The 555,862-nt window shown below is 41.5% G+C and overlaps 1 protein-coding gene across 1 annotated transcript; it reads left to right on the top strand.

The window, feature by feature from the left end:
• Positions 1 to 88,627: 88,627 nt before the first annotated feature.
• ntrk3b (neurotrophic tyrosine kinase, receptor, type 3b) lies at positions 88,628 to 413,279 on the top strand. The gene is made up of 19 exons (XM_060941065.1): positions 88,628 to 88,866; positions 160,634 to 160,708; positions 166,352 to 166,423; positions 222,343 to 222,411; positions 238,212 to 238,366; positions 251,590 to 251,732; positions 251,841 to 251,982; positions 277,352 to 277,657; positions 278,333 to 278,353; positions 280,108 to 280,157; positions 280,315 to 280,417; positions 353,119 to 353,307; positions 357,529 to 357,584; position 359,946; positions 384,586 to 384,716; positions 392,734 to 392,906; positions 394,202 to 394,445; positions 410,084 to 410,242; positions 413,094 to 413,279. The coding sequence occupies exons 1-19, from the start codon at positions 88,628 to 88,630 to the stop codon at positions 413,277 to 413,279; spliced, it is 2,514 nt and encodes an 837-aa protein (XP_060797048.1).
• The last annotated feature ends 142,583 nt before the right edge of the window (positions 413,280 to 555,862 follow it).

Below are 555,862 nucleotides of genomic sequence, written 5' to 3'. Positions count from 1 at the left end.
GGTGCAGCCTGTCATGATACCCCTCTCCAGCCTATGCCAGTCTGATGTTGTGGATCCAGAGGTGAATCTCATCAGGAAGTTGTCATAATAGTCCAGGATGGGGCTGTTGATCTTGCTGGGCACGTGGTGTCTCTGAAGGGCCTCCTCCACCAGCTTATGTGGTATGGAACTGTAGGCATTAGCGAGGTACAGCCATAAGATCACCAGGTCCCTCTGCCCCTCCTTTGCCACTCTTAGGAGCTGTGTGACTGCCTCTGTGTGTTCCAGGCAGCCAGGCATTCCAGAAATCCCACCATTTTGCACCGAGGTATCAATGTAGTTGTTCTTAAGGAGAAACTCTGCCAGCTGTCGTGAGAGGATGCTGAAAAATATCTTGCTTTCTGTGCTAAGCAGTGAGATGGTTTTAAACTGCCCAATGGCTTTAGAGTTCTTCTCTTTGGGGATCCAGATGCCCTCAGCGCATCTCCACTGGTTGGCAACTCTTCCTTTCCTTCAAATCACCTTCAGCATCTGCCAAAGCTGGTTGAGGAGTCTCGGGCAGCATTTATACATGCTGTATGGTACTCTGCTCGGTCCTGGGGCAGAGGATGATCTTGCTGCCTTAATGACCTGTTGGATCTCTTTCCAGCTTGGTTCTTTCAGGTTGAACTTGAATGATGGAGGATTTGGGTTTATTAGGGCTTTGTTGTAGCCAAACTCCTGCTCTCTTACAGGGTCAATGAGGGTGTTGTGCAGGAGGGTATTGATTTCATCCAGCAAATACTCGAGGTGGCCACTCTGTTTATCATCAAGCAGATTCTTGCTAAAACTGAAGGGGTCGGTGATGAAAGATGCCCTCTTTTTGGCTCTTTCCTTTCCCTGCCCCTTCGCCACTCTGCTCTTCGAAAGGCCATGAGCTTTTTCCTGAGGATGCCTCGCAGCTCAGCGAGTGGCTGATGTTCCTATTCATCTGCAACCTTGTATTGCTTCTTGAGGGTTCTAAGCTCGGTCCGCAGCTGATGTATTTTAGCTGCTCTACGGTTCTACAGTCAATTGAACAAGAACTGGCAAAGTTATTAGCTTGTGAAATTATATCAAATTTTTTGAAACACCCTGTATTTGAATAGAGTATGGCATTGGAAGGGGAGCTTATTCTAGTTTGGGAATTATAACAAATTATTCATGAAATTAACTGCTATTGTTAATAATCTTTATTAGTCCAATGTAAATATACAGTACTGCGCAAAAGTCTTAGGTACCCTATTTTTTTTAGTACAAAATTAAATATTACAGACAAATGTTTGTATGTCAGCAAAGGAAGCAGCATATTATATAACATACAGTACCACTTTTCAGACAAAAACATAATGAAGGCTACTGGGTTTTGGTGCAAAATTAAGAAGCAAGTGTGACAGTCAAAGTGTCCAGAAGAACTGTGGCTGGTTCTGTAAGATGCTCAGTAAAACCTACAGCTCATTTCCTTATACAACTGCACTCATTGTACCTGAGACGACTATTTTTTTTAAGCAAAGGGTCGTCTCACACCAAATATTGACTTTTTATATATTACCGGTTACTGATCTTTATGGTATTTTTAAAATGCAGAAATATTTAATTTGATTATTTTTGAAGGCATCTTTGCTCTACAGCATTTCATTGCATGTGCCTAAGACTTTTGCACAGTACTGTAAATCTCTTCTGCAAAGAAGGTAATAATAGACTATAAAGAATGTCTGTAATTTCGACAATAAACTGCTGTGTTCAAACCAGTTTAATACTTTAATACTGTCTTTTACAGTTCAGTACAGCCTGTTTGGTATTCTGAGAAAATATTTATAGCTACAGTAATACTGTGGTGATTGTAATGTACTGTAATACCACAGTAAAACATGCAGTGCATTAACTTTACTGTAAAACTAGACACCAAAAGCATTTACCACATACAGCAAAGGAACCATATCTTTCATTTTGCCCCCCCCAAGTTTTGCACAGTTTCAGGTATTTCAGCACAGCAGGGTAAATCGAAATGATTAAAACTGGAGGTAAAGGTAGACATGGGAAGCCATGGCTTAAAGGTTAGAGAAGCAGCTTTGGGACTAAAAGGTCACTGGTTTGAATCCTTGGATCAGCATGAATGGCTGAAGTGCTCCTGAGCAAGGCACTGAACCCCCAACTGCTCCCTGGGTGCTGCAGCACAGCTATTCATTGCTCTGGGTATGTGTATGTGCTCACATCCCCAGATGGGTTAAATGCAGAGAAAGAATTTCATTGAACTCTAATGTACATGCGACAAATAAAAGCTTAAAAAATTAATAGGTAATGTGTGCCAAGCTACGGTGGTGTAGTGGTTAGTGCTGTTGCCTCACAGCAAAAGGTTCCGGGTTTGATCCCCGTGGCCGGTGAGGGCCTTTCTTTGCGGAGTTTGCATGTTGTCCATGTGGGTTTGCTCCGGTTTCCCCCACAGTCCAAAGACATGCAGGTTAGGTTAACTGGTGACTCTAAATTGACCGTGAGTGTGAATGGTTGTCTGTGTCTATGTGTCGGCCCTGTGATGACCTGGAGACTTGTCCAGGGTGTACCCCGCCTTTTGCCTGTAGTCAGCTGGGATAGGCTCCAGCTTGCCTGCGACCCTGTAGAACAGAATAAAGCGGCTAGAGATAATGAGATGAGATGAGTGGTAGGTCACCCTACCCTGATATTTTAAATAGATAACTCATATAGCCTACTTACTTTTTGTTTCTTTCCTGTCATATTCAGGACTTTGACCCATTTATTATGTCACATTTCTTATTACTCTCATTCATTTTAGAATTTTCTTATTGTGCAATTAGATATGTGATTTGTTTTGTGAACTGAATGATATGATTGTGTAATTTGTGGAAGCGGGATGCAGGATGCATTTTATTAAAGGCAATCCATTAAACGCTGTCAGAAATCTCAGCACAGGTCAGGGCACAAGCAGACAGCAACAAACTACAGTAGAATGATCCAGAGTTGTAAGATGGAAAAAAACAGGTGAGGGTTAAACCCCAGAAATGCTCTTAGTTCTTGAGAAGAAATAAAGCCCTCAATAATTATGACTTAGACTTAAATCATATGAATGCACAGTAAGACAAGGACACACACAGCATGATATACTGTACATAGACAAACTCAGAACAGTGGTCACAGTAGAATAATACACCAATACCAGGACAGGGGTTATTTCTAGATCATCATTTAAATTTAAGCAAATTTGTCATATTGACTATCTTAACTCCTATTTTATTTGAGTCGTATCCTTTCCACTGGCGATGCTCCATTGGATTTGATCTAATACGGATCCTCAGGTTTTACATGAACTTTGGGAGTCTGTGCCAGCTCGAGTGCACACTGTCATTAAAACAAACAAACAAACAAACAAACAAACAAACAAACAAACAAACAAACAAACAAACTAAAGGGGATGTACCAAATACTAGGAAATTTGGATATTCATGTAAATATTTCTAAGATTCTACTCACTCAATTTATTGTTGATAATATAATTTATAATGAAAAATGTTGTATTAAATTAAAAATGTGTGTGTATATATATATATATATATATATATATATATATATATATATATATATATATATATATATATAAGAAAAAAGCATTTTCACAAGCGGTCTCAGGCTTTTGGGCTCTATTGTATATTGGGAATGAAACGACAAAAAAAGGTTTTTTATTTTTATTTTTAAATTAATATAGTATCAATAAGTAACCTTGCAATGAAAACAGTTTTGCACTTTATTTAAAAATACACTGCAATGTACCATTAGTGTAAAGAAACATTACAGAATTAATCCTGTACATAGTATTTACAGTAACTACCTGCCTGCCAATAAACCATCCATCCATTATCTGTAGCCGCTTATCCTGTGCAAGGCAAGCTGGATCCTGTCCCAGCTGAGTATGGGCGAGAGGCGGGGTACACCCTGGACAAGTTGCCAGGTCATCACAGGGCTGACACATAGACACAAACAACCATTCACACCTACGGTCAATTTAGAGCCACCAATTAGCCTAACCTGCATGTCTTTGGATTGTGGGGGAAACCCACGCAGATACGGGGAGAACATGCGAACTCCACACAGAAAGGCCCTCGTTGGCCGCTGGGCTCAAACCCAAGACGTTCTTGCTGTGAGGCAACAGTGCTAACCACTACACCACCGTGCCGCCCCCAATAAACCATAATACAACAATTATTTCAGTAAAACTATGCACAGCTCATCGATTTTAAATCCCATAGACTTTAAACTGATTTTAAATTCATTCAGCACAACACAGTCAGAATATCTCCATTCAGTCATTCCAGGTTCTTCTGAAATAAGAGTCTCCATAAAACTGCCTTGCAAATAACAGCATATACCAGTGACTAAGCTGTTGAGTGGAAAGAACAGGATAATTAACTTTGCACTACAAAATGTAAGAATGGCTAAAGACTCCCCAGTTTATAATGGACCTTTCAAGTAAACTTTAATGCTTTGTGACAAAGTGAATTAATTAATGTAGTGCATGAACAAATTACTGCATTCATGTAAAAAAAAAAAGCTCAACATAATGAAGAAAAAAGGAAAAATTTTGCCTGCATGTAGCGTATGAAAAATATGCGAACAAATATATTGTAACTAATGTGTGTTTCCAAAGCACATCCCTGCTGTCACATACTGTATCCTGTGAAATAATAATTAATGAAGCAGTTAATGGAAGTGTCACAGGTTCCTTTCCCTTCTCAGATCCTCCACCTCTTCAGTATTGGCACTGTAATTATTGTCTAAGCACTCCAGACAGACTTTTTTTTTTTTTACCTCACAATAATTCCACAGGGTGTTTTTACTTATTCAAGAATTTTACTTAAATGTCAAAGCCTGCCACTTTCATCTGGCACTCACACCATCCATGTTGAGTAAAACTCTAAAGGCTTTTCTGAGTGTCAGTTTGACATCACCTCGTGTCCCTGTTAGATGCCGGCACTGACGCCAGTGTACCATGATGAAGGACATTATGCAAATACTAAATTCCCCTAACCGAAGCTTGTCATTCTTGAGTGTCATTGCTGCAGAAGTGTTTCGTTATTATTCATGAATCCAAATGAGTCATCTGTGTCACTGCTTGAATGATCAAATTATGGATATCTTGTGGATATTTAATCTGTCTTCAATGAAATATTCAGTTGAAAGTGTATTTTTTACTTTGTCCTTGCTAGGGAGCAACCTTATTTCCTCTCATAACTCAAGCTTTCATTGCATATAATAACAGTACAGTAGAAGGACAGGAATCTTATAACCTCATCATCTCCGGCATTTATTTGGTCATAGTGCAGAAATCTGAACCAGTGACCTTGCAGTTATGGGTGTGAGGTACCACTGGCATCATGCTTGCAAAAATGTTATTAAACCACAGTGCTGCTGAATTGGACATTCTGATTGCTCAGAGGGGGTAGATGAATTTTCCAGTGCTGGTTGTGATTCAAATTACAGGTTTGTATTAATGTTATTGTTTCTATAGTAACAGCTCATTCACAGAGACTTGTAGCACAGACACTTCCCATAATATAAGGCTAATAATAACCGACTTAAAAACCTGCTGTGATTTAACAAAGAAAAATATCTAATTGTTGATATGATGAAGCTTTCTGTAAGGAGTCCTGGATGCCAGCTCTTTGTAACAGTCAGGAAGTTTTCAGGACAGGCGACGTTCTGGTTTCTTGGTAACATGAAAATTGCATTTTTTTCCCTTTTATTAACTTGAAGAAAGGGAAACTATAGAGTTTGGTGAAGGAATGACCAGTTACAGCTGCTATAATGTATGTGATAAGAGGAACTAGCTTGTCACAGGACATTCCAAAACATTAAACATGAATATAAATGGTTAAAAAGTATGAGATTATTCATTGGCATATTTATGTGTTATAATTGGAATAAAACATGTTGGCAAGTGCTGTTATTAGAAAGGTTGGTAACTGTAATTCTGATTTGTGTCAGGACTCATCACATCACCCTGTAGTTAATTATTAAACAATTATTTGCCAAAGATGAAATGAATATCGGTGTATAATTAAATAATATCGGCTGGCTTTTTTCGTGGTATATCAGATATATTCCATTCAGCTAGCATGATACTGAGCGAGTTGAAGACGAGTTTATTATCATGCTAGCTGAATGGAATATATCTGATATACCATGAAAAAAGCCAGCCAATATTATTATAATTATACATACACATTCGATGGAACAATTATAGATTTTACAAAAAGTTAAGAACGGGGGGTAACTTATCAATATTGAATACTGATTCTGATAGAATGTAATTCAATGTTCTGTCAATCCAATGTACAAAGTCAAAGTTCTAACAATAAAAATGGTACAAGTCCAAAAAGCCTGAACAACAACCCAACTTATATACAAGCTATATACAGGTTGACAGTTCAAGTTCAAAGTTACTTTTGGTCAGAGTTAATTGTTACATTGCAGTTGTTCAAAACAAACGTGCTTTGCTGAGTGAAGTCCACAAGTGAAGTCCTCTTGTAAAAGTCTCCATCACTTTTCCTCACCTCCAAGTAGAACTTTGACAATATTTCCGCTATTGCTCTATTTTCCAGTTTTTGATGTCCATTGATATGTTTTTCTCTTGTAAATATGCGTGAAGAATATCCGGTGAAGTTTTGGTAGCCTTTCGGGTGTTCAGCGCGTCTTTCTCTTTCAAAATTTTCTCTAAATCTTCTGCTTTTAATGAAGCAAACCTCGCAGCAATGTTTGTGTACAAATTGTCAGTCGCTCACTAGTGCAGAAGTTTTACATCTCCGATGTGTCTCTTTTCCAGTTTTTCAATGTCCATTGGTAAGTTTTTCTCTTGTAAATATGCATGAAGAATATATAATGAAGTTTTGGTCGCCTTTCAGATGTTCAGCGGGTCTTTAGTTTCAGTTTTCAGTTTATTTATTTATTTCGTGCTTAATCTGAGCACTGGATTAACCCCATCTTCTCTTTCTCCTGGCCGACAAAGAAATGATTGTGCGCATATGCAGCAGAAATGTTTTATCATTGGATCTTCACATGAGTGCCGAAGTGTGACGTCGTGTTGTCTTGACAACGTGCAATATTAACAATATTGCAGGCTGATTCTCCATTGCGGAGAGCGGCATAATACATGGAGGATAAGTGATATGATAACAATATTGCATGCCATCAAGAAACACACTAGAAGGATAGAATACATGTTTTTATTCCATGGAAAAAGTGGCCCGTATGTATAATAATAACCAATATTCACTGAGCCTGAGGTGGATAATTGTTTTAGAATAAATACACAGGTGATTATTTTGAAAAAATAAATAAAAATACTGGTAAAAATATGTCAGCCCTGTGATGACCTGGTGACTTGTCCAGGGTGTACCCTGTCTTTCGCCCGTAGTCAGCTGGGATAGGCTCCAGCTTGCCTGCGACCCTGTAGAACAGGATAAAGCGGCTAGAGATGATGAGATGAGATGTTAAAAAATAATTGATTTCAAACTTCAAAAGTGGCATGCAAATGTAATAAAAGCACGGCACAGACTTGTGTCACTTATCAGTGCAGAGTCATATAAAATACTTTGTTTTGAAACAGATAAAATAAATCCCAATTCCACCTGACCTTTGAATAGTTTTAGACCAAACTTCATATTATTTTTAGTGCTTTTAGGCACACCATTTTCTTTCATAATTTCTAATTCTTTCTCACTTATGGCGATGAAGCGATTGGCTGCCATTTTGCTGAGTCGCTCGAGGTGATTGGTCGAGAAATTCAAACTATTTCTCGATAATCAGCACACAATTTTCTATAATCACCTGTGTATTTATACTAATTTCGTATAACAGCACAACTTGTGTTTTATTTCTTACTTGTTATCTTTACTTTGTGAACTTTTCCAAATTGCAGAAATCTCTGAAAATAAAAGAATCAATTCGGGGATGAAAATCTAGATACCCAAGAGGCTGTGGCAGAAGAAAAAAAGGTGTATACATTTGGAGAAATCTGTATAATTCCTTTTTATGTAGACTCAGGTTTGATAAACCTGACCTAAGCAGGTCCCATTTGCCCTTATAAAGCAAGTCTAGAATTACTGGCACCCTTCATGAATCATGAAGAAAAATTAATCCAATATGGTTATCGTAAACATAAGGCATCTAAATATTGAAAAATTTCTACACACTATTTAAAACAACAGTTTCAAAAATTATTGGCACCCCTACCATTAATATTGATTGACACATCCCCTGAAAAGAATAACAGCACTAACCTTCTTTCTAACACAGCTGGAGACATTTGGAGACAACATGCTTCTTCTCCAATCAGAATATGTCAAACTCTTCTTTATTCTTACATTTTGCACCACTCTGTTCAATTAATCAATGTGAAAAAGATGAATCCAAAGACTGAAATGACCACTATAAAAAAAGTTACAGACTAATAAATCTCAAGGTCCTTTCAGTTTTTTTTTTTGAAAATGAGCCTTGTGCTCATAGATTTCATATCCTGGCATGTCTGTCATTACTTTCAATAATCTTCAGGGCTTTCTATGTGGCTGCCAGCTGTAACATTAAATTCACAGTGTTTGTTTTATCTATACCTACAATTTTACTTTTACTGGTTTTATTGCATTAATTTGGTAAATGTAATAGTCCAGTGCTGCTGATAGTCTGTTAGCATAATTGGAGTGTCAGTACTACTGTCAAGGTGCAGTCAGCCACTGACTGGGCTGGAGTGTGGAACCGGAGATATTGGTGGGAAAAACAAAAAACAATATTCTTTTAGCTATTTCTGATTCTTTTAAATACTTGATCACACTTTTTGTGGTTTTGTTTTCGAGTAGAGTTTTTATTTCATCCTTGGTAGGTTCAACAACATGCTCCGCCATTTTGTTTTTCTCTACTCACGGTATATGAGCTGATATCCTTGTAGTAGAGTAGCCTATCAGAGCGTGCGATTGCTCCTATCTACTGAATGTGGATAGAATAATCGTGGTTATATCTTTAACCATGTAATCTGGAATCAGTACAGAATTATATTTCATCAGTAATGTACTCAACACAGGATCCTGATCAGTGAATATCAGGCCTTTGTTATCTGGAGCAGACATAACCTCAAATAATTCAGAGAGCAATCATCTGAATTCCAATTTTTGTCCTACACTAGATTGATTCTCCAGTGCCAGTAAGGATGTGCATGCTGTGAGTGTGCAATTTTCATTCAGTCACTATGTTCGAGACAAAACAGAGAGAATTGGTGTATTTTATCTGATTAAATATAAACCACACTGAAGCTATGAAATTGGGTAGTTCTAATGTTCGGCAAATACAGGGAATATTACTTGAATTACTTCTTTTAGACCCTTGTTCTGAGCTCAGTGTTACTGTCTTTGTATACTTCGCACTTTCCAAGCTTTATGACAAACACACCAGGTTGTTAAGTTGTTTTTAAACTCATAAAGGTCCATTACCAGAAATGTACCATCCTAATGTCATTATAACTTCAAGAGATGTACTGCATGATATTAACTTGTTAAAAGTGTTGGGCAGCATATAAAGGTGATGTAGACAAGGTTTGGATCTTGGGATAGATGCATCATCAGAGACTGACTGACCATCCTGACTATCATAAATGACCACTAATTGCTAAAGAACAAGAAAATACATTTATAATCTGTTTAAGTGTCAACTTAAACCACTGACTCACACTTTAAAGTGCATTATTCCAGCCGTGCCATGTTAGATGGGGAAAACACACAAGCAGCAAATAGATTTCACAAGATAATCTGATAAAGGCTCACTCCTCCTAAGGTACTTGATAAATTGAAATGCCAAATACTCCAAATATTACATTTGATGAGGCTGAAAAAGTGCTGACGAGGGTTGTTTTAACCCATTATCAGTTTGGTTTGGCTACCACAGAGAACATCTCGAAAAGCAAAACAATTAGTGTTAGATTTCATCTTGTAATCAAATCCAGACAGGGGCAAGGTTTTCATTTCTTGCTGCTCACAGTGGCGGGGAGCTTATGGGAACGCTCATGATTTGTCTCTTGGCCCTTGTCTGCCCAGATTTAACACACTGTTGGGTGTTTTTCAACACATCATGTGCTTGACCTCTTGGGTCATATTCTGACAAGGCAATTCAGCACTAATTATCTACCGCACCGTTCACCTTGCTGTTGGTCTTTTTTTCCTCTTTCTCCATACTGACATGGATTAATTCTAAATTTCCTTCCATGTCTTAATTTTGGTGTTGTGGAATTGGTTGTATTACTGTATTTACAGTATTTTATGATACCATTTCCCCCAAACACGTTTAAATTGTCAAAGTGATTTTTTTTTTTAAATCCGGGGTTCCTGTTAATAATGTTTACAGGAAGTCCTCGAACCTAATAATTCTGCCATGATTTAAATTTATAAGCTAGGATTGAGATCACTAATTCACATTATCTTCTAACAAAAGTAATCCACGTTATTATATTATAGCGATTAAAGTGCATTAACAGGCCTTTATTCTTAGTACCACAGATGACTCAGTTGTGGAAAAAAGGTTGTAGCTCTGACAAGGGCGCTGGATCTGGAAACTGGGCTTATATTTGTAACATTCTCATGCGCCCTTACAATGTAATTTCCACCCTCAGGCTCCTACGCCATGTGATGTCTCATTAGTGTACTACTTCCCACATGCTCATGGTGGTTCTCCTGTCGTGCACCACTGATACAGGTTGTGAGAGGTCGCAAATATTGTTCGAAGTAGAAATGCTATTTTGCACTGCTCACACTTCTTAAGCCGCAGTTCCTAACGATTGCTTCATCCATTAGAGAGGGAATTAAAGCCAGGTTTCCTAAATGACCTTTAATTTTCAGAAAGAAACTATTTAAGATCTTAAATCTTCCTCATTTTTTTTTTTTGTGTAGTGTTCTGGGAAATGGTTTGCTGCACTGTAATAAAAGCATGTTATATCGAGAGCATCATATTCGTTGATGTAGCCTAATCGGTGACTATTAAGTAATGAATATTATTCCATAATGAGACACTGCATTATAAGGAGGAGTTCTCTAAACAGTTTGGCTAATTAGACATGCATGTGATGCATGCAGTGGTGCTCCCAGTGCCATATTTGTTAACTGAATCTTTTATAATTGATGCTCAATTAATAGGTTTTCACTCTCTTTCCGTGTAAACATTGTTTTCTCCAATAAAGAGTGCAGGTGGTCAGAGGGGTTGGAACAGGAAGGAATAAACCAGCCTCAGGAACTTGGCAGGGACACAAAGTGTGCAAGAGAGGGGGTGGGGGTGGAGCAAGGGGAGAACAGGATTAAATTATGACCATGTGGATGACACACTAAGGCCAAATCCAGTTGGTGATGTGTGTCAAGCTAAGGTAACCCTCTTTAGCCTTCATGTTGTCTTTACTATAGCAATCAACACAAATTTCTGACCCATGGGTCAAGTCATCTGTCATTATGGTACACACACACACACACACACACACACACACTGTTGCTGGATATTATAATGGCTCATAACTGGTGTTGAAATGGCTTAATGCTCAGGTCAGATGGCAGAAAGACACATGCTGCGACTTGCGATCGGTCGGGTGGCGACTGATTGCAGGTGGACGCAGGCTTCTTGTGTCACATCCTTCGTTGTGGTCAGACGTATCACAAGACGCAGAGCTTTTAAGCTGAATCAACCAGTCAGAAGTAGACGCACCTAGATGCAGGTTGACACAGCGCACAGAAAACCTTTAAAAAATATAAGGCCATAAGACTGCTCGCAGGTTGTTGTAAACTATTTGCAGGTACAGTCTGCATCTACTTGCGATACATTGCAGCCATCTCTAAAGACTTGTCTTCCCCTGCGTCAGCCTGCATCTAACTGCCACTACCTGCTTCAACCTGCGATTGGTTGCACAAGCGTTGCATGACCGGCTGCCTCTACATGCGTCAACCTTTTATTTGCACCAATTGGAAATGAATCTCAGCTGAAATGCCAACAGATCGTGATCCACTTGCATCAACCTGCCTCTAAAGACCCTCTGCAGCACTCTGCCATTATCTGTGTCGTCATGCGTCAACGCAAGACCAGTCTTGCGTTTACTTGAGATTTTGTTATTGCAGGTAGACGCAAGTACAGTGGTGCTTGAAAGTTTGTGAACCCTTTAGAATTTTCTATATTTCTGCATAAATATGACCGAAAACATCATCAGATTTTCACACAAGTCCTAAAAGTAGATAAAGAGAACCCAGTTAAACAAATGAGACAAAAATATTATACTTGGTCATTTATTTATTGAGGAAAATGATCCAGTATTCCATATCTGTGAGTGGCAAAAGTATGTGAACCTTTGCTTTCAGTATCTGGTGTGACCCCCTTGTGCAGCAATGACTGCAAGTAAACATTTCCGGTAACTGTTGATCAGTCCTGCACACCGGCATGGAGGAATTTTAGCCCATTCCTCCGTACAGAACAGCTTCAACTCTGGGATGTTGGTGGGTATCCTCATGTGAACTGCTCGCTTCAGGTCCTTCCACAACATTTTGATTGGATTAAGGTCAGGACTTTGACTTGGCCATTCCAAAACATTAACTTTATTCTTCTTTAACCATTCTTTGGTAGAACAACTTGTGTGCTTAGGGTCATTGTCTTGCTGCATGACCCACTTTCTCTTGAGATTCAGTTCATGGACAGATGTCCTGACATTTTCCATTAGAGTTCACTGGTATAATTCAGAATTCATTGTTCCATCAATGATGGCAAGCTGTCCTGGCCCAGATGCAGCAAAACAGGCCCAAACCTTGATACTACCACCACCATGTTTCACAGATGGGATAAGGTTCTTATGCTGGAATGCAGTGTTTTCCTTTCTCCAAACATAACATTTTGTCACAGTCCGGTCCAGTCCATCCATGCCTGAGTTTGTGGGACTTCCATGCCAGCTCCAGGCCGGATCCGGGACAGGAATTCAGTCCTGCCCTGCTGTAAGCCATTTTCCCTGAAGCGGCACTCCCACACCTGCTATCACTCCTCTCCCATCAGCCAGGGCCTTCTTAAGGGCTGTTTGGAGCTACTCCAGTTGCTAGACTGTCTCTTGCAGACTTTCCTCACTTCGCCCTTTGGTATTGTGACTTCTTGATTCCCCCTGCCTGTATTGTTCCGTGTTTTTTTTGTCTAGTTTTCTGTCCAGTTTTTGCCCCTGTTTTATCTGCCTGTTCTTCTGGATTGTGTTTTTTGCTTCCTCTACCTGGGTTTCCCTTGTTCCTGTTTTCTTCAGTTTTTGTGAAGATTTTTCTGTCCTGTTTTTGTCCCTGACCGTGCCTGCCTGCTCTTCTGTGTTTTGACCTCTTGGCCCGTTCTTTGACCACTGATTTTTTGCCTGATCCCTATTGTACCTCTGCCTTCAACTTCATTAAAGAAGTTATTTTCTGTACACTGCCTGTTTTGAGTTTGCTCTTGGGTCCTTACTTCACCTCAGCTTGCCATTTCTGACAAACTCCTCATTTAAACCAAAAAGTTCTATTTGGTCTCATCCACCCACAAAACATTTTTCCAATAGCCTTCTGGCTTGTCCACGTGATCTTTAGCAAACTGTAGACAAGCAGCAATGTTCGTTTTGGAGAGCAGTGGTCTTCTCCTTGCAACCCTGCCATGCACACCATTGTTCAGTGTTCTCTTGATGGTGGACTCATGAACATTAACATTAGCCAATGTGAGAGAGGCCTTCAGTTGCTTAGAAGTTACCCTGGGGTCCTTTGTGACCTTGCTGACTATTACACGCCTTGCTCTTGGAGTGATCTTTGTTGGTCGACCACTCCTGGGGAGGGTAACAATGGTGTTGAATTTCCTCCATTTGTACACAATCTGTCTGACTGTGGATTGGTGGAGTCCAAACTCTTTAGAGATGGTTCTGTAACCTTTTCCAGCCTGATGAGCAACAGCAATGCCTTTTCTGAGGTCCTCAGAAATCTCCTTTGTTCGTGCCATGATACACTTCCACAAACATGTGTTGTGAAGATCAGACTTTGATAGATCCCTGTTCTTTAAATAAAACAGGGTGCCCACTCACACCTGATTGCCATCCCATTGATTGAAAACACCTGACTCTAATTTCACCTTCAAATTAACGGCTAATCCTAGAGGTTCACATACTTTTGCCACTCACAGATATGTAATATTGGATCATTTTCCTCAATAAATAAATGACCAAGTATAATATTTTTGTCTCCTTTGTTTAACTGGGTTCTCTTTATCTACTTTTAGGACTTGTGTGAAAATCTGATGATGTTTTAGGTCATATTTATGCAGAAATATAAATTCTACAGGGTTCACAAACTTTCAAGCACCACTGTAGTTGAAAACTAGTTTCAGCCTGTTGTCTGACCTGGGCATAACACTCACCCTTTGTGCCTTGCAATTAATGCCAACGACTTTTATTTTCTGGAGAAAAGAACGTCTCATTGTCAAAATCCATGTGATGCATTTAGATTAATGAAAAAAAAAGATCAGCCTGTTTATGGCTTAAAATGAATACAGTAACCTGCATCCAAATAACACTGAATTCAAACAATATTCAAGAAATGAGACCTATTTGGAGAAATAATTATAGATACAGATTTTGTACCGGGTCGGCACGGTGGTGTAGTGGTTAGCGTTGTTGCCTCACAGCAAGAAGGTCTGGGTTCGAGCCCCGTGGCCGGCAAGGGCCTTTCTGTACGGAGTTTGCATGTTCTCCGTGTGGGTTTCCTCCGGGTGCCCCGGTTTCCCCCACAGTCCAAAGACATGCAGGTTAGGTTAACTGGTGACTCTAAATTGAGTGTGAATGGTTGTCTGTCTCTATGTGTCAGCCCTGTGATGACCTGGCGACTTGTCCAGAGTGTACCCCGCCTTTTGCCCGTAGTCAGCTGGGATAGGCTCCAGCTTGCCTCCGACCCTGCAGAACAGGATAAAGCGGCTAGAGATGATGAGATGAGATGATATTTTGTACCATTCATATGTATTTTTTTTCTCACAATGGTTCATTTAGTGTAGCGCTACTCTTAAAAGTAATCACAGTTCAGTTACCTACTGTAAGTCTTTCTGATGATTTCCAGGTGAAAGATTTATATTAACGGTACAAAAGATTAGAGTACCATCTCAGAGATGAGGAATAGGACCATTTAGTACTCTTTTTTCCTCGGAATGTACAGTTATTTACCATGCAAGCTTTCAGAGAGGTATTTCAGTTTTGTTTCTCTACAGTGCAACTAGACAACAATCCAAAAATCAGTGGAAAATAGTCTGAAGAGCTGCCATGACCTTTCCAATCTCCTGACGTAAGTTAAACAAGGCAGTGTTTGAGACTTGGCAGTTATAACAGATATTCTAAGAAGGATAGGCAAATATTGGCCAAGGTATCTGGCAGAGTTAGAACAGAGAGATTAGGAATAAAGATAGATGCAAACTTTTGAAATGCAGATCAGTGGTGTAGAGCTAACCTAGCAGAAATGCCTCAATGCCTGTTTCTTTCTCATTAGATGCAGTAAATGTGGCAGAGGTGACCGCTGTCCTTGGAGTTGTCCAGATTGAAAGACTGGGAGAGAATAAATGGGAGACGCTTTGCCAGTTCTACCTGAATGTATTAAGTTTTGATAACAGATTTGAGATCCAGAGAGAGAGAGAGCTGCTTGAGGGAGTATTAAGCACCAGCCTTGGGCTTGTGACTCATCCCTACAACTAAAAATGCTTTGAAATGATAACTGGATGGAAGTAGAATAGATGCTTAGTTTTGAATGTACTGTTTCCTGTATTATATATACATACATATGTATGACATGCTATGGTGTTCCCTAGCCTGAGTCTCAAATCAATTACAAAGCCCCCCACACACGATGCTTAAGTCTGGTTTACACTCTATGATTTTTCAGGCAGAAATCTCATACATTGTAAAAGATTTCTTTGGTCATGAATTTAAATCAGTGCTCACAGGCAGCCAAGTTAATGACATTGCAACCAAAGATAGCCAACAACAAAATTCTGGCAATGTCAGACATTTTGATTCAAATCTCGAAGTGTGACCACTGCTACAGTGCTCATCTAAAAGGAGGAATAGCAATGTATGGAATAGCAAGAAATACAGTAGCTGCAATGGCAAAACAAAAACAAAACAAAACAGACTATGCTGAATATTTTATCAGACCTAATTTTCTGCACGAACTTGGATTGGCTGATTGATGACCTAAGCAGGATGTAGTATTTTTTTAAATCACAGATCTACTATTTGAGGATATTTCTCATATAACCTGACATGGAGAACACATTATATGGCATAGTCTATTAAAGAATCTGGGCAGGATTGGATTGGGATCTTGTGTAGAGTAATAATATGAAATGACTGGTGAAATTGTGTCTAAAACTGGTTTAAATCCGGAGACTCAAACAATGTGGACTTTTTGTTTATCCTGGTATGTCATATAGTTCAGATAATTAACAATTATTCCACGAAATCGAGTCGTACATGAGCTGATAGCCGACGAAGCACATAGCGCCAAGTTAGCTATAAGCAATGCATGATGAGATTGAGTGGAATAACTGTTTTATTCTATCCACATTCACTGGATTTTGACAACATTTTTATTTTTATTTTTTGCAAGTTCGATAACAACTTTATACAAAACGTCCGACAGAATCATTTCTGCTTAGCAGACACGTGACAAATTGCATACATGCGTAGTAAAATATTCAAAATTTGACAAGATTTGCATTAACGTCCCTTTATTTAATTGTTCCTTGGACATTTCAGTTCTGTAATTTTCAAACTTCTTTGAGTTTTTGAACCAGTCAAAAAAAATTCAACAAATTTTAATGCTTAAAGATGAAGAATGTAAAAAAACGGCGAAATGACAGTAGCAATTTGTGAAAAATGCTATAATAATAATTCTTGAAAAATAACTAAAAAAATATATGTTCTTACCATCAAATACTTTCATTCCATATTTTGTTGCTTTTTTTGTATTTTTTGGGGTTTTGTTTTCAAGTAGACTTTATTTTGTCCTCGGTTGGTTCAGCAACACACTCCGCCATTTTGTTTTTCTCTACTCACAGTATATGAGCTGATATCCTAGTAGTAGAGTAGCCGATCAGAGCATGTGATTGCTCTTATCTAGGGAATTTGGATAGAATAATAACATACACCTTGTTCAGGAATTTATTGATATTTTATACATCTTTTCTAATGTACATTGGAAATTGGGTTTTCTGGGTCTAGGACATTTTCTTTATTTAGATATAAGTAGTGCAAAAATAGTTGAAATAGGCCTTTACCTGCCCAGTCCTTTTTGGCCAATACCTACAGAGCATCCCTGTGTCAAAAGCCCTGCAGAAATTACATATTTAGCAAAGTAAGAATGCAGCTCTTAATGCAGAAATATGATAATAATCTCTCAGCTGGCTCAGCACCCTTGCTTCTTAATATCTCCCTGAGCAGATGATGTATTTGAAATGGGCTGCTCCCTGACACCTAAATGACAGAGGGTTATTTCTGTCTACTCAGCATTTCCTCCATCCTAATCCCACTCAGCTGCTTGACACTGATGAACTGTGGTTTGGCTGTACGTGCTAATCTCTGCCAAGGTTCTGACCTTACTTGCATATAGTATAGAGTTCTAATTGAACTCTACTGTTGTTGCTGTGAAGGAGATTTTCTCCTCAATTTCCTCTGGAGGTACAGCCTGTTTGTTGTAATGAAAGAAGTCGAGGACTTACCGCAAGACTGGAGATAATATACAGTTATACCATAAAAATGAAAAAGTACAAAGGAAATCCTTCTGTACAGATGTGGTGCCAGTGGCTGTCATGACTTTATTTCCCATTGCCTCTAATAATGTTTCTGCTTTATAGCTCCATTTTCCTCCTGTATTTTTCTTTACACATAGACTTGGACTGACTTTTTAAGCAATTCTTTAAAAACCTATTATATTAGCAATTTGGTTGTGAGTGAATGGAATGTAGAGTAGTATTTTTCAATCCTTGCCTTGATGAACCCTTTTCCTGCTTTAATACAGCAGATTTATTTAATAAGCTTTTTATCAAGATGAGATATGATTGATGGGTCCAAACCCCAAAATGAACAGTGGATAGCATCCTGAAGACTGGGAATATGTCACATCAGTGTTGAACAAAGTATGTACAGTGGTGCTTGAAAGTTTGTGAACCCTTTAGAATTTTCTATATTTCTGCATAAATATGACCTAAAACATCAGATTTTCACACAAGTCCTAAAAGTAGATAAAGAGAACCCAGTTAAATAAATGAGACAAAAATATTATACTTGGTCATTTATTTATTGAGGAAAATGATCCAATATTCCATATCTGTCAGTGGCAAAAGTATGTGAACCTTTGCTTTCAGTATCAGGTGTGACCCCCTTGTGCAGCAATGACTGCAAGTAAACATTTCCGGTAACTGTTGATCAGTCCTGCACACTGGCTTGGAGGAATTTTAGCCCATTCCTCTGTACAGAACAGCTTCAACTCTGGGATGTTGGTGGGTTTCCTCACATGAACTGCTCGCTTCAGGTCCTTCCACAACATTTCAATTGGATTAAGGTCAGGACTTTAACTTGGCCATTCCAAAACATTAACTTTATTCTTCTTTAACCATTCTTTGGTAGAATGACTTGTGTGCTTAGGGTCGTTGTTTTGCTGCATGACCCACCTTCTCTTGAGATTCAGTTCATGGACAGATGTCCTGACATTTTCCTTTAGAATTGGCTGGTATAATTCAGAATTCATTGTTCCATCAATGATGGCAAGCCGTCCTGGCCCAGATGCAGCAAAACAGGTCCAAACCATGATACTACCACCACCATGTTTCCCAGTTGAGATAAGGTTCTTATGCTGGAACGCAGTCTTTTCCTTCTCCAAACATAACGCTTCTCATTTAAACCAAAAAGTTCTATTTTGGTCTCATCCGTCCACAAAACATTTTTCCAATAGCCTTCTGGCTTGTCCACGTGATCTTTAGCAAACTTCAGACGAGCATCAGTGTTCTTTTTGGAGAGCAGTGGCTTTCTCCTTGCAACCCTGCCATGCACACCGTTGTTGTTCAGTGTTCTCCTGATGGTAGACTCATGAACATTAACATTAGCCAATGTGAGAGAGGCCTTCAGTTGCTTAGAAGTTACTCTGGGGTCCTTAGTGACCTTGCCGACTATTACACGCCTTGCTCTTGGAGTGATCTTTGTTGGTCGACCACTCCTGGGGAGGGTAACAATGGTGTTGAATTTCCTCCATTTGTACACAATCTGTCTGACTGTGGATTGGTGGAGTCCAAACTCTTTAGAGATGGTTCTGTAACCTTTTCCAGCCTGATGAGCAACAGCAATGCCTTTTCTGAGGTCCTCAGAAATCTCCTTTGTTCGTGCCATGATACACTTCCACAAACATGTGTTGTGAAGATCAGACTTTGATAGATCCCTGTTCTTTAAATAAAACAGGGTGCCCAGTCACACCTGATTGTCATCCCATTGATTGGAAACACCTAACTCTAATTTCACCTTCAAATTAACTGCTAATCCTAGAGGTTCACATACTTTTGCCACTCACAGATATGTAATATTGGATTATTTTCCTCAATAAATAAATGACCAAGTATAATATTTTTGTCTCCTTTGTTTAACTGGGTTCTCTTTATTTACTTTTAGGACTTGTGTGAAAATCTGATGATGTTTTAGATCATATTTATGCAGAAATATAGAAAATTCTAAAGGGTTCACAAACTTTCAAGCACCACTGTAGTTGGTAATCTGCATTTTTGGTTTTTAAGATGTCTTCAGAGTCCTACTCAGTGTGGCATCATTTTGAGGTTATATAACTCCTGATGCTCTCCTGATTTATATGTACAGAGTCTTTTACTGTGCATTGTTGGTATTGGAGATGCTGGAACATTTTTGGTTTCTTTATTGAGTTTGTTGAAAAGATCCCAACAGAAATCCTTTTTAAGATTGCGAAGTTTTTCGCCTCAATATTCCTGGACACTCTGTGTGCGTTTTTGATGCATATTTAACCCATTAAGACTGGATGCAACATGCAATATAGCCCTTTCAGACCAATGTGATGTTTGAGTGCTTTTCCCTTTAGAGCCGTATGCGATGTGAGTGATTTAGATGATGTCATCGTGCTCAAGACCTATGACAGATGAAATGCATCGTGATTTGTTGAAATACATGTGAGGAAAGTGAAATGCGTTATGAGATGCACGTTTAAATTTTTTTCCAGTACTTGTAGCCCATCTTAGCATCTTAGCCTCTGTGTGGACCACAAAACAAGTTTTGCTTTATGCAGTGACAACAACTGATAACCTGAGCAAAAGAGTGACTTGTTGCTGAGTACAGCAGTTACTTTGAGGATGAAATGAACAGTCTGACAATTCAGACCCAGATTATGATGTGACTGCTGACCTGCTACCCAAGATGAGTGGCATGTTTGAGTGGGAGGAGGATTTTGGCAAGTAAAAAAAAAAAAGAAAGAAAAATAATAATAACAATAAATGATTGAGATGCTGGATAATTGGGTGGCATGGTAGTGCAGTGGTTAGTACTGTTACCTCACAGCAAGCAGGTTCTAGGTTTGTACCTCACAGCCAACTGGGGCCGTTCTGTGTGGAGTTTGCATGTTCTCCTCATGTCTGTGTGGGTTTTCTTCAGGTGCTCCAGTTTCCTCCCACAGTCTAAAGACATGTGGATTAGATCAACTGGCTATTCTAAATTGCCCATCGATGTGAATGTGAAAGTGAATGGTTGTTCATCTCTGTGTTAGCCCTGTGATAGATTGAAGATCTGCACAGGTTGTACCCTGCCTCTTGCCTGATGTCAGCTGGGATTGACTCCAGCTTCCCCTGTGACCCTGATGGATAAGTGGTATCGATAATTGATGATGGATACCAAAAACAACAATAATAATAATAATAATAGCATAATAGTAATAATGTGTGCAAATGTGTTACTTTTTTCAAATATTTTTAATTTATTAATTTTTCTAATTGTTAAAGGACCCATGGCATGGTGGTTTGTTGATGCTTTAAACGGGATCGTGGAGGCTTCCGGATGTTATATCCGCAGCCTTTCTCGAAATGAACCCTCGGAACGTAGAGTGCGTCGTTTTGCTAATGAGAAGCATGGAGGCGGGGAAGGGTAGAGGGTGGGGGCGTGCCATGGGGGGAGGGGGAGGGGCTGCCGTCTGCCTCCCAAGCCGGCCGAGAGCGCTCCTCGTCGGGCACGGCCAGGCGGGCGAATGCCCTGGTCCGTCCGCCCTGTCTAAAAAAATGGTACAACTCGAGCCCATGGTAAAACTGGGACTTTGTCATTTTTTCCCGCCTGAGGCCCATGGTAAAACTGAGCAGTGGAACTTTGTCATTTTTTTCCGCCTAAGGCCCATGGTAAAACTGCACTTCCAGGAGGGGCTGCCGTCTGCCTCCCAAGCCAGCCGAGAGCGCTCCTCGTCGGGCACGGCCAGGTGGGCGAATGCCCTGGTCCGTCCGCCCCGTCTAAAAAAATGGTACAACTCGAGCCCATGGTAAAACTGGGACTTTGTCGGTTTTTTTCAGCCTGAGGCCCATGGTAAAACTGAGCAGTTTTACCATGGAGGAGTGGGGACTTTGCCGTTTCCTCCCCCCAACTTGCCCCTGGGAGAACTGCTGCCTCCACGGGCGGCCGGTGCCGCTGGAGGGCCGCCCGCGCGACCTCGGCTCCCGACAAAAGCTTGGATCTAGGGCTGACTTTCAATGGATCGCAGCGATGGAGCTGCTCTGCCACTCACGACACCCCGGCCCAGAATCAGGGAAAAATACCGCGCGCTGATGTCATTAAGGTGCGACGCGAGGAAATAAAATAAATTCAACAAATGTTTGGGTTTTTACTGAACAAACAAACAAATAAAATGAACGAGTGACTTAAAAAAAAGAATGTGGGTGTCTTTGTAAAAACTGTTTTGACTGGCTATTATAACAGAGGTAGCGCAGAGTACCTGGCTAACTGCAGGAAGCGGTTAGCTGCACAGCTAATGTAGCCATTGCAAACGCACCGATTTTAAAACACGGCAAAACGACTTAACAGTTATACACTTACTTGTTCGGTGTTTGTGGCTGATGCGGCAGGGATGCTTAGTACGGACCCAGGCTTCAGTGACAGTTGATGTGCAAAACCTGCCCTGTACTGTCCCAAGTTGTGGAAACATTCCTCAGGAAAATGCTTCCGACAAACATACACCGTCTTAGGTAGACTCGACGGCGTATTACTGAAGTAAATAAAATTAAGCCACTGCGTCTTCAGGGGCTCTCCCGTCGGCAGTAAAAACAGACTCTTTTCTGTGTTGTCACATCCATGTACAGCGCAATTTCCATGTTTCGCTCGCTTAGGTGATGCCATGTTGTTGTGTCCTCTATGGTCTCCTCACTACAACTGGGCGGGGCAATCCATACGGTGGGTGGGAATCCGGGGGTGTGTGTGTGTGTGTGGGGATCATCTCCCTTGCTGACGTAGTAAAGGGAAGAGCTTATCAACGCGCCGTTTTGACACGCCATTCTCAAATGTTGGGCATAGTTTGGTTTACACATTATGAAATTTCTAGCCACTGGGGTGACTTAAGAAGGTCAGAGGAACTCATTTTAACGTTAAAAAACCTCAGAAAGTGAAAATTTCATGCCATGGGACCTTTAATAAACTTTCGCAAAGACAATAATTTCTAATTAAAGCCAAAGGTTTAACCTCTCAAATGATTTTTATTTAATGTTTCTATCTGCCACTGAGCCTGAGATATAAAGGTTTGTTAACATTGACAATTCTGTCAGTTTTTTATTAAACCTTCTGGTTTTAGGAGGCTGTTTTAAACAATGCTCTAAGTCATCGACTGTATTTTTAATTTTTTTTAATGCTTTGAAGGTGCCTTAGGTCATAATGAGTTAAATGACACACTAAATTAGTTTTACTTCATGTCTGGACTATGGACTGCATACTAGTGTTTGACTCTTAAAGTCTGCACACATCAAGCAGCATCATTTTTGCATCATTTCCTCTCCATTGGCACAAGTAAGCCCTTGTCAGCTCTCGTTTGTTCGACTAGATCACTTGCTGGGTTCTAACAAGAATACAGACTAGTGGCCATATTTTGAGAAAGTTATTTTCTTTCACTCAGTATGAGCACGGCCATGCATGAGCAGTGTGTTTGAATGCTTTTCACAGAAGATGAGGCAGTTATTAGTTGACTCCGTTCACTAGTAGTAGAAGTAGTAGTAGTAATCTCTTTGACACCAACTTTCCATGCCAGGGAATAATTTTTATTCCTTATTCAATATTTTAGATAGTAGTTATTTTAAAATTGTATATATTAAGTAAATAAGTTCTTTACTTCATCCAACCTAAATATTTTTACTGGTGCATGCAAGTGGTTGTTTCCTCTGTTTTGTTCAGTTGTTCAGTGTTATTATCCCCCGCCCAAATGAAGTTTGGGCGGGGGATAATAACACTGAACAACTGAACAAAACTACTGAAGATATCTTCATGAAACTTTGTATACATATCAAGCAACATGTGAACTGGTGCCTTTTTCTATTTTGGATCTTTGAAAAAAAGTATTTCAAATTTTTACACTACCGTTCAAAAGTTTGGGGTCACTTTGAAATTTCCTTATTTTTGAAAGAAAAGCACTGTTCTTTTCAATGAAGATCACTTTAAACTAATCAGAAATCCACTCTATACATTGCTAATGTGGTAAATGACTATTCTAGCTGCAAATGTCTGGTTTTTGGTGCAATATCTACATAGGTGTATAGAGGCCCATTTCCAGCAACTATCACTCCAGTGTTCTAATGGTACAATGTGTTTGCTCATTGCCTCAGAAGGCTAATGGATGATTAGAAAACCCTTGTACAATCATGTTAGCACAGCTGAAAACAGTTTAGCTCTTTAGAGAAGCTATAAAACTGACCTTCCTTTGAGCAGATTGAGTTTCTGGAGCATCACATTTGTGGGGTCAATTAAATGCTCAAAATGGCCAGAAAAATGTCTTGACTATATTTTCTATTCATTTTACAACTTATGATGGTAAATAAAAGTGTGACTTTTCCTGGAAAACAAAAAATTGTCTGGGTGACCCCAAACTTTTGAACGGTAGTGTATGTAGGGCAGGGGATATAGAGGACTCTATCTTCTTGTTGATTTTGTCATTTCCTTGCCAAATCAAAGGAGCATTCTGCTTTTATGTGTGTGACTTCCCTCAACAGAAATGCCTCAGTGCCTAATTTCTCAAGTCTGATGCAGTAAATGTGGCAGGCTTGGATGCGGTCCTTGGAACTGTTTAGGCTGAAAGACTGGGAGTGAATGAAAGGTGGAAGGAAATGAAGCCTTCACCAACACAACCTGTCTGTATTAAGTTTTGATCACTGATTTGATATCCAAAGAGAGACAGAGACATCTGTCTGAGAGAGGAATTAAGCACAAGCCACAGGCTTCAGATTCATCCAGAGTTATGCAACATGTAGCGCTGATGATTCTGAAGATAGTGCTCAATGCAGGAGGATAAAAAATGGCCTCCATTTCCATTGATTAAAAAGAAGTACGTTCCTGTTCATTATGGTGAAGATTATTGATTAAAGAGTTTGTTGCTGAATACATAACTTTCTTGATAGCAGCAGAATAAAAGGTATATCCTGTAGTGCAGATTGAGCATTCAGTCATCTATTCATAAATGGGAATCCTTCACAGACCTCTCATTGTCACTGCTTACCAAAGGGACATTGCTTCATGGAGTCCAGTGATTCTCTGCTGTGTATTGTATTCATATGTCAGTATTCAAATTTAACCTTTATACTCTCAGAAAATAAAGTACATTATTGTACCTTTAGGGGTACAACAGCTTGTCACTGGAGCAGTACCTACTAAGGTAATTATTTGTACCCTTTAGATACTTCTTGGGAACATATATGGGTCATTCTAGAATTTGGGGTACATTTCACATCTCCGAGATAAACCTTTTGTTATTTTCCACACAAAAAAAATCTTTATTGAATTAGTTTTGAACAGTAATGCAAATTATGACAAACTTTCACCAACAGCAATGCTTGATGTACATTTTAAATCCAATTTATCCATAAAACATTAACTAAATGACTCCCTCCCCCCACATTATTGGCTGTCTTCGACTACTGATTCATACATTCAACTTGAATAAACATGAAGTGATTCAATCCAACAATCTGTCTTTGGGGGCTTATTCTATAGCAGTTATAAAATCAGTTGCATAGAAAGTCTATTTTCTGTATTATGTGAAATTTCAGTAATAAAAAATATGTTTTTATCAGTCCCAATGTTTTTATCAACTCTATTGACTCTGTTATAAAACGCATAAAATCCACAAACAATTTTAATAATACGCATGGCACCTGCACCGAGAGGTGTCACTTTCTCTGGCAGGAAACTTTAGAAAGGCAGTGAGGTACGTTATGTTTCTTCTGTCATTAATTTGAACAAAATGTTGAGGATACACCAATAGTAGATTAATTATTCATCAAATCTGTTATTGGGACATTGGAGTGAGTCTCTCACTCATTAAACAAAAACCCAATATGATTAAAATGCATAAAATTCTGTTTTTATACATGCCATGTGGTAGCTAGTTTGAGGTTAGCATGTGGAATTAAGACACAAAATGGAGGAAAAGGTCAACTCTGTTACCACCAATTCTGTTAATGGGTTGCCCAGTTTAACGAGAACAGAGTTGACAAAGACTAACAGAGTCAGCACTTGAAATGTATCCGCAATTATAGAATGGGCCATATGTACCTTTTTGTCCCTAAAAAGGTACACACGGTTACCAGAAGGACCAATAACAAGCCCAAGGGGGTACATTAATGTAGATTGTACCTTGGGGGACAGAAATGGACTCCTACTGTACTCCTATTTCCGACAGTGTATTGAACATGCTTAACCTTCTATAATGTTGCACAGATGCTGGATAAATAATCCCCCATGAAATAGTGTTCCTAATGGTCAATTAACAGTGTCAACATCTAAATCATTTGATATTAGAAACAATTTCCTTCCTATTACTGCTGGGGCTCTTGCAATTTCCACCAAAATGGGAACATCAAACAAGTATTAAACTGTGGGAAAACAATTAACTGACAACTTGAAGTCATTTTAATCTCTGATACCAAATTTGATTAAAAAGAATCTAACAGTGCCAGCTTAAAGGCTGCTAATTCAAATGCCATCTCTGATACAGGAAAAGAATCTGGGGTGAGTTTCCCAATAACCGTGTCTCTTAGCATTTTACGAAAACTTGAAAAGTATATTTTAATAAAGTTGTCTCCTTTTTTACATGTTTCCCAAACTATCCCTTAAAACATTGCTTAAGGGATAGCTTTTTACATGTGACTTTACAAGGTGCTGATTTGGTTGACATTGATGGCTTGATAATCAATTATTCCCTCCATGTAATGACTGACTGCATTATGAGAGAAAGCAGTGTTCTTTAGAAGAAGAAGAAGAAGCCTTTATTTGTCATACGCACACTCAAGCACAGTGAAATTCATCCTCTGCATTTAACCCATCTGAAGCAGTGAACACATGCACACACACCCAGAGCAGTGGGCAGCCATACTACAGTGCCCAGGGAGCAGTCAGGGGTTAGGTACCCTGCTCAAGGGCACTTCAGCCCAAGGCCGCCCCACGTTAACCTATCTGCATGTCTTTGGACTGTGGGGGAAACCGGAGCACCTGGAGGAAACCCACGCAGACACGGGGAGAACATGCAAACTCCACACAGAAAGGCCCCCGTCAGCCACTGGGCTCGAACCCAGAACCTTCTTGCTGTGAGGCAACAGTGCTAACCACTACACCACCGTGCCGAACAAAACACTACAGAAATGCTTCAAAATATTGCATTTATCTAGTTAGAGCTTATAAACAAAATTCAAAATTAACAAACTGAATTATCCGAAGGGGTGCACAAACCCAGCTCCCCAGATTTTAGTATCACATCTCATCCCATACGCACCTCCAACAACTTCTGTAAAATTGCCTACCGCATAAAATCACAGAGCCGCCAGCGGATGGATTTCAGGGCTGAGACGTTAACTATGTCAGGTTTGTCTGGAAAGACTTGGGCCCACAAGAGCTAGAAGTGTTAGAATTTGATGTCCTGGGAGGCAAAATGTCTTAAGTGCTACTTTGGACATGGTATCCAGAGGGCAGAAGTTTTGCCAGATGAAATGATTAACATATACTATATGGCTCTGCGGGGACTACACGTTGAATCGCTGCCATAGTTTGGCCTTACTCATCAGCATAATAATTCCCTCTATATTGACTCCTACCCATTCAACCCCTAATTATTTCCCAGCTGATATAATTTTAGAAAACATCACTGAAAAGGCAAATACATGTTCAATAAAGTGAAACATGCGTCCATTATACTGTACAATTTTATTCTTTGCATGAAAATGCTCCCATTAATGTTGTATTGTTATTAACATTATTAGGTGCCTACAACTGTTGAATTTAGGGTACATACACTCACTGGCCACTTTATTAGGAACACCCATCCACCTGCAGTTTTATGCAGTTATCTAATCAGCCAATCCCTTGACAGCACCACAGTGCATAACATCATTCAGATACAAATCAAGAGCTTCAGTTAATGTTCACTTCAAACATCCATCCATCCATTATCTGTATCTGCTTATCCTGTGCGGGCGAGCTGGAGCCGATCCCAGCTGACTATGGACGAGAGGCAGGGTACACCCTGGACAAGTCGCCAGATCATCGCAGGACTGACACATAGAGACAAACAACCATTCACACTCACATTCACACCTACGGTCAATTTAGAGCCACCAATTAGCCTAACCCGCATGCCTTTGGACTGTGGGGGAAACTGGAGCACCCAGAGGAAACCCATGCAGACACGGGGAGAACATGCAAACTCCATACAGAAAGGCCCTCGTCAGCCACTGGGCTCTAACCCAGAACCTTCTTGCTGTGAGGTGACAGTGCTAACTACGACACCACCATGCCACCCCACTTCAAACATCTCATCTCATCTCATTATCTCTAGCCGCTTTATCCTTCTACAGGGTCGCAGGCAAGCTGGAGCCTATCCCAGCTGACTACGGGCGAAAGGCGGGGTACACCCTGGACAAGTCGCCAGATCATCGCAGGACTGACACATAGAGACAAACAACCATTCACACTCACATTCACACCTACGGTCAATTTAGAGCCACCAATTAGCCTAACCCGCATGCCTTTGGACTGTGGGGGAAACTGGAGCACCCAGAGGAAACCCATGCAGACACGGGGAGAACATGCAAACTCCATACAGAAAGGCCCTCGTCAGCCACTGGGCTCTAACCCAGAACCTTCTTGCTGTGAGGTGACAGTGCTAACTACGACACCACCATGCCACCCCACTTCAAACATCAAAATGGGAAAAATTGTGATCTCTGTGATGTTCACTGTGGCATGGGTGTTGGTTTGAGCCAGATGGACTGGTTTGAGTATTTCAGAAACTGCTGATTTCCTGGGGTTTTCACACACAACAGTCTCTAGAGTTTATATAGAATGGTGTGAAAAACAAAAAACATTGAGTCAGCGACAGTTCTGTGGGTGGAAATGCCTTGTTAAGAGAAGTCAGAGGAAAATGGCCAGATTGGTTTGAGCTGCCAGGAAGGCTATAGTAACTCATTGCAACTCTTTACAACCGTGGTGAGCAGAAAAGCATCTTAGCATGCAACAGCAGAAGACCACATTGGGTTCCACTCCTGCCAGCCAAGAACAGGAATCTTAGAACCAAGACCAAGCTGCCAGGAAGGCTATAAAGTGGCTGGTGAGTGTGTAGTTTTATAGCTTGAGTAGCTTAATGTAACTACATGCAACTGCTGATTTCAGAGGTGTGAGGTCCAAACAGTGATGGCTCCAGCACTGTGAGCTGACAACATCGCTAAGTGATAGCTAAGAGCATTTCAGACCAACCTTATGAAAGTATCTCTTACAGAAGTTATACTTAGCTAAGGGTGTTTTGGGTAACACATTCCTATTGCTAAGGTACAGTTTAACCCTTTGATGCAAAACATATGCACACCCCTTCTAATGCACAACATGGGTCAAAAATGACCCGCATTCATTTCCAGGTTATTTCATGCTGACTGAGATTTTCTTTGCTCTATCTTTTGAAATCAATTTATTTTATGATTGAATATTCCAAGTATTCTTTAAATATCTTGTTTTTAATTACCACAAATCATTAATTTTTTCTTTCCTACTTTATGAACAAAAATACTTTTTATATTACTACACATGGGTCATCCAAGTGTGATTTAAAATTAAATGTCTTAATACTATAATAATAATTTGTTTCAAGTAATTACTTTAGCAGTGAATGGGGCCAGTTATTTATTTATTAACTATGTAGTTAGCTAAGCCAACTACAATAAAATTAGCTAACTAAAGTAGAATATGTCAACAGCTACCGTAGGTAGCTAATAGTAATTACTTGTAACTTTCTGACACGCAATCTACTCACTCTCAAGGTAACCTAAACATAATCAATTTTTTTCTAAGGTAATGTTAGAACAATTGAAAAACATTACTTACATGTATTAGATGGGCAAAGGGCGCCGTGCTGTGCTGAGCTGTGAAATGTCTGACACAAGCACAATTCACAGTTCCCACCAAACGCTGTAGTAAATGCATGCGGGTCGTTTCTGACCCATGTGTGTAAACTTGATGTAGAATTACAAAAGCTGTGCTTGTTCATAACTTAAGAAAGGAAAAATAAAAATGATGATCTGTGCTAAACAAAAAAAGATATTTACTGCATATTTGGAAAAGTAAATGACAAAATGAATTTATTTCAAAAGTATATCATAGAAACACTCAGCCATACATGAAATAACCTGGAAAATGAATGCAGGTCATTTTTGACCCATGTTGTGCATTAGAAGGGTAGTGATACTGTACAAAAAGGGGTTTTATTCAAAAAGTAAGAAAGGAAAAAATAAAATAAGGATGTATGATGATCAAAAACAAGTTAATTGAGGAATACCTTGAATACTGAATGATGGAATTAATTTATTGCAAAGATATAGAAGATAAAAACTCAGCTGGGTCACTTTTGACCCATGTTTTGCATCAAAGGGTTAAGGTATAATTTACAAATAACTTACGACATAGTGTTAAGAAGGCTCCTAATCTTGGTTTGGTTGGACAAAGTTCAGATAAAGTCCTAGTTTTATCAAACTTGTTAAAGCGATGATTGGGTTTTGCATAGAGTTCAGACCGATCCAATCTGGGTGCCGATACTGATGTAATTCAGTGATCGGACATCGGACTATCCACATTACTGATCCATGTACCAATCCAGATTCATAACACATTATATCACCAATACCAAAGAAACCTGTAACAAATAATTGAAAGAAAGAAAGAAAGAAAGAAAGAAAGAAAGAAAGAAAGAAAGAAAGAAAGAAAGAAAGAAAGGGGCATTTAGTTATTGAAAGGTATTTATGAATGTTGGGGAATATCGCTGTCGAAGAGGTACTGTATATGTGGGAGTGGAGGAACTTAGCAGTGAGAGAAATATTTGTCAGTGTGGCCTTATTTACAACTGAAGCAAGAATTTTACTTGCAGCTGTAGGGTATTTGTGAACATGGGGGATTTTAAGGTTGTGGGTGTTAAGGTTCTATGTAGCTGGATTATAATACAGCGGATTGTTATCCCATCAGAGAGGATTCCAAGTTTAACTTTTTTAGGAAGCTAAAACCCCCTATGGATCCCTTTTTTTTCAGAAGTGTAATTACAAAATAATAAGCTAAGTTTAATATAATGACTGAAAACTGAATAAGAACCAGGAACATTTGCTTTTACTCATTGGTTGTTCTGTAGTTCATATAGAATAAATGACAATAAAAGTATATTTAGATGACCAAAGACAGTTCCAGCTTTCACATGTTCTGTCTCAAAAGAATAAATTCTGAGTTTCTAATTTCTTGTCCTTCTTGAGTTCAGCACCATGTTGTTTGGTACATCACTAGAAATGCTGTATATCAGTGTTTATTCTATCTACATTCACTGGATATGAGCAATCGCATGCTCTGATTGGCTACACTACTACTAGGATATCAGCTCATATACCGTGAGTAGAGAAAAACAAAATGGCGGACCGTGTTGCTGAACCAACCGAGGACGAAATAAAAACTCCACTTGAAAACAAAATCCCTAAAAATACAAAAAAAAAGAGCAACAAAACATGGAATGAAAGTATTTGATGGTAAGAACATCTTTTTGATTTTTAAGAGTTATTATTATAGCCTTTTTCATAAATTGCTACTGTGATTTTGCCGATTCTTAAGTGGAAATCATTTTGTTGCAAGTTTTTATTTATCGAATTTGCAAAAAATAAAAATGCTCTTTTTCTCAAAATCCAGTGAATAAGGATAGAACAAAAAAAAACAACAACAACAAAACAGTTATTCCATTCAATCTCATCGTACATGACTTATAACTATCAGCTCATGTACAGCTCAAGTTCATGGAATAATTATTAAATAGACAGTACCTGTCAAAACTTTGGACACACCTTCGAATTCACTGGTTTTTAATTATTATTATTATTAATTAAAAGACGCTTCATGTATTACAGTCATGATGGATGCTGTTTCTCTTTACTTAGTTGAGTGGTTCTTGACATAATATGGATTACTACAGTTGTGGAATAGGGCTATTTACTGTATTTTTTATAATTTACTATTTGATCTCAAACACATTAAGAAGGCAAGAAATTGCACTAATTAACCTTTGATGAGGCACACCTGTTAATTGAAAAACATTCCAGGTGATGACCTCATGAAGGTGGTTAAGATCATGACAATAGTATGCAAAGCGTCATCAAGGTGGCTACTTTGAAGAATCTAAAATATGAAACAGTTTTTTAATACTGTGGCAGCGGGGCGTGGTCAAGCATCAGTCTGTGAATGGAGGGCAAGGCCAGGGAAGGTGAGTGGCAAATTGATCAGACCTGTGTCATACTGTAATTGTGTGTATGTCTTGCAGTGATAGCTGATCATTTATATGGAGGAAGGAAGCAGAGAGGGGGGTGCTTCCCTGCACGCCATGGTTGTGTGTGTGGGCATGTGAGAGAAAGTGAGTGAACTAAGGTTGAAAAGCTAAAATAAAATGTTTGTCCTGCAATCATCCCACCTGTCAAGTACTTCAGTGTTCCACCCATTACAGAGACTGCTACAAACACGTATTTTGTTTATCACATATGCTCCATATGATATTTCATCGTGTTGATGTCTTTAGTATTGTTCTACAATGTAGAAAATAGTCAAAATATAGAAAAACCTCTGAACGAATAGGGGTGTCCAAACAAGCAGGGCAGGTAGAGGAGACATGAAAGCCTCAGGCCACTTCTGGAAGCTATATTATATATGCAGTGGTGCTTGAAAGTTTGTGAACCCTTCAGAATTTTCTAAATTTCTGCATAAATACACTATATTGCCAAAAGTATTTGCTCACCTGCCTTGACTCACATATGAGCTTAAGTGACATCCCATTCCTAATCCATAGGGTTCAATATGACATCGGTCCATCCTTTGCAGCTAGAACAGTTTCAACTCTTCTGGGAAGGCTGTCCACAAGGTTTAGGAGTGTGTTTATGGGAATTTTTGACCATTCTTCCAGAAGCGCATTTGTGAGGTCACACACTGATGTTGGACGAGAAGGCCTGGCTCTCAGTCTCTGCTCTAATTCATCCCAAAGGTGTTCTGTTGGGTTGAGGTCAGGACTCTGTGCAGGCCAGTCAAGTTCATCCACACCAGACTCTGTCATCCATGTCTTTATGGACCTTGCTTTGTGCACTGGTGCACAGTCATGTTGGAAGAGGAAGGGGTCAGCTCCAAACTGTAAAAACAGTCTGCATGCCTACGTGCTTGATTTTATACACCTGTGGCCATGGAAGTGATTGGAACACCTGATTCCAATAATTTGGATGGGTGAGCAAATACTTTTGGCAATATAGTGTATGAACTAAAACATCATCAGATTTTCACACAAGTCCTAAAAGTAGATAAAGAGAACCCAGTTAAACAAATGAGACAAAAATATTATACTTGGTCATTTATTTATTGAGGAAAATGATCCAATATTCCATATCTGTGAGTGGCAAAAGTATGTGAACCTTTGCTTTCAGTATCTGGTGTGACCCCCTTGTGCAGCAATAACTGCAACTAAACGTTTCTGGTAACTGTTGATCAGTCCTGCACACCGGCTTGGAGGAATTTTAGCCCATTCCCCTGTACAGAACAGCTTCAACTCTGTGATATTGGTGGGTTTCCTCACCTGAACTGCTCGCTTCAGGTCCTTCCACAACATTTCAATTGGATTAAGGTCAGGACTTTGACTTGGCCATTCCAAAACATTAACTTTATTCTTCGTTAACCATTCTTTGGTAGAACGATGTGTGCTTAGGGTCATTGTCTTCCTGCATGACCCACCTTCTCTTGAGATTCAGTTCATGGACAGATGTCCTGACATTTTCCTTTAGAATTCACTGGTATAATTCAGAATTCATTGTTCCATCAATGATGGCAAACCGTCCTGGCCCAGATGCAGCAAAACAGGCCCAAACCATGATACTACCACCACCATGTTTCACAGATGGGATAAGGTTCTTATGCTGGAATGCAGTGTTTTCCTTTCACCAAACATAACACTTCTCATTTAAACCAAAAAGTTCTATTTTGGTCTCATCCGTCCACAAAACATTTTTCCAATAGCCTTCTGGCTTGTCCACGTGATCTTTAGCAAACTGCAGATGAGCAGCAATGTTCTTTTTGGAGAGCAGTGGCTTTCTCCTTGCAACCCTGCCACACACATACCATTGTTGTTCAGTGTTCTCCTGATGGTGGACTCATGAACATTAACATTAGCCATTGTGAGAGAGGCCTTCAGTTGCTTAGAAGTTACCCTGGGGTCCTTTGTGACCTCGCCGACTATTACACGCCTTGCTCTTGGAGTGATCTTTGTTGGTCGACCACTACCGGGGAGGGTAACAATGGTGTTGAATTTCCTCCATTTGTACACAGTCTGTCTGACTGTGGATTGGTGGAGTCCAAACTCTTTAGAGATGGTTTTGTAACCTTTTCCAGCCTGATGAGCATCAACAACACTTTTTCTGAGGTCCTCAGAAATCTCCTTTGTTTGTGCCATTAGACACTTCCATAAATATATGTTGTGAAGATCAGACTTTGATAGATCCCTGTTCTTTAAATAAAACAGGGTGCCCACTCACACCTTTTTAAAAAGAAGAAGAAACCTTTATTTGTCACATTCACACTTCAAGCACAATGACATTCATCCTCCGCATTTAACCCATCTGAAGCAGTGAACACACGCACCCAGAGCAGTGGGCAGCCACACACAGCACCCGGGGAGCAGTCAGGGGTTAGGTACCTTGCTCAAGGGCACTTCAGCCCAAGGCCGCCCCACGTCAACCTAACTGCATGTCTTTGGACTGTGGGGGAAACCGGAGCACCCGGAGGAAACCCACGCATACATGGGGAGACACATAACTCCACACAGAAAGACCCTCGACGGCCGCTGGGTTTGAACCCAGAACCTTCTTGCTGTGAGGCAACCGTGCTAACCACCACACCACCGTGTCACCCACGTGATTGTCATCCCATTGATTGAAAACACCTGACTCTAATTTCACCTTCAAATTAACTGCTAATCCTAGAGGTTCACATACTTTTGCCACTCACAGATATGGATCATTTTCCTCAATAAATAAATGGCCAGGTATAATATTTTTGTCTCATTTGTTTAACTGGGTTCTCTTTATCTACTTTTAGGACTTGTGTGAAAATCTGATGATGTTTTTGGTCATATTTATGCAGAAATATAGAAAATTCTAAAGGGTTCACAAACTTTCAAGCACCACTGTGTATATATAATATAAAAAAAGAGAGTCAGTTGGTCACAGCTTGAATTTTAAACCACAACACATCCTAGCCCTCACATATTTTATATATATATATATATATATATATATATATATATATATATATATATATATATATATATATATATTTATATATTTGCGCTTCCAGAAGTGGCTTGAGGCTTTCATGTCTCCTCTACCTGCCCTGCTTGCCCATGAGTCACACTGAAAGTGCATGTGTGGAAATAGAATGGTGGAAAAATAAAAACACTCACATAACCTTCCTCCTAACACAAGCAGATCCAATGACCGTCAAAAAACCTCTTTCTCTCTGTAAGAAAAATAAATTAAATTCCTACAACAACAAAATGGAAATGAGTGCTCTTTTTAAATAGGATATGGATCTCTCTCTTTTTTTTTCTAAGAATATACTTTGCATAGTAATGCTTTTCTGTAGACCGAAAATAGTATTTATTTCATATTTCTTTCTTCACAAAGGAACAAACTCATTCTGAATGCTTCAACAGTTTCTGCTGCAAATGAATGAAAGTTGCTGGATGTAATGACTAAGAGAACATGGTGAGCCTTGTAAATCAGAGATTCAGTTGGTTGCAGCTTGAATTTTAAACCCACAACACATCCTAGCCCTTATTTCAAGGGCGATCTTATACCCACTTTGATCAGCTTATCTCAGAGTGGAATAGGTGGAACATTTGCACCTCTTTTCTCAATTGGCTCAAGTGGCACAAATTGCGGTTGATTTAAGAGATGACAGAAATTGAGAAAGACTCTCCAGCTGCACTTAGTCAGGATCTTTTCATGGTACCTTGTTGTCTTTCCTCTGTGACTTTCTGCAGGGAATGGTATAAGAGAGACATAACAAATGAAGTCTGGCATTCTCAATTGCAACAAGTACTGTAAGTGACCTTTAGCTGTCACAAATGGTTCACGTGCTGATCCTCTACAATCTGGCTGTCTCTAATGCTAGGACTCAAGCTGTAGGTACACGTTCAGAGGTTTTTGTCTTCTATAATTTTCAAAAATTTTATGCTAGAGAGGTCACAACATTCATAGTTAGAGCCATAATAACAATTACATTTTCAAATAGGGCCATATTCAAAGTTGAGTTATTATACTTTTCACCCCCAAAAAAGAATGCTTCATTCTGTAGTTTATATCTAATTTTTTGGTGTCTTTTAAAGATGTTGTCTAGATACTATTAAATACACATAACTTTTGCTGCAGAAATACCACCTGGCAGTGCTGTGCAAAAGTCTTAGGCACATGTAAAGAAATGCTGTAGACCAAAAATGGCTTAAAAATAATGAAATTAAATGTTTCAACATTAAAAATACTGTAAACAGCAGTAAGCCATAATGAATAAAACAAAGTCAATATTTGGTGTGAGACGACCCTTTGCCTTAAAGTACTCTTAGGTACAATGAATGCAGTTTTATAAGGAAATGAGATGTAGGTTTTACTGAGCATCTTGCTGAACTAGCTACAGTTCTTCTAGACACTTTGTCACACTTGCTTCTTAATTTTGCACCAAAACCCCAGCCTTCATTATGTTTTCTTTTTTAATTTGAAAAGTGGTCTCTTGTTTAATATGTTGCTCAGATACAAACTTTTTTTTTCCTGTTAGCATTTAATTTTGTGGGTGGCACAGTGGTGTAGTGGTTAGCACTGTTCCCTCACAACAAGAAGGTTCTGGGTTTGAGCCCAGTGGCTGACGGAGGTCTTTCTGTGTGGAGTTTGCATGTTCTCCCCATGTCCGTGTGTGTTTCCTCCGGGTGCTCCAGTTTCCCCCACAGTCCAAAGACATGCAGGTTAGCCTAATTGGTGGTTCTAAATTGACCGTAGGTGTGAATGTGAATGGTTGTTTGTGTCTATGTGTCAGCCCTGCGATGATCTGGTGACTTGTCCAGGGTGTACCCTGCCTCTCACCCATAGTCAGCTGGGATAGGCTCCAGCTTGCCCGCGACCCTGCACAGGATAAGCGGCTACAGATAATGGATGGATTTAATTTTGTGCTGGGAAACGAATGTTTGGAACTCTAAAATGTTTTTGCACTGACTTGATAATGTTGTAAAATAGAAATCGATAACAAAGTCTCTATAAAAAAATAGGGTGCCTAAGACTTTTGCACAGTACTGTAAGTTGCCAAGTCTGAGTATATCCATTAGTTTACAGGTTTTCAAACATGTTTTTGCAGTACAGACCAACAGATTGAACATAAACTACATACTAGCTGATTGTCAAAAGTATCTTTTTGCTATGAAGGAAAAATAGTTTTAGGGCACAATTCAAACTGTAAATATTTCTTGACTTACAGAATGCCACCTAGAGTCACCCAAAGTTGTGTGTGTGTGTGTGTGTGTGTGTGTGTGTGTGTGTGTGTGTGTGTGTGTAGCAATCATAAGCCAAAGTCCAAAATACATGCCAGATGTCATGGTGACATTGGGGCTTGACACACACAAACCTCAGATTGGCAAGGTGTATAAACAAGTTGTCCTTAAAAAGCAACTATACCCGAGTTTGAATCCAGAAAAACATACACTAGGAAGGCATGACACTGGTTTCATCTCAATCCGTTCACTATATGGTATGCTCAGACAAAATGAGGAGAAAGTCTAAAAATTCACCCTGGCTGCCCTGTCAGTGACACTGTTGAAGTTTGTGGACGCTCTGTGATGTAGAGGATATTGACGGCTACAAGTTCATTCAGAATGTTTGGTCTTGCAAACTTTATTTAAAGAGGATGCAAAGCAAATGCACGTCAGCCAGTATCTTTGCGTTGACTGACCAGTTAACCTCATGAAGTCTTTTAAATGTGAAGGTAACAAATTGATCGATGAAGGGAAATAATGAACAATTATAAAATAATTTGCCATGCTCAGGTGCTAGCACTGTCTTATTATTTCCTCAAGGAAAAATGCTACACACCTTTGGTGACCTGATCTTTCAGTATGGCGGCACCAAAACTCTGGAACAGGCTTCCAGTCAAACTGTGCAATTTATCATCCTTGGAGACTTTTAGATCTTGGGGGGCACGGTGGTGTAGTGGTTAGCACTGTCGCCTCACAGCAAGAAGGTTCTGGATTCGAATCTCACAGCCAACAGGGGCCTTTCTGTGTGGATGTTTGCATGTTCTCCCTGTGTCTGTGTGGGTTTGCTCCAGGTGTGCTGGTTTCCCCCACAATTCAAAGACATGCAGGTTAGGTAAAATACCCAGCCACTGGGGTTGCACAAGACAGTGCTGGTCCCAAGCCCAGATAGGTTGGGGAGGGTTGTGTCAGGAAGCGCATATGGTGTAAAAACCTATGCCAAATCAAATATGTGAACAGATCCGCTGTGGTGACCCTAATGGGAGCAGCTGAAAGAAAAAGAAGGAAAATGAACCATTATGATTACATATTTGGTAAGAAAATAAACTAATGAAAAACTAATTAAAAGCCATTTGTGTGGTGTAAGTTTTGTGTTGATGCTAAGTCAAATTTCAACATGCAGTTTTTAGGACCCATTTATTAGCCTAAGTCTTCAATTAACATTGACATTACTTAGTGCATAGCCCACATTAAAGTAGCTGTGGTCCTGGTCCTGGTTGAGGTTTAGTGGCTAATTATTGTAATTGGTCAAAATCAGTGTTGTTTTGAGCAAAGGAATTGCATTCCTGCTTAAAAACAAGCATTCTAGATCAAAAATGTTGCCTATAAATAGTGTTGCAAACAGGGACACATAAATAATGGGGAAACCTACGACTGCAATTATTAATTTGTCCTCCATTGTACTTGGGAACAGTTTGAGTGGAACCAACATTTACATAACTGTGTTCTCTGGTATTCTCTAAAGTGGAGCACTTCTAAATTCTGATTGGTTGCCACCAAACCATGTCCATCCATCCATCCATCCATCCATCCATCCATCCATTATCTGTAGCAGCCTATCCTGTCCTACAGAGTTGCAGGCAAGTTGGATCTTATCCCAGCTGACTATGGGCAAGAGGTGGGATACACCCTGGACAAGTCGCCAGGTCATCGCAGGGCTGACACAGAGACACAAGCAACCATTCACACTCATATTCACACCTATGGTCAATTTAGAGCCACCAATTAGCCTAACCTGCATGCCTTTGGACTGTGGGGAAAACCGGAGCACCCAGAGGAAACCCACATGGACACGGGGAAAGCATGCAAACTCCACACAGAAAGGCCCTCGTCGGCTGCTGGGCTCGAACCCAGGACCTTCTTGTTGTGAGGTGACAGTGCTAACCACTACACCACCGTGCCACCCCACCAAACCATGTTTGATCATTAAAATAAAGTTGCCCAGGCTTCAAGTTTATTCTGATGCCCACGCCACCCAAGACACGCCATCAACATTCATGCTGCTACTCACTGTCGAGAAACACGGGTTCACATAGAAAATGAAAGACTTCCTGTCATTTTGATGCTCTTGCTGTGTTTGGTCTGAACATACCAATAGACCATGGGCTATTTTTCCTCTTGGGAAAAAAAAAGTGTTTCTCAAAAATCTTTTGGATAGTTAAAGGCTCTACTTTGGAAACTTCTCTGAGAGGGAAGCGTATTTTTTTTTTTTTTGGGGGGGGGGGGGGGTCTCCTTAGAATCCCTTTTAAGGAGGATTTCTTTTAACAAAAGGGAAACAAAAAATGATCACACAATACCTTGTCATTGAAATGCACTGGATCAGCTTATCCAGAAGCAAATGCCTTTTTAAAAACAGATTTTGTACATTTATATAATAATATGCATCTGTGCTGAAGCAGCTTTCTCACTGGGGAGGGATCTATCCCCCTCAAGGTGGTTCTAGTATTTACCGTAATTTGGGTATGAATGGCATGACTATTTCTTGGTGTGATCATGCTGCTTGGACAAAAAGTACATGATTTGAGACATAGCAAACATCTCTGTGTCAGGGTGCAGGCACTTACGGATGCAGGTGCAGGGGAGAGCGGGAAAAGCAAACTGTAAACAGATCCAAAACAGTAGACAGGAAGCATAGTCAAAGAAACGGGCAGCGGTTGGTCGATCGGCAAACTGGATAACGTAGACGAGACTAAGAGACGTGGCTGAAAACAAAGGTCGAATACTAGAAGACAGGCAGAAAGTAAACGGCTTGGTAACAACAGAAAGGAAACACCAAACAATACTTCGCAGTGGGTGAGGGTTGTTGATAATGACAATGAGAGACAGGTGCGTTTAATAATCTGGAGACAGAGGGCGCTGTGGTTCTTGGGAGTTGTAGATCGTGGTGGCCATGTTTGAAGGCTGTTTCGAGCTTGTGCTCTCAGTGCTGTTATTGACACTCTGATCATGATAGGCATTTTTGGTTTGATTTCTTTCCATTCTAGAATTAAGAGTCTCTGTGAATAACACAATTTCCGGATAAACTGAAACACTGGAATAGCTACCAAAGGCAACTCGGACATGTATTTAGTCTGGCAGGTGAACATTGTCTCAAATAAACTTAAGCTGAGGCTATTAACGCTTGACTTGCTGTAGGATAATGATGAATTTGCTCGTGAATTTTTAGAGTAACCCTCCCTGTAATAGGCAGTTGAGACTCATCCAGCATAGAGTCATGCAACATACAATTTAGTAGATTGTTCTGAGCAGTTTTAACTAAGTACCATTATTCAAATGTGTTTGATACAGTATGTGTGTTGCTAGAAGAGGTAATATCATTAACCAGGGTTGCCAGGTTTCAGCAATGGGCCTTTATTAGTGCTTATTGCAGTTCCCATTTTGTACACGAATAATAACTCTAAGTAAAGCTAAATGGGGCACTGAGGATGCTGCTCAGTAACTGCACAACATCAAGGAAGGTGAAACAAATACTGGAACATAAGTTGTTTTTTTTTTAACAATTTGTCATCGTAAAGAAGTAATTCGTATTTAAACTGAATTTAAAGTGTATGCAGTTGTTTATGAGGACTTTATGAAGAATTTCTAAGACTTTATAAAGTCCTTCATAAATTCTTTTATAAAGATGCTGGGCTGATTGGAAGGTCAGGAGTTCAAGTCCCAGCACTGTCAAGCTATCACTGTTGGGCCCTTGAGCAAAGCCCTTAACCCTCAACTACTCAGTTGTATAAATGAGATAAAAGTAAGTTTCTCTGGATAAGGGCATCTTCCAAATACCATAAATGCAAATCAGTCCCACTTTCCCTAAGTACTTGTCTCAGTGACCACATCCAACAGAAACCACTTGAGGCCAACCCTTGAGACTTTGTCTATGATATGACATTGCCATATCTGTATATCCTCTTCTCTGATATAATCCTACGAGCATTCAGTGCATTCTGTACGTCCTGGCACTGAAACCGGCAGCCTCCGGCAGTGAGCCCTACACCTACTCCCAGAAAGCACTGCTCTCTAAACCGCTGTGTGGGAGCGGATATGTGAAGCTGCTAGCGAACAGCCCCATATCTGCTGCCAGACCTCTCTGCAGCACTTTTATTGGTTAACATCAACAAAAATGAATATTCTAAGCATAAGATGCTGCAATACTGCAATCTCTAACAACAAGCATTACATAAGAGCCTGCACTTTTCTAAGTTTAGTAAAAAGCCTACACAAGCTCAGGCTTTCAACTTGGTGTTTCTGAGAATATATGAAATGAAATGAAAATCCTGAATGGCTGATACAAAAAAAAAGTTAGTATTTATATCTTTGTAAAATGCACAGGCATACTGAAAGGTCTGCTTCTCTCTGGAGTTCATTTCAGTTGTGTGAAGTCCCAGACCTCTGGGCGAACAAGAGAACTGTTACATAATTACTTATCAGACAGACTGGGATGATGAATTGAATATCTCCAGTCTTCCTTCCCCTCGGACTCATTCCATACCTAGTTCTGATTAATCCATTTTTAATTAAGGGTGACACATTGAAAATCTGGGTGTTTCATCCGCCACTGCTCTTCCTTCTCTCTCTCTCTCTCTCTCTCTCTCTCTCTCTGCAAAATGGATCATTAGCTGAAAAGGCACGAAAAAAAGCACAAACACTTTAAAGACACTCAGTTGTAATTTTGTTTCCAGCAGCCTTCTTGTTTTCGAGCTTCTGTAATAGATCATCAGGTGTCACTGCAGCATGACTCAAGCTCAAGGAAGAAAATGTGTCATGAGTTACTGAGTTGCAGGGCTTTAGTGTTCAGTAATGTTCCAGATGTCTTGAAATCACCCCAAAAGGTGACTCGAGATTGTGGTTTTCTAGACACACAACACCTGCTTTCAAAAACTTTTGATATATACAACACAATTTGACAAGCTGATGTCAAATCCCTACTCCTTTATGAGATGTCATTGGGCATTGAATTATGAATGGGACATTTAAAAAGATTGAGGGATCTGAGAGCTGAACACACACTTATTTCCTTTTCCTTCAATGAACATTAACACACACTGAAAAAGAATTTGGAGTAGGGTTAAAAAAAAAACCTAGGAAAGAATTTATACGTAAAAAGTGCAAGTAACAGACCATATCTTCAAGTAAAGGTTACTCACAATTTACATTACATTACATGACATTTACGTAGCAGATACTATTATCCGGAGTGACGTACAATGAGTGCAAAAGTCAGGTACACAAAGTGCTGAACTTCTAGACAAGAAAGTTCTAGTGCCAACTGAACAAGTGACAGCAGTATCTAGTGTAATATTCTGTTGAAGTACCAATACTCAAACAGCCAAGGAAACAAACCAGCCATATAAAGTACAACTAAATAGAGAACTCAAACGTCTAATCGCAGGCTAAACAGTGCACAGCCTGGGTTGGTCAAGACCGAAACACAGTTATACAGTGGGCAGGGAAGCAGGGGAGAGGTGGAGCCTGAAGAGGTGAGTCTTCAGTCTGCGCTTGAAGGTGGTCAGGGAGTCGTCAGTTCTGACCTCAACGGGAAGGTCATTCCACCAACGGGGAACTAGGGCAGACAGCAGTCTTGAGTGGGCTGGGCAGGAGTGGAGAGGAGAGGAGGACGGGCCAGGCGATCAGTAGTAGCGGACCGTAGAGATATGGCTGGAGTGTAGGGGCGGAACAGACACTGGAGGTATGTTGGCCCTAACCCCTTGAGAGCCTGGTCAGCTAGCACCAATATCTTAAATTTGATGTGAGCTGCGATAGGTAGCCAGTGCAGGTCAGCAAGCAAAGGGGTGACATGGGAAGAACGAGAAAGGTTTTAGACCAGACGAGCTGCAGCGTTCTGGGTGAGCTGTAGGGGTCTGATAGCAGAAGCTTGAAGGCCAGCAAGGAGATAGATTTTGGTGGCTTTATTTAGAAAACCCACCAGTAAAGGTTAATTTGCAGCACCATGATTCAAGTATATTTTAATCTCTCTGTCTTAGTAGATTGTACTCAAACAATGTAGTATGACATTAATGCTTTTAAATTGGCTTTTAAAAATTGGTGTTTAAAATGTACAAGCATTTCAATGCTTTTCCCATACCACACTAAAAATAAATAAATAAATAAATTGGAGCAAAATATGTTCCAATACTAGTAACAATTTCTACACACACACACACACACACACACACACACACACACACACACACACACACACACACACAAAAACTTAGTAAAATTTAACAAAGCATATTTTAAGTAAAGTTTACACAGCACCAAGACTTATTCCACCCCCCCCCCCCCCCCCCAAAAAAAAAAGAGGCTAAATGTAACGAGCAACTTTCTTGTTTTATAAGTAAAACTCCAATTCAGAAAAAGTTGGAATGGTATGGAAAATGCAAATAAAAAAAAAATTGTGCCTGCAACACATTCCAAAACAAGTTGGGACTGGAGCAGTTTACTTTGACATGATAATGTGGTTTGAAGTGACTTGTGTAATTATTATTAAATAATAATTAAAGGAGAACTGAAAGCAATTTTTTATGATCAAAATTCTATTTATCTCATTTTATTAAATTAAGGAATGCATTTTGATAGCTATTTTGTCACTGCTGTAGCAAGTTATGAGTGTTTGAAATATGCTAATGTAATATATCAGTCCATATGTCACAGTAATGGCCGTAAACGAGATTCGTTGAGACCTGTGCGAGACATTGTAGGACGGAAGTAAAACGTACAGTGGAAATCAAAGTGACCAACATCTGCCAACGTTGTCAAAACACGTGTGCGCCCTCCTTCGAATGCTGATGTAATCAAGCCGGAAGTTTTGTTTGTTTTGATAGCAATCAGGAAAGTTTGAAAAAAGTAGGCAGTAATTGTCATTTAAGCTTGTTTTTGTGCAATATTTGGTTTGGAAAACAGTTTTCAAAATGGCAGCACTGACACCTGGCTGACACTTCATGTTTCAAAGTCTCACACAAGTCTCGTGAAGATCGCGCGGATAAGCGACGCCTGCCGTGGACCAAACGAACTAAATTCAACATGGCTAAAAACCAAATAGGCCGATAAGCATAATATTTAATTGCAATTAGTTGCCAATACGAGTCACAATATACAGTAAGGTTACTAAAACCGAAAACGTAATTGAATAACACGTTAATTAAGAAATAAAGCAAGTTTAAAAATGACTTTAGTTCCCCTTTAAAAAAGAACACAAAAAAATATTATGCTACTGCAATTATCATGTAGGGAATAAAACACAACAGAGCATGTTCCATCCATCCATCCATCCATCCATCCATCCATCCATCCATTATCCATAACCGCTTATCCTGTGCAGGGTCGCAGGCAAGCTGGAGCCTATCCCAGCTGACTATGGGTGAGAGGCGGGGTACACCCTGGACAAGTCACCAAGTCATCACAGGCCTGACACATAGAGACAGACAACCATTCACATTCACACCTATGGTCAATTTAGAGCCACCAATTAGCCTAACCTGCATGTCTTTGGACTGTGGGGGAAACCAGAGCACCCGGAGGAAACCCACATAGACACGGGGAGAACATGCAAACTCCACACAGTTAACTAACAACCTGTGTTTTCTCTCTTCCCCACCATCCCCAGACATCCCCCCCAGCCCCCACATTTTGTATGCTGCTGAATCTGTCCTTTTTTCAGTAGCTTTGTATAAACAATAACCGCTAAATGTAATGCAATGCTATGTAAGGTGATCGCCTAGGCATTCTCATTGTGAAAAGTAAGTCACATGTACATGGACTGGCATTTAATGTTGTATTTGTTCCTTTCTATTTGTTTTTTGTCTGTTCATATTCTTTTTGGGGGAGTAAAGTCAGTTTAAAAATGCCGTTAAATGCATAGGCCTATAGGCCAAGTTTAATGACCTTGAGGTTATCAGAGGTCATATGTCGTTTTACAAATGAAAAATGAATTCAGCACCCAAACATTTAACAAACAAGGCCATTTGCTAACTTCATTAATCATTTTAGTACATTTCATTCCTTAGAAAGCTGAGAAACTGGGTTCAGCTGAGACGTTTACAGGCCCAAAGTTCAATGACCTCTAGAGGTCAACAGAGGTCAGATAGAGCTTGGCATATTGCAGATTTGAATTCGGCACACCCAAATTGACAAAATAAGACTGTTTGCCGACTTTGTCTCAAAAATGCCTTTAACTCCTTAAATAAGCACTTTTTTGAATTTTGGTACCAGTCTATTATCCTTGGATCACTGGGCATAATTCATGGATACATTTACATAACACCTAAGAGCAACTTGGAGTAGATCATCCACCTACCAGCATGCTTTTTGGGAGGTTGGAGGAAACCAGAGAACCCAGAGGAAACTCACATTCAAAACTCCACACAGACAGTAACCTGTGTTTTTTGTTTAGAATATTGACATGGAAATGTTCTAAACAATGCCGTTAAATGCATAGGCCTATAGGCCAAGTTTAATGACCTTGAGGTTATCAGAGGTCATATGTCGTTTTACAAATGAAAAATGAATTCAGCACCCAAACATTTGATATGGTATCTATAGAAATAGCCAATAACATCCTATTCATAAATAGGATGTTATTGGCTATTTCTATAGATACCATATCACTGATGATAAGCTATACCATAATGACGCATAGACCAATAATGCAGGAAATGAGTTTTAGTAGACACACACACAGGCGCAGGAGGCAGGTATGTGTGTTGATGAATGTTCAGTGTAAATTCCTATCTCTAATTAAAACAGGTCTGACTTATATTCCATTAAAAGGGTTGATTTGATTTTGAAAGAAAGCAAGTAAAGGCTTGTTTGAAAGCTGAAAATTTCATTTAACAAAGGAACCGTGCCAAAACCCTGGTTGCAAGAATTTAAATGCTCAGAGAAAATAAATCAATAGACCTATTTTCTTTGTTGTCTACCACTGAGATGTGGAAACTTACCTCAAAACATCTAAAATAATAATTTAAAAAATTTTATTAATACACAATTTCTTACAGATATGATTTTAGTAATTACTTCTATTGGTGTATTTAAATATTTAATAATATGTATTCATTAAAGTATATTATAGTATATCATAGTTATAATTGCATTATTACATTATATAAAAATACTACATCCATCCATCATCCATAACCACTTATCCTGTGCAGGGTCGTGGGCAAGCTGGAGCCTATCCTAGCTGACTATGGTCAAGAGGCGGGGTACACCCTGGACAAGTCACCAGGTCATCGCAGGGCTGACACAGAGACAAACAACCATTCACACTCGCATTCACACCTACGGTCAATTTAGAGTCACCAGTTAACCTAACCTGCATGTCTTTTGGACTGTGGGGGAAACCGGAGCACCCGGAGGAAACCCACGCAGACACGGGCAGAACATGCAAACTCCACACAGTTAACTAACAACCTGTGTTTTCTCTCTCCCCCCCCATCCAATCTGTTCCTCTGAGTTACATATCAATCCTGGGATTGAGGTGCTGACCTCTTCTGCTCCTCGGACCTGCCTGATCCATCCTGGTGCCCTGTGTCTGGTTGGAGTCTCATCACATCGCTCCTGTGGAGGATGGCCCCATATGGACAGTTGAAAGTCACACTTGGAATACACTCTGGACACTTACAGTAATGCTTTTATGGCTGAGGACTACAGTTGGCTTGCTAAGTTTGAGACTGCGGTTGTCATGAACAGTTTTGCACTCAAGTTTCCATTAATGAAGAGTTTATAACATCAATGAAACTGACTTCATGTTAAAACTGTTAATGTTATAGTCATGTTGTCTGTTGTTGTCCAGGTGAGGATTGGTTCCCTTTTAGGTCTGGTTCCTCTCGAGGTTTCTTCCTCATGTCGTCTGGGGGAGTTTTTCCTTGCCACCATCACCACAGGCTCGCTCATTGGGGCTAGATTAGGGATAAAATTGGCTCATGTCTTGGGTCATTCAGATTTTGTAAAGCTGCTTTGGGATATTGTCTATTGTTAAAAGCGCTATACAAACAAACTTGACTTGACACACAGAAAGCCCCCATCAGCCACTGGGCTTGAACCCAGGACCTTCTTGCTGTGAGGTGACAGTGCTATCCACTACACCACTGTGCCTACAAAATATTGCATCCATTCATCCATTATCTGTAGCTGCTTATCCTGTTCTTCAGGGTCGCAGGCAAGCTGGAGCCTCTCCCTGCTGACTATGGGTGAGAGGTGGGGTACACCCTGGACAAGTCGCCAGGTCATCACAGGGCTGACACAGAGACAAACAACCATTCACACTCACACCTATGGTCAATTTAGAGCCACCAATTAGCCTAACCTGCATGTCTTTGGACTGTGGGGGAAACCGGAGCACCCGGAGGAAACCCACACAGACACGGGGAGAACATGCAAACTCCACACAGAAAGGCCCCCGTTGGCCACTGGGCTCAAACCCAGAACCTTTTTGCTGTGAGGTGACGGTGCTAGCCACTACACCACCATGCCTTCAAAATACTGCATTATATATGTACAGTAATTATTCAGTTATAATTTAATTATACTTTTAGATAAGTGTGTTTTTATATATTAGGAAATAAATTCATATAATTTTATATTAAGGAATCATTCAAAAATTATTTGAAAAATACATACAGTAAATATATTAGTATGTAAATGTATTAGGGTGACCTGCTTAGGGTGTACCTCACCTCTCGGCCAAAGTCAGCTGCGATTCACTCCAGCTTCCCCCATGATCATGATGGATAAGCTGTATAGATAATGCATTGATGGATGGATGGATGGATGGATATATTAGTGTTAAAATATCCACATGGTTACATGAAAATATGAAGTTTATCTTTGAGTGATGAACATATTTCCAACACGAGAAGATAAACTTCATATCTTCACTCCACCATGTAATGTTCTTTATATTATATGGACACACCCACAAAAAAGAAAAAAATGCACAAGTTAATCAAAAGAATTTTAATTTTGAACCGGTTTGCCATTTTGACAACACGTACCTAGTCAGCAGGAAAGCTCTGGGATTGACATCATTGGAGAGAAGATATCGGGAAATATGTCACTCAGATCCGCGATGTATTTCGTATGAAAAATATGAGTTTTTCAACATGAGAAGATTAACTTAATATCTTCAAGCCAACATGTGATTTTCTTTTTATTATATAGACACATTAACAAACAAAAAGTACCCAAATTTATCAAAACAATTTATCAATTTCATCAACTCACCAGTGACATACAGAGATTTATGTCACGGTTTTGGTTCTCCATGTCCCAGATATCGCTCATCTCATCTCATTATCTCTAGCCGCTTTATCCTGTTCTACAGGGTCACAGGCAAGCTGGAGCCTATCCCAGCTGACTATGGGTGAAAGGTGGGGTACACCCTGGACAAGTCGCCAGGTCATCACAGGGCTGACACATAGACACAGACAACCATTCACACTCACTTTAGAGTCACCAGTTAACCTAACCTGCATGTCTTTGGGGGAAACCGGAGCACCCGGAGGAAACCCACGCGGACAACATGCAAACTCCGCACAGAAAGGCCCTCGCCGGCCACAGGGCTTGAACCCAGGACCTTCTTGCTGTGAGGCGACAGCGCTAACCACTACACCACCGTGCTGTCCTGGATATAGCTCGTATGAAAAAATATGAGTGGTGTATTTCCCAGTAAAACACTTGTTTCCATATAATATATTAAGTATAGTAAATGTATTGAAAATGTAAAATGGAAAATATCATTCAAGTATTGGCCTTTTTCTAACCTATAAGCAGACTTCTTTTTCACAAGGAACAATGAATAGAAAACAGTGGAACGTTATAACAACCTGATTTTCTCTGGTTTTATTTTTTGTAAATGATGTCTCTGTACATATCTTATTTAAGTCTATATAGCCCATGTGTTGGACAAATATCACATTCCCATTCATTAATTATGTAAGGAATTTTTTATGCAAAGTTGCTGGTATAGTTTCTTTCCCCTATTAATCGAGTTCATCCCTTTCCACATCCCACAGGAAAGGGATAACCTAAATAAACTGAAATGCCATTATTTATTTTAAGTGAGTGAGTGAGTGAGTGAAACAGTTTGTGGTTTACTCTTCACTTTCTGCAGTTCCAGTTGATCCTTCAGATGTAGAATGTAGCTCTGTAGATGAAAGAAGACAGTCTAAAGTGACAGAGATGGACAGATCTCACACAGTTTCAAAAAAGATAGGTGTGTGCAGAATACTGTCATTCCAACCAGCGATGGGAAAAACATATCATGATATGATGCTGTAAGAGTGTCAAGTAGCTGAACACTAAAAGCCAAGTTGTCAGTTTATTTGTATTGTGTATTTAACAACAGACACTGTCACAAAGCAGCTTTACAAAAAAACAAAGAAAAACTTTAAACATATGGACTAATTTTATCCTTAATAAATTTATTTATCCCCGTTGATCAAGCCTGGGGGCGACAGTGGCAAGGAAAAGCTCCCTCAGACAACATGAGGAAGAAACCTTGAGAGGAACTTGACTCAAAAGGGAACCCATCCTCATTTGGGTGATAACAGATAGCGTGATTATAAATAACTCACTTTTATAACTGTGTCCTATATAGTCACAAAGTACAACTGTATAATCAGGAAATTAATTATAGTTTTAGCATGAAGTCTGCTTTGTTGAAGTTTTCAACTGTTCACTGATGGAGATTTGAGTGCAAAACTGTTCATGACAACTGCAGTCCTAAAGTTATCATATCAGTCGTAGCCCTCAGCCATCATAGCAAAACTAAGTTCATTTACAAACTCTGAGAAGCTGTCAATCCTTCTGTGGTAAAAGGAATGAGATATTCACAGTGATATTTTCATCATCTGGCTTCCCTTTTAAGATCCTACTCATGATTTATTAGATAATACAATTTTTAGACTTTATAAATGAAAAATACAGGCATATATCATAGCCACAGTCATCAAAAGACACTGAACTGAAGAGAGATAGTCTCGGCCTGCATAAAGCATTGAATATCCTTTGAAAATGCTTTTAATTTTAAATTCAAAATGTTTTGGACAGGGTGGCACGGTGGTGTAGTGGTTAGCGCTGTCGCCTCACAGCAAGAAGGTCCTGGGTTCGAGCCCCGGGGCCGGCGAGGGCCTTTCTGTGTGGAGTTTGCATGTTCTCCGCGTGGGTTTCCTCCGGGTGCTCCGGTTTCCCCCAAAGACATGCAGGTTAGGTTAACTGGTGACTCTAAATTGACCGTAGGTGTGAATGGTTGTCTGTGTCTATGTGTCAGCCCTGTGATGACCTGGCGACTTGTCCAGGGTGTACCCTGCCTTTTGCCCGTAGTCAGCTGGGATAGGCTCCAGCTTGCCTGCGACCCTGTAGAAGGATAAAGTGGCTAGAGATAATGAGATGAGATGTTTTGGACAAGAAACATTTTTGTTTGGGACAAAATTCCTCCATTAGCTGTGCCAGTAAAATAGGAGGTAAGTAGGCAAGCCTGTGGGGAAGCCATGACCTCATGGTTAGAGAAGAAGCTTTGGGACCAAAAGGTCACTGGTTCGATTTCCTGGACCAGCAGGAATGGCTGAAGTGCCCTTGAGCGAGGCATCTAACCCTCTACTGCTCCCTAGGCTGCTCTGGGTAAGAGTGTCTGCTAAATGTCTGTAATGTAATGTAGGCTGTAGGAGGCTAAAACTATTGGATATTCGAAATGGTTGTTGTCAAGGCATGACATTCTATCCATGGCCTTCCAAAGTTTAGAGAGTGTAAATGAGCTCTTTTTCCTTAACTTTCCTCAGCAATGCAAAGAGAGGTGTCATTAATGCTATGTCCATTGAAGTGTCTCCCCACTGGAATGGAGAAATCCTTCATTCTAATGGTACAAAGGTGCTTGACAACACAATCAGCCAGTCTTCTTTTAGTTTCTCCAGTGTACAGCTGATTGCATCTCTTGCAGAAGAGACAATAAACAACTCCTGCTGTGATGCATGGCAGTGCCATAGCCAGGAATTCATTTCAGGGGGATTAGGAAATATGCTAAATAAAATCACTGGGTGATCTGTAAAACTAAATTGATCAGTGTGCCATGCTCATGCATTTGTGGTGCTGGTATTCAGAAATTAACCAAGATTTATACAGTGTGGCTGAAAATTTAGTTCACTGTTTCACTCACTGGAGACATATTATATATTCAGGTAAAAGTATAAAGTCATGTGTTGTCACTGTCAGAATCAGAATCACGTCAACTACACTAGTGTATACAAGGTTGTTGAGCTCTTGTGCTTAGATACTTTTTCAGATTACAGTAAGAAATACAAGGACAGAGACAACACTGGTAATATACCACATGTTTGCTATGAACAGAAGTAGATACTAAATGCAACTATTGCACTATATGTAAAAAGAAAAACATTGGAAAGATAAATATTGCACAGAAATGTTATTGCATCTGGAGTCGTATTCCAGCGACACATTACCCAGGACACATGAAAGTTTCTGTTCTCATGTTCTTTTGATTAATTCCCACGCCTATGATGTCTCTGTCACACCGATGTTTTGGGTTTTTTAGAATACACTGCTGATTTAGAAACAGAGCCATCAATTTTATTTTATTTTTCATCAGAACTGAACTGAAGAAGTCACTCATTTGTTATATTTGCTGTCTGTGGCAGACCTTCAACCAAAAATGGGGGAAAAATTGCACAATCCTGTGGTGGGTTTCCCAAAAGCCTCTTAACACTAAAAGCATCTTAACGAGGAGAGTGTTCATTGGTATGTTTGCTCTACCATTTAAAGATGATCTTTGTGCTACAATGCTTTTGGGAAACCCACCCCTGCTTGGTTAATCCTGTTTATCATCATAGTAGCTGGTAGTCAATAAATGTGAATAAACAAAATAAATGTGTTCTTTTGATGGCCGGGGGATTAAATGTCGAGGAATCATAATGATGCATTCAACCACCATTATGAACTTCTTTTGATGTGTACAGTACGTATATTTAACAGTTATTCCACAAAATCGAGTCGTACATGAGTTGATAGCTGATGAGGCGCAGGGCGCCGAGTTGGCTATAAGCCATGTATGACGAGATTGAGTGGAATAATTGTTTTATTCTATCCACATTCACTGGATTTTAAGAAACAGAGCATTTTTATTTTTATTTTTTTGAAAATTCAAGAAATAAAAACTTTATACAAAACTTCTGACAAAATAATTTCCGTTTAGAATGTAAACAAACCGGCGAAATGACAGTAGCAATTTGTGAAAAATGTTATAATAATAATTCTTGAAAAATAAAAATAGATACATTCTGACCATCAAATTCTTTTAGTCCATATTTTGTTGCTTTTTTGAATTTTTTTGGATTTTCTTCTCCTTCTTGAGGGTTTTTTTGGCAGTTGGCAAACCAACTTAAAGGTGCATTACCGCCACCGACTGGGCTGGAGTGTGGAACGGGCGATATTAGCAAAAAACAAAACAAAACTGTGGCAGCGGGGGCGTGGTCAAGCGCCGGTGTGTGACAGGAGGGCGGAGTCAGGGAAGGTAAGTGGCAGAATCACTACACCTGATGTCAGTTAACCTGTGTTTGTATGTGTCTTCCCAGTGACCGCACCCTATTTAAGGAGGGAGAGCGTAGAGCAGAGGAGCTCATCCCCGAACCAGACGCCAGTCATGTGTGTGTGTCTGTTTGGTTTAAGGATTGTTAGACTGAAAAGTGTGGCAATAAAATCCCTAGTTCCGAACCTGATCTCTGTCCTGCCGTCCTCTGTGCTCCACACACCCACACAAACCGTTACAGTGGTGCTGAAACCTGGGACTGGAGCGCAGCAGCCGATCAGCCCCATGGAGTCCTCCCCATTCGCCGAGCTGGTCCACGCCCTCGCCACGGCCCAGCAAAGCCAGCACCAGGCGCTAGTCTCCCTCCGAAAGCAACAGGAACAGCGGTTCGAGGCCCTGGTGCTGGCCCAGCAAGAAGATCGTGAGGCGTTCCGGCACCTCCTCGCGTCGGCGGGGTCCACCAGCACTCCCACTGCGGGCCCGTCCCCCCTCACCCTAACCAAGATGGGTCCGCAGGACGACCCCGAGGCTTTTATCACGCTCTTCGAGCAAGTCGCGGAGACCTCGGGGTGGCTGATGGAGCAGCGCGCGGCGCGCCTCCTCCCCCTGCTAACGGGAGAGGCGCAGCTGGCCGCGCTACAGCTCCCCGCCAACCGCTGGCTGGCCTACGCGGACCTCCGCCGGGCCATCCTCCAGCGTGTGGGGCGCACCCCTGAGCAGCAGCGTCAGCGCTTCCGCGCTTTGCGCTTGGAGGAAGTCGGCTGGCCATTCGCGTTTGGCCAGCAACTCCGGGACGCCTGCTGGCGGTGGTTGAGGGCCGACAACCGCGACGCCGAGGAGATCATCGACCAGGTGGTACTGGAGCAATTCATCGCTCGCTTGCCAGCAGGAACCGCGGAGTGGGTCCAGTGCCACCGCCCGGCGTTGCTGGATCAAGCCATCGAGCTGGTGGAGGACCATATGGCGGCTGTCCCGGTGGCAGGACAGCAGACAGCCTCTTCTCTCTCTCTCTCTCTCCCTCTCCTCCTGTGTCTCGTCCTCGCCCCATTCCCCCACCGCGGAGGCAGGGGCCAGTGCCACCGGTGCCGGCTCGCCGCACCCGCGGCGCCCTCCCGTTTCTCCCTTCTGTGTCTGTCTCTCCCCCCCCTCAGGTGAGTGAGCCCCAGAACACCAGTGCGGAGAGGAAGCCCGGGCCGGTTTGCTGGCGCTGCGGGGAGCCGGGCCACCTCCAACAGCAGTGCACGGCAATGGAGGTAGGCGTGGTGGTTCGGATCCCTGACGCGCCAGGAGCCACCCTCGATCGGGCCAGAGCGTATCGCATACCGGTGAGTATTCAAGGGGATACATATCAGGCGTTGGTGGATTCCAGTTGTAATCAAACCTCAATTCACCAAAGCCTGGCGCAAAACGAGGCATTGGGGGGAGCACAGGGGGTGAAGGTGTTGTGTGTGCACGGGGATGTTCACAGCTACCCTTTGGTGTCGGTCCACATTTTTTTCCGAGGGGAAAAATTTATAGTAAAGGCGGTGGTTAATCCTCACCTCACCCACTCGATAATTTTGGGGACTGAATGGCCGGGATTCGGGGAGTTGATGAGCCGTTTAGTGATGAGTGGGTCCTGCCATACGTCAGCAGGGGGAGGTCCCGGTGTCGCCTTGGCGGGAGCAGCTGTCACAGAGCCGTCTATGTCATCTCCGCGTCAGAGTGAGGAGCCACAGGCTCCTCCTCTCTCTCTCGGGGAATCCCTTGCGGATTTCCCGTGAGAACAGTCGCGAGACGAGACTCTGCGTCATGCGTTTGACCAAGTGAGAGTAATCGATGGTCAAATGCTCCCGCCGAACGCCACCCCGTACTTCCCCTATTTTTCTATTATGAAGGACAGATTATACCGAGTGACGCAGGACACTCAGATGAAAGAGCAAATCACGCAGCTTTTAATTCCAAAGAGCCGCTGGGAATTGGTATTCCAGGCGGCTCACTTTAATCCCATGGCTGGACACTTAGGGCAGGATAAGACACTAGCCCGAATAATGGCCCGATTCTATTGGCCGGGGATTCACGGCGATGTTCGTAGTTGGTGTACGGCATGCTGCGAATGCCAGTTAGTAAATCCAGTGGCCTTTCCAAAAGCGCCTTTGCACCCTCTACCATTAATCGAGACCCCGTTCGAAAGAATTGGGATGGGTCTCATCGGGCCATTAGATCGGTCAGCACGAGGGTACCGCTTTATATTAGTTCTGGTGGACTATGCAACGTGATACCCAGAAGCAGTGCCTCTGCGCAATATCTCAGCACGCAGTATTGCGGAGGCGCTCTTCCGCGTTATCTCCCGAGTTGGAATCCCGAAAGAGATTCTGACTGACCAAGGCACCACGTTTATGTCACGGACACTGCATGAACTGTATGGGTTATTGGGGATTAAGCCGATCCGCACCAGCGTGTATCACCCACAAACGGACGGTTGAGTTGAACGGTTCAATTGCACCCTCAAGAATATAATTAAAAAATTCGTAAGTGAGGACGCACGTAATTGGGATAAGTGGCTCGAGCCCTTGTTGTTTTCAGTGCGAGAGGTCCCCCAAACCTCCACGGGGTTCTCCCCGTTTGAATTATTATATGGGCGTAAGCCGCACGGCATTCTAGACGTGCTGCGGGAAAATTGGGAGGAGGGACCTTCACAAAGTAAAAACGAAATTCAATACGTTATGGACCTGCACGCAAAACTCCACACACTTACCCACCTAACCCATGAGAATTTGCGGCAGGCCCAAGAACGGCAAGCCCGCCTGTACAACAAGGGTACGCGCCTTAGGGAGTTTGCACCGGGAGATAAGGTACTCGTACTGTTGCCCACATCGAGCTCCAAATTGATCGCCAAGTGGCAAGGACCCTTTGAGGTCACACGGCGCGTCGGGGACGTCGACTACGAGGTGAGGCGAACGGACAGGGGTGGGGCGCTACAGATTTACCACCTCAATCTGCTTAAACTCTGGAATGAGGAGGTCCCCGTGGCATTGGTGTCGGTGGTTCCAGAGAAGGCGGAGCTGGGGCCGGAGGTTCAAAAAGGGGCATTGGTGTCACGTACCTCTCCGGTCCTCTGTGGAGACCACCTCTCCCCAACCCAACTCGCGGAGGTCGCCCAGTTGCAGACCGAGTTTTTGGATGTGTTCTCGACCCTGCCTGGTCGCACTGACCTCATAAAGCACCACATTGAGACGCCCCCAGGGGTGGTAGTGCATAGCCGCCCTTACAGGCTACCCGAACACAAAAAAAAGGTGGTTCGGGAAGAACTCGAGGCCATGCTCGAAATGGGCATCGTCGAGGAGTCCCACAGTGACTGGAGCAGCCCGGTGGTCTTGGTACCCAAGGCCGACGGGTCGGTCCGGTTCTGTGTGGACTATAGAAAAGTCAACATGGTGTCTAAATTTGACGCGTACCCAATGCCTCGGATTGATGAGTTGCTCGATCGACTAGGCACGGCTCGCTTTTATTTGACACTGGATTTAACAAAGGGGTACTGGCAGATCCCCTTGACTCCACTATCCCGAGAAAAAATGGCCTTTTCCACACCGTTCGGATTACACCAATTCGTCACACTTCCTTTTGGGCTGTTTGGGGCGCCGCTATGTTTCAGCGGCTGATGGACAGGGTCCTCCACCCCCACGCCACCTATGCAGCAGCCTACCTCCACGACATAATCGTCTATAGTAATGACTGGCCGAGGCATCTCGAACATCTGAGGGCCGTCCTTTGGTCGCTGAGGCGAGCGGTTCTCACAGCCAACCCGAAGAAGTGTGCGATTGGGCAGGTGGAAGTACGGTATCTGGGCTTCCACTTGGGCAATGGGCAGGTGCGTCCCCAAATTAACAAGACCGCAGCAATTGCGGCCTGCCCGAGGCCCAAGACCAAAAAGGGGGTGAGACAGTTCCTGGGGCTGGCTGGCTATTATCGGAGGTTTATACCTAATTATTCGGACATCACCAGCCCGCTGACTGATCTCACTAAAAAGGGGGTACCAGATCCGGTCCAGTGGACGGAGCAATGCCAGCGGGCTTTTTCTGAGGTAAAGGCCGCACTGTGTGGGGGGCCACTTTTACACTCCCCTGACTTTTCTCTCCCCTTTGTGTTACAGACAGATGCATCGGACAGAGGGCTGGGGGCTGTTTTGTCCCAGGAGGTGGAGGGGGAGGACCGCCCAGTCCTATACATCAGTAGGAAGCTGTCGGTGCGTGAGGGGCGCTACAGCACAATAGAAAAAGAGTGTCTGGCAATCAAGTGGGAGGTCCTCACCCTCCGTTACTACCTGCTGGGGCGCCCTTTCACCCTCTGTTCGGACCACGCGCCCCTCCAGTGGCTCCACTGCATGAAGGATGCCAACGCGCAGATCACCCGTTGGTATCTGGCACTCCAACCCTTTAATTTCAAGGTGGTCCACAGGCTTGGGGCGCAGATGGTCGTGGTGGACTTCCTCTCCCGTCTGGGGGGGGGGGGGGGGGGGGGGGGGAGTCGGCTTTTCAGGCGCTGCGCACCCATTTTCAGGCGCTGCGCGGTGTCTTTGCGCCTGCAGCGGTGCTTTGCCTGTGCTGTGGCTGAAAATAGTTCCAGATATAAATTGGTCTAGTAAATCCCTTCGTGTTAATTTGCATTGATATGTGTACTTGATGTGAATGTACAAGTCATGAGAAATAATTATAAAAAATCTTCCGAAAGAGCCGGCTCCTTATAGTAAGAAGAGCCAAAAGAGCCGAAATTCCCATCACTAGTAAACAATGAATGAAACAGCCGTGGCTGTCACCTGGCGGCAGCGCGCAGTGATAAGAAGGGAGACAAAATAGTGCCAAGCGATTTCGAGGTCTGACTTTTTATTTGACAACGGTTTTGTGATGCAAATATATCACTCTTTTGAACACATACTGTTTTGAGACGAAAAACGTTTTACTTTCGTGACCCCAACAAACTTGCCGGACTACTTTCGTCTGGACCAAAACTGGACAAGAACTGGACTCACAGGATGCTGTCAGGGGTAAGTCAGTGTGTTTGTACGACACTATTGATGGGGATGCCATACAGATTCATGTCAAAAATCCCGAACTATCCCTTTAAAGGGCTGGAGTGCCAGATACCAACGGGTGATCCGCACATTGGCATCCTTCATGCAGTGGAGCCACTGGAGGGGCGCATGGTCCAAACAGAGGGTGAAAGGGCATCCCAGCAGGTAGTAGCAGAGGGCGAGGACCACCCACTTGATGTCTAGGCACTCCTTCTCTATTGTGCTGTAGCGCCCCTCGTGCACCAACAGCTTCCTGCTTATGTACAGCACGGGGCGATCCTCCCCCTCCTGGGACAAAACAGCCCCCAGCCCTCTGTCCGACGTGTCCGTCTGCAACATAAAGGGGAGAGAAAAGTCAGGGGAGTGTGCCCCACACAGTGCAGCCTTCACCTGGGGATAGATTAGGGACAAAATTAGCTCATGTTTTAAGTCGTTCAAATTCTGTAAAGCTGCTTTGCAACAATGTTTATTGTTAAAAGTGCTATACAAATAAACTTGACTTGACTTGACCTCAGAGAAAGCCCGCTGGCATTGCTCCATCCACTGGACCGGATCTGGTGCTCCCTTTTTAGTGAGATCAGTTAGCGGGCTGGTGACGTCCGAATAATTAGGTATAAACCTACGATAGTAGCCAGCCAGCCCCAGGAACTGTCTCACCCCCTTTTTGGTCTTGGGCCTCGGGCAGGCCGCAATCGCTGCTGTCTTATTAATTTGGGGACGCACCTGCCCATTGCCCAAGTGGAAGCCCAGATACCGTACTTCCACCTGCCCAATCACACACTTCTTCGGGTTGGCCATGAGACCCGCTCGCCTCAGCGACCCAAGGATGGCCCTCAGGTGTTGCAGATGCCGCGGCCAGTCATTACTATAGATTATTATGTCGTCTAAGTATGCGGCCGTGTAGGTGGCGTGGGGGCGGAGGACCCTGTCCATAAGCCGCTGGAACGTAGCGGGCGCCCCAAACAGCCCAAAAGAAAGTGTGACAAATTGGTGTAAGCCAAACGGTGTGGAAAAGGCCGTTTTTTCTTGGGATAATGGAGTCAAGGGGATCTGCCAATAACCCTTTGTCAAATCCAGTGTCGAATAAAAGCGAGCCGTGCCTAGTCGATCCAGCAACTCATCAATGTGAGGTATTGGGTACGCATCAAATTTAGACACCGTGTTGACTTTTCTATAGTCCACACGGAACTGGACCAACCCGTCGGCCTTGGGAACCAAGACCACCGGGCTGCTCCAGTCACTGTGGGACTCCTCGACGATGCCCATTTTGAGCATGGCCTCGAGTTCTTCCCGAACCACCTTTTTCTTGTGTTCGGGTAGCCTGTAAGGGCGGCTGTGCACTACCACCCCCGGGGGCATCTCAATGTGGTGTTCTATGAGGCGGGTGCGGCCGGGCAGGGGCGAGAACACATCCAAAAATTCGTTCCTTACCTTTGGTGTGTTGTGAAAGCTGTGCCTTCTCAGTGAGATCAGAGACTCGTTCCAAAACTTCACTGGGAAAAAGGGCTGTCAACTCCTCAAACCTCAGTTTAGTCTTGTTCTGGAGAGCATCGATGGTGAAATGTACTTGTCTCACTCTCTCATTGAGAAGCCGCTTCTGGGCTTTCTGCAGGATTATCTTAAAGGATGTTTATGTTAAAGGACACAGAGCTGAGATAATCCTGCAGAAAGCCCAGAAGCGGCTTCTCAATGAGAGAGTGAGACAAGTACATTTCACCATCGATGCTCTCCAGAACAAGACTAAACTGAGGTTTGAGGAGTTGACAGCCCTTCTTCCCAGTGAAGTTTTGGAACGAGTCTCTGATCTCACTGAGAAGGCACAGCTTTCACAACACACCAAAGGTAAGGAATGACAGATGCGCAAATTTCAAAAATTGCTGTCTAAAATCACCTCCTCCGGCAAGACAGAAGGGCTGACTTGGAGGAAGAAATCTGACCAGGCTACACAACAGGACATAGAAGAGAAATGGGTGAAGAACTTATCCGACAGGGTACTCACCCAACCAGAGAGAGAGGTCTTATCCAAGGGTCTTAACTTTGCAGTTTCACCTGAGCGGATACTGGTAGTAGAACTCATCACAGCCACAGAGACAGCCATCAGGAACAACAACCTGACCAACACGGAGTCAGAACAACTTAGACTGAAGATATCAGCTGCTTTATCCAGTGCGAAAGCACCCCCCTCCAACCTCACCAGCCAAGAAAGGAGGGCTCTTACAGTGCTTCAAAGAGACCGGAACATCACCATCCTTCCTGCTGACAAAGGGAGATGCACAGTGGTGCTAAACACAGCGGACTACCATTCCAGGATGACCAGTCTCCTCAGTGATACAACCACTTATAAAACACTGAGGAGGGACCCCACAAGTGGTTACAAAAGGAAAGGTGTTAGCTGTTTGCAACAACTAGAAAAGGACCAAGCCATCAACCGATCTCTTTACTACAGATTGTACCCTGGGGAAGCCGTGCCTCTCATATACGGACTCCCCAAGATTCACAAAGAAGGAGCTCCTCTCAGACCTATTATCAGCAGTATAAACTCGGTCACATATAACATTGCTAAACACCTAGCCACCATCTTGGCTCCTCTAGTTGGGAATACACCATATCATGTCAAAAATTCCCAAGATTTTGCTTCTAAAGTTGCAGACCTCAAACTAGATTCAGATGAAACCATGGTTTCCTACGATGTCACTTCTCTGTTCACCTGCATTCCCACCACAGAAGCAGTCGGATCTGTAAGAAAACGACTCCTTCAGGATAGCTCCTTACTGGATAGAACGAAACTCACCAAGGATCAGATTTGCACCCTGCTTGACCTCTGCCTGACTACCACTTATTTCCAGTTTAATGAAAGTTTCTACAGACAGAAGCATGGATGCGCCATGGGATCACCAGTGTCCCCTATTGTGGCCAATTTATACATGGAGGAAGTGGAACATATAGCTTTGACCACTTTTGCAGGAGTTGCTCCCAGCCATTGGTTTAGATACGTGGATGATACCTGGGTTAAAATCAAAATTCATGAGGTGGAAGCTTTCTCAAAACACATCAATGCAGTGGATAGCAACATCAACTTCACTCGGGAGGATGTCAGTGGGAATAATCTAGCCTTCTTGGATTGTGATGTACACATTAGACAAGACAGAAGCCTTAGTATCGAGGTCTACCGGAAACCCACACACACAGACCAGTACCTACTTTTCGACTCTCACCACCCACTGGAACATAAATTGGGGGTCATTAGGACCTTGCAACACAGGGCTCAGAACATTCCTACAACATTAGAGGGAAAAGAGAAGGAGCAGAATCATATCAAGAAAGCACTTCAGAATTGCGGTTATCCCAACTGGGCTTTCCTAAAGAGCATAAAAAGGAACATAACTGACAAGGATGATAACAGGAACAAGCGCAAGAACATTGTCATTCCCTACATTTCTGGTCTATCCGAGAAACTCAGGAGGATCTTCTACAAACACAACATTCCGGTACATTTCAGACCCAGTAACACCCTGAAGCAGAAACTGGTTCACCCTAAGGACAGAATACCTAGACACAAACAGGACAACGTAGTGTATGCAATTCAGTGCAGTGGTGATTGCACGGATTCGTATATTGGGGAGACGAAACAACCGCTATACAGGCGCTTGGCCCAACACAGGAGAGCCAGCTCCTCAGACCAGGACTCGGCTGTCTACATTCATCTTAACAACAAAGGACACTCATTTCAGGATTGTAACATACGTATTTTAGCCAGAGAGGATCGTTGGTATGAGCGAGGAGTTAAAGAAGCCATTTTTGTCAACCTGGAACGGCCATCACTGAACAGAGGTGGGGGTCTAAGACATCATTTGTCAAACATCTACAAGGCGGTCTTGGACACTCTTCCCAGACGGCTGGGTGTACGCCAGGACCCAGCTGTTTTCGGTGACTCACAGGAGGACAGAGAGAGTCAGATTGCCATTGATCACCCTAACGGGCAATCCTTTGATCACCCTAATGACTCGCCGTTCACACCCAACCTCCAGTGACCCACACCAACATGATGCCTCAATGACACCTTAGATGAGCTGGTCATCAGAATTCTGATTCTGATCAAGGAGAAGATAAATATCTGATACTCCCTATTAGTCAGACAGAACTGAGGAAGCCTTTTGGATGAGAGGTGAAACGTTTTCAAGAATTTTCAAGCAAGTCCAGTTGCCCATTTCTACCACCCACAGATATTTACAAGCGCTTTTTTACCGATTGATTTCTCAAAATCCACAGAAAAGGCTTTGCAGATTTCTTTAAGTTTTGGTTTAGTTAGTTTTGACACTTCTTTGAAGGTTTTAGGGAGATTTAAATTTGAAAGATTGCGGTCAGTGTGCAACAGCATATTGTTTTAGTTTGTTTATATTTTGGTTACCCCCCAAGGCACAAAGCATTATGGGTAATGTGAAACTAGTCAATAAATTTGTTGACTATTTGTAGATATTCTATACTGGACCGACCATCCAGATAGTGTTGCCCAAATCCTGGGTGTGTGATACTTTTTCAGTGAGGAATGAGGACTACCTTGTAAAGGCAGAAATAGGATCTAGTTACAGAGCTTCAGCAAGAAGCTGAGATCAATGATATATTGCTGTGGGCTTTGTGTATTGTTATTGCCTGGTTTTACGACAGAGCTATGTCCCCTTCTATATATTATGAACAAGCTATAGTATACAAATGTACAAAAAGCTGAGATCAGTTTTATGCTGTTGAGTACCTTTGTGCATCATGATAAAAAGTGCTTACAGAAATAATTACATGCCATAATAATTGACTGAATAATAAGAAATTAAACTGAGAATTTAAACACTGATTGTAATTAAACTATACATAGCACCAGAGTGGAAAAAGAATAAACAAGTCTAAAATATTTATTTATTTGATTCAATTTTATATAATCAACAATATAAAGGCATACTTTTGTGTTAATTCACTGTATAACAAGGACATCTAATATAAAATTCACTTTAAGCTTAGTTAGTGGCACCCATAAGGACACTGTCCACTTTATTAAGAACATCTGGGCACCTTCTCATTCATGCAATTATACAATCAGTTCATTAGATGGCAGCAGCATAATCCATTTAATTATGACAGGAGCTTTAGTTAATGTTCACATTAAATATTTGAAGGGGGAAAATGTGATCTCGGTAACTTTGGCGCATGGCTGTTGGTGCCAAATGGGTTGGTTTGAGTATTTCAGAAACTGCTGATCTCCTGGGATGTTCACATGTTCACTGTGTGAAGAGTTTACACAGCATGCTGCAAGAAAAATAATCCAGTGATTGGCAGTTCCATTGGCAGAAATGCTTTGTTGATTAGAAAGGGCAGAGGATAATGGTCAGGCTGTTGGAGCTGACAGGGAGTCTACCATAACTCAAATAACCACTTTTTACATCTATGGTGAGCTGAAATATCTCCATCCATCCACTATCTGTAAGCACTTATCCTGTGCAGGGTCGCGGGCAAGCTGGAGCCTATCCCAACTGACTATGGGCGAGAACAATTGGTTCGATCCTGATGCAAATCTGAACATGTGGCTTGGTAGAGGTATTCATTCGATTGAGTGCCCTTCTAGGGTGGCACGGTGGTGTACTGGTTAGCACTGTCACTTCACAGCAAGAAGGTCCTGGGTTTGAGCCCAGCGACCAGTGGAGGCCTTTCTGTGTGGAGTTTGCATGTTCTCCCCGTGTCTGTGTGGGTTTCCTCTGGGTGCTCCGGTTTCCCCCACAGTCCAAAGACATGCAGGTTAGGCTAATTGGTGGCTCTAAATTGACTGTAGGTGTGAATGGTTGCTTTTCTCCATGTGTCAGCCCTGTGAGGACCTGCCAACTTGTCCAGGGTGTACCCCACCTCTCGCCCATAGTCAGCTGGGATAGGCTTCAGCTTGCCCATGACCCTGGACAGGATAAGCGGCTATAGATAATGGATGGATGGAGTGCCCTTCTAGTTGATGATTGCGTTTCCTAAATTCAAATATGTCTTATTCCCCTGACACATGTTGTTTATTTATCCATCCATCCATCCATCCATCCATCCATCCATCCATCCATCCATCTTCTACCGCTTATCCGGATCCAGGTCACAGGGGTAGCAGTCTAAGCAGAGCAGCCCAGACTTCCCTCTCCCTGGCTACCTCCACCAGCTCTTCCAGGGGAATACCGAGGAGTTCCCAGGCCAGCCGAGAGATGTAATCTCTCCAGCGTGTCCTGGGTCTGCCTCGGGGTCTCCTCCCGGTGGGCCATGCCCAGAAAACCTCCCTTGGGAGGCATCCAGGGGGCATCCTAACAAGGTGCCCAAACCACCTCAACTGACCTTTCCATTTTTGTTTATTTAAATAATTTATTTCCAGAAAGAACTGTTAATAGAATAGAGTATCCATCCATTATCCATAACTGCTTATCCTGTGCAGGGTCGTGGGCAAGCTGGAGCCTATCCCAGCTGACTATGGGTGAGAAGCGGGGTACACCCTGGACAAGTCACCAGATCATCGCAGGGCTGACACATAGAGACAAACTACCATTCACACCTACGGCCAATTTAGAGCCACCACTTAACCTAACCTACATGTCTTTTGACTGTAGGGGAAACTGGAGCACCCGGAAGAAACCCACGTGGACACGGGGAGAACATGCAAACTCCACACAGAAAGGCCCCCACTGGCCACTGGGCTCGAACCCAGAACCTTCTTGGTCTGAGGTGACAGTGCTAACCACTACACCACTGTGACACCCTGAAAAATCTCAATATGGACAGCATATTGAAGGGTAATGTTGCACAGGCTTACCAAAACTGGATGTTTGAAGACTGGGAAAAATGTTCCCAGTTTTTTCAAGGTGTATAAATCATATATACTCTGTAATTGGCTACATACAGAGGAAAAAAATGTGATTTTAATCACTTACCCCATATTTCCAGTCTCAATTTGACCCTGTTGTCTCAAATTTTGGCTAATTGTGCAAGGTACTACGTTTGCTGTTAGCATTCAAGCTTGTTAACAACAAGTTAACCTTGCTCATGTTTCTGACAGATGTTTTGACAGTTTCCTGTAATTTCTCTGAGGTGTTCTGTTGCCTCAGGTATGTAAAGAAGAAACCAAACATGTCCTAATACTATCCTCTGCTAATCACAGAAGCAATACCCAAATGACTGTGTGTGGGCAATGTGTGATGCACTAAAACATCTGCAGTTTTTTAACTCTCTCTTATTGGTAGTGGCTGCACATGTGGGTGGAACCTGTACATTATACCACTGGGGGAAAAATGTAAGTTCATAATTATCCAGTCTACACAACAAAAGAATGTGGCGTTTTACAAAACACAAGTTCCAGGAAAAAAAAAAAAATCTTAGCCACATTATGCACATTGGTTTAATGACATGACTATAATAGGAACATTTATTCGTAGGTAGTCTATAAACCAATGATAGTATAAATATAGTGCAAATGTACAGTACGAGTCAAAACTTTCAACACCCCTACTCATTCATAGATTTTTCTGTATATTTATTATTTTCTACATTGTAGAACAATACTGAAATTATCAAAACTATGAAATATATGGACTGTATATAGAATTATGTGGTAAACAAAAAATTGTTAAAATTACGTACATGTGTTTCATATTTTAGATTCTTCAAAGTAGCCACTATCTTAACCAGCTTCATGAGGTCGTCACCTGGAATGCTTTTCAATTAACAGATGTGCCTTGTCAAAAGTTATTCAGTGGAATTTCTTGCCTTCTTAATGAATTTGAGCTCAAGCAGTAATTATTCTATCCATATTCACTGGATATGAGCAATCGTGCACTCTGATTGGCTACTCTACTACGAGGCTATCAGATCATATTGCTGGGTTTCATGTGACGTCACATCCACCTCATTAGTTATTCAGAACTTTAGCTGCTGGTCTACCAAAGCTCAGCTGACAAAGCGTTTGTACGGAGAAGGTGCATTGCTCGCATGAAAAATGTCTTACGCTTGCGTTGTTTTAGGTTGTTTGAATCAATCAAACCATGAAACTGATAAGTTTCTTCAGGGTTCCCCGTGAACTAATAAAGGGTGAACGAACACAGGATTTCACAAAAAGATGTCAAGAAAGGTGGATTTTGAACCTCTCACTGAAATCGAAGGGAGCCGAGTTGAAGCATGCTCGAGTTTGCAGTGATCACTTGGTGAAAGGTTTGTATGTCCCTCTCAGCTACGTCCTTAGTGTTTTCCAAGTACTTTTTTTGCTACGTGTCATTATTTTATGGTCCTTTTTTTAGTCACAAAGTGCTAAAGTTCCCAACTGTTTCTTTGTTTACTCCTCACAAAGTCCATATGCATGAAGGTCACATCAAAATTCTTACCCAGCCATACAGTTACAATGTGCCATGATCACTTCTCTGTCTTGTTTAACTAAGATCCAGGTTTTTAAAGGGGTTTCTGATGATGTTTGTGAATGATTTACCTGAGAGATAAGAGCCAACACGAGTGAGAATCAAGCGAACTGTTGTTTGTTTACACTTCAATTGGCAGTGCTTCATTGTAAAGACATGAATGAAAAGCTTAAAAAAACTTACACGGGCAAAAACAATACAGGATTCATTCGGCTGTGACTTGATACCGAGGTCCTTTACCCAGCCACATACAAAAAAGTTGTAAGCCTCCATACTCTTCCACACTTTCATCTGTTTTGCGGTGTAGAAGGACGTCTGCAACACCAGATAGTTCGAGATGTCGGGGAACTCGACTGAAGAGTAGTTTTCAAGATCGTATGACAAATCCTTCTTTCTCAGAGTGTAGAGGTCTATTCCATGGCACATAGCAATCTTCTGAATATATCTAAAGCGAGCAGTGGCTTCTAAATTACGAGCGTACTCTGATAAGTTATCGCTAGTTGTTTGCATTACGGCAGCCGTTTAGACCACCAGCTATTTCACTTCCGGTAAAACCACTAAGAAAAGTCACGTGACTGAAACCCAGCAATTGAGGTTTTTCACCCACGTGACCAAGTCATGTGATGCATCGTTAGGCTGCCATTTTGGACGTCACGGCTTGAATCAGTTTGAATGCGAGGAAGGTGACAAACGAAAAACATAAAAGAAAAAGGAGCGAGATGCAGAAAACACCTTAACTATCCAGCGACGTAGGGCATTTACAGGGCGAGCAGAAGGAGAGGTATTTGCAAAAATTGAGGTTAGCAGGCTTAGAGAACGATGTTTACCTGCTTCCACCAGGATTGTTCACTGACGTACGGAAGTACACGAAGCCCTCATCTTTACCTGACTTCGGCCCACATGATCTGTATACCTATATCGTTAAAAACCCATCGCCATACACAGGTATTGATCTGAAAGCGTATAAGAGTTTGGATGCCTACAAATATTTTGTCAGGCTGGGTAACATGCCTACATCAGTGGGTCGTCCCTGGAGCCGGTGGTCGCCATCTTATTACAGCTAAGGTTTGTTCACATTTTCATTTACTTTCGGTCCTCAGGATAAACAAAATGTTATTAAATGTCATTGAAATAACTTCTTAGTCTGTTGAGACATGGCCCGTTATAAATTTGCTGTTACCAGGCAATGACCAAGAACTGTATTATTAGGGTCGGTGTCTGTGTTGTAGCAGTGTACTAGCAGCTAGCTGTTAGCACTAGCTAATGTCAACAACATAGTAGCTAGTATGTTACTGTAGCAATGTTTACGTTCAGTCATTTGGATGACTGTTAAAACCTTTCAGTCTCAAGTTTTTCCTTTACTGTATTTACTAGTTTACTGTAATTATGATCCGGCAGCTATTTACACCGGATCTAGTGTAAATCGCTGCCGGAGTGTGCTCCGGCTTGCTCCCCCTCAAATTAAGCAGTGCACTCCGGGAGCAAGCCGGAGCGCGCTGCTTAATTTGAGGGGGAGCAAGCCGGAGCGCGCTCCGGAACCTCGGCCGGAGCACTCCAGGAGCAAGCCGGAGCGCGCTGCTTAATTTGAGGGGAGCAAGCCGGAGCGCGCTCCGGCAGCTATTTACACTGGATCCGGTGTAAATAGCTGCTGGATCATAATTACAGTAAACTAGTAAATACAGTAAAGGAAAAACTTGAGACTGAAAGGTTTTAACAGTCATCCAAATGACTGAACGTAAACATTGCTACAGTAACATACTAGCTACTATGTTGTTGACATTAGCTAGCTTGACCTTCAAAATGGCGGACACCGGGGCGTCATGTGACCCTGTGACGTCAGGTGAAATACCTCAATACCATGAGTAGAGAAAAACAAAATGGCGGAGTGTGTTGCTGAACCAACCGAGGATGAAATAAAAACTCTACTCAAAAACAAAATATGGAATGAACCCCCCCCCCCAAAAAAAGCAACAAAATATGTAATGAAAGCATTTGATGGTAAGAACTTATAATTTCTATTTTTCAAGAATTATTATCATTGCATTTTTCACAAATTGCTCCTGTCCTTTCGCCAGTTTGTTTACATTCTTAGCGAAAATGATTTTGTCGGACGTTTTGTATAAAGTTTTTATGCATCAAATTTGCAAAAAATAAAAATAAAAATGCTCTGTTTCTCAAAATCCAGTGAATGTGGATATAATAAAACAGTTATTCCAGTCAATCTCGTCGTACATGGCTTATAACTGATGAGGCACTATCTGCTCATGTATGACTCAGTTTCATGGAACAGCTGTCAAATAGACCTATATGACAGCTGTAGTAATCCATATTATATCAAGAACTGCTCAACTAAGTAAAGAGAACCGACAGTCTATCATTACTTTAACCTACGGTATGAAGTGTCTTAATTAATAAAAATAAAGAAAAAATATTGGATTAGAAGGTGTGTCCAAACTTTTGACTGGTTCTGCAATTGTATATGGTACACCAGTTCATACTGAAGGTTAAAAAACTAATCCTGTAACTGTTTATTTAAACTTCTTTTTTTTCTTTTTTTAAATAAACATCCATATTTACTGCATTCCCATATTTACAGTAAGGCAATATAAACCATTTTGCTGAGTATACAGCATGGTAAAACCTAACAAATGTCACAAGGCTTTATGAATTCAGTCAGGTTAGCGAATCGTGCACATGGGCAACACCATTGGGAGTGTTAGTCAAGTTAATGGAGGGTGCCAAATAAGCAGCAAGGGATCATTCCAAGTGTGAACAGTACCTCCAGGCCATGTTGTTAGCAGCTGCCGTGTCATGCATGCGCACCTTATTGCTCGTATTTGGCAGGTGTGATATACTGCAGCCAGGACCAACCTATCACTGTGCGCCTAAAGGCTTGGTTGAATAAGACCTGCATATTTCACAATGGTCATAGCACCAATTCAACCTAAGGTGGGAACATACTCTGGATTCCAAATGTCTCGACAGAACAAAGAAGGTGTTAGTAGGTCGATAACAAAATATTGACACTGCTGATTCTGACATGCTCGTTTTTCAGGACCAGGATTGATACAAAAGCCACTCTGTTTTCTTTATGTGATAAAAATCAAGGGTTCCTGCAAATTTGTCCCTAAAATTCCACTTTGACCTTTGTTTCCAGACGTGCTGTGTCATTCTCAGCAAGCTGGCGCACTGGGTGATACAGTCCTTGCTATTTTCACATTCTTATCAAGAGTTTGCATCAGCCTACCTGCTAGTTTGTGATTGGCATTTTTAAATCGATGTGTACACCAGATATTGCTGCTTTGGAAGAAGTGCTGGAAAGTCAAATCGAAGATGCATTCCAGCCTTCCATAAAATTATAATTAAAACAGAATGGTTCAGGGTTCTAGGCTTTCTGGGTCTGGCTTTATGTCAAACTCAAAAACAGAATGACTTTATTCCATTAGGTGGCTTTCATTTTAATGCTCAATCTGAAATTGCAAACTAAAAAAATGAGTAATGGAAACACGTGGATTTCAAACAACAGCAACAACAACAACATGTGTTGCCAGGCAAAACAAACTTAGCCCGGTAGCGCTTATGATGAATATGAAGGAAGATATCGCAAAAAATGATTTTGACCTTTTTGGTGACTTTGACCTTGTGTGTGAACATACTTGGCCAGTAAACATGGTTCTGATCCTGATTCTTTGCTGCTCTCAACCACTCAGAATACACTGTACTGCTTACTGCTCTCAGCCAATCAGAACACACCGTACTGCTCTCAGCCAATCAGAACACACTGTACTGCTCTAACACCATACTGCGTGATTGTTACACTCTTACATTCTTACAGCACGATGACCTCTATGTTGGAGGTTCTATTTGAGACCAATGCCCATCTTATCCTGAAAAGTTCATGAAGATTGTTCCAGCTGTTTTCCCATAATATCATTAACAAACAAACAAACAAACAAACAAACAAACAAACAAACCCCACTGAAAACAATACCTTGCCACCTGGTGGACTCTGTCCCAGGTGAGGTAACAACAGCAACAACAACAACTGTCACATATTGCAAAAAAAGTGTATATGCTCACATGAGGTGGTTTTTCAAACAATTCCACAAATTTCGCACCATTTTGCAAAATTGAAATGGAAACACATTTTTCACATTTAAGTCACATGACATGGCATGAAGATGAACAAAACCATCAAAAATCACTATGCCAACACTTATCAGGTCTTAGCAATCTGCCATTATGCTTAAATGGACTGACTATCATGAGAGGAGAAAATCCAGCTTTAATTGTATAACATCACTCAATGGAAACACAAACCATTTGCAATGATGTTTCGCTGACTTTAAAAAAGTTTCTATTTTGTGCAAAATGTCAATGGAAATGGCCCTGCGATGACCTGGTGACTTGTCCAGGGTGTACCCCGCCTTTCGCCCATAGTTAGCTGGGATAGGCTCCAGGTCGCCTGCGACCCTGTAGAACAGGATAAGCAGCTACAGATAATGGATGGATGGATGTCGGTGGAAGCCTACTGAATGCCTACTGTGGCTTGTCCTTGTATAGTCTGGTGCTCTCAATTCCTACCTTCTACCACTGTGCTAAGTGACCTAAAAGAGATGATAGAGCTGTGCTTAGGTCTAAGATCAAATCTTTAAACTGGACAAATGCTTTACTTTGATCAGTTCTATTTGACCAGATATTGAACAGTATATCATAAACACAGATTTTTTTCTTTTTAGCAGTTTTCAGCTTTTGAATATCCTGATTGAAACAGTATCAGGTAATTCCGTGTCTGGCTACCAAATTATAGTTAAGGCAACAATTAATCATATTTTAAGGCCACTTTTTTTTTTGCTTTATTGATGAATTTTAGATTAAGTTAGTGTATATTTAACAGTTATTCAACAAAATGGAGTCGTACAATAGCTGATAGCCAACGAGGCACATAACTGTTTTATTCTATCCACATTCACTGGATTTTGAGAAACAGAGCATTTTTATTTTTAGCAAATTCTATAAATAAAAACTTTATACAAAACGTCTGACAAAATCATTTCCGCTTAGAATCTAAACAAACCGGTGAAACGACAGTAGCAATTTGAGAAAAATGCTACAATAATAGTTCTTGAAAAATAAAAAAGATACGTTCTTACCGTCAAATACTTTCATTCCATATTTTTTTCGAGTAGAGTTTTTATTTTGTCCTTGGTTGGTTTAGCAACACGCTCCACCATTTTCTTCTTCTTCTTCGAGTTTTTTTTTTTTTTTGGTGGTTGGCAAACCAACTTATTGGTGCATTACTGCCACCAATTGGGCTGGAGTATGGAACAGGAGATATGGTATGGGGAAAAAATAAAAACTATATTATTTTAGATATTTCTGTTTCTTTTAAATGCTTGATAACAATTCTGAGGGTTTTCTTTTCGAATAGAGTTTTTATTTCGGCCTCAATTGGTTCAGAAACACGCTCTACCATTTTGTTTTTTTCTCCTCACAGTATATGAGCTGATAGCCTAGTAATAGAATCACCAATCAGAGCATGCAATTACTCATATCCAGTGAATGTGGATAGAATAAAACTCGATAGTGGCTTATAAATATTGTTTTTTTAATTGACTCTGATGTATTAATCAGATGCTTCCTAATTGTGTTTATATTTATCATTCTAAAGAAAATTCATTTTAATGTGCTTCGTTCTTTGTCTGTTTGGTGAATTTAGTACTTTTCGTTTTTTGACTGTAGGACTTTTTGCTGTAGTTATTAAAATCTCACCATCTGGCATTGCCCAGAAGAGGATTGGTTCCCTTACAGTCTGGTTTCTCTCAAGGGCACTTCTTTATTCCATCTCAGGGAGTTTATTTTTTCCCACTCTTGCCTCTGGCTTGTTCATTAGGGATTGTTAGGGATTTCTGTAGGGCTGCTTTTGGTCAAAGTGGTGTACAAATTCAATAAAATAAAAGAAAGTTACATTTTATTGAATATGACTTACAGCCAGACTGCTTGTGAGTCACAGATTCATCCGTATAAAGGTTATAATATATAATGTGGAGGTTAGTAGTCGCTGTAATTTTCGATATTGAACATTAGTAATCCTGATCATTTCAGCTTCATATTGGCTGCTTTGCTATATAGTAAACAAGAGATGCAAATGCATCCATTTATGATGAAAAGTCTAAATAAGTGACATGAGACTGCGTAAGCTTTATATAGTGTGCAGTTTTCAATCTTGAAAAATGGCATATAGATTTGGACAGCTTTGGATTCCCTTCTGCAAAGATTTTGCAGCTTCACTGTAAGTTAGAGTGTGACTATCCTAAAAGCAGCAAATTTATTCATGATGATTTATTTATAGGCTGGATAGACAACCTCGGTGTCAGTCCGACAGGCCCAACTTGTGGATTGCAGAAAAGGACTGGGGAAAAAAAAAATCCCACTGTGTGTAGGAGTCTGCAAGACACCATGCTGGCTACAATTTCATTGTCAAGCTACAATGGAAATTCTTCTATTTTAATACAGTGCTTGGAATTTTTTTTCTTTTTCCCTGCCTCACACAACAAAATGTCTAATCCCCAAATACCCAATTAACAATTATATGATGTAACACCTACAGTATTCAGTTCAGGGAAACAGCGAAACATACGGAATAGGCAACGTGAGAATACACACACATCATTTTAAATGCAACATGCATATTAAATTTAATAAATTCTTACTGAACAGCACTATCCATAAATATGAAAACAGGAATCAGCACATAGCCCATATGTATGTATTTCCTTATTCAAACATTAAAAAAAATGCACATATAGCCAGAGCAAACCTTAATCAATTCCAAAACTGACAAAGCACAGAAAATAATACTGTACTAATAATCACTATTAAAGCTGATATACAAGGTTCCTGATTCGAACCTCATGGCCAACGGAGGCCTTTCGGTGTGGAGTTTGCATGTTCTTCCTGTGTCTGTGTGGGTTTCCTCCAGGTGCTCCAGTTTCCCTCACCATCCAAAGACATGTGGTTAGGTTAACTGGCCACTCTGAATTGCCCATAGGTGTGATTGTGTGGGGTGGCACGGTGGTGTAGTAGTTAGCACTGTCACCTCACAGCAAAAAGGTCCTGGGTTCGAGCCCAGCGGCTGGCGAGGACCTTTCCTGGTGGAGTTTGCATGCTCTCCCCGTGTCTGTGTGGGTTTCCTCCGGGTGCTCCGGTTTCCCCCACAGTCCAAAGACATGCAGGTTAGGCTAATTGGTGGCTCTAAATTGACTGTAGGTGTGAATGTGAGTGTGAATGGTTGTCTGTCTCTATGTATCAGGCCTGCGATGACCTGGCGACTTGTCCAGGGTGTACCCCGCCTCTCGCCCATAGTCAGCTGGGATAGGCTCCAGCTTGCCTGCAGAACAGGATAAGCGGCTACAGATAATGGATGGATGTGATTGTGTGTGAATGATTGGGTGGGAACTGCTCTATGTCCTCAATGTCCACCCTGGGTAGCTCTCCTGAGCTAGCTAACAAATCTACAGTAAACAGTCAACTATGACTGACATACGAGAAGAAGAACCTGATATATATTTATAGACTGTGATCCAGGACGATCATTAGCAAAGGTACCTAATTTAGCTTATCTTGTTCAGTGATACCAGATTTTACGACCCCAAATCAGGAAAAGTCTGGATGGTATGTTGAAATTGAAATTAAAACTGAAAACAATGATTTGTTAAGAATCTTTGACCTGTGTTGCACTCAAAACAATACATCACCACATTATTTGATGTTTTACCTCATGGATTTTATTTTATTTATGTACTTTTTCAAAGTCAACACTTACTTCCAAACATGTGTACTGTCTAGCCTGGTCATGATGGCTGTGTTAATCATTGGGGTTTTATTTTTCTCTATTTAGTTGTACTTGGTCAGCTCATTTGTATGGTTGGCTTGTTTTCCTTGGCTGTTTGCTGATTGTTGGAACTTCAACAGACTATTACATGAGGTGTTATTCTGTCACTTGTTCATTTGGCACTCAAGCTTTCTTGTCTAGCAGTTCAGGACTTCTTATACCTGACTTTTGCACTTGTTGTACATCGCTCTGGATAAGAGCATCTGCTAAATGCCTGTAATGTAATGTAATGTAATGTAATGTAATTTCAATTTTGATTCTTGCAACCTCTGTGAATGTTCTCAGTCATCCAGGCCATAGTAAACCATGATTGCTGAAAAAGGCAACTGGACTTGCTTGAAATTCTTGAAGACGTTTCACCTCTCATCCAAAAGGCTTCTTCAGTTCTGTCTGACTAGTGGGGAGTTCCAGGTATTTATCCTTTGAGGTATTTATCCATCCAGGTTCCAGGTATTTATCCATCTATCCTTAGAGGATAAATACCTGGAACTCCCCACTAGTCAGACAGAACTAAAGAAGCCTTTTGGATGAGAGGTGAAATGTCTTCAAGAATTTCAAGCATGTCCAGTTGCCTTCTTTAGCAACCACAGTGATTCTTGCAGCCCATTTCAAAAAAGTTGGGACGGTAAAGCACAAGTTTTCCTTTTCACAATACTTAAAATATGTTTAGGAACTGAAGACATCAATCACATCATTAAATTAATCAAATCACATTATTTCAGTCTTTTACTCATTACAAGCCCTAACTTGCCCCCGTCCCAACTTTTTTTTAAAAATATGTATATTAACAAATGAAATGAAGTTGATCAGACAAAATATGAACTATCTTGGGTTCATACTGTCTGAACTGAAATATAAATCAAAAGTAAATTTAGAAATCACTGCTTTCTTTTTTCTTTGCATTTTCCATACCGTCCCAACATTTTCTGATTTACGGTTATATTTTAGATATTACAAAAACTGATTAAGTTGAATGACACTATTGGGAAGCTTTTCTATAATAATCAATAATATATTGAAATAATATATCTAAACTAGTGGCACGGGGGTGTAGTGGTTAGCGCTGTCGCCTCACAGCAAGAAGGTCCTGGGTTCGAGCCCCGGGGCTGGCGAGGGCCTTTCTGTGCGGAGTTTGCATGTTCTCCCCGTGTCCACGTGGGTTTCCTCCGGGTGCTCCGGTTTCCCCCACAGTCCAAAGACATGCAGGTTAGGTTAACTGGTGACTCTAAATTGACCGTAGGTGTGAATGTGAGTGTGAATGGTTGTCTGTGTCTATGTGTCAGCCCTGTGATGACCTGGCGACTTGTCCAGGGTGTACCCCGCCTTTCGCCCATAGTCAGCTGGGATAGGCTCCAGCTTGCCTGCGACCCTGTAGAAGGATAAAGCGGCTAGAGATAATGAGATGAGATGAGATATCTAAACTATTGAGTTTATTAATTGAGATACACAATTTGGCAAAAAGTATGTGGACACCTGACCATCACACCCATATGTAGGTTTTCCCCAAACTGTTGCCACAAAGTTTGAAGCACAGAATTGTATAGGATGTCTTTCTATACTGTAGCTTTAAAATTTCCCTTCACTGAAACTCAGGGCCCGAACCCAAACATGTGCCAGCATGACAATGCCCTGTGCATAAAAAGGTCCATAAAAACACTGAACTCTGACCAACCTCAACCGCAATGAACACCTTTGGGAGGAACTGGAACGTCAAACCTCCTCACCCACTATCATTACCTGACTTTGGTAACGTTTTTGTGGCTGAATGAGCACAAATTCCCACAGCCACACTCCAAAATCCAGTGGAAGCCTTCAGAGAAGAGTGGAGGATATTATTACAGTAAAAGGGAATTAAATCTGGAATGGGATGCTCAGCAAGCATATGTGGGTGGATGGTCAGGTATCTACAAATTTCTGGCCATATAGTGTATACTGAAATGCCATTAAATGAGAGCCAAGTTTGTTATTCATTTACATTTTTATTTCAAATACAGCGAGTACACAATACACAATATTTAAGGGAAATGATGTGACATGCAGGGTATTATCAGTGGCTGGTCCAAGTTTTTGGACATGGGGTGGTGAAGGACAAGAGCACACTCAGGGTAGCACCACCTAGTTATGTCTAGCAATGTTGCATTATTTGGCATAAAATTAATGACCACTTAAAGACATTACTATTTTAGCTGTTTTGCACTGAAATTTCTAATATTCTGATTTGTTCAAAATTAGACATGATCCATTAAGTCTGTATGAAGTCTATAAGAGTAACTGATATTTCCAGGATAAGATGTGCAGTGTGAGGGTCGAGTTGAGGTGGCAATTGGAATGGCAACTAGGTTGACCCTGACTAAGTTCACTCTCATCATGATGAATTTACTGTGATATACAGAGTTGCACTAAATATTAAACCTTGTTTAAAATGCTCAAGATTTCATCAAAGCATCATTTAGTTCTGGTGTTAATCCATCCATCCATCCATCCATCCATCCATCCATCCATCCATCCATTTTCTTCCACTTATCTGAGGTTGGGTCGTGGTGGCAGCAGGCTAAGCAGAACATTCCAGGTGTCCCTCTCTCCAGCAACGCTTTCCAGTTCCTCCTGGGGGATCCCAAGGCGCTCCCAGGCCAGATGAGATACGGGCGGCACGGTGGTGTAGTGGTTATGGTTAACACGGTTGCCTCACAGCAAGAAGGTTCTGGGTTTGAAAGGCTGGCGAGGGCCTTTCTGTGTGGAGTTTGCATGTTCTCCCTGTGTCAGCGTGGGTTTCCTCTGGGTGCTCCGGTTTCCCCCACAATTCAAAGACATGCAGTTAGGTTAACATGGAGCAGCCTTGGGCTAAAGTGCCCTTGAGCAAGATACCTAACCCCTGACTGCTCCCTGGACGCTCTAGTGTGGCTGCCCACTGCTCTGGGTGTGCGCGCACGTGTGTTCACTGCTTCAGATGGGTTAAATGCAGAGGATGAATTTCACTGTGCTTGAAGTGTGCATGTGACAAATAAAGGTTTCTTCTTCTTTTTAATCTCTCCAGTGTGTTCTGAGTCTACCCCGAAGTCTCCTCTCAGTTGGACGTGCCTGGAAAACCTCCAAAGGAAGGCGCCCAGGAGGCATCCTAATCAGATGTCCGAACCACCTCAGCTGACTCCTTTAGACATGAAGGAGCAGCGGCTCTACTACAAGATCCCTCCGGATGTCTGAACTCTTCACCCTATATCTAAGGGTGAGCCCAGCAGCCTGACAAAGAAAGCTCATTTCAGCCGCTTGTATCCGTGATTTCATCCTTTCGGTCACTACCCAAAGCTCATGACCATTGGTGAGAGTTGGAATGTAGATTGATTGGTAAATCGAAAGCTTTGCCTTCTGGCTCTGCTCCCTCTTCACCAGGATGGTCTGGTACAACGCCCGCATTACTGCTGACACCACCCCAATCCGCCTGTCCATCTTACACTCCATTTTACCTTCACTCGTGAACAAGACCCCGAGATACTTAAACTCCTTCACTTGGGGCACCAACTCACTCCCAACACGGAGGGAGCACTCCACCATTTTCCGGCAGAGAACCATGGCCTCAGACTTGGAGGTGCTGACTTTCATCCTTGGTGTTAATCAGGGATGAGACCTTCATCCCTTCTCAATTCTGGTGTTAATACACTCTCAGAAATAAAGGTAACAAATTGTCCTTGTCCTTGGGGTGACACCGTCAAAAGTACTTCTTTGTAACTTTACTGTGTATCGCTTTAACAGTAATTCAAGGTAGAGGTCTGTGCGGGACAGAATTTTCAGTCCCGCTCCCGCCCGCTCCCGCATTGTGCAGTCCCGCTCCTGCCCGCTCCCGCAAAGAATTATGATTTTCAGTCCTGCTCCTGCCCGCGCCTGCCATATTTTGTCCCGCTCCCGCCCGCAAATCCCGCATGATGCAGACGTTCGCGTTATTTCTCACGAAAGTTCTTGTCATTGTTCATGTCATCAACAACAGCTCTTCTAAATTTGAGTGCCGTATCATCTACATGACATGACACAGTTGTTGGATGGGACAGAATATCTCGCACATCGAATTTGCCTATTGTGGCTGCCGTGTCAACTAAGTGTTGGGCTAACTGAACTAATCCCCGACCAGCGATGCTGTCATATGGGCGGAGGTCCGCAGCAACAAAATCAATGCATTTCTCCACGGTCTTTGCCTTCAACGCATCTGTCACTTTTGCATTGTTCCCTCTGAACTCCAACAATTGTTGTCCTTTTAAGACAGTACATACATGGCGATTCAGGCCTGATGTACCTGATTTATGGTCATTGTATGTCAGAACCTTTTGGCACTTATTACAACAAGCAAAGGGCAGCTGATTTCCCTCTGCGTCGTACACGAGTGAGAACGACTTCCAAATGTCTGATTTCAAGACTCTTGACTTTTTAACGGTAAATGTACCTCTTTTTAAAGCAGCACTTATTTCTGAAGCACTGTGAGCTTCACTAGAGGAGCTCTGCTCTTCTGCCATGATCGGAGATCTCAAACACGGAAGAGCGGAAAGGAATCGGAAACGTACGCGAGATTAGACCACATCCACAAATTTAGGCATCTTAAAATGTTTTTATTAATGCCAAATAAAATATCCAGCACAAATTATATATGATAGACATAAATTAATAATTTATAAATTTTATTTTAAACACGTTTTTAGTTAGCGGGACTGCAGCTTATCACCTCTCCCGCCCGCTCCCGCATTGTGCACTCCCCCTCCCGCCCGCGCCCGCAATGAGCTTTCAAAATTTGTCCTGCACCACACTGCTTTGCGTTGGGTCCCGCGGGAGTGCAGGGCTCTAATTCAAGGTACATAATTGGACATGAAGGACCTATTTACATTTAAAGCTAAACTCTAAAAGTCAGTTGAAGGTATATCACATGCACCTTCAGAAAAAAGATATACATGAGAGACACAGAAGATATACTCTTGATAGTACTGCCTCAGTGATGAGGAAAAAGTACAGTTTGGTACCTTTATTTCTGAAATTGGCCAACACATTTAGATTGACTTTAATCCTGTTGCTCAATTACTTTAAACCAATGTTTGAAACATACCATCCATCCATCCTCTATATTGCTTGTCCTACTGAGGGTTGCGAATGACCTAGAGCCAATCCCAGCTGACATTGGGCAAGAAGCGAGGTACACCCTGGACAGGTCGCCAATCTATCATGGGGTAACACAGAGACAAACAGTCATTCACACTCACATTCTGTCAGGGGTGGCAAGCTGAGGTGAAGTGAGGACCCAAGAGCAGATTCAGAAAACAGGCAGTGTAAAGAGAAAACTTCTTTAATGAAGTGGATGGCAGAAAGGCAAAAGGTACAGTAGGGCTCAGGCAAAAATCGGTAGTCAAAAAACAGGCCAGGAGGTCAAAAACACAGGAGCAGGTAGACATGATCAGGGACAAGGGAAATCCAGGTAGAGGTAGCAAAAGACACAATTCAAAAGAACAGGCAGGCAAAAAACAGGGACGAAAAACTGGACAGAAAAACTTGACAAAAAAACAAGGAGAAATTCAGGCGGGGGGGGGCTCAAGAAGACACAAGACCAATGAGCTGTAGCAAGGAAAGTCTACAAGAGACAGTTGGTAAATGAAGTAGCTCCAAACAGTTCTTAAAAAGCCCTGGCTGATGGGAGAAGAGTGGTAGCAGGTGTGGGAGTGCCGCTTCCGGAAATGGCCTTCAGCAAGGCAGGACTGAATTCCTGTCCTGGATCCGGCCTGGAGCCAGCATGGAAGTCCCACAATCTAAGGCATGGATGGACTGGACCGGACTGTGACACATTCACACTTATGAGATTTAGTCAGTTCACCTAATCTGCAAGTCTTTGGACTGTGGAAGGAAACCAGAGCAGGCATGGGGAGAACACGCAAACTCTACACAGAAGGGCCCCAGTCAACCAGCAAAGTCTTCTTAATACAACACCACAAGTATTTTGTTCTACTTTGTCTACGTCATCAGAAAACGCTTTCAGAAGAAGCATGAACTTATGCTATAGCGCAATAGTGAAGTGCTTATGTACAGAAACTCTTTGTAGGACAATTGAGGTATGGAGGACATTTGTCATACCACCAGCCCTCTTCAAGCACTGCTTCAAACTCAGGTTTAAAATAGATACTCATCTCATCATCTCTAGCCACTTTATCCTGTTCTACAGGGTCACAGGCAAGCTGGAGCCTATCCCAACTGACTATGGGCGAGAGGCGGGGTACACCCTGGACAAGTCACCAGGTCATCACAGGGCTGACACATAGACACAGACAACCATTCACACTCACATTCACACCTACGCTCAATTTAGAGTCACCAGTTAACCTAACCTGCATTTCTTTGGATTATGGGGGAAACCAGAGCACCCGGAGGAAACCCACGCGGACACAGGGAGAACATGCAAACTCCGCACAGAAAGGCCCTCGCCGGCCACGGGGCTCGAACCCAGACCTTCTTGCTGTGAGGTGACAGCGCTAACCACTACACCACCGTGCCGCCTAAAATAGATACTGTATGTGGAAACATTTTTATGCTAGAAAAAAACAGGATAAATTATTAAACTGAATTTTACTCTTATTGGTTTCAAGAGTAAAATTGTCGCTTTAATAGATTAAATCACAGATTTTAATCAGGTATTATCATTTTAATCTGAGGTTGTGATCAATGATTTGTTAAGCCATGTTTAAATACATAGAGTAAGGTATAATTCACAAGTGAGTGAAGCGAATGAATGATAGATTTTTCAACACCAGAAGATAAACTTCATATCTTTTGCGCCACCATGTAATGTTCTTTATATTATATGGACACAGACAAAAAACAAACAAACAAACAAACAAACAAACAAACAAACAAACAAACAAACAAACAAACACAAGTTAAACAAAATAATTTTAATTTTGAACCAGTTTGCCATTTTGACAATGAGCATCTAGTCAGTGGGAAAACACTGGGAGTGACGTCATCGGAGTGAAATATTGGAAATCATTATACAAACGGACCACTTTTTCCATGGAATAAAAACATGTATTCTATTCCCTTATATTGGGTTTATTGGTGGTATGCAATATTTTTATCATATTACTTATCCTCCATGTATTACGCCACTCTCCGCAATGGAGAATGAGCGTGCAATATTGTTATAATATTGCACGTTATCAAGACAACACAACGTCACACTTCGGAGCTCATGTGAAGATCCAATGACAAAACTTGTCTGCTGCGCATGCACACAATCATTTCTTTTCGTCGGCCAGGAAAGAGAGAAGACGGAGTTAATTCAGTGCTCAGATTAAGCACTAAATAAATAAACTGAAAACTGAAACTAAAGATGCGCTGAACACCTGAAAGGCTACCAAAACTTCATTACATATTCTTCATGCATACAGCGGGGAAAATAAGTATTGAACGCGTCAACATTTTTCTCAGTAAATATATTTCTGATGGAGCTATTGACATGAAATTTTCACCAGATGTCAGTAACAACCCAAGTAATTCACACATACAAAGAAATCAAAACACATATGTCCATAAATTAAGTGTAATGAAGTGGAATGACACAGGGAATAAGTATTGAACACATGATGAAAAGGAGGTGCAAAAAAGAAGAAAGAAAGCACAACTTTATTCATCACACACTTGTGAAATTTCCTCTCTGCATTTAGCCCATCTGAAGCAGTGAACACACACATGCACACACATGAGCAATGAGCACACACACATACCCAGAGCAGTGAGCAGCCATGCTAACAGCGCCTGGGGAGCAGTTGGGAGTTAGGTGCCTCGCTCAAGGGCACCTCAGCCCAAGGCCGTCCCATATTAACCTAACCGCATGTCTTTGACTGAGGGGGAAACCGGAGCACCCGGAGGAAACCCACGCAGACACGGGGAGAACATGCAAACTCCACACAGAAAGGTCCCCGCTGGCTGCTGGGCTCGAACCCAGAAATAAAAAGCCAAGAAACCAGCTGAAATCTGTCAGTATTTAGAAAGCAATCCTACCCCCGATCAGTGCAAATTAATATCAGCTGGTTTAGTCCTAATTGATGGCCTATAAAAAGGTTTCTCGATACCAAGGTCTCACAGAAGAAACATCTCATGATGGGAAAAAGCAAAGAACTCTCTCAAGACCTTCACAACCTTATTGTTGCAGAACATACTGATGACATTGGTTACAGATGTATTTCTAAACTTCTGAAATTTTCCAGTGATCACCGTTGGGGCCATTATCCGGAAGTGGAAAGAACATAATTTCACCATAAACTGGCCATGACCAGGTGCTCCTCGCAAAATTTCTGACAGAGGAGTCAAAAGAATAATCAGAAGAGTTGTCCAAGAGCCAAGGACCACTTGTGGAGAGCTTCAGAAAGACCTGGAATTAGCAAGTACAGTTGTTTCAAAGAACACAATAAGTAATGCACTCAACCACCATGGCCTCTATGCACGCTCACCGTGAAAGACTCCATTGCTGAAGAAAAAGCATGTTGAAGCTCATAGTCTGGTCAGATGAGACCAAAATTGACCTCTTTGGATGTCATAGCACACACCATATTTGGAGGAGAAATGGCACTGCACATCACCCAAAAAACACCATACCAACAGTGAAGTTTGGAGGTGGGAACATCATGGTGTGGGGCTATTTTTCAGCATATGGTACTAGCAGACTTCATATAATTGAAGGAAGCATGAATGGAGAAATGTACCCAAACATTCTTGATAAGAATCTGCTGCCATCTACCAGGATGTTGAAGATGAAACGAGGGTGGACATTTCAGCAAGACAATAATCCCAAATACATAGCCAAGGAAACTCTCAATTGGTTTCAGAGAAAGAAAATAAAGCTGCTAGAATGGCCCAGTCAATCACCCGATTTGAATCCAATTGAAAATCTATGGAAAGAACTGAAGATCAGAGAAGAGGCCCCTGGAACCTTCAAGATTTGAAAACAGTTTGTGTGGAAGAATGGGCCAAAATCACACCTGAGCAATGCATGCAACTAGTTTCTCCATACAGGAGGCGTCTTGAGGCTGTCATTACCAACAAAGGCTTTTCTATTAAGTGTTAAATAAATTTCAGTAAGCATGTTCAATACTTATTCCCTGTGTCATTCCACTTTATTGCACTTAATTTATGGACATATATGTTTTGATTTCGTTGTATGTGTGAATTACTTGGGTTGTTACCGACATCAGGTGAAAATTTCATGTCAGTAGCTCCATCAGACATATGTTTAGTGAGAAAAATGTTGACACATTCAATACTTATTTTCCCTGCTGTATTTACAAGAGAAAAACAGACCAACGGACATCGAAAAACTGGAAAAGAGACACATTGGAGAAGTAAAACTTCTGCACTAGCGAGTGACTGACACTTTGTACACAAACATGGCTGCAAGGTTTCATTAAAAGTGGAAGATTTAGACAGGATTTTGAAAGAGAAAGATGTGCTGAACACCCGAAAGACTACCAAAACTTCACTGGATATTCTTCACGCATATTTACAAGAGAAAAACATACCAACAGACATCGAAAAACTGGAAAATAAAGCAATAGCTGAAATATTGTCAAAGTTCTACTTGGAGGTGAGAAAAAATGATGGAGACTTTTACAAGAGGACTTGTGGACTTCACTCAGCAAAGCGCGTTTGTTTTGAACAACTGCAATGTAACAATTAACTACGACCAAAAGTAACTTTGAACTTGAACTGTCAACCTGGATATAGCTTGTATATAAGTTGGGTTGTTGTTCAGGCTTTTTGGACTTGTACCATTTTTATTGTTAGAACTTTGACTTTGTACATGTACATTGGATTGACAGAACATTGAATTACATTTGATCAGAATCAGCATTCAATATTGGTAAGTTACCCCCCTGTTCTTAACTTTTGGTAAAATCTATAATTGTTCCATCGAATGTGCATGTATGATAATAATAATATTGGCTGGCTTTTTGCATGATATATCAAATATATTCCATTCAGCTAGCATGATACTGAACTCGTCTTCAACTCATTCAATATCATACTAGCTGAATGGAATATATCTGATATACCACTCAAAGGCAGCCAATATTATTCAATTATTATACATACAGGACACTTTTTCGATGGAATAAAAACATGTGTTCTATTCCCTTCTAGTGGGTTTCATTCATTTGGTTTGATAGCATGCAATATTTTTAGCATATCGCTTATCCTACGTGTATTACGTCACTCTACCCAATGGAGAATGAACGTTTACGATATTGCATAGTTGTCAAGACATGATGTTGCTCATCGGAGACGTAAAACTTCCGTGCTAGCGAGCGACTGTGATAATTTGTAAACAAACATGGCTGCCAGGTTCGCGTCATTAAATATGAAAGATCTTGAGAGAATTTTGAAAGAGAAAAATGCGTTGAACACCCGAAAGGAAAGTATATGTATAATAATAATTTTGGCTGACTTTTTTTGGGGGCGGCACGGTGGTGTAGTGGTTAGCACTGTTGCCTCACAGCAAGAAGGTCTGGGTTCGAGCCCTGTGGCCGGCGAGGGCCTTTCTGTGCGGAGTTTGCATATTCTCCCCGTGTCCGCGTGGGTTTCCTCCGGGTGCTCCGGTTTCCCCCACAGTCCAAAGACATGCAGGTTAGGTTAACTGGTGACTCTAACTTGACCGTAGGTGTGAATGGTTGTCTGTGTCTATGTGTCAGCCCTGTGATGACCTGGCGACTTGTCCAGGGTGTACCCCGCCTTTCGCCCATAGTCAGCTGGGATAGGCTCCAGCTTGCCTGCGACCCTGTAGAACAGGATAAAGCGTCTAGAGATAATGAGATGAGATGAGACTTTTTTGTGGTATATCAGAGATATTCCATTCACCTAGCATGATATTAAACGAGTCTTTGACTCGTTATGGTATTGTATGAGAAAGTGTGGAGTGAATGAGAAGTATATTAGAGTGGTGCAACACATGTAGGAGAACAGTGAAAAAGTAGTGAGGTGTGCAGTTGGAATGACTGAATGTTCAAGGTGAAGGTGGGACTTCATCAAGGATCTGCTTTGAGTCCTTTCTTGTTTTCCATAGTGATGGATAGCTTGATGGATGAAGTGAGGCAAGAGTCACCATGGAACATGATGTTTGTGGATGATATTGTGATATGTGGTGAAAGTAGAAAGGAGGTTGAGCTGGGTTTGGAGAGATGGAAGTATACATTGGAACGAAGAGGAATGAAGGTGAGCAGTAGCAAAACAGAATACATGTGCAGAGAGTGTAGTGAAGATGCGCTATTCAATGAGTCTTCGACTCAACACTCTTCACGGGTCTTTGACTCGTTCAATATCATGCTAGGTGAATAGAATATCTCTGATATACCATGAAAAAAGCCAGCCAATATTATTTAAACGTCACTCAGATCTGTGATGTATTTCATAAGAAAAATATGAATTTTTCAACGTGAGAAGATAAACTTCATACAGTATCTTCAAGCAAACATCTATCCATCCATCCATTATCTGTAGCCACTTATCCTGTTCTACAGGGTTGCAGGCAAGCTGGAGCCTATCCCAGCTGACTGTGGGCAAGAGGCGGGGTACACCCTGGACAAGTCGTCAGGTTATCATAGGGCTGACACAGAGACAAACAACCATTCACACTCACACCTACGGTCAATTTAGAGCCACCAATTAGCCTAACCTGCATGTCCTTGGACTGTGGGGGGAAAGAAACCAGAGCACCTGGAGGAAATCCACGCAGACACGGGGAGAACATGCAAACTCCACACAGAAAGGCCCTCGCTGGCCGCTGGGCTTGAACCCAGAACCCAGGCAACAGTGCTAACCACTACACCACCGTGCCGCTCAAGCCAACATATGATTTTCTTTTTGTTGTATACTGTAGACGCATTCACAAACAAAAAGTACCCAAATTTATCAGAACAATTCATCAGTTTCCTCACGAGTGATATATAGGGATGTATCTCACGGTTTCGGTTCTCCATGTCCTGGATGTAGCTTGTATGAAAAATTTGAGTGGTGTATTTTCCAGTAAAACTCTGTTATCACCCAAATGAGGATGGGTTCCCTTTTGAGTCTGGTTCCTCTCCTCTCGATGTTTCTTCCTCATGTCGTCTGAGGGAGTTTTTCCTTGCCACCATTGCCACAGGCGTGCTCATTGGGGATAGATTAGGGATAAAATCAGCTCATGTTTTAAGTCGGCGGCACGGTGGTGTAGTGGTTAGCGCTGTCGCCTCACAGCAAGAAGGTCCGGGTTCGTGGCCGGCGAAGGCCTTTCTGTGTGGAGTTTGCATGTTCTCACCATGTCCGCGTGGGTTTCCTCCGGGTGCTCCGGTTTCCCCCACAGTCCAAAGACATGCAGGTTAGGTTAACTGGTGACTTTAAATTGACCGTAGGTGTAAATGTGAGTGTGAATGGTTGTCTGTGTCTATGTGTCAGCCCTGTGATGACCTGGCGACTTGTCCAGGGTGTACCCCACCTTTCGCCCGTAGTCAGCTGGGATAGGCTCCAGCTTGCCTGCGACCCTGTAGAAGGATAAAGCGGCTACAGATAATGAGATGAGATGAGATGAGATGTTTTAAGTCATTCAAATTCTGTAAAGCTGCTTTGCGACAATGTTTATTGTTAAAAGTGCGATACAAATAAACTTGACTTGACTTAAACCTCTCGTGTCCATATAATATGCCAGAATCTGAATTTAAATGAAACTAAAAACAATGATTTTTTTTAAGTGTATGATTGTTGATGGGGGTTCCTATGTGAAATTATAACTTATACTGTATACACCAGCAATGTTGATTCAAGAAGTGATTTTTTTTTGCTTTGGTGCTGACTGTAGCAGGGGTGTAGCTAGGATTTTTCAAAGAGGGGGGTTACACACTGACTGGCAGCCTGAGTACATACCCACAGGTTTGTAAATGAAAAAATACATTGAATACAATTGAGAAAATAACACCGTCTTTGCATCATTCTTTCATTTCATGTTGCGAGCTGTTGAGATGTCGGACAATGATTAGGCCAAATCAGCTTTATCCAGCAGTGTATGGATAGCGGCTCGACATCTTACCCTCATTAACCAATGCAGCTTGACCATGCTTTCTAGTGCGATCGTGTTGCACTTGCACAGAACTAGGTTTTAGCACCCAAACCACAGGAAGTCCATACAAGGTTATAGAAACCCTAATGAAGAAGAAAGAAACCTTTATTTGTCACATGCACACTTCAAGCACAGTGAAATTCATCCTCTGTATTTAACCCATCTGAAGCAGTGAACACACGCACACAGAGCAGTGGGCAGCCAAACTAGAGCGCCCGGGGAGCAGTCAGGGGTTAGGTACCTTGCTCAAGGGCACTTCAGCCCAAGGCCGCCCCACGTTAACCTAACTGCATGTCTTTGGACTGTGGAGAAAACCCACGCAGACACAGGGAGAACATGCAAACTCCACACAGAAAGCCGTGGCCGCTGGGTTCGAACCCGGAACCTTTTTGCTAACCACTACACCAACCGAGGTGACAATCTCATCTCATCTCATCTCATTATCTCTAGCCGCTTTATCCTGTTCTACAGGGTCGCAGGCAAGCTGGAGCCTATCCCAGCTGACTACGGGCGAAAGGCGGGGTACACCCTGGACAAGTCGCCAGGTCATCACAGGGCTGACACATAGACACAGACAACCATTCACACTCACATTCACACCTACGGTCAATTTAGAGTCACCAGTTAACCTAACCTGCATGTCTTTGGACTGTGGGGGAAACCGGAGCACCCGGAGGAAACCCATGCGGACATGGAGAGAACATGCAAACCCCACACAGAAAGGCCCTCGCCGGCCACAGGGCTCGAACCCGGACCTTCTTGCTGTGAGCTGACAGCGCTAACCACTACACCACCGTGTACAGCGCGCGCTTTTCTAATATTCTTATGCGGCTATTGGAAAAACCAAAGGTCCGACAAAGGTACCCCAGGAACTCCAACCCCTAGCTACGCCCCTGCTTTAGACCCTTAAGACATTAGTCGTGATTCTCTCTCTCTCTCTCTCTCTCTCTGTGGTTGGGAGGTGGGTCTTCATGCTCATGCTTGCTGTCAGTACTCTCAGCATCACTGCGCTCCTCAGCCTCCTCCTGTCATGGACTGTGGAGAGAAAAGCCGGTGCTATTCTTTCACCTTGTCTTCATAACGGAATACTTTCTAAAAGACATTAAGGATTTCTTCCCCCCCAAACTAATCTTTCTCAGCCCGTCTCATCATGTCCACAGGCGCTCTTATGTAGCCCAGACCGCATTCAGACACGCCGCACATTTCCCCCTGTTTTTTTTTTTTTCTTTCCCCTCCGGATTCGTTAACTCGGTTTTGGACCATGGATGTTCGGCTGTGTTTCGTGTCGCTTTGGAGGATTTTGCTGTTTTCCAGCGTCTTTCCTGGCTGTGTATTCTCAGTGTTCGACTGCCCGCCGGCCTGCACCTGTTCCTCCACCGACATTTACTGCAATAAATCGGACGGGGGGAATTTCTTCCCTCTGCTCGCCCTGCAGGACAGCAGCAACGGCAGCAGCGGCGGCGGAGATATCGAAGACCTGTTCAGAAACATCACCACCATGTAATTATGCTTTCTTTCTGTCGTTCTTTTCATTCATTTGCATCCAAATTCACTCCCTAACTCCACTGCTAACGGTGCGAGCTTCTGGCTGCGCGTGCTAACTTCTCTTCCGTCCTTTTTCTGACAGGTTGGTCACTATAGCAACACATTTAGGTTGCTGCTGTGGGCTACAACAACAGGAATTTCTGACATGAAGTAGTTTTATGTTCTATTTCCGACGAAATACTGAATTTTAAAATGTTTTGAGTGAAATGTTAATTTAATAATGATAAAAAAAAAGTACCAGAGGAATATGATGTACTTAAACCGTCAGCGAGTTTTGGTCGGTTATCGATAGATACCGTCTAACCTGGCGGTGTTGAAAATTAGCAGCATCATTAAGCTATTTGCTAGCATCCGGTTAAGCCAAACAGCACCATCCCATAATAATTTACTGATTAAATAAACAAAAGCTACTTGTTAAACAAAGACTGAGTGTGTTGTTTGGAATACTGTTGTTGTTGTATTATTTTTTTTATAATAAATATATCCTATAATGGCTGATAAGATATATTTCTTATAATTCACTGAACAGTTTGACAGGTTTTGAAAAATTGTTTTATTAATAATAATAATAATAATAATAATAATAATAATAATCAACGCTACATGCAGTTACTTCCTTTTATTTATTTATTTATTTATTTTTATTTCTCTCCACTGCGGAAAAAAATACTCATCACTTCTGATAGCTAACCCCGAGTGATTTTCACAGGCTGAATCCTAAATGTCTTTCTGTTTCACATGTAATACACAAGGTATGATGTAGAATCCATTATTTCACACCCTGTTTAGAGCACTCAGACAGAGAGGTGGGAGCTGATTGAGAGTCAGGTCCAAAGTGTAGACACGATGTGAGAAATTAACTGTTTATATTTTATTTAATATGTTAATTCGGCAGGAATTGTTGCTCATCAAAGGTCTGGGGCAAACTGGGATTAGTAGGTGTTAATTCAACACTGGGCTTTTTGCTGTGCATTCCTAGTCAACCACAACATGCTCTTTATTACCTTTACTTTCACTTATGTCTCATGTCATTGTTACAAAACCAGCAGGCAGGTACCACATTTTTACCCCTTTTTAAAACTGATATTATTATTATTATTATTATTATTATTATTATTATCCATTCCTATACCTCCAATATTCAACCCGAATTAGATTCATTTAGGCTTTTTTTTATATCAAATGCAACCTGAGAAATATCAAATAGTAGTTAAATCTTGACAATGTGCTAAAGTAGTCTAGTGCTGCTTCTTTTCTTCGTTACTGTCTGTTTTAACGTGAGCCCGGAACTCCTGTACACAGCGTTTCCCCCCCATATTTTATTCCACTAATGTGACAGAACCATCGGCTGAAAATATGTTTTGAGATGGTTAAGTTGCACTGCGTTACATAATGTTCATTGTCCGTACGTAGACATTGCTTTTGCTTTCCATTCAGCAACAAGTCCCATCTCTCCAGCAAGAGAGCAGAAAGCAGCAGTTTTACGCTGCTGATGTATTCAGGACTCTCAGCTGCATTTCAATTTGCATGCTGTCTTGGAGGATTGTATCCAACATTAGAAAACAAGGAATGCAAGCATGTACATACCTCTAGTTTGAAACATGGCAAGACTGATCAGTGTTTTTTTTTTTTTAACCAGGAATGCATAAGGCATGATCAAGCCTGTGATGTTCTTGGGGTACATTGAAATAATCCACCTCTGGATGATTTTGGTTAAATGTGCAGCTTGAGTGCAGTTCCACATGAGAAAAAAGCATCCCGAATGTATTCTGCTAGGATTATATCTGTCTACCTGTAACACTTGCATAGCCATAAATGCTGAGTCTCTTTATCCGGGTTTGTCCAAGAGCACTTTTCAAATAAGCAGAATGTTTTGGTCTGTCAGCAATGCCATGCAGCATAATGATATTTTACGGGGTTTTTTGTTCGTTTGTTTTTGGTTTTTTTTGTCGTAAATGTGGTCAAGGAAATAGCTCCCCAAATGGCTCCCTGTTAGACATATTGTCAGCTACATACTGTATGGTATAGGAGCCATTATTTCATATCTGAGGTAATGCACTTAAATAAGGTGCTCTGAGCCATTTGGGAGCCTTTTTTTTTAGACATAGCCATAATGCACGGCTGGGGTCAAAGCACAGGATGACAGGAAGCCATAATGACCATCACAGCAGGTAGGAAAAGGTCAAATCTAATGTCATGAACTAAAAACAGGAGAATTAGTAAATGAGGGGGGAAAAAACAATGAACTTGGTACAGACAAACTTGCAACTTTTTAAAATACATCTTACAGCTGTAGGGGCAACACTTTGTTATTACAGCAGTACTAAGAGATATTTAGACAATTCCTCCATCCAGTAAAGACAAGTGATATTTATGGTCCGTCATGACCATGCACAATACAGTATACCATTCACAATATGACATATGTAAATGACTATTCATTGGAACTTCGTAAAAGACACATCATCTGTAGAAGATGAAAACTAAACAAAATATAAATCCTTGTATCAATCTAATTTAAACATTTGTGACTGGTTTATTGTAGCATTAAAGATGAAAGCTGTGGTCCAACTGGTCACAAAGGCATTAAGACTGGGAATGGATGGTGTACAGATACTACACAGCTGCCACTCATTTCAGAGTTCGAGAGTGCATCACTGAAGCCCATTATTCTTGCCCAGAGATGTGACTCTAGCGAGCTAACTATGGCTTTGAATACATACAGTGATTTTGGAAACAGACAAAACTTAAAAGTGCTATACAAATAAAACTGAAAAAGTAAATACCTAAAATGTTAATCAAAATGTTGTTCAATTCTTTTAAGAGACACGACCATGGCAGACTATACGAATTTTTTCAAAATTGCTGGGACAGAAATAAGGAAGAGCAGGAAGCAAACAGGAAGATTCCACTTGTATGTAGCTCCTCATTTATTCAAAGGACAAGATTAAATTACTTAAAGTACTTTCCTAATCCAACATGGCTACATCTAGGTATAATCCTCACTAGACCAGCTTTGATTGTGCACATTATGCATTAAGTGACTTTGGGTTGAAACTTGAGCTCCAATTCAATATTATCCAGGTATGTATACATAAATGATGCTCATGCTGTTGCTTATTAGCCATATGACTAGCATGCCTGATTCATTTCAGGTCAGGTCAGGGTCAGATGGATCCTGCTACTGGTAACAGCGTAACCCAGTACAACTTGTTGCACGGACGGGTGGTCGGTGTCTAAACCGGCTCCCCCACCAGTTAATACTGGTGAGGAGGGTGGCATGACACCCAGCAGGATGAAAAACAATACCTGTCAAAGGGCGGATGAGCTCCTCGCGAGCCAAGGGCCATCATGCAACAGCAACAGGATATTCCTGCGGCCGTCTTAGCACTGCTTTGCCACCGATCAAACAGGGCATCTTGCCAAGAGGGTATCACATTGCGCTGGGTGGTACTGACATTGTAAGTGCAGCCACACAGAACTTCATGAAATGAAATCTATAGTTTCTATGAGTAATGCTACCGCGTTCGGGGGAACCGATACCCCACCTTCTATGGCAGTGGTGAGAAATAGGCAAAATCCATACATTAATCCTAATTCTTATCCTACTATGTACAGTGTCTCTGGCGAAACGTCACCAAGCATCTCCTTTAATCTAGCAACATGGAACGTACGTACAACAAACAACAGTGATACATCTGTGAGACCTGAACGCGCCACAGCAATAATTTGCAGAGAACTTGAGAAAGCAGAAATAGATATATGTGCACTAACAGAAGTGAGAAGACCTGATTCATTATTGTAAAATATTATCAAAGTAACAGTATCATTAAAGCTACTAGAATGTGTTTAAGGCTGACAAAGTGCCACTGGAGTTTGCTGATCGTTTGGATGGGAAACAGGAAGCTAATTCACCTTCCAGCACAGACAGTGCTCACTAAGTTCAAAACAATGTACAGCAATGTTAAGACGAACAGCAAAGCTATTCTCCTGTGTGGGTGTCGCTCCCTGAGTGGTTTGATTAATGTCATGGCAAATCACCAAAATGGCTCCTGAGTAATTTAGGCCTTTTAATATGAACATGTCAAAGGAACATTGAAAATCTGTCTGTTATTAATCATCTTTTAATAAATGGCCACATTCTCCTGGGTTAGAATCAGAGCTTGCCTGCACTTTCAACACCATGGACAGCTCCCTCATGCAGAGGCTGTCTGTCCATCCATCCATCCGTCCGTCCGTCCGTCCGTCCGTCTGTCTGTCTGTCTGTCCATCGGTCCATCGGTCCATCTGTCTGTCTGTCTTGTGCATTACTGTACAATGATTCATGATGAAAAGGATGTACTTGTGACTTGTGAACACACTTTGTTTGGACTACCATTCTGTATTTGAGAATAAAGAGTGATGTGTTTGAAGTACAGAGTCTGGCTTGTTGGCACGGCTGAGTGCAATCGTACGCAACAGCCGGCGAGTTATAAAACAATTTGTAAAATTGCAAGTGTGTCACCATCCCCAGATGTCTACACTTTCGTCTACTCATGTGTTAATTCATAATTCGCTTCTTTAGACATTGAAATATGCAAAGAAATAAAACTTTAAGATTACTTCTGTTGGAACATAAAATCTTTATGCTAATTCTTCAGTCCCAAATTATATCTCATTGTTGCAGTATCTTGCATTCAGCACTCAACAGTCTATAGAACCAAAACTCCATTGTTATTGCCAACAACCAAAATATGTCTACTGTCATGTTCCAGATTAGACGACATGTCCAAACATATCATTTTATTTGTACTTTAGAAATAATACACTTATTTTCCTATCTTTAACCCCAAATCTCAATACTATTTTCTTATCCCTGTTAAACCCCCAACTTGACAATTTGGTGGATCCGGTTCCCCAAGCTACATAGCTTTATTACTAGTTTATTGTCACTTGTAGTATTTACTGATTAATATGCTTAATATGAATAGCTGAACGATTCAGTAACATTTTTATTTATATAGCACTTTTAACAATGCACATTGTCACAAGAAATCCAGATGTAGATTTAGGATTTTCAGCTCAGAGTTTAAGGGGTTAATCTCCTATTCAATTAGGAGACAAGCACAGTCAAATTCAAAAAGAAAGTCAGACCCAAGTGCAGTAATTACTGCTCTTGCTACTGCCTGTAGAAATGGAAGTTTGCTCGAGTCGATCTTTGTGTTATCTTGCTAACTAGGTCAGGGCTGCCATCTGAGAATTAGGAGGAGCATTGGGGCACAACTCCCCGGCAAGCCAAGCTGCGGCAAAAACTGGCTGTACATGTGACCCTGCTTATCCCATGCACCATCTCTCTCTCTCTCTCACTCACACACACACACACACACACACACACACACACCCCGAGTGCTGGTAGAAGTTGCCTTCATGAACTCGGCCTTGCACCATTTTCACTTATAATGACTGAAGTAACAGCGTGGCTGGTGGAAGCTGCTCCTACGTCAGTATGAAAGACCTTCTATGAGCCATCTGCAGAGGCTCCACTTTTACTCAGGAATATAAATGAAGAACCTTCTTAGGCAACAATCAAAAGACACATTGATAACCTGTATGGAGGGGAAGCGACCACAATCTGAGAGGGAAGGGAAGAGAAGGGGTTACGCTCAGAGAATGAGGCTGGCGTTTTTGGAGTAACATCACTGTGTTTCAAATGATTGCCCTAATATACATGTAGCGAAGATAAAAAGTCTGCACACTGCCATTTAAATTGCAGGTTTTTGTTATGTAAAGTATGGAACCAAGCTAAATCATGTCAGAGCTTTTTTCCACCTTTAATGTGATATAGCAACCAACAAAATTCAAGTGAAAAACAAATGGAAACATTTCAGGAGAAAAAAGGAAAATAAAAATAAATTACAATAACCTGGCTGCATCAGTGTGCACACTCTTTTATAAAGGAGCGTGTGACTATATTCAGAATGATCCTAAATAAAGTTCAGCTGTTTCTGTAGGATTTTCTTGACATCTTCTTGGTTTTATCTGATGTTTGAAGCCTTACAAAACATATACAGGATCTTATTTTCAAACTGTATTGATCAGGAAAAGGGTACAAAAGAATTTCCAAAAAATTAGCTGTACCATAGAACACAATGGGGGTGACGTGGGGAAAATGGGGCATCACAGTGACATTACTAAGAACAGGACGCCTCTCCAAAATTGACAAAAAAGCAAGAAGAATCCTCAGAGACTTATAGCAACATTAAAGGAGCTGTAGGAACATCTGGCAAGTGCTGGTCATTCTCTGTGTGTGACATCAATCTCATATATTCTTCACATATTTGGGATAAGGGGTGGTTTATATTTGGACTCTAGGGTGGCTAAACAGAAGCCAAATTTCATGGAAAAAAAGACTCCAAACCATCTGGAAAAGTGTGCTATGGTCTGATGAGACCAAGACATAACTTTTTGGGCATAATTTGGTGCAAAACCAAGATAGATGGCTTATCACCCAAAGAACACCATACCCATGGTAAAGCATAGTGGTGGCAGCATCATGTTATGGGGTTGTTTCTTTTCAACTGGGTCCAGACTGAAGGAATCATGAATAGCTCCAAATACGGTACCAGTATATTTTGACACAAAACCTGCAGGTCTCTGTTAGACAGCTGAAGATGAAGCAAATTTTCACCTTCTAGCACAAGAACAACTCAAAGCACTAAGTCAACAAAGGAATGGCTTTAGAAGAAGAAGATTAACGCTTTGGAATGACACAGTCAAAATCCTATCAAAAACCTGTGGAATTACTTGAAGAAGGCTGTGGATGGGAAAGCCCCTTGCAGCTTAATTGGTTTGGTGCATTTTTGTAAGGAAGAGTGAAATAAAATTGTGAAAGCAAGATGTGTTACGTTCGTAAAAAAGACTAAGCTTAACCAAAACGACTAAGTGCTGTATTACAGGCAAAAGGTGCTTTAACAAAGTACTTGGCCAGGAATATTTACATTTGCGCAACCCAGTGTCTTGTCCATCCATCCATTATTCGCAACCACTTATCCTGTGCAGGGTTGCAGGCAAGCTGGAGCCTATCCCAGCTGACTATGGGTGAGAGATGGGGTACACCCTGGACAAGTCACCAGATCATCGCAGGGCTGATACATAGAGGAAAAAAAAAAAAACATTCATACCTGCGGTCAATTTTGAGCCACCAATTAACTTAACCCATATGTCTTTGGACGAAACCCATGCAGACACAGGGAGAACATGCAAACCCCACACAGAAAGGCCCTTGTCGGCCGTTGGGCTCAAACCCAGAACCTTCTTGCTGTGAGGCAACAGTGCTAACCACTACACCACCGTGCCACCCTGAAGTCTGTTGGTAACTATATTACATTGAGGGTGAAAAAAGAGCTGACATGATTCATATTGGTTTATTTATTTAACCTCATAAACAACCAGCAATTTAAGCAGGGGTGTGCAGATGTTTGATAATCAGCAGTATGTGCAGTACAACAAAATGCTTTCATTGTATATCCCTGGGCGGCACGGTGGTGTAGTGGTTAGCGCTGTCGCCTCACAGCAAGAAGGTCCTGGGTTCGAGCCCCGGGGCCGGCGAGGGCCTTTCTGTGTGGAGTTTGCATGTTCTCCCCGTGTCCGCATGGATTTCCTCCACAGTCCAAAGACATGCAGGTTAGGTTAACTGGTGACTCTAAATTGACCGTAGGTGTGAGTGTGAATGGTTGTCTGTGTCTATGTGTCAGCCCTGTGACGACCTGGCGACTTGTCCAGGGTGTACCCCGCCTTTCGCCCGTAGTCAGCTGGGATAGGCTCCAGCTTGCCTGCGACCCTGTAGAAGGATAAAGCGGCTAGAGATAATGAGATGAGATGTATATCCCTTGGAATAATGAGTAAGCCACTGGAGCCATTTCAAGTGTACAGTGGCTATCTGGCATGACAAGGATTTGAACTTTCAGTTGTCCATTAAGTCATATAGAGCCTTATCCAGAAACACTGGCCAAAATATAGTACCAGTCAAAAGTTTGGAGACACCTTCTAATTCAATGTTTTTTGTTTATTTTATTAATTAAAAGACACTTCATGTCTGAAAGTCATGATGGATGTCATTTCTCTTTACTTAGTTGAGCGGTTCTTGACATAATATAGATTACTACAGTTGTAGAATAGGGCTATTTACTGTATGTTTATTATTTATTATTTAACAGTTATTCCACGAAATCGAGTTGTACATGAGCTGATAGCCGACGAGCAGTGTTGGGCACGTTACTTTCAAAAAGTAATTAGTTATAGTTACTAGTTACTTTTCCCAAAAAGTAACTGAGTTAGTAACAGAGTTACTTTGTCATGAAAGTAACTAATTACCAGGGAAAGTAATTATTCCGTTACATTTTGTTCCCCCTCAAAAAAAAATCTAATTCAATTAGTGTAATCATAATAAAAGTGAATGTTAAATGTGTTTAATGACTGAAATGGACACTTAACAGAACCAATTAGTAACATTATCTACACTATATTAATATTTTTGTGGGACAATGTGAGATAAGACATCTATCAAATGTAATATATTTTTGTAGTTATTAAAATTATGTTACTAATTACTGGCCACTGACGAGGACAAACACTTTGTTCCTCGACATAATGTGCATTGCATGTAAACACTCTTGCCTTTTATTTCAAGTAATGAAAAGTCCTGGCTGTATTTCCAGTGTGAAAGCGCAGTGCTGGGCTGACCGCTCGCCATCGCTGGGTCTTCCGATTGAAAGACCACGCAGTAGTGCAGTAGGCGTGGCCTACCTACGTATGTTGTCCAAATCTACTCTGATTGGCTTACTGTGCCGTTGTCTCGTGTCTCCCCGCCCCACACTAAAGCAGAGTAAAGAAAGGTTGAACGAGCAGCGTGCCAGATGAAAACAGCTTTAATAAAGTAACGCATAGTATTTTATTGTAAGTAACGGGAACGGCGTTATAATGATGTAAAAAGTAATTAGTTAGATTACTCGTTACTAAAAAAAGTAACGCCGTTAGTAACGCCGTTATTTCTAACGCCGTTATTCCCATCACTGCCGACGAGGCATGTAGTGCTGAGTTGGCTATAAGCCATGTACGATGAGGTTGAGTGCAATAAGTGTTTAATTATATCCACATTTGCTGGATTTTGAGAAACAGAGCATTTTTATTTTTATGTTTTGAAAATTGGAAAATTTGCAAAGGAGATATTGGATTGCAAAACAACAACAACAAAAACCCAATTATATTCTTTTAGCTATTTCTGTTTCTTTTAAATACTTGATAATTTTGGGGGTTTTGTTTTTGAGTAGTTTTTATTTCGTCCTCAGTTGGTTCAGCAACACGCTCCACCATTTTGTTTTTCACTACTCACGGTATATGAGCTGATTGGCTAATCTACTACTAGGCTATCAGAGCATGTGATCGCTCAAATCCAATGAATGTGGATAGAATAATTACTAGTTTATCTCAAATGCATTAAGGCAAGAAATTGCACTAATTAACTTTTGGCAAGGCACACTTGTTAATTGGAAAACATTCCAGGTGACTAACTCATGAAGCTGGTTAAGATAATGGCAATAGTGTGTAAAGCGTCAGCTGGCTACTTTGAAGAGTCTGAAAAATGAAACGTAATTTTTTGAACACTTTTTTTGTTTGCTGCATAATTTCATATATGTTCCAGATGTCATTTCAGAGTGTTGATATCTTCAGTATTGTTCTACAATGTAGAAAACAGTCAAAATACAGAGAAACATATGAATAAGGTTGTCCAAACTTTTGACATGTCCAGTTGTACACAGTTTTGTTAGTGCCCCAACATACATTATTATGGTCACACTGTTACTATGATGGGTGGCACGGTGGTGTAGTGGTTAGCGCTGTCGCCTCACAGCAAGAAGGCTCTGGGTTCGAGCCCAGTGGCTGATGAGGGCCTTTCTGTGTGGAGTTTGCATGTTCTTCCTGTGTCTGTGTGAGTTTCCTCTTGGTGCTCCGGTTTCCCCCACAGTCCAAAGACATGCAGGTTTGGTGGCTCTAAATTGACCGTAGGTGTGAATGGTTGTTTGTCCCTATATGTTGCCCTGTGATGATTTGGCGACTTGTCCAGGGTGTACCCTGCCTCTCACCCACAGTCAGATGGGATAGGCTCCAGATTGCCCACAACCTTGTACAGGATAAGCGGTTACAGATAATGGATGGATGTTACTATGATGTCTCTATATGTGTTTCAACATGATCTGACACTTTGCATAACCCTACTTACATAAAAACCTACTCAGGTTAGATTTAGATGTAGGGTTACTGTTGGTATATTTTCTTATGACTTTCATATGAATTCAAACAAAATTCAAATACACTGTCCTTGTTCATTTGAATTCGTCAGGTTGTTTCATTCAGTCAAGGTTATTTTATTTCATTTTATAGCAACATGTAAAGAGGTGCTGCACACTTAAATGTGTGTGTGTTTTTGTAGTGTTAAAAAATGACATTTTATAGGTTAATTTAAAAAAAAAAAAGCTCAAAACGCCATCTACTGGTTAACGTCATCCTGAACCCTGCAAGGCTGATGCTGATATAAAATCAACCATTTGGTACTTCTCTACATCATTATGTTTTTGTTTTTTTAAAGAATGTCAATGCCCCTAATCAGGGGTAGGCACCCCACCTCCTCCAGCCCTCACCCATGAGTGAGAATCTCTCAGACCGTGCTCATTTTCAAATGTATGTTTATTGAGACTGATCATTCACGAGTTTACTCCCCCTACCCTTCCTCCCTCCTGTGTTGCATAATTGATAAATCTGTATATCATATAAGAGGGCTGTGTGTCACTGTGCCCAAATGACTCCAAATAATCTCATCTCATCTCATTATCTCTAGCCGCTTTATCCTGTTCTACAGGGTCGCAGGCAAGCTGGAGCCTATCCCAGCTGACTACGGGCGAAAGGCGGGGTACACCCTGGACAAGTCGCCAGATCATCACAGGGCTGACACATAGACACAGACAACCATTCACACTCACATTCACACCTATGGTCAATTTAGAGTCACCAGTTAACCTAACCTGCATGTCTTTGGACTGTGGGGGAAACCGGAGCACCCGGAGGAAACCCACGCGGACACGGGGAGAACATGCAAACTCCACACAGAAAGGCCCTCGTCGGCCATGGGGCTCGAACCCGGACCTTCTTGCTGTGAGGCGACAGCGCTAACCACTACACCACCGTGCCGCCCACTCTAAATAATCCACAATGTAAAATCAATCTCCAGCAAAAGCGTGTTTTTTCAACACAAAAATTTGCATGGTGATGATGTAAGTGTGCTCAGGCCTGGAACAATGTGAGAGCAGGCCAGTGAGGGGGGTGGGACTCATACTCGGGCATGGCACAAGACAACCGTGCTTAGTGTGAGTATGCCCTTAGAAGAAACTGTCCATGGGCTTGTGAGTGATGCAGCAGAAAATTGTTTGTCACAATGACCGCGAGTCCAAGAAAGCATAATCGGTCCTACTTTTATATATTTTTTTCTTCCAAAATAAGGAAATGGTGCACACTTTATCTCAGAAGCACAGCTGCAACCCAAAAATGCTGCCTATCTAAGCAACCTTCAGCCAGTATTATAAAGTGCCCTCATTAGGAATATCTTATTCAGAAAGTAAATCTCTTCATGTAGCAAAGTGATACATATTGTGGACTACAAATAGGTGTAATGGGCCACATTTTAATTACACGTTCTACCTCGGTTAGCCTTGACACTTCTAAGCCACCCCAAAGTAAGAATCACTTATTGAGGGTTATTGCAAGACTGGGTGGGTGTTCAAAAAAAGCACATACTGTCAAAGCACAAGGAAACACATTAATCTGTTCCAAATGAATTTGAAAAAAATGTTACATAAGCTGAGGAGCTTTTATTTTTAACCACAGTGTCGTGTTAACTCCCTACAATATCAACAGCACAATGTCCTCTCCTAACTGCAATTTCGGTCTACACTTGGTTTAAAGACAGAATTAAAAAGCCTTCAAATTGAACTTAAAAAGGTACCAGATTTTCTCTTAGTCAACACAAGAACGTAGAGATGATGCCTGAGGAAAGATCAGCACGTTCTCATGATACATGCAGTCTTATACATGTCTCAGTACAAAAGAGAAGATGCATCCCTCTTATTCTTTCTTATGGTCTAGACAGTCTGGTCAGCTCGGTGCCCCCCTCCAGATGTTTCCTGTGTGCCATACCTACTTCTCTGATTGCTCACAGAAAAAACGAACAATATACTCATTTTCCAGGTTAAGGGTCATAACATGGCATCAATAGTGTAGACGTACCATATGTTGCATACCACAAATAGACAAGGTAGATTAAAGGGGCAATTTGTCTTTTTCTTTGCCATTTTAAGTCTTTCAAGCTTCTGCTTACATTTTCTGACCCAGAAAGATTCGACTCCAGCTATAACAGAAACGAGCTCAGTCTTTTGTCCTTAAAAAGACAACTCTCAAGGTGTATGTAGATTCAACAGAAGCGGGGGTGGATGTCAGTTAAGGAGCAATTGCAATTCACCTCATAAATAGATGAATATTACAGACTGACCCTTTAAATATGGGCCTCTTTTTAAAAATACTGGAGGTGTTTATGGGCTGCTGTTTGCTCATGATAGGAAGGAAGAAAGAACATAAGCTAGGAACACATCCAGGAAGGAATGCTGGTTCATTGGAGGGTAACACACACACACACACACACACACACACACACACACACACACACACACACACACACACATTTACACTAATTCATAGCTAGGGGCAATTTAGTGTATCCAGTCCACCCACCATAATGTTTGAGTGAGATGAGAGGAAACTGGAAGAACCCAGATGAAAACACATGGATGTGGGAAGAACATGTCAAGCTGTCGGATGTCCATGACAGTATTGCAATGTTGTACCACTGTTGCAACAACAACAACAACAACTGGTGTTAATAATCCAAAGCTCAAATTTTGATTACTACATGAGGTTACATAAGGGGTAAAGTAGTTTCTAGTAGAATGACATTTTTAAGGAGCTCAATGTGAATACTTTATGACTCCTGAAGTCATGGTTGGTTTCAAAGAGCCCTTAGGTGCTGTTTACCAGATTACAGGTGCATAATGACGTCCCTGCCATGTTGCATTACCTCTATCGGGGCAAATTAGGTTTCAGAAGAACAGGGATGTGCATTATTGGCCCTGATAGCATGTAACACTATGCACAACACGGCATGCACTCACAATTAGAAGCAACAGCGTGTTGCGTGAACAGCACCCTTTCGTATCAATTTTTTTTTGTTGTTGTCTGATTGTTCTGAATAATTCTGGCAATACAAGGAGAGTATAGGCAGTGAACGGGAGGAGGTATTTTGCTCGCTTTTGATAGTTAAAATGGAAATACTGAAGTGTGCAAAACATCTGACAAAAAGGTCATATCATGAAATAGCCATCGCTTAATTGTTTATGCGTGGAGCGAGAAGGGAGAGAGGAGCCAGGAGAGAGAGAGAGAGAGAGAGAGAGAGAGAGAGAGTGAGGACATCCATATTCCATTGAAACTTTTTCTCTGTGGGCTTGTTTTTCAGGTCAAAATGACCAGAAAGGCATTATCTTGTACGTATCTGATTAACTCGCATCCAAACAACAATGGACTCTAAATATAAGCAATGAGAGTTTTCTTCGAGAGGTTTTCTTTAGATTTACTTTTTAGATTTGTCACAAGGCTTGCACAAAGACATAGTACGTGTATATGTTGTGTTGTTCTGCAATGAGAATGGAAAAATAAAGAAACTGCTTTTTATTTTATTTTTACATTTAAAAAATCAATATAGTGACCCTATATTTTATGCATTATTAAATACCCACTGCAGGGGCGGCACGGTGGTGTAGTGGTTAGCACTGTCATCTCACAGAAAGGAGGTTCTAGGTTCAAGCCCAGTGGCTGACAGGGCCTTTCTGAGTGGAGTTTGCATGTTATCCCCATGTCTGTGTGGGTTTCCTCTGGATGCTCTGGTTTTCCCCACAGTCCAAAGACATGCAGTTAGGTTAACTGGCCCAGAAATGGGAGGGTTGTGGCAGGAAGGGAATCCAGCGTAAGACTATGCTCTAATTAATATGAACCCCGACCTGGCAACAGTGCTGGATAAAGGAGAAGATGATGATTAAATACCTGCTGCAATTACACTTCAGTATGAACAGAGTTGACCTGGAAGTAGGGTATTATCTGGTGAAGATATGAAGCCAAGAAAAGCCAAGAAATCTTTATTTGTCCCATGTACATTCAAGCACACAATGAAATTTAACCTCTGTGTTTAACCCATCTGAAGCAGTGAACACACTCATGCACACACAAGTGAGCAATACCCAGAGCAGTGGGCAGCTATGCTACAGCGCCTGGGGAGCAGTTGTGGGTTAGGTGCCTTGCTCAAGGGCACTTCAGCCCCATCTCAGGCCATGGCTGCTCCATGTTAACCTAACTGCATGTCTTTGGACTGTGGGGGAAGCCGGAGCACCCGGAGGAAACCCACACAGACACGGGGAGAACATACAAACACCACACAGAAAGGTCCCCGTCAGCCGCTGGGCTCGAACCCAGAACCTTCTTTCTGTGAGGCAACAGTACTAATCACTACACCACCATGCCGCCCATCTGATATAAAGGATTGTGATTTGGGTGATTTTTATCACCCATAAATCAGCAGAAAACCCGGCTGATTTTTTCCCCAGCTGCATAATTTTGCATCGCTTTCATGCTGTTTTTAAAAAGCATGTAATTTTAGCTACTCAGTAATTGCTGAAAACATATCAGAAACGTTCATGTTCATTCGTTAATTTCGTCAGAAGTTATGAAAAACAAGCAGAAATGCAGAAATTTTTCCAATTACATGTATGGTTTTAAAGCCAAAAGACATACAGTGGTAATTAATATAATGGTAATAAATATAATGGTAATAAATAAGGCATTTGTTTTACAGATGTGTCATCCTGTATCGCTTTTGTGAGCCACTGCAGCCCCCTGTCAAAGGAACTTTATCCCTCACCATAAAATATTGAACTCTTCTGATCCATGAACAATATTCCTTTGATCTTCATTTTCTAGGTCATGTAAAAGACAAGTGTGATGTAAATGCTTAAGCCAACACATTTATAATTAGCGTCAATTTAATTAATATTTTCTCTAATTTGTGCTCACACTGCTGGCAACACATATTTTTAAAAATAATCACTCAGGGGCTGGAATTTGAAAAGGAAAAAAAAAATGCAGTCTATTATGAAACGCTCCCTGAGCAGGCTGAGCACCTTCCTCCTCTTCCTCCTCCTCCTACTCCTCCTCCTTCTGGGGAAGTGTGTTCTTGCATGAATCGACTACAGTAGCAGCCCACACTGTGCATGTGTGTAGGTGCTGAGACCATGAAATAAAATGTCAGACCATTTGGAGTAGAATAGCTTTAGTACATATCAATGGTGATAATAGTGTTAAATTAAAAAAAAAAAAAGTTTTGATTTCTATTAGATAAGCTGAAAGAGATTTCCTTTTTTGACGTTATACACGAAAAATAATGTTTTGCTTCCTTTCATGTACTCAAGATGAATAAGTGTAGTATACAGTATTAACGGATAATTGAATGATAGATAGATTTTGTAGATTTAATTTTTGATTTGCATTTCAGGAACGTGAACGTTTGACCTCACACACTGAATCTGAAAGCCATCACATACGCGATTTCTATAATAACAGTGCTACACTGATGAGTGTGAAACAGCTGCACAACTTGTTCAAAATGCCATCTCCAAACTTCTCATGGATGACATAAATATGCTAATCCATTATTGTCTTTACGCCAATCCTAGGTACTCAGGTGCTACTGCAGTGTAGTGGGAACTCTCTTCAACCTTTCATTTATTTCCCCTAGGCAAGCTTTTTGCTATCCAGATAAGCCAGACTGTTTTCTTCCACACACATTTGAATGTCACTGTATATGTGAATAAGACTTTTTTTTGGTGTTTGTTTATAGACCTTGAGCTTCAGCATTAGAACAGAGGTCATGCTAAAATGAACAGAATGTCTTAGGGCACTCTTTAACCTATTAGTCCATGTTCCTAGTCTGCATCAAAGTGCAGTTGTTACTGGACTGGAAACCTGCACATAAAACGCCTTTTAGTTATTGCTCACTTCCTTGCAGTCAGGGTTAAATCATGTTCTCCCTGCACCATACTTTATAAATCTACAACATTTTTAAAAGTCATCACGTCCATAATTTCTACTGATGCTACCATTGATGACTACAACACCACTGTACAGCTTGTTCAAATTCCCATCTCAAAATTTCTTTTGAATGACAAAAAAAAAAGCTTTTGTGGTTCACAGCATCCTTGAGGACCCATAAGGTTCTTTTATGAACCTTATAATGGAGATTTTCCTTGTCAGGTGTGGCAATAAGTAGAGTATTTTTGAAGCTAAGAAGCTTAGCATTGAACAAGGAAGCCTGTTAAAGCGGAAGCCATGGCCTAATGGTAAGAGAAGCAGCTTTTGGGACCAAAAGGTCACTGGCTCAATTCCCTGGACCAGCAGGAATGGCTGAAGTGATGGCTTGAGCAAGGCACCTAACCCCCAACTGCTCCCCAGGCTGCTCTGGGTATGTTGTATGTCACTCTGGATAAGAGCATCTGCTAACATAATGTAATGTAACAGGCGGCACAGTGGTGTAGTGGTTAGCACTGTCGCCTCACAGAAAGAAGGTTCCGGGTTTGAACCTCATAGCCAACAGGGGCCTTTCTGTGTGGTGTTTGCATGGGTTTCCTCTGGGTGCTCCGTTTTCCTCCCACAGTTCAAAGACATGCAGGTTAGGTAAAATACCCAGCCATTGGGGTTGCACAAGCCAGTGCATACTTAGTGCCAGTCCCAAACCTGGATAGATTGGGAAGGGTTGCGTCAGGAAGGGCATCTGGTGTAAAACCAATGCCAAATCAAATGTGGAACAGATCTGCTGTGGTGACCCCTAATGGGAGCAGTTGAAAGACAAAGAAGCTTCCAGTCTAACAATCAAAAATGACCAATCCAATGCTTTTTTCTGAAAAAGTGCAGGATTTGGAAGTATTCCAAGACCAGCTTTTGCAAGCCATCTCAGAATGGTTGTCTTTGGTCTGTACTTGAGTGTGATAGAAGTGTACCAAGGAGGTAAATGTCTCAGGGTTCAAGGTCTCTGCAAAGACTGAGAAGGTTAGAGGTGTCTATCCCGAGCCATAGATTCCAGATTCCTCTGACATTTCCAAGCCAACCATGGGATACATTCTCTCCAGCAGAGTCTGGGTCTACCCCCAGGGTCTCAATCTAGTAAGATGTACCTAATACAGCTCTAACAGGAGAAGACTGGGGGCATCCTTGTAAAGTCCTGGGACAATCTGAAGTTGCTCTGCTCAATTGAGAGGAGCATCAGCTCTACTCCAATTCAGCTCTACTCCACAATGAATAATACAAATTCCCAGTCTCTAATAACCAAGACAACTCTGGGTAATACTTTACTTAGAGGCTTCATTTATAAGACTGCATGACCTACAGTATATAGGGCTGTCCTCACAACTGACACAAAACCTACATTTATAAAAGCTTATTCCAAGCTGTCATAAAGGTTGCTTTTGTCAATTCTAATGTCAGTTTTTTGTTGACAAAAGGTTCTGTTATGACTTTGTAGTCTGACCTGCATTGGACTGTCATGACAACTGGTTTGGGACTGTGATATGTTAGCTTCAGATGATACCCATACTCAAAACCTCACCCACTTTAATTCAATGTGTCAGAACATATACACATACCACTGTTATTATGGTGTCATGGTATTGTCATCCATTTGTTATTGTCATTGACATTAAACCATTTAAAAAAAAAATTAAATCGACAAGTGAATTTCACTTTCCTTGAGAAGGGCCAAACAATATATATTTAACAATTATTCCACGAAATCGAGTCGTACATGAGCTGATAGCCGATGAGGCGTGTAGTGCCAAGTTGGCTATAAGCCACATACGAGATTGAGTGGAGTAGCTGTTTTATTCTAACCACATTCACTGGATTTTGAAAAAAAGGGCATTTTTATTTTTTGCAAATTTGATAAATAAAAACTTTATACGAAATGCCCAACAAAATAATTTCCAATTAGAATGTAAACAAACCGATGAAATGATAGAAGCAATTTGTGAAAAATGTAATAATAATAATAATAATAATAATTCTTGAAAAATAAAAAAGATACGTTCTTACCATCAAATACTTTTATTCCATATGTTGTTGGTTTTTTTTTTTATATTTTTGGGGTTTTTGTTTTCGAGTAGTTTTTATTTCATCCTCAGTTGGTTCAACAACACGCTCTGTCATTTTGTTGTTCTTGTTGTTGTTGTTCTTCTTCTTCAGGGTATTTTGGTGGTTGGCAAACCAACTTAAAGGTGCATTACCACCACCAACTGGGCTGGAGTGTGGAACGGGAGAAATTTTTTTTTTTGGGGGGGGAGTATATTCTTTTAGCTATTTCTGTTTCTTTGAAATCTGCCATTTTGTTTTTCTCTACTCACAGTATATGAGCTGATAGCCTAGTAGTAGAGTAGCCAATCAGAGCATGTGATTGCTCATATCCAGTGAATGTGGATACAATAATATTATATATATATATATATATATATATATATATATATATATATATATATATATATATATATATATATATACACAGTGGTGCTTGAAAATTTGTGAACCCTTTAGAATTTTCTATATTTCTGCATAAATATGACCTAAAACATCATCAGATTTTCACACAAGTCCTAAAAGTAGATAAAGAGAACCCAGTTAAACAAATGAGACAAAAATATTATACTTGGTCATTTAGTTATTGAGGAAAATGATCCAATATTACATATCTGTGAGTGGCAAAAGTATGTGAACCATTGCTTTCAGTATCTGGTGTGACCCCCTTGTGCAGCAATAACTGCAACTAAACGTTTCCGGTAACTGTTGGTCAATCCTGCACACCGGCTTGGAGGAATTTTAGCCCATTCCTCCATACAGAACAGCTTCAACTCTGGGATGTTGGTGGGTTTCCTCACATGAACTGCTCGCTTCAGGTCCTTCCACAACATTTTGATTGGATTAAGGTCAGGACTTTGACTTGGCCATTCCAAAACATTAACTTTATTCTTCTTTAACCATTCTTTTACAGAACAACTTGTGTGCTTAGGGTCGTTGTCTTGCTGCATGACCCACCTTCTCTTGAGATTCAGTTCATGTTTCAGGACAGATGTTTCATGAGATTCAGGACAGATGTCCTGACATTTTCCTTTAGAATTCGCTGGTATAATTCACAATTCATTGTTCCATCAATGATGGCAAGCTGTCCTGGCCCAGATGCAGCAAAACAGGCCCAAACCATGATACTACCACCACCATGTTTCACAGATGGGATAAGGTTCTTATGCTGGAATGTAGTGTTTTCCTTTCTCCAAACATAACGCTTCTCATTTAAACCAAAATGTTCTATTTTGGTCTCATCCTTCTACAAAACATTTTCCCAATAGCCTTCTGGCTTGTACACATGATCTTTAGCAAACTGCAGATGAGCAGCAATGTTCTTTTTGGACAGCAGTGGCTTTCTCCTTGCAACCCTGCCACGCACACCATTGTTGTTCAGTGTTCTCCTGATGGTGGACTCATGAACATTAACATTAGCCAATGTGAGAGAGACCTTCAGTTGCTTAGAAGTTACCCTGGGGTCCTTTGTGACCTCGTCGACTATTACACGCCTTGCTCTTGGAGTGATCTTTGTTGGTCGACCACTCCTGGGGAGGGTAACAATGGTCTTGAATTTCCTTCATTTGTACACAATCTGTCTGACTGTGGATTGGTGGAGTCCAAACTCTTTAGAGATGGTTTTGTAACCTTTTCCAGCCTGATGAGCATCAACAACGCTTTTTCTGAGGTCCTCAGAAATCTCCTTTGTTCGTGCCATGATACACTTCCACAAACATGTGTTGTGAAGATCAGACTTTGATAGATCCCTGTTCTTTAAATAAAGCAGGGTGCCCACTCACACCTGATTATCATCCCATTGATTGAAAACACCTGATTCTAATTTCACCTTCAAATTAACTGCTAATCCTAGAGGCTCACATACTTTTGCCACTCACAGATATGTAATATTGGATCATTTTCCTCAATAAATAAATGACCAAGTATAATATTTTTATCTCATTTGTTTAACTGGGTTCTCTTTATCTACTTTTAGGACTTGTGTGAAAATCTGATGTCGTTTTAGGTCATATATATATGCAGAAATATAGAAAATTCTAAAGGGTTCACAAAATTTCAAGCACCACTGTGTGTGTGTGTATATATATATATATATATATATATATATATATATATATATATATATATATATATATATGTTATAATTTTTACTCAAGTAAGGGAAAATAAACATAACTCTGTCGTTAGGGCGTAATGACATCATAGATGTTCATTAAAAAAAACCAAAATAGTCAAATTAATTAATTCATTAATTTACCCTTTATTTTTCCAGGAAGGTCCCAATGAGATACAATAACTCTTCTGCCAGCGAGTCCTGGCCAAGATAGGTGGCAAAAAATTACAGTAAATACAAAGACCATAACAGAATACGCACACTACAATAGAACATTCAGTTTAAAAGGAAACAAAGAATAAAGAAAAAACATAGAGGAGGGTACAGTTAAGATATGTTAAGAAACCAGAGAAGCTCGGTTAGAAACAATGACATTGTTCTGTAATAGTTGCTTTTAAAAGGTTTTTAAATACATTGAAGGGTAATAACTCAAGATTTAGTATGTTCTGAAGTTAACTCCAGGCCTATGGGGCAAATGAGTTAAGGCAGTTTTGCTCAACACTGTTTGTGTTGTTGGGATGTTCAAGATTATTTTATTTGATGACCTTGTGCTATAAGCACAGGTTTGACGTGACAACAAATTACCGATACAGGGTAGTAATTTACCAATCAATTATTTGATTTGATTTTTTTATTTGATTTATTAGCTTTGCCATAGCAAGATCTATATATGTACATACATTATGGCTGGGAAACCACTACAGCTTGCGCCAATCACAGTGGCCCTATTGGACCGAATCTGCATGTCTTTGAACTGCTTTAATTATGAAAATCAGAACTTGACTTTTCCTTCTTCAACTACTATAAGTACACTGAGTGATAAAATCAGCTGTCTTGATGCCCTACAGTAAGTGTCATAGCAGATTCTTTTGTTGATTTTTGTAAACTCAACATAAAAATTACAAAATTAATCTTTTTGATCATGGATGTTTGTTGGAAAAAGATTTTACACATCTTTCAAAGCTGTCATGAAAGATGTACGTCAGTGTCATGTAGCCCTGTAGGCGAGGCTAACAGTACATCAACACTATTTAGGACCATTTAGCAAGATCACATTTATGTACCGTGAACTGCTTCCTGCTGGCTTTCCTTTGTTGTTAACAAAAGATTTTTCAAGTGTACCTTTAATGCACCTTGTTTAAAATAAGAAGGTGTACATAATGAATGCTGTCCTCCCACCATTATTACCAAAGGCTACTAGATTTCTCTCTGTCACATGTGTTTAAGCTTTTGCTCCTTCACACTGTACATCAGCTTGCGGAATAATCATTGGTGTGTAAATGATGAGCCACTGCATGCTTACATCAGGCTGCCAGATGGGAAGTGCTTTAACCACACTCTACTCCCTAACCCTTCACAGATTTGCATGCTATATAGGCTTTTTGGACCTGCGCCAGTGCAACATGACCATTTATTTAATTAAAAACATCCAACGGAGCACAGGGCACGTTTTGAAGGAGATCTGACATGAAAATGCTCAGCACAACAGAAGGACGGGTAACAGGGCTGAATGTGATTGTTTGTCATGTCCAAAAATGCTGTACACAGCTTGTGTCTCTTTTTTTATTTGCTGTGAGGACACAAAATAGGTTTTTGCGCCATAAATTTGATCACAGGAATGGATTCTGTTGAAATATTTCTATCGTAGTCTTAGTCTTTGTGTTCTATGGACACAACAGTGATATTTGGTCATGATATTGATTGGGAGAGACAAAGATTGTACTACATATAAGTAACTCAGAGTTACTATTACAGAACTATTATGGCTGAGCCTTTTAGCACCGTGTCTCATCACTGGAACAAAACTAACAGGAACAGTCGAAAGATAGACAGGCAGCACCATCTGTGATAGATATTTTGAAGTGTTTCAAGTCCCTAATAATGTCACAGCTCTCTTGAATAGTAAGCATACTAAACACAAAAGCTGCACTTGCCATTTGTCAGCACTTACGCACACAAAACTTACTCTACTGTTGTTTGTCCCTTTGTGTAATTTCGTATTTTGATTCTGAGAATATTTACCTTTTTGTATTTTGATTCTGACAGTGTTTGCTTGGTCTATTTACAAAGTATAATCACCTGACATGAGTACCACTGACAGGCTGTGCAAATCTACATTATGGGCTAGAAAGAAATCAGCCACAGCATCTATTTCATGCCATTCTGTGTATTTTTTTTATTCATACCCATTGGTGGCACTGTTCTTGGTCTTAAAAAAAGTTCAAATAATCCACTTTATTCTATCCACATTCACTGGATATGAGCAATTGTGCGCTCTGACTGACTACTCTACTACTAGGCTATCAGCTCATATTGTCAGTAAACCCACTGAGAGTGAGCAAACTACAAACATGGACAACCCGGACTACAACTCCCAGTGCACACAGCGCCCTCTATCTACTGCTTACTGAATCACAGCTGGCTCACATTTCCGCAATTACCGTACCTGTCCCTCCATATAAACCCCAGTCACATTCACACCATTGTGAAGTATTGTCCTGAGTTTCCCAGTTCGTACCAAGCCTTGAATCTTTCTGACTGCTTTTCTGACTATTGACCCTCACTAGCTCTTCCTCGTTTTCTCACTCTTTGTCTTGTCCTTGTTACGTTGTTTGCTGATCGCCCGACCCACGCTAGCCTACCGACTACGATTCCAGTCCCTCGTTTTGGCTTGGTTTTCTCTTTGAAAGCTGTCTTCTGCCGCACATACGTCTGTAAGTGCTTGCATCCTCACACATATACCATGGGTAGAGAAAAACAAAATGGTGGAGCGTGTTGTATAACCAACCGAAGACGAAATAAAAACTCTACTCAAAAACAAAACCAAAAAAAAGCGCCAAAATATGGAATAAAAGTATTTGATTGTAAGAACATATCTTTTTTATTTTTCAAGAATTATTATTGCATTTTTCACACATTGTTATTGTCATTTCGCCAGTTTGTTTACATTCTAATTGGAAATGATCTTGTTGGATATTTTGTATAAAGTTTTTATCGAATTTGCAAAAAATAAAAATGCTCTGTTTCTCAAAATCCAGTGAATGTGGATAGACTAAAACAATTATTCCACTCAATCTCGTCATACATGGCTTATAGTCAACTTGGCGCTACGTGCATTGTCGGCTATCAGCTCTTGTACGACTTGATTTCGTGGAATAACCATTTACCTTGCTTCACCTTTACCTTATACTCAACAGTCCCATCATACACTCTACTTTAGCAATGCATGTTACATAGCTGTCAACTTGAAAATGAAAAAAGAGAAGGGAGAAAGCCAAGGTGTAGGGAACTGCAGGCCCCGGGCGAAGCCCTGGTAGGTGGGTGAGGTCTAAAGTATGCATAGTTGTAAAAGTGCATGCGTTTGCAATTTATTGCAGCATAGTTTGGGGTTTATTTTGCCCTTTATTAAATGAAAGAGTACAACTAAATGTAAATAAATAATTATATCATTACAAAAAAAATTATCTGAATATAACACTGCAAGCTGAGTAAACTTAATATTCTGTCCTATGTATTAAATATAATTTATAAAATATTTATTCATTAGAGTTTATGATGTTAAATCAATTTATTAGAAATATAATATTAAAGGAATACAAAATTAGTGAATTACTCAAAGTAATACCATCACCAAAAATCCCAAAACCATTTTGACAATGATATATGAACAACTTCCAATTATGTAGTTATAGATTTATACTTGTGCTTATTTTTTATTTCCCGTCACCAACACAGACTAGCTTGGCTACTAACAATAATAAACACACCAAACACAGCATGCAAAGTTCTTGTTGAAAAAAATCTTTGGCTATATATTTATGATAACATATCTGTGGGACAGTTCAAAATGACCTATTAGTTTACTTTCACTTCGTAACTTTGCAAATAGATCTAGTTGAGCTTAGATTAACTGAAACAAAGCACGTTTAACTTTTTTTGAAGCAAGACTTTTTTTTATAAGCCTAACTTATATGGCCATGGGTCCACTTGACCATAGTTGCAGTTATAATTTTTCAGAGATAAGCAGGTTTAATAGTGTTATTTATTCTTTTGAAAACTGATGTGCCTTGCAGGCTTCTTATGTTTACATTGCAAAACTCCTAAATCTGCTGATCTGCGCTGTAAATTCAAGACCAGGCCCACCCAGCATTATAAAGAGAGCACTACATGGCATGAGATCAAAAGTTTTTTTTTTTTCTTTGAATGCTCAGTTTGTGAATGTTTACAGGGCTCCACTGGCTAATGATTGCTTGAGAAGATGAACAAATTTCTCGCTGACTGTTGCTGCTGGAATTATTTAACCTCTGAGAAAGTGCTGATGTCAATTACAAGCTGCCTATAACTCTCGGATACCTTGCGTTTCTTTAGGGCAATTAATAACCATTACTTTGATAGAGGGTGGATGACTGTCAGAGGTAGGACATTAAAAAAAGTACAATGACTTTGGTACTGAATTTAAATCTGGTTTTGTCTGTACTTTGAGTAATACTGATCACGGTAATCTGCTGCTATGTACACTTTGTACTTATCAAGACAATTTGCATTGTGTCAGTTAGCTCTTAGCATTCAGCTAGCGTGTATCGTGAAAGTTATTATCATGCTAGCTAATATTTGAGAGATTAGGAATAAAGCTGTTAGCAAAGGCTTTCCCTCGGCTCCTTGGTTCCTCAAAAGGAAGAACTAATTTGCTATCAGTAACTAAAATCAGTGTAACGTGAAGCAGACATTTTTTATGTGTGAATTTCTTATATTTTTACTTTCAGTGCTTTAAAGGAAAAGAAAGCACATGGTTAAAATACAGTTATGAAGACAGATTGATATAAACTAATGATTCATGTGAATAATTGAAAATAAGGAGCTCACACAACTCCAAAAGTCTCTGAAAGCCAGTTTCTATGCAGAATTCCCCCATCATTGATGATTTCATAAATACTGCCATTGAAAATATTTTAACCAATCAGAAAAATCCCCCCCCGATCGTTTGCGGCAATGCTCTGACGTCACTTGGGTGCAGCACATGGAAGCTCATCTGCACTTAATCCCCCCACACACACTACAAGAAATCGCTGCCCCTGGCTGGAGATTATTTCATTAAAAGTTTATATGAAAAAAATTTGAAATTCCCTTTCTCTAACAAAAAAGTGGAGGGGGGAAGGTAATACTGATGAACAGTGAGGGAAGAGTGAACAGCTGATGTACTCCTACGTGACTGAATGGGGGGGAGGCAACTTTTCATATTTATATCCCCAGTACAAGTAGTGCTGCCATGACAACCTCCATTCTGCAGACTGTAACCTTGCTAGACTACCTACAAACAGATCTGCATACAATCTGATTTACCTAAATCTGTCGAAGAGGCAAGTGTGAGAGTTTTTACACGTTCCTGACAGCATAAGCACTCGTTAGCACGCTTCAGCCATGTGTAATCGCAACGTTTGCATGAACACCATTGCATGTTGCCCATCCATTGTTCCTCCTCAGCTTCAAGATCTGAAGAGCTGGCTTCCTGTTCTGATTCTTCTTGAGAATCACCTTCCTCAACTCTTGGCTCAAACTGATCGGGTTCTAGGCCAGCAGAATCTGCAATGAATTCATACTCGCTGCCTTCCAAGTCACTTTTCGCCATCTTGTCTGCGGAAGTTGATTACCTTGTAACGCCTTGCCCCTTCATTACTGAAGAGCGACACTCAGCCTTGCACTCAACTGACGTCACACATCACCCTTCCAACAAAGCTGCATGGCGGCCTACTGGTGGCATTAGAGCAGCGATACAAAAACGCTCACAACTTTCTCAGAAATGGTCAAACATGCCTGAAACTTTTCTTATAGGCTCTCGGTATTACAAGCTTACCAACCCATGCATGTATTTACATTACATTTTCAATTTCTTTAAGTTAATTTAACTTAAAGCTGTACTTCAACTTTTACTAGAAGGTTGATTAGATGAGTATTCACACTATTATTTGAGCAAAGAATTTCGGTACTTTACCACCTCTGGTGCCTCCATAAATGACTTGAAACCTGATATTTAATTTACCTGCAGGAGCAGGTTTCGAAACAGACGCTCGCCTCTGCTTCTGGCATATGATGTCAGATCAACTCATTTTAATTTTGGACAGAAGGTGGGCACGGAAGGAGGAAAAAGTAGAATGCAGACTGCAGATCCAGTTCAGGATGCCCTTCTGTGAGCCTACGTTTAAAGTGCCAATCTCAGCCACAGCCAAGGAGTAAGAACAGCATGGAGGCTTTGGTTGATTCCTCACACAGATACATGAGCAAAAAAACAGAGAATGTGCCCCTTGAAGAGCTTGAATGTGCAAGGTAAAGTGCCTGTATATGTTGGCTTTGATGACCACACCAGCAGCAATTTGGATTGCGAATATTTTATGCAGACAAAAGCTCTTTCCATAGAGCACACCGAGGCCCAGTGGTCATCCGTTATGCTCTTTGTGCTCTGGAAGGCTTTCGTGTTTATGTGAATAAGTCAATGCCGTAATCATATCTCGGTCATTACTCTCTCTGGGTGTCATGGGAGTTTAGCCTCAGTCTGTGGGTGCTGGATCACAACATGGTCAAAATGAATTTACACAGGAAGAGCCTTTCTCTAAAATAAATAAATAAAAGTTGTGCAGCTTTCCTGTGGCGCAAATTGATAGAATTGTCATCTTCCTTTTATATCACAGAGCGAGAAAACCATAGCTAAGCAGCGTACATGTAACCGATGAAGTAATGTTTTTAATTTTAGCTCTGATTTCCACGGATGTGATTCTGTGATATGATACGCCCTGATTTGAGATGACACCATACATAACATAACTGTCAGCTAAGATGTATTACCCATGACTCAAAACATTGAAACCAAAAAGTTCAAAGTGAGTTTTCATTATCGTGTTGCAATTAGGTGTGACATCGCACAGTATGAATGAATGAATGTAAAGTTTTAATCAGAGGTAAGTGGCAGAAACATCACAACGATGAAAATATGCAGGCTTGTCTTATCAAACAATCCAATCATGTGTATATAAGGATCCTGATAAGTTCAACAAGTATAAATGTACAGACTGAGGAATCATCCATCCATCCATTATCTGTAGCCGCTTATCCTGTGCAGGGTTGCAGGCAAGCTGGAGCCTATCTCAGCTGACTATGGGCGAGAGGCGGGGTACACCCTGGACAAGTCGCTAGGTCATCACAGGGCTGATACATAGAGACAAACAACCATTCACACTCACATTCATGTGAGGCGACAGTGCTAACCATTACACCACCGTGCTGTGCACTGAGGAATCAATTGCCAAGATATCTTTACAGCTGGAGTCACTGACTTATTTATGTAAACATGAATTTTTTCCAGAACACAAAGAGCATAACAAGTAACTAATGGGCCTCACTGTGCTCTCTGGAAAGAGCTTTTCTCAGCATGTAGTATTCAATGTCTATTTCTTTGGACATTCAGGAAATCAATGTATGGTGTTCCAGAGGTCCGGATGGGACATCAAATTTGGACAGACAATCACTGTCGGGGTCAGACTCCATTCCAAGAGGGTCATAACACTGCAAACCTGGAGGAGGACTTGTGGGCATATTTGAGTAATGTTTCTGAGTTGTACCCAGTGCTCAAAAGTAGTTTTAGTTACACTTAAGTACACTTACACTCAAAGAAAGTTTTTTTCTCTGCTAGCCTGTCAAGTGAGCTTATATTAGCCATCTAACTAGCATTGGTGGAGAAGATTATAAAGATTTTTTGACAATTACTTTCCCTCAGGAATCCTCAGCTTAGCTTATTCAGGTTTGCTGGCTTACAAAAATACATGCACATACTGTATGGTAGTGTGAAAGGGGAAAGGAAATTGATAGAGAGTCCCAGAGATCTCAGAGAATTTCCTACAGTTCTTTTGTTTCTGCAGGTAAAATCCCAGACAGTCTCTCAGAAGTGCAGTCCATGACTTAATAAAGTATAAAATGTTCTCTCTAACATTTATTTTTTGGTAAAAAGTGTTTGGTAATATTCTTTCCTTTCTACTGACACAATACAGCAGGAGGCATAAAATAGGCCCAAGATTGTGACTAAGAAAAAGGCAGATGACAAAGTGTCCAGTCTGACACTACAGATCAGTTTAATTTAAATACTTTTAAATGGTTTAAACAATTAATTCTCATAACTCACCTGTAGCCACAGTTTTTGAAAATATAACAAACTCATGGGGGCAGCCATGGTCTAAGGGTTAGCGAGGCAGCCTTGGGCCCAAATTGTTACCAGTTCAATTCCCTCGTCTGGAAGCAAAAATGTGTATAGAGTGAATGAACAGCACTTTGCCTCTGTATCCATGGCTGACGTGCCCTTGAGCAAGGCACCAAACCGGTATCTGGTTATTTAGCACAAATCCAAAGTCTTTTAGCACAAGTTCTAAAGGCTCTTAGCACAATTCTATGTTCTTTAGCACAATTCTGGATTGTGGTCACAACAATCGAAAAAAAAATACTCATCTTGATATCGGAAGGGGGGGCGGCACGGTGGTGTAGTGGTTAGCGCTGTCGCCTCACAGCAAGAAGGTCCGGGTTCGAGCCCCGTGGCAGGCGAGGGCCTTTCTGTGTGGAGTTTGCATGTTCTCCCCGTGTCTGCGTGGGTTTCCTCCGGGTGCTCCGGTTTCCCCCACAGTCCAAAGACATGCAGGTTAGGTTAACTGGTGACTCTAAATTGACCGTAGGTGTGAATGTGAGTGTGAATGGTTGTCTGTGTCTATGTGTCAGCCCTGTGATGACCTGGCGACTTGTCCAGGGTGTACCCCGCCTTTCGCCCATAGTCAGCTGAGATAGGCTCCAGCTTGCCTGCGACCCTGTAGAACAGGATAAAGCGGCTAGAGATAATGAGATGAGATATCGGAAGGGGTTTATTAGGATTGCTTAGGGACTGGAAGCTGGAATTTCTGCTGCTGTGCATGTTAAGGATCAGTTGTTGATCCCTGAAACGTGGACTGAAAATCCGATTCTTTGGTGTCTTTGGAAACTTGTAGTTAAGCCATAACAAACCTTGAATTGTGGGCACCTTCATAGATAACTTCAGGCACTTCTGATCATATCACAAATTTAGCTGACTGTCAATAATTACTCTTTATCAAATTAGCAAATTGTAAATAATAAATATGATATAATTTAAGCTTAGCTCTTTAATAAAGACAAAACAAACCTGGAAGTTGGCTGTAGCAGTGTACTGTGTCAGGGGACATGCTGTGTTAAATAATTTGGAGGGAGGATTGGTGACCAACATATGGGCTACATCAAACATGGCGGTTTCAAGATGGTGGAGTGCAGAAATACAATCGCTCGTTTTTGATTGGAATCTCGGTAATGTTCATTAAAAAAATCCATTAAACATCTTTAAACAAAGTAAGTATTCATAATAAAGATCAAGTGTTCTCGGGTTTTGTGCTAAAAGACTTTTGTGCTAAATAACCGTAAACCACCAAACCCACTCCCCTGATTGTCGAGGATGTTGGATTTCATAGGCTAATAGAGCATAGTAAGCTACACTGTCAGAAATAGGGGTACAGAAGGAGTCCATTTCTGTCCCCCAAGGTCCACTCTACACTAATGTACCCCCTAGGGCTCATTACTGGACTTCAAAGTAACTATTACTGTGTTCACATATATACCGGTACGATAGTGGTATAACTGTATCGATACAAAGTATACCGGTACAGTTTAGTGCATCTGTCCACACTAGCGAGAAATGTTTGCGGTTTTCTTTCACAGTAGTTGAAATGCGCATGCGCAAAATGTTTCTGTGGTTACCGAGTAACTTCCTTTCGAGAATATGGCGGATGAAACAACGTGTGTGTGCTTTTTGTTGTCAGTGTACAGTCTGTATTTCTGATGGTCATTTATTCAGTCGAATCGTATAAAACGCGCGAGGCAGTTGAGAAAGAAACAAAGAAAACGAATCTCCATTCTTCACTATTTTATTCAGCGAAGACATCAATTGAGGTGTGTGACTTTGTGCATGCGCGTTATATTTGTATCGATACAGAGCCGCTTCATCTGTCCACACTACAGCAAAGTGCTACAGTACCGATACTGTACCGGTACGAAACCCATACATTTGTGGGTTTCGTACCAATAGTTATACTGCTACAGTACCGGTATAGTTGTTAGTGTGGACAGGTGTTACGGTACGAAAGTAGTATCGTATCGGTACAAAATCCCTAATGTGGACAGGGTTTGTGTATCTCTTTAGGGTCAAAAAGGTAGATATGTTCCCAATCAATATACTGAATAAAAGGTACAAATAAGTACCTTAGAGGGTACTGCCCCAGTGACAACCCATTGTACCCCTACAGGTACAATTATGTACTTTGTTTTCTGAGAGTGTACGTTGCTGTTTCAGCCAAGGTAATGGGTACCTTACAATTATTCTGTCTCATTGAAGAAATTTAATTTTTTATTATTATTATGCATCAGTCAGTCAAATAAAAGAAAAGGGGAAAAAAAACACCTTTTAGTTTTTGGCCCAGGGAATCCTGGGATTCATTTTCAGCCAAGAATTTCACCCTTTCTTCAGAGCTCTTACATGCTAGAGGCTATAGTCAAGAGCATTTCTAAATATACTGCAACTTCCAATATATAAACTTTTGCCAAAGCAGACCTTCACGACATGACCGGAGCTTTTTCGGTTTCCATATAAAGACTCAACAACAGGGGCACAATTCCATATATAATTCAGCTCATCGGCTAATTACTGCGAACTGAATTTACTGTGTAAGGAGAGGTAAATCACAAATCTCTGTAGAGCTGTGGCACTGCTGGATCTGAGCTTAACACTCCTGGTCTACAGTTAGCTATTTCTGGCAGGTGTGTCATCACAACTCTGCACATCATATATTTACCAAGCATTTATTTAGACTCATAAGACAAATAGCTAAAATAAGCATTTCATTTCTTATGAGTAAATTCAGTGCACAAGCAATCAGAGAAGGTGTTGTGTTCGCTTTGTTTTATTCTGGCTGCAGGTGCTAATTTGACAAATGCAATATATTACCTTGCTCCGTATGCAACCACACTGCATAAATAGCTGCATTATTATGCTAGAGGAAATCTTTTCACTTCTTCCAAGTTTCATTTCTAATTAAAAATTTGGATTCCTCTAGATCGATCCTTTAATCCATCAGCTCTTTACTCAATAGCTCACGACTCAATCGACTCACTCTTACTACTTCTTCTTAATCACCGCCATTTTGAGTGATGTATTTAATCTTCAGATACAGGTTTTCCTGTATGGTGTCCATTACTATGTATGATAGAAATGGACTGCTGTTCTTAATACGTAGGCTGGACAATACACCGCCATAATACACACAACATGAAGTTATTGCACCAGTTTGACACCCACAACAAATTTAGTGACTCACATCCAGAGCTATTATTGTAATGGAAGAGTAAATAGGCCTCATCTGAGGACTTGGGAACAGAACACGTGCCTTTATAAATCAAGGAGCTAATTTTCAGGGGTGCCGTTATGTTAATGTTCATAGCAGGACTATTTCTTTGATGGAGCTGGTCCCAAATATTTGGATCATTTATCCATTATTAAATTGAAATATTGATTAGTACATGCATGTGCATTCACATATGAAAGGGGTATTCCTGAACATGTGAACATGTCCGCTATGAATTTCATGGAATCGAGCTAAGCTTGTTACAATTTTTCTTTCTCTATAGCCAACCAGAGGAAATTGTGAATTACTCCAATGCTTTTAGATGACAGCCTCAACTTCATGGATAATACAGAAAGCATTTATCAGAAGGCCAGCCAGAGGGTGATTTCATTAGGAAGTCTAAAGTTCTTGTGTGTCACAAAGTATAAAGAATCTCAGTCTTTATTCTAGCCAGATTCATTGGATATGAGCAATCGTACACTATGATTGGCTACTCTACTACTAGGCTATCGGCTCATATATCGTAAGTAGAGAAAAACAAAATGGCGAAGCGTGTTGCTGAACCAACCGAGGACGAAATAAAAACTCTACTCGAAAACAAAACCCCAAAAAATACAAACAAGACAGTCCTCTATATCCCCTGCCCTATATACCAACTATATACCAAGTTTCAAGATATTATTTGCCACATTTTTCAAGTTCTGCTGCAGGAAACCAACCCTACCTCTTTACACTGACCTCAGCAGCCCATGGCATAAACCCACCGGACCTTTGGTCCAGGTGAGCTAAAAATAAAAATTCTCACATTTCTTAGTATCAAAAGGCACATATACGTACATTACTTAATCAACACATATTCCAACTTTCAAGACCGTACCGCTCATAGTTCTCAAGTTCTGCTCCAGAAACAAAACTTACCCCTAAGACTAACCTGAGAGGCTAAGTCTGAAATTGTTTCCATGGAAACATGAAAAATTTAAATTTCTCAAATTTCTTGGTATGAAAAGGCACATCTACATCACCTTGTTAACATGTACACCAAGTTTCAAATCCCTATCATGAATAGTTTTGGATCTTGGATTTTTGGAGTTTGGGAATTTGAAGTCAAAATCTATTTTTTATTTAAAAATTTGAAAAATACTTTATTTTCAAAAATCCCAAACAGCAAAAGGCACCAATTCACATCTTGCTTGATATGTATACAAAGTTTCATGAAGATATCTTCAGTAGTTTTAAAGATATAGCCTGGCAAAGAAAATGCGACCAGACGGACGGACAGACAGACGGAACCCTTTTCTATATCCCCCGCCAAACTTCGTTTGGGTGGGGGATTTTTTTAAAAAAAAGCAACAAAATATGGAATAAAAGTACTTGATGGTAAGAACGTATCTTTTTTTTTTTTCAAGAATTATAGCGGTTTCCACAAATTGCTACTGTCATTTTGCCAGTGTGTTTACGTTCTAAGCAGAAATTATTTTATTGGACATTTTGTATAAAGTTTTTATTGATCGAATTTGCAAAAAATAAAATGCTCTGTTTCTCAAAATCCAGTGAATGTGGATAGAATAAAACAGTTATTCCACTCAATCTCGTCGTACATGGCTTATAGCCAACTTGGCACTGCGTGCCTTGTCAGCTATCAGCTCATATACGACTTGATTTTAAATATCAGTTTGTACATAATGCAAGACCCAAGACACTCCTGTCACTCTGAATTAGATCTCACCCTAAACTGTAGCCCTCCCATATGTGATGTTTTGGCTGCCTGTATTTGATAGGGGGGAAAAAAATTAAAAGGTACTTCAATCATAATATAATTCAACTCTGTACTATGCATGGTTTGTCTAACTGCATGCAGTTTGTGCTGTATGTTTATATGGTTTTCCGCAGTAAGACCAAACATAAATTTCCAACATAGCTAAACAATGGTTGTCTTTGAAACAGCTGGCTTGATGCCTTGCTGCCTTCTCTGTCTCATAAGTCAGGGTCCTAGAACATAGTGTTTTTTGTGAATTGTAGTTACTTGTAAGGAAATGTTGAAAACATGCCTCGAAGGCAGTGATGTGTCACAACATTGCCAGGATATTGACTTATGCTCATGATGCCAGCCATAAAAGTTATATTATGTGAAGTACAATTCCATGGGGGACAACAGAACAAAGATTCCTTCTTGTCTAAAATCAAACATTAAAACATAACCAACTAGAAGGTCATGCGGTAGAGTACATACCTCAGCCAAGCCATATATTCAGATTTACATCAAAATCTAATCAATTTTTCCTTGGCTCATGGCCCACCTTTCGTCAAAATGTCATCAAAATCTATTCACTACTTTCTGAGTTACGTTAGGAACAAACAAATGGAGGTGAAGACAACCTCTGCCAACTTTGTAATTACACATTTATTAATACATAAACATACCCCTCACTTTGGTAATGCCTCCTTCATGGACTGGATTATGGGATGTAGGATACATTTCTGCCTTTGAGTGCAGTTTTTGGGGAGCTGTTTTCCACACACCCAGTAAAGTCTGTCTTCTATTCTCATTCATTCATCTTCAGTAAACCATTTATCCTGGTCAGAGTTGCAGTGAATCTGGAGCTTATCCCGGGATCACAGAGTGCCAGGCAAGAACACACTTTGAAGGGGATACTGGTCCATCGCAGGGCACTATGCATACACACATTCACACACTCATTCACATGTAGTAGCAATTGAGTCACCAGTTCATTTACTGCATTTTTTTTTTGAGGTTGGAAGAAATTCGAGAACCCGGAGGAAACAGGGAAAACATGTGAAATGTCACGTTAACAGTATACCAAGCTCAGGATTGAACCGGCGACTATAGAGCTGTGATGCTGCCATTTATTATATTCAGTTTATTTATTTGCTAATGCCATGCCTATCTTTGGAAAGATGCAAGTGGGGAAAGCACTTAGCCATGATTGATTTGTCTGCCAAAAGCATTATAACACAACAGCCATGCTGCATGACTTTATTTAATAATTATTCCTTGTCTAATTTGAATCCACCAACGTAGCAGAAAGAGAAGTTTCTGTACATGAAATAAACAAAGTAGTTTCAGCCTTGTGTCTTTCGTATTCATGAATGTACAACATATGTGCCGTTGCTAATCCGAGTTAGATTTGCCATGGCATGTTTAAATATAATTTAATTCATTAGTAAAATGGTGGTATTGGTTTTTCTTTCCATCTCATCTCATTATCTCTAGCCGCTTTATCCTGTCCTACAGGGTCGCAGGCAAGCTGGAGCCTATCCCAGCTGACTACGGGCGAAAGGCAGGGTACACCTTGGACAAGTCGCCAGGTCATCACAGGGCTGACACATAGACACAGACAACCATTCACACTCACATTCACACCTACGGTCAATTTAGAGTCACCAGTTACCCTAACCTGCATGTCTTTGGACTGTGGGGGAAACCGGAGCACCTGGAGGAAACCCACGCAGACACGGGGAGAACATGCAAACTCCACACAGAAAGGCCCTCACCGGCCGCTGGGCTCGAACCCGGACCTTCTTGCTGTGAGGCGACAGCGCTAACCACTACACCACCGTGCCGCCCGTTTTTTCTTTCCAAAAACAGCAAATCATGTGGCCACTTAAATTCCAGATTATTTGAACTAAATTTCTCAGAAGCACCACAGTGTGACAAAACCATGAACAGGAACCAAGGATCCAAGTTCTGGATGATATTTTTTGGAAAGCCAAACAGTGAGATCTTTCCTTAAAACCATGTTAGCACTATCACCTCACAGCAAGAAGGTTCTGGGTTCAAGCCCAGTGGCCGACAGGGGCCTTTCTTTGTGGAGTTTGCATGTTCTCCCCGTGTCTGCGTGGGTATCCTCCGGGTGCTCCGGTTTCCCCCATAGTTCAAAGACATGCGGTTAGGTTAACATTGGGCTGAAGTGCTCTTGAGCAAGAAACCTAACCCCCAACTGCTCTCCTGGCACTGTACCGTAGCATAGCTACCCACTGCTCTGGGTATGTGTGTGTGCGCTCATTGCTCACTTGTGTGTGTGTGTGTGTGTGTGCACTGCTTCAGATGGGTTAAATGCAGAGGATGAATTTCACTGTGCTTGAGTGTGCAGGTGACAAATGAAGGCTTCTTCTTCGAAAAAATGATACAAACACACCAACAAACAAAAAGAGTACAGATCAGGAAACCTAAATGACAGGATAAACAAGAAAATGCTAAAAGGCTGTGGTTCACTGTAGTGTGTTAGCATTCAGCTACTTGCATGCGGTGGTGACACAAAATGTTACAAACCATGAGAAAGTCCAGCATGCTGATAGTGTTTTAACAAGATTACTTCCTGTTGTTGGAACAGCAGTTTGTCTGGACATGCTCAACAGGAAGAACTGAAATCATTGTGAAGTTGATCAGATTTGTTTAATGCGATACTTTCTGAAATTCATCCGTTATAACCTGATTTCTAATAAGCCGTTATCATATAAGGTGTTATTCTCAGAATAACTTTCCCATCGTGCACTGCTAACAAGAATATCAGCGAGCGCATGAAAGAAGACATTCCCGCGCGACAACCAGACATGCATGCAGTGTTTGTGGACGGCTCTGCCGCTCGCGTGCAGGCCTTGCGGCCCACCTGCGGTCATGCAGGACTTAATCCTCTCTGCGTAACAGCCATCATCGACATCGATGGACTGCCGAAGAAGAAGACGACGCTAACATGTCATATCCATAGATATAAGAAACCTCAATGTATGTAAATATGGCACATCAAAGGTGCTACCCTCTTGGCATGGCTGATTTTCCAGATTGTTCTCAGTGAGTTAAATTGAATAATTTCACAACACTATGCAGGAAATGAATGTAAGAATCACTAACACCTCAAAGCATGAGAATAAGGGATTACTTTTCACAGGAGAAAGCTCTGAGAATGTAGCTTTTTTTTTCTTTTATGAGGAACTTTATACAAGGGTTAAGGCAAACTGGTGAGGTGGGATTTAAAGATTATTACTGTTTAATACTTTTTAAAAGGTCTTAACTAATTTTGTTTGGTAAGGCATGTGAGGATCAGGAATATTACTTTAGTGATTAGCTTTGTAGTCTTGGGTAATCTTATTCGTAGTCCCTGTTATTTGAATTTAAAAGCTATCCATCCATCAGTCCATCCATTATCTATCTCATTTGCACCTTTTGGGCAATTTAGCGTAGCCAGTTGACCCGATCTGCATGTCTTTGGCCTGTGGGAGGAAACCGAGGCACCCTGAGGAGAAGTATTAAAAATATTAAAAGCATCCTTAGCAGTAAAACACGTGCTCAGGGAAGGTGTTGGTTTATGATAACCTACTGTGCATCTTGCTACAACTCATAGTTTCCAGTGGTCAGATGCATGCATTATTTTCATTTACATCAGTATGCAAAAATGACGTATCACGGCTAAACTGAAATGCATTTTGTAACAAACAAACAAACAAACAAACAAACAAACAAACAAACAAACAAACAAACAAACTATAATGTGAGTCACTATAATGTGAGTCACAGCAGATTGTTTTTCATAGTGTTGATGCATCTGTTAAAAGACTTGCACTGGCTTATGAGTAATTCTCACCTCTGTTAATGAACGCAGTCAACAAAAGTGGCTAATCTCGATTTCCTATGCTTTAACACTGGGAAATGGCTGCAAGCAGAAGAATGATTAACAGTTCTAGTAATTCTAGAAAAGTGCCAACTTCCCTCTTCCTATACATGAGCTCACAGATTATTGGCTAGTCCCGCTTTGATTGACAGGAGAGAGATAGTACTACCATCCCATCTACCTAAAAAGCATTGCCAATTTTGCTTTCTTGGATTTCCACAATTCTAATATTCTTACTCAATCCTTATATTCTTCTTAACCATATTTTATTAAGTGTGTGTACACTGTCCCAAGCTACTTGTCCTTTTAAGTTTTCCTAATTGTATTAATGACTTTTTGTATCAAAGACTAGCATCTAGATACACCCTGTCAATCCCATTACAATCAGACTTCCTTGTTTCTGATCCTCTTGGAGTACTGCTGAACTTTTTGTGTTGTGTTCTGTCCTTGACTTGCAAGTGACGTCAAAGCAAAATAGAAACCCGGATGTCGGCCATGTTGGTGGATATACAAATGCGGGGTCAAACGACATTCCATACAAAACAGTTACGCGTGCGCAACTGTTTTTCCACTGCTTTAAGCATTCTTTTAGCTATGCCATATCTTTGTGCTGTATATGGTTGCAATCACAACAGTACTCGTGACCGCGGCACGTTCCGATTTTTTAGAATTCCGTCCGTGATTCGGAAAGAGGGCGAGGAAACTCTGAGGCTTAGTACGGAGAGGAGACGAACACGGCTGAACAACATCGGCAAGGCTGATCTAACAGAGGCTAAAACCAAAACAGCTTGTGTTTGCAGTAATCATTTCATCTCCGGTGAGATTCAAAAGCTTTCTCGATAATAATCATGGAAGAATTTATTTCGTATCGCTACAATCTTGCTATTAAATGAGCGTTCTCTTGTCATGGTTCACTCGGTCGTTGTTAATTTTAACACGTGTATTACCATTTCGCTTCTAGGGATGCCAGCAAAATTATACGATAGAAACAATCCAGACTGGGCACCCACTCAGAAAACGGGCTGTGTTTTGTCCAAGGTCTGATCTGATTCTTTGGCAGCCAAACCAGATAGAACACGATATCTGGGTACTCGATGGTTGGTAGAAGCGCTTTATCTTCAGAAAAGTCTGACTTTTTTAAATAATATGGGTCAAAGCCGTGGTGTGGTGCTTGTGCACAGGGTGTGTGTGTGCTGTAGTGTTGTAGTTGCATGCATGTGTGCTTGTCATTCCACTTCCAGCTGCAGCCATCATCTAGCTCCATGAGTGAAAAGAGAGGCCGAGTGCGTAAGCCCTCTCCTGATGGTTTTACGGCTACCACACCAGGACTCTCACAGTGCCTCCTAGTTGGCACACCATGGGTAACGCTGAACTGTGAGGGATCTTGGAGCAGGTCTGAGCCCCAGAGGTGCAGTGTACATGCCCACTGGTGAGTGGACACGCCCTGGCACTCACTAATCAGCCCCCTGCTGCCTTGTAGGGTATGCTATTGGAGGCAAAGGCTAGGAGAAGGCGACTCCAAAATCAAACCCACCTGCTGCCTTGTAGGTCATGTCTCTTTAAGCAAAGGCTAGGGGAGTGAACCCCGAATGAAAAATCCAGAGGAAGGGACCCGTTAGGCAGTCACCACGCATGCGATCATGACTGGCATCCCCTGCAGTCCTGCTGAAACTCCAAACGTATCGACCTTGTCTTTCCTTGGAAATATTCAACACGACTGAGAGGGGGAAAGTGGAACTTGGGCACAACACTTTCTTCATACCCGTCGCCCAGGCATAGGGTCAAAGCCATACATATCTATCTTCTCTTTGTATCCAATCTTCACTCAACCATTCAAATCATGGTAATACTGAGAAAATTCAGCATTGTTTACAGACATGCTTTCAGCAGCTGCCATCCTAGTTGCTTTGTATATCCACCATCATGGCGGATGCTCATGACGTAGAACATTTTGATCACGTGGTTGCAAGTCATCTATAGTGCTCTTCTGTATAAAGCTGTGATAAAATACCTGTGCTAAAGCAAGCTTTCCACACTGTATATCCTTACTTGTGTGGGATAAACAAGTGCAAGTGAAATGTCATGTTCTGTTTTGTAGTTGTCTCCAGCTTCCAAGCCTTGTTATTCTGTACCGGTAATTCTCATCTGACAGTACCATCAGGGTACGGGAGTGAAGACTAAATACACAAGGAGGCCCGTGAGGCCTCGGATCTATGATCTAGATCTCAGATCGACTATAAAGACAGCTGATTAAATCATTTCCTCCACAAAGAGTGATGCTGGGAACACTGCCAGCTGTAGCCCCCCTTGTGTCGCTGGCCACAGACTATATAATACACAACCTCAGACTTTTAGGAGCTATCAAGGACTGCTGCTGTATTTTCTTGGCAGCCTTTATGATTTTTAACTTATTATGCCATGGCATTAAAAATGATGATTTTCCTCAGCAGAAGGCTGACCATGACAAAAAATATTTTAGCGCCTGTCTATCTGGGTTGAAGGCCTTTCAGAGTTTTGCATTAAAAAGGATTGTGGGGGATGCAGAATGTGGAAGACGTAATTGCAATCACTAATTAGATCCATGATCTACTGAGCAATCTCATTCGACTCGCACTATTTCTGTTGCCTGAAGTTTCAGGCAAGTGAAAAGTTTGACTGAATTATTTGCAAACTGTATCACTCACAATAATTTATAATAATAAAGATACAGAGCTGTTATTTTCCGTTGATTTCTAATAACTGACTCACTGAAAATGATGATCTAAGCAGTCTTACTTGCAGGAGACTACAAATAATAGAACAGTCATTGCAACTGTACAGGCAATGCAAGACACAACCTTCTTTCCTATAGATAGTTCGTAATATTTTAGTACCTAGCAGTTAATCACATGAATCTGATTCATCGTGAATCATATAAATTTGATTACCAAACAACTGATGCCAGGACTGTGGATGTGGGTGGAGACCACAGGTCTGCAAAAAACAATGTTTATAATTGAATAATCTCATCTCATCTCATTATCTCTAGCCGCTTTATCCTGTTCTACAGGGTCGCAGGCAAGCTGGAGCCTATCCCAGCTGACTACGGGCGAAAGGCGGGGTACACCCTGGACAAGTCGCCAGGTCATCACAGGGCTGACACATAGACACAGACAACCATTCACACTCACATTCACACCTACGGTCAATTTAGAGTCACCAGTTAACCTAACCTGCATGTCTTTGGACTGTGGGGGAAACCGGAGCACCCAGAGGAAACCCACGCGGACACGGGGAGAACATGCAAACTCTGCACAGAAAGGCCCTCGCCGGCCACGGGGCTCGAACCTGGACCTTCTTGCTGTGAGGCGACAGCGCTAACCACTACACCACCGTGCCGCCCCATTGAATAATCTGTCAATGTTAATTTTTTTTTTTGCTGTAGTAGTAGTAATAATAATAATAACAATAATATTCCATCCATTATCTGTAATCGCTTATCCTGGGCAGGGTTGCGGGCAAGCTGGAGCCTATCCCAGCTGACTATGGGTGAGAGGTGGGGTACACCCTGGACAAGTCACCAGGTCATCACAGGGCTGACACAGAGACAAACAACCATTCACATTCACACCTATGGTCAATTTAGAGCCACCAATTAGCCTAACCTACATGTCTTTGGACTGTGGGGGAAACCAGAGCACCCAGAGGAAACCCACACAGACACGGGGAGAACATGTACTGTAAACTCCACACAGAAAGGCCCTCGCCGGCCACGGGGCTCAAACACAGAACCTTCTTGCTGTGAGGCGACAGCAAGACCACTACACCACCGTGCTGCTGCTGCTGCTGCTGCTGATAATAATAATAATAATAGCAGTAACAACAAAGGATTCAATGGATCTCTTTGTCTAAAATGTCCTAAATCATATATTACACATAGACATTACCATACAGTTGAGATTAAACAATTAAATATTGTAATTTGCCATACTAGTACAGTGGTACATTTATTAAAATCTCAAAAGCCGTGAAACATTATGTAATATGAGGCTAATGCCAAACAAGTAGGACCTTTTGGGGGCTTTCATTTTAAATGTTTATGCAACATCAGTGTAGTGCTATGAAAGGTCATCTTAGCTTTGGCTACACACCACTGCATCAAGTATTTTGAGTTTTAAAAAAATCCCTTTTTTTTGGCATTTTAGCTCTCATTTCTTTGCTACTTGAACAAAACCTGTTCCCATGTTTCAAGTTTCTTTGTTTGCGTGTTTGCTCAATCAATTTATTTATTTATTTACAACCCCAAATCAGAAAAAGTTGGGACAGTATGGGAAATGGGAATTAAAAAGCAGAGAAAGCATGTACTTTGACTTGTATTTCATTGCAGGCAGTACAAAACCAAGATATGTCATGTTTTGTCTGGTCAACTTAATTTCATTTGTAAATATACATCCATTCCTGCATTTAAGGCCTGCAACACATTCCAAAAAAAAAAAAAAAATTGGGACGGGGCAATTTAGGGTGAGTAAACGATTAAATAATGTGATTTGAAACAGGTGATTGCGATCATGATTTGGTACAAAGTCAGTATCCAACAATGTTCCTCAAAGAAAGTTATAAAGGGATTTGGATATTCACACCCTCCAGGATTTCGCGATGTTGCGATTTGCAGCTTCAACGCAAATTCAACCAATCTCCGCGAATTCAGGGCGGTGAGGCAATTATATCCAATCACCGCAACTTTCCCGCAAATTTGACCAATCGTTGGCGCATGTGCGCAGTGTTGCCAGATTGGGTGGGTTTAAGTGCATTTTGGTGGATATTTTTGAACATATTTTGGGCTGGAAAACGTCAGCAGTATCTGGCAACACTGCATGTGCGAGTCAGTGTTTATGTAGGCTTAAATTCTGTTGCTGAAAGTGTTATGTTTACAGTGAAGGACTGTGTGCACTTTATTTTTTTTACTTAATACAATAAATTAATGGATGCCAACATTTTTGCCAAAATTATATTTTATTTTCCATTGTTTAGGCAGCTTCAGCATCATACTGTGAGATTCTGTTCAAATTGTTTTTTTTCTTCTATGAAGCCTGAGCCATTTATTTTATTAGTTTATAATTATTGTTTAATTTAGTCTTCAGGAGAGACTGCCTGCACACAGTACTAGTATTAATAGTTTTTTTTTTCTTACATGAAAGCTGAGGCATTTATATTATATTTTAAGGTAACTTCATGTTGTGCTGTGAGGTTCTATGCACTTTAACTTTTGAACCAACAGGTGCATTTGGATAAGTAAAGCCTATTTTTCTGCATTTTTGTAGTCCTGGTAATCTTTTATATTGGTAAAGTTGTTTATAGGACCATTTCTCAGTGTCTTTGTTTTTTTAATCAATAGTTTTTCAGTAATAACTTAATATTTAACATATCACTCAATTTTAATCACAAAAAGAGAAAATCGCAACAATTTCTCGCAACTTTCAAGTCAAGTCAACTTTATTATCAAATATGCTATACATGCTCGACATACAGCACAGATGAAATTTCACTTCCTCCTGCAATGTAATCGCAACAAAAACCTTAACACTGCAACTTTCATTGCAATTTTTTGGAAAACCCCCGCAACATCAGACATTTTAGCCCGCAACAATCACAAAGGCCCGCGGAATCCTGGGGAGACTGGATATTTCACTTTTGATAGTGCATAATATCATTCAACAGTTCAAGGAATCTGGAGGAATTTCGGCACGTAAAGGCAAAGGGTGCAAGCCTAAGCTGAACACCTGTGATCTCCAATCTCTCAGACAGCACTGCATCAAGAACAGTCATTCATCTATAGCTGACAGAACCACATACGTAGGCTCAGGATTACTAGGCAAACCTTTGTTAAGCTCTACGATATGGAGTTACATCCACAAATGCCAGATAAAACTTTACTGTGCAAAAAAGCCTTATGTTAACTGTGTCCTGAAGTGCCATTGACCTCTCTGGGCTTGGAGGCATCTGGGATGGACCATCACACAGTGGAAATGTGTATTGTGGTCAGACAAATCAGTGTTCTGGGTCTTTTTTTGGAAGAAATGGACACTGTGTGCTCTGGACCAGAGACCAAAAGGACCATCCAGACTGTTACCGGCAACAAGCCCAAAAGCCCCAGGATCTGTCTTGGTATGGGGTTGTATCAGTGTCCTTGGCAAAGGTAACTTTCACTTCTGTGATGGAGCATTAATGCAGAAAAGTACATTGAGATTTTGGCGCAACATACGGGTATGCTGCCTTCACGACGACATCTTTTCCAGGGATATTTCAAAAAGACAATGCAAAACCATATTCTGCACACATTACAAAGGTGTGGCTGTGGAAGAAGAGGAAGAAGAGAGTTTTGAAATGAAAAATATGACAATGATGACCCTGTAATGTTGCACACCTTAAGACCTGTTTAGAGTAAGAATGGGAACAAAATCACACCTGAAATGGTTCATCACTTGGTGTCTTCAATCCCTAAACATCTTTTAAGTGTTGTGAGAAAGAATGGCAACATTATCAATTGGCAAATGCCAGCGTTGTAGTCGAGTCATTAAACCTCCAGTTTCAAGTCTCCAGTGTTCAAGTCCAAGTCAAGTTCAAGTCATTAAAGAAAATTTCGAGTTGAGTCCGAGAACAAGACTCCAACTGCACCATTTGATGGCGGCTGTTTCAGCACCATTAACATTAGTTTGTTCCTGAACATGACATTATGAACAGGTGAATGTGCTTCTCTTTCTCAGGGAGTGTGAAGTATTCTGTCAGAGATGGTTGGGAGATGGATGTAAGTGCAGAAGGCATGTTTATCAATCCAAGTGAAGACAGGTAAACAATCCAGAACAGCAGGCAAAATCGTAAAACAGTGAAACATGCAATAGGTCAAGCGAGGCACAAACAGGCTATCGTAGACTCTGCAGAATCAAAGACAAGAAACAGGAAATCAGAGATCAGGTAACCAAACAAGGAAATAAGGCTCGGTAATGTGTCAGCAATGCACCTCAATACTTTGCAAAGTATGTGTGTTTTCACAGTTTTTATATGGACCCTTTTCACGTGACGTCACGACAAACGCGGCCGCCATTTTGGACATGTACTACCAGTAGTTTACCACAGCCAACATTGAGGAACGGCAGCAAAGAAAGTTTTTACTTTCAGCAAGACTTCCATCATGCCACTATATTGTTGTGCACCTGGATGTAGTAACCATCAACAAACAAGGCAAGGTTTATCATTTTATCCGATCCCAATGGAGAAGATGGATAGTGGCCATTAACAGGAAAGATTGGCAGCCCTCGGCATACCAGTGCTTGTGTAGTGACCACTTTGTTGGAGGTAAGACAAATAAAATTAGCCAGAAAAGGCATTACATTGCTGTTAACATTCTGTGGCGGCGAGTGTGTAACCAAATAGGTTAAAATAACCCATTGTAACCTCTTTGTTCTTCTGTAGTAGCTATTGTTGACTAGCTAATGTCAACAACATAGTAGCTAGTATGTTACTGTAGCAATGTTTACGTTCAGTCATTTGGATGACTGTTAAAACCTTTCAGTCTCAAGTTTTTCCTTTACTGTATTTACTAGTTTACTGTAATTATGATCCGGCAGCTATTTACACCGGATCCAGTGTAAATAGCTGCCGGAGCCAACGTCCGAGGTTCCGGAGCGCGCTCCGGCTTGCTCCCCCTCAAATTAAGCAGCGCGCTCCGGCTTGCTCCCGGAGTGCTCCGGCCGAGGTTCCGGAGCGTGCTCCAGCTTGCTCCCCCTCAAATTAAGCAGCGTGCTCCAGCTTGCTCCCCCTCAAATTAAGCAGCGCGCTCCGGAAGCCGGAGCGCGCTGCTTAATTTGAGGGGGAGCAAGCCGGAGCGCGCTGCTTAATTTGAGGGGGAGCAAGCCGGAGCGTACGTCAGTGAACAATCCTGGTGGAAGCAGGTAAACGTCGTTCTCTAAACCTGCTAACCTCAATTTTTGCAAATACCTCTCCCTCTGCTCGCCCTGTAAATGCCCTACGTCGCTGGATAGTGAAGGTGTTTTCTGCATCTCGCTCCTTTTTCTTTTATGTTTTTCATTTGTCGCCTTCCTCGCATTCAGACTGATTCGAGCCGAAGTCCACTACATGTCCAAAATGGTGGTCGCGTTTACGAAGGTCACGTGACTGAAAAGGGTCTATAGGCATGCTTGATTGAGCCTTAATCCTGTGCAAGTGCAAGTCGTTTATGGCGTGTGTGCGAGAATCTGCTTGGCACGCACACTGTCCGGAGTCTATCTGATACATACGCCAAGGTGCACAGATGTGACACTCTTGCATGAAATTAGTACAAAAATTAATGTATATATAAATATCTTATGCCAAATTATTATGGCATGTTACAAAAAAATAAAGAAAAAATCAGAGTCCTCGTCTCCAATTTACGAGTCTGAATGCAGTTAATGCACAAGTCCAAGTCTGATTCATCAGTGCTCAAGTCCAAGTCAAGTCATGAGTCCTTAAAATTAGGGCACGAGTCCTGGATTCGAGTACTACAAGCCTGGCAAATGCTTTACCGTCCCAAAAACATTAAAATTCATGAGGTAAAACATCAAATAATGTGCTGTTGTATACTTTTGAGTGCAATACAGGTCAAAGATTATTTACAAATCATTGTTTTCAGTTTTAATTTCAACTTCATATTATCCTTACATTTTCTGATTTGTATTTATTTGGTTAGTTAGTCTTGTTGCAGCTCTAGTAGAAGAGAGAGAATTCAGTAAAATAGAGACTGAGTGCGTTTACATACACATAGAGAAAATTGAATTTCTGCCGTTGCTCGACTGAAATCGAAGTTCTAAATGCCATGGAAACATCTTAGCTAGGCTGAAATTGAACCGAATTTGATTTCTCGTAATCGAGCTACACGACCTAGATTATGCGATTGTAGCCGAGCTACTTAGTGCATGTATACCCTATCGAGCTACGTAGTCAAGCTACTTACTTCAGCACTGCCCCTTCCGGAAGTGACAAGTGACGAGACCACAAGCCGGAAACACGACAGCCTCGGTCAGCATGACAACAGTACAGTGGCGGCTGGTAGTCTTTCAAACAGGGGAGGCTGGTCGGTTACGATATTTCCAGATTTTAAAAGAAAAAACACATCAATTTTGCCCATACTCTTGCCTCTGATCTGGCTGATTGTTGGCAGGGTCACAAACTGTGAAATAACAGGTTCTTTTGGCCCATTAGCCTACTGTCCAATATACATGATGGTGGTGGGTTTTTTTTTTATATTTTAATATTTTATATTTTAAAATTGTGGCATGTTGTTTAAAAATTGACCTCAGCTGTGTTTTTGTTTAAAAATGTTTTCCAAATTGTAGCGGTGTTTAATTCATATCCAGAAAAACATATATTCCAATATAATATACTCAGCATAAACATTTTAAATAGATTCTACATTTTTGGTCCATCCATGACATATTACTAAAGTAGCCTATTTACTGTTGTTGATGTGGGTCACTTGCTGTTAGCCAATTCACTTTCTCGTACCAGGAGAGCTGAAAGGAACGAGTATTATTCCCTACCTTTTTCACCAAGTCAATTTGAGGCGTTGGTCTACCCTGCTCTTTAATTTTAATTTTTTCCTTGAAAGGAAGACTGGCAAATGGCTTCGCCAAAATTAAATCAGCAATGCTTGGCATCCGTGCGCAGCTTTCTTGCTAGCTGACTAGCCCCCTCAAGTTCAAGTTCAGTCACTCAAATAAACGAAATTTCTGGAACTAAGATAACAAACTTGACAACACTATATTTACACTTTATTTACAATGAAAATATATACAAACTAAAAAAGCTGGTAGAAACCGTATGTAATGAATGAAATCGAAATGTAAGCCGATCTCTTACAATACACCACAGTACTTGCGAATCCGCATGGGACTGAACTGATGTTGCCAGATACTGCTGACGTTATCCAGCCCAAAATATGTTCAAAACCCGCCAAAAAGCACTTAAAACCGCCCAATCTGGCAACACTGTACCGCTGCCTGTCTATAGTTGAAACGAGCTGTCAATCAAAGAAAATATCCGGCCGCTTTCACCAATCACCAGTCTCCTCGCGGAAACTGCCATGTCCCTCCCATGTGAGGCTCGGAGTCCGTGGGCGGGCGTTTTCGCAGTATTTGTCCAATAACCATCTTGCATTTTGATATTGAAAAGCACATAGCTCCCAAATGCCGTTGAAGTCCATTGAGGCTGGGAGTCCGTGAGACTCCGTGGGCGGGCATTTTCGCAGTATTTGTCCAATAATCGTCTTGCATTTTGAGATTGACAAGCACATAGCTCCCAATCCACTGAGGCTGGGCTGCATCGCGCTGTCACGAGGGGGAAAAACTCACGCACACATTAGGCGATCTGGGGAAAGTTATAACGGAATGATTTCGCACTGTAGTTGGGTTGAGCACATATTTCTATGATTCTGGATCTGATATAGCAATGTTATAAGGTCGGCTATAACCAGGGCTTTGAACCGGAATTTTTTTCCTATTGGTTCGTTCCGAACAGAAACGGAATTTTAACGTTTCCGGTTTTGGGTTCCACCATTAAATAGACGTTCCCGAACTGGTTAGAACAAAAAAATTTCGTTCCCGGAACGGTTAATTACGTTCCCTGTCAGCGGTTTAACAAATGGCTATAAAATTATGTCTCTGTCTCATCCAGCTTAAGCCAAATGTAGGCTAATTCTATTACAACCTTCATTAAATAAGACAAGAAATAATTCAAAACAATTATTTCAAATGTTGGTGATTTGGATTCTCAGTATGTCTTCCCATCTACACAAACAGAAAAAGTGCCAAAAATGAAAGATAATTCGTTTAGTGTGTTACCAAAGGCTAGTCAGGCCCTATACAGGGCTACCGCATGACGTCACCGCGCCGCGAGATTTTGTTAGGCGCCATATTGGAAGACCAAGTACACATCTATGCAAGTACATACATACATAAAACAAACTACACCTGAAATGTAGCCAGGGCCGGTTCTGCCCTAATCTGGACCCGGGTGCAACATCGCGCAACCCCCCCCGCCCCCCCCCCCCCCCCAAAAAAAAAACCCAGTCTAAATCAGGACAACCATCACATAACTATAACTATAAACATTTTATATCAACTATTTTAACTAAATGGGCTATAATAAATAAGCCTGCAGGCAGCCACGGCGGGCTGCCTCAGAAAAGTAACCATTTGTCCTACCTTAAAACTCGTTTTGCATTTTCTGCCTCCTTTTTTGTATTTTCGACCCTCCGTTTATTTTCTTTCCTTTTCTGAAAATCCGATTTGTGTCCAGACATTTTGTTCTGCTACCAACGAACTAACTCGTCAGGTCTTGTCTCTCGAGCCCGCGATGATTCCCGTGGGAAGGGCAACAATTGATACATTTTTACAAACAGCCAATAGGGAGGTTGCATCGTTCAGGCTCTTCTTTGCTCAGAGACACTCAGTAATGCACTTACTCACTAGTAGTCCACCTTCCCGCTCTCTCCATTCAATCAGCGAACGTCACACAGGAAGTAAACCCCAGCGGGTCATAGAAACTTGCGCAGGAGAAGAATGACTATTTGTAGGCTACAGAAACTTTGAGGAACGAAATAAAAAACAGTATTAACCGGTTACCATTATTTTTAATAAGCGTTTCTGTTCCGGAACATCTCATTCATTCATTATCTCTAGCCGCTTTATCCTTCTACAGGGTCGCAGGCAAGCTGGAGCCTATCCCAGCTGACTACGGGCGAAAGGCGGGGTACACCCTGGACAAGTCGCCAGGTCATCACAGGGCTGACACATAGACACAGACAACCATTCACACTCACATTCACACCTACGGTCAATTTAGAGTCACCAGTTAACCTAACCTGCATGTCTTTGGACTGTGGGGGAAACCGGAGCACCCAGAGGAAACCCACGCGGACACGGGGAGAACATGCAAACTCCACACAGAAAGGCCCTCGCCGGCCCTGGGGCTCGAACCCAGGACCTTCTTGCTGTGAGGCGACAGCGCTAACCACTACACCACCGTGCCGCCCTTGTGTGCATGTAGGATTGGATTTCTCTGGCACCCCTGCTGGGACCCTTTGCTCGATTACCGACAGCAGCTCGATTTGGATGTGCATGTAAACACACTGAGTGAGAGAGTGATTGAGTGACTGAACAATGTCATGCTGTCTTTTTATCATCACACGAACCTAGTGGAGATAATGGAAAACCCATATTTTTGGTGTGTTTTTTTTTTGTCCCGCAATCTTTCATTCTGTTTTTTATTTATTTAATTTTTTTAAGAAATAGATTTGGAAAGGCAGTAACGCACAAAAAAAAAATGCTATGGACAACCCACAAGTTACGAGATAAGAAACAGAGGTCAAACAATGTGGAATAATTCACAGTATCATAAATCTGCAAGCCAATATAACATTTTAGTACATAACAGGATCAGCTTATAACATCACATTTTCAAAGAGGAAGTTTTAAGGGCCATACAAGAAAAGCCTCATGATGTGATTCACATTCAGGTCCACAATTTATTGATTTGTGCCCGAACGCTATGAAAGTCGCAAAATCTGGCACAAATATTCTTTATACTGTACTGTTGTGAAATATGTGTGTGGTGCTGCATAGGTAAGACTTCCACACAGTGACTCATGAATGATTAAAAGAAACACTGTCTATACTAACACTGCAGTAGTAGTGCAGGCGTTAATTATGTGGGTAGATAAACTGCTAGAATATGCATGTAACGGTTTGGAGGTAGATGCAAGTGCAGACATGTTTTACTAAACCAAAATACCAAGTAGGGCGGTACGGTGGTGTAGTGGTTAGCACTGTCGCCTCATGGCAAGAAGGTTCTGGGTTCAAGCCCAGTGGCCGATGGGGGCCTTTCTGTGTGGAGTTTGCATGTTCTCCCTGTGTCCGTGTGGGTTTCCTCCGGGTGCTCCGGTTTCCCCCACAGTCCAAAGACATGCAGGTTAGGTTAACTGGTGGCTCTAAATTGACCGTAGGTGTGAATGTGAGTGTGAATGGTTGTTTGTCTCTGTGTCAGCCCTGCAATGATCTGGCGACTTGTTTAGGGTGTACCCCGCCTCTCGTCCATCGCCAGCTGGGATAGGCTCCAGCTTGCCTGTGACCCTGCACAGGATAAGCGCTTATGGATAATGGACGGATGGAAGTAGACAAACAAAATCAAGGCAAGATACATAAACTGAGCAAAATAAAGGACTATATAGAATAACAAGAACACAATGTCATGACACGTTATGGATAACAGGATCAACAGGTACTCATAACAGACACGAAACAAGTGAAGGAGGGGAAAGCCAGAACTTACAGTCTATAGGAAAACTAATCAAAGAGAAGACAAGACAGGTGTGTACAAACACAGGAAATGAGTGGGACAACAGAGGAAGAAGTTCAGATATACATGGGTGGGGGCTTTCTAGAGGCTTGGCAGTGAAGTGTGTAACATTGTAAAGAGTGTAACATAATGGTACTATCTCCATCTGTATCTGTCTCGTGCTCCACATACTGTACTGTACCTGTGTGTGTGTGTGTGTGTATATATATATATATATATATATATATATATAAGTTATTCAATGAAATCAAGTCGTACATGAGCTAATAGCCGACGAGGCGTGTAGTGCCAAGTCGGCTATAAGCCATGTACGACGAGTTTGAGTGGAATAACTGTTTTATTTGATCCACATTCACTGGACTTTGAGAAACGGATCATTTTTAGTTTTATTTTTTGCAAATTCGATAAATAAAAACTTTATTCAAAACGTCTGACAATCATTTCCGCTTCAGATGTAAACAAACCAACAAAATAACAGTAGCAATTTGTGAAAAATGTGATAATAATTCTTGAAAAATAAAAAAAAGACGTTCTTACCATTAAATACTTTTATTCCATTTTTTTTTCTTTTGGGGGGGGGGTTGTTTTCGAGTAGAGATTTTATTTCATCCTCAGTTGGTTCAGCAACACGCTCCGCTATTTTGTTTTTCTCTACTCATGGTATATGAGCTGATAGCCTAGTAGTAGAGTAGTCAATCAGAGCCCACAATTGCTCATATCCAGTGGATGTGGATAGAATAATCGGATTTATAGCCAAATTGAGCATGGCCTTAAATGGAAGTGTTTGGTTTTTTTTTAAATATAAAACCACTATGCTCTTAGAAACACTGGAGAAAATCCCCAGCAGTATAAATGTCAGTACTGTCAGCATGGACTGGGAAGTCTGTCTCAGATCAGCTGCACCACTTGAGTTCATAATTGGTCTCAACTGGAGTCCATGAGACTGTTTGTTTGTTTTTTTTAAACCCTGCTCACACAGTCATTATTTTTGTTTCAACCTACCTACAATATTCTCTAGCAAATTTATTTTAGTCTATTTCCCAAAATTTCAACAAACTAATGCCTTAATTTAAACTACCGCAACCTTGACCAGGCAGTTACTAAGGATGAATGAAGAAACGATGTAAACACAGTGTGTGGCGCCTCACATTCAGGGTGTTTTTTTTTTTTTTTGGATGAGTTTTGTATCTGACTACTTTCTTCCACCTGCAATAAAATGAAAAGCTCATGCTTGTGTGTCCCATGGGCTCTGAGTAACAACACACACATGTAGTCTTAGCCAGATGGCCAATGAACCTAACTGTGTGACTCCTATTTGTATCTGTATTTGTTTAGAACATATTGTCTATTCATTTTTGAAAAATTAGAATTTGAATGTTTCATATACATCAATGTTTCAGCAAAGTGTAAAAAAAACCACTGTCTTATGTTATTTCTGTCTTGCATGAGAGGTCTATAAAAAGTGGGTGACCAGAAATTTGAATACAAATATCTGCACTAATCTTGAATGTACATATCAATGTAACGGTTCACGAGGAGTGGGTGGAGCACAGAGGACGGCAGGACAGAGATCAGGTTTTCAAAAAGGCTTTATTGCCACACTTTTCAGTGAACAATTATATGTGGCTAGACACACACACACAGTCAGCGTCTAGTCCGGAGATGAGCTCCTCTGCTCTCGCTCTCCCTCCTTAAGTAGGGCGCGGTCACTGGGAAGACACACAAACACAGGTTAATTGCCGTCAGGTGTAGTGATTCTGCCACTTACCTTCCCTGACTCTGCCCTCCTGTCACAGACCGGCGCTTGACCATGCCCCCGCTGCCACATACCCCCACCGCCCGACTCAGGCCGGGTGGCCGTCCGGCCTGCAGCCGACTCCCCCCCCCCCCCCCTTGACGGGAGAGGAAGTCCGCCACAACCATCTGCGCCCCCGGCCTGTGAACCACCTTAAAATTGAAGGGTTGGAGTGCCAGATACCAACGGGTGAGCCGCGCGTTGGCATCCTTCATGCGGTGGAGCCACTGGAGGGGCGCGTGGTCCGAACAGAGGGTGAAAGGGCGCCCCAGCAGGTAGTAGTGGAGGGCGAGGACCGCCCACTTGATCGCCAGACACTCCTTCTCGATAGTGCTATAGCGCCCCTCACGCACTGACAGCTTCCTGCTAATGTACAGGACGGGGCGGTCCTCCCCTTCCACCTCCTGGGACAAAACCGCCCCCAGCCCTCTGTCCGATGCATCGGTCTGCAACATAAAAGGGAGAGAAAAGTCAGGGGAGTGTAATAGTGGCCCCCACACAGTGCAGCCTTTACCTCAGAGAAAGCCCGCTGGCATTGCTCCATCCACTGGACCGGATCTGGTGCCCCCTTTTTTGTGAGATCAGTCAGCGGGCTGGTGACGTCCGAAGAATTAGGTATAAACCTGCGATAGTAGCCAGCCAGCCCCAGGAACTGTCTCACCCCCTTTTTGGTCTTGGGCCTTGGGCAGGCCGCAATTGCTGCTCTCTTGTTAATTTGGGGACGCACCTGCCCGTTGCCCAAGTGGAAGCCCAGATACCGTACTTCCACCTGCCCAATCGCACACTTCTTTGGGTTGGCTGTGAGACCCGCTCGCCTCAGCGACTTAAGGACGGCCCTCAGGTGTTGTAAGTGCCGCTGCCAGTCATTACTATAAATGATGATATCATCAAGGTATGCGGCCGCATAGGTGGCGTGGGGGCGGAGGACCCTGTCCATCAGCCGCTGAAACGTAGCAGGCGCCCCAAACAGCCCAAATGGAAGTGTGACGAATTGGCGCAAGCCGAACGGTGTGGAAAAGGCCGTTTTTTCCCGGGATAATGGAGTCAAGGGGATCTGCCAATAACCCTTTGTTAAATCCAGCGTCGAGTAAAAACAAGCCGTGCCTAGCCGATCGAGCAACTCATCAATACGAGGCATTGGGTACGCATCAAATTTAGACACTGCGTTGACTTTTCTATAGTCCACACAGAACTGGACCAGCCCATCGGCCTTGGGTACCAAGACCACCGGGCTGCTCCAGTCACTGTGGGACTCCTCGACGATGCCCATTTCGAGCATGGCCTCGTTCTTCCTGAACCACTTTTTTCTTGCGCTCAGGTAACCTGTAAGGGCGGCTACAAACTACCACCCCCGGGGGCGTCTCAATGTGGTGCTCTATGAGGTTGGTGCGGCCAGGCAGGGGCGAGAACACGTCCGAAAACTCAGTCTGCAACTGGGCAACCTCCGTGAGTTGGGTCGGAGAGAGGTGGTCTCCACAGGGGACCGGAGAGGTACGCGATGCCAATGTTCCCTTTTGCACCTCCGGCCCCAGCTCCGCCTTCTCCGGAACCACTGACACCAATGCCACGGGGACCTCCTCATTCCAGAGTTTGAGTAGGTTGAGGTGGTAAATCTGTAGCGCCCCGCCCCTATCCGTCCGCCTCACCTCATAGTCAACGTCCCCGACTCGCCGTGTGACCTCAAAGGGTCCTTGCCACTTGGCGACTAATTTGGAGCTCGATGTGGGCAACAGTACGAGTACTTTCTCTCCCGGTGCGAACTCCCTAAGGCGCGTACCCTTGTCGTACAGGCGGGCTTGTCATTCTTGGGCCTGCCGCAAATTCTCCTGAGTTAGGTGCATGAGCGTGTGGAGTTTTGCGCGCAGGTCAATAACGTATTGGATTTCGTTTTTACTTGGTGAAGGTATCTCCTCCCAATTTTCCCGCAGCACATCTAGGATGCCGCGCGGCTTACGCCCGTATAACAATTCGAATGGGGAGAACCCCGTGGAGGCTTGGGGGACCTCTCGCACTGCAAAGAGCAAGGGTTCGAGCCATCTATCCCAATTACGTGCGTCCTCACTTACGAATTTTTTAATTATGTTCTTGAGGGTGCGGTTGAACCGTTCAACTAAACCGTCCATTTGTGGGTGATACACGCTGGTGCGGATCGGCTTAATACCCAATAACCCATACAGTTCGTTCAGTGTACGTGACATAAACGAGCTGCCTTGGTCAGTCAGAATCTCTTTCAGGATTCCAACTCGGGAGATAACGCGGAAGAGTGCCTCCGCAATACTGCGTGCTGAGATATTGCGCAGAGGCACTGCTTCCGGGTATCGCATTGCATAGTCCACTAGAACTAATATAAAGCGGTACCCTCGTGCTGACCAATCTAATGGCCCGACGAGATCCATCCCAATTCTTTCGAACGGGGTCTCGATTAACGGTAGAGGGCGCAAAGGCGCTTTTGGAATGGCCGCTGGATTTACTAACTGGCATTCGCGGTACGCCGTACACCACCTACGGACATCGCCGCGACTCCCCGGCCAATAGAATCGGGCCATTATTCGGGCTAGTGTTTTATCCTGCCCTAAGTGTCCAGCCATGGGATTAAAGTGAGCCGCCTGGAATACCAATTCCTGGCGGCTCTTCGGAATTAAAAGTTGCATGACTCGCTGTTTAGTTTGAGTGTCCTGCGTCACTCGGTATAACCTATCCTTCATAATCGCGAAGTAAGGGAAGGACGGGGTGGCGTTCGGCGGGAGCGTTTGACCATCGATTACTCTCACTTGGTCAAACGCATGCCTCAGAGTCTCGTCTCGTGACTGTTCTAATGGGAAATCCGCGAGGGATTCCCCAATAGAGAGAGGAAGAGCCGGCGGCTCCTCACTCTGCCGCGGAGATGACGTAGACGGCTCTGTGACAGCTGCTCCCGCCAAAGCGACACCGGGACCTCCCCCTGTTAAATGGCAGGACCCACTCCTCACTAAATGTGTCATTAAATCCCGAAATCCCGGCCAATCAGTCCCCAAAATTAAAGAGTGGGTAAGGCGAGGATTAACCGCCACCTTCACTATGGCTTTTTCCCCTCTGAAAAAAATGTGGACTGACACCAAAGGGTAGCGGTGAACATCCCCGTGCACACACAACACCTTCACCCCCTGTGCTCCCCCCAATGCCTTGTTTTGAACCAGGCTTTGGCGAATTGAGGTCTGATTACAACCAGAATCCACCAACGCCTGATATGTAGCCCCTTGGATACTCACCGGTATGCGATACGCTCCGGCCCGATCGAGGGCGGCCTCTGGTGCATCAGGGATCCGAACCACCACGCCCACTTCCATTGCCGTGCACTGCTGTTGAAGATGGCCCGGCTCCCCGCAGCGCCAGCAAACCGGCCCGGGCTTTCCCTCTGCACCTGTGTTCTGGGGCTCACTCACCTGAGGTGGGGGAGAGACAGACACAGAAGGGAGAAACAGGAGGGCACCATGGGTGCGGCGGGCCGGCTGGGGTGGCGCCGGCCTCCATCTCCGCGGTGGGGGAATGGGGCGAGGACGGGACACAGAAGGAGGGGGAGAGAGAGAGAGAGAGAGAGAAGAGGAGAGAAGAGAAGACGCCGTCTGCTGTCCTGCCACCAGAACAGCCGCCAAATGATCCTCTGCCAGCTCGACTGCCTGATCCAGCGACGCCGGGCGGTGGCACTGGACCCACTCCGCGGTTCCTGCTGGTAGGCGAGCGATGAATTGTTCCAGCACCACCTGGTCGATGATCCCCTCGGCGTAGCAGTTGTCGGCCCTCAACCACCACCAGCAGGCGTCCCGGAGCTGCTGGCCAAGCACGAACGGCCGGCCGACTTCCTCCAAGCACAAAACACGGAAGCGCTGGCGCTGTTGCTCTGGTGTGCGCCCCACGCGCTGGAGGACGGCCCGGCGGAGGTCCGCGTAGGCCAGCCGGCGGTCGGTGGGGAGCTGTAGCGCAGCCAGCTGCGCCTCTCCTGTTAGGAGGGGGAGAAGGCGCGCCGCGCGCTGCTCCATCGGCCACCCCGAGGCTTCTGCGACTTGTTCGAATAACGTGATGAAAGCCTCGGGGTCGTCCTGTGGACCCATCTTGGTAACGGTGAGGGGAGACGGGCCCGTGGCCGGAGCGTTGGTGGACCCCGCCGACGCGAGGAGGTGCCGGAATGCCTCGCGGTCTTCCTGCTGGGCCAGCACCAGGGCTTCGAAGTGTCGCTCCTGTTCCTTCCGGAGGGTGGCGAGCGCCTGGTGCTGGCTTTGCTGGGCCGTGGCGAGGGCGTGGAACCAGGTCGGCGAACGGGGAGGACTCCATGGGGCTGATCTGCTGGTGCTCCACTCTGGCTCCTGGGTTTCGGCACCACTGTAACGGTTCACGAAGTGTGGGTGGAGCACAGAGGACGGCAGGACAGAGATCAGGTTTTCAAAAAGGCTTTATTGCCACACTTTTCAGTGAACAATTATATGTGGCTAGACACACACACACAGTCAGCGTCTAGTCCGGAGATGAGCTTCTCTGCTCTCGCTCTCCCTCCTTAAGTAGGGCGCGGTCACTGGGAAGACACACAAACACAGGTTAATTGCCGTCAGGTGTAGTGATTCTGCCACTTACCTTCCCTGACTCCGCCCTCCTGTTACAGACCGGCGCTTGACCACGCCCCCGCTGCCACAATCAATAAATTGTATAGCTGTATTGTGTACTCTACATATATTAATATGAATCATACAGAGAACAGTCTGGCCCAGAACACTACCTATTAGATTACCAATGTTGCACATAACCTTGTATGTGTCTCAGAACATGAGCAGACGGAAGGCCGATGTAAATGTATAAAGTAATTCTTGAGAAATGATGCACGTGTCAGACATGTTTGTGCAGCTTGTTTATATGGACTTGCATTTCAGATAGAAAATGAACTGATAAGGATAGTTCAAGTTGCATGCCAGAAAGGAAACAGTAAGGATGATTCTGGAGGAAATTGGATCTCTATCATCTGAATCATGTCAAATCTGCCTTCAAACATTGGGCTACACCTGTTACCTGAGTCTTACTGTATGCTTAGAATAAACCAAATGAATGAAACCAAACTAGGTACTACAGAAGAAGGTGATTCTGGCTTCAAAGTGGCAGCTCGTCTTGCAAGCCAGATGTTTAGCATTTGCTAGAGAGTCTGGTATGTTTCAGATTAGCTTGTTTACTCACTGTTAACTGCTTCAAACAAAGCTCTTTCTTTTTAAAAAATTTTAGATAGGATCCTCTGAACTTTTTTCAGTTTAGTGACTTAAAAACCCTTGGCTTAAAAAAAAAGGCTCATACTGCCACAGGGTTCAGAAGTTTACTTTCCTGATGGAATCTGGCACATTGAAGTGCACATACACAGAAGAGCCAAGATTCTGAAGCTTGTGGCCAAAAAAGTGTACAAAAGATATCAAACACTCTGTATACACAGAGACAATTCCAGATGGAAAAGCAATCACATTAAAGGAAAAACATGAGCTGCAATACAGAGTATTGATTTTCATTTGTGATGTGAGGATATAAAGGAACACAGACCCCAAAATCAAAACCTTTGTTGCATTGCTCTTGCTTCACTTTGTCTCCAACAATCAGCAGGTTTTTCCTCCAAAGAATGAATTGCTGACTTTGCATCAGAAGTGCATGTACAGTAATTCTGCATTGTACTGCAGTTCATTTTCATCAGTGCACTGCAATCGTCCCCCACTGAAATGCAAGCACTGTCCAATCACAGCTGTACTCGGGGTGTGGTTGTAACCAGAGAATGGGAGAAGTGCCTGAATGTGGTTAATTTTCCAGGACACATTACCTTCAATATAAAGGAAAAGATTTATTGTTTGTTCAATCCTATAAAACCACATTGATTTCTGAACCCTTAATTTTTATTTTTTTCACTAGAACATGCTAAAAGTGTTAATATTACCAACGAGTGTTGCCGGGCAAAACAAACCTCACCTGGCAGCACTTAACATATAGGTATTAAATATTTCTCAATCATCAGCTGTCAATTTATAGTCCTATGAAAATCCATAACCTTGAGTTTGACATTTCAAAGTCATTCAAGGTCAAAGGTCATGGTGGCAACTGAAAGCCCATATGGGACTTCTTATATGTTGACAATGGTAAACATCTGGCTATAATGAACCATTTTAAAAGTTATAGCCCTTTGAAAACCCATGACCTTCAGTTTGACCTTTCAGGTCCACTCAAGGTCAAAGATAATGGTGCCAAATGAAAGCCCATATGGCACTTCCTATAAGTTGATAATGGTAAATATCTGTCTACCATCAACCGTTTTCAAGTTACAGCCGTCTGAAAATCCATGACCTTGAGTTTGATCATAGTCATTCAAGGTCAAAGATCATGGTGCCAAATGAAAGGCCATATGGGAGTTCCTATATGCTCATAATAATAACATTTGTCTATCAGCAAATGTTTTTGAGTTATAATGGAAAATGTTATTTTGACCAAAAGGTTGACCTTTCCGGTGACCTTGACCTTGACCTTAACCTGATTACCCCCAAAATTTAATCAGGTAATCTATGGACCATTGGACCCTGAAAACTTGAAGTCAGTCAGTGCAACCGTCTAGACGCTAGATTGTTAACAGACAGACACACAAACAAACCGCACTGATTACAATACCTCGCCTCGCTTACTCTGTCGTGGGCGAGGTAAAAATACAGTTCACAGCAAATTGCAGTAGGTATGTTATCAAATCTCTTTGACTCACTTTCAGCAATGAGTAGTTTTTAGCTCTGCACCATTGTTTTAGCCATTTTTTCGATAACAGCATGTCATGCATGTCAGAAACTACAATCTGAAACCTTGTATCTTGACTACAAAGATGCAAACTTCAGACTTCAACATATTTTGGCTGATTTGCTGCATTTGGGGTTATGCAAAGATTGTGTAAATGTCATGATTTGTTCACACTAATATTTAATAGCTTTGGGTGGCACGGTGGTGTAAGTGGTTAGCATGGTCGCCTCACAGCAAGAAGGTTCTGGGTTCGAGCTCAGTGGCTGGCGGCGGCCTTTCTGTGTGGAGTTTGCATGTTCTCTCCGTGTGCTCCGGTTTCCCCCACAGTTCAAAGACATGCAGTTAGGTTAATATGGGATGGCCTCGAGCGAGGCACTTAACCCCCAACTACTCCTTGGGCGCTGTTAGCATGGTTGCCCACTGCTCTGGGTATGTGTGTGTGCTCATTGCTTGCGTGTGTGTGTGTGTTCACTGCTTTAGATGGGTTAAATGTAGAGAGGAAGTTCACAAGCATGTGATGAATAAAGTTGTTGTTGTTCTTCTTCTTAATGGTAAAAGTCATGTAGGTACAGTATGTTGCTTTAGATAGTGTTTCAGGAATGAGCAATGGGAAAATTGAAAAACTTGCCTTAGAAACAGGTACGGAGTCCTTCTGGGCTTCACAAAGCAGTGTTTCTATTTTAAAACCTTGGCTTTTATAGTAGCGAAAGTAAAAAAGAAAAATGTCAAACACTTCACAATACTGGTCTGCTAAGTGACTCTGAAGTTTCCAGACTAAAGTCCCCAAAGCATCCGGGGATTTCTCTCCGTGGAAGAGCACTGCACAATCTTCAGACTGAAAAGAATATACAGTAGATCACTGCCAGCAAAGCGCTTCTCAGACAGTTTGTTTTTATTAAATGTTCTCCCATCAAGTTACCTGTACCTGGGCCATAGATCATTGAAACAAAGTCGTTAATCATCTTCAGATGTGAGTATTGGAAAAGATAACAGGGTACAAACAATCGTGAAATTAAGTGTAAGCTACAAGACATACTTTAACACAATCATAGATGAGGCAAGGCTTTAAGCTGATTTGATTTAGTTTCACTCTTAGATTTTGTGATGTTTTTTTTTTTCTTACACCTTCTGAGTTTTATTTGCATTGTGAGCAAGCCAGCATGGAGGTTAGTGGAGCAGAAAATACTGACCGTAGGTTTTGGTGGGTCAGGACAAAGTTAATAATGACACAGCCTCAGAAAATAAATAAATTAATAAATTTAAGCGGGGGCGGCACGGTGGTGTAGTGGTTAGCGCTGTCGCCTCACAGCAAGAAGGTCCGGGTTCGAGCCCCGTGGCTGGTGAGGGCCTTTCTGTGCGGAGTTTGCATGTTCTCCCCGTGTCCGTGTGGGTTTCCTCCGGGTGCTCCGGTTTCCCCCACAGTCCAAAGACATGCAGGTTCGGTTAACTGGTGACTCTAAATTGACCGTAGGTGTGAATGTGAGTGTGAATGGTTGTCTGTGTCTATGTGTCAGCCCTGTGATGACCTGGCGACTTGTCCAGGGTGTACCCCACCTTTCGCCCGTAGTCAGCTGGGATAGGCTCCAGCTTGCCTGTGACCCTGTAGAACAGGATAAAGCGGCTAGAGATAATGAGAGATGAGAAATTTAAGCGGCAGCATGGTGATGTAATGGTTAGCACTGTCACCTCACAGCAAGAAGATCCTGGGTTCGAGCCCAGCGGCCAGCGAGGGCCTTTCTGTGGAGAGTTTGCATGCTCTCCCTGTGTTCGCGTGGGTTTCCTCCAGGTTTCCCCCACAGTCTAAAGACATGCAGGTTAGGCTAATTGGCGGCTCTAAATTGACCATAGGTGTGAAATGTGAGCGTGAATGGTTGTCCGTGTCTGTGTTAGCCCTGCGATGACCTGGCGACTTGTCCAGGGTGTACCCCGCCTCTCGCCCATAGTCAGCTGGGAAAGGCTCCAGCTTGCCTGAGACCCTGTAGGACAGGATAAGCAGCTACAGATAATGGATGGATGGATGGATGGATGGAATAAATTTAAACAAAGAGTCTATCAGACTTATGTTAAAAACTGCAATCAAGTGAACATTTAGAGGAACCCAATAATAGGCAGTTGACAGTTGATAACATACAATGGTTTACAGTTATTTAGCACAAAAGTCTTTTAGCACAAATCTAAGGCCCTATCCACACGGCAACGGATTCAGGTGAATCTGATAAAATTGTTTATCGTTTCGGCCTCGTCCACACGGCACCGGCGTTTTGGGTGCCCCAGAACGAAATCTTTTGAGAACAGGTTCCAGAGTGGAAAGATCTGGCAACAGCGCCGTTGCGAAGTCATCTGGATGAGTAGAACGGATTTGTTTACGAAGACGTCACAACCACATGTGATTCACGCCGGGTAGAAGTGTAACGAACTCGATGCGAGTTGTCAACAAATCCTATAACTTGGTTCATGAAACGCGCTTACAAAATATTTTCACTGTGAATATTTATTGTGTAATGGTGCAAAGTGAGAGAGAGAGAGAGAGAGAGAGAGAGAGAGAGAGAATAGCCCTTAGGGCAGAGTCAATCCCGCCAGCAAAAATAGGGAAAAAAAGGAGCGATCTCACCTCTTCAGATGTTGGTTTAAGTCCTACAATACATTCCTCAAAAAGGGCGTAGAAGAACAAATTAATCCATCAACGTGTAGCATTCAATTTATTCCGCACCATTAAAGACGCCACCTTCCGCGTAGAATCATACGTCATCCTCACCGCCATATTGGATGGGTCAAAGCGGAGAATAAAGATGCCTCATTCATGTGCTGCGTTTAACTGTACCAACAGGTTTACCGTCCAAACGAGATCACATGGGATTACCTTTCACAGGTGAGACTGGAAAAATACTTTTCATTGTATTTGGTCATTATAACGTAACTTTACGAACAGATTTTCCTGACTTTGTGGCTAATATGAAGTCTCGCACATAATAGTTTATGCGCATGCGTCCTTACTTCTTCTATTGTCCTGGTGTCTCCGATGGGACCGTCTTACAGCACACCTAGAGGTGTGGCATGTGTATTGCATCGTTTTCAGCAAGCGTTGCGTTGCCATATGTACCTGATGTTTTACTGATCCGTTGCCCATGTGGACGCGATATTTTTTTAATAACATCTCGTTGCCGTTGTCGTGTGGATGTAACCTAAAGTCTTTAGCACAAGATCCAAGAATGCTGGATCTTTATTATGAATACTTACTGATCATGTTTAAAGATGTTTGGATTTTTTTTCAATGAAAGTTGCTGAGATTCCGATTGAGAACGAGTGACTGTATTTCCCCACTCCGCCATCTTGAAACCACCATGTTTGATGTAGCCCGTATGTTAGTCACCAATCCTCCCTCCAAATTATTTAACACAGCATGTCCCCTGACACAGTACACTGCTACAGCCAGCATTACAAGTAATAGACGCGACAGATAATTAAAACTGTTAACTTTGGCATGTGAAACTGATGTTTTGATGTCGCAGCAACACATGCTTCTTGCACATGCGTTGATCATGGCTATAGATGCATTTCCACACTACGGTGGATATCATAGTATATACATCCATTTCTGTTCACCAAGTGCTCAATTAAAAGAAAACAATAGGATTAGAGAAGTGAGAATTTTTTGCCATCTATCCCATTGTTTTTTCAACGACAGATTTAAAGAATGACGCAAAAGCACATCTCATCTCTAGCTGCTTTATCCTTCTACAGGGTCGCAGGCAAGCTGGAGCCTATCCCAGCTGACTACGGGCGAAAGGCGGGGTACACCCTGGACAAGTCACCAGGTCATCACAGGGCTGACACATGGACACAGACACATGGACACAGACAACCATTCACACTCACAGTCAATTTAGAGTCACCAGTTAACCTAACCTGCATGTCTTTGGACTGTGGGGGAAACCGGAGCACCCGGAGGAAACCCAAGCAGACAGGAGGACATGCAAACTCCACACAGAAAGGCCCTCGCCAGCCACGGGGCTCGAACCCGGACCTTCTTGCTGTGAGGCGACAGCGCTAACCACTACACCACCGTGCTGCCCTATTATTATTATTATTATTATTCAAATAAAGTGCAAGCTCTTCTTGATCTGATCGACTTGTGCAAATTGTCTGTAATCTGTGCACTGCAGTTTTTTCATACAATCTACAAATGCGTGTTTGTGGTTTATTGATTTGATAATTTAGTGTTTAATGTTTTTTAGCAGTTGATAGCATTGAACAAAAAAAAAAGAAATGCTGAAATCAAATATACACATGCTGCAACAAAGTGAATTTCCCTGTAAACATATAAACAAATTGTTTTCCCTGTAAACAATTTCCCTGTTGACATATTGATTTTGGTTGTTTTGTCATTCCTGAAGGTTTATATTGCACTTTTATTTAATTGCCATTCATTCTAGGATGCTTTAGTGGAAGTTTCTTACATTTGTTTACATATCACAACTGTTGGTTACGAAGGAGACATGATTTCATTTTTCTCATTGAAATTGTTATTTTTTTTCAGTTAAAGACTTTGTAGCGGGCGGCACGGTGGTGTAGTGGTTAGCACTGTCGCCTCACAGCAAGAAGGTCCTGGGTTCGAGCCCCGGGGCCGGCGAGGGCCTTTCTGTGTGGAGTTTGCATGTTGTCCGCGTGGGTTTCCTCCGGGTGCTCCGGTTTCCCCCACAGTCCAAAGACATGCAGGTTAGGTTAACTGGTGGCTCTAAATTGACCGTAGGTGTGAATGTGAGTGTGAATGGTTGTCTGTGTCTATGTGTCAGCCCTGTGATGACCTGGCGACTTGTCCAGGGTGTACCCCGCCTTTCGCCCGTTGTCAGCTGGGATAGGCTCCAGCTTGCCTGCGACCCTGTAGAAGGATAAAGCGGCTAGAGATAATGAGATGAGACTTTGTAGCTTTATTAGTCAAATACATATGAAAACAGTAATATGTGATATCAAATGGACTTTTAAAGGAGAACTGAAGTCATTTTAAAATTTGCTTTATTTCTTAATGTTATTCAATTACGTTTCCAGTTTTAGTAACCTTATATCGTGACTCGTATTGGCAACTAATTGCAATTAAATATTATACTCTTTGGCCTATTCGGTTTTTAGCCATGTTGAATTTAGTTTGTTTGGTCCACGGCAGGCGTCACTTATCCGCGCGATCTTCACGAGACTTGTGTGAGACTTCGAAACATGAAGCGTCAGCCAGGTGTCAGTGCCACCATTTTAAAAACTGTTTTCCAAATGAAAATATTGCATAAAAATGAGTTTAAATGACGATTACTGCCTACTTTTTTCAAACTTTCCTGATTGCTATCAAAACAAACTAAACTTCTGGATTGATTACATCAGCGTTCGAAGGAGGGCGCGCGCATCTTTTGACAACGTCGGCAGATGTTGGTCACTTTGATTTCCGCTGTATGTTTTACTTCCGTCCTACGATGTCTCGCACAGGTCTCAACGAATCTCATTTAAGGCCATTGCTCTGACATATGGACTGATATATATTACATAGCATATTTCAAACACTCATAACTTGCTATAGCAGTGACAAAATAGCGATCAAAAATGCATTTCTATATTTAATAAAATGAGAGAATTTTGATGATAAATTTGCCTTCAGTTCTCCTTTAATAATTTGAGTAAGTTTTTAGGAATAGATTCCGCTCTTAGTCGTCAAAACACATGTTGTCAAGCAGGGCAAAAGACATAATCCCCCAGTTAATTAATTTGGCAAACGAGAAAATTATTGACAGTCAGCTGAATTTGTGATATGATCAGAAGTGCCTGAAGTTATCTATGAAGGTTCCCACAATTCAAGGTTTGTTATGGCTTAACTACAAATATCCAAAGACACCAAAGAATCAGATTTTCAGCCCACGTTTCAGGGATCAACAACTGATCCTTAACATGCACAGCAGTAGAAATTCCAGCTTCCAGTCCCTAAGCAATCATAATAAACCCCTTCCGATATCAAGATGAGTATTTTTTTCAATTATTGTGACCATAATCCAGAGTTGTGCTAAAGAACATAGAGTTGTGCTAAAAGACTTGTGCTAAAAGACTTTTTTGTGCTAAATAACCAAATACCCATACAATCATTTGCTATCCAGTGTAGCAGCTTGTCTTGAACTGTTTTAGATGTTCAACTGTGTTAGACATTCAGCTGTGTCCCTGTTGCTATTGTTACAGTGTGTGAGAAACAAACATATCATGTACTGGGGTTGCCAGGTTCCATCACAAATGCATCTCAAGAACCATACAAAAGACCACACCAAAAAGGAATGTTGGAAAAAGGAGATGCATTTTTCTTCCTTGTCTCAGTCTTTGCATGGGAAACAGGGTCACCATGGTGCACAGTCATTTCTGATGTGTGGGCATGTATCCATGCCTACTAACTTTTTTTTTTCCTCTCCCAATCTTTATAATATACGCCGATCAGCCACAATATCATGACCACTGACAGGTGAAGTGAATAACATTGATTATCTCATTACAGTGGCACCTGTCAAGGGGTGGGATATGTTAGGCAGCAAGAGAACAGTCAGTTCTTGAAGCTGATGTGTTGGAAGCAGTAAAAATGGTCAAGCGTAAGGATCTGAGCGACTTTGACAAGGGTCAAATTGTGATGGCCAGATGACTGGGTCTGAGCGTCTCCAAAATGGCACAGCTTGTGGGGTGTTCCTGGTATGCAGTAGCTAGTACCTATGAAAAGTGGTCCAAGGAAGGACAAACTGCTGAAAAAGTGAATGCTGACACCTTTCTGTTTTAGCCAGGATTAACTTTTTCAGCAGTTTGTGCTACAGTAGCTCTTCTGTAGGATTGGACCATATGGGCGAGCTTTCGTGCCCCATGCGAATCAACAAGCCTTCAACACCCATGACCCTGTCTCCAGTTCACTGGTTGTCATTCCATGGACCACTTTTGGTAGGAACTAACCACTGCATACCGGGAACACCCCACAAGCTGTGCCATTTTGGAGATGCTCAGACCCAGTCATCTAACCATCACAATTTAGCCCTTGTCAAAGTCCTTCAAATCCTTACGTTTGTCCATTTTTCCTGCTCCCAGCACATCAACTTCGAGAACTGACTGTTCTCTTGCTGCCCAATATATCCCACCCCTTGATAAGTGCCATTGTAAAGAGATAGTCAATGTTATTCACTTCACCTGTCAGTGGTCATGATATTATGACTGATTGGTGTATCTTACAATAGAACTGGTTAGTCTAAATCATAGACACACTGTGGTCACTTATGCTTTGCCTTTGTGAAAATTCAAGAAATTTAATTAACATTACTTGTTATAAAACAAGACTTTGGCAGCTGTGGAGTATTTTTAAACTTGGCCAACTTGGTGTAAAAACTGTGACCTGGCAACTGTCTTGTCTGTTACTCCTTTTTCATTAGAAATATTCATAGGGTGAGCATGGGGAAGCATGGTTCCTGCCCCAGTGGCATACTTGCCAGCTTTTTCAAAATTCTCATGGAGGAGAAAAGTGCGTGAACGACATTTTCAATTGGATGAGGGTATGATGCGTGGTTGAAACGATAAAAACAGTGGATCCCAATTAATTGCAAACCATTTGAAATTTATAGAGTTTTTGAATTGTTGATATTGTTCTATCAATTACTATAGGTTATGGGATTCATGTATCAGGCATGAGAGAGCTCGGAGTGAAAAATCTGAAATAATACTCATCTTGAATTTTAATATAACAACAATGAAAGAGAAGTCTTAAATCAGATTTTTAGCTGAAAAATCTCATGCCTGAATATTGTATACATACAGAGACCCACAGAAAATAACACAAGTGATGCTTTCGAAGAATGTTTATCATTTCTTAAAATAGTCACAGTGAAAAGTATTATTGGATTGCATCAAATGTGTTTTCCTTCTGTAAGCTCATGTAAAAATACAGAGAACTAGATCATATAAATTAAATTTTAATAAGATTTAACCAAAATAGTAACAACTCAATTAAATAAATACTGCACTGTCTTAATACTACTAAAATGAATCTCTCTCACTAAACACTTTCCAACAGAATTTTTAAAAAGCACTAGAAATCCTATCAAAATCCTATCGGAATGCATCAAAGGAATTTGCTCATTTGCAAACTTTGACTGAAAGTTTTCAAACAAAATGTAAAAATGGCACTATAAATACTACCATACTATCAAAATATGCTCCACAAAGAAATTCACTCGAATGCAAAATTTTAGTACTACCAAAATACACTCACTAGTAATCTTTCACTTAAAACTTCAAAACTCTATCAAAATCAATCACTTTCCAGATAATTCACTTGTAAACTTTCACTTAAAACTTTCAAACATAAATTCAAAATAGCACTAAGACATGACCACACTATTCAAATACACTCACCAAACAAATTCTGTCATGAAAAATTTCACTAAACACTTTAGAAGTTGTACAGTTTGTTTCCAAAATGGTATGGAAGACTAGTTTAATTTCACACTCAAATGTCCATTATATTCTGATTTAAGGTATCTTTACCTTAAAATGTGTAACTGGCTGGTTGAACATTTGCTTATCCATGGAAATTTCATTCTCCCATGCAACCTGGTATTTGCATTCATATTTTTGCCGTTTGGTATTGGGTGTAGTGGCCATGATAAATGAATGCTTGTAAAAAATGTCGGACAGCCTGGGTGAATCCTACATTACGGAAGTGACTGTCGTTCTGTTCGTTGATTGGTTAAAAATCAGTTGACGTCAGCAGTGTTTCTCATACGATTCTGATTGGACATAATCGGGAGTATTTTTAACTTGGCGGCAGGGCCGCGTTAACCCTTGCCGAGGCCCTGGGCAGACACCCCCCCGAGGCCCTGGGCAGACACCCCCCCGAGGCCCCACCCCCGCCTGTTGTCAACTGCGCTCAGCAAATTCACCCCCTCAGGCATGCCTGTCTAACTAGGCACAGAAACTTAAATAATGACAGTGGCACAATTAGAAATACTATTGAATGATAAAACTTTATCCATCATCACCTATTTAATCGAGAAAAAGCAATGGTGAAATAGGCAATTGCATGGTGAAAAAATCCATCAGACATCACAGTTAAAATGTCTGGTTAACTCAAGTTTAGCCTCAAGAAGCCTTTGAATGAGTGAGTCAATGAACAACATGTCAAGAACATAACCTAGGCCTACAACAGTTTCTTTAGTATTCAGAACAAGAACATTCATTTGGTAAATAACCGTTCGTTTTCATTTTGGAATCCAGGTGACTTTTAACTTGTGAAAACAAAGAGCGATAATAAAGAAAGAAAAATATCTTGCTTCTCAGAAATAAATCTCAAAATATTAGGCTATGTGAAACATTTCATCCTTTCACACACGTAATGTCCCAAACAGCACTGGCACACAGATTTGCGCATTCATTTTGACAGCCATGGGTCAGCTTACAAGGGCACTTTCCTACTTTTCTGGAAAGCGAAGTCATTAAGGGTTGTTTTACAATCAGGGTACTCAAGCTAAAAATCACATTTAACACTTATCTTCAATATCAAAAGGCTTGACTAAATAAACTTGATTGTTTATTGTAGCCCTGTGATAGCTCTATTTACCATGCAAAAAAAAAATTGGTGATAACGTTAGTTTTGGTGAATGTATGGCAATATGTCATATTTAGCAAAATTACTCGTGTCATTTAGAAAAAGTGCTTTTTTGACCACAGGTAGCTAAAAGGGATGCACTTAAATCATTCTTTATACCATAAAACAAATATTTGGTTCCATATCATTGGAAACATAGTTAAATTTTAATGTTGAATGCCAGTAAGTTTTCAGACTATTTTGATCAAATTAGTATGTAATTGTGTCAAAAAAAAAATGTCCTCTCCGAGACAGCTAATTTTTCAATATAAAATAACATATCTAAAATGATTTTCATCCTAAAATGTGGTCAAGATATTGGGACATAAATATTAGAGACAACTAACACAAAGCTTACAGCCTTATATTTAAAAGCACTATGGAAGTAGTGGATTCTGAATTCTCAAAAAAAAGTCCTCTCCGAGAATCACTTCATTTGTTTCTCCCAGCCCTGCTTAAAGCTACACTTAATCTTCTTTATCTTATAGCAGATTACACAAAACTACCATACATATCTGTCAAAAAATGACCTGAAATCTGTTCTTTAACTTGTCCTTCACTTAAAAACTGGTACAAGAACCAATTTGAATCAATTTGAATTTTGGACCCCTGTGACACAAACTTTATACCCTGATTGTAAAACAACCCTTAATTAAATCATTGAACTCAAGCTGGCGTAGCGTGTGAAGACATGGTGGACAGTGATCATATTGACAATGACGGGTGATTTATGCGACGGGACAAGGTGGGCTTCCTTACGGGCGGCAAATTGCATCAAAATGTTATCAATATGATCAAAACTTCTGAAAATATCGTTTCATATGTTCCGATCTCGCTACCTCCGAGGCCCCCTAGTGGCCAAGGCCCTGGGCAGCTGCCCATGAAGCCCATTAGGATAACGCGCCCTTGCTTGGCGGTAGGGATTTCCCCAAACCGGGAGATTATCCAGTTTTTAACAAATACGATCGGGAGGCGGGAGACGGAGGCTAAAATCAGGAGCCTCCCGCTAAAATCAGGAGGGTTGGCAAGTATGCAGTGGACCTCTATTAGGACCTGTTGCAGTTCCTGTTTTGACCACTGCTATAATAATTCATTGGACCTAGATAGTCTGAAACATGGTGGCACAGTGGTGTGGTGGTTAGCACTGTTGCCTCACAGCAAGAAGGTTCTGGGTTCGAACCCAGTGGCTAATGGGACCTTTCTGTGTGGAGTTTGCATGTTCTCCCTGTGTCTGTATGGGTTTCCTCTGGGTGCTCCGGTTACCCCCACAGTCCAAAGACATGCAGGTTAGGCTAATTGGTGGCTCTAAATTGACCGTGAGTGTGAATGGTTGTCTGTGTCTATGTGTCAGCCCTGTGATGACCTGGTGACTTGTCCAGGGTGTACCCCGCCTCTTGCCCATAATCAGCTGGGAAAGGCTCCAGCTTGCCTGCAACCCTGTACAGGATAAGTGGTTACAGATAATGGATGGACTTTAAAACTGGCTGGTGGCTCCATATATACTTGGACTTGCTGTCATTAAGTTAGCAAAGGCATTTATGTGTAAAATACAAATGCAGCTTTATTTGTACTTGCCTCACTGTCTTACAGGTTTAGTCACATGCTGAGATAAGCTCATGCTAAACTCATTTTAAGATTCAAGAAACAGTTGAATATTTCATGACATAATCATGAAATGCCTGTTTTTTGATGGACTGACCTTTTCTTCCTAACTTAGGTCTCCAGAGTATCTCGGATGAGCCGCATACACCACTGTGTGTTGTTAAAAAGGGACCAGGCAATCGACTGCAATTTGGTTTTAAGGCAGGCGGCTTAGTGTACTGCTGAGCTCATATTAGAGTGAGCCCGCCATCAAGGCTCTTTGGGGAAATTACAGGCCTAAGGAGGCTGTCTGAAAACGAGGGCCAGTAAAGCGCGGTGGCCTCTCCTGTATTACATTAACCGCAGTGCAACTCATTTGTAAAGTGTCACCCTCTTCCCTGCTGTAAACAGAAACATTAAATCTGCCAGATCCACTGCGCTGGAGTCTGCTTTCATGGGCTCATAGACTTGCCAGGGAGTGGATGAGCACAGCAGTGGGCACGTGCATGCAACTGAGAAGGTTTTTATTCGGTATGTGGAGTCCGTCTGTCAGCAGAATATGTGATATCTCTGTAGGAACAGCTCTCGCTTCTGCCTAGGTTATGTTTGTTTTAGCTGGAATGGAATATCGAGCCATTTTAGGTCCTCTGACATTCACTGGATCTGAGCAGCACATTTTAAAGATGTTGTTTATGCAGAATACGAATCAATACAATCATTTCACTGCAGTTGATAACATATATAGTATTTGTTGTTGCTTTGATTGTGACCTCAGTGTTCATCGTGTGCCTGGGAAACTGATTGATTTGCTCTAATTACTTGTGTGGTTGTGTGCTTTGCCAGCAATCACTCCCTTAGGCTGCCTGCCTCACCCTGGAGGAATTGCAGCTGTTGTTTTCTATTCTGTGTACATATATATTTCACAGGTGTTTCAGAGGCTTTTATGTTTGCATTATTCAAAAACCACAAGGACCATCCACTGGAGAAATGCACCAAGCATTGATGGAACATGCAAACACAAATATTTCCATCCTCTGCTGTATAAATTGGTGTCGGTGGCGTTCATTTCTTTTGTTTTCTCTGTTCCCTTTGCAGACACATAGAGAACTGGACAGGACTGCAGGTCCTGAAGGACGTTGACATGGAGCTGTACACGGGACTACAGCGCCTGTGAGTATAGCGATACCTGAATTCAAATGCATTAGTACAAGTCCTTGCATACAAAGTAGTCATGTCTGTACCCAAGATTGATTGTTACGCTTCTGTCTTTTTTCATTTCATGTCATTTACACTTTTAGACAATGTTTGCTTAGTCTATCTGGGATAGGGGAGGAGGATGGGGGGGTATGATAGTGTAAATAATCCGCCTCATTCACAATCAGTACACCTTTGTCTGTATTTCACATGCTCCTCCTCCCTCTCTGTTACACATGGGTCAGTGGATGGTCAGTGGGTTAAATCTAGGTGCTGTTTCACTCTCTTTAATCATTTGATTAGACTCACTGATGGGCTGCACGAATCTACAGTCTTTGCTGGAAATAAATCAGCCTCACTTCTTTCATACCATCCTGTGGATTTTTCTTAAAATAACTGAAGGTACTGTTGCACTTGTTTCTACAAATGGCCAAAAAAATCCACCTTAAGACATTTATTAATATACAAATAATCTGACGTGCATGCCAAAAAACTTTCTTTTTTTTATCTTTAAAACAAGCATTTCCCTTGTTCTGATGCTTGTCTGTCAAAGATGCTGGCTTATACACAAAACTGATCATTATTCCTTGTTTTTAAATGCTGTTCTTCAACCCATATATCTTGAAGTAATTCAATTTCCTCTCAACATACCCGCCACTGTGAAAAAGGAAATGATATGACAGGATGAACCAATCACATTATTCAACTTCCAGCCCTTTCTTTTGAAGTGAACCACAGGCCGCCATTGAGAGATTGCTATTCTGGACAGCATCCTGGTTTGAAAACGGCTTTCACACTCAACCAAGCATAGCGAACCCGTAGTGCAAATAGCATAGAATTGGCTCAATTGTAGAACAACTTTAATGGCTTTTAAAAACTGATTGGACTCATTTGATCTACCCTCAGTTACAGAAGTTAGAGGCTGATTAAGGCTGAGTGGGTTATATACTAAATTAAGAAATGCCAAGGTCTTATTAATCAGGCCTTTTAGAACTGGGGTTCCTAAAGTGGGGTCCAAGGGGGTCTGTAATTTGTTAAGTTTTGTTACAGTGGTGGAAATCACAGTCAATTATTATCAAAGTCCTTATAATGTAGTTGTTAGGACATTGCTTTTACGGGTTATATCCAAATTAATTACTCAAAAACAAGCCTGTTAGTAATAGTGTGGACCTGATGTGAATAGCAAGCTCTGTTTGAGTAATGAGCTTCATAACCAAATAGTCAGATGTTTATAAAATAATTGTTGATGGGGATTTTATAGTTAAAGGGTTCCTTTAGAAAACACAGTATATATAAACCTAAAGCCTCACATTATGACAACTTTAATTGACCAGACATCAAAGATATTTACTATAGATCTTGTGTACAGAGCCCTCTATTTTTCAACTTAATCCCACAGCAACTCTTATGCTGGCTGTCAACTCTTCCCACTTCCTCCTTACCATTTCCCTTTTTTCTCTTGTTTTGTCCTCACCCAGAAAACAGTGCAGTCATCCTCTTTTTTGTTAAGCCCTCACAAGAAAGAACAAGTGAAGGATCCCCACGCCGATTTTGCATTTTTCTCATTAGCGTTGCACTCGTCTCCTGCCCCTGGTGGGCTCTCCTAGTGCATCCTACGCCGTGGGGGTGACTCGCACTTCCTCATCTGAGTCAACCGCCAAACCCACTTGAGGTCACTGGATCATCTTCTTTTGTTCTAATTCCTACCTAATATTCTCAAAGTTCTCACTAGATAACCCCAAGATAGACAGAGATGTGATTATTTCTGCATTAGGAGAGGTTGTGACAGTATCGTTTTCTGTCACAGACCAGCTTATTGGATCCATTTCAGATGGAGACTGGTGGAAATGTGTTCTTAAAAAAACTGAAAATTAAAAAGAAGCTACTCTGGCAAATGAGATCTTCACAAGGTCTTACAGTGGTGCTTGAAAGTTTGTGAACCCTTTAGAATTTTCTATATTTCTGCATAAATATGACCTAAAACATCAGATTTTCACAAGTCCTAAAAGTAAATAAAGAGAACCCAGTTAAACAAATGAGACAAAAATATTATACTTGGTCATTTATTGAGGAAAATTATCCAATATTACATATCTGTGAGTGGCAAAAGTATGTGAACCTTTGCTTTCAGTATCTGGTGTGACCCCCTTGTGCAGCAATAACCGCAACTAAACATTTCCGGTGACTGTTGATCAGTCCTGCACACCGGCTTGGAGGAATTTTAGCCCGTTCCTCCGTACAGAACAGCTTCAACTCTGGGATGTTGGTGGGTTTCCTCACATGAACTGTTCACTTCAGGTCCTTCCACAACATTTCGATTGGATTAAGGTCAGGACTTTGACTTGGCCATTCCAAAACATTAACTTTCTTCTTCTTTAACCGTTCTTTGGTAGAATGACTTGTATGCTTAGGGTCGTTGTCTTGCTGCATGACCCACCTTCTCTTGAGATCCAGTTCATGGGTAGATGTCCTGATGTTTTCCTTTAGAATTGGCTGGTATAATTCAGAATTCATTGCTCCATCAATCACTACGTTTACATGCACATAGAGAGAATCGAATTTCTGCCGTTGCTCGACTGAAATCGAAGTTCAAAATGCCATGTATACACCTTAATTCGGCTGAAATTGAACCGAACTTGATTTCTCGGAATCGAGCTACACGACCTAGTTTATGCGATTTCTGCCGAGCTACTTTGTGCATGTATACCCTATCGAGCTAGTTGTCGAGCTACTTCCGGAAGTGACGAGTGACGAGACCACAAGCGGGAAACACAACAGCCTCGGTCGGCATGACAACAGTAGTAGCGAGCAGCAGAAGAGGTCAGGAGGAACAAACGAAGAAGAGAAAATGTGGATGTAGAGCTCTCTGAAGTGTGGGTGGAGCACAGAGGACGGCAGGACAAAGCTTCTGGTACTAATAGGCTTTTTATTGTCAGACTTTTCAGTTTAACAGCCTACTTTTATTCTTGAGAGAAAAACACACGCGCGCGCGCGCGCTGTGTTCTAGTCCCGGGATGAGCTGTCCCCTCTGCTCTCCCTCTGCCTCCTTAAATAGGGCGCGGTTACTGGGAAGACACACAAACACAGGTTAATTACCGTCAGGTGTAGTGATTCTGCCACTCACCTTCCCTGGCTCCGCCCTCCTGTCACAGACCGGCGCTTGACCACGCCCCCACTGCCACAGGCAAGCAGAAACGTGCCCTTCTGGAGCAATGAGGAGACAGAGTTCATGCTCATTCAGCTTAAGGAGTTGAATATATTAAAATTCATGGACGGGAGAAAAACGCGCAATGGAGAACACGGAACTGATAACTTTGTTTACACTCTTGAATAGCTCTTCTTCATGACGACAACCGGAAGTGTACCAACACGATGGGGCGTGTTGCGCCACCTGTGGCTCGGGTGCACAATGCACCTCACACAAAAGCCCGATTTCAGTTGTGTGCATGTACGATTGGATTTCTCTGGCACCCTGCTGGGACCTTCAGCTCGATTACCGACAGCAGCTCGATTTGGATGTGCATGTAAACGTAGTCACAGATGGCAAGCCGTCCCGGCCCAGATGCAGCAAAACAAGCCCAAACCATGATACTACCACCACCATGTTTCACAGATGGGATAAGGTTCTTATGCTGGAATGCAGTGTTTTTCCTTTCTCCAAACAAAACGCTTCTCATTTAAACCAAAAAGTTCTATTTTGGTCTCATCCATCTGTAGAACATTTTTCCAATAGCCTTCTGGCTTGTCCACGTGATCTTTAGCAAACTGCAGATGAGCAGCAATGTTCTTTTTGGAGAGCAGTGGCTTTCTCCTTGCAACCCTGCCATGCACACCATTTGTTCAGTGTTCTCCTGATGGTGGACTCATGAACATTAACATTAGCCAATGTTACCCTGGGGTCCTTTGTGACCTTACTGACTATTGCATGCCTTGCTCTTGGAGTGATCTTTGCTGGTCGACCACTCCTGGGGAGGGTAACAATGGTCTTGAATTTCCTCCATTTGTACACAATCTGTCTGACTGTGGATTGGTGGAGTCCAAACTCTTTAGATATGGTTTTGTAACCTTTTCTAGCCTGAGGAGCATCAACAATGCTTTCTCTGAGGTCCTCAGAAATCTCATTTGTTCATGCCATGATACACTTCCACAAACATGTGTTGTGAAGATCAGACTTTGATAGATCCCTATTCTTTAAATAAAACAGGGTGCCCACTCACACCTGATTGTCATCCAATTGATTTGAAAACACCTGACTTTAATTTCACCTTCAAATTAACTGCTAATCCTACAGGTTCACATACTTTTGCCACTCACAGATATGTAATATTGGATCATTTAACTCAATAAATAAATGACCAATTATAAAATTTTTGTTTCATTTGTTTAACTGGGTTCGCTTTATCTACTTTTAGGACTTGTGTGAAAATCTGATGTTTTTGGTCATATTTATGCAGAAATATAGAAAATTCTAAAGCGTTCACAAACTTTCAAGCACCACTGTATATGTTGTGGCATATCTGTAATGGGAACTCAACATTGTTAAGAGGCCCTCAAAGCTTTTAAATTCAACCAAAACTAATTTTGAAGACTACTTTTCTTTGATAAATTTCTTGATATGGTAGATCATATACATAAAATGTAATGCAATAAAATACGAATATATTTTATGGCCTTTTTAAGTTCGGTATTTTATTACTTTTACCTTATGTCTGCCTTATTTCACTTTATTTCAATGTTCATTACTGTTCTACCGATCTGTGAAGCACTTTGGTCAGCTTTGGTTCTTTTAAAGTGTTTTATAAATAAAGTTTGAATTGAGATCCACAAAAAATGTCACTAGAACTTAAAAAAAAGTACAGATCCTAGAACGACAGAAAAATATTACTGAAAATTTAGGTTTAGAAATGAAAATGCACCAACCCATTAACAGTAAGAGGCAATGTTTTACATTTCTGACATTTGCACCATGTAAAATAGTAAGTATAATTTATGCCATCATAACACGTTTGTCATGCACTCAATACCCATTTCTGTTGAAATTCCTGTTCCAGGATTTACAGTACATTATTTTTTGTGAAGTCATGTCCTTCATCTTATCCACCATGCGCTCCACAAGTGGACAATGTTATAAGACATTACAGTCATGGTAAGAAGGGTAATCCTGTAACAACTACTGATCACTTGTTAAGTGTAGTCAATTTCTCCATGATCTTTCTGTAATGAAAGCATGAGAATGGCTGCCAATTTATTGCTCTCTGAGAGCCACTATTCATTGCAGCTGCTGCAGGAAATCATCAAGGTGAAATTGTGGCCCTTGATGATAGCATTATTCTAATGATTCCCTGAAAATCAGCCTGGCAGCTCCTAATGAACTGGTGGCATTCTCATTTCTGAACATTTAACCTGCAGTACCCTCTGTAAAATGATCAATAACAGAGGGCTTCGGATGAAACAATTGGTTGAACAGCTGTGTTGATGGGTGATATGGGTATGAAAAACATGAATAATCTATCTGTGTTCCTTTTATCGTTGGTAATCTAATTGAAACCTGTTTACATATCTTATGTGATATGAATATAAAGTTCTGTTTTTGATGCTAGTTGTGTTTATATTCCCCAGGACTATCACGAACTGCAATCTACGAACGATTCATGCACGTGCATTTGCACAAAACCCTCATCTCCGTTACATGTGAGTATTATCTCAAAGTCTCTGTTTTTGATTTAGGATTAATGGAGGCATGACACAATTTTGGTTATTAATTTAAAGCAAGCAGAGCTGGATTGGACATAGTGGTGATCCATTTCATCAGTCACATTCTAACTGGTCCTCTGGTTCATGTCTATGTGCCAGGTGGGTGGTAACAGCCTCCGTTATAAGCAATCGGACAGGCTGAGCTGGAGTAGCTCATCAGCATTTAATGAATGGGATAAAAGTAATTTAGAGGTTGTCTTCACTTGAGTCACAAATGGAGCAGATGGACATGCTAATTGTGGAGTCATTAAGGACAAGGATGGGAGCTTCATCAATGCAGATTGAAAGGGACTCTGAAATGCCAGTGACTGAAGTTGCACGCTTAAAGTGCACAAAAGTGTCAGAGTCACAGTTAATGGGTGCCAGTGCAGACAATAAGGATCATAAATATTACATTATGAACTATGTGAAATTTTTAGCTACATGTCGATTCGAGAGAAAATTAAAGCCACATTCACAGTTAATCTATTGTACCAAAAGACATGATGCTTTTCCTGTTTGTGATTGTGAGCAGGCATTTAACTTTGATATGTTTGACCACAATATACATTTTATTAACACAAATGCTTAGTGCTTAATTTACTGCTAATTCAACCCTAAACTGTAATGATTGAGCCCACTGGCAGCACATTACAATTTCAATCAATCCAACAATCAGTGCTTTTAACTGTGCTTGCGCACACCTTCATGGATCAGTGGATTAGTCGATTTGTGTTTCAATAACAATTTTTAGCCTTCATGTCCACTCAGGATTCCTCTTGTACTTGAAAACTTTGCTGGACAAACAGCTAGATAGTTGCTGCTCTGTCATGGATGTTTTTGATCCCCTGGCTCCTTCCAAAGCCCTTCCATCTTCCACTGGGGAATGTTTTTGAAATAAATCACAGCTCTAAATACAAATCTAAAAATTCATGTATATCTAAAATTTAGGCCAAAAGATTCCCATGGATAAGTAGACACTTTCAGAGTGGTCAAAGTCAGAGCAGTTTTAGCCATAGTTGTGCATCTAAAGTTTGTTATACTGAAATAACTAAAAAAATTATTGAAGATGAATAAGTGATGAATGATGAAACACAGTGTCTGGCAAAAGTATTTATATCCCTTGGTGTTTGTCCTGTTTTGTTGCATTACAAGCTGGAATTAAAATGGATTTTTGTGGGTTAGCATTATTTGATTCACAAAGCATGCCTACCACTTTAAAGGTGCAAATTGTTTGTTTTTTGTGACACAAGATGAAAAAATAGAAATCTGGAGTATGCATAGGTATTCACCCCCCAAAGTCAATACTTTTGTAGAGCCACCTTTTGCTGCAATTACAGCTGCAAGTCTCTTGCATGTCTCTATTAGCTTAGCACATCTAGCCACTGGGATTTTTGCCCATTCCTCAAGGCAAAACTGCTCCAACTCCTTCAAGTTAGATGGGTTGCGTTGGTCTACAGCAATCTTCAAGTTATGCCGCAGATTCTCAATTGGATTAAGGTCTGGGCTTTGATTAGGCCATTCCAAGACATTTAAATGTCTCCCTTTAAACCACTCCAATGTAGCTTTAGCAATACATTTAGGGTCATTGTCCTGCTGGAATGTGAACCTTCTTCCCAGTCTCAAACCTCTGGCCAACTCAAACAGGTTTTCCTCCAGAATTGCCCTACATTTAGTGCCATCCATCTTTCCTTCAGTTCTGACCAGCTTTCCTGTCAATGCAGATGAAAATATCCCCACAGCATGATGCTGCCACCAAAATGCTTCACTGTAGGAATGGTGTTCTCAGGGTGATGGGAAGTGTTGGGTTTGCGCCACACATGGCATTTCCCATGATGGCCAAAAAGTTCAGTTTTAATCTCATCTGACCAGAGAATCTTCTTCCATGTGTTTGGGGAGTCTGCCATATGCTGTTGGGCAAACTCCAAATTTGTTTTCTAATTTTTTTTTTCTTTAAGCAATGGCTTTTTTCTGGCCACTCTTCCATAAAGCCCTGCTCTGTGGAGTGTATGGCTTAAAGTGGTCCTATGGACAGATACTCCCATACCCTCTGTGGCTCTTTGCAGCTCCTTCAGTGTTTTCTTTGGTGTTTTTGTTGCATCTCTGATTAATGCCCTCCTTGGCCAGTCTGTGAGTTTTGTGGGTGGCCTTCTCTTGTCAGGTTTGTAGTGGTGCTACTGTATATTCTTTCCATTTTGCTATAATGGATTTAATGGTACTCCATGGGATATTCAAAGTTTGGGATATTTTTTATAACCCAACCCTTCTCCACAACTTTGTCTCTGACCAGTTTGGAGTGCTCTTTGGTTTTCATGTTGCTTGCTTAGTAGTGTTGCAGAGTCAGGGTCCTTCCAGAACAGGTTGATTTATACAGACATCATGTGACAGATCATGTGACACTTTGCTTGCACACAGGTGGATCTTAATCAACTAATTATGTGACTTATGAAGTGAATTGATTGGAGCAGCTCTTATTTAGGGGTTTCATACGAAAGGGGGTGAATACCTATGCACAATCCAGATTTCAATTTTTTCATCCTAATTGTTTGTGTCACAATAAAAAAAAAAATTGCACCTTTAAAATTGTAGGCATGTTGTCAAATCAAATGGTGCTAACCCCCCAAAATCCATTTTAATTCCAGCTTGTAATATGACCGAACAAGACAAACACCAAGGGGGATGAATACTTTTGCAAGATACTGTAGCTGAATTTCATTTAAATATCTAAATTTGACTGTTGGCTGCTAAAAATTGCCAACAAGCTAACCTTAACATAGCCTACATAGTTGGAACGTTACCTAAATACACTGTAGTTATGTTGGGCATATACTAAGCATCGACTGATGCTCAACCACCATAGAAATATTTCTATTTAAATAGAACCTAATAAGCATCTACTTTTTTCCTGGGAATCCTGCAAACAACATATTTTGCCTAATTCCCCCCCCCAAAAAAAAAAAAAAAAAAACTGAACCCCCCCGAAAAACATAGCCTGTAATATCAAATTTTGTTGTTCTTAAAAACAAATATTTTATATATATATATATATATATATATATATATATATATATATATATATATATAAAATTAAGTATTTGAAATGTGTATTCAAATACTTCTGTCAGCTTCTAAGCTTCATGCTTCCACCTCACACTAAGGCAGTATAAATCTGAAGGGCCCATTGTCATCACGGAAGAGGAAAGGTCAGGTCCTGGGGGAACTAAAAAGCCTGTCCCTCATTAACTCGGTCCCAGCCTACGTAATGCTTTATCTGAAAATGTCACTTTAATGAAACTACTTTCAATGTCACCTCATTCAGTCAGGGCCAATTATAAAGTGTTTACCCCCACCTGACTCATCCACCCTACTCCTGCACAACATTCTTCCTCACGACAAGGATTCCCAAGCAATTTCACTGAATTTAGATTAGGTTTTAAAGCATGATGACATCTACAGTATACAATGGAAACAATTTCTACTTGGCAGTGTTGCTATTGCGCTGACAGTGACATGTAGCAATGAGTTTAATATGCTATGACACCTGCCATGACACAATCAGAGGCTCAGGGCACAAAACTAAAAAGCATCACTATAGCCCTGAGCTACCAAAGGTTTGCATGCCTACAAACCTGTACAATATTTCTATCACCTGGAAAAAAATTACACACACTGATTTACTGACGGAGGATAATTTTTCACATGAGCAAAATTACACATTCTGTTACACATTCAAATTCGTGTTCAAAATTAGTTATCATACACTTCAACAATGAAGGAATTATGATGAATCACAAAAAATTCAGCTATTTCTGTCAGATTTTTTTGACATCATCTTGGTTTTGTCTGACTGCTGATGACTGGTCACAAACGGCTCACAAAGCATGTATCAAAAGAATTTCCAAATCATTAGATGTACTGATTCCATTCCAGAAGGCCAGGCGTAAACTCTGGACTCTCAGGCCCCCAGGCGGCTTCCTCTCGCAAATCGACTTCATTCTTTACCATAAGCGCTGGCACAACAGTATCACAGACTGCCAGGCCCATTCATCCTCAAACCCTAATGGTAGTGACCACGGAATAATTACCATCACAACAAAACTGAGCCTTCACTCTCCTAGGAACCAGCATAGGAAATGGCTGAACTGGTCCTGCTTAGTTTTTGATCCCAAGCTAACCGCATCTATTGATGCAAAGATATCTGAAGATTTTCAAACCCTTCCTGAGAATGACCAGTCATATTCATCTTTTGTTGAAGTATGTAACAAAATCAGATTTCCTCCCCAAGACATTCTAATATAATAATAATAATATTATTAAGTTCAATTTATATAGCAGGGTGGCACGGTGGTGTAGTGGTTAGCGCTGTCGCCTCACAGCAAGAAGGTCTGAGTTCGAGCCCCGTGGCTGACGAAGGTCTTTCTGTGCGGAGTTTGCATGTTCTCCCCATGTCCACGTGGGTTTCCTCCGGGCGCTCTGGTCTCCCCCACAGTCCAAAGACATGCAGGTTAGGTTAACTGGTGACTCTAAATTGACCGTAGGTGTGAATGTGAGTGTAAATGGTTGTCTGTGTCTATGTGTCAGCCCTGTGATGACCTGGCAACTTGTCCAGGGTGTACCCCGACTTTTGCCCATAGTCAGCTGGGATAGGCTCCAGCTTGCCTCCGACCCTGTAGAACAGGATAAAGCGGCTAGAGATAATGAGATGAGATTTATATAGTGCCTTTCTCACACCCAAGGTCACTTTACAATTAGAGGAGAAAAAAAAAAGTCCACCAAAAGAGGGTCAGGATGTAATTCCAGTAGTGTAGCTGCCCACAGTCCCACCAAAGGTGCATGAAGGTATCTCACACTGCCTGCACAGCTTCTGTTATGCCACCGGGCAACATTGCCCAGAACACCACGCTATGGATCCACAAAACAAGCACAGAAGCACCTCTGCACAGAGTGCTGGATAGCCCTGATGTTAAAGAGAGCAATGAGCTCACTGCAGTCCATAGCGAGGAACACAGGCATCACGCATGGCGGACCAAGGCCTGAAGGGAACCGACACCCAAAACTGGGTCCGGAGCGACACCACAACCTGGGGACAAAACATTCAAACAAAACAAACAAAATCATACAAGCACAAAAAGAAAAACAAAGGGGGGAAAAAAGAAAAATAAAAAGCTCCGGTGAGAAGCGGAAGCCAAAAAGTGCACAGTGTACTCTCAACTGGAAATGGAAATGGGCCCATAGAATGCCCTGAAGTGGAGGAAGCACGCCAATTGGCCATTGATGTCGATGTGCAATTTGCACAGGCTGCACAAGACACATTGCGGTCAGCATATGACATGCAGGAGGAATTAAGAGTACGTATGATTTTTATCAAGATTCGATACTGGCAACCAAATGACAGACACAAAAGTGCCTTGCACCTAGTGAAGAAACTTTCTAAGTAACAGTCTCAAGTAGTCTTTGCCCAAGGTGAAGACTGGCTATCCCTTTGGAAAGAACATTTCCAAAAGCTTCTATCGCCTGCTAATCCCTTGTCAGACCCTCCAGTCCACATCACTCAACTCTTCAAAAGTAATGAAAAAATTGAAACCGGTCCATTTAGTCAGTCTGAGATTGATACAGCAGTACGACAAATGAGACTCAGTAAAGCATCTGGACTGGACAGCCACCCTATCAAGCTTTGGAGACTTCCTAATATCAGAAAGTGTCTTTACATATTCTGCAATGACAGTTTGCAAGGAACCGGCCACAAAAGTGGGGTCTAGCTGGCATTATACCAACCCTCAAAAAGTGTAACCTGTCATTGCTTGAGAACTACAGAGCTATTTCTCACAAGTGGCCTTTAAAGTCTATCAAAGACTTCTGCTAAACAGAATTAGGCCCATAATGGACAGCGACCAAACCAGAATGGCTTCTGTCAACTGTGCTCTACTGCCTCACAAAGCCTAGCTGTTGAACGTATTGTTGAAAAGCTTTTGAATCACCAAAAGGAGGGTACAGTAGTATTCTTAGACTTCCAAAAGGCATTTGATTCCATCAGATGCGACACTATGTTGTCCATCCTTCGTGCATACAGAATCCCCTTGACTATTTTAGAAGCTGTCAAGACAATGTACAACTCAGCTGCTGTTGTCACTCCAAATGGTGAAAAGAATGAGTTTTCCATCAACTCCGGCATGCTGTAAGGGGATCCACAAGCCCCCTTTCTCTTCATCATTGTCTTGGATTATGCCCTACATGTAGCCCTCAATCCTACCAATGGCCAAACCCTAAGGCACAGATGAAACTCTTGTCACTCTGCAGTCCACCTTGCTGACCTTGACTTTGCCAAAGACATTACACTCCATGACATTGCTGAGGCTGTTCATCGTGTCAAGTTGGCTTCTCAGATTTTTGGCCTCCAGTTAAATGCACAGAAAACCAACGTGATGCACCTGAACCCCTTGACTAGCAACTCCGTTCATGCTCTCGACAACTCAAATAAGGAAACCAAGATCAGGGATTTTAAAGTGTAAGTTGAGTCCATACTGTTATTTTGCGCAGAATCTTGGTCCTTGACCAAAACTCAGGAAAAGTCCCTGGATGGTACCTATACTCATATGCTGCAAAGAGTCTTAAACATGTCCTGGCGTGATCACTGGTCTAACAACCAGCTCTATGGCAACTTACCCTGCCTCTCCTGTATCATCAGGAAACAGTGCCTTACTCTTTGCGGTCACATTATGCAGCACAACCAACCTTTTGGTGCAAGTATTGCTCTGGGATCCTGATGCAAAGCGCAAGGTTGGCCGGCCACATACCACTATAAAGATGGTACTTGAAAGGGACATAGGCCTACCAAATGATCACCTCAAGGCGGGTATGACCGACAGGCAGGCCTGGGCAAAGATATTTCTGCAAGTCACCAGTCTGCTGGATGTCAGATGATGAGATGATGATGATGATAATGTACAGTAGATGTACTGTGGCTTTCATGGAACACTGTGAAAGCCATATTCAACAAGTGAAGAAAACAGGATGCCACAGTGACTTACCAAGAACAGGACAGCCCTACAAAATTAATGAAAGGGCAAGAAAACTTTTCATGGAGGCTGCCAAGAGATCTACAGGAACATTCAAGGACCTGCAAGAATATCTGGCAAATGCAAGTCACTCCATGCATGTGACAACAATTTCTCATATTTTTCACGTCTGGGCTATAGGGTAGGGTGGCTAGATGGCAGTCATTTCTCAAGAAAAAAAAAACAAAACACCTGCATTAATCACCTTGCACCATCTGGCAAAATGTGCTATGGTCTGATGAGACCAAGGTAGAATGTTTTGGGCATAATCCTTAAAGAGAAGTTTAGCACAAATCCAAGACATCTTATCACCCAACGAATGCCATACCAGCATCATGGTATATGACTGGTATATGTCTTCAGCTGGGACTGGGGCTCTATTCAAGATAGAGGGAATGATGGACCACTCCAAATACCAATATATTTTGTTACAAAATCTGTAAGTCTCTGTTATGAAGATGAAGAAAAAATTGATAATGACCGAAGTACAAATTCAAGTTAACAAAGGAATGGCTTCAGACAAAGAATGTTTTGCAATGGACCAGTCAGAGCCCAGGTATAAACTGAAAACCTGTGGCATGAGTTGAATAAGGCTGTGGACAGGAGAGCCCCTCAAAATTTGAGAGATCTGGAGCATTTTGTGAGGAAGAGTGGAATAAAATTGCTAAATCAAGATGTACCAAGTTGGTAGACTCTGACTCAAAAAGAGTGAGTGCTGTATTACAAGTAAAAGGATAGTACAGTGGTGTAGTGGTTAGCATTGTCACCTCACAGCAAGAAGGTTCTGGGTGCGAATCTCATGGTTGACTGGAACCTTTCTGTACAGAGTTTCTCATGGAGTGTCTTCTCCTCGTGCCTGTGTGGGTTTCCCCCCACAGTCCAAAGATGTGTGGATTAGGTCAGTTGTTAGTGTGTTTGTCTCTGTGTTTGCCCTGCGATAGATTGGCTGTACCCTGCCTCTTGCCTGAAGTGAGCTGGGATTGTCTCCAGCTTACCTATGACCCTGGCAAATAAGTGGCATAATGGATGAATGGAGGTGCTTTCACAAGTATTAGTTAAGGGGTGTGCATACTTGTGCAACTAGGTTAATGTAAGTTTTTCCTTTTTCCCTCAAATTTGTCACTTGCTTTTTTTTTTGGCAGCACGGTGGTGTAGTGTTTAGCACTGTCTCCTCTCAGCAAGAAGGTTCTACAGTAGGTTCGAGCCTAGTGGCCAATGGGGGCCTTTCTGTGTGGACTTTGCATGTTCTCCCTGTGTCTGCGTGGATTTCCCGCACAGTCCAAAGACATGCAGGTTAGGCTAATTGGAGGCTCTAAACTGACCATAGGTGTGAATGGTTGTTTGTCTCTATGTATCAGCTCTGCGATGACCTGGTGACTTGTCCAGGGTGTACCCCATCTCTTGCCCATAGTCAACTGGGATAGGTTCCAGCTTGCCCGTGACCCTGCACAGGATAAGTGGTTACAGATAATGGATGGATGTTTCTAAACTGAATTTCCAGCTGAAGTATTATTTTTTTTTTAAAAAAATAAGTGATCATTATCACATCACCTGTGTAAACTATAAATGTAAATTGTAAGTTAGACTTTTTAAATTATCATGTGAAAATGCAGAAACTACCAGAAAAAAATGCATGCTAATACCTGTCTGTATCTCCTTTAGTGACAGTGAAGTAAAGCTTATAATATGAGATTCTATGACATTATAACTCTTGAATGCAACCCAACTATGTGGATTGTGTCAGAGGAAATGTGGTCATTTTAGGCTAATGGTCAGAGAGTAAATTAACACACAGTGACAGCTACTGAGTCATTTTTATGTCACTGCAATGATCGTTCTGCACATCAATAGAAGAAATACTAAGGATGTGAGAGAATATAACTGTAATACTTTTGTCTCACATCAACCTGAACTATACGAGGTGCTAAATCTGCAGGGGAAAAGGTTTCGATGACCTTATTTTCTGCCTCTAAGTGTTTTTGACAGATTCCAGACACCATCTGGGAGGCTCTGTATATCGTCCAGTGACAACGGAAGCAAAACAGCTTGGGTTTTCTGTGTATCCAATTTATACTTGATGCATGGGGTCTGTTTAAGCAGATTTCACAAAGTTTACTTCTGAAGTTCTGGGAATAGGTGCAAAAAAAGAATAAAATAGTTTGACATTTGTGAAAATATAGAAGGTCTGGTGGTTAATGGCTAAAAAATTGACTGTTTTTATCTTCTTCAAATACCACTGATGTTTTGTACTCAAGACCTTCTTACTACAGACTCCCTGTCCATTCAAATTGCTGGTGTTTGAACTGGTTTCATGTTAGGCCTCTGGCAGACAGTTAAAGTGGAAGAAAGCAAATGTGTTCTGGCCTGTCATCAAAAGGCCCCAATATGTAAACACACATATTGTTTAGCTGCTGCAGGGTGATGGGCTAATAGCTGCAACTGCAGGAGCAGGATACAGTGACCGCTCTCCCACAGGAGGACATGTCACCCCACTGTGACAGTGTGCTTGGATCAATAGCAGCTTTTACATGTTTTACCCATTCGCTGAACCATGCACGAGCCTCTGGGGACGTGCTTATTCCCTGTAGCTGATAAACTCTGAAACGTCTATGCATGGGGAATCCCCTGTGAATTTGCTTCTCCCTCTTTGTCATGTCGAGGCGACACATTCCTGCTTTTTTCTGCTTTGAAAGCTTTCCGCTTAGCTGCTGACTGAACAGCAACAGTCATGCTGTAATTGACAGATGAGTCAATCCCTCCATATCCCATCCTGCTGGTGGCAGCATCAGCTGAAATAACAATGCGCCATTTGAAGGTCTAGATGAGGCAAAGGCGGGATGTCTTTGACAGACGGCTACTGGAGCTCTGTGTACACGGCTTGGAGAAGGTGACAGCAAGAATACTGCGTCTCAACTCTGAGATTGGGAGAGAGATTTTTTTTTTCAGACCTTGGAGAGTTGCTAGCAAAGATGTTTTCCATTCACACCTTGTCTGATCACCAGTGAGGTGGGCCTTGTTCCAGCCTGCTCATCAGACTCTAGCTGGGAGTCGGTTTTCTGTGGCGTGATGAGTGATGTGCCTCCTGCACGCATCCTATGTGCTTTTTCTTCTGTCTGTCGATATTGGACATCTCTCTTTCCCTTTCAGTCTAAGCTCAAGAGCGTTGTCAGCACCCTAAGGGGAAACTTGACCTTCCAGTAATTAGCTTGATTGAGTACACGAGTCTAACACAGACAGTTGTTTACCCATTTTTACCAGTTGTTCTGAGGATACTGTCTCCAGTCATGCATTAACAAAACCAGTCTGGGAGTAAAGATAATATGGACTCTCTAGTGAATAGACAATACAATTGATGCTAGAAGTTTTATGAATTGTCTATACCTAGGTAACTGCATCCATTTTAACCAGTGTTTTAATTCATAACGATGTTTGTACATTCAAATCAGACACTCGCTGGCCGTGCTGTGAAAATTGCGCATGCAGATGCTCATCTAAGCTTCCAAATCTGTCATTGCTTAACTCTTGAATATTTTCTATCATGAATACTATCATAAAAAAGCTTAATTTCTGCTTTCCAAAGACATTTATCTTGTTAAGATCTGTTCAGTACTTTGGGAGTAACGGCAGGTTGAAGTTGGTACAACAGAGTAAAAACTCTGCTCGCGGAAACTGCCAGTGCTTTTTGAGTCACAGGAAAGCGGTCAGGCTCTCCTGATATTAATCAATATAATCATTTATATTCTTTCATATAAACACTAGTAGGTCCTACTTAGAAATTCAAAGGCTGACCGAGCACAAAGAGAGTATTAGAAAAAATATTTTATTAATTTTTTATTGAGTGTACTGATTTAACGTTTTTATCTAATTAGCATAATTAATACTAATTAAATGCTAATTTGCACAACTTGTTTTACTAATTTTTCAAAATTTGTATTCAGTATACAACCATCTATGTACCTGCCAATTTCCATGTAAATATCTTGAAAAATAGAAAAGTTATTAAGAAAAAAACATTTGATCTTATTCGTTAATGAGGCCCACTTTGGATCATGTGATCCTCAGACATATTACGGCAGTTTTCTAAAAAATTAAGCTGTTTTTTCAATCTTTGATTGGTAATATCTCAAGAACAGATTAAGATATTTAAATTCTGTAAAAAAGTATGTTGTTCTGCATTCAAGTCTGAATTCAATGAGAGTGGTTTCAAGCAATTTGGATTGAATTTGAATTTTCATCTGGTATGCCTACCACAGTTTCTGTGCAGTGTGACTTCCAAGTATAGCAAGTACAGCACAGTGAAATTGCTTTCTCCACATATCCTAGCTTGTTATGAAGCTGGGGTCAGAGCATAGGGTCAGTCATTATACAGTTCCGCTGAAGAAAAGCCTTGCTCAATGGTGCTGGGATTTGAACTCTGAACAGTTTGCGAGAATCTTAACTATTGCTGGGTTTCACATGACGTCACATCCGCCTCATTACTTATTCAAAACTTTAGTTGGTCTACCAAAGCTCAGCTGACAAAGCGTTTGTATGCAGAAGGTGCATTGCTCACATGAAAAATGCCTTACGCTTGCGTTGTTGTTATACGAATCAATCAAACCATGAAACTGATAAGTTTCTTCAGGGTTCCCTGTGAACTAATAAAAAAGGGTGAACGAACACAGGATTTCACAAAAAGACGTAGAGAAAGGTGGCTTTTGAACGTCTTGCTGAAATTGAAGGGAGCCGAGTTGAAGCATGCTCGAGTTTGCAGTGATCACTTGGTGAAAGGTTTGTATGTCCCTCTCAGCTATGTCCTTAGTGTTTTCCAAGTACTTTTCTTGCCAAGTGTCGTTATTTTACAGTACTTTTTTTTAGTCACAAAGCACTAAAGTCCCCAGCTGTTTCTTTGTTTACTCCTCACAAAGTCCATATGCATGAAGGTTGTGACAAAATTCTTACCCAGCCATACAGTTACAATGCGCCGTGATCACTTCTCCATCTTGTTTAACTAAGATCCAGGTCTTTAAAGGGGTTTCTGGTGATCTTTGTGAATGATTTACCTGAGAGATAAGAGTGAACACAAGTAAGAATTAAGTGAATTGTTTGTTTACACTTCAACTTGCAGCACTTCGTTGTAAAGACGTGAACAAAAAGATTAAAAAAAACAAAAAAAAACTTACACGGGCAAAAACAATCCAGGATTCATTCAGCAGTGACTTGATACCGAGGTCCTTCACCCAGCCACATACAAAAAAGTTGTAAGCCTCCATACTCCTCCACGCTTTCATCTGTTTTGCGGTGTAGAAGGACGTCTGCAACACCAGATAGTTCAAGATGTCGGGGAACTCGACTGAAGGGTAGTTTTTGAGATCGTATGACAAATCCTTCTTTCCCAGACTGTAGGGGTCGATTCGATTGCACATAGCAATCTTCTGAATATATCTAAAGTGAGCAGTGGCTTCTAGATTACGAGCGTACTCTAATAACTTATCGCTAGTTGTTTGCGCTACGGCAGCCGTTTAGACCACCAGCTATTTCACTTCTGGTAAAACCACTAAGAAAAGTCACATGACTGAAACCCAGCAATAACCTTGAACAACAATCATCCATAATCTCCCACAATGCCATGATTCTGTTTGTCTCATAACGATATTTTGCACCAACATGAGGAACCAGAATGAACATCTCTCTGCCTGCCCCATTCAGTTTGTTGTACATGTGGGAAATTAAATCTTCTGATGAAACAGCATTCCTGTTTCTTCCATAAAACTATCACAGAATGCTCATGAGCTTGTAGAAACATTGCCTTAGATAATACCGCAGCTGCTACAGTCCTGAGAAAGACTTGATCTGTTAGCCCCTCATCTATGGTGGCATTGTCATGGCTTAATTGCAAGAAATCCTAAAATTGACATTCACTGTTTTTTTCTGTTCCTGTCCATAGTGCTTGCAGAATTCGATGTGGATTGTGTGGACAAAAGATTGACAATATCGATATATGTCTAATGCTCCAAATAGAAGTGTCTCGATATTTACTTGAATTTAAACCAGAAGTAGGTGTGACTTAAGCCTTTTAAACCTTTTTTGAATTAAATATGAACCCTTATACTATGCCCCCTGAAAAAACTGGAAAAAACCCAGAGGTAGAAATACCAACACTGTCAGCAGTTCCTCAGCCTCAGCTACATTACTTCAGTTTTATTGCATAAATGGTGTGGGGTTTTTTGTGTTTTTTTTTTAACCCTTTTTGCCAAGTTATTTATTTATTTACCTGGCCATGATATGCCAAAGACATGCAGTTCAAAGACATGTGGCTATGTTAACACGGGGCGGCCTTGGGCTGAATTGCCATTGAGCAAGGCACCTAACCCCCAACTGCTCCCTGGGCACTATAGCATAGCTGCCCACTGCTCTGGGTATGTATACTGTATGTGTGCTCATTGCTCACGTGTGTGTGCGCACGCTCACTGCTTCAGATGGGTTAAATACAGAGGACGAATTTCACTGTGCTTGAGTGTGCACGTGACAAAGGCTTCTTCTAATATTTTCTTACAACTTTAGTTGGTCCTATTTCCCAAAATATAAACAAACTCTTACCCTAATTTAAAGGTCTACTAAGGTGACAATGTCGGGTTTTTTTTGGGGGGGGGGTTCCACTATACATCTGAAATAGTGTATTAATGAGATGCAACCCTGACTTACGGACAAACCCGAACTCTTTACCTGTAAAACAAGGCTGAAACTATGCATTGTATCACACTTGTACAGAAAAAGGTGGAAATATTGCTGGAAACACCCGAGCTGCTTTCTGAATGGTTTCCGTAAAGTGTGACGTCACTTACAGTACACAGCCATATTTGACAAAATGAACGATAGCGCCAGCGACATTTCTTCACTGATTTCTTCGAGTATTTCGGACAATGACATGAATAGCGATGATGATTGTGATACACAAGCATTACCAGATCAATTCGAGCCGCATGCAATTCCTACAGAAGAAGGCTTTGGTGTGCCATGAGTGATGCCTGTGCTCCTTGAAATGGACTGCAGTGAGCTCGTTGCTCTTTTTACATCATGGTTATCCAGCGCTCTGTGCAGCGGTGCTTTTGTGCTTGGTGTGGTGTTCTGAGTGATGTTGCTTGGTGGCGTCATGGTGGCTGTGCAGGTGGTTTGGGATGTACCAGCGCTCTGCATGGCAGTGCTTCTGTGCTTGTTTTGTGGATCCATGGCACGGTGTTCCAAGCGATGTGGCACGGCGGCTGTGCAGGGGGTGTGGGACTTATTTTTGTGCGCCTTTTGGTGGGACTGTGGTTGCTGCACAATTGGAATGACATCCTGACCTTCTTTTGGTGGACTTTTTTCTTCTCTCTCTTTTTTTCTTCTCTAATTGTAAAGCAAGCTTTGGTATCAGAAAGGCACTATACAAATTTAACATTATTTATTATTATTATTATTATTATTATTATTATTATTAAGAAAGGAACACAGAAATGTCCTCTGGGAATGACGGGTCAGAATTGCAGCACCAGCGACTAGGTCGAAATGACTGGTAAGAGTTTTTCTTAATATATTCTCAATAAAATTGCTCATTAATGGTACAAGCTGTTAGTATATTCCCAATAATTATTAGAAAACATTTATGATGTATTTAAAGTGACAAATTAATGGAAACATTAGATATATATCATACTGAAATAAGCATAGTCATTTACTTGTAACCGGAAGACCATATACTGGTATTCTGTCACCTAGGTCTAGGCTTTATACAACCCCGATTCCAAAAAAGTTGGGACAAAGTACAAATTGTAAATAAAAACAGAATGCAATAATTTACAAATCTCAAACACTGATATTGTATTCACAGTAGAACATAGACAACATATCAAATGTCGAAAGTGAGACATTTTGAAATTTCATGCCAAATATTGGCTCATTTGAAATTTCATGACAGCAACACATCTCAAAAAAGTTGGGACAGGGGCAATAAGAGGCTGGAAAAGTTAAAGGTACAAAAAAGGAACAGCTGGAGGACCAAATTGCAACTCATTACCGTAGGTCAATTGGCAATAGGTCATTAACATGACTGGGTATAAAAAGAGCATCTTGGAGTGGCAGCGGCTCTCAGAAGTAAAGATGGGAAGAGGATCACCAATCCCCCTAATTCTGCGCCGACAAATAGTGGAGCAATATCAGAAAGGAGTTCGACAGTGTAAAATTGCAAAGAGTTTGAATATATCATCTACAGTGCATAATATCATCAAAAGATTCAAAGAATCTGGAAGAATCTCTGTGTGTAAGGGTCAAGGCCAGAAAACCATACTGGGTGCCCGTGATCTTCGGGCCCTTAGACGGCACTGCATGACATACAGGCATGCTTCTGTACTGGAAATCACAAAATAGGCTCGGAATATTTCCGGAGAACATTATCTGTGAACACAATTCACCGTGCCATCCGCCGTTGCCAGCTAAAACTCTATAGTTTAAAGAAGAAGCTGTATCTAAACATGATCCAGAAGCACAGACGTCTTCTCTGGGCCAAGGCTCATTTAAAATGGACTGTGGCAAAGTGGAAAACTGTTCTGTGGTCAGACGAATCAAAATTTGAAGTTCTTTATGGAAATCAGGGACGCCGTGTCATTCAGACTAAAGAGGAGAAGGACGACCCAAGTTGTTATCAGCGCTCAGTTCAGAAGCCTGCATCTCTGATGGTATGGGGTTGCATTAGTGCGTGTGGCATGGGAAGCTTACACATCTGGAAAGACACCATCAATGCTGAAAGGTATATCCAGGTTCTAGAGCAACATACTGTATGCTCCCATCCAGACGACGTCTCTTTCAGGGAAGACCTTGCATTTTCCAACATGACAATGCCAAACCACATACTGCATCAATTACAGCATCATGGCTGCGTAGAAGAAGGGTCCGGGTGCTGAACTGGCCAGCCTGCAGTCCAGATCTTTCACCCATAGAAAACATTTGGCGCATCATAAAACGGAAGATACGACAAAAAAGACCTAAGACAGTTGAGCAACTAGAATCCTACATTAGACAAGAATGGGTTAACATTCCTATCTCTAAACTTGAGCAACTTGTCTCCTCAGTCCCCAGACGTTTACAGACTGTTGTAAAGAGAAAAGGGGATATCTCACAGTGGTAAACATGGCCTTGTACCAACTTTTTTGAGATGTGTTGTTGTCATGAAATTTAAAATCATCTAATTTTTCTCTTCAAATGATACATTTTCTCAGTTTAAACATTTGATATGTCATCTATGTTCTATTCTGAATAAAATATGGAATTTTGAAACTTCCACATCATTGCATTCCGTTTTTATTTACAATTTGTATTTTGTCCCAACTTTTTTGGAATCAGAGTTGTACAAATCACAGTCTTCAACAGAGATGATGTGCATTTGGCAAATGGCATTTATCCATTGCCGCCTTACGTTTTTGTCCTTTGGGAATTGATGCAGGCTAGTCTTTTTTTTACTTCTGCCATTGTTGCAGCCTTCTACACAATACCTGGATACAACCATTACTTCAAATAATCTTAAATATGAATGCAAACAATCCTCACTGTTCTCACTTCTCTCAATCATGGTGGTGTGCACTGTGAGTGACATCATCTGTCGGGAGCTTACAAACACTTCCAATCATCAACCGAGTAGTGATAGTGTGTAAAATATGTGAAAGTAATTGGCTAACTAAAATTGTTTATCATAAACGGTCAGAAAATGGGCTCTTATGTGGTTGAAAACCACCATTTGTTTGTTTAAAATAAGAAAAACAGGTAGGGTAATTGTCATCTTAGTTGGCCTTTAAACCACCATGATCCTGACAATGTAGGTATAAGGATATTGTGAGTGCATCACTCAGCACCGCATATTCATGTTAATGAATCTTTCTTTGTCCCATGTGCTAAGTATCATTAAATTGACTATGAGAGACACAGCATTGCCAATTATGCAAAAAAAAAAAATCTTCAAAGCCCCAGCTCTATTGCTGCTTCCATAAGGACCTTTAGCTGAGGATGCAGCGTATAACTGGGATTCCGATCACTGGAATGGACATATATGTTTAAGTGTCATATTTTGCTCCTTGTAGTCATCAGTCTGAATATAATTTCGACTGGAGCACCATGATTTTTCCTGGCGAAAAAACTCCTTTCCCTCAGTATGCTGGCTTCATCTACAAGGGCTTTTCATGAGTGTTTACCCAGTGATCAGGTTTCCCATTAAAGCAACAATCAAGTAATTAATCTGAATGCAGCGGTTGCCCCAGTGGCTTATTTCACTTTTTACTGATGACCACAGGGAAAAACCACTACTGTTTGTGCTCAAATTAATGTACAATAGGTATAATTTGCAAATGATGTATATTAAGATGCTTGTTCTTTAGACATCAGGCAGAATTTAAATGAAGGAAACTAAAATTGCTTGAGAAATTTCTGCTTGTGTTGATTAGGAATTGCACTGATATACAACTGTTACATCTTTAAACATATGTCTGTGTCATTCTGTGGAATCTTCCACACTATTTCCTCCTTCAGGGAAACTTTTCATGCAGGTTGAATAAATTAGAATCAAATTTAATGTAAATGATACCACAGTGCTGTTGAATTCTTGAACCTGACTAGTTAGAAGGTGTTGGCTAATTTTCTTTAGTATAAATATGGAGGTGATTATAGGAAATTGCGCATGCTGATTGGTCGAGAAATTTGGACTATTTCTCGATAATCACCTCAAGCAACAGCAAAATGACGGCCAATCTCTTTGTCACCATAAGTGAGGAAGAATTACAAATTATGAAAGAAAACACTGTTCCTAAAAGCACTAAAGATGCTACGAAGTTTAGTCTAAAACTATTCAGATGAAGGTGGAATTGTGATTTTATTTTATCGATTTCAACATAAAGTATTTTATGTGACTTGCATACAGTGTCTTGCAAAAGTATTCATCCCCTTGGTGTTTGTCCTGTTTTGTCGCATTACAAGCTGGAATTAAAATGGATTTTTGGAGGTTTAGCACCATTTGATTTACACAACATGCCTACCACTTTAAAGGTGAAAATAGTTGTTTTACTGTGACAAACAGTAAGTTGAAAGAACATAAATCTGGAGCGTGCATAGGTATTCACCCCCTTTCGTATGAAACCCCTAAATAAGAGCTGGTCCAACCAATTCACTTCATAAGTCACATAATTACTTGATTAAAATCCACCTGTGTGCAATCAGTGTCACATGATCTGTCACATGATGTCTGTATAAATCAACCTGTTCTGGAAGGACCCTGACTCTGCAACACTACTAAGCAAGCAACATGAAAACCAAAGAGCCTCCAAACAGGTCAGAGACAAAATTGTGAAGAAGTATAGATCAGGGTTGGGTTATTAAAAAAATATCCCAAACTTTGAGTATCCCACGGAGCACCATTAATTCCATTAGAGCAAAGTGGAAAGAATATGGCACCACTACAAACCTGACAAGAGAAGGCCACCCACAAAACTCACAGACTGGGCAAGGAGGGCATTAATCAGAGATGCAACAAAAACACCAAAGATACCACTGAAGGAGCTGCAAAGATCCACAGCAGAGATGGGAGTATCTGTCCATAGAACCACTTTAAACCGTACACTCCACAGAGTGAGGCTTTATGGAAGAGTGGCCAGAAGAAAGCCATTGCTTCAGAAATCACGTTTGCAGTTTGCCCAACAGCATGTACTGTAGCAAACTCCCCAAACACACGGAAGAAGATTTTCTGGTCAAATGAGACTAAAATTGATCTTTTTGGCCATCATGGGAAATGCAATGTGTGGCGCAAACCCAACACCCTGAGCACACCATTCCTACAGTGAAGCATGGTGGTGGCAGCATCATGCTGTGGGGATATTTTTCATCTGCAGGGAAAGGAAAGCTGCTCAGGACTGAAGGAAAGATGGATGGCACTAAATACAGGGCAATTCTGGAGGAAAACCTGTTTGAGTCAGCCAGAGGTTTAAGACTGGGACAAAGGTTCATGTTCCAGCAGGACAATGACCCTAAACATACTGCTAAAGCTACACTGGAGTGGTTTAAAGGGAAACATTTAAATATCTTGGAATGGCCTAATCAAAGCCCAGACCTCAATCCAATCCAATTGAAAATCTGTGGCATAACTTGAAGGTTGCTGTACACCAACGCAACCCGTCTAACTTGAAGGAGTTGGAGCAGTTTTGCCTTGAGGAATGGGCAAAAATCCCAGTGGCTAGATGTGCTAAGCTAATAGAGACAAACCCCAAGAGACTTGCAGCTGTAATTGCAGCAAAAGGTGGCTCTACAAAGTATTGACTTTGAGGGGTGAATACCTATGCATACTCCAGATTTCTATTTTTTTCATCTTAATTATTGTTTGTGTCACAAAAAAATTCACCTTTAAAGTGGTAGGAATGCTGTGTGAATCAAATGGTGCTAATTCCCCCAAATCCATTTTAATTCCATCTTGTAATGTGACAAAACAGGACAAGCACAAAGGGGGATGAATACTTTTGCAAGACACTGTAGATAAATGACACAAGCCTGCGCGCATTGCATTTGTATGCTGCTTTTGAAGTTAGAAATAAATTATTTATTTTTAATATGATTTTTTAAAAACAATCACCTGTGTATTTATACTGAAACAATTATCTGCCTCAGGCTCAGTGAAATATAGATGAACAATAATCTTGACTTCGTCTTGGTTATTATTCACTGATATTCACTTCACCTTCGGTGAATAATAACTTATTAACTGAGCGTGAGGTTTTTAAGGGAAAATATCAGACCAAGGTCTTGACAGCACGGACTGAGCCATAGGCGAGATCCATCCAAAAAGGCCGAGGTCATCTTTTCCTGTAAAGACCGAGCAAGCAAGGTTAATAAGGAGTTTATTATATGGCTTTTTTATTTCTAAGATTAAAATAGATGGTCATTATGAGGCGTGACCCTGCTTTCAGTCATGTCATACAACCCCGATTCCAAAAAAGTTGGGACAAAGTACAAATTGTAAATAAAAACGGAATGCAATGATGTGGAAGTTTCTAAATTCCATATTTTATTCAGAATAGAACATAGATGACATATCAAATGTTTAAACTGAGAAAATGTATCATTTAAAGAGAAAAATTAGGTGATTTTAAATTTCATGACAGCAACACATCTCAAAAAAGTTGGGACAAGGCCATGTTTACCACTGTGAGACATCCCCTTTTCTCTTTACAACAGTCTGTAAACGTCTGGGGACTGAGGAGACAAGTTGCTCAAGTTTAGGGATAGGAATGTTAACCCATTCTTGTCTAATGTAGGATTCTAGTTGCTCAACTGTCTTAGGTCTTTTTTGTCGTATCTTCCGTTTTATGATGCGCCAAATGTTTTCTATGGGTGAAAGATCTGGACTGCAGGCTGCCCAGTTCAGTACCCGGACCCTTCTTCTACGCAGCCATGATGCTGTAATTGATGCAGTATGTGGTTGTCATGTTGGAAAATGCAAGGTCTTCCCTGAAAGAGACGTCGTCTGGATGGGAGCATATGTTGCTCTAGAACCTGGATATACCTTTCAGCATTGATGGTGTCTTTCCAGATGTGTAAGCTGCCCATGCCACATGCACTAATGCAACCCCATACCATCAGAGATGCAGGCTTCTGAACTGAGCACTGATTACAACTTGGGTCGTCCTTCTCCTCTTTAGTCCGAATGACACGGCGTCCCTGATTTCCATAAAGAACTTCAAATTTTGATTCGTCTGACCACAGAACAGTTTTCCACTTTGCCACAGTCCATTTTAAATGAGCCTTGGCCCAGAGAAGACGTCTGCGCTTCTGGATCATGTTTAGATACGGCTTCTTCTTTGAACTATAGAGTTTTAGCTGGCAACGGCAAACGGCACGGTGAATTGTGTTCACAGATAATGTTCTCTGGAAATATTCCTGAGCCCATTTTGTGATTTCCAATACAGAAGCATGCCTGTATGTCATGCAGTGCCGTCTAAGGGCCCGAAGATCACGGGCACCCAGTATGGTTTTCCGGCCTTGACCCTTACGCACAGAGATTCTTCCAGATTCTCTGAATCTTTTGATGATATTATGCACTGTAGATGATGATGATATGTTCAAACTCTTTGCAATTTTACACTGTCGAACTCCTTTCTGATATTGCTCCACTATTTGTCAGCGCAGAATTAGGGGGATTGGTGATCCTCTTCCCATCTTTACTTCTGAGAGCCGCTGCCACTCCAAGATGCTCTTTTTATACCCAGTCATGTTAATGACCTATTGCCAATTGACCTAATGAGTTGCAATTTGGTCCTCCAGCTGTTCCTTTTTTGTACCTTTAACTTTTCCAGCCTCTTATTGCCCCTGTCCCAACTTTTTTGAGATGTGTTGCTGTCATGAAATTTCAAATGAGCCAATATTTGGCATGAAATTTCAAAATGTCTCACTTTCGACATTTGATATGTTGTCTATGTTCTATTGTGAATACAATATCAGTTTTTGAGATTTGTAAATTATTGCATTCCGTTTTTATTTACAATTTGTACTTTGTCCCAACTTTTTTGGAATCGGGGTTGTATTTGTAACATAGTTAAGTCACACATGCAGAATAAACAGCCAGCAGTTTCAAAACTGAACTTCTGTTAGCAGTTAGCAGTTTCTGAATGCTCTTCGTTGCTCAGTTCTTGAATAACTCCGTGACTCTTGTTTGCCTTTCAGCCATATTTGATTCCATTTTGATTTGCAATTAATCTTTTTTTGTCCTTTTTTTTTTTTAACATTGAAAAACGGTGCCCTGGAAAGAGAGTCCATAATTGGCCTTGGGCATTACGGGAAAATTCCGCCTACCAGGGAACCAATCAGAGTGCCCAATTTTACCGGAAGTAGCTCATGTCTTATAACTGTTAAATAACAGCATCTGGATAAAAATTATGATTCTATAAATACATTAAAATGGTAATCATTAGCAAGTTGCTATGGTCTAAAGCCTAGGTCACAACCGGACATACGATTTTTTTGGCCGTGGGATTTTTGACGTTTCCCAAATCGCTGTGTTTTTTTGTTGTTGTTGTTCATGGAGAAAGACGCATGTTGGCCGTAAGTTTGTCTTGCAACCTGAAAAAAACGTAAGCGCCCATAGAGTTTGTTTGACATGACAAAGAACCTCTGCAGCCGGTCTACAGCCAGTCTACGGCTCGAAAATCAGCACGTCACACGCGCACCCTCCGTGCGTTTCTTGCGTTTTTTGCATGTAGACCGGCCGTAGGAGCACGTACGGCCGGTTGTGACTGAGGCTTAAGAGGAATAAAACTCTTTTGGGATGTGCTTTTATTGGAAAATAATCAACTCTGGGATGCTAGCAGTAACTCTGCTTTGTGTCTGGCTGCATTACACCACCATATTGTTGATTATTTTCTTATAACAGTACACCTGATTCTGTTTTATTCCTTACTTGATCTGTGCATCTATAATTAAATCTAATTCATAGTTCTAGAAGTTTTAGAAGAGACCCATAATGCTTTAGGAGCCACAGTGGCATCTGCTCTGGTCTGCTGTGCTTGTAGAGACGCTGATGAGCTCTTGAGACACTTCAGCCAACACCACGGAGGCAGTGAAACAGACACGGAGGAGGCAAATCTTTGTCCTGTGGCATATCACATGCGCATGCTGCACATATGCAGTCTGCTTCCTGTATCCCCTTCCTGTGAGGACTCTTCTTAAACCAAGCTCATATAGAGGCATAAAAGACTTGCACTACTGAAGAGGGTGATATTTTTGTCCATCAACAAAAGAAAAAACTGAGAGAATGTTCCTTACTTCAGAGGACTAAATGTGTTTGTTGTTACCACTATAGAAGAGGATGGTTCCACAGGAGAATATGAGTAGCTTTTATTGACCTATGCACAGGTTCCATTGGATCCTTGGCTGGTGCCTTCCATTGGTGAACAGCATCGAGAGCAGCTCTGTAAGGTCAAGATAGCCTGCTGGTTTGAATTTTGCATGGGCATGCTGCTTTTCTCTCCAAAGAGAGGACTCTGCCAGTTCCTGCTGCCATCTGCCCTCCTCTTCCAGTTCAAGATGGCAGGCCCAGGTGCCAGGGCATAGCAGTTTGGCAGATGACAGTTTTGAGCTGCTGCTGAGAGGTGCTGGCTCCCTGCCAGACTGAGCTCACGGTAACAGCTCTTTGTTCATTACTGCCCTCTCACACCTTCGTTGTGCATGGTGTCAATCTCTTTGAGCTTTGGTTTTGCAATTAACGCCCTTGATGCTGCAGACTGAAAAAGCAATGGGAACTTACAATTCCACTGCAGATTCATCATGAGGACCATATGCAACCAAGAGCTAAGGGCTTCTGTTATTGGTGCAGTAATATTAACAAATGAGAGCTTGAATTGATCAGTGGAGCAATGACCTGCTGGTAAAGACCAGCATGAGGACTTTGGATCTTTCATTTTGCCCAGACTCTGAAAGCTACAGATCATTCATGTCTAAAATATTTTTATTCTTTGTTCCCTCCAGGGTTCCATTACTCCACTACAATCATCCACCACCAACACTGCCACTTTCTATCTTTTTAAACATCTCTTGCCAGGACTGTCCAATGTCCTAAATGTATCTTTTTCAGCCGTTTTGCAATCATAGAAAGCCAGTTCTATCAGAACTAGGCAATCAGAGGAACGAGCATTTGAAAAGCGAGTTGCGTGTCAGTGTGCCCTTTGGAAAATGCTCCTATTTCTTGCCATTTTCCAGCAGAAAGAGCAAAATTATATCTACCATTTGTAACTTCATTTATCATAGACTGCTCAGGCTGTGACAAAGCAAAACAATTCCAATAGACATCCTACGTATGTGCATCCTGTAAAATAATAATTTGCTGGAAAAAAAAGGTATGGTTATTCAATTTAAAAAATAACGATCACCAAATAGGTAACAGAAAACATTCATAGAAAATAATTCATCATTGCTTCAAAGTAAACCTAAACATCCATCTGTTATCTGTAGCTGCTTATCCTGTTCTACAGGGTCGCAGACAAGCTGGAGCCTATCCCAGCTGACTATGGGCAAGAGGCAGGGTACACCCTGGACAAGTCACCAGGTTATCACAGGGCTGACACAGAAACAACCATTCACACTCAGTCAATTTAGAGCCACCAATTAGCCTAACCTGCATGTCTTTGGACCGCAGGGGAAACCGGAGCACCCGGAGGAAACCCACACAGACAACATGCAAACTCCATGCAGAAAGGCCCTCGTCAGCCACTGGGCTCAAACCCAGGACCTTCTTGCTGTGAGGCAACAGTGGTAACCACTACACCACCGTGCCAACCTAAACATATTCATTATTAAATGTTTTAGAGGCACTCATCTGACTCCTCAATGACTGGAAAATTGCCATTACAGCAGTTCTGTAAAAACCATGGATCTGAAAATTTTATTGAACACATGACCAGTGAGTGTTATTGCATCATAAAAAAATAAGATCCAATCATGTTCCAGTATACAGATGTAGCTCAAGCAACACTGGTTTACCAGGGGAAGGATGTGGGTGTGTCAGGTTAGGGGCATTTCTAATTTGCACAGTCATGGAATGTAAAGTACTTGATGCGGTTAACACTGTAGGCACTTCAGTCATTTTTCTTCTTGTGTAATGACTTTTTTTTTTTTTCCTGGAACCATGACATCAAGCAATCAAATATATACTTGTGATATACACCTGGTGGGGTGCATTCTCCGGTTACCTTATAAGGTAACAGTAGCCTTCAGCCAGGAGCAGATGTCGTCAGGTGGTACACAACCTTCATTGAGTGTTTCAGCCCTCAACCACAACACTCTCCAGTCGGTGGGCTGGCAGTGGTGGCCAGGTCACTGCCCATCTACTCCTGGCTTCCAGCTTTCCTCCTCCCACCTACTCCATATCCAGCAGGAGGCACGTTCTGCCTCCTCCCCCATCCTATGAGCTGCTTGTTTTTTCTCTTTTCATCCAGGCCCAGAGCTGATAACAACCGCCAGGTTGATTTGGCAGGGAAACCTCTGCAGCCCATCTCCACAGGGAACAGCCATGCCTGCCATCCCTTGTCCTTGCACTCCTGAAGTAGGGACTGGTAGTTCAAGGCCTTCCTCTCATGGGCCTCATCACATCCTTCTTCCCAAAGCATCAGCTCAACCAGGATTATTTTCTTATCCTTGGTTGACCACAAAACAGCATCCAGGTGGAGGGTTATGTGCACCACCTCCAGGAACTGCAACCTCTTCCCCATGTCGACCCTCATCTCTCAGGACCTGGCATTTTGCAGAAGGTTGGGCTTTGGTCTTTTGGTTGAGAATGTCCTGGTTCCTCCTTGATGAAGGTGATTGCCTTCTTCAAATCCATACTGGCAGGCCTCTTCTTGCATCTCTCTCGCTCCAGTGTGTCAGCTAGAGACAAAAGCACTTTGTCATGGCGCCACCTATACCGTCCTTGAGAAAGAGCTGTTTTGCACCCTGACAGTATATGTGCCACTGTATTTATATATACCTGAGTGACATATTTTCTGTATCTTCACTAGTGAGCATATCAATGAATTGTTTTGATTAACTTGAGTAGTTTTGTTTGTGAATGTGTCTATATAATAAAAAGAAATTACACATTGAGTTGAAGTTTATTTACTAGTGAGGCTATCAATGGGGGCGGCACGGTGGTGTAGTGGTTAGTGCTGTCGCCTCACAGCAAGAAGGTCCGGGTTCGAGCCCCGTGGCCGGCGAGGGCCTTTCTGTGTGGAGTTTGCATGTTGTCTGCGTGGGTTTGCTCCGGTTTCCCCCACAGTCCAAAGACATGCAGGTTAGGTTAACTGGTGACTCTAAATTGAATGAGAGTGTGAATGGTTGTCTGTGTCTATGTGTCAGCCCTGTGATGACCTGGCGACTTGTCCAGGGTGTACTCCACCTTTTGCCTGTAGTCAGCTGGGATAGGCTCCAGCTTGCCTGCGACCCTGTAGAACAGGATAAAGTGGCTAGAGATGATGAGATGAGGATATCAATGGCATCACTTCCAGTGTTTTCCTGCTGATTTGATGCGCATTGTCAAAATGGCAAATCGGTTGAGAATTAAAATTCTTTTGATTAACTTGTGTAATTTTTTGTGGATGTGTCTATATAATAAAAAGAATATTACATGGTGGCTTGAAGATATGAAGTTTATCTTCTCGTGTTGAAAAATATCACATGTTCACTTCACTCACAGGGTGGCATGGTGGTGTAGTGGTTAGCACTGTCACCTCACAGCAAGAAGGTTCTGGGTTCAAGCCCAGCGGCTGATGGGGGCCTTTCTGTGTGGAGTTTGCATGTTCTCCCCGTGTCTGCATGGGTTTCCCCCACAGTCCAAAGACATGCAGGTTAGGCTAATTGGTGGCTCTAAATTGACTGTAGGTGTGAAATGTGAGTGTAAATGGTATGTATCTGCCCTGCGATAACCTGGTGACTTGTCCAGGGTGTATCCTGCCTCTTGCCCATAGTCAGCTGGGATAGGCTCCAGCTTGCCCGTGACCCTGCACAGGCTAAGTGGTTATGGATAATGGATGGACTTTGCTCACTTGTGAGATATATTCACCACTTGAAGATAAGCTTCATATCTTTACACCACTGTGCAATATTCTGTGTGTGTGTGTGTATATATATATATATATATATATAAAATATAATATAAAATTAGTCTTCGGGACATTTGGAATTATGGAAAACAGCATAGATTGCACAAATGTTTTATTACTTGAGTTCTATAGATCTGTTTCCAGGTCATATACCCTTGTACTGTAAGCATCATTATCATAATATTCAATAATTTCTTTGTTTCCAAAAGCAGTTCGAAAAAGTCAAAAGTCCTTCCCACGCAACATAGAGTAGCACTGATCTCTGTTTCTGTAGCCCTCAGCCTCTCACCTAGCTAGGGTTACGGGGGGCTAGTCCTCTGGTAACTGCAAGAGTTTGACTCCCCACTCACATCTGTATTGCAGCGTGCCTTGCCAGACAGCAGTAGGTACCATTTTTATGATGGTCTTTGGTATGACCCAACTGTGAGTAGAACTCGCGATCTCCCAAATCGAGATGTGGACACGCTAACCACTAGGCCAACTCAGGGTGCCAAAAGCACTTACTTGGATCTTTTTGAAGCTATAATAATCTGCCCTTCCTTACTCATTTTATAATGTTAGTTGATTTGCACCAAACAGTTGGATTGTTCATACTTTTTATGAGATACATACAGTATTTTTGTTTTAATCAACCATACAGAAAGAGAGAGTACATTTGCAAGAACTACAAAGAAAGACAAGAAGAAAGACCAAATATGAGAGCACTATTTGTCAAACCTTTTAACCCATCACTGCAGATAAGCCTGTGCTCGACATCAGAATATTGTTTTCCTTCTTCTTTCAGCCATGATGGTAAACCTTTTAGGACTTTTTGTGTTGTTTTTTACATTTAAAGTAGGTATCTGCAACCATGAATAATAGACAGCTGTATGACTCAGCCTGGGTGCACTGAGAGGCAAAGGAGCATCAGTGGGATGGGAGGCGCCGCACCTGCACTAAAGTGCCTTTTGAAACTTAGCTGTAGCTACTCTGAAGAAATCTTTTCAGCCCTTGAACCATAGATAGGCAATTAATCTGCAGCTTTGTGTTTACTTTTTTCCAAGGTTATCCGGCAGGATTTTTTGCGCTGTTATGTTATGACAGAAAGATGACATTTAGTCAGTCGTTCAGTGTGGGCAGTTTAACTCTGGTTGATTCACTATACAGTCACATCCTGTCTGAGAATTGTTTGAAGAGCCTTTATACATAATTCTCTGCCTGATCAAGTATGAATGGGCCAAAGGATGCATTTATGTCTCATGTTGTTAGAAAAGGATGAAACAATCTGAACCACAATTTAAAATGGTTCTTTCAAAGGTTAAGTCCAAAGGGATTTTTTCAGACGAATTTCTCATTCATGACAAAAATGATTTCAAGTGCCTGAATACATCCTAACTTGAACCTGTGCCAAGCTGTTGAACTGGAGCAGCAACTCTGAATCACTTGGCAGTAATTTTGTCTATCCACAAACAGAGTCACTAATGAGGTTTGTTATACCTGTCCAAGTACAAATGGTTTATTTTTGGGGGGGGGGAATTTTTTTTTTTCTTTGGTAGCACGGTGGTGTAGTGGTTAGCACTGTCGCCTCACAGCAAGAAGGCTCTGGGTTCAAGCCCAGTGGCTGACGGGGGCCTTTCTGTGTGGAGTTTGCATGCTGTCTGTGTGGGTTTCCTCCGGGTGCTCCAGTTTCCTCCAAAGACATGCAGGTTAGGCTAATTGGTGGCTCTAAATTGACTGTAAGGGTGAGTGTGAATGGTTGTTTGTCTCTATGTGTCACCCCTGTGATGATCTGGTGACTTGTCCAGGGTGCACCCTGCCTCTCGCCCATAGTCAGCTGGGATAGGCTCCAGCTTGCCCGTGACCCTGTACAGGATAAGCGGCTACATATGGATGGATGATGGATGATTTTTAATTGTTTATAGTTACATTGTCACAATTTCCTTTCTCAGGGCAATGCATGGCCAACTGCTTTCGTGTCATTTTGTTTTGACTTAATGTCATATGTTTTTATTTACATGTGCTCTTGTTTCTGTTCTAGTCTTGTCCCCGACCCTTCTGGTCATTGGTCTGTTATTAAATTGTCCATCTTTTCTGTGTTAAGCCATTAATTAGTTTGCCTATGTGGATGCTGCTGTTTTGTTTTCTCATCATTAAGACTTTTTTTTCTGCATTTCTCGCATTACGCCTAAACCTTGTTTTCCAGTTTCTTGTTTCTTGCAACTTCATGGTTTGACTCTTGCCTGTTTTCTTGATTTATGAATATGAATGATCTTGTTTTGACATTGCTTACCTGTCCTCTGATCCACACTATTAACTTCAATGATGACACTTAGATTACACTAAATAAAACACGTATTGAGATTTCACACGGTAAATACAGTAAATTGAATGTCCTGGAAAATCTGCTTGAGAAGTTAGGTTCTGTTATCTCTGTTATCTCTTATACTATAACAGCTATAAACAGTCATTCTTTCACAAGCAAGTTTTTTTCCTTTTGAACTTATTAAGAGAGCAAAAATGCAGTCAGTTATTACAATGAAACCAGAAAGCACAAACACCAATGACAGAAAACTTATTGACAATTATGAAACACTGACATTGGAAACTCCTTCCATAAATGTTAAATAAATTTCTCCTTACAGAAAGCTTCACGGGTGGCACGGTGGTGTAGTGGTTAGTGCTGTCGCCTCACAGCAAGAAGGTCCGGGTTCGAGCCCCGTGGCCGGCGAAGGCCTTTCTGTGTGGAGTTTGCATGTTGTCCATATGGGTTTCCTCTGGGTGCTCCGGTTTCCCCCACAGTCCAAAGACATGCAGGTTAGGTTAACTGGTGACTCTAAATTGACCGTAGGTGTGAGTGTGAATGGTTGTCTGTGTCTATGTGTCAGCCCTGTGATGACCTGGTGACTTGTCCAGGGTGTACCCCGCCTTTCGCCTGTAGTCAGCTGGGATAGGCTCCAGCTTGCCTGCGACCCTGTAGAACAGGATAAAGCGACTAGAGATGATGAGATGAGAAAGCTTCACAATATCTCATCTCATTATCTCTAGCCGCTTTATCCTTCTACAGGGTCGCAGGCAAGCTGGAGCCTATCCCAGCTGACTATGGGCGAAAGGCGGGGTACACCCTGGACAAGTCGCCAGGTCATCACAGGGCTGACACAGAGACACAGACAACCATTCACACTCACATTCACACCTACGGTCAATTTAGAGTCACCAGTTAACCTAACCTGCATGTCTTTGGACTGTGGGGGAAACCGGAGCACCCGGAGGAAACCCACGCGGACACGGGGAGAACATGCAAACTCCACACAGAAAGGCCCTCGCCGGCCCCAGGGCTCGAACCCAGGACCTTCTTGCTGTGAGGCGACAGCGCTAACCACTACACCACCGTGCCACCCCCTTCACAATATCAATGACTATAAATGTTTTCATTGATTAAAAAAAACCACAACATGCTGTTATTTTATTTGTTCATTATTAGTCTTCAATTTTGTGGAGCGTTTCATGGAAATCCTATATATTATTGAAAATAGTAGAAAGACAGCATATTAAAAGTTGAGACTAAGATTTTTATTGTTTTTTGAAAAATATATGCTCATTTTGAATTTGATGTCAGCGACACATTTCAAAAACATGTAGGGACAGGGGCAACAAAAGTCTGAAAAAGTTGTGTAATGCTAAAAAAAACTAATTTGGTTAATTGGCAACAGGTCAGTAACATGAAGAGCATCCCAGAGAGGCGGAGTCTCTCAGAAGTAAAGATGGGGAGGGGTTCACCGCTCTGTGAAAGACTGCGTGGGCAAACAGTGCAACAATTTAAGAATAACGTTCCTCAATGTTAAATTGCAAAGAATTTGGGGATCACATCATCTATGGTACATAATATCATTAAAAGATTCAGAGAATCTGGAGAAATCTCTGTATGCAAAGGACAAGGTTGAAAGTCAACACTGGATGCCTGTGATCTTCAGACCCTCAGGTGACACTGCATTAAAAGCAGACGCATGTCTGTGGTGGAAATCACTGTATGGGCTCAGGAACACTTCAGGAAATCACTGTCTGTGAAAACAGTTCATTACTGCATCCAAAAATGCAAGTTAAAATTTTTTTTCAGCTTTACTGGGAACATTAACTGTATGAAATACATAATAAATTACACAAAAAATTTACAATAATTTACAAAAAGGAAAAAAAGGTAATGTCACCCAAAGGGGTCAGCACGAACGGGAAAACCCATGCGAGGTACCGCCCACTTTTAACAATAAAAAAGTGAAATCATGAAACTATTGTTCACAACACATACATTTATGATAAATATGATTTATAATAAAGTCAGTGCGCTAAGTTTGATGGCAAGCGCAAGATCGAACGGCGGACCAGGTGCACGGTCTCTCTATATCGTAGCAGGTTTTGAGTAGTTTACACAGAAATCCTATAACATAGTTTCTAAAAGAGTTCGGGCTCCTGAAAATAGCGCTGGGTGCAGCATAGCAAACAGAGTTCCATAGTTTCACAATTCTATTGAAGTATGAGGCCTGGAATGTTGAAGTTTTGCAGAAAGGGGTTTTCAGATTTAGAGCATTACTTTGCCTTGTGCGGCCGTGTGTTACAAAAGAGACAAAGTTGTGTACATTTAGGTCAGTATGACCATACAGGCATTTGTAGAAAAAAATTAAGTCCTTTAATTCTCTATCATACACCAGAGGTAGGAGGTTAAGCCTCTCTAGCCTCTCTCCATATGAGAGTTCACTGACGCAGGTTCTCAGTATCCATCGCGTGGCCCTTCTTTGCACTCGCTCGATCCTTGCTTTCAAGTACTGTTAGCTTGGTGACCAAACTTGAGTAGCAAAGCATAGCTGGGACTTGACGAGGGAGAGATATAATGTTCGTCTCACCGAACCGTCCGTGAGTAACGAACACGTACGCTTCAGGAGTCCTAGGAGTTTATTTGCTTTTGCGACGATTGCATTGATGTGCGTTTCCCAGGAGAGTGTCTCGTTAACAATGACGCCCAAGTCCTTTTCTTCAGTCACGCGCCCAAGCTTGGTGTGATTCAGGCTATAATCATAATTTAAAGGCTGTTTCTTGCGTGTAACTGTGAGCACTTTGCACTTTGAGGTGTTAAATTGAATGTTGTTGTTTTGTGCCCAGTCACCCATTCTTAATAAACTATCCTGTACATCCACGCAATCAGGAACAGCTTTGACAGCAGAGAATATCTTTGTGTCGTCAGCGTAAAGTGCTGCTTTTACACCAGGGCTTATCACATCAGGTAAATCATTAATGAACAAAACAAATAGAAGCGGACCCAGGAGACTCCCTTGGGGCACTCCAGAAGTGACGGGAGCCCATTGTGATGAGGCACCTTCAAGAACCACTCGTTGGACTCGGCCAGATAAATAAACATCAAGCCACGATAACAGGGGACCCGTAACCCCGTATGCTCTTAATTTAACTAGTAAAATGTTATGGTCCACACTGTCAAAAGCTTTTGCAAAGTCCAAGTATATAATGTCCGTCTGAATGTTCTTGTCCAGGTTCTTGCCAATATCGTGTAGAGCTGAGAGCAGTTGTGTTACGCATGATCTGTTTGTAAGAAAACCATGCTGGAGATCTGTTATTAAGCGCTTTAGATGGTCATATAGGCAAGTGAAAACACAGCGCTCGAGAACTTTGCTGATAATTGACAGGAGGGATATCGGGCGATAGTGTTCGGCCGGTTCTCTAGAATCCTTTTTGTGGATTGGTACAATATCAGCAGATTTCCATTCAGTTGGTAGTCTGGAGCTGCTAAGAGATTGATTAAAAATTGCGCATGGACTTGGAGCAATTTGTTCGCAGCATTCTTTTAGAAGAATGGCAGGGATTCCATCGGGGCCGGATGCTTTAGAGGTGTCAAGGCCTTTCAGATGGTCCCGCACTTCATCAACAGTCACCTTGATATCAGAGATTTCTGTATTTGAAATGCAAATTTGAGCAGTATTTACATCAGAGGCTGGTCGAAAAACTGAGCAAAAATACTCATTTAGGAGTTCGGCTTTGTGTGCTGGTTTTTCTGCACTGATACCCTTGTATGATATAGCCGATTTTGCACCGATCTTGCTGCCGAGAAAAGCCTTGTGATAGCTCCAAAACAGTTTAGGATTGTCTTTGAAACTGCCCTCTATTTTTGCCAAATATTGTTGATGTTTGTGGTGAATTAGTTGTTTAATTTGCTGACTAATCTGATGGAGTTTAAGCTTGTGTTCAGCAGTTTTGTTATTCCTATACTGCTTTAGTGCAACATATTTTTTCCTAATAAGACAGCGAACTTCCGCATCGATCCAAGGTGGAGAATTTTTATCCCGCACCTTTTTAACTGGAATGTGTTCTTTAACAGTGGACAAAAACAAATCCTTCCAGTTCGACCAATATTTGTCGATATCCCCGTTCTTGAAATCATACACAAGGCGTTTTGCTCCCTTAGCTCGCTTGAACTTGTGTCATATCTCAAACTCGATCACGTAGTGATCGGTTGGAAACTTTCCCTCCCGTGGATGGAAGGTTAACACGTTCTCGATAACCTCGGGACAATTGCAGAGTAATAAATCAAGTTTGTTCCCCGCTATATGAGTTGAGCCAGGAATAAACTGCTGGAGGAAGTTGTCGCCCATTAGGTCACAGAAGACATAGTGATCAGCTCTAGATCCAGTGTTTACAGGTGCGCAGGGGTCTATTGACCAGTCGAGTTCCGGAAGATTGAAATCACCGATTACGAGAACGCAACTAGACTCACCGGTTTCTAGGAGCGAAGAGTTGAGCTCAAGGATGGGCTCCGGTGCAGTATCTGGATGGTAGAAGCAATACAAGAGGACTGATTTACCGTGATCTTTATTGAACTCTAGAACGAGCAGTTCAACTTCATCCCTTTCAAGGTCTGTGCGCCTCAAAGCTTTTATATCTGGTTTTACTGTTATAAGCACTCCACCTCCGCGGTCGTTTCTATCTCTTCGAAAGATAGAATAGCCCGAAAGAATCTCGCTGTCAAAGATGGTATAATTGAGCCAGGTTTCTGAGATGCAGACGATATCAAAATCGCCCCCAAATACAAGTTGTTGTAATAACGTAATCTTGCAAACCTTGGGAGCTCTGTTGTCGTCTGCAGGGCGTACAAGTGCTAAAACCATATATAAACAATTTCCATAAACACTGCAACCTTCTCTGGGCCCAAGCTCTTTTACGATGGACTGAGGCGAAGTGGAAAATTGTCCCAAGGTCTGATGAATCAAAAGTAGAAATTCTTTTTAGAAATAATGTACACCACATCCTCCAGGCTAAAGAGGAGAGGGACCATCCGGCTTGTTATCAGGGCACAGTTCAAAAGCCAGCACATGTGATGGTATGAGGGTGCATTCGCGCACATGACATGGGTAGCTTGAACATCTGGGAAGGCATCATTAATGCTGAATGATATATACACATTTCAGAGCAATATGCTGCCATCCAGATGACACATTTTTCAGGGAAGGCCTTCCTTCTTTCAACAAGACAACGCTAAACCGCTTTCTGCACATATTAAAACTACATGGCTCCGTAGTAAGAGTCCAGGTGCTTAAACTGGCCTGTCTGCAGTCCAGACCTGTCTCCCAGTTAAAACATTTAGTGCATTATGAAGCGCAAAATACAACAAAGGAGACTCTGGATTGTTAAACAACTGAAATTGTATATCAGGCAAGAATGGGACAACATTTCTCTTTCAAAACTACAGTAATTGGTCTCCTCAGTTCCCAAACTTTTACAGAGTGTTGTTCAAAGTAGAGGTGATGCAACACAGTGGTAAACATGCCCCTGTCTCAACTTTCTTGAAACATGCTGCTGACACAACATTCAAAATGATCATATGTTTTTCAAAAAACTAACATTTTTCAGTTTGAACCTTTGATATGTTGTCTTTGTATTATTCTCAATGAAATCTAGGGTTTCCATGATTTTGCACATCATCGTATTCTGTCTTTATTTACATTTTACACAGCGTCCCAACTTTTTTGGAATTGCGGTTGTGCTTGAACAAACACATTAATATAAACTTGTGATGTGAATTCCTGTCTGTTATCGAGTTGTGTTGTTAGAGAAAATAATTTGGTATCTTATGACCAATCACATTCAAGAAGTAAACAATACTGAGGTATAAACTATATTATACTGTACTGTGCTAGGCACCCTAACCTTTTCATGACTTCTGCATCATAGGGTCCCAGTTCCAAACAGTACTTTTCCAACCAAAATGAAATGCTACAACAAAAATATTTGTATTTCAGCTAAGAAGCATATTACCACTTTTCAGCCAATAAAAAGAACGCTGGCTGTCAGGTTTTTTTTTCTGTAAAAACAGAAGCAAATGCAACAGCCAAAGTCTCCAGAACTCTTGCAGATTCTCCAAGATGCTGAGAAAAACTTATCAACCAATATCATTATAAAAATGTAAAAAAAAAAACACAAACCATTCACTTGAGATTACTGATGCATTTTTGAAGTGGGTTGTCACACTAGATATTGTTTTTATTTGATATAGGTATTGAGTTTATTGTTGTTCAGTGTTCTTCATTGAATTTTTTATGTCGAAAATATTCTGCTTTATTATTTTTGAAGGTTTCTTTCTTTACAGCATTTCTAAGATGCCTAAGCAGTACTGTATAAATTGTATCTTTAACACAAACTACATATTCTGTGTCGTCAGTATGGGCAGATATAAAGACTGAATAATACAGCAGTCAGTTAGTTAAAATGGGACAGCACAGATGGCGTAAGGAGTGGTATTGCATCAGGTTATTGAAATACACAGTTTAGCCGCCATGGCTCTTACTGTGGCACCGAGCAGGGTCTCAGTTTTTTTTTTTTCTCCCTATTTGACATGCAAATGAAGAGCTAGTCATTGTCCTTAGCACGGATCAAAAGGACTCTTCTCTAATACTTCTAAGACCTTATTAGTATGCATGGCCGAATAAACAACTATTAAGCGATAATAGATTGCAGCATATCTCGCATCTATTTGTTTGAATAATAGCCATTAGATAATGTGGGTTCTCACTTATGAAGTCTAAGTGTAATCTGACATGATTAGCTTTCCTGGAGAATTTTCCTTTAAAGTGACAGTTCCTTTCTCCAGTGTTCTATATGTTCTCTAATAGCTGATCTTGGTAGCCATGGTGCATTTCAGAGCTGTCATTACATATACATTTTGTACTAAATGGCTATTTATATTACATAGATACAAGTGTTTTACTGGGAAATACACCACTCATACTTTTCATACAAACTACATCCAGGACATTGAGAACTACAACTGTAACACATTTTTCAATATTACTTTTTGTTTCTGAATGTGTCCGTATAATAAAAAGAAATTCACACGTTGGCTTGAAGATATTACATTTATCTTCTCGTGTTGAAAAACTCCTATTTTTCATACTAAATACATCACGGATCTGTGTGACATATCCATAGTCTATCGGATATATTCAATTCAGCTACCATGATACTGAAGGAGTCGAAGACAATAATATTGGCTGGCATTGAGTGGTATATCAGATATATTCCATTCAGCTAGCATGGCACTGAACGAGTCGAAGACTAGTTCAATATCATGCTAGCTGAATGGAATATATCTGATAGACCACAAAAAAAAGCCAGCCAATATTATGATTATTATACATACACATTCTCTTCATATCAGCATTCTCAAAGGCCAGCACTAGCTTACCCGTGACTCGGTGCTGTTAGTGCGGTAGTCCAGTTGCCTTCCAGCCAGTGTAGCATTGAGCAGGAGCGTTAGCAAAGGCCAACGCTAGCTGAGCCACGACTCAGTGTTAGTGCGGTAGGCCAGTTACCTTCCCGCTGGTGTAGTGTTGGTGAAAGTCAACACTAGCACAGTCAAGCCTAATTATTATTATTATTATTATTATTATTATTATTATTATTATTATTATTATTTTCCCTGTGTAATTTACATACTTTTAAAATCAACATTGACAGCTACACACAACGTAGCTTCCTGGCAGTCAAAATTCTCTCAAAATCCTCCGTATTTAACAAAGTCAACCTGACAGTCATGTTTGTTTACAAATTGCCACTGTTGCTCGCTCGCGCAGAAGTTTTATGTCTCCAACATGTGACGACGTGTTATCTTGACAACATGCAATATTGTCACAATATTGCATGCTCGTTCTCCATTGGGGGAGTGGCGTAATACACGTAACGTGACCAGACATCCCGGTTTGACCGGGACAGTCCCGATTTTGAGTTGCGTGTCCCCAGTCCCGACAAAGGTCCGTCGAGACACTGAAATGTCCTGGTTTACACCAAACACTAACAAACTGTCCTGGTTACAGTGATCATATATAGCCAACGAGATGTCAGTATAGCTTCTAGCAATTCAGCATCAATGTGCGTGTGTGCGCAGTCAACCTTATAATGTATCTATTTCTACAATGTTGCAATATAGAGGCCACGTTATAAAGTTTTTTTTCGTTAGCGGCTGTCAACTACTACGCGACAATGCTGAAGAGAAAATGTTCATTTTCAAAAGATTTGCAGGTTGCTTACCCCTTTCTCTGAGAAGTCCAGGGTGCTGAACATGAAGCTTACTGCACACACTGTAAGTGCTCCTTCTCCATTGCTCATGGTGGTAGTGCTGATGTTAAAAACCAGCTCAAAACAGTGAAGCACAAGCAATGGATAGAGGCAGGGGCTAGCAGTGTGGCCACTTACTTCAGTAAAGTTAGCGCTGGCAGTGCTAAACTCAAACGGGCTGCTGAGGAGGGTACTTTTGCCTATCATTTGGTGAACCACAACCAAAGTTTCAGGTCCATGGACTGCACCGTGGGCCTGATAAGGAAGTTTTACGATGAACGCTTCACTTGTGCACAAACCAAGGCCAAAGCGATCATGACGAGTGTCATCTCACCCCATGCCATAGATCTGTTAAAGGCAGACCTACAGTAGGAGTGGTTCATAACGTCTTGGTGGCTATCGATGCATCCAATCACAAAGCGGTGAAGCTTATTCCCATCGTGATCCGCTACTTCAAGGATACAGAGGGGGTGCAGGTGAAAATCCTGGAATTCACATCAGTTCCAGGTGAGACATCCGACATTCTTGTTGGGGAGGTCAGTCACAGTCTCGGAGCTTTTAACCTGCTTGACAAAGTTGTTGGGTTCTGTGCTGACAACACCAACTTTGGTGGGAGAGCTAGGGCTGGTGTGAACGTTTTCTTTCAAATTAAATGAGGCCTCCACCAATGAGTTAGTAGGAGTAGGCTGTGCTGCACACATCGCTCACAATGCTCTCCAAACTGCTGCAGATACCCTTCCCTGTGACATCGAGAGCTTTATTGTGAAAGTTTTCGGACATTTCCACATCTTTACTGTCTGAACTGAGCAATTAAGAGTTCTGCGACTTCGTCAAGCTCGAGTACGCAACGATCCTTGGGACAAGTAAGACGCAGTGGTTGTCCCTAGGTCCGGCTGTCAAAAGAGTGCTGAAGCTTTATCCTGCACTGTAGTCCTACTTCACCTCTCAAGACAGACCACCTGTGGCGATCGCTGAATTCTTACAGAACCCGCTTAATGAGGCCTGGATGTGGTTTCTGCACAATCAGCTGTCGTTGTTCAACGATACCGTCAAGGCACTGGAGAGGCAGAAAAACACAGTTGGCCCATCACCTGTGCAACCTGCAAGGCAAACTGCAGGAGAGAAAGTTGGCTGTGTTCACAGGTCTCAAGGTAAGCATGAAAGCCCAAAGACATCTGCCCCCCTGCAGAAAAATATAATTTAAAAATAGGCCTACACTATACCATCTTTGTACACAATACAATAATGAAATCAAATTGAAGGCTGAGCAGTTAAAATAAAAAAGGAAAATGATCAGGGAGTAAAGGCTAAAGAAAAAAAAAGTTTTTAGACAGTAAGTGAAATATTTCTAGCCATGAACCTATTTGTGCTAATTTTGATATGGCTTACAGCTAAAGAAAATCCCAAATTCAGCATCTCACAAAATTAGAATATTGTAATTTAACCAGGTATTAGGCTACTTTTGGTAGTGTGGGCAGGTGCAAAGTCCTGCTGGATGAATTGAAATCAGCATCTCCATAAAGCATAATTCTTCCTACTTTGCCCTAACATTAGGCTTAGGTTATACATAGTGTGTGGAAATAAACATGAAACATTAGCCAGTAAAGTGATTTGAAGCTTATTTATTTGTTAATAATTTAGAAAATTGGGAAATTATTCACTTTTATAGGTGAAGAATCTTCTGAGCGCCCTTGATGATCCACGAAAGGCAGCGGAATTTCGCAACGCCGTCTGCGCCTTTTACGAGCGTTGCATTTCATACTTGAAGGAATGGGGAGCTCCGTTTTAAGGAGATAGAGGTCCTCTCCTGGACTCTCTTCAACACTGTCCCTCAATGGGATGAGGTTGAATCGTCCCTCCAGTACGTGTTGTCAAGATTGCATCAATGTCACATTGACGAGACCCAGCTGTTTGACGAGACATGATCTGTGCGGCTAAATTAAATTCTTAATTTCCCTGAGGGAACCCTCCCAAAGGGATCAATAAAGTTTTATCTAATCTAATCTAATATACCACTGAGAAGGTGGCTCAGTGGAGTGCTGATGGCAAGCCAACGGATGAGCGCTGGGCGGAGATGTCCATGCACTTCAAGAGTAGGGAGATTCCTTACAGCAATGTCAGCCAGCTTTGCCAGTTTGCCATGTGCCTACCTGGCACCAATGCTCCAGTTTAGCGAATATTTTCACTCATGAGCAACACCTGGACTGACGAGAGGAATCGCATGACTGTGCCTACTCTCAAAGCCTTGCTCATTACCCGGGCCAATTTCGATGATACTTGCTCGTTCCTGTTACAATGCATAGCCTATTGTTTAAAAAAAAAGTTCATCACATAAAACGATGATGTTAATATGCAAGCAATGCATTTTCTTGGCGTTTTCACAAAGGTGAAATAAATCAGTTGAAATTTAGGCTATTGGCCTATTCCCCATCACCACCTCTGTTGTCTGATTTTCTTACTTTAACTGAATTGTGATAGAAGTACATGTAGATAACAAGAAAATACTTGATTTATTCTCTGAAATGTTGATAAAAGTGAGCTTCTACAAAATGATAAAAGCATCTGTCTGAGCCATGGTTTGAGCCGGTGCATGTTTACATCAAAACGCGTGTGCGTGCATGAGTATCACGGTCACGCGCAAAGTGTCCCGGTTTTAGACTCGAGAAATCTGGTCACCCTACATGGAGGATAAGCAATATGCTAACAATATTGCATGCTATCGAACCAAATGAATAAAACCTGCTAGAAGGGAAGAGAATACATGTTTTTATTCCATGGAACTAGTGTCTTGTATGTATAATAATTAAATAATATTGGCTGGTTTTTTTTTCCCTTGGTCTATCAGGTATATTCAATTCAGCTAGCATGATATTGAAGGAGTTGAAGACGAGTTGTTAGTTTGTCATATCCACATACTTTTTCTATATTAACTAATATTTATAAATGTCTGAATACTTATTTCACCTCACTATGTTGAGGTACTACAGTACTGTGCAGAAGTCTTAGGCACGTGCAAAGAAATGCTGTAGACTAAAAATGGCTTTAAAAAATAATGAAATGAAATGTTAACATAAAAATACTATAAACAGTATGCAGTAAGCCATAATAAATGAAATAAAGTCAATATTTGGTCTGAGACGACCCTTTGCTTAAAAAAAAAAAAATAGTCGTCTCAGGTACAATGAGTGCAGTTTTATAAGGAAATGAGCTGTAGGTTTTACTGAGCATCTTACAGAAGCAGCCACAGTTTTTCTGGACACTTTGACTGTCACACTTGCTTATTAATTTTGCAGCAAAACCCCAGTAGCCTTCATTATGTTTTCTTTTTTAATCTGAAAAGCGGTCTCTTATGTAATATGCTGCTCAGATACAAACTTTTTTTTTTTATTGTAACATTTAATTTTGTGCTGGAAAACAAACATTTGAAAGTCCTAAAATGTTTTTGTACTGACTCGATAATGTAGATGTCATAAAATAGAAATCTATAACAAAGTTTGCATGAAGAAAAATAGGGTGCCTAAGACTTTTGCACAGTACTGTATGTGTTCACTTTTTTGTTTTAACTCAACATTGCTCATGTTTTGTCACACTACATAAATTTATCTTAGACAGAAGAATATCTCATCTCATTATCTCTAGCCGCTTTATCCTGTCCTACAGGGTCGCAGGCAAGCTGGAGCCTATCCCAGCTGACTACGGGCGAAAGGCGGGGTACACCCTGGACAAGTCGCCAGGTCATCACAGGGCTGACACATAGACACAGACAACCATTCACACTCACATTCACACCTACAGTCAATTTAGAGTCACCAGTTAACCTAACCTGCATGTCTTTGGACTGTGGGGGAAACCAGAGCACCCGGAGGAAACCCATGCGGACAACATGCAAACTCCGCACAGAAAGGCCCTTGCCGGCCACGGGGCTCGAACCTGGACCTTCTTGCTGTGAGGCGACAGCACTAACCACTACACCACCGTGCCGGCCACAGAAGAATATATCTCATCTCATCTCATTATCTCTAGCCGCTTTTACATAGACACAGACAACCATTCACGCTCACATTCACACCTACGGTCAATTTAGAGTCACCAGTTAACCTAACCTGCATGTCTTTGGACTGTGGGGGAAACCGGAGCAACCGGAGGAAACCCACGCGGACACGGGGAGAACATGCAAACTCCACACAGAAAGGCCCTCGCCGGCCACGGGGCTCGAACCCGGACCTTCTTGCTGTGAGGCGACAGCGCTAACCATTACACCACCGTGCCACCCACCCTGGTTATTCACCTTGTAATTTTCTTAGCAGTGAAAATTACAAGTACGGTAAATGGGGTCAAGTAAATGTCTGGCAATTAGTTCTATGATTTCGAAATGGATATAGTTGTATGAATGTTACTTTCACAGCTTGCTAAATTTTTGCAGTACAAAATCCAAACTCCAGTGTGAGCACTACATAATGGTTCCAGTACTTTGTTCTTTATACACTGAAGTCTACATAGTCAGCACCCTATTCCCTTGTTTTCTAAGTTAACTTACCGTGTACCATACAGTAAGATAATGCACATTTACTTGGATTTCTACCTGATTTGACCCTTGTTTAATTTCCCATTTCTGTATACTTACTATACATACTCAAGGCCACTGCTAGCCATTTAAAAATAGGACTGCAATCTTCTTTAATCCGAAGAAATATATCAATGTTACAAGTAAGAAAGCAAGAACTTGACAATAACAGTATACACTTACCGGCCATTTTAATAGGAAATTGTTCTTGATTCTAAGATTCCTGTTAGTCAAGTCAAGTTTATTTTTATAGTGCTTTTAACAATAGACATTGTCGCAAAGCAGCTTTACAGAATTTTAATGACTTTAAACATGAGCTAATTTTATCCCTAATCTATCCCCAATGAGCAAGCCTGCAGCAACAGTGGCAAGGAAAAACTCCCTCAGACAACATGAGGAAGAAACTTCGAGAGGAACCAGACTCAAAAGGGAACCCATCCTCATTTGGGTGATAACAGACAACGTGATTATAACATTTTTAACACAGTCAGTTTCGTTAATGTTATAAACTCTTCATTGATGGAATCTTGAGTGCAAAACTGTTCATGACAACTGCAGTCCTAAAGTTAGCAAGTCAACTGTAGTCCTCAGCCATAAAAGCATTACTGTAAACATCCAGAGCGTCCTCCAAGTGCAACTTTCAACTGTCCATATGGGGCCGTCATCCATAGGAGCAACGTGATGAGACTCCAGCCAGACATGGGCATCAGGATGGATCAGGCAGGTCCTTGTTCTTGACTGGCAGGAGTGGAACCCAATGCGGTCTTCTACCGTGGCATGCTGAGATGCTTTTCTGCTCACCACAGTTGTAAAGAGTTGCTATGAGTTACTATATCCTTCCTGGCAGCTCGAACCAATCTGGCCATTTTCCTCTGACCTCTCTTATCAACAAGGCATTTGTTTCCACCCACAGAACTGTCACTTACTCAATGTTTTTTTTTGTTTTGTTTTGTTTTTTGCACCATTCTGTGTAAACTCTAGAGACTGTCATGTGTGAAAACCCCAGGAGATCAGCAGTTTCTAAAATACTCAAACCAGTCCATCTGGCTCAAACCAACACCCACAGTGCCACAGTGCAAGTCACACTTTGAGATCACAATTTTTCCCATTCTGATGTTTGCAGTGAACATTAACTGAAGCTCTTGATTTGTATCTGCATGATTTTATGCATTGTGCTGCTCTCAAGGGATCGGCTGATTAGATAACTGTGTATAAAACAGCAGGTGGATGGGTGTGCCTAATAATGTGGCTGGTGAGTGTATACTGTGCTATAGCTAGTGTTATTAGATCTTTAGCTTACGAACATTAACATTGACTGACTAACTCATTCAAGATGTTTCCAACTGTTAATGCTATGCATGCATGGGCTACATGGTTTAAGCAAATTTTCCAGAATTTTAAGATTTGACATTTTTAAACATACATGTAAGCGATGCACAATTGCCATTCTATATATATAATATTTTCTCTTCTCTGCCCCGACTCATTTTGCCTTTTTGGAGCCATTCTTTCTGAAACTGTTGCATTACTGTCAGACTTGAGTTTATCAGGTGCAGTCATTATGATGAGGCAGTTTTGGTTCCCCCTCTGGTACTTGGTGCCCTACACAGCGCGTGATGCGTGTCTATGTAGCGGCGGCCCTGTACATACCGTATACAGTAGACATCCAGCAAGACCTGTATCAGTGTCATGATTTAAACTTGTAATTTCTTAACTGTCAAATTCCAGGAGTGTCATTTCCTGTGCTCTGGTCCACTAGGATAGTGCAATAAAAATGACAGAGGCTAACAGGCTAGATAAACTCATCAATAAGGCAGGGTTCAAAAGTGTTGGTGGAGTTGAGCATAGTGTCCAGATTGATAGCTATTACAGAAAATATCTCCACCTTCTCCAGGGCATACTTGTCAGTTTGTGGAGTACATTTAAAAAGATGATAAAAAGTAATGATGATAGGAACAAATGCAAGAGGAAGTCATTCCTGCTGACAGCTATCAGACTGCACGACTGTACTGAAGCTAGACATGGCCACTATGAGGATCAGTGGATTTGTAGACTGTTCAGGGTTGTTAGCCAGTAAGTGAGAGTACGACATTTTATTTGTATCTTTAATCAAAAGCATGGTCTGTCAGTTTGAGAGCAGTGTTTATACAGTTTATGTTAAGATTTTACAATGATTTCCTCTCTCTGTCAAATAGTCCCTGCTCGTGTACAAATTTGCTCTGCTTCTGCTCAAAAAACCTGCCCTCTCTCTCTCTCTCTCTCTCTCTCAGCCCCTGTTCATGCTCAGACTGCTTTGGGCACTCGCAAATCTTCTGCTCACAGCTTTCTGTGCTCTCTCTCAGATATTGGTGATTTGACCCAATTAAAATTCACCAACCAATAGAATGCAAGGTATGATATTGACCAAATAAATTGTCACTGCCTCTTTGGCAGAGGCTTAGCCAGGATTGGGAAGGTTGGGAGTGGGGGGGTCATGTCTGGGGGGTCTCCCCTGGAAAATGTTTGAAAATTTCATCTTTTTTGGTGCAATCTGGTGACTTCTGGAGCTGCAGCTGCACCTTAAAAAGAAATGAAAGAAAGCATTAAAGGAGAACTGAAGGCAAATTTTTTATCATCAAAATTCTATTTCTCTCATTTTATTAAATATAGAAATGCATTTTTGATAGCTATTTTGCCACTGCTATAGCAAGTTATGAGCGTTTGAAATATGCTATGTAATACATCAGTCCATATGTCAAAGCAATGGCCGTAAACGAGATTCGTTGAGACCTGTGCAAGACATCGTAGGACGGAAGTAAAATGTATAGCGGAAATCAAAGTGACCAACATCTGCCAACGTTGTCAAAAAACGCACGCACCCTCTTTCGAACGCTGATGTAATCAAGCCGGAAGTTTAGTTTGTTTTGATAGCAATCAGGAAAGTTTGAAAAAAGTAGGCAGTAATCGTCATTTAAACTCGTTTTTGTGCAATATTTTGTTTGGAAAACAGTTTTCAAAATGGCGGCACTGACACCTGGCTGACAATTCACGTTTCGAAGTCTCGCACAAGTCTTGTGAAGATCGCGCGGATAAGCGACGCCTGCTGTGGACCAAAGGAACTAAATTCAACATGGCTATAAACCAAATAGGCCGATAAGCATAATATTTAATTGCAATTAGTTGCCAATATGAGTCACAATATAAGGTTACTAAAACCAAAAACATAATTGAATAACACGTTAATTAAGAACTAAAGCAAGATTAAAAATGACTTCAGTTCTCCTTTAATTTTAAGTGTGAATTATATTTTATTAGGCATTTAACACCGATTTTTTTTATTTGCAGAAGGCTGAGGGTCTTCATCATCATCATCAGTCTGCCTTGGTCTCTTGGCAGAACTTTGCTTTCCTAATGGTTTCTTCTATTAAAACATACATGAAAACATTTCTTAGTAATGCAGGGTTGGACTTAAAGCGGTCCCCACTGGGAAAATGCCCTACAAAATCATAAAGGACTCCATTTTGGAAAAACCATGGATTCCAGGGGCTCAAAAATTTGAAAGTCTTAGTCAAACCCTATACCTTCTGCATGGACAAAATCTTGCTGTATTTGAATATTAATCCAAAGCAACACAGTACATCTTTCACAGACAGAATACTCACTGTTACTTAGAAACTTAGTTATAAGTTCCTTTTTGATCAAAGGATTAGTGTTTTTCATGACCCGACCCAATATGTGTGTGTGTGTGTATGTATGTATGTATATATATATATATATATATATATATATATATATATATATATATATATACACACACACACACACACATACATTATATATGTATATATATATGTATGTGTGTATGTATGTTATTTTTATATATATATATGTGTGTGTGTGTGTGTGTATTGCAGTACATAGGTACTTAGTGGTCACATAAAAAAAAGTTTTCCCTCCAAATAGCCTGAACTTTGTGTGACAGATTTTATCCTGTTTATGGTGGGCGTTTCCACTGCAAAAGAGAAAACAATCAAAACCAAATGAGTGAAAGTGATTTATCATGCCGTTACCATGTGAACAGTCTGTTATGAATGTGTAAGTGGGCGCTCAGCACTCTGACTCCAGTGTGACTGAGTAAGGTGACAAGTTTTATGTTTCATCTAATTTAGGTCATTTAAAAACTATAATATTTGGCAGTGGGCACATAGGAAAGTGTAAAGTTTCTGTCAGTATGTTTATCATGCTTGTATAATGAAAAACACACAAAGATATCTAAATACATGACCAACTTATTCTAAACCTGTCGAGCTTCGCCGGCGAAGCTTTCGAAACTTTATAGTATTTTGCTTCCATTCAAGCCTTGTTTCGAAGTCTGACCAATAAGAACACTACATTTTTGGCGGTAATTTTGATTTTCTTGATTTAACTTCTATATATGGAAAGCACACCCGCCGGGCATGCCCCGGGAAACCGCTGACTGTCGACAAAAATGTCCACAGAAATGCACAAAATTACTTCACAAAATTTCACAAAATTTGGGTTAACACAGGTTAGTATAAAATTTATAGGCCATGATTGGGGATTTGTGGCCATGTTTTTTGACAATTGGCCATGGAAAACACAGCTGTAAGACTCGCTAGCTAATGAACATTTACTGTTTAACTGGAAGTCAGTGTGCTATAGAGCTACTATATGTACCTATTATAGTAAAGAAATTATGGACACATACATGTATTAACTCAAAGTCTAACAAGAAAATAATTGAAATGCATACAGTACTGTGCAAAAGTCTTAGGCATCCTTTTTTTCATACAAACTTTTTGTTATAGATTTCTATTTTATGACTTCTAAATTATGGAGTCAGTACAAAAACATTTTAGAGTTCCAAACATTTGTTTTCCAGCACAAAAGTAAATCGTCATCTTCTTCCTTGTCCAGCACTATTACCAGGTCAGGGTCCATGTGGACCCTGTTGCTCCACATTTCATATTGATTGGAGCATAGTTTTCCGCTGGATGCCATTTCTGGGCTTGAGAAACAACCACTCACACCTATGGACAATTTAGAGTAGCCAGTTAGCCTAACTGCATGTCTTTGGATTGTGGGGGAAACCGGAACACCCGGAGGAAACCCACACAGACACGGGGAGAACATGCAAACTCCACACAGAAAGGCCCCCATCAGCCACTGGGCTTGAACCCAGAACCTTCTTGCTGTGAGGTGACCGTGCTAAGCACTACACCACCGTGTTACCCCAGCACAAAATTAAATGTTACAGAAATAAAAAGTTTGTATCTGAGCAGCATATTACATAAGAGAGCACTTTTCAGATTAAAAAAGAAAACATGATGAAGGCTACTGGGTACAGAAATAGGTAAAAAAATATATATTTCTGGCTACAGAAATAGGTAAAAAATATATATATATATTGTGTGTGTGTGTGTGTGTGTGTGTAATGTTCTTCCCACATCACAGGCACATTAGGCAGCACTGATCTCCGTTTTCGTAGCCCTCGGCCTCTCACCTATTGAGGTATTTCACCCACGTGACCAAGTCACGTGACGCAGCCATTTTGGACGGCACGCTTAAGTCCTTCAGTGCAAGGCGGTATGAGATGGTGGAGACCTTTGCACATTTTAACAAGAAAGTAAGCTGTGATTCGTGTTAAATTGGATCTGTCTTTTATCACAAACACTGTACCCAGCCTTGGTATGGAGCCCTGTTTATTTATTTCTGTGTCCCGTTTCTTTCTAGCCTCTGTTATTGCATTTTATGTCTGATATCTGCTACATGCAACCCTAGACAAATTAACACTGCCTTGTTTCACTGCTCAGATGGGTTAACAAACACTGACCCATTTACTTTTTGCTATATATTTTATCAAAATTGCATTAACTGATAAACTAACCTGAAATGAAATGATCACTGCAAAGTCTGGAGTACTCTGTTGGCTCCCAATCCTGTCTCTTCACAGCTGCAATCCATTTGACCCTCTTGTCTGGGTCAGTAGGAAACCGGTAGTGATGTGTCGGTCGCGAACGATCCGGTTCAAAGAGCCGTCTCTTTGAAGTGAACGACGGGAGCCAGCTCTTCGGTGGGAGTCGAGTTGGGGAGCTGAATTAGTTTTTTGTCCTTAGGTGCCTCAGAGAGAGAGAGACTTTCACAAAAAAAGTTGCTGTCCGATTGCGTCTTTGTGTTGTCTATTACCATTCAAAGGAAAAAAAGTAGCATGGTGTACGCCTACTTTTTTTGGTTGGGGGGGGTTGATGTCATTCACAGCTGCGAAAATACGAAAATTGGTGTAATGCTTAAAGCTGTGGAGCGCAGGGGAGAGGAGTCTGTGAGGCACCTGAGGAGGGGAAAATCAGCTGTGTATTTTATATTGGTAATATAACAGTTTTGCATTATGTTTGTGAGAAAATAATTTATTAATTGGTAAGTAAGTTTTATTTCTATAGCTAGAACATTGTTACACTGCTATACTTTACAAAGCTTTACAATGGCTACAAAAAATAAAAAATAAAATGGAAAACATCCTATTGATAAAATATAAATAATGTAATTAATTAACTAGTTAATTGCAGCAATTAAATCAAAAATAAAATCTCAGGAGCCATTTGGGAGCCGAAAGAGCCGGCTCCTTATAGTAAGAAGAGCCAAAAGAGCCGGCTCCCGAAAAAGAGCCGAAATTCCCATCACTAGAAACTGGTAAAAGGAGCGTCCTGCACGCTGTCCCTGTCTGTTGTGGCAGCCCACAGCACAACAAGCAAACACCATGGTTATTTATAGAGTGCTTACTGACAAATTAATCTATTCTAGGTGTCTGTAACATGTTTTTTTTCAAGCTGGTTCTCCCTCTCTGTCTGCAGCGTTAGTATGTAGCTTGACGTTCAAAATGGTGGACACCGGGGCGTCACGTGACCCTGTGACGTCAGGTGAAATACCTCAATACAGCTAGGGTTACAGTGGGGGGCTAGTCCTCTGGTAATCACGAGAGTTTGACTCCCCACTCACATCTGTATTACAGCATGCCTTGCCAGACAGAAGTAGGAACTTTTTTTTTTTTTAATGAAGGTCTTTGGCATGACCCAACCATGAATAGAACTCATGACTGAAAGGCAAACGTGCTAACCACTAGGCCAACTCATGGCCTAGTATATTTTATATATAATTTTTTCCCTTTTTTTTTTCCAATATCTCCTGTTCCACACTCCAGCCCAGATGGTGGCAGTAATGCACTTTTAATTTGGTTTGCCAACCGCCAAAAAAAACCCTGAAGAACAAGAACAAAATGGCAGTGTGTGTTGCTGAAACAACCGAGGGTGAAATAAAAACTCGAAAACAAAACCTCCAAAAATAATAAATGAATAAATAAAGCAACAAAAGATGGAATAAAAGTATTTGTTGGTAATGTGTATATATATTTTTAATTTTCAAGAATTATTATAGCATTTTTCACAAATTGTTCCTGTCATTTTGCCAGTTTGTTTACATTCTAAGCAGAAATTATTTTGTTTGAAATTTTGTATAAAGTTTTTATTTATTGAATTTGCAAAAAATAAAAATTCTCTGTTTCTCAAAATCCAGTGACTGTAGATAGAATAAAACAGTCATTCCATTCAATCTTGTCATACATGGCTAATAGCCAACTTGGTGCTATGGCCTCGTCGGCTATCAGCTCATGCACGACTCGATTTTGTGGAATAACTTTTAAATAGTATTGAGGTGTAGAAGAGTAAAGGCAAGTAGTATTTAATGTATTGAAAGGGTGTGAATAAGACTCATGGGATGAGCAGAGGGCATTCTTTATGATTAGACCAGCAGCTCATAGGTGCAAACCTAAATTAACTTTTACTTTTAAGCAAAAGTGAGACTTGGACATGGACTGTTTTTGGTCAATGCATTCTACCAAAAGGAGATTTCTCTATCCATATGAGATTATCCACAACAACAGAAGATAAGTCACAAAGTTCCAGGCAGAAATAAAGTATTTGAACTGTGCAATTCTTCAGCATGTATTGTTTATTTTTCTTTTTTTCTGACTGTCCATCCATTGATTCCATCCATCCATCCATCCACCCACCCAGAAGCATCCAATAATGCACTTCTGCCATACTATATGATTCCTATAATTATCAACATATATGTCACTAGATGACACATTTAACGGTGAGTAAAGAGTAATACCAAAACATTGAGTCCTCCGAATCAGGTGTATACTGAGTCGGTAAAGCAAGCAGACACCATACACAATCATTCACTCCTATAGTTCTCCTATAGCATGTGGGGATTAATGAGTGCCATTGTTCTGCTCCACATCAGTGGTCCAGAATGAAGCGTACTTTTGTGCCTATTCAAGATCCGTATTAAAGCTGTTGTCTTGAATGTTCCAATAGCTGCTTCAAATTACCATGCATTGAATCTGTTATAGAAAAAGGACTAAAATGTAATCTGTACAATTATTACTAATATTTCTTTTTCTAAACGAGTTATCTGTGTTGAATGGTGACTTTACTACAAATCATAACACGGATTCTTTTGAAACCGCCTAAATATGTCTCGTCTCATCTCATCTCATTATCTGTAGCCGCTTTATCCTGTTCTACAGGGTCGCAGGCAAGCTGGAGCCTATCCCAGCTGACTACGGGCGAAAGGCGGGGTACACCCTGGACAAATCGCCAGGTCCGCCTAAATATGTATTAATTGGAAATCTAACAGCAAGAGAAACAGGTTGGGAGCATTTAGACTCGGAGACCTCTGACCCAATTATCCTATTATCCCTCTGTCACCCTGTCAGTTTTTCAATTTCAATATTCACCAGTTCTCTAAACTCACAGTGGTTCTTCACATCAGATGGCAAATTAATTTATTTCTTAAGCTTCCAGCCAGCAAATTATGCTTTTTTTTCCTTTTTTTTTCTGACATTTTTCTTCGCACTGATGAGAGGTGACCTTTTTAAAGAGCATCTCCTTAAATATGTAGGTGGTTTGGACAAATAAACCAAAAACGAGACAAGACTGAAGATTTTTCACAATGTTAATGCTCGGCGGGACACTCAAGCCTCCACCCGAGAGAAAATTCGGTAAATACCATGGGCTTCACATCTGTTGCAACCATATTTCTTCTCTCAGCCCTGTAATAAAATATTCATGTCACCAGGCAATTGTCTGATTACAGTGCTGATGTTTCCTTCACTTGGCTGAGCTGCTAGCTTGGGGCCAAGGAACACACTGCAGATGATTCTCACAGATTTGCTCTGACAGACTGGCCTTGAGCTCTGAAAGGCATTGATTCAATGAACCTACAAAAATAAAAGATTACCTGTTCATGATGTGATGCGAGTGTGATGAGTTGAAAGGAAAACTGACTTTTTGACTTCCACTGACCTCTTATCGTGTTCTTGCCATATATTTATATATTTAAAGCTGGGATGCGTATCTGTATGACTTTGAGGCTGAAGACGTCACTTAACCTCAGAATAATTCCACTATCACAAGCGACCACTTGCTAATATACTGCTGATAAACACAGCTTAAACATTTCCTATAGCAGGTTCTAGAAAAGAGAACAATCGATTGCATGTTAGGATTTATGTAACATGGTTTGATAACCCCTGTCAGAAATTCTTGAGTCAATAACAAGCGTCAGAATACAAAAAAGGTACAAGCCAGACTTCCTGAGGAGTGAGAAAGTGTGTGTGTGTGTGTGTGTGTGTGTGTGTGTAGGGGGGTAATGACACCAAAGAGATCAGCGCAGAGCCAAGCAAACTCCACCCACTGCATCAGCTTGCATCGTCTGAGCTTGTTGCTATGGTGACAGGTTTCAGCAGTGAGCCATGCTTGTTATGAAACTCATAAGAGTTCCCAACGACCCTGAAAATGAGCTGGTCATGTAGTCAAAATAGGCTTTCTAAAGGCAGCCTTGCCGCCTCTTCCTTCCTCAATCTCTGTGGTAGTATACAGAATCACTTCCGATAGGATGAATTAATATTTACACATGTGTAACCCAATCCACTGCCTCTGGACTGTCAGCATTGGAGAACCATTTCAGTGGTAGCAGAATAAGTTTAGATTTCATGTTTGTCAGTGCAGGCCAACATGACAAAGAACAATTAGCATCTTGTGCTGGATTTAATAGGATTAATTGCGTAATTGCATGTTGCAGGCAGACCTGTCTGTTAGGTAGGAACACGTACGTATACAGGATTGTGTTCAGGAAAAGAAAATGCATGTTTTATTCAGTGAAATAGTACAAAGATGTTAATTGCTTGTTTTGTGGTAGTGAGTTTTTGCTGTTTTCACACTGTACAAGTCTCTTGGGAGACTCATTGGGATTTGAAATGACACAATGACCATGAGAAGGATAGAACAAGTCATTCATTTTCTTGATGCACTGATTACAATTCCAGGCATTTAGCAGATGCTCATATCCAAAGCAACATACCCAGACCAGCCTGGGGAGCAGTTGGTGGTTAGGTGCCTTGCTCAAAGGCACTTCGACCATTCCTGCTGGTCCAGGGAATTGAACCGATGACCTTTTAGTCCCAAAGCTGCTTCTCTAACCATTAGGCCTTTGCATCAGGGCTTCACCATTTGGCCTTCTCTAACCATCAGGCCTTCTCAGTAGGAATAAAATAATATTCAATCACTCACATTAGTCACAAATTCTTTTGAAGACAGAAATAAAATTAATCTTATGATGCCACTGCCTTTACAAGAAGTTAGCCATGAATTCAGAAGAATGAAAGTCTGATATAATTTGAAATCAAATACCCGGGGTTTTTAGGGTAACCTGAACAAATCCTCAGCAGTGTGCAGACAATGCAAATACAAATTTCTCCAAGAAGCTTGAATAGCCGAATCAAATTTCTGAGTGAACTGAATTGAAATAAATAGTTCATAATTTACTAAATGAATGGCCAAAGTCCTTCCTGCACTATTTAATGGCACGTTTGGTGGCACCAATCTCCGTTTCTGTAGCCCTCAGCCTCTCGCCTATATCACATAGCTAGGGTTACAGTGGGGGGCTAGTCTTCTGGTAACCGCAAGAGTTTGACTCCATACTCACATCTGTATTGCAGCATGCCTTGCTAGAAGGCACCATTTTTATGATGGTCTTTGGTATGACCCGACTGTGAGTGGAACTCGTGATCTCCCAGTGGACACGCTAACTACTAGGCCACTTGCCAGTCTATGAATGGAAACCCATTGAATTGTGAATTAAATTAATTCACTTCAAGCCAAAAGACTTAAACCCCTACAATGAAAAAAAAAAACCAAAACATCTAAGCAAGTGAAAAATTTTCAGATATAGGCAGTTTGATGTAATATTTCTCTTTTTTTTTTTTTTTACCTCCACCAAATTTGTTGGAGGAGATTGTTTGTTTGTCAAGGTCAAGGTCTTTTTATTTATCATTTCAACCATATACAGTTGGTACAGTACACAGTTAAAACGAAACTATGTTTCTCCAGGACCATGGTGCTACATTGAACATCACAGGACTACAAGTCTACATATAGCAACATAAAGTGCAAGAGTGTAACGAGGGCAACACTGCAGACAGTAAATGACACAATAGACAAACAATAAATGACACAAACAATATAAAGTGCAGACACAAGCAACATAAGGTGCAGAGTTGAGCGTGCATACTGAGGTAGTATATGAAAGGAAATAAATAAATGTAAACTTTGTGTGTATGTTCCCAACATAACTCAAAAAGTACTGAATTGATTTTGAGGAAATTTTAAGGAAAGGTTTGCCATGGGCCAAAGAACATTTGATTCGATCCTGATGCAAATCCAGACATGTGGCTTGGCGGAGGTATTCAGTCTACCGAGTGCCCTTCTAGTTGATAATTGCTTTTCCTAAATTCAAGCATGTCTTATTCCATTGACACATCAGTTTGTTTATTTAAATAATTTATTTCCAGAAAGAACTGTTAATAGAATAAGAGTATCCATCCATCATCCTGTTTAGGGTCGCATGTAAGCTGGAGCCTATCCCAGCTGACTATGGGCAAGAGGCGGGGCACACCCTGGACAAGTCGCCAGGCCATCACAGGGCTGGCACTACCCCTTTTCCACCAAATCAGTTCCAGGGCTGGTTCACAACTTGTTCAACTTGCGAGTCAGCTGAGAACCAGTTTGCTTTTCCATAGCTCGGGGTGCTAAGGGAAGCCATGTCATTACGTCGCTGTATATGTCAATTACGTCGTTGTATACGTCAGTTACGTTGCTACGTTTGCATAAACCTTGGCGCGAATATCGAAGCAAAAACAATACGGAAGAAGAAGCAGCAGCAACAACAACAACAATAATAATAATGGATGACTTCGCGTTTGTACAGCTGCTGCTTCTCGTCACTTAAAAATGGCGATCTTTCGTGGTCTTGTTATTGTTGTTGGTCTTAACAACCCCCCCCGCTGACGTAAGCGGTTCTTTCCTCTGGCCCAGCAGAGAGTTGGTGCTAGCCTGGAACCGGTTTTTTCTGGCCCCAGAGCCAGTTCTTTGTCAGTGGAAACAGAAAACCCGGTTCCAAACTAAGCACTGGCCCCGAACCAGCCCTGGAACTGCTTTGGTGGAAAAGGGGCAATAGAGACAAACAACCATTCACACTCACATTCACACCTACGGTCAATTTAGAGCCACCAATTAGCCTAACCTGCATGTCTTTGGACTGTGGGGGAAACCAGAGCACCCGGAGGAAACCCACGAAGACACGGGGAGAACATGCAAACTCCGCACAGAAAAGCCCCTGTCAGCTACTGGGCTTGAACCCAGAACCTTCTTGCTGTGTTAACCACCACACCACCGTGCCGCCCTAGAGAAAGAATATTTAAGCTTGAAATGAACAAAATCAGTCTTATACTTTGTTAAATAATATCATAAAGATTTCTCTTGCTAAGCTATCATTTTTTACCGTATCATTTGAGGTTAAAGTACAGAATACCTGTTTACTTCTTACAACTCTTTTACTCCACAACTATTTGGACAACTGATTGAAGACTAAAAGTAAAAAGCATCTATAAAAAGCAAGAACTGGAAATGTGATTCATAGCTTTTTATCCAATGTCCCATGGTCCATCAGGCATAGATAACCAGGTACATAACTTCCATTTTTGGTCAGAGGAGAAGCTTTCGCTCTGTATCATGAAATCCATTTGCTAATGCCCCTTTACACAAAGCATGACCCCAGTGCCGTTGCTTAGAAGCCATTTATGAGTCCCCAGCCAGCTTTTTGGCTTTTATAACCCCTAGCCTTTGATTGCCTCTTGAATTTGCCGACTGCGAAGCGCTCGAGTTCTCCTTATTGAGCTGGCGGAGTGGCTTCGTCCTTCGCAGCTGTGTTCCTTTTCTCTCAGCTCTTCTTGGCAGAGATGGAGCCTCTCCCTGACTTCCTGTTGCATAAAACCTGCCTGGCTTTTGTTAACTCCTGTAGTAGCACTTGGACTAAGGCTGTTGCACATAAAATTTTTAGACTTTCAGAAGTGTTAAAAATGTGTTTATGAATGCTGTGTGTGTGTCCTGCCTGAAGATATAAAAAATTGTCATGAATTCATCATTACTGGCTAATGATAAATTCATTATTATGAATATATAAATACCTTTTAAAAAGGTGCAGTGATGTGTTTGGTGTGTTGTTCTTTAATAAATTAAAATCCATAATGGTGAAGCTGTAGGGTGATAACACTCTTTTTTGTGCATTCTTTTGCACCACGGTGTCATGATTTCGCATCCCAACAATGGCATAGTCATCCATGGCCAGAAGCCAAGGGAGCAAAATTAGCCGTTCTCTTTGGGTGGGAGGGCATAATCACTCTCCCCTGTCAATCACAGCAATGCTTGCCAATTGAGGATGTCATGTATGCAGAAGAGGGTAGATAGTGCTTTTCTCTACTCTGATGCAGCATGAGCAGCAGTTAGAAAAGATGTGGTTGGCTTGCTTTACAGGTCTCGAGGTTCCAGTTACCGATCCCCGGTTGCTAACTGTTGTATGAGCTCTGTCCCACCATCCCGTTGTCATGGATATTTAAATAGTTCTACATGATCACGTTTTAATATCGTTTGTCTTGTCTTACAGAAATCTGTCCAAGAACCCACTTACCACTCTCTCCTGGCAGCTCTTCAAGAACCTTCAGCTGGTCGAACTGTAAGTTCTTTAAGGCACTGTGTGTGTGTGTGTGTGTGTGTGTGTGTGTGTGTGTGTGTGTGTGTGTGTGGGTTTTTTTTTTTAATTATTATTTTATCCGGTTTCTATCATACAGAGTCAAACATCTTTCTCATGCACTATTATAAGAACTTGAGACAATTATGATTAGTAAAACAGTTGGTGGGATTTGCAGCGATTAGCACATTTGACTTCACAGTCAGCATGTAGTCCTTGAAAGATCCTGTGACTTGGCCAGGATGTGTGAACCTGTGATGCGTCATATCTTTTGAAGAACATTTGAAACAGATATCAGAGGTCAGGATGCTCAGCAGCACGTGTCCCACAAATCACTGTGATTATTTAGCATTTGATGAATAGTACCTTTTCCAATTAGAGATGCTTGATTGTACGTCGGCATCCATATGTCTAAATAAATGTCCTCCATTAACTAACAGCACAGGGAAAAATTGCAGTTTCGATTGCTGTCTGCGATTTATGATGCAGCCTTTCTGCAGATGCAGACATTGCTTCAGTCTGTTATTAATTTCATGTTTTTTTTCTTTAGTCATGTTGCAGTGGTCATCCTCACATTTCTAGCCCGAGTGCTTGCTGATTAAAACGATTAACCAGGAAATTTTGAAATTACAGGGTTATGAAATGTCATCATTATACATTAATACAAGATGTTCTAAATGAAAAAAAAAAATTAAGCGGACTTTAGCTAAAAAAAAAACATGTTAAAGTTGTAACATCAGTCCGTTGGGCCATTTCCCCGGGTGCGGCCATACTGGATTAGCCAGATACATGGATGTATTAGGAGACGAAAACGAGGGTGGCGCTGCGTGATGTAGGATTCCGTACGACAGCATACTGTGTCACGCATCAAATGGATGGAAGATAAGCAGGTAAATATATTTTTTTAATAAACTAGCCACTACTTTATTTTGATTCCTTTTCTAATACTGCATTGCCATAATTTTTGTGGCGAAATCTCATCTCGTTATCTGTAGCCGCTTTATCCTGTTCTACAGGGTCGCAGGCAAGCTGGAGCCTATCCCAGCTGACTACAGGCAAAAGGCAGGGTACACCCTGGACATAGACAACCATTCACACTCACACCTACGGTCAATTTAGAGTCACCAGTTAACCTAACCTGCATGTCTTTGGACTGTGGGGGAAACCGGAGCACCCGGAGGAAACCCACGCAGACAACATGCAAACTCGGCACGGAAAGGCCCTCGACCGGCCACGGGGCTCGAACCCGGACCTTCTTGCTGTGAGGCAATAGCACTAACCACTACACCACCGTGCCACCCCTAATTCTTGTGGAGAAATGCAAACAAATTGACCAAAAAGTCACGCTAGTTCATAATATTATACTATAGTCTAGTTGTCACAACAGAAGGACTCTCAGGTGCACTCTGAACAGCACGTGCTCTGAACTGACTTGCATGCACCGCGAATGACACACACCTGCACGGGATTAAGGCACAATCAGGATGCCTAAATAAGGACTCGGATTGCAGACTTACTTTGCAAAGTGTTCTGTTGTTGTGACGCATTACCGAGCCTGATTTTCTGATTCCTGTTCCTTGTTTTTGACCCTGCTTCTGTTTACAATATTCTGTTTGTGCCTTGCTCAACCTTTTGTCTGTTTTACCGTTCACGATATATGCCTGTCGATTTGGACTGTTTGCACTTTTCTTTATAATAAAGTTCTTCTGCACTTACATCCGTCTCCAACCATCCCTGACAGAATATTTCACCCCCGACACTCGTATTGCTGGGTTTCAGTCATGTGACTTTTCTTAGCGGTTTTACTGGAAGCGAAATAGCTGGTGGTCTAAACGGCTGCCGTAATGCAAACAACTAGTGAGAAGTTATCAGAGTACGCTCGTAATCTAGAAGCCACTGCTGGCTTTAGATATATTCAGAAGATTGCTATGTGCAATGGAATCGACCCCTACAGTCTGGGAAAGAAGGATTTGTCATACGATCTCAAAAACTATCCTTCAGTCGAGTTCCCCGACATCTCGAACTATCTGGTGTTGCAGACATCCTTCTACACCGCAAAACAGATGAAAGCGTGGAAGAGTATGGAGGCTTACAACTTTTTTGTATGTGGCTGGGTAAAGGACCTCGGTATCAAGTCGCTGCCGAATGAATCCTGTATTGTTTTTGCCCGTGTAAGTATTTTTTTTTAAAGCATTTTGTTCACGTCTTTACAATGAAGCGCTGTTAGTTGAAGTGTAAACAAACAGCAGTTCGCTTGATTCTCACTCGTGTTGGCTCTTATCTCTCAGGTAAATCATTCACAAAGATCATCAGAAACCCCTTTAAAGACCCGGATCTTAGTTAAACAAGATGGAGAAGTGATCACGGTGCATTGTAACTGTATGGCTGGGTAAGAATTTTGTCGCAAGCTTCACGCATATGGACTTTGTGAGGAGTAAACAAAGAAACAGCTGGGGACTTTAGCGCTTCGTGACTAAAAAAAAGTAACATAAAATAACGACACATAGCAAGAAAAGTACTTGGAAAACACTAAGGACATAGCTGAGAGGGACATACAAACCTTTCACCAAGTGATCACTGCAGACTCGAGCATGCTTCGACTCGGCTCCCTTCGATTTCAGTGAGACGTTCAAAAGCCACCTTTCTCGACATCTTTTTGTGAAATCCTGTGTTCGTTCACCTTTTATTATTAGTTCATGGGGAACCCTGAAGACTTTTATCAGTTGCACAATTTGATTGATTCGAACAACCTAAAACGACGCGAGTGTAAGGCATTTTTCATGCGAGCAATGTACCTTCTCCATACAAACACTTTGTCAACTGAGCTTTGGTAGACCACCAGCTAAAGTTTTGAATAACTAATGAGGCGGCTGTGACGTCACGTGAAACCCAGCAATAGCATGCACTTGTACACCTCCGCTGTGCTCGTGGAAAATAACATCACACACGATGGAGTTATGGGCGGCCTCCCTGACAAAAAAATAGTCCCATCTATTCTGATCTCTTTAGTGGTAATATCAGCTTTTTTATAAAGGACAGACATAAAGATTGACTTTTTGCTCAATTTGTTTATTTGCGAGATATTTTCTTTAAGGACAATTTACTATGCATCATTCCAACACACGTAATTTGCTAGTTGTACAAGCACCATCATCACTATAGCTCACCCAAATAAATGTGTATTTGCGTCAGATCTTGGAGCTTCACCGCAAGGCCGTAAGCAAGCGAAGCATTTGAGCTACTTAATTAAGACGTGGCAGTGAAATGTATTGGTTTTGTCTGCTGGGAGCCTGACCTCATTTTCTTGTTTGTCATGAATATTTGTGCACTCTGTAGTTAAATAAAGGATGCAGTTTGTTCACAGATCATTCATTGAGGCGCTGTCATGGTGCCATGCCTGAATTAGTAAGACAATACAATGAATTAACATTCTCACGCGAGCTGGTCACAACATGATGATTACCAAAGATCTTTGTATTCAGGGCCGTAACAAGGATCAAAATTTATGTCCACGTTGCAGAAACGTGACTGACTTCACATTTATTATACCACGATGTCGAATGCGTAGTAAACCAATTACTAGTTTCTAATGAGCCATTATGTTATACTTCCACTTAGGCCTGTGGTGGTAACAGAATCACCTTATTTGGGGTAACTGTGATTAAAATAGCCATAGTGAATTTTTAAACTAGTCTTCCAGGAGAAAGTTAACGCAGACTTTAACACTGGTGAAGACCATGTTTTTTTTCCTCTTTGGTTTACTTTTATTTTTATTTTGTTTTATTCTCACAAAGTGTTTACATACACTCACCGGCCACATTAATAGAAACGTGTTCTTGATTCTAAGATTCCTGTTCTTGGCTGGCAGGAGAGGAACCCAATGTGGTCTTCTGCTGTTGCGTGCTGAGATGCTTTTCTGCTCACCACAGTTGTAAAGAGTGATTATCTGAGTTACTATATCCTTCCTGGCAGCTCAAATCAATCTGGCCATTTTCCTCTGATCTCTCTGCTCAACAAGGCGTTTGTTTCCACCCACAGAACTGTCGCTCACGCAGTGTTTTTTTGTTTTTCGCACCATTCTGTGTAACTCTAGAGACTGTTGTGTGTGAAAACCCCAGGAGATCAGCAGCTTCTGAAATACTCAGTCCATCTGGCTCAAACCAACACCCATGCCACAGTGAAAGTCACACTTTGAGATCACAATTTTTCCCAGTCTGATGTTTGAAGTGAACATTAACTGAAGCTCTTGATTTGCATCTGCATGATTTTATGCATTGTGCTGCTGTCAGGAGATTGGCTGATTAGATAACTATAAAACAGCAGGTGGATGGGTGTTCCTAATAAAGTGGCTGGTGAGTGTATATATAGCAATACTCATCTCATCTCATTATCTCAAGCCGCTTTATCCTTCTACAGGGTCGCAGGCAAGCTGGAGCCTATCCCAGCTGACTACGGGCGAAAGGCGGGGTACACCCTGGACAAGTCGCCAGGTCATCGCAGGGCTGACACATAGACACAGACAACCATTCACACTCACATTCACACCTACGCTCAATTTAGAGCCACCAATTAACCTAACCTGCATGTATTTGGACTGTGGGGGAAACCGGAGCACCCGGAGGAAACCCACAGGGAGAACATACAAACTCTGCACAGAAAGGCCCCGTCGGTCGCAAACCCGGAACCTTCTTGCTGTGAGGTGACCATGCTAACCACTACACCACTGTGCCACCCACATTACAAATCTCACTCACAAAAGATTCATCATGCTAGAAAATACGTTCATGTGCACACAATTCACAGCCATAATTTTAATGCCCATGCTTACTGTTGCGCTCTCAGGTCAGCCATAATGTCATGGCACGGGCAAAGATGTGCAAAGCTTTTATTTAACGTCTCCATAAACTAAAGAGCATGGCGTAAGCACACAGTGCTTCACTCACCCAAACCATTTCAATCAGCACAGCTCAACAGACACATTTCTGAAACAATATGATCTATACTCAGTCCACTAAGTGTGATATTAATGTTGAGATCACATAACCCAACATGTTTAAAAGTTCACTCATGTTCAAGTGTCTTGTTCTGATTTGCATGAAATAAATCAATAAACCATTTTTTTCCTTTAACTTCTGGGGGCTGTTACTGTGGTAACTCGGTCAGCCCTCACCCGGCACAGGCCTACGGTACTTCCTCTCTTACATAAACTGCTCTCTCTGACTCTAATTTTTATTGAGTCATTATTTTGCTTTACAGTTATCTCGTTTTCTTTCTGTGTGTGCCTTGTGCTCGTTTTCCCGCTTGCTTCTCCTCACTGATTACTGGAAAAGTATCCACAAAAAGCCATGTATCCTGCAGCTAATACATGGCACTTTAGCTCATGTTACTGCAACTCGAAGGCTGATTTGGCAATGTTACAAGTAGTGTTCATTTTACAAACTGGCAATTGCCTTCTTAGCCACTCAGATTTATTTATTTATTTTTTTAAATCACATGTTCTCGCATAAACTCAAACGCTTACATGAAATCTACACTATATGGACAAAAGAATGTGGACACATAACATCACACCCACATGTGGCTCTTTTCCAAACTTTTGTCACAAAGTTTAAATCATAGAATTGTATAGAATGTCTTTGTATGCTGGAGCTTGAAGATTTCCCTTTCATGGAACTAAGGCCAAGTTTACATTAGACCGTATCTGTCTCGTTTTCTTCGCGGATGCACTGTCTGTTTACATTAAAACGCCTGGAAACGCCGGGAAACGGGAATCCGTCAGGGTCCACATATTCAATCCAGATCGTGTCTGGTCCGGTGCTGTGTAAACATTGAGAATACGTGGATACGCTGTGCTGAGCTCTAGCTGGCGTCGTCATTGGACAACGTCACTGTGACATCCACCTTCCTGATTCGCTGGCGTTGGTCATGTGACGCGACTGCTGAAAAACGGCGCAGACTTCCGCCTTGTATCACCTTTCATTAAAGAGTATAAAAGTATGAAAATACTGCAAATACTGATGCAAATACTGCCCATTGTGTAGTTATGATTGTCTTTAGGCTTGCCATCCTTCCACTTGCAAGTGGTAAGTGACGCGCATGCCCGACATGCACTGAGATCGCACACACAGCGGCTCAGTCCCGAATTACTGCTCGTGTGCTCCACTCGCGCGCTCTGTGAGCTGCGCAGGGCCGGAGTGCGCACCCTCCAGAGGGCACTCGCTGTTCAGGGTGGAGTGATTTGGAGCGCAGGATGCCTGCGGAGCCGAGCGTATCCGTGTAGTGGCGTTGCTGTGTGCACGCAAATCGTGTATTGGCGTTGCTGTGTGCACACTAATCGTTTTAAAAACGTTAATCTGATGATCCGCTGATACGGTCTAATGTAAACCCCACCTAATAAAGAGCCTGAACCTGTTCCAGCACAACAATGCCCTTGTGCACAATTCGAGGCCCATGAAGACATAGTAGTTTGCCATGGTTAGAGTGGAAGAACTTGAGTGTCCTGCACAGAGCCCTGACCTGACCTCACCTCAACCCCACTGAAACACATCTGCACCCCAGGCCTTATCACCCCACATCAGTGCCTGACCTTACTAATGCCCTTGTGGCGAAATGAACACAAATCCCCACAGCCACACTCCAAAATCTAGTGTAAAGCCTTCCAAGAAGAGTGGAGGTTATTATAGCAGCAAAAGTGGAATTAAATCTGTAATGAGATGTTCACCAAGAACTTATGGGTGTGATGGTTTGGTGTCCCAAAAAACCTTTGGCTGTATAGTGTGTTTCAGATTTGCTCTGCATTTCTCAACAAGAACTGGAAGTGTAGTGTATCATAAGAGCTAAACATAATGGCTGACATAGGAACATAAAGTGTCCTCTGAAGTCAGCTGAGAACTAATCATCACTGCCGATTCGTCTTAGATCTTTGACATATACTACATTCTGCCACTAGATTTCACAACATTGTAATTTCAATATTGAACAACGGGAGATAAAAACCTTCTGAAACTACTGACCTCTGGGTCCTCATAGCTAATTACAGCCATGTTTTTATTGCCGGTGGGCTACATTTAAAGGTAGACTGCCTTTCAGATTTTTCAAGTTAAGGTCATAAAAATAATTTTCCCTGACACCCAATTATTTTTGTTTAGCGGACCAAAAGCTACTGAATTCAAATCACAGACTTCCAATTTTATTCCATCCATTATCTGTAACCGCTTATCCTGTGCAGGGTCGCAGGCAAGCTGGAGCCTGTCCCAGCTGACTATGGGTGAAAGGCGGGGTACACCCTGGACAAGTCACCAGGTCATCGCAGGGCTGACACATAGACACAGACAACCATTCACACTCACATTCACACCTACGGTCAATTTAGAGCCATCAATTAACCTAACCTGCATGTCTTTGGGGGAAACCGGAGCACCCAGAAGAAACCCACGCAGACACGGGGAGAACATGCAAACTCCACACAGAAAGGCCCCTGTCAGCCACTGGGCTCGAGCCCAGGACCTTCTTGCTGTGAGGCAACAGTGCTAACCACTATGCCACCGTGCTGCCCCTCCAATTTTATTTATTTATTTTTTTAACTAGAACAATTAATGAATTTAGGGCCACGTTGCCGTAAATTCTTCGCTATTTTTTCCTTTTTCACCATGACCCAATTCAAGATACTACGTCATGCATCACATGATGGGCTTTCCCTGTTTGGGCAAGGCATTGTGGGATACAAATTTGAAACAGGAAAGAAAAATGGAGGACATGAGTATGCGAATGAAATGTGAAATACTGACTAGAGTAATGGAAAGTGAGAAGAAAAGACGTTATGTTGTGAAGGAAAGGAAATGCAGGACCAAACTAATAAATATCGGCGGTCAGCGAGCACCTCAGTGTGATCAGCTGTTCGTTTAGCGACAGAATGATGGAACTGTCAGTGCATGGTCAAGGTAAACCTGTAGATGGCAGTAATGCAACACTGGATACCAGCTGCTGTAAAACCCAAAAGAAGAAGAAAAGAAAAAGGTAAACCTACACATGCGCACACGGACTTCTTCTGTCTACTTGACTGCGCGAAGCGAGTGATTTCATGCACATTATTTGCGAGGGGAATCCCCTCAAATTAAATAACTTCCCAGCCACAGAATGGCCTGGGTTTTTTTTAGATATTACAGAAATAAACATGTATCACAATGACCAAATTTCAGAGGGAACTAAATTTCACCGATTTTATGAAATCGAAAGGCCGTACAGCTTTAAATGATCTTGTCTGTGTTTATGGCCACTTTTTTGCATGTACCGTACTCGTCAAAAGTTTGTACACACTTGCATATGACTGTGAATGAGTGTGTCCACACTTGTGACTGGTACTGTATGTTTGGTTGTTTGAAAAGTGAGCAGCGTTATTTCCTCAGGTTTTGAAAAGAGGTAATTTGTGTGGAAATATGTGCCAGACTAGATTTTGCATTCCCAGTAAAATGTTGAAAGTGGGGTTGGTGTTTGGTTTTTTTCTTCTTTTTTTTTTTTGGCCCAACTTGAAGCTGCCATCAGTCACAGTGAATTAGGCTTATTTACCAGGTGGGTGTTTCAGTTTGTTTGTAATTATTTCAGTGAAGCTCAGCATGAGAATCGCTGATAAAGTGCCCACCTGCACTCTTAGCCCTGCCTAAATCTGGTACAGTCCACTTTATCTTTCCTGACAGAAGAGGCCCTGTCAGTGCTCTAAGCTCTTAGGCCCTATATGCGCATTCGCATCTGCAGGATTTGATGTGCCTCAGTGCTTAAAACTGCCATCAGAATACTCAAACCCACTTCAGCAGCCAAGTCCAAATGCTACACAAAAGACAGCCATTGTGTTTAATGTTTAAGTGTTTATCATTTTTGTCATTATCGTTTATTATTGAAGAAAAACTTGTGAGGGGGGAAAAATGGGGTCTGGGATATGGCCCTAAATAAGACTTAGACCAAGCAACAGTTCTCTAACCTTTAACTGGATTTTTTTTCAAGGAATTTTAAGGGAATAGCCATGGCCTGAAGGTTAAAGAAGCAGCCTTGGGCCCAATAAGGGGTTGCTGGTTTGATTCCCAGGACTGGCAGGGGGAAAAAAATGAGGGGAGTTGAGTGAATCATGGCTGAAGTGCCCTTGAGCGAGGCACCTAACCCCCAACTGCTCTCTGGGCACTGTAGCATAGCTGCCCACTGCTCTGGGTATGTGTGTGTGCTTATTGCTCACTTGTGTGTGGAAATTCACTGTGTTTGAGTGTACATGTGACCAAATAAAGGCTTCTTCTTCTTAAGCCTTTATTTACCACATGTACAGTGAAATTCTATCTCTGTATTTAACTCACCTGAAGGGTGCTGCAGCGCCCAGGGAGCAGTTGGAGGTTAGGTGCCTTGCTCAAGGGCACTTCAACCATGGATGTAGATGTTCATGCCCCTCACTCACACATTTTCCTACTGGTCCAGGGAATCAAACCAGTGGCCTTTTGGACCCAAAGCTGCTTCTGTAATGCCACACTCACAAACCGCCGTAAGTGTTTTGGACACGCACGGGTCGCAGGGTTTGGTAGCTCACAGCCATGCCGCAGGGTTGTGGTGAACCCAGGGGAAAGTTTGGGGGAGGAGTAAGGGCAAAATACTTGTCAAGTACAGGTTGCACGCCTGACTTCCTCGAGGTGTGGGAAAAATTGCGCCATTAGCCCGTGGAAAGCGTATGTCTAATGCACCTGATCAGTGCGTGTTCAGTGAGTATGGAGTGCATGTGACCTTGCATTTTACCAGTTTCCTTCGTTAGGAGTACGGGCCGCACTTGTGAAGCATGTGTGACGCATGTGATTAGTACGTGACAATCACTCATGACTTGGATGTAACGCAAGCCAGGAGTGGATATAAAACCAGTGTGTATGCAGCGTTCTGCATCTGTCTTTCGGCTGAAGAACAATATTGCTTCGTGCTCCTCAGCTTCTATCATCTGCCTATAAGGGTCCAACTCCCTCAGTCATTGCGGCGGTATGGCGACAACCATCTTCCCTTCTACAATGCTACACATTACTTGATCAGTTCCTTGGTTCCTCCCCAATATATATATATATATATATATATATATATATATATATATATATGAGTGATTCCACGCTTATGGGTACTGAAATGGGGACATGAACTTATTCACCTAAAACCATTTCTTTTTTTACCATCAGGTCACAAAACATGTAATCTTTAATGAATGATATGTTAAAAGATAACTTTAATTTTCTGAGATGTAATAAAAACATATTTATATGCCAAAGTCAAGCCTATGAGTTCCAAAATGATGTCTGTTACATTACTTCTGTTACGATTGTCCATCTCGCGTCTGTTACAAATTAATTACAATCTAGCTATATACCATGTTAATCTTATTGAAAGAATGTGTATGTTTATTCTACTACACATGTTTATTAATTATATTTGCTAAAACATCACCTTCCTATGTTTCAAAAAGTAATTCTACATTGTTAAAATTGAGAATATATATGTCCACAACACTTCTGTTACCCGTACGTTCTGACTTTGGCATATATAAATGTTTTTATTACATCTCAGAAAATTAAAGTTATCTTTTAACATATCATTCATTAAAGATTACATGTTTTGTGACCTGATGGTAAAAAAAGAAATGGTTTTAGGTGAATAAGTTCATGTCCCCATTTCAGTACCCATAAGCGTGGAATCACTCATATATATATATATATATATATATATATATATATATATATATATATATACACCCAGAGTCTTGCCCCTCGTGTCACGTGCAGGTCGCGTGCGCTGCGAGCACGCCACACATGGGGTAGAAAGTGAGATGTACTTCCAGGGCCATAGCCAGCATTTTAAAATCACCGAGGTCTGTGATGCGCGTACAAAGCACGCGCCAAAAATTTTTTGACACATTTAAATGAGGGGGTGAATTACACGTCACACGAGATCTATTCCTGAAATTACTTTTAATGGTGTTTGAACTGAATATAATCAGTTTTGAAAAAAAAATCATGTATGTGGCAAGAGTAAGAATAATTTCAGCTTGTTTAATGGTTTGATCTGGCCCAAGCAATGAGAACAAAAGATACCCTAACCATATAGCCTATGGAACTAAGATACATTAACAATCTGGCATCCGTTACACCTACACAAAAAAAAAAACAAATTCTGGGGAAAAAAAAACAGTATACACCACCATGTTTTAGGCAAAGTTATCCAAGGCAAACATAAGTTGAAACTTTCCACTCTATTGCTTTGGCTTATCGAATGATTTATTTTTAAAATCACAAACAAGGTAGGCTACAACTGCGCTGCTTCGAAAATGTAAATTTAACAGCTTCATGAAAGTGCGCTGATGGTTACCATGAAAAGTGTTCTTGGTCTCAGAGCCGCACGCACGAAACAGACACAGTAAAGACAGAATCAACGTTTAACATAATTAACAATGCACTTTTTATGGAGACGTTTTAATGTCATTCATTATTTTTTTTTATCCAGTTGAAATATTTAGTGTACAAATGTATTTTCAGCTCTTAAAAATGACCGAGGTCCAGACCTCGGTGGCCTCATAGCTGGCTACGGCCATGTGTACTTCTGTCTTGCGGGCCGCACAAATAACAAGTGTGGAGTACTTGTGTAGTACTTCTGAGGCACGTCACTTGTACAATGACCATGCGTCTTACTATCATTGCAAAGCCCCTACTAGCCATGCTGCTGACTTGGTTCAGGCGTACAAAAGGAGCACAGGTCCCGTACGTAGTGTATACGTTCTTGATTTTTTGCAAGACCCATAGAATTTGCATGTGCAGGACCAAAAGTCTTCACGGCCAGTCTGCGACCTTCTACAGTGCTGAACACACGCAAGTGTTGCGCAAGTCTCAAGCACGGTTTTGGCAAATTTTTTACCATAGAAGCATGTACGGCAGGTTGTGAGTGAGCCTTAACCTTTAGGCCACGGCATCCCCATGTCTGTCCAGTTTTGCTGAGCTTGTGCCCAGTGTAGCCTCAGATTATTGTTCTTGGCTGACAGAAGTGGAACCCAATGTGGTCTTTTGGTGTTCTGCTTCAAGACTCAGTGTGTTATGCAATCTGTCATTTCATTTCTACTCACCACGATTGTAAAGAGTTGTTACTTGAGTCACCATGCAATATCCTTCCTGTCAACATGAACTTGTCTGTCATTCTCCTTTGACCGCTCTCATCAAAAATTCATTTCCATGAGCAAAACTTCTGCTCACTGGGTGTTTTTTTAATTTTTAATTTTATTTATTTATTTATTATTTTTTTAATATGGCACGGTGGTGTAGTGGTTAGCGCTGTCGGCTCACAGCAAGAACGTCCGGATTCGAGCCCTGTGGCCAGCGAGGGCCTTTCTGTGTGGAGTTTGCATGTTCCCCCTGTGTCCGCGTGGGTTTCCTCCGGGTGCTCCAGTTTCCCCCACAGTCCAAAGACATGCAGGTTAGTTTAACTGGTGACTCTAAATTGACCGTAGGTGTGAATGAGTGTGTGAATGGTTGTCTGTGTCTATTGCCGCTTTTCCACTACCAACGCGGCTGAGTTGGGCTGAGCCGTGCCGTGCTGAGTTGGGCTGAGTCGAGCTGAGTGGGGCTGTTGGAGTTGCATTTCGACTACAACCGCACTGAACCGTGCTGGCTGGAAGTGAGTGGACACATTGGGTGGAGTGCTAACTGGGGTGGACGTCACGTGATGTCGTTAGGCAGCACAAACAGTGACATCAGTGATCTTTTAAGCGGTAGTCTCACGACCCGGATAGTAAACAATAAACATGGAGTCGTTAGTGTTGCTGGTCTTGGTGCTGTGGCTTGTTGTTACTGACAACGCCAACAGATACTGGCAAGAGCGTATAGATGAGGCAAGGCGCATAAGGCTTCAGAAATTCTCGTAATTCGTAATTCTTCTTCTGGGTTTACGGTGTTTACAGATCCCAGCGTGCTCGCGGGGCGTGTGTGGGCATGTGAGGATACTCCTCCTCACCAATCAGTGCACAGGGGAGTGTCTCCTCACACCCCTAGCCCCAGTCGGCTCGGTTTGGCTTGCTTCAGCCCCACTCCAAAACCGTGCGAGTTTTGGGTGCTAAGCAGGGCTGAAGCGAGCTGAGTCGTGCTGTTCTAAGGTAGTCGAAACGTGAGCCGTGTCGGGCTGAAGTGAGCTGAAGCGAGCTGAAAAAGGGAAGTGGAAAAGGGCCATAAGTGTCAGCCCTGTGATGACCTGGCGACTTGTCCAGGGTGCACCCCGCCTTTCGCCCGTAGTCAGCTGGGATAGGCTCCAGCTTGCCTGCGACCCTGTAGAACAGGATAAAGCGGCTAGAGATGATGATATGATATATGTATCTTAAAAACTGCTATGTATGAAAACCCAAGGAGATCAGCAACTTCCAGAATATTCAAACCAGCCTATTTGATATCAGTACCCATATGCCACCTTTGAAGTTATTTTTTTTCCTCTCATTCTGATGTTTGATGTTAACAGTAACTGACCTCTATCTGCATGAGTTTATGCACTATGCTGCAGCCGCATGATCAGATGGTTGTATACGTAATTGCATGAGTATGCAGATGTACAGGTGTGATCAGCGAGGGCACATTATGTGCACAATGTACTGAATATATATCACCATATTGCCATTGTCCTGGTCTGTGCCTTCAGCTTGAAGCATGGAGCACTGCCAGAAAAATAATTTCTCAATATTACTCCTGTTATTCTTGGGAACGTCGCCAAAAGTGGCCACTGGAAAAATATGACTTACCCAGCACAACATGTCATTCAGCACAGTTATCTATTTCTGGGTCCTCGGGCTGAGAAGCAGTTATCCTTAGAGGACCCTTGGTTTTTTTTTATTTATTTATTTTTATTGAATACTGTGTGTATAGCGCCACTGTACTTAGTTTCTTCATTTGTCTTTAAGTGGAGAAGAACTTTATTGGCTCTTCCATTTTAAATTTTTTATTTGCAGCCCTGTTTTGTGAATCTTGCCCAACCAAGAATTGCCAGCACACAAAGGATTACCCTCCTGTACGTCAATAAAACAGATTTATTGTGCAGATAGATGACTGATTGTTGTAATTTTACCATTTTGATCTAGTCCAGTCATCCTTTTTCATCTTTTACCTCTGTTTTATTTCAAATGATGCCTTGTTTTCTTATTACCAGCTCAAAACTAAAGGGGCAAAAATATTAATCTGATCTTGCGAATACAATGCTGTTTTTGACAAGTTGCTCTGGTGGCTACAAAAGAAGACAAAAGAAAATGCAGAAACCTATGAGTTCACTTCAAAGCTTGGGTTCTTTCGACTACGGCTGCAGGCTAAATCAAGCCAATGGCACACTACAGATTTATTCAGATTGCATGAAAGGGTTTGCAAAATGATGGAGGGTTTCAAAACACACACTGAGGTACTGTTTTCAGTCCCAAGCATAGAGATTACTAGAAGGGCAACATGTTGATATGAAAGCCCATGTATAATGATCATATACAGTGCAGTTTGTACAAGGTCTTCATTCTGTTTGTGTGATTTGCAATGTTGCATTCTGCTATCGTGATGATAATCATTTCGAGATCAGTAATTCCTGATGTATAGTGACTGTCTAAATACTTGTTTATTTGTTGGATGTGCTTTATTGAAAATGACTCTTATTTATTATAAAATAGAATATTGGACACAGCAGAATGAATGATAATAGAAAATTGCAAGTCATCATGCGACCCAATATACTTGGTGTAAAATATAACCACGAAAATAAGAAGAATAATAATGATGTTTACAGATCCTCGTGATAGTACAATCATAATAGGGAACTGAATTAGTGTCTAGACCCTGTTTATTTCTAGATTATTCTCTGTCTTGCTTTTCACACTTTTTTTTTTTTGACCTCTAAGCCAAAGATGAAATGATTTTGTCCTCTAATAGTGCTGGTGCATTAAATCAAAGTATGTCAGCGTCTCTAAAGGTTTAGGTAGTTTCAGAATAACTCACTGTTGAGCAATTTGATGGAACTTTTTTTTTTTTAAACATAATTCACTTTGTGTGTGTTGGATAACTTCATGTCAGAAGGTGTTGATTCATTTTGTTCCGGCATGGCTCGGACCATAGTTGTGGCTACAAAGTAACTCATAATTTTATATTATTGCACTCATTCTAATATGCTACAATTTCTATTCTAATGGCTTATTCACAAATACTTTAATGGCAAATACTCCGATGAATTAAAATTGTTGTTACTTAACAAAAAGAAAAAAGTTAATTATAGATATGGTGACGTTGTCTCTGTGAGACGCTGGTAACAGTACCAGTGAGTGGCCTAGTGGTTGGCGTGTCCGCCTCTTGATCGTGAGATCGTGAGTTCTACTCGTGGTCGGGTCATACCAAAGACCATCGTAAAAATGGTGCCTACTGCCATCTAGCAACGCACGCTGCAATACAGATGTGAATGGGGAGTCAAATTCTCATGGTTACCAGAGGACTAGCCCCCCACTGTTACCCTAGCTATGTAATATAGGCGAGAGGCTGAGGGCTACGAAACAGAGATTGGCACTGCCGAACGTGCCATGAATGGTGTGGGAAGGACTTTGAACAGTAATAGTACAGTATGTACTGGGCTGCATTGCACTGCCACATTGTTGATTATTTTCCTATAACAGCACTCCCTAATGCTTGTTTTACTGCTTACTTAGGTAAAACATTGCACACTATCACCATAATATAACAATTAACCATGTCTTCTCTCTGTTTTCTGTTTGACCTGACTGCATGCAGGCGACTGGAAGGGATTGTGTTCAACTGTGGCTGCGAGATACGCTGGATCCAGCTATGGCAGCAGAGAGGGGAGGCAGGTTTACACACCCAGCAGCTCTACTGCAAGAACGGTGCCAACAGGATCCGCCTGCGTGCAATGAACATCACTCACTGTGGTATAAATCCCTTATGAGCACCTCTAATAATCAGCGAGCTGTTAGTGGTTACTTTAGATTTTCAATACTAAAGTGTGTATTGAAAACGACTCACTCTATACACAGGGTAGAAAGGAACGGATTTTAAAAACGTAATCTGGCCAGGTTTAGTTTCAGGCTCGAGGTATACAGTATGTCTCACTGAAGGTTCAGGCTCATGTGGTTTTGCAGCTTATGCAGGTCTTAACCAAGATGGACTTAACTGCTAAATAGGTGGTATACAGGGTGAACGATGTAGCGATATGTGCCTTATTATACATACAGGACACTTTTTCGATGATGCTAGAAGGGAATAGAACATATGTTCTATTCCCTTCTACTGTAGCAGGTTTCATTCATTTGGTTTGATAGCATGCAATATTGTTAGCATATCACTTATCCTACGTGTATTACATCACTCTATGCAATGGAGAATGAGCATTGAATATGGTTTGATATTGCATGGTTGTCAAGACAACATGATGTCATAGGTTGGAGACATAAAACTTCCACACTAACGAGCGACTGTGACAGTTTGTAAACAAACATGGCCACCAGGTTTGCTTCATTAAATACAGAAGATTTTGAGAGAATTTTGAAAGAGAAAGATGCGTGGAACACCTGAAAGGAATGTATTATAATAATAATAATAATAATAATAATAATAATAACTTTGTCTGGCTTTTTTTCATGGTATAGTGGTGCGTGAAAGTTTGTAAACCCTTGAGAATTTTCTATATTTCTGCATAAATATGACCCAGAACATCAGATTTTCGCACAAGTCCTAAAAGTAGATAAAGAGAACCCAGTTAAACAAATGAGACAAAAATATTATACTTGGTCATTTATTTATTGAGGAAAATGATCCAATATTACATATCTGTGAGTGGCAAAAGTGTGTGAACCTTTGCTTTCAGTATCTGGTGTGACCCCCTTGTGCAGCAATAACTGCAACTAAACGTTTGCGGTAACTGTTGATCAGTCCTGCACACCGGCTTGGAGGAATTTTAGCCCATTCTTCCGTACAGAACAGCTTCAACTCTGGGATGTTGGTGGGTTTCCTCACATGAACTGCTCGCTTTAGGTCCTTCCACAACATTTCGATTGGATTAAGATGAGAACTTTGACTTGGCCATTCCAAAACATTAACTTTTATTCTTCTTTAACCATTCTTTGGTAGAACGACTTGTGTTCTTAGGGTCGTTGTCTTGCTGCATGACCCACCTTTTCTTGAGATCCAGTTCATGGACAGATGTCCTGACATTTTCCTTTAGAATTGGCTGGTATAATTCAGAATTCATTGTTCCATCAATGATGGCAAGCCGTCCTGGCCCAGATGCAGCAAAACAGGCCCAAACCATGATACTACCACCACCATGTTTCACAGATGGGATAAGGTTCTTATGCTGGAATGCAGTGTTTTCCTTTCTCCAAACATAACGCTTCTCATTTAAACCAAAACGTTCTATTTTGGTCTCATCCATCCACAAAACATTTTTCCAATAGCCTTTTGGCTTGTCCATGTGATCTTTAGCAAACTGCAGATGAGCAGCGATGTTCTTTTTGGAGAGCAGTGGCTTTCTCCTTGCAACCCTGCCATGCACACCATTGTTGTTCAGTGTTCTCCTGATGGTGGACTCATGAACATTAACATTAGCCAATGTGAGAGAGGCCTTCAGTTGCTTAGAAATTACCCTGGGGTCCTTTGTGACCTTGCCCACTATTACACACCTTGCTCTTGGAGTGATCTTTGTTGGTTGACCACTCCTGGGGAGGGTAACAATGGTCTTGATTTTCCCCCATTTGTACACAGTCTGTCTGACTGTGGATTGGTGGAGTCCAAACACTTTAGAGATGGTTTTGTAACCTTTTCCAGCCTGATGAGCATCAACAACGCTTTTTCTGAGGTCCTCAGAAATCTCCTTTGTTTGTGCCATGATACACTTCCACAAACATGTGTTGTGAAGATCAGACTTTGATAGATCCCTTTTCTTTAAATACAACCCCAATTCCAAAAAAGTTGGGACAAAGTGCAAATTGTAAATAAAAATGGAATGCAATAATTTACAAATCTCAAAAACTGATATTGTATTCACAATAGAACATAGACAACATATCAAATGTCGAAAGTGAGACATTTTGAAATTTCATGCCAAATATTGGCTCATTTGAAATTTCATGACAGCAACACATCTCAAAAAAGTTGGGACAGGGGCAATAAGAGGCTGGAAAAGTTAAAGGTACAAAAAAAGAACAGCTGGAGGACCAAATTGCAACTCATTAGGTCAATTGGCAATAGGTCATTAACATGACTGGGTATAAAAAGAGCATCTTGGAGTGGCAGCGGCTCTCAGAAGTAAAGATGAGAAGAGGATCACCGATCCCCCTAATTCTGCGCCAACAAATAGTGCAGCAATATCAGAAAAGAGTTTGACAGTGTAAAATTGCAAAGAGTTTGAACATATCATCATCTACAGTGCATAATATCATCAAAAGATTCAGAGAATCTGGAAGAATCTTTGTGCGTAAGGGTCAAGGCCAGAAAACCATACTGGGTGCCCGTGATCTTCGGGCCCTTAGATGGCACTGCATCACATACAGGCATGCTTCTGTATTGGAAATCACAAAATGGGCTCAGGAATATTTCCAGAGAACATTATCTGTGAACACAATTCACCGTGCCATCTGCCGTTGCCAGCTAAAACTCTATAGTTCAAAGAAGAAGCCATACCTAAACATGATCCAGAAGTGCAGACGTCTTCTCTGGGCCAAGGCTCATTTAAAATGGACTGTGGCAAAGTGGAAAACTGTTCTGTGGTCAGACGAATCAAAATTTGAAGTTCTTTATGGAAATCAGGGACGCCGTGTCATTCAGACTAAAGAGGAGAAGGATGACCCGAGTTGTTATCAGCGCTCAGTTCAGAAGCCTGCATCTCTGATGGTATGGGGTTGCATTAGTGCGTGTGGCATGGGCAGCTTACACATCTGGAAAGACACCATCAATGCTGAAAGGTATATCCGGGTTCTAGAGCAACATATGCTCCCATCCAGACGACGTCTCTTTCAGGGAAGACCTTGCATTTTCCAACATGACAATGCCAAACCACATACTGCATCAATTACAGCATCATGGCTGCGTAGAAGAAGGGTCCGGGTATTGAACTGGCCAGCCTGCAGTCCAGATCTTTCACCCATAGAAAACATTTGGTGCATCATAAAACAGAAGATACGACAAAAAAGACCTAAGACAGTTGAGCAACTAGAATCCTACGTTAGACAAGAATGGGTTAACATTCCTATCCCTAAACTTGAGCAACTTGTCTCCTCAGTCCCCAGACGTTTACAGACTGTTGTAAAGAGAAAAGGGGATGTCTCACAGTGGTAAACATGGCCTTGTCCCAACTTTTTTGAGATGTGTTGTTGTTATGAAATTTAAAATCACCTAATTTTTCTCTTTAAATGATGCATTTTCTCAGTTTAAACATTTGATATGTCATCTATGTTCTATTCTGAATAAAATATGGAATTTTGAAACTTCCACATCATTGCATTCCGTTTTTATTTACAATTTGTACTTTGTCCCAACTTTTTTGGAATCGGGGTTGTAAAACAGGGTGCCCACTCACACCTGATTGTCATCCCATTGATTGAAAACACCTGAGACTAATTTCACCTTCAAATTAATTGCTAATCCTAGAGGTCCACATACTTTTGCCACTCACAGATATGTAATATTGGATCATTTTCCTCAATAAATAAATGACCAAGTATAATATTTTTGCCTCATTTATTTAACTGGGTTCTCTTTATGAACTTTTAGGACTTGTGTGAAAATCTGATGATGTTTTAGGTCATATTTATGCAGAAATATAGAAAATTCAAGCCCTCGCCACAGACCTGTGACAACTCCATGTCTCTGCTGAATCAGTTGAACGACTTCTTCGCTCGCTTTGAGGCAGACAACAGCACCACGGCACAGAAGACCCCACCACCTCCCGGTGACCAGGTGTTGACGCTGTCCCCAGACAGCGTGAGGAGAGCTCTCAGGACGACAAATGCATGAAAAGCCCTGGGTCCTGATAACATTCCTGGTCGTGTCCTGAGAGACTGTACCAAGGAGCTCACAGATGTCTTTACAGACATCTTCAACATCTCGTTGAGCCAGGCTGTTGTCCCCACGTGCCTCAAAACCACCACCATCATCCCGGTCCCGAAGAAGCCGTCTCCCTCCTGCTTCAATGACTACCGCCCTGTCGCACTCACTCCCATCCTCATGAAGTGCTTCGAGCAGCTAGTCATGAGGCATATCAAGTCTGCCCTCCCCCCCGCCCTGGTCCTTTCCAGTTTGCATATCAGTCCAACCGTTCAACCGATGACGCCATCTCCACTGCCCTCCACTCAGCCCTCACCCACCTGGAGACAAAAGACTCATATGTCAGAATGCTGTTCATAGACTTTAGCTCAGCATTCAACACAATCATTCCTCAGCAGCTCATTCACAAACTGGACCAGCTGGGACTCAACACCTCCCTGTGCAACTGGCTGCTGGACTTCCTGACGGGGAGACCACAGACTGTACGGGTCGGCAGCAACTCCTCCAGCACCATCACACTGAACACAGGGGCCCCCCAAGGATGTGTGCTAAGCCCCCTCCTCTTCACTCTGCTGACCCACGACTGCACATCAACATCCAGCTCAAATCTCTTCATTAAGTTTGCGGATGACACGACTGTGGTGGGTCTCATCAACAATGGCGATGAGACAATCTACAGGAGTGAGGTGAGCCGCTTGGCCATGTGGTGCAAGGACAACAATCTCCGTCTGAACGTGGAGAAGACGAAGGAGATTGTTGTGGACTTCAGGAGAGAGCACACCCAGCGTGCTCCACTATCTATCGATGGTGCTGCAGTGGAGAGGGTGAGCAGCACCAAGTTTCTGGGTGTGCATATCTCTGAAGACCTGTCCTGGAGCAATAACACTGCATCACTGGCCAAAAAAGCCCAACAGTGTCTGTACTTCCTCCGCAAACTGAGGAGAGCAAGAGCCCTGGCCCCCATCATGCACACTTTCTACAGCGGCACCATCGAGAACATCCTGACCAGCTGCATCACCGTGTGGTACGGCGCCTGCACCGAGTCCTGCTGCAAGTCTCTGCAGCGCATCGTGAAAGCAGCTGAGAGGATCATTGGTGTCTCTCTCCCTTCTCTAATGGATATTTATAACTCCTGCCTCACCCGCAAAGCCATCAGGATTGCAGGTGACCCCACCCACCCATCTCACAGCCTCTTCAGCCTGCTGCCGTCGGGGAGGAGACTGCGGAGTCTCCGGGCCAAAACCATCAGGCTCAAGAACAGTTTCTTTCACCAGGCAGTCAGGAGGCTCAACTCCCTCCCTGTTCTGCCCCTCCTCCCCCCTCTGCCCCCTGCCACAGATTCTGCTCGCACACCCCCCTTCAGCATCTGACATGTCATCCTCACAGTTCCCCCCCCCCCAACACACACACACACACACACACACACACACACACACACACACACACACACACACACACATCTCATCGTTCATTAACACACTGAACTCAGGGACCGCACATCTCACTTTACCTCGCTCATTTGCACTATTCCACACTACCTCATCTTAACAGCTGCTAGTTTGTTTATACTGCTTATTTCATGTTTCCTGTTTACCTGCTATACCTCAAGTGCCCTTGACTGTTTGGTTATTTGAACCAGTGTGTGTGTGTGTGTGTGTGTGTGTGTGTGTGTGTGTATGTATATGAGTGTTTAGTCTACGTCTAGTTCATATCTAGAGTGTTTATACTGTTTATATTGTCTGTTTGAGTGTTTAGTCTGTGTGTAGTTCTTATGTAGTGTTTACACTGTTTTATTGTCTGAGTGTTTAGTCTATGTCTAGTTCTTATCTAGTGTTTATACTGTTTATTTATACTGTTTATATTGTTTGAGTGTTTAGTCTATGTCTAGTTCCTATCTAGAGTGTTTATACTCTTTATATTGGTTTTTTTTTCAATTATTCTATTTTTATTTATTGCATTGCCTGTTTGCACCGTGGGTCAGAGAGGACTGATATTTCATCTGTGCTGTATGTCGAGCATGTATAGCATATTTGACAATAAAGTTGACTTGAAAAAAAAATTCTAAAGGGTTCACAAACTTTCAAGCACCACTGTATATCAGATATATTCCATTCAGCTAGCATGATATTGAACGAGTCGACGATGAGTTCAAGATCATGTTAGCTGAATGGAATATATCTGATATACCACTCAACGCCAGGCAATATTATTTAAATATCTCAACAACTGAAGGTATATTCACGATATATAATATTAATGTACAAAACAAGAAAGATCACAGTAAGTAACAGCTGAACTGTTCTAAATCAACTGCTAATATCGTGAGACTCTCAGAAAAATATACTGAATAACTTATCACCATAATGGTATCATATTACCATATGGTAGCGAAGATTTATTTTGAGTGAGAACTAAACATTTAGACTGGTACCAAAATCCAGACTCGTGACACCCAAAGGCATTTTTGAGACAAAGTCGGCAAACAGTCTTATTTTGTCAATTTGGGTGTGCCGAATTCAAATCTGCAATATGCCGAGCTCTATCTGACCTCTGTTGACCTCTAAAGGTCATTGAACTTTGGGCCTGTAAACGTCTCAGCTGAACCCAGTTTCTCAGCTTTCTAAGGAATGAAATGTACTAAAATGATTAATGAAGTTAGCAAATGGCCTTGTTTGTTAAATGTTTGGGTGCTGAATTCATTTTTCATTTGTAAAACGACATATGACCTCTGATAACCTCAAGGTCATTAAACTTGGCCTATAGGCCTATGCATTTAACGGCATTTTTAAACTGACTTTACTCCCCAAAAAAGAATATGAACAGACAAAAAACAAATAGAAAGGAACAAATACAACATTAAATGCCAGTCCATGTACATGTGACTTACTTTTCACAATGAGAATGCCTAGGCGATCACCTTACATAACATTGCATTACATTTAGCGGTTATTGTTTATACAAAGCTACTGAAAAAAGGACAGATTCAGCAGCATACAAAATGTGGGGGCATACAGGGTATACAGGTTAATCAGGGTTAGTATATATGAGAGTTTTTTTTTCTTTGTTGTTTGTTTTTTGTAAAGGCTTTACCCCGTTTAAAACAAAACAAACAAAGAAAAAAACTCTCATATATACTAACCCTGATTAACCTGTATACCCTGTATGCCCCCACATTTTGTATGCTGCTGAATCTGTCCTTTTTTCAGTAGCTTTGTATAAACAATAACCGCTAAATGTAATGCAATGTTATGTAAGATGATCGCCTAGGCATTCTCATTGTGAAAAGTAAGTCACATGTACATGGACTGGCATTTAATGTTGTATTTGTTCCTTTCTATTTGTTTTTTGTCTGTTCATATTCTTTTTGGGGGAGTAAAGTCAGTTTAAAAATGCCGTTAAATGCATAGGCCTATAGGCTAAGTTTAATGACCTTGAGGTTATCAGAGGTCATATGTCGTTTTACAAATGAAAAATGAATTCAGCACCCAAACATTTAACAAACAAGGCCATTTGCTAACTTCATTAATCATTTTAGTACATTTCATTCCTTAGAAAGCTGAGAAACTGGGTTCAGCTGAGACGTTTACAGGCCCAAAGTTCAATGACCTCTAGAGGTCAACAGAGGTCAGATAGAGCTTGGCGTATTGCAAATTTGAATTCGGCACACCCAAATTGACAAAATAAGACTGTTTGCCGACTTTGTCTCAAAAATGCCTTTAACTCCTTAAATAAGCACTTTTTTTGAATTCTGGTACCAGTCTAATTTGCACAACCTAGTTTAAGAGCTTTAATCCACAATAACCATGTCATGTCTAAAATCTTCCTTTTTATAAATATGTACCATTGCAATGCACTAGTGAATATTTCAGGACACTTTCTCATCTATTAGTCGATGTGCCAAGTCTGAATCAGAGTGTTGTTTGTTTTTTGTAAAGGCTTTACCCCGTTTAAAACAAAACAAACAAAGAAAAAAACTCTCATATATACTAACCCTGATTAACCTGTATACCCTGTATGCCCCCACATTTTGTATGCTGCTGAATCTGTCCTTTTTTCAGTAGCTTTGTATAAACAATAACCGCTAAATGTAATGCAATGTTATGTAAGATGATCGCCTAGGCATTCTCATTGTGAAAAGTAAGTCACATGTACATGGACTGGCATTTAATGTTGTATTTGTTCCTTTCTATTTGTTTTTTGTCTGTTCATATTCTTTTTGGGGGAGTAAAGTCAGTTTAAAAATGCCGTTAAATGCATAGGCCTATAGGCCAAGTTTAATGACCTTGAGGTTATCAGAGGTCATATGTCGTTTTACAAATGAAAAATGAATTCAGCACCCAAACATTTAACAAACAAGGCCATTTGCTAACTTCATTAATCATTTTAGTACATTTCATTCCTTAGAAAGCTGAGAAACTGGGTTCAGCTGAGACGTTTACAGGCCCAAAGTTCAATGACCTCTAGAGGTCAACAGAGGTCAGATAGAGCTTGGCGTATTGCAAATTTGAATTCGGCACACCCAAATTGACAAAATAAGACTGTTTGCCGACTTTGTCTCAAAAATGCCTTTAACTCCTTAAATAAGCACTTTTTTTGAATTCTGGTACCAGTCTAATTTGCACAACCTAGTTTAAGAGCTTTAATCCACAATAACCATGTCATGTCTAAAATCTTCCTTTTTATAAATATGTACCATTGCAATGCACTAGCGAATATTTCAGGACACTTTCTCATCTATTAGTCGATGTGCCAAGTCTGAATCAGAGTGAAATTAATACTTTTGCTATGTTTCTTATTTGCTTTGATTTGGTTTCACAAAGACCATAATTAAACAAAGCGAAATGCAAAAATGGCGTAGGGGTGAGACTGAGCATGGTCAATGATGGTTTGCCAAGTGTGCATGAAACTCACCCATGCACAGAGAACAGGGAATAATGAGATAATTACATAAATAACTGCTTGAAATAATTTTGTTTTTTGGGTCCAGTTTTTATATTTTCTTTTTGTTTGTTGGCCAAAATATCCAGGACACATGACATTTCCGCAGTTCTCCAGCTCTGTCCTTTGGTTTGAACCTCACAGTTCAGTTTAGCAACTTGTACAGTGGTGCTTGAAAGTTTGTGAACCCTTTAGAATTTTCTATATTTCTGCATAAATATGACCTAAAACATCATCAGATTTTCACACAAGTCCTAAAAGTAGATCAAGAGAACCCAGTTAAACAAATGAGACAAAAATATTATACTTGGTCATTTATTTATTGAGGAAAATGATCCAATATTACATATCTGTGAGTGGCAAAAGTATGTGAACCTTTGCTTTCAGTAGCTGGTCTGACCCCCTTGTGCAGCAATAACTGCAACTAAACGTTTGCGGTAACTGTTGATCAGTCCTGCACACCGGCTTGGAGGAATTTTAGCCCATTCCTCCATACAGAACAGCTTCAACTCTGGGATGTTGGTGGGTTTCCTCACATGAACTGCTCGCTTCAGGTCCTTCCACAACATTTCCATCGGATTAAGGTCAGGACTTTGACTTGGCCATTCCAAAACATTAATTTTATTCTTCTTTAACCATTCTTTAGGAGAGCGACTTGTGTGCTTAGGGTCGTTGTCTTGCTGCATGACCCACCTTCTCTTGAGATTCAGGTCATGGACAGATGTCCTGACATTTTCCTTTAGAATTCCCTGGTATAATTCAGAATTCATTGTTCCATCAATGATGGCAAGCCGTCCTGGCCCAGATGCAGCAAAACAGGCCCAAACCATGACACTACCACCACCATGTTTCACAGATGGGATAAGGTTCTTATGCTGGAATGCAGTGTTTTCCTTTCTCCAAACATAACGCTTCTCATTTAAACCAAAAAGTTCTATTTTGTTCTCATCCGTCCACAAAATTTTTTCCAATAGCTTTCTGGCTTGTCCACGTGATCTTTAGCAAACTGCAGACGAGCAGCAATGTTCTTTTTGGAGAGCAGTGGCTTTCTCCTTGCAACCCTGCCATGCACACCATTGTTGTTCATTGTTCTCCTGATGGTGGACTCACAAATATTAACATTAGCCAATGTGAGAGAGGCCTTCAGTTGCTTAGAAGTTACCCTGGGGTCCTTTGTGACCTCGCCGACTATTACACGCCTTGCTCTTGGAGTGATCTTTGTTGGTCAACCACTCCTAGGGAGGCTAACAATGGTCTTGAATCTCCTCCATTTGTACACAATCTGTCTGACTGTGGATTGGTGGAGTCCAAACTCTTTAGAGATGGTTTTGCAACCTTTTCCAGCCTGATGAGCATCAATAACGCTTTTTCTGAGGTCCTGAGAAATCTCCTTTGTTTGTGCCATGATACACTTCCACAAACATGTGTTGTGAAGATCAGACTTTGATAGATCCCTGTTCTTTAAATAAAACAGGGTGCCCACTCACACCTGATTGTCATCCCATTGATGGAAAACACCTGACTCTAATTTCACCTTCAAATTAACTGCTAATCCTAGAGGTTCACATACTTTTGCCACTCACAGATATGTAATATTGGATCATTTTCCTCAATAAATAAATGACCAAGTATAATATTTTTGTCTCATTTGTTTAACTGGGTTCTCTTTATCTATTTTTAGGACTTGTGTGAAAATCTGATGATGTTTTAGGTCATATTTATGCAGAAATATAGAAAATTCTAAAAGGTTCACAAACTTTCAAGCACCACTGTATGTACAAAAAATAAAGTCACTCACAATGCATAATACACAAGTTTGGTTCTGTTACTACACTTCTTGGGCCGATTCAGAGCCAAGTTACTTTGTCACTGCAATTGAACTGTGCTAGAGTTCTCTTGGAAGCAGAATAAGATCATGTTATTCTTTTGGCTTGTGTATGAATGCTGTGTTCTCACCTGAATAAACAAAGCAAACAAATGGGGGAAACATACCAGGGTTTTCAAACCAGGGATTCAAACAGACTAGACAGTGCATACAGTATGTGAAATTAACCTAAAGCATTTACTCCGTAGGGCTAAAGAAGGCAACTGGACTTGCTTGGACTCCTTGAAGACATTTCATCTCTCATCTGAAAGGCTTCTTCAGTTCTGTCTGACTATTGCAGAGTTCCAGGTATTTATCCTCTAGTGGACCAAAAACAACCTAAGGAGAGTCATTGAGGTCACATGGGTCGTTGACCCTTTCAGTCATCCCGTAGGTGTTAGGGTCAGCCTGGGAAGTGTGCCAGGAAGCCGGGTGTGAATGGTGTTAGAGGTGCTGGAGGGTTGTTAGGGTGATCTGTAGGTCTTTGGCTCTCTCTGCCATCATGTGAGTCATTGAAGTCAGCTGAGTCTTGGTGTGGATGTGTATTCAGTTTTCTGGGAAGTGTGCCAAGGACTGCATTGTAGGTGGCTGATAAGTGGTGTCTCAGACCACCTCCTCTGTTCCGTGATGGTTGTTCCAGGTGGACCCTAACAATTCTAATGACCCTCTAAGCTGCTAACACTGTTCACTCCCAGCCTCCAGTGACCCTAACAACCTACAGGATGGCTGAGAGGGTCAACAACCCATGTGACCTCAACGACTCTCCTTAGGGTTGCTTAGGGTCCACTAAAGGATAAATTGCTGGGTTTCACATGACGTCACATGCGCCTCTTTAGTTATTCAGAACTTTAGCTGGTGGTCTACCAAAGCTCAGTTGACAAAGCGTTTGTATGGAGAAGGTACATTGCTTGCATGAAAAATGCCTTACGTTTGCATTGTTTTAGGTTGTTTGAATCGATCAAACTGTGAAACTGATAAAAGTTTCTTCAGGGTTCCCCGTGAACTAATAAAAACAGGTGAACGAACACAGGATTTCACAAAAAGACGTCAAGAAAGGTGGCTTTTGAACTTCTCACTGAAATCGAAGGCAGCCGAGCTGAAGCATGCTCGAGTTTGCAGTGATCACTTTGTGAAAGGTTTGTATATCCCTCTCAGCTATGTCCTTAGTGTTTTCCAAGTACTTTTCTTGCTATGTCATTATTTTAGGTTACTTTTTTTTAGTCCCAAAGCACTAAAGTCCCCAGCTGTTTCTTTGTTTACTCTTCACAAAGTCCATATGCATGAAGGTTGTGACAAAATTCTTACCCAGCCATACAGTTACAATGCACCATGATCACTTCTCCGTCTTGTTTAACTAAGATCCAGGTCTTTAAAGGGGTTTCTGATGATCTTTGTGAATGATTTACCTGAGAGATAAGAGCCAACACAAGTGAGAATCAAATTAACTGTTTGTTTACACTTCAACTTGCAGCAATTAGTTGTAAAGATGTGACTGAAAAGCTTAAAAAAAAAAAACATACTTACACGGGCAAAAACAATCCAGGATTCATTCAGCAGCGATTTGATAGCGAGGTCCTTTACCCAGCCACATATAAAAAAGTTGTAAGCCTCCATACTCTTCCACGCTTTCATCTGTTTTGCGGTGTAGAAGGACGTCTGCAACACCAGATAGTTTGAGATGTCGGGGAACTCGACTGAAGGGTAGTTTTTGAGATTGTATGACAAATCCTTCTTTCCCAGACTGTAGGCGTCGATTCCACTGCACATAGCAATCTTCTGAATATATCTAAAGCAAGCAGTGGTTTCTAGATTACTAGCATACTTTAAGTTATTGCTAGTTGTTTGCAGTACGGCAGCCGTTTAGACCACCAGCTATTTCACTTCCAGTAAAACAGCTAAGAAAATCACGTGACTGAAACCCAGCAACACCTGAAACTCCCCACTAGTCAGACAGAACTGAAGAAGCCTTTCAGACGAGAGGCGAAACATCTTCAAGGATTTCAAGCAAGTCCAGTTGCCTTCTTTAGCACCTCTGGATTATGATGACCTGGATGACTGAGAACCTTCACAGACATATCTAAAGCATTTACCTATGATTCAGTGTAGAATCTGATTTTTTCCATCCAGTCTTAGTGGAAATGTAGGTTTTGTCCAATTGGTGCAACAATCTTAAATTAAATCCATAAAGTGACAATTGTAACCAGTATAGAATGTGGTGTACGAGTATTTCTCATCTCCCCCTTCAAACTCGCTGATTATTCGTACAAGAATCCTAACACTGAGCTTGAGCTTGTCTTCTTTCAAATGCAGACCTCCCAGATATCAGTGTAACTCACAGTAACCTGACGGTGATGGAAGGAGACAACATCACAGTCAGCTGTAACGGTTCAGGTTCTCCATTACCTGATGTGGACTGGACCGTGAAAGGACTTCATTCTATCAACACACACCAGGTGAAGGCCATTCACTTGCTACGTGCTCATAGAGCTCATAGATGCTCATATACACACACATTGATAACCCTGTTCTGTCTTGCCTGTTTTTTTTTCACTGCTCTTCAGTCAAATGTCTATTGGCCAAACATTCACTCTATCAACCTTACTCTTGTCAATGTAAGCTGGGATGACAACGGCTTTGTCCTCACCTGCATCTCTGCAAATGTGGTCGGCATGACCAACATGTCTCTTCAGCTGGCTGTGCAAGGTAAGTGCCCCTCACCCTTTTTGCTGTAATCAGAATGAAATGAACATCTCTGAGATAGATGCCTTTAGGGAAATCATTTTATTGGCACTATAATATTTAATTCGAGATGTCAAAAAGTTAAAAGCTTCAGAAGTATTATTATATCTAAACAGTCCCAAGACATTGGAATTATTATATGATGTCAACTCAGACTGAGCATTGTGTTCTTCTCTTCTGGATTTTAATGCTGCTGGGATTTTTTTTTTCCTCACTACACATCCTCTTGGTGAATTCATAAGAATTCTGTAAAACTGTTTTGCATTCACATAATATCCGTTTAAGAACCCTTTATTCGTCACATGCACACTTCAAGCACAGTGAAATTCATCCTCTGCATTTAACCCATCTGAAGCAGTGAACACATGCACACACTCAGAGCAGTGGGCAGTCACACCAGAGTGCCCGGGGAGCAGTCAGGGGTTGGGTACCTTGCTCAAGGGCACCTCGGCCCAAGGCCACCCCACGTAAACCTAACTGCATGTCTTTGGATTGTGGGGGAAACCGGAGCACCCAGAGGAAACCCACGCAGACACGGGGAGAACATGCAAACTCCACACAGAAAGGTCAAAGGTTCGAACCCAGAACCTTTTTGCTGTGAGGCGACCGTGCTAACCACTACACTACCGTGCCTGCAAAACACATAAATTACAGTTTGCAGTGTTTACCATCACAAGAATAGACCGCATAAAACACATTGCACAATAACTGCCACATTATAGCACATACTCTTACATTTCAGGGACACTGCCTGCAGTAAACATCTGCTCAAAGCAAATATTGTTTACATACCTTGTTACATGCTTGAATGTGTTTGTTTACTCCTTTCCAAATCTTCTTCTCCGACAGTTTTCTTTGACTTTTTAATCCGATGTATTAGTCTTCAGTGTCGAAATTTTGATTCACAGTGGTTTAATTCCCAAGGCGGAATTTTACACACACCACTAAAGGATGTTGGCCATTTGGGAAAGCAGAGGATATGCACAGGAGTCAGGTGTTGGGACAGGCAGCTGTGTAATTACATGCATTAGGAAACCATTGAGTCATATGAGCTTAGCTGGTGGAAAATCTTTAGCGAGGAGACTGTAACTGTAATCCAAGCTTAGGATTGTTAGGTGCATTGGTGCAATGATAACCGCGATGATACCATGAACTAAAATTATTTTAAAAATTGTGATTTAAAAAAAATATATACACAAAAGATTGACTACAATCTAATCAGGTATGTAAATATACCAGATTAGAAAATAAAAGAAAACTGTCTGTGAATAAAATTAGGAAAAAAGTATCAGGATAAAGTGCCTTGTTTAAACGGTAACAGTGAAATTCACATTGACTCATGCTCTGTTCATTACTGAGCAATTGTATGCCTTATTGGCCCATGCCTAAAATACTACCATGTGGATAGAATAACATTCACTGGATATTAGCAATCACACACTCTGATTGGCTACTCTACTACTAGGCTATCAGCTCATATACCATGAGTAGAGAAAAACAAAATGGCGGCGTTTGTTATTGAACCAACCGAGGACAAAATAAAAACTCTACTTAAAAACAACCCCCCCAAAATACAAAAAAGCAACAAAATATGGAATAAAAGTATTTGATGGTGAGAACGTATCTTTTTTTATTTTTCAAGAATTATTATTATTATAGCATTTTTCACAAATTGCTACTGTCACTGGTTTGTTTACATTCTAAGTGGAAATGATTTTGTCAGATGTTTTGGATAAAGTTTTTATCAAATTTGCAAAAAAATTTAAATAAAAATGCTCTGTTTCTCAAAATCCAGTGAATGTAGATAGAATAAAACCATTATTCCACTCAAACTCGTCGTACATGGCTTACAGGTGTATGCACCTTGTCGGCTATCAGCTTATGTATGATTTGATTCGATTTCATGGAATAATCGTTAAATATACTGTGCATATGATATTTTAACATGATTTTTGAGAAATTAAGTAGGTACTTAAACGAGACAGATCATTTTTATTTTTGGTAAAATGGAACAGAACATAGTTAAACATTCCACACAAACAAGGTTTTACCCTTTCGCTTTGTTCAGGAAATTGTTCTCGGTACAGACATCATTACCACTTTTCTACCAACACAGGGTTTAGGAGAATAGCAAACCAAGAGTGATGTTACCTTTCCATTGGTTTGGAAGATGAAGAGTTATCTAGCTGCTCAAAGGAAGCATCAAAAATTTGTCTCTACTTTGTCATTATTAGGCTACTGTAATAGTTACTTTAACAAACTGTGTTAGGGGTTTAAACGTGTCAGTAGCAATAAAATGTTCAAATTTGTTTATGAATATTTCTGTTCAACTGTATATTTAACCCATGCAAATGATTTGCTTGGCAGTTTATAGGAATTCAAAGTCAAAGTCCCTCTCACACCAGAATCTGGTCTTCACAGGCAGTCTCCTGTCCCAGTACTAACCAGCTCTTTAAGGCACATGGGTGCGGCTTCGATCTCCATTTCGATAGCCCTCAGCCTCTCGCCTATACAGCTAGGGTTACAGTGGGGGGGCTAGTCCTCTAGTAACTGCGAGAGTTTGACTTCTCCATTCACATCTTTATTGCAGCGTGACTTGCCAGATGGTAGTAGGTACCATTTTTATGATGGTCTGTATGATCCAACCATGAGTAGAACTCGGGATCTCCCGGTCGAGAGTCGGACATGCTAACCACTAGGCCAACTCGTGGCCTTATAGGAGTTAGGCTCAGTGAAAATTCTGGCAGTGTATACAGTAAGGGAGAGCAGGGAGACTTGGGACAAGTTTTCAGCTTTTGTAGCTTGTGTGAGGGTGGCACGGTGATGTAGTGGTTAGCACTGTTGCCTCATGGCAAGAAGGTTCTGGGTTTGAGCCCAGTGGCTGATGAGGGCCTTTCTGTGTGGAGTTTGCATGTTCTCCCCGTGTCTGTCTGGGTTTCCTCCGGATGCTCCGGTTTCCCCCACAGTCCAAAGACATGCAGGTTAGGCTAATTGGTGGCTCTAAATTGACTGTGAGTGTGAATGGTCGTTTGTTTCTGTGTCAGCCCTGTGATGACCTGGTGACTTGTCCAGGGTGTACCCCGCCTCTCACTCATAGTCAGCTGGGATAGGCTCCAGCTTGCCTGCGACCCTGTATAGGATAAGCAGCTACAGATAATGGATGGATAGATTGTGTGAAATTCTTTACAGGTAGTGTCACATTCATATTGCATTAGAGAGTATTTACGATACCCTCTTACTACAACATTACTTTCTCAGCTTGTCACATATACTGGCCTTCAGACTTCATGTTTTCTATCATTATTTTTTGCAGGGAGACATGAGCCATTGAGGGGAGACATGGAACAAAATTAAACATGTAGACCTTGGGATTTTAATTTTTATTTATTATCAAAACTTGTAACATATGACAACACACAATGCTGGTACAGCGATAGAAAAATATCAGTTTGCCCAAAACCTGACGAGACAAAACAGCTCCATTCTCAAGAAGGAATGAAATAAGCTTAATCCTCATGCAGGTACACGTTCACATTTTTAACAAAAAAATTTTAAACAATTTTATATTTTTAAACCACAAGAAAAAAACCTGCAACATGAAGAACTACCCCTCCTAGAATTGCCACCTTATTGTGGTCATGGGGTTTATGTGCTTGAATGATCCTAGGAGCTATGTTGTTGGGGGCATTACGCCCCTGTCAGGGTCTCCCAAGGCAGACAGGTCCTAGGTGACAGGCCAGACCAAGAGCAGTTCACCAAAACCCTTATGGAGAATCAATCGAGGACCGTGACGTCGCCTGGTATGGCACAGCCGGGGCCCCACCCTGGACCCAGGCCCGGGGTTGGGGCTCGTATGCGAGCGCTTGGTGGCCGGGCCTTTGCCCATGGGGCCCGGCTGGGCTCAGCCCGAAGAGGTGACGTGGGCCCGACCTCCTGTGGGTTCACCACCCACAGAGGTAGCAGTAGGGGGCTGGTGCAGTGTGGATTGGGCGGCAGTCGAAGGCAGGGGCCTCGATGACCTGATCCCCGGACACAGGGGCTAGCTGTTGGGACATGGAATGTCACTTCACTGGGGGGGAAAGAGCCTGAGCTTGTGCGGGAGGTTAAGAGGTACCGGCTAGAGATAGTTGGGCTCACCTCCACGCACAGCTTGGGCTCTGGAACCCAGCTCCTCGAGAGGGGCTGGACTCTCCACTTCTCTGGAGTCACCCATGGTGAGCAGCGGCGGGCTGGTGTGGGATTGCTTATAGCTCCCCAGCTCAGCCGCCATGTGTTGGAGTTTACCCCAGTGAACGAGAGGGTTGCCTCTCTACGCCTTTGGACTGGGGAGAGGGCTCTTGCTGTTGTTTGTGCCTACAGGCCAAATAGCAGTATAGAGTATCTGGCCTTCTTGGAGTCCCTGGGAGTCGTACAGAGGGGTGCTCAGACTGGGGACTCCATTATGCTACTGGGGGACTTCAATGCTCATGTGGGTGATGACAGTGGCACCTGGAGGGGCGTGGTTGGGAGGAACGGCCTCCCTGATCTGAACCCGAGTGGTGTTTTGTTATTGGACTTCTGTGCTAGTCACAGTTTGCCCATAACGAACACCATGTTCGAGCATGGGGTGTCCATAAGTGCACGTGGCACCAGGACACCTTAGGTCGGAGGTCGATGATAGACTTTGTTGTCGTTTCATCTGATCTCCGGCCCTATGTCTTGGACACTTGGGTGAAGAGAGGGGCTGAGCTGTCAACTGATCACCACCTGGTGGTGAGTTGGATCCGCTGGCGGAGGAGGAAGCTGGACAGACCTGGCAGGCCCAAACATATGGTGAAGGTCTGCTGGGAACGTCTGGCCGAGCACTCTGTCGGGGGGGTCTTTAACTCCCACCTCCGGGAGAGCTTTTCCCAGCTTCCGAGGGAGGTGGGGGACATTGAGTCTGAGTGGACCATGTTCTCTACCTCCATTGTGGATGCAGCTGTTCAGAGCTGTGGCCGCAAGGTCTCCGGTGCCTGTCGTGGCAGCAATCCCTGAACCCGGTGGTGGACACCAGAAGTAAGGGATGCCGTCAAGCTGAAGAAGGAGTTCTATCGGGCCATGTTGACCTGTGGGACTCCTGAGGCAGCTGACGGGTATCGGCAGGCCAGGCGTGCCGCAGCTTGGGCAGTTGCGGAGGCAAAAACTTGGAACTGGGAGGAGTTTGATGAGGCCATGGAGAAGGGCTATCGGTCAGCCTTGAAGAAATTCTGGCAAACTATCCGGCGCCTCAGGAGGGGGAAGTAGTACTCTGCCAACACTGTTTACAGTGCAGGTGGGGAGCTGTTGACCTTGACTGGGGACATTATCGGGCGGTGGAAGGAATACTTTGAGGATCTTCTCAATCCCACCGTCATGTCTTCCATTGAGGAGACTGAGGCTGATGACTCAGAGATGGACTCGTCCATTACCCAAGCCGAAGTCACTGAGGTGGTTTGCAAGCTCCTCGGTGGCAAGGCACCGGGGGTGGATGAGATCTGCCCTGAGTATCTCAAGTCTCTGGATGTTGTGGGGCTGTCTTGGTTGACACGCCTCTGCAACATCGTGTGGCGGTCGAGGACAGTGCCTCTGGAGTGGCAGACTGGGGTGGTAGTCCCTCTTTTTAAGAAAGGGGACTGGAGAGTGTGCTCCAATTATAGGGGAATCACACTTCTCAGCCTCCCAGGGAAGGTTTACTCCAGGGTGCTGGAGAGGAGAATTCGACCAATAGTCAAACCTCGGATCCAGGAGGAACAATTCGGTTTTTGTCCTGGTCGCGGAACACTGGACCAGCTCTATACCCTTCATAGGGTGCTCGAGGGTTCATGGGAGTTCGCCCAACCAGTCCACATGTGCTTTGTGGATCTGGAGAAAGCATTCGACCATGTCCCTCGTGGTATTCTGTGGGGGGTGCTTTGGGAGTATGGGGTTCGGGGCTCTTTGCTAAGGGCTGTCTGGTCCCTGTACGAACGGAGCAGGAGTCTGGTTCGCATTGCCGGCAGTAAGTCAGACCTGTTCCCAGTGCATGTTGGACTCCGGCGGGGCTGCCCTTTGTCACCGGTTCTGTTCATAATTTTTATGGACAGACTTTTTAGGCGCAGCCAGGGGCCAGAAGGAATCCTGTTTGGGAACCACAGGATTTCATCTCTGCTTTTTGCGGATGATGTTGTCCTGTTGGCTTCTTCAAACCAGGACCTTCAGCATGCACTGGGGCAGTTTGCAGTCAAGTGTGAAGCGGCTGGAATGAGAATCAGCACCTCCAAGTCCGAGGCCATGGTTCTCGACCGGAAAAGGGTGGCTTGCCCTCTCCAGGTTGGTGGAGAAGTCCTGCCTCAAGTGGAGGAGTTTAAGTATCTCGGGATCTTGTTCATGAGTGAGGGAAGGATGGAGCGTGAGATCAACAGGTGGATCGGTGCAGCCTCCGCAGTGATGTGGTCGCTTTACCAGTCCGTTGTGGCGAAGCTCTCAATTTACCGGTCGATCTACGTTCCGACTCTCACCTATGGTCATTGAGCTTTGGGTAATGACCGAAAGAACAAGATCATGGATACAAGCGGCCGAAATGAGTTTCCTTCGCAGGGTGGCTGGGCGCTCCCTTAGGGTGAGAAGCACAGTCACTCAGGAGGAGCTCGGAGTAGAGCTGCTGCTCCTCCACATCGAGAGGAATCAGCTGAGGTGGCTCGGGCATCTTTTTCGGATGCCTCCTGGATGTCTCCCTGAGGAGGTGTTCCAGGTACGGTATGTCCCCCCGGGAGGAGGCCCCGGGGAAGACCCAGGACATGCTGGAGGGACTATGTCTCTCGGCTGGCCTGGGAACGCCTCGGTGCTCTTCCCGAGGAGCTGGCCGAGGTGTCTGGGTAAAGGGAAGTTTGGGCTTCCATGCTTAGACTGCTGCCTCTGCGACCTGGCCCCGGATAAAGCGGAAGAAGACGAGACGAGATGATGAACTGTCCCAACTCTCCTCATCTGGCCATTTTGGAAAAAAAAATCCTTAAATATTCCCCCCCGAATTTAAGTTTAATAAATAATACTATATCTGGTAACTCTAGGCGACATAATTTAATTCCTAACAAATCCCCAAATTCACCAGTGTACATTACACCATAGAATGGAGATGGACTGAAGCAGAAAATACAAGTTTTGATTGACTAAAATATTTAACTGCACAGACCTTACTGCAGTGTACTGTACAGCTTTGTGGCTCCAAAGGAAGTAGGTTACGCTCAGGAGCAACGTCTAACTTCTGATGTAATCACGTGATTGATGGTTGATGGTGATTGGTTGAAATTAATTTATGGGAATACAAACTGTCCCAAGTCTCCCTGTCCCAATTTTCCTTGTTCTCCCCTACATCTATATGAACATTTACAACAACTGCAATATGCAGAAATGTATAACTAGAGTAACATGGCATGTTTTGTGAAAGTTGTTCACCAAATACTTGCATTGTCTTGTAGTTGAATCTCAGCCTGCGAATGCGGTGGATGCATTACTGTATCTTAATAGCTGGAAACAATGCAGAATTTACTATGTTACAATATCTGTAGGAAACATTGGAACAGCTCCAGGGTCCCTAGTTTGATCCCAAGCTTACGTTATTGTCCTGCATTCTCCAAGTTCCTCTTACCTAACAGAAACATTGTGGCAGGTGGGACAGTTCATGTTACATAAAATAATTTGGAAACTCCAAATTGCCTTGAGTTATGAATGTGTATATGCATGGTGCCCTGCCATGGAGTGGCATCTCATCCAGATTGTATTCCTTTCTCACATCCAGAATAAGCACCAAGCAAAGCAGTTAATGAATGGAGATTAGCAATGCATCTCCTACTCAGTTTGTTGCAGTTTTCTGTAAAATAGTCTTTTCTTCATCTTCCCACAGTTTGTTGGCTAAAGTTTGCTTTTTGATTCCAAACCTGTGTACTGCTTTTGCCTTTTTTTTTTTTTTTGTAAATGGAACTCGTGTAAATTGCTTGAATTGAGGTAATGAAAAAGAAATTACTATTCCTCAAAGCTTCACTATCAACAGTTCCCCAATTTGCAGCTGTCTAGTGTTGGATTGGAACCAAATTTGCAAATAAAAAGCACAGGAGATTTCCAGATTATTCTCCAACACCACACCATAATGTGGAAGTCAAGATTAGATGAACTGTGCTACACTCCAACACTGCTGACGACATCATATTTACAATATCTACTTAGTGCCTAATCACTGATTCATTTTCTTAATGGCTTTTTGAACATTAGTAAGGAATCACTTGGTTTAAGTGCCTTGAACTGAAACATAGTGATTAATTATTTGCCTTTCCAGTGTAAATTAGATCAGCCATATTATATGAGATAAAAACATTTTAATATATCCATTACTATGTCTCACCATTTGAACAAAGAACAATCATCCTTGTTCTAATTTTTATGCAAAATATGACACTGTCAGGGAACAGTGTTCATTTTTTTGTGCAGTGTTACTACATTTGAAAACTGAACCCATTCATTTATCTTTATCCTGGTCAGGGTTGTATTGAATCCAGAGTCTATTCTCTGAATGTACCGAGAATGCAACACCAGTCCATCACAGGGCACCATGCACACACCCATTCACGATTCAGACTAGCTACAGTGGTGTTTGAAAGTTTGTGAACCCTTTAGAATTTTCTATAATTCTGCATAAATATGACCCAAAACATCATCAGATTTTCACACAAGTCCTAAAAGTAGGTAAAGAGAACCCAGTTAAACAAATGAGACAAAAATATTATACTCTGTCATTTATTTATTGAGGAAAATGATCCAATATTACATATCTGGGTGGCACGGTGGTGTAGTGGTTAGCGCTGTCACCTCACAGCAAGAAGGTCTGGGTTCGAGCCCCGTGGCCGGCGAGGACCTTTCTGTGCAGAGTTTGCATGTTCTCCCCATGTCCGCGTGGGTTTCCTCCGGGTGCTCCGGTTTCCCCCACAGTCCAAAGACATGCAGGTTAGGTTAACGGTTTCCCCCACAGTCCAAAGACATGCAGGTTAGGTTAACTGGTGACTCTAAATTGACCGTAGGTGTGAATGAATGGTTGTCTGTGTCTCTGTGTCGGCCCTGTGATGACCTGGCGACTTGTCCAGGGTGTACCCTGCCTCTCGCCCGTAGTTAGCTGGGATAGGCTCCAGCTTGCCTGCGACCCTGTAGAACAGGATAAAGCGGCTAGAGATAATGAGATGAGATGAGATTACATATCTGTGAGTGGCAAAAGTATGTGAACCATTGCTTTCAGTATCTGGGGTGTCCACTCACACCTGATTGTCATCCCATTGATTGAAAACACCTGACTCGAATTTCACCTTCAAATTAACTGCTAATCCTAGAGGTTCACATACTTTTGCCACTCACAGATATGTAATATTGGATCATTTTTCCTCAATAAATAAATGACCAAGTATAATATTTTTGTCTCATTTGTTTAACTGGGTTCTCTTTATCTACTTTTAGGATTTGTGTGAAAATCTGATGATGTTTTAGGTCATATTTATGCAGAAATATAGAAGATTCTAAAGGGTTCACAAACTTTCACGCACCACTGTAATTCACCTATCAGCATGGGTTTGAGACGGGTCAGGAAACCAGAGAACCCAGATGCAACCCACATAGATAGTAATCCAAGCTCAGGTTCAAACCAGAAAGCCTGGCTGTGTGAGGCAGCAACACTACTTGCTGTGCTGCCATCCTGCCCGCTTCACGAAATCAAATTTATTGATTCTGTGAAATGCTTTGATTCAAACCTTCAGTATCCGATACATGTATACCAATCAGCCATAAAATTAATAATACTGACAGGTAAAATGAAGTATATTGCTGATGTAATTGCTGAAAAAGTGAATGCTGACACCTTTCTGTTTTAGCCAGCATTAACCTTTTCAGCAGTTTGTGCTACACTAGCTCTTCTGTAGGATTGGACCATACGGGCTAGCCTTCATGGTCCATACAAATCAATCAGTGAACCTTAGCCACCCATGACCCTGTTGCCGGTTCACCGGTTGTCCTTTCTTGGACCACTTTTGGTAGGTACTAACCACTGCATACTGGGAACACCCTACAAGATGTGCCATTTTGGAGATGCTCAGACCCAGTCATCGAGCCATCACAATCTGGCCCTTGTCAGAGTCGCTCAGATCCTTCCACTTGCCCTTTTGTCCTGTTTACAACACATCAACTTCAAGAACTGACTGGTTTATGTTCCACCCATTGACAGGTGCCATTGTAACAACATAATGTTGTTCACTTCACCTGTCAGTGGTTTTAATGTTATGTCTGATCAGTGTACAGAAGAAGAAGATGAAGAACAACAACTTTATTCATCACACATACACTTGTGAAATTCCTCACTGCATTTAACCCATCTGAAGCAGTGAACACACACACATGACCAAGGAGCACGCACACACATACCCAAAGCAGTGGACAGCCATGCTAACAGCACCCAGGGAGCAGTTGGAGGGTAGGTGCCTCACTCAAGAGCACCTCAGCCTAAGACCACCCCCATGTTAAAGGAGAACTGAAATCATTTCTAAACTTGCTTTACGTATTTCTTAATTAACATGTTATTCAATTACATTTTCGGTTTTATTAACCTTATATCGTGACTCGTATTGGCATATTATATTACACTTATCAGCCTTTTCGGTTTTTAGCCATGTTGAATGTAGTTCGTAAGGTCCACGGCAGGCGTCACTTAACTGTGCGATCTTCACGAGACTTGTGCGAGACTTCAAGCGTGAAGTGTTAGCGCCGCCATTTTGAAAGCTGTTTACACAGCGGCCAGATCGCCATATCATTCCAATTTAGATTAATTTTGAGATTTGCTAGCTTCATCAGTGATGGGGTGTCAGTCCTGCGCACTGTGGCGCGTGCACCTGAAGGTGCGCCTCGGGCTGCGCGCACGCCGAGTGGACTCCAGCGTGCGTGCAGTGAACGAGGTGCACCAGAGCTCAATTAAGGAACTGTGTGTTTGCCTATTTAAGGACTGTGCTGATGCATTTGCATCGCAAAGTATTACGATACACGTTACTGAGCCTTTCCTGTTTCACAATTCTTGTGCCTGTTTCTTGTTCTTGTCCTCGCTTAGCCTTTGATTTACGGTTTGCGCCTCGACCGGCCCTTTTGCCTGTATTCTCGTTTTTGATCTAGCCTGCCGTTTTGGATTGTTTGCCTGTGTATATATTGTCTCACTGTATATATATTCTGCACTTTATTAAACTGTATACTTCTGCACATACATCCACCTCCCTCGCGTAAGTGACATGGAGATTGGTTTGAAGTCGTATGGAATAATGTGGAGTAGAGAAGAGTTGGAAAGACGACAGGATAAGGACGAGTCCGTCGCGCTGGTATTTACGTCATCACTGTCGCACAATTAAAACGTGCCCGATCAGGCGGTTGGTGGGTTTTCCAAATAATAAATACATGCATGTATTTTTGTGATAAATCCATATTATACTGAGTGCATTTCCTACATAATCCTCACTAAGGTTTCGGACAGCACTACAAAATGGCGTCCACACTATATAGTGCCCTGTATAGTGAGTAGGGAGCGATTTCAGACACAAGGAAAACTTCCGGCTTGATTATGTCAGCATTCAAAGGAGGGCGTGTGTGTCTTTTGACAACGTTGGCAGATGCTGGTCACTTTGATTTCCACCGTGCGTTTTACTTCCGTCCTACGAAGTCTCACACAGGTCTCGACGAATCTTGTTTACGGCCATTGTTCTGACATATGGACTGATATATATTCTCATCTCATCTCATTATCTGTAGCCGCTTTATCCTGTTCTACAGGGTCGCAGGCAAGCTGGAGCCTATCCCAGCTGACTACGGGCGAAAGGCGGGGTACACCCTGGACAAGTCGCCAGGTCATCACAGGGCTGACACATAGACACAGACAACCATTCACACTCACACCTACGGTCAATTTAGAGTCACCAGTTAGCCTAACCTGCATGTCTTTGGACTGTGGGGGAAACCGGAGCACCCGGAGGAAACCCACGGGGAGAACATGCAAACTCCACACAGAAAGGCCCTCGCCGGCCACGGGGCTCGAACCCGGACCTTCTTGCTGTGAGGCGACAGCGCTAACCACTACACCACCGTGCCGCCCGACTGATATATATTACATAACATATTTCAAACACTCATAACTTGCTATGGCAGTGACAAAATAACTGTCAGAAATGCATTCCTACGTTTTATAAAATGAGTTAAATACAATTTTGATAATAAAAAAATTTGCCTTCAGTTCCCCTTTAATCTAACTGCATGGCTTTGGACTGTGGGGGAAACCAGAGCACCCAGAGGAAACCCATGCAGACACGGAGAGAACATGCAAACTCCACACAGAAAGGCCCCTGTTGGCTGCTGGGCTCGAACCCAGAACCTTCTTGCTGTGAGATTACAGTGCTTATATATATATAAAATATATTTCACAGTTGACAGGATGGCAAATGAACTGATAAGCCAATTAACAAGAAAGCACCCTGAAGCTTTTATGCAAGTGTAATCAGAAACACTTAGTAGGCAGGGAAGGTGAAAAGAAAGACACCAGTTGAAATTTAATTACAGAAATAGATGTTCCATTTTTGGAAATACTCCATTATAGGCAGTGAGTTTTCAGTAGCACACTGTACGCTCTGTGTGTGTGTGTGAGACTTTGTGCTGAAGAGCTGAACCTTACCCACCCTGAGCGTCCAGTCTGGCAGTAGTTTCTCTAAGAGCAGGTATCTCTCACCACCGAAGACGTTTCCAGGCACTAAAGTACGACTGTGCCGCTCAGAAGACATTATACTTAATAAATAGCACATGAATTTAAGCCGCTGCATAGAGGAAGCCATTTAGTTTAATCGCCGCCCTGATGAACGACGTTGATGGTAAAATGAAATGACAGCTCCGACCCAAGGAGGCGCGCTCGGGATGTTTAGCTGTGACAACACAATGCAGAGTGCCATTGCTTTCCTTGTTAAGAAATGATTGTGGAATGACAATCATAGATATGAGTGACTGAAGTGTGTGATTACATGACATGCAGTAGCTTCAATCCCCAAAGGTATTGGTGTGTCTGTAATTAGGAATAATCTTAAGCAGTTCTGTCTATCTATCCATCAATAGCGCAACAGTGAAATGATTAGGGTTGAGCAATACATTATATCTCAAGGTCTCATTGATGGCATAATAAGAAAGTTGTGGGGCAAACTATTACACACACTTAGACAGATAGGCTGTTATGATTTCTCTTTAAGTCCAGAATGGGCTCATGCTGGGCTCATGCTGTGTTTCGTCTGAATACCAAACAGAAAAAAAATGGTAACCCTTTCATTCAAGCCAAAATCGTTATAATCATCTTCTTTCAAAGCAAAATCACTAAAGTGATGTTTCTGTCGTTTGTCATTTTGTATCATTTCTACTTTGATTGGAAAGTCGATGGTATTTTTCATGCTCTTTTTCAATAACTGATGATTGTATTGTGAATTTGTCAGAAAAGCAGGCTGAAAAAACTTAAGCTGGAATGGAGATCAAATCTCAGGAGCATTTTACTTGGTGTCATCTGACCAACCACTGTATCTTTTCAAACTGCTGCTCATATCACCACATAGGACAGCTAAGCCTATTGGGAGTACAGCACTAGTACTGTATACATACTAGGAGCACATACTGAGTACTGTATACATGAGATAACAGACTCCCACTATTATCAAGTGATAATCTCACTCTCATCACAATCTCATGATAATCTTTGATTGGAGAGAGAGAGAGAGAGAGAGAGAGAGAGAGAGATCTTTCCTGGCCAGAGATCAGGGCTAATTATTCTCTCTTGGGGCATCAAAATCCCTCCCGCACGAGGATCTGGTCTTCCCCAGCATTCTCCTGTCCCAGTACTAACCAGCTCTTGAGGCTCACAGATGTGGTGCCAATCTCCGTTTCAGTAGCCCTCGTCCTCTCGCCTATTATATAGCTAGGATTACAGTGGGGGTCTAGTCCTTTGGTAACCGCAAGAATTTGACTCCGCACTCACAATCTGTATTGCAGCATGACTTCCCAGATGGCAATAGGTACCATTTTTATGATCTCTTGGGGCATCACTGGGATTCAAACTTGCAACCTTCCACTGATATGGCCAACAAACAGGACCTGAAATACAGTACTGCGATTCCAAATATTCATTCATTCATTCATTCATTCATCTTCAGTAACCGCTTTATCCTGATCAGGTCTGGAGTGGATCTAGAACCTATCCCAGGAACAGTGTGTGCGAGATAGGAATACATTCTGGATCAGAAGTCATTTCATCACAGAGCAGATCCAAAATGAAGATCAATAATTTGTGTGTTTAATTTGATAAATTACTAGCACAATTTGTGGCCATATTATGTGTGCTTTAGAACTTAAGTTTTTGCTGCCTGCGTTAATGGTTTTCAATAGCGATACTGAGTTCTGCTCTCAAAGATACTGAAACTTCCCAGATGTCTGCATAAGGGCTGTCAAGTACAACGCAGATTCAAGATGACAAGGTGTTGCAAAACTGTTCAAAATAGGATATGAATGCAATAAAAGAGTGCTGACAAAAGTGTGTTCTATTCATAAGGTCTGCATAAAGAAACCTGTTCCACAAACTCTCTTTAAATGCTGTTGGTCAACCATCAGCATGGTGGGACAACCAGAGAAGCTGTCTGGGGCTGAGGAGGGGTGTAGTAATCCAAAACAGATTATGCAGAATAGAAATGTGAAATTTTTTTAATTTGTCTATTTGATGAAACTTTGATGGTCTAAGCCTGTGCATCTTTCAGATAGTTAACCCCTTCAGTGCCTTTGGATGAGTCACGTACGTCATGAAATCTTTTATTGCTGTGCCTTATGACGTATGCTACTCGTCATAAACACCTCCATTTATGTACCTTACATGGCACATTACTTTTACTTCACAGTGGCACATATGAATTACAGTCAATGCCTAAAACATTCTTCTGTCATAAGGCACAGCGGTAAAAGATTTCATGACATACGTGACTTGTCCAAGGGCATTGAAGGGGTTAATACTTCCCCTGTATTGTAAAATGCTCAGGTCTGCTGATTTTTCGTAACAAGAGCTTCCAAATATTTATAGCTAATTACAGATATTTTCTCATATGTAGAGTACCTCTAGATATTCATCCATCCATCCATTATCTATAGCCGCTTTATCCTGTTCTACAGGGTCGCAGGCAAGCTAGAGCCTATCCCAGCTGACTACGGGCGAAAGGCGGGGTACACCCTGGACAAGTCGCCAGGTCATCACAGGGCTGACACATAGACACAGACAACCATTCACACTCACATTCACACCTACGGTCAATTTAGAGCCACCAGTTAACCTAACCTGCATGTCTTTGGACTGTGGGGGAAACCGGAGCACCCGGAGGAAACCCACGCGGACACGGGGAGAAGATGCAAACTCCACACAGAAGGGTCCTCGCCAGCCACGGGGCTCGAACCCGGACCTTCTTGCTGTGAGGTGACGGTGCTAACCACTACACCACTGTTCCGCCCCCTCTAGGTATTAGTTACTTTCATTTCTGTAAGTTTGTGAAGATGGTAGATAAGGCAGTTGCACAAAAAAAGAAAGAAAAGAAAAAAAAAGCCTGAGTGTATGTGTAAGCAATATTGAAAATCACATTAGAATGAGTTATAGTTCTATTATGGGTTACACCTGTTCACATTTCGCAAAGTGTGTGTGTGTGTGTGTGTGTGTGTATATATGTGTCTGTTTGTCTGTCTGTGTCCTAGGGGCACATTCCAAAATGGTTTGTGCCAGGTCTGGGCAATTTGCAGTGTGACGTGTATGGCTGCTGGCATCGTAGGTGCAAACATATGGCAAATATCTCATATGAAATCTACTTTAACACGGCAATATTTCATCATTTTGAGATACTGTGACATCTTTTTGACAGTGTTATATTTTGCCTTCATAAAATGACTTTCAGGCTGCAGTAAATCACACTGAAGGCACGAAGTTAATCTACTTGTATAGACCCTGTACTATTTTGCACTTATTTTGTAGAAACACTCCCCAATTGCCTATTTTTTCTGGGTGTTTGTGCATTTTTATAGACATAACTTTTTTTTAAGAGCCTGTTCATAGCAGCACTTGTAGACCAGAGTACATACTGTAGTTGCTCGTATTTTTTTTCCTCCTTTCCCGAATTCATGCATTTTTAGCACCTCAGCAAACATAAACGAGACCGTCAATGACTGTGTAGCTCACTCCGGCCCTGTCTACTCCAGAAGGAACAATCTAAAGTGGGCCGTCTTGTGCAATAAATGTTGCAAGCTATATACACTATATACAAGCTATACACAGAAGCTATATACACTCCAGGAATATCGACCTATTTGCCAGAAAGAATCCAAAACGGCAAGGAATTGACCGAGAAGAAGTGATTTTTGTCAAACTGCTGTTCTTGGGTTTGTGAAAGGTGCTATATAAATTGAACTTTTTATATTATTATTATTATTATTATTATTATTATTATTATTATTATTATTAAGGCTTAATAAGTCCATAACTTCCTTAATAACTGTAATTAAGCAAATCTGGGTAGAAGTTATATGCACCCTAGGTCAGGCTTGTAGTACTTGAGTCCGACTCGTGCCCTAATTTTAAGGGCTCATGACTCGGACTCGTGCATTAACTGCATTAGGACTCGGAAAATGGAGATGAAGACTCGTTTTTTTTCTTTATTTTTTTTGGTAACATGCCATAATAATTTGGCATAAGATATTTATATCTACATTAATTTTGCACTAATTTCGTGTCAGAGTGTCTCACCTGTGCGCCTTGGCATGTGCATCAGATGGACTCTCGGGCATGCTCCGGACAGCGCGCATGCCAAGTGGACTCTTGCGTGTGCCGTAAATGACTCGCACCTGCACAGGATTAAGGCACAATCAGCATGCCTATATAAAAACTGCGAAAACACACTTACTTTGCAAAGTATTGAGTTGTGTTGCTGACACATTACCGAGCCGTACTTCCTTGTTTGGTTTCCTGATCCCTGATTTCCTGTTTCTCGTCTTTGATTCTGCCAAGTCTACGATAGTCTGTGTCTCGCTCGACCTATTGCCTGTTTCACTGTTTTACGATTTTGCCTGCCATCCTGGATTGTTTACCTGTTTTCACTTGTATTAATAAACACACCTTCTGCATTTACATCCGTCTCCCAACCATCTCTGACAGAATACTTCACACTCCCTGACAAAAAGAATCACATTCACCTGTTCATACGTTATGTTCAGGAACAAACTAATGTTAATGGGCGGCACGGTAGTGTAGTGGTTAGCCCTGTTGCCTCACAGAAAGAAGGTTCTGGGTTCGAGCCCAGTGGCAAATGGGGGGCCTTTCTGTGTGGAGTTTGCATGTTCTCCCCATGCCTGCGTGGGTTTCCTCCAGGTGCTCTGATTTCCCCCACAATTCAAAGACATGCAGTTAGGTTAACATGGGGCGGCCTTGGGCTGAAGTGCCTTTGAGCAGGGTACCTAACCCCTAACTGCTCCCTGGGCGCTGTAGTATGGCTGTCCACTACTCTGGGTGTGTATGTCCACTGCTTTAGATGGGTTAAATGCAGAGGATGAATTTCACTGTGCTTGAGTGTGCATGTGACAAACAAAGGCTGCTTCTTCTTAATGGCTCTGAAACAGCTACCGTCAAATGGTGCAGTTGGAGTCTTGTTCTCGGACTCGACTCAGATCCATAGTGGACTCCACTCGAAATTTTTTTTTAATGACTTGGACTTGGCTCGGACTTGAACACTGGGGACTCAAGACTGGACTCAGTCTTGAGGTTTAGTGACTCGACTACAAAATTGCCCTAGGTACCCCTATATTCCTGCCAGAAAGAACCAAATCGGTGAAGAATTGAGGGAGAAGAAGCGATTTGTGTGGAAACTGCTTGTTAAGGCTTAATTACTCCATATTTTCATTATTAATTGCAAATTTGGGTAGAAGCTATATGCACCCCAGGCAGACCCACCTTCCTGCCAAAAAGAATAAAAATCGGTGATTAATTGAGAGAGAAGAAGCGATTTTCGTGAAATGTGGACGACGCCAGATGGACAGCGGACAATATATGATGGCATAAACTCATCACCTGTCGGCCGGATGAGCTAATAACACAATGTGTTTTATGTAGCTTAAACTGTACCAAGATTTTATTTATTTATTTATTTAGGGTCACACTGCCCATCCACTATTTTTCAGATGAGATGTCAGGAAAACTACACTTGTGATGTAATCTTGTTTTTTCCCCACTCTTCTAAAATACCACTTTAGTTCAGCTTGGACATTAAATTGCAAGTCTTCCTTTACTTACTACTACTCAACAACCCGAGATATTCTTTTTTTAGCTGAGATGAGTTGTGCTATAAAAAAAATCCATAAAACGATACTGCAGCCATTGTAGAATTGGAGGAGGTAAATGGAGCTCTCTCTGTATGTTTGGGAGCTTCAGCAGGACTCTGTAAATAACACCCCATATAGTCGAGAGGGCGTGTAAAGTGTGTGAGGGATGCTGCAGCATGCCGATTTCAAATCCCTAAGCTGAGCATCATTTAGTCGGTGTTGGGCAGCTCCCAGCACAAAGGGAGGTATATATCAGTCATCAGCCCATCAGTTTAAACCACTGAAAAAGAAAACATCAAATCAATTCAGTTGTGGGTGAGAGTGATCGACTGGCACTTACGATGTTCTCTCATTTTGATGCCAGATCACATGCTGCCTTAATCTGAAAACTGTGCACTAATGTATATTTTGTGACAGCAAGATTACATTTTTAGATTTAACAACCACTTTCCACTGGAGACCTAATTTAGCATTGTTCAGTGATGCATATTCAGCTGAAAAAGCTTTTCTTTGCTAGACTGATAAAATGTTGAAAGGTTTAATAGAAGGTGGATTTTATTACTTTTTCAAGGCTGGATGTTTTTTTTTTTACTATCCAATAATGGCTATGATCTGTGTGTCCTCTGGGATTTACCTCATCTCTTCGCTTGCAGTTAACAACCTGTGTACTCGAGTGCACCATATTTAAGAGCTAACGATACAAATACACAAGACAAATACTTTGTAGAGGAATTCCAGCTTTAAATTAAATTTGTGTACACACCATTCATTTTTAGTTGTGGAAATATTAAAGCGGATCGATCTAGAAATTTGTTGGTGCATTAACTTGCTTCTCCATTTTTCAGGAGGTTTAGAAGATTAGTCAGTGTTTTGCCGAGCATCACTTGAGGATTATAATCAAAAGGGACACTTACAAAAATAATGTAATACATTGTTGGATGATTAGATGTTATTGGGAAACAGCAATGGGAGTGAAGCAGAGATAAAGTGAGATAGGTGTAAGTCAGTCCTAATAGACAAAACTCAGAGTAAACAGTAGAGTGCATACCTCTGCCAAGCCACATGTTATCAACATCAAAATCAAATCCCTTGAACCTGGAATAATGCACAGGAAAAATGGCTGAGCAATTTATTTTATTTTATTTTTCCCCAGAGTTAAAAGTATTTTCCTCAAAAATAGTCAATTTTGCTCTATTTTGAGTTTGGAGAGTAAAATTTGGAGTTGGAGTGGGAGCAAAATTACAGAGTAACTGTGTAACAGAGTTGATTGTGGCTCTGAACTGAGTAAAATAGTACAAGTTAGTTTCAAGACACACTGAATAGAGTCAAATACCACTAGAAAGAGTAAAATATTAACACTAAATTGAGGAGAATTGACTCTGGAGAAACAGCTCTATCAAAAGATTAACTTTTACTCTTTTTAGAGCGGGACCAAAACCAAATGTTATCTGGCGTAGAGTAAAATTTTCTTCAATTTGAGTAAATTTTACTGAGGCAAATTTCCTGTGTACTAAAGCTGTACACCAAATTTCATCAAAATCTGTTCACTGCTTTCTGAGTTACATTTGGAACAGACTCTAACAGTTTCCTTGGTGTGGGTGGAGTACAGAAGTACGGCAGGCGGGAGATAATGTTTACACACACACGTTTATTTCAGCTTTTCAACTTCATTTGCTCACTCTAGGACACACGCACATACACACAGTCTTGTTCTGGTCCCAGGGGCTCTCTTCTCAGTTCTCCCCCTCCTTTTACGCTCCACCATCACTGCAACACACACACACGCACATTAACTGACAACAGGTGTAACGACTAAGGCCCTGTCCACACGGCAATGGATTCAGGTGAATCTGATAAAATTGTTTATCGTTTCGGCCTGGAGTCCACACAGCACCGGCGTTTTGGGTGCACCAAAACGAAATCTTTTGAGAACGGGTTCCAGAGTGAAAAAATATGGCAACGGCACCGTTGCGAAGTCATCTGGATGCGTAGAACGGATTTGTTTACGATGACGTCACAACCACATGACTGTCAGTGCTTCACGCTGGGTAGAAGTGTAACGAACTCGATGCGAGTTGTCAACAAATCCTATAACTTGGTTCATGAAACGCGCTTACAAAATATTTTCACTGTGAATATTTATTGTGTAATGGTGCAAAGTGAGAGAGAGAGAGAGAGAGAGAGAGAGAGAGAGAGAGAATAGCCCTTAGGGCAGAGTCTTTAGTCCAAACACTGCGGAAGCAGTACCAAACCGCGGCACCGCCCGTGTGCTTTCCAAAAACAATCCCGCCAGCAAAAATAGGAAAAAAAAAAGGAGCGAGCTCACCTCTTCAGATGTTGGTTTAAGTCCGACAATACATTCCTCAAAAAGGGCATAGAAGAACAAAGTAATCCATCAACGTGTAGCATTCAATTTATTCCGGACCATTAAAGAATTCTGGAGGATATCAGAATGTTGGCGTACCGGCTTCCATCTACCCCATTCATTCCTCTTTCCGCGTCTTTCATTTTACGCTACTGATTAATAATCAAAACTTTATGTTGCTAATGCTACAGAAGAAGGGGTTTATGCGCATGCGTCTACTTCTATTGTTCTGGTGTCTCCGATGGGACCGTCTTACAGCACACGTAGAGGTGTGGCATGTGTATTGCATCGTTTTCAGCAAGCGTTGCGTTGCCATATGAACCTGATATTTTACTGATCCGTTGCCCATGTGTACGCGATATTAAAAAAAAAAAATCTCGTTGCCATTGTCGTGTGGATGTAGCCTAAGCCACTCACCTTCCCCGACTCCACCCTCCCTTCACAAACTGACGTTTGGCCATGCCCCCGCTGCCACACAGACAAAAAAAAAATCCTGCATCCGCATACATATCCAGATTTGCCTCAACATCTAATCAATTGTTCCTTGACCCATGGCTCACCTTTAGTCAAAAGTTCATCAAAATCTGTTCACTACTGTTTGAGCTATGTTGGTAACAGACAAGCAAACAAATGGAGGCAAAAACATAACCTGCTCCAACAAAGTTGGTGGAGGTGATCATGGGACACTTGCGTGAGAAATCCAGATGTTATGAATATTCCACATCCCATACTATTAGTACACAAAAAGCATTGTGTAGGGTGTCTGAACACTCAGTAGGCATTTAGTAGTAGTTGAATGGTGCCTGGATGATCTACTACATCCATAGTTTGCAAATGTACCACACTATGCTATATTATGCTATCCCATAATTCAGCTGGAGCCTCCAAATAACTGAAGTAGAAGAAGAAGAATTCCCTTGGGGAAAATAAAAGAAGATGGCTATCTGAAGTGAAGCCAATTTTGCAGCAGTGTATTAGGAATTATTGAAATATTTCTGCCATTGCAGAAATATATACAGTGCTGTGCAAAAGTCTTAGGCACCCTATTTATTGTTTTTTTCATACAAACTTTGTTATAGATTTCTATTTTATGACGTCTACATTATCGAGTCAGTACAAAAACATTTTAGAGTTCCAAATATTCGTTTTCCAGCACAAAATTAAATGTTACGGGGGGAGTTTGTATCTGAGCAGCATATTACAACCCCGATTCCAAAAAAGTTGGGACAAAGTACAAATTGTAAATAAAAACGGAATGCAATGATGTGGAAGTTTCAAAATTCCATATTTTATTCAGAATAGAACATAGATGACATATCAAATGTTTAAACTGAGAAAATGTATCATTTAAAGAGAAAAATTAGGTGATTTTAAATTTCATGACAACAACACATCTCAAAGTTGGGACAAGGCCATGTTTACCACTGTGAGACATCCCCTTTTCTCTTTACAACAGTCTGTAAACGTCTGGGGACTGAGGAGACAAGTTGCTCAAGTTTAGGGATAGGAATGTTAACCCATTCTTGTCTAACGTAGGATTCTAGTTGCTCAACTGTCTTAGATCTTTTTTGTCGTATCTTCCGTTTAATGATGCGCCAAATGTTTTCTATGGATGAAAGATCTGGACTGCAGGCTGGCCAGTTCAGTACCCGGACCCTTCTTCTACGCAGCCATGATGCTGTACCGGTAATTGATGCAGTATGTGGTTTGGCATTGTCATGTTGGAAAATGCAAGGTCTTCCCTGAAAGAGACGACGTCTGGATGGGAGCTCGTACATTGCTCTAGAACCTGGATATACCTTTCAGCATTGATGGTGTCTTTCCAGATGTGTAAGCTGTCCATGCCACATGCACTAATGCAACCCCATACCATCAGAGATGCAGGCTTCTGAACTGAGCGCTGATAACTCGGGTCGTCCTTCTCCTCTTTAGTCCGAATGACACGGCGTCCCTGATTTCCATAAAGAACTTCAAATTTTGATTCGTCTGACCACAGAACAGTTTTCCACTTTGCCACAGTCCATTTTAAATGAGCCTTGGCCCTGAGAAGACGTCTGCGCTTCTGGATCATGTTTAGATACGGCTTCTTCTTTGAACTATAGAGTTTTAGCTGGCAACGGCAGATGGCACGGTGAATTGTGTTCACAGATAATGTTCTCTGGAAATATTCCTGAGCCCATTTTGTGATTTCCAGTACAGAAGCATGCCTGTATGTGATGCAGTGCCGTCTAAGGGCCCGAAGATCACGGGCACCCAGTATCGTTTTCCGGCCTTGACCCTTACGCACAGAGATTCTTCCAGATTCTCTGAATCTTTTGATGATATTATGCACTGTAGATGATATGTTCAAACTCTTTGCAATTTTACACTGTCGAACTCCTTTCTGATATTGCTCCACTATTTGTCGGTGCAGAATTAGGGGGTTTGGTGATCCTCTTCCCATCTTTACTTCTGAGAGCCGCTGCCACTCCAAGATGCTCTTTTTATACCCAGTCATGTTAATGACCTATTGCCAATTGACCTAATGAGTTGCAATTTGGTCCTCCAGCTGTTCCTTTTTTGTACCTTTAACTTTTCCAGCCTCTTATTGCCCCGTCCCAACTTTTTTGAGATGTGTTGCTGTCATGAAATTTCAAATGAGCCAATATTTGGCATGAAATTTCAAAATGTCTCAATTTCGACATTTGATATGTTGTCTATGTTCTATTGTGAATACAAGATCAGTTTTTGAGATTTGTAAATTATTGCATTCCGTTTTTATTTACAATTTGTACTTTGTCCCAACTTTTTTGGAATCGGGGTTGTACATAAGAGAGCACTTTTCAGATTAAAAAAGAAAACATAATGAAGACTGTTTTGGTGCAAAATTAAGAAGCGAGTATGACAGTCAAAGTGTGCAGAAGAACTGTGGCTGGTTCTGTAAGATGCTCAGTAAAACCTACAGCTCATTTCCTTATAAAACTGCACTCATTGTCGCTGAGACTACTATTTTTATTTTTAAAGCAAAAGGTCGTCTCACACCAAATATTGACTTTGTTTCATTTATTATGGCTTACTGCATACTGTTTATGGTATTTTTTTTTTTATGTTGAAGCATTTAATTTCATTATTTTAAGCCATTTTTGGTCTACAACATTTCTTTTCATGTGCCTAAGACTTTTGGACAGGACTGTACATTTTTTTATTTTCATGGCATACGTGAGTATACGTCATCTGTGAAGACCCAGTTCAGAGGACAGGTAAGATGGTGGCGGAGTATGTCTGAATTGTGTCCTTACTACTCACTCGCATACTCATAGAACTTACTATAGTAACGGTTGGGTAGTAGGTACCTATCAATCGTTACTACATACTGAGTATTCAGATGCAGCACATACGTTCAGTACAAGTCAGATTTTCCAATGGGATATTTAGCATTTCCTGTTTTTTTAAACGAAGCCAGCAAAATCACTGCTGTGACATGTTTTGTACTTTGATCAGTCTTAGCAGTCATCATATTATAAAACTGTGGCCTGCAGTCCAGATGTGGAGCCAGCAAAGTATGTGAGCATTGAACCAAAGCGGCTACTTGAAAATGACTGTAGTAGTAGCAGTGCCAATTATACAATAAACCTTTTTTTTCCAAAAGAATAAAAAAAAAAGCTGTTTGTTATTCAACAACTCGAGTTTTCTAAACACAAACTGCCATGGCTTCCGCAGCAGATCCTCTGTTGTCTCATCCACAATCACGTATGTTTAGGTTAACGTAGGGCGGCCTTGGGCTGAAGTGCCCTTGAGCAAGGTACCTAACCCCGACTGCTCCCCAGGCGCTGTAGTGTGGCTGCCCACTGCTCTGGGTGTGTGCGCGTGTGTGTTCACTGCTTCAGATGGGTTAAATGCAGAGGATGAATTTCACTGTGCTTGAAGTTTTGCATGTGACAAATAAAGGGTTCTTCTTCTTCTTTACGTAACTTAACAGAAGTCAGCTCACTGAGAAAGGAAAGAGTTTTCACAGACTTTCATTTCCTCTCTCTGGTCTGATTAGTGATGTGACGACATACTGCAGCTTGTAAAATAAATGTTTTGCATTACAGGCATTTAGCAGAGGCTCTTATCCAGAGTGACGTATAATGTACCCAGAGCAGCCTGGGGTTAGGTGCCTTGCTCAAGGGCACTTCAGCCATTCCTGCTGGTCCAGGGAATCAAACCAGCAACCTTTTGGTCCCAAAGCTGCTTCTCTAACCAGTAGTCCATGGCTTCCCCAATCAAGTTTCAACAGAAAACTATGCATTTATTCTGCACTTCAAATTAGGTGTTTCATGTGTTCACGGTCTGTGGCACGAATCAAAATTGATAATGTGAAGCACCATTGAGCAAATCAAACCACTTTGAATTGATGTGTTAAACTGATTCATTTATAATCATGAATCTGTCACTAATAGTTAATGGTTAAAAGGTATTTGATATCACCATTCAGTCATATTTTAGTTAGCTGCTTATCTGAAAATTGTGCAGCTGGACCTTCATAAATTTGATCTAAATAACATCTGTATTTACTCAGTAATTCTCTACTCCTCTCTCCATCAGTTCCCCCAGTGATTATAAAGTTGGAGGAGCCTGAACGCAGACACCACACTTGCATCGAGTTCACCGTGCGAGGTTTCCCTCATCCCACGCTGCAGTGGTTCCACAAAGGCCGCGAGATTCAGGCCCCATACATCCACACTGAAATAGAGATTTACCGGGATTATGTGGAAGGTTGCCTGAATTTTGAAAACCCTACACACCACGATAATGGGAACTACACACTGGTGGCCACCAACTCACTTGGCTCAGCCACCAAAACTGTCTTCGGACATTTCCTGGATGCACCGCCGTTTTTGGATGAAGATGGTAGGCTTTTTATTTTGAAAATAGGTCTCACTTTTGACAGTGGCAGTGGTTAGTTGTTCATATACTATGTGAATAAAGCGATATAGTACAATATCAATCATTATTATACACACAGGACACTTTTTCGATGGAATAGAAACATGTATTCTATTCCCTTCTAGTGGATTTCATTAGTTTGGTTTGATAGCATACACTATTGTTAGCATATCGCTTATCCTAAGAGTATTACGTCACTCTACCCAATGGAGAATGAGGTTGAATATGGTTTATGATATTTCATGGTTGTCAAGACAACATGATGTCACACGTCGGAGATGTAAAACTTCCATGCTAGCGAGCGACTGTGACAATTTGTAAACAAACATGACTGCCAGGTTTGTTTAGTTAAATATGGAAGATTTTGAGAGAATTTTGAAAGAGAAAGATGCGTTGAACACCCAAAAGGAATGTATAATAATAATAATAATAATAATGGCTTTTTTCGTGGTATATCAGATATATTCCATTCAGCTTCGACTCATTTAATATCATGCTAGCTGAATGGAATATATCTGATATACCATGAAAAAAGCCAGCCAATATTATTTAAATATCAATACATATAGGTTGTTATCTTTATCTCATTTATTTAACATGTTTTTGTTTTGTCTCCTTTCTCTTTCTCTGCGGTAAAAGGAATTGTTGAGTATGGTGAGTGTTTCTTTGGCACTGAACATTTTCAGAATTGTGTGTCTCAGCAATTTAACAAATGAACTTTTTTTGACACTGTGATACTCTTTAAAATCTATTTAATGATCAGTATAATGGTGTTTCAAACAGTAAATGCAAGTCATTAACGAGCTATTCAGTGTTCCCTCATGTGTTACTATAGTCTTTATCTTCTAAATCAGATTTAAAAAAAAAAAAAATAAAGTTCTTCACTGCTGGTAACTAATCTGTCTAGAGTAAATGTGATAAATGACACATTTTCTATTATTCTGCCACAAATGTTGCAAATGAGTAAAAAGAAAATAATAGTAAATACTAAAATAGTATTAGCCTCTGTCCTGTCATCTGTCCGCCCATGCAAAGGAGGTTGATATGCCTTAAATCCATTCAATCCCTGCTTATTAAAAGCTGCTTGAGACTGGTGCACTACAAAATGTAAAACGGAGAGTGAAACTGAACAAATGATTTAAGCCCAGAGGAGGAAGGCCTGTGCTTCCTGTTAAAGCTGCATTGATATTACTTTTAACCCATGGTGCCTATTCCATTATTGGACAATTAATTAGCTTGGAATTACCCTTTGATCTCAAGTGCTGAACTCCCCAGACTACAAAATGCACTTCTCTCGAGCCACAATGAACCTCCGTCTAGGTTTGCATTGTACTTCCTTCCCTTTAATAAATCAGGTGCTCGTATTAATTTAAATAGCTTCCTGTGAGTTCACTTGAAGTCACGTGTGCATAAAATTATTCACGTTAAAGCTATACGGCCTTTCGATTTCATAAAATCAGTGAAATTTAGTTCCCTCTGAAATTTGGTCATTGTGATATATGTTTTATTTCTGTAATATCTAAAAAACCCAGGCCATTCTCTGGCTGGAAAGTTATTTAATTTGAGGGGATTAAAGCAAATAATGTGCATGAAATCGCTCGCTTTGCACAGTCAAGCAGACAGAGGAAGTCCGTGTGCGCATGCACAGGTTTACCTTCATCAGCTTCTTTTTCTTCATCTTTTGGGTTTTACAGCAGCTGGTATCCAGTGTCACATTAGTGCCATCTACAGGTTTACTTTGACCGTGCACTGACAGTTCCATCATTCTGTCGCTAAATGAACAGCTGATCACACCGAGGTGCTCGCTGACCGCCGATATTTATTAGTTTGGTCCTGCATTTCCTTTCCTTCCCAACATAAGTTTTCTTCTCGCTTTCCGTTACTGTAGTCAATCTTTCATGTTTCATTCGTATCCTCCATTTTCCTCTCCTGTTTCAAATTTGTATCCCGCAATGCCTTGCACGAACGGGGAAAGCCCACCACGTGATGCATGACATAGCATCTTGAATTGGGTCATGGTGAAGCAGGAAAAAATAGCAGAGAATTTAGGGCCACATGGCCCTAAATTCATTAATTGTTCCATTTAAAAAAAAACTAATAAAATTGGAAGTCTGTGATTCGAATTCAGTAGCTTTCGGTCCATTAAACAAAAATAATTGGGTGTCAGGAAAATTATTTTTATGGCCTACACTTGAAGAATCTGAAAGGCAGTCTACCGTTAATACCATAACATTTCCTTGCTATATAATGAAGTCAAGTCAGTTTATTTGTATAACACTTTTAAACAATAGACAGTGTCACAAAGCAGCATTACAGAGAAATATAGATTTTAAAACAAAAGGACAACGCCAGATATCATTTGCATATTGTTTCTTGACACCATTTAAGAGCCTGCTTTTTTTTTTCTCTATAAGACACCACACCTGGGAACGATGTGAACAGGCCAGATGAGGACTCATTTGGGGTGAGACGCGTGTTACATTTATGTGTTACATTTAATTACAGCTCAGCTCTGTTAACTATTCTTTCCTACTCACACCCCAAGCATTTCTATATTCTGCTCTGCATTAACGCCATGCTGTTCTTAATTACCCGCTCCACTGCTCCCTCTGTTCCTGTAGATGTCTATAGCCGTCGGATTGGCTGCTTTTGGCTGCGTGTTTCTCATTGTGATGTTTGTGCTGATCAACAAGTACGGCAGACGCAACAAATACGGAATGAAGGGTAAGAGGAACTTGGCTTGTTTTATTTGCGCTAAAGCAGATCACCTCTGTGTCATATTTGGAAATAAAGAACATCCATTTCTTATACTTCTGTAAAAGGGTTCTAGTAGGCAAGGCGTGTTAAGTGGCTGAAAAGAAAGCCTTCAAGAGCTGAAGCATGCTTACATATATCAGAGATGATTAACAGTTATTCCATGAAATCGAGTTGTACATGAGCTGATCAGCCATGTACGACAAGATTGAGTGGAAAAATTGTTTTATTATATCCACATTCAATGGATTTTGAGAAACAGAGCATTTTTATTTTTGGTAAATTCAGTAAATAAAAACTTTACACAATGTCCAACAAAACCGTTTCTGCTTAGGCAGACTTCTTAAAAACCTACCGATGGCTGCACGGAATTGCCTTTACGGTAGTGTTGTTTTTTTTTGTAGAAAGTCCTATCTTGCTGTCATGCTGAGGTATAGAATAGCTTTAGACATTTATTTAATTCTTCCTAGGACATTTTGGTGATGTAATTTATAAACTTCTTAGAGCTTTTGAACCAGTCTAAAAAAAAATCAACAAATTTTAATGCAAAAAGATGAAGAATGTAAACAAACTGGCAAAATGACAGTAGCAATTTGTGAAAAATGCGATAATAATTCTTGAAAAATAAAAAAGATACGTTCTTACCATCAAATACTTTCATTCTATATTTTGTTACTTTTTTTTGTATTTTTGGAGGTTTTGTTTTCGAGTAGAGTTTTTATTTTGTCCTCAATTGGTGCACGCTCTGCCATTTTCTTTTTCTCTACTCACAGTGTATGAGCTGATAGCCTAGTAGGAGAGTAGCCAATAAGAGCACGGCAGTGAATGAGGATATAATAATAAAAAGGTTATACAGACTGTTTCAAAAAAATTTGATATAATTTCACAATCTAATAACTTTGCCAATTCTCATTCAATTGACCTCAAATTTTAACCGCATGTTGGGAAACAGGTCAAAATTTTATGTTTAATGTTATCTTTTTTGGTATAGAAATGCCACTTACTGGAAAAGAAAAGTCATTTTGTGTGTTAGAGTACGCTTGAACACAGTCGAACAAGACTGTGCAGCATGCATTTATGAGAATTCTATAAACATGCACCAACTGCAATGCAGATTTGGACATGGCACAAAAAGTTCAAAGAGGAAGGCTGTCTGTGTGTTTGTGTCTCAGGCGGCACGCATATTGAAAATTTGTGAAATCATTCATGGAATCTACATAATTTGAATGAAAAATTCAAAGTTTTGAGGAATAAATCTTATATTGCTCAACGTTAAGCCTGTTCAGTTTCATTTGCCTAGACTATGTAGTTTCTGGGATATTTACAGTGGATATAAAAAGTGTACACATCCTGTTAAGATGACAGGTTTTTCTGATGTAAAAAAATGAGACCACGATAAATAATTTCAAAACTTTTCCCACCTTTAATGTGACCTATAACCTGTACAATTCAATTGAAAAACAAATAAATCTGTTAGGGGGAAAAACAAAAAATAAAGTACAATAAGCTGGTTGCATAAGTGTGCACACCCTTAAACTAATACTTTGTTGAAGCACCTTTTGATTTAATTACAGCATTCAGTCTTTTTGGGTTCACACCTGCCATCAATTAAAATGACTCTGATTAACCCCAAATAAAGTTCAGACATTTACTCAGTTGCATCCTCCAGCAAAAGCCAGGGTTCACAGAGAGCTTACAAAGCGTCAAAGGGATCTCATTGTTGAAAGGTATCAGTCAGGAGAAGGGTACAAAAACATTTCCACAGCGTTAGATATACCATGGAGCACAGTGAAGACAGTCATCGAGAAGTGGAGAAAATATGGGACAACAGTGACATTACCGAGAACTGGACGTCCCTCCAAAATTGATGAAAAACAAGACGAAAACTGGTCAGGGAGGCTGCCAAGAGGCCTACAGCAACACTGAAGGAGCTACAGGAATTTCTGGCAAGTACTGGTTGTGTACTACATGTGACAACAATCTCCCGTATTCTCCATATGTCTGGATTATGAGGTAGGGTCAAAGAAAAACATCCAGGCCCGGCTAAATTTTGAAAAAAAAAAAACCCATCAACTCTCCCAAAAGCATGTGGGAAAATGCGTTATGGTCTGATGAAACCAAGGTTGAACTTTTTGGCCACAATTCCAAAAGGTATGTTTGGCTCAAAAACAACACTGCGCATCACCCAAAGAACACCATACCCACGGTGAAGCATGGTGGTGGCAGCATCATGTTTTGGGGTTGTTTCACTTCAGCTGGAACAGGGGCTTTAGTCAAGGTGGAGGGAATTATGAACAGTTCTAAATACCAGTCAGTTTTGGCCCAAAACCTTCAGGTGTCTGCTAGAAAGCTGAAGATGAAGAGGAATTTCATCTTTCAGCACAACAATGACCCCAAAAAAGTTTTGGAACGGCCCAGCCAGAGCCCAGACTTAAATCCAATTGAAAATCTGTGGGGTGGCCTGAAGAGGGCTGTGCACAAAAGATGCCCTTGCAATCTGACAGATTTGGAGCACTTTTGCAAGGAAGAGTGGGCAAATATTGCCAAGTCTAGATGTGGCAGGCTGATAGACTCTGAGCCAAAAAGACTGAATGCTGTAATTAAATCAAAAGGTGCTTCAACAAAGTATTAGTTTAAGTGTGTGCACACTTTTGGAACCAGCTTATTGTACATTTTTTTAATGCTTTCCCCCTCACAGATTTGTTTGTTTTTCAGTTGAATTGTACATGTTATAGGCCACATTAAAGGTGGGAAAAGTTTTGAAATTATTTATCGTGGTCTCAGGTTTTTCTGATGTAAAAAAATAATAATTTTAACGGGGTGTGTACACTTTTTATATCCACTGTACATCTCAAATAATATCGTATTTTTTTTTTTAAACACCCTGTATTTCATTCAAAATAGAGCCCAGAAATCAAACTTACCAAAGATTTCTCCTTCCATTCCAATCTATTGCTGTTTGGAAAATGCTGAATGTTTTCACGTTTTGCGATGTGCAATTTAGATTGTGCAATTTAGATTGTGTTCAGGCTTAGTTTTTGATCTGTGGCACAGCATCTTATTGACTCAGGTGGCCTGGTTTGGTGAAGGAAGATGGTTCTTCATGCACAGTCTTACCCAATTTCCTTAGGTTTACATTTAACCTTATGGTAATATCACAGCTTGCACCTAGGTGATTGCTGAGTGGCTGCTGGATTAAGAGGCTTGATGAAAAATGGCTCTGGAATTATGGATGCATATGTGGTGATTTATTAAGTTGAGTACCACTGTTTGAAAGATTATTGTGACAATATTTCATCTTAAAAGAATGTCTTGGACCACAGGTTGCCAACCCTGCTCCTGGATTATTTCCTGTCCTGTACATGTTTCTGTTTTTTACTTAAACTCAGTAAAGTGTGTTTTTTTAGCTGATTACACTGCCGTTCAAAAGTTTGGGGTCACCCAGACAATTTTGTGTTTTCCATGAAAAGTCACACTTTTATTTACCACCATAAGTTGTAAAATGAATAGAAAATATAGTCAAGACATTTTTCTGGCCATTTTGAGCATTTAATCGACCCCACAAATGTGATGCTCCAGAAACTCAATCTGCTCAAAGGAAGGTCAGTTTTATAGCTTCTCTAAAGAGCTAAACTGTTTTCAGCTGTGCTAACATGATTGTACAAGGGTTTTCTAATCATCCATTAGCCTTCTGAGGCAATGAGCAAACACATTGTACCATTAGAACACTGGAGTGAGAGTTGCTGGAAATGGGCCTCTATACACCTATGGAGATATTGCACCAAAAACCAGACATTTGCAGCTAGAATAGTCATTTGCCACATTAGCAATGTATAGAGTGGATTTCTGATTAGTTTAAAGTGATCTTCATTGAAAAGAACAGTGCTTTTCTTTCAAAAATAAGGAAATTTCAAAGTGACCCCAAACTTTTGAACGGTAGTATAGGTGAATCAGTTGTCTTGAGAAAGTGGAAATGCTAAAATGTCCAAGACGGGATACTCTAGGATAGGGACTGTTACTTATCGAGCTTGTGTATAGTCAAATCGATTCATAAAATGGTTGTACACACATTCTGTCAAGAGTTTCCTTATTTATCAGGTTTATCTTTGGTCTATCTGTATGATCAAACATATCTGGTCTGAGTGTGTGTAACTTTGACCATAATATATTTACAAAATGCTTGATTTGCTGTTAAATAATCAAAAATAACTATACTCAGTCATTTTCATTATCATCCTTCGGCATCACAGACTGGGTTGTTTTGCACAATACAGTAGATTGCCACAAAGCGCGGTCCCCCATAACTAGCTTCAAATCCTCTATTTTGATTTCTGTGTCCTTTGATAAATAATTTTAGCAAGTATAGAAGGTAGATGTAATAACAATCAAAAGGAGAAAATAACACTGATAACCCAGCATATGCTCATAAACTTCAAATTTAAATATACATGTAGATAATAAGGTTTAGTGTCAACATGTACTGTAATTTGTAAATATGCATCAGAATACAAAGCTGTGGATCTTTAACAGCTTATTAGGCCTTCATTTGCATGAAAGAGGCAGCATAAAACACTGACCTGGATGCAAACTCTTTTGCCAGATGAATTACATGCCTGTTTTGATCAAAGTCTTTTTGATATCATCATACTTTAAAAAAAAAAAAGGTATTATAAGGTTAGGGCGGCACGGTGGTGTAGTGGTTAGCACTGTCGGCCCACAGCAAGAAGGTTCTGGGTTTGAGCCCAGTGGCCGATGGGGCCTTTCTGTGTGGAGTTTGCATGTTCTCCCCGTGTCTGCATAGTTTTCCTCCGGGTGCTCCAGTTTCCCCCACAGTCCAAAGACATGCAGGTTAAGCTAATTGGTGGCTTTAAATTGACCGTAGGTGTGAATGGCTGTTTGTATCAGCCCTGCGATGACCTGGTGACTTGTCCAGGGTGTACCCTGCCTCTCACCCATAGTCAGCTGGGATCAGCTCCAGTTTACCCTGCACAGAATAAGTGCTTATGGATAATGAATGGATTATAAGGTTATTTCATATCCATATTAAAACATATCAGATGCAATGTTACATATTTTGGTAGTCTGCTGATCTTTTAGCATTTTGTTTCCATAAAATAACGATTTGCTTGTTTGAGCAGGATGGAAACTTGGTTCACTTCTATTTATAAATGAAGTTTTAATTAAATCTGACTGCAGTTAAGTCTAAGCTATTCAAGATCGAAAAATAATAGAAGCCGAAACAGAGTTCACATAATTGCCTGCAAGTGAAACTGGAAAACAGTTTTGTTTGTTCGCTGATTATGGCCTTAAACAGCTTTTTAACATTTAGCATATGCTCCCATAGCTGTCTTTTTATTTAAGGCGTTACTGAAATGTATATTTTTTTCTCCTGTCCATGTTCACTTCTTTCCCTAGATCTTGGATTGCTCTTAGGTGGGGTTTACATTAGACCGTATCAGCGGATCATCAGATTAATGTTTTTAAAACGATTAGTGTGCACACAGCAACACCAATACACGATTCGCGTGCACACAGCAACACCAATACACGGATACGCTCGGCTCCGCAGGCATCCTGCGCTCCAAATCACTTCGCCCTGAACAGTGAGTGCCCTCTGGAGGGTGCGCACTCCGGCCCTGCGCAGCTCACAGAGCGCGCGAGTATAGCGCACGAGCAGTGATTCGGAACTGAGCCGCTGTGTGTGTGATCCCAGTGCATATCACTTACCACTTGCAAGTGGAAGGATGGCAAGCCTAAAGACAATCATAACTACACAATGGGCAGTATTTGCATCAGTATTTGCAGTATTTTCATACTTTTATACTCTTTAATGAAAGGTGATACAAGGCGGAAGTCCGCGCCGTTTTTCAGCAGTCGCGTCACATGACCAACGCCAGCGAATCAGGAAGGTGGATGTCACAGTGACGTTGTCCAATGACGACGCCAGCTAGAGCTCAGCACAGCGTATCCGCGTATTCTCAATGTTTACACAGCACCGGACCAGACACGATCTGGATTGAATACGTGGACCCTGGCGGATTCCCGTTTCCCGGCGTTTCCAGGCGTTTTAATGTAAACGGACAGTGCATCCGCGAAGAAAACGAGACAGATATGGTCTAATGTAAACTTGGCCTTAGATTTCTCTTCCTCAGATCTTGGATAGGCTCCTTTTATTGGCTCACACTTGTTGTTTATCACAACACCTGCATAAATTAGGGTGATTTTCATATACATGAGATGGATAGGAGGGTAAATTGGGACATCTTGTATGTATATACACTCACCGGCCACTTTAATAGGAACTTGTTCTTGATTCTAAGATTCCTGTTCTTGGCTGCAGGAGTGGAACCCAATGTGGTCTTCTGCTGTTGCATGCTGAGATGCTTTTCTGCTCACCACGGTTGTAAAGATTGATTATATGAGTTACTATATCCTTCCTGGCAGCTCTGGCCACTTTCCTCTGATCTCTCTTATCAGCAAGATGTTTCTACCCACAGAACTGTCGTTCGCTCAGTGTTTTTTGTTTTTCGCACCATTCTGTGTAAACTCTAGAGACTGTTGTGTGTGCAAACTCCAGGAGATCAGCAGCTTCTGAAACCAGTCCATCTGGCTCAAACCAACACCCATGCCACTCACAGAGATCACATTTTTTTCCCATTCTGATATTTGAAGTGAACATTAACTGAAGCTCTTGAATTGCGTGTGCATGATTTTATGCATTGTGCTGCTGTCAAAATTGGCTGATTAGATAACTGTTTAAAACAGCAGGTGTATGGATGTACCTAATAAAGTGGCTGGGGTGTGTGTAATTTTAAATGTTTTATGCACATTTAAATTCATTGACTAGTAGGTGGAAGCATGCTTCTAAATTTGCATTCAGATCACCACATTTTTTCAGGCTGAAAATATTGCATTTTAAAGGGGACAGACTATATGTGCTTAGTCTATTCAGCCAGACTGTGGCTAGAGAGTCTGTTCATTTCAGTCACTAAACATGGCCAAGAACCACCCATATTTACAGAAAGGAGGCCTTTCGACATACACTGCAAAGAACAACCACCGACCTTTCCCTGAGCCCATTGGCAAACACACCTCGTTCACTCAAAGTGTTTCAAATGAAACTCTTGAATAGCTTTTAAAGACAAGATACTGTGTGACTGTATTGTATTGTGAAATGCTCCCAGGGCTGAGGTGTTCAGAAGTTATTTCCCCCCATCACAAACAAATGCATATAAATAAGTGTGTGCAGGCAGCCAATCAGATTAAAACTTTCAAGAACCTGAAGCTTGTAGCCAGATAAGTGCACATTGCATATACACTGGCTGAGTCATGGTTGAGAGTAAAATGTAATAAAAAAAACTTACTGTATGTCCCCAGAGAGCTACTCAATAAAAATGGCAAACCTCAGATGTGCGAATTGTATGAAAATAATCTTTTAAAAAAAGAAGAAGAAAGTTTAGCACCTGCTTTCTCTCAATATGAGCAACAATCTTTGTCTGAGATTTTCTCATAAAAGAATAAGAGGACATTTCAGTGCCTCCTTTATGATCCATCCATCCATCCATCCATCCATCCATCCATCCATCCATCCATCCATCCGTCTTCTACTGCTTATCCGGATCCGGGTCATGGGGGTAGCAGCCTAAGCAGAGCAGCCCAGACTTCCCTCTCCCCGGCCACCTCCACCAGCTCTTCCGGGGGAATACCGAGGCATTCCCAGGCCAGCCAAGAGATGTAATCTCTCCAGCGCATCCTGGGTCTGCCCCAGGGTCTCCTCCCTGTGGGGCACACCCAGAAAACCTCCCTTGGGAGGCATCCAGGGGTCATCCTAACAAGGTGCCCAAACCACCTCAATTGACTCCTTTCGATGTGGAGGAGCAGCGGTTCTACTCCGAGTATCTCCCAAATGACCAAGCTTCTCACCCTGTCTCTAAGGGAGAGCCCAGCCACCCTGCAGAGAAAACTCATTTCTACAGCTTGTATCCACGATCTCATTCTTTCGGTCACTACCCATAGCTCGTGACCACAGGTGAGAGTGGGAATGTAGATGGACCAGTAAATTGAGAGCTTTGCCTTTTGGTTCAGCTCTCTCTTTACCACAACAGACCGGTTTAGTGTCCGCATCACTGCTGACGCTGCCCTGATCTTTCTGTCCAACTCCTTCTCCCCCTTACCCTCACTCATGAACAAAACCCCAAGATACTTAAACTCCTTCACTTTAGGTAGCAACTCCCCCCTGACCTGGAGTAGGCACTCCACCTGTTTCTGGCTGAGTGCCATAGCCATGGACTTGGAAGTGCTGATCCTCATCCCAGCCACTTCACACTCAGCTGCAAACCGTCCTAGTGCATGCTGTAAGTCACAGATTGATGGAGCCAACAGGACCATGTCATCTGTAAAAAGCAGAGATGTGATTCTGATGCCACCAAACCAAACACCCTCCGCCCCTTGGCTGTGCCTAGAAATTATGTCCGTAAAAGTTATGAACAGAACCGGTGACCAAAGACAGCCCTGGCAGAGTCCAAAATGCACTGGGAACAAGTCCGACTTACTGCCGGCAATGCGAACCAAACTCCTGCTCCAGTCATACAGGGACTGAATGGCCTGCAGTAGTGGGCCCTGAACCCCATACTCCCGAAGCACCCCCCCCCCACACACACACAGGGCACCACAAGGGACACGGTCGTAAGCCTTCTCCAGGTCCACAAAACACATGTAGACCAATTGGGCAAACTCCCATGCACCCGCCAGTACCCTTGCAAGGGTAAAGAGCTGGTCCAGTGTTCCACGACCAGGACGAAAACCGCATTGTTCCTCCTGAATCTGAGGTTCGACTATCAACTGGACTCTCCTCTCCAGCACCCCAGCATAGACTTTCCCAGGGAGGCTGAGAAGTGTGATCCCCCTATAGTTGGAACACACTTTCCGGTCCCTCTTTTTAAAAAGGGGGACCACCACCCCAGTCTGCCAATCCAGAGCCACTGCCCCTGACCTCCACGCAATGTTGAAGAGGTGTGTCAGCCAAGACAGCCCAACAACATCCAGTGCCTTCAGGAACTCAGGACGAACCTCATCCACCCCCAGAGCCCAGCCACTGAGAAGCTTTTCAACCACCTTGGCAACCTCAGCCCCCGTGCTAGGCAAGTCCTCCCAAGCACCCTCAGACTCTGCGTCCTCCTCAGATAACATGAAGGTGGGATTGAGGAGATCCTCAAAGTATTCCTTCCACCGTTGGATGATGTCCCCAGTTGAGGTCAACAGCACTCCATCCTTGCTGTAAACAGTAGGGACAGAGCACTGTTTTCCTTTCCTGAGCCGCCGGACAGTTTGCCAGAATCTCTTCGAGGCCGACTGAAAGTCACTTTCCATGGCCTCTCCGAACTCCTCCCACACCCGAGTTTTTGCTTCAGTGACTGTCAGAGATGCATTCCGCTTGGCCCTTTGGTATCTGTCAACTGCCTCTGGAGACCCACAGGCTAACCAAGCCCGATAGGACTCCTTCAGCTTGACGGCTCCCCTCACCACAGGTGTCCACCAGCGGGTTCAGGAATTACCGCCACGACAGGCACCAACAACCTTGCAGCCACAGCTCTGCATGGCCACCTCATCAACGGAGGTGCGGAACATGGTCCACTTGGACTCAACGTCCCCATCCTCCCCCGGTATGCAGTTGAAGCTCTGCCGGATGTGACAGTTGAAGGTTCGATGGACGGGAGCCTCCGCCAGATGTTCCCAGCATACCCTCACTACTTGTTTGGGCCTGCCTGGTCTGTCCGGCCTCCTCCTCCACCATCTGATCCAGCTCGCCACCAGGTAGTGATCAGTTGACAGCTCTGCTCCTCTCTTCACCTGAGTGTCCAAGACATACAGTCATAGATCAGATGAAATGACGACAAAGTCAATCATCGATCTGCGGCCTAGGGTGTCCTCGTGCCACGTGCACTTATGGACACCCTTATGCTCGAACATGGTGTTCGTTATGACCAAACCGTGCATGGCACAAAAGTCCAACTGAACACCACTCGCGTTCAGATCAGGCAGGCCGTTCCTCCCAATCACACCCCTCCAGGTCTCACTGTCATTGCCCACATGAGCATTGAAGTCCCCCAGTAAAACAATGGAGTCCCCTCATGGTGCACTGTCTAGCACCCCACTCAAGGACTCCAAGAAGGCCGGGTACTCCGAACTACCATTTGGCGCATAAGCGCAAATGATAGTCAGCGACCGTTCCCCAACCCGAAGGCACAGGGAAACGACCCTCTCATTCACTCGGGAGAACTCCAATGTTAGCGTGCCAAACTGGGGGGCTACCAATAGCCCAGAAAAAACAGGTATCCGAGTACCCTTGCCTGGACCAGGGATACCGGGGCCCCACCCTGGAGCCAGGCCTGGGGGAGGGGCTCATCGGCGAATGCCAGGTGGTCGGAACATTGATAATATTAATTGCTTTTTAAAACCTTAGAAAAAAACAGGACAATATGAAAGTAATCTCGAGCAAAGTTAGTTGTTGCTTGGCTTATCTCGGCAAACCTTCATCCATCCACTTTTTCATTATCTTGAAGAAAGCTGTATGAAATTAGCTTCACTGTTATTTAACTTTAAATCAAAGTCCTTCCCATGCCATGTGGCGTATAGGGCGGCACCAATCTCCTTAGCCCTCGGCCTCTTGTCTATTACATAGCTAGGGTTACAGTGGGGGGCTGGTCATCTGGTAACCGCGAGAGTCTAACTCCCCACTCACATCTGTATTGCAGCGTGCCTTGCCAGATGGCAGTAGGTACCATTTTTATGATGGTCTTTGGTATGACCCGACCGCGAGTAGAACTCGCGATCTCCCGATCGAGAGGCAGACACGCTAACCACTAGGCCAACTCACAGGATTATTTACCTTATTTGCCTAATATTTGCCTTATTGTATATATATATATATATATATATATATATATATATATATATATTTATTATTATTATTATTATTATTATTTTTTTTAAAGGCTGTTATTTAGCTTATTTGCCTTTTTTTGCACCCATCAGATACAATTATTTCACAGATTGTGACATATTCCCATTCAATCTGCAGAATATGAGCTCCTCCTTTGTGTTTTAAGTGGAATGCCTCATTATACTGCACTTCATCACGATCGACAAGGTTGAAGAGCCATAAAAGAGGCGGTGTTCAAACTGTGACGTTAATATGGGTCATTTTTCAGCATCCCTTCACTCCAATAATAGACCTATTTGTACTGTTTTTTCACATCAGCTGGAGGTTTTAGGCAGTCATTACCCAAGGCTGTATGAAGACGATTTGTGCCCATCTCTGGCGATCTGGGGCTCTGTTTCTGATGACTGGAGTTGATCACAGCCTATTTCTAGGTGCCAAAGATAATCACAATGTGTACACAGGGTGTGTGGCAGTGTTTTATTTCTGGTGAGACCCCCAGATTGCAATTAAATCACTGCAGAGTAGCATGCAGTTTTACATACGATCGATTTACCTGCCATTCAAACATGGCTGCTGTTTAGCATCTACGATTTTAATGATTGTGCTGCTACATTAATTCTCTTGCGCTGAGTGCCTGGGGGTTTGATTATAATAGCAGCTTGTATCTGAGTCATAAGACTAGAGAGGAAAAAAGGAGTCCATGCTTATCAATAACAATATTATCACTAAGATTATCCTTAGAAGGCTAAGTACAGGAAAATAAGTCTTGTTAAAGGGGTTCTTTTTCAGTGTAGCATTCATTTCTCACCTGACTTTTTTCAGGATATTTTATACAAGGTGTGTCTTGGAGATGAACTATACAAAATATTCTTAGTTTAAACACTTTTGATAGCATAGCGCTGTTAAATTCTGTGACAGCAGTGCCGGCTGTAATTCAACTATATTATTTCTTATCAGCAACTCATTCAAAGGGACTTGCATGGCCACAACATAATGTAAGGCTAATAATTATTATATCCACATTCACTGGATATGAGCAATTGCGTGCTCTGATTGGCTACTCTACTACTAGGATATCAGCTCATATACCATGAGTAGAGAAAAACAAAATGGTGGCGCATGTTCCTGAACCAACCAAGGACGAAATAAAAACTCTCCTCGAAACCCCCCCCCCCCCCCCCAAAAAAAAAGGAATGAAAATATTTGATGGTAAGAACATATCTTTTTATTTTTCAAGAATTATTATTATAACATTTTTCACAAATTGCTACTGTCATTTCACCAGTTTGTTTACATTCTAAATGGAAATTATTTTGTCAGATGTTTTGTATAAAGTTTTTATTTATCGAATTTGCAAAAAACAAAAATGCTCTCTTTCTCAAAATCCAGTGACTATGGATAGAATAAAAGTTATTCCACTCAATGTTATCGTACATGGCTTATAGTCAACTCAGTGCTACGTGCCTCGTAAGCTGTCAGCTCATGTACGACTTGATTTTGTGGAATAACTGTTAAATAGATTAAAAGCAATCAAAACAACCAGAGGCAAATTGCTATAGTATAAGAGTAGTAAACCACTTCAGAATATAACGCCATCTTTGCTTTGCATCAAGCCGCATCACACCACTCCATCATTTGTTGTTTTCCTATAACAGCATGTCACATGTTGTTAGACAAATATGCTTCAGTCAGAATTATGTTTGAATCAGCATCTTAACTACATCACCTTGTATGCATATAAAAATGTTAGCAATAGAAATGTATGTTACCTCCATGTTTACTGTTAGAAAGCTGTATAGTTCATTTAATTTAAAACAATATTGTATACAAAAACTTTATCTTTATGGGATTGTGCGTGCATGTGAGATGGTAACAGAAATATGTTATTTACCAGTTGGGAGGTCTGTATCATGAAATACCGTGACCGAGGTCTTGAAAGTACTGAGCGATGCCCTCTGGGCCGAGGTCAGTATTCAAGGCCGAGGTCACGGTATTTCACCATACGGACCAACCTTAAGATGGGAAATAATATATTTAGTTTTTTCTTCACCAAATTCTAACAGAAAACGAGAGCGCCCGTAAGGGAAAACCGAGGCGAGCCGCCATTTTGAATCCTTATTCATGGCTGTGATGCAAATTGCTTCCTCCTCAGTATACAAGTGCACTTCCATGGCAGGAAAAAACCTACATTTTGCCGCCTATGTAGTCCCCTATTTATACAAAATTGAGTCATTCAGGATTCAGCCATGTTTTTGCTTGGCGTTAGCAAGTTACAGGTTTTTAGCTTTCTCCTGAAATGTTTTCTTTTATTTCTTCTTCCTCAGGGTAGTAAAACTCGCTTTCACTTTGAACACTGTCATTATCACTATCCATGATGTAAAATTAATGCTATTTTCCTGAGAAATGCTGGCAAAAATTTATAAGATTTTTGATAATCTTATAAATAAATCTTATTAAAAAAAAGATAAATGTTGACAAAAAATGCTACTATGTTTGTTGTGAATGAGCGAGTCGCCAGAGGTCCGTAACCGGGGTCCGTAACTGGGGTTCGTACCATAGGATACGGACCCGCTCACCTGCCAATCAGAGCGCAGGATTTGATGGAAACCGCACCGCGAAAAAAAAAAAAAAAAGATGTTGAAGGATATGGTTAGCTGCTAAGGTGGGCTGCACAATTCGGCAGGATCGTTCAGATTAAGTCTAAACTTTGATTGTCCCATGGACTTAATTTGCCTCACTTTTCAAGGGGACATATTGCTGGGTTTCAGTCACGTGACTTTTCTTAGCGGTTTTACCAGAAGTGAAATAGCTGGTGGTCTAAACAGCTGCTGAAGTGCAAACAACTAGCAAGAAGTTATCAGAGTATACTTGTAATCTAGAAGCCACTGCTCGCTTTCGATATGTCCAAAAGATTGCTATGTGCAATGGAATCGACCCCTACAGTCTGGGAAAGAAGAATTTGTGATACGATCTCGCAAACTACCCTTCAGTCACGTTCCCCGACATCTCGAACTATCTGGTGTTGCAGACGTCCTTCTACACTGCAAAACAGATGAAAGCGTGGAAGAGTATGGAGGCTTACAACTTTTTTGTATGTGGCTGGGTAAAGGACCTCGGTATCAAGTTGCTGCTGAATGAATCCTGTATTGTTTTTGCCCGTGTAAGTTTGTGGTTTTTTTTAAGCTTTTCGTTCGCATCTTTACAACGAAGCACTGCAAGTTGAAGTGTAAACAAACAACAGTTCACTTGATTCTCACTTGTGTTGGCTCTTATCTCTCAGGTAAATCATTCACAAACATCATCAGAAACCTCTTTAAAGACCTGGATCTTAGTTAAACAGGACGGAGAAGTGATCACGGCGCATTGTAACTGTACGGCTGGGTAAGAATTTTGTTGCAACCTTCATGCACATGGACTTTGTGAGGAGTAAACAAAGAAACAGCTAGGGACTTTAGTGCTTCGTGACTAAAAAAAGGTCCTGTAAAATAATGTCACAGCAAGAAAAGTACTTGGAAAACACTAAGGACATAGCTGAGAGGGAGATACAAACCTTTCACCAAGTGATCACTGCAAACTCGAGCATGCTTCGACTCGGCTCCCTTCGATTTCAATGAGATGTTCAAAAGACACCTTTCTCGACATCTTTTTGTGAAATCCTGTGTTCGTTCACCCTTTTTTTTAAAATTAGTTCACGAGGAACCCTGAAGAAACTTTTATCAGTTTCATGGTTCGATCCATTTGAACAACCTAAAACAATGCAAGTGTAAGGCATTTTTCATGCGAGCAATGCACCTTCTCCGTACAAACGCTTTGTCAACTGAGCTTTGGTAAACCACCAGCTAAAGTTTTGAATAACTAATGAGGCGGATGTGACATCATGTGAAACTCAGCAGTTATGAAAAATTCACTTTTTCAGTGCTTGTACAAATACCCTTGGGTATCTGGAGTGCCTACCAACCCACAAACTCCGAAATAAGACAACCCAGTCAGTTTCTTTTGAATTGTCAATTTCAGAAAACATGAACTTCATGTTTTACAAGCTGTTCAGATTTGGCTCCTCTTTCTATTACCCCTTTTCCACCAAATCAGTTCCAGGGCTGGTTTGGGGCCAGTGCTGGTGCTGGTTCACAACTCGTTCAACTTGCGAGCCAGCTGAGAACCAGTTTGCTTTTCCATAGCTCGGGGTGCTAAGGGGAGCCACGTCATTACGTCGCTGTATACGTCAGTTACGTCGCTGCGTTTGCATAAACCTTGGCACGAACATCGACGCAACAACAACACAGAGAAGAAGAAGCAGCAACAACAACAACAATAATGGATGACTTCACGTTTGTACAGCTGCTGCTTCTGGCTTTATGGTGCTTCATTGGGATCAGAAAACGGCAGATCCAATATGTTTGTGTTGATTGACAGGTTTTGAGTGGACGGCAATTACATTCTAGGAGACAGGTAATAACCTAATAACGTTTTGACTCTTACTTACACTGAATGTGAGATGGTTATGTTAGCCTTTGTTATGAGCTAACGTTAGCCGGTGTTATGTCGGCTTTGGCGGTCTTGCTATTGTTGTTGGTCTTAACAACTCCCCCCCGGCTGACGTAAGTGGTTCTTTCCTCTGGCCCAGCAAAAAGCTGGTGCTAGCCTGGAACCCTTTTTTCTGGCCCCAGAGCCAGTTCTTTGTCAGTGGAAACAGAAAACTCAGTTCCAAACTAAGCACTGGCCCCAAACCAGCCCTGGAACTGATTTGGTGGAAAAGGGGCATATGTCACAAGAGGAGTTCATTAGAATTTTGCCACCCTCTCATCTGGGTATCTCCACTCACGGCTTGAGAACCCCCTTTGTGAATGAATATTCATGAAGAAACTTCTACTTGATTGGCTGGTGGAAGAAGGGGGTGGGTTGAGCACAGGCTCATTATCATTTAAAGGAATAGGCACTCAAATCAGCCATTTTGAACAGGGCTGTTTAGACAGGATGAGAACAGAGCTCTGGTGCTTTTTTCCTTATGGTATTTAGACCAAAACATGTAACAGACATTTCACCAAGACCTCAGGGAACTGTGTCAACTGTAAAAGGGGTATAATATGTCACCTTGAAGCAGCCTTGGAATTTACAAATACACTGGTGTAGTGGTTAGCACTTTCACATCACAGCACGAAGGTTCTGGGTTCGAGCCCAGCGGCCAATGAGGGCCTTTCTGTGCAGAGTTTGCATGTTCTCCCCATGTCTGTGTAGGTTTCTGGGTGCTCCGGTTTCCGCCCCCACAGTCCAAAGACATGCAATTAGGTTAAATGACTACCACAAATTGTCCATAGGTGTGAATGGTTGTTTCCCGAGCCCGGAAACGAAAGGGTTGCAGCAGGAAGGGCATCAAGGGTAAAACTATGCTCCAATTAATGACATGGATCAATAGAATCCACATGGCAGCAATCCCACACACATAAGTGGGACAGGCTGGAAGGAGTGAGTGAGTGAGTGAGGTGTAATGCTATTTATTTTCCCTGCTGGTTTACTCATTATTAGTACTTATCTGTCTTTTATCCCAAAACATCTCATGTTTTACATTTTTATGTATCTTGTATCTGGCCTTTGTTCATCTTGGCTATCCTATTTGTTTTGAACATCCTGTTCATCCAGCGTCCATAGAGAGAATGAGAGGAAGAGAGAGAGCATAAAGCAATAAGGAAAAAAAATGCAAACAGGACACAGGATAATTAGCTTAATGCACAATCCCTTCAGTATATTACACTGATTTCCTCCCATATGGGATGCTTTGCTGGAGTGCTTTCCATATAATTCATTCTACTATTACCAGGGTCGGATATTATTATTTATTTTTCCTTCAAGGAGCTTCAGGCTACATCTTCCTTATAAGCCTGGTGTGGGCCACCGTTTTGATTGAATTAGAATCCAATCCTTTGGCCCTGTTTCTTCTCTTTAATTCGATCTCACTGCTTGATCATTGCATGATTTTGAAGTTGTGGTCATAAAGCGACATGAGAGTTTCCTTTATAGCTAGCAGAACTGAGACTCGATAATATCTCAAGCCTGAAGTAATATTGCAGTCTCAGGGAGCACAGCTTTTTGTCCAATAACTGTGGAAGCAGAAATTATCTAGTAGTAACTCATGACTAGCACATTACGAACTGCAAGATGGTTTTTCAGCACTGGAGAGATTTTGCTCTTCTATGCTAATATTAGTGGATGAAAGAGAACCCAGTGATGTCTCTGCTGACCTGATGAGACCATAATTTTCTCACAACTGAAGTGCTGGTTATTTTGTGTGTGATTTGTAAGGAATAGTGTGAGCAGTGTGTGATGTGTCATTAAAGGCATGGGATAGAGAATTGAGGAGGATGCTGAAATTGTATTGTTGAGCTGCCCATGCTAGCTCAAACATGTAGGAGCAAAGTATTAAAATAACTGTTCAGGAATGAAATTCATACAAATTTAACACAAATGTCCTCGACCAGCCAAAACATGTTTGATGTTCAAAGTTTCTTTGTAGTTTTGTACAGGATATACAAGTCTAATGTAGCTAAAAGGCATGGAACACTTTTATAGCTATTTACATTTACAGTTTTGGCTGATGCTTTTATGAAGCAATGTACAACTGAGACAGGATACAACTGACTGAGAGTTTAAGCACCTTGGGTGGGTTTGGCAAATACAACCCCGATTCCAAAAAAGTTGGGACAAAGTACAAATTGTAAATAAAAACGGAATGCAATAATTTACAAATCTCAAAAACTGATCTTGTATTCACAATAGAACATAGACAACATATCAAATGTCGAAAGTGAGACATTTTGAAATTTCATGCCAAATATTGGCTCATTTGAAATTTCATGACAGCAACACAGCTCAAAAAAAGTTGGGACAGGGGCAATAAGAGGCTGGAAAAGTTAAAGGTACAAAAAAGGAACAGCTGGAGGACCAAATTGCAACTCATTAGGTCAATTGGCAATAAGTCATTAACATGACTGGGTATAAAAAGAGTATCTTGGAGTGGCAGCGGCTCTCAGAAGTAAAGATGGGAAGAGGATCACCAATCCCCCTAATTCTGCACCGACAAATAGTGGAGCAATATCAGAAAGGAGTTCGACAGTGTAAAATTGCAAAGAGTTTGAACATATCATCGTCTACAGTGCATAATATCATCAAAAGATTCAGAGAATCTGGAAGAATCTCTGTGCGTAAGGGTCGAGGCCGGAAAACCATACTGGGTGCCCGTGATCTTCGGGCCCTTAGACAGCACTGCATCACATACAGGCATGCTTCTGTATTGGAAATCACAAAATGGGCTCAGGAATATTTCCAGAGAACATTATCTGTGAACACAATTCACCGTGCCATCCACCGTTGCCAGCTGAAACTCTATAGTTCAAAGAAGAAACCATATTTAAACATGATCCAGAAGCGCAGACGTCTTCTAAGGGCCAAGGCTCATTTAAAATGGACTGTGGCAAAGTGGAAAACTGTTCTGTGGTCAGACGAATCAAAATTTGAAATTCTTTATGGAAATCAGGGACGCCGTGCCATTCGGACTAAAGAGGAGAAGGACGACCCAAGTTGTTATCAACGCTCAGTTCAGAAGCCTGCATCTCTGATGGTATGGGGTTGCATTAGTGCGTGTGGCATGGGCAGCTTACACATCTGGAAAGACACCATCAATGCTGAAAGGTATATCCAGGTTCTAGAGCAACATATGCTCCCATCCAGACGACGTCTCTTTCAGGGAAGCCCTTGCATTTTCCAACATGACAATGCCAAACCACATACAGCATCAATTACAGCATCATGGCTGCGTAGAAGAAGGGTCCAGGTACTGAACTGGCCAGCCTGCAGTCCAGATCTTTCACCCATAGAAAATATTTGGTGCATCATTAAACGGAAGATACGACAAAAAAGACCTAAGACAGTTGAGCAACTAGAATCCTACATTAGACAAGAATGGGTTAACATTCCTATCCCTAAACTTGAGCAACTTGTCTCCTCAGTCCCCAGACGTTTACAGACTGTTGTAAAGAGAAAAGGGGATGTCTCACAGTGGTAAACATGGCCTTGTCCCAACTTTTTTGAGGTGTGTTGTTGTCATGAAATTTAAAATCACCTAATTTTTCTCTTTAAATGATACATTTTCTCAGTTTAAACATTTGATATGTCATCTATGTTCTATTCTGAATAAAATATGGAATTTTGAAACTTCCACATCATTGCATTCCGTTTTTATTTACAATTTGTACTTTGTCCCAACTTTTTTGGAATCGGGGTTGTAGATTGTAGCCTACTTATTCCAAGATGTCTTGTCAAGCAAAATTATCTGTCCATGCAGCAAGATAATTTCACTAGTGTGAAGGAATTTTCTCCCCAAATTCATTTTTTTGTAGTATAATGTTATTTCATTTATTATGGCTTACTGTTGTTTATAATATTTTTTAAAATGTTGAAACATTTCATTTCATTATTTTAAAGGAATTTTTGGTCTACAGCATTTCTTTACATGTGCCTAAGACTTTTGCACAGCAGTGTGAAGGTCCTGGGTTCGAGGCCTGCGAGGGCCTTTCTGTGTGGAGTTTGCATGTTCTCCCCGTGTCTGCGTGGGTTTCCTCCGGGTGCTCCGGTTTCCCCCACAGTCCAAAGACATGCAGGTTAGGCTAATTGGTGGCTCTAAATTGACCGTAGGTGTGAATGTGACTGTGAATGGTTGTTTGTCTCCGTGTCAGCCCTGCGATGACCTGGCGACTTGTCCAGGGTGTACCCCGCCTCTCGCCCATAGTCAGCTGGGATAGGCTCCAGCTCACCCGCGACCCTGTAGAACAGGATAAGCAGCTACAGATAATAGGATAAAGCGGCTAGAGATAATTATATATATATATATATATATATATATATATATATATATATATATATATATATATTTATATATATATATATATTTGTGTGTTTGCTACCAATGGTATGCTGCACACCTAAATGATTCAGGCACGTGCCTCAAACACTGTTAAGCTGTTCAGGACCAAATAAACTAGCTTTTCTGTTTCTGAAAGGTACTGTATATCTACAGTGATTGCTTTCAGACTGTAAAGCAAACCCAGCTTTCTCTAAAATTTCATTCAACTTTGGCAGTTCACCAAAGTGTCCTTGTGAGTTTTCACTCTGGGTGAAATTTCAGGTTTTGGCGAATCAAATAAATCAAATATTTCACTACATTTTTGCACTGTTCATTCATTTGGAGCAAAATGTTTTCAGTGGACAGCGCGGCCTGCATGAAAATCTCATTCCAAACCCCTAACACTGTGCAGCTAGAAACCCAAAGAAGCCATATTTCTATGGCCCTCTATTACAGATTCAAGGGCGATATAATTTTATTGAGAGCAAAGATTAACACTTATTGGACAACAGACTTTTAATCCATCATTTTAATCCAACCTAGAAGCTGTGTATCTCTGGGAGTGAATTGGAGCGTGGATGGGTAGATTTGCATTGAAAAACTGTGCACTCTTCACTTGTCCTTTCTGGACACACAATTTTTCCTTATGATGATTGCATGATCTCTGAAAGGGACAGAACTTTATCACCAATCACTGAAACAGTTATGAACATGACTGACATCTCAAACGTCAACATACTGGTGCCATTTGAAAACGTTTGGAGCCAAAGTAGTGCTTCGTTGAGTAACCTAATCCAAAACAGTTTTACACACGAGTATTTCTGGTTCTGGTTATTTCATCTTTGTAAGCTATAAGCATTGTAAATAAATTGTAAGTATAAAGTTCTGTTTGATTACTTGCATTCATTTCCAAAATCTGTTGTTTATAAGTCTAGATATCTGTGAGGTCCTTCATCTAGCAGCTTAGCTGCCTTTTGGCATAAAATGGCAGACATTGCTAATTAGATTAGATTAGATTAGATTAGATTAGATTAGATTAGATTAGATTAGATTAGATTAGATTAGATTAGATTAGATAGAACTTTATTGATCCCTTTGGGAGGGTTCCCTCAGGGAAATTAAAATTCCAGCAGTATCATTACAGGATAAACAGAGAATAGAAAAAAGAGAAAACTTCTAGATAACGTATTTACATATACAAATATTTTAAAAAAAAGATGTGAAAAAAGTCCAGCATGAGAGATATTGCACATTATATTACACATTGTCCAGTATTGATTTTTATCAGGCTAGGCTACTGCTCCTTCCCCTCCTCTGTCCTCCTGTCACCCCCCACCCCAAAGAGAGGAGTTGTACAGTCTGATGGTGTGAGGGACAATGTTATCTACTTGATTTCTCTTTTGATACTCATATTTATGATGTATTTTAGGCCATGACCTAAAGGCTTGTGAAGCAGTTAGAGAAGCAGCCTTTAGTCCAAAGTGTTGCCAGTTTAATTCCCTGAACTGGCAGGAAAATCCATGGCTGAATTGCCCTTGAGCAACGCACCTAATCCAGGTGCTGGGTATGTGTTTATGCTTGTTGTACGTCAATCTGGATAAGAACAACTGCTAAATGTCTGTAATGTAAAGGAAAATTGGTTACCTGACACTCGTGTAGGAGGTGTGCCCCAAAGTTAGAAAGCTGTGTCTTATAGTATTTTTTTTTTGTTTAAAAGCATGTTTATTCTGCTATTATATGAAAATACTTACATACAAATGGTATGACAAAACCAAATTGTGCCTTTTGAATAAAAGTGTGTGTTGATTTGAGACTTGCTTGTTAAAGGAGAACCTTTTATTTTTAAATAAATTTCTGACTGGACAGTATCTCCATCCTTGACTCTTGTATGCTGCATAAATGGGAATAAAAAAAAATATATTTTTGAGAGTTAAAATCGACCGCAAAGTTGGCATTCAAGCTTTCCCCGCTGAACCAGCCAGCCCTGAGTGTGTGACGTCACTGCGGTAACTGGTTTTAAGGTTGAGGTCTTTTACAGCTATAGACCAAAGTCATATAAATAAAAATTTATGGTTAAAGTAAGAAATACCGTTACCGACTTGCTCAACTAAGACTGATTTGACTTCATTGATTGTGGGTTGGGCTGGCACGGTGGTGTAGTGGTTAGCGCTGTCACCTCACAGCAAGAAGGTCCGGGTTCAATCCCCGTGGCTGGCAAAGGCCTTTCTGTGCGGAGTTTGCATGTTCTCCCCGTGTCCGCATGGGTTTCCTCCGGGTGCTCCGGTTTCCCCCACAGTCCAAAGACATGCAGGTTAGGTTAACTGGTGACTCTAAATTGACCGTAGGTGTGAATGTGAGTGTGAATGGTTGTCTGTGTCTATGTGTCAGCCCTGTGATGACCTGGCGACTTGTCCAGGGTGTACCCCGCCTTTCGCCCGTAGTCAGCTGGGATAGGCTCCAGCTTGCCTGCGACCCTGTAGAACAGGATAAAGCGGTGAGAGATAATGAGATGAGATGAGATTGTGGGTTGACTCTCATTAAAACAGGATAGATGTTATAACTTATGCAACATACATGTACATGCATGCATTTTCACTGATAAAACGTAAAAGGCTAATTAAATAATCAGATGAACTGAGACAACCACATTCTGAAGCAAAGTAAATTATCTTATACTGGTAACTTAAACACACAATACAAGTTACATTTATTAATCTAAATGCAGGTAAACAACGTGTTGGTTTTTTTATCCAACTGAGAATCGGACCTTACCCATCTGTGTTCTCGCTTCTTGAAGGCCGATCTTGTGGCTGATTTGTTTTTGAAACAATCTGACTTTCAGTTGTTCGTTCAGTTCTCCGTTTATTCACTTCTTCCACTTAAGGGTGAAATGGCAGCAATATCCAGTTTAGAAATAAGACGGGTGCTCCATTCATTCACTGTTTTCTTCATACTGTGTATTCCGCCATTACTGCTCGGCTCAGGCAATTGCTAAAACCCGGGACGAAATGGGATGTCACCGGTTTTAGCAACAACTGCGGGGAGGTCACTGCCTGAGCAATATGTCCCATCCCGTTCCGTCCTGGGTTTTACCAACAATCCTCGGCTCACTCCAGGAGGACTGGTGCAACTGAACTCACTTTCCTTTTAAAATAAATAAATAAAATAAATACTTTCCTTTTCTTGTTTTCTTTACTTGTTGGTACTGCACCCTCTTTCAATACGGGCTTATAGCCAACGCTCCTCAACAGATCAGAGGTTTCGTACGAGTCTTCAGTAAAATATGCAGAGTAGAGGAGAAACCACTTCGTAGGTGCCCAGTGTGCCCATGAACTTCTCGCAAAACGCATCCAAATCTTTGCAGTTTGAACATTCTTGGGCCATGAATGCAACGTAAATCCACCTTTTGTCCTGTTGCTGCACTGGCCAGCAATACATCTGTGTGGCATGGCGATAAATTCTCTCAAAATGGAGAATCGGAGTTGCAGTCAGCTCTGTGTTTTAGTATTGCGGAAATGGTGATGAAACCGATAGACTTCCTGTTGTGACTTTACGGACGTCAAGGTCATTCACTCAGACCGCTACCTATATGAATCACTTAAATCATAAACATTACTATATTAAATTTATTGTTAACGCTTAAAACTATTCCTGTGCCATTCTTGAGGTCCCAAGGTATTTATAAACTAAAGTGAGGCCATGGCTCTGCGTATATGCTTTAAGTTATACAGTAGTCCTTTAAATCCAGTACAAAAGTAAAGAAGCAAACTTCAGATACCGAGTATGACTACATTTGGGTTAAAGGCGAAACTGTGTGACTGAACTTTAATGATGAGAACCATGCTCTGGTCAAATACTGTACCGTAAGAATGTTTTCACTGTCCTCACCAGCCTTTTCAGCATCATAGCATTGCTATCATTCGAGGTTAGCCAATTCTCCTCTACAAAACTGCAAATAAGCCACAGGCTATTTTGCACTCACCAGTTAACCAAAGCATTTTCTGCCTGAGATTGGCTTTGTGTCAGCTGCTGGTACCGTACAGCACACACAGAACATAGCAAACTGCTCAAAGAGATGCTCGCTTTTGAGGCTAACATGACATGTAGTTTCATCAACAGATGGGCTGGAAGAAAGAGGCAGAAATAAACTGACTGCATGGTGGATAAAGAAACAGGTCTGCATTTGGCACATCAATGTCACTGGATGAATTCAGCTTTCTCTTTGGTATTGTACCTTTCCATTTTGCAATTTTGAAAAGATAAGTGTCTCACTTTGCTGCAGGTGGATATTCAACTGAGCCTCCTCTTTCTTGATTTTGATCCTTTCTGCTTTTCTGCAGTCACAAGACATTGTGAGCATTTATAGTGAAATAAGAAAAGTGTTCTATAATGGCAATGAAAACAGTTGGGAAGGGCAGTGGTCAGACATTCAGACTCAGCTGAAGTGGCTTGTCATAAGTGCAAGAAGAAATACTGTGCCTGCACTCAAATAGTGCCAATTCAGGTATTACTGTATGGCTGACCCATATCGCATAATATTACCATTATGTCTCCTAGTCTTTCTCCATTCTTCACCCACTGGTTTCAGCGAGCCAGTGTCACTGTCACTTCACATTCAGGAATGGTTTTCTTGAGTTGGACGTTGTAGCCCATTCACCTCATGTTTTGTGGATATTTTGAGATGCTTTTCAGCTCACCATAGTTGTAAAGACTGTATACTGTATGTTATATTAGTCAGAAGGTGTTTGTGTTTCTGTGAATACTGAGAAATTTGTGTCCCAGAGCCATCTCTAGGCCTGTGTCATGTGGAGAGATCTAAAACCTGTACATACAGAAAGAACTCGGCTAAAATTCAGCAGATCTCTCTGACATTTCTTAGTTGTTGGAAAAAATTGAAATAAGTGTGAAAATGGACAACTTGGCTTGTCTTACCTGCAACCTTGGTTTGAACCAACCAAGGCGATTATTTCTCCACTGAAAGCCAAGGTTGCCCTCTGTGCATGTCATGGATATGAGTGTGTTTATAAAAAAAAATGCAGCTTTTAATCATTTCAACTGCAGCTCAGCCAAAGTAGGTGTCCCATGAACTTGCGGTCAACTATGTGATGGTGCTGAATTCAGCCCCAGCGTTGCAACGGCTACTCAGGTACAAGGTCTGCCTGCCTCATGTTATGTGGCAAGGCAACAGAACAACATCTCGTATACACGATTGTGTGTACTGCTTTTGGTATTTTTTTTTTGCGTGGAGTTGAGTTTTGAAAAATTGAAGCGTACCTTTATATATGTCAACTATATGATGGTGATTACAGTTGCATGATAAACTGTGGTAAGTAGTCAGTATGATGAAACAAAGTGGCAGCCCACTCCCTTCACGCACATGACCTTGGGTGATAATAGGTCGATACCAATGGACATGACAAGCCAAAAAGCTCCAAATTTGTCAACTATGTGATGTCAGGTGTGTGACGTCTAATTTAAGGTAGATTTAGCATTGCCAGTGCTGCTGGATACCAGTGTTGTAAAGTCACTAAACCTCAAGTCCGAGTCCAGTCTTGAGTCCTTGGTGTTCAAGTCATTAAAGAAAATTTTGAGTCAAGTCCACTATTGATCCGAGTCGAGTCCAAGTCGAGTCTATGGCTACATTTACATTAGACCGTATCTGTCTCATTTTCTTCGTGGATGCACTGTCCATTTACATTAAACCGCCTGGAAACGCTGGGAAACGGGAATCCGCCAGCGTCCACGTATTCAATCCAGATCGTGTCAGCTCCGGTGCTGTGTAAACATTCAGAATACGCGGATACGCTGTGCTGAGCTCTAGCTGGCGTCTCATTGGACAACGTCATTGTGACATCCACCTTCCTGATTCGCTGGCGTTGGTCATGTGACGCGACTGCTGAAAAACGGCGCGGACTTCCGCCTTGTATCACCTTTCATTAAAGAGTATAAAAGTATGAAAATACTGCAAATACTGATGCAAATACTGCCCATTGTGTAGTTATGATTGTCTTTAGGCTTGCCATCCTTCCACTTGCAAGTGGTAAGTGATGTGCGCTGGGATCACACACACAGTGGCTCAGTCCCGAATCACAGCTTGTTCACTTCACTCGCGTGCTCTGTGAGCTGCGCAAGGCCGGAGTGCGCACCCTCCAGAGGGCACTCGCTGTTCAGGGCGGAGTGATTTGGAGCGCAGGATGCCTGCGGAGCCGAGCGTATCCGTGTATTGGTGTTGCTGTATGCACGCAAATCGTGTATTGGTGTTGCTGTGTGCACACTAATCGTTTTAAAAACGTTAATCTGATGATCCGCTGATATGGTCTAATGTAAATATGGGCTAAGAACAAGACTCCAACTGCACCATTTGACGGTGGCTGTTGCTGCCTTTATGTTACTGCCTGGCTGCCCTATTTTAGTTAACAGGCTACAGATTAAAAAGCTTGTTCATCACTCAGCAAGCCCCGCCCACTATCAACAGGGCAAATAACATGAGAGAGGGTTAACACTAGCTAGTTCATCGGTCAGCAAACAAGCCCTGCTATCAACAGAGCAATGATCATAGCATGTCACTTACTTCTCTGAGTGGAGTCTTGCCAAATGACGATTGAAGTTTGAGGTTGTCCCCGTCGTCTCTTCGATAGTTTTGGAACACACAGCAGTGCATTTTTTTTTCCAGCTGCACGACAAGTCTGTATAAGCAAAGCAGACAATCCTAGAGATGTTCTCTCCAGGCACAAGCACAACTTTATTCATCACACACTTGTGAAATTCCTCTCTGCATTTAACCCATCTGAAGCAGTGAGCACACACACATACCCAGAGCAGTGGGCAGCCATGCTAACAGCGCCCGGGGAGCAGTTGGGAGTTAGATGCCTTGCTCAAGGGCACCTCAGCCCAAGGCCGTCCCATATTAACCTAACCGCATGTCTTTGGACTGTGGGGGAAACCGGAGCACCCGGAGGAAACCCACGCAGATACGGGGAGAACATGCAAATTCCACACAGAAAGGCCCTCGCTGGCCGCTGGGTTCAAACCCAGAACCTTCTTGCTGTGAGGCGACCATGCTAACCACTACACCACCGTGCCGCCCATTTTAGCACCATTAACGTTAGTTTCTTCCTGAACATGACGTATGAACAGGTGAATGTGCATTTTCTTGCACAAAATTAGTATAAAAATTAACGTAGAGTCCAAGTCCTGGACTCGAGTACAACAAGCCTGCTGGATAATGCAGTGCAGGCTACAATTCCACCAACAATGTCTACTGATGAAGCCAAATTCTAGACAAAAAGCCATTTGATTTTGACTTTAAAGGAGGGGGTGCACAAAAAGTAACAGGCCTAGCTTTTGTTGTTATTATTATTATTATTGGTGGCACGGTGGTGTAGTGGTTAGCACTGTTGCCTCACAGCAAGAAGGTTCTGGTTTCGAGCCCCGTGGCCGACGGGGGCCTTTCTGTGCGGAGTTTGCATGTTCTCCCCGTGTCCGCGTGGGTTTCCTCCGGGTGCTCCGGTTTCCCCCACAGTCCAAAGACATGCAGGTTAGGTTAACTGGTGACTCTAAATTGACTGTAGATGTGAGTATGAACGGTTGAGAGGAGAAAACCTCTATAATAATCCAGTTGAAGGCAACGGGAAACCACTACTCTAATGTTCCCTCAACACTTTGATGGCTGAAGCCATCAGAGCAGCCACATCACTGTAGTGACATGCCAAAATGGATGCATTATTATTATTATTATTATTATTATTATTAGCTTATTATTATTTTGACTACATATAGTACCACATTAAGAAAAAAAGTTACACATTAGTATTTTCTGTCATTTATACAAAATACTTGAGGATTACAGCCACCAGGATTGTCTTACAGGAATAGATAGTTGTTGGTCTATCTGTCACATAGTTGACGTCTCACAAAATGATGTATGCAATTAGTGTTGTATCCTGAAGAATATAAATGCATTTGAGCGCGGCTCTGCTGTGTACCTTTCACTTGGGATGTGGTACTATCATTGTGCAGTATTTATACCAAAACCCAATATACTTCATTTTTGCCAACTTGCCCACCCCAACTTTCTCAGTATTCACAGAAACACTGTGATGCACAATTTAGGTTGTGTATTTCACAAATATCATTTGGACAAGGGAGCTTTCTTAATGTATCATAGAATTACTGTACCTGAATTCTCAGGTCTCCTCGGCGTTCTAGCGATAGCCTCACTCTGCCTTCACAAACTAGTCTACTAAATGTTCAGCTGCATGTCGGCTTTGTTTTTCCCTTCAGCCTCAGATGTGTCTTTGTCTCCGTGCTACAGATCACAAGTCAAATCAGTCAATGGAGCTTTTAATGGTTCTCCCAGGCTCACCTATAATTCTGTGCTTACAATGGAGCTCAATGAAACGTGAGCACTAATAAATGCTTTTGACCTGCCCAGAAAATGAGATTGATATGTTTTCTGCAGGCAGTCATTATAGTCTTGTGAAGGCAATATAAATGTTCTCTTGCCACTCACATGCACAGTCTTTGGTCCTAAGGATGTGCTGCAGCTGACCTCATTATATGAGAGTAGGGGATGCTACAAAACAGTCTGTGTGCGGGCGTCAAGGCCGTCCTCTTCATTCTAAACGTGCGTGAAATGGAGATTAAGGTGTGTTACGTGGTAGAGATGAGCAGTCATTACTGGCTGCTCAAAGGAAACGCAGTAAATCAATTTAATGACGGCAAAACGGCCCGATCTCCACTGCCACAAAACCATTAAACGTGATTTAGAGCAGCATAATGCGCACATGCTTTGATAATGATGGGCGTGATGATATGCAGACAGCTGAACACCACCCTACGGAGATTTACGCCTCTGTGACAGATGCTGAGAACGTGTTTGTCAGGAAATTAATTTTTTTCACACCCTATTCACACAATGCAAAAAATACCTTCTACCCCTCGCTAAGATCGCGGCAAATGTTACAGAACGCTCCCGTAATGGCTAATTTGTGCACACCCTCTGGGTAAGATTCTCAATGTGAGCACATTTTATTTTATTTTCGTGTTTGTTGCTTCAGTAACTAGCTAAAGGGCCAGGGAGATCTGATGAGAAATGAGTACTTCGTTTTGAAATCGAAACCGTAAACAATGCAAGAAGAAACAGTTAATAATCAGCTCACGTGTGAGTGCTTATGTCTCAAGCTCAGACGTTCCTAAAGCATGCTGATGCCACCTGTACCGTGCATTAAAAAACGTGGGGGCTGTAGCGGAACTGTCATCTATAATAGGCAATTTCTGTGATCATCATGGTGTGTTGTCACGGCTGTCACAGGAAATGTGGTTGCGGCCGGCGAGAATGCTAGAGGGAGTGAGAAATTCTTTTTATTTCCATGCTACATCAGGACTCTCCCACACACTCCTGGCTGGCATGCAGCGACTGGCCACTTGATTTAATGGAGCCACTACAAGCCTCGTTTATCGCAGCTCTAGCCCAGGCGATGGAAAAGAGAGTTGTGCATTCACACATCAGTTTTGCATCTTTTTGTTTTTTGAATCACATCTCAGCATGCTGCATTAATTTCTTCACTTAAATTCTATGCAAACATCTACTAATTACTCATAGCAGTGTTTTTTTTTGTGTACTATGGATTTCTATTGCACTCGTTCTAATACATTATCAATTCTATAATAACAATTCATTGAATTTAAAACATTGTTATTTAACACAGAAAGGCCCATAGCCATTGATGTAGTGAAGTTTTCTGTAAGGAGGTATTTATTTAACAATTAACATAAAGAACTGATAATGGAGACCCCTTTAAAGTTTTCCACCACAGGAAAGTCTTCATACAGAGGGCTTTGCATTTTGCAGTTTATCTGTAATAAGCTGCATTTGGGGTGGCACGGTGGTGTAGTGGTTAGCACTGTCGCCTCACAGCAAGAAGGTCCGGGTTCAAGCCCTGTGGCTGACGAGGGCCTTTCTGTGCGGAGTTTGCATGTGTCTGTGTGGGTTTCCTCCGGGTGCTCCGGTTTCCCCCACAGTCCAAAGACATGCAGGTTAGGTTAACTGGTGACTCTAAATTGATCGTAGGTGTGAATGTGAGTGTGAATGGTTGTCTGTGTCTATGTGTCAGCCCTGTGATGACCTGGCGACTTGTCCAGGGTGTACCCCGCCTTTCGCCCGTAGTCAGCTGGGATAGGCTCCAGCTTGCCTGTGACCCTGTTGAACAGGATAAAGTGGCTAGAGATAATGAGATGAGATGAAGCTGCATTTGTCTTTTTTTTTCCTTCAGCGAAAGTGAGGGAACGACTGTTTGTAGTCATTATCCCCTGCTGCCTGCTGGCCGAAAGGCCCGAAGGGGGATTATGTCATGGTGATGCCCGTCCATCCGTCCCAGGAAAGGGTACTCACCTTCTGAAATCATCAACTCACAATTTTTGGAGGAATTTCACAAAACATGACAAGAGGCATTGTTGTATGTCGGTAATAAGCATATTGTAATTTTGTTAAATTCGGTCACATTTTACCAGAGTTACAGCCCTTGGTTAACAAAATTATTATTATCCCCCACTGGCCGAAAGGTCTGAAGGGGGATTATGTCGTGACGATGTCTATCCGTCCGTCTGTCCATCCATCCCGGGAAGGGTGCTCACCTTCTGAAATCAACTCCTCTCACAATTTTTGGAGGAATTTCACGAAACTTGGCAGGATTCTTTCTTATATGTTGGTAATACACATATTGAAATTTCGTTCAATTCAGTTGCATTTCGCTAGAATTATGGCCCTTGATTACCAAATTTGTACTTTGACAATTTCATGAAGGTGTATTAAGCACTTACAGCATAGATATAGTTGCCAACAGGGGATATTGTGCTCACAGAGCACTCTTATTATGATGTAAATGATAACAGGAGCTTATTTTGCAGATACAGTAAATGTAACTGTAAATGGATAAAAAGTATAATATGTTGTTCATTAAAATCATTATTGCCAGTTTGCTGTGGTATGAGAGGAATAATACTTAGAGACATGCTGTTCTGTAAAAATATTCAACTTGGTGGTGGCAACTGGCCACATCACACCACTCTGTCACTAATTAACCCCCCCCCCATTATAAGTCCTGTCATGTTTTATTCTATATTTACATATAATAATGATCTAGTTTTGCATAAGCAGTTCTACAGATTTGCAGTTCTACACGCTGTTAGAAACAGGGGTACAGTAGGAGTACATTTCTGTTCCCCAAGGTACAATCTACACTAATGCAACTGCTATGGCTCATTATTAGACTTCAAGGTAACTGTGCATGCCTTTTTAGGGTCACAAAGGTACATGTATGTTCCCAAGTAGTATATGCAGGGTACAAATAAGTACTTTAGAGGGTCCTGCCCCAGTGACAAGCCATTGTACCCTTAAAGGTACCATAATATGCTTTATTTTCTGAGAGCGCAGAATTCTACAGTGTTGCCATGACACTCCATGTGAGCCAGAGTGTGTGTTTTTCACGTCTTAAAGGTACATTATTTATCATTTCATTAAAATGCTATTATGTGAATGTTTGTTCTTTTCTTAAAAGGCATTTTCTTCAGTTATTCATTATTGAAGAGGGTTAATATATTTTATATATAAAGTGAAATTGTTGAAATCTTAACCTTCCTGCTAAGCATTGCAGATATGTTGCAGGCGATTTTGTGGAAAGAAGACGATTTTAGGTGAAAAATTTTGTGCTGCAATGCAAAGACCTGGTCACTGAAGAATAACCGTGTACTGAGCCCAGGCTTCCCATCAGCTGCCCTCATGAACTATTAGTGCTGGGTCTGAACGTGAGTCCTGATTAGTGTCTTTTGCATCTTGCATATCTTAAGTCCCACCCACTGTCTCCTATTGGCTGACACACACCAAGATCAGAGAAAACAGAGAAGCTTCCTCGGAAGTTTTAATAGAGATTCCTTTTATTGCATTGCCGTGTGTTGATTGTGGTCAGGAAACATTTTTGATTTCACAGTTAATGGAATTGAAACGGGGGCATTTCTAATAGATACCAAAGAGTGGAAAAGTGTGAATGCAGCCTATCAATGTTCTTTTGCCTGATGAGCCAATTTATATTGGCAGCAAGCAAATTACAGCTGAAAAAGCTTATTATTTTTTCATCAGTTGTAATGACAAAAATAGTTTAATCTAATTTTAAGTATGTGTGCAAAACAAAACATGATGATGATGATGGCGGTATAATTTCTCTGCAATAATTGCATTTTATGAAGAAAGAAAAAGAAAGACTTCGTTTTTTAATGGCTGATTAGTGACACACAAAATATGATACTGGTACAGTTCCTTGCAAATGTTATTTTATGCAGGTTGACAAACACATTCCATCTGCTAATGCGTTGTTGGTGCCACACAACAATGTAGTGGTATAATGTCTCACAAAATTTACATTTTATGTAGTTTCATTAAAAATAAATAGATAGGCGGGCGGCACGGTGATGTAGTGGTTAGTGCTGTCACCTCACAACAAGAAGGTCCGGGTTCAAGCCCTGTGGCCGGTGAGGGCCTTTCTGTGCGGAGTTTGCATGTCCTCCCCGTGTCCGCATGGGTTTCCTCCGGGTGCTCCGGTTTCCCCCACAGTCCAAAGACATGCAGGTTAGGTTAACTGGTGACTCTAAATTGACCGTAGGTGTGAATGTGAGTGTGAATGGTTGTCTGTGTCTATGTGTCAGCCCTGTGATGACCTGGTGACTTGTCCAGGGTGTACCCCGCCTCTCGCCCGTAGTCAGCTGGGATAGGCTCCAGCTTGCCTGCGACCCTGTAGAACAGGATAAAGCAGCTAGAGATAAATAAATAGATAGATAAATTTCATCTGTTAATGCATTATTTGTTCCACACAAAACATTGTACTGGTATAATCTCTTGCAAATGTTACATCCCATGCAAAACAAACAAACAAATAAATAAATGGATAACTAATTAGATAGATAGATAGATAGATAGATAGATAGATAGATAGATAGATAGATAGATAGATAGATAGATAGATAGATAGATTCCATCTGTTAATGCATTACTTGTTCCATGCAAAACATTGTAAGGGTATGATCTCTTGCAAATGTTACATTCTATGCAAAGCAAACAAACAAATAAATAAATAACAAACTAGATAGATAGATTCCATTTGTTAATGCATTATTCGTTCCACGCAAAACATTGTAAGGGTATAATCTCTTACAAATGTTAAATTCTGTGCAAAGCAAACAAATAAATAAATAGATAACTAACAAACTAGATGGATGGATGGATGGATTGATTTCCATCTGTTCATGCATTATTTGTTCCACACAAAACACTGTACTGGTATAATCTCTTGCAAATGTTACATTCTATGCAAAGCAGATAGATAGATAGATAGATAGATAGATAGATAGATAGATAGATAGATAGATAGATAGATAGATAGATAGATAGATAGATAGATAGATAGATAGATAGATAGATAGATAGATAGATAGATAGATAGATAGATAGATAGATAGATAGATAGATAGATAGATAGATAGATAGATAGATAGATAGATAGATAGATAGATTCCACCTGTTAATGCATTATTTGTTCCACGCAAAATATTCATCTCATCTCATTATCTCTAGCCGCTTTATCCTGTTCTACAGGGTCGCAGGCAAGCTGGAGCCTATCCCAGCTGACTACGGGCGAAAGGTGGGGTACACCCTGGACAAGTCGCCAGGTCATCACAGGGCTGACACATAGACACAGACAACCATTCACACTCACATTCACACCTACGGTCAATTTAGAGTCACCAGTTAACCTAACCTGCATGTCTTTGGACTGTGGGGGAAACCGGAGCACCCGGAGGAAACCCACGCGGACACAGGGAGAACATGCAAACTCCACACAGAAAGGCCCTCGCCGGTCACGGGGCTCAAACCCGGACCTTCTTGCTGTGAGGCAACAGCGCTAACCACTACACCACCGTACCGCCCACGCAAAATATTGTAATGGTATAATCTCTTGCAAATTTTACATTCTATGCAAAAACAAACAAATAAATAAATAGATAATTAAACAAATAAATAAATAAATTCCATATGTTAATGCATTATTACTGCCACACAAAACCTTTTACTGGTATAATGTCTTTCAAATATTACATTTTATGCAAAACAAACAAGCAAACAAACAAATACATAAATGCAAGAATTCTTCCAAAATTTTTCAGTGTTCTGGTGTTACATTTTACAAAATTTACAGTTTATGCAGAACTTGAGAAATACAACATAGTGTTGGTGTAAACACATTTCCAAACAACCTTTTTGTGTTCATTTTTTTAACGCTTTCCTGTGCATCTGGTATTGCGTTGCAGTGTTGCATTATTGGACATTTGCCTATGCATGTGATGTTCATGATGCAGTATGTGTAACCAGTTAGTACACAATAACCCAGTATTATTAGTTGATGTTGGTGCCAACATTTCTGGTATTTTTCTTCCTTCCACAATAAAGGCATTAAAGGCCCAGGATTGTTACTTGTTGAATTACAGAGCACACAGGAGATGGTTTTTAAAAGGGCCAGTGTAATTTAATCACTCATTAATTCTTCCTTTCATTTTAAGTCTCACAGTTCTAATTAGTTATAATTCAGTGCAGTTCTTTTCTTTTCGTTTCTTTTCAGTAAAAGTAGTTAACCATCTCAAGCAACCTAGAAAATGATGGCAGTTAATTTAAGAAACTAATATGAGCAGGAAAAGTGACACAGCAGAGGTCAATTGAGATGTCAGTCAAGGAAGTCAGATCAAATGAAAACAGTCCCCAACTGGGACAGGAAAATAGGACACGTCAAATAGCTTACATGGCCACATAATAACGCTCCAAATTAACGCTCCTGGAAAACTTTATCACCAATATGCAGCATTTCCCAAGGAGCAGCTTTTTTATTATTATTATTTTTATTTTTCCTGAGATTCAGTTATTGACATTTTGTTAACATTCTATTGACTTTTTTAGTCTGCAGGAGAAACAGTCCATATTGTATGTGTGCAAACACAAATTACAAATCGACCACGCTCTGAACGCAAACTGTGATCCTGAAAAAGAACATGACACACTGGCACAAGGACAGATGCAAATCACTGCTCTTATTTAACACAAACGCTGTAGTGTTTTGAGCACTACTGTACCAAAAACGCTTTCTGAAAATAGCTCTAATTGTTTGAATCCCAGATGTGGGTGGAAATCTCATTCCCTTTTTTTTATTACAGAAAATGTCATCACATGACGAGTGTGTGCACAAGAGGGCTCACAGCTTCTGCTTTTTCTCCCTCAGGGATCAAACAAAAGGACTGTACTGATTGTTAGTCGACCTCTTTTTTGATTGGCCTCTCTCCTCATCTGGGAATACATGAAAAATTCTGGCACTTTTTATGTCTAAGCGCTTTCATTTGCCTCATTTTGATCTTTGGGGGGTTGAATTATAACGCGCATTAGACAGGAAGCTAAAAGACGAGATGTGAAATAAAGAGAACTGATGGGATAATCGTTTTTCATAATCAAGATGGTTAATAAAAATGGCTGGTTGTTTATTGTCTTGTCTCTTCCCCTGAATCCTTTGAGGAATTTGTCCTCTTTTTAGAGGAGAAGGAAATATTTGAGTGTTTGATGGAGTTTTGGGGGAAATGAGCTGTGAGCTTGTGGCTATTCAGAGCACTACTGCAAACGTTCTTCTTTATACATGTTGTTATTTTAATTTTTGAATACATAAAAAGCCAAGATGCTTTCCATTTCTTTTACATTCATTTTCCTGTCCCTAAACGATGAAGTCATTTTCTGGACGTCTTAAAGGATTCCGAAGTTCTTGCATGCCGAATTCTTGACAAGCAAAAGAAAACATCTGCTGCTGCTGTAGCTCATCCACCTCAATATTTTGTGTATTCTGTAATGCTTTTCTGCTCACTATGGTTGTAAGGAGTGGTTATTAGCTCATCCGGCCAACAGGCGATGAGTTGATGCCATCATGTGTTGTCCATCGTCCGTCCGTCGTCGTCCACATTTCACGAAAATCACTTCTTCTCTCTCAATTCTTCACCCATTTTTATTCTTTTTGGCAGGAAGGTAGGTCTGCCTGGGGTGCATATAACTTCTACCCAAATTTGCATAATTGCAATTAATAATGAAGATATGGAGTAATTAAGCCCTAACGAACAGTTTCCACACAAATCGCTTCTTCTCCCTCACTTCACCAATTTTGATTCTTTCTGGCATGAAGGTAGGGGTACCAAGGGTGCATATAACTTCTATCCAGATTTGCTTAATTACAATTATTAATGAAGTTATGGACTAATTAAGGCTTAATGAGTAGTTCAACAAAAATCACTTCTTCTCAGTCAATTCCTTGCCATTTTGGATTCTTTCTGGCAAATACGTAGGTATTCTTAGGGTGTATATAGCTTCTATATCTAGCTTGTATATAGTGTACATAGCTTGCAACATTTATTGCGCAAGGTGGCCCACTTTAGATCATTCCTTCTGAACTAGACGTGGTCGGCGTGAGCTACGCCATCATTGATGGTCTTGTTTGAGCTACTGTAGACTTTGTGTAAGCTCTAACCGGTCTGGCCATTCTCCTCTGACCTTCCTCATCAACATGGGATTTCCATTCACAGAGCTGACGCTCACCATGTTTTGTGTTGTGTTTTGTTTTTATTTTGACTACTCTGAACTATTCAGACGAGCCCCTCAGGCACCAACAACCATGCTACTATTAATGGTTAAAATGGTGGCTGGCCTTCTGTAAGCAAAGTTGCAGTTGTGCCATTATCTTTCCATTGTTTTTAATAAGATTTAATTTAATATGTGGTTTTATTTTTTTTGCGGTCCGGTTTCCATCAAATCCTGCGCTCTGAGTGGCTGGCAAGCAGGTCCGTATCCCACAATACGGACATCGGTTACGGACCCCGGTTATGGACCTCTGGCGACTCGCTCGTTCACAACAACAAACAAACATTGTAGCAATTTTTGTCAACACTTATTTTCGCATTTCTCAGAAGAATAACATTAATTTTACATCATGGATAGCGATAATGACAGTCTTCATAGCGAAAGCGAGTTTTACTACCCTGAGGAAGAAGAAATAAAAGAAAACATTTCAGGAGAAAACTAAAACCTGTAACTGTTGCTAATGCCGAGCAAAAACATGGGTGAATTCTGAATGACTCAATTTTGCATAAATAGGGGACTACATAGGTGGCAAAATGTAGTTTTTTTTCCTGCCATGGAAGTGCACTTGTATACCGAGGAGGAAGCCACTTGCATTACAGCCGTGAACGAGGATTCAAAATGGCGACTCGCCTCGGCTTGGTTTTTCCTTTCGGGCACTCTCGTTTTCTGTTAGAATTTGGTAAAGAAAAAAAGAAATATATTCTTTACCAGCTTAAGATTGGTCCGTATGGTGAAATGCTATGACCTCGGCCTTGATTACTGACCGAGGCCCTCTACTTTCAAGACCTCGGTCACGGTATTTCACGATACGGACCTCCCAGCTGGTAAATTTTATATATATATATATATATTTTTTTTTTTTTCTACTTATGCAATCACAGCTTTTATTTATTTATTTATTTATTTATTTTAAATTTGTAAATCATTTTGCAAACCCTAAAATTTTTTTCTCCACTTTAGTGACACATAATCACACTATAGTCCAGTTATATTGGATAGTTAATCAAAGATCTTTGAATATATCCAATAATCAATGATTTCAATATGGTTGGAGGAAAAAAGCCAGACATATCTGGTATGTACACCATGTACCTCTGTGACATTTAGAATTGAGGGAGCCACTTGTGAGACAGCTTGATCAACATGTCGATTTTGCTTGGTGTTGGAGAGAAGGAAAAAAAACCCAACCCCACCTCCTATATAGACATCCTGTGTTTCATGCTTGGAAAATGTGAAAAGAAATTCCCAATACTGAAAATTGCCCTTGAACAAATATGGTTTATGGCTCCAGAGTGTCCATAGTTTCACTAATCAGTGGTAGGCAACAAATGAACGAGGATTTTATTTCTTCTCGTTTTAATACCCTCACTTTAAAATAAATTATTTTTTAAATGGAATTGAGCAAGGTTTTTTTTAAAATATTATTTTCAAGCATCTTAATACCTTTCTTGCTTGTAACAGGACAGTGAATATGAACTCTTTCATTTTGAAACATGAGTAGTTTGGAATGGCCTTGCTACATTGCTGAGAGACCCTACAGTTCAGATGATGGAGCTATTTGTCTTGGTTTGTGCATCACAAAATAGAGCACACAGGCAAAAAAACAAAACAAAAAAAAAACCTTACAAAAAACATTGTACATGAAAGCTGCAAGGTGTTCATGCAAAATAAGATGCAGAAAAGGATGCTGGCCAGAGCTTTATTGAAACAGCAAACAAGAGCTGTTTGCTTTCTCTCAAATGCAGATAAGCCCAAGGCAATGTTCTGGCAGCCTCCACATTGAATATTTATATCACAAATAAGTTAAGGTGTGACTGTTTTTTTCCCCAGGACTTTTGAATAGGCCAGTTTGCACTTAATGTCTTCAAGTTTTGACATTTTTAATAAATTTAATAAAGTTTTAATTGAATAACATTTATTCAATCAACAGATGCTTGTATTTGAAGTAGCTTATACCTGAAGTAAGTGCAATCCATTCATTATCTGTAACCGCTTAACCTGTGCAGGGTCGCAGGCAAGCTGGAGCCTATCCCAGCTGACTATGAGCGAGAGACGGGGTACACCCTGGACAAGTCACCAGGTTATCACAAGGCTGACACAGAGACAAACAACCATTCACACTCACATTCACACCTAAGGTCAATTTAGAGCCACCAATTAGTCTAACCTGCATGTCTTTGGACTGTGGGGGAAACCGGAGCACCCGGGGGAAACCGGAGCACCCAGAGGAAACCCACACAGACAGGGGGAGAACATGCAAACTCCACACAGAAAGGCCCTTGTCAGCCACTGGACTCAAACCCAGGACCTTCTTGCTGTGAGGCAACAGCACTAACCACTCAGGGGCGATTTCTCAGAGACAACAAGGGAAGCCGAGCTTCCCCTAAAATTCTCTCCCCAAACTGTGGCATCTATGAAGTTGAATTCTCATTAAAACAATAACTTGCATAACATAATATATGCCCAAGATTGTATTTACGTTCATAACTATCCTGTAACTTATTTGAGTGATGTCTGACGAACTTGCAGTTTGCTACGAGAATCACCTTTGCTGCCAGGCTGTAACCAGCGTTGCCAGATACTGCTGACGTTTTCCAGGCAAAATATGTTCAAAACCCGCCAAAATGCACTTAAAACCGCCCAATCTGGCAACACTGGCTGTAACCTTTCTTATTACAATGGGCTCTATGGCTGGCAGCCGGGTATCCGTTGCAGTCTATGAGAGGGCTCTGAACAGCCAATTTCGGCTAGTTGTTATTGGTTAAAATCGACAAAATCGTCACTTCCAGGGAAGCCGGGCTTCTCTGGGACTAAACGAGACAGTGGGAGGGGCAAGAAGCCGGGCTGATGAAGGATTATTGGAGGTGGTGTTTGAAAGACATGAGGAGGGCGGGCTCTGTACTTCGGCGTCGGCGAGGAACACAGAAGCATGATCAGTCAGTCCCTAGCGGATGTCGAGAAAGTGTAGTCGTGTGCCAAAGTGCTGTCCGACTTTCTTTTCATATAAACATTTCTTCTCATTGATGTCTCTGTACATTACTCTGTAAATAAATGTAAATATTACTTGTTGCACTCCGTTAACTGTCATCCATTCTATCAGTTTGATCATTCATGAATTCACTCATTTATTTCATTTGTAGTTCAATCTGGTTGTAGGCTAGCTTGAGCCTTATTGGGATCTGCAGTGCTAGCTGCTAACAGAAATTGGTGAAGTCTCTGGAAAGCACAACCAGCTAGTATGACAGGGTCACAGACCATTTTCTGGAAAAGGAGCGGAGGGCAGAATTTGTGTATAAATAGTGTGCATCATATAATGTTCATGAATCTGAAGTGTGTATGTTGTTCAGTAATGTTAAGAGAATGGTGGGCTCTGTGTTATAGGTTATACCTGGGTATAATATTCAAGGTTCTGTGTGTTGCATAGCCTACCTGGTTATGAATTTCCAGACTGTGTTGCAGAAGATGTTCAAGGATGTGTTGCACAGCTGGGTGTTGTGTTAAAAACTCTGTGTTGCATATCAGGGTATGATGTTCAAGGCTCTTCGTTGAATAGCCAGTGATTTTTGGATGTTTGATATTTTTGATTAAGGATATGAGGCACTAGCCTGGCAAGCCAGACTATAACATGAAATGTACAAGCAAAAATACTTTCTGCCACTAGGTAGGGTTGTCTAGTTCACTATGCTAATGGGGCACACCTTTCTATGCTTTGATATCCGGCCTATGGGTTTTACGATGAATGCGTAAAATGGGCTTCCCCTGTTTTAAAAACCAGCAGCCGCCACTGTAACCACTACACCACCATGCTGCCCTGTAAGTGCAATCCAAAGAGCCAAATGTGATGCAGAAGTTACAAGACGATGCTTTGCCTTTCAGAAATGGCACAAGACAGCTGTATGAGTTAAGAAAGAAAACTCCATTTCAATGCCAAGAGCTAAAAGGTCCAATAAGTGTAAACCGTACAATTGAAGGACAGACATCACGAAGAAGATAAAAACTAAAATGTCATGCAATACGCAACTAATGGCACCGTCATGTGGTAAGATGGTGCAAATGAGTTGTGAGATGCTTCTTGAATGTTGCAAGAGTCTCTCCAAGATAGGTGGAGTTCAGGAGTTTGTTTCAGCTGCCAGGAACCATGTATGAGAACTGGGAGCGTAAGACTTTAAATCATGTGCCTTTCTGAATAAGTCCAGTTAGTTCTGATCAGCTACTGAAGGGGTTGAGCTGGTAGACCATCTTTGCTAGCAAGTAAGCTATTTTCCAGCTTCCCTATTGCAACGAATTGTTCCATCCATCCATCCATTATCCGTAATCGCTTATCCTGTGCAGAGTCGTGGGCAAGCTGGAGCCTATCCCAGCTGACTATGGGCGAGAGGCAGGGTACACCCTGGACAAGTTGCCAGATCATCACAGGGCCGACACATAGAGACAAACAACCATTCACACTCCCGTTCACACCTACGGTCAATTTAGAGCCACCAATTAGCCTAACCTGCATGTCTTTGGGCTGTGGGGGAGACCGGAGCACCCGGAGGAAACCCACGCAGACACGGGGAGAACATGCAAACTCCACACAGAAAAGTCCCCATCAGCCACTGGGCTCAAACCCAGAACCTTCTTGCTGTGAGGCGACAGTGCTAACCACTACACCACCGTGCCACCTGCAACAAATTGTTTTTAAGAAAAAAAGAAACACAACAGGAAGATAATTAGAGAAGTCAGGTTGTAAGGAAACTGGAAAATAGCTTACTAGCTAGAAATGATGGTCTACCAGCTTGATCAATCCAACTTGTGTTTTGGTAGATGGTAGCTGTCAAGACCAAGTTAGAGTTTTCAGCAGGGAATAGAAGAAATACAGCTCATTCACTTATTGAACGAGAGGGAGTGTAGGGTTGAATGAGTGAGTGGCGCTGCATAGGTTGGGGCTGTTTTAAAAACAGCACTGAAAGTGAACATTAGGGTTTAATGTAAGCAGCTTACCAGAGGCAAAACTGGGATCTACTAACATTAGTCCAGAATTCTACTGCTGCCATTTCTTCAGTTATCAGCTCATCACTGAATGTAAAACCTCCTTGTATGGCCACCCTTGGTGAACAGATCAAAGGGAAGATGGTAGAGAAAAAAAGATCCTAAAGAAAGGTACATGAAAGGTACAAAAAAGGCAAAGTGTACTCTGCCTGAATCAGCATTACCAAGACTCACCCCTCAAACCAGGCCTAGGGATCATAATCTCCGGTCAGTGCCTGGCCATGGATTAGGACTGCACAATAGAAATTTTCTTTGGGAATATATCATTTGCTTCATTTAAAAAAAAAAAAAATTGTGGTTCCATATAATAGTAACATCAGCAACTAACACTTGGGAGTGACAACTACACATTTTTAAATGATTTCTAGAGTTGTTTTTGATTGGTTGATGGATCTACTGTAGAAACCCCTCCTCCTTTACAGAGACCCTTGAATGGTTTCTCAGACAAATCAACCAAATTACCTTCTGGGAACCCCTTTTAAAAGGAAAACCCTCTGTTGTAGTTCTACAGTGTTCCTAGATGAATAACCAAACCCAAACGTTATAGGCAAGGGTTCAGGGAGGAACCTATTTTTGAAGGTTTAATACAATCCTGTATACTTTTTTTTGTGACCGCTTTCAGTCAGTAATATCATTTGTACTAAATTAGTGAAGCACAAGTAAGACCTTGCCTGAGGAGTATTCCATCCATCCATTATCTGGAGCCGCTTATCCTGTGCAGGGTCGCAGGCAAGCTGGAGCCTATCCCAGCTGACTATGGGCAAGAGGCGGGGTACACCCTGGACAAGTCGCCAGGTTATCACAGGGCTGACACATAGACACAAACAACCATTCACACTCACATTCACACCTACGGTCAATTTAGAGCCTGCATGTCTTTGGACTGTGGGGGAAACCGGAGCACCCGGAGAAAACCCATGCAGACACAGGGAGAACATGCAAACTCCACACAGAAAGGCCCTCGTCGGCCACTGGGCTCAAACCCAGGACCTTCTTGCTGTGAGGTGACAGCGCTAACCACTATACCACTGTGCTGCCCCTGAGGAGTATTATTTGGTTAAAAAAAAGCTCATGTGGTAAAAAATCAGTTCATAGTAATGGACTTAGACTATCACGTCCTATTGTAGTGTTGCCTCCAGCTATCTTTCTTCAGAACCCTCTGGATATCTCATCTCATCTCATTATCTCTAGCCGCTTTATCCTTCTACAGGGTCGCAGGCAAGCTGGAGCCTATCCCAGCTGACTACGGGCGAAAGGCGGGGTACACCCTGGACAAGTCGCCAGGTCATCACAGTGCTGACACATAGACACAAACAACCATTCACACTCACATTCACACCTACGGTCAATTTAGAGCCACTAATTAGTCTAACCTGCATGTCTTTGGACTGTGGGGGAAACCGGAGCACCCGGAGAAAACCCACGCAGACACGGGGAGAACATGCAAACTCCACACAGAAAGGCCCTCGTCGGCCACTGGGCTCAAACCCAGGACCTTCTTGCTGTGAGGTGACAGCGCTAACCACTATACCACTGTGCTGCCCCTGAGGAGTATTATTTGGTTAAAAAAAAGCTCATGTGGTAAAAAAATCAGTTCATAGTATTGGACTTAGACTATCACGTCCTATTGTAGTGTTGCCTCCAGCTATCTTTCTTCAGAACCCTCTGGATATGTGAAGCTAATTGATGATTTTCCATGATTTCTAGGATATCGATAAATTCTCTGTGGCTATGATCAGTCATAGTCAGGTCCTTCTGGATGACTATAATCCATTACAAATTAATGCATAAAATATGACTAATTGGTGTTGTAAAGCTGCTTTCCATGTCTCTTTTGTACATGTTGGATAATGTAGTGTCTAGAAATTACAGTTAATTCTATAATCATGGAGTAGCCAGAAAGTATTATATGATCAAGTAATTAGGGAAGCTGTACTGATAAATCTTGCAAGAAATTTACTTGACAGCAGGCTTGCATTTATTTAGTTCAAAAGACCCAGCTAGATCTGGATTTGTTTATTAAGCGAAATCGAAACCTTTGCTGTTGAGTATGACAATACTGCAACTTAAAGATCAGAGACATTTGGATTATAGGAAACCTTGTGCAAGTGTTTCCACGTCCCTTGTTTTAATTGCTTATCACCTCTGCACAGGTTGTGAATATGAGGAGAGAGAGAAAGAGTTTGTGCATGCTTCCCGAAGTCTCAGTGCAACCCAGTTTAAGGACTCACAATGTTCTAGCTGCATATCTTTTACTACAGCTCCATCCAGGCAAAAAATGCTGAGACAATGGTTCCTGTAGCCACCTGCACTGCACTGCTACTTGAGTAGTCTCAAACAAAAATTACATCTGCTTTCAGCATGACGACTGATTGAGCCCATTATCCTAACCCAGACTCAGCATGACGCTGGCTCACCTCACCGATTTGGATCTGCTACAGCTGTGTTTTTAGACCTTTCTTAGCAGCATTTGGCCATGTGGGTGCTGGATGATTTTATTTAGCTGTGTGTGCGCATGTGCTGTTTTTTTTAATTAGTTTTTTTTCTTTTTTATTATTATATTATCATTTTAATAAAGTCATTATCCTTTCAGTCTGGAAGACCTACAATCGGATTTCACTACACCAAGGCAGTCATTGGGTTACCCTCATCTGCGATTCAACTGACCTGATATGTCCCAGTTGTAGAACATGATCGGATGTGAGAGAGCATTAAATGAGAAAGAAGTGTGTCTTATGGGTGAACTATCCTCTGTCTAAGGGCATTTTCACACTTGCTTCAAATACAGGTGTTCATTCACATTGGAGAATCTCTTCCAAATCATAGATTGATTGCCTAATTCCAGATGTCAGTTTTGTGACACAGGTTTGCCAAATAATAGACACTAGGTTCACCCATGTGCTGCTTCATTTCATACCAGCACTGATGTGTTGAAAAACAGCACTTTCTGGCGATGTTGTCAGTGCAAGCACTCACACCACAAAGGTGAGCTAATTACAGCACCCCACTCCTATGAAAGTGTAGCTTTATATATAAGTAAGCTGACCATAACAATTCTTTCTGCACCATCATGAAACATTAAACAGCAGGCTTGTAGTACTCAAGTCTGACTCATGCCCTAATGTTAAGGACTCATGACTTGACTTGAACACAGATGACTTGGACTTGGACTCAGACGCATGCATTAACTGCACTCAGACTCGTAAATTGGAGACGAGGACTGATTGTTTTTCTTTATTTTTTGTAACATGCCATAATAATTTGGCAGAAGATACAGTGGATATAAAAAGTGTACACACCCCGTTAAATGATAGGTTTTTCTGATGTAACAAAACAAAACGAGACCACGATAAATAATTTCAAAACTTTTCCCACCTTTAATGTGACCTATAACCTGTACAATTCAATTGAAAAACAAACAAATCTGTTTGGGGAATAAACATAAAAAATAAAAAAAAGTACAATAAGCTGGTTGCATAAGTGTGCGCACCCTTAAACTAATACTTTGTTGAAGCACCTTTTGATTTAATTACAGCATTCAGTCTTTTTGGGTTCACACCTGCCATCAATTAAAATGACTCTGTTTAACCCCAAATAAAGTTCAGACATTTACTCAGTTGCATCCTCCAGCAAAAGCCAGGGTTCACAGAGAGCTTACAAAGCACCAAAGGGATCTCATTGTTGAAATGTATCAGTCAGGAGAAGGGTACAAAAAAATTTCCACGGCATAAGATATACCATGGAGCACAGTGAAGATAGTCATCAAGAAGTGGAGAAAATATGGGACAACAGTGGCATTACTGAGAACTAGACGTCCCTCCAAAATTGATGAAAAGACAAGATGAAAACTGGTCAGGGAGGCTGCCAAGAGGCCTACAGCAACACTGAAGGAGCTACAGGAATTTCTGGCAAGTACTGGTTGTGTACTGCATGTGACAACAATCTCCTGTGTTCTCCATATGTCTGGACTATGGAGTAGGGTCAAAGAAAACCATCCAGGTCCGGCTAAATTTAGCAAAAAAAAAATACATCAACTCTCCCAAAAGCATGTGGGAAAATGTATTATTTGTTTGTTTGTTTGTTTGTTTGTTTATTCGCACAAAAAACATAAACAGTGAAGTAATGAAATGAATTAAAAAAAACAAAGTCCAGGAGGAGAGAAAAAGCCTAACAAGGCTTATGCTAAGCCCTCCTCCTTTAAACTAAACAAATACTATCACAATGCTAATGAGATAATTCTCAGATGAATTAGTAGAACATAGATATAACAAAAATCTAATACAGTTAAATGGATTGCAAAATAAGCATATACAATTAAATCAATAACAATGACAAAAAATAATACAAGACAACAATGCATTCCAATAACATACTATAAATCAAAAACCTAACTAAGTACATATGATGAAATGGAGGATTTAGAAGTGGTTGGGATTGGATAGCAGATGGTTTTTAAGGTTACGTTTGAAAGTTATCATAGAGATAAAATTCTTTATGGTCTGATGAAACCAAGGTTGAACGTTTTGGCCAGAATTCCAAAAGGCATGTTTGGCATAAAAACACGGTGAATCATGGTGGTGGCAGCATCATGTTTTAGGGTTGTTTTTCTTCAGCTGGAACAGATTTGTTTGTTTGTTTTCAATTGAATTGTACATGTTATAGGCCACATTAAAGGTGGGAAAAGTTTTTAAATTATTTATCGTGGTCTCGTTTTTTTTACAACAGAAAAACCTATCATTTTAATGGGGTGTGTACACTTTTTATATCCACTGTATTTATATCTACATTAATTTTTATACTAATTTCATGCAAGAGTGTCACACCTGCGCACCTTTGCATGTGGATCAGGTAGACTCTTGGGTGCGCTCCGGACAGCGCGTGCACCAAGCGGACTCTCGCGCACGCCATAAATTACTTGCACCTGCACAGGATTATGGCACAATCACTGTGCCTATATAAAAACTGTGAAAACACACTTTGCGAAGTATTGAGTTGCGTTGCTGACACATTACTGAGCCTTACTTCCTTGTTTGGTTTCCTGATCCCTGATTTCCTGTTTCTTGTCTTTGATTCTGCTGAGTCTACGATAGCCTGTTTGTGTCTCACTCGACCTATTGCCTGTTTCACTGTTTTACAATTTTGCCTGCTGTTCTGGATTGTTTACCTGTCTTCATTTGCATTAATAAACACACCTTCTGCACTTACATCTGTCTCCCAACCATCTCTGGCAGAATACTTCACACTCCCTGACAAAGAAAAGCACATTCACCTGTTCATACGTCATGTTCAGGAACAAACTAATGTTAGTGGCGCTAAAACAGCCACCACTTAGTGGCGTTAAAACAGCCACCACTACGTTTGGAGTCTTGTTCTCGGACTTGACTCAAAATTTTTTTTAATGACTTGCACTCGTGGTTAGCGCTGTTGCCTCACAGCAAGAAGGTCCTGGGTTCGAGCCCCGGGGCCGGCGAGGGCCTTTCTGTGTGGAGTTTGCATGTTCTCCCCGTGTCCGCGTGGGTTTCCTCCGGGTGCTCCGGTTTCCCCCACAGTCCAAAGACATGCAGGTTAGGTTAACTGGTGACTCTAAATTGACTGTAGGTATGAATGTGAGTGTGAATGGTTGTCTGTGTCTATGTGTCAGCCCTGTGATGACCTGGCGACTTGTCCAGGGTGTACCCCGCCTTTCGCCCGTAGTCAGCTGGGATAGGCTCCAGCTTGCCTGCGACCCTGTAGAAGGATAAAGCGGCTAGAGATAATGAGATGAGATGAGACTTGCACTCGACTTGGACTTGAACACTGGGGACTCGAGACTGGACTCGGACTCGAGGTTTAGTGACTCAACTACAACACTGTTAAATAGGAAGGAGCAATGTGAAAAGTTGAACAAACCACATTTGACGGCATGCAGCGTTGAGAGCAGATAGTTTCCACACACAATGTGGACCACATCAAGGTTCAGTGGAAGCAAACCTCAGTCCACCATTTTCCAGAAGTCCAAAGATTGGGTTCTGTAAAGATACTTTGTTATAGTGTCTACTGTTAAAACTGATAAACAAATATAATTGAAGGTGCAGGTTGAAGGCTAACGGAATGTAGCTTTATATTTAATATGTGCATACAAATCACCATAGAACTGAATTAATCAGCATGCAAATGTCTTTATAACAAATAAAGGATAGCTCACCATTCAAAAGCCATCTCAACCGCCTACCTAATAGGATCCTGCTCGCAGATTTAGTAGGGAAAGCAACAAAAACAGTGGGCATATAGCAAATTAAAATGGATGCCATATTTATTCTGTGTAATACAGGCTTAAATAGTAAATGAAGTTGCAGTACCTGGTATGGATATGGAAATATTTGCAGTTCTTGCAGAAACTTGCTGCAATCAGTTTTAATAAAAAGTGTAAGTCTCACAAATATGCAAGTATAAGCATGAGAGTGAATAGGTGCATATGTGACTAGGATGAACAAGGCTATTTCCTCTTATTTTTTAAAACATTTAATAATACAAAAGAGTAAGCCTGAAAAAGACAGTACAATTAAATGATAAATAATTAACTTCCCCTATGGAATTTACAGCAATGTCCACAGGCCTTCCTACTTGAAGCATTTTATTTTACCAGACACATGATTCACATGATTCAATTAACTGCACATTGGTGAGGATGTTGATTAAGTGTATTCTGCAAAACAGTGTCAGAGACTTAACTGCCAGTGGAATACCAAATACACTGCAACCCCACTATAACGAACTTCTCGGGAGACATCCAAATAGTTTGTTTTACTGGAAAGTTCATAATACTGAAATGGACCCACTTGTCACACCAAACATTGATGTTCTAAGCAAAATTTTAGGCACATTCTCCTTATCACGAATTTCTCCTTCTGAGTCACTATCGCAGTTCATTGACTGAGTTAAAGGATCACGAATGGAGGCAATGATTTCTTCGTCTGTTATGGAAATGATGGAGGTTACCAGTGTATCGTTATCAAAGTCCACCCACTGACTCACTATGTTTTCTAAATCTTCACCATTCAGTTCATTCTTGTGTTGCAAATCACTGATGGTGTCATTTATGTTGTGCTGTGGAACTGGGCGGGGGGTATAAAAATGCTGCCGGTATGCTTTAACTAGGTCTTAGGTTTAAGAAGAAAGAAGAAGAAACCTTTATTTGTCACATGCACACTTCAAGCACAGTGAGATTCATCCTCTGCATTTAACCCATCTGAAGCAGTGAACACACGCACGCACATACACCCAGAGCAGTGGGCAGCCACACTACAGCGCCCGGGGAGCAGTCAGGGGTTAAGTACCTTGCTCAAGGGCACTTCAGCCCAGGGCCGCCCCACGTTAACCTAACTGCATGTCTTTGAACCGTGGGGGAAACTGGAGCATCCAAAGGAAACCCACATTGACATGGGGAGAACATGCAAACTCCACACAGAAAGGCTCTTGCCAGCAGCTGGGCTCAAACCCAGTATCAGCAGTCATTTTGTCCTTTTATCGATCCTTTGATCACCATTCTCGATAATTGTTAGTGATTGACACCTAAGCGAGGCTTGTTAAGCCTTTGTTTTATGGCATGAACACGTACAGTATTGTTAACTTGACTGCGGACTTGATTACTTATTGTTTGTCTCTGGTGGGAAGAGGAATGCATGGCACAGTGTGTCATGTAAGCAGGCGAATGATGGATATAATAGCAGGAAGAGTGTTTATTTACAACCAGGCATGCAAACAGTTCAAAAACATAAGACAAAGCCAGGGTCATGAAATGGGCAATGGTCAAGTGAGGCACAAACAGAATGCTGGAGGCAAAGATGAAAGACAGAGTCCAAATACACAGAACAAATCAAAACCAGAAAGGCAATACACAGATACAAGGCTTGGTAATGTGAGACACTAGGTACAGTGCATATACTTCACCAAGTCTGTGTGTTTAGAGAGTCCTTATAAGTGTGTGCTGTGATTGCGCTCTAATCAGGAACAGGTGCATGGAACTGTAATTAGTCCAAATGGCATCGGAGCGTGCTGCGCGTGGACGTGACACAGTGATGTTTTTTGTTTGTTTGTTTTTTTTAAGACCTTTACTAATTGTCACTAAAAGTGAGGGACATGAACTTAGTTTGTTATATGCGAAACTTCATAGTAAATGAGATCCTTATAGCAGGGTTGCAGTGTAGCCAGACATTGTAAGGACCATAAAAGCAACAGACTTAAGCTTTTGTTGGAGATGGATTCCTGGAAGTTACATAAGACTGTTTAATGTTTTCCCAGATGTGACATTGAACTCATACTTCAGACATTTATATATAGCAGAACTTTTATCGCAATGGACTTACCGTAGATGCTGAATCCAGTTCAAGCATCTATAGCAGTTGAAGCATGTCATATAAGTTACGTTCTTTCTTGCACATGATTCCAAAAATTCGACAACAGATCTCACTGAGCACTCACTGACTAGCAGCATCCAAAGACGTCCATTATTGAGTGATGCTGGCCTGCCCTACTGTATATCAGCCCGTAAAAAAGAAGTGCATTGATCATTGTGGTTAGTCCTGGTGCACACTGATCTGGTATCTAAATATATTATTATTATTATTATTATTATTATTTTAAATTTGATATCTGGTATCTGGGAAGAACACAGCATTAGCCTTGGCTCTACTTTGAGCATATATTAAAATGTGCCCAATCTCCAAACATTCGTTTAACATCTGGAAAGATGTTTTTTGTTTGTTTGTATTTTCCACATCTTTTCCATCTCCGTGCTCCCTCAGAACTACGGTACGAACACACTGTTGTTTCTGACCTATTGGGAAAACAATTTGAATCTTGAATATTTTTCTTCAGTGTCCAGATCTTATCAGAACCATGTCAAATTTTGTACTAAAGGAACACTCAGGAAAAAGAGTAATAATGTTGCTTTCATGTCCCTTTTTTAAACCCTTAAAATGATTAAGTGCCACAAATGTGTAAAAACTAAAAAGTAGTTTTTAGAATAAAGCTTTAAATGTACGCCATACACCTTTCTAGGTGAAAGATGCATACAGAATAGATAAAAGTTGTATCTTTAAAAGTGTCACCCCAGAGACAAGGTAAGGTATAGTTTAATACCCCATTTTCTCCATGCAGCTAAAAATGTTAAGGATGCAAACCAGGCTTGTAGTACTCGAGTCCAGGACTCGGACTTGAGTCTGACTTGTGCCCTAATTTTAAGGACTTGTGACTTGATTTGGACTTGATCACTGATGACTTGGACTCAGACTCGTGCATTAACTGCATTCGGACTCGTAAATTGGAGACGAGGACTCAGATTTTTACTTTCTTTTTTGTAACATGCCATAATACTTTGGCATAAGATATTTATATCTACATTAATTTTTATACTAATTTCGTGCAAGAGGATGCACATTCACCTGTTCATATGTCATGTTCAGGAACAAACTAACGTTAATGGTGCTAAAATGCCTGGAGAGTAGCCCCGAGGATTGTCTAGTTTGCTTATACAGACTTCTCGTGCATTGGGAAAAAAACACACTGCTATGTGTTCCATATGTAAAAGAACTATCGAGGAGATGATGGGGACAACCCCGAACTTCAATCGTCATTTGGTAAGACTCCACCCAGAGAAAGAAGTGACACGCTGTGTTCATTGCTCTGTTGGTAGTGGGGCTTGCTTGCTGACCGATGAACTAGCTAGTGTTAACCCTCTCTCATGTTATTTGCCCTGTTGATAGTGGGCGGGGCTTGCTGAGCGATGAACAAGCTTTTTATCTGTAGCCTGTTAACTACAATGGGACAGTCAAGCAGTAACGTTAGTCCAACACAGTAGCAGAGACGCTTTCACTTAAAGGCAGCAACAGCCACCATCAAATGGTGTGGATGGAGTCTTGTTCTCGGCCTTGACTTGAATCAATAGTGGACTCGATTCAAAATTTTCTTTAATGACTTGGACTTGAACACTGGGGATTCAAGACTGGACTCGGACTCGAGGTTTAGTGACTGGACTACAACACTGATGCAAACATCAGAGCTTGAAAGAGCTCATTCCAAAAATAATTTAAAAAAAAGCAAAGGACAATGAATGCATGCTTCACCCTCAGTATGAGCCCAAATTCACGTTGTTATAACCCTTATCAAAAAGAAGTATACTTCAAGTTCATTTTATTAAGTATACTCTACTTAAGTATATTTTCTTAAGTATAATTTTGTGTACCAAGTATACTGATATCAATGTACTTACAGTATACTTGTAAGTGAACTAATCTAATACTTCTTGGGACTAAATTGGCCCACTTTTAGTTTATAAAAAGTATACTTTAAGTCTAAGAGAAGTAAACTTTGAGTATGCAACTAGTATTTTTTTTTATTTTGTACTGCAAGTATACCACAAGTAAACTTATATACTAATAGTTTACTAGTTCTATACTTGTAGTCCACTCTTTAGTTTACAAAATCATACGGTACTTCATAGTATACTGGAAATATACTATGAGTTTACTTGTTTTATACTTCTAGTCCACTTTTTAGTTTACTAAAGTATACTTTGTAGTATACTGGAAATATACTATTGGTTTACTCATTACACACTTCTAGTCCATTTTTTAGTTTATAAAAGTATACTTTATAGCATATTGGAAATATACTATTAGTTTCTGGTTATATACATCGAGTCCACTTTTTAGTTTTGAAGTATACTGCAATTACCCTTCTAGATATATTATTAGTTTTCTAGCTCTAACCCTTACCTCATGCACACTTAAGTGTTTTGTACCTTAAGTTACAATGGAGTTATAAAGGTAAGAATTCACAAAATAACAACAGATACTCAGGATTAAGAACATATTCATTTTCTTTAAAAATCAAAGTTTAAAGCAGCATTGTATGCGAAAGTGTAAAAACATGGCAATGCCAACTGAAATTGACATTCAAGCTCTAAAGAAAAATAAATAAATAAATAAATAAATAAAATTAATTATCCCAGTTAGGAGATAACACACTGTACCTAAGAGTCAACCATGCTGAAGTACAACTACAGGGCAAATACACTTAAACATAAGGCACAAATATTTTAATACTTTTGTAGGACTTTGAGCGGGTGGGTGGAGCACAGAAGTACGGCAGGCTAGAACTGAGTTTCAAAAAGCTCTTTATTTTCAGCTTTTCAATCTCCCAGTTATACAGACACGCGCACACACATCAGTCGTCTGGTTGGGGAGAGAGCTCCCTTCCTCTGCTCTCTCTCTCATTATATAGGGCGCGATCACTGGGGAAGACGCACAAACACAGGTTAACTGACATCAGGTGCAGTGATTCTGCCACTTACCTTCCCTGACTCTGCCCTCCGGTCACAGACCAACGCTTGACCACACCCCCGCTGCCACATACCCCCACCGCCCGACTCAGGCCGGGCAGCCGTCCGGCCTGCAGCCAACTCCCCCTTGATGGAAGAGGAAGTCCGCCATGACCATCTGCGCCCCCGGCCTGTGGATCACTTTGAAGTTAAAGGGCTGGAGTGCCAGATACCAACGGGTGATCCACGCGTTGGCATCCTTCATGCGGTGGAGCCACTGGAGGGGTGCGTGGTCCGAACAGAGGGTGAAAGGGTGTCCCAGCAGGTAGTAGTGGAGGGCGAGGACCGCCCACTTGATGGCTAGGCACTCTTTCTCTATTGTGCTGTAGCGCCCCTCACACACCGACAGCTTTCTGCTGATGTACAGCACGGGACGATCCTCCCCCTCCACCTCCTGGGACAGAACAGCCCCCAGCCCTCTGTCCAATGCATCCGTCTGCAACATAAAGGGGAGAGAAAAGTCAGGGGAGTGTAACAGTGGCCCCCCACACAGTGCAGCCTTCACCTCAGAGAAAGCCCGCTGGCATTGCTCCATCCACTGGACCAGATCTGGTGCCCACTTTTTAGTGAGATCAGTCAGCGGGCTGGTGACGTCTGAATAATTAGGTATAAACCTACGATAGTAGCCAGCCAGCCCCAGGAACTGTCTCACCCCCTTTATGGTCTTGGGCCTCAGGCAGGCCGCAATCGCTGCTGTCTTATTAATTTGGGGACGCACCTGCCCATTGCCCAAGTGGAAGCCCAGATACCGTACTTCCACCCGCCCAATCGCACCCTTCTTCAGGTTGGTCGTGAGACCGGCTCGCCTCAGCGACCCAAGGACGGCCCTCAGGTGTTGCAGATGCTGCGGCCAGTCATTACTATAGATCATAATGTCGTCTAAGTATGCGGCCACGTAGGTGGCGTGGGGGCGGAGGACCCTGTCCATAAGCCGCTGGAACATAGCGGGCGCCCCAAACAGCCCAAAAGGAAGTGTGACAAATTGGTGTAAGCCAAACGGTGTGGAAAAGGCTATTTTTTCTCGGGATAGTGTCTTATCCTGCCCCAAGTGTCCAGCCATGAGATTAAAGTGAGCCACCTAGAATATCAATTCCCGGCGGCTCTTTGGGATCAAAAGTTGTGTGATCGGCTCCTTAGTCTGAGTGTCCTGCGTCACTCGGTATAATCTATCCTTCATAATGGAGAAATAGGGGAAGGACGGGGTGGCGTTTGGCTGGAGTGTTTGACCATCGATTACTCTCACTTGGTCATACGCATGCCGCAGAGTCTCGTCTCGCGACTGCTCTAACAGGAAATCCGCGAGGGATTCCCCGAGAGAGGGAGGAGGAGCCTGCTGCTCCTCACTCTGACGCGGAGATGACGTAGACAGCTCTGTGACAGCTGCTCCCGCCAATGCCACACCGGGACCTCCCCCTGCTGAACTACGGCAGGACCCACTCTTCACTAAATGAGTCATTAGCTCTCCCAAAAACCTGGCCAATCGGTCCCCAAAATTATTGAGTGGGTAAGGCGAGGATTAACCGCTGCCTTTACACTAAATTTTTCCCCTCGAAATAGAATGTGGACCGACACTAAAGGGTACGGTAGTTGTGAACATCCCCGTGCACACACAACACCTTCACCAATTGTGCTCTCCCCAATGCCTCGTCTTGCACCAGGCTTTGGTGGATTGAGGTCTGATTACAGCCGGAGTCCATCAAAGCCTGATACGTATCCCCTTGGACACTCACCGGTATGCAATATGCTCCAGCCCGATCGAGGGCGGTTCCTGCCGCGTCGGGGATCCAGACCACCAAGCCCACCTCCACTGCCGAGCACTGATGCTGGAAGTGCCCCGGCTCCCCGCAGCGCCAGCAAACCAGCCTGGGCTCTCTCTCTGCACCGGCGCTCTGGGGCTCACTCACCTGAGGGGGGGGGGAGAGACAGACACGGAAGCGGGAAACGGGAGGGCACCGCGGGTGCGGCGGGCTGGCTGGGGTGGAGCCGGCCCCCGCCTCCGCGGTGGGGGAACAGGGCGAGGATGAGACACAGAAGGGGAGGGAGAGAGAGGAGAAGAGGAGATCTGCGATCCTGCTGTTGGAACAGCCGCCAAATGATCCTCCGCCAACTCGATGGCCTGATCCAGCGACGCCGGGTGATGGCACTGGACCCACTCCGCGGTCCTTTCGGGAAGTCGGGCAATGAACTGCTCCAGTACCACCAGATCGACGATTCCCTCGGCGTCGCGGTTGTCAGCCCTCAGCCACCACTGGCAGGCGTCCCGGAGTTGCTGGCCAAACGCGAACGGGCGGCCGCCCTCCTCTAGGCATAGGCGGGCATAGGCGGAAGCGCTGGCATTGTTGTTCAGGGGTGTGCCCCACACACTGGATGACGGCCCGGCGTAGGTCTGCGTAGACCAGCCGGCTGTCGGCGGGGAGCTGTAGCGTGGCCAGCTGCGCCTCGCTCATTAGCAGGGGGAGGAGGCGTGCTGCGCGCTGTTCCACCAGCCAGCCTCAGGTCTCTGCTGCTTGCTTGAAGAGCGCTAGGAAGGCCTCGGGGTCGTCGTGCGGGCCCATCTTCGTTAGGGTGAGGTGGGGAGGGCCCGTGGAGGTGGTGGACCCCACCGACGCGAGGTGGTGCCGGAACGCCTGACGATCTTCCTGTTGCGCCAGCACCAGGGCCTCAAACCTTTGCACTTGCTCCTTTCAGAGGACGACCAGCGCCTGGTGGTGGCTCTGTTGGGCCGTGGCGAGGGCGTGGATCAGGTCCGCGAAGGGGGAGGACTCCATGGGGCTGTTCTCCTCTGTGCTCCTTCCCGGGTTTCACTTTTGTTAAGTATATCTTGATCAGAAGTTTAAGTATAAGCTTAATATACTTAGACTTTTTGATATACTTTTCAGTATAAGCCAAGTATACTTATGTATAACTTTATTAAGTATATCTCTGATAAGTAAATAAAAAGTAAACTGAAAACATACTCTCATTTTTAGTTTAAAAGAAGTATACTAGAAGCACACTTGAATGAACTTTTTTGTAAGGGAACTTAGGTTTCATGCATTTGAATGGGCTAGTGTGCATCTAACAGTGCTAATGATACAATATTGGATAATGTATGGGAGCATTTTATAATTTACTGGATAGAAAATAGCTTTAAAAAAAACTCAGTCCTGACTCACTTTCACATTTGAATATCTCTCCTAAACGAAACATGAATTATTCAAAATCCTATGGTATATGGACTATAAATGTATATCATTTGTTATTCTCCTACATCATTAACCTCATTACCATTAAAGAGAGGATTATTTGCCCAAATAGCTGTCTGAATGCAAAGCTAAAACAGTTAGAAAACATATGGAGCAAATACCCTGCACTGGCCTGCATGGCAACAAAAGACTGTAGCACACACTCATATTTCCAAATGCATCACATCCAAGACCATAACAAATTTAAAGATAACAACAACATCCAGAAGCATTTTGAATGACCTTGACATAGTAGTCAGACTTATTTCATGCCAAATAAGTGCTACATGCAGATTGAACATGCCTTAAGCTTCCAACCTGCTAAATAAATAAAAATAAAGCTCGCAAATTAGTTTGCCTAGGTTTTGAAATTGCCGGATTTTCAGAGAAACAAAGTAACAGCCCCTGGCACTAAGTGTTCCAAACTGCTGAAGATGGAGTTTTACTCCATTTTGCTTTCTTAAAATTCATAAAGAGAGCTGATGCAAGAACAAACAATAAATAATCTGAAAACTGCAGACACTTGCACCGTCTTACAATGGAATCATGTACCTGTATTTTGAAAAATGAGGCAGTTCCCGTATGTAATTGTCACCAATCAATTGAATTAGACCATTTCTGAGATCATGCATGCTACATTTACATTTGTATATCGGATAAAAACATGAGTTCCTGATATGTGATGAATAAATATTTGATTTACTCAAAGGATAAAGCAATAACAAACTTATACGAAGCAGCAGCAGCTAAAAAAATTAATTGAATTAAATCGTTTTTGGTCAAATCATCAAAAAAAAAAAAAACTCAGAGTAGCTCTAGGGCTAAGAGAGAGAAAGAGCCAGATGAAGTTCTTTAAATACATCGTGTTCTCATCACTGCTTTAAAAAAGAAAAATAAGTCAGAAAGTTTCTCTTCTTATTTCGCAGGATGATAATACGAGTCTTGATTTGAACTGGCATTCTTTCCTGCCTACAGATCAAATATACATTCCAATGATAATACCAGTGAAAATGAGCTTTCTGATTGAACGAGCCTGACTGTGCCTCTGGAATGTGCAATGCAAAATTCTGATGCATGATTTCCTCCTTGCTATTTGTAGGATGAGCTCCATTGGCACGGCATTCGTCTACAGTTTAAGCACGCAATCTCTTCAACCTGAGTGTGTATTCTTGTGGACTTGGTATTGTGGCCTTTGAGTGTGACTCAGTGAAGGGAGTTTGCTCTGCTCTGCTGGAGCAGCCGAGTTTCAGGGCATTTCCGAGATCTGATCGATGGCGGCTTTACAGTGGCCAGCACAACTATCTCATTTCTTTCTCTCTCTCTCTCTCTCTCTCTCTCTCTCTCCCCTTCCCTCTGAGCTGGTAATAAAAGGTAAATGTTTAATGCCCTGAGCTCAATCGGCGTACACCACCCAGATGCCTTGAGCGATGCTGTATTATCAGGTTTCTAGCACCTTTCTGTTCTGCTGGCTGCCGAGTGACTGATGACACCTGAATATAACCTCCATCGCTTTAATGCCGGTGGAGATGGAGGATTCGAGTCATATTTCTGCCAAAGGAAAAAGTTTTTACTTTCTAGCAACTCGATATTCTTACAGGGCATTTACAGTATATTGCATGTGTATACTGCAATCACCCTTTACTTATATACCATTATTATACATACGGGCAGGGATGGACTGGGACCAAAAAACAGCCCTGGACTTTCCCCCCAAATAGGCCCACTATACTCATCTCATCTCATTATCTCTAGCCGCTTTATCCTGTCCTACAGGGTCGCAGGCAAGCTGGAGCCTATCCCAGCTGACTACGGGCGAAAGGCGGGGTACACCCTGGACAAGTTGCAAGGTCATCACAGGGCTGACACATAGACACCCATTCACACTCAATTTAGAGTCACCAGTTAACCTAACCTGCACGTCTTTGGACTGTGGGGGAAACCGAAGCACCCGGAGGAAACCCACAGGGAGAACATGCAAACTCTGCACAGAAAGGCCCTCGCCGGCCACGGGGCTCGAACCCAGACCTTCCTGCTGTGAGGCGACAGCGCTAACCACTACACCACCGTGCTGCCGGCCCACTATACTATAGTATGCTATACTATAGTGCTATAGTGGTATATTGTCTGTCATAACAAAACCCACACAGATGAACTATTTCTCATCTCATCTCATTATCTCTAGTCACTTTATCCTGTTCTACAGGGTCGCAGGCAAGCTGGAGCCTGTCCCAGCTGACTATGGGCGAAAGGCGGGGTACACCCTGGACAAGTCGCCAGGTCATCACAGGGCTGACACATAGACACAGACAACCATTCACACTCACATTCACACCTACGGTCAATTTAGAGTCACCAGTTAACCTAACCTGCATGTCTTTAGACTGTGGGGGAAACCGGAGCACCCGGAGGAAACCCACGCGGACACAGGGAGAACATGCAAACTCCGCACAGAAAGGCCCTCGCCGGCCACGGGGCTCGAACCCAGACCTTCCTGCTGTGAGGCGACAGCACTAACCACTACACCACCGTGCCGCCGGCCCACTATACTATAGTATGCTATACTATAGTGCTATAGTGGCATATTGTCTGTCATAACAAAACCCACACAGATGAACTATTTATGATTGTTTATTCAAGAACTCAAGAACACCTAATATTCAAGAATGACTAAACATCACTTGCATCTCCTAAACAAAAATGAACATAGACATTGTCTTTTATACTGCTATTTTACAGTCACTTCTGTGCTTGCATTTTAAACAGAAAAAAAAATCTGTATCACTGATATTTGTAACTGACTTTGCCAACAATAATTACAACAATAAATAGTGTGTGATTCTCCTCACAGAATCCTCACAGCCATTTACGGTTAGTACCATCTCTACAGCTGAACAATCTTTGTAGAGACAGGTTTTTGGGCTTTTGCTGGGGGTGGTAACTGAAAAACTGCTCCAGGCTGTAACTGTCTGAACTGGGGCGGCTGAAATATTGGGGCACTGATCCCTCGTTCTGGCACTTTCCTGGACTCTCCCTGTCATCTTTTGAGCTGCCACTATCTTCAACCTGAATAAACAAACAATTGAAAAGATGAAGTTCGATGCTAATGCTATTGTTGATTATATCTAAACTATGCAATGGCATCTAGGAAAACCCTTCACATTGTGCACTGACATATGCTTGATTAACATTTGTTTAATAGTATTATTTGAAGGACAGCCTTTAAACCTGTACTTATACCTCAAAATTCTATTTTTAAAAACCAGCCAAAACTTTGGATAAACATAGCATTTGATACCTAGGCTACAGACAAGAAGAATAAAACAGATTTGGAGGTTTTTCCTAAATCCCAATTACATTTTTAGCCTTTTAGGTCTATTCTGTGTAAGAATTAGCCTGCTTGACACATTTTATACTTTTAATATTATGCTGATTTTTTTGTAGGTAAGCCTGACAAACAGATCTAAAATTAGGCTATTAACAAATTGCACAATGCAATGCTGCTCTGATTAGTTATGATACCATTCAACCAATCATCCTTCAAACAACATTTGTAGCCTATTCCACAGACATTCCACCACGCACCACGAAAGAGAAGACAAAGATAAATAGTGCCAAAATGGAAAACACTTCTCCCCCTCAAACTTTTGGTTAATGATAGGCTAGCGCTTTGGTTCTCTTGAACGTAAAGAGCCTAATCTGCATGAATTATGCAGAGGTGAACATATGAAATAGCAGCCATTTGTGCTTGCCTATCTATTTATAATTGGCTTGCTTGGTAGTTACGTGTTTGTTTTGACAGCAATAAACCACATATTTCTCATCATCACACCACAAATCCAGTCAATAGAAGATTGGCCTACTATGAGAGGGGTCTATGAGTGGCCTTTACGTAACCTGTTTTATGCTATGGTTTTATGTCATTGTCACTTACCGGTACCTTCTCCTCCGGTGAAATTCCCTCAGCTGCCTGTCCCTCATCATGACTATCATCATCAGCATGTGGTTGGTCAGGTTGGATGTCCACCTGGTTCTCAGTCTCGCTCGGTGATAACGTGACATGAACGTTACTGCTGCTGCTTGCAGTTGCACTGCTGCCAAAAAGCTCTGTGAGCTTTCTACATTTTGAAGCATCTTCTTCAAGTGACTTCACTTTCTTTTGTTTTAACTTTTCCCATCCACCTTTCTCCTTACGTTTTCTGCTTGCCATCTTTCTGTTGACAGACACTAACGTTACTCTTCTTTGTTGGCTTTTAGGCCTCTGGAATAATGATTGACGGATAAATTATCATTTTAGTGCCACCTGTTGTTAGTTGATAGACTGAAAATTTTGGTTATTGAACAGGGCCGACGGCCGTAGACCGGACAGCCGTTCTGGACTTTTCCAGAACGCACAGATTGCCAGTCCGCCCCTGCATATGGGCCACTTTTTCCATGGAATAAAACCATGGATTCTGTTCCCTTCTAGTGGGTTTATTGATGGCATGCAATATTGTTATCGTATCGCTTATCCTCCATGTATTACGCCGCTCTCCCCAATGGAGAATGAGCGTGCAATATTGTTATAATACTGCACATTGTCAAGACAACACAACATCACACGCGAAGATCCAATGACAAAATTTTTCTGTTGTGCATGTGCACAATCATTTCTTTGTCGCCCAGGAAACAGAGAAGACGAGGTTAATTCAGTGCTCAGTTTAAGCACTAAATAAATAAACCGAAAGCCAAAGACGCGCTGAACATCCAAAAGGCTACTAAAACTTCATTATATATTCTTCACGCATGTTTACAAGAGAAAAACAGACCAACGGACATCAAAAAACTGGAAAAGAGACGTGTTGGAGATCTAAAACTTCTGCACTTGCGAATGACTGTAACAGTTTGTACACTAACATGGCCACGAGGTTTGCTTCATTAAAAGCAGAAGATTTAAAGAGACAGATGCGCTGGACACCCGAAAGGCTACCAAAACTTCACTGGATATTCTTCACATATATTTACAAGAGAAAAACATACCAACGGACATCAAAAAACTGGAAAAGAGAACAATAGCAGAAATATTGTCAAACTTCTACTTGGAGGTGAGGAAAAGTGACGGAGACTTTTACAAGAGGACTTCACTTGTGGACTTCACTCAGCAAAGCCCTTTTGTTTTGAACAACTGCAATGTAACAATTAACTACAACCAGAAGTAACTTTTGAACTTGAACTGTCAGCCTGGATATAGCTTGTATATACTAAGTTGGGTTGTTGTTCAGGCTTTTTGGACTTGTACCATTTTTTTGTTAGAACTTTGACTTTGTACATGTACATTGGATTGACAGAACATTGAATTACATTCGATCAGAATCAGCATTCAATATTGCTAAGTTACCCCCCTGTTCTTAACTTTTTGTAAAATCTATAATTGTTCCATCGAATGTATTATAAAAATAATAATAATAATAGTAATAATAATAATGGGTGGCACAGCGGTGTAGTGATTAGCGCTGTCGCCTCACAGCAAGAAGGTCCGGGTTCGAGCCCTGTGGCCGACGAGGGCCTTTCTGTGCGGAGTTTGCATGTTCTCCCCGTGTCCACGTGGGTTTCCTCCGGGTGCTCCGGTTTCCCCCACAGTCCAAAGACATGCAGGTTAGGTTAACTGGTGACTCTAAATTGACCGTAGGTGTGAATGTGAGTGTGAATGGTTGTCTGTGTCTATGTGTCAGCCCTGTGATGACCTGGCGACTTGTCCAGGGTGTACCCCGCCTTTCGCCCGTAGTCAGCTGGGATAGGCTCCAGCTCGCCTGTGACCCTGTAGAACAGGATAAAGCGGCTACAGATAATGAGATGAGATGAGAGAATAATAATATTGGTTGGGTTTTTTTCGTGGTATATCAGATATATTCCATTCAGCGAGCATGATATTGAACGAGTCGTTCAATATCATGCTCGCTGAATGGAATATATCTGATATACCACTCAAAGCCAGCCAATATTTATTTAATTATTTAACCTTCTTTAGTTACATTCGATTCCTTTTATTTATGCTTGACTTTACTCTTACACTTCTCAGCACTTTCCCATTTACCATTTAATGATACACAGCCCATTATTACCCATGCCTTTTGAAAAGTGTAACATGCATAGATGGAGCTCTTGATATTGGTTAATTTCTTTGGTTAATTAAATGTATGTTTAACTTTGATAGCAAGATTTTCAAATTCCATTTCAGTTTCTTTTGACCTTATTCCCTCTCACGTAAGGCTTATATATTTTCACCTTTAGTTTGATTCATCTCATTTACACGGCACCCATAAAGCTATTGCGCAACACTTCTGAGACAAACCATTAATAGCTGAAACGCATGCATGCCAGATTTAGATTTTATGTGAACAGATATGTGCTCCTTGCCCTCCTTTATGTCTCAGATGCATTTTACGCCTCCATAAACAAAATGAACAATCGCGCTGATGGAGAAAGCATAAATTTTTCGAGGCCTCCTTCGTGAAGGATCATAAATATTGATGTCCCCCCAAGTCGTCTAACTGGAAACAGAGGAACAGTTAGTATAACAGTAAACTGAAAAATATACTACAATATATAACCTAGGTATCTACTGTACCTTGTGCATGATATTTACAGTCCAGGTTAAAAATGAAACTCAACTGCATTGAATCTGCAATGCCAAGAAATGTATTGTATCTTCAGGGAAATATTATACGAGACTAAACCAAGAATAAAACATTTTTATAAAAACTGGAATTGCTAGGAAGAACACCAAAGGCTGTCTGTTCATCTTATAGCATTAAAATTAAGCTTAGGCTATAATTGTAGGTCACTAGTAGATAATTGTAATAGATTACTATGTTGATTTTGATCTGCTCTGATTTGAAAGGTCTATGAGGATTTGCAAATGTTTTAACCCTCCACAGACCACCTCAGTACAGACATCTGTACTAATAAAGGAAGGCTGTCTGTCTCTGTCTGTTCACCTATGCAAATCAACATGGCTGGACGCACATACTCCATACTTGGCACATGGATTGGTGACATCCCACAGGGGCCCAATACAACATTTTTGATTTTCCAAAACAAGGGATTAGTGCTAATCCAATACACTATTTATTTCCCATAGGCTACATGCTTGCGCTAACATACTGGTTTAATCCAAGACACTATTCATTTCCCATAGGCTACATGCTCTCATGAACATGTTGTGCTAATCCAATACACTATTCATTTCCCATAGGCTACATGCTCGCGCTAACACACTGTGCTAATCCAAGACACTATTCATTTCCCATAGGCTACATGCTCACACTAACAAGCTGTGCTAATCCAATACACTATCATTTCCCATAGGCTACACGCTCATGCTAACAAACTATGCTAATCCAAGATATTATCATTTCCCATAGGCTACATGCTCGCACTAACACGTTGTGCTAATCCAAGATACTATCATTTCCCATAGGCTACATGCTCATGCTAACACACTGTGCTAATCCAACACACTATTCATTTCCCATAGGCTACATGCTCGCACGAACAAGCTGTGCTAATTCAATACACTATCATTTCCCATAGGCTACATGCTCGCGCTAACACGTTGTGTTAATCCAAGACACTATCATTTCCCATAGGCTACATGCTCATGTTAACACACTGTGCTAATCCAACACACTATTCATTTCCCATAGGCTACATGCTCGCACTAACATGCTGTGCTAATCCAAGACACTATCATTTCCCATAGGCTACATGAAGAGTTTATAACATCAACGAAACTGACTTCATGTTAAAACTGTTAATGTTATAGTCAGGCTGTCTGTTGTTGCCCAAATGAGGATGGGTTCCCTTTTGAGTCTGGTTCCTCTCGAAGTTTCTTCCTCATGTCGTCTGAGGGAGTTTTTCCTTGCCACCGTCGCCACAGGCTTGCTCATTGGGGATAGATCAGGAATAAAATTAGCTCATGTTTTAAGTCGTTCAAATTCTGTAAAGCTGCTTTACAACAATGTTTATTGTTAAAAGCGCTATACAAATAAACTTGACTTGACTTGGCTACATGCTCGCACTAACAAGCTGTGCTAATCCAAGACACTATAATTTCCCATAGGCTACATGCTCACGCTAACACACTGTGCTAATCCAAGACACTATCATTTCCCATAGGCTACATGCTCGCGCTAACACACTGTGCTAATCCAAGACACTATCATTTCCCATAGGCTACATGCTCGCGCTAACACACTGTGCTAATCCAAGACACTATTCATTTCCCATAGACTACATGCTCACACTAACACACTGTGCTAATCCAAGACACTATCATTTCCAATAGGTTACACGCTCATGTGAACACACTATGCTAATCCACGACATTATCATTTCCCATAGGCTACATGCTCGCGCTAACACACTGCGTGCAGCCTCGGTAGGGAATCCCCTCCCCGACTCGCCTGAGAGTTACGATTGTACAGGTCATTGCAATCAGCGCTCCTCACCGGAGACTTCTGCTAAGGCTGAGTCTACTGTACATCACTGAGGAGACGCAGGGAGCAATTTACATAATTTTGACAGAACACAGTGAAAACATATAGGCTACATGTAAATTGCTACATGGTATTAAGATATATCATCCAGTTGAAAGCAGTCTATTATGTTACCTCTTTAATTGCTTATAAGTGTGCTAATATGGCAGCAGAAAGTTGGTGATAGATCCATCATATAAACTCGCCTCCCTACACATAAAGCTTCAGTTACTATCAGGTTAACTGTCTCTGTGAATCTATCATTTATACCTCTATGTTTGCACATTGTTTGTTTGCCTTTTTTTTAAATGTTATCTTCGTTTTTCATTCTACTTTTATATTTTGCATTCCATATGCACTTTATATTTTATATTTCGTATTTTATATATGAGTGATTCCACGCTTATGGGTACTGAAATGGGGACATGAACTTATTTTTAAAAATTCACCTAAAACCATTTCTTTTTTTACCATCAGGTCACAAAACATGTAATCTTTAATGAATGATATGTTAAAAGATAACTTTAATTTTCTGAGATGTAATAAAAACATATTTATATGCCAAAGTCAGAACGTAACAGAAGTGTTGTGGACATATATATTCTCAATTTTAACAATGTAGAATTACTTTTTGAAACATAGGAAGGTGACGTTTTAGCAAATATAATTAATAAACATGTGTAGTAGAATAAACATACACATTCTTTCAATAAGATTAACATGGTATATAGCTAGATTGTAATTAATTTGTAACAGACGCGAGATGGACAATCGTAACAGAAGTAATGTAACAGACATCATTTTGGAACTCATAGGCTTGACTTTGGCATATAAATATGTTTTTATTACATCTCAGAAAATTAAAGTTATCTTTTAACATATCATTCATTAAAGATTACATGTTTTGTGACCTGATGGTAAAAAAAGAAATGGTTTTAGGTGAATTTTTAAAAATAAGTTCATGTCCCCATTTCAGTACCCATAAGCGTGGAATCACTCATATATATATATATATATATATATATATATATATATATATATATATATATATATATTTTTTTTTTTATATTGGTAAGCATAGTTTGGTCGGGCAGTTGCAAAATAAGAATTTCATTACCCAATAATAAACCGCTGTGTCTGTTATTGTGTATATGACAAATAAACATTTTGAATGTGCAAACGTAACAGTAATGCCTAGTGTTACATTTGACCCCTGACTCCTCGGGTAGACTGTTCAGTTCCAAACAGCTGTATGACCAAACCCGAGGACCAACACAGTCCCTGTGAAGAGCACCATTCAGAGGAAATCAGGTTCATGGGCAATGACCACTAGTATTTTTCCAAACAAACTGTTCAAAAAAAAAATCACAAGCAGTGCTTAAATATGCACAATAATAGTGTGGCTATTTATTAGAGACAAATAATTTTTAATTAATGATTATTTCTGATTGATCCATGTCCCATGGGTTCCATGAAAACAATTTTATTAAAATTATCATTAAATTCCATTTGACATTATTTATAGTAGGGATGTAACTAGATGCATTAAGTTTGTCGCTATGTGTCAGCCCTGTGATGATCTGGCAACTTGTCTAGGGTGTACCCTGCCTCTCGCCCATAGTCAGCTGGGATAGGCTCCAGCTTTCCTGCAACCCTGCACAGGATAAGCAGTTATGGATAATGGATGGATGGAGGTACAAGCAAAAATAATAACTGCATTGTGAACTGTCAGTGCCAGAATTCACAGACCAGGCTGAAAGTTTCCGAGGGGCACAGCGAGACAGTCCATTTTTGATGATTTAAAAAAAAACACCTTACAATTCAAGTCACACTGACCTCAGGTTATCATCTGAATCACTTTGATAACAATGAGTTGTGGCTTCCACCAGTGCAACAAAATTAAGAAATCACAGACCTCCTGGATATACTTTATGGACCCCACTTTGTGAACCATGGGTTGAAACCACCGGCAGTGCTTTTACAGATGGATAAGTCACACTACCATCCATCCATTATCCGTAACCGCTTATCCTGTACAGGGTCGCAGGCAAGCTGGAGCCTGTCCCAGCTGACTATGGGCAAGAGGTGGGGTACACCCTGGACAAGTCACCAAATCATCGCAGGCCTGACACACCGAGACAAAAAAATATTCACACTCAGATTCATGCCTACGGTCAATTTAGAGCCACCAATTAGCCGAACCTGCATGTCTTTGGGGGAAACCAGAGCAAACCCACGTGGGCAGCATGCAAATTCCACACAGAAAGGCCGTCGTCAGCTGCTGGGCTCGAACCCAGGTCCTTCTTGCTGTGAGGCGACTGCTAACCACTACACCACTGTGCTGCCCCGGTCATACTACCAGTGAGTTTATGAACACTTAGATTTAAAAAATGGCATCTCTGTTACCTGAGAGAATGGGATTTCCTCAAACTTTGCAAATAACCTTGAATGTTAACCAAAATTAGAACCAGAGTTACTAAAACTGTTATTTACTTCCATAATTTATTTAAGGCTATGGCTTTTGACAACTGGATGGCACCATTGGAAAACATAAGCTGCAGTGGCCTAGTGCATGCACTCCAACACGACCACAAATTGACCAGTATGCTATATATTCATTTTTTTGTTTTATACAGTAGTGTTTTCTTAGAGTTGGTGTAGTAAGTTACCATAAAATGTCAAGTTAATTGAGATTCAAAACAAATAATGCCCAACAAATTGACAGACGAGGCAGAGTCAAAGAACACCACGTTGCAGAGCGGACTTTTCTGATCTCGCTTATACCATGGCTACTTATTACTAGTTTAAAAATAAAACATAGGCTTTTTATATGTGCTTCGTTTAATTTATTGAGGTAATTTTTATGCATAGTTACATTCTGATCAAAACAGAGTATTCTCAGGAGTGTCCATGGTATAGATTTTAAAGCACAACGTGACTAATACTACTCATATATTTTATTTGTTCCCCTTGTTTAATTAAAGTTAAGGCCAGTGAGAATTGTCTGGCAACATTATTAAAACCAGGAATTCACCACTGAATTTTTACTTATTTATGACCTGATTTGCTATGAATGCTAATACATGTAGCTTGCGTCCCCCATTTAATTAAGCGAGAGGCTCCTGTGAACTGGATTCTCAATTTTAAGGCCACCCTGATGAGAGCAGAGAGAACATTTGAGTGGCACATTGCTTGACTCCTGGAGTTACCTGGGTTAAGTGGTTTTCTCTCGGGCAGCGACCTGTGCAAAGCCAAGCGCTGTTGAACTGCCGTTTCAGTGGGACAAGGTCAGAGTGCTGGAGAGCCCATTTAAGAAGTTGGACTGTCCTCTACTCATCAGGTTGCAGCTATGTGGCATCACGGAGAATGTAAACAAGGCAGGAAGTGTTAGGCATGCTATTTCCTCTGAGGTTCCTAGAGATTCCGAACAAATTAAAAGCATTTACACTGCAAGAGCCACTGGAAATTGTATTATACCCCTTATTAATAACCAATATTTATTTTTTTCATCTGTATCAATTCATACCAACATTTTTCCCCTTAGAAAGCAAAGCAGGCTTTTTTTTTTTTTAAATTCTCCAGCTTGGTTTTTGTAATTGGTTTGTCTCACCATGGTTATATTGTCCCCTGTGAAGAAGCTGCAATTTACAGTTGTGCTTAGCAGTAAACATAAATGAGATCCAATGGGTTTGCAAGAATCAGAATGTGACTCTTGGCTACAGATTGCATGGAGATCTTAAACATGGTTTGAAAATACCTTTGGTGCTATAAAGGCCACAGAATGAATTGGGGTGGATTTCCATTTAAAGTCACTGTCAGTGTCAGGGTGGCCCATGAAAAAGAGAGTCAATCAAATAATGGAGTCAGTGGAGTGTGTTTTTGAGTGAAAACTGGCAGCTCACAGGGATCAGGTCCAAATTTTGCTTGGGATTAAAACTGCTTTTGTATAAAAGGCTGGAAGAATTTGAAAAGTTCTGGGGAAACCTGCACAAAGCTTGCTATTTTTGAAAAACGACAAAATTAAACCCAACATGGTTTTGTACCATCATAGCTATAGTAATTCTGGTTGCAAACTTTTATATTAATATGTGCTCTTTCTGATACCTTATCATTTTTATAGTAACAATTTCACACATAATAATAATAATCATCATCATCATCACACCCAATGAATACATGAATAGACATGGCAGAATCGGACAATACCTTCATTGGAAAATGTGCCAACCAGTGGCGGTTCTAGACCAAAATTACTATGGGGGCCGAGGTGGGGCCAGTGTTTTTTCAGGGGGGCACATATAAGGAAAAAACATGGCAATATTTAAGCGTTCAAAATGTTTTGTTTAATTTATTTAAAACCAAAACAAAATACATTGAGCATTAATACAATGAGATAAACATTCTGTCTCAATACCCTAAACATAAAATAAATTGCGCTCAATAAATCTTAAAACCATGTTTCTCTTTTTTGTAAAATAAGATTTCTATTTTTGCATACAATGAACCTTTTATCTGTCCAATGACACTTTTTAAATTCACAGCATGAATTTTCTTTTTCACAGCATGAGACTTGAATGTACAATCACTATCTTTATCTAAATCACACTGTCATCTCACTCTTTATGTACAGCAGGGGGGAAAAATAGAAAGAAAAAATAAATTCACATACAGTGGTCTCAGAATCACCCTATAGCATTCACAGCAGGCTGAAACACTACAACAACAACATTCTGCGATTGTGACTCCTTGAGAAACGGTCTACAAATGCATCAAGGTTCAAAGCCTTGGACCTTCTGGATTCAATGCTGAGCACACCAAGATTGCTTAGACGCTCCTCACTAATGGTGGATCGGAGGCAGGTCTTCACCAGTTTCAAAGTGGAGAAACTCCGCTCACAAGAGGCAGATCTCACTGGGAGTGCCACAGCTATTTTGCATAGTCTAAAGAGCTCAAAAAATACTTCTTTATATGGCTCAGTGAAACGTGTCAACGCTACTGTATCTGATGGCTTTTCAATCAAAAAACTTCGGACGTGACAGCTGTTATCACTCACGTCCGAAGTTTACAATTCGCGCTGCTGCTGGTCTTTCTGCTGCAGGTAACAGTGTGCGTGTAGCGCTTTAAGGAGTCCGTGTAGAACACTCTGTCATGTCAGTTCCGATCTTCGAGCCAGCGCACGTCAAAATTAATAAATCTTATTATCTGTTCAGCACAGGGGCCACAACAGGGGCCAGGAGCAATTTTACAGGGGCACTGGCCCCCTCTGGCCCCCGTTTAAAACCGCCTATGGTGCCAACATTATAGCCTTCCATCAGCTAACAAGTGGTACGAGCACAAACCCCCACCAGTCACAGAAAATGAGCAAGCTACTATTTTATAGGATTTTAACATAAACACTAATACAAGCAAACAGACCAGACATAGTAGTTAAGGATCATAAAGGAAAAACTTGCTTGTGGATTGATATGACAGTACCTACAGATAGAAAAGTTTCTGCAAAAGAATTTGAAAAACTATCAAAATATAAAGACCTACAGATTGAAACAGAAAGAATGTGGCACCTGAAGACCACAATTGTACCAGTAGTTGTCAGAGCTTTAGGTCTGGTAAAGAAAGATACTGAGAAGCATCTTGAAAAAATCCCAGGGAAGCCAAAGATACAAGAAGTTAAAAAAATATATGTTTTAAATAATACAGCTCATATCTTAAGAAAAGCCCTCTCACTTTGCCATGTTTGTCTATGGCTAAAGATATAAGTGACAACTTGTATTATAAAAGTATAATAATAATCATAATAATATTGGCACACTTCCCAGAAAACTGAATATACATCCACACCAAGACTCAGCTGACGTCAGGGCAGCATGGTGGTGTAGTGGTTAGCACTGTCGCCTTACAGCAAGAAGGTTCTGGGTTTGAGCCTAGCGGCTGACGGGGGCCTTTCTGTGTGGAGTTTGCATGTTCTCCCCGTGTCTTCATCGGTTTCCTCTGGGTGCTCCAGTTCCCCCACAGTCCAAAGACATGCAGTTAGGTTAACATGAGACAACCTTGAGCTGAAGTGCCCAAGAGTGGTGGCGTGCATGTATGCACCAGCTTTGCTCTCCTATGATGAAATAAATTTTGTTGTACATTTGTGCAGTGACAATAAAGGCATTCTATCTTCTACTTCTAATTGCCCTTCGGGGATAAATAAAGTTTTGTCTAAGTCTATTTCAGTGACTCACAGAGAAAGCCAGTGACCCTCTAGGCTACTGTTCACTCCTGGCCTCCAGTGATCCTAACACCTACAGGAGACCTGAGAGGGTCAACAACCCATGTGACCTCAATGACTCTCATTAGATTTGCTTTTGGTCCACTAGAGGATAAACACCTGAAACTCCCCACTAGTCAGACAGAACTGTATAAGCTTTTCGGATGAGAGGCGAAACGTCTTCAAGGAGTTCAAGCAAGTCCAGTTGCCTTTTTTAGCACCTACGGATTACGATGACCTGGATGACTGAGAACCTTAATAATAATAATAATAATAATGCAATATATTGTGCACATCTTATATTTAATTATTTTATACATTATCAAAAAGTCAAAGTCCCTCTCATACCAGAATCTGGTCTTCCCAGGCAGTCTCCTGTTCCAGTACTAGCCAACTCTTTAAGGCGTCGATTTAAGGTGTGGCGCCGATCTCCGTTTCCGTAGCCCTCGGCCTCTCACCTATACAGCTAGGGTTACAGTGGGAAGCTAGTCCTCTGGTAACCACGAGAGTTTGACTTCTCCACTCGCATCTGTATTGCAGTGTTCCTTGCCAGACGATAGTCTCATCTCATCTCATTATCTCTAGCCGCTTTATCCTTCTACAGGGTCGCAGGCAAGCTGGAGCCTATCCCAGCTGACTATGGGCGAAAGGCGGGGTACACCCTGGACAAATCGCCAGGTCATCACAGGGCTGACACATAGACACAGACAACCATTCACACCTACGGTCAATTTAGAGTCACCAGTTAACCTAACCTGCATGTCTTTGGACTGTGGGGGAAACCGGAGCACCCGGAGGAAACCCACGCGGACACGGGGAGAACATGCAAACTCCGCACAGAAAGGCCCTCGCCGGCCCCGGGGCTCGAACCCAGGACCTTCTTGCTGTGAGGCGACAGCGCTAACCACTACACCACCGTGCCGCCCCCAGACGATAGTAGGTACCATTTTTATGATGGTCTTTGGTATGACCCGACTGCGAGTAGAACTTGCGATCTCCCAGTCAAGAGGTGGACACGCTAATTTTTATACTTTATGCACACATTATATTTTATTTATTATACACACTTGTCTATTATGCACCATATTACTGTACCTCGATCTATTTTTAACTGACTGCTTAATTTGTAATGTTAGAATTTCACTCAAGTGTGTGTGTGTGTGTGTGTGTGTGTGTATAATACTGAGTAAACTGTGATGTGACAAAGTCTAATTAAATGTATTTAAAAATGTGCATATTGGATTTGGATAGAGCATTTTGGAAGGAGTCTTCGGTGTCGGTTTGTACTAGTTTGTACTTTGTACCAGTCAAACCTAAAGCTGTAACTTTAAGTTTAGAGAAACAGGAAAGTCTAAAGGATGAAGGACTTTGCTTTGCGGTTTCTCTGTAATATGATGAGCTGCATTTCATCTTATTAACCTCAGGAGAGAGAGAGAGAGAGAGAGAGGCTGGTGAGGGCATTTGCAGCTGTTATAATAAAAATAAGTGACACTAATTTGTTTCGTGGACATTCCATCACATTAAATGTAATTATAAAGACAAAATATGTATGATGTTTTCATATTTAATAAATTAAATTGTAATCCTTGTCAAATCATGACAAACTGTCACTCCAGTCCATTGTTAATTATTTTCCTATAAAGACGTGCCATCATGTTTTATTCTTTGCTTTGATGGTACACTGTCGCATACTTTATTGTTTTCAGTGTCCCTCTGAAATTTGTTTTAAATGTTCCATGTTCTGTCCACAGGCCCTGTAGCAGTGATCAGTGGGGAGGAAGACTCTGCCAGTCCACTTCATCATGTCAATCATGGAATCATCACGCCCTGCACGCTGGACGTCGGTCCTGACGCCGTGGTGATTGGATTGAGCCGTATTCCTGTAATGGAGAACCCACAGTACTTCCGGCACGGACACAACTGTAATAAACCGACCACCCGTGAGTCACCTATACACCACTTTCTCTTCTGTCTGGGTCCAAAAGTGGAACTCAGCTCATTCTTTATGTGCTCAATTTCCAATGTACATACACATTACAGATTATTATTTTACAATCCTTGAGAGTTTTTGCCATAGCTGGTCATGATACTGAATGATGCAGCCAAGACAAATTCTACCACAGGGTCTCATCACATAGGCATGAAACTATTATGCATGTCAGGAAAAGACACTTCATTCATCTTTTATTGAAGGACATTAAGGCAACACTACTCATGCTTCCTATATTTTAAGGGTTTCAAGCATCTTCTGAAGAGAAAGCATGGTAAACAGAAAAGCTACACTTACCATTAACTAGACCTTTTTTCCAAACACTTCAAAATGTACTCTTCTATCATTTGTACCTTTGTTTATTATCTATAGAAACAGGTTCCATCCGTCTGTCCATCCGTCTGGTTACATTTTCATTTCAAGGCCATATCTTTAAAACTACTGAAGATATTTTCATGAAACTTTGTATACATATCAAACAACATGTGAACTTGTGCCTTTTGCTATTTTGAATTTTTGACAAAAAAAAAGTATTTTTAAAATTTTTACATAAAATATAGATTTTGACTTAGTTTCTAAGAGCAATGTTCATTTCCGGCACATATATCCAAAACTATTCATGATACAGATTTGAAACTTGGTATACATGTTAACAAGGCGATGTAGATGTGCCTTTTCATACTAAGAAATTTGAGAAATTTAAATTTTTCTTGTTTCCATGGAAACAATTTCAGACTTACTCTCTCAGGTTAGTCTTAGGGGTAGGTTTTGTTTCTGGAGCAGAACGTGAAAACTATGAGTGGTATGGTCTTGAAAGTTAGTATATGTGTTGATGTATATGTGCCTTTTGATACTAAGAAGTGTGAAAATTTTTCATTTTTAGCTCACCTGGACCAAAGGTCCGGTGGGTTTATGCCATGGGCTGCTGAGGTCAGTGTAAAGAGGTCGGGTTGGTTTCCTGCAGCAGAACTTGAAAAATGTGACAAATAATATCTTGAAACTTGGTATATAGTTGGTATATAGGGCAGGGGATATATACGGTGGGGGATATAGATGTCTTCTTGTTTTGTAATTCTGTTTACTTCTATTAACTCCTCCAAAGGTAATATTAAAAAAAAAGATTTTTAAAAATTATTAAGAATTATCGACATGCACCTGTACTTCACATGCTAATGGAGGTTTATGACTGTCTCATCTCATCTCATCTCATCTCATCTCATTATCTCTAGCCGCTTATCAGTTTAGCGGTTTATGGCTGTAACAGCAATAAATTAACCCCACTGGGTGTTTCAGCAAGTGTCTTTGATCGATGTACCGTACACTTTGAGCTAGAAAGAAATCAGCCCCAGCCTTTTACTTCCCACGTATGTTCTTATATGAGCATTGGTGGTTCTGTTGCTTTTGGTTCCACCAAATTAAAATTAAATCCACTTCAAGCCATTTGTAAACAACAAATGAGAAAATGTATATGGCAAAAATTGAACCTTTTGTTTTTTTCTCGAACGAGAAGAGGCGCTTTGCCCCTCTAGCCCATCTGTCAGCTGGCTCTAGTCACTTTCTTTCACTTCTTATTTTGCGCCCACATGTACACACACCAGTCATCAGGAGGAGAACCCCATGCATGGTTTTGTGTTTATGTTGCTGAAATATGAGAAGAGGATATTGATTTTGGAGTTTCCGAGTAGGAAATTATATGATCTTTTCAATGCTTCCTTGGAGCCTGCATACTAAATGTCATAAAGAAGGAAGATGCATTACTGTGCAAAAGTCTCAGGTACTCTGAGTTTCTTTTAATACAAATTTTGTCTTGGATGTTTTTAAGGGCAGCATAGTGGTGTAGTGTGACAGCTCTGGGGTCCTGGGTTTGATCCTGAGCTCTGTGTGGAGTTTTTGTGCGTCTTTTCCTTGTGTCTGTGTGGAAATTAGTGTGTGAAGGTGTGCATGCATGTTGTTCTACGAAGGACTGGCATCCTATCTGGGCTATATTTAGGCAAATCAGACACTCGCTGGCTGTGCTGTGAAAATTGTCCATGCAGACGCTCATCTACAATTCCAAATCTGCCATTGCTTAACTCTTGAATATTTTCTATCATAAATACTATCATTAAAAAGCTTATAATCTCTGCTTTCCAAAGACATTTATCTTGTTAAGATCTGTTCAGTACTTTGGGGGTAACGGCAGGTTGAAGTTGGTACAACAGAGTAAAAACTCTGCTTGCGGGATGTCGGGAAACTGCTGGTGCTTTTTGAGTCACGGGAAAGCAGTCAGGCTCTCTTCTGATCGGTTTCTGACTGGGTTACTCATGAATATCAATCAGATAACTTTTATAGGGATGTTCTCTCGCTCTCACTGTTTCTGATGAAGGATTCAGCAAAATTTTCCATCAGCTAGTTTTGATGTTATGCTTCACAGGAGACTTTGAAGTGAGTTTTCATAGCTTTACCTACTTTTTTTTTCAAATAAAACTGATTCATGTAAATAAATAACTATTTTAGGATACAACTGTTGCTGTTTTGATGAAAAATATTGAGATCTTAGCGGTGGGAATGATATTAAAAAGAAACAGAAGTCAGAAATGTGAGTGTCAATTTCAGTTCAATTAATTGGAATTGTTTATTGGATGTGGATCGCACAGTTTTTTTCGAGGTAAGCCTTGAAAGCTGTGAATATTATCATTTATATTCTTTAATATAAACACTAGTAGGCCCTACTTTTGAGAAATACAAAGCCCTACAGAGCACAAAGAGGATATAAGAAATAATCTTCTATTACTTTTTTACTGAGTTTACCGATTTAACGTTTTTACCTAATTAACATAATTAACACTATTTAATTGCGAATTTGCTTAATTTGTTTTTACTAACTTTTGAAACTTTGTATTCAGTATCCAACCATCTATGTGCCTGACAATTTCCATGTAAATATCTTGAAAAATAGAAGTTATTAAGAAAAAACATTTGATCTCATTTGTTAATGAGGCCCATTTTGGACCATGTGATCCTCAGACATAATATCATGGCAGTTTTCTAAAAATTAAGCTGTTTTTTTCAGTCTTTGATTTGTAATATCTCAAGAACGGATAAGCATATTTTAATTCTGTACAAAGTACGTTGTTCTGCATTCAATGAGACCAGTTTCAAGCAATTTTGCTTGAATTAGAATTTTCACCTGATATGCCTACTATATTTCCATGAGGTCTGGGTGTATGACCCTGATCAGAATAAAGTGGTTACTGAAAGTGGTTACTGTCTTCTGCATTGCTACCTGTAAATCAGGACAACAGAGAGTATATATATACATATAAAATTATTTTATATAAGATTTACAAGTGGGGCGGCACGGTGGTGTAGTGGTTAGCGCTGTCGCCTCACAGCAAGAAGGTCCTGGGTTCGAGCCCCGGGGCTGGCGAGGGCCTTTCTGTGTGGAGTTTGCATGTTCTCCCCGTGTCCGCGTGGGTTTCCTCCGGGTGCTCCGGTTTCCCCCACAGTCCAAAGACATGCAGGTTAGGTTAACTGGTGACTCTAAATCGACCGTAGGTGTGAATGTGAGTGTGAATGGTTGTCTGTGTCTATGTGTCAGCCCTGTGATGACCTGGCGACTTGTCCAGGGTGTACCCCGCCTTTCGCCCGTAGTCAGCTGGGATAGGCTCCAGCTTGCCTGCAACCCTGTAGAAGGATAAAGCGGCTAGAGATAATGAGATGAGATGAGATGAGATTTACAAGTGGGGGCGGCATGGTGGTGTAGTGGTTAGCACTGTTGCCTCACAGCAAGAAGGTCCGAGTTCGAGCCCCGTGGCCGGCGAGGGCCTTTCTGTGTGGAGTTTGCATGTTCTCCGCGTGGGTTTCCTCCGGGTGCTCCGGTTTCCCCCACAGTCCAAAGACATGCAGGTTAGGTTAACTGGTGACTCTAAATTGACCGTAGGTGTGAGCGTGAATGGTTGTCTGTGTCAGCCCTGTGATGACCTGGCGACTTGTCCAGGGTGTACCCCGCCTTTTGCCTGTAGTCAGCTGGGATAGGCTCCAGCTTGCCTGCGACCCTGTAGAACAGGATAAAGCGGCTAGAGATAATGAGATGAGAAGATTTACAAGCAATATTAAAACCAAAATAGAGAAAATGTTTGGATGTCAGACAGAAGGGAATGCTGGCTGTCAGGGATTACCTGGAAGAAAGAAAGGAAGAAAAAAAACAGAAGCAAGTCTCCAGAAGAACAAAGGAAGGTTCTCCAAGTTGCTGAAAAAAACAGCAGTCAGTGTTATCTTAAAACTTTATGAGCTGTACCTGGGACTACTGATGCATTTTTAAAGACAAAAATATAGGTTGTATTCAGTCACGTGACTTTTGCTTGCCAATTTACTTCCAGTGAATGAAATAGTGGTCGGGAAAACCGCTAGTGAAAGCATCTCCGAATATTTTTGCAGTTTAGAGGCCAATGCACGGTCAAGGTACTTTCAGAAAGTTACTCTTTGCAATGAGATAGATCCTTACACATTTATAAAAGAAGGATTTTAACTACGAGTTGAAAAATTATCCATCCGTTGAGTTCCCCAACATCTCAAACTAGCTGGTGCTGCAGACATCGTTCTACGCAGACAAACAGATGAAAACCTGGAAGAGCATGGAGGTGTACAACTTTTTATTTGTGGCTGGGTTAAAGATCTGGGGATCAGGAGACTACAAGATAAATCCTGTATCGTTTATGCCCAGGTAAGTAGCATTTTGGGGCTTTTTGTACGCATCTTTGCGGTGGTTGTTAGGATGCTACAAGGTTTAGTATTGGGTGGAAACAAACCACAGTGGTTCATTTCTCAATCCACCCTGCTCTTCCCTTCCAGGTAAATCATTCACAAATATCCACAGAAACATCTTTAAAGACCTGGGTATTACATGTATTACCGTATATACATGTGTTAGTTTACAATTCAGTGGTGTAGTGGTTAACACTGTCACCTCACAGCAAGAAGGTTCCGGGTTCAGACTTCACAGCTGACGGGGGCCTTTCTGTGTGGAGTTTGCATGTTCTCCCCATGTCTCTGTGGGTTTCCTCCGGGTGCTCCGGTTTCCCCCACAGTCCAAAGGCATGCAGGTTAGGTAAAATACCCAGGCACTGGAGTTGTAGTGCATACTTAGTGCCTGGATAGATTGGGGAGGATTGCATCAGGAAGGGCATCCGGTGTAAAAACCTATGCCAAATCAAATGTGTGGAACAGAGCCACTGTGGTGACCCTTAATGGGCGCAGCTGAAAGAAGAATAAGTTTACAAAATGGTGAACACATTCAAACAGTAAAAAAAAACACATCTGAGGATTTGAGCATCATGAAATAATGGAAAATGTCGAGAAAAGTCATTTGCAAATCCAAACTAAATAAACCAGAAGAATTTACAAACCTTTCCTGAAGTGATCACTGCAAACTCAAGCGTTCTTCGACTCGGTTCCTTTTGATCGCAGTGAAAGGTTCAAGAGCCACCTTTCTCGTTATCTTTTGGTGAAATCCTTTGCTCTTTCATCTTTTTTATCACTTCACAAGGAACCTGGAAGAAACTTTCATCAATTTCATGGTTTGTTTGATTTGAACAGCACCAAACAACGCAAGCGTAGGACGTTTTAATGACTAGCAAGGAGCCCCAGCAATGGTAAATGGTGAGCTTAGCTGACTACCACTTCATGTCTTGGATATCTCATAAAGTGGATGTAAGATCGTCTGCAAGCAACCTACTGCCATTGTCTAGTTTATTGCTGATTTTTTTTTTTACATTAAGAACACATTTAACTTCATTATTTTTGAAGCCATCTTTGCTTTATAGCATTTCTTTCCATGTGCTTCAAGACTTTTGAGCAGTACTGTAGAAGCATACTTTAAGCTTGTTATTCACTTCCACTAAAACCTGCTCACAGCTGCTGTTTGCATTTGGCTTTTTAAAGGTCAAAAAACACACCCTGGTGGAGACTTCTGTGGGCGTTTGCCCGAGTCATTACACCAACGTATAGTGTCATTACTAAGCTACTATATGTAGGACATGGAGGAAGCACAGCTTTGATAAGCTGAAGTCTCTCCTATTAAAAATAGATGACTCATGGATGGCACAGACCTGCTGTCATTGCAAATTATACTGGCACAAATATCACTCTATTGTTGGCCAAATGGAGGTTCTTGGCTGCTCTTTTGATCATTGGTGCTGCTAAGAGTTTTTTTTTTTTTTTGCTTTGCCGAGATATGTAGGTCTGATTCTAATGGAGATTCTTCATTTAAATCCTTTCAAATAATCAGAACACGCTGTCCTTTTGCCACAGAGATCCTTTTTTAATGTCTCAAATACAAACAATAAAAAGAAGTCAGTTCATTGAGAGAGATGAATTCTTTTTTCTTGCAAACACACACACACACACACACACACACACATTGATATTCCCAGCACACTACAGCGGTCTGTTCACTGCGAGCGCTGTGATGGTCATGTGGAACTCTCGGAGAGAAAGAAGAGAAATTCAAATTAAGCTTTCATAAATAAATTAACACACTATTCATTATAGATTGTATCAATTCTTTATGGCTCATGGCTAGTCCCTGTAAATGCTCATCAAAACGAGGGTGTGATAATTCAATGACATTTCCTTAAAAGGAATGCACACATTTTTAGTCTTCCTCCTTTAGATTTCAGTAAGCCTGATAGACCGCTGTTTAAAATTAGAAGCACATTTGGCTCAGTCTGTTTTTGACTTGGCTCAAAACACACAATATGTTTCATACGGTGATAATGTGCGTTATCTGTGAAGCAATATTTTTATCCAGATTTTTGTGGGATTTTTTTTTTCCTACTTGGAGCTCTGTCTATTTGGACTGCATTCTGATAATTCTTTTCAACCAAAGCTGTTTTTTTTTCTTTCCTAGAGAAAATGTTCTTGCTAAATTACCTTGTAAGAATATAGCATGTTTATTTGAACTAGACAGTGTGTTAAAATATGATTTCAAACAGAAGAGACAAGAAAATGATGGGTGGACATTTGGTACATACAATGCTGGTTAACTAAACTAGCTAGCTAGCATCTAACTGGTTAACTAGTGATCAGTGATCTCCCTAGTTACTTTGAGCTGAAACATGAAAACTGCTACTATTAAAAGCAAGCAGAAAGCACATCACAAACTCCTTATGTTCGTCTAACAGAAAACATTATTAGAATTTTTTTTTATATATATACCAACACAAAGGCTGTGCAATATAACAAAACAAAATGAAGACAATTGCTGGGTTTCAGTCACGTGATTTTTTTAGTGGTTTTACTGGAAGTGAAATAGCTGGTGGTCTAAACGGCTGCCGTAGTGCAAATAACTAGCGATAAGTTATCAGAGTACGCTCGTAATCTAGAAGCCACTGCTCGCTTTAGATCTATTCAGAAGATTGCTATGTGCAATGGAATCGACCCCTACAGTCTGGGAAAGAAGGATTTGTCATACGATCTCGAAAACTACCCTTCAGTCGAGTTCCCCGACATCTCGAAGTATCTGGTGTTGCAGACGTCCTTCTACACCGCAAAACAGATGAAAGCGTGGAAGAGTATGGAGGCTTACAACTTTTTTGTATGTGGCTGGGTGAAGGACCTCGGTATCAAGTCGCTGCCGAATGAATCCTGGATTGTTTTTGCCCGTGTAAGTATGTTTTTTTTTTTTTAAAGCTTTTTGTTCACGTCTTTACAACGAAGTGCTGCAAGTTGAAGTGTAAACAAACAACAGTTTGCTTGATTCTCACTCGCGTTGGCTCTTATCTCTCAGGTAAATCATTCACAAACATCATCAGAAACCTCTTTAAAGACCTGGATCTTAGTTAAACAGGACGGAGAAGTGATCACGGTGCACTGTAACTGTATGGCTGGGTAAGAATTTTGTTGCAACCTTCATGCATATGGACTTCGTGAGGAGTAAACAAAGAAACAGCTGGGGACTTTAGCACTTTGTGACTAAAAAAAGTACCGTAAAATAACGACACATAGCAGGAAAAGTACTTGGAAAACACTAAGGACAGAGCTGAGAGGGAGATACAAACCTTTCACCAAGTGATCACTGCAAACTCGAGCATGCTTCGACTCGGCTCCCTTCGATTTCAGTAAGAGGTTCAAAAGCCACCTTTCTCGACATCTTTTTGTGAAATCCTGTGTTCGTTCACCCTTTTTTATTAGTTCATAAGGAACCCCGAAGAAACTTTTATCAGTTTCACAGTTTGATCAATTCGAACAACCTAAAACAATGCAAGCGTAAGGCATTTTTCATGCGAGCAATGCACCTTCTCCTTACAAATGCTTTATCAACTGAGCTTTGGTAGACCACCAGCTAAAGTTTTGATTAACTAATGAGGCGGATGTGACGTCACGTGAAACCCAGCAATACAAGATGTGTAATGAACCAAGGGAAGAGGTAGATTTTGAAAGTGCAAATTAAATCCTTAAGTGATTTATACAGTATCAGTGATTTTGTAGTATATACGCCATACCAGTCAAAAGTTTATACACCCCTACTCATTCATAGGTTTTTCTGTATAATCATTTTCTACACTGCAGAATAATACTGAAGACACCAAAACTCTGAAACAGCATATGGAACACACAGAACTATGTGAAAAAGTGTTTATGAAAAATAAGTAATTAATTAATATTTTAGATTCTTCAAAGTAGCCACCGTTAATCCTCTCTCTTTTTTTTTCTCTTATTCGAATTTTCTGCAGATATTCAACAGGTTCTTAAAAACCACCCTGATATTTTAAGGTTCTAAAATTCATAATCCTGTTCTCTTCTAATAACATCTGCTTTAATGAGAGTTTCACAACGGAGGCAACATTCCAAGTTCGACAAGAAATACATTATGGATTTAGTTGTATGTACTTACAAGTAAAAATGTTCAGCAAGTGAACCAAACGTTCCTTGAACTGTAACACTCAGGAATCCTGTGCTAACATAAAATTGTTAGCTGGGTTAAAAACATTCAGTCAAAACTGCAAAGTTTCCAACTGCTGACTCGCCCTCCAGATAATACCACATCTTACTCAAAGTCAGAGCAAATACAGTACTGTGTTTTTAATGGTGAATAACTGCCATCTACCTTCTACATACCCTTTTTGAAAATAATTATACCACAGCGATATTTAATTTATCATTCTAGTTGTTCAAAATAAATTTACTTCAGGGTTAATTCATTTTCATAGACAACACTGCTCAACATGGTTCATATTAATCTGCTCATTCTAACAGTGGCATTTCTATCGTAACAACTTATAGAAATAACACCAACTTCATTATTATTAAATGGAGTATCTAGTGTTGAAACTTTGTAATAGTCAGATACAGGAATGGCTTCAAGCTGCATTTTTGGTCTTATTATCTTATTACCTCCGCCAAGGAGGTTATGTTTTTGGTAGCGTTGGTTTGTTTGTTGGTTTGTCTGTTAGCAACATTACGGAAAAAGTAATGAACGGATTGCTCTGAAATTTTTTCCAGAGGTGTGACTGGGCACAAGTAACAATCCATTAAATTTTGGCTGTGATCCAGGTCACCTTCTGGATCCCGGATTTTTTTAAAGGATTAATTTTTTCCCCCATCTCAGAAACGCTTTGACGTATCAAGACCATATTTGTTGAGATGACTTTCGGCACCAATTCATGTACCCTACTATGGGTAACAAAGGGGTAAAAAAAATGAAGTGTAATTGTTGTGTAAAGCTATAACTTTTCAAATATGTGAAAGACTTCAGGATGGAGGGGTTTGCAGTTTCTTTGCAACATCTCGAGCTGCATTTTTGTTTCCTTATAAGCTTCAAGGGAACAAAAGAGAGACTATTTATAGCTGCTATAGCAGAAGGGAACATGTTGATACCAACGTGTTTTGTGGTTGTTTCTGTGGCAGTAACTTTAACTATAAATGTATAAAAATTATGATGTGTTGGCCTTTAATAAGTAAAAAAATAACTTAGTGTTGGCAGATTGTTGTGATGTAAAAGGAATAAAACCAATCAAGATGTGCTGATATAGGAAAACTAGACCTTCAAAGATGGCCTAGCTCACTCCGGCCCAGTCTAGTCCAGAAGGAACAATGTAAATTGGGCCACCTTGCACAATAAATGTTGCAAGCTATATACACTATATACAAGCTATATATAGAAGCTATATACACCCTAGGAATACTGACCAATTTGCCAGAAAGAATCCAAAACGACGAGGAATTAACCAAGAAGAAGTGATTTTTGTTGAACTGCTCATTAAGGTTTAATTAGTCCAGAACTTAATTAATAATTGTAATTAAGCAAATCTGGGTAGAAGTTATATGCACCCTTGGTACCCATACCTTCACGCCAGAAAGAATCAAAATCGGTGAAGAATTGAGGGAGAAGAAGCAATTTGTGTGGAAACTGCTCGTTGGGGCTTAATTACTCCATATCTTCATTATTAATTGTAATAATGCAAATTTGGGTAGAAGCTATATGCACCCCAGGCAGACCTACCTTCCTGCCAAAAATAATAAAAATGGGTGAATAATTGAGAGAGAAGTGATTTTTGTGAAATGTGGACGATGATGGACGGACAATGGACAACAGATGATGGCATAAGCTCATTGCCTGTCAGCCAGATGTACTAATAATCAACTTCAGGGTGGTAAAAGCATGAAAACACTCTGTCCTTCGTTCATCATCTTCTCCCTTGTCCAGCACTGTTGCTAGGTCAGGGTACTGCCATGTGGACCCCACTGATCCATATTTCATATTAATTGGAGCATAGTTTTACACCAGATGCCCTTCCTGCCACAACCCTCCCATTTCCAGGCTTGGGAAACAACCACTCACACACATTCACACCTATGGACAGTTTAGAGTAGCCAGTTAACTTAACTGCATGTCTTTGGACTGTGGGGGAAACTGGAGCACCCAGAGGAAACCCACACAGATATGGGGAGAACATGCAAACTCCACACAGAAAGGCCATGAACGCAGAACCTTCTTGCTGTGAGGCGATAGTGCTAACCACGACACCATCATGCCGCCTACTCTGTCATTGATTATATTCCTGTAACATCACACCACAGTGTGTTTTATTCCTTAAATAAAGCATTACCTAAACAGGCCTTTGCTGGCAGTTTAAAAGCTACTCAGGAGCTTTTTTATATTCATACCGAAACCAAATACACACTGATTTACTGTGAGGTCTCAGGAACACAGAGGTGGGAAGTAGTACGTTCTGAAAATATCGAGTTCCCAGCTGTCTTGAATGTACTAGTCAAAACATCATCAGGATGTGTCATAAATGCACTTATATGCTGTAGCAAGCATCTGAGCAGAAAAAAAATATTTCCAGTTTGTCAGTCAGGTGTCATTTATTTGACTCCATGCTGAGTCTCTATGGTACAAAGATGAAATGAATTTTTATTCTGGATGTCTGGTTTCCTTAGACATGGCGTTCTCCCCTTAAAGTTTCATTACCGTTATGACCGGTTTGATCTCTTCAGTCCAGACAAATTAGAAGAAAAAGAACAGTATAAACGTTCGTTCATTTTTGTTTGATGTTTTAAGAACAGTCATAACATACCATCTGACATGCACATTTGTATAAATGTCTTTAAATGTTACTGGGTTTATTTGGACTCATCCAAGAATCATTGTCAAGATCCCATGCTGACATCAATGGCAGGCAAACACATAAAAGAGGCATATTTATACTCAAGGGCAAAACATAAACAGGCAGAGGTGGAATACAGACACAACACTTCTGGGAAATATATTACCAAAAAAAAAAGAAGTAGAAAACATGGAAGCTTTGCCAATAAAATACCAATAGAAGAGAAATATAAGAGCGAGAGAGAGAGAGAGAGAGAGAGAGAGAGAGAGAGATTGCTAAGATCCAGGCACTGAATTTTCTGCATCTCAATGTCTGGAGCTTCATTTCCCGTGTTTTGCCTGAGGCAAGACCCCAAGGACTCTGCCTCTCTCAGAGGAACTGCCTTTCATCCCAGCTAATTCGCTAGCTAACATCCTCAGAGTCTTCTCTTTTCTCAACCGTGTGTCATATGGGATGTTCTTTTACAGAACGAACATTTAATAACTCTTCAGTATTGTTTGTTAATGTTGCTGACAAGCAATCATTATTTGAGAGCTTATTATAAGAATGTAGTATTAAAGCCCCATTATGCGAGAATTGGTAGTTTTTGCTCCAGAGCTCCCCCTCGAGTTGTGGAGTATAATTAACAGTTATTCCACAAAATCGAGTCGCACATGAGGTAATGTATGATGAGATTGAGTGGAATAACTGTTTTATTCTATCCACATTCACTGGATTTTGAAAAACAGAGCATTTTTATTTTTATTTTTTGCAAATTTGGGAAATAAAAACTTTACACAAAACGTCCGACAAAATAATTTACGCTTAGAATGTAAACAAACCAGTGAAATGACAGTAGCAATTTGTGAAAAATGCTATAATAATAATAATAATAATAATAATAATAATAATAATAATAATAATTCTTGAAAAAAGATGTTCTTATCATCATTAAATACTTTTATTCCATAGTTTGTTGCTTTTTTTTTGTATTTTTGGGGTTTTGTTTTCAAGTAGAGTTTTTATTTCATCCTTGGTTGGTTCAGCAATACACACTGCCATTTTGTTTTTCCTCTACTCACAGTATATGAGCTGATATCCTAGTAGTAGAGGGCGGCACGGTGATGTAGTGGTTAGCGCTGTCGCCTCACAGCAAGAAGGTCTGGGTTCGAGCCCCGTGGCCGGCGAGGGCCTTTCTGTGCGGAGTTTGCATGTTCTCCCCGTGTCCGCGTGGGTTTCCTCCGGGTGCTCTGGTTTCCCCCACAGTCCAAAGACATGCAGGTTAGGTTAACTGGTGACTCTAAATTGACTGTAGGTGTGAATGTGGGTGTGAATGGTCGTCTGTGTCTATGTGTCAGCCCTGTGATGACCTGGCGACTTGTCCAGGGTGTACCCCACCTTTCGCCCGTAGTCAGCTGGGATAGGCTCCGGCTTGCCTGCGACCCTGTAGAACAGGATAAAGCGAAAGATAATGAGATGAGATCCTAGTAGTAGAGTCGCCAATCAGAGCATGGTGAATGCTCATATCCAGTGAATGTGGATAGAATAATTGACTTTTACACCACTGTCCTAAATACAAGTTGCACTTTGAGCCCCTCTGGACAGCTGTACATGTGCTTTTTTTTTTTTTTGGACAAACTGAAGGATACGGAAGTGGTGTAACACCATATTCTGAGACCATCATATTCTGTAGACATTGTGGTCACTGGCCAGCTTGAACTCACTCACACGAATGAGTTTGTTATGTTAACAATGTAGGCTCATAGACCGTTCTACAGGGTCGCAGGCAAGCTGGAGCCTATCCCAGCTGACTACGGGCGAAAGGCGGGGTACACCCTGGACAAGTCGCCAGGTCATCACAGGGCTGACACATAGACACAGACAACCATTCACACTCACATTCACACCTACGGTCAATTTAGAGTCACCAGTTAACCTAACCTGCATGTCTTTGGACTGTGGGGGAAACCGGAGCACCCGGAGGAAACCCACGCAGACACGGGGAGAACATGCAAACTCCGCACAGAAAGGCCCTCGCCGGCCACGGGGCTCGAACCCGGACCTTCTTGCTGTGAGGCGACAGCGCTAACCACTACACCACCGTGCCGCCCTATGTTGAAATTAAATTTGAAAATAATTTGTAAATAATCTTGGAACCATATTGCATTCAAGACAACGCATCAACATTATTTGATGTTTTACTGCATTTAAACATTTATTTCAATTTTGATTCTTGCAACACATTTAAAAAAAAAAGTTGGAACAGTAAAGCATTTACCACTTTATAATGTTGCCATTCCTTCTCACAACACTTTTAGGGACTGAAGACACTCAGTGCGTTTACATGCACATAGAGAAAATCGAATTTCTGCCATAGCTCAACTGAAATCGAAGTTCTAAATGCCATGGAAACACCTTAGCTCGGCTGAAATCGAACCGAACTTGATTTCTCGTAATCGAGCTACACGACCTAGATTATGCGATTTTAGCTGAGCTACTTAGTGCATGTATATCCTGTCGAGCTACGTAGTCGAGCTACTTACTTCAGCACTGCCCCTTCCGGAAGTGACGAGTGACGAGACCACAAGCGGGAAACACAACAGCCTCGGTCGGCATGACAACGAATCATGACAATGGCATGAATCTTTTCTTTTTGTGGCATTGTTTGCACTGTTAAAATTTAGCTCACTTACTGTATCACCAAATACATCTGTACAGCTGTTGCATAGCTGTGAATTGTGTACATAAACAAGTCATTGTATTTGTGTGTGTGTATATATATGTCCAACATCTGAAGAATGTCAATAAAAACAAAACAGTTGAACTTTTTTGTGTGTTTATTAAGACATAAGTTAAATTGTAAGCAAAAAAAAAAAATTTTTTTTGTAAGCAAAAAATGGACTTTAGAAAAATATACAATTGTGCAAAATAAGTTGTCTTACAAAACAGTGGTCTGCGCAGGACAGTTTGTAGCCATACAGTCTGTTAGAGTAAGCCTAACAGCTTGAGCACGGAACTTGTGAACACGGAACTGGATAACTTTGTTTATACTCTTGAATAGCTCTTCTTCATGACGACAACCGGAAGTGTACCAACACGATGGGGCGTGTAGCACCACCTGTGGCTCGGGTGCACAATGTACCTCACACAATAGCTCGATTTCCTTGTGTGCATGTAGGATTGGATTTCTCTGGCACCCCTGCTGGGACCCTTTGCTCGATTACCGACAGTAGCTCGATTTGGATGTGCATGTAAACGCACTGACTAAGTGATGAAGTGTTTCAGGCATTATTTTGTCCCATTCTTCCTGCAAACAGGCCTTAAGGTGTGCAACAGTACAGGCTTATCCTCATAATCGTATTTATAATTTCAAAGTTCTCCACACCTTCTCTACTGGGGACAGAGGGGACAGGCACCCTCTTCTTCCACAGCCATGCCTTTGTAATGTGTGCAGAATGTGGTTTTGTATTGTCTTGTTGAAATATCCCTGGAAAAGATGCTGTCTTGAAGACAGCATATGTTGCTCCAAAATCTGTGTACTTTTCTGCATTAACGCTGCCATTACAGAAGTGAAAATTACCTTTGCCAAGGGCACTGACAACCCCATACCATGACAGACCCTGGCTTTTGGACTTGTTGCTGGTGACAGTCTGGATGGTCCTTTTTGTCTTTGGTCTGGAGCACACGGTGTCCATTTCTTACAAAAATAGACCTGGAATATTGATTCATCTGACCACAATACATGTTTTCACTGTGTGACGGGAACCTTTTGCCTTTATTCATCACAGACACAGAGAAATTCTGAAAACCTTCAACCACAGATGTAGAGGGAAAGTGCTGTTCATTCACTCCCCCCACCCACACATTTTCCTGCTGAAGCTGCTGGGAATCAAACCGGTGACCTTTTGGTCCCAAAGCTGCTTCTTTAACCTTTAGACCATGGCTTCCCATGATGGTCCAGCTCAGATGCCACCGAGCCCAGAGAAACGTGTTGCAAGCCTGCAACAAGAATTGATGTATATTAACAAATGAAATGAAGTTAACCAGACAAAACATAAGATATTGTGGGTTCATATTGTCTGCAATGAAATACAAGTCAAAGTAAATTTAGAAAGTCACTGCTTTATTTGCATTTTCCGTACCCTCCCAATTTTTTTTTTCTGATTTGGAGCTGTACATGATACATTATGAAGGCACTTTTGCATTTACCAGAGGTCCACAAGTTCATGCTCAATCTACCATACACAGTCAAGTCAAGCGCTTGAACTCTGTCTTTTGGTTTCCTCCCCCCAACCAGCTGTTGCCTGAATCAGACATCCAATTACATCACTTACCATCTCACACCATAAAGCCCATGTAGGTTTAAAGATACCAGGAGCCCTTAGATCATTCTGGAAGAAGATTAAAAGGCTAAAGATCAAAATTCACTTTTAAATGTAAGAAAGCCTTTTTTTTTTTAAGGATTAAAATCAGGCGAACACACTGTCTGCCATTAATTGAAGCCCAAGATAAAAGAGAAAGTTTTGGAAAGGAACCTTTGGAAATGTCATTTCATTTTATTCAGTCAAATCTTTATATCCTTGTTGCCCTTTGTCTTGAATAACATGATTTTTAATCAAACTTACTTAGAAAAATTCACCATATCCCACCCATTGAATGGAGATCATTAAGAACACAGTGATTTTATTTTTTTTATTTATTTTTAGTTTGTGTCAGAGTGCAGGCACTTACGGATGTATGTGCAGAGGAGAGCAGGGTACAAACTGTAAGCAGAGCCAAGACACGGGACTGGAATCAGAGTCAGAAAACTAGCAAGGGTCGGGCAATCGGCAAATAATATAGTAGAGGGAAGACAAAGAGCAAAAACATGAGATGAAAAGCAAAGGGTCAGAAAAAACTCAAGATGCAGTCAGAAACTACAAAGCATGCTATGAACTGAGAGAGCAGAACAATACTTCACAATGGTGTGTGTGTGAGAGGGAAGCTTAAATGGAGCTCTTGCAGTCACGTGACCGAATCCCGGCTGGAATGTAAACAGCCGCCATCTTGTCGGTCAACAACACAGCTGAATATTGTTGCACTCGTGTACAAAATGGATCAATTTCAACCGACGGACTACACAGCTCATTTTTCTAATGAACAGATAACTAGATATATGTCTAAATTAAACGACCTACAGATTAGTGACCCTTATCGATTACCGAACGTAGTTTTCACTACCGTGTCAGTGGATATTGAACTGCCAGAGGTGGAATACCCAGATGTGTATAATTACCTCATTAACTTTCCCTCGCTGTTCAGTGGTGAAGCACTGCGTGCTTATAAATCTCTGGACAGTTATCTTTACAGAAATTCAGGATTTGTCAGCCCCCCTCAGATGTGGCATCTTGTAAACAAGAAAATAACAATCCTCATTGGACGGGTAAGTCACTTAAGTATTGAGTACTGATACTAGATATATCAGTAGTATCTAGTATAGCACTGACCAGCCGATTATGGTTGAATATTTTATATTATCAGTTAGATCAAGTATCAGTAGTCTGTCACTATTACTGTATATATGGTATACCTGATAGCAGCAATCCATTTTGCACGCCTGTCAGGGTCCCATGGCAGCCTATGAAACTTTCTTCCCGATTTCTGACCTCTCCTGTTGTGGCATTTATATGCCATACAACTCTCCGGCATTGTGGCACGGTAATATTTGCAGATTTGGGCGAAAAACAACGAAAGTCAGTGTCGGTAAATTGCGATGGCGGAAATATGGCATTTGACCAACAAGATGGCGTCTGTTTACAATCTGGATCGGCTGTGACGTCACATGCAAGTGGACTATAGGGAGACAGGTAATTAGGGAGGTGAGTGACAGCTGATTTCAATAGGCTGGTGACAGGGGGTGCTGTGGTTCTTGGGAACTGTAGTTCAAGGTGTCCATGTTTGTAGTTTGTTCGTTCTCAACAGGTTTACTGATTGTTCGTTGTTATTCCCAATCCGTTATTCAAGGTAACATTTGACAAGGACTTAAAGGTTCTGACTGCAAAGTTAAATTCTGGGCAAAATGTTTTATTTCTATTGCTGTTGGAGTTTTGAGGTGTTGCACTGCTGTGCACCGTGTATACGTGTCACTGCTTTGCTGAGATAAAATGCGTCCCGCATTTTATGATTCTGAAAATTGCTGAAGCAAGTGAACAACAATATCATGTGACCACCGTGGGGCATGTTTGTGACCTACTTTTAACCAAAACAAGTCAGCATGGGAAAACATGGCGGACTCTGTTCTCCCACCAGCTAAAAGCCAGCGGAAAAGAAAAGGAAAGCCTGCCTAATGAGTGCAACTGCAAGATAGAGCAAGGTTAGATGACGTCATTCTTCTGGACAGATAACTAAATTATTCTAGCTAGTGCTTAGCTATCTTAGCCTTAGAATGCATGGGCTTGACTCCACGATAGCAAGTATGGAGTAAGTACACCTAATCTTTTGATCTTACAGAGAAAGAAAGGATAACACAAAAACAGTAACAGAGAAAAGATATATTCACATACATGTCAACCTTTGGTCAATCTTCTTTTCTTCTTTGATTCATCCATTGTCTTGCAACATTGGTGATGCCATGACAAAATGTGTTCTCCAGTGTACTCTGTCGTTCATCACTCTCACCAGTTCAACATCGTTCAGACGGGTTTCTTCCTTGATAAGTTGCCTCAAGGTACTACGAGGGCGACCAATCCTATGTTTACATTCTGGCTGCCACAACAAGAGCTTTCCAGCAGGTTCATTGCTACGCATCACATGACCAGCCAGTGCTAGGCGTCGTCGTTGGATCACTTCGCTAATGCGTGGAAGAGAACCATACAGTTGGGCATTCATAATATGTTCCTTCCAGGATACCCCATATATGGCTTGTAACATCTTGGTATATGTGCCATCTAATCTGACTGTTCTTGAAAGGTTTAACGTCCAGGAATCTGAACCATACAATAGTATGGTTTCAACACACGATTTAAATACCTTCATTCTTGTCGACTTTTGGATTGGGGACTTCCAGACTCTAGCTAGGGAATGTAGTGCTCCCCAAGCTTGGCCAATACGCTTGTTAATGTCCACATCACAGTTAGTATATCCACCAAGGTATTTGAAGTCCTGTACCCTTTCAATAACAGAGTCAATCAAACCTGTATAACCAACCTCCAAAATCCGTATTTCCCTTATAAAATCCTTATAAGATGCAGATTAAAATAATTTACCTAAAATTTGAATGATAATTAACAATGATATATCCAAGTTACTTTTTATTCAATATTAATAACAATAAACCTTCAGAATGAATACAAAGCTCCAATGTTTGACAAAAACACAAAGTGTCACTCTAATGTTCTGAATTGTACTCCATGACAGCTTTTTTAGCACTCCGCACCAATACCTCACGAGGCTGCATGTCACAGCAAGTGTCTGTGTTGATTTTGCCGGAGTGCCCATTCAGAATCTTTTCAGTCGCTAGTGAAAGTTGCTCAGGTGGAAATACGCGTTTCAAACAAAATGTTACTTCCCGGTTGGCGGGATTCTCGCAATGCGGTGTGCGCATGATCAGAAGTGGAACGAAGTCTCGCTACCACAAGATAACGCGCGATTTCATAAGACTCTTTACTGGCTGTGTGTGCTTTCTGTGGTGTACAGTACGTTTGTAAATGTTATGCGCTCTTTTATCATCGTGGGAATTGATTATAGCTCTAAATAAATATTGAAGTTTTTTTAAAGAATCCGTATAACTTTATTTGTATGCCCGTATACTACGTTTATTGAATCAAATCCATATAAAATACGGACATTCCGTATAGGTTGACATGTATGTATTCATCTTTTGCTTCACTGATCTATTCATGAATGTCAACCACAAATTACATCACTGTGACTCAAAACTGTCCAAGGTCGATGCACAGTCATGATGTTTTTCACGCGTCGTCATCTTGGTGTGACCCAGTTCCATAGTTATGCTAATTAGTTCAAGCTCCTTGCGTTCAGCTGTTTCTGTAGGGCCATACTGTTTACCTCAAGACGGAGGATATTCGGTCCCAAAACGGAGAAAATCAACCCTCAGCACATCAAAATGATCACATCTTGTCCGGATTATATTGTTCTTGCAAAACATAGGAAAATGCCATGCACAATTAAAAAAAAAAATCAGATGACTTTGCAGTCAGCACCTTTAAGGCCATTAGTAAAGACAAGGGGACAAAGACATCAGCACCTGTGGATGAAGTGAATCTGAATAAATGTGAACCTCGCCACAGAAAGCCTATTGTTATGAATTACAATTGTACAGCTGCTCTGATCTAGAGTGCACTTGACCTCATTACAGCTACACAATGAACAAAATAAGAAAGAGATAAAGTCTTGTCACTAAAAGGTGTCATGATGAGTTCTTCTTTTGCTAAAGATAAACAGAACATATCCAGTACAAAAAAAAGTGCTTTTAATATCTAATATAGTGTAATTATTATTTTGATCCTGGTATTATATTGCTTTCAAATCTTGTGCAGTGTGTTCCGTGCAGGTTCAGGGACGGCAAAAAAGAAGGTGAAGGGAACCCATCCAGCTCTGTGCTGTCAGGTGTGTTGTGAAATGACTCTTTCAGAGGACGGGACAAAGCTAGTCAACCACTTAATGATCAAATAAGTGAATATAAATGAGGTATTTGAGGCAGAAGTGGAGATTTGACCTGTCCTCATGTCTCCCTTCTTAGACTCCTATATTCTCTGTGCATGAATGATGAACGCAATAACAGCGGCTATGAGATGCCATTCACAGCTCGAGTGCGCTCGCCCTCTGTTGTCAAAGATTTGTGGGTGAAAGTCAGAATTCTGACAGTGTGGCGTGAGAGACCAGTCATGTTGGGTTTCTGGCTGAAGATGAACGAGTGCGGTGCAAAAGTTTGGTGATTTTATGCTGGGATAAAACTTGTGATTTGATACATTTCTGTCTTCTCTCATTAATAATGCGTGGCTATTTAGTGCATAGGAAAGGAATTTGTGTGTTTTGAGGAATCAGACATTATGTTGCATATAAATCCTAGAGATTGTTGTGTGTGAAATTTTCAGGAGAGCAGTAGTTTCTGAAATACTCAAACCAACCTCTCTGGTAAAAACAACCATTCCATGGTCAAGTTTTCCTCATTCTGATGGTTGATCAGTATCTGCCTTGATATCTCTTGATCTGTATCTGCAGGATTTTTTTTTTATTTTGTTTTATTTGCAGTGCTGCCACATGATTGGCTGATTAGATAACTGTATGAATGAACAGGTGCACAGGTGTTCCTATTAAAATGGAAGGTGAGTGTATGTATAGAGTACACTACATTCACAAATCACTTTATTGGAAACACCTGTACATCTGCTGGAGGCCTTGAAACATGCAATTATCTGATTATACCGGGATCACACTGCACAAATTCGGCCCAGTTTCAACACGATTTTATCATGGCTGGTACATTTCCAGTGTTGGGCTTGACTATAAACATCGGGAATGATGAACGAGCCTTGTCATGTGACATAATCAAGGAACAATGATATGGTGTCTGGGAAGCCACAAGACACCCTGATGAAAAGTTTAGAATGTTTGTATTTTCTCACCTAGTTTGACAACTCTTAAGATGTGTTCCTTGATAGCCACAATTGATCATTTCTTGAACCTCCTTGCTAAACACACACAAGGACATGACTGATGATTGGTCGGAGTCAAACTTGTAGTTTTGCCAGTCTCAGAACCAATTCCAAGACCTAATCTGATATGGTGGCCATTGTGAAAGATAAAAAATATCATGTAGTCAACAGCATGTGGCAGACTCCCCAAACACATGAAAGATGATTATCTGGTCAGATGAGACTAAAATTGAACTTTTTGGCCACCTTGGGGAAACACCATGTGTGGCGTAAATCCAACACTTCCCATCACCTTGAGAACACCATTCCTACAGTGAAGCATGATGGTGGCAGCATCATGCTGTGGGGATGTTTTTCATCTGCAGGGACAGGAAATCTGGTCAGGACTGAAGGAAAGATGGATGGCACTAAATACAGAGCAGTTCTGGAGGAAAACCTGTTTGAGTCGGCCAGAGGTTTGAGACTGGGATGAAGGTTCACGGTCCAGCAGGACAATGACCCTAGACATACTGCTAAAGCTACACTGGAGTGGTTTAAAGGGAAATAATTAAATGTCTTGGAATGGCCTAATCAAAGCCCAGACCTCAATCCAATTGAGAATCTGTGGCATAACTTGAAGATTGCTGTACACCAACGCAACCCATCTAACTTGAAGGAGTTGGAGCAGTTTTGCCTTGAGGAATGGGCAAAAATTCCAGTGCTTAGATGTGCTAAGCTAACAGACACATGCAAGAGACTTGCAGCTGTAATTGCAGCAAAAGGTGGCTCTACAAAGTATTGACTTGAGGGGGTGAATACCTATACACACTCCAGATTTGTGTTTTTTCATCTTAATTATTGTTTGTGTCACAATTAAAAAAAAAAAATGCACCTTTAAAGTGGTAGGCATGTTGTGTAAAATCAAAGTGCTAACCCCCCCCCCCCCCCCAAAAAAAAAAAAAAATCCATTTTAATTCCAGCTTGTAATGCGACAAAACAGAACAAATACCAAGGGGGATGAATACTTTTGCAAGACACTGTAAGTCAATCATGTGGTAGCAGTACAATGCAGAAAAGCTGAGCTGACTGGAAGGCTATGGTAACTCAAATAACCACTCGTTATAACTGTGGTCAGCAGGAAAAGCCTCTCAGAATGCAGACATTAAACCTTGAGGCACATGGGTTGCAATAGCAGAAGACCTCACTGGGTTCCAGTCCTGTTAGCCAAGAACAGAAATCTGAGGCCTTTACATGATGATAATGAAGAAGATGATGATATTTCTGCAATATATAGTTCTGAAAGCTACAGGCTGCCCTTATACGTCACTGAAATATGATTCTCTTTTGCATGTATCTTAACCAGAAATAGTGACAGGATTTTAAAATCTGTCGCACCAATGTCCAAGGTCACCACACACACGACGTATTCTATAGTGGTTTATACAGTATCTTCATCCATAAGAGCTATTTGTGAGTCTTTTATAAGTGTTAGTTTAACACTGAAGTCTACACTGGACTGGTTTTCCAATATTGATCAAGTTTAGACTTTAATGAGCCATTTGGAGGTGGAGGTGTGAAGAAAATGTGTTACTTTTGCAAGTGTTTTCCAAAAGCCTTTGTAACTGTTGATTTTACAAGCCAGAAAAATTCACAGTTCTCCTTTGTTAATTTCCCAGCATGGTGCTGGGCCAAAAGCACTGGCGAACATTAATATTTATAAAACATTCAAAAACTAAAAAAATAATTGCAGCTTTGGTCACTTTTGTGAGGGTATGTCTATCATTTATGGTAATTAAGATGTTAAATAGCATATCAAATTTATAATTAAAATAGCAACTATAATAATAATCTTTAGTAACTGTCACACAATTTTTTGAAGAAAGCACAACTTCATTCATCACACACTTGTGAAATTCCTCCCTGCATTTAACCCATCTGAAGCAGTGAACACACACACAAGCAATGAGCACACATACATACCCAGAGTAGTGGGCAGCCATGCTAACAGTGCCCGGGGAGCAGTTGGGAGTTAGGTGCCTCACTCAAGGGCACCTCAGCCCAAGGCCATCCCATATTAACCTAACCGCATGTCTTTGGACCGTGGGGGAAACTGGAGCACCCAGAGGAAACCCACGCAGACACGCGGAGAACATGCAAACTCCACACAGAAAGGCCCCTGCCGACCGCTGGGCTCGAACCCAGAACCTTCTTGCTGTGAGGCGACCATGCTCACCACTTACACCACCGTGCCACCCAATTTGGACAAAGCAGTTATACAGTACATGTTTAGCCCATGTGAAATACTTCATTTACATTTTTATACATTTGGCAAATAGTATTATCCAAAGTGCTTTATATGTGAGGCAGAATAGAGTCAAAGCACAGAGCTGAAAAAGGTCACAACAGCAAATTTTTAGCAATCCAGGGGTTTGAACTTGCATTGAATTTTTAACGATGAGTTATATTGTGTAGGCTCCAGATGCTTAGACATGCAAAGGGATTTTTTTGCCTCTCTTACCATCCTTCCGACTATATGTGGGGGTAAAATAAACTTGGTTCCTCTCCCAGGTAGGTTTGTAACAGTTCCAGTTGGTCTCCACTTTTTTATTATTGCCTTAACAGTAGAAGTGAACATTTTTGAGCGAGTAGCTATTTTCTATAACCATTCCCTGACTTATGAAGGTCAACACACTTCTCCATCATTTCATTTGTGTGTTCTCTTATCTGTCCCATGTTGATGGATGTCTAATCCTGTGTCCGAAATCACTCACTCGTTTGCTACTCACGATATAGGGAATTACTATATAGAGTACTATATAGTGAGCTCATTGATAAAATGAAAGAAAAACCCCACACTTTTGGACACTACTCCGTCACGCCATTATTTACATCATTACTGTCGCACACTTAAAACATGACAGATCAGTCGGCTGGTTCAAAATAATAAATACATGCATGTATTTTTGTGATAAATACTGTACATATTATACTGAGCGTATTTCCCACATTAATAAATACAAAGTACCTGCACCCAGGGCCGCTGACAGCTTTGGCCGGGCCCGGGACAAAATGCTCTGAATGGGCCCCCCCAACACACACACCTCTCTTATCCCAGTCTCTACTCACGCGATTGGGGTGCTCTTAAAGGAGCAGCGATGGACGGGGGATTTCGAGCAGGGCTGGGGGCGAACATAGTATACTGTGCGTGCGTACTGTCCAGTGTGAAAAGCAGAGAAGAACACACCGCTCGAGAAACGGCGGGATATGATTGCGGGCTAATGTGAATATTCTTAACTTCAATCAGATATATGAAACACAATGTTATTAAGCCGTTGTGGTTATGAAATGATTCAATGCCCTGTGCGTTTGATATGGTGTTCAGTGTGACTTGCTCTCCCCTCGTTTGTAACATGAATTGCGTGCCGCGCGTGCCTTGGTTGGGGTTACTTTATGGGGCTGGAAAAAGTTGGCTGTGTCTTACCTGGCTCAGCTGCCCCACTGCCTTTGCTAGTACCTGTTGCATCATCCGAATCTTTTTTAAAATATTTATGCAGTGAGCCCCTGAGTCTCTTGGTTTCTTCCTCTCTTTTTCTCTTTTCTTTTCTGTGCTCCTGACTTGTGCATGTTGGCAAATGGCACGCACGCTGATTGTCAAAGGGCTATGATTGAACTATGTCGTTTTTTTCCCCTTAAAGGTGGAGTACGAGATTTTGGAATAACGGTTCCCACAAGCCATATTTTGAAAAGAAACACGCCCGCCCTCGCCATGCTCCCACCCCCCCGCGTCTCCATCCCTCCTCCCCCTTATAAAGCCTGAGAAAGTCAGACTTTATAATGGGTGTCTATTGCGTTACACACCAATGGAGCTCGTTAAGTTAGAGTGTAGAGAGCTTGGAAAAATAGCTCAAACTTTGTCATTTAAACTGTGTTTTCAGCCCCAATTTTCACTCCACACACATAATTTTCTCAAAAGTAGTAGCCACACTGTTCCTGATTCACACAATGTGTCTACCTACACGATAGGACTTACAGTTTTTGAATGAGAAGCCTGAAAGTAAGGAGAGGACAGCCGCGCAGCCCCATAGACTGCCATTATAAACTTGGCAGAAAAGTCACTCGTTTTTAACTCGCTCTAGTGACCTCATTTTTTACACTACAGACAAAAAAATTACATCAGTGTGTTCAGGAGAGCCTTGTGGCGCTAACTGTGAAAGAAATTTGTGAATATCTCCTTCCGTTTCCGTGTAAATCCCCATTGTTTGGAGGGAGCGCACTGAGAAAATCCTGTGACACTCTGCTTGCAGCGCGCGGGTCGGGGGAGGGGCTGCTCGTTCTCTCACACACACACACACACACACAGAGTAGGGACGGGCTGAAAGAGTCAGACCAAACCATTTTTGCATTAGGGGTGGTAGGGGGTTCTTGACGCCTTTTTCAAAGACAATAAAGGCAAAAGATCTAGAAATCATTTATTGAATGCAAATATAGCACATTTCTCCCCCAAATCAACACATTTTGAAATGAAATAAGATAATCGCAACTTCATGAGAGCCCAGTTCTGGGCCCCCCCCATTCCTGGGCCCGGGACAACATACCCGTTTGTCCCCCCCTGTCGGCAGGCCTGCCTGCACCTTTCAGTTCTTTTAAAATAAGGCTGAATACTGTCTTCTTTGCCGCTGCCTTTTATTAAATCAAATTTGAGGCTTTTGATTCGATTTCTTTCAGCACAACTGCAATGCATGATGGGATATATTACTTGATTAGTGACCATCGGTTGTACACTACTTTTTGTGATGCATTGTGGGATACTTTGAGTGCACTTTATAGGGTGTAATAATGCTCACTATACATTCGGACAGCACTACAAAATGGCGACCTCACTATATAGTCCACTATATAGTGAGTCGGGAGTGATTTCAGACACAGGGTAAGGGAATTTTGCCTCTGTGTCACCTCATATTTGTACCCCAGTTAATCAGGAAGTCACGGATTACAGCTTGAAAGTTCCTACACACTCCAGTCAACTCACAAATGTACCATTTAAATAGGAAACAGTTGCATTGTCTTCACCAGGCCCGCCAACAGGGGGGGACAAACGGGTATGTTGTCCCGGGCCCAGGAATGGGGAGGGCCCAGAACTGGGCTCTCATGAAGTTGCGATTATTTTATTTCATTTCAAAATGTGTTGATTTGGGGGAGAAATGTGCTATATTTGCATTCAGTAAATGATTTCTAGATCTTTTGCCTTTATTGTCTTTGAAAAAGGCGTCAAGAACCCCCTACCACCCCTAATGCAAAAATGGTTTGTTCTGACTCTTTGATTAAGGGGAAAAAAACGACATCGTTCGATCATAGCGCTTCGACAATCAGCGTGCGTGCCATTTGCCAACATGCACAAGTCAGGAGCACAGAAAAGAAAAGAGAAAAAGAGAGGAAGAAACCAAGAGACTCAGGGGCTCACTGCATAAATATTTTAAAAAAGATTTGGATGATGCAGCAGGTACTAGCAAAGGCAGTGGGGCAGCTGAGCCAGGTAAGACACAGCCAACTTTTTCCAGCCCCGTAAAGTAACCCCAACCAAGGCACGCGCGGCACGCAATTCATGTTACAAACGAGGGGAGAGCAAGTCACACTGAACACCATATCAAACACACAGGGCATTGAATCATTTCATAACCACAACGGCTTAATAACATTGTGTTTCATATATCTGATTGAAGCTAAGAATAATCACATTAGCCCGCAATCATATCCCGCCGTTTCTCGAGTGGTGTGTTCTTCTCTGCTTTTCACACTGGACAGTACGCACGCGCAGTATACTATGTTCGCCCCCAGCCCTGCCCGAAATCCCCCGTCCATCGCTGCTCCTTCAAAAGCACCCCAATCGCGTGATTATAGTAGACTATCCACGAGTTTAGGAAGGCATTGCGGGGGCTGTCGCATGCAGGCTTGGGGCGTAACGGAATGCATTTAATGGCGTTTGGTTAAAGGATGTGTGTGTGGGTTGGCCCGGGGGGGGGGGGGGGGGGGGTTGTTAGGGGGGGCCCATTCAGAGCATTTTGTCCCGGGCCCAGCCAAAGCTGTCAGCGGCCCTGGTCTTCACTGTCATTTCTAGGGGTGCATGTTTTTGTAGAAAATAGTTATTTCTTTATGAGGGATTTGTTTTTCTCTGAATAAATTTATTTCAATTAAACTTTGATTAAAATTTTTCTCATTTTTTGAGTATGAGATGAAGCGACTTCACCAAAAGGTGGATTTTTTTTCTAACCCTTTTTACTAATCTTTACAAGGGGGGACAATAATCATGGTGGGCACTGTATGTGCTGTATTATCATGAAATTTCCTCAGACAGCAACAACACACAACTTACTCTGTTAGCCCCTTAACATACAACTGTGATCACTGCTGTCTTCAGATCATCACGGTTTCATGTTCTTTGTGTGCAAGAGGTGTGTTTTCCAGAAACAACTGCTAACTACCTAACATCAGTTTGCCAATGTAGAACATTTCTTTCTGTCAAAAAGCGTCTGCATTTATAGAAATTTACAGAAGACATTTAAACAAATTATAACTATACCCTGCTGTATTGCCATTTCCTACAGATCAGTTTTTGTTCCGTTAGATCACCCTGTTACTGGAGAAAGGGCATTATTTGTGAGAACTAAAACTGCAGATGTTTTTTTTTTATTGGCTCTGGTAGAGAAATAAAATACTGAACAAAAGTATTTTCTGGCAGATAGGAAGGGAAATATTTTTTAAATTTTATTTTTGCAAAATACTTCATGCTACATATTATTAGAAAACTGTCTATCTGATGGATGATGGATTTTAGGCTAAAGTTGGTTTACATTTGAAAATGGTGTGTGAATGGGCAGGGCAGCTCTGGTATGAAGATTCTTAACAGCACATTTTGTGCTTCACGGACACACAAAATAAAGTTTTGTGGTTATAAAAAAAAAATGAGCAGTTTGTGGAAATGGTGTAGTGTATTACATATAAAGATACAATAAAATGAAATATACAGTATTGATCAGCCATAACATTAAACCACTGACAGGTGAAGTGAATAACATTGATCATGTTGTTATACTGGCACCTGTCTAGGGGTGGGATATACTGGGCAGCAAGAGAACAGCCAGTTCTTGAAGTTGATGTGTTGGAAGCAGGAAAAATGGGCAAACATAAGGATCTGAGCAGCTTTGACAAGGGCCAAATTGTGATGGCTAGATGACTGGGTCTGAGCATCTCCAAAACGACAGGTCTTGTGTGGTGTTCCTGGTATGCAATGGTTAGCACCTACCAAAAGTGATCCAAGGAAGTACAACTGGTGAACTGGTGACAGTGTCATGGGTGCTCAAAGCTTATTGATGTGCATAGGGACAGTAGGTTAGCCTGTCTGGTCCAATCCCACAGAAGAGCTACTGTAGCATAAACTGCTGAAAAAGTTTACAGCTTGCTGCATACAGGGCTGCGTAGCCACAAACCAGTCAAAGTACCATGCTGACCCCTGTCCACTGCCAAGAATATTTGCAATGGGCATGTGAGCATCAGAACTGGACCATGGAGCTATGGAAGAAAGTGGCCTGGTCTGATGAATGATATTTTCTTTTATATCATGTAGACAGCTGGATGTGTGTGCATCATTACCTGGAGAAGAGATGGCACCAAGATGCACTATAGGAAGAATGCAAGCTGGTGGAGATGGTGTAATGTTCTGGGCAATGTTCTGTTAGGAAACCTTGGGTCCTGGCATTCATCTGGCTGTTATTTTGACAGATACCTCCTACGGTACTTAAACATTGTTGCAGACCGAGTACAGCCCTTCATGGTAACAGTATTCAGTAATGGCAGTGGCCTCTTTCAGCAGGATAATGTGCTCTGACACACTGTAAAAATTCTTCAGGAATAGTTTGAGGGACATGACAAAGAGTTCAAAGTATTGACTCAGCCCCTAAATTCCCCTGATCTCAATCCAACTGAGTATCCATGGGATGTAATGGACAAACAAGTCTAATCCATGAAGGCTCCACCTCGCAACTTGCAAGACTTATATCACACCTTCAGAGGTCTTGTGGAGTCCATGCCTTGACAGGTCAGAGCTGTTTTGGTAGGACAACGGGGACCTACACAATATTAGGTGGGGTTTACATTAGACCATATCAGCGGATCATCAGATTAACGTTTTTAAAACGATTAGTGTGCACACAGCAACACCAATACACGATTCACGTGCACACAGCAACACCAATACACGGATACGCTCGGCTCCGCGGGCATCCTGCGCTCCAAATCACTCCGCCCTGAACAGCGAGTGCCCTCTGGAGAGTGCGCACTCCGGCCCTGCGCAGCTCACAGAGCGCGCGAGTGAAGTGCACAAGCAGTGATTCGGGACTGAGCCGCTGTGTGTGTGATCCCAGCGCATATCACTTACCACTTGCAAGTGGAAGGATGGCAAGCCTAAAGACAATCATAACTACACAATGGGCAGTATTTGCATCAGTATTTGCAGTATTTTCATACTTTTATACTCTTTAATGAAAGGTGATACAAGGCGGAAGTCCGCGCCATTTTTCAGCAGTCGCGTCACATGACCAACGCCAGCGAATCAGGAAGGTGGATGTCACAGTGACGTTGTCCAATGACGACGCCAGCTAGAGCTCAGCACAGCGTATCCGCGTATTCTCAATGTTTACACACCACCGGACCAGACACGATCTAGATTGAATACGTGGACCCTGGCGGATTCCCGTTTCCCGGCGTTTCCAGGCGTTTTAATGTAAACGGACAGTGCATCCGCGAAGAAAACGAGACAGATACGGTCTAATGTAAACTTGGCCTTAGGCAGGTGGTTTGAATGTTATGGCTTAATGGCACAATTTATATAGCTCTTTTAACAATGGACATTGTCACAAAGCAGCTTTAGAGACATCTTGATATAGATTTAGATCTCTTCTAGAAAATTAGAAAAGTTACATAACATAGTGAAACTGAAAAAAAGATGCGACGCATCACATTTCAGTTTCATAAATGAAGGTCATATTTGAGGACGTGTTTATATCTAGAGGCGTCAATCGTATGCATGAGGGTAGTTGTGCATTTTTTAGAAACACTAATATGCAGCACTGTAATGAAAATGACTGCGTACCGATGCATAAATGGCCTCAAGTGAATTTCCACAGATGGTTTAAAGAGGCTTTTTACAATTGACTCTCATTTGCATTTAGGATTTTTTTTTTCTTGTCTGAGGAAGCTCAGAGGAATGCAGAAAACACATTCGGTTGTAAGAGTGAATGAAACCTCCATCGCTCCATCTGCACAGGAACAGACTTTTCACACACTATGAAAAAGACACTCCCCCCCCCCCACACACATATATATATATATATATATATATATATATATATATATATATATATATATATATATATATATATATATATATAGTGTATGTGTGTGTGTGTGCATGTATGTATGTATGTATGTATATCTGGGACGAAAGCTAGGGTCTGATCAACCCTGGCTGGGTCGCCTGGGAGAGGGTGTATGATGTTGAAAGGCCCGAAACACCCAATGACTCCAGGTTCCATCACCGATGATGCGTCCCAGTGTATCCATGAGATGTATCTTTCATACACTCGCTATCACACGTGTTTAGATACTCATGCTTGAATTGGCAACTCCTAATATGTAAACAATGAATATTCTTCACGAGAGCTCATAAATGGGTATTGATAACAAAGCTGCCAAAACTTTGCAATGTTTCTTGACATTATGGTCAGTCTTTTGAGTCCGAGTTTCTCTCGGAGGATGGAGCTGTAGTAAAAGATATGCAGCTAGAACACTGTGACTACTTTAACTGGGTTGCACTGAGACTTTGGGAAGCACGCACAAACACACTCTCTCTCTCTCTCTCTCTCTCTCTCTCTCTCTCTCTTCCTATTTAAAGTTACATGTTTGTTTACTGACATAAGACCATACATCCTTCATAAAATATTGTCTCTGCTTCACTTTTTCTCTCTCTAGATGTCCAGCATGTGAAGCGGAGGGACATTGTTCTGAAGCGGGAGCTGGGAGAAGGGGCTTTCGGCAAGGTCTTCCTAGCCGAGTGCTACAACCTCAGCCCTACCAAGGAGAAGATGCTGGTAGCCGTCAAGGTGCATAGCGTCTTACTCACTCAAGCATGTTCTGCTTAGCTCAGGTTATAATAAGCCAATTTAATTTTTTTAGTAAAAGGAGATCAATACTTCCCCATGTCTGTGTGAGTTTCCACTGGGTTCTCTGGTTTCCTTCCACCTAGAAAAAAAAGAGGTTGATAGATAGATTTGCAAGTGTAAATTGGCCTTGGGTGTGAATGTGTCTGTGTTTGGTGCTCATGGTGTATTGAATTCAGTTTTATTTGTATGATGTTCTTAACAATCGATATTGTCGCAAAGCAGCTTTTTTCCCCAATTTGCACCCAGTGTCTTCCAGGTCTACCATGACCTTGAGCGGGATAAAGCCTGAAGATGATTTAATCAATGGAGCTAATACTAAAACTGATTTTAAGCCTTTTTGTGCTTGGCTAAATTTCTACGGAGCCCCAAAAGGAACATGGAGGAAAAAAAACAAAACATTTGCATGATATCACAAAACTTTTTCATTTAGATCAGTGTACTTCCAGGTCAGTTCAGCTACATGGAAACTCAGTGGGTGTAACCACAATGACTTCTGCATCCAAGAGACGTATGCAGAGAGATGATGTGATTGATCATGCAGAAAGCATAACTGCTGATAATGCAGTGGAATTGTGAGGGTACGACAGATTGTCTTGGTAAAACAATAAGAAACTGTCATGTTAGCAAATTTTAAAGTTGCATAAACTCGATTTAGAGGTGCGTACACACCATTTCAGAAATGTAGACGGTACATAAACACTGTTTACTACATTTAGCCTCCACTACAGCCCGGTTTCCATGTTGCCGACCTGATCAGTAAATACATGGACCTAAATAAAAAAACTGTGAAATATCTTGCATAACTTTCATAACAGTAATAATGGAGCACACACACCAGTGGGAGACGTTCATAGAAGTTTGAGATTGGCCTCAAATATAAAGATATTAAATCCATTTTGTAGATGTGGTTTTTCGTGTGATTCCATGGCATTCAAGCTGAACACTAATGTTAACGTGGCCGCTCAGTGGGTGTAACCACAATGACTTCTGCATCCAAGAGACGTATGCAGAGAGATGATGTGATTGATCATGCAGAAAGCATAACTGCTGATAATGCAGTGGAATTGTGAGGGTACGACAGATTGTCTTGGTAAAACAATAGGAAACTGTCATGTTAGCAAATTTTAAAGTTGCATAAACTCGATTTAGAGGTGCGTACACGCCATTTCAGAAATGTAGACAGTACATAAACACTGTTTACTACATTTAGCCTCCACTACAGCCCGGTTTCCATGTTGCCGACCTGACCAGTAAATACATGGACCTAAATAAAAAACTGTGAAATATCTTGCATAACTTTCATAACAGTTTATTTTGAGATTGCCTCAAATATAGACATTGAATCAGTGCTTGGCAGCAGGTATGAGAGGATCTGAGTTTCGTGAGATGTTGCAAAGCATTAGTTTCCTGTTTTACCAGCACAAGTTGTAGTGTATTCAAAACTGTGTTGCATTATCAGTGTTTACGGTATTCGTGCGACCAGTCACATCATTTCTACACATAAGTCTCCGCAAACATTTCTCGTATACAAAAGTCACTGCAGTTACCCCACTGAGTGGCCGTGTTAGCATTAGTGCTAGCATTCAGTTTGAATGCCGCGAAAACACACACACACACACACACACACACACACACACACACACACACACACACACACAAAACCACATCTACAAAATGCATTTAATTTCTTTATATGAGGCCAATATAAAAATTCTGTGAGCCTCTCCCAATGGTATGTGCACTGCAATATTTTGGTTTACATGCAGCTATAGCTGTAACCAACCCAGAAGTACATTGACCTGAATGAAAAGGTTTTGTGAGTTCTCACAAATGTATATCTTTTTGTTCCTCCATGTTTTTTTTTTCTCCATGTCCCTGCTAGGGCTCCATAAAATTTCTCTGTCAGCCTGAACAATATATTTTTTTAAAAATTACAAATTCACATTACAAAGAATTTTCTTTGGTGGTGCAGTGGTTAGCACTTTTGCCTCACAGCAAGAAGGTCCTGGGTTTGAGCCTCATGGCTGATGGGAACCTTTCTGTGTGGAGTTTGCATGTTCTCCCTGTGCTTGTGTGGGTTTCCTCCTGCAGTCCAACGACATACAGATTTAGTCAGCTGGCAACTCTAAATCGCCTAGTGGATGGCCACTGGCTATCCATCAGTGTTGGAAGAGTTGCGTTCCCTACGTTTAGATGCCACTGGCAGTAGCATGGTAAGGCCCAAATATGGATCATGACACTGGGCATGGCTGAGGCCAACCTAATAAGTAAGTAAGTTGCCTGGTGAAGAAGAAGCAGCAGCAGAAGAAGCCTTTATTTGTCACATGTACACTCAAGCACAGTGAAATTCATCCTCTACATTTAACCCATCTGAAGCAGTGAACACATGCATGCACACACAAGTGAGCAATGAGCACACACACATACCCAGAGCAGTGGGCAGCTATAGCAGTTGGGGGTTAGGTACATTGCTCAAGGGCATTTCAGCCCAAGGCCGCCCCATGTTAACCGCATGTCTTTGGACTGTGGGGGGAAAACCACGCAGACACGGGAAGAACATGCAAACTCCACACAGAAAGGCGCTGGGCTTGAACCCAGAACCTTCTTGCTGTGAGGCAACAGTGCTAACCACTACACCACCGTGAGTAAAGATAAAGTAAAAAATGTCCAAATGTGTAAAGATCTTTTGCAGTTTATTTTGATATTATTTAATATCACATCTGGCTTCCATAGTCTAAGGCAGCCTTTTTCAACCGGGGTGCCACGTCACCCTGGGGTGCCGTCTGGCTTCGTTGGGGTGCCGTCAAAAAATGATATATTCTAACATTGAAATAAATAAAATGAATTAAAATTCCAAAAAATTATAGTTACACTAATGCAGATCATCGCCGCCTCATGCATCATCAAAATTTGTCTCACGGCCCCCTTTCCCATGTCACAACGTCACTGCTGGGGTCAGCGTATGGTCAGCGTGACTGCGTATAATTTATATGGGGGTGCCTTGAGAATTTGCATACTTCTGAAGGGTGCCGTGACTGAAAAAAGGTTGAGAAACGCTGGTCTAAGGTTTTTCCCTATTTCTGGCTAGTAGAAAATGTTATTATGGTGTTCAGTAAAGGCCTCTGCATGCTTTTGCGACAAGGCTTTCGCAGATAGCTTTTCGCAGACAGTTGTAATTTATCGTTGAGCGGGGAGTAGGCGTGCGCGATGTTATTCACCGGCACAATGCAAGGGGGCGCGAAGTCGCTAGGAGTAGTTGGTGGGTGTGGTTAGTGGAGTGTTTATCCTCCAGTTACTTATAATGACTAGAACTTTTATTTTTTTTATAATGACTAGAACTGGAGTCGTATAGCTGTACGTACTTCCTCAATCAACCGCTCTTCATGCTGCTCCATCTTCGCTCATGTTTTTAAAAATGCCGGTCGTGAAAACAAACCAAACCAGGAAAATAGGGAAGCGGAAGTGCGTGTACAGCGGATGTAGAGTGGACCAATCAGAGCCCTCTTGTCTTCGACGCTGTCTGCGAGGCTTCTGCGGTGGTCACAATTTTTGGGAGGTGCACGCAGAGCATCTGCGAAGGTGGGGGGGGCTACGCAGACACTGTCTGTGACGCTATCTGTGAGGACTGGGTTGTCAGCATAAATTGGCCTTAAGTATTCAAAAATAACGTACCCCAAATCGTCAAAAAAAAGAAAGAAAAGAAAAACATCTGCTGTAACTGTCATAACTTTGGGAACAATGCTCTCATTTAGACAAAAACAAACGTAATGGAAATGTTAGTGATAATCCTTAGACATGGTGCAGCAATGTTTGCAGACGTTATATAAAAAACATTCTCAGAACACCCAGAAAAGAATTAGGAATGGGTCACAATCAAAAACACCAATCACAGGCGTCTCTAAGGTCATGTATCCAAAATAGTGCTCTCCTCCGAGAATGTTTAGCCACTCTATGACATTGAAAGAGGTACATGTATGAAAAAAATGCATTGGCCAGCTTTACTTGTCTTGGTAAAGGATGTGTTTGCCTTCATCCTTGAGACCAGTGGGTTGGAACTGGTAGCCAGTAACTGGGGGAAAGTACGTACTAAAGAGGGTTGCTGTAAAAGAGATGAAATGACCAGCAGAGTTGAAGGATTTCCTGAAGGATTGCTGTTTGGAGTTGTAACATATTAGACATCTAGTGCAATTTACTTCCTTTTGATGTATTGTGTTCAGAACGAGGTCACAATTTTGCCCTTGATTTGGGACTGTTAAAGCTTGTGAGACAGCTATTCAAATTCATTTCTCTCCGTGGAATGGCTGAGTATCTGCAATGCTGGACCATTTCTGCCTGACTTCACCCCAATTTATAGTTCAGGCATTTTGATGGATGTGAGGTCGTTAGCCTTTTTTATAAAAGGCACAGAGGTCTGTTGGTCATATTGATTTTTGCATGATTTAGGCGGCATATATCTTCATCCAAGTCTACAGTATCTGTTCAAGCATCACTTTGTCTTGTCGAGCATACAGTGAATTTAGCTACATGTCACAATAAAGCCTTCAGGACCGATCCTCTCCATTACCTAAGTGATATCATTTGACGTCCTGTTTTCTTGATGGTTATATTTTGCTGTGCTGTGCTTTTTAGGATCTGTAATGATGTTGAACACACGCTCTGAGCATCTGAACTCTTTCTTTTGATTCAATTGAATGAATTAAAACCAGTACAGCATGAAGATAAACTCACAGACGAGCGCTCCTCTGCCTCCGGGGTACCTCACTATGAAGTGAGGGTGAGACAGATTTGCGGACAGGCAGCACACACCGCAGTGGCACCATTGATGGGGTGTCTGTTATGCAGGGCAGGAACACTGTTAAGGACATGGCACTGAGCTACAGGAAGCTAACAGATTCACTGACAGGGGGGATGGTGAGCCATCTGTAGTGTTAGCACCGCTCTCCATCTGAACATCCACGTGGCGTATATCAGAGACTTTCTCGCCGAGCAGTCACATCGGCCTATGTGCTGTTTGAGCTCCAGCTATTTTTTAAGGATGGTGTAATTGATTGGATTATATCTCAGAAAGAAATATCCAATACCCAGAGTAATGGAGCGTAGGAGGAAGCTGCAGGCTATACTGAGGAATCTCTCGAAATGTCTGCAGAGGATAGGCTGAACATTTGTGGCAGCATGAGGATCCTGTCTTCATCGGGGATTCACATCAACCTATGCAGTCAATGCTTCATGCTGCAAGGTCATTAAAGAAAATTCAAAAGCTATATTCAGATTTCATTCAAATGAGCACTGGTATATTAATGCGCACTGCAGAGGGAAAATTGGAGAGTTTGGTGATTATTAAGGATCTTCCCAGCCAATCAGAGCATTCATGCTGAGTATAATGGCGTATCCTTAAAATAGCCTATCCGTGTCTCACACTATTTCACAGATCTGTGATAATATCAGGCATGAGCTTTGAGTATTGAGGTCCTGAATATTAAACCGACTTTAGCAGATTAGGATTAGATTCATCACATTCCAAGAAATTCATTAAATTCTTGAGTTCATCTGTGAGTGAGTAGTAATGTTACCGACAGTGGGGGTCGTGATTTCAGATGGGAGGACTTAAATATAATATCTATCAGTATCGCAACAATGAAAGTATTAGGGTTGATCATTGCATTGTATCTCAATGGAATAATAATAATAATGATGATGATGATGTGTGGCAAACTATTACACACACACAGGCAGACAGGCCTTCATTCGTGATTTCTAATTTAAAACACTTCCAAATGCATAATGTTCAACTGGGTTCTGATGTATTTCCACCAAATATCAAATACAATATCAAATAGTGGCCCTTTTGCTCAAACAAAAACACAAAATCAACTTCATTCACATTGCTTACACCCATGACTGTATTTCACGTGCACCTTCTCAGTCACGGTTGATGATATGTTACGGATATGTCAGCGAAGTGGGATGAAAAATATCAGCCCAAATGGACATCAAATCTAGATCCAGAGGGCATTTAACTCTGTGTAATCACCTGATATGTCTGTCAGTGATGTGCTACATGAATCTACAGTCTGGGCTAGAAAGAAATCAGCCCCAGTCTCGCTTCTTCATACTATTCTGCGTACCACTGTTGGTGTTGTTTCACTTGGTTCCACAAAAATCCAAACTGATCCATCTTAAAACTTTTGTTACCAACAGATGATTTGATATGGATGGTAAAAATAATTAACAGTTATTCCACAAAATCGAGTCGTACATGAGCTGATAGCCGACGAGGCACGGAGCGCCGAGTACAACAAGATTGAGTGGAATAACTGCTTTATTCTATCCACAGTCACTGGATTTTGAGAAACAGAGCATTTTTATTTTTTGCAAATTCGATTAATTAAAAACTTTATACAAAATGTCCGACAAAATCATTTCCGCTTAGAATGTAAACAAACCGGCGAAATGACAGTAGCAATTTGTGAAAAATGCTATAATAATAATTCTTGAAAAATAAAAAGGATATGTTCTTACCATCAAATACTTTTATTTCATATTTTATTGCTTTTTTGTATTTTGGGGGGTTTTGTTTTTGAGTAGAGTTTTTATTTCGTCCTCGGTTGGTTCAGCCCAGTGAATGTGGATAGAATAAAACCTTATATACCTTGATGAGTTTTTACATGTGAAAGAAAAGAGAGATTAGTCCTGCTAGTCCCCCCCCTTCTTTTCCCCATATCTTATTCTTTTTATATTTGTATATGTAAATACTTAATTTATTTTAATTTATCTAGAAGTTTTCTCTATTTCTTTTCTCTGTTTATCTGTAATGATGCTGCTGGAATCTTAATTTCCCTGAGGGAACCCTCCCAAAGGGATCAATAAAATTGTATCTAATCTAATCTATTTATAGCCCCATGATATCCATTTCTTGAACAGTGAGATATGCAGAGCAAAACACAGCAAGATGATTTAATTCCTAAATCCGATGTATACACTGAGTGTCCTCATTGCAAATTACAAGTGACCAAATTCAAATCAACACTTTATCTTATAAAGCCAAACTGCAGTACTTTATCTCTTCATGCAAAAAGCTCTTGAACTTTGATATCCCTCTTTTCAGAGTCTATTGTTCAACAGAAACTGGAAAAATGCATGATTCTGGTTTCTTGCTAGAGTAGCTGGTAACCAATAAAATGTGACTAAACAAACTCAGGAATGTGTTTGTTTGGTGTTTGGGGAGGGTAGATATAGAATCTCAATGATGCTGTATGTGTGTTATGTTAACCATCCACTAATGAGCATTTGGAATGGGAAATAATTTCAGGAAACCTGAAATCCACCCCCTTAACTACACCACTGCTCATGTGGGTTTTTTATTGTTGAGACACAAATTGGATATGACAAAAATCTAATTCGATCCACTTATCTGAACCATCAACATTGCATTTGACAGTCCTTCTACACCCACAAATGGCCCAAAATTAAATCGACACAATTATTCCTTTATTAGAAAAATTATAACTCATTAGCTAACATGTCTGATCAAGAACATTTAGTCTTAGCAGATTTTTTTTACTGTGATATATATATATATATATATATATATATATATATATATATATATATATATATATATATATATTACTATTTTTTCAGTAGTGTTATATTATATTATATTATATTATATTATATTATATTATATTATATTATATTATATTATATTATATTATATTATATTATATTAATTACATGCCACCAAACATAATTATTTATCCTGCTTAATTTTTTTTCTTATGGCTTTCCATCAGAATGAAAATGTGAGTTATGATGTTTATAGACAATCGCAAGGAACAATCTTTGTTTTCATTTCAACATTTCAACCTCTTGCTGTGTTTCTTCAGAACAGGTATGAGAGTACAGTTTTTTCCATTTTTCCCCCCCTCAATTTAATTCAGTTGTTTCTCTTTCTCAGACCTTGAAAGACCCGACTCTGGCCGCAAGAAAAGACTTCCAGAGAGAAGCCGAGCTACTCACCAACCTGCAACACGAGCACATTGTGAAGTTTTATGGTGTGTGTGTGGACGGCGACCCGCTCATCATGGTGTTTGAGTATATGAAGCATGGAGACCTTAATAAGTTTCTGAGGTGAGATGCCTTCCTTTCAAAAACATGCATCAGAAACAGACAGTGCTAAAGCAGCAATGAAACTTCCCATCAATGAGACACTCGATATTGCTGAAGCAAAGTGCTGTTTATCATGACAGCAGGATGCCACTTGTGCCAGAAGTACATTTTGATGATTGCATCTGTCCTGAGTAATTTACCGCGACAAGTCAGCTCGCCAGGTTCCAATGCAAGTGTAAGGAAGATTGCACATGGCTTACACATAGAGTAATTGCTACTCACGTCTCACATCCTGTGTAGCATAGCTAAAGAAATCCTTTCAAAATAAACGTCTTATTACTCTTCTCTTGCATGACATTTCAACTGTGAGGTATTTTGCAGCTCACGCTGCTCTCTGTCTGAATTTTCCCATCATAAATATTCGCTGTGCATGCCACGTACAGGCTAATTCCTTCGTGTCTATGGTGCGAAAATATCCGTTCTACACTTCTCAGCTGATCACGTCTAGAGAAAGTGCTCTTTGGAGTTAAATGAAGATCGTTAAATGAGATAACATCATTCAACTGTGCTTTTGAACGGGGTACATTTCATCTTATACATAAAAAGGCTTCCTATCGACTTGCATTCTGAGATGCCAAATACTGTAATGAACATTTAAAAAAAAACGCAGCAGGCACATGGAGTTAGTCAGGGCATAAAAGAATAGCACAATGCTGGTCACTGACTCCAATTAGGCCTTACCCAGACGCTGCGTGTGTGGAATAAAGCTGACCTGAAGAGAATTCTCTTTCCAGCTCACAAGACAAACAGGAGAGTGTTTTACATGCAAAATAGCTTCTCAGACTCAAAGACTGCTTGATTGTTAGCTCTCCAGGTCATTGGCAAGGGGGCGTTTCCCCAGCTAGAGCTATCAGAAAGACAGAAATTACACTGGAGCACATTTAAGCAGACACCTTATGTAAATCCTTCTGCAATCATCAGAGCTATTCAGCAAGAATGACAAAGGGCTTGGCAAATCAATAACGTCCCAGACCCTAAACACACAGGTTCTGTTTGGCAGGAAAGATGGAGATGAAATTCACGTTGAGCTAGTTCAAAGTTACAGCACGTTCACAGATTCAAGGGGTTGCAGCAAGTGTAGGGCAACTTTTTTGCATATTCTGACCTTTCACTGCAACCCAGGACAAGCTTCTTGTACGTTCATGCCTTGCTTCTGCTTCTTTTTATAGAAAAGGTGCAAAATCCCCAGCATTGATTAATTTGTACCAAGTAGAATGAAAATCTTTCTGGTCCTGTTTTGTTCCTCTGTTCCCCAGGGCTCATGGTCCAGACGCCACCATCTTGGTGGATGGCCATCCGATGCAGAGCAATGGCGAACTTGGTCTCTCTCAGATGTTGCACATTGCCACACAGATTGCAGCTGGTATGGTGTATCTGTCTTCACAGCACTTTGTGCACCGTGACCTGGCCACACGCAACTGCCTGGTGGGAAATGGCCTCCTGGTGAAGATTGGAGACTTCGGAATGTCCAGGGACATCTACAGCATGGACTACTACCGGGTGCGTATCAGTTTCATAGCTGTTTTTTTTTCAAGGGGTGTATTCAGAACATGGTGTAGTGAAGATACTGGGATTATGCATATCAGTATTCAGACCTTAGACCAAACTGCACACTAAGGCCTTGTTTACATTATTTCGAATCAGCGGATCATCAGATTAACGTTTTTAAAACGATTCGCGTACACACACAAAATTTCTGTGCCCGCAACAAAACCGTTCCCCATGCACACAGCAACGCCAATACACGGCTACGCTAATCACATGACTAATTAGACGGCACGTCACATGATCCCAGTGCATATCAGGCATGCGCAAGTCACTCACCACTTGCAAGTGGAAGGATGTCGTTGTAAAAAATGAAGTATGCCAGTCTGTTATCGGCGGTACTGGTACTACAATGACGCCTTTTTTACACCGTGTATGGCCTTCGTGTTTATGCTAGAAGGATCTAACAGTGTTCGGTACACTCTTCACCTCGCAGAATGGCCGTTTTTTGCAATTACAACAAGACTATTTAGTGCTACGGTAACCAACACACTTCCTGTATTGCTCATTCATTTAATTACTTCCTCAACACACTTCCTGTATTGCTCATTCACATGACCAACGTGGCATGACCAACGCCAGCGAATCAGGAAGGTGGATGTCACAGTGACGTTGTCCAATGACGACGTCAGCTAGAGCTCAGCACTGCGTATCCTCGTTCCTCAATGTTTACACAGCACCGGATCAGATACGTACTGGGTTGAATACGTGGGCCCTGGTGGATTCAAACTGTTCCGCCTGTGGAGTCGTTTTCCGGCGTTTTAATGTGCATGGACAGTGCATCTGCAATGAAAACGATACGGATACGGTCTAATGTAAACACCACCTAAAGCATTACTTACACAAGTATGAGTGAGTTGTGTACATGGGGTGGAGTTAGCTGAAAACAGAGCCTTGTCACATTCTTGATGTGACCACAGTATGACTCTTTTGTGGCTGTAATTAATTAATTAATTGTTCCATCCTTTTAAAGTCAACAAAAACATTTTTTTCTTGAATGGAGGACATCAGAGGAGACCGTGTCTTAATCAGAGACACAGCTTGTCTCAAGAACCCTTATTAATTAGTTTAAAGCAACCATAGTAGATGAGTGCTTGGTCAGCTTATCCTTCAAACCATGAGCATGATTTTTGGGCGACATGGTGGTATAGTGGATAGCACTGTTGCCTCACAACAAGAAGGTTCTGGGTTTGAGCCCAACATCTGACAGGGGCCTTTCTGTGTGGAGTTTGCATGTTCTCTCCGTGTCTGCATGGGTTTCTGCCACAGTCCAAAGACATGCGGTTAGGTTAACATGGACCGGTCTTAGGCTGAGGTGCCCTTGAGCGAGGCACTTAACTCCCAACTGCTTCCCGGGCACTGTTAGCATAGCTGCCCACTGCTCTGGGTATGTATGTGCGTGTGCTCATTGCTCACTTGTGTGTGTTCACTGCTTCAGATGGACTAAATGCAGAGAGGAGTTTCACAAGTGTGATGAATGAAGTTGTTCTTCTTTTTAGAAGATAATTTGTCAGTCAAATAAAAATTTTTATAACAAAACATTATTAATTTAACAATCAAAATAGTTAACTTAAAGCATTATAAAATAACCTACATCCGAATTCCCTCTCTCAATGTGAGTTGTGATCCACAGCTATTTCCTTCTTTGCTCTGCATTTCTATCGACCTTTTTTTTTTCCTTATGCCAGGTGCATGTGTTTGAAACACCCTGTCTCAGGCCCTGTCCACACGGCAACGGATTCAGGTGAATCTGATAAAATTATTTATCGTTTCGGCCTGGCGTCCACACGGCACCGGCGTTTTGGGTGCCCCAAAATGAAATCTTTTGAGAACGGGTTCCAGAGTGGAAAAATCTGGCAACGGCACTGTTGCGAAGTCATCTGGATGAGTAGAACGGATTTGTTTACGATGATGTCACAACCACATGACAATCCCGCCAGCAAAAATAGGGAAAAAAAGGAGCGATCTCACCTCTTCAGATGTTGGTTTAAGTCCGACAATACATTCCTCAAAAAGGGCGTAGAAGAACAAAGTAATCCATCAACGTGTAGCATTCAATTTATTCCGGACCATTAAAGAATTCTGGAGGATCTCAGAATGTTGCCGTACCGGCTTCCATCTACCCCGTTCATTCCTCTCTCTCTCTATCTACCCCTGTTCATTCCTCTTTCCGTGTCTCCATTCAAAAAACGAGCACGTGATTTAAAGGGACTATAGCCATAGGACAGGGAGTGAGAAGGTGTGCACGTGTGACAGTGACAGGGAAGAACCTAGGCTCATGCTCGCCCTGAATTTCTCTTAAAGTGAAGGCAGAAGAACGTTCAGCGCCTGGCCAGGCTTTCTATGTATTAATTTACATAGACGTTTTAATATGAAATATAAATTAGACAATAGATACTATTTTATGCTACTGACTAATAATCAAAACTTTATGTGGCTGATGCTACAGAAGAACGGGTTTATGTGCATGTGTCCTACTTCTATTGTTCTGGTGTCTCCGATGGGACCGTCTTACAGCGCACGTAGAGGTGTGGCATGTGTATTGCATTGTTTTCAGCAAGCGTTGCGTTGCCATATGAACCTGATATTTTACTGATCCATTGCCCATGCGGACGTGATATTTAAAAAAAAATCTCTTTGCCATTGTCGTGTGGATGTAGCCTCAGACGCTTTGGCTCAAGAAAAGCACGGCAACCTCGAAGGTGTGAACTCTATGCAAGTGATTTGCATAAACTGAATGGGAAATTCAGCTTACTGTAAGCAGCTGCATAAACGGAGCCATGACTCTGACTATGAGCCTAAGAGAGGGTGCAACTTTTACATATAGTGTCGGATAGTGTGTTAATAATCCAGCTGATAGCTCAATAAACTTGTGAATATATTCATCAAGTGAATGTGAATCCTGGCATACATTCTGCACCAACATGGCAACCTGCTGCTGTGAAACAAAAATTGAGTTATGCATTTTAAATCATTTAAAATTAATTGAGAATTTGGAGGGCATCCAAGTAACCTTTCAATTAATGCAAATTCTTGCTATCACCTTCACTTCAGTAGGGACATTTGCAGGACATCTCGCAGAGACTGATTCATTTATCACTTTGTGATCTTAGTACATTACATTACAGGCATTGAACAGATGCTCTTATCCAGAGCATGGGGGTTGGGGCTTAGGTCACTTGCTTCAACCATTCAGACTGGTCCAGGGAATCAAACTGGTGACCTTTTGGTCCCAAAGCTGCTTCTCTGACCATTAGGTCATGGCTTCCATTGTATTATCTGGCGCGGATTTAAGGGGGAGGCGCACCCAGCATGCACCACCCCCGTCCCAAAAAAAAAAAAAAAATAATAATAATAATAATTTTAGTCCATGGCTACTTGGAATTGTAACTTGATTGTATTGCAGATACAGAGATATGCCCACTGTCCTTTAATTAATAAGGTTATAAAAAAATAAACTAAATAAATCATTATTTGGGATTGAGCTGAAGAGAATAACCCCTTCGGACATAATGTATACAACTGTACACATGAAGTTCCATAGCATTTTTTCTTGTGTCCGAAGGGGTTATGGTATAAATTTATATGTAATAGTTAGTCCTATAGTTTAGGTTTTTTCACTCATGACATGAATGCAGTGAAAAGCAAGCTGGGCAAGTCCTGTTGAATTTTAACAGGGGTGCGGGAACTTTGTGCATCTACATAATAACATCCTGTATTCTCGGCCTGCACTGTAGACTACATGTAAAGGGTGTGTGCCATCCTTTTATATTTATGGTATCGTTAACATGCATGTTCACAATCCAAAATGATAAGATGCTGCAGCAGGCTTACGGCATACACACGTGTCGGCTGTCTGGCTACTGCTCATATTCATTATCCCTGTACTCACTATACCCTGTGTATGTACATGGGACACGTGCCTTTTTTTTTTTGGTGGGGGGGGTTCACTTTGATTTTTACGATAGTGGCTGGATAGGTCTGTGAGATGTTGATTTTTGCAGCGGCTCTGAAGAAAATCTGCTTGAAATCCCCTGAGTCTTGGGAGTTAAGACTTATTATAGGACTTGTTCACATGCAACTCACACAATCATTGTATCGTTCTCTCAGTCTATTAGACTCAGGAGCTCAGATTGCAATTACTGACTTTGTATTACAGACATGCAACTCCTGCAGTATTTGTTTATAGTTATCTCTGTATTAAGCTCTGTCTTAAGTGGCCACTTACATTACCTCAGTTTCCCTGGGTATATTCACTGTCTTACGGTATATGTACATTGAATGTCCTGAGCAGGAGCTCAGATTGCAGTTGCTAAAATAGTAATAATTTATTGATATAAGGTGTTTTGTGGTCAGTGTACTACACTGTAGTGTCATGTGGTGATGCATTATTTGACAATGCAACTTTCATAAATATTACCATATGTCAGTTGTAATTATGGTCTATGTATATACCTGCAACTCTAACAATATAATTTTCAGTGACTAATAAAATGGTTTTGAAAGTTCCTATTTTTAAAGCATATTTTTGATATGGTAATTTTCTTTAAGAGATTTAATTTACAACATGTATTTGACAGCTCAAAATGCATCTCCGGGCATCTAAAAACTGCAGAGTAAAGGCCAATTTATGCTGACATCCCAGTCCTCACAGACGGCGCCGCAGATAGCGTCTGCGTAGCCCCCCCACCTTCGCAGACGCTCTGCGCGCACCTCCCAAAAATTGTGACCACCGCAGAAGCCTCGCAGACAGCGTCGCAGACAAGAGGGCTCTGATTGGTCCATTCTACATCCGCTGTACACGCACTTCCACTTCCCTACTTTCCCAGTTTGGTTTGTTTTCACGACCGCCATTTTTAAAAACACGAGCGAAGATGGAGCAGCACGAAGAGCGGTTGATCGAGGAAGTATGTACATCTATACGACTCCAGTTCTAGTCATTATAAGTAACCGGAGGATAAACACTCCACTAACCACACCCACCAACTACTCCTAGCGATTTCGCGACTTCGCGCCCCCTTGCGTTGTGGCGGTGAATAACATCGCGCACGCCTATTACTCCCCACTCAACGATAAATTACAACTGTCTGCGAAAAGCTATCTGCGAAAGCCTTGTCACAAGAACATGCAGAGGCCTTAAGGCCCCCGGACCCCCAGCCTTACTGGGTTGGCGCCTCCCTTCCCATTTTCCTGGATCCGCCCCTGATTATAAAGTTCTGACTAGTTTAAGAAGGAATGAGAGATAAAACATGACAATACTAAGTACATGACCTGTTAAAACTCAAACAAGATGAACAACTATCTGGTTGACATGCTTAGCTAGTTTTAACTATCTGTTGACAGAATCCTCATTGCCAAGATTCTCACTGCCATGGTAACACTGACACAAAATGCTGCTCTTCACATGTTTGTAAATTTAGCTTGGCTTAAATGAAATGTGAATGAAAGAAGAGACTTTGACAATTTAGCCAGTTTTAGAGTAAATATCTAAACAGTTTATTTGGAATCTACCATGAGAAGGAATTCTGTTTTTGCATGTCAACAGAGCTAGCGAGGATTTATAAAACCAAGCAGGACTTGCATGGGGAAAATGTTTGGCCTAGGATAAAATAATCTCATCTCATCTCATTATCTCTAGCCGCTTTATCCTTCTACAGGGTCGCAGGCAAGCTGGAGCCTATCCCAGCTGACTACGGGCGAAAGGCGGGGTACACCCTGGACAAGTCGCCAGGTCATCACAGGGCTGACACATAGACACAGACAACCATTCACACTCACATTCACACCTACGGTCAATTTAGAGTCACCAGTTAACCTAACCTGCATGTCTTTGGACTGTGGGGGAAACCGGAGCACCCGGAGGAAACCCACGCGGACACGGGGAGAACATGCAAACTCCACACAGAAAGGCCCTCGCCGGCCCCGGGGCTCGAACCCAGGACCTTCTTGCTGTGAGGCGACAGCGCTAACCACTACACCACCGTGCCGCCCGGATAAAATAATAGTTTATTATATTATAAACCAAATAATTGTATTAATTTATGTAGTTGAATGTAATTATTTTGTGTTGAAATCTCAATTAGTATTAAAGGAGAACTGAAGGCAAATTTTTTTATTATCAAAATTCTATTTATCTCATTTTATAAAATGTAGGAATGCATTTTTGATCGCTATTTTGTCACTGCTATAGCAAGTTATGAGTGTTTGAAATATGCTATGTAATATATCAGTCCATATGTCAAAGCAATGGCCGTAAACGAGATTCGTTGAGACCTGTGCGAGACATCGTAGGACGGAAGTAAAACGGAAAAAAAAAAGTGGAAATCAAAGTGACCAACATCTGCCAACATTGTCAAAAGACACGCGCCCTCTTTCGAACGCTGATGTAATCAAGCCGGAAGTTTTGTTTGTTTTGATAGCAATCAGGAAAGTTCATTTGGAGGGCGGCACGGTGGTGTAGTGGTTAGTGCTGTCGCCTCACAACAAGAAGGTTCTGGGTTCGAGCCCCGTGGCCGGCGAGGGCCTTTCTGTGCGGAGTTTGCATGTTCTCCCCGTGTCCGCGTGGGTTTCCTCCGGGTGCTCCGGTTTCCCCCACAGTCCAAAGACATGCAAGTTAGGTTAACTGGTGACTCAAATTTACTGTGAGTGTGAATGGTTGTCTGTGTCTATGTGTCAGCCCTGTGATGACCTGGCGACTTGTCCAGGGTGTACCCCGCCTCTCGCACATAGCCAGCTGGGATGTACCAGCTGTATCCTGTACAGCCACAACCCTGTACAGGATAACCGGTTATGGATAATGGATGGATGAATAAAATGGCTTCCACTCTCATTATTCATGAGATAAGCTGGATAGGCTCCAGCTTGCCTGCGACCCTGTAGAACAGGATAAAGCGGCTAGAGATAATGAGATGAGATTTCATTTGGAAAACAGTTTTCAAAATGGCAGCACTGACACCTGGCTGACAGGTCACGTTTTGAAGTTTCACACAAGTCTTGTGAAGATCGCGAGGATAAGCGACGCCTGCCGTGGACCAAATGAACTAAATTCAACATGGCTAAAAACCGAATAGGCCGATAAGTATAATATTTAATTGCAATTAGTTGCCAATACGAGTCACGATATAAGGTTACTAAAACCGAAAACGTAATTGAATAACACGTTAAATAAGACATAAAGCAAGTTTAAAAATGACTTCAGTTCTTCTTTAATACACCTGCTCAAAGCTTAGATCAAACCTTGTGTTTTCAATTAGCTTTAAGATACCCAAATTGATTTGAATTTAAACCTCAGACTTCCTTTACTTGCAGACATATTACATTTGTGAAATGTTCTGTCCTTATTAAGTGAAAGAGGCCTGTGGGTAGGCCAAGCAGGAAGTAGAAAGCTCATATTGCACCAGCCGATAGCATCTCTCCAGCACACACATGCTGTGATATATTGACACAGCTGAAAGATTAGAAAATCATAACCGCACTGGACATATTCACTACATCAAGTGATTATAAACAGGGGTTCTGCCAAGCACACAATCCACACACCACTAGTCATATTGACATTGGTGCTCCTGCAGGGCTCGAACACCTGGGCAGCAGAAACTAATGAAATGAGGACGGAGGAAAAAGATAGCAGCCTTTTCTCCTTTTCACCAGCAGCCAATCCAAACGCTTTTGTACTGGTACTGAAGGCGCTGCATTGATTCCATGGCATTTAATGGTGTGTCAAGTATCCAATGTCTGAGGTCGTATGATAAATGGAGAGAAACATTTTGAGAGGAAAAAAAAAAAGAACAGTAACAAACTGGATCCAGAATCTACTGCACAGCATCTTTCCTCCATGAATCAGGGAAAATTTGCCTGATCAAAGTACAGAGTTGAATTCAGAGTTGGAGACTTAAATCCAGAAGTAATGTTAATATTTATGTAGCCCCATTCAGATTATTCAGATTTTCCTTGAGTAGAATCATCCGAGACAGGATTTTCCAAAAGATTCTTAACCACCAGCTTTAAATGCAAGCACTTGCCTTTAAACTGGAAGCAAAAATGTAGCTGAAGAAGGAAATAGTTTTTTTTTCTTTGCTTGTAAATGTAATGCGATGTACCATAAAAGCAAGAGATGATTTTTAAAAAAGGAAAATAGAAAAGACTAGTGCAACAATATAAAGATGAGAAGAGTGTAAGCACTGAAATAAACATCTAACAGGAGTTTCATATATTGCTCCATGAATAGTTATACTTACAGTGGTGCTTGAAAGTTTGTGAACCCTTTAGAATTTTCTATATTTCTGCATAAATATGACCTAAAACAACATCAGATTTTCACCCAAGTCCTAAATGTAGATAAAGAGAACCCAGTTAAACGAATGAGACAAAAATATTATACTTGGTCATTTATTTATTGAGGAAAATGATCCAATATTACATATCTGTGAGTGGCAAAAGTATGTGAATATTTGTAGATTGCTCTAGGATTAGCAGCTAATTTGACGGTGAAATTAGAGTCAGGTGTTTTCAATCAATGGGATGACAATCAGGTGTGAGTGGGCACCCTGTTTTATTTAAAGAAAAGGGATCTATCAAAGTCTGATCTTCACAACACATGTTTGTGGAAGTGTATCATGGCATGAACAAAGGAGATTTCTGAGGACCTCAGAAAAAGCGTTGTTGATGCTCATCAGGCTGGAAAAGGTTACAAAACCATCTCTAAAGAGTTTGGACTCCACCAATCCACAGTCAGACAGATTGTGTACAAATGGAGGAAATTCAAGACCACTGTTACCCTCCCCAGGAGTGGCCGACCAACAAAGATCATTCCAAGAGCAAGGTGTGGAATAGTTGGCGAGGTCACAAAGGACCCCAGGGTAACTTCTAAGCAACTGAAGACCTCTCTCACATTGTCTAATGTTAATGTTCATGAGTCCACCATCAGGAGAACACTGAACAACAATGGTGTGCATGGCAGGGTTGCAAGGAGAAAGCCACTGCTCTCCAAAAAGAACATTGCTGCTCATCTGTAGTTTGCTAAAGATCACATGGACAAGCCAGAAGGCTATTGGAAAAATGTTTTGTGGATGGATGAGTCCAAAATAGAATTTTTGGTTTAAATGAGAAGGGTTATGTTTGGAGAAAGGAAAGCACTGCATTCCAGCATAAGAACCTTATCCCATCTGTGAAACATGGTGGTGGTAGTATCATGGTTTGGGCCTGTTTTGCTGCATCTGGGCCAGGATGGCTTGCCATCATTGATGGAACAATGAATTCTGAATTATACCAGCGAATTCTAAAGGAAAATGTAAGGACATCTGTCCAGGAACTGAATCTCAAGAGAAGGTGGGTCATGCAGCAAGACAACGACCTTAAGCACACAAGTCGTTCTACCAAAGAATGGTTAAAGAAGAATAAAGTTAATGTTTTGGAATGGCCAAGTCAAAGTCCTGACCTTACTCCAATCGAAATGTTGTGGAAGGACCTGAAGTGAGCAGTTCATGTGAGGAAACCCACCAACATCCCAGAGTTGAAGCTGTTCTGTACGGAAGAATGGGCTAAAATTCCTCCAAGCCGGTGTGCAGGACTGATCAACAGTTACCGCAAACGTTTAGTTGCAGTTATTGCTGCACAAGGGGGTCACACCAGATACTGAAAGCAAAGGTTCACATACTTTTGCCACTCTCAGATATATAATATTGGATCATTTTCCTCAATAAATAAATGACCAAGTATAATATTTTTGTAGCATTTGTTTAACTGGGTTCTCTTTATCTACTTTTAGGACTTGTGTGAAAATCTAATGATGTTTTAGGTCATATTTATGCAGAAATATAGAAAATTCTAAAGGGTTCACAAACTTTCAAGCACCACTGTATCATATTAATCAATGCAAGTGTAGTTTTATTGACCAAAATGGGGGCGGCACGGTGGTGTAGTGGTTAGCACTGTTGCCGCACAGCAAGAAGGTTCCGGTTCGACCCCAGCGGCCGACGGGGGCCTTTCTGTGTGGAGTTTGCATGTTCTCCCCGTGTCTGTGTGGGTTTCCTCTGGGTGCTCCGGTTTCCCCCACAGTCCAAAGACATGCAGGTTAGGCTAATTGGTGGCTCTAAATTGACCGTAGGTGTGATGTGAATGTGAATGGTTGTTTGTCTCTATTGGCCCTTTTCCACTACCCTTTTTCAGCTCACTTCAGCTCACTTCAGCCCGACACGGCTCGTGTTTCATCTACCTTAGAGCAGCACGACTCAGCTCACTTCAGCCCTACTCAGCACCCAAAACTCGCACGGTTTTGGAGTGGGGCTGAAGCGAGCCAAACCGAGCTGAGTGAGGCTAGGGGCGTGAGCAGACACTCCCTTGTGCACTGATTGGTGAGGAGGAGTGTCCTCACACGCCCACACACGCCCCGCGAGCATGCTGGGATCTCTAAACACCGTAAACCCGGAAGAATAATAATTACGAATTACGAGAATTTCTGAAGCCTTATGCGCCTCGCCTCATCTATACGCTCTTGCCAGTATCTGTTGGCGTTGTCGGTGACAACAAGCTACAGCACCAAGACCAGCAACACTAACGTATAAACAGTAATAAACATGTTTATTGTTTACTATCCGGGTCATGAGACGACCGCTTAAAAGGTCACTGATGTCACTGTTTGCACCGCCTAACGACATCACATGACGTCCACCCACTTTCGCTAACTCCACCCAATGTGTCCACCCACTTCCAGCCAGCACGGTTCAGCGCGGTTGTAGTCGAAATGCAACTCCAACAGCCCCACTCAGCTCGACTCAGCCCGACTCAGCACGGCACGGCTCAGCCCAACTCAGCACCGCACGGCTCAGCCCAACTCAGCCGCGTTGGTAGTGGAAAAGCGGCATATGTGTCAGCCCTGCACTGATCTGGCGACTTGTCCAGGGTGTACCCCGCCTCTCGCCCATAGCCAGCTGGGATAGGCTCCAGCTTGCCCGCGACCCTGTACAGGATAAGCGGTTACGGATAATGGATGGATGAACCAAATGGCTTCCACTCTCATTATTCATCAGCACATAAAATAACACTTGACCCAGCACATCCTAATATTTTGCATTTGTTTGTTTGCTTGTTTACATTATGCTATAGTAGTTAACGATGTCATGAGATACTAAATAAAAGTCATGAATTCATAATATGTGTGTGCAGGATTTAGGCTATTTTGTCATGCTTTTAATTCACTATTTAGAGTTTGCCAATGTTGTCAATACATCAGAGGACTGAATATTGATGTGTGCAATTTTGGCATTCAGTACTCCTCACTACACAAGTCTGTGAGTATGCATTTACAGAATATTTAATAGTTATTCCACTCTATCTCGTCATACATGAGCTGATAGCTGACGAGCCGCGTAATGTCGAGTCCTCCATGAATCAGGGAAAATTTGCCTGATCAAAGGATAGAGTTGTATTCAGAGTTGGAGACTTAAATCCAAAAGTAATGTTAATATTTATGTAGCCCACCAGTCCACATTCACTGGATTTTGAGAAACAGAGGAATTTTTATTTTTGTTTTTTGCAAATTCGATAAATAAAAACTTTATACAAAACGTCCGACAAAATAATTTCCGCTTAGGCGAACTTGTTACAAACCTATCAATGGCTGCACGAATAGACTTTAGTGTTGTTGTTGTTGTTTTTTTTGTAGAAAGTCCCGTCTTGCTGTCGTGCCGAGGTATAGAATAGCTTTAGACATTTATTTAATTATTCCTTGGACATTTCAGTTATGCAATTTTCAAACTTTGAGATTTTGAACCAGTCTAAAAAAATGCAACAAATTTTAATGCTTAAAGATGAAGAATGTAAACAAACCAGTGAAATGACAGGAGCAATTTATGAAAAATGCCATAATAATAATAATAATAATTCTTGAAAAAATAAAAAGGTACATTCTTACCATCAAATACTTTTATTCCATATTTTGTTGCTTTTTTAATTTTTTATGGGTTTATTTTTGAGTAGAGTTTTTTATTACGTCTTCTGTTGGTTCAGCCACACGCTCCGCCATTTTGTTTTTCTCTACTCATGGTATATGAGCTGATAGCCTAGTAGTAGAGTAGCCAATCAGAGTGCATGATTGCTCATATCCAATGAATGGGGATAGAATAAATACTGATATTGATAATGGTGGTGATGGACTTAAATTGATTTCGGAGCACACACTGAAGAACTAAGGAGGAGTGAGAACCCAGGAATTTTCAGGAACCAGAAAGTAGAAAGCAGGAAGTAGTAAAAAGAATGTAAAATGAGACCTACTGTGACAAATTCACACACACAGGCACATTCAACATGTGAACCTGTCTCACATCCTGTATTTGCAAAATCAGCAACCCTAGAAAATGACGGTACAAGTTCAGTTTTGTGAATGTTGGCTGGATTACTGTTGCTCAGGCTTTAGACTGCCTGTGGCAGCTGTTTATAAACAGGCAAAATTCACAGCTCAGCCCATGTCAGTCATATTGCAAATAAAAAAATCAATAAATATCTTGCAAGTCGAACCCAGTGTTCTACCTGTCCCATAGTGCTTATAGAACAAGCATTGTACAATGTATATACTTGTTTTCCTGCTTTCTCCCTTCTTGTGGAGTTTAAATAAAGTCTGTCGGCTCAGTTCAATCTACTTTAGCTTCACGTAAAAGTGTAAATGCCTGGTGAGTAGCCCTTGAGGAACTGTAATCCATCCTCTGCCATGCTGCACCACTTTCCACACCGGTAATCCAATCTCACCGTCCACCATGCAGCCACGACTCGCCTGTAATCCAGTTTACACGCCAAAGCACTCCAGAATGTCACTGAAAAGAAATGTGTGAGTAATTGGAAGTGAGATGATGAGTGTTTTTAACACATATTTGAATCATTTTTATTTTCGGGTGGGGTTGGGGGAGGGGTTGCTTAATAATACCTGCTGGGCTAATTGCTTTGGCATCAGCCACAAAGCCCAAGGTGCTATCGGTGCTATCATTTGCGCGACTGTTTAAAGTTTTAATTCGCCTTCTTTAAAGAGGGATTCATATTCATTTGTACATGGCAGTGAGACCTGTGTGTGTGTGTGTGTGTGTGTGTGTGTGTGTGTGTGTGTGCGTGTGTGTGTGACCAAAAGGTCATTTAAAATCGTCAGCCTACCTTAATTAGTTTGCTTAATCCAGTGAGAAGCGATCCACAGACGCCACGCTGAAAAAAAGCTCACACTACTCCTAAGGTGAGGAGACGTGCTATAGTAAACACTGTGTGATGGCATGTAAATGAACACGTTTAAACAATAAGGTTCCAGAATTATGATGAAAGCACCTAATTAAATCTGTCAGTGGGAGATATTTATAAAAGTTCTCATTTGTCTGCACAATATTAAGTTCAAGTAGCATGAAGGAACAACAGACAGCAGGAGGCATGGGAATTAGAATGGAAACATATCAAGGTCCAGTAATAGCCAGTTGAGATTTGAAAATATTTCCACCTTGTGAAAGCAGTGTTGGCTTGAATAATGCAGTATCAAATCTGCTGTTTCATTACAGATTTGGCTCCTATGGCTGGAAGTGTCAGTGTTAAGTTACATTCATCCAGGTGTGTGACCTATCAACAGCGTACAATAAGGCATTGCTGTTGGTAGATTACTTTATTATTACTAGTAGTTATTGCAGCGGCACGGTGGTGTAGTGGTTAGCACTGTCGCCTCACAGCAAGAAGGTTCTGACTTTGATCCCAGTGGCTGACAGGGGCCTTTCTGTGTGGAGTTTGCATGTTCTCCCCGTGTCCGCGTGGGTTTCCTCCGGATGCTCCGGTTTCCTAGTCTGGCTAACGCGACTTCAAAGCTCTACGAGCTATTGGTCTGGCCAAGATATTAAGCCCAACCGTTTCCCAGAGCCCGTGGTTGACCCACCTCCCTGAAATGCCTCAGTTTGCTACTGGTCGAAGCCAGAAAAGGCTGTGATGAAGCTTAAACCAATCACATCATTCTTTCCTCTGACGTATGTGACGCGACGGAAACTGCGGGGCTAACTGGTAGATTAAACTCTTACCGAAGCCGGTCGGGAGCAAGGCGAAAGCGTCCTTCCTTTCAATAAATACCTCCAGGGCTGCTCTTTGCTCCATTTTCAATGAGAACTTCCCGTTGAATGCTTTCAATACAGCATCTACCGCTGTGTTAAAGGCTTGCCGCTGCTCCATGTTCGTGATGTGAATGAAGCGCTTCCGGCATAGATTCTGTAAACAATCTATGGCTTCCAGTCGCAGTTCTACTACGTCACTGCCTTGAACACGCCTCTACCCAGGGCCGTTGGAGATGCTCAAAGTTGATTGGTTCCCGATTTTTCGGGAGCTTGGAAGAGCTGTAGATAGCTTGCCTGGCCAGACTAAGCTCGCAATAGGCCCTCGTGTTGCGTCACGCTTAGGATGGGCGGGCCCAGGCTACCGGTTTCTCCCACAGTCCAAAGACATGCAGGTTAGGCTAACTGGTGGCTCTAAATTGACCGTAGGTGTGAATGTGAGTGTGAATGGTTGTTTGTCTCTATGTGTCAGCCCTGCAATGATCTGGTGACTTGTCCAGGTAGTACCCCGCCTCTCGCCCATAGTCAGCTGGGATAGGCTCCAACTTGCCCGCAACCCTGCATAGGTTACAGATAATGAATGGATGGATAGTAGTTATTGCCCATGAACCTGATTTCCTCTGAATGGTGCTTTTCACAGGGGCTGTGTTGGTCACTGTGTTCTGTCAAAATGACATAAATCGCTCCCTGCGTCTCCTCAGTGACATAGCCTCAGCCCTAGCGGAAGTGTCTGGCAAGGAGCACTGATTGTGAGGTCCTGTATAATCAAAACCGTCAGGCGAGTGGGGGAGGGGATTCTCTGCAGAGGCTGCGCACAGTGTGTTAGCATGAGCATGTAGCCTGTGGGAAATGATATAGTGTCTTGGATTAGCACAGTGTGTTAGCGTGAGCATGTAGCCTACGGGAAATGAATAGTATATTGGATTAGCACTAATCCCATGTTTTGGAAAATCAAAAATATTGTCTTGGCCCCTCTGGGGTGTCACCAATCCATGTGCAAATTATGGAGTATGTGCGTCCAGCTGTGTCGATTTACATAGGTGAACGGAGAGCCAGACAGCCTTCCTTTAGTGGTATAGATTTTTTTTGTCCAGGAAGTTTATATGGTTAAGGTTCAAATGAGTTTGTTTGATTAAAGGCACAATTCTTTCTCAGCCCTTCATTACATCACAGGTATTTAGCAGATGCTGTTATCTAGAGCAGCCTGGAGTGTAGTTGAGGGTTAGGTGCCTTGCTAAAGGGCACTTCAGCCATTCCTGCTGGTCCAGGGGATCAAACTGGCAACCTTTTGGTCCCAAAGCTGCTTCTCAAACCATTAGTCCATGGCTTCCCCTTCATCATGTAGCATCTTCCTTCATCATTCTTTTTCTTCTTCTCTCAACTTCACTTTTGAATGTCACCTCTAATCAGCCAATATCAGACTATATCTGTTGTTTACAGCAACAATCAGTCCCGGGGCACGGCTCATCATGCTGTTCAAGAGTGTGACGTGTGCTGCCTGACTAACCATGGCGTGTGTAATCTGTTCTCCTCCAGGTGGGCGGTCACACCATGCTGCCCATTCGCTGGATGCCACCCGAAAGCATCATGTACAGGAAGTTCAGTACTGAGAGTGACGTGTGGAGCTTCGGCGTCATCATGTGGGAGATCTTCACCTACGGCAAGCAGCCGTGGTTTCAGCTGTCTAATAATGAGGTGCTGGAGAATTTCATGCATACAGGAATATTTAGAACCTGAGTGTGATCTCGGAGAAAGAAGAGAGCAAACATAGCCAAAGGCTGCTACAGGGCTGTGTGGCAATCCATAGTAATTCAGATTCACCGCAAACAGTTTTGATGTCTGTAGTTGTACTGAATAATGCATTTCTAGATTTGGCAGTTCCACATAAAATCATTAGAAAATAGGAAAGGGCACAGAATTCCATCTTCAAGAAATCAAGATGCTGTGAATATGCATATTGAAAATGGCCCTGAACCTGTTTGCGTCCATTGGTAAAGCAATAATAACAAAAATTATTTGTATACTACAATGTGATTGGCTCTTCGATTTGATAATGCAGTAACAACAGCATATGCTCAGTACAAAGTTAGATTCTCCAGTGGGAATTTTAATGCTGATTGTTCTGTAAGAATACAACCGCTTTTTTTTTACGTTTGGTTTTTTTTTGCATTTTGCATTTTGATTAGTCTGAGCACTCATAATCTCAAGAAAGATTATGATTTCCAAAAAGGTCGGATAAACTTTGTGTGAACATTCTTATGTAATGTGTATTAACTTAGAAGAATTGTGTTTAGATGAAGATATACAGCTTTTCATACAGAAATAATTTATATAACATAGTTAACAATTTAGATTATGGTCCCATCGAATTATTTTGGCTTGCCAAACTGATTAATGTCTAAAAAAAAAAACTGGCTGCAGTTCAACAACTCCATTTTTCTAAACATTAAAGGATATACAAAGAACCTTTATTTTTAAATAAATATGAGTAAATAGTATCTCCATCCTTGACTCTTGTATGCTTTATAAATGTGAATTACTAAAATATATATTTTTGAGAGTTAAAATCGACCGCAAAGTTGGCATTTGAGCTGCCAGCCAGCCCCGAGTGCGTGACGTCACGGCAGTAACCGGTTTTAAGGCCGAGGCCTTTTACAGCTATAGACCAAAGTCATATAAATAAAAATTTATGGTGAAAGTAAGAAATCCCGTTACCAACTTGCTCAACTAAGACTGATTTGATTTCACTGATTGTGGGTCGACTCTCATTAAAACAGGATAGGGTGTTATAACGTATGCAACAGACATGTACATGCATGCATTTTCACTGATAAAAAGTAAAAGGCTAATTAAATAATCAGATGAACTGAGACAATCACATTCTGAAGCAAATTAAATCATCTTATACAATACAACAATACAACACAATACAACACAAGCTTCTTGAAGGCCGAGCTTGTGGCTGATTGTTTTGAAACAATCTGACTTTCAGTTGTTCATTCAGTTATCCATTCATTCGCTTCTTCCATGTAAGGGCGAGATGGTAGCAATATCCAACGGAGAAAATCAGGCGGCTGCTCCACTCATTCTGTCCATACTGAGTACTCCGCCATTACTGCTAGGCTCAGGCAATTACTAAAACCCGGGACAGAATGGGATGTCACCAGTTTTAGCAACAACCGCGGGGAGGTCACTGCCCTAGCGATATGTCCCATCCCATTCCGTCCCGGGTATTACCAACAACCCTCAGCTCACACTCCGGGAGAACTGGTGCAACTGAACTCACTTTTTTAAAAAAATTAAATAAATACTTTCCTTTTCTTGTTTTCTTTTTCTTTAATTGTTGGTACTGCACCCTCTTTTAATACAGGCTTATAGCCAACGCTCCTCAACAGATCAGAGGTTTCATACGAGTCTTCAGTAAAATGTGCAGGGCAGAGGAGAGACCACTTCGTAGGCGCCCAATGTGCCCGTGAACTTCTCGCAAAACGCGTCCAAATCTTTGCAGTTTGAACATTCTTGGGCCACGAATGCCGCATAAATCCACCTTCTGTCATGTTGCTGCACCCACTAGCAACACATCTGCGTGGCATGGCGATAAATTAGCTCAAAATGGAGGATCGGAGTTGCAGTAGCTCTGTGTTTTAGTATAGCGGAAATGGCGATGAGACCGATAGACTTCCTGCTGTGACGTTGCGGACGTCAAGGTCATTCACTCAGACCGCTACCTATATAAATCACTTTAATCGTAAAAATTACTATATTAGATTTATTGTTAATGCTTAAAACTATTCCTGTGCCATTCTTGAGGTCTCAAGGCATTTATAAACGAAAGTGAGGCCATGGTTCTGCGTATATGCTTTAACCAGCTTCTGTAACAGATCCTCTATTGTGGTTTATCTAGTCACATGCATTTATGTAAATTATTTAGCTGAAGGCAGCATATTGGACGACAGGGCTAGAGACTTTAGGTCAGAAAGAAAAGAGTTTTTGTAGATTCTGACAGATTTTTCATTTGATTTACTCTTTATAGTCTGTAGTGTAAATTGACAGCATGGCCTGTTAAAGAAAAGAAACAGAAAGAAAGCCGATGATGAAAGCAGAATGTTGACAAAAGAATGGATGGGGAAGTTTATTCTTACTGAGACAAATAAAGCAGACGTTTAATCTGTTCAGAGTCCACACAGGAAATTTGCCTGAGTAAAATTTACTCAAATTGAAAAATTTTTAAAGAGGGACCAAATGTTATCTGGCATAGAGTAAAATTTCTTCAGTTTGAGTCAGTTTTACTCAGACAAATTTCCTGTGCATAGTGCTAGTCAAAGTAGTAAACTGAAGCACTGCTATGGAACAAAACATAACCATTTCGAATGAACTTATTTATCGTCAATCGTTAAGTTTTAAGCATTAAAATGTAACTGTTGTCACTATTCAGTCAGATATTTATCCAGACTTTTGTAAGTAAGGAATTTTATGTAATCTTTTCAAATTTTAGGCAGTACCTGTAGGTACAAACTGAACTTATGAACTCCTTTTCCTCCTACAGGTGATCGAGTGCATCACACAAGGGCGCGTTCTGGACCGGCCTCGTCTTTGTCCCAAGGAAGTTTATGACCTCATGCTGGGCTGTTGGCAGAGAGAACCGCAGCAGCGACTGAACATCAAAGACATTCAGAAAGTCCTGTATGCCTTGGGCAAAGCCGCACCGGTCTACTTGGACATCCTTGGCTAACGCTGGTGCGCTTCTTCAGGCCTGAGGCCAACACAATCCAGGAAAACCAAACGGCCCCTAACCTTACTGCGCCACTGTAAAATCACCTACACGTCGGGGATGGACTTAAGTGCCTGCAACACCATTTTTTTTCAATACACTCGAATAAAAAGTACAAAATATTTAAAGAAAACTTTTACATTTTCTTTACACGTACAGTATATAGTGTACAGAATTCTACAAAGCTAAACATTTTCCTAAAAACTGATCAATAAAAGACAGCAAAGTTGTGTAAAAGATATGTTGCCTTTGATATGGCAACCACGTATCTAATGAACAAAGCTTTCCAGTGTTTCATTTTATAAACGTATATATACATATATGAATATATTTTTTATTTATTTAGTTTCATTCTTGAAGGTATGGGTGCCTGTCATGTTTAGCACTGTTCATAGAGCTTCATTTCCAGATGGACTTCTGTGTTGTTTTCTCTGGCACATAGTCGGCAAAGCCTTACTAAATTTCCGTTACTCTAGTTATCATCTGGAGGTTTTTTTCTGCTTTTCCCCCCTTTCTTCTTTTGATATTCTGCCATTTTGATTTGTTAGTGACGAGTGCTTGAGTGGAAAAAAATCTTTAGAATACTAAAATATAGGTACAGTATATTTTAATTGTATGTGTTTGTACATACTGTAAATTTCTATACTGGTCAGCTTAAATTATTTTTTTTTCCTTATATGTTTTTGTTTTGTTCTTTGGTTGGTAGCATTGATTTTCTAAACACAGCCATGGGAGCTCATAAATATTGTTCAGTGTGACCACTATTGTATCACTTTAATCTTGCGCTCTACAGTCATTTACAGTTTGAAGAATCTGCCGCAAGACAGTCAAAGGCAAGTGAATGTTTGCGGAGGAAATGCCAACTCTCTGCAGGATCATGTTCAATTGTAAACTGCTTTACTTTCGAACTTGCCAAAAACAAACTACAGTGCGAGCTTTGTGTCATTCTATAATGACACCCATCAAAGCAATGTTTTTGCGAATCTTCATAGTACGTGATATCAGTGCCACTGCATCTGAAGTTAACGATCTCATGGTGTTTGTTGTCTGTAGCGAAACAATTCTGTGTTCTTTTGCAATGGGAGTGTTTGTAGTTATTTTACACCAAATCTTTCACAGCATCACCATTTTGACAACTTCCAATTCTCTTGCCTCTTTGCAGTACCAGAAAGGTTTGCTAAAGACAAATGGAAAAAAAAATGTATGTTTAGAAGATGTATTAAATAAATATTCAAATATGGTCACTTGGGAAGACTTTTATTTCTTGCCATATGTTGAACGTTTATTTTCAACTTGGAGTTTTCCCATGGGTATTGATTTCGAAAAACATTTCCATTTCCATATTGATGTAGGATTTTTTACAGTGTGGCTTTACAGAAATCCACTGTAGATCCCTGGTGAGTGAGTCTGAGGAAAATCTCCATAAGAATATTAGGAAGAAATCCTGGGTGGAACGGACAACTAACCAAACACCGGATAGTAGGATTACAGTAGGAAGAGTACAAAAGAGATTAACAGAGAGACTCGGCTCAAAGAAAGTAAAGATTTACAGAAACTGTCATGTGAACGCATTGAATAAGGAATTGCATTCTGATTAAGAAATCTAATAAACATATGGTAGACATTATATCAAGGGTCATCGACTGGCAGAACCAGCAAAATATTTCAGTGGATCAAACTGAGCTTGCGAAAAATACTCCAGCAGAATCATACCACAGCAGAATTATTACGCTGAAGGCAGCTCACTGAAAAAGGAAAGACTTTTCACAGAGTTTTCATAGATTTCCATTTGGTCTATATTTGTGAAATGATTAAATTGCTTCTGTTAAAAAAAAGTCAATGGTGAAAACAGAAATGCTGTTTTAAGACAATTGGACAGTGCTTATTCTCCGCTTCAAAAACAGATTCAGAGTGTGTGGCGCTAGTAAACCATTATGGACATTATTACACAGTCATGAACTAATCATTCATGGTTACACATTAAAAGATAATAGTTGTTGCCATTTAGCTAGATTAGTTGCTTATCTGGACTTCTGTAAGCAAGACGTTTTATGCAGCTGGATCCCTGCACTGTAAAATAGGTTCCCTATGAACCCAGTAACTCTATAATTAACAATTATTCACCGATATTCACTGAGCCTGAGGTGGATAATTGTTTTAGTATAAATACACAGGGCGGCACGGTGGTGTAGTGGTTAGCGCTGTCGCCTCACAGCAAGAAGGTCCTGGGTTCGAGCCCCGGGGCCGGCGAGGGCCTTTCTGTGTGGAGTTTGCATGTTCTCCCCGTGTCCGCGTGGGTTTCCTCCGGGTGCTCCGGTTTCCCCCACAGTCCAAAGACATGCAGGTTAGGTTAACTGGTGACTCTAAATTGACCGTAGGTGTGAATGTGAGTGTGAATGGTTGTCTGTGTCTATGTGTCAGCCCTGTGATGACCTGGCGACTTGTCCAGGGTGTACCCCGCCTTTCGCCCGTAGTCAGCTGGGATAGGCTCCAGCTTGCCTGCGACCCTGTAGAAGGATAAAGCGGCTAGAGATAATGAGATGAGATGAGATGAGATAAATACACAGGTGATTATTTAAAATAAATTAAAAATATATTAAAAATATTTCAGACTTCAAAAGCGGCATGCAAATGTAATAACGGCGTGGCGCAGAGTTGTGTCACTTATCAATGCCGAGTCACATAAAATACTTTGTTTTGAAATCGATAAAATAAATCACTATTCCACCTTAGCTTTGAATAGTTTTAGACCAAATTTGTAGCATATTTTGTGCTTTTGGAAACTTCTCCCTCACTTATGGTGACAAAGCAATTGGCCACCGTTTTGCCGAGTCGTTTGAGGTGATTATCAAGAAATAGTCTGAATTTCTTGACCAATCAGCGTGCGCAATTTTCAATGATCACCTGCGTATTTATACTAAGAGCAAATAATGAATAAATGTAGCAACTGTTAAAAATGGATAATATGTTATGCTTCATTAATAATGATTAAACATAAGAATGAATTATTCAGTTAGTAGTTAACATTGGATTAGACACTGGCACACTTATGGAATCAACAGATATGCAAATAAAGTAATGTAGCAACCAGTAATAGCCATACTAATACATGAAAGTCAAAGTCCCTTCCACGCCAGGATCTGGTCTTCCCAGGCAGTCTCCTGTCCCAGTACTAACCAGCTCTTTGAGGTGCATGGGTGCGACCCCGATCTCTGTTTCTGTAGCCCTCAGTTTCTCACCTATACATCTAGGGTTACAGTGGGGGGCTAGTCCTCTGGTAACCGCGAGAGTTTGACTTCCCCACTCACATCTGTATTGCAGCGTGCCTTGCCAGACGGCAGTAGGTACCATTTTTATGATGGTCTTTGATATGACCCAACCATGAGTAGAACTCATGCTCTCCTGGTCGAGAGGCGGACACACTAACCACTAGGCCAACTCACGGTTAATACATGAAGCTAGCAGCCTAAAAAAATGTAAAAGCGCTTATGATGAAAACATTCAATTTTGAAATTACAGAATAGACCAACTAGAAATAGAATAATAGTGGGCGGCACAGTGGTGTAGTGGTTAGCACTGTCACCTCACAACAAGAAGGTCCGCGTTCGAGCCCCGTGGCCGGCGAGGGCCTTTCTGTGCGGAGTTTGCATGTTCTCCCCGTGTCCGCGTGGGTTTCCTCCGGGTGCTCCGGTTTCCCCCACAGTCCAAAGACATGCAGGTTAGGTTAACTGGTGACTCTAAATTGACCGTAGGTGTGAATGTGAGTGTGAATGGTTGTCTGTGTCTATGTGTCAGCCCTGTGATGACCTGGTGACTTGTCCAGAGTGTACCCCGCCTCTCGCCTGCAGTCAGCTGGGATAGGCTCCAGCTTGCCTGCGACCCTGTAGAACAGGATAAAGCGGCTACAGATAATGAGATGAGATGAGATGAGATGAGATGAGATGAGATGAGATGATCTGATGCAGTCCAACACAAAGCACAGTTAATGTTGTTACAGCTGTCATTCCGAAGTGTGTTATTCTGCTTATATACAACGATTTGCTGATGAATCTTTATCGTAACAAATGACACATTGTGTTTTGCAACCATTTGCAAATACATTTCACATTGTGGAATCTCTGTGAAACAAGTTAGTCAGTAAATAACAACACCTTTTTCTTTTAGATCCATTTATTATTACCCTATACAGAGTATCCACCATACAAATTGTCACCAAAATATAAAAAATATATATAATTAATTTAATTTTTCCCCCAAATGTTAAGAAAGTCTAAGCATACATTAAGGATTCAGAGCAGGTTAGCCTTACAGCAAGATCATGAAGCAGATCATAATTAGTAAAATGTCACTGTGTTAATTTGTGAACTCTTTATTTTTGATGATTGATTACAATATGTTGTTGTCATTTTCTAATTTATGTGGAAATTATTGTTTCCTGATTGACCTCTCTATGTTATGGTTTTAGCTCAAGAGTGGTGCTGGACAGAATATAAAACACACTGACCCTGAAAGCACTGCCACTGCAGTAATAATTCACTTGAGTGAAAGGAAAAGTAGTGATAAAGAACATTGCTTAAATAAAAGTACCAGTCATCCGGTTAAAAACTACTGGAGTATTACTTCACAATTTACACTCGCTGGCCGCTTTAATAGGAAATTGTTCTTGATTCTAAGATTCCTGTTCTTGGCTGCAGGAGTGGAACCCAATGTTGTCTTCTACTGTTGCGTGCTGAGATGCTTTTCTGCTCACCACGGTTGTAAAGAGTGATTATATGAGTTACTATATCCTTCCTGGCAGCTCAACTCAATCTGGCCATTTTCCTCTGACCTCTCTTATCAACAAGGCGTTCGTTTCCACCCACAGAACTGTCGCTCGCTCAGTGTTTTTTGTTTTTCGCACCATTCTGTGTAACACTAGAGACTGTTGTGTGTGAAAACTCCAGGAGATCAGCAGTTTCTGAAATACTCAAACCAGTCCATCTGGCTCAAACCAACACCCATCCCACTCACAGAGATCACAATTTTTCCCATTCTGATGTTTGAAGTGAACATTAACTGAAGCTCTTGATTTATACCTGCATGATTTTATGCATTGTGCTGCTGTCAAGGGATTGGCTGATTAGATAACTGCATTAAACATCGGCGCTAACTTAGCTAAATTGTTTAGATTTTAGTAGCTTGATAGGTTTGTTAGCTAGCTAGCTCATGTTAATTCATACTTGTTTCTAGTAACATACATGTAGATATCCCTTCAGCATTATCCTGATCTTTACCGAAAGGCAATTTGATATATCTAACACAATGTGTAATCTCTACTGAATATCAGTGATATGTTAAGTTTAATACAGTTTTCATACTGAAAAAGATTTGACTTGCTTGTCCAACTCACTCAGCTAACTAATGTCTTAATTTTAGGTTGTATTTTGAGAAGTGAAATGCTGATATTGGCTTGCACAATTTGCAGATCATTAATCCATAAGCTCCGTGTGTACATAAGGACAGGTTGATGGTCGATTTCGCTGGTACTTGTGACTCGTGACAATAAAGGGTTCATTCATTATTCATCATCATTATTCACTCTCAGGAAATAAAGTACATTGTTGTACCTTTAGTGGCACAATGGCTTGTCACTGGGGCAGGACCCTCTAAGGTACTTATTTGTACCCTGTATATACTGATCGGGAATGTATATGTACCTTTTTGACCCTAAAAAGGTGCACATACCCTGTGTTTGAAATCGCTCACTCATTCATTACTCCCTACTCACTATATAGAGTAATACATAGTGAGCGTATTGGTAAAATGAAAAAACGCTTTCGGACACTAGTCCGTCACGCTGGTATTTACGTCATTACTGTTGCACAATTAAAACGTGCCAGATCAGTCGGCTGGTGGGTTTTCAAAATAATAAATACATGTATGTATTTTTGTGTTAAATACATTTTATACTGAGCGTATTTCCCACATTAATCAATACAAAGTACCTGCATCTTTCAGTTTTTTTTAATCAAGGCTGAATACTTTCTTCTTTGCTGCTGCCTTTTATTAAATCAAGTTTGATACTTTTAATTTGATTTCTTTCAGCACGACCACAATGCATGATGGGATATATTGCTTTGGTTAGTGACCTTCGTTGTACACAACTTTTCATGATGCATTGTGGGATACTTTGAGTGCACATTATTTAGGATATAAATAAGCCTCACTAAGGTTTCAGACAGCACTACAAAATGGCATCCCCACTATATAGTGCCCTATATAGTGAGTAGGGAGCGATTTTGGACACAGATATAGTTACCTTGAGGTCCAATAATGAGCCCAAGGTGGTACATTAGGAAAGATTATATCTTGGGGGACAGAAATGGACTCCTACTGTACCCCTATTTCTGACAGGGTTATACTCTTTTTTTTTTTTTAAAGCATTTGGAGTTGAAGATACATGATAAATTGGGCTGTGGATGCTCATCGATCTTCACTGTTTCAGACATTGCTGCTTACTAAAGCATTTTGGCTTCTGAAATGTTGATTCTTTTATTTATTTATTTATTTATTTATGCAAGAAAATTACATCTCAAAATTTAATTCTTTCAAGTTTGCCATTACAGTGATGTAACCAAACTCAAATTGAGTAGTTTGTTACTTTTCCCCTGATCAAGAAGGCTTAAAAACTGTACATGGTGTAATATAGAGTTATTAATTTACACAGGAAACTGCAATCATTATTTCTGTGTAAAAATATGATGATTGAAACCTCAGCATATGTGCACAGGTCATTAACAGGAATAATGTGTTCATACTGAAACTCTTCATTACGAATAGTATTTTCGATCCCCATAGCAAAGTGGTAAACTATTCATCATTCATCAGTAATGAAGTGTAACACATTATTCATCCCAAACAGTTACTATATTCCTATATTGTGCTCTTACATAGTTACTGGGTTACTAAGGAACCTTACTGTAAAGTGTAACCTAAAAGGCTTTGCACTAATCAGTGTTTGATGATGATCAACTTATTTTGAATTCATTAGGATGGTAACAATTTTGAAAACCCTTTAAATTGTCCAAATTATGAAAATAAACATATTTCTTGGTCCTGAAAATGTAATTTTTACAATATAAATGAATTTGAAGTAATGTATTTAATACTTTGATAAATATTTGATGTAATAGTCCCGTATGTGTACGTGCTGTATTTATATGCTTATATGGGGGGGGCTCTATTTAGTTTTGTCCAAAACTCACAGAATCCACAGTCTGGGCAGACATGAGGTTATGAAACATAAAACCATCCTCCAGTCTGGCTCTGTGTGTGAATGAGCTCAAATAAATACCCAGTGTGTGTCAGCTAAGTGAATATGTGGGCCTTTCAGGGGTCATTATGTTGGCCTTTGACCTCTATCCACTGATGGAGAGCCATTGTGTGCAATTAGCCCTCACCTGCTTCTGTTGGAAATGGGAGTGAAACCATTTTCAGTTCCTAACTCACAAAGGGTGAAATCAGGCAGCGGCTAGAGCTATTTTGCTATACGACTTCTATTGATTATATGATTACATATCCATATGGAAAAACCCAAAAAGTAGGTCAGTAAGAGACTAGGGTTGTGGCCACATCTGAAAAATGGCTCATGGCTTAGATTTGCAGCTGTAATATGTGCAAGGTTCTTATGCATAAAGGCACAAGAGAAACAGAGGTTGTTTGATTATATATATATATATAATTTATTTTTTATGGAGACACAAGTGTTTTACTGGGAAATACACCACTCATATTTTTCATACAAGCTACATCCAGGACATGGAGAACCAAAACCATGACATAAATCTCTATATGTCACTCATGAGGAAATCGATGAATTGTTTTGATAAACTTGGGTACTTTTTGTTTGTGAATGTGTCAATATAATAAAAAGAAAATCACATGTTCGCTTGAAGATATGAAGTTAATCTTTTCATGTTGAAAAATACATCTGAGTGACATATTTAAATAATGTTGGCTGGTGTTGAGTGGTATATCAGATATATTCCATTCAGCTAGCATGATACTGAACGAGTCGAAGATGAGTTCAATATCATGCTAGCTGAATGGAATATATTTGATATACCATGAAAAAAAGCCAGCCAATATTATTATTATTATTATTATTATTATTATTATTATTATTATTTTACATTCCTTTCAGGTGTTCAACGCATCTTTCACTTTCAAAAGTTTCTCAAAATCTTCCGTATTTAACAAAGCGAACCTGGCAGCCATGTTTGTTTACAAATCGTCACAGTCGCTCACTAGAATGAAAGTTTTACGTCTCCGACATGTCTCTTTTCCAGTTTTTTGGTGTCCATTTGTATGTTTTTCTCTTGTAAATATGCGCTATATACTTCAGCATGATGCTTAGGGAAGCCAAGGAGGACCTCACAGACAGAATTTACATACGATTCCAAATGGATGGGAGTGTTTTCAACCTGTGAAGACTCCTGGCTCACACCAAAACCCTTGAAGCACTGATACTAGAGCTGCTGTTCGCAGATGACTGTGCCCTTCTTGCTCATACAGAAGAAGCCCTTCAGAGAGCTGTTAACCATTTTGCTGATGCAGCAAAGGCCTTTGGCCTCACCATAAGCCTCAAGAAGACAGAAGTGCTGCACCAGAAGTCACCTCATGGGAGCTACCAGTCACCCCACATAAGTATTGACGGTACACAGCTCAACACAGTAGAGCACTTCACATACCTCGGGAGCGTTATTTCCAATGATGCTTCAGTTGACAAAGAAGTGGACAACAGACTCTACAAAGCCAGCATTGCCTTCGGTCGACTACGGAAACGTGTCTGGAAGAACCACAACCTGCATCTGGCTACCAAAATCCTGGTCTACAAAGCAGTTGTTGTTACCACCCTTCTCTATGGATCTGAGGCCTGGGTTCTGTACCGGAGACAAGTAAAGCTCCTGGAACGATTCCATCAGCAAAGCCTTCGCTCCATCATGGACATCAAATGGCAGGACTTTACAACGAACAACGAGGTCCTGAAGCGAGCCAACATCTGCAGCATTGAGGCCATGCTCCTGTCCAGACAACTACGCTGGGCAGGCCACCTGGCACGGATGGAAGACACCAGAATGCCAAAGGCCGTTTTCTATGGTGAACTCTGCCAAGGTAAACGTGCCAGAGGTGCACCAAGAAAGCGCTATAAAGACCAGTTAAAACAACAGCTTGGAGTGGCTGGTATCCCTGAAGCTGATTGGGAAAACAGAGCTGCTAACAGAGCAAACTGGAGAACTTTGACAAGGCGAGGCAAGGCGCTGAGGCCCTTGAGAAAATCCGACATGATCATGCTGAAGATAGAAGAAGAAGGAGAAAGGAGGCAGCTGACCAGAATGTGTCTCCAACCCAGTTTACCTGTCAGCAGTGCAACAGAGTATGCAGGTCAAAGATAGGCCTATTCAGCCATCTGAGAGCCTGCAGGACTACCAGTACTTCCCAGAGATCCTCGACGACGGGGAAAGAGCCATGATGATGATGATGATGATGCGTGAAGAATATCTAATTAATTTTTGGGAGCCTTTCAGCTGTTCAACATGTCTTTCTCTTTCCCAGCAAATAAAGAAATGCTTCTGTGCATGCGCAGCAATAAACTTTCTCATTGAATATTCGCATCAGCTCCGATGTGTGACATCATGTCGTCTTGACAACCATGCAATATCGTAAACCATATTCAACGCTCATTCTCCATTGGATAGAGTGAGGTAATACACATAGGATAAGCGATATGATAACAATATTTCATGCTATCATACCAAATGAATGAAACCTTCTAGAAGGGAATAGAACATGTTTTCATCCCATCAAAAAATTGTCCTGTATGTATAATAATTCCCGATACTTCACTCCGATGACATCATTCCCAGTGTTTTCTCTCTGACTTAACACATGTTGTCAACATGGTGAACCGGTTCAAAATTAGAATTCTTTTGATTTAACTTGCCTACATAATCTTTTTTTTTTGTGGATGTGTCTATATAATATAAAGAAGATTACACGATGGTGCAAAGATATGAAGTTTATCTTCTCATGTTGAAAATGTTTTCACTCATTCGCTTTGCTCACTCGTGCTATATATTCACCACTCAAAGATAAACTTCATATCTTCACGCAACCGTGTAATAGCCTCTGTATACGTATGTGTGTGTATGAGAGACAGAAAGTCAGACCAAACCAAAAATCATCCAACCTCAATCAAAATGCACTTGGTTTATCTATAAAAAGTGGAGAAATGCTTGACAGCCATCTGTTTGTATTACATACAGTGATGAAAGTTTCAACATTGAGTCAAAACTCATACAAAATTGGAACAGCTTACTATCAGTCATGATTTTCTGCTACCATTTTTGTTTGAGTGTTACGAATCCCTTGTTTCAGTAATGACCCTTGTGAATGACATCTGTGATGCTCCTTAAAATGACAGAATTTTATGACTTTGGTCATGGAAATTCACAGGGAAACGAGAAAGATTGCTGCTTCAGGCAAATCTGGACGTTTTCTGTCCAGTGGAGCCATTATGGTTACAAAACTTGTTGATTATCTGCAAGAGTCTCATGCCACACAAATCTATTTAAAGATTCTGAAACTGACAGAAGAAACCAACAATACTCTTAGGCTGATGTGTATTTTTCTTATCATTCATATTGATGTTGGCCTTTACATCAAAACTTGATGATAGAGTTTACGGGCTTTAGACGTATTGTAGGTGCTGCTGCCGTCTCATTCTGGTCAGGTGCTGGTGGTGACAGAGCTCTTCAAAGTTTTTGGATGATGCTGTTGCGCCATCATATAGAGCTGACCTCCAGGCATGTCTGTCAGCTGCAGTGACTTCCCAATTAACTGGTACAATGCTGAAGTCTCAAATCACACTTTACGACATCTTTGAAATGGAGCATAGGGCAACCTATGGAGCGTTTAGCGTCAGTTAGTTCACCATAGAGAACTGATTTTGGAATTTGTGAGTCCTCCATCCGATACACATGACCCAGCCAATGCAAGCAACGCTTCCACATTATGGTGTATAAGTTAATTGAGTCACACATTTCAAGTATTCTGACATCAGGTATATTATCTTGCCAGCTTACATTTGTGATTTTGTGTAGACATCTCAGGTGGAAAGAGTTGAGTCATCTCTCCTGGCTGGCATCTCATCTCATTATCTCTAGCCGCTTAATCCTTCTACAGGGTCGCAGGCAAGCTGGAGCCTATCCCAGCTGACTACGGGCGAAAGGCGGGGTACACCCTGGACAAGTCGCCAGGTCATCACAGGGCTGACACATAGACACAGACAACCATTCACACTCACATTCACACCTACGGTCAATTTAGAGTCACCAGTTAACCTAACCTGCATGTCTTTGGACTGTGGGGGAAACCGGAGCACCCAGAGGAAACCCACGCGGACACGGGGAGAACATGCAAACTCCACACAGAAAGGCCCTCGCCGGCCCCGGGGCTCGAACCCAGGACCTTCTTGCTGTGAGGCGACAGCGCTAACCACTACACCACCGTGCCGCCCCTGGCTGGCATATGTTGAACAAGTTTCGCTTCCATAAAGTAGAACAGAGAGAACACAAGCCTCATACACCTTGACCTTGGTACTGAGGGAAATCTTCTCATTGCCCCAGACATGATCGTTGAGACCACCAAAAGTTAAGGCGGCCTTTCCAATACGCTTGTTAATCTCAACCTCAAGGCACGGTGGGTTGGAGACAGTTGATCCAAGATAACAAAATCAATCCACAATTTCCAGAGGCTGGCCGTTCATTGTAATGACTGGTGGTAACGGAAGGCCCTGATACATCACTTTGGTCTTTGTGATACTAATTGTTACACCAAATGATGTGCAAGCAGAGGCAAATGAGTCACACAGTGACTGCAAATCATCTCGAGAGTGAGCAAGAAAAACTGCATCATCTGCAAACAAACATTCACAAATCAGGAGAGTATGAGTCTTTGTTTTTGCCCTTAGTCTCGCGAGATTGAACAGCGAGCCATCCGATCTGGTACACAGCGAGATGCCAGATGGATCAGGAAACGCATGTCTCAGCAAAACGGAGAAAAAATATACCAAAAAGGGTGGGGGCCAACACACAGCCCTGCTTTACACCATTCTGTATAACAAAGGGGTCAGAAACTGTGTCATCGAAGGTGACGGTTGCTTGCATCCCATCATGAAAAGAACGGATGACTGACAGAAGTGTAGGAGGACAACCGATAATCTGGAGGATGGTGAAGAGCACGGTTCTATTCACAAGGTCAAAAGCTTTGGTGAGGTCAATAAAGACCATCACCAAGGGGCGGTTCTGTTTGACTGCTTTTTCTTGCAATTGTCGGAGAGCGAAGACCATGTCTATGGTGGAGCGTCCTGACCTGAACCCGCACTGACTCTCTGGAAGAATGCGATTGGCGAGGCAGCCTAGATGTTGCAAAACAACATGGGTGAACACCTTACCAGCAACACTGAGAAGGGAGATGGCATAATAGTTATTGCAATCTCTTCTGTCACCTTTGTTTTTATAAAGTGTTATCATTTTTGCATCACACCATTCTTTTGGAACAGAGCCAGAGTTCCAGCATAAGATGATAATGCTGTGGAGTTCACAAATCACTTCATCCCCAGCATACTTCAGCAATTCGGGTACGATACCATCATCTCCAGTGGCCTTATTTGACCTCAAATGCTTGATGGCATCCTTAATCTCTTCAACTGTAGGTGGAGCATCGAGATGGTGAAGAGTTTCGAGGGGGGAGTGCCTCGGATGATATCTATCGGTACAGTGGGGCAAAAAAGTATTTAGTCAGTCACCAATTGTGCAAGTTCTCCCACTTAAAAAGATGAGAGAGACCTGTAATTTTCATCATAGGTATACCTCAACTATGAGAGACAAAATGAGAAAAAAAATCCAGAAAATCACATTGTCTGATTTTTAAAGAATTTATTTGCAGATTATGGTGGAAAATAAGTATTTGGTCAATAACAAAAGTTCATCTCAATACTTTGTTATTATACCCTTTGTTGGCAATGACAGAGGTCAAACGTTTTCTGTAAGTCTTCACAAGGTTTTCACACACTGTTGCTGGTATTTTGGCCCATTCCTCCATGCAGATCTCCTCTAGAGCAGTGATGTTTTGGGGCTGTTGCTGGGCAACATGGACTTTCAACTCCCTCCAAAGATTTTCTATGGAGTTGAGATCTGGAGACTGGCTAGGCCACTCCAGGACCTTGAAATGCTTCTTACGAAGCCACTCCTTCATTGCCCGGGCAGTGTGTTTGGGATCATTGTCATGCTGAAAGACCCAGCCACGTTTCATCTTCAATGCCCTTGCTGATGGAAGGAGGTTTTCACTCAAAATCTCACGATACATGGCCCCATTCATTCTTTCCTTTACACGGATCAGTCGTCCTGGTCCCTTTGCAGAAAAACAGCCCCAAAGCATGATGTTTCCACCCCCATGCTTCACAGTAGGTATGGTGTTCTTTGGATGCAACTCAGCATTCTTTCTACTCCAAACACGGCAAGTTGAGTTTTTACCAAAAAGTTCTATTTTGGTTTCATCTGACCATATGACATTCTCCCAGTCCTCTTCTGGATCATCCAAATGCTCTCTAGCAAACTTCAGACGGGCCTGGACATGTACTGGCTTAAGCAGGGGGACACGTCTGGCACTACAGAATTTGAGTCCCTGGCGGTGTAGTATGTTACTGATGGTAGCCTTTGTTACTTTGGTCCCAGCTCTCTGCAGGTCATTCACTAGGTCCCCCCATGTGGTTCTGGGATTTTTGCTCACCATTCTTGTGATCATTTTGACCCCATGGGGTGAGATCTTGCATGGAGCCCCAGATCGAGGGAGATTATCAGTGGTCTTGTAGGTCTTCCATTTTCTAATAATTGCTCCCACAGTTGATTTCTTCACACCAAGCTGCTTACCTATTGCAGATTCAGTCTTCCCAGCCTGGTGCAGGTCTACAATTTTGTTTCTGGTGTCCTTTGACAGCTCTTTGGTCTTGGCCATAGTGGAGTTTGGAGTGTGACTGTTTGAGGTTGTGGACAGGTGTCTTTTATACTGATAACGAGTTCAAACAGGTGCCATTAATACAGGTAACGAGTGGAGGACAGAGGAGTCTCTTAAAGAAGTTGTTACAGGTCTGTGAGAGCCAGAAATCTTGCTTGTTTGTAGGTGACCAAATACTTATTTTACAGAGGAATTTACCAATTAATTCGTTAAAAAGTGGGAGAACTTGCACAATTGGTGGCTGACTAAATACTTTTTTGCCCCACTGTATATCGCACAAATAAAGGCTGATGAACTGTTCTACCCAATGGTTCATCTGATGTTCCTTGTCTGTAAAGGCCAATTTATGCTGACAACGCAGTCCTCGCAGACGGTGTCGCAGATAGCGTCTGCGTAGCCCCCCCCACCTTCGCAGACGCTCTGCACGCACCTCCCAAAAATTGTGACCACCGCAGAAGCCTCGCAGACAGCGTCGCAGACAAGAGGGCTCTGATTGGTCCACTCTACATCCGCTGTACACGCACTTCCGCTTCCCTACTTTCCCGGTTTGTTTTGTTTTCACAACCGCCATTTTTAAAAACACGAGCGAAGATGGAGCAGCACGAAGAGCGGTTGATCGAGGAAGTGAGAAAGTACGTACATCTATACGACTCCAGTTCTAGTCATTATAAGTAACCAGAGGATAAACACTCCACTAACCACACCCACCAACTACTCCTAGCGATTTTGCGACTTCGCACCCCCTTGCGTTGTAGCGGTGAATAACATCGCGCACGCCTATTACTCCCCGCTCAACGATAAATTACAACTGTCTGCGAAAAGCTGTCTGCGAAAGCCTTGTCGCAAGAGCATGCAGAGGCCTTTAGAGTGGTCCCATTTGGGTTGAGGAGAGAAGCAATCTTCCTAGGCTTGGGACCAAGTGCTTCCTTAATGCCACTGTAGAAACCTTGAAGGTTCCCAGAGTCTGCACAATTTTGGATACGGGAGGAGAGGTCCAGCCAGTATTGATGAAGGCATTGTCGAGATAAACGTTGAACTTTTGCCCTCACATGTTTTAGGCGGTCAGCATTTGCACGAGATGGAACCACAGAGTACAGCAATTGGGCTTTATTCTTTTCTTCAATGACAGGATAGAGAATGTCAGCAAAAGTCGCAAAACAGTTTGGTTGTTTATGGTGAATAATGCCAAGGGCAGTCTCTGCACTAGATGTCACTGCACTACTAAAAGCATTCCACTGGGATGCTGGAGAATCCATGGAAACAGTATCCGAGGCTTCAGTGAGTTGATGATGATTGATACTTGTCACAACAGTTAGACTGTTTAAGAGCTGGTATGTTCAGCCTAGGTTTTGGTGCAGGTCATGCTCTGTGAACTTTTTTGGGTTGGAATGAGGTTCTACAATGAACAAGGATATGGTCTGTGTCACATTCTGCACTGTGCATGCTACGAACATGGCACACATATCTCAGGTCCCATCTCTGACAGAGTATATGATCCAGTTGGTGCCAGTGCTTCGAACAAAGATGTTGCCATGTGACTTTGCTGCGAGTGCTACCCACAAAGAATGAATTTGAGAGGCAAAGAGAATGGTCACAGCAGAGCTCTAGGAGATGGTGACCATTTTCATTCATTTTCCCAATACCGTGTGGGCCAAGGACACATTCCCAGGCTAAGTTGTCAGCACCCACACGTGCATTAAAGTCGCCTAGGATGAACAGACTGTCTGATCGTGGAATTGATGATAAGATAGATGATAGCTGCTCATAGAATGCATCCTTAGCCTCAGCAGGAGATGTAAGTTTTGGAGCATACACCGATATGAGGTAGATTGTGTTGCCTGCACAAGCAATGCTCAGCTGCATTAGTTTTCCAAATGACCGACAGGTGATGCTACACAAGAGTGGAAGATCTTGTTGTTGATAGCAAAACCAACACTGTATAGCCTATGCTCATCTCATGGTTTCCCACACCAGTAGAAAGTGAAGTCATCCTCCCAGATGGTACCCTGATTGGCGATCCGTGTCTCAGTGAGTGCCGCAATATCGATGTTTAGTCTAGTCAGTTCTTTGGAAATCACAGCCGTCTTTCGTAGGTCTGGGTCCAGAGGGTCTGAATCGAGTCCTGTTTGCATGGTCCTAACGTTCCAGGTCGCAAGGGTTAGTCGAGTATTACGAGAGTAAGTAGGTTCATGGGTATATGGTCTGGCGTCAGCTTTTTTAGCGCACCTCTTCTAGCGCCCTCCCCGGATTGGGGCAGGCCACCCCTAAATAGGGCTACGTGGTTGTATGGTTAGCTGCTGAAGTAATCCTAGACACCAGATTTGAGATCAACAGCGACCATCACAACCATACCTTCGGCCCGTAAGCCTGGGCAAAAATGAAAGAGTGCACACTTGCCCTAGGTCAAACACTCTTCTTTAGTCCTGAAGAACTTCATGTGGAGGCAAGGTAAACTGAGACATCCAGCAAGTCCTGCAAGCTGTAGATTTTCTGTCAGGGTTTAATCCCTTAGACTTTGCTCCTCCTGGAGCTAACGCACAAGGCAGTGCAGAGAGAGTGTGCATGTTGGCCATTGGCTTGCAAGGAGCTCACCCGCCCTTTGACAGGTATTGTTTTTCATCCTGTTGAGTGACATGCCACCCTCCTCACCAGTACGAGACTGGTGGGGGAGCCGGTTTAGACGCCGACCACCCATCCATGCGGCAGGTAGTACTGGGTTACAATGTTACCAGTAGCAGACTCCAAGTCCGACCTGACTTATCATTCATATTAGAATTTAATAATGAGCATTATTATATGGCACAAACTACTTCTGGTAAAATCGTGCGCTCTGATTGGTTCCTTGGTGGGCAGAATTTTCCCATAATGCCCGTGGGCAATTACAGACTTTCTTTCCAAGGCGCCAGCTTTCAACGTTGAAAAAAAAAAGCAAAAACAAAATGACGAAAAAAGATTAATCGGAGATCAAAATGGAATCAAAAACGTCCGAAACACAAAAGACAAACAAGAGTCACTGAGTTATTCAAGAAATGAGCAACAAAGAGCATTCAGCAACCACTAACCGCTAACAGAAATTCAGTTTTGAAACCGCTAGCTGTTTATTCTGCATGTGTGACTCAATTATGTTACAAATATTACATGACTGAAAGCAGTGTCACACCTCATTATCATGGCCATCTAGTTTAATCTTAGAAATAAAAAAAAATCCATATAATAAACTCCTTATTAACCTCAGTCTCTCTTTCTTTACAGGAAAATATCAGACCTCAGTCTTTTTGTGTGGACCTCAACTAATGCTCAGTCCGTACTGTCAAGACCTTGGTCTGATATTTTCCTGTAAAGACCTCATGCTCAGTTAATAAGTAGGTATTAATACAACTATATACATATAATAATATTAGGAAAAAGAAACGGAAAATGGTCAGAATGGACAAAATGCTGAGTGTAAATTCTTGTGGTCAGTGACATCTGACTGGCTCAAGTATGGAACATATGACTTGATTGTAGCTTCATGAAATGCAATGAACACTTATTGAACAGCTTGTCTGAAAGAGATTTAAAATGTAAATATTTCTCCATTTGCATAGCCTACATAGCTGCACTGTTGCTTTGAATTAGTTGATGCACCCCACTGTTGAATGCTCAATTGCAATTGGTCAAAAGATTTTGATTAATTTTCTTTCACATTAGTTCTGACAGTCGCTCTGGCTACAAGCAAAGTTTATATTATAGGCACACATTCTATAGTAACAAGTTACATGCAGCACATTCAGATTAATTGACATCATCATGATTAAAATGGATGTAATTTTTCATATGGTGACATTTTCTGTGAGGTGATGTTTATTTAGGATATTCTACAAGGTGTTTCCAGTGTCAGTGTAATTTAAATTTTTTTTTTTTTTGACATGGGAGAGTCTTCAGGACCGAGGACTTTACACTTTGCAATTTTTTGTTAATGTGAAAAGCGATATTTATGCGTCTTGTCAATTTCAGGAGAGCACCCAGCTGTGCAACACATCCTTGAACATCTTCTGCAACACAGTCTGGAAATCCATAACCAGGTAGGCTATGCAACACACAGAACCTTGAATATTATACCCAGGTATAACCTATAACACAGAGCCCACCATTCTCTTAACATTACTGAACAATATACACACTTCAGATTCATGAACATGAACACTATTTATACACAAATTCTGCCCTCCGCTCCTTTTCCAGAAAATGGTCTGTGACCCTGTCATACCAGCTGGTTGTGCTTTCCAGAGACTTCACCAATTTCTGTTAGCAGCTAACACTGCAGATCCCAATAAGGCTCAAGCTAGCCTACAACCAGATTGAACTACAAATGAAATAAACGAGTGAATTCACGAATGATCAAACTGATAGAATGGATGAAAGTTAACAGAGCACAACGAGTAATATTTACATTTATTTACAGAGTAATGTACAGAGACATCAATGAGAAGAACCGTTTATATGAAAAGAAATTCGGACAGCACTTTGGCACACGACTACACTTTCTCGACATCCGCTAGGGACTGACTGATCATACTTCCGTGTTCCTCGCCGAAGTACCGCCCTCCTCATGTCTTTCAAACACTACCTCCAATAATCCTTTATCAGCCCGGCTTCTTGTCCCTCCCACTGTCTCATTTAGTCCCAGAGAAGCCCGGCTTCCCTGGAAGTGACGATTTTGTTGATTTTAACCAATAACAAGTAGCCGAAATTGGCTGTTCAGAGCCGTCTCGTAGACTGCAACGGATACCCGGCTGCCAGTCAGTGTTGCCAGATACTGCTGACGTTTTCCATCCCAAAATATATTCAAAACCCGCCAAAATGCACTTAAAACCGTCCAATCTGGCAACACTGCTGCCAGTCCATAGAGCCCATTGAAATAAGAAAGGTTACAGCCTGGCAGCAAAGGTGATTCTCGTAGCGAACTGCAAGTTCGTCAGACATCACTCAAATAAGTTACAGGATAGTTATGAACATAAATACAATCTTGGGCATATATTATGTTATGCAAGTTATTGTTTTAATGAGAATTCAACGTCGTAGACGCCGCAGTTTGGGGAGAGAATTTTAGGGGAAGCTCGGCTTCCCTTGTTGTCTCTGAGAAATCGCCCCTGCTATCCACATTTACTGGATATGAGCAATTGCGCACTCTGATTGGCTACTCTGCTACTAGGCTATCAGCTCATATACCATGAGTAGAGAAAAACAAAATGGCAGCTTTGTTATCAAGTACTTAAAAGAAACAGAAATAGCAAAATTGAATATAAAAAAGAATATAATTGTTGTTGTTTTTTTGTTTTTGTTTGTTTGTTGTCCCCCCCCCCAATATCTCTTGTTCCACACTTCAGCCCAGTCAGTGGCGGTAATGCACCTTTAAGTTGGTTTGCCAACTACCAAAAAACCCTAAAGAAGAAGAAAAACAAAATGACGGAGCGTGTTGCTGAATCAACCAAGGACGAAATAAAAACTCTACTCGAAAACAAAACCCCCCAAAAATACACAAAAAAGCAACAAAATATGGAATAAAAGTATCTGATGGTAAGAACATATCTTTTTTTTATTTTTCAAGAATTATTATTGTAGCATTTTTCACAAATTGCTTCTGTCATTTTGCTGGTTTGTTTACATTCTAAACGGAAATGATTTTGTCGAAAGTTTTGTATAAAGTTTTTATCTATTGAATTTGCAAAAAATAAAAATATAAATGCTCTGTTTCTCAAAATAACCCTGTGATGACCTAGCGACTTGTCCAGGGTGTACCCCGCCTTTCGCCCGTAGTCAGCTGGGATAGGCTCCAGCTTGCCTGCGACCCTGTAGAACAGGATAAAGCGGCTACAGATAATGAGATGAGATGAGATGATCTGGCGACTTGTCCAGGGTGTACCCCGCCTCTCGCCCATAGTCAGCTGGGATAGGCTCTAGCTTGCCCGCGACCCTGCACAGGATAAGTGGTTATGGATAATGGATGGATGGATGTTTCTCAAAATCCAGTCAATGTGGACATAATAAAACAGTTATTTCACTCAATCTTGTCATACATGGCTTATAGCCAACTCGGTGCACTGCACCTCGTCGGCTATCAGCTCATCTACGACTCGATTTTGTGGAATAACTGTTAAATACGGTACGTCATTATAATAACATCAATGAACACAGAATTTTCCCTTTCTCATGGATGTTCCACAGCATAAAATATAACTCATTCCTTCATATATTCATGAAATATTCATACATCATAATCACTTTATCCTGACCAGGTTCATATCTGATTTGATGTTATTGTCAATAACAAACGATGCAGCTAACACACACTGAGCTGGGAGAGCATGTGGGATGAGCTGCATGTGGATTGTTGTGCTTGTTGCTGTCGCTGCAGCACAACATCCATTTGCCGCACTCGGTGATGCTATACTAAGATTAACCTTGGCTTGCAGAGTCGCTGTTGCTGGAAGTTCATTAGAATTCACGATGCACTGGAGATGAGAGCTGCACAGGTGGGCTGTCGCACTCAGGGTCTCTGCTTACTGTGTGTGTGCGTGTGAGACAGCTCATTGCAAGCACTGTGTGTGTGTGGGCTGGGTGTAAGTGAAACAGCTCATCTGGGCTGTGTATATGTTTGCCGTGTGTCAGTTAAATGGGCATGTGGGGATTGCAGGGGCTTCTCATTGGCCTTTCACCTCGACCCACTCTGTCCTACGCTCTCCTCAGGGGAGTAATTTTGTTCCTGTTGGGAATAGGAGCAGTGAGCTTGTCAGTTCCTGACCAATGAAGGGTGAGACGAGTGAGCAGCTGTGGAGCCATTTAGTAATAAGCATTCTACTGATTATTGGATTGCATTTATCAAACACAGTATGAAGGAGAAACTTTGTAAATTGCACAATCCATTCACACAAAAAGCCACCCAGCCCTTTATATGCACCATTCCAAAGGAATATGTACAAAACCTGATCCAGGCTTGACTATGGCATCATTACTTGTCAAGAAGATTCATGGCGCCCTTTAAGGTTGCATTATACAAACAATGCAGATTGACTGTGGCTCTGTGATCGCTTAATTGGCCTTTTGATCAAAGTGAAGCTTAACATCACAGCCATTTCATCATCACATTCGCTATCGTTATCGGCACTCTGTCCATTACAGCATCAATTAGCCGTACAAAATATAACACCATTTGCTTAAAAATTGTCATTGTCTATTTAAATAATATTGGCTGGTGTTGAGTGGTATATCAGATATATTCCATTTAGCTAGCATGATACTGAACGAGTCAAAGATGAGTACGTAGCTGAATGGAATATATCTGATAGACCATGAAAAAAGCCAGCCAATATTATTATTATTGTACATACACACTCTCTTCATATCAGAATTCTCAAAGGCCAATGCTAGCTAACCTGTGACTCAGTGCTGTTAGCGCGGCAGTCCAGTTACTTTCCAGCCGGTGTAGCAGTAGCGCTAGCAAAGGTGAACACTAACTGACCTGCAACTCGGTGCTGTTAGCGCAGCAGTCCAGTTACCTTCCAGCTGGTGTAGCAGTAGCGTTAGTAAAGGCCAACACTAGCTTACCTGCGACTCAGTGCTGTTAATGCAGCAGTCCAGTTACCTTCCAGTCAGTGTAGCAGTAGCATTAGTAAAAGCCAACACTAGCTTACCTGCGACTCGGTGCTGTTAACGTGGCAGTCCAGTTACCTTCCAGCCGGTGTAGCAGTAGCGTTAGTAAAGGCCAACACTAGCTTACCCGCGACTCAGTACTGTTAACGCGACAGTCCAGTTAACTTCCAGCCAGTGTAGTGTTAGTGAAGGCCAATGCTAGTACAGTCAAGCCGAATTTTATTATTATTATTATTAGTGCTGTCAAGCAATTAAAATATTTAATCGCGATTAATGTCGCGACTGTCATAGTTAACTCGCGATTAATCGCAATTTAATCGCACATTTTTGTCACATGAAAAACCATTGTAATTCTCTTATCAGCATAAAAAAGTGAATGGGCTTGCTTACCGTTCGAACTACGGGGGTACTCGGGGGATCCGAGATCCCCTGAAACAGACATGAGATCCCTTGAAAACATGATTTGGGAAATGTTGGGGGGTCTCTAAAATATTGGCAAAATGATGTTTATTGACATAGCAATTGTGTGTAACAGGAAGCATTTGCATATCCGAAGTGAGCGCGCGATGGAGAGCCGCGCTCTGAGATAAGTGCAAGCACCCCCCAAGGGAAAAAAAGGGACCCCCCGAAAATATCGGCATCGTTTGAACACTGGTTGTACCAATGTTTTGTTTTGTTTTTTTATTGCAGAGCATAACACGTCTTGTCACAGCCACTGCAAAGTGGGGCTGGACCGCAGATGGGAAAACGAAACCTAAGCCGAGCACCGTGGCTCTTCGGGGGAGGGCAGAGGACTCTGGCTGTGCGGGGCGTGGCATTACAGTCTAGCTGCTATCGTTTTTCTAAGCAAAGTCTCTGTTCCAAGTTCCTGGCAGTTTCAAAAGCTTATGAAAAACCTACATCATGTCACAAAGCGTTAATCTCGCGATAAAAAAATTATCGCCGTTAAAATTGAGTCAAGTTAACACGTTAATAACACGACATTTTTGACAGCACTAATTATTATTATTATTATTATTATTATTATTATTATTAATTATTTTCCCTGTGTAATTTACTTAGGTACTTTTAAAATCAACAATGACAGCTAAACCCCATGGAGCAACCTGGCAGCCAAAACTCTCTCAAACCTTCCATTTCTCACGAAGCAAACCTGGTGGCCATGTTAGTTTACAAATCGTCACTGTCGGTCACTAACGTGGAAGTTTTACATCTCCGATGTGTGACGTCACATTGTTTTGACAACTTACAATATTGTGACAATATTGCATGCTCATTCTGCATTGGGTACAGTGGCGTAATACACGTAGGATAAGTGATATGATAAAAATATTGCATGCTATCAATAAACCCACTAGAAGGGGATAGAATACATGTTTTTATTCCATGGAAAAAGTGTCCTGTATGCATAATAATAAGTTTTATTGTGCATTAGTGCTGTACATTCATGCTTTTGCTTATTTAGTTAATTACTATTTCTGTAGTATTCAGCATCAGTAATATTTTTAAATTGTTCTACATCAGACAACATGAAATGATTAGTTTTGTACATCCTTGGCATGGAAGAATGGTTCTCTTTCTCACACGAGAAAGCTACTGTGCAAACCTCACCAGATGTTTGTGAATACTGTTAGTACAATACCACCAATGTGTTCATGCATTTGTGTGTGTGTGTGTGTGTGTGTGTGTGTGTGTGTGTGTGTTAGCAGTGGGAAGCTGCAGAGACCTGCAGACATGAACAAAGGCGGCTGCTCAACTGATCAGCGTGCTCTTCACATCTGCAGCCCCCACGGAGCCGTGTTTCCTAATCTAATTAGGTGGGCTTGCCTTTATGTTGACTGTCAATCACAAGCTTCTCTGTGAAGGTCACATCTTCCTGCAGAGGTTCAGAAAACAGACAGAAGAGCAGAAATACCGAATTGGTTAGTACCCAAGCCTGGTGAGCTGCCCTGTCTGTTTTTTGGAATGTGGTAATATTTTAGACGTCAGTGTGTTGTGATTGGAATGACAAGTATGAGTGTGCAGTCGAGATCTTTGTCTGTGCACAATGTTCCTGTGTCTAATGTTGCCTTGCACAAGATATGTGCAAAATGCACAGTGACATGACAAATATTATGTTAAACGTTTACCTTTCAGTCATTCATCTTGCTCAGGGTGGTGTTAGGTCCAGAATCTATCCCGTGTCAATTCTGACTCAATAAATATATAAATTCACCGTCCAGTTTATTAGGAACACCTGCACACTTGCATATTGATGCAATTTTCCAATCAGCCGATCATGTTGTGGCAGCACAGTATATAAAATCATGCAGATAGCAGATACGAGACTGTGCCCACTGTAGCTACAGATTCTTGTTATTGGCTGAGAGTTGTGGAACCCAGTGTGGTCCTCTGCTGTTGTAGCCCATCCTCCTCAAGGTTTGATGTTTGGTGCATAATGAGATGCTTTTCTGCAGGCCATGGTTGTTGTAAAGAGTATTTATTTCGGTTACTGTAGCTTCTCTGTCAGCTCGAACCGGTCTGGCCATTCTGCTTGACCTGTCTCATCAACACTGCATCTCCACCCATAGAATTGCTGCTCAGTAAGTGTTTATTATCTCATCTCATCTCATCTCATTATCTGTAGCTGCTTTATCCTGTTCTACAGGGTCGCAGGCATGCTGGAGCCTATCCCAGCTGACTATGGGCGAAAGGCAGGGTACACCCTGGACAAGTCGCCAGGTCATCACAGGGCTGACACATAGACACAGACAACCATTCACACCTAAGGTCAATTTAGAGTCACCAGTTAACCTAACCTGCATGTCTTTGGACTGTGGTGGAAACCGGAGCACCCGGAGGAAACCCACGCAGACACGGGGAGAACATGCAAACTCCGCACAGAAAGGCCCTCGCCAGCCACGGGGCTCGAACCCGGACCTTCTTGCTGTGAGGCGACAGCGCTAACCACTACACCACCGTGCCGCCCCAGACTTTTCCCTGACCTGGAATCGAACCCAGGCCATGGTGGTGAGAGCGCCGAATCCTAGCCACTAGACCACCAGGAAGTGCCCAGTGTTTACTATTATTATTATTATTATTATTATTATAGGTTTTGATTTAAAAAAATAGAAGAAGAAGAACAACTTTTATTCATCACATGCTTGTGAAATTCCTCTCTGCATTTAACCCATCTGAAGCAGTGAACACACACATGCACACACATGTGAACAATGAGCACACACACACACATACCCAGAGCAGTGGGCAGCCATGCTAACAGAATAAACATGCTATTCTGATGTTTATGTGTATCTACATGACTGTATGTATTGCAATGTTTTCACATAATTGGCTAAATGGATAAATGCATGAATGTGCAGTTGTTCAAGAGTTCCTAATAACATAGCTGGTGAGTGTATATAAAATATATGAATTGGAGTTTTATGTGAAAAAAAGTCCAAGAGTGTGTTTCAGTAGTTTTATCAGGGTGTCAGGATGTTGAAGTACATCACTCATATCGTTGTCGGCTGTCCATCGCTAGCGATGATGACTGCTTCATTAGGATGCGCAGAAACACAGATGGGCCGCAAGGCCTGCACCAAAGTGACAGAGTCCTCCACAGCGGTGGTATGAATGACCTGGTTGAGCTGCCATGGAATGTCTGGCTTCGTGAGCCCTCATATACCCCCTTTGACGCTTGTCTTCAATTGCGGACACTGAGCTTTTAACTATGCTTTGCCATGTTGCTCTATCCTAGGCATCAATAACTCTGGCATTCTTCATGTTCCTCTTCAAGACATCTTTGTACCTCAGTTTCTGTCATCCTTGTCTCCACTTTCCTCAGCTCAGTTCTCCGTAGAAAATGGCTTTGGGTAGTCGCGTGTCAGGCATGCGCCAGAATGACAGTATAATGCATTATGGATAGAAATAGAGAATAAAATAGGATAGGGTAGGGTAACTTAGGAGAGGATAAAATAGAATATGACAAATTAGTATATATTAAGATAGAACAATAGAATGCATGTGCACAGAACAGACGAGAACATAATAATAATAATAATAATAATAATAGGATAGACATTAGGACAATATAATAGTGTTAGGGTTTTGCTGGGATTCGAACCTGGTTCGTTGGTGTGATAATCCAGCAAACCCCCACTAGGCCACCAGGGGGATGACTCAAATGCAGAGGCGTGAGGCGGAAGTAGAAAAAGAATCAAAAGGTTTATTTAAACTATATACACTATATACAGGGCAAAACAAAAGACAAAAAAAAACCAAAGAGTAAAATCCAAAAGAAAAGCAAAGTGCAAAAATACAAAAGCTAAGAAGATCAAAAAACACAGTACAAAGGAAACTGGAGATAAACATAACAGCACAAAGACTCCGTGACAAGAGGACTGAACTCAGGGGTATAAATAGACAAACTAATTAAGGACACAGGTGAAGATAATTAGGCAATTAACACAAACACAAAACACAGGAACAGTGGCGGCCTCTAGAGGCCAAAATAAACACGACATGAAAAGGAAATAACAGCGGCCTCTAGAGGCCAAAACAGTCCTAGTCCTAACAGGACCCCCCCCTCTAGGAGCGTCTCCTGACGTTCCCAGGGCGATCCGGATGGGCCGAATGGAAGTCCCGACATAGTTCTTTATCAAGGACATCCCGAGCAGGAACCCAGCAGCGCTCCTCAGGACCATAGCCCTCCCAGTCCACCAGATATTGCAACCCGCCGCGGACCCGGCGGGAGTCAAGCAGGCGATTCACAGTGAACACAGTCTGCCCCTGGAAGATGCGGGGGGGGTGGGGGGTTCCTAGGGGCAGGGGCATACGTAGACGTCAGTACGGGCCGTAACAGGGAAACATGGAAAGTGGGGTTGATCCTCAGAGTCCGGGGCAACTGGAGCCGGTAGGAGACAGGGTTCACCCTGCGCACCACCTTGAAGGGGCCAATGTAGCGAGGAGCAAGCTTGCGGTTCTCCACCCGCAGTGGAAGGTCCTTAGTGGACAGCCAAACACGCTGCCCAGGGCGGAAAGCGTGTGCAGGTCTTCTATGGCGGTTGGCCTGAGTCTGGTTGGTTCTGGAGGTCTGTATGAGGGTCTTCCTGACCTTGCTCCAGGTCTTGCGACACCGTCTCACATATTGGTTGACCGAGGGCACCCCCGCGTCCTCCTCCTGGTCCGGGAACAGAGGTGGCTGGAACCCGAATTGGCACTGGAATGGCGACAGCTTGGTGGCCGATGACTGCAGGGTGTTGTGGGCGTACTCCGCCCATGGCAGCCAGGTGCTCCACGATGTCGGGTTATCCATAGCCAGGCCTCGCAGGGTGGTTTCCAGGTCCTGGTTGAGCCTCTCCGTCTGACCATTGGACTGTGGGTGAAACCCAGAGGAGAGGCTGGCAGTGGCTCCGATGACCTTGCAGAACCCGTGCCACACTCGGGAGGAGAACTGGGGCCCTCGGTCTGAGACGATGTCCTGTGGAAGACCAAAGACTCGGAAGACATGATTAAACAAAAGTTTCGCAGTTTCAAGAGCAGAGGGGAGTTTGCACAGTGGTATGAAGCGGCAGGCCTTGGAGAATCTGTCAACTAAGACCAAAATGACCGTGTTACCTTGTGACTCAGGGAGACCCGTGATAAAGTCGACTGCCACGTGGGACCAGGGACGCCGGGGAATGGTCAGAGGATGCAGGAGACCCTGGGGACGCTGTCGTGGGTTCTTGGTTCTGGTGCAAACCTCACAGGACAGGACAAATGACCTTACTTCCTTCTCCATGTTAGGCCACCAGAAGCGTCTTTTCAGGAAGTCCAGGGTCCTCCGAGCTCCCGGGTGGGCGGTGAGAGGGGAAGAGTGACCCCACTGGAGAACCTTGGCCCGGGCTTGATGTGGGACGTACAAGAGGCCCGGTGGCCCCGTCCCAGGACCGGGGTCCTGGCGTTGGGCTCGTCGAACAGCCTCCTCAATACCCCAGCGGACAGGGGCCACAATCCGGGACACCGGGATAATAGGCCCGACTTCATTCTCCCTGTTAGTGGCAGAGAACAGCCTGGACAGTGCGTCAGGTTTGGTGTTCTTGGAGCCGGGACGGTACGAGAGGGTGAAGTCAAACCGACTGAAAAACAGGGCCCACCTAGCCTGTCGAGGGTTCAGTCTCTTGGCTTGCTGGAGGTACTCCAGGTTCTTGTGGTCAGTCCAAACCAGGAATGGATGTTGTGCTCCCTCCAGCCAGTGCCTCCACTCCTCAAGGGCCAGTTTGACCGCTAGCAGTTCTCGATCCCCCACATCGTACCGGGACTCAGCAGGACTCAGGCGGTGGGAGAAGTAAGCGCAGGGGTGCAGCTTTCCTTCCGAACGTTGAGAGAGCACCGCGCCGACACCACTGTCCGAGGCGTCCACCTCCACGATGAATGGTTGGGAGGTGTCCGGGAGAACCAGAATGGGTGCCGTGCAGAAGCGGTCCTTGAGGTCTTTGAACGCCTTTTCTGCCTGAGGAGACCAGCCATAAGATCCACCTGTCCCTTTGGTGAGGTCTGACATGGGTGCTGCCACAGAACTGAAGTTCCTGATGAACTTGCGGTAGAAGTTAGCGAATCCTAAGAACCGCTGAACCTCCTTAACGGACTTGGGAGTAGGCCAATCCCGGACGGCCAGGGTCTTGGCAGGGTCCATTTGGAGTTGGCCTGTCCGTACAATAAATCCCAGAAAGGAGACCTCGGGAACATGAAATTCGCATTTCTGGGCCTTGGCGAACAGATTGTTCTGTAGCAGCCTCTGGAGAACCTGGCGGACATGGTGGCGGTGCTCCTGCACGGTCTTGGAAAAGATAAGGATGTCGTCGAGGTAGACAAAAACGTATAGGTTAATCATGTCCCTTAAGACGTCGTTGATTAGGGCCTGAAAAACAGCTGGTGCGTTGGTGAGTCCGAAGGGCATCACCTGGTATTCGTAGTGCCCAGACGGGGTGTTAAAGGCAGTCTTCCACTCGTCTCCCTGTCGGATACGGATGAGGTGGTATGCGTTCCGTAGGTCCAACTTGGTGAAGACGGTGGCGCCTTGGAGCAGGTCGAAAGCTGTGGACATCAGCGGAAGGGGATATCGGTTGCGCACAGTGATCTTATTCAGGCCCCTGTAATCAATACATGGTCGGAGCCCCCCATCCTTCTTGCCGACAAAGAAGAAGCCGGCTCCAGCAGGTGAAGTGGAGGGTCGAATAAACCCAGAGACCAGGGCATCTTTGAGGTATTCCTCCATGGCCTTGCGTTCTGGCTGAGAGAGTGAAAACAGTCTGCCACGAGGAGGGGTAGTCCCAGGGAGCAAGTCGATGGCACAGTCGTAGGCCCGGTGCGGAGGAAGAACGGCGGCCCTGCTCTTGCTGAATACCTCCTTGAGATCCCAGTACTCTGTGGGAACTTGAGATAACTCGGTGAGATCAGGGGGCTCGGCAGGAGACACAGGAGAGCTAGAGAGCAGACAAGAGGCATGGCATGCAGGGCCCCATTCCACAACCTGGCTTGTTACCCAGTCTATGCGAGGGTTGTGGCGAGTAAGCCAAGGAAGGCCTAGAATAACTGGGAACTCAGGTGAAGGAATCAGGTGCAGGGATATTTCTTCCTTGTGACCTTGAGACTGGAGGAAAACTGGAGAAGTAACTTGGGTGACTCTTCCATCACCTAACGCTTGGCCATCGAGGGCAGACACAGACAGTGGGACTTCAAGAGGTGCAGTCGGAATATTGATGCTTTGGGCGAAGTGAATATCCATAAAGTTCCCAGCCGCCCCTGAGTCTATCAAAGCTTGACAAGAGTGGACAGACTCACCCCAGGAGATGGAGACCGGGATGTAGATTCCTTGGCCAGGGAGTCCGGGAGAGAGGGTAGGCCCCGTCACAACCCTCCCTCGGCTGGACGGGGCGGTCCTTTTCCCAAGAGTTCGGGACATGATGCTCGGAAGTGACCAGGCTTGCCACAGTAGATGCAGCACTTGTCCCTCCTTCTGCGCTCCCTCTCAGATGCGGAGAGGCGAGTACGACCCACTTGCATGGGTTCTGGACAGTCACTGAAGGAGGTAGATGGTCTCCAGGTAGAGGTAGGGAGGCTGGGGGGGCTCAAGGCTTGGTGGCGTTCTCTCATCCTGTTGTCCAGACGAATAGCATGTGAGATGAGGGTTTCGAGGTCACTTGGGCATCCAATAGAGGCCAGACCGTCCTTGATGGGGTCAGACAGACCATGGTGGAAGGCTGACACCAGGGCAGTCTCGTTCCATCCACTTACTGCTGCGAGTGTTCGGAACGAGATGGCGTAATCTGCGACGCTTCCTCCTTGCCGGATGGACATGAGCTTTCGGGCTGCGTCGGTACTGATGTCTGCCTGATCGAAGACCCGAAGCATCTCTTCAGAAAACAGCTGGAAATCAAAGCACTCAGGTCCCTGTCTTTGCCAGATAGCAGTAGCCCAGGCTCGCGCCTTACCAGCTAATAAGGTGATCACAAAGGCAATCTTGCGGCGATCCGTAGTGTAGGTGGTAGGCTGAAGCTCAAAGGTGAGTTGACACTGGGTAAGGAACTCTCGGCACTCACTGTGCTTGCCGTCATACCTCTGTGGTGCAGGAAGGCTGGGTTCGCGAGGTGAAGAAGGCAGCATTGCAGGAGGCACTGGAGCAGGAGTGGGAGCTGGATCAGGAGCAGGAACTGGATCAGGAGCAGGAGATGCAGGCAGAGATGTCAGCTGTGCCAGGGTTTTCCCAATTTGCTGAAGCAGTTCCTCGTGGCGAGCGAGGGCCTCACGTTGGCTGGTGAGCATACGTCCATGAGCGTCCATGGTCGCTCCGAAGCGTGTCAAAGCTGCCATAATTCCCTGAAGGTTGGCCGGGTAGACAGTTGAAGCAGCCTCTGCTGAGTCGGTCATGACGGAGTCTTTCTGTTAGGGTTTTGCTGGGATTCGAACCTGGTTCGTTGGTGTGATAATCCAGCAAACCCCCACTAGGCCACCAGGGGGATGACTCAAATGCAGAGGCGTGAGGCGGAAGTAGAAAAAGAATCAAAAGGTTTATTTAAACTATATACACTATATACAGGGCAAAACAAAAGACAAAAAAAAACCAAAGAGTAAAATCCAAAAGAAAAGCAAAGTGCAAAAATACAAAAGCTAAGAAGATCAAAAAACACAGTACAAAGGAAACTGGAGATAAACATAACAGCACAAAGACTCCGTGACAAGAGGACTGAACTCAGGGGTATAAATAGACAAACTAATTAAGGACACAGGTGAAGATAATTAGGCAATTAACACAAACACAAAACACAGGAACAGTGGCGGCCTCTAGAGGCCAAAATAAACACGACATGAAAAGGAAATAACAGCGGCCTCTAGAGGCCAAAACAGTCCTAGTCCTAACAAATAGAGGTGGACAAAGTACCCAACTTCATTACTTAAGTCAAAGTACAGATCCCACTGGTCAAATGTTACTCCGATACAAGTGAAAGTTGTACAGTCAAATTTTTACTGAAGTTAAAGTACTGAAGTACTTGCTTTTAAAAATACTTAAGTATTAAAAGTACATTTTCTGTCAACGCATTGTTGTATTATTGACACAACGCTTACAAAACCTAATGCCTCTGAAACAACCTACTGGATTTACTGGATTTACAAAATGAATGCATGCTGTGCCATCATGGTGGTTTAACATTAAGCTACAGTAGCTAGTCAGTGAAACTCCACCTGACATGCTAGCAAATTCTTTTCAAACTCAAAATCATATTGGGTAGCTAACGCTACTAGAAAAGAAAGATTTCTACATTCTGTTTATTTGGCAAGATTAGGCTAAAACATTTCTGAAAGGACTTCAGATAAGTTAACGTTATTCATGTTAGCATAACTCTGTTTTTACATGCTAACTAACAGCGTCCAAGTTAACTAGCTATGTGTCATCGTTAGCTGTGGACAAGACTGTGGCAACTTGGCGGGCAAATCCATAGAAAGTCCTTTGACTAACCAGACTGCATAGCTACATTTGCAATGTTATCGCTAGCTCTAAAAGCACAGACAACTTCATTGCAAGCTTTCTCTTGGAATAAAACATTTACATCCCTCAATATGTTTCTGCAGGTTGGACGGCGGGTTTTTATAGGCCGTGATGTGGTTTGTTTTAGGTAAACAAAGCAAACATTTAAAATGAAACGACTCTTTATTCCTTTCAGAAAACTGAAACATGGGTTCATGGGCCATGGGTGTGTGCATTCCCCAAAAGAACCGCCTCCTTCCATTCTGTCATCAACTGATCGTGTTCAAATAATGCTACTGGGAAATTATTGAACTTGATTTTATCCAGTCTATGGACGTGATGTGACCCTAGCGATTACTGATAGGCTGTCTCAGTGTCACCTGTGAAAAAAACCAATCACGTTTTAGAAAAGAAAAGAAAAAAAACACTTTCAAAGCTGCTTCATAGTAACAAGTAACAAGGAACTTGATAGACATGTAGTGGAGTAAAAAGTACGTTATTTGTCTTTCAAATGTAGTGAAGTCATAAGTTTCCGAAAAAAAGATACTCAGGTAAACTACAGATACTCAAAAAGTGTACTTAAGTACAGTACTCAAGTAAATGTACTTTGTTACTGTCCACCTCTGCAATATAATAGAGTGTATTATAAGAGAACAGAAGGGAATATGATCGAATAGAAAGTGTTTTGAAGATGTAGAAAAGAATATCACAAAATACTACACATATTCTTTTTTAGTTTATAGAAAAGAATAGGGGCGGCATGGTGATGTAGTGGTTAGCGCTGTCGCCTCACAGCAAGAAGGCCCGGGTTCGAGCCCCGTGGCCGGTGAGGGCCTTTCTGTGTGGAGTTTGCATGTTCTCCCCGTGTCCGCGTGGGTTTCCTCCGGGTGCTCCGGTTTCCCCCACAGTCCAAAGACATGCAGGTTAGGCTAACTGGTGACTCTAAATTGACCGTAGGTGTGAATGTGAGTGTGAATGGTTGTCTGTGTCTATGTGTCAGCCCTGTGATGACCTGGCGACTTGTCCAGGGTGTACCCCACCTTTCGCCCGTAGTCATTTGGGATAGGCTCCAGCTCGCCTGCGACCCTGTAGAACAGGATAAAGCGGCTAGAGATAATGAGATGAGATGAGAGAAAAGAATAGACAGTCATGACAATACAACAGAATAGACGAAAAGAAAGGAGAAAGGAATATGACAAAATAGAAAGCATCACGAAGACACAGAACACCACATCATTCATATACGCATTTTAAAATTAATGTACCTCAGGATCACTTCAGTGAACTGACTTAACACTACAAAAAAAAAGTACAACCGTAGTTTGCTCAGGCCCTGTTTCATTCTGTACACATGGTATCTGAACATTCTGAAGCTCACTGATGTTTTCCTGAGCTGCACCATGTCACTTGGCATGGCAGAAAGATGCTGTGGCTTTTTAGAAGCCTGCCACCTTGACACTGGTGTCAGCATGCAGCGCCGTCATTATGCAATTGGCCTCGACTGAGACTCGGTGTCTCTTGGCTTCTCCCTTCACTATGGGCCGAGTCATTTTTCATAATCGGCTTGATGGGTAGAGCACACCGTTAGGTAGTCAGAACTCAGGCTTGACTGCAAAAGCGCTTTTCCGTGTTCTTCCACTGACAGAAGCCTGAATAAATGATACCAGCACAAATGCATTTCCTCTAATAAAACATCACATTCCTATTTTTCACTGCGGCATGAATAGTAATGTGCAGTGCTTCTAATGCGTTATGACTCAGGAAGTAGCCTGGGGTGTTTTTTGAAAAGTCTGGAAAGTCAGATACTTTTTTTTGCAAAACCACACTTTGTACATCCTGCCTCACAGCCGTCCTGCTGATGATGTACCGTATATAAACTTTACTGTATCCCCTTAAAACTCCTACAGGTAAATACGCTTGACTAGTTCTCTCATTGACCTGTACGCTCAGTGTCCTCATGTGCACTTACCAAGTGCACATCTCACAGCATAATGACTTTAATGAGAGGAGGTTCTGCCAGTGGAAATACACTGGGCTTCATTGCCATGCCATCAGTATTTAGCACACTACACTTGACTGACTTTCTTAATTAGAACTCGAGGCAAGTGTCTGGGTCTCCCCCTCAAAAAATAAATATCAGTCATCTGCTGCCACCCAATCGATCACTCCATCCAGCTCATATTGTTGCCAGGAGCCATTAATGCGTTGCAGGCACCTGCACTAATTGACCTAAGGAAGATTTGTAAATGATTACTTTTCCCACCAATTTCACACCAAGATGAGCACATGATTAATTAGACTGGGATTTTTGTTTTGCACAATTCAATTTACAGATGTGATGCTGAAAATGCTGTTTTTAATGAATTGGCACCCAAACTAACATGGGCCATGTTTACTCCCTGCAGCAATGTTCCCTCGACACTTCGAGATTCCAATACTGTTTTGTCCCAGTATTTTTTTTTTATTTAGCTTTTTCAATATTTCAAGGGAGGAAAATTTTGATTGTAAATTTTTATGCCCTCCAACAACTTTATTTTCCAGTAACTACATGGAAAGAATTGTGGGGATTACAGCATGAATGTTTCCTTGATACCTCATTAGACCTTCCTCTCACTGCTGACTGTAAAGTCCAGTGAGCACTTATTTTATACCTATATGTTAATAATGATAATATTTCTCAATCATCAGCTGTCAGGTTATAGTCCTATGAAAATCCATGACCTTGAGTTTGACATTTCAAAGTCATTCAAGGTCAAAGATAATGGTGCCAAATGAAAGCCCATATGGCACTTCTTATAAGTTGATAATGGTAAATATCTGTCTACCATCAACCGTTTTCAAGTTACAGCCCTCTGAAAATCTGTGACCTTGAGTTTGACCTTTCAAGGCTACTTCAAATTAACTGCTAATCCTAGAGATTCACATACTTTTGCCACTCACAGATATGCAATATTAGATCATTTTCCTCAATAAATAAATGACCAAGTATAATATTGTTGTCTCATTTGTTTAACTGGGTTCTCTTTATCTACTTTTAGGACTCGTGTGAAAATCTGATGACATTTTAGGTCATATTTATGCAGAAATATAGAAAATTCTAACGGGTTCACAAACTTTCAAGCACCACTGTAGGAACTCCCATATGGACTTTCATTTGGCACCATGATCTTTGACCTTGAGTCACCTTGAAAGGTCAAACTCAAGGTCACGGATTTTCAGAGGGCTGTAACTTGAAAACGGTTGATGGTAGACAGATATTTACCATTATCAACTTATAGGAAGTGCCATATGGGCTTTCATTTGGCACCATGATCTTTGACCTTGAATGACTCTGAAATGTCAAACTCAAGGTCATGGATTTTCATAGGACTATAACCTGACAGCTGATGATTGAGGAATATTACCATTATCAACATATAGGTATAAAATAAGTGCTGCCGGGCGAGGTTTGTTTTGCCTGGCAACACTTGTTTACATTTACTTTCATATATATTTGATCTGTGTAAATGCAGGTATCACATCCTTTTTAGTCTAATTTAGCCTATCTTCTTAACTACAACTTTGCATTTCCACTGCAGAAATTCAATGTTTTGGTCCATTTATGAAATTATAGGATGACAATAAACAGAATGGTCAACATTTTTGTTATCATTATTTGGGGGGGTTGCGCTATTTCCAACTAAACTCATCACTGATTAATTGTGTACTAGAGAAGAAGAAAAAAATCCACTGGGATGTGTAGGCTTCACCATCCATAAATGGGTTTCAATGCCTTACTATCTCCTGAGTTGCCACAAACTAGCAGCAGTTGTGGAGTTTGGAGATTTGATCCATTTCTTAAAACTATTCTTGCTCTGCTCTGCCTTCTTCCACAGATTCAAAGGTACTTTCTTTCTCTCATCCCCAGCTGGATACTTTTCAGCAAATGCAGTGTGCTTGTTCTGGAAATGTCTTTCAACATGATAGTTTTTGTTGTTTGCTAACTTCAAGCCAGCAGTGGTGGTGGTAGTGGTGAAAGCAAATGAATCTGCCCAAGCACGATTAGATTTTCTGTTTTCCTACAAAAGGTTTTTTTTTTTTTTTGAACCCATAGCTAGCTGAGGAAAACAAAAACACTCAAGTCATTGCTACTGAGTTGGGCAAAATTAATAGCAAAAGGCGCCAGGCCATAATGTAGTGTATGATGCGCATTTTAGTTGATGAAATGTTAAACCAATGGGTTTTGTTTTGTTTTAATTCAGTGAATCGGGTACATGTTATTACAATTGGATAATGTAAGAATGGATTTAGGTCTACAATAATAATAATAATAATAAAAATTTGAAAAAATGCTGGGCGGCACGGTGGTGTAGTGGTTAGCGCTGTCGCCTCACAGCAAGAAGGTCCTGGGTTCGAGCCCCAGGGCCGGCGAGGGCCTTTCTGTGTGGAGTTTGCATGTTCTCCCCGTGTCCGCGTGGGTTTCCTCCGGGTGCTCCGGTTTCCCCCACAGTCCAAAGACATGCAGGTTAGGTTAACTGGTGACTCTGAATTGACCGTAGGTGTGAATGTCAGTGTGAATGGTTGTCTGTGTCTATGTGTCAGCCCTGTGATGACCTGGCGACTTGTCCAGGGTGTACCCCGCCTTTCGCCCGTAGTCAGCTGGGATAGGCTCCAGCTTGCCTGCGACCCTGTAGAAGGATAAAGCGGCTAGAGATAATGTGATGTGTGATGTGTGAAAAAATGCTATTCATTTCCATTTTTATTTATTTGTTTGTTTATTGACAAAGCCACAGGGAGCCACTGGAGAGGGGCTAAAGAGCTGCATGCCACTCAGGAGCCACAGGTTGCTAACCTCTGGATTAGTGTGTCTACTTTTAGGAGGAAAGGGATAATTGATATAATAATCCACCACATTTGTGTTCATAACACATGGGACTGTATTTCACATGGGACATGTATTTCTCAATCACTGAGATGTTCAGATGTGTCACTAAATCGATCTGAAAAATAGCAGCTCAAATAGAGCTCGAATCTATGTTGGGGAAATTTCACTTGGTGGAATCACCTGACATGACTGTCACTGATGCTGCATACATATAAAGTCTGGGGTGAAAAGAAATCAGCCCCAACCTCACTTCTTATAACCATTGGTGGTGCTGTTGTGCTTAGTTAAAAAAAAAACAACGCAGAATATTCCATCAATAAATAGCCAATAATCCCATGTAGACATCAAAGATGAAACCTTATATCAATGCCTTTTTAGGAAGTGGGAAAACTTAGCCCTGCTTGCTCATTTATACCAGCTGCCTCTAATCTTACCTATACGCCACAGAGCTGTAGATATCAACACTTTGTGAAATCCAACAAGATGGAAAAAAAATCTGCATTATAATCTAATACCCTGTAGTGAGGACATAATACATATCACATAACACACTTCTTATGTAATCCAATGATGGATGACACCCATTTCAGCAGTTAATTATACAAAAAATATGGAATATTCTCGATATTTTACTATTTCTATAAATAGAGTTCTAGAGACAAAACTAATGCAGTCATTTTTATCTATTCTCCATAATGATAACAATGAAAATAAAAAAAACCCACACATATTAATGAAATCCTTTGAAACATTTGGTATTGGAATGGTGCACATGTTAAATGTTGTCCTGTGGTTTGCAGGTGTTTTGTCAGCAATCCAAGGTTTTTAAAGGTTTCTAAAGTGCACCTTTAAAGGGCTCACAGGAGACTGTGTGTCTTATAACAAAGAACTCCAACAGAGAAGAAAGAGTGATGTGACATGGGATTTGACATATGATTTGGAGTTGCTTTTAATGGTCCATTGAAACAGCAGTCCTCAGTGCCCTTGTCAGTAACTTCAGTGGTCAACATGAACCAAGTAAGACTTGCTGACCCAACAGTTGGTGTGACATTAGCCTTCGAACTCATAAAAAATACTTTATTTCTTATGATTTTTCAATGGTGAATCTAAGAAAACATACACTTTAAATATGGTAACAAGCAACAGTCTCATTTTTACAAATTTCCTTGTAAAAAAAAAAGTCTGTATTTTTGCTTTTCAATAAGACTTGAAGGGAACTGGGCTGAGTTTTTTTTAAGCGTAGAATTAGCAAATATACAAAATGTGATTATCATCCATGCTGAAGGCATGAGGAATTTGAGAACATTCTAACAAGGTACCTTTTTTCAATTTATCATTTATTTTCAGTCTATAATTTGGACAAGGGAGCTGTGTATCATTCATCATCTGATATCACAGTATCAGTGACAAAAAAAGAAAAAAGAATGAGAGAAAACTTTTGAAAAAACTTGTCTTCTTTCTATGATCTTCATTCATGAAAATTCACATTCAGGCTACATGTACAAAGTATTAATTTGCAAATTCAAATATGGTGACACACTGACAAATACATGACTTGTGGACTATAGATGTAAATTTGGACAACATGGATAAGAGAATTTTCTTGGATGTAAATAAAATCTACTGCATTTTTCATAACATATAATGAATGAATCATGGAAAATAATATTTCAAGCATGAGAAGATAATTGGGCGGCACAGTGGTGCAGTGGTTAGCACTGTCATCTCACAGCAAGAAGGTTCTGGGTTCATGCCCAGTGTACAGCATGGGCCTTTCTGTGTGGAGTTTATATGTTCTCCCCGTGTCTGTATGGTTTTCCCCCACAGTCCAAAGACGTGGTTAGGTTAACATGGGGCGGCCTTAGGCTGAATTGGCCTTGAGCAAGGCACCTAACCCCCAACTGCTCCCCGGGTGTTGTAGCATAGCTGCCCTGGGCAAGTGTGTGTGTGTGTGTGTGTGTGTGCACGTGTGTGTTCACTGCTTCAGATGGGTTAAATGCAGAGGAAGAATTTCACTGTGCTTGAGTGTACATGTGACAAATAAAAAAACAAGAAAAATTATTCTATAATCTGAACTATTTTAATGATTATATTTCAGTTCACATGATTGTAATGTGTAGATTGACCGACTGCTTTGTAATGAGTGTGTGTTGCTCTCCTGTGCACCAGCACTTGCCCGAACCAGCTGTGGCTCCTTATGTTCTTCCTGCTAGCTATTTCACACTTTTTTCTAGTAAGTTGGTGGAAAACACACTTGTAACAAGTGCATTAGTCCTGAATTGGATTTGGATAAAGCTGTCTGCCAAATGAGTATGGAAATGAAAACAATGTCAAGTTATATCCAGAACTGTAGGTCTACATAATGAAATTATGATAGAAGTGATGTTCATGTGACATCCAGATTTGGTAATATACAGTGGTGCTTGAAAGTTTGTGAACCCTTTAGAATTTTCTATATTTCTGCATAAATATGACCTAAAACATCATCAGATTTTCACACAAGTCCTAAAAGTAGATCAAGAGAACCCAGTTAAACAAATGAGACAAAAATATTATACTTGGTCATTTATTTATTGAGAAAAATGATCCAATATTACATATCTGTGAGTGGCAAAAGTATGTGAACCTCTAGAATTAGCAGTTAATTTGAAGGTGAAATTAGAGTCAGGTGTTTTCAATCAATGGGATGACAATCAGGTGTGAGTGGGCACCCTGTTTTATTTAAAGAACAGGGATCTATCAAAGTCTGATCTTCACAACACATGTTTGTGGAAGTGTATCATGGTATAAACAAAGGAGATTTCTGAGGACCTCAGAAAAAGCGTTGTTGATGCTCATCAGGCTGGGAAAGGTTAAAAAACCATCTCTAAAGAGTTTGGACTCCACCAATCCACAGTCAGACAAATTGTGCACAAATGGAGGAAATTCAAGACCATTATTACCCTCCCCAGGAGTGGTCGACCAACAAAGATCACTCCAAGAGCAAGGCGTGTAATAGTCGGCAAGGTCACAAAGGACCCAAGGGTAACTTCTAAGCAACTGAAGGCCTCTCTCACATTGGCTAATGTTAATGTTCATGAGTCCACCATCAGGAGAACACTGAACAACAATGGTGTACATGGCAGGGTTGCAAGGAGAAAGCCACTGCGCTCCAAAAAGAACATTGCTGCTCATCTGCAATTTGCTAAAGATCACGTGGACAAGCCAGAAGGCTATTGGAAAAATGTTTTGTGGACGGATGAGACCAAAATAGAACTTTTTGGTTTAAATGAGAAATGTTATGTTTGGAGAAAGGAAAACACTGCATTCCAGCATAAGAACCTTATCCCATCTGTGAAACATGGTGGTGGTAGTATCATGGTTTGGGCCTGTTTTGCTGCATCTGGGCCAGGATGGCTTGCCATCATTGATGGAACAATGAATTCTGAATTATACCAGTGAATTCTAAAGGAAAATGTCAGGACATCTGTCCATGAACTGAATCTCAAGAGAAGGTGGGTCATGCAACAAGACAACGACCCTAAGCACACAAGTCGTTCTACCAAAGAATGGTTAAAGAAGAATAAAATTAATGTTTTGAAATGGCCAAGTCAAAGTCCTGACCTTAATCCAATCGAAATGTTGTGGAAGGACCTGAAGCGAGCAGTTCATGTGAGGAAACCCACCAACATCCCAGAGTTGAAGCTGTTCTTTACGGAGGAATGGGCTAAAATTCCTCCAAGCCGGTGTGCAGGACTGATCAACAGTTACTGGAAAACATCTAGTTGCAGTTATTGCTGCACAAGGGGGTCACACCAGATACCGAAAGCAAAGGTTCACAAACTTTTGCCACTCACAGATATGTAATATTGGATCATTTTCCTCAATAAATAAATGAACAAGTATAATATCTTTGTCTCATTTGTTTAACTGGGTTCTCTTTACCTACTTTTAGGACTTGTGTGAAAATCTGATGATGTTTTTGGTCACATTTATGCAGAAATATAGAAAACTCTAAAGGGTTCACAAACTTTCAAGCACCACTGTACAAAGACACCAGGCTTATTACAGACTAAAAGAAAATGTATATTAATACAGTATGTTTGTGTGTGGGGGGGGAAGGGAAGAACTCTGTACTTTGCAAAATACTCTTGTGATATATTGTATATTTTGCATATTTGTCAGTAGTACCCATCTGAATCAATACTGATATGCAAAATAAATAAATAAATGAAAATAAATAAAATAAAAATCTCTTCCAAATTCAGATGGTAATGTCACCTTGTCAGTGTTAGGGAGTGTGTGAGCATAAAAGTATTCAAAATAGCTTAAGCTGTAAACCATTAATGGAACCTCTGGTTGGAAGTCTTCAATAAATCATACCAAAGTGGTTACAGTGATGAAAAATAAAATGTCTTTTTTTTAACTTGAGCATAGAAGTCAGAGCAGGAAATATTGCTTCTGTACTCACTTTTGAGAACCCGTCTGAATTTCTATTTACTTGGAGAATGAAATGGGAATGAATTTCGGAAAAGACTATTTTAAAATAAATATTTTCTCTTGACCCATCAAACACTATTTACTATATGCTTCAGTCCTTGTTAGCATTGTGACATGACTGATGTTACAACACATAAACTATTAGTTTTCACTCAATTTGTAAAATAAAATAGACAAGAATAAAACTATTGAGGTATATAAAAGGCGACTGTCTACATCAACACATCTTAAAGCTAGTTTAGTCTGTGTTTGCATTCATCAGATGCTTTTTGTTCACCTACAGTTAAGAAATGAAGTTTACGGGCCTTCCTCAAGACTTCAACACAGGCAAAATGTTCTGTCTCAGTAGAACAATTAGTGGTTCAAGATAGTATTTTCCTTCAGAGTACCAAATCCACTACTTGCAAAGCTTAAACATTAACATTTATTATTATTATTATTATTATTATTTTAAGGGATGTCTGTTTGATTTGTGTGGCGTGGTGGTTAGCACTGTCACCCCACAGCAAGAAGGTTCTGGGTTCAAGCCCAGCGACTGATGGGAGCCTTTCTGTGTGGAGTTTGCATGCTCTCCTCATGTCTGCGTGAGTTCCTCCGGGTGCGCCGGTTTCTCCCACAGTCCAAAGGCATGTGGTTAGGTTAACATGGGGCAGCCATGGCCTGAGCCCTTGAGCAAGGCACCTAAACCCCAACTGCTCCCCGGGTGCTGTAGCATAGCTGCCCACTGCCCTGGGTATGTGCGAGCTCATTGCTTGCATGTGTGTGTTCACTGCTTCAGAGCGGTTAAATGCAGAGGAGGAATTTCACTGTGTGCTTAAGTCTGTGCTTGAGTGTACATGTGACAAATAAAGGTTGCTTGGCTTTTTAAATCCTGCATTTCAAGTAAAATACAATTTTAAGAACTCTTGAGCCTGTTCTGCTGTATATGCAATGATTTTTTTCAAATAATTTTAAGAATTTTTTTTCAACTTTACATGTGATATGTTCAGCACTGTCATCAGGAACAGGAATACTTTTTATTATAAAACTCCCATACAGGGCGGCACGGTGGTGTAGTGGTTAGCGCTGTCACCTCACAGCAAGTAGGTCCAGGTTTGAGCCCCGTGGCCGGCGAGGGCCTTTCTGTGCGGAGTTTGCATGTTCTCCCCGTGTCCACGTGGGTTTCCTCTGGGTGCTCCGGTTTCCCCCACAGTCCAAAGACATGCAGGTTAGGTTAACTGGTGACTCTAAATTGACCGTAGGTGTGAATGTGAGTGTGAATGGTTGTCTGTGTCTATGTGTCAGCCCTGTGATGACCTGGCGACTTGTCCAGGGTGTACCCTGCCTTTCGCCCGTAGTCAGCTGGGATAGGCTCCAGCTTGCCTGCAACCCTGTAAAAGGATAAAGTGGCTAGAGATGATGAGATGAGATGAGATGAGATGAGATGAGATGAGATGAGATGAGATGAGATGAGATGAGATGAGGTGAGATGAGAACTCCCATACAGGTCATTTTGACAGTTTAAATATATGTCATACAAGACTCCAACCTGTGTAGATGTACAATATATTTTAAAGGTTATCAGAAGCACCATTTTAGTTATTTTAAATGTGAAAAAATGAAGTGTAACAGAGTTGATAGACATTATATTTATATGCACAAACTATTCCAGTTTTTGCCCTTATTCTGAAAAAGACAATATTCCTACTAAGCTGTTTACATGGCTAATGAAAATGAATATTCCACTCATATTCCCAATTACATGCATCTGTGCAGACTCCAACTGTCTAGTTGGTTTGTGTATAATGCACAGAGCTGACTAGAAACATGGAAGAGGCACATGTGATGGAAACTGCTGTAGAAATCCCAGTGGAGACACATATTCCAAATGCGCTGTATACATGTACAGAGGATGCTCCAAAAACCTGAATAATGACGGCATATCCCACACATCTTAATCATAAAATCCTACATTTGGAATAAGACCAGATTCAGAATATTCAACCGGAATATGCTGGTTACATGACCCGTGTCAAATTCCAAATATTGTCATATTTGGAATAATAGTGAAATATTAGAGTGCATGTAAACATACCAGATAAAAATCACACAGTTTATGCCATGCCTCACTCTGCTTCTCCAAATATGCTGCCCTTCCTGCAGGACCAGCATCCCGATGAGTCCTGTATCTCCACTGTTTCTCAGCTTCTGACACCTATTTAAAGCTATCGTTTTGGGTTTTTTTTTGTTTATTTGTTTTTTTAAGAAAATGTAGACTGATAATAATAATAATAATAATAATAATAATAATAATAATAATAATGATGATGATGATGATGACTACTGGGTAATTTAGTTGACAGGTAACATAGTTGACAATTTCACAGTTCAAAGACATGCAGTGGGCGGCACGGTGGTGTAGTGGTTAGCGCTGTCGCCTCACAGCAAGAAGGTCCTGGGTTCGAGCCCAGTGGCTGATGAGGGCCTTTCTGTGTGGAGTTTGCATGTTCTCCCCGTGTCTGCATGGGTTTCCTCTGGGTGGTCTGGTTTCCCCCACAGTCCAAAGGCATGCCGGCTAGGCTAATTGGTGTCTTTAAATTGACCGTAGGTGTGAGTGTGAATGGTTGTCTTTGTCTATGTGTCAGCCCTGTGATGACCTGGTGACTTGTCCAGAGTGTACCCCGCCTTTCGCCTGTAGTCAGCTGGGATAGGCTAAGGACAGGATAAGCGGCTGCAGATAATGGATGGATGGATAATGACGTGATAATGATGATTGATGATGTAGACTACTGGGTAATTTAGTTGACAGGTAACATAGTTGACAATTTCACAGTTCAAGGACATGGAGTGGGTGGCATGGTGGTGTAGTTGTTAGCACTATTGCCCCACAGAAAGAAGGTTCTGGGTTCAAGCCCAGTGGCTGACAGGGGCCTTTCTATGTGGAGTTTGCATGTTCTCCCTGTGTCTGTGCAGGATTCCTCTGGGTACTCCGGTTTCCCCCACAGTCCAAAGACATGCAGTTAGGTTAAGATGGGGTGGCCTTGGGCTGAGGTGCCCTTGAGCGAGGCACCTACCCCCCAACTGCTCCCTGGGTGCTATAGCATGGCTGCCAACTGCTCTGGGCATGTGTGTGTGCTCATTGCTCATGTATGTGTTCACTGCTTCAGATGGGTTAAATGCAGAGAGGAATTTCACAAGTGTATGTGTGATGAATAAACTAGTTCTTTCTTAAAGGTCCCATGGCATGGTGGTTTGTTGATGCTTTAAACGGGCTCGTGGAGGCTTCCGGATGTTATATCCGCAGCCTTTCTCGAAATGAACCCTCGGCACGTAAATATAGCCTCCTGGGAGAAAGCCCCATTTCAGCGCTTTTCTCAGTGCGTCGTTTTGCTAATGAGAAGCAGGAGGCGGGGAAGGGTAGAGGGTGGGCCATGGGGGGAGGGGGAGGGGCTTGACCAAGCTGCGCACACACATACTCGCTGCTATCAGCGCCTGTAGCCACACTGCTAAGACAAAACCCCGTTCTCCCTCGGACTCCTTTCGTAAACTCAACGTGACACAGAGAACAGAGAGTGAGAGTGTTCGGAGTGGTAGTTTACGAACGTATAATACCCTAGGCTTGAACACGCACTCCATAACCAAAGAGGATAGAAGCAGCAACTACAGCAACATAGCGCTTATCCAACAGAAGACATGCATTGCGGAGCAATAGTCAAACATAAGCTCATAAGTTACAGTCAATTTCCAGACTAAACTCAGTTTAACAGAGCATGCTGCATGCTCTTTAGTTTTGTAGCGCAGATTACCTGGCTAACTGCAGGAAGCGGTTAGCTGCACAGCTAATGTAGCCATTGCTAGGCTAACGCACCGATTTTAAAACACGGCAAAACGACCAGTTATACACTTACTTGTTCGGTGTTTGTTGCTGATGCGGCAGGGATGCTTGGTACGGACCCAGGCTTCAGTGACAGTTGATGTGCAAAACCTGCCCTGTACTGTCCCAAGTTGTGGAAACATTCCTCAGGAAAATGCTTCCGACAAACATACACCGTCTTAGGTAGACTCGACGGCGTATTATTGAAGTAAATAAAATTAAGCCACTGCGTCTTCAGGGGCTCTCCCGTCGGCAGTAAAAACAGACTCTTTTCTGTGTTGTCACATCCATGTACAGCGCAATTTCCATGTTTCGCTCGCTTAGGTGATGCCATGTTGTTGTGTCCTCTATGGTCTCCTCACTACAACTGGGCGGGGCAATCCATACAGTGGGTGGGAATCCAGAGGGGGGGCGTGGGGATCATCTCCCTTGCTGACGTAGTAAAGGGAAGAGCTTATCAACGCGCCGTTTTGACGCGCCATTCTCAAATGTTGGGCATAGTTTGGTTTACACATTATGAAATTTCTAGCTACTGGGGTGACTTAAGAAGGTCAGAGGAACTCATTTTAACATTAAAAAACCTCAGAAAGTGAAAATTTCATGCCATGGGACCTTTAATTTCCCTATTTTGACCCATCATTTCAATGTTAGGCCTTGCCTGGCTGACCACATATCTTTTTCTTGAACAAGTTAACATCAGGGCGGCATGGTGGTGTAGTGGTTAGCGCTGTCGCCTCACAGCAAGAAGGTCCGGGTTTGAGCCCCGTGGCCGGCGAGGGCCTTTCTGTGCGGAGTTTGCATGTTCTCCCCGTGTCCGCGTGGGTTTCCTCCGGGTGCTCCAGTTTCCCCCACAGTCCAAAGACATGCAGGTTAGGTTAACTGGTGACTCCAAATTGACCGTAGGTGTGAGTGTGAATGGTTGTCTGTGTCTATGTGTCAGCCCTGTGATGACCTGGTGACTTGTCCAGGGTGTACCCCTTGTTTGTCCTTGTTAGTAACATATTTGACAGAACTTTTGCAGACTTAATAAAGTAAGATATTTGAATTATTTAAATAAGAAAATTTATTAAAATATTATTTTTCTTTAGACTGTTGAAATAAATTTAAAAATTAGTTGTTGTTCACTTCAGTGGTTTTTATCACTTATTTTGAAACCAAGACTCACTCAATTGAAAAACGGACTATAACAACAAAAAAAAACCCTGTCAATTTAGGCACATCATGTCAAATTTCAAGTTAAATGAAGAACAGGAAGCACTTAATGTTTGCGTGATATTATAACATGCTTTCCATTAATAGGTAAAATATGAGTTTTAAGAACATAGTGATAATAAATATACTTATCATCAAATTATCATCAATGGACATGAAATGTACTCCACATTATAGAATGATTCACATGCACTGCAAAGAAGTGTGTGCTTCCTGCTTAGAAATGAGTAATAACATGAACCTGCTCTCTCTGCTGATCGCCAGACATCAGCGTACCCCAAACAGATTGTGTTTTCACACCACACTGAATCCTCAAAATAAGTCTCCGAGTGTCTCATTAGTGAGGTGTCACACCTGCAGACATTGCCACGGGTGTGAGCAATGAGAGCTCACACAGATGAAATTTCTTTAGAAGACAACCAGAGCACTTTCAACCCTGACCATGTTTAGTCAAAACAAATTGGAGCTCATTGGGTTTATTAGATTGTGTGAAAATAGTTTAAGACCAAAGGTCTGAGTAGGTGTGAAAAAGCTTTCAGAAAATGTCTGACAGTCTTGGCCTGTAGCTGGACATTTCATGTTTTAAGTACCTGACACATACTGATTCAAAGTAAGGAATAAAACATGATGGAGTGTGCTGTTATGTGTTGTCACTGATTATTTTCCTATACCATACAGTGGTGCTTGAAAGTTTGTGAACCCTTTAGAATTTTCTATATTTCTGCATAAATATGACCGAAAACATCATCAGATTTTCAAACAAGTCCTAAAAGTAGATAAAGAGAACCCAGTTAAACAAATGAGACAAAAATATTATACTTGGTCATTTATTTATTGAGGAAAATGATCCAATATTACATATCTGTGAGTGGCAAAAGAATGTGAACCTCTAGGATTAGCAGTTAATTTGAAGGTGAAATTATGGTAGAGTCAGGTGTTTTCAATCAATGGGACGACAATCAGGTGTGAGTGGGCACCCTGCTTTATTTAAAGAACAGGGATCTATCAAAGTCTGATCTTCACAACACGTTTGTGGAAGTGTATCATGGCACGAACAAAGGAGATTTCTGAGGACCTCAGAAAAAGTGTTGTTGATGCTCATCAGGCTGGAAAAGGTTACAAAACCATCTCTAAAGAGTTTGGACTCCACCAATCCACAGTCAGACAGATTGTGTACAAATGGAGGAAATTCAAGACCATTGTTAGCCTCCCCAGGAGTGGTCAACCAACAAAGATCACTCCAAGAGCAAAGCAAGTAATAGTCAGCGAGGTCACAAAGGACCCCAGGGTAACTTCTAAGCAACTGAAGGCCTCTCTCACATTGGCTAATGTTAATGTTCATGAGTCCACAATCAGGAGAACACTGAACAACAATGGTGTGCATGGTAGGGTTGCAAGGAGAAAGCCACTGCTCTCCAAAAAGAACATTGCTGCTCGTCTGCAGTTTGCTAAAGATCACTTGGACAAGCCAGAAGGCTATTGGAAAAATGTTTTGTGGACGGATGAGACCAATATAGAACTTTTTGCTTTAAATGAAAAGTGTTATGTTTGAAGAAAGGAAAAACTGCATTCCAGCATAAGAACCTTATCCCATCTGTGAAACATGGTGGTGGTAGTATCATGGTTTGGGCCTGTTCTGTTGCATCTAGGCGACAGCTTGTCATCATTGATGGAACAATGAATTCTGAATTATACCAGCAAATTCTAAAGGAAAATGTCAGGACATCTGTCCATAAACTGAATCTCAAGAGAAGGTGGGTCATGCAGAAATATAGAAAATTCTAAAGGGTTAACAAACTTTCAAGCACCACTGTACCCTGAAGTTTTATATTCCTCTTATACAACAGCAATTTGCAATGTATTACAGTTTATTATTATTATTATTATTATTATTATTATTATTATTATTATCTTCAAACTCAGACTGATCTTTTGTTGTCAGAATTAACGTACAGGAGGGGGTCATAAATGCCCAAGGGTTCACAGTTCACACTCCTTACTATATTTGTAGTACTTTTCTCAAAATTCTGGCTGTTCCCAAGAGTACAGTCTTTTACAGTAAATCGGTTTGAATTTCAACACCAATCTTTGAGACCCAAATTTGGATTTTTTTTTTTGTAACAATACCAAGGGCTCCAACAACAACTGGAATAACCTCCACTTTATTCATTTCCCAAATCCACTTTATTTCAGATTTCAAAGGCTGGTACTTATCTTCCTTCTTGTCCTCCTTCTCCATAACCCTGACATCTCCTGGTTTTGCAATGTCAATCAAGAGGCAGGGCTTTCTTTTTTATCTACTAGTATCAGATCTGGTCTTCTTGCCATGATATCCTCATCACATTGGATATTGAAGTTGAATAATTATAATTAATAAGAATAATTATTATATAATAATAATTTATTATTATTGTTGTTGTTATTATTATTAAAGAACATCACATCATACAGGGGTGGCACAGTGGTGTAGTGGTTAGCACGGTCATTGCACAGCAAGAAGGTTCTGGGTTCGAGCCCTGTGGCCAACAGGGGTCTTTCTGTGTGGAGTTTGCATGTTCTCCCCAAGTTTGTGTGGGTTTCCTCCGGGGTCTGTTCATGAACTGTTTTCCTTGCAGGTAATTAGTGGCAACTCGGTATACCTTTTGATTTGACCTTTATTTAACCAGGAAGGTCCCATTGAGGTACAAAGACCTCTTCTTCCAGGGAGTCCTGGATTCGGTGTACTGAGTTTGGTAAAAGCCATCTTCAGATTCATTCTCCCTGGCTGGTGCTCTGACTTGACTGTTTCTCTTTTTCTCTCTCCCCTTCTCTCCTTTGTAGGTGCTCCATCATTTGTTTGGTTATGTTACTTTAGTTTATTCCTTATGTTTTGTACCCTACAACACTGGCATATATATATATATCTCACTCAATCACACCTTACACCACTGACTTCAATGATTACCCTCCTCATGTTGTTTAAAATATAATCTGGCCTCTTGATTTTGCTGAATTTGGATTAATAAAATACTTTTGTTAAACGTTTATGGTGGTGCATCTCCCTTTGTTGTGGCCATTGAGCCAGGTCATAACAACTGTTACAACATGCTGACACTGGAGACTCCTTCTAAATGTTAAATAAACTCTCCTTATAGAAAGCTTCACCATATTAATTATTTTTTTCTTTGTTAAATACCAACACATTTTATTCATAATTTATTTGCCTTAGATTATCAAGCATTTGCCATACAAGTCCCTGTGTATGAGCTGGTACTATAGAAACAATGCATTACAATGATTATTTTAACAAAATTGTGATTTTCCTGACAGCTGGAACTAATATCAGAGCTGCTGTTGAAACAAATTTCCAACCAGTCAAAATCAAGACCTCAACAGCAATGTTTTCTTCTTCACCCTGCAGCCAGCAAGGTTGACATTTATAACAGTCCATCACTGGTGTGTCTAGGGCATTTAAACTTGGCAGAGCCCATCCATCTCCAAACTTGATCAATGGATAATTCAGAGTAGCCAATTAGCCTAACTGCATGTCTTTGGACTGTGGGGGAAACCAGAGCACCCAGAGAAAACCCACACAGACACAGGGAGAACATGCAAACTCCACACAGAAAGGCCCCCATCAGCCACTGGGCTGGAACCCAGAACCTTCTTGCTGTGAGGCAATAGTGCTAACCACTACACCACCATGCCACCCCAGTCAAGTCAAGTCAAGTTTATTTGTATAGCGCTTTTAACAATAAACATTGTTGCAAGGCAGCTTTCCAGAATTTGAATGATTTAAAATATGAGCTAATTTTATCCCTAATCTATCCCCAATGAGCATGCCTGTGGCAACGGTGGCAAGGAAAAACTCCCTCAGACGACATGAGGAAGAAACCTAGAGAGGAACCAGACTCAAAAGGGAACCCATTCCCATCTGGGCAACAACAGACAACATGACTATAACATTAACAGTCCTAACATAAAGTCAGCTTCATTGATGCTATAAACCCCCCACCGACAGAAACCCAAGCGCAAAACCATTCACGACAACCATAGTCCCAAAGTCAGCAAGTCAACTGCAGTCCTAAAGTCAGCAAGTCAACTGCAGTCCCCAGCCACAAAAGCACCACTGCAAGAGTCCAGAGCGTCCTCCAGGCGCGACCCCCAACTATCCACATGGGGCCACCCTCCAACCCCAACAACAATGTGGTAAATATTTATTCAATCAATATTCAGTACCACTAGGACACTCAACAACCCACAAGAGGATATCACACTTTTAACCATTCTGACAGTCTTAAAGGTGTTGTTTGTTATTTTAAGTGTTTCTAGAACTATAATAATTGTAAAATATAAACTACGATTTGCAATATTGCTATGCAAAGCCAGTACAGTTTTTTAGTTTCTACTTGCATACAACCTTGGGATAACCATGAACAATCATCTGTCCTTGTCACACATTGCTAAACTAACACACTCATGCCAGCTTCTCCTTTAAAACATCAGAAGGATGCGTCCATTTCTATCCACACAGGCCACTCAGGTGTGTGTTCAGTCCCTTGTCGTTTTGAGATGGGACTACTACAATTCGGTCCTGACAAGTCTGCCTCTGTGTGCAATTCAGCCTCTACAACTGATGATGAATGCAGCTGAATAACTTGTTTTCAATCTTCGCAAGTTCTCCCACACCACCACACCACCCCACTCCTATGGTCTCTCCACTAACTTCCTGTAGCTTCAGATGTAAAACACTGATGCTTGCTTACACAGCCAAATATGGACCAGCACCTATCTACCTGAAAGTATTTTTCACATACACTGCACTGCCTCCCCCCCCCCCCCCCCCCATCTCTCAGGGTACGAACGAGGCATGCATCAAGGCTCTTCTCCATTTTGGCCCATAACTAGTGAAAGAAACTTCTCCTACATGTCTCAATGGCTGAGTCACTCGTTGTCTTCAGATGATGACTAAAGACCCACAATAACTCTTCAGGAAGTATAAATTAGCACTTGTGTGTGTGTGTTTCATACAATACAAATCTGCTCAATTGGGTTTTAGATAGTACTCTTAGGCTACGTTTACATTAGACCGTATCTGTCTCGTTTTCTTCGCGGATGCACTGTTCGTTTACATTAAACCACCTGGAAACGCCGGGAAACGGGAATCCGCCAGCGTCCACGTATTCAATCCAGATCGTGTCAGCTCCGGTGCTGTGTAAACATTCAGAATACGCGGATACGCTGTGCTGAGCTCTAGCTGGCGTCTCATTGGACAACGTCACTGTGACATCCACCTTCCTGATTCGCTGGCGTTGGTCATGTGACGTGACTGCTGAAAAACGGCGCGGACTTCCGCCTTGTATCACCTTTCATTAAAGAGTATAAAAGTATGAAAATACTGCAAATACTGATGCAAATACTGCCCATTGTGTAGTTATGATTGTCTTTAGGCTTGCCATCCTTCCACTTGCAAGTGGTAAGTGATATGCGCTGGGATCACACACACAGCGGCTCAGTCCCGAAAACACAGCTTGTTCACTTCACTCGCGCGCTCTGTGAGCTGCGCAAGGCTGGAGTGCGCACCCTCCAGAGGGCACTCGCTGTTCAGGGCGGAGTGATTTGGAGCGCAGCATGCCTGCGGAGCCGAGCGTATCCGTGTATTGGTATTGCTGTGTGCACGCAAATCGTGTATTGGTGTTGCTGTGTGCACACTAATCGTTTTAAAAATGTTAATCTGATGATCCGCTGATACGGTCTAATGTAAACATGGGCTTAGTCCCTGACCTAGTGAACCAGTATGAGGATGAATTTAACAGTTATTCCATGAAATCGAGTTGTACATGAGCTGATAGCTGATGAGGCGCATAGCACCAAGTTGGCTATAAGCCGTGTACGACAAGATTGAGTGGAATGACTGTTTTATTCTATCCACCCTGGTGAAAAATAAACGTGCTAAGTGTACTAAAATTTAGCATACTTTTGTGTACTTGAAGCCACACTAATCATCAATATACTTCAAGTGTGTTTATGATTAGTTAACTTGAGGCATGCTATTTTGTTTTCCTATTTTGGAACAACTAATTTTGTACTAAATATATTTTAATTGTAATTAAATTGTAGAAAAGTGCAACTTGAAGTGTATTTAGTGTACTTTTATGTGCTAAAGTGGAACAACTTAAAGTATATGTTGTATACTTTAAGTATATGACTTTATATGTACTAATATATGCTTAATTAGTACTTTGTTTGTATTATAAGTACCTTAAAAATTAGTACACTTTAGAAATTACACATAACTTTCACTTAAAGTATATTTTAGTATAATATATTTCTATAAAGTGTAATATAGTATAATTATTTTAAAGTGTGTTAAAAGTGTTAGCGTGAAAGCGTGATGTTAGCATACTTTTTATATATTTACAAAAAGTACAATTTGTGTAAGTACATTTTCAATATACTATTGAAAATATGAATATACTTTAAATACAATAAAGTATTTTTTTTTTTCGCCAGGGCACGTTCACTGGATTTTCAGAAAAAGAGCATTTTTATTTTTATTTTTTGCAAATTCGATAAAAACTTTATACAAAACATCCGACAAAATAATTTCTGCTTAGAATGTAAACAAACTGGCAAAATGACAGTAGCAATTTGAGAAAAATGCTATAATCAATAATTCTTGAAAAATAAAAAAAATATGTTCTTACCATCAAATACTTTTATTCCATATTTTGTTGCTTTTTTAATAGTTTTTGGGGTTTTGTTTTCGAGTAGTTTTTATTTTGTCCTCCGTTGGTTCAGCAACATGCTCTGCCATTTTGTTTTTCTCTACTCACTGTCAGGCACTTATGGATGCAGGCACAGGGGAGGCCGGGGGCTTGGCAAACAGCACGCTGAGCCAAATTGTAGAGCAGCAATTGTAGTCCAAAAATGAGCGAGGGTCAGTCAATCAGCAAACAGCGCAATGGAGAGTGGGCAAAAGATGAAGTCGAGGATAAACTTAAACACGGGTCATAAACTGGAAATCAGGTGGACAACAAACGGCTCGGTAAAGTTAGACACGGGGGTACTAGATGATATTTCGCGAAGTGCATGCTAGGTGATTGCCGGATGAAAGACAGGTGTAATTAATAGTCAGGTGACAGACGGCACTGTGACTCTTGGGACTTGTAGCCCAGAGCGGCCATGTTTGGAGGCTGCTCCGAACTTGTGTTTTCAGCGCCGTTACTGACACTCACGGTATATGAGCTAATAGCCTAATAATAGAGTAGCCAATCCAAGTGCACGATTGCTCATATCTGGTGAATGTGGATATAATAATTATTGATAGAGACTTTGAAGCATTAGTTTGCAGTCTACAAGATGACAAGCACAAAGGCGTTGACCGAGAACAGCGATATGAAGTTGATCGGTTTGAACAGATATCTTCCATGTAAATATACAAGGTGCTTCAAAAAATTTGATATTATTTGAGATGTAAATATCCCAGAAACTACATAGTCTAGTCAAATGAAAGTGAACAGGCTTAATGCTGAGCATGATAAGATTTATTCCTCAAAATTTGAATGAGAAATTCAAAGGTATGTGGATTCCATGAACGATTTCATGAATTTTCAATATTTGCGAGCCCGCTCGACCATCTCTTCCAATGCTGGTGGTCGTCCAGATCCTTTTGCCCTAAACAGACAGTCTTCCTGTTTGAACTTTTTGTGCCATGTCCAAATCTGCATTGCAGTTGGTGTGTTTTTAGAGAATTCTCTCATACAGTGGTGCTTGAAAGTTTGTGAACCCTTTAGAATTTTCTATATTTCTGCATAAATATGACCTAAAACATCATCAGATTTTCACACAAGTCCTAAAAGTAGATAAAGAGAACCCAGTTAAACAAATGAGGCAAAAATATTATAATTGGTCATTTATTTACTTAGGAAAATGATCCAATATTATATATCTGTGAGTGGCAAAAGTATGTGAACCTTTGCTTTCAGTATCTGGTGTGACCCCCTTGTGCAGCAATAACTGCAAATAAACATTTCTGGTAACTGTTGATCAGTCCTACACACCGGCTTAGAGGAATTTTAGCCCATTCCTCCATACAGAACAGCTTCAACTCTGGGATGGTGATGGGTTTCCTCACATGAACTGCTCGCTTCAGGTCCTTCCACAACATTTCGATTGGATTAAGGTCAGGACTTTAACTTGGCCATTCCAAAACATTAACTTTCTTCTTCTTTAACCATTCTTTGGTAGAACGACTTGTGTGCTTAGGGTCGTTGTCTTGCTGCATAACTCACCTTCTTTTAAGATTCAGTTCATGGACAGATGTCCTGACATTTTCCTTTAGAATTGGCTGGTATAATTCAGAATTCATTGTTCCATCAATGATGGCAAGCCATCCTGGCCCAGATGCAGCAAAACAGGCCCAAACCATGATACTACCACCACCATGTTTCACAGATGGGATAAGGTTCTTATGCTGGAATGCAGTGTTTTCCTTTCTCCAAACATAACGCTTCTCATTTAAACCAAAAAGTTCTATTTTTTTTCTCATCTGTCCACAAAACATTTTTCCAATAGCCTTCTGGCTTGTCCATGTGATCTTTAGCAAACTGCAGACGAGCAGCAATGTTCTTTATGGAGAGCAGTGGCTTACTCCTTGCAACCTTGCCATGCGCACCATTGTTGTTCAGTGTTCTCCTGATGGTGGACTCATGAACATTAGCATTAGCCTATGTGAGAGAGGCCTTCAGTTGCTTAGAAGTTACCATGGGGTCTTTTGTGACCTCACCGACTATTACACGCCTTGCTCTTGGAGTGATCTTGGTTGGTTGATCACTCCTGGGGAGGGTAACAATGGTCTTGAATTTCCTCCATTTGTACACAATCTGTCTGACTGTGGATTGGTGGAGTCCAAACTCTTTAGAGATGGTTTTGTAACCTTTTCCAGCCTGATGACCATCAAAAATGCTTTTTTTGAGGTCCTCAGAAATCTCCTTTGTTCGTGCCATGATACACTTCCACAAACATGTGTTGTGAAGATCAGACTTTGATAGATCCCTGTTCTTTAAATAAACAGGGTGCCCACTCACACCTGATTGTCATCCCATTGATTGAAAACACCTGACTCGAATTTCACCTTCAAATTAATTGCTAATCCTTCACATACTTTTGCCACTCACAGATATGTAATATTGGATCATTTTCCTCAATAAATAAATGACCAAGTATAATATTTTTGTCTCATTTGTTTAACTGGGTTCTCTTTATCTACTTTTAGGACTTGTGTGAAAATCTGATGATGTTTTAGGTCATATTTATGCAGAAATATAGAAAATTCTAAAGGGTTCACAAACTTTCAAGCACCACTGTAAATGCACGCTGCACAGTCTTGTTCGACTGTGTTCGAGCATACTTTAACACACAAAACGCCTTTTCTTTTCCAATGAAATGCATTTCTATATCGAAAAGTATAAAACAAAAAACATTAAACATAATATTTTGACCTGTTTTCACACATGCTGTTAAAATTTGAGGTCAACTGAACAAGGATTGGCAAAGTTATTAGACTGTGAAATGATATAAAAAATTTTTGAAACACCCTGTATTTAGACTGGGTTTTTTTTTATAATTATACTAGTCCATACAGTTCCAACAGCTCACAATTTACTGCAGATTCACGCTTGAAGTACCAAGGAAGAGAATTGTAAATATTGAGAAATGAGAGACAGACATTACCACTTTAAAAATTAAACTATGGTTTCATGTAAACTGTTTAATAGTGAAAAAAGTCGATACAGTGTTGTTTATTTTTTGAAAGACTGGAAAGTATCCCTTGAAAAGGACTGAGAACAGTGAAAGATAAATGAATCTTTTACAAACTTTGAAGTTTGCCTTGTGGTGTACTTCTGACAATTCTTTTTTCAGCTGTCCTTTTGACTGTCAGCATTGTTGGTGGAGGTTTTGGACCGCCTTAGGCATGAGCGATCACAAAGCTCTCTCTGTGACCACAGGCAGGAGAGAAGTACACATGCGCAGGGTGTGTGCACAAGGTCTGCACTGCCACAGTGGAATATAATGAGTCACAGAAATGGAGGTAAAAAATATATATATATATACACATGTGTATATATACACACGTGTGTGTGTGCATATATATATATATATATATATATATATATATATATATATATATATATATATAAAATTTGTGTGTGTGCGTCAGTCCACCAGATTTCCATACCAGATGCTCAGATTATGGATTTTGAGTTCTACCTGCTGCATTACACTACCAAGCCTCTGTATGCAGGAGATACAAACCAAAGTGAAATTCAACCAAGGGAAGTTACTGTAAATCTGACATGAAATCTCATCTCATTATCTCTAGCCACTTTATCCTGTTCTACAGGGTTGCAGGCAAGCTGGAGCCTATCCCAGCTGACTACAGGCGAAAGGCAGGGTACACCTTGGACAAGTCGCCAGGTCATCACAGGGCTGACACATAGACAACCATTCACACTCACGGTCAATTTAGAGTCACCAGTTAACCTAACCTGCATGTCTTTGGACTGTGGGGGAAACCGGAGCACCCGGAGGAAACCCACGCAGACAACATGCAAACTCCACACAGAAAGGCCCTCGCCGGCCACAGGGCTCGAACCCAGATCTTCTTGCTGTGAGGTGACAGCGCTAACCACTACACCACCCTGACATGAACTCACATCCAAAATGGTCCATTTTCCAGGCACTGACTACAGATGATACAGAACCCTGTGAATCCACCAGGAGACAATCTTGACTGTAAATTATTGGCAAATTTCCCAGATTTGTTCAGCAACAGACCACAAATTGCTGCTCGGAAGGTCAAGAAATCACGTGGTGAACTATTAGTGCTGCCAAACAAATGTCGCGCGAAAACTGCGCTCGCGTGATCGACGCATTTTCACTACAAATCGAAATGCCATTTGCTGATTTTTATGGCAGAAGGAAGATCTATATCTGTCTCAGTCGTGGATGATGTTAAAAGTGGTAAATGTATCCCATAGGGGCGCTACTGAGGTGATAATTCATTGATACTGGATCAGCCAGCAAAAAGGGTGCAAAATATTGCATGCTTTTCAATGCCATTTCTATGCGTTCTGTAAACAGAGCATCTGGGACAAAAATCCCATGGCGCGACACATATATGTATGTTCAGCTGTTCTGAATCCTATCCTTCATTCCAAGCATAAAAGAATAATTTAATGATAACTCAAATTCACAGATTTTGTCCTTTACCAAATGTGATAGTTCATCAGAGACATTTTTGATAACACGGCTAAAAATCTCATCTCATCTCATTATCTCTAGCCGCTTTATCCTGTTCTACAGGGTCGCAGGCAAGCTGGAGCCTATCCCAGCTGACTACGGGCGAAAGGCAGGGTACACCCTGGACAAGTCGCCAGGTCATCACAGGGCTGACACATAGACACAGACAACCATTCACACTCACATTCACACCTACGGTCAATTTAGAGTCACCAGTTAACCTAACCTGCATGTCTTTGGACTGTGGGGGAAACCGGAGCACCCGGAGGAAACCCACGCGGACAACATGCAAACTCCACACAGAAAGGCCCTCGCCGGCCCCGGGGCTCGAACCCAGGACCTTCTTGCTGTGAGGCGACAGCGCTAACCACTACACCACCGTGCCGCCATGGCTAAAAATAATTTCCGTAAATATCTGCCCTTCTGTTCTTGTCTCAATTTGCTGATGTGGTTTTCTTAATGTTATGAAGGAAGCCATGTTGGAGAACCAGAATCACTTTTTTTCCTTTGTTCAGGTGGCTCAGAACAAATGGCAGTCAGTGACTGATCATTAGAAATAATGTTGATCAATGTTTGGTCCTTGAGAATAATCATTCATTGGCGCCTCAGTCTTGGGAGACCATACGAGTAATGCCCTTGGAGTGTCATCTGTCTCTGGGTTTCTGGCATCGTCTGCTGTGACTGAGCAGGCCGATGCGTGAGTTGCAGTCCCTCTTGCAGTTGGTGCAGACGTACTGGGATGTCTGTGTTGCTGGGGTTGCTGCCGCACTCTTCTGTCTCACTCGTTTCTCTGCAGCTTGCTGGCCTCTCCTCACATCGGCGTCTGTTATGCCCTTTTGTACAAGCTGTCTCCAGGTTCCTCAGTCCTCGGCCTGCACTTCCCAGCTGTCAGGAGGAATGCTGCATGCCTTGAGGTCCATCTTACACACATCCTTGTAGAGGAGTGAGGGGCAGCCGACTCTTCTGGTGGCAGTGGCCAGCTGTCCGTACAGGATGTCCTTTGGTATCCTCCCATCCTCCATACGCTGGACATGTCCCAGCCATCAAAGGCGGTGCTGGCTCAGAAGAGAGTATATGCTGAGGATGTTTGCACGCTGCAGGATCACACTGTGTGGGACGTGGTCTTGCCAGCTGATTCTCAAGATGTGCTTGAGGCATCGTGTGTGGAAGGAGTTGAGCCGGCGTTCTTGCCTCATGTAGGTGCTCCAGGTCTCACTTCCATATAGCAGGGTGCTGAGAATGCAGGCCTGGTAGACGCGGATCTTGTTGTGCTCTGTCAGCGCGTTTTTTTCCCACACTCTCTTTGTTAGCCGAGCCATGATGGTGTTCACCTTTCCGAGCCGTTTGTTGCTTCACTTACATGAGCCAATGTTCTGAATGGCAAATCACCGATCACCATTGTCCCCACAGACCAATCACTGATCACAATAGAAATCAATCATCGATCAATCACTAATCATGATTTGTTTCCAGTGACCAAACACTGAATTGTATTATTATCATCTATTTCATTTTAATAGATGATAAAACATTTCTATCATGTTCTATCTACCCCTCCCCCCACTTTGTCACTTACAAGTATGTGTGTAAGAGGGACCTCAAGGCATGCAGCATTCCTCCTGACAGCCGTTTGATCAATGATTGGTCCTTAAGAATAATAGCCACTGGAAATAATACAGATCAGTGTTTGGTCATTGGAAACAATCATGATTAGTGATTGATTGATGGAAACTATTGTGATCAGTGATTGGTCTGTGGGGACAATGGTGATTGGTGATTTGCCATTCAGAACATTGGCTCATGTAAGTGCAACTCGGTCAACCTTTACACACTGGTGGTGAGTCAGCTGAACCCAGTCTCTCAATTCATATAGCCAGCAGTTGTGATATGAGCTGGAGAGCTAAGTTTTGCTCAGAAAGTTGATAGATCTGCCACTAGGCTCTTTTTTTTTTTGACATCACGAAAGGGATCTAAAAAAACCCACCTAATCCAGTTGGCAAGACTGAAAGTGTAACCATTCAAAACTGTCAACAGTTAAACTTTTTTAAAAAAAATTTAATAGATGATAAAACATTTCTGTCATGTTCTATCTACCCCTCCCCCATGTGGTAGGCAGCACACTCCACCACCATAAAAGTTATTCCCTCCAGTACAGTTCCAGAGATTTGCAGAATCTATGACCTTCATGTTTCCCCTGTTTCATAGTGGGTTCAGGGGCAGCACAGTGGTGTAGTGGTTAGCACTGTCTCCTTACAACAAGAAGGTTCTGGGTTCGAGCCCAGTGGCTGACGGGGGCCTTTCTGTGTGGAGTTTGCATGTTCTCCCCGTGTCCGCATGGGTTTCCTCTGGGTGCTCCGGTTTCCCCCACAGTCCAAAGACATGCAGGTTAGGCTAATTGGTGGTTCTAAATTGACCATAGGTGTGAATGTGAGTGTGAATGGTTATTTGTCTCTATGTGGCAGCCTTGTGATGCTCTGGTGACTTGTCCAGGGTGTACCCCGCCTCTCACCCATAGTCAGCTGAGATAAGCTCCAGCTTGCCTGTGACCTTGCACAGGATAAGTGGCTGGATAATGGATGGAATATTGGGTTCAGGGTGGTGCAGTGGTTAGAACATTGTGGCTGACTGGGGCCTTTCTGTGTGGAGTTTGCATATTCCCCCTGTGCCTATGTGAGTATCCTCTGGGTGTTCTGGTTTCCTCCCACAGTCCAAAGACATGCAGTTAGGTCAACTGGTTATTCTAGACTGCCCATAGAATGTGAGTGTGAATGATTGGCTGTCTCTCTGTGTTAGCCCCATGATAGATTGGCAACCTGTCCAGAGTGGACCCTGCCTCTCACCCAATGTCAGTTGGGATTGGCTCCAGCTCACTCGTGACCCACAATTGATAAGTGGTATAGGAAAAGAATGAATGAATGAATGAATGAGTCCATTGCCAGCGAATAACATGTGATCGTGTTCCTTTCTCTGTCCTGTCACTGGTGTCTTGCCCGATTGTGTTCACTTGTTTTGTATTAGTTTGCCTTTTTATATCCTCTGTCATTCTTGCAAGGCCTTATCATGCTTTTGTTTCATTATGTCTGGACCTTGATTTCCATGATTCCAAGGTCTGTTTTTTTCCTGATTTAATGCTTTACTTGTTTTCTTAGATTCTGTTTATAGATTGTCTCTGTTTAACTTTGTCTGCATTTTGATCTCCACTACAGACTCTACATCACATTTCATTCCAAGTTTCTGCATGTATCCTGTCTCAAGGTGCATTGAAGCTGTTCTGGTGGACACCTGATGTTGTATTTTCCTTCAAGTTAGTATATATACAGTACCAGTCAAAAGTTTTCTAATTCAATGTTTTTCTTTATTATCCCCCACCCAAACAAAATTTGGCAGGGGATATAAAAATGGGTTCCGGCTGTCTGTCTGTCCGGTCACGTTTTTGTTTCCGGCCATATCTTTAAAATTCTTGAAGATATTTTCATGAAACTTTGTATACATATCAAGCAACATGTGCACTGGTGCCGTTTGCTATTTTGGATTTTTGAAAAAAAGTATTTTTCAAATTTTTACATACAAAATAGATCTTGATTAAGTTTCTAAGAGCAATGTTCGTTTCCGGAGCATATATTCAACACTATTCATGATACAGATTTGAAACTTGGTATACATGTTAACAAGGTGAAGTAGATGTGCCTTTTCATACTAAGAAATTTGAGAAATTTAAATTTTTCATGTTTCCATGGAAACAGTTTCAGACTTAATCTCTCAGGTTAGTCTTAGGGGTAGGTTTTGTTTCCGGAGCAGAACTTGAAAACTATGAGTGGTATGGTCTTGAAAGTTGGTATACAATATGTGTTGATTTAAGTAATGTATATATGCCTTTTGATACTAAGAAATGTGAGAAATTAAAATTTTTAGCTCACCTGGACCAAAGCTCCGGTGGATTTATGCCATGGGCTGCTGAGGTCAGTGTACAGAGGTAGGGTTGGTTCCCTGCAGCAGAACTTGAAAAATGTGACAAATAATTTCTTGAAACTTGGTATATAGGGCGGGGGATATAGATGACTCTGTCTTCTTGTTTTTATTCATTAAAAGTCACTTCATGTCTTAAAGTAATGATGGATATCGTTCCTCTTTACGTAGTTGAGCGGTTCTTGACGTAATATGGATTGCTACAGTTATGGAATAGGGCTATTTACTGTGTTTTTATTATTTACTATTTGGTCTCAAACACATTTAGAAGGCAAGAAATGGCACTAATTAACTTTTGATGAGGCACACCTGTTAATTGAAAAGCATTCCAGGTGACTACCTCATGAAGCTGGTTAAAATAATGCCAATAGTGTGTAAAGCATCATCAAGGTAAACAGTGGCTACTTTGAAGAATCTAACACTTTTTTGTTTACCACATAATTCCATCAGGGGCGATTTCTCAGAGACAACAAGGGAAGCCGAGCTTCCCCTAAAATTCTCTCCCCAAACTGCGGCATCTACGATGTTGAATTCTCATTAAAACAATAACTTGCATAACATAATATATGCCCAAGATTGTATTTACGTTCATAACTATCCTGTAACTTATTTGAGTGATGTCTGACGAACTTGCAGTTCGGTACAAGAATCACCTTTGCTGCCAGGCTGTAACCAGCGTTGGCAGATACTGCTGACGTTTTCCAGCCAAAATATATTCAAAACCCACCAAAATGCACTTAAAACCGCCCAATCTGGCAACACTGGCTGTAACCTTTCTTATTTCAATGGGCTCTATGGCTGGCAGCCGGGTATCCGTTGCAGTCTATGAGAGGGCTCTGAACAGCCAATTTCGGCTAGTTGTTATTGGTTAAAATTGACAAAATCGTCACTTCCAGGGAAGCCGGGCTTCTCTGGGACTAAACGAGACAGTGGTAGGGACAAGAAGCCGGGCTGATGAAGGATTATTGGAGGTAGTGTTTGAAAGACATGAGGAGGGCGGGCTCTGTACTTCGGCGTCGGCGAGGAACACGGAAGTATGATCAGTCAGTCCCCAGCGGATGTCGAGAAAGTGTAGTCGTGTGCCAAAGTGCTGTCCGACTTTCTTTTCATATAAACGTTTCTTCTCATTGATGTCTCTGTACATTACTCTGTAAATAAATGTAAATATTACTCGTTGTGCTCCGTTAACTTTCATCCATTCTGTCAGTTTGGTCATTCGCGAATTCACTCGTTTATTTCATTTGTAGTTCAATCTGGTTGTAGGCTAGCTTGAGCCTTATTGGGATCTGCAGTGCTAGCTGCTAACAGAAATTAGTGAAGTCTCTGGAAAGCACAACCAGCTAGTATGACAGGGTCACAGACCATTTTCTGGAAAAGGAGTGGACGGCAGAATTTGTGTATAAATAGTGTGCATCATATAATGTTCATGAATCTGAAGTGTGTATATTGATCAGTAATGTTAAGAGAATGGTAGGCTCTGTGTTATAGGTTATACCTGGGTATAATATTCAAGGTTCTGTGTGTTGCATAGCCTACCTGGTTATGAATTTCCAGACTGTGTTGCAGAAGATGTTCAAGGATGTGTTGCACAGCTGGGTGTTGTGTTAAAGACTCTGTGTTGCATATCAGGGTATGATGTTCAAGGCTCTTCGTTGAATAGCCAGTGATTTTTGGATGTTTGATATTTTTGATTAAGGATACGAGGCACTAGCCTGGCAAGCCAGACTATAACATGAAATGTACAAGCAAAAATACTTTCTGCCACTAGGTAGGGTTGTCTAGTTCACTATGCTAATGGGGCACACCTTTCTATGCTTTGATATCCGGCCTACAGGTTTTACAATGAATGCGTAAAATGGGCTTCCCCTGCTTTAAAAACCAGCAGCCGCCACTGAATTCCATATGTTCCAGATGTTATTTTGTAGTTTTGATGTCTTCAGTATTGTACTACAATGTAGAAAATAATCAAACTACAGAAAAACCTGTGAATGAGTAGGGGTGTACAAACATTTAACTGATACTGTATATAGTATACGGTATAATTCAGTAGAATATAGTAAAAATTCATTAAAATTGAAATTATTATGATAAAAACAGAAGAAGAGCATGGTACATCTGAAAAGAATGGAGTCTTAAAACAACACGAAGCCATAATTCCCAGATAATAGCTTTTTTTTTTGTAATAAAGATGACAAAAAACAGTGTTAAGGATATGAGTATAATATAATTCTATTCAGAGAGATTTTTATTCACAGTAATGAAAATAGTTCTTTTCCCATCTCTTAATGATAACCCCAGCTTGGTGCTCACAAGAGCAGACGTCCCTTTTATCTAATTAGTATTGTGCTATGGGCTATTTGTGTCATCTTAAAGAATGATAATTATGTGTCACCTTTGCCGGGCGCACTCAAAGGAACTGATTAACTCTGACACTTTGCGCACTGTTTAACCTTCAAGACTGTTTGTAAAAGAACAATGCTTTTTAGCTTTAGCTCTATAGCAGAACTGTGCTATAGATGAACTGTGAATCGAGTTTCAAGCAGGGACATTCAAGCACCTACATGTTCCATTATTTTCTGTCTAAAACCAGATCCAGATATAAAACACAAAGCATAAAACCCTGATACAGATAAAGACATGCTGACCAAAATAGAAAATGCACATGCAGTAACTTTTTACCGCATATTTTTTAGCTTTACACACAAATATTTCATAATAAGTACTGGCTTAGGGTCCCAATATTCCATACACATAATAGAAGCAAGTTTTTTTAAAAGCATGAATCCTAAAGTTTCAGAGAAATGTGATTCTTTGTTCACAATGTCAGTTTTTCAACCATTGTGCTATTCAGGCTGCCTTCACTTTGACAAGATCCATCACAATAAAGCCTCAGCTGCACTTCTGACATCTAGAAATGAAGGCAATGTTCTGTCTGTACCTCCCTTGGAAACACAGCCAGACATTATAGGTGATTTGTCATCGCTGACAGGTGTTTTAGGCAGCGCTCAGTGGAGCCTTACTACCCTCTGTTCTCTGACACACACTGGGCTGCACTTCCAGGCTCAACTCATTTCCTCACTCTTAAGCTGCAGCCGAGATTTTCAGCCCTGGTTGGACTGTATTCCTGGAACAGAGCCATAAAGCTTGGCTTAAAGGCAGCAAGACCAATTCATTACAGTTTAGTTGAATTCAACAGTGGCTACCATAGATTTTGTTGAGGCAGGATGACATTAATAAGAAAGCCACCTCATACAAACTTAGGTCAATAAGCTATCTAACTTGACTTATGTTATAAGCTCATATTATATGGACACAAATGTTTTACTGGGAAATACACCACTTGTACTTTTCATAAGAAATACATCTGGGACATGGAGATTCAAAACCATGACATAAATCTCTATATGTCACTTGTGAGGAAATCAGTGAATTGTTTTGAAAAATTTGGGCACTTTTTGTTTCTGAATGTGTCTATATAATTTTTTTTTTTAAATCACATGTTGGCTTGAAGATATGAAGTTTATCTTCTCATGTTGAAAAACTCACATTTTTCATACTGTATGCGGATTTGAGTGACATATTTAAATAATATTGGCTGGCCTTGAGTGGTATATCAGATATATTCCATTCAGCTAGCATGATATTGAATGAGTCGAAGACGAGTGAATGGAATATATCTGATATACCATGAAAAAAAAGCCAGCCAATATTATTATTATTATTATTATTATTATACTACATTATTTTCGGGTGTTCAACGCATCTTTCTCTTTCAAAATTCTCTCAAAATCTTCCATATTTAACGAAGCAAACCTGGCAGTCATGTTTGTTTACAAATTGTCACAGTCGCTCGCTTGCGCAGAAATTTTACGTCTCCAATGTGTGACGCCATGTTGTCCTGACAACCATGCAGTATCGTAAACCATATTCAACACTCATTCTCCAATTGGTAGAGTGGCATAATACACATAGGATAAGCGATATGCTAACAATATTGCATGCTATCAAACCAAATAAACAAAACCCATGAGAAGGGAATAGAATACACATTTTTATTCCATTGAAAAAGTGTCCTGTATGTATAATAATTTCCGATATTTTTTTCTAATGATGTTACTCCCAGTGTTTTCCTGCTGACTGGACGTGCATTGTCAAAATGGTGAACTGGTTCAAAATTAAAATCCTTTTGATTAACTTTTTTTTTGTGGATGTGTCCATATAATATAAAGAATGTTGCACAGCAAAAATATAAAATTTATCTTCTCGTGTTGAAAATATTTTAAATTGTTCATTTCGCTCACTCATGGATATGTTCACCACTTGAAGATAAATTTCATATCTTCGCGCAACCATGTAATATCCTCTCTAGATAGTGAATTTTTAGTGTAACCCTGTAAAAAGCAGTTGAAAGTTAACAACATATTTAATTAACCATGCTCAATTGAGGTTTTTCACCTGACGTCACAGGGTCACGTGATGCCCCGGTGTCCACCATTTTGAAGGTCAAGCTAGCTAATGTCAACAACATAGTAGCTGGTATGTTACTGTAGCAATGTTTACGTTCAGTCATTTGGATGACTGTTAAAACCTTTCAGTCTCGAGTTTTTCCTTTACTGTATTTACTAGTTTACTGTAATTATGACCCGGCAGCTGTTTACACCGGATCCAGTGTAAATAGCTGCCGGAGCGTGCTCCGGCTTGCTCCCCCTCAAATTAAGCAGCGCGCTCCGGCTTGCTCCCGGAGTGCTCCGGCCGAGGTTCCGGAGCGCGCTCCGGCTTGCTCCCCCTCAAATTAAGCAGCGCGCTCCGGCAGCTATTTACACTGGATCCGGTGTAAATAGCTGCCGGATCATAATTACAGTAAACTAGTAAATACAGTAAAGGAAAAACTTGAGACTGAAAGGTTTTAACAGTCATCCAAATGACTGAACGTAAACATTGCTACAGTAACATACCAGCTATGATGTTGTTGACATTAGCTAGTGCTAACAGCTAGCTGCTAGTACACTGCTACAACACAGACACCGACCCTAATAATACAGTTCTTGGTCATTGCCTGGTAACAGCAAATTTATAACGGGCCATGTCTCAACAGACTAAGAAGTTATTTCAATGACATTTAATAACATTTTGTTTATCCTGAGGACCGAAAGTAAATGAAAATGTGAACAAACCTTAGCTGTAATAAGATGGCGACCACCGGCTCCAGGGACGACCTGCTGATGTAGGCATGTTACCCAGCCTGACACAAAATATTTGTAGGCATCCAAACTCTTATACGCTTTCAGATCAATACCTGTGTATGGCGATGGGTTTTTAACGACATAGGTATACAGATCATGTGGGCCGAAGTCAGGTAAAGACGAGGGCTTCGTGTACTTCCGTACGTCAGTGAACAATCCTGGTGGAAGCAGGTAAACGTCGTTCTCTAAGCCTACTAACCTCAATTTTTGCAAATACCTCTCCCTCTGCTCGCCCTGTAAATGCCCTACGTCGCTGGATAGTGAAGGTGTTTTCTGCATCTCGCTCCTTTCTTTTATGTTTTTCGTTTGTCACCTTCCTCGCAGGCGGCACGGTGGTGTAGTGGTTAGCGCTGTCGCCTCACAGCAAGAAGGTCCTGGGTTCGAGCCCCGGGGCCGGTGAGGGCCTTTCTGTGTGGAGTTTGCATGTTCTCCCTGTGTCCGCGTGGGTTTCCTCCGGGTGCTCCGGTTTCCCCCACAGTCCAAAGACATGCAGGTTAGGTTAACTGGTGACTCTAAATTGACCGTAGGTGTGAATGTGAGTGTGAATGGTTGTCTGTGTCTATGTGTCAGCCCTGTGATGACCTGGCGACTTGTCCAGGGTGTACCCTGCCTTTCGCCCATAGTCAGCTGGGATAGGCTCCAGCTTGCCTGCGACCCTGTAGAAGGATAAAGCGGCTAGAGATAATGAGATGAGATGAGATGAGACCTTCCTCGCATTCAAACTGATTTGAGCCGTGACGTCCAAAATGGCAGCCTCACATGACTTGGTCACGTGGGTGAAAAACCTCAATACAGCCTGTGTGCTCCTCTCTGCATTGTCATACTGTGCAAGGTACACACAGAAAAGGTTATAACATTAACCACAATATAAGTTCACTGTGTTGCACGTGCCTTTCTCATGTACTGATATTATCTACACTTTCTTCCTCACACACACACACACAATATATATATCAGCTGGATAGTACAGTGGTAATGCTCACTGACTACGACGCAGGAGATCGGGGTTCGAATCCCTGTTGGGGCAAAACATAAGTAAGTAAAACATCCAGTAAGGGTCCTTAGGCAAGACCCCTCATGATATATCAGCCTAGTCTATGAAGAAGTTGAACCAGGGCAAACTGATGATAAATGGGCCACTGGAACAAGACATCGATGGACGATGACAGAATGGAATGCTACTATACAAGCAATCCAAGAGAGGGGATACATGCAGCGAATGTGGGACCATTGGATACTTCGAAACCCACAATCAAGGCTAGCAGTTATTAGCCCAGTGTTCCAACATCCATAATTGAAATCTACTGTCACAACTAGAGATTAATGAAATACAACAATGATGGCAAGGGGGAGCCAGGAAGACAGCGGGGAGATTGGGTACCAAGCCCCAACGCCCCAACCAAGCCCCAACAGCCTCAACGCAAGAGCTGCTGACCTGAGAAGGAAGATCGTGACCCAACTGGAAACCTGGAGCCCCCGACGAAGCTGAGTTGCCTGAAAGCTTCGAAGCTGAGTAGTGAATTCACATCCACTAGTAGATGTGAATGCTGCTCTGAAAACAATCTCCACAAGAACCATCACTGAGACCAACAAGCTGATACACAGTACAGTAATCAGTAATTTACCAGAGGCACTCGAAACTGCCAAACAGCGACTAACAGCTCTGGCCACCCGGTTGAAGAGATACACCAAGAAGGGAGAGGCCAGAAGAATAAACAAGCTGTTCTCCACTGAACAACAACCGGTCAGACCCGGTTGTTGCAGGGGAACAACAACCGGTCAGACCCACCAAGAGCTGAGGTGGAAAAATACTGGAAAGACATATGATCATAGACATATGGAAAATACTGGAAAGACATAAGACCAATCACACAACACCACACAACACTGATGCCCAATGGTTAGTGGACCTAAGAGCTGACCACAGCAACCTCCCAGAACAAGAACCAGTAACCATCTCAATGGCAGACGTCCAAGAAAGAAAGACAGCACCAGGCCCCGATATGATCCATACGTACTGGCTGAAGAAGCTAACTGCACTCCATGATGATGTGGATGATGTTTTGCCCCAACCGGGATTCGAACCCCGATCTCCTGCGTCGTAGTCAGTGCCTAGCAGCACAGATGAACCAGTTGCTGAGGGATGGAACCCACCCAGAATGGCTAACCCAAGGCAGGACAGTCCTAATCATGAAGGACCCCCAGAAGGGACCCATCCCATCCAACTACCGGCCAATTACCTGTCTCTGCACAACATGGAAGGCCCTGGCAGGCATCATTGCGGCAAAAATGAGTAAGCATGTGGCTCAATACATGAGCGAGGCACAGAAAGGGATTGACAGTAACACCAGAGGAGCCAAGCACCAGCTACTGGTCGATAGAACAGTTGCCTGAGACTGTAAGAAGAGACAGACCAACCTGTGCACTGCCTGGATTGACTACAAGAAAGCCTACGACTCAATGCCACACACATGGATACTGGAATGTCTGGAACTGTATAAGATCAACAGGAACCTAAGGACCTTCATCCAGAACTCAATGGAAATGTGGAAGACAACCCTAGAGGCCAACTCAAAACCCATTGCCCAAGTCAACATCAAGTGCGGCATATACCAAGGAGATGCGCTATCACCACTGCTGTTCTGCATAGGCCTGAACCCCCTCAGTCGGATCATCACGAAGAGTGGCTACGGGTACCGATTCCGTAGTGGGGCAACAATCAGCCACCTGCTCTACATGGATGACATCAAGCTGTATGCCAGGAACGAGCGAGAAATAGACTCGCTGATCCACACCACCCGGATCTACAGCGATGACATAGGGATGTCATTCGGATTGGACAAGTGTGGCCGGATGGTCTCAAAGAGAGGCAAGATGATCCGGACTGAGGGGATTGACCTACCAGAGGGCAACATAGGTGATATCCAAGACAGCTACAAGTACCTTGGCATCCCACAGGCTAATGGAAACCATGAAGAAGCCACAAGGAAGTCAACCACAGCCAAATACCTCCAGAGAGTAAGGCAGGTCCTGAAAAGTCAGCTGAATGGTAAGAACAAGGTCCGAGCCAGCAACATGTACGCAATACCAGTCATCAGATACCCCGCTGGTATCATAAACTGGCCAAAGGAGGAGATAGAAGCCACAGATATCAAGACTAGAAAGCTCCTCACCATGCATGGAGGGTTCCACCCCAAGTCCAGCACCCTGAGACTATACACTAAGGGGAAAGAGGGAGGCCGAGGGCTAGTGAGCATCAAGACCACGGTCCAGGATGAAACATCGAAAATCCGAGAATACATCAGAAAGATGGCCCCGAAGGATGAACTGCTAAGTGAATGTCTCAGGCAGCAGAACCCTGATGAGAGTGCAGAGGAGGAGGAGGAACAGACAACCTGGAGAGACAAACCCCTACATGGCATGTACCACCGTCAGATAGAGGAAGTGGCTGATATCAAGAAATCCTACCAGTGGCTGGATAATGCAGGACTGACAGACAGCACAGAGGCACTAATCATGGCAGCACAAGAACAGGCCATAAGCACAAGAGCCATAGAGGCCAGGATCTACCAGAGTAGATCAGACCCAAGATGCAGACTGTGCAAAGAAGCCCCTGAAACAGTCCAGCACATAGTAGCAGGATGTAAGATGCTAGCTGGATCAGCGTACATGGAGAGGCACAACCAAGTGGCTGGGATAGTATACAGGAACATCTGCAACCAGGATTAGAATAGAAGTACCCAAGTCCCAATGGGCCATACCACAGAAGGTGGCTGAGAACAACAGGGCCAAGGTTCTGTGGGACTTCAGCTTCCAGACTGACAAACAGATCCTGGCTAACCAACCGGACATAGTGGTGGTGGACAAAGAGCAGAAGAGGGTGGTGGTGATAGATGTGTCGATCCCAGCTGACGCCAACATCAGGAAGAAGGAACATGAGAAACTTGAGAAGTATCAAGGGTTGAAAGAGCAGCTGGAATGGATGTGGAAGGTCAAGGGTTGCGTGGTCCCCGTGGTAGTGGGGGCACTTGGGGCAGTAACCCCCAAACTGGGAGAGTGGCTCCAGCAAATCCCAGTAACAACATCTGAAGCCTCAGCCCAGAAGAGCGCAGTCCTAGGAACATCGAAGATACTGCACAGAACCCTCAAACTCCCAGGCCTCTGGTAGAGGACCCGAGCTTGAGGATGACATGGATACCACCCCCACCCACCCACCCCCCGCTGAGAAGGAGATTTTATATATATATATATATATATATATATATATATATATATATATATATATATATATATATATATATACACACACACACTACCGTTCAAAAGTTTATGGTCACCCAGACAATTTTGTGTTTTCCATGAAAAGTCACACTTTTATTTACCACCATAAGTTGTAAAATGAATAGAAAATATAGTCAAGACATTTTTCTGGCCATTTTGAGCATTTAATCGACCCCACAAATGTGATGCTCCAGAAACTCAGGCCCTGTCCACACGGCAACGGGTTCAGGTGACACCGATGCAATTGTTTATCGTTTCGGCCTGGCGTCCACACGGCACCGGCATTTTGGGTGCCCCAAAACGCAATCTTTTGAGAACAGGTTCCAGAGTGGAAAGATCTGGCAACGTTGCTGTTGCAAAGTCATCTGGATGAGTAGAACGGATTTGTTTACGATGACGTCACAACCACATGACTGTGAGTGCTTCACGCCAGGTAGAAGTGTAACGAACTCGATGCGAGTTGTCAACAAATCCTATAACTTGGTTCATGAAACGCACTTACAAAATATTTTCACTGTGAATATTTATTGTGTAATGGTGCAAAGTGAGAGAGAGAGAGAGAGAGAGAGAGAGAGAGAGAGAGAGAGAATAGCCCTTAGGGCAGAGTCAATCCCGCCAGCAAAAATAGGGAAAAAAAGGAGCGATCTCACCTCTTCAGATGTTGGTTTAAGTCCTACAATACATTCCTCAAAAAGGGCGTAGAAGAACAAATCCATCAACGTGTAGCATTCAATTTATTCCGGACCATTAAAGACACCGCCTTCCGTGTAGAATCATACGTCATCCTTGCCGCCATATTGGATGGGTCAAAGCGGAGAATAAAGATGCCTCATTCATGTGCTGCGTTTAACTGTACCAACAGGTTTACCGTCCAAACGAGATCACATGGGATTACCTTTCACAGGTGAGACTGGAAAAATACTTTTCATTGTATTTGGTCATTATAATGTAATTTTACGAACAGATATTTCTGACTTTGTGGCTAATATGAAGTCTCACACATAATAGTTTATGCGCATGCGTCCTTACTTCTTCTATTGTTCTGGTGTCTCCGAAGGGACCGTCTTACACCGCCCCTAGAGGTGTGGCATGTGTATTGCATCGTTTTCAGCAAGCGTTGCGTTGCCATATAGACCTGATATTTTACTGATCGTTGCCCATTTGGACACGATATTTTTTAAAATAACATCTCGTTGCCGTTGTCGTGTGGATGTAGCCTCAATCTGCTCAAAGGAAGGTCAGTTTTATAGCTTCTCTAAAGAGCTAAACTGTTTTCAGCTGTGCTAACATGATTGTACAAGGGTTTTCTAATCATCCATTAGCCTTCTGAGGCAATGAGCAAACACATTGTACCATTAGAACACTGGAGTGATCGTTGCTGGAAATGGGCCTCTATACACCTATGTAGATATTGCACCAAAAACCAGACATTAGTAGAATTTAGCTAGAATAGTCATTTACCACATTAGCAATGTATAGAGTGTATTTCTGATTAGTTTAAAGTGATCTTCATTGAAAAGAACAATGCTTTTCTTTCAAAAATAAGGAAATTCAAAGTGACCCCAAACTTTTGAACGGTAGTATATATATATATATATATATATATATATATATATATATATATATATATATATATATATATATATATAAAGATAATTTGCTATCTAAATTTATCAGAAAAAAAATGGAATTAAGCCATTTACAATTTGGTGCCCCATAGTTCAGAGAACTTTTTTTTTTCTAACAATATTTATGAATGTTTCTACATTTATATTTACAACATTTACCCCACACATTTGTCCTGAGTATTTTACAATCCAAGTGCTGCTTTTCTTTAAAGGCATCATATACAATTTGGGACAATATTTGAATGTTTGTGATCCAATTCACAGCCAAATTTCAGTGAATATGCTCTGAAAACTGATACATAAGACTGCATTCAGAGTTGCCAACTTAAGTTCAAGTGTTGTGTCAGTTTTATACAAGTTTACATCAGGAAAGTTCTTCATTTTCAGAGTGATTTTACACAGAGAGATAAGCTCATTTTCTGACAGCACCATTCACATTATTAAAATTATTTGTGTGTATTTACCACACAACTATCCAAATGTCCAAGTGTCTGTAATTCCATCTGAGATCGGAAAACTGACGTGTGCAATTTGAATACATGTGGATAATTCAGCTCTGAATATGGCCCTTCCTCCAAATGAAAACTTGAAAACAACGATTATTAAGAAGTCTTGTTGGAACAGATTATATGCTTTCTAGTGTGTAAAACTGGATGAGATCCCAACAAAAACTTAAATCCATCCATCATAAATATTGTTAGAAAAAAAAAAGTTCTCTGAACTATGGGGCACCAAATTGTAAATGGCTTAATTCCATTTTTTTTCTGATAAATTTAGATAGCAAATTATCTTTATATATATATATATATATACTACCGTTCAAAAGTTTGAGGTCACTTTGAAATGGCAAGGATTCCAAAATTTGGTGCAGAAACTCAGTGAGCTCAGGTGTTTCCAGTGTAAATTTGCTCTGACAAGCAGGACAGACTAACAGCATAAAGTTATTATTGGATGGATGGATGGATGGATGGATGGAATGAACTAGGCCTCCAGACAGCATTGCCAGAAACAGACTCTCCCCACCAACAGCTTTAAAGACTAACCTATTATGCATGTAAATAAATCATTCTGGCTAAATTTAGCAGACTGTACTTGAACAAGAAGGCAGTGTATGTGGAACTGTATCAACAAACAGTGTATGCCAAATGTCCACAGAGATGGATGTTTATGCCACATTTGATTTCCTGTTGAGCAAATTACAAAGCACATCATGAAGGAATGTGGCTAAGCACAATGAATAACAATGAGAGGGAAAGAGAGAAAAAAGTGTCATGCTGGACACAAAATAAGCATAATATTTCCTTATTTCCTTATAATAAATAAATCATATGGAAAGTTAGTATCTGTGCTTTCACATGTTGAGTGGATCATTCATGAAACATGGCAGGCTGCAGTCACCTTTATTCTCTGGAGCAAATGATTTGTGAATTAAACTCAAAGCATGACCACACACTGTTTCACACAGAGGCAAGTCACAGCATCGGCGTGATGACTGTATCTGGGTAATTTGAATGAAAGCACTCATCAGAGACTATAACGAGAACGAGGACAATCAAGCATTTAGTATTCCAATCCACAACCACTGACTTCTGGTAATATTCTCATCCAGAGGCTCAGCTGTCTCTGTATAAGCTTGTCCTGAGGAATTTGTAATCATTTTGATGACACACATATCCCTTCATTAGGAGGAAAGGATGCTTTGGGATGCATAAATACGAGCATGCTTTGACCCCAATGCCTTATGTGTCCAATTATGAACCGCCTTTCAGCTAGCTGCTAGATGAAAACTTTGCACAGGATCATCCAAAATAGCATTGAGAAAAAAAAGTGGTAAAAGTTGCAGAACTGAATCATAAGCACAAGTAAACTGTTTAGAATCAATCAGACCGGACATAATATTCATCTCATTATCTCTAGCCGCTTTATCCTTCTACAGGGTCGCAGGCAAGCTGGAGCCTATCCCAGCTGACTACGGGCGAAAGGCGGGGTACACCCTGGACAAGTCGCCAGGTCATCACAGGGCTGACACATAGACACAGACAACCATTCACACTCACATTCACACCTACGGTCAATTTAGAGTCACCAGTTAACCTAACCTGCATGTCTTTGGACTGTGGGGGAAACCGGAGCACCCGGAGGAAACCCACGCGGACACAGGGAGAACATGCAAACTCCGCACAGAAAGGCCCTCGCCGGCCACGGGGCTCAAACCCGGACCTTCTTGCTGTGAGGCGACAGCGCTAACCACTACACCACCGTGCCGCCCCGGACATAATATTATTACAAATAATTTAATAATTTAGGACCCCCTTGAAAATGAGATGCCACATCTCAAGGGGTTATCCTCAAAATAAATAAATAAAAGCAGTCGAATTGGCTGCATTTTTATAAGTGAGAGCTTGCACAAAATCTGAATAGCATGGAATTATGAGTGTTCTTTATTAATGCATTGCTGCATAAACTGAATACATGTACGGTAACCGCCTCTTATAGAAATACTAGCAGGAAAGCAAAAAAAGTTCAAACCTTCAGATGCTAGTTTCACTTGAGTGGGTGGCACAATGGTGTAGTATTTAGCATTGTCGCCTCACAGCAAGAAGGTTCTGGGTTCAACCCCGGTGGCTGACAGGGGCCTCTCTGTGTGGAATTTGCATGTTGTGTCTATGTGGGTTTCCTCTGGGTGCTCTGATTTCCCCTATAGTCCAAAGACGTGGTGAATGGTTGAGAAGAGAAAACCTCTATAGTAGTGGGAAACCACTACTGTAATGTTCCCTAGAAGCTCTGATGGATGTCAGAGCTGGACCTGCCATCAGACAGAACACAAAAGAAGAGAAGCTTCACTTGACAATGTAAAACAACTCACTATATATTTTTGTATTCTTATTTTCAAATTCGACAGATTTTTATTTATTTATTTATTTATTTATTTATTGGTCCAATTCTAATTTCAGACTTTGGGACTTTTATGTCACTTGCAAGGAAATCATTGAATTATTTTGATAAATTTGGGTACTTTTTGTTTCTGAATGTGTTGATATACTAAAAAAATCACACATTGATTTGAAGATATGAAGTTTATCTTCTCACTGAAAAACAAATTTTTCATATGAAATACATCGCGGATCTGAGTGACATAATATTGGCTGATGTTGAGTGGTATATCAGATATATTCTATTCAGCTAGCATGATACTGAATGAGTCAGTGAGCTGAATGGAAAATATCTGATAGACCATGAAAAAAAAAGCCAGCCAATATTATTATTATTATTATAATACATTCCTTTCAGGTGTTCAGCGTGTCTTTTTCTGTCAAAATTCTCTCAAAATCTTCCGTATTTAACAAAGCAGGCCTGGCAGCCATGTTTGTTTACAAGTTGTCACACCCCAAGTTTAGGCATGAAAGAAGTCGAAAGAAGTACACAGTGACAGGCAAGAACAGGCAGCCAATCAGGAGAGAGAGTGTCTGAGAGTGTCCACAAAGCAAGAGGGAGTGAAAGAGTGAAAGACTGGTGTTATACTATAAAAGTAAAAGGGATTCAGGGCTGATGGTGTTCTAGCTTTTTTTTCTGCACATTGATTTGTTCTCTAATTTGGTAGGAAGGCAGTGAATGATGGCTAATTTGTCCTTATTGTTTATATCAACACCCAGATAAAAGATTGCTGTGCTAGAGAACTCAAATCCATCTAGTGACTAATAAGAGATGTGCTTTATCTGTGGTTATATCAGGCAAAAATGCATTATCCATGTATACCCATCAGTGCTGTAGTCAAGTCACTAAACCTCGAGTCTGAGTCCAGTCTCGAGTCCCCAGTGTTCAAGTCCAAGTCATTAAAAAAAAATTTGAGTCGAGTCCGAGAACAACACTCCAACTGCACCATTTGACGGTGGCTGTTTTAGCACCATTATTAGTTTGTTCCTGAACATGGTGTATGAACAGGTGAATGTGCTTCTCTTTGTCAGGGAGTGTGAAGTATTCTGTCAGAGATGGTTGGGAGACGGATGTAAGTGCAGAAGGTGTGTTTATTAATACAAGCGAAGACAGGTAAACAATCCAGAAAGGCAGGCAAAATTGTAAAACGGTGAAACAGGCAATAGGTCAAATGAGGCACAAACAGGCTATCGTAGACTCGGCAGAATGAAAGACAGGAAACAGGAAACCAGGGCTCAGGAAACCAAACAAGGAAATAAGGCTTGGTAATGTGTCAGCAATGCAACTCAATACTTCGCAAAGTAAGTGTGTTTTCACAGTTTTTATATAGGCGCGCTGATTGCGCCTTAATCCTGTGCAGGTGCGAGTCGTTTATGGCGTGCGCGAGAGTCCGCTTGGCATGCACGCTGTCTGGAGCGCACCCGAGAGTCTATCTGATGCACATGCCAAGGCGCACAGGTGTGACACTCTTGCACAAAATTAGTATAAAAATTAATGTTGAAATAAATATCTTCTGCCAAATTATTATGGCATGTTACAAAAAAATAAAGAAAAAAATCCGAGTCCTCATCTCCAATTTACAAGTCCGAATGCAGTTAATGCACAAGTCCGAGTCCAAGTCCGAGTCATTGGTGTTCAAGTCTGAGTCGAGTCACGAGTCCTTAAAATTAGGGCACAAGTCTGCCTTTTCTATAATAATAATAATAATAATAATAATAATAATAGCCTGAATTATTAGCTCGATATTAATCTCACCATCGAGCTTTTTTCTGTGACAGAGCAGGTTTTAGGTATTGATGGCTAATGTGTAGAGTATATAATAAATCACATGCACATAACCTGATTTGCATGGGTGCCAGATACTTGCAGACAGAAAAGCCATACTGTGTCCTTAATGTTTTTATAATGAGACCATCTGGTGTGGATTGCATACCTCCTTTCTGGTTGATATACAATCCGTGTTATTCTATGAAATGTTTAGCAGACTGTTTTTCTAGTGACTAATGCAGTTCTTCTACTGGGCTACTTATGCCATGATAGAACTATTGTACTGCATCTTCATAGGCAGAAGTTGAATCTCATTTGGCTGGAGTGCTGCATTACAGAAAACTGATTTCAAACTTTCCAAGGTAAATCATGAATCCTCACTATGAAGTCTGCTGAAGTTACACCTAGCAAACACAATTGCTAATGAGGAAGCAATGCAAAGCAGGCTTTCTAGTCTTAGCCTGCAGCTTGATTCTCATCACTGCTCATTTGCCACTTCTAGTTAAAAATACTGAAACACTGTTGTGCCGCAGGATAATGTAGCTTGAAAATTATGTGCTTCTCTGGTTGTCTCATCTAATAAAACACTATGATGCTAGCTGTAGATACACTGATTCCAGCCCATGTTTCAGGTAGCTGAACTTGACCCAGTCTTTCAAAACCGCTTTGCTGGTGTACTACCACCTGTCGGTCTCTTCATTTGAGATCTGGGACTTTTTATTGCTTGTTTTGTGTATGCGCATCAGCAGTTAGGTCTGGCTTAATCTCTGTCGCCTGAGGCATGTAAAACCTCTCGGTGTGCCTTGTTCTTTGTTCACAGTCAACTGTTTTATGGCCTGTTTCTATTTCCTGAATCGCTCAGTCTGTTTCAACAGGAAAAGAAGCCTGCCTGCCAGGTTTAAAAAGACATTATTTCTTCTTTAGACTGCAGAACGCATGCCTGCAGAACATGATCTCATGGACCTTGTATTTCTCCCATTCCAGAGCCTTTTTTTTTTTTTTCAGAAAACAAACTATTGTGTAGCACTGCATGGTAGTTTTGGATGAAGTATTTGATTCACAGGAAATAGTACAGCTGTAGTTCTTTCGTTGTTTGTTTCATCATTTCAACAAGACTTTTTATTTGAAGCTACCTAACTTGCTGAGACAGATAACACAGTGTAGTGCTATGCTAAGAGTAGCTAGCTATGCATACAGATAACTCAGGAAAAGCTCGTATAAATGATCTAGCAGGGTTAAGCCCTCACTGCCTTTCAAAGATAAAAGAAAGAAAAACATTAATTTTAACGTTTCATTTTTGGCATCAACATTATATTATTTGCTGTTAACAAATGTCTTAACATGGATTATTTAGAATTTTTGCAGAACTAAGAACAACAGCACCACCAAGGGTCATAAGTATACATAAGCAGGCCTGCCGACAGGGGGAGACAAACGGGTATGTTGTCCCGGGCCCAGGAATGGGGGGGCCCAGAACTGGGCTCTCATGAAGTTGCGATTATTTTATTTCATTTCAAAATTTGTTGATTTGGGGGAGAAATGTGCTATATTTGCATTCAATAAATGATTTCTAGATCTTTTGCTTTTATTGTCTTTGAAAAAGGCGTCAAGAACCCCCTACCACCCCTAATGCAAAAATGATTTGGTCTGACTCTTTGATTAAGGGGAAAAAAAACGACATCGTTCGATCATAGCGCTTCGACAATCAGCGTGCGTGCCATTTGCCAACATGCACAAGTCAGGAGCACAGAAAAGAAAAGAGAAAAAGAGAGGAAGAAACCAAGAGACTCAGGGGCTCACTGCGTAAATATTTTAAAAAAGATTCGGATGATACAGCAGGTACTAGCAAAGGCAGTGGGGTAGCTGAGCCAGGTAAGACCAGTGTTGGGCACGTTACTTTCAAAAAGTAATTAGTTATAGTTACTAGTTACTTTTCCCAAAAAGTAACTGAGTTAGTAACGGAGTTACTTTGTCATAAAAGTAACTAATTACCAGGGAAAGTAATTATTCCGTTACATTTTGTTCCCCCTCAAAAAAAATCAAATTCAATTAGTGTAATCATAATAAAAGTGAATGTTAAATGTGTTTAATGACTGAAATGGACACTTAACAGAACCAATTAGTAATGTTATCTACACTATATTAATATTTTTGTGGGACAATGTGAGATAAGACATCTATCAAATGTAATATATTTTTGTAGTTATTAAAATTATGTTACTAATTACTGGCCACTGACGAGGACAAACGCTTTGTTCCTCGACATAATGTGCATTGCACGTAAACACTCTTGCCTTTTATTTCAAGTAATGAAAAGTAATGGCTGTATTTCCAGTGTGAAAGCGCAGTGCTGGGCTGACCGCTCGCCATCGCTGTGTCTTCCGATTGAAAGAGCGTGCAGTAGTGCAGTAGGCGTGGTCTACCTACATATGTTGTCCAAATCTACTCTGATTGGCTTACTGTGCCGTTGTCTCGTGTCTCCCCGCCCCTCACTAAAGCAGAGGAAAGAAAGGCTGAACGAGCAGCGTGCCAGATGAGAACAGCTTTAATAAAGTAACGCATAGTATTTTATTGTAAGTAACGGGAACAGCGTTATAACGATGTAAAAAGTAATTAGTTAGATTACTCGTTACTAAAAAAAGTAACGCCGTTAGTAACGCCGTTTATTTCTAACGCCGTTATTCCCATCACTGGGTAAGACACAGCCAACTTTTTCCAGCCCCGTAAAGTAACCCCAACCAAGGCTAAAGGTCTGTGTGTCTTCTATGCTCCACTATCTACACATTCATGTTACAAACGAGGGGAGAGCAAGTCACACTGAACACCATATCAAACGCACAGGGCATTGAATCATTTCATAACCACAACAGCTTAATAACATTGTGTTTCATATATCTGATTGAAGCTAAGAATATTCACATTAGCCCGCAATCATATCCTGCCGTTTCTCGAGCGGTGTGTTCTTCTCTGCTTTTCACACTGGACAGTACGCACGCACGCACGCACAACAAAAGTCCGGCGCATTGCATTTCACACCTGAATAGTTGCAGACTAAGGAAATGTTAAAATGTTAAAACTGTAAAAATGTTGAAATGCTAAAATGAAATGGTTGTTGACCGGTTGAATGGTTTTTGAATACCTGTCATTTAAGGGTTGGAGTGAGTAGAGACTGGGATAAGAGAGGTGGGTGTGTGGGTTGGCCCAGGGGGGGCCCATTCAGAGCATTTTGTCCCAGGCCCAGCCAAAGCTGTCAGCGGCCCTGACATAAGTATACAGAATGATGTGAAGTCGCAAGTCTGGGGCTGATTTCTTTCAAGCATAGACTATAGGTTTATGCATCCTGTCACTAACAGTTATGTCAGGTGATTACACGGAGTAGAGAGAGCTTTGCTGTCATTCATGGCCATATACAAGTGCTGTATAGAGTAGAACAATAGCGTTCTCTCAGGTCTTGCTGCACTGAGTTATGGAAAGAATAACAACAGTGTACAAGATTAGGACCAGAAAATATGTAGTGCAAATTAGGAAATGTTATATAGCAAATAGTCTAGACACAAAACTATAAATACATGATGGGATAAATAAATTTATTAGGGATAAAATTAGCTCATGTGTTTAAAGTCTTTATTTTTCTGTAAAGTTGCTTTGCGACAATGTCTGTTGTTAAAAGCGCTATACAAATTGTCTGACTAACTGCTGTGAGAGTGGTAAGTGTCAGTAATCCCGGTGTGAAGGAGCAGACTACAAACACTCAACTCCCATGACACACGCGCCCTCTGTCCCCAGCCTAGTGAACTACAGCTGTCACGCATTTCCTTAATCACCGCTTCAGCTATTTAAGCCACTCATTCACACCACTCCAGTGCGAAGTATTGTCCTGCCATTTCAGTACATACCAAGCCTTGTAGCTTTTCTGACTGTCTCTAGCATTTCCTGACCTTTTGCTATTTCCTCTCCATTTTCGATCTTTGTCTTTTCCACGTCATGTTGTTCGCCGATCGCCTGACCCTTGCTAGTTTACTGACACCAATTTCAGTCACACGTTTTGGCTTTGACGACAGTCTGCTGATCTACTTCCTCCGCACATACATCAGTGAATGCCTGCACTCTCACAGTAAGAGTTTAACTGATGACATTAGATGGCGATGATTGGTTAAAAGAAATGTTGCTCCAGGAACAACAACCTGACTTTGTTCCTTTGGTGAATTTTCTTCAGACACACAGTACTGTGCAAAAGTCTTAGGCACCCTATTTTTTTTCATACAAACTTTGTTACAGATTTTTATTTTGACTTCTACATTATTGAGTCAGTACAAAAACGTTTTTGAGTTCCAAACGTTTGTTTTCCAGCACAAAATGAAATGTTACGAAAAAAAAAGTTTGTATCTGAGCAGCATCTATATAATAAGCACCAAAGTTTGTTTGTCTGTTTGCTTGCTTGTTTGTTTGTTCGTTTGTCTTGAGCTAATGTTGCCATTTCTCAATGGATTTTCACGAAATTTGGCAAGTAGGTCCGGGGATGACCCGGAATTTTGCAGATATAAACAAAATTCATGTATGGACCCCAGGGGGTCCCCAGTGGGCCCCTGGGTGGTGGATGTTTGGATTTTTGTTTGTCTTGGATTAACATCACCATTTCTTGACGGATCTTCACCAAATTTGACATGGAAGTCTGGGGGCAACCCAGAATTTTGCAAAACCTGGGCAACACTGGGTAACCTGCAAGTATTACATAAGAGAACACTTTTCAGATTAAAAAAGAAAACATAATAAAGGCTACTGGGTTTTGGTGCAAAATTAAGAAGCAAGTGTGACATTCAAAGGCGTCCAGAAGAACTGTGACGACTTCTGCAAGATGCTCAGTAAAACCTACAGTTCATTTCCTTATACAACTCCACTCATTGTACCCGAGACTGCTATTATTTTTAAAGCAAAGGGTCGTCTCACACCAAATGTTGACTTTGTTTCATTTATTATGGCTTACTGCATACTGTTTATAGTATTTTTTTTAATGTTAAAATATTTTGTTTCACTATTTTTGAAGCCATTTTTAGTCTACAGCATTTCTTTACATGTGCCTAAGACTTTTTAACAGTACTGTATGTATAACTGGACATTTACAAGCAAGTTCATGGTGTGTAATTTCCTAATGTTAGCTGGGTCCTTTCAAAAAATACATATAACATGCTATTTTCCTAAAAGGCTCTGTTTCATGTAAATAAGGACTTTCTGTCATATTCTTATCGATCTAACCTGCTGAGATAGGTAGCTCAGTACTGAGATGAGCTAAAGGTCTGTGTGTCTTCTATGCTCCACTATCTACACATCATCCATTAAGTGATTTTGATCCATGTTCTACCTGAAGAAATCAGATTTATCCATCCATTCATCTTCATTAAATGCTGGTAAGGGTTGCTGTGAATCTCGAGCCTATCATATAAAACCAGGTCTATAAGGTATGAATACACCTCATTTATACAGCAGTTCTTTGTATAAACAGAGCCTTTGTTGTCTGGAGTAATAATCCTACATTATGATCCAATTAATTACAATGCATCCATGGGTAGCAGTGGAGCTCTCAGTGGGCATGTGGGTGTAATGGTAATTGCATGATCAGCAGCAGTCCTCAGATATTGTTACGGGCATTTCAAACACTGCTGTACTGAATGCCAGCTGGTGACTTACTGATATCAAGAAAAGGTAAAGAGATTTTAGCCTTTACTTAATGCAGAAGTGTTGCACTGTGACAGATAAACAAAGGCTTCTGAATGTTTCTTTCTGTGGAGTTGTGTTATTATTGTCATGGTGCAATTTTAAACGTTAAAAAATGTCATGTTCACATTTGTCAAGTTTATTTTTATAGCACTTTTAACAATAGACATTGTCACAAAGCAGCTTTACAGAGAATTAAAGACTTTAAACATGAGCTAATTTTATTCCTAATTTATCCCCAATGAGCAAGCCTGTGGCGATTTAGTAGTATCCAGTATTTGATTATACTGTTGCGGGGGTCCCTGACACAGGGGTAGGCAGCAGTCGGCTAGGCTTCACACCGCGTTTCCAGGCAGCTCTGTCCAGCGGATCCACACTGATGAGGCCGCACACTTTGATGTCGGTCTACCATGAACTCTGTTGCCTGGCAGCTGCAACTTGGTGATGGTGTTGATGCAGCCACTGGCTCGTTCAACGTGACTGTACCACCGGAGTCTGCGTGACCGCAGCACTGAGGTGATGTCCTCCAGACCAAGTCTAGCATGTAGGGTTGCTGAAGGTGTCTCATCATGGGGTTTGACGCCGCAGATCCATCTAATCATGGATCTGTCATTGCGGCGCAATCGCTGGAGATCCAAGGCAGTAGGGGCCCAAGTTTCACTCCCATGGAGCATGGCTGATCGCATGCAGGAGTTAAACACCTTGCCATGGGTTTTAAAGGGTAAGTGCCTGGAGGTTAGGATGGGCAGGAGCTCCTTAAACTTTCCCCAGGCAATGCAGCATCTGGGGGCGGCACGGTGGTGTAGTGGTTAGCGCTGTCGCCTCACAGCAAGAAGGTCCTGGGTTCGAGCCCCGGGGCCGGCGAGGGCCTTTCTGTGTGGAGTTTGCATGTTCTCCCCGTGTCCGTGTGGGTTTCCTCCGGGTGCTCCGGTTTCCCCCACAGTCCAAAGACATGCAGGTTAGGTTAACTGGTGACTCTAAATTGACCGTAGGTGTGAATGGTTGTCTGTGTCTATGTGTCAGCCCTGTGATGACCTGGCGACTTGTCCAGGGTGTACCCCGCCTTTCGCCCGTAGTCAGCTGGGATAGGCTCCAGCTTGCCTGCGACCCTGTAGAAGGATAAAGCGGCTTGAGATAATGAGATGAGATGAGATGCAGCATCTGGTAATGGCAGTGAGCTGACACCCACCACCAGCACAGAGCATATCCCCGAGGTAGCAGAAGCTGGCTTCCACATCCAGCACCTCCTCGTCCACTGTGACTTGTATTGTAGGGCAACCATCAAGTGGTCTTGCTTCTCCTCGACACCTCGGACAGATGTAATTCTGCACGGCCAGCAAGCCACCACGCATTTCTTGTGGACCCAGAACCCACACTCGGTGCACTGGATTGAGTTAACACCGGAACGGCATACAGCACACGGGAAAGAGCCAGTGTCCTCCAGTTTGTTTAGACCCTGGCCAGATATTAAGATCTTTGTCTTTTTCATGTTAACCCATAGGCCTTTGCTTTCTATGCCCAACTTCCAAACCTTCAGTCTTGTGATACATTCTTCCAGGGAGTCTGCAATGATTACTAGGTCATCAGCGTAAAGGAGCTCCCAGGGCACCCCGGTATGGAATTCACAGGACAGAGCTTCTAAGACAAGGATGAACAGCAGGGGACTGAGGACTGATCCCTGATGCACCCCTACTCCAACACCGAACTCCCTGCTGTATTGTCCATTGACCCACACACGGTTCCTGGCATTTGTACACATGGCCTGGATCACCTTCACAGCCCACTCCTCTACACCAAGACTTCTCAGTGCCCACCACAATACCCTTCTTGGAACTCAGTCAAAGGCCTTCTCCAGATCAATGAAGGCGAAATGAAGAGGTTTATTTGCAGCAATGAACTTCTCTTGTAGCTGATGCACGATAAAGATGGCATCAGTGGTGCCTCTGCCAGGCATGAAGGCGAACTGAAGATTGTCAATGTTCACCATCTTACAGATAGCTGAGTCCAACACGCATTCCAGTAACTTCATGACATGGTCCGTGAGCTTGAAGCCCCTATAGTTGCCCCAGTCTAAGGCCTCACCTTTCTCCTTATAGAGGTTTAGGATGAAGCTCTTCTCCCACTCACTGGGCACAGTTCCATTACTGAAAACCACTTCAGCCAGTTGCCTAGTCAACTCAATACCCTCCTCACCCGCAGCTTTTAGCATCTCAGCGTTGATGCCCGAAGGGCCTACAGCTCTACCAAACCTCATTTTGCACAGTGCTTTGCTAATCATCTCAGTGGTGACTGGCAGAGGAGATCCTACAACAGGAGCAGCCTCGGGGAGTTCATCCATTGGCCACTCGAATTCCACATTCAAGAGCCTGCTGTAGTGTTCGACCCAAGCCTTCATCTTATCCTCGTCATTGAGAGTGAGTTCACCTGCATCATTACGGACACACTTTTCACCTACAACGTCCTGGTTTGAACGCCCCATCTGCTTGGCGATGTGGTACACATCTTCACCATGAGTGTCGATGACAGCAAATGTCTCTTTCTCGGCATCAGATTTGGCCAGCCAAACAGCATGCTTCGCGAGGTGTTTGGCTTCATTGTAGGAAGTTTTCGCAACTTTAGCCTCAGCAGTTTTACCTAGCTTCTTGAGGGAGTTGTAAACCTTAAACTGAGCCCTTTTCACAGACACAGCCTCGTCTACATGATCGTCCCACCACCAGGTCTCAGGTTTCCACTGATGGTTCTTGGAGTAACCACACACTTTGGCAGCCGCTTCTAGGAGCGATGTCTTCAACCTCGACCACGACTCCGCCACATCTGGGTCACTGGTTGTAGCTGCCCCAACCTTGGATACGAAGGTCTCACGGAATTCCCTAGCAACCGCAGGGTCCTGTAAAGCCTCGGTCACAACCGGCCGTACGTGCTCCTACGGCTGGTCTATGTGCAAAAAACACAAGAAATGCACGGAGGGCGCACGTGAAACGCACAGAGGGCGCGCGTGTGACGTGCTGATTTTCGAGCAGACCGGCCGCAGAGGTTCTTTGTCATGTCAAACAAACTCTACGGGCACTTACGTTTTTTTCAGGTTGCAAAACAAACTTATGGCCAACGTGTGTCTTTCTCCATGAACAAAAAAAACCCGCAGCGATTTGGGGAAACGCCAAAAATCGCATGGCCAAAAAATCGTACGTCCGGTTGTGACCTAGGCTTAACTTCCAGGTCTGCAACCAAGGTGTGAACTTGTGCTTATACAGTGGTGCTTGAAAGTTTGTGAATCCTTTAGAATTTTCTATATTTCTGCATAAATATGACCTAAAACATCATCAGATTTTCACACAAGTCCTAAAAGTAGATAAAAGAGAACCCAGTTAAACAAATGAGACAAAAATATTATACTTGGTCATTTATTTATTGAGGAAAATGATCTAATATTACATATCTGTGAGTGGCAAAAGTATGTGAACCTTTGCTTTCAGTATCTGGTGTGACCCCCTTGTGCAGCAATAACTGCAACTAAACGTTTCCGGTAACTGTTGATCAGTCCTGCACACCGGCTTGGAGGAATTTTAGCCCATTCCTCCGTACAGAACAGCTTCAACTCTGGGATGTTAGTGGGTTTCCTCACATGAACTGCTCGCTTCAGGTCCTTCCATAACATTTCCATTGGATTAAGGTCAGGACTTTGACTTGGCCCTTCCAAAACATTAACTTTATTCTTCTTTAACCATTCTTTGGCAGAACGACTTGTGTGCTTAGGGTCGTTGTCTTGCTGCATGACCCACCTTCTCTTGAGATTCAGTTCATGGACAGATGTCCTGACATTTTCCTTTAGAATTCGCTGGTATAATTCAGAATTCATTGTTCCATCAATGATGGCAAGCCGTCCTGGCCCAGATGCAGCAAAACAGGCCCAAACCATGATACTACCACCACCATGTTTCACAGATGGGATAAGGTTTTTATGCTGGAATGCAGTGTTTTCCTTTCTTCAAGCATAACACTTCTCATTTAAATCAAAAAGTTCTATTTTGGTCTCATCCGTCCACAAAACATTTTTCCAATAGCCTTCTGACTTGTCCACGTGGTCTTTAGCAAACTGCAGACGAGCAGCAATGATTTGGAGAGCAGTGGCTTTCTCCTTGCAACCCTGCCATGCACACCATGGTTGTTCAGTATTCTCCTGATGGTGGACTCATGAACATTAACATTAGCCAATGTGAGAGAGGCCTTCAGTTGCTTAGAAGTTACCCTGGGTTCCTTTGTGACCTCGCCAACTATTACATGCCTTGCTCTTGGAGTGATCTTTGTTGGTCGACCACTCCTGGGGAGGGTAATAATGGTCTTGAATTTCCTCCATTTGTACACATTCTGTCTGACTGTGGATTGGTGAAGTCCAAACTCTTTAGAAATGGTTTTGTAACCTTTTCCAGCCTGATGAGCATCAACAACGCTTTTTCTGAGGTCCTCAGAAATCTCCTTTGTTTGTGCCATGACACACTTCCACAAACATGTGTTGTGAAGATCAGACTTTGATAGATCCCTGTTCTTTAAATAAAACAGGGTTCCCACTCACACCTGATTGTCATCCCATTGATTGAAAACACCTGACTCGAATTTCACCTTCAAATTAACTACTAATCCTAGAGGTTCACATACTTTTGCCACTCACAGATATGTAATATTGGATCATTTTCCTCAATAAATAAACGACCCAGTATAATATTTCTGTCTCATTTGTTTAACTGGGTTCTCTTTATCTACTTTTAGGACTTGTGTGAAAATCTGATGATGTTTTAGGTCATATTTATGCAGAACTATAGAAAATTCTAAAGGGTTCACAAACTTTCAAGCGCCACTGTAAACTGCAGGGGTGCATACTACAAAATCACACACTAACAGCTGCTGTTGCCAAGCACATTTTTCACCGGGGATGAGTTTTATGTCGGTGACAGCCTTTCTGAAGCTCCGGAGGAACAGTACATAGTCAATCTGTGTCCTGTGGTTTCCAGAAGTGTAGGTAATTAGGTGGGACTCCCTCTTGATGAACAAAAGTGTTTCCAATGAGCAGGTCATTTGCCAAGGCAAATTCCAGTATTCTCTCCCCTTCCGTGTTCCAATCGCCAAAGCCATGACCACTGTGGACCTCCTCAAAACCTTGGGCGTCCCCACCAATATGACCATTCCATTCACCGATAGGTAAGAGGGTCTCTGAGGTGGGAATCTTGGCGATGGTGCTCTGCAACTGATCGTAAAAGCACTCTTTTTCAGCATCTGGGCATCCGATCTGAGGTGCGTAGATGGAGAGGAAGGTGATGACGGACTTGCCAATGATGAGTCTCAACAGGAGGATCCTATCTGAGATACTTTGGACCTTACAAACCTTCTCGGCCCACTTCTCAACGAGCATGATGCCTACACCGCCTTGACCTTGCTTGTTCCCGCACCAGTAAAACTTATAGCGGGAATCCTTTCCTTTGATATACCAAGCTTGGTTCGCATCCAGGCCTCCGGACCACCTGGTCTCTTGTAGGCAGCAGAGATCAACCCTTCTTCAAGTGAGTGTTTCCACAACTTCACCGCTATGTCCCTTCAAAGTGGCCACATTTAATGAGCCAACCCTGAACTTCAACTTCACTGGGTGCTCGCATGATTTGCCTTGATGGCCGGACCCTGCCTTCCACACCCGAAAGTCAGCCAAGCCCGAGACACTACCAGCAGCAAGTCGGTGACTGCTACCGGCACTGCCTACACCTTTATCTGTATGCCAACTTGCCATTTCAGTATATTGGATGAGGTTTTACAGCTGGATGTCCTTCCTGATGCCAACCTGTAGCCAACACTAACTGGGCTTAGTGTGCTCCAAAAAAAAAGACCACTTCCTGCTTAGTCGGTGACTGACCCAATGGGACAGCAACCGCCTCTACAGGTACTACCCCCAGGAAAGGGAAGTAGACTAAAAGTACTATTTGACCCACAGTTGGAGTCCTTACAGGTGCTGCTGCTCTGGGCCAGAGCTACCAGTAGTGATAGCTAAGGGGTCACTTCACACTCCCCACAACCACAGATCTCCCGGAATGTAGCCCTATCACTGGTTGCAGTTTAATGTCATGCCCAAGACGTTTTAATGTCATGCCCAAGACGTTATGATGGTGGCAAGGAAATCTCCCTCAGACGACATGAAGAAACTTCAAGAGGAACCAGATTCTAGAGGGAACCCATCCTCATCTGAGTGATAATGGATAACGTGATTATAATTAACTTGCTTCTATAATAGTGTCCTGTAGAGTCACAAAGTATAACTGTGTAACCAGGAAAATCATTATAGTTTTAACATGAAGTCTGTTTTGTTGAAGTTATAAACTGTTCATTGATGGAACCTTGAGTGCAAAACTATTTGTGACCACTGCAGTCCTAAAGTTAGCAAGTCGACTGTAGTCCTCAGACATAATGCATTACTGTAAGTGTCCAAAGCCATCTTCCAAGTGTGACTTGACTGTCCATAGGGGGCTGTCCTCCACAGGAGCGATGTGAGGAGACTCCAGCCAGATGTAGGGCATCAAGATGGACCAGGCAAGTCCAAGGAGCAGAAGAGGTCAACATCTCGATCTCAGGATTGACATGTAACTCAGAGGGACAGACAGAGTTGGGGGGAGGGAGAGAAAACACAGGTTGTTAGGTATGCCCAATGTCACCTAATGAGTAAGAACAGGATACATTTTGCACTAAGTGCGAGCAGGGACTCTGGCAAAATTAACTATGATGGCATAACTAAAAGGAAAGAGCCAGAAGGTAACACAGACATGAGGGAGCCCCGGGACATAAAGCAGCCAGCCACTACACCGTCAACAAACTCGAGTGAGCAAGTGAGTGGGGGACTGACAGCATTCATACATCCCAGTTTACCAAAACACACTATGCCTGAGGACCCTCCAGATCTATTCCTTTACCTAATAAACACTATTAACAAAAGGCTTGACTAAACAGATACCGTATGTTTTCAGCCTAGACTTAAACACTGAGACTGTGTCTGATTCCTGAACACTACTTGGAAGGCTACATTTGTCACTGCTTTTGACATTTCCCCAAGGAAATGATTAGCAGTTGTTCCTGTTAATGATATTTGTGTATCATAGAAGTTTAGAAATGTATATAAGAAACCAAACTGCATCCTGAAGTGCAATTCCAAATGCTGGAATAAAATACAATGGGGCTGTGCTGTTATAGGAAAATAAACAATGATGGGGTGAGACCCAACACAAAGCCCAGTTAATGTTACCACCCCAAAGTGTTTCATTTTTTTATGCCACAGCAGTTTGCCAGTGATTACAATTTTTTTTTTAATTAATGAACAACACATTGTACTTTTTATCCGTTTATAGTTGTATTGAAGGCTGTGGAGCATCAAAACAACTTAGTTCCTGTTATTACTTATGTTACAGCAGCTCTCTGGATGCTAAGGATACTCTCTACAGACTTGTTCCATCAATATTAAATAAAAATCTCATTTCAAAAAAAGCTTCACCATATTTAAGTTATTCCATGAAATTGAGTTGTACATGAGCTGATAGCTGGCTATAATGAGGCACGTAGTACCGAGTCAGCTATAAGCCATGTACGACGAGATTGAGTGGAATAACTGTTTTATTCTATCCACATTCACTGGATTTTAAGAAATGGAGCATTTTATTTTTTGCAAATTCAATAAAAAACTTTATACAAAATGTCCTACAAAATCATTTCTGCTTAGAATGCAAACAAATTGATGAAATGATAGGAGCAATTTGTGAAAAATATTGTAATAATAATTCTTGGAAAATAAAAAAGATGTTCTTACCATCAAATACATTTATTCTATAGTTTGTTGCTTTTTTGTATTTTGGGGGTTTTGTTTTCAGGTATAGTTTTTATTTCATCCTGGGTTGATTCAGCAACACACTCCGCCATTTTGTTTTTCTCTACTCATGGTATATGAGCTGATATCCTAGTAGTAGAGTAGCCAATCAGAGTATGCGATTACTCATATCCAGTGAATGTGGATAGAATAATAATGAATATACTGTACATTTTCCTTTGGTAAATAACTTTTTGAATCTATTTATTGTTAGGGTTAGATTACAGTAAGATGAATTATGTGGATAGTACCAAGACACTGCATGTTCAAAACGTTTTTACAAAATTTGTTATTTGGTTTGCGGTTTTCTTTATTGTGTTCCTTGTCAAATAGTTATTTCTTTGTTTGTTCTTTTAATAGTTATTGCTACTGTTTAGCTCACAAACTTGTCTAACTGTTCCTGATCTCTGAGTGACCTTGCTCTCTTCTTGGTAAAATTAAAAAGATGGTATATTAGCCAAGTTGTCTCTTAGTGCTTGTGTACATGAGGAAGTCATGGCCTAATGGTTAGAGAAGTAGCTTTGGGACCAAAAGGGCACTGGTTTGATTCCCTGGTCCAGCAGGAATGGTTAAAGTGCCCTTGAGCAAAGCACCTAACCCACAACTGCTCCCCATGCTGCTCTAGGTATGTTATACATCATTCTGGATAAGAGCATCTGCTAAATGTCATTAATGTAATGTAATATACAGGATTGTGCATTTATTTCTCTCCTTCAAGTGTGTTCAGCTGCAAAATGGCATTGCATGAGCAGCTCATTAAACAAGTGCGTTGTAAAAAGCATTATTTTTTGTACCTTGGTAAGCTGGTAGCAACAGGGAAGACCACGCTAAGAATAAATTGTTAACTACACTGGGGGGAAATGGGGCAACAATACAAAAACTTCTCAATCGAACCTTCATGTATATCATATTTTATAGCATTTGCAAATATCCATACTTTTACTTTACTCACACTACCAACCACTGTAAATTAAGCAGTGGATTAACAGCCATAATTAGCCATAGTGTGAACACAGTGTTGTCAAACACAGAAATACTCTTCAAGATTTTCATGTAAATCCATTCACTGGGATGCAGACTTTCTCTTTGGATGTGACTCGTGTTAACCTCCATGCCCTATACCCCTGCAGATCTGACCTCCATCTTTAAAGCTGGCTGGCACTGCACCAGTGGGATGGATCCATGATGGGGAGGAATGATGAATAACAGATGTTTCTTGCTTGCTCATGCCATTTGTCATACACCGGTCTGGCTTTGACTGCAGAAACCTCGACACTGTGTCACTGTCTTGGGCTCGATGGCCGCAGTGCATCGTGCCATCTCAGTACGGCTCAGCTGTCCAGATCCCTGTGCTTCAATTGAGTCATATTTCTCCTCCAAGCGCTAAATAAAAGAAATCTGGACAGCTGGCATTTTTCTTTCTTTTGCTTTTTGACTCAGGGGCAAGGTCAAATAGATAGATGTGGCAGTGTGGCTTTCAGTGTAAGCAGCTCCAGGGTAAGACTGTAATGGCTGAGTTATGTCATCCCATAGTGCAGGCCAGAATCTGAACAGAAAGCCACAAGCACAATGCTGCTTTAGCTTGATAGTTCCAAACTCACACAGCACTGCTAGGTTGGTTGCAGTATTGATAGAATGTTGACTCTCTATGGGATAGTTATGACCTGGTTTAAAAACACACACGCACACCAATTAGGAACATTGTATGCTGAGAGCATTTTTCAAAGGCAAACAGAAAGTCAGTAGCTACTTTACATGCACACATTTTTTACATGCAGAATTTATTCATTCTGATCTGCGATTCGAAACATACAGTTGACATGAAAGCGATCAGATAGATGTACATGTTTATATTACATAGACATGAGTGTTTTACAGGGAAATACGCCACTCATATTTTTCATACAAAATACATCTGGGACCTTGAGAACTACAACCGTGACATATTTTTCAATATCCTCACTCATGAGGAAATCAATGAATTGTTTTGATAAATTTGGGTCTTTTTGTTTGCGAATGTGTCAATATAATAAAATGAAAATCACACATTGGCTTGACGATATGAAGACGAGTCGAAGACAAGTTCAATATCATGCTAGTGGAATGGAATATATCTGATATATCACAAAAAAGCCAGCCAATATTATTATTATTATAATACATACACACTCTCTTCATATCAGCATTCTCGAAGGCCAACGCTATCTGAGCCACAACTCGATGCTGTTAGTGCAACAGTCCAGTTACCTTCTAGCCAGTGTAGTGTTAGCGAAGGCCAGTGCTAGCACAGTCAAGCCAAATTATCTCATCTCTTTATCTCTAGCCGCTTTATCCTGTTCTACAGGGTCGCAGGCAAGCTGGAGCCTATCCCAGCTGACTACGGGCGAAAGGCGGGGTACACCCTGGACAAGTCGCCAGGTCATCACAGGGCTGACACATAGACACAGACAACCATTCACACTCACATTCACACCTACGGTCAATTTAGAGTCACCAGTTAACCTAACCTGCATGTCTTTGGACTGTGGGGGAAACCGGAGCACCCGAAGGAAACCCACGCGGACACGGGGAGAACATGCAAACTCCACACAGAAGGGCCCTCGCCGGCCATGGGGCTCGAACCCGGACCTTCTTGCTGTGAGGCGACAGCGCTAACCACTACACCACCGTGCCGCCCCCCTATTATTATTATTTTTTTTTTTTTCCCCTGTGTAATTTACTTATTTATTTTTAAAATCAACATTGGCAGCTACACGCAATGGAGTGACCTGGCAGCCAAAATTCTCTCAAAATCTTCTGTTTTTAATGAAGCAAACCTGGCGGCCATGTTTGTTTACAAATTTTCACAGTCGCTCACTAGCGCAGAAGTTTTACGTCTTCAACATGTGATGTCGTGTTGTCTTGACAACGTGCAATATTGTAATAATATCGCATGATCATTCTTCATTGGGTAGAGTGACGTAATACATGTAGGATAAGCGATATGCTAACAATATTGCATGCTAAAACCAAATGAATGAAAACCACTAGAAGGGAACAGAATAAATGTTTTTATTCCATTGAAAAAGTGTCCTGTATGTATAATAATTCCTGATATTTTACTCTGATGACATCACCCCCAGTGTTTTCCAGCTGACCAGATGCACGTTGTCAAAATGGCAAGCCGGTTCAAAATTAAAATTATTTTGATTAACTTGCATATTTTTTGCATATGTCTCATTCTCATCTCATTATCTCTAGCCGCTTTATCCTTCTACAGGGTCGCAGGCAAACTGGAGCCTATCCCAGCTGACTACGGGCGAAAGGCGGGGTACACCCTGGACAAGTCGCCAGGTCATCACAGGGCTGACACATAGACACAACCATTCACACTCACATTCACACCTACGGTCAATTTAGAGTCACCAGTTAACCTAACCTGCATGTCTTTGGACTGTGGGGGAAACCGGAGCACCCGGAGGAAACCCATGCGGACACGGGGAGAACATGCAAACTCCACACAGAAAGGCCCTCGCCGGCCACGGGGCTCGAACCCGGACCTTCTTACTGTGAGGCGACAGCGCTAACCACTACACCACCGTGCCACCCCTTTTTGCATATGTGTCCATATAAAATAAAGAACATTACACAGTGGCATGAAGATATGAAGTTTATGTTCTTGTGTTGAAAAATATTTCACTTCTTCATTTTGCTCACTCATGAATATGTTCACTACTCGAAGATAAACTTCATAGCTTCGTGGAACCGTATAATATCCTCTATATGTTGATGCCTGAGCCCAAAAACTGGTTAAAAAAAGAACAACGTATAGTATCAGTTCTTCTTCTCTCTTCTCCTTTCCTTGCGCTTCTCGTACTCTGTGATTCTCTTCAAGTTGTAAGAGTCGCACACTAAACTTATTAGCTTTTTCCATTTTTGTCTGTTTTCCACCCAAGTTTGCCATACATCTAAGAAGCAGCCGCACTTTAAAGCATTCTTACAAGTGTCTTTAAAGTGAAGTTTAGGACATCCTATCGGTTGAGAACCATGAGCCCGTTCACCATATAAGAGTTCCTTTGCTGGTCTGCCGTCATTCATTCAACAGACATGACCAAACCACTCTAAGCGACTTTTCACTAACTGCAATTTGATGTCATCGACCTCCACCCTCTCCAGCATATCTTCATTGCTGACGAAATGATCCCATTTAATCTTTAAGATAAGACATAGATGGTGCTGCTGTATTGTACGAAGCTGCTTAACCTCATGTTGATATAAAATCCACATCTCACTACCATACATTAGAATAGGCATTAGGCACTGATTATACACACTGATTTTAGTTGAGACTGTTAGGTCATGCCAATCAAACACTCTCTTCCGTAATCGACCAAATGCACACGATGTCGCCTGAATACAAGGTGGTAGTTCCTCCTGCATAGAGCAGTCACTGGTGACATAGGTGCCGAGGTACTTAAAGTGGGTGACATTGGCTAATTTAGTACCGTCTATGTAAAAATCTGCTGTATTACCAATGCCCATGGTTTCTGTTTTGGTTGTATTAATACGCAGGCCCATGTACTTTGCCAAGTTGTTGTAGGATGTCAGAAGCAGCTGCAAGCCCTCTGGCGTATCGCTGAATATCGCAATGTCGTCAGGGTACTGGGCCTCCCTGATGTACTCTGTTAGTATTTTAGTCTTTGCCTTAAGTCTGCTCATATTAAAGAGATCACCATCATAATGGAATCTAATCTGTATACTCCATTTATGCTTGACATCCTTGAAAGTCAACCACAGTAGCACTGCTGAATATATGCCAAAGAACATAGGTACTAGTTTGCAGCCTTGTTTAACACCACTATTGTATTGAAGAGGCTGGGTAAATTCACCATCAGTAATGAGTCTTGCATGTACATCAGTATATAGCTTCTTGATGATTCTTGTGAACTTTGATGGACAGCCTAGTTTGCCAAGGATGATGAAAAGTAGCTCATGATTATAGTCTCAAGCTATCAAGAGCAGAATTTCTGGTACACACACAATCCAACATAGCTGGCAGTTTCATGCCACCATGTTTCTCAGATTCATTAAACATCATGATGCCATCACTGAGTGGAGGTGTAATGAACATGCACAGAAGGTTACAGGCACACAAGGTAATCAGATTGAGTGTGTATATGGCTAATATTTACCTATCATATGGATTATCAGAGGTCTAAACCACCCCTTTCAATCCAATTAAGTTCTCAACCATTCCGATTTCATTCCAATCGAGCTGTTTACATGAAGAAATGTCATTCCGATCGAGCTTGAATCCAATTATTAATGAATCATTAGGGTCCATGTAAATGTAGCTACTGATGTTACCTCCAGTTATTGGTTATTTAATATGCACAGTCACGTTCGTAGAAAGCAATTACGATTTAGTGAATGTGTGTATGCATAGTGCCTTGCGATGAACTGACAACATCCTGCTTCGTTGCACATCTAACATGCACTCAAGTATTTTCAGCCTGAAAGCTAAGGTTAATCTGCCATTTTCAGGCCAACTGCCTCTATGCATTATGCACCTAAGATTGGATTTTAAAAAGAAAAAAGGGAGTTACATAATGCCATCTCACATAACATGATTATCCACTTTACCACGTCTTCACGTCTTCCTTCCTTGATGCTTGCAAAAAAAAGTCAAAAGTTTTTTTGGGTTTTTTTTCTCCTGGTTCTGATGGCCTGTATGTTTCTCCGATATCTGGAGCATGTAGATTTTAAGTGCATCATTTTCTTTTTCAGCTGCATAGAATCTAAATTTTAAAAAGTCAAAATAATTTGCATTGATTATAAACGATGCAGTCTGTAATTTTAAGAGTAATGAGCTTTGAGATGGTTGATTGTGATTCTAAATTAGCAGGAACATGGAGACTTATTTTTAACACGATAAGATCCTTTTTGCAATTGCAAGGTGACTATCTTTAGATGCACATTGAAAAAACCATACAAATGAGGTAAATGATGAAAGAATGCATCGTGATGTCTGTTTGCCCAACCTTCTGCGTCATGCGAAATGGGTGCTATTTGCTTTGCATCTCTTAAGAGTGAAGTCTTTGTTATGCAGCTGTCTTCAGATCACAATCCAAACACGTTTTATATGCTTGATTATTATATTTAAAGAAGAGAAATATGGTATTGGAGAGTCTTTTTTCAAATTGTAGACTGAACCTTAGGATATAAGTGGGATCCTTACACTCTATACTTTAATATTTGTAGTACTGCATTTATACTGAAGTTTTCTAAAACTGAGCTACTTGAACAAAGTGGTACTTTCAGGCCACGGCTCATCGGCTCCATCGAACAACAGGGAGAGTGATTAAGCTGTCGGCATTTCTCTGCCTGCTCAAAGGAGCATTAGTAGAAGGCAATTACAATTTTGATTAGACACAGTGATAGTGCAGACAGCTAAGTATGTGGGCTGAAGTGAAATGGTGACCACAGGAGATAAACTGAACTCCTTAATCTGTCTTACGATTCTCATAGCAAGATCATCACAGTAGAGTGAAGGCTTGCAGCTTCTCTTACTGAGGAAGTTACTCATGTTCAGTGTACACAGGACAAAGCTGTATGTCTCATCTTCTCTCAATGATAGAACTCATGTTTAGTTAGTAATCTTTCTAGAATGTCAGCCAATTTAAAACATATCTTGTTTTCAGAAGATTTCTTCATACAAATTGTAACAGTGGTGCTTGAAAGTTTGTGAACCCTTTAGAATTTTCTATATTTCTGCATAAACATGACCTAAAACATCATCAGGTTTTCATACAAGTCCTAAAAGTAGATAAAGAGAACCTAGTTAAACAAACAAGACAAAAATATTAGATTTGGTCATTTATTTATTGAGGAAAATGATCCAATATTACATATCTGTGAGTGGCAAAAGTATGTGAACCTTTGCTTTCAGTATCTGGTGTGACCCCCTTGTCCAGCAATAACTGCAACTAAACATTTCCAGTAACTGTTGATCAGTCCTGCACACCGGCTTGGAGGAATTTTAGCCCATTCCTCCGTACAGAACAGCTTCAACTCTGGGATGTTAGTGGGTTTCCTCACATGAACTGCTCGCTTCAGGTCCTTCCATAACATTTCCATTGGATTAAGGTCAGGACTTTGACTTGGCCATTCCAAAACATTAACTTTATTCTTCTTTAACCATTCTTTGGTAGAACAACTTGTGTGCTGAGGGTCGTTGTCTTGCTGCATGACCCACCTTCTCTTGAGATTCAGTTCATGGACAGATGTCCTGACATTTTCCTTGAGAATTCGCTGTTATAATTCAGAATTCATTGTTCCATCAATGATGGCAAGCCGTCCTGGCCCAGATGCAGCAAAACAGGCCCAAACCATGATATTACAACCACCATGTTTCACAGAAGGTTCTTATGCTGGAATGCAGTGTTTTCCTTTCTCCAAACATAACCCTTCTTATTTAAACCAAAAAGTTATATTTTGGTCTCATCTGTCCACAAAACATTTTTCCAATAGCCTTCTAGCTTGTCCACGTGACCTTTAGCAAACTGCAGACGAGCAGCAATGTTCTTTTTGGAGAGCAGTGGCTTTCTCCTTGCAACCCTGCCATGCACGCCATTGTTGTTCAGTGTTCTCCTGATGGTGGACTCATGAACATTAAGATTAGCCAATGTGAGAGAGGCCTTCAGTTGCTGAGAAGTTACCCTGGGGTCCTTTGTGACCTCGCTGACTATTACTTGCTTTGCTCTTGGAGTGATGTTTGTTGGTTGACCACTCCTGGGGAGGGTAACAATGGTCTTGAATTTCCTCCATTTGTACACAATCTGTCTGACTGTGGATTGGTGGAGTCCAAACTCTTTAGAGATGGTTTTGTAACCTTTTCCAGCCTGATGAGCATCAACAACGCTTTTTCTGAGGTCCTCAGAAATCTCCTTTGTGTGTGCCATGATGCACTTCCACAAACATGTGTTGTGAAGATGAGACTTTGATAGATCCCTGTTCTTTAAATAAAACAGGGTGCCCACTCACACCTGATTGTCATCCCATTGATTGAAAACACCTGACTCTAATTTCACCTTCAAATTAACTGCTACTCCTAGAGGTTCACATACTTTTGCCACTCACAGATATGTAATATTGGATCATTTTCCTCAATAAATAAATGACCAAGTATAATATTTTTGTCTCATTTGTTTAATTGGGTTCTCTTTGTCTACTTTTAGGACTTGTGTGAAAATCTGATGATGTTTTAGGTCATATTTATGCAGAAATATACAAAATTCTAAAGGGTTCACAAACTTTCAAGCACCACTGTAACTGGAGTCACAATAGATGCACCTTTTCAGCATTTCTCTTTTGGAAGGATATTGGCCTGTACTGTTAGATGGAATGATACAGGCTGGGTGTCATCCATGGTGCCATACTCCTTAGACCTGCCTGATCCATCCTAATGCCCTACGTCTGGCTGGAGTCTCATCACATTGTTCCTGTGGAGGATGGCCCCATATGGACAGTCGAAAATTGCACTTGAAAGATGGCTCTGGACTCTTACAGTTTTGCTATGATGGCTGAGGACTACAATTGTCATGATAACCTTCAGACTGCAGTCCTCATGAACAGTTTTGCACTCAAGTCTCCATTAATGAAAAGTTGATAACGTCAACAAAATAGACTTCATGGTAAAGCTATAATGAATTTCCTGGTTACACAGTTGTACTTTGTGAATAGTCATGCTATCTGTTATCACTCAGATGAAGCTGGGTTCCCTTCTGAGTTTGGTTCCTCTCAAAGTTTCTTCCTCATGTTGTCTGAGGGAAATTTTCCTTGCTACCATCGCCACAGGCTTGCTCATAGGGATAAATAAATTTATTGGGGTAAAATTAGCTCATGTTTAAAGTCTTTAAAGGACCCATGGCATGGTGGTTTGTTGATGCTTTAAACGGGCTCGTGGAGGTTTCCGGATCTTATATCCGCAGCCTTTCTCGAAATGAACCCTCGGCACGTAGATATAGCCTCCTGGGAGAAAGCCCCATTTCAGCACTTTTCCCAGTGCGTCGTTTTGCTAATGAGAAGCAGGAGGCGGGGAAGGGTAGAGGGTGGGGGCGGGTCTTATCATTAATATTAATGACATGTAAACGTGTTACCTCTGATTGGCTAACAGCACTGTGACGCTACCTCCAGTGGGTCAGAACAAGCGGATGTGGGTGTCTTACTATGGCAAGAGAGAAGGAACAAACCGTGAAGGGAAAAATACCGCGCGCTGACGTCATTAAGGTGCAACGCGAGGAAATAAAATAAATTCAACAAATGTTTGGGTTTTTACTGAACAAACAAACAAATAAAATGAACGAGTGACTTAAAAAAAAGAATGTGGGTGTCTTTGTAAAAACTGTTTTGATTGGCTATTATAACAGAGCATTCTGCATGCTTTTTGGTTTTGTAGCGCAGAGTACCTGGCTAACTGCAGGAAGCGGTTAGCTGCACAGCTAATGTAGCCATTGCAAGGCTAACATGGCACCGATTTTAAAACACGGCAAAACATAAGCTCATAAGTTACAGTCAATTTCCAGACTAAACTCAGTTTAACAGAGCATGCTGCATGCTTTTTGGTTTTGTAGTGCAGAGTACCTGGCTAACTGCAGGAAGGCGTTAGCTGCACAGCTAATGTAGCCATTGCAAGGCTAACATGGCACCGATTTTAAAACATGGCAAAACGACTTAACAGTTATACACTTACTTGTTCGGTGTTTGTGGCTGATGCAGCAGGGATGCTTGGTACGGACCCAGGCTCCAGTGACAGTTGATGTGCAAAACCTGCCCTGTACTGTCCCAAGTTGTGGAAACATTCCTCAGGAAAATGCTTCCGACAAACATACACCGTCTTAGGTAGACTCGACGGCGTATTATTGAAGTAAATGAAATTAAGCCACTGCGTCTTCAGGGGCTCTCCCGTCGGCAGTAAAAACAGAGTCTTTTCTGTGTTGTCACATCCATGTACAGCACAATTTCCATGTTTCGCTCGCTTAGGTGATGCCATGTTGTTGTGTCCTCTATGGTCTCCTCACTACAACTGGGCGGGGCAATCCATACAGTGGGTGGGAATCCAGAGGGGGGGCGTGGGGATCATCTCCCTTGCTGACGTAGTAAAGGGAAGAGTTTATCAACGCGCCGTTTTGACGCGCCATTCTCAAATGTTGGGCATAGTTTGGTTTACACATTATGAAATTTCTAGCCACTGGGGTGACTTAAGAAGGTCAGAGGAACTCATTTTAACATTAAAAAACCTCAGAAAGTGAAAATGTCATGCTATGGGACCTTTAATTTTCTGTCACAATGTCTGTTGTTAAAAGCACTATACAAATAAACTTGACTTGACATACAATGACACATCTCTTTGCCAGCAGTTATAACTGGCAATTAATCTTATTCATGAACATCATGCGTTTTAACAGTTTAACAATTTTTTTAAAAATAGGTTTATTATAGAGGGCACTCAACTCAAGTGTTACTTTAGAAACAATAATGTATTAGATTTAGCATATTAATATAGGCGGCATGGTGGTGTAGTGGTTAGCACTGTCATCTCACAGCAAGAAGGTTCTGGGTTCAAGCCCAGTGGCTGACATGGGCCTTTTTTGTGTGGAGTTTGCATGTTCTCCCCGTGTCTGCGTGGGTTTCCTCTGGGTGTTCCAGTTTTCCCCCACAGTTCAAAGACATGCAGGTTAGGCTAATTGGTGGCTCTAAATTGACATGAATGTGAGTGTGAATGGTTATTTGTCTCGATGTGTCAGCCCTGCGATGATTTGGTGACTTGTCCAGGGTGTACCCCGCCTCTCGCCCATGGTCAGCTGGGATAGGCTCTAGCTTGCCCATGACCCTGCACAGGATAAGCGGTTACAGATAATGGATGGATGGATGGATATTAATATACACCTATTATTCATGTTAAAGCCGGAACTATTGTCGAAGCCATGAGGTTATACACCTTATCTTGCACAGTGGTGCAGTGGGTAGCATCGTCATCTCACAGATTAAGGGTTCTTGATTCCATTCTGAGCTCAAGTTATTGTCTTTACAGTTTCCCCCATGTTCATGTGAGTTTCCCCCAGGTTCACTGGTTTCTTCCCACTGTCCAAAACATGCAGGTCATAGTCGAAAGGTTATGTTAACTGCCCCTAACTCTGTGTGTGTGTGTGTGTGTGTGTGTGTGTGTGTGTGTGTGTGTGTGTGTGTGTATGGGGCCCTGTGATAATCTAGTGTGAGTTCTCCTGCCTTACGCTCGCTTTTACCAGGTAGACTCCAGACCTACCCCAACCCTGACCATGATAAAGTGTTTACTGTAGAGGAATGAATGAATCTGTTAATGAACATTAATATTAACGCTGCACCAGACACTGAGCACAGACGAGAACAAGAATCAGGAACATGTCCAAACTGGCCTTTAGAGTGTTGGTGTGACTAAAAGCCCTAATTAATTTGGGACAATTCCAGGTTTGTGAGCCATGTCCCAAAGACTTCATAATCAGTACAGATTTTGTCTCCATAGTTAGACTTATTTTAAATTTTGACTCCAGCCAAAATAAATATTTTACATCAATATAATTGGAAATAATCCTTATTCTCAAGCTATCACTCAGTGACTTGTCTTCTTTAAACTGTAGCTTACTATAAATTTTTAATGATGTATATTTTAATACTGGATTCTGCCAGCCTCATTATTACTATACTGTATACATTGTACTATATCATACAACTTAGGCAATTCTATGACTGGACTGCCATTTAACCCTAGGAACTCTTTTCAACATTGAATCTAAAAGTATGCATTTTACTTTTCACAAAATGTGTTATATACTGTATGTTAACCCATCTCAAAACAACAATCTCATTTTTACAAGGTTTCTTTGCTATTAATGGCTGAATTTTGCTCTTACATGAGTAATAGTGTTGAAAATAACAGGGTTGAGATATATTTTAGTATATAATTTTGAAGAATAAGACTTTACTTTTTCCCATGATCTTTAAGAAATTGAGATGATTTTCCTCCTGTTGAGTGTATCAAGTAAATATTTTATAGAGATGAATGCATTCATGTCACGGTGAATCCATCCATTCATTATCTGTGGCCGCTTTATCCTGTACAGGGTCGCAGGCAAGCTGGAGCCTATCCCAGCTGACTATGGGCGAAAGGCGGGGTACACCCTGGACAAGTCGCCAGGTCATCACAGGGCTGACACATAGTGACAAACAACCATTCACACTCACATTCACACCTATGGTCAATTTAGAGCCACCAGTTACCCTAACCTGCATGTTTTTGGACTGTGGGGGAAACCGGAGCACCCGGAGGAAACCCACGCGGACACAGGGAGAACATGCAAACTCCACACAGAAAGGCCCTCATCAGCAGCTGGGCTTGAACCCAGGACCTTCTTGCTGTGAGGCGACAGTGCTAACCACTACACCACCGTGCCACCTAATGCAAAATTTATATATATATATATATATATATATATATATATTTTTTTTTTTTTTAATTTATTTATTTATAATGATTATATTTCAAGGTAAAACATAGTTACAGAGGGTGAGGGCAGGAAAATGCTTCTAATGGTTCTGGAGGTTTTATTAAGTTCTTTTTAAATTAATGTCATTTGTCTGAAACATGCACATAGACTGCTGTAAAGGATGCTTTAACTGAGTTGAAAAATTAAAGAGTAATTCATCTTTAATTTACATATACATCATCATCATTATCATCAATATATACACACCACACACCAATTAGCCATAACATTATGATCACTGACAGGTGAAGTGACTATCATTGATTATCTCATTGCAGTGGCACCTGTCAAGGGGTGGGATATATTAGGCAGCAAGAGAACAGTCAGTTCTCAAAATTGATGTGTTGGAAGCAGGAAAAATGGGCAAGCGTAAGGATCTGAGTGACTTTGACAATGGCCAAATTGTGATGGCTAGATGACTGGGTCGGAGCATCTCTAAAATGGCACATCTTGTGGGGTGTTCCCAGTATACAGGGCTTAGTACCTACCAAAAGTGGTTGAAGGAAGGACAATCAGTGAACCAGCGACAGGGTCATGGGTGTTGAAGGCTCATTGATTCGCAAGGGGCATGAAGGCTAGCCCATATGGTCCATATCTCTCTGTACTGCCAGGAAGTCTGGGGATCATGTTGCTGCAACCATGGAAACTCTAAAATGAGGCTCTTGGTTTCAGTGATCAGAAATTTGATATTCTCATAATGTTGGGCACTGACTTGTGGCATGAGGGCTTTGGTGCGTGTTGCAAAGAACCCCTTCCCAATGGGCCCACCATCAATGACCCGGATGCTTAGGGTTTGCTGGAGTGCTTGCATGGGCACTTAGAGTCTCTGTGTGGTCTCACTGTCCATGAAGTTTCCCGCGGCTCCTGAATCTATCAGGGTGAAGAGAACATGGACCGATTCTGAGAGTCCATCTGAACATCAAGCTTAAATGATTTAAAGGAAAGGGCTTTAAACAGTCTCACTAAAAGAGGGCTGGCAGGGTTTGGGACCCTCTCAACCAAGGTGGAACTCTTTTGGCCTCCTGGACAGGAAGGACAGCATGACCCACAATAAAAGCAGAGCCCCTCTTTGCACCATCACTCATGTTTAGATTGAGCCACTCTGATGAGGGAGATCTCCACGGGCTCCATGACCTCTGTGGCAGGTGGGTGAGACATGGGGTTGTGCAGTGACGGTTCCTGAGCAAGTTGTCTAGTCTGATGGATGCGTCATTGAGGGAATCCAAGGGGGCTTGTTCATCTTGACAGGCCAATGTCCATTTGGAGGCTGCTGCAAACAGGTGAATTGAGTGCAAGCAGGTGCAGCTGACATTCAAACCCATATGTGGTTCTTCCCTAAACTGTTGCCACAAAGATGAGGTTCTCCTAAAAAAAAGAATAGCTCAGAAAAGCTCATTTAAAAAAAAAAACTTGGAAGAAGTGAGTGTGAACTAGTACATTTTAGGGACTGAATTATGAACGTGAACTAGTTAATTTTTATTTGTGTGAACCAAACTTTGAGCTAGCTCTTGTTAAGTGTGAATTTGTACAACACTGGCAAGCTCCATCACGACTCGGTTTGCCAAGGTCAGAATGGAAGAACTTGAGAGGCCTGCACAGAGCCCTGACCTCAACCCCACTGAACATCTTTAGGATTAACTAGAATGCTGACTGCTCAGGCCTCATCAAGTAACATCAGTATTTGAACTAGTTATTGCTCCTGTGAATGAATGAACTAATCCCCACAGCCATGCTCCACAACCTAGTGCAAACACTTCCCAGAAGAGTGGAGGATATTATAACAGAGAAGGGGGATTAAATCTGTTCACCAAGTGCATATGGGTGTGAGTTGTCAGGTGTCCATATACTTTTGGTCATATAGTGTATATTGAATTGTTGTGACTGTTAATAGTTACTTGTGTCTGTAATTGCAGTATAATATAATTATCAATAGCTACATTTTACATTTCAGATAGTGAGTAATGGATTGCAGATGTCCTGAATTGGGAGTTCGGTACAACTCATTTGCAAATGTGACCTCATAATTAATTACTAGTCAAAATGAAATTAATGGTACCTGTAATATATGTAACATTTGTCTAGTTGTAAATAAATTGCCAACATCCATCCATTATCCCTAACCGCTTATCCTGTGCAGGGTCACGGGCAAGCTGGAGCCTATCCCAGCTGATTATGGGTGAGAGGCAGGGTACACCCTGGACAAGTCATCGCAGGGCTGACACAGAGACAAACAACCATTCACACACACACACACACACACTCACTCACATTCACAGTCAATTTAGAGCCACCAATTAGCCTAACCTGCATGTCTTTGGACTGTGGGGGAAACCAGAGCACCCAGAGGAAACTCACGCAGACACGGGGAGAACATGCAAATTCCACACAGAAAGCCCCCATTGGCCGCTGGGCTTGAACCTAGAACCTTCTTGCTGTGAGGCAACAGGCTAGGCGAGGCGTGTCAAACTCATTTTAGGTAACAGGCCATGTTACACTACACTAAGTGGCCTGGAAAAAAGTAAAAAATGTAGTCAACCAATGATGCAACAATTCCTTGGTATCTGGTTTTTAGCTTGCTAATGAAGAATTCCATGTATCACTTACATTCGCACTTTATTAATAGCCGAGTTTATAACCCTGAATTTATAATTTATTGCCAACTCTTTTCCCCCTAATATTTCAATTCAATTTTGGTCCACAAGGTAATTTTAATTTAAAACCATCATCGGGCCAGTACTTGACCATGTACTATGTTTGACACCCATGGGCAAGTTTTATTCTACAGTCAGTGAGGCTTTTTTGTTTGTTTTAATTGTCCAGACATCTTCTAATACCCAATTTAGCTGGACGTAATAGGAAATAAAAAATTGAAACATTTGCAGTTGCCTATGCATTTGTTAACACTGCTACAGTTTAATTACAAATCTTTATGAATGAAAAGGTTCAGATTAATATGCAATTTTTATTTTCATTTTTTTGTAAGCATACAGTGTTATTGTCTGAGTGATGTGTTTTACCCATAATGCAATGCACCTAGTTTTAACACAGGAAAATGTGAAATGTTAAATATTTTAAGGTTCCCTGTGCTCTGTCAGCTCTTTTGATTTCTATAAATTACTGTTAGCTGTTAGTTAGTTATTGAAACCGCTACAGTAACAATAGTATGATACAAAATTATTTTACTTTTCTAAAAACTCATTTATATGGCAATGTCTGTGGATGTTCTCAAGTTTTTCTCAAAAATGTTTGCATTTCAAAATGAAATTAAATACAAATTATTCTCTCAATCTATTATTATTACTACATCCACCCATCCATCATCTGTAGCCACTTATCCTGTGCAGGGTCACGGGCAAGCTGGAGCCTATCCCAGCTGACTATGGGTGAGAGGCAGGGTACACGCTGGACAAGTCGCCAGATCAGCACAGGGCTGACACATAGAGACAACCATTCACACTCACACCTACAGTCAATTTAGAGCCACCAATTAACCTAACCTGCATGTCTTTGGACTGTGGGGGAAACCGGAGCACCCGGAGCAAACCCACGCAGACACAGGGTTTGTGCAAACTCCACACATCAAGTCAAGCCAAGTTTATTTGTATAGCGCTTTTAACAATAAACATTGTCGCAAAGCTTTACAGAATTTGAACAACTTAAAACATGAGCTAATTTTATCCCTCATCTACAGTGGTGCTTGAAAGTTTGTGAACCCTTTAGAATTTTCTATATTTCTGCATGAATATGACCTAAAACATCATCAGATTTTCACACAAGTCCTAAAAGTAGATAAAGAGAACCCAGTTAAACAAATGAGACAAAAATATTATACTTGGTCATTTATTTATTGAGGAAAATGATCCAATATTACATGTCTGTGAGTGGCAAAAGTATGTGAACCTCTAGGATTAGCAGTTAATTTGAAGGTGAAATTAGAGTCAGGTGTTTTCAAATCAATAGGATGACAATCAAGTGTGAGTGGGCACCCTGTTTTATTTAAAGAACAGGGATCTATCAAAGTCTCATCTTTACAACACGTTTGTTGAAGTATATCATGGCATGAACAAAGGAGATTTCTGAGGACCTCAGAAAAAGTGTGGTTGATGGTCATCAGGCTGGAAAAGATTACAAAACCATCTCTAAAGAGTTTGGACTCCACCAGTCCACAGTCAGACAGATTGTGTACAAATGGAGGAAATTCAAGACCATTGTTACCCTCCCCAGAAGTGGTCAACCAACAAAGATCACTCCAAGAGCAAGGCGTGGAATAGTCGGCAAGGTCACAAAGGACCCCAGGGTAACTTCTAAGCAACTGAAGGCCTCTCTCACATTGGCTAATCTTAATGTTCATGAGTCCACCATCAGGAGAACACTGAACAACAATGGCGTGCATGGCAGGGTTGCAAGGAGAAAGCCACTGCTCTCCAAAAAGAACATTGCTGCTCATCTGCAGTTTGCTAAAGATCACATGGACAAGCCAGAAGGCTATTGGAAAAAAGTTTTGTGGACGGATGAGACCAAAATAGAACTTCATTCATTCTCATCTCATTATCTCTAGCCACTTTATCCTGTTCTACCGGGTCGCAGGCAAGCTGGAGCCTATCCCAGCTGACTACAGGCGAAAGGCGGGGTACACCCTGGACAAGTCGCCAGGTCATCACAGGGCTGACACATAGACACAAACAACCATTCACACTCACATTCACACCTACGGTCAATTTAGAGTCACCAGTTAACCTAACCTGCAAGTCTTTGGACTGTGGGGGAAACCGGAGCACCCGGAGGAAACCCATGCGGACACAGGGAGAACATGCAAACTCTGCACAGAAAGGCCCTCGCCGGCCACGGGGCTCGAACCCGGACCTTCTTGCTGTGAGGCGACAGTGCTAACCACTACACCACCGTGCCGCCCCAAAGTAGAACTTTTTGGTTTAAATGAGAAGTGTTATGTTTGGAGAAAGGAAAACACTGCATTCCAGCATAAGAACCTTATCCCATCTGTGAAACACGGTGGTAACAGTATCATGGTTTGGGCCTGTTTTGCTGCATCTGGGCCAGGATGGCTTGCCATCATTGATGGAACAATGAATTCTGAATTATACCAGTGAATTCTAAAGGAAAATGTCAGGACATCTGTCCATGAACTGAATCTCAAGAGAAGGTGGGTCATGCAGCAAGAAAACGACCCTAAGCACACAAGTCGTTCTACCAAATAATGGTTAAAGAAGAATAAAATTAATGTTTTGGAATGGCCAAGTCAAAGTCCTGACCTTAATCCAATCAAAATGTTGTGGAAGGACCTGAAGCGAGCAGTTCATGTGAGTAAACCCACCAACATCCCAGAGTTGAAGCTGTTCTGTATGGAGGAATGGGCTAAAATTCCTCCAAGCCGGTGTGCAGGACTGATCAACAGTTACCGGAAAACATTTAGTTGCAATTATTGCTGCACAAGGGGGTCACACCAGATACCGAAAGCAAAGGTTCACATACTTTTGCCACTCACAGATATGTAATATTGGATCATTTTCCTCAATAAATAAATGAACAAGTATAATATCTTTGTCTCATTTGTTTAACCGGGTTCTCTTTACCTACTTTTAGGACTTGTGTGAAAATCTGATGATGTTTTTGGTCACATTTATGCAGAAATATAGAAAATTCTAAAGGGTTCACAAACTTTCAAGCACCACTGTATCCCCAGTGAGCAAGCCTGTGGCTACGGTGGCAAGGAAAAACTCCCTCAGACGACAAGAGGAAGAAACCTCGAGAGGAACCAGACTCAAAAGGGAACCCATCCTCATTTGGGCAACAACAGACAACATGACTATAACATTAACAGTTTTAACATGAAGTCAGTTTCATTGATGTTATAAACTCTTCATTGATGGAAACTTGAGTGCAAAACTGTTCATGACAACTGCAGTCCTAAAGTTAGCAAGTCAACTGTAGTCCTCAGCCATAAAAGCATTACTGTAATGCCGCTTTTCCACTACCAACGCGGCTGAGTTGGGCTGAGCCGTGCCGTGCTGAGTCGGGCTGAGTCGAGCTGAGCGGGGCTGTTGGAGTTGCATTTCGACTACAACCGTGCTGAATCGTGCTGGCTGGAAGTGGGTGGACACATTGGGTGGAGTTAGCGAAAGTGGGTGGACGTCAGGTGATGTCGTTAGGCGGCGCAAACAGTGACATCAGTGATCTTTTAAGCGGTAGTCTCACGACCCGGAGAGTAAACAATAAACATGGAGGACATGGAGTCGTTAGTGTTGCTGGTCTTGGTGCTGTGGCTTGTTGTCACCGACAACGCCAACAGATACTGGCAAGAGCGTATAGATGAGGCGAGGCGCATAAGGCTTCAGAAATTCTCATAATTCTCCTTCTTCCGGGTTTACGGTGTTTACAGATCCCAGCGTGCTCGCGGGGCGTGTGTGGGCATGTGAGGACACTCCTCCTCACCAATCAGTGCACAGGGGAGTGTCTCCTCATGCCCCTAGCCCCACTCGGCTCGGTTTGGCTCGCTTCGGCTCGCTTCAGCCCCACTCCAAAACCGTGCAAGTTTTGGGGGCTGAGCAGGGCTGAAGCGAGCTGAGTCGTACTGTTCTTAGATAGTCGAAACGCGAGCCGTGTCGGGCTGAAGTGAGCTGAAGCGAGCTGAAGTGAGCTGAAAAAGGGTAGTGGAAAAGGGCCATATGTGTCCAGAGCATCCTCCAAGTGTGACTTTCAACTGTCCACATGGGGCCATCCTCCACAGGAGCGATGCGATGAAACTCCAACCAGACACAGGGCACCAGGATGGATCAGGCAGGTCCAAGGAGCAGAAGAAGTCAGCATCTCAATCCCAGGACTGACATGTAACTCAGAGGGACAGATGGGGGGGAGAAGAGAGAGAAAACCCAGGTTGTTAGGTATGGCCAATGTTACCTGAATAAGTAGGAACAGTATACATATTGCACTGAGTACAAGCAGGGACTCCGGTAAAACGAACTATGACAGCATAACTAAAAGGGGAGAGCTAGAAGGTACCACAGGCATGAGGGAGCCCCGGGACATAAAGCAGCCAGCCACTACACTGTCAACAAACTCAAGTGAGCAAGCGAGTGGGGGACTGACAGCATCCATACATCCCAGTTTACCAAAACACTCTATGTCTGAGGACCCTCCGGATCTACTCCTTTACCTCATAAACACCATTAACAAAAGGCTTGACTAAACAGATATGTTTTCAGCCTAGACTTAAACGCTGAGACTGTGTCTGATTCCCGAGCATTACTTGGAAGGCTGTTCCATAACTGTGGGGCTTTGTAAGAAAAGGCTCTGCCCCCTGATGTAGCCTTCACTATACGAGGTACCAGCAGATAGCCTGCACCTTTTGATCTAAGTAGGCATGGTGGGTCATAGAGGACCAGAAGTTCACTCAGGTACTGTGGTGCGAGACCATTCAGTGCTTTAAAGGTCAACAGTAGTATTTTATAATCAATACGAAATTTGATTGGGAGCCAATGCAGTGTGGATAAGACGGGGTGATGTGGTCATATTTTCTAGTTCTAGTAAGGACTCTTACTGCTGCATTTTGAACTAACTGGAGCTTGTTTATACACTTATTGAAACATCCAGACAGTAAGACATTACAATAATCCAACCTGGAGGTAACAAAAACATGAACTAGTTTTTCCGCGTCATGTAGTGACATTAAATTTCTTATCTTAGCAATATTTCTGAGATGAAAGAAAGCTATCCAGGTAATGTTATCAATGTGAATTTTAAATGAAAGACTGGGGTCAATAATCACTCCGAGGTCTTTTACTGCTGTACGTGAAGAAACAAAGGCCATCCAGAGTTACTGTGTAATCAGAAAACTTACTTCTAGCTGCATGTGGTCCTAGTACAAGTATTTCAGTCTTGTCAGAGTTAAGCAGAAGGAAATTAATAAGCATCCAGTGTCTAATGTCTTTCACACATTCCTCAATTCTATTAAGCTGGTGTCTCTTATCAGGTTTTGCAGAAACATACAACTGTGTGTCATCAGCATAACAGTGGAAATTAATACAATGTTTATGAATAATATCACCCAGAGGTAACATATATAAAGAAAAAAAGCAGTGGACACAAGACAGAACCTTGTGGAACACCAAACTTTACCTCAGTATGTCTAGAAAAATCACCATTTACATCAACATACTGATAGCGATCAGTTAAATACGACCAGAGCCAGGAGAAGGCCGTTCCCTTAACTCCCACAACATTTTCTAGTCTTTCCAGAAGAATGGAATGATCAGTGGTATCAAATGCTGCACTAAGGTCAAGCAACACAAGCAGTGTGACACAGCCCTGATCAGACACCAACAGTAGGTCATTCACTACTTTAACCAGAGCTGTCTCTGTGCTATGATGAGGTCTAAATCCTCATCTCATCTCATTATCTCTAGCCGCTTTATCCTGTTCTACAGGGTCGCAGGCAAGCTGGAGCCTATCCCAGCTGACTACGGGCGAAAGGCGGGGTACACCCTGGACAAGTCGCCAGGTCATCACAGGGCTGACACATAGACAACCATTCACACTCACATTCACACCTACGGTCAATTTAGAGCCACCAATTAGCCTAACCTGCATGTCTTTGGACTGTGGGGGAAACCGGAGCACCCAGAGGAAACCCACATGGACAGAACATGCAAACTCCGCACAGAAAGGCCCTCGCCGGCCACGGGGCTCGAACCCGGACCTTCCTGCTGTGAGGCGACAGCGCTAACCACTACACCACTGTGCTGCCCCGGTCTAAATCCTAACTGATACATTTAATGGATGTTATTCCTATGTAAATATGAGCATAACTGCTGTGCCACAGCTTTTTCAAGGATCTTAGAGATACCGTAAAGGGGAGGTTTGATATTGGCCGATAATTGGACAGCTGACAGGGATAAAGGTTAGTTTTTTTAATCACGGGTTTGATAACTGCTAGTTTAAAGGATTTGGGTACATAGCCAATCCTAAGAGAATAATTTATTATTTTTAGAAGCGGTTCAATTACTTCAGGTATTATCTGTTTGAATAGATGTGTAAGTAAGGGATCTAGTACACAAGTTGAGGCTTTTGATGCGAAGATTAATGAAAGTAATTCAATTTCTCTAAGGGGAGTAAAACATTCTAATTGCTGATCTGATACAGTTATATTGTTAACTACAGGGTCATTTACATTGTCTGACCTTAAATTAGTAGTTTGAATTTTTTGTCGGATATTCTCAATTTTGTCATTAAAAAAATTCATGAAGTTGTTGCTATTACATACTGCAGGTGCACGTGTCTATAGAAAGGCCCTCGTCGGCCACTGGGCCTGAACCCAGGATCTTCTTGCTGCGAGGCAACAGTGCTAACCACTACATCACCGTGCCACCCTATTAGTCCTGTAGTTATCTCTATTATTCCTATAGTGTATGCCCTCTGTTTTTGTCTCTTTAAATGTCCACTCATTATATTCTAAACAGATCCCCAGTTTTGTATTCTAATATTAATTCATCTTCTCTGTTGTTTGTGTCCATAAGCTGATAACATCAAATTGTTCAGCATTTCATATTCTCTTATGACGGTGAAAAAAATTCATTTAAATAATTCAGTGACTAAGAAATCATGCAAATGTGTTCAAGAGCCCTCTGGTTTAGTAACAACACTATTTGTGCTTGTGTTTTTCCCACTACTGATAGTTCAAAGGTCAACTCCAATCACATACAATTATCACACTTCCTCTATTATTTACAACTGGGAAATATTAGCAGGAAATTGCTAAAAAACAGCTAAATGATCTCATTATTTACGTGTCCTAGTAATGCAATGGAACAAATTGGGGGGAATGTCCTAGAGAGCGCAACAGCACAACTGCAACCAATTACCATTGCTAATAATGTGATTTCCCAGGAGATTAAGGCAATAACATGACTGCATATTGCATCAAACAAGAGACATAAATTGAATATGGGTCATGGGCTCACTCTCTCAGACAAAATGCATCACAGATATCCAAGTACGTGCATTTTAGTGTGTATTTATTCACTTAAAATAAGGTAGCATTTTGCAATTATGTTTTTTATAAAAAGCATTGTTATAGATCATGATAACAGCTTTACAAGTATTTGAAGGCATTATCTTGTTATGGCTAAAAAGATGTTTTTGTTTGTTTTGTTTCGACTGGAAAATAATGAGCCGCTTTGTCGTACACTTCCAAAATATCAGCTATTCACAATAACTAGATAACCCACTAAAGACACATGTTTGGATTGGACAGATCACTAGCCCAGGCTAGCATCCAGAACAAGTAGATTATGTATCCAGATTACTGTTTTTTTTTTTTTTTTCATTTATAGCTGCCTGGTAGAAAAGTGAATTCAATATCCTGCAGATATATTTAACAGTTATTCCATGAAATCAAGTCATACATGAGCTGATAGCCGACGAGGTGCATAGCGTCACATTGGCTATAAGCCATGTATGACAAGATTGAGTGGAATAACTGTTTTATTCTATCCACATTCACTGGATTTTGAGAAACAGAGCCTTTTTATTTTTTGCAAATTCGATAAATAAAAACTTTATACAGAATGTCGGACAAAATAATTTCTGCTGAGAATGTAAACAAACTGGCAAAATGACAGTAGCAATTTGTGAAAAATTCAATAATTATTGAAAAAAAAGATACATTCTTACCATCAAATACTTTTATTCCATATTTTGTTGCTTTTTTGTATTTTCTGAGGTTTTGTTTTCAAGTAGAGTTTTTATTTCATCCTCAGTTGGTTCAGCAACACACTCCGCCATTTTGTTTTACTCTACTCACAATATATGAGCTGATAGCCTAGTAGTAGAGTAGCCAATCAGAGTGCACGTGGATAGAATGTGGATAGAATAATAATTAATGAACACCAGAGGTTTTTTTTTTTTTTTTAAATCACTTGTCCAACATCCTGAAAAAGAAAACCCTTCTTATTACATTGAACTGGAACAAACTCCATTTAGTTCACATATTTCTAAGTGGTTTCTCTGGCTACTCTTCTCTGACCACCTGCTGCACTACGCCCACAAACTGAGGACATGGTCTGGCTGTGGGTAAGACCTTTTATTATTAGGAATATTAATTAGCTTGAACAGATGTTACACATCGGCCCTGTGATGACCTGGCGATTTGTCCAGGGTGTACCCCGCCTTTTGCCCATAGTCAGCTGGGATAGGCTCCAGCTTGCCTGCGACCCTGTAGAAGGATAAAGCGGCTTGAGATAATGAGATGAGATGAGATGAGATGTTACACAATCTTTCCAGAATCAGGATGTGGAAAAAATTACAACTGTGTATAATACAGTATACTGCAAAACAGACTTGTTGTATACCTTTAATCCCAGCAAATCACACAATCACCACACATGTATTGAGCAAAAATTAAGATTCTAACTCAAATGAGTATACAACACTGCTCATATCCGAAGTGTTAGTCAAAGACTTTCTGCCTTTTTGTTGAAAGTGCAACCACAGTGCTTCATCACCATAGATATTATCAGTAAAGGATAAACACTTTAGCTACACAAAGTTTCCACCCCTAGGAATTCAAGTACCTGCTCATTTTCCAAAGTCTTTATTAAAATACATAATTATCTCTCTCTCTCTCTCTCTCTCTCTCTCTATATATATATATATATATATATATATATATATATATATATATAACACACATACACACACACACTGGTGCTTGAAAGTTTGTGAACCCTTTAGAATTTTCTATATTTCTGCATAAATATGACCTAAAACATCATCAGATTTTCACACAAGTCCTAAAAGTAGATAAAGAGAACCCAGTTAAACAAATGACACAAAATATTATACTTGGTCATTTATTTATTGAGGAAAATGAGCCAATATTACATATCTGTGAGTGGCAAAAGTATGTGAACCTCTAGGATTAGCAGTTAACTTGAAGGTGAAATTAGAGTCAGGTGTTTTCAATCAATGGGATGACAATCAGGTGTGAGTGGGCACCCTTTTTTATTTAAAGAACAGGGATCTATCAAAGTCTGATCTTCACAGCACATGTTTGTGGAAGTGTATCATGGCACAAACAAAGGAGATTTCTGAGGACCTCAGAAAAAGCGTTGTTGATGCTCATCAGGCTGGAATAGGTTACAAAACCATCTCTAAAGAGTTTGGACTCCACCAGTCCACAGTCCAACAGATTGTGTACAAATGGAGGAAATTTAAGACCATTATTACCCTCCCCAGGAGTGGCCGACCAACAAAGATCACTCCAAGAGCAAGGCGTGTAATAGTCAACGAGGTCACAAAGGACCCCAGGGTAACTTCTAAGCAACTGAAGGCCTCTCTCACATTGGCTAATCTTAATGTTCATGAGTCCACCATCAAGAGAACACTGAACAACAATGGTGTGCATGGCAGGGTTGCAAGGAGAAAGCCACTGCTCTCCAAAAAGAACATTGCTGCTGGTCTGCAGTTTGCTAAAAATCACGTGGACAAGCCAGAAGGCTATTGGAAAAATGTTTTGTGGACGGCTGAGACCAAAATAGAACTTTTTGGTTTAAATGAGAAGTGTTATATATATATTTTTGTTGTTGTTTTTAAATTACCTGCCTAGTCTAGTTCATTTGACTTCTAGGTATGCATAACACAGGACTCAGCAGCACACTGGAGCTTTGAGTTGCCCAGTGGACAAGATAATGAACTAATTACCTTCCAGATATCCACACGTGGTTTTATCATACTGTATATTTGTTCATAAATAACAGCTAATGCACCGGAGCCCATTATGTATTCCACCATGTATCCAGCTATGGTACTTTTGCCTCAGTAGCAACCAAGTAAATGCGAACTCATTATTCTGTGGGTGGTAGAAAAGGGCAACTGGACTTTTCTACCACCCACAGTTTACTATGACCTGGATGACTGAGAATCTTCACAGACATGAACTCATTATTCCTTCTGCACCTGCACTAATCTGAGAGACTGATTCTGACATTTGCAAATGCTTGAAAGATTGTGGAAATCCTACAGCTCCATTTTCAAACATGTTTAAAAGTGACCCAGAGGCCCTGGAGTGAGATTAAAAACTCATTTTCTGATGCTTATGTGAAGTAGTTTTGGCAACAGTTTCAGTCAGTTAAAGAAACTAGTATTGGATGTATAATGCTTTGAGGAGTGATTTGGGAGCAGCTCTTCTTATCCGAGACTCTTACCATTTATGTAGGGAAAGCTGGTATCCTCTAACAAGAGAATGAAAAATCCCAAAAGATCACAGTAGCAACGAAATCAGTGCTTTTCTCACTTGCTACAGTAGCAAATAAGTAAATAAATAAATGACTAATAGGTAGGTTCAGATTAGCCTTGAGTGAGGATTGAGGCTCACTGGGGTACATGGGTATAAGTGGATTTGGTCCTTCCTTTGCCTCATTCTCAAGAGAGCATTTTCATATCGTAAACAGACCTGCTGTGAACCTTTCAAGCTAAGTGTAGCCCACTGCTTCTGAGAATCCCTTTGTGTCCAAGATGTACTGTGAGCCCCATAATTAGTGCTCTGAATGAAACAAAGACGAGTGCTCTTCAAAGAAACCTGACCAGCTAAACCAGCTAGTAAACATTTTTATGAATGTCACGGATAAGAGTGTCCTGTATTAAAATCTTCTGGATGTAAGAGTGGAAGATTTTTGGTATTAGCCTCTTTTAGTGATGCAAGCTGCTTACAGAGAAGGGGGGAAAAAAACAAGCATAACATTCCATAATGTGGGTTGTGTTGCACCCTTCTACAGCACTGTGTGGATTAATCAGACAGCTGCAAGTGACAAGTTAATACATTCAATTAGAATTTAACACTGGTCCCAAACCACATATTGCACACTAAATATTGTGTCTAAATGGTAATGACACCATTTGTGTACTGACACAGTATTTAGTAGTATGTTGTTTGGGATGCAGCCCAAGTATCCACAACTTGGAGGATATAATTAGCTGTTGCAGAGGCACCAACAGCTATGCTTTAGCTGTAGCATTTAGCGATTTTTGAGCCTTTATTATGCCAGTATGGGAAGAATCTGAAAAGTCCACTGGCATACAATATGATTTTCTTGTTAGCAACGTTGACACCTTTGTTGTAATCTCCTTCGCTGTACAGAGGTTTTAGAAGCATAAAAACTTTAGTGAACATCACCGTGACTGTGACACTTACCGAGTATTAAGTAACGAAGCAAAAAACCTTTGAACTTAAACAAGAGCTTGTGTTTATTAACTGGCATGTTAATGTTTATCTCTATTGATGCTTTGTCAGCAATTTGTTCACACATTGCTGAATTGCTCTTTCTGCGGTATCTTAAAGCAGCACAGAATCAACAGAGCAAGCCGGCTACTAAGCTATTTAACCAAAACAGTTTTATTTCAAGAGAAAAGTGAGTTTACTTCCTTTCCTCAATGCTTCATACAGCTTTGAGGCCAATGCTAATGAACTAGATGCTTCATGTTAGCTACAGTGGTGCTTGAAAGTTTGTGAACCCTTTAGAATTTTCTAAATTTCTGCATAAATATGACCTAAAACATCATCAGATTTTCACACAAGTCCTACCAGTAGATAAAGAAAACCCAGTTAAACAAATGAGACAAAAATATTATACTTGGTCATTTATTTATTGAGGAAAATTATCCAATATTACATATCTGTGAGTGGCAAAAGTATGTGAACCTTTGCTTTCAGTATCTGGTGTGACCCCCCTTCTGCAGCAATAACTGCAATTATACATTTCCGGTAACTGTTGATCAGTCCTGCACACCGGCTTGGAGGAATTTTAGCCCATTCCTCCGTACAGAACAGCTTCAACTCTGGGATGTTGGTGGGTTTCCTCACATGAACTGCTCACTTCAGGTCCTTCCACAGCATTTCGACTGGATTAAGGTCAGGACTTTGACTTGGCCATTCCAAAACATTCACTTTATTCTTCTTTAACCATTCTTTGGTAGAACGACTTGTGTGCTTAGGGTCGTTGTCTTGCTGCATGACCCACCTTCTCTTGAGATTCAGTTCATGAACAGATGTCCTGACATTTTCCTTTCAAATTCGCTGGTATATTTCAGAATTCATTGTTCCATCAATGATGGCAAGCCGTCCTGGCCCAGATGCAACAAAACAGGCCCAAACCATGATACTACCACCACCATGTTTCACAGATGGGATAAGGTTCTTATGCTGGAATGCAGTGTTTTCCTTTCTGCAAACATAACGCTTCTCATTTAAACCAAAAAGTTCTATTTTGGTCTCATCCGTCCACAAAACATTTCTTCAATAGCCTTCTGGCTTGTCCATGTGATCTTTAGCAAACTGCAGACAAGCAGCAATGTTCTTTTTGGAGAGCAGTGGCTTTCTCCTTGCAACCCTGCCATGCACACCATTGTTGTTCAGTGTTCTCCTGATGGTGGACTCATGAACATTAACATTAGCCAATGTGAGAGAGGCCTTCAGTTGCTTGGAAGTTGCCCTGGGGTCCTTTGTGACCTCACTGACTATTACATGCCTTGCTCTCGGAGTGATCTTTGTTGGTCGACCACTCCTGGGGAGGGTAACAATGGTCTTGAATTTCCTCCATTTGTACACAATCTGTCTGACTGTGGATTGGTGGAGTCCAAATTCTTTAGAGATGGTTTTGTCATCTTTTCCAGCCTGATGAGCATCAACAACACTTTTTCTGAGGTCCTCAGAAATCTCCTTTGTTCGTCCCATAATACACTTCCACAAACATGTGTTGTGAAGGTCAGACTTTGATAGATCCCTGTTCTTTAAATAAAATAGGGTGCCCACTCACACCTGATTGTCATCCCATTGATTGAAAACACCTGACTCTATTTTCACCTTGAAATCACTGGTTCATGACTAGAGGTTCACATACTTTTGCCACTCACAGATATGTAATACTGGATCATTTTCCTCAATGAATAAATGACCAAGCATAATATTTTTGTCTAATTTGTTTAACTGGGTTCTCTTTCTCTACTTTTAGGATTTGTGTGAAAATTTGATGATGTTTTAGGTCAAATTTATGCAGAGATATAGAAAATTATAAAGGGTTCACAAACTTTCAAGCACCACTGTAGCTAGCTAGCTAGCTAAAAGATAGTAGAGATAACAAACCTCTATGTATTTTGTATTCAGATACAATGTATGTTGTTGTTGTTATTGTTGTTTATAGCTAACGAGCTGATGTTAAATGACTCATTCACTACCATCATCTGTGTGAAGCCAGACATCTAAGGCTGATGCTGCACAATGACTTGATTCATCTGAAATGGTGTAAGATGGATGCAAGGAAGATGTAACCCACCACCAAATCTGACTCAACAGCTCTTACTGTGAATGACAATTACATAGTTTCCATGATGGCTCAGAACAGCTCAGCAGGATGTTTTAGAGAAAGTTCAATTCCCCTGCTTGAATATGATGCACAGCAGTTTTAACCCCCAGCTTCTTCTGAATCACCTAGGAGACTGATCCTGCTTTCTGACCCCAGCTTCTCTTTGTGTTTGAGAAGATACATGAAGAAATGCTGCACAATGTCTTATGGAGCAATACAGTTAAGCAATAATACATGAACAATGTTTTACAAGCTGAAGCTGCAGGTTGAGAGCCGTGCCGATATTCAGGAAAACCAGGCAATTAGGAGTGTGAAATTGCTTTTATATAACAGTTCTATAAACTAAATTAAATGTCTAGTAAGTGACATTTTTGACACAATATGGCCAAATGTTTTGTTTACTTTTGCTCCACTAGTGGAAATATTGCACATCGGGTAGCTGGCTCGCTCGGATTGATTTGTACATTCCCATTAAAGGTGCTTCCAATAAAATTGGTGTCCCTTCTTCAATTTCATCTTCATCTGTTGAGCTTTCATAAGTTAAATTGAATGTTATACTCCTGAAATGTATCATTTACCATGTCTGCTGATTATGTTGCTAACACAACTGAGCAAGTGGAATTTTATGTGACAAACACAGACAAGTGGAGTGATGCATACAGTGAAATGTCCCGGTGCACCTGTAGGAAATATATAGTGCCTTGCAAAAGTATTCATACCCCTTGAACTTTTTCACATTTTTCCACCTTACAACCACGAACTTAAAAGTTTTTTATTGAGATTTTATGTGATAGACCAACACAGAGTAGCACATAATTGTGAAGTGAAACGAAAATGATAAATGGTCTTCAAAATTTTAAACAAATAAAAATCTGAAAAATGTGGTGTGCATTAGTATTCAGCCCCCTGTGCTCTGATACCTCTAAATACAATCCAGTGCAATCAATTGCCTTCAGAAGTCATCTAATTAGTTAATAGAGTCCTACTGTGTGTAATTTACTCTCAGCATAAATACACTTGTTCTGTGAAGGCCTCAGTGGTTTGTTAGAGAACACTGAAGAACAAACAGCATCATGAAGACCAAAGAACTCACCAGACAGGTCAGGGATAAAGTTCTGGAGAAGTTTAAAGCAGGATTAGGTTATTAAAAAAATCCCAAGCTCTGAACATCTCAAGAAGCACTGTTCAATCCATCATTCAAAAATGGAAAAAGTATGTCACAACTGCAAACCTACCAAGACATGGCTGTCCACCTAAACTGACAGAGCGAGCAAGGAGAGCACTGGTCAGAGAAGCAGCCAAGAGGCCCATGATCACTCTGGAGGAGCTGCAGAAATCCACAGCTCAGGTGGGAGAATCTGTGCACAGGACAACTATAAGTCGTACACTCCACAAATCTGGCCTTTTTGGAAGAGTGGCAAGAAGAAAGCCATTGTTGAAAGACAGGCATAAGAAGCCATGTAGGGGACACAGCAAACATGTGGAAGAAGGTGCTTTGGTCAGATGAGACCAAAGTTGAACTTTTTGGCCTAAATGCAAAGCGCTATGTGTGGCGGAAAACTAACACTGCTCATCACCCTGCACACACCATCCCCACTGTGAAACATGGTGGTGGCAGCATCATGCTATGGGGATGCTTTTCTTCAACAGGGACAGGGAAGCTGGTCAGAGTTGATGGGAAGATGGATGGAGCTAAATACAGGGCAATCCTGGAAGAAAACCTGTTGGAGGCTGCAAAAGACTTGAGACTGGGAAGGAGATTCACCTTCCAGCAAGACAGTGACCCTAAACATACAGCCAGAGCTATAATGGAATGGTTTAGATCAAAGAATATTCATGTGTTAGAATGGCCCAGTCAAAGTCCAGACCTAAATCCCATTTAGCATCTGTGGCAAGACTTGAAAATTGCTGTTCACAGACGCTCTCCATCCAATCTGGCTCAGCTTGAGCTATTTTGCAAAGAAGGATGGGCAAAAATTTCAGTGTCTAGATGTGCAAAGTTGGTAGAGACATACCACAAAAGACTTGCAGCTGTAATTGCAGCAAAAGGTGGCTCTACAAAGTATTGACGCAGGGGGGCTGAATACTAATGCACATCACATTTTTCAGATTTTTATTTGTTTAAAATTTTGAAGACCATTTATCATTTTCGTTTCACTTCACAATTATGTGCTACTCTGTGTTAGTCTATCACATAAAATCTCAATAAAAAAACTTTTAAGTTCGTGGTTGTAAGGTGGAAAAATGTGAAAAAGTTCAAGGGGTATGAATACTTTTGCAAGGCACTGTAAGTACTCTTAAGATGCTGCTGAACCAATCAAATTAATGGACAAGAATGAATTGTTGTATAAAGGCCAATAAACAGATACGTATGCATAATAAGACTGGAAGCTGTACGTTGTGCCTTTCAGGGCAAGTACAAGTACAATGTGGTTCAAGGCCAGAAAAGGCATTCGCAGTTCCTAGATCTCTGCATGACCAGTTCTCCAATCCCTCGGAGCCCTTTCATGTGGAAAAGGGACTCTCTTGAAAAGAAACCTGTTGTCCACTCAATTAGCTAATCCAAAAATAGACTCTCCAACTGAAGCAAAGATGGCTGCACTTAAAGTGCTTAAACCTCACTTACTATGCCAGCAGCAAAAGCTAATTCTATGAATTATCAAGGGATAGAGACCTTCCCAGTAATTTTGACCAGAAAAATGATTGACAAAAAGTTTTTCAGTGTGAAGAGTATTTCTGGTGAACAAGCCCTCAGTCCCAACTCTAAAACACTATACTATATTAGTATAAATACAGAGGTGATTATAGGAAATTGTGCACACTGATTGGTCAAGAAATTCGGATTATTTCTCGATAATCATTCCGAATGACTTGGCAAAATGGGGGCCAGGAGCTTCGTCACTGTAACTGAGGAAGAATTTGAAATTATGAAAGAAAATGCTGTTCCTAAAAGTACTAAAGATGGTATGAAGTTTGGTCTAAAACTATTCAAAGGTAAGGTGGAATTGTGATTTATTTTATCGATTTCAAAACAAAGTATGTTATGTGACTTGGCGTAGATAAGTGACACAAGTCTGCACGCATTACATTTGCATGCCACTTTTAGAAGAAGAAGAAGCCAAGCCAAGAAGCCTTTATTTGTTACATGTACACTCAAGCACACAGTGTAGTGTTGTGGGTTAGGTGCCTTGCTCAAGGGCACTTCAGCCCAACCTCAGGCCATGGCCACCCCATGTTAACCTAACCGCATGTCTTTGAACTGTGGGGGAAACCAGAGCACCCGGAGGAAACCCACACAGACAACATGCAAACTCCACACAGAAAGGCCCCTGTTGGCTGCTGAGCTCGAACCCAGAACCTTCTTGCTGTGAGGCCACAGTGCTAACCACTACACCACTGTGCCACCTGACACAGGCAGGAAGATTGAAATAAAGTTTTTGTTATCAATACTTTTTTTAAAATAATTACTGGTGTATTTATACTAAAACTATTGTCCGCTTCAGGCTAAGTGAATATCAGTGAATAAAAACCTTGACTGTGTCTTGGTTATTATTCACTAATATTCACCTTGCCATTGGTGAAAAATTTTTAACTATACAATACTATACTTATCCTGATATTCATGAACTCAGGTCAGTAAGCTTCACTCAACTTTTACTATTCAACAGAAGGTTCCCTGACAGTTAAAAAAAAAAGAAGCAATTATTGGATGAGGTTCAACAAAATATGTGAAGTGAGCCATATTGACAAAAATGCAAAGTAACTGCACATGAGCAGACCATTATTTGTAGGCAGATATTTGCAGTTCGCTCAGCCAATGAAAATGGCGTAAGAAATAATTTGAATGATAATATTAATTATTTCTCAGGGGTGGAAGGTAATATGTGCTCTCATTGCAGTACTTGAGCACATAATTCAATGTAATGGTACTTTGAGTATAATTAAATCCAAGTAATATTACTTTAACTAATAAAATATTTAATGTCACGACATATTTTTTCAATCACTGTTACAGAGGTTTTTTTTAAAAAAAACACACATAATTTAACCCTGGAGCAATGAGCAATGTCTGAGACAGTGGGATTTATCAGGTATTTTCAGTTTTAAATGCTTCAAAAGAAGCAGAATGATAAGGATCTGCAAATTATATGAGCCAAAACCCGTGGAGATATCAGTATTTCACTGCTCAAAATCCAACCTGCAGAAACATGCACAGATAAGCCATTAGTTAGGTGAGTGAGCGAGATTAGTTAGACAGTATGAAAGCTCAGAATCAAATTGAAGATGTTCAGTATTGATTGCCTGACTATCTGATGTTCAGGCTAGATTACAGCCAGACCTGTTGACTCAAAACATCACTTAAATACAACCTTCCAGCAATGTAAAGTAGGCTAAAAGGTCTCAACAAGCAGCAGGTTATACTGCAATCAAAGAAAATTCTGGAAGAGATAAGAAAGAAAGTTTTTGAATTCGAAGACTATTAAATCCAGGTGGAGAAAAACTGGACCAGTGGTGAACCTTCCCAGAAGTGAAAAAAATAAACCTTCACAGAATTAACAGTTATTCCATGAAATCGAGTCGTACATGAACTGATAGCCGTTGAGGCGCGTAGCACAGAGTTGGCTATAAGCCATGTATGATGAGATTGAGTGGAATAACTGTTTTTATTCTATCCACATTCACTGGATTTTGAGAAACGGAGCATTTTTATTTTTTGCAAATTCGATAAATAAAAACTTTATACAAAATATCTGACAAAATCATTTCCTCTTAGAATGTAAACAAACCTGCGAAATGACAGAAGCAATTTGTGGAAATTGCTATAATAATAATTCTTGAAAAATACAAAAAGGATATGTTCTTACCATCAAATACTTTTATTCCATATTTTGTTGCTTTTTTATATTTTGGGGGGTTTTGTTTTTGAGTAGAGTTTTTATCACCCTCGGTTGGTTCAGCAACACACTCCGCCAGTTTGTTTTTCTCTACTTGTGCCCTGTGTCCAAAATTGCTCACTCGTTCACTACTCCCTACTCCCTATGTAGGGAATTACTATATAGAGGACTATATAGTAAGCTCATTGGTAAAATGAAAAAAAAAACGCTTTCGGACACTAGTCCGTCGCACTGGTATTTACGTTATTACTGTTGCACAATTAAACCATGTCAGATCAGTCAGCTTGTGGGTTTTCAAAATAATAAATACATGCATGTATTTTTGTGATAAATTCATATTATACTGAGCGTATTTCCCACATTAATAAATACAAAGTGCCTGCATCTTTCAGGTTTTTTTTAAATCAAGGCTGAATACTTTCTTCTTTGCCCCTGCCTTTTATTAAATCAAATTTGAGACTTAATTTGATTTCTTTCAGTGCGACTACAAAGCATGATGGGATATATTGGTTGGTTAGTGACTATCGATTGTACACTACTTTTCGTGATGCATTGTGGGATACTTTGAGTGCACTATATAGGGTGTGATAATCCTCACTATCGTTTCAGACATCATTACAAAATGGCGTCCTCACTATATAGTGCCCTATATAGTAAGTAGGGAGCTATTTTGGACACAGGGATGGAATATGAGCTGATATCCTAGTCGTAGAGTAGCCAATCAGAGTGCACGATTGCTCATATCCAGTGAATGTGGATAGAATAATACTTTATTTTCCCCAAATACATTTAATTGGCAAATAATTGTTTGTTGTCTGACAATGTACATTTTTATAAAATAGCAGAGAGAAAGTATATGTGCAACTCTATATTCAAACTGATCATATTATCATCTACTTAACATCTTTTTTTTAAGCACAGTTCCACCTTCACACTTGAGAATGATAGAAAAAAGTTGTCTTGTACATTACCACTGATTTAGTAGTGATGGCAAATTGTTGAAACTATGATGAGGTTTGGCTTTTTTGTTTGATTTTCTGTGTGATGTTACACCCTTAATGGTTCTCACCCGTGGTGTGTGTCAGCCTACTGTGTAGATCTGTTCTGTGAATTCAAACAGCGGTGTGAAAAATGACACCAAACTGAGCTAAGGAAAGTGATTGTACCATAATGTTACAGCAATCTGCAGTCACACTAAACCACCTCAGCATGTTTGTGTGACATTACTGAAAACCTGAATGTGGTCTGAAGCAGGTGTTTATAAATGTTTAAATCGGACATAGATTTAAATGACTTATTAGCTGCTTTAGTCTTCGTTGAAAAATGAAAGAAGCAGACTTCAGACAGAAAATAATATTAGCTCATTGTTTTGGGGTACGTGGAAAATTGTGCAAATTAGAATTTTTTGCCAAAGACATATGCAAATGCGATCCAGGATTTATTATCATGCATTACAGATAAAGTTGTAAAAAGTGAGGAAATTGAATTTCATGCTCAAGAGGCCAAAAAGTGAGACAAGATGAAAAATTCACTGATAGCCTGTTGTCAATTTTTCATGAAACCCTCCATCCTGTGAGAGTCGAAGATGTGAGTGGAAGGTGTTGCAGCGGCGTTTGATCATGGTAATAGAGTCCATTTATGAAGCCATAGGTGACTGGGTTACATCCCTGGAGCAGTGAGTGAGCTAGTTTGATGTGATAATATACTCATGAGCCTTTTGTGCCAGCTCTGTCTGCCATATGCTTAGACCTTCACTGGGGAAATTGGTGCAGATGGCAGAACTTGCTGTTAATATGCATCAAAGGAGGTGTGCGTGTGTAGGGGGGGCAGAGAGTCCTATGTACACCACCCCAGTGAATCATACTCTATCAGTCAGGAACACCAGAGTCAACATGCATCCCCAATCCTTACAGGGCATCATACTTTCATCATAGAGAAGGTAAAGGTAGGGTAGTAGTGGAATGTGACTTCTGCAAGTCCTACAGCCAAGTCACAACTATGAAGCATATATAGCGCTGTCGCCTCACAGCAAGAAGGTCCGGGTTCGAGCCCCGTGGCTGACGAGGGCCTTCCTGTGTGGAGTTTGCATGTTCTCCCCGTGTCCGCATGGGTTTCCTCCGGGTGCTCCGGTTTTCCCCACAGTCCAAAGACATGCAGGTTAGGTTAACTGGTGACTCTAAATTGACCGTAGGTGTGAATGTGAGTGTGAATGGTTGTCTGTGTCTATGTGTCAGCCCTGTGATGACCTGGCGACTTGTCCAGGGTGTACCACCCGTAGTCAGCTGGGATAGGCTCCAGCTTGCCTGCGACCCTGTAGAACAGGATAAAGCTGTTAGAGATAATGAGATAAGAATGAGACGACCCTTTGCTGTAAAAAAATAATAATAATAGCAGTCTCAGGTACAATGAGTGCAGTTTGATAAGGAAATGAGCTGTAGGTTTTACTGAGCATCTTGCAGAACCAGCCACAGTTCTTCTGGACACTTTGTCACACTTGCGTCTTAAAGGGCTCCTGACAGAAAAAACATGTTAAATTGTTAATTTCAGCCATTTTGAGTTGAATAAAATGACATATTTACTTCACACGTCACGTGACAGAATAGTAACAAACATCGTTTTGAATGGCCCGCCACGCAGATAAATCGATATCATAGCGAGCCAACCCACGGCCGAGGAAGAAGGCGGATATGACGTCACATGCAGAACCACTGACAGACATTTTCTCAACTTCTCGTTGTTCACCAGTGCTTTGCAAGTGAATATTTTTGCATCTGAGTCATTTATTTTGGTGAATATGCCTGCTCGTTGTGTGGCTGGATTTTGCTCAAACACCAGAGAAGCCGGGTATAGTCTGTATACCTTTCCCAAGGATCCCATCAGACGCAAAGAGTGGGCAAAACAAAGTGCGCCGGACACGGGACATGTGGACTCCCAATGACAGGTCTCCCTCTGACAGACATGTGACACTTGTTTGATTAGTTGTTGATTGATGATTTTTTGGTGTAGATCTCCATCTTGTAATGAGATATTTACTAATAAATAATAGCAATAGGTGAATTTGTTCATGATTCAAAGTTCTGCCACAGTTCCGCTGCAATACCGTGTTGGCTGTACCTTATAGGCCTTACATGCAATTGAATTTCATCAGTTCATAGAAGTTTTTATTCTTATCAAATAAAAATGTGAGAAAACGGCCCAAATCTAAAAGACCATGAACTTTCAAGAGAGCATATTTTTTTAATAGGAAATCAGTGCGGTAATATTGTCCACATGCCCCCCCGAGGACTAGATCTATTACTATTATATTACCATTCAGTGTTTTGGAGCCTCCCGATGTCAGCTGGGATCACGACGTCCTCTGCATTGGGCCCGTCGTCGTCTGTGTCCGAGTCGGAAATCTCGCCTTCTGCAGGCAAATCGTCCAGATACGGCTCAAAACGATAAGGCAAAATGTCACCCACTGCTTCGTCTTCATGTAATCCGACATGTCCAGTGTCAACCTCAAAAAGGGCCTCAGTTTCTGAAGACTGGTCAGAAAATCGTTCTGTTTCGTCGGCCATAGCTGCCTTGAAGGCCAAGCAGTCGTTCTGCATGTGACGTCACGGCAAATATGGCGGCCACTGACAGCGGCTTAGCACTTGGCCAGATTGGCGCAACTTTGCACAAAGACAAATCTACTGATTTCATTCTGTTGGTGGTTCGTTCTATCATGAAAGTGATCAGTGGTGTTTGTAGTTTTATTACAGAAACCTATTTTAGAGCATAATTTTGCTGTCAGGAGCCCTTTAATGTTGCACTAAAACCCAGTAGCCTTCATTATGTTTTCTTTTTTAATCTGAAAAGTGGTCTCTTATGTAATATGCTGCTCAGATATAAATTTTTTTTTTCTGTAACATTTAATTTTGTGCTGGAAAATGAACATTTGGACTCTAAAATGTTTTTCTCCCGACTCAATAATGTAGATGTCATAAAATAGAAATCTATAACAAAGTTTGCATGAAAAAAAATAGGGTGCCTAAGACTTTTGCACAGTACTGTGTATAATATTCACACACATTCCAGTTCCAATAGAATAAGTTCTGCATCCACCTCAACTGAAGATGAATAAATGATTTTTTTTTCATGGAAGTAGTAAATGTGTGAGAGTAATTTTGTGTGTTTATGCCCTGTGGTAATGATTCAAATGTAGTAAACTAGCAGGTGCTATGTTACTATAAATAAGATAATGCATATAAAATAAAAAAATAGGCTATCTTTACTGAATGTATTTTTTGTCAATCATTACATTACTCATTCTCATGGTTGTGTGTGCGTATGCATATATACAGTATATAGAGATAGATAGATAGATAGATAGATAGATAGATAGATAGATAGATAGATAGATAGATAGATAGATAGATAGAGTACACACACAGAGGGTGCTTCAAAAATTTTATGTTTAATGTTTTTTTGTTTTTATCTTTTTTAGGTATAGAAATGCCATTCACTGGAAAAGAAAAGGCATTTTGTGTATTAGAGTACGCTCGAACACAGTCGAACAAGACTGTGCAGCATGCATTTATGAAAGAATTCTCTAAAAATGCACCAACTGCAATGCAGATTTGGACATGGCACAAAAAGTTCAAAGAGGAAGGCTCTCTATTCAGGACAAAAGGATCTGGACGACCACTGGCATCAGAAGAGACGGTCAAGCGGGTTAGTGAGAAACTCTTGCGAAGCCCCAAGAAGTCCATAAGAAGAGCAAGCACTACTGTTACGAAAGACATGCAGCAGTGTGTTTAGCAGGAGCTGGACTACCGACTTGACATGTGCCGTGTCTCAGGCAGCATGCATATTGAAAATTTGTGAAATCGTTTATGGAATCCACATACCTTTGAAACTCTCATGCAAATTTTGAGGAATAAATCTTATATTGCTCAACATTAAGCCTGTTCAGTTTCATTTGCCTCGACTATGTACTGTAGTTTCTGGGCGGCACAGTGGTGTAGCGGTTAACACTGTCGCCTCACGGCAAGAAGGTCCTGGATTTGAGCCCAGCGGCCAGCGAGGGCCTTTCTGTGTGGAGTTTGCATGTTCTCCCCGTGTCCACGTGGGTTTCCTCCGGGTGCTCCGGTTTCCCCCACAGTCCAAAGACATGCAGGTTAGGTTAACTGGTGACTCTAATGCCGCTTTTCCACTACAAACGCGGCTGAGCCGTGCCGTGCCGAGTCGAGCTGAGTCGAGCTGAGCGGGGCTGTTGGAGTTGCATTTCGACTACAACCGCGCTGAACCGTGCTGGCTGGAAGTGGGTGGACACATTGGGTGGAGTTAGCGAAAGTGGGTGGACGTCACGTGATGTCGTTAAGCAGCGCAAACAGTGACATCAGTGACAGTGGCGGAACAAGTCAGAGCCGGGCCGGGGGCGGGGCAAATGACCGGGCCCTTTATTAAAGCTTATCATAACATCATTTTAGGCTACAAAATGTCCGCAACTGCGGTGTTTACCAATTTCAACACTACCGGGTGCAACTATGTTATTTAGTACATCAAGTCCTTCAAACGAACATGTAACTCAGAAACAAAAAACATTAGGATACTGTACATGGCTCATAATAAAACATCAATAGCCTATACTGCGCACATTATTTGAAGGGCATACGAATGAGCGCTCAGAGGTTGCAACGGTGACAGGAAGAGTCAGAAATAAAAGGAGGGCGGTGCAAACCTCACTGAATGCACTGTGTTTACCAATTTCAACACTACGGGGTGCAACTATGTTATTTTGTACATTAAGTCCTTCAAACGAATATGTAACTCAGAAACAAAAAAACATTCGGCGACATACTGTACATGGCTCATAATAAAACATCAATAGCCTACTGCGCGCATTATTTGAAGGGCATACGACGAGCCTTGCGCTCCGCGAACTCGTCCTCGATGCTCTGTATGTCACTGATTCAGTGAGCTTTTAAGCGGTAGTCTCATGACCCGGATAGTAAACAATAAACATGGAGGACATGGAGTCGTTAGTGTTGCTGGTCTTGGTGCTGTGGCTTGTTTTCACCGACAACGCCAACAGATACTGGCAAGAGCGTATAGATGAGGCGAGGCGCATAAGGCTTCAGAAATTCTCGTAATTCATAATTATTCTCCTTCCGGGTTTGCGGTGTTTACAGATCCCAGCGCGCTTGCGGGGCGTATGTGGGCATGTGAGGACACTCCTCCTCACCAATCAGTGCACAGGGGAGTGTCTGCTCACGCCCCCAACCTCACTCGGCACGGTTTGGCTCGCTTCAGCCCCACTCCAAAACGGTGCGAGTTTTAGGGCTAAGCAGGGCTGAAACGAGCTGAGTCGTGCTGGTTTTTGGTAGTCGAAACGCGAGCCGTGTCGGGCTGAAGTGAGCTGAAGCGAGCTGAAGTGAGCTGAAAAAGGGTAGTGGAAAAGGGCCATAAATTGACTGTAGGTGTGAATGTGAGTGTGTATGGTTGTTTGTCTCTGTGTCAGCCCTGCAATAACCTGGTGACTTGTCCAGGGTGTACCCCACCTCTCCCCCATAGTCAGCTGGGATAGGCTTCAGCTTGCCTGCGACCCTGTAGAACAGGATAAGCAGCTACAGATGATGGATGGATGGATGGATGGATGGATGGATGGATGGATATTTGGCAAAGGTAACGTCACATCATCTTGGACTCCATCTCCCAGAATCCAACTGCCACACCCTCCCATCAAGTTCATCTCATGGACTAATCACTCTCATCTGTACCTCATTTAGTAATCACCACAGCAGCTTTAAATACTTCTCAGTTGGTGTGTTTTTTAGTCTTTCTTTGTATTGTTGCTGTGTTTTGTAGTGGGTTTTTTCTTCCTTCTTGTCTTCGGCCCCCTGAGCTGATGTGGAGTTCTTTTTGAACTCTGCATGGCGATTTCACTTTGATCATCTTTGCTCAATGTTTAGGCTTGTTCGCATTGCTGGTTTTTTTTTTTATTTTGTTTTTTTAATAAAAGCTGTTCTGTTTTAAACTCTGTATGTCCATCATTTTACCCAAGTCTGACAATACAGGGTTTGGGTCAGTTAGGTTTTGGGTTTTATTTAATTACTATGCCTGTCTTTTGGGCTTTTTTTTTTTTGTCCCACTTTTTAATGATCATTGGAATGGTTCTGTCACTCAGACCTAGGAGTCTTCAGCTGTACATCTGAATTATATTCTGCAGCTCTCAAATGAACAAATGCAAAAAAAAAAAAAGATTCTGTTAAATCTTAAACTTTGTATCTCCAGAACTAACCCCAGTTGTGTTCAGTTGTTAGCAACTTGATGCTGATTTTGTGGTAAATGCATAATCAAATGTCCCAGACAATGAAGCTCGTTACATAAGCTGTGGCCAGGAAGCTGTCATGGAATTACAAACACAAAACATGCATTGTGTTGCTTTTAGCTGGAGGTGATTAACATACGTTTGAAAATCAATATAGATGTTTTAATAGCTGCTCTTCTCAATATATTGAATAAAACATGTTTTGTTTTTAAACAATGTCTGTGAGATCCTATTTTACCTTTGCAAATATGTCTTATTATCCAGAAGCTACAGCAGAAATAATGTAAAATGATTACTTGATTAGCTGATAAAGGTATGTTTATCTTGGCTGTTCATAGTTCTTTGTATTTTTGCTTCTTTGATGTGTTTTTATGTTTTGTGTTATGCCTTAGAGCAAAAGGGAATTCATAATTAAAGGATTTTAAGCCATTTCATTAATGTGCAGTAATCTCAACAGAATATATTTTGGAGTAAAGTTGTTCATCCATCTAGTACAGTGCCATCGATTTGTAGCATTTGTAAACTGAAGTTGATCTGGCAGCTCATGGTCATTAAACACCCTCCTAAAACACTAAATTGGGTTTTATTTGCTTTACGTACATACGACATCTATATATGTATTTTTACATTACATTTTTGCTCATTCCTAACAGCAGTTAGCCTATTACATGGTTCAGCAATGATGTCATGTGTAAATAAACAAGTATGCTTCATTCCAACTCATTACATGTATTAATGAACGATTTTTAGCAAGCTGACTGGCTCAGTTCACAAAATGAAGTTATTTATCAAGCATTATAATGTCCAACAGCTATAGCACTGGCGAGGGATTTGTAACTATGACTGGATTTGTGAGTAATGTGTTTTGCTGTGTGAAATGAGACAATATTCTTGTAATAGATACAGTACATTACATTTAGAAGGCCATTACTGTGATTTACAATATGTTTTTAATAGTGTTCAGGTGGTTTGCTGTTCAGCAGAGCTCATCTGCTACACTGGTGTGAGAAAGCAGCATAGCTATCGGAATGCAAGGGATGAGAGATTGAAAGCCTTCCAGTAATACCTAGTTCATTTTACAAACCAATAAAATGTTCAAAGAGATGCTCACACAAAAGAACGGTAAGCCAAGGTCAAGTACTCAATCCCCGATGATGGACTCCTGCTACTAGGATTTTGTTGAGAGACAAAATGGCATTTCTAAGTGCAGCAGTAGTGTTGTGTTATACATGTCTCTAAATCTTTAATAACTATATAACTTTGAAGACACCTTATGAAAACTCTGATTTGCAATAGTGCCATGTGAGGGGAACTTGTGACTTTCTTCATTTCAGACTTCTGTTTTAGATTTTGAGGCTTGAACTTTCCCCACCACTAAAGACCCAGCTCTTTAAAACGGTATGCCTAGTTTCAGAAGGTCCAAGACAGAGACAAGTGGAGATCAGCTGTGGAAGCCTTATGCACTGAAAAAGTGTGAAGAGGATTAAGTCAGTAAGTTTGAGCAGAGGAGGTGAAGTCCATGGACTCCTCGCCTTCAGTTCTATCTGACACATTTCTGTTTTGAAATAGTGCATAGCGTTGTTTACACTTTTCAATACCGCAAGTTTTCCATCAGCTTTCTCTAACTATTATATAAGGTATTTGCGCAGCATGTTACCTTTGTATGTAGTGGGTTGTTTTGGGTTTTTTTTTTCTTTTATATTTTCCTACCTTTTATATATAGTTGTGTATGTAATATGTACACTATACAGCCAGAAGGTTGTGGACACCTGACCATCATACCCATATTGTGGCCTAACCCTGTTCTAACATGACAATGCCCCTGTGCACAAAGTGAGCTCCATGAAGACTGGTTTTCCAAGGTTGGTATTGAAGAACTGGAGTGTCCTACCCAGAGCCATGAGCTCAACCCCACTGAACACCTTTGGGATGTACTGGAACACTGACTGCTCACCAAGCCTCTTCACCCAACATCAGTACCTGACCTCACTAATGTTCTTATGGCTGAATGAACACACATTCCCACAGCCATGCTCCAAACTCTAGTGTAAAGCCTTCCCAGAAGAGTGGAGGTTATTATAGCAACAAAGGGGGGAGGGGTCAATTTCATATTAATGCCTGTGGTTCAACAAGCACATAAGATTGTGAAACCCAGGTGTGTACATACTTTTGGCCATATAATATAAATTCTTGCATGTCTGATAAATGTTATCTTTGGATGCTTGCGAACACACTGATGATAAAATACCACCATTGCAAGTGTGGTGCAAAAACAAACAAACAAACAAAAAATAGAAGGAGCAGTATGAAGAGGAACACAAGTGTTTAGGCAATTAGCACACGGAGAAGAAGAGACAGGCTTGAAGGGTGCATGATTGCTCAAAATCACAAGTCCGTGGGTGGCTATATATATATAATGAGCTGAGGTTCTGAGGTTCCTACTTACTGGTGTGACTGTAAAAATAATAAGGAAATATCTATCCATCCATCCATCCATCCATCATCTGTATCTGCTTAACCTGTGCAGGGTCGCAGGCAAGCTGGAGCCTATCCCAGCTGACTATGGGCGAGAGGTGGGGTACACCCTGGACAAGTCATCAGGTCATCACAGAGCTGACACATAGAAACAAATAACCATTCACATTCACACTCACACCTACGGTCAATTTAGAGCCACCAATTAGCCTAACCTGCATGTCTTTGGACTGTGGGGGAAACCGGAACACCTGGAGGAAACCCACGCAGACAGGGGCAGAACATGCAAACTCCACACAGAAAGGCCCCTGTCAGCCATTGGGCTCAAACCCAGAACATTCTTGCTGTGAGGCAACAGTGCTAACCACTACACCACCGTGCCACCCATAAGGGAACATAAGATACCATAATTTTAATGCACAACTATCAGTATGTGTGTAATTATGTACTGTATAACATTTTCCCAAATCAAAAGATTTAATATTTGGACTGCTGTTGTTGTTATGTGCAATTTAATGTCATCCTCAGTGAAAATATGAAGCTGTAACAGGATTCCATGATGCATTAACTGCAATTTTTGCTGTACATTTATTATGCCATTAATTTTTCATGAAAACTTCACACCTCTCCCTTCCTAAATCATCTGCAGTCCAGCTACAGTAGAATGCCCTACTCTTTCCCTCAGCTTCAGCACATCAGTATAGCACCATCATCTTTTAAATGGCTCAACCATTACTAAAACCACAGTGGCACTGAACACCTTGGCATGATGTTCTTTACTGCTAAATGAGGAAAATGTGGAGGCCAGGACACCTGAGTGCTTCTTGCTTTGCAGTTTATCAACAAAAAGTCAGCCTGTTCCTGCTTTTTAGCTGATACATTCAGATTGAAGCAGCATGTGCAAGAGAAGGGGGAAAGCCAAAGAAATAAATATATAATGATTACAAAGTGGGACTTTTTTGCTGTCTCTATTTTTCAGAGTGCTGAAGTCTGATTAGAGCTGCAGATCATTGATTAGTGGACCAAGTAATACTTTACTATTCACCCTAAGTTGCAGTTGGAGAATTCAACTTTAAATTTTTGTTTTCTGATATCGATTTTCAAGCTAATCATTGCTGTGGTTTTCACAACCCAGACTCACAGAAAAAAAAAGTTCACATCCAACTTATTTGCAGCACCTTCTAGAATCTAGAAGGTGCTGCAAATAGAATCTAGATGATGAATTTCAGTGTTCTGTCACAAGCACACTATGAGGGTAGCCTACTTCATGAGTAATTTGGTGTGTTGTTGTTGTTGTTGTTGTTGTTGTTACTTCAATTTGAATTATAATAGGATTAGGTTTATAAAACTCATAAAATAAGCCTGATTTCCCCTCTTCTTTGTGGTAGGTCATATGATAATGCAATACGGAAGTTTTTGGGGGGTTTTTACATTTTAGATGTTCATTCTAGGGTGGCACAGTGGTGTAGTGGTTAGCACTGTCGCCTCACAGCAAGAAGGTCCTGGGTTCAAGCCCAGTGGCCAGCGAGGGCCTTTCTGTGTGGAGTTTGCATGTTCTGCATGGGTTTGCTCTGGTTTCCCCCAAAGACATGCAGGTTAGGATAATTGGTGGCTCTAAATTGACTGTAGGTTTGAGTCTGAATGGTTGTGTGTCAGCCCTGTGGTGACCTGGTGACTTATTCAGGGGTGTACCCTGCCTCTTACCTGTAGTTAGCTGGGATAGGCTCCAGCTTGCCTGTGACCCTGTACAGGATAAGTGGCTATGGTGGATGGATGTTCATTCTTTTGTACTCTTAAGTTTGCATTGTGGTTGTATTACATAGTCCTTTGACATAACAAGATGAAATGAGACACTATAAAGTAATAAACAGAATTATCTTAAATTCCAAACCTTTTCAATGTTAATTTTTTTCAGCTTCTAATGATGTGCTACAATACCAACTGCAATACCCAAGTTCAGTTCAATTCAGTTTTAATTGTATAGTTCTTTAAACAACAGAGATTGTCACAAAGCAGCTTAACATCTATCCATTATCTGTAGCCGCTTACCCTGTATAGGGTCGCAGGCAGGCTGGAGCCTATCCCACCTGGCTATGGGCGAAAGGCGGGGTACATCCTGGACAAGTCGCCAGGTCATTGCAGGGGCAGCTTAACAGAAATGTATAAATTCCGGATAGAAATTTCACATAGATGAATTTATAAAATTGATCCCTAATGAATAAGCCAAAAGGCATCGGGGAGGAGGCATGAGGAAGAAACCTTAAGAGGAACCAGAATCCGAAGGGATCCCATCCTTATTTGGGTTCCTTGTCATCTCCCAGCCAGATTGGAATATAAAGTATCAAATAATCTTTATGACTTTTGGGTATTAAAAAGCATGTTCAGAAGGTGTAAAGTGATGTATAGCCATCCTGAGATTTTGGAATTCATGTATTTCTATTCCTGTCAGCCAAGAACGGGAACCTGAGGTTATAATGAGACTTTCCCCCCAATGTTCAACTGTCCAATTTTGATGCACTTATGCCAACTTCCTGTGTATTTTGCATCATCTTACACTATTGTGTATTTGTAACCTAATATATTCCTGTGTTGGACTGCGGTCTTGAAGAAACAACCTTTTCATTTCAATGTATACAAGTTACAATGTACGGTATATACGAATGATAATAAAACTCACTTGATTTGAAATGATATATTTTTAAAATGGTTCACATTTTATGTAAGTGTAATGTAACCTTAAGTAAGTCAGAAGTAAAAATAGGACTTCTCTGAACTTGGTGAAAAACATCAAAGACTTCATAAAGGCAGTCCTCAACATGTGGAGGGAGGTGTTGCTTTGTGTTGCCATAAAGTCACCTTCAACATTTACAAACTGATAATGGTCAGTAAGAAAAGACCTAAGCCGGGAAAGAGCTGTTCCCTTAACTCCAAAAAAAAAACAACCTCTAGTCTGAAGAACATTGTGATCTGTGGCATCAAAAGCTGCACTGAGTTTGAGGAAAAACAAACAAGCACACACAACCCTGATCAGATGACAGTAGTTGGTTATTTACTACTTTATCCACTGCTATCTCAGTACTGTGATGAGGCCTAAACCCAGACAGGAAATGTATGTGATTCCTATACATATAACTATGAGCCCAACTACTGTGCTACAGCCTTTTCTAGGATCTTTGAGATAAAAGGGACATTTAATATTGGCTTATGGTTTGGCAGTTAACAAGGGTCCAGATCATGTCATAGGGTCTGTCTAAAAGCTAAAGAACTAAGAGTTAAAGTAAGTACATTTTGGTTTCATAGACCTGCCAGTCTTTTGACATAGGAACTCATTTTAGCATTGGAGTACACAGATACAAGTTTTAACTCAAAGGTATATCAAAATAGTCATATTTTTTCCCAGTAAAAATGGCATGTGTTTTGAGTTTTGAAACATGAAGTAAAATCTACACTACATGGCCAAAAGTATGTAGACAACTGACCATCACTGCAATACATAATTCTTTTGGAAACTGTTACCAGTTAGAAGCATACAGTTGTCCAGAATATCTTTGTATGCTATAGCTTTAAGATTTCCTTTAACTGTAACGAAGAGGCCCAAATATGTTCCAGCATAACAATGCCCCTGTGCACAAAGTGAGGTTCATGAAGACATGATTTTCCAAGGTTGGCGTTGGACTCGAGTTGCCTGCTCAGAGCCATGTCCACAACCCCACTGAACACCTTCATTGCAGACGGTATGAAACCAGATATTTCATGTTTTGTCTGGTCAACTTAATTTCATTTATTAATATATATCCATTTCTGTGTTTCAGTCCTGCAACACATTCCAAAAAATGTTGGATGAGGCAGTTTAGGGCTAGTAATGAGGAAATGATTAAATAATGATGTGATGTCAACATGTTACTGTGATCATGATTTGGTACAAAATCCCTATCCAGGGAAGGCCCAGACTTTGAGGAGGATAAATCTCCAATTTGTCAACAAATGCATGAGAAAATTATTGAACTGTTTAAAAACAATATTCTTCAAAGAAAGATATGAAGAGATTTGGATATTTCACCCTTAATGGTGCATAATATCTTGAAACAATTCACAGAATTTTGAGGAATTTTGGTACGTAAAGGGCAAGGTCGCAAGCCTAAGCTGAACACCCGTGATCTCTGGTCCCTAAGATGGCACTGCACCAAGAACCGTCATTCATCTATAGCTGATATAACCACATGGGCTTGGGATTACTAGGCAAACCTTTGTCAAGCACTACAATACAGAGTTACATCCACAACTGCCAATTAAAACTTTACTGTCCAAAAAGGAAGCCTTATGTTAACTGTGTCCAGAAACACTGTCGACTTCTCTGGGCTCGGAGGCATCTGAGTTGGACCATCACACAGTGGAAATGTGTATTGTGGTCAGATAATGAATGAATAAATGAATGAATGAACCCTTTATTATCACTAGTCACAAGTACCAGCGAAATTGACCATCAATTAATAAATCAGTATTCCAGGTCTTTTTGTAAGAAATGGATGCTGTGTGCTTCAGAGCAAAGACGAAAAGAACCATCCAGATTGTTATCAGCAACAAGTCCAAAAGCCAGAGTCTGTCATGGTATGGGGTTGTGTCAGTGCCCTTGGCAAAGGTAACTTACACTTTTGTGATGGAGCATTAATGCAGAAAAGTACATTGAAATTTTGGAGCAACATATGCTCACGGGCGCAGATAGAGGGTGGGACAGGTGGGATTCGTCCCACCCAGATTTAAATTCACCTCGTTCGGTCCCCCCCACTTATAGGGAGGAAAAAACGTCTATGCTGCCTTTCTTTGCATAAGTCAAACCTCACGGAAAAATCAAAAGACTAATTACCATTCAGTTTATTGAGGTGCACAGCAGTACATACATAGTTGCAACAACTCACATAAAACAAAACAAAGACTGATATTCGGTTGGTTGAGCTGCGCAGACTGCACAGGTTGCGAGCTCGAGCTCGGTTGCTGTGGTTACCCACAACAAGTTTAACAGGCATATCGGGGACAGCTCCTAGTTCAGGACCCCAACACAGCATGATGAAGGGTGCCAAACCAAAAAGGCAGAAAACGATTGCATCGTTTTTTTCAAAAAACAACGACTGTAAGTAAACTGTGCCTTACTTTATCATATCACCTTGCAATTTTTTGATCCTCTGTTCAAAGTAATGTCGTAGTGAAAGTAAAATCGTACGGAGTAGAGATGCCTTTCTGGTAGCCTCCTTCTTTCGGTGGTAGCCTGTAGATACAGTGCTCAGAAGGCAGTTTTAATGTTTAATCTGGCGTTCCCTGCCATAATTTCAGCGAGCATATTGTTTCATAAGGAAACTTTGCGAAGAGTTGTTGACTGACTGCCGCTCACGCAACACACAGGAATAGTTAGAAAGTCAACACATGTTGACAACACATGTTGGGGGTGGGGTTGGGGTTGGTTTGCTGGCAGCTTTGTCCCCCCCCCAGTTCAAAAAACGTATCTGCGCCCCTGCATATGCTGCCTTCAATATGACATCTTTTCCAGGGATATTTCAACAAGACAATACAAAACCACATTCTGCTCACATTACAAAGGCATGGCTGTGGAAGAAGAGGGTGCCTGTCCCCTCTGTCCCCAATAGAGAATGTGTGGTGAATTTTGAAATGAAAAATGCAACAACAACGACCCCGTACCGTTGCATATCTTAAGACCTGTTAGCAGGAAGAATGGGACAAAATAACACCTGAACTGCTTCATCACATGGTGTTTTCAATCTAGAAACATCTTTTTAAAGTGTTGTGAGAAGGAAAGGCAACATTACAAAGTGGTAAAAGCTTTACCTTCCCAACTTTTTTTCTTGAAATGTTAAGCCAAGAAGCCTTTATATATCATACATACACTCAAGCACACCATGAAATTTAACCTCTGCATTTAACCCATCTGAAGCGGTGAACACACACGTGCACACACAAGTGAGCAATGAGCGCACACACACATACCCAGAGCAGTTACATGTCTTTGGGGGAAACCGGAGCACCCAGGGGAAACCCACACAGACACAGGGAGAACATGAACACTCCACACAGAAAGGCTCCCCCGCCAGTCACTGGGCTTGAACCCAGAACCTTCTTGCTGTGAGGCAACAGTGCTAACCACTACACCACCGTGCTGCCCATGTTGTACTGTATGTACAAATGTCTTGCAAGAATTAAAATTGAAATAAGTGTTTGTTTTGATTAAAAAAAAAAAAAAACTTATGAGGTAAAACATCAAATAATGTCCTGTTGTATAGTTTTAAATGCACTATAGGTCAAAGATGATTTACAAATCATTGTTTTCAGTTTTAACATATATCATCCCATTTTTTTCCTGATTTGGGGTTGTAATTCTAACTGTTATACCAAAAATTGAGTTCCTCATAATTCACCTGTATGTCTTTTGTGCCAGGTTGTCATTTATGATGGATAGCAGGACAAATGTGACTTTCTGCAAATGAAAAAAGTGCTGGAAATCTGACAGCTCTGTCACAGGAATCGCCAGGGCAACATCCCCCCCCCCCCCCCCTTCTATTGTGTGATAGATTCACCACAGTCACTATGCAGACATTACTGATGAATCAAAGAAATGAGCCCTTGAAATTATTAATGCTGACAAATCTATTGACTGCTGAGAAGAATGGGAGTGTGAGAGCGGATCAGAGCATGAAGTGAGCTGCTGCATGAACATCTCTGTATTCCTCGCATACTGCATGAGAAAAGAAATGGACAGGAACAGAGCCAACAGCTCATGTCATTTTAAAGGACAGAGGACACACAGGGAGGAGTACTATTCCAGAATCAGGCATTTTCCCAGAGGCCCAGCAATTCCGTATAAAGTTAATTATTTTGTGGCATCATGTCCTAAAAACATTTAGAATCTTTTTTTCTTCTTGAAGGTGACATGTACACATTTTCCACAGGTTGACACAGTCCCCTGAGGTCTTAATGAAATTTTTGTGGCATGCTTTGGTCGAAACTCCACAAGGATAAAACACCACGGCTCCCTTCTCACCCGGTCTAAACCGCCCTGTTCAAAATGGCTGATTTGAGTTCCTGTTGCTTTAAATGATAATGAGTCACTGTCAACCAATCAGGTAGCACTTTCCTCATGAATATTCATTCACAAAGGTAGTTCTCAAGCCCTGAGCGGAGATACTTGGATGATGGGGTTGTATGAGTCTCTCTCTCTCTCTCTCTCTCTCTCTCTCTCTCTCTCTCAGATGATGGGGTTGTATGAGTCTCTCTCTCTCTCTCTCTCTCTCTCTCTCATTTAATAAGAAAAAAAAAGTAGCTTGTCATGTTCCAGAGAAAGCACCATGTCCTCTGTTTTGAATGCTTTCTTGTGGCTGTTTCAAACTGACACTGAAGACTCCATCTCTAAATGTGAAACACCTTTTTACAGAAAACCTCATCACATCACTGATTTAAACATATTTTGTCTATTTAATTCACAGGGCGTCTTTAATCCGGTAATTGTTAGCATTAGTTTATGTGGCGGGGGCGGCACGGTGGTGTAGTGGTTAGCGCTGTCGCCTCACAGCAAGAAGGTCCGGGTTCGAGCCCCGTGGCCGGCGAGGGCCTTTCTGTGCGGAGTTTGCATGTTCTCCCCGTGTCCGCGTGGGTTTCCTCCGGGTGCTCCGGTTTCCCCCACAGTCCAAAGACATGCAGGTTAGGTTAACTGGTGACTCTAAATTGACCGTAGGTGTGAATGTGAGTGTGAATGGTTGTCTGCGTCTATGTGTCAGCCCTGTGATGACCTGGCAACTTGTCCAGGGTGTACCCCGCCTTTCGCCCATAGTCAGCTGGGATAGGCTCCAGCTTGCCTGCGACCCTGTAGAAGGATAAAGCGGCTAGAAATAATGAGATGAGATGAGTTTATGTGGCACATTAACCAGAGAAATCAATGTGTTAGTTGTTACTATAGAAATAATGTATTCGAATATGAGTGCGTTAGTAACGAATCTGTTATTTGTCTTGCAGCTGGAACTGCCATCAGAGCTGCTGATTTTAGAAACTAGTCAACACCTTCTGCCCAATCAAATTCAAGAATTCTCCATGTTGTAACACATTATGAGGCAGGAATGAACTCATGCATAACATCACATGGTGACCAATTCAGTGTGAGTACT

The sequence above is a fragment of the Neoarius graeffei genome, chromosome 15, assembly GCF_027579695.1.
Source record: "Neoarius graeffei isolate fNeoGra1 chromosome 15, fNeoGra1.pri, whole genome shotgun sequence".
In the NCBI taxonomy this organism is placed as follows: domain Eukaryota; kingdom Metazoa; phylum Chordata; class Actinopteri; order Siluriformes; family Ariidae; genus Neoarius; species Neoarius graeffei.
This window is presented reverse-complemented; position numbering and strand designations above follow the sequence as displayed.

Excerpts from the sequence above, each read along its gene's own strand:
- ntrk3b (XM_060941065.1), top strand. The coding sequence starts at position 88,628 with ATGGATGTTCGGCTGTGTTTCGTGTCGCTTTGGAGGATTTTGCTGTTT. Across the intron at positions 280,158-280,314 it reads CAGATGAGGACTCATTTGGG|ATGTCTATAGCCGTCGGATT; the intron begins GTGAGACGCGTG and ends CTGTTCCTGTAG. Across the intron at positions 410,243-413,093 it reads TTCAGCTGTCTAATAATGAG|GTGATCGAGTGCATCACACA; the intron begins GTGCTGGAGAAT and ends TTCCTCCTACAG.